Source organism: Triturus cristatus, chromosome 2_1 (genome assembly GCF_964204655.1).
Source record: "Triturus cristatus chromosome 2_1, aTriCri1.1, whole genome shotgun sequence".
In the NCBI taxonomy this organism is placed as follows: domain Eukaryota; kingdom Metazoa; phylum Chordata; class Amphibia; order Caudata; family Salamandridae; genus Triturus; species Triturus cristatus.
Genome location: NC_140581.1, coordinates 172,290,384 through 172,723,866, shown reverse-complemented (window position 1 = coordinate 172,723,866; position 433,483 = coordinate 172,290,384). Strand labels below are relative to the sequence as shown.

Here is a 433,483-nt window from a genome sequence, read left to right as displayed (position 1 = left end):
TTATGATATCCAGAAGAGGGGCTGGTATTCCTAGATCCCGTAAAACATTCCAAAGTTTCCTGCGTGGAACCAGATCGAAGGCCGCGCGCAGGTCTACGAAGACAATATATAGTGAGCTGCCCTCGACCTTAGCCGTCTTCCAGAAAAGCATAGCCAGTCTAAAAATCTGGTCAATAGTGGATACACTCTTTCTAAAGCCCGCCTGATACTGACTTAGAATCTCTGAGTCCTCCATCCAATCCAGCAGGCGATCCAAAATCAGCCTTGCAAAGAGTTTCTGGTCTACATCTATTAGGCTGATTGGCCTGTATTTGGCTGGTAGTAGAGGCGACCCCTTCTTAAAAATAGGGACTACCTCTGCTCCCAGCCAAGTAGCAGGGACCGCCATACCACCAGAGATAGCGTTAAATATTGTTAGTAGATAGGGCGCCCAAACCCTGGGTTCATGTTTATAAAGGTCTCCCGGGACCTTATCCAACCCTGGTGCTTTGCCCGCAGGAAGCTTAGATATAGCAGCCCGGACCTCGCCCAGGGTAAAAGTGATCACTGCTGAACCATCGACGCAACTCGTCAACCTATAACCCGAAGGGACCTCCATACAGGAGTTGTCCCCCTTGTACAGAGTGCTAAAATGTTCTTCCCATACCTCTGCAGCAATGTTCGGCATTACTGCTGGGTCGGGATCAACTGAACTTGTGGTCACAATCTGCCAAAACTTCCGTGCATCCTTAGCCGCTAGGGCTGTTGTTAGCCTAGCCCAATTTTCGTTCCCCCACTCAAGCTTGGCATGGTGGATTAGCTGCCGGTATACTTGCCTCCTTTGTTGAATAATTTCCCTGCTTGCGTTATTTTTTAATGCATCAAGGAGTTCGCTCTTTGCTAGTCTGCATGTCCTGTTATACCAGGATAGCTTCCTTCGTATCCTTTTCCCACAAGGGCCTGGGGGATTTAAGATATCTGAGAGACTAAGAAATAATAACTTATTAAGATCTCCCAGTCGTTCGAAGAAGTCAGACACAGTCTGTTGTTCAATAAGGGCAGCCACATCAACCAATACTGGGCTAACCCTACCATACAGTTCAGATAGTTCCTCGGGGTTGTCAACCAGCTTATCCCATCTTACCCTACGTCTGTTACTAGAGAGGGTAACCCTGCTAGATGTATCAGAGAGCAATCGAGGTCTGCCCTTACAAACATCTGGTGCAGAGAAATCCAGAATCAAGGGATTATGGTCGCTCTCTCCTCTAGAAACCACCCTAAAATCTAGAACTCTGTTCCAAGCCCTACACTGAACAAAAATGTAGTCAAGTCGTGCCTCCCTCCCTGCCTTATTAAAAGTAGGCATAGAGGGGTTGTCGGATTTTGCACGACCATTACATGCCCTGATCGAATGGGCCAACGTCAGGGATGTAATTTGAACGGCCAGAGGAGCCCACATCCTTGCCGTTGGCCCTACAACAGGTGGGATTTTCCATAAATCGTCGTCCTCCTGATTTATACCATCCAACAACCCTTCAAGTGGTTCAAAGTGGGAGTTGAAATCTCCTCCCACCACGAACATAACACCCTCAGGAATTCTAGTCAGAACAGTGGATAGCTCCTAGATGGCCCCTGACTCAGCGGAGAGGCTCACAGGTCTAGAATAGACATTAACCATAGCAAGTCTGAAGCCAGTCCGCCACTCCAGAAACACACACTGGACATCGTCAGTCCCTGTGTCCAAGGTTCTGGCACTGCAGCCCAAATGGGTTGCAACCCAGATTGTTAGACCCCCTGACGGTCGACCCTTTCCTCCCCACCTAGCGGGGACTGAGAATGAGGCATATCCCAAACGAAATAGCTCTTCCCTCGCCCATGTTTCCTGAAAGAAACAAATATCGTGATGATCTATAAATGAACCCCATTCAGGGCAGGCCTGCTACATTCCAGGAAAGAATTTTTAATACAGATGGGCCATGAGGGGTATCACGGGGTTGCAAAAAAGAACCTTCATTACTTAAGTTCACCATTCCAGAGGATGAGTGTCCTCGTAATGGATGCCCGCTACCAGGGGCAACTATCAGTGTCCCCGGCTGAACTAAATGAGGACTCCCGCCTTCACCTCCCCCGATGCCGTCCTCCCCACAAAGTCAGTCTACCTGCTCAAGGCAGCTGTACCTATTGGTACATGAGTAATCACCTAAAATAGGTGTCTCGTACCAGATATACCTATGCCTTCTGCCTTGAAGACTAGGTCCCACCCTGGTCTATTCATCATCAATCCCTGGATGGATACGGATATTTCGTGGGGGGTAAAAAAAGGACAGTGGGAGAGGTTGAATAGATGTACCTTCCTTACTACCCAACCAATTACAGATATAAGAGACAATTTGTGGATTTCTAAAATTCACCAAAATGCAGTCGCCCTTCATTTTCTTCACAGTATTTCCCAACCAAGTGACCCTCCTGACCATCAGCAAATCACCTCTCATATTTGGGGGGAGGGGTCTATGAGTATTCAACCAGCTGATCACTTTGTTTTTTAAAGAATCACAGGTTTCTAATGCAGAATTAGTGAGCTCAGGAACGCCACTTAGAATAATTACTTAGGGTGCTGCCTCTGGAGGAAGATTTACTACATTTTTCCAACTTAGACTGCCTAAATCTTGAATAGTACGGCCACCAGTCTCATTCGGAATCTGATTTAGTTGGGTTTGAATTAACTACCAGGTTAGAATTCCTTACACCGGAGTAAGGTTGCCCGTGGGAGGGTAGTGACGTTACAGTGGAAAGAAGTGGGGGATTAGGTAAAGGTAGAGATATTCCTGCTAGAATAGGTTGTGTTCCTGTCGTGGGATTTATCAGACCAGTAGAGTTAAGCAGAGAGGGATCAACCATATTTATTTATTTATTGGAGCCACACTTTGGGTGCTTCCCTTAATCCTCAGACAATTCTCAATATCCCCGGTAACCAGTTTTATTTTTTTTAAGCCTAGCATCAATAGTATCGAATCTGGCTATCAGGGGGACGAAAAATTCCTTCAAAACATTGGTGAGGGCATTAGTTAAGTGGTCTCCCCCCCCCCCCCCCCCCCCCCCCCTTCAAAACCCCTTTTCAAAAATAACAGAAGGAGGCTGTAATAGCGACGGTGTTTGTACGGGGTCAAGTAAAACGGGAGTTACGTTGGAACTTACAGTTAACGAACTATCCGCTGGAAGTGACGTGATCGCTGGATTGTCATGGGGGCGATCTATTTTAGCCCTTTTTCCTCCCTTAAACTTCCTCACTCCCTTCCTTTTTGAAACAGCACCATCCCGAGACCCTCGTACATGAGATATCTTTAAATCACTCCCCCCTTCAACAATCAAAGCAGCTTCAGTAATAGGAGCAGATAGACTCTCAGGAATAGGCTGGAGCGAATCACGGCGTGAAGATGTACTAGTCCTGAGTTCTTGCAAGACAGATTCTATCGTTTGGTCAATACTGTTCATGAGAGCGGTATGAGAATCATCCAGATTCTTAAGGGTTCTAACAGTTGACATTAGACCCAGAGAAGATCTTCTGGTGCTTTCAATCGCATCCGAAAGCTGTCTTTCCAGGATATTTAGTTCATTATTCACCACAAAATTACCCCTAATGAGAAAGCTATCGAGGGTATCTGCAACCATAGGGATGGGTGGCGTGGCTTTACTTCTCATCTCCCTTGATGACATGGCCTCGTTCTTCTCCGGGGAGCAAGGGCCAGGGGGGGGGGGGCAGGGCAGGGGGGGGGGCCCTGTCCGGTCTTGCCCGTGCTTGAACGGGCTTAAACAGGCCCGCCCTTTGCCCGGGCTTTGCCCCGGTCTGCGTCCCGCTCGCGTCCCGCTCACGCATTACTGGGCGTGCCTAAAATAATCAGGGGGAGGGGATCGGGAAGAGGCCCCCAGCTGCTGGCAATGTTCCGTGCGCAAGGCCCGCTGGACCTTGCAGTCCTGACCAGGGTTTTACTGGTTGGGAAACACTCGTTCCTCATTGAAGGATCCGTTACCCCCCGGTCTGCTGCGCCGAGCCAGATGAAGATTGTCAGATTGTAGGAATCCAATTATCCAAGCCTACGAGCGGCTCCTGCGAGGCGTTTTGATCCGTACGGGGGAGGGATCGGGAAGAGGCCCCCAGCTGCTGACAATGTTCCGTGCGCAAGGCCCGCTGGACCTCTCAGTCCCGAACTAAACCATATTTGGTGCAAACATAGAAATTTACTCAGAAACGGTACCTTTTTTATTTGGTCTAAGTGCGTTCAGTAGTTTTCAAGTAATCAATGTTTAAAAAGGTGCATGGGGTGAGCATGAAGGGGTTACTCTGGCATAAGAGATATGCGGACCATTGGTTACCATTGTACTGCAGCTACTCCCAAAATTAACACATTTAAAAAAAAATTGTAGGTTCTAATTCTGATATTTCTCTCCTGTCAGCCATTTCTGTAGTACAGATCCAGAAAAGAATCCTGGGTGCAGAAACCATGTGATTGGCTGGCCACAATATGTGCTAGAAATGTTGCAGCCACCATTACAGGACTGGGGGGGAGGGGGGGGCTCAGTCCCAGAGTCCTGAAAAAAGGGAGTAAGGCAATATAATGGGGCAGGGTGAGTACATCCTAATCCCCAGCCCATGTGGGGGAAGGGTCTCTAAGGGACACTTCCTTTGGCTAAAATGTATATATTTTTTTTTGTCTAAGGAACCTTGGTTCCAGTCGCTGGGTCCAAGTGTGGTATTGGAGTTCTAACGGAGTCAAAATAAAAGTTGGAAGAGCCTAGTCACTGGTGGAGGGTCCAGAGCCTAAAGCCGTATGCAGTGGTAGGAGGGTGTTGGTAGTCCTTAGAACATGGTCACATATGGAGTTTGTTGGACCCAACCCACCATTGCGTTAGTTCTCATCTCATTGAACACCTACCTATAAAGTCACTTTAACCTTTGTTTTTTTCAGTGAATTTCAGTTTTTAGGTCTCGGCTAGCGAAGGCTGGGCTTGCGCAGTCTCGCTCGCGAGACATAATGACTTGGAGAAGAGGGGCTTGAACCCGCCCCTCTTCTCCCTTGTTCTCCATTGGCTGGCCTCTTGAATGCTGGCCAGCCATTGGAGAAGAGGTCCGTCACTCCGAACAGGCCCCGTCCTTTTCGGATTCGGGGGCGTGTTTTTTGCAACTTTTCTAATTATCTCCTCCAGCCAATGGCTAGAGGAGAGAAAAGAAAAACACGCCCCCGAATCCGAAAACGCCGCTGCCTTTCTCCGAGGCATTTCTGCTTCGCCTCGGAGAAAGGCGGCGGCGTTAATGGCGTCCTCTCACCATGCTGGCTCCCGTGTTGTTCGTTCCTGTTATGATTTGTTGATCAAAATGCTTCGAAGGAAGGTCATGTCTGTTTGACATTGAGGGTCCAACAAATTAATTTTGTTTTTACTAATAATGTTAAGGAACCCAAGTATGCAATGTGTAGCGGATTTAAGAAGTAATGTGTAAAGTGTCTGCAATCCTCCGAATTTGTTATTGAAGATCACTCGCAGCACGACCCCCCAATTCGATTACTGCCACCACACGAGAAGCCCCTCCCAATCCTCTCCTTCTCCTCCCCACATCTTCGTTATTGTAATAAAAGCTGGTTGCCATAGTGACCGTATGCCCGTCTCCACGCTTCACCCACAACCCCTGCTGTTTCTGTCCCCGGAGGTGCCACACGCCCACAGCCTTCCTTGTTTTGGTTTTTCCACGCATGCGCACTGGAGGTTATTCAAACCCTGAAACTTTAGTGTGTGTATAGCCAAGGTTGTGATGGGGAATGAGAGGTAGGGCGTCGTCACCGCCTCTAGGTTTAAGGTGCTTAGCGTTGCAGGAGGTTTGGGGGACGTTTCCTTCGTCAAATTGTACGTTTCTGGCAGGGAACGCAGTGACATCTGCGGGGCCCGGCTGATGGAGCCCTGGGAGATAGCGGCGGGAAAGGAGTGCGGACGACCCGGCGGCAGCCCGCAAGGAGCGGCTCACACCGGGGAGGGGGGCACCCGGCAACAGCGAGCGACCCCGCCCCCCCGGGATGCGAGACAGCCGGGGTGAGCTGGGGTCACGCGCTGGGCACTGTGGGAGCTCGGGGGAGGGGTGACAGAGCGCCAGAGTTAGCACCCACCCCCCTCACTCAACATATAGTCTCATGCATTGCGCCCCCCAGCACCACTAGAGTATAGCAGGGTGTAAACTCCAGACAACCCCACACCCCGCCAGGGAGAATGACCCCCCCCCCTTGTAGGCACCCGGGGAGGGGGAAGGGGTCTTATGACACCCCTTGATTATTGTACCTTCCAGGGATTGCACCCTCCAGAAATTGTCACCACCGTAGGTATGATTTTGTCCCATCCAGTCATTCCACTGCCATTATGTGCCCCTGCCACCTCAGATATTTACCCACGAAGTCCCCTCCGTGATCAAGTAGGACATATGATCTCCCGCACAGATACTGCTCCCTCCACCCAACAGTTGCTCCCAGTCAATGTTATTGCCGAGCAGTGCCCCATGCATGGCCTTTCCACCCACCACAGGCTCTGCACTTTCCATCCAGAGCCTATTTTGGTTCTAAACATTGCCCTCTGACCCCGAGCCCCTCCGTTTGGGGTGTGTGGATTGTGCAGTTCTCTTATGATCAAAGTGACTCTGTGGGACCTGTCCCAGGTACTCTTAATTAACTGCATCCCTCCCATCAGACAATTCTGCCCATGTTTATGTTCAGGGTTGGTTCTTTGGAAGAAAGAAGGGGCACCTACTCTAGTCACAGACATTGAACCTTTAAACCTACACTTCCTTGGGTGCCTCAAGCGTTTTCTGCTGCCCTTTTACCGCTCCTGCCCGTTCACTGCTCCTGTCCGATCAGCACTCCTGCTCATGCCCGAACACTTCTCCTGCCCCGTCACTTCTCCTGCCCCGTCACTTCTCCTGCCCCGTCACTTCTCCTGCCCCGTCACTTCTCCTGCCCCGTCACTTCTCCTGCCCCGTTAACTGCTCCTGTCCATTCACTGCTCCTGTCCGTTTACCGCTCCTGCCCGGTCACCTCTCCTGCTCATGCCTAAACACCGCTCCTGCCCCATCACCACTCCTGCCCCGTCACCACTCCTGCCTTGTCACCTCTCCTGTCCCGTCGCTTCTCCTGTCCCGTCACTTCTCCTGTCCCGTCACTTCTCCTGTCCCGTCACTTCTCCTGTCCCGTCACTTCTCCTGTCCCGTCACTTCTCCTGTCCCGTCACTTCTCCTGTCCCGTCACTTCTCCTGTCCCGTCACTTCTCCTGCACCGTCACTTCTCCTGCACCGTCACTTCTCCTGCACCGTCACCGCTCCTGCACCGTCACCGCTCCTGCACCGTCACCGCTCCTGCCCGTTCACTGCTTCTGTCTGGTCAGCACTCAGTGGCTCTGTGTGTGGGTGCAAATGCAATAGGTCTCGCATTTGAGAGTGATTAAGCTATTGACATTGTAAATAACAATGCCATTTCTTTAAATGTTTTAAAAACAAAAACATAAACAAAAATAATGTCATGAGCAATGGCAATAGCTCTAACTTTACCAATGCCGAGACCATTGCATTGTAAATGCTTGTTTGATGTATGTTTATATCTTATTACCATACCTAACTATAACATCAATTTAATCTTTGGTTTCTTCAGTGAAAATACAAACGTGTGTGTGTGTGTGTGTGTGTGTGTGTGTGTGTGTGTGTGTGTGTGTATATATATTTATTTGTTTATCTATGAATATGATCAGGACTCTACTAAAATACGCTGAACTAGAGAGAAATGAAGTACTGATAAGTCAAAGATATTACAGTGATTCTGGATAAAGAAACAGATCAAAGTAAAATAATATTCAAAAGTGATCTAAAAAATAGTCTACAGAAAAGAATAAAAGACAGGAAAGCAACCAATTTGCTTTGACACAGTGAGAAGGCATAAGGTTCAAAATAGCAAAAGAGTATGAAATGATATGTTGCAGAATCAACAGAGCTTGGACATAGGTTCGGAACAAGAAGAATCAGGAAGGAGAGGAACGCCCTCCACAAGACTCACTGTGTCGGATGAGTTGTGTTTTTTACAGTTAGACCAGAGAGTAGAAAACAGATTGACAAGGGGACACGGAAGACCAAGAGGAAACAGAGGAAAGTGGGTGAGGGATACAGAAGATCAAGAAGGAAAGTAGGAAAGATCACTGAGATGGAACATGAAGAAGAAAACAACAAGTGAAGGAAACACAATTATCAACTTAAGTAGAATGAATCTTTCTACAGAAGATAGGAAAACCTTGGAATTGGGTTTATCCTATTGTCACAACAATGAATTTAATTATGCCCTCTATAGAATGGATCTATTCATATTTATAAGGAAATGAAGTTGAAAAAAATGCATGCTAATTCCACTAGAGACAATTCAGTAAGAGAACAGATCAGTGATCCTACGGCTCCTTCGAATTTAACTGTATCAGATTTACCAATTTTATAGGATATGTGGTCCTTGCAAAATGAAACAGAAAATTACTATCAAGAGGCATGAGAACCTGAAAACAGTGGTAGTACTGACCCCATGAATCTGTCAATAGGAACAAGAGCAGAAACACCCTTCCGATCCAGATCTAGATATATACTCCAAATGGGTCGAGATAATTTGGATATTTTCGCAGAGAATGTCATACAAGATTTTAGGCATCTTTATTACAAAATCACTGACCAGTCTCAGTACCACAATCCCAAGGAAAGACAAATGTTTCAAACTATTGAGAAAATCTAAAAGAGACCTGATGTAATAGTTAAGCCATCAGATAAAGGAGGAAATGTTGTACTTTGGGGAAGAGTTGTACAGAGATGAAGCAATTAAACATATGTTGAATGCTACAGGAGGATCACAGTGAATGAATATGGATGAGTAAAAGAAGGATTCTATGTCAAATTGTCTGCATGGAGAGAAAACGATCTTTCAAGTTGGGACGAATATCGTTTTTTAAAACAAGAGCATCCAGTTTTCCCTACTTTTTACATGATCCCAAAGGTACATAAGGATAAGAACAATCCACCTGGGAGACCCATAATTTCTGCTCAAAACTGCTTATTTGAGAACGTCTCGAAGTACATAGATTTCTTTTTAAATCCTATTGTGAAAACTTTGCCATCATATCTAAGGGATTGATCCAACTTTTTAAAAGACATTCATGATGTTAAATGGGAGAGTAACATGGTCCTGGTAATGCTGGATGTTTCCACATTATTCACTAATAGAAAACATCAAGATGGTCTGAGAGCTACCGAACATTATTTGCGGATGAAACCTATGAAATTCACAGAACACAATTGAATGGTATTAGATATGATGGAAGACTGCCTAACAAGGAATATCTTTTTATTTGAAAATGAACTGTTCCAACAAGAACAAGGGACAGCCATGGGCACCTGCTTTGCCCCCAGTTATGCCAATTTACATCTAGGCTGGTGGGAGGAGCAGGTGCTCGGGGGAACCTACATTGGAACAGTGGACAGATAAGATCTTGTTATGGCTAAGGTTTATTGATGATGCCTTCGGGCTGTGGCAGGGCACGGAGCTGGAAGTGGATCAATTTATCAGGGACCTAAATGAAAATGATTTAAATTTGAACTTTGTGGGACATAAGAGCATAACAACAGCAGACTTCTTAGACATACGGATAGTGGTGGAGGGTGGTAAGCTAGAAACAACAATATTTAGAAAGCCTACGGCAGGAAATACATTCCTGCATGCCAAAAGTGCACACCTTCCCCCTCTAATAAGAAGTATTCCCTTTGGATAATTCTATAGAGCTAGGAGGGCGTGCAGTTCACAAGGGGAATATGGCAAAATAGAGAAGGAAATTAAATCTTTCTTTGTACAAAGAGGGTATTCACCTGGATTACTAGAAGCAGCCTCCAAAAAAAGCTAGAAATATGAATAGAGAGAAGATACTATTTGAATCATCTAGAACAGGTACAAAGGGAAAGAGTCGGGAACAAAGAACACTCACAGATTCATAACAACCTATACAACAGAGCATCAAAAATTATGACAAATCTTACAAAAGCACTGGTACTTTATCAGACAAGATCTGGTAATCGGACACCAGGCTACTAGAAACCCACAGATCACATATAGAGAATCGAAATCATTAAGGGATTATCTAGTAAAAAGTGATAGCCTGGGAGACACACAACAATATACTTAGCTTCAACAAAAAGGTTTTAAAAAAATGTTTGAAGTGTAAAGCCTGTTTGCATGGGGAAAATATTTCAACTTTTAGAACAGTTTTTAACAAAATTGTGAAGGTGAAAGGGTTTTTAACATGCATATCAAGTTTTGTTGTGTATGTTTTAAAGTGCCCATGTAATAAGATATATGTCAGGAGTACAACTCTAGCAGTACACAAGAGGATTTTACAACACAGAAGATCAATAGTAATCAAAGATCGAAGCTACCCAATAGCGAGACATTTTGAAAGGGAACACTCCAGCATCCCAACACCATTGAAATATAGCTGCATAGCTCAAGTGCCAAAGAGAAGGAGAGGTGGAGACAGGGAGAAAGTTAAGAAAACTTGAACCATACTTCATCCTGGAGTTGGATAGTAAAGAACCAACCTCTCAATCTGCCAGTATACTTCATACATTAACAAAACAGCCAACCAAGTCTCACACGTATACAAGCTTTTACGCCCCAAGTCCACCAAACTGAATGAAAAAACAATAGCCTACTGGAATAAACACACTAACACACCTCTAAACGAACAGGAATGGGCAACTTTGTGGGCCTCGTCCTCGCGCAACAAGATCACCCCAGCTCTAGCACAAACTAAATTTTGGCTGCACCACAAGGCATTCTGGACGCTTAACTGCACAAAGTAAAGCATAAAGACGACCCGCTATGTTGAACTGCAACAAAGAGAATGAGGACCTGGCTCACCTAGTCTTCCACTGCCCAACACTGAAGACATTCTGGGGGAAAGTCTTTGATTTCATAAACAACGTGTTTGACTGCAAAATAGCGAGGGATTTCACCTCCCTCACCTCTGCTTTTCTACGCACAAACTTGAGAACTGAGCAGGATAAAAACCTAATGGACTTCTTATTATCAGCAGCTGTTAAAATGGTATTTAACAACTGGAAAGATACAAGTAGAACTAGCTGCAAAGGTTGGATCAACTGGATTACACACCTCAGAGGAGCAGACAACCTGGCACTTCAGTACACACCATGGAAAGCGTCAACAAGGGGGATGTGGGAAACCCTGGTCACTTATCTAGTCTCTTATGAACCTCCATAAACACTGTACCTGAGCTTTAAACTCTATACCATGCGACCCAAAAGGACCGAGCCCTAACATTGCAAACATCAACTCTCAGGAACGGCGAGCAACCCAACTTTTGTTGTCAAATGTACAAAGCAAGCATAGCAACCGCTAAATGTACTGCCAAGCGTTTACTATGCCTAATGACCTGTCCCTTTCCTATCTTGTTTCAACACTAAACTCTCTGCCTTTTCCTCCTTTCTTCTCTTTCTCTCTTAACCACACAAACTGTTTGGGCCAGTTATGCATGTACCATAGTAAGAATTTTTTTTTCTACGCCAATCTGGCTGATTGTTGAATGTATCCATCTATAATCTTTAATACAATGTTTTGTTAAAAAGTATTTGTGCAGGAAAAAGCTATAAAATTGTTTGCCAGAAGCGTGACTGATTACCCAGTGACTTAAATTTACAGTTTCATGCAATGCAACCTTGTAAGGTTTGCCCGCCTCAGCTGGACTCTACTTTGTCCATAATTCCTTCTCCAGCATATCTTAGTGTTGAATACGGGGCTTTACACATGTACAATGCATGCATGACACCAATTGTCATGGCACTACGTACTCCAAAGCATAATACAAAGCACTCCTTGTTCCCAAAGAGAAACAAATGTATGTTATTGTTACCTTTATAGTAAATGTTCAGCATTGTAGATTGATGCAGCCATTTCACCTTACCACCCCCCCCCCAACAATTGGTATACATTCACATGCAGAAACATTTTTGAGAAAAGTCCTTGATACCAAACTTGAGACTAGTCTTTTTTTCTCAAAAGTGATTTCAACAACTAAGTTGTGTTGTAAGCTTAACATGCTCGCTAGCAAAAGTGCATATCGTAAATGTGTGTTCCAGGAATTCAGAAATATCTAGCCAGAGGTACTATAAATGTGATTGATGTTAACACAAGAATTATATTTCCTTTCCTAGAATTAATGTCGTTTTTGTAGATCGTTCTGGACAACGAATTCCAGTGAGGGGAAAACTAGGAGAAAATGTCTTGTACCTGGCACATAGGTATGACATTGAATTGGAAGGTATGTGATCATATGTAGTCTTTCTGTTTTTAGTTTTATTATGTGCCCAAGGTGACATTTTTAAATGAATAGTTGTGTACATCTAACTAGCTGGAAAAATGGTTATTTCTATGGGGACTAGAAGTACTAAGCTTTTGATTATAAGAGTGAGTTGAAATTAAAAGGGTGCATCTGCTGAAAACAACAACGTCCCAGCAGCCTTGATGGGACTTAAGTCCAAAGTCAGAAATTGGGTAAAGCTCGATGCCGGAGCTTTAAACAAATCCTAAGCCTACAGCACACCTATCAAACAGATGGCGACTACGGATCTTGGGTCTATCCAATGTTGGATTCTACAATATGTAGATACCTGCCTTCCATTATCCAACAAACGGCTCTGTAATCATCCGGTTTTCTGAGGGACTCAAGATTGAAAAAGCGAGATTGTAAAACTCTAGAAAGACAATGGAGGAAACACTATAGGCCTGATGCCAGGCTGGCCAATAAAAAGGCCATAAGGCACTATCATATTCTCTGCAGAACAGCTCGTGCTGAGTATGTTTCTATCAAAATATCTCAATCTCAGAAATGCTCCGAGACCCTATTTAAGGTGGATAAAGAACTATCTGGGTCGGAAAGTCAGACTACCCCTCTAGTCCTAAATGAAATGCAATGTAACGATCTGGCCCACTACTTTGTGAGCAAAGTCGAGAAAATATATTATGCACTATCCAGTGATAATCTGTCAGATACTTCACACCCAGCCGTCATCACCCCCAAGGCAACTAGTGCTTTGTTGCTGGAGTCTAATAGTAATATTGAATCCATCAACACACTGGAAGCGTGGTCCCTTTTGGAAGTGAACTCCTTTAACCACCTTCTGGCAAATATTAAATCTGGCTCCCCGTGCGACTTACGCCCTATCTCAGTGTGAAAACAGCAGGAACCTCCTATACGTGCGCCAATTATGGATCTCTTTAACGCCTCCTTACAGGAGGGTGTGGTCCCCCCAGAATGGAAACATGCCATGGTGCTCCCTCTTTTAAAAAAGGCCAATGCGGACCCTACTGAGCCATCCAACTTTCGCCCTATTTCTCTGCTCCCAGCCTTTTCCAAAATCTTTGAAAAACATGTGAACTCCCAGTTGTCCTCTTTTGTTGAGACCCAGAACTTCCTTCATGCTTCTCAATCTGGTTTCAGAACTGGGTTCTCCACTAAATCTACTCTGCAAGGTGTCACCGAAATGCTGACTCACCAGTTGGATCTTGGTGACACAGTGGCTCTTATTTTACAGGACTTGAGCGCCGCATTTGGTAGGGTGTCTCATACTATTTTGTTTAGAGCTCTACAATCCTTACGGCTTGAGGGTTGAGCCCTTAAATGGCTCCATTCCTTTGTCACCAACCGTACGTTCCAAATTTTCTCTTCCACGGCCAGCTCTAAACCCCATCTGTCCCCTTACGGAGTGCCTCAGGGCTCAGTGCTGAGCCCTTTGCTGTTTAATGTTTATGTTCGCCCATTGGCAGATGTTGCCGAAGAGGCTGGGCTGTCCCTTTTTTACTATGCCGATGATACGCAGATAATCTTCTCCCTCTCTTCATCTAGAGAATCTAAATCATCGGTTCTCCAGTCTGGCTTGAGGAAACCGCGTCTTGGATGCAAAAACATCTACTCAAACTTAACAGAGAAAAAACAGAAGTTATGATTCTCAGGAAGCAACAAGATCTCTGGGGCCCCCAGCATTGGCCCCCTGAAATGGGTGCCTTACCCCGGCCTGCTCACCAGGTTCGCAACCTGGGCATTATCATCAATGATCAACTGACGATGAAACAACAAGTTACAAAGGTGGCGTCAACTTGTTTCACCATTCTTAAATGGTTAAAGAAAATTCTTTGGAAGCTACCCCAAGCCCCCTTCACCCCCTTTACCTCCCTGCCCCCCCCCCCCCTCAGAGCAGTAGTCCAGGCCCTTGCTACATCTAGGCTGGACTACAGCAATGTTCTCTATTTGGGTTCTAACCAAGCGGTGATACAGAGACTGCAGGTGGTGCAAAATGCGGCTGCCAGGCTGCTCTGCCATGTTTCTAAGTCGGCACCTATTTCTGGCTTGCTTCGTGATCTTCATTGGCTTAGGGTGGATAATCATATTAGATTCAAAGCCCTGAGCTATATGTTCAAAATCAAAACTGGTGTGGCTCCACAATATCTGCAATCTTTAGCCCAAGCCTATACACCTTCACGTCCCCTGCGCTCTGCCGTGCAGGCTAAATTCACAGCCCCCAGAATCAAACTTATCTGAATGCGGGGTCGGTCCTTTTCTTACTTAGGACCAGTCTTATGTAACTCTCTCCCCATCTCACTTCGAAATCAAACAGTCTATGAGTTATTTCGCAAATGTTTGAAATCATGGCTGTTTAATCTGTAACGTTTCTGTTCCCTTGTTCCCTCCTACCACGCGGGGTAGCTGTGCGTCCTACAAATTTAAATAATAATGATAATAGGAGAAGGGGATTGCAATTGATTTCATCTAGTTCTTGGCTCAGCTGGGGTGACGATATTTGGATTTCTTCCTTTGATGTAACTACCCATGTCAAGGGATTAAAGAAGCAACATAGCAATTTACTTTGGTGATGCAGCAGCAGAGATTTCAGCTAAGGAGCTGGCCTTCTCTCAAGAAGACATGAACGTTATGGTGGCCACAGCTGTATGGCTGCATACTCCTGTGCCATTGATGTGAGAACATCAAGACAGCCCAAATTTAGTTTTTGAACCGATCTTTGAGGTTAAGAATCTAGCTGCAGGCCAGTCCAGGACACTTGAATCATGGGAGAAACATTAAGTTAATGAACTGGAGGAAATGTAATCAAGTAAAGGGTAAAAGGGAGAATCTAAGAACAGTGCTTGCTGCCCTCCCCTACACCAGCCATCTCTCTGGTGTAATGATACACACTAATAGAAAAAAAATGTGAAGGTACTCAAAAAGTAAAAAACAAAATAATAATAATAATAAACTCTGAGATATTCATAACCTATTCACTTGAGTAAATGTATTCTCAAGTCACGTGTTTCTTAGTAAATCATATATTAAATTTATATTATTATAACGTCAATATTCAAACTTTCATAAATGTTTACAAAGCTCATTAAGATCTGTTACAAATGCATTCACAAATGGTTTATTCACGTAGGTTAATAGTTGACTTTTCAGAATTTGTTATTGCTACATACTGCTTTAATGTTTTTTCTCAAGGCTTTAATATCAAATTTCCAATAACTACTTTATGTAGAGTAATGAAAATGTAATGGCAGCATTAGAAACTCTCAGACCTAACTCATATGTTTTGCCTTTGCTGCTCAAACAGGATTTGAAATCCCCATTCCTCCTTTTCTCAGATTGTTGCAAATTAAACACCCGAATACTCCATTAGAAGAACTCCATTTACCATCTGTTGATTTACTCCAATTGAACTAAATACTAGATTTCACTTTTGTTGATACTCTGTGCAGAGTTTCCTCTTCCTATTGCCTAGGTTATTTTTCCTTAATTGGTTTAGGAAACTGTTGAAGCTTATCATGATTTCAGATCTTAAAATTAACTGCTTTTGAAAACAAGTTTTCAGTGGAGAATATGTTGTTACTGTTCCTGGATGCAATTTGAATTAACAGATGATCTACATATTTAATTTGCATTTGGTTTGTTAGTTTAAAAACCTTCTTTGAAAACCAACTTCCCATTTAGGAACCTACCAAAACAAACGCAAATTATTTTGGTCTTACACGTTGTTTTGTATTGAGAACTTTTGAATCGTCTGGCATTATGTGTTCATAATAAATCTTTTATAACAAACAGTAGGAAGCTGGCTCTGTATATGATATTGCCACTAGGTCGTAATACCGTGCACAGAGTCCAGGGGTTGCGCACCAGTGTACAGGGCTCAATGTAAAACCCAATGTGCTCTATTAGTGGTTGTGAGGGCGAACAGCCTTAAGCCTAACACATAGGAGTGCAAGAAATGTATTGCACCACAGTGATCAATAATGGACACACGAATCAAGGAGGAGATCCAGTCCAATTTTAGAAAATTGGACTTTTGTTTGTAGTTTATTTTAAGATCTTCGAAATAAGGCAAGTACGATTTTAATTAAAAATACTTTTCACTTTGAAAAATCGACACTTAGAAACTTTTTAACACAGTCCAATGTTAATCTATGGGGAAAACCATATTGTACTTAAACAGGTAAACTTACAATCCCAGTCTTCGGAGCCAAAAGTCAGCAAGGGCCAAGGGTCAGGTAAGTACCAAAACTGCACCAATAGCAACACATGGGCTGCCGGGTGCAGAGGTCAAAATCGAAGTCCGACTCAATACTTTCCAATGGAGACAAAGGGTGCTTAGAGCTACATTGCTCGCAGTTATGTAGATCCTTTGCAGGGGCCAGGCTTTAGGGTTAGGTTAAGCACGAGGGGTGGAGGGGCCACAAAGCAGCTCAAAACTTACATCACTAGCGGCACGAGGGCGGCCAGGTGCAGGGTGCAATTTCACCATCGGGCGCCCAATGCTTTTCAATGAGGATTCTTACGGCAAAAAGGCTGCAGGTGTGACATCGGAGGTGCAAGAGGAAGGCCACCGACAGCAGAGGTAAGTTGGGATGGAGGGAGTCGTTGGGGCACCGTCTGTTCTGCTCACCAAGGCCCAGGGGCTTTAGCTGCAGGGGTGCTTTTTGACGTTGGTGTTTTCTTATCGGAGCCGGTTGCGGTCAGAGGAGCCTATTGATTCACACTGCAGGTGCCATCCTGGAGATCAGGAGAGGTCAGCCAATGCTGGACATGAGTTCAGGATCGCTGGGGAGACTTCACTGTACATTTGAGCAATTCAGAGTCGGGTCTTGGGCGTCGGGTGCAGAGTGGGCAGGAGATACGGATCCACGTGGATCCGAAATCCTTGAAGTAGGTTTCTTCAGGACAGGTCTGCTGTCAGCTGGTCAGAGAGCACACTATATTTGAAACCACATCAAAACCAGGAAAAAAGTAAGGGGCTAGCCCTGCAAAAGAGGCACTTTCTCACACAAACGATGAAGCTTTTCTAAGAAAAATAAAACTGCATAGTAAAATTAGAAAAAAATTAATCCGCCTGTACTAAAACGCCAGCTATCCCATCGCTTTGTGCACCAGCCAATGGCAATGCCTTTAGGCTTATTATACACAGAGTTGTTGCAAGCATTTCCTATTAGAGCCCATCCTTCGTCCCACCACTCTTCTCTCTATTTTGTGGAGCAGAAGTAGAAAGGAGAACATAGTTGTACTCCTAAAGAGAAAAAGGGTGCAGCTGCAGACCGAGCTGACTAAGGCCATGCTGTGTGACACACAATAACAAACTAGAATGACATGTGGAACGCCGTGGATGCATAGTGAGGAAGGGAAAGTACATCTTCCTCTTGACACTTTAGAAAGCAAAGATAAATATAATTTGCAATAATTATGATCTTCTCATAAAAATATTTAGATGCAGACTATCTGGATTACGGAGCACAGGCAAGATGGATACACATTGTGGTATTGACCCACAAGCAGTCATTTGTCATCTAGTTTGAGATATGCAGTGTCATGGATTTTCTGCAGTGCTCAGTTGATAAACATCAAACTGTAACTATATTGTGAATAATCATTTGTACAAGATCAGCAAGGATTCAGGAAATTAAAAATTTGGCACCTTATTTTTCAGATTAAGCCTGAACACATTCCATAGAGCACAGCGCTTACAGTTCGAGAAGCGGGTTAACAAATGCTTCAGCCTAGCATCACTTAAGACCATTCCTCCCTGCATCATGGCCGACTGCAGATCATGATGTGAGCGTAAGAGAAGCGGAGCCACTGAAAGTCACTGGGCCACTGCAGTAATTACCTCCCAGCACCCTTTTACGCCCTGCAAGCTGCTTCCTGTCGATGTTGGGACAAAGTTGAACCAAACCGAGCAGAGCTAGCCAATATCAGAGTACTATGGTGGCGCCCCTGTCGGCACTTTTAACTGTGCTATACCGTGACACCTTGATTTCTGCCACTCTTCCCTCCCCCCGGATTTAGGTGTGCATTGACTGAGACATGAAAAGGTGCTGGTGTGTAGCACCAAACCCACATTTACGGCAGGACCAGAACACATATGACATGGAAGCACTACTAGCTCTCACCTTCCACAACACTATTCCTAGACAAGTGTCCAAAAAGAGGCACAGTCTGCTCAGGAAGCTGGGCCAACAAACTGGACAACTCAAAGTAAGATCTGAGTGGGAGCTAAGGTGGTCAAGGGAACATGACAAATTAGAGTAGAAAGAAGTGTTGGGTAAAAGATTTGTTTTTTAATCGGCCAAAGGGAGAACTGTAGACAGCCTATGGACATCTTGCTTTGGATTTCTTTTTTAGGTCGAAATCTTCAGACAGCGCAGATGTCTGGTTTGCTAAAGATATCTTGGGGATATTCAGAAAGCCTCTCTAGGAATGCGTTCAGACCATTGGTTTTGTGGTTTGTAACTTCCATTTTATGGCTTTCTATTTGCTGGTTTATTTGTTTTAGGCTGTCCAGAGTGAGTTTGTCCCTCCAAGGAACGAAGCCTTTTCACATTACATCTACTTGTATTGTTCCATGAGTGCTCCTTTCTTTAAACAGGCCTGTAAATCTTGTTCATATCTTGTCACATTTGGTGTGCAGAGGTCGAATGTCAGGCTTTGTCTTTTGAGGGAGCTTGGTGTTTACTTTTCTTTGTCTGACTTCAAAGTGAGAGTAATTATGTATGGGGGTAGAACATGTTTTTTTTCCTAGCACACAACATTTGAATGAACTGAACAATTACTTGTAAATTGTATAGTTTCATTAGAAAAACTGTATGTCTGTGCAATTGTAACGTTCATTTCTATTGAAAATGTGCTGTCTTATGGCAGTGTGCTACCACACCATGCATTTTCCACTTTATGCGACTCCGGTCTACGCAACTTCACTCTGCTCTGCACCACTCCAAGCCACTACACTGCACTCTGCGTCACTGCACTCTACTCCACTCTATGCCACTACACTCCATGCCAATCTACTCTACATCAGTGCACTCTTCGCCACTGCACTCTACATCAGTACAGTCTAGGCCACTCGACTCTACTCTTCACAACTTCACTCTTCTCTGCGCCACTGAACTCTGCCAGTACACTCTGCGCCAGTGCACTCTACTATGCACCACATGACTGCTCTGAAACAATCTACTCTACGCCACTGCACTGTACACCATTACACCCTACTCCTCTCTGCTCCACTGTACTCTATGCCAATGCACTCTACAACACACTACTCTGCAACAGTGCACTCTATGCCGATGTACTTTGCACTACTGTATTCTATGCCACTGCACTCTGCGGCACTATACTCAAATCTTCACCGCTCTACGCTACTGCACTCTATGCTACTCAAGTCTACTCTGCACCCTAAGCCACTGTGCTCTGTGCCACTATACACCACTGCACTATGCCAATGCACACTGCTATCCAACACTAATCTACGCCACTGATGAACGCTGCATTGTACGCCGCTGAATTCTATGCGCTGCACTCTATACCACTATACCCTGTAACACTCTTCGCCAGTCCAGTCTTCTCTACGCCACTCCACTGCACGTCACTCTACGCAACTCCATTCTATGCCTCAAAAATAAAAAACTCGATGTCATTCTACTCTGACACTCCACGCCACTCTCCTCTACGCCACTAACTTTTAGCCATGCTGAACAGCAGCCACGCTCGTGTAAAACGTGGCTGAAACACATTGACAAAGCCAATAGCTCTTACATAGGCGAGACCTGGTGGCTTTGCCAATGCTTGTTCTTTTAGTTTACATCTATATCACTAAGTCAGTGCAAAGAGAAAAAGGCAGTTCAGTAGCTCCATGAAAGGTAACATTACACCAGATTAAAGAAAGCACAAAAACGCCAGCAACGTCGCAAGCTTTAAGCAGGGACCTGGCCAGGCTAAGTATAGCTGAAGTCCGTCACAATGTCACAGAATCGTACCTCATAGGAGATAAGTGACTGACCTGACATTTTGGCAGAAAGTTAAAAAATAAAACAGGGTTATCCATGGAAAAACAACAACCTCTGATTTTGCTTGGATCATGTACACTTCCACCCCAACTCAAAGAGAAGCTAATCATAATTCTCATAATGTGTCCCAAATCCCTGCTCAGACTAGCTCTATACTAGCATCAAAACCAAATGGTAATCCCGCTGTTAAGGTACAGGAGGTTTTAGATAGTGTTCCAAAACTTCGCGCAGTGTATTTGCTCTCTCTTCTAAAATCAACCCAGCCTCCTTTACATCTCAGATAACAGATTCTTCACAGCCAGATAACTCAAGCCACGCTGTGTTAATCATGACCGTGCTGTAGAATATCCTTTCCAAAATTCAATTGATTGGGTCAAATCAGAATGACATGGCCTTTTCGCTAAGTCTCCAAATCCAAGAGATCTCAGTCAGGCTTGGCAGTAATTCAAATCCTTTATTCGATCTTGCACATAACATCATAAAAGTACTTACAATCACAATTTATAAAAAGACATACATAAAAAATAGCATAAATCCTAATAATTAAAAAGGTGCTACTAACCAATTGATCATAAAATCCATTTCATCTATATATATAAGCTGGATACAATAAAATGTGTAAAAGACAGTCCTGATTCGTCTTGTAGGCCAACCTGCTTCCTCTTTTTCAAACATGCCCATAAAAATGATGCTAGCGAAAAACACACAAAATAATTCTGCAAGGATTTGAGGAAAAACGATGCTACACGACATGAGTTTGGCCGTCGTATCGATCAGCAAGATAGGTCGATAATTTTTGGGATTACTTTTGTCTCCCTTTTTGTGAATCGGGACGATTATGCTGGTTTTCCAGGACATGGGGAGGGGGGGGGGGGGGCAACTATAGTGATTTTATTAAAAACATTGGTTAAAAGGGGGACCCATATGTCCATGCTCTCAAAGAAAAAATCTATTGGGACACCATTGGGGCCCGGGGCTTTCCCAATACTGCAAGCCTCTATCCCATTCATAACTTCGTTAGTGAAAAAAGAGATGGTTTCCAGAAGTAGTACAAACAGGAGGTATCGGGTAATCAATTGAGGAAAAGTACTTTTAAAGTGAGCCACCCACTCCTCCCCTACGTTAACATCAAGCGTTGGGTCATTAGGCAGTATTGTATCCCAAATTTAAGACCATGAGCAAACAGTCTTCAATATTGAGGATCATCATCAGAATACCCGAAAGCAAGTTGCAACTAGAAGATCTTGAAAACCACTCTAGAAGGTCTAATCTAAGACTCACCAGAAGTCACCGAGAGCTAAAATCCTAAATCGCAAAATCTTAAGATCTGGCTATTTAGAACAAAACGCATGAGAACAGAACCAGTCCAATAACTGTATTAGTAAACTTTGATGATTATCGCAAGAGAGAGTATTGACTGCTATAATGAAATCCAAGTTCTTCAAGGTTGATAACACATTAGGTTATTTAGATTTATTTGGATCTCTCCTTTGAAACCTCCTAATTAAGATGGTAATCTAAGCAGATGATTCCACTATTTAAATCTGTTGATGTTCAAAACCATGGTAACTCAAATTGCAAAGCTAAATGTGTTAGCAAATAGCTTCTTTCAGGCTTTTTCAATCTTGTTAATGCTCAGGACTTTCTTAAAGAACTGCAACATGGGAGTAAATGATATATATAGTCTGAAGAAGTATTTATCTTAAGAGATAAGGATATGGTATTATGAATATTGAGCTGTGGGGAGGGGTGGGTATGCGGGGAGAGGTAGTCAAATGGGAAGAGTCTGGAAGTGCTAAACACAAGACGTCTTGGGCAGAGGGAATGGTCACTAATTTCCTGTGCTATAGGTGCCAATCAACGCATCAAGCTGGGTGGGGCTTCCAGGATAAGGGGCTGGTGACAAGGCAATTCAACAGCAACAAGATGGCTCTTCCAGAGCCTTAGGGTGGTGGGTGGTTCAGACTGGAGAAGACTGGGAGGTTTCTAATTAAGATATTGTTGATAGACTGGAGAATATAAAATACATTTCACTTGGGCTGGTGTCCAGTCGCTAGAAAGAAAGGGACTGAGCTGCCGAGTCTGAGGTCTAGGTAAAGAGTCATGTCTTTAGTTTCTTTCCGAATTCACGTACTGAGTAGGTGGCTCTGAGGTTTCTATAAAACACGCAGGAAATTGAACTCTCCGTTTAATAATTATTGGGGTAGGTAGATGCAAAACAAAGAATGAATATTTTTCTCCTGGAACAAGAGCTATTAAATTCTCAAATGATTGGTCAATGGTTGTTTGTAGATGGAGAACTTGCTGGGAAATTATTGGTATGACAAACTATGACTCTGATCCCCAGGAATATGATTTCTAACATTAAAGACTGGAACACTGATTTTCTCACATCTGATGCTATGGAGATAAATGGGTTTTATATTCGCAGTTTCAGTATCTATATAAAAATACTGCAACTACTTCAGAAGAGGAAATGAAGGGTTCTTGTGCAACCTGCAGATTCCTTCTCTTTTAGCAAAAAAAGAGCAGGATCTAATCTTCCTCTTCACTGAGGAAGAAATAATGTAGTCAGTAAAAGAATTGGCAAATGTAATGCTACAGAGAAGGACCACTACCCTTATGAGTGGGGCCAGATATTTATCGATGACTTTAAAAAATACTCAGGTGATGCTACTTACCTCAACTGTCAACTGAGGCAATACTCTGCCTTCTGGGTCGTGGCTTAGCCGCCAAAGATGGCAGGGGCTCATTTGTGAGTTCTGTGTAACTGCCCCTATAATCCAACAGAATCTGCTGGCTTAATAAACATGGAATCAATCCAGACACAGTCCTAAATAGATTACTATACTAGCTATTGTGTCAGACGGTCTATTGGAGCTTAGAGGTTGGGGCTGTATTTGGAGCAGCTCTTTCAGCCTAGTCGGAGATGAGCTGCACACAGCTAGTGTGCCTGGTGCCACTCTTGTCCTCTGGGACGCTTTATTCCTTGAGTTGCCCAACAGTCTGGGGTTTTCTGGCTGAGTGCCTGACTGCCTCTATGACAACCATAGACAAAGTCACTGGGACTGCTGGGGGTAGGTATAGGCTGTGCTGCGGCCTACCCTTTTTGCTCATCTGGGTGGCCCACATATTCCTGTTGGTCTGAGGCCAGGTTGGACTGCTGAACCAGGTTAGATGAACTTCTCCATTGTTGCCTGGCCACTTTTACGGGCCTGCTTTGAATTTACCCATAATGAAGTCACAGGAGATCTGGACCAGGGCTTACTGATGCTGCTCCCACCTTCCTACCCGGCCATGGTGGGAGGAAAGCCATCGCCACTGAGTCTCCAGTAGCAAAGGTTAAAGCCTGAAAAGGGGAGTTCTGGAGAGCTCCCACATTAGGCTGGGAGGAAGTGCAGGATAATGCAACCTCCATTATCCTGCAGGGCATACAGAAATACATTCATAATTAGAAGGGAAGATAGACGAGGTTAGCCTTGACCTGTCCTTCCTTCACTGTGGTTTCAGAAATGTGGTGGGAAGAGTTACTGAGGCAGGGGGCAGGATATCTGGGTGGACAACACACTATAAACCTTCCAAGGTAAGAGTTGTGCAGCCTCTTAAAGTAAGTAGGAAAGAGCAGCAAGAGTGGAGGACGCAGAACGGTCCAACCTGCCCCATTGCACAACAACATAGCTCAAATCCTGGGTCCCAGTGGAAGATTTGTTGGTGTGGTTTGTGGTAGAGTGGGCACACTGCTCATTGGCACTGAGGCCACCCCTGGGTGACATATCCCCTAACTCCCCACTTGCCAATCATTAGCTGTCTACTAAGTTACTTGGGTTGCGAGTACTTCACATTTCTTTGACACTCAGGAGAGCTCCTGGAACTGGCTGAAGGAGAGACAGAGTCTCAGGCGTGCTCAAACCATACAGATATAGACTTTTTCTCGAATAGCCTGCCCGAGGGGCAGGGGATCAGGGATCCCGACATGGTAGATGCAGAATAGATCCATATGAGCCAACTCAAAGGGGAGTGGGAAAGCACTGCTTTCTGGGAGCATGGGATGTCAGAGGAAGAATCCAACCCACCAAACTGAAAATGCTACCTCAGTCAGTTGACAGCAAGTTTGCTAGGTAGGTCCTCCGTGAACCGGAACACAAGCAACCTAGGAGCCACTGGAAAGCCTGTGACGGCTGGGCATACCCGGCACACTTGGGGAGGGCATCAAATGCAAAAACAACAAGGTGATGGGTGGAATGCTTGAATTACTCTCAGACACTGTCAATCGCTCGGGCCCCATCCCTATCCTTTGTTTTTTTGCCTGCTATGCAATGCTCTGTTTGGACCCAGCCATATGCAAATCACCCTTGACCTTGTTCCTCATGGAAACAGTACAGCCCGAACTTCAGTCAAGTATAGCTTGGTTCCAGTGGCACAGTGAGCGTCAAATGAAAAGCAGCTTTCCAGTGCCTTCTAGGTTGCTTGTGTTCCAGTTCAGGGAGGACCTGGCCTGGCAGTTCGGGTTGGACTGTTGCCATGATGAACAGTGTCAAGGAAGAAGCTAAACTAACGCATGAGTTACTGGGTAACGGCGGCAGCATATTAAAGATCTACTGCTCCTTGATTGTCAACACCGAGCCCTATGGCACAGATACCCATTGGTTGGGAACAGATTTGGACACAATTGATGAAAAGAAACCAGAATGCCCCCCTGAACACTGCCAGTCTCCTCCTGTCACAGGAGTGTAATCACCTTCCTAGACTCTACTACGCTTCTAAGACTTTATGGAGGATGGTTGAAGGGATCTCCCCAGACTACACTGGAAACCACAACACTAGGGGGGCCGTGATGCCAATCATCTATTACTACCCCAATATCCAACCTTCTATGAACTCCTTTCCTTCTGTCCAAATACTATAAGGTCTCTGCCCCTTACACCTGTGTCAATGGTTCGAAGTCCTGTTACTTGTTACAAGCAAAGATTGGTGGAGGAAAACAGGTGTTGTTGCCTCACACTTTTTAAAATTAAGGTTGTTGGCTGAACATATATGTAATGTCTGATCTGAGGAGTCAAATAAAAATAATTTGATAAATAATTTGATTATGTGAAATGTGCACCTATAAGAGTTGCAGTATATGTGCACCGACACTCCTAATGCCTTTAGGCTCTTTTGTGGTACTTGGAAAATTTTTGTTTGTTTTTAAGGTGCCTGTGAAGCTTCACTTGCCTGTTCAACCTGCCATGTGTATGTGAGCGAGGAATACCACAGTAAGCTCCCAGATCCCGATGAAAGGTAACACAATCAGATTATTGCTTATCTAGTGGTTAGTTTTTTCATGATGCTGTTAGCCATTTTCTTTATATTGTAAATTCACTCGAAACATTGTCAGAATCTTGAGTCGGGTATACTAAGCTCAGTTCAAAACGGAAATGATTGCTCCAGTAACAATATCTGTGCAGATTGTGAAGTTCCTCAAAAGCAAAGGAAGAGCAGACCAGAAAAAGTCGATGTGCCTTACAATAAGACCAAAATATCTTAATTCTATTATAACAGTTAATCACCTTTCCAAGGTAATCAGACCCAAGGGTTTCACACTTGGAAATATGCTGTGAAATCAGTGGCTTTTCCAAAGGGTTTCTTGTTTTGGGACAAAAACTAGTATCTGATAGTCTCGCGTTTTCATGTTGGTAATCAAAATGCCATGTTAGTAAATATTTACCAACCACAAGGAGATGATGGACGGAGTGCGGAGAATTTGCAGACACTCAACCCCAGCCACAGATCCTGGTTGAATCCATCATCGTTCTTTAGCTCACTTCGCCACCCTAGTTCAGACCCAGCCATTGGCAATCAGGTCTTGACCATGTTCCTCATGGGAACAGTCCAGCCCGAACTGCCAAGCCAGGTCTTACATGGACCGGAAACCCACATCTTGGGACCGGTTTCAAGGTGAATATTTACCTACTGAAAAAGAATTGGTTATATTTTTAGTTACCAAAAAACGTCACAACTTGCATATCATTAAAGTGCTGAGTTTAGGTTGAATTTTCACTTTTTCCTTCACTTATTACTCTCATTGCTTCCGGGTATCGTATTTTGCGTTTTTTTTTTATTTGAGACAAAATTACTTTTACACCATTTGCAGTGAAGAATGCAATGGTATTTATAATGCCTTGGGCAATGGAGTGTTTGGAATTCAGCTAACCTTTAAACTGGAAACGCTAGAACGTTGTTACCTGTCTCTCCTGAAGTGCCCAGATTGTGTGAGGATTTTGCTCCTTGTCTTCGACTCACTTGCATTCTAGAGACAAGTCTCGTGTGGCTCAAAAGCAACCAGGTTTGTGTAGGGATTTTGCTTCGGTCAATGAGTCACAGTCCGCATTGTCCATTACAAACACACCTAAGACACAACTGTGCTTTTTGGTCCTGAATTATTCTTCTTCCAGCATATTCCTTAGCCCATGTACGGCGCATCATCTGTTTTAGCTTATAACTGTTTCACTGTCCTAAACCAAACTTTCCTAGCTTTGAGAAGCTGCAAACAGTTGCAGCTACTGCTGTGTTTACAGTGGACAAAAGCAAATAATATGAGGTCAACTGTGCATCGGTGTGTGGATGTCCTCGGTGTCACTGGCGGAAAGGACATCAACATTACCAATGTTAGACAGCTGTCTGGTAAAACAGTGCCTTCTTGTACTTCATGTGCAAGAACCCAGTTTCTTACCTGTAACTACAGTTCTCAACCATTGGTACCTTTTTATAGCCTGACATGCTTGAATCATTCCCCATTGGGAGTGCGTTGGTAATCTTCAGAAAGTAGCATTACTAAAACTAGGCCTAAAATGCCACAGACAGTGTCACTTTACTAGACAATCCGTGTCAGAAAACAGCCAGTCACAAATAAGAATCCTGTATGCAACTATTCCTAAATGCCACCATACCTCAGATGTCATAACACAAGTTTGAAAGGCTATATAGTATAGGTGAGACTGCTTTTTTCAGTTATCTTGCTGATAAATGGTAGGTGAGTGATAATCTGGTAGCTGGTGAGGACATTAGAGTTCTTTAATAGTAGGATGATCTTTTCTGAGAGCTTCTGGAAAGATGCCTTCAGTGAGGTAAGTGTTGACAGTGGCAAGTAGGGGCAAGCGAGCTCCCAAAGAGAGCTTTTTTATATAGAAATAGGTTAGGAGACTTCTTCACAAGATGTGGCTTTAAGGGAGTTGAGTATGTTGGCAAGATTTGTGAGAGATAGTGCTTTGAAGGCTGACAATTACAGGATTCTTTGGGAAGAGGAGGGCGTAAATGACAAAGCAGGCCGCTGATGTGCTGTTGGATCTTTTCTACTGAAGAAGAGGTTGATGGGATTGTACTTTTCTGCGGAGTGAGAAGTAGATGGGTCTAGCAGGAGTCTGTTTCAGTGCTGGTCTTGAAAAGCCTTCTGCTTTTGTTGGTAGCTTTATTGAGGGTGTTGGTATAATACTTTGCTTTCATGTTTATTCCTGTCTGTGGATTGACCATTTGTCTGCAAGGTCTTTAGAGTACTAGGGTGTTGAAGGCTTTGTCTTACACTTGCATGTTTTAATTGGGGTATGGATGTTCACTTGGGGACCAATTCACAAAGGCCCGCAGTTGTGCCAGGACCTCTGCCCTGCTGTTACTCATTGCGGAGGTCCTGTGACCAGTGCAGGGTCCCCGGCACAACTGTGGTGCCTCCACCAAGATTGCAGAGGCCCTTTGTGAATCGGCCCCATAGTTTTACAAAAATAATGTTGAAATTGATTTGAAGGGTGTTGATAGGGTAAGAGATGAGTTGGTTTGCTGAGCAGATAGATAGAAATGACAAAGTGGTCATTCCAATCTAGGGGTATGGGTGATTTCTTTTGATTTTTTTATGAGTTTGAGAAGGTTGAGGATGTAGTATTAAGTATTTGGAGTGAGCTGGTTGTGGGACATGCTGCCCCATGCTCTGTTATGGTAAGGCTGTCTCTCAATATATTTTTTTAGCTCATTTTATCTGAGAGGTTGAAGTCAACCAAGAGGGTGGTGTGGGCATCTCAGATGGATGAGGGGTGGTGGTGAGATCTGAGAATTCATCAATGAAGTCGTTGTTCTGTCTGGGAGGTCTGTAGATAAGATTGGAGTTGTGTCTTCGAAATGTATACCAGTAGTAACTAGGTACAATCAAATGCCTCAAAGGGTGGTTGGTGTCTTAATTGTTCCTTTTCTTATTACAGAGAAGAAGATATGCTGGACATGGCTCCGCTACTCCAGGAGAACTCGCGTCTGGGTTGTCAAGTCATACTTACCAAAGAACTCGAAGGAGCTGTTTTTACACTCCCTGTAATAACAAGAAACTTTTACGTGGATGGACATGTACCCAAACCCCATTAGAAAAATTAAAAAGGACTTGGCCGCATCAATAGACCTACATGTACAGTTAGTGTGATTTGCAGTATACCACGCAGAAGTTAATTTATGCCAAGGATACTTCAAATGTTACTGAAAAATGTGAGGATGCTTTTGTAACCTCCAACCTATATTAAAAGTTTGTGTCCACTGGTTTAACCCTTTATTGGTCAAGAAAGAATATTGGCAAGTAGGTTCGATAACTCATACTACTAAGTGTATGATGAATAACATTTTGCATGTTTTCACCCTGTAATTAATATTTTAAGCACTATCCATTCGCCTTTCACTTTAAATAACTGGGTTAATTATCTTGAACAATTATATCAATAATCCGATTACTCAGTAGCAGGGATTCAAGCTTCAGTGAACTTACATTTAGCTCATGTTGTCAATTCAGGAGTTTTATAAATTGCGAAGTAAATCTTTAGAACCAACCAGTCTGATGCAGTTGCCGCTCATAAGAGATTTTATGCACATAATTCTACAGTTCTAAGTCTTTGTCTACAAGACAAATCATGTGGGATGGCATTTCTCTTGGGTCACACAGAATCATTCACAACTCTCTACTAGCCTGCACAGTAATAGTTTCCAAGCTCTTCAGACTTGAGCACTTCTGCATTAAAGGTTCTGCTACACAACTGTCGCTTACACACTCCTGTCCTTTTATTCCACCTAAGGTGTATTTACTTGGCTTCACAGTTATGTTGTTCTTTGCTTTTCTTTCTGTCTTAGGACAGGCTCCCCTGTTTCCTCATTTTTCCGGCCATATCTCCGATGAACAACTCCAAGCAATGCTGTTTTTATCACACAGTGTTATGATGTAGATGACAATCCTGTTAAGTCTTTTTTTTTTTTTTTTTAAAGCACAAATACACCCTAATGAGTTTAATGGTGATTGGCAGCAAACCTCTGAAACCAATGTCTAAACTAAGAATTTAGAAAACAATCCGGTTTTCAGCAATTTCCCAAAAAGCTGAAGTTCATTATGTTTCTCTCAAAGAAAGAGGCAAAGAAGTTAGGGGCCAGCATGAAGAAAAGGACTACCCAATCTTGGGCTGTGGGAGTCTAGAATAACATAAAGACCTTATAAAGTAATTCTGACATTCCTTGCACCAAAGTGCTGTGGTAACTAGGTTGCAATCTGTAACCCAGCAACATGTGATAGCCTGAGCATGAAACTCTGCTATGTCACTTAGAGATCTTTGCTGTGGTCAAAGAATATTACCGTTTGAGATTGAGTCAGTTACAGAAGGTGGCCTTTGACTAAGGATGGATGGGATCTTCTTGTGAAATAAAGAACCCTGAATTTGGCGGCTCCTCTGCATCCTTCATTGAGCTGTAATCTTGAATTGCCACATCAGCGTAGTCGGCAGGATGCTAAAAAGATCCCAACACCAGTGAGCTGTTTTCCACTTGCCTATCATCTACATCCTGTGAAGATTTGGTGTTTACCATCAGGACTGAGGGTGAGATCTACATATGTAAAAGAGTGCTGTTTGGGCCCTGCTTGGTATGTTGTTAGTAACTCCCTTCATACTTTATTTCTTTTTCTTCGCTCTAGTTTTTATTACCATGGTAATCCTTAAAAAGCCTGCTTTCTGCTTCTCCATCAACCTAATCTGAATGGCCCTATGACTGGGATTGTGTTTATCTTTTTTCCCATAAAAGCAAAACATTTTTAAGCGCATATGGGTTTTGCAATGCACGATCACAGTTAAGCATTGCGCTTCCGCTGTTGTAAATTGTATTTCAAATTGCCCATGGTTGCCGCACGCCATGACTTGCATGTAATTGTTCGCTGTGCTTTTCACTCCACTTACCTATGCCAGAGTAGGAGGAAGCGTGAACTTGCTTCAAATTAGTCTCTCTCCATTGTTTCTTTCTGCAAAACTCCATAGGAGTGTTGTGTTTATATTGACCCTTGCCTTTCCCCTTAGCCTTGTCCTCTCTAGGTTTTCGTCACCTCTCCCCTGGCACCAACTCCACATTCGTGCCAGTATTGTGATGTAATCAGCTGGCATTCTAGAATGCCAGCGGATTCCAATGACAGTTGGGATGACCGTTGTCCGTTTCTGCCCAGCTGCCTACTGCGACGCACTGCTCCTGCATTTCTGGTGTGTTGTCTACTTAACCTTTCAACTAATAAAGGATTTACATCAACTTCGCGTCGGAAGCATCCTTACAATTATGGCGACGAGTAATAGACAACACACCGAAGAATCCATGTGTGACAAGCATTATTGGTGATTGCTTCACACCAACGTATTCTACTTTTGCAACAACCAAATCTCAACGGAGGAAGTGCGGCTTTCGCTCTACATCGCTTTTCCTCTACATCATCGGAGAAAATGCAGTGTGCCCTCTACATACGACCCTGGAATTGTGAGTGTCTGACCCAACATTCAACTTTCCCTTGGAAGCGTCCTCCACTAGGAACTATCTCTTCAACCGTTCTCTGAGGCATTTGGGGCAAGAGAGTCATTCTACCGAGTGACCACAAACCCTTCACAAGAGTACTACTGCAAAAGGGTTGCATACTGCGTTACCCAGACTGGCACGAATGTCAGTAAGATTGTTAGACTTCAATTATTATCTACCAGGAGCCAAGAATGTAGTCGCTGACTTTCTCAGCCATTTACCTCTCCCTGACCGTGGTGATGTAGAATGCAAGGAGGAGGAATTCTGTGTGGCCAGCATCACTGAGGAATTTCACAGCATTCCCATAGAGAAGTGGTTAAGTGCATAAGAACAAGACAACATTTTGCAAGAAGTTAACAGACTCATTCTTCACGGTTGGCCTAGCAAGAAAACCGTCAAAAATGAACTGAGGACATACTGGGAACTTACAAATGAGTTGTCAGTGGAGGGTGGACTTATCGTGAGGCAAGGGAAGGTTATCCCTCCTGAAGCACTAAGAGACCGCATTATAGAAATTAGCCATGAAGGCCACCTTAGTATCAATAAAACCAAACACAGAATTAGATATATGGTACTGGTGACCAGGTTGCGACATAGAAATTGAGAGGAAGGTCAGGAACTGTGTGAGTGTGAAAACTCAGACAAATCCCAGGTCACCCTTAGACCCCTGTTGCAACCCGTCTTGTCCCGGCATGCACTGGGAAAGGGTTGGCATTGACATCATAGGACCCATAAAGGACCAGGGAGAGTAGATGTATGTGGTAGTACTTGTTGACAATTTTTCTAAGTGGCCGGAGATGGATATATTCCACAAGACTGAAGCTGTCAACATTATCAAATTTCTTGACAGGGTTTTCACGAGGGAGGGCTTACCTAAATCCATTGTAAGTGACACTGGTGCACAGTTCACCTCTGAAGTCTTCAAGAAGTACTTAGATAGGAATGGCGTCACCCGTAAGACCTCATCCGTGTATCATCCAGCAGGGAACAGAGCTGTGGAAGGGTTTAACCGGATGGTTAAAGGTACCATACAGTTAGCAAACAATAATGGGTTGAGTTGTAAGAATGAATTGAGCAAAATGATATGGGCATACAGGATCACTCTTAGTGCAAGTACGTCCTTTAGCACCTAAGAATTGATGAGAGGCAGGACCCCCATGTCTAAAGACAATGTAGATTGACTTAAAGCAGCTAGGAAAGCTGAGTGGTCAGCAGATATGGCAAGGAGGAATGTTCAAGACGCTCAGAGTGAGTGCAAGAAGTGATTTGATTCCAAGCATAAGTGCAAACCACATAGTCTCAGGGTAGTAGACAGAGTGAGAAGGAGTGGATTCATCGAAAAAGGGCAGAATCAATATTCACAACCCCTGGTTGTCAAAAAGATCTTCTGCAATCCTGCTCAACTTAGTAATGGCAAGGTGTGGCATGGTTTCGCGCTCTCTTTGTGTGGGAAAACCGCTGATGGCAGGCGTCAGTGTGGTATATCTCAGGACACTACTATGTGTGCGCAGAGCACTGCACGTTTCACAGATTGGGGCCCACATAGACCCTATTGGTTGCTTGATGATATGTCAGAAATAGAGGAAGATAGCAACAGTTCTATGGTACATTCCCAGTCCACTGGTGTTTGTGTCCGCTCTACTCAGGGGCGCAATGAAACTTTGGATAAAAACCACACCGTGGATAGCAGCAATTCTAGTGATGTACCATGCATGAGTACTACCAACCAATCGGCAGAAGATGATCCTGCAGGTGATTCTGTAATAGTGGGTGGGGGCACTGGCAGGTTTGGATGAGTTATTGTCAAACCCAGCAAGTTTAAAGACTTTGTATGTGATTTATGTTTATGCACTTTGCGGGTCATTCTGTCTCATTCCTTGTGCACATTTTTTGCATGTACCAATGTTCCTGTTCACCTTTTTCCCTTTGGGAAAGAGATGTGTTGTGTTTATATTGACCCTTGCCTTTCGCCTTAGCCTTGTCCCCTCTAGGCTCCCGTCACCTCTCCCCGGGCGCCAGCTCCCTGCTCGCGCCAGCATTGTGATGTAATCAGCTGGCATTTAAGAATGATTCCAATAACAGTTGGGATGACGGTTGTCAGTTTCTGCCCAGCTGCCTACTGTGACGCACTGCTCCTGAATTTCTGGTGTGTTGTCTACTTAACCTTCCTACTAATAAAGGATTTACATCAACTTCGTGTCAGAAGCATCCTTACAATTAGTAAGTGGAACCAGGAGAGTTGAAGAGAACAAAGCTTCATATGAGCGCCGCTTCCTTCCTCCCTATGCTACTTTTTTTGACGCTGAAGTAGAACGTTAGTGTTACGGCCCACAGACTAGAATGGATGCACGCTAGCTGCCTAGTAAGTTCATTTCCCTGCATATTTTCAGTTAACTACAGGATACGGTCAATTTCTGGCGTGTCCTGGGATCATTCACAGTGACACGCACACTTCCACTGGTGTGCCCTGTTCTCCTATCTCACTACAGTGGCACACACACTTGTGCAGTCCAGTTACAGATGAGGTGGTGGTGGTGATAGTTGTTCAACAGTGCACTGCAGTGACACGCCAATTGTCCAGCAGTAATGCACTCACCTGCTGATGTGTTCTGAGATAAGTTACAGTGACTTGCACTTCTCTGGTGTGCCCTGTTTCCATTTTCCTGCAGTGAAAATCTCAAGTTCACTTTGTTGTGGGTCTACAGTGATACACTCAGTTGTTGGCGTGTCCTGTCTGTACAGTTTTTGGTACATCAGACAGTGACACGCACACTCTTGTTGTGCAGTGAGGGTAATCTTCATTTGCCTCTGCGTGCACCCCCATTGTGTACACACTTTGACAGATTGGCAGATTTAACTATACTAGGTTTTGATCAGTGTGCTATTTCAATGGCACGCACACTAGTGTGCTGATCTCACTTTTCTTTGTGTAGATTCAATGGCACGCACACTAGTGTGCTGATCTCATTTTTCTTTTATTGATCAGGCACGCCCTGTATTGTTCGAAATGTCCCTATTTCCATATGTAATGAGCTAAAAAATGAGATAATTAATTGAAGGCTGGGGGTATTATTAAGGAGATGGAAGGAGTGGAGTGGTTCGCTCCGATTGTGGTTGCCAGGAAATCCAGCGGCAGTCTGCTCCTGGGTGTAGATCTAAGGCCTTTAAACAAATGTGTGGTGGTGGACAGATACCAGCTTCCGAATATCACTGAGCTAGTATTAATGTTGGGAGGAGCCACTGTATCCAGTACCATTTATTTGACCTCAGCTTAACACCAGATTGAGCTGAAAGACACTTCAAGAGACCCAACGACTTTCAACCATGCCCTTTAGGACATTTAGGTTTGTTAGATTGCCGTTTGGGCTGGTGTCTGCAGACTCAGTATTTCAGCATCCAATGGAGAAGGTTCTCCAGGGTATTGCTGGAGTCTGCGTCTATTAAGACGATATCTTGGTTTTGGGAAAGATACAGAAGAACATGATGCGAGGGTGAGAGCTGTCATGGGGAGATATCCTGATTGTAATCTCACGGTAAAGCCAGAAAATTACAGGTTTGGAATCAAATCTATCTGTTACTGTCTTTGGTGAGGGGGGTCTTTCCTAAAGCTGATTTGATTGACACCATAATGCGCATGAGTTCTCTGACATCCTGGGAGGGATTAATTAAGTTTTTAGGTATGATGTATTTTATGCGAAATTCATTGAAGATTTTGCTTTTCTGAGCAATACCAGGAGTTGCCGCTTAACGAAAGGCATTACGTTTTCCTGGTATGCTAGTTGTGAGGAGGAATATCGATTACTTAAGGAATGTCTCAGTGCAGCTCCAAAGTTGAGAAATGTTGATCCTATAAAAAAATCCATTATTACCACTGATGCCAGTCTAAATGGGTTGGGAGCGGTGCTCCAACAAGTAGGCGACCATGGTACCAACACCATTATGCTCATTACAGGAGGTAAAAGGATGTGGAATATAGGTATTCCTTCATCAAGAGGGAGGCCTTGGCTGTGTTTAGGTCAGTAAAGAAATTCAAGGAATTCTTGTGGGAGGTCTCATTTACAATGAGGACTGATCATAACCCTCTCATTGTGGTTCTTTTAAAAAAGAAGGTGAGGATCTTATTTATAGCCGCATAACCAAATGGGTCATACCATTACAGGAGTATGACTTTACCATTGAATATTTGCCAGGTTCACTTTCCAGATTGGATCCCTTAGCAGATGAAGAAATTGATCATAAAGTCATGGAGAAAGATTCAGAATGTGTTTGTGAAGTCCATGTTATAACTGAGGAGAAGTGGCGTCAAGAGTTGGCTAAGGATGAGATGCTGAGGGAAGTAATGCAATGTAAAAGGCAAGATTGGAAGTTCAGGAATCAAGGTCGCAACTACTGGTGTGTGCATGATGAATTGTCCACCAGCAAAGATTTGCTTTTCAGGGAAACTAGACTCATCCCACTTCTCAGTTTCAGAGAGGAACTTATTAATCTCACCCTAGAGGCACATCAAGGTATGACTAAAAGCAAAGTGAGAATGCGCAGCTCTTACTGTGACCCAACATGGTTAGACAGGTGGAAAGGGTTGTGCGTGACTGTACTATGTGTGCCCTAAGTGATAAGTCCAAGCAAGCCAGAGTCCAACCCATGGTGTCAAGAAGACTACCTACAAAATCAATTTATGGTCTGGGAAAGCAAGTTTTCTTCATTGTGGTGCAAGATATGTTCTCTAGATGGCCTGACGTGTTTTTTACTAGTTCCATAAAGAGCAGCAATGTGAACAAGGTCCTTAAGGAACTGTTGGCTAGAGAGGGGTTTCCTCAGTCCTTACTCACAGACAACGGAGTGCAGCTCACCTCCAAAAGAATGGTTACATTTCTTGGTGATAGCGGTATACATTTGAAAAAAATGCTCACTATACCATCCAGAGACTAATGGAAAGGTCAAGAGGCTAAACAGAGTCATTAAGGAGACCATTTCTCTGCTAGAGCCTAATCGTCTTGATTGGAAGAAGGAGGTTCACAGGATGATTGAGATGTATATAGTCACTCCCTATTGTTCCACTGGAAAGACACTCCTTTGAGATATTTCGGGGTAGGCTTCCCAATACTTTTGTTGAGCCCTCCAGTGGATTAATGATTATGCTTTGAAGTTAGGAAAGGAAGCTGGAGGTGTTGAATGGTACCGACGTAAAAAGAATAAAGTAGGCTTGAAAAAAAGTGAATTTAATGCCAGAAAAGCTGTGAAGAAGACAGAGGTGGGTGTTGGTGACTTTGTCATGATTAAGTGTCCAAGGAAAGGTCATTTTGTACCTAAATTCTCAAAGCCAAGATATTTACCAATGCTGTCAAGACTCAAGATCATAAAATATGGAATATTAATAGGGTAGTGTAGGAAACTGGCTCTGTATATACTATATCAAAGTAAGGTATAGTGTGCACAGAGTCCAGTGGATCCCCAAAGGTAGGCAGAGGTAAAAGTAGATAATACCTTACTCTCTATTTGTGGCAGTGTGGTCAAGCAGTAAGGCTTTATCAGAGGGTAGTGTTTAAGCATTTATTGTACACACTCGGGCAAAAAGGATGTCACAAGATAAAAGACTGAACTCAGACCAATTTGTTTGTATAAAAATATTATTTTGTTGTATTTTATTTTCTAGATCCAAGCCAGGCCTATTACAAGTTAGTGAAATAATACTTTGTAGGTATAATGCAGTTGAATACATTTGAAAGGCAGTTGGATACAATGGGTTTGTGTACAGGTAAGTCAACAGTTAACATTACTTTACAGTTACTTTTGTGATTACTTTGTATGTTACTTTTCAGATTACTTTTCAAGTTACTTTTTGTACTCAGTGTGATATGCCTAGAAATAACACTGGGATATTTCCTAGAGAGAAGGTAAGTCATTCAGTTTTTGTACATTTGCAGTTCGCAGGGTTTCATACAACCCAACTCCACACTTCGAAGATTTTTCACAGAAAAGCAGTCAATGCAGCCCTATGGTAGAAAACAGTGTTATCAGTTTACGGGTCAGTATTTAGTTGTGGAAGTTGGTTTCCTGGTGTTAGAACCAGAATTCCCCCCGGGTCGAGGATGCACTTTCAAAGCAGCGTCATCAGCACTAGGGCGGCCGGGTGCAAAGTGCTGAGGTTCAATGTTATCCAATGGGGATAGAGGGCCTCTGGTTGGTGGCTGCTCAAGAGCAGACCACAAGGTTGTCGGAGCAAAGCTCCTAGACTTAAGCTCACGGCAAAGGGGGATTCAAGTTAGCACACAAAGTGCACTCACAGCGGCACAGGGGCGTCAGGGTGCAGGGTGCTGTTTTGGCATCAGTTTCCCTGTTGTCTTCAATGGGAGTTGTCGGTTTTGAATTTTGGCTGCAGGCTCGGTCCAGGAAGTCGTCCGGGAGGAACCAACAGCTCGGCAGGTAAATTGGAGGGCTCGGGGACATAGGTGCACCTCAGGTCCTCTTCTCCAGGGTGCAGTGCGGCTAGATGCAGAGGTGGGTTTTGAGGTCAGATTTTCACCTTACCGAGCCACTCGCGGTTAGGGTGTCTCCATGAAGAGGCTGCAGGCGACATTGGGGAGTCCTGGAGGGGTCAGATCATGGTGGACGCAGACTCTGGAACGCTGGGGGACCTCGCTGGGACCGGTGGGCCACTCTGATTCGAGCCAAAGGTGTCGGGTTTCTTTGTCCTCAGCAGGCTTGGAGTCTTTCTTTGGTATTTCTTTTGAACAGAGCCTCTGTTCACAGGAGAGCCAGTCTTTGTTGGAGGTAGTCAGTCCTCCCAGTGTTTTGGAGGTCGCTGGCTGCTGGACAAGGGAACTTTTGGCGCAGAATCTCTGGAAACTGCAGAAGGGCCAGTAGGGCTGGGGTCAAGTCAGTTCTTCTCTGCAGTCTTCTCTGCTGGACGTCTTATTTCGTCCTACTCCTTCGTAGGTTGCGGGAATCTGGAATCTTAGTTCAGGGCTGCACCCTAAACACAGTATTTAGGGGGCGTTTTATAGGTCTTGAGGTCAGTAGCTAGTGGGCTAATGACCTTAGGGTGACTACACCCTTGGTGTGCGCACCCCACGTGGTGGAGTGGGCACAATTCCTAATCCTGAATGGAGAGTGCTTACCATCTGCTGTTATATTCCATATAGGTATCGTAACATAGGACCCGGTAATCTCATTACCTGTCGCCTATATCCTCTCCCTACATTACACTTGTCACAGTTTACAGGAACTGACCTTTTACCTAGATATTACACTGCATTCAGAACGCAGGTTTTTCCTAGTTCGAAAACTCATACATTATGCATGAGGGTTCTTGGAAGCACAGCAGGACTGCCATCTTCTGTATAAAATCTATGTACAAAGCTCATGCCCGACGTCATCCTTAGGCCGACACAGTAATACAGCAAGGTAGAACCCCTGGGTAGACCTATGGGTATATATACATCACATCTTGCTAAGATAGACAGGGGAGACTGAGACTTCCCGGCCGACACACTGACCAGAGATGCTGAGGTTCCTGTGCGCAGACACTCCAGCTTGCAGTGGTCTAACATCCCTCGCGTGGTGTCCATCTCGAGACCAGGAGTGGATCCCACAGTCTCTCACTTCAGGTAATTGGGTTGACTAAATCCTAGAGGGATTCTTGGCTTAACACCTACATAAATGCTAGGTACACTTAAGTACATCTAATTAGGGAGTCATCCTAGGAGTATGCATCTTTTTATCGTGTGTTTCATATATTCATATGTATTCATGACTGTATTAAGATGGTAGAGCTATACCATCCATTTACCTTTATCGTACTGTTAATCATGTATATCTTATACTGCCTAACGGTTGTTACAGCTCATCTATTCTACACCAGAATAACAACTGTTCAATAAATTCTTATTGAAAACGCCCAGTCTGTTTATTCTGTGTATTTCTCTGAGACAGACTAAGTAAGCACGAGTCATTGAGCGAAATGTAGTATATTGTTTCCATGGTCCTGAGGGTCAGGGTTGTCATTTTCAATGGTTGCCAGGAACTATTAATAATAATAATACTGGAGCTTATAAAGCACAACAGTTACCCCAAACAGGGGTGTCCCGGCGCTGAAGCAGCTGGTAATTACGTCCAGAAGGAGTAACGGTATTAACAATCCATATTAATCTGCCCAAAGAACCACGCCTTCATGGCCTTTCTAAAACAGGTTTCTGAGTTAGCCTGCCGCAGGGACCCTAGTAGGGCATTCCACAGCGAAGCCGTACAGACTGTGAATGCTCTGCCGCCCAGACGTGTTTTTCGCAAAGCATGGGGTGCGCAGCAGATTATGCGAATTGGATCGCAGCGCACGATTTTGCTTATAAAGACACAGTATTTCCTTCAGATAAGCAGGACATTTTCCGTTAAGGGCCCGGTATGCCAACATCTTGGCCTTGAATTTAATTCTTTTCTCCACTGGGAACCAGTGGCGCTTCTGTAGATGCGGAGAGACATGGTGTCGAAATGGAATGCGACAAACCAGTCTCGCAGCTGCATTCTGTATCATCTGAAGGCTGCAAATGGCGTATTCGGGAAGGCCAAGATATAGGCCATTTGCGTAGTCTAGCCTAGATGTAACTGTGGCGTGTACTTCTGATTTGCGGCAATCTTCCGGAATGAAGTGTAGAACTTTCCGGAGATTTTTTTAGTTTACTAAAACAAGTTTCAGAGACCTGCTGTATTTGGGCTGAAAAAGAGAGGTCCGCCTCCCATCTCACCCCTAAATTTCGGATACATGTGGCAGGAAATGGTGGTGGACCCATTTCTGACGGCCACCATAAATCTGACTCTGGCACTGGGCCATTACCGAAGAACAAAACTTCTGTCTTCCCAGCGTTAAGCTTTAATTTATTTGAGTTCATCCTCAGTGCTAGTTGGCATCTACCGTCCGCTCCTAAAACTGAAAAACCAGCTGGTAGTCGTCAGCGTAGGAAATCGCTTTCACTCCCCAGTTGGCAATCAGGGAGAACAGTGGAGCTAGGTAGAGGTTAAAAAGTAAAGGGCTCAAAGATGAGCCCTGGGGGACACCGCACCAGAGCTGTTTTGGTTTAGATTCAAATGGTTGAAGGGCAACTCTCTGAGTACGCCCACTCAGATAGGATGTCAGCCAGGTCAGCACATTCCCACCAAAGCCCACACCTTGTAGTCTCTGGACCAATATGGTGTGGTCGACAGTGTCGAATGCAGCGGACAGATCCAGGAGCACCAGCAATGCTGAGGCTCCTGAATCCAACGACCATCTTACAGATTCTGCCACCTCAAGGAGAGCGGTCTCCGTACTGAATCCCGCCCGTAAACCAGATTGTGTGTCGTGCAAAGCACCATTCTGCTCAATAAAAGTGGTCAGTTGGCGCTGAACCAGCTTCTCCAGCATTTTTCCTGGGGCAGGGAGCAGAGAGATGGGTCTAAGGTTGCTAAGATCTCCTGGGTCACCATTTGGTTTCTTTCTCAAAGGGAGAAGTGTTGCATGTTTCCATTCATCAGGAAAGATGCCCGTGTCCAGAGAGGTGTTCCATATATGAAGTAGCCCGCCCGACGGGGAAAGGGATAACATTTTCAACAATTTGGGAGGGCATGGGTCATCTGGGGCATCTGAACGTCATTTTTGGATTTCAGCTAGAGCATCGTGAGGCGAGATCGGTGTGAAGTTGGTAAACTGAAGTACCTCCACCGCACCCGGGGATATATCCGCTTTCTCAGTTGCCTCAGAGGTCGAGGAGGAGTCATAGACCTTTAAAATTTTATTATCAAAATGACTAGCAATTTTTTCGCACAAGGCTAGGGACGGTGTCACTTCAGTCTATCGCCTTGGGTTTGAAAAAGGTTTGGACTACTTTGAAAACCTCTCTACTGGAGTGGTCTGCTTTTTGTATGCATGAAACAATATAGTCCCGCCTGGCTGCTTTTAGAGCCCTATGAAAATCTTTTAATGCTTTTTTGTAAGTTCCTTAGCTAGATCGCAGTAGCACAGCCTCCACTGGCGTTCCAGTTTTTTGCACCTGCTTTTTGTTTCTTTGCGGGCATTAGAGAACCAGGGAGCAGAGGGGGACAGTCTAGTGTATTTCACTACTCTGACCGGCATTGATGTATAGCATCTGCATTGGGGTCAGAGGATAGGCGGGGGTAATTGTCCTGCAGAATAGGGCTTAATGATACTTCGGACAGGTTCTTCCAAATTCTCTTTTGAATAGTTCTAGTGCCCTTAGCTGCACCCGGTTTGGGCAGAGTGATCGAAAAAGGGATCAGGTAATGATCTGACCAGACCAAACGGGACGGGGTCTCCATATCGATGGCAATGATATTAGAGAAGACTAAATCCAAGGTGTGCCCCGCTATATGCGTCGGGGAGGACACCCGTTGTTTGAGATTGGCACCTGCTAAGGATGAAACCAATTGCGCTGCTTGTGAACAGGCCGGGTTGTTCACATGCAGATTAAAATCTCCCAGGGCCATAAAATTGGTATACACTATCGATTTTTGAGCAATAAAATTGCACAGTCGGGTGGTCTATAGATAAGAATGCCCGCGAGGGCTGATGAGGGGTTGATTTTTATACAGAAATTAAGACCTTAAATGCCCTGTACAAGGAGAGGGGCTGAGGACACTAGCTCCCACAAGACTCTGAAAATAATAGCCACCCCACCCCCCCCCCCCTTTTCCCGCCTTCTCGATTGGCGTAGCACATTTTGAAACCTGGTGGGACAGCTAGTGCGATTGTTGTCACTGCATCCGTGTTTAGCCAGGTTTCGGTTAAAAACATAACATCCCAAATAGCCTCAGTTAAAATTGACCATAAATCCTCCGCATGCTTGGGCAATTTACGAGGCACGCCTTGATTTTATCGTTGCACTCGTTCACCAAGCCCCAGGGAGGTAGCTTTCTCATACTGGGAGCCTTGACCTGATTCAAAATCTGACCACATACGTGACAGCTCAGCGGTAGCGGGGATTTAGCTAAATCGATCTGGTGTGCCCCTGAGCAAATTGAGCCTTGGAGGCGCATCAAATAGTCTCTCATCCCACATATGGCCTCACCTCTCCCACTACCGGCAGCATGGCCAGCCGCGATCCAGTAGCGGACGGGCTTGCCTTTGGCGCGGCCGGCAAGCCATCAGTTTCATATACCCGGGGGCAGGAAGTGAGAAGCAATGTGGGCGGAGTCGCGTCTGTTCCTCCATACAATCGGCACTGTTCGCCGTGACGGACCGGGGACTGCGAGACCGCGAGCTAAGCAGAATCAGGCCCAACAAGTAAGCATCAAGTTTAAAACCCAAGTTTAAAAACCAACAACTATTCTCTCCTTGGTAAGAGGAGATTCTAGTGGCATTGTGAGCTAGTTGGTACAAGAAGGTCAGCATAACCGGTGGGGGTGATCAGAGTTTGTCTGACACCAATCCTACTGTGTATGTTGTCTAAACGCGCAGATCCTGTATATTCTTTATAGGAACTACACAACATTGTGCCCAACTATGGTTGGGTACTTATTTTACAGTAGAATCTCAGTAGTTCAGTCGTACTATTCTCAGAAATCCCTATTTACAAAACACCAGAGACCACTGGAGTGGGTAGGCTAAACTCCGCCACAGCTGAATAGGTGAAAATACTATTTATTAGCTGTTGGTTAATCAAGCTTGAAGGACCAAGTATTCCCAAAATTGTTCAAAACACCTTATCTAAGTTCCCTTGGAAAATACTTTGTCCTTTAAACAATGACTGAAGACCCGGATAACGTGGGAGGTGTTGTGCAAAACTTGCACCTCACAGATGACGAGGAAGATCCATATGCAATTCAGATTGTAGAACATATTAGAAATGCAGTCACCCTGAAACTGATTGCACATGGTTTAACACCTAGGGGTGGCATAGTAGCTTTTGTGATTGAGGCACATGAATCATACAGAACAGAGGTATTTTATTCATGGGTTACATTCCCAGCAGCAAAAACAAGAACAAAAAATGTCACATCTACACAGAAGGTGATGCACAAGCGGAATATTGTTCATATCAGGAAATTGAAGTTCCGCCTACGTACCAGGAACATTTATACTGGTTTAAAGGCGCCCTACCCCGTAGAAGAAGAGTAAGACTCGGTCCGCTCGGAAGAGAAGGAGCAACTTGGCTAATATTAGCAGCCTACACACCACATCCTGACATTGAAACAATGCCAGGACCAGATTTACTCATACTTCACAAAGAATTAATAAAACTTTACAGAAACATGACTCAATACGTCATGAGAACACTTACAGTCCAGCCAGCGATGGGAACAACAAATAAAGCTCACGTTCAGAACACAGCACCTAAAATTACACCACAAACATTACATGCAGTAATGGGTAAAATGCCCATAAAAACGTGAACAAATGCCATTCTGGATAGCACAGAAGATAAAACAAAACGGCTAGAAGCAGTATTCCCAAATACTAGCCATTATTAAAAACATAGAATGCTGACAATCTGCTTGCCCATGGGGATAACACCACAGATAGGGGATTGTACCTCTTGGGGTACAGTTTTCGCTGCCATATGTACCAGAACTCATGGTACACCGTCCTTGGCTTTAAAACCAGATGTATTAAGACAAATACAAAATGAGTACGGAGCTGAACCTGGTCTGAACTTGGGGATGAAGTTACTAGGTAACTTTGCCCAGGTATCAGCCATAATATTAGCAAATAGGAAAGGGGAGGCAGCATCAGTGGCCATCTGCCAACGCCTCAGTCCTTTACAACAGGAGCATGAACCACCGAAAATAATTGAAACTGCGTATGCAGAGTTACGCAGGGACAGTTTAGGTGGAAAAGTGTTAAAACCACCACTGATGGGGAGTCCCGAGAAGGAGATTTTGAAGCAGACACCTACTTCTTCTAAAAAGAAGTGGGACAATAACAAAAAGCAAAAAGTTAAAGAAAACAGATCTCAATCAAGAGATAGCTCTCCGAAAGGAGGTATAACCTTAGGAATAGGGATAATATCAGGAAACCAGACCGGTATCTGGATACTGTTACACGTTCCTCTTGTTCCTTTCAGGGTTCATTGAAAAACTCAGAGAGGGAAGGAAGGTCAGACAGACGAGAAGAGTGTACAAAGTCCAGAGACAAGCAGAACGCTCAAGACTATACTTACAAAAATGAAGATAAAGCCAAACTAGAACCACAGTTCAAAGAGAAAAAGGTTGCAGGTCTAAAGAGCAGACATGCCCAGAATTCTGAGGACTCGACTATTGAACGGGGAATAGGCTCTGACGATGCTAGACAGTCCAGCAGAAGTAACAATAGCTCAGACAGCGGACTAGAATGATTATATCACGGTGGAAACACCTGATACTAGGGTAAGTGTCCCACACAAACTATATGAAATTACATTCCAAATGGAGGGGGACAAATGCAGGACAGTTAAAGGTCTCTTTTGGGAGAACCTAACGTTTGGCTATGACATTTTGTTAGCTGAACAAGATTGGCCGCCAGCATTCGTCATGGATTGCCCTAGGGGAGAAACAGTAACTTTACCAGCATTCTGCGACCTCATTTTCAAATATGCAAAAATTAACATATGCACAGGAGTGTGAGGTAGCACAAGCCCCAGCATTATACAAAAACCAGCATTATACAAAAACCATGTTGGATGGGATGAGGATTCAACCCACCACATAATTCTATTAAAAAATACTCCTACTGCGCAAAGGCAGTATCCAATAAAGCAAGAAGCTAAAAAACAGGTCAGGGAGATCTTGTATCAACTTGAATACCAAAGAGTGATTCAAACATGCACCTCTCACATGAATAACCCTTTGTTTCTCGTATCAAAACCGGACAACACATACCATCTAGTGTTGGATTAGAGACATTTAAACACTTGCACTAAAACATTTGCAGTACAGAATACACACAGTGCTGCATTAATGAATAACATTGTGCGGAAAAAATACAAAACAACGCTAGATATCGCAAATTGATTTTTTTGCCAAAATATAGCGCCTGAGAGCAGATATTTGACAGCATTCTCAGCGCTAGGGTCTCAGCTGCAATTTTGTCGACTCCCCCAGGGTTATGAGAACAGCCCGGGGTTGTTTTCAGCCAAAGTAACTGAATTACTTCAAAATCTGGATGAGGAGGCAGTGTCATATGTGGATGATATTTATCTAACAGACGATGACCTGGAGGAACACTTGAACAGAGTGAATAAGATAATTTTGGGATTTGCCTCTGAGGGTCACAAATTCAACTTTAAAAAAAATTGAAGATAGGCCATCTTAACGTCCTTTTTCTAGGATATGAGCTTTCAAGTGAAGGGAAAAGCCTGGCAGCTAACTTTTTAGAAAAATGTGTGCTGCTCCAACCTCCAAAATCATTAAAAAACTTACAATCAATCTTGGGATTCTTGAATTTTGGCAGAACATACATTTTGGATTATGCAGAAAGAGTGAAACCTTTCTACGATTTGATAAAACCTGAATTTCAGTTAGACAGTGGACACAGGAACACACAGACACTCTTATTTCCTTACAAGCTGACATAATAGCTTCAAAACACTTACAGACACGCGTAAATGTACGCAACCTGGTGATCCGTATAGTTCGGGTCAATCTGGGTATTCCTATCTAACATCTAATGAAGGTGAGACAGTACCAATAGCGTACAAATCACATTTTTACACAAATGGTGAGATGTGTTTTGCATCAACAGAAAACATTCTAACAACATTACAGACTGCTGTAGTTAGAGAAAGATCCCTGGCTCAAGGGAAACGTATAATAGTCGTTACCCCGGTTCCAGCCTTAGACTTATTCTCTCAGTGGAACAGATGTAGAATACAGGTATGACCCAAATCTAAGAACTCAAGCATTTCTGCAATACGAACAAGAACATCCTCTACCAAACGAAAAAATGCTTATAAATCAATATGAATATATTATTTATACTGACGGTTCTGCGCAACCAGCCATAAGAAGCAAACAGCAATACAGCGCTGTGTGTCCTATCGTTAAAGGATGCATGCAGGATGGAAAGTTTCATTCGAAATGCACAAAAATGCAGTCTCTGGGAGACTGCACGGAACAGCTGGCAGAACTAAAAGCACTAATACTGGCACTGGTAAATACGGATTGAGAATTCGCCCCACTAATCGTCTGTGATTCCTTTTTCTGTGTACAGTCATATAATGAATATTTACTTCACTGGGGACAAAACGTGTTTAAAGATGCAAAAGGTGGCACAATAAAGCACAAAATGCTATGGGAACAGGTAGTGAAGTGGAAAAACGAACTACCAAGGGCTCGCATGCTACACATATTGAGTCATCAACGTGATGGCGTTCACGTTGAAGGGAATTAGTTGGCTGACGAAGCCACAAAGGAGCCTGTACAAACGGCTTCCGTAGCTACAATCGCTCATTCAAAAGCGAGGATAGACCGTGAGATAATTGTGGCGATTATTGCCACACGCAATAACACAGCAGTACCGAAAAGATTTCCACTCAAGTACTCCTACAAGTTAGATGCAAACAATGTTCCATTTGCTCAAAATCCAGGAGTGGGGGATAGAGAAATACCAAATATGGATCGCGAGTTAGGATTAATTCTAGCAGCACACAAGGGTATGGGTTCTGCACACGCAGGAGTTTCTGTTACAGTTTCTCTATTGAAATAACGCTACAGGTGGCCAGGACTAAGAAGGCAGACTAAGGACTACATCTTGAAATGCGACATTTGTCAGCAGAAGAAAGTCTTCACTGTAACACGTCCAGTGCAGACACCATTATTTATATCAGACAAACCACTTACGTGTGTTTATTTGGCCCACTGCGGCCCCTTAGAATCGGATGGGCCTTACAAGTAGATCATGGTTGCAGTGGGTTCCTATGGGTGTGGCCCCAGTGCTCGGCTGACGCTCGAACTGTTATAAAAGATTTGCAAGTCTTTATAGGGACATACGCAAGTGACATTACATTCTGACTGTGGCCCCACGTTTAGCTCGAGGGCTTACAAGGAAGCTATGGGAAGTTTGAGTGTAGCATTGCGGTACTCCTCTCTATACCATCCAGAGGGAAGTTTGGTTGTGGAGAGGAAAATCCGGGACTTAAAGCAGTCTTTAACAGCTAGAGTATTAGGCTCGGGTGGAAATTGGGTAAAACATCTTTATGGAGTCCAGAGGGCATTAAACATTCAGCCAAGAAGCTCTCTAGGGAAAGTCACTCCTTATGAGGTCCTATTTGGGACGAGAATGTGGGTACCTGAGCTTGATTGTGAAGGCACAGTGGCGGTTGAAAAGCCTTTTGACATCCATAAACGTTTGGCTGTTTTACAGGACCTGAACGAAAGCAGGGCACTACAGAGTAATGTCCATACAAAACGGACCGCCACTGGGGAAGTAAAAAGTGTCACAGCAAGACCTGTCTGGATCCCTAAAGTCGGGAATCTGGTCAAAGAAAAAGTAGCTGACAGTAAAGATTTTGGAAAGCCTGTACCTGTCCTGGCAGTTGAAGGAACAAAAACAGTACTTCTGCCACCTCTTACTGGTAAAAAGGAGAAAAGATTTGTCTCAATTGACCTAATCAAACCACACTATGTGGCTGATACTGAATAGTGGGCCATGTGGACTCCAAAGTAACAGACACCCTCCTCTCACAACTATACAAGAAGTTCAAACAGAAAGACTCATCATGTTTGAAGGGTCACCTGGACGGAATGAAGGACTAAGCAACAATGCAATAGAATTCGTTCCAGTTGAAACTGAAGTTCAAAATGAGAACTCCACTGATTCGACCAAACACGTATATCTACGTCAATATGCCCCACCAAGAGCAAGCTACAGTTTCCACAAAACCTGTGGAACTACTAAAAATTGATCAAACTGCATCTTGCTATTTCATTGACTTTGACACCTTCTTGTTAGATCCAAGCGAACCAGAAACAATGTCAGCCCAAAGATCTCGTCTACAGCAATTTAAAAATGTTCAGAACCTCCTTAAAAAGACTTATCTGGTATCACCTTGGGTGGAACTCTGGGTATCTACAGGAATACTTTTCTTTCTTTTTGGATAGGCGTAGTAAAAGTTTTTAGCATGCTTATTAATGGAACTTATCTTAGAGAAAGCTCTGAAGCACAAAAAGTGAGTATGATTCTGAAACCACATCTATCATCACATCGTGAAAAAAGAGACCTATCATCAGTGAACATTACAGCAGTTCCTATACCTGACGGTATAGTATGGGACAAGATTGGTTTCAATATATTTGGCCCGACTGAACTTTTAAAAATACCACATTTGTTCAAGATTTCATTAAGTGATATCATTACCTCCAGTACATTTTCCGATGATTGGGATTAGGAAACTGTAAATAACATGTATGATTTAGAGAAATTGCTGCTTTTTCTAATAATGAAATGTTAGAGGACACCTCATACTTAGAGAAAATGTATTGCTATCAACATTATGGTCATCACTTTCTGCATAAATCTGCTATCTCTAGGAATGTTTTCACATATCACCAATGGGAACATTGCCCGACACTGCAAAAAAGCAGTTAAAAACATTTGCACCAAAATGTCCGTATTTTTCGGGGTTTAACATATTAAACCCAGCCTCATATTACTATAAGGTTGCACCTACACAGGCACAGAAAACACCACACAGATGTATTCTGCTTCCTTTATGGCCCAGTTGTGTGGACAAGGATTCAACCTATGGTAAGACACCATAGACTTGAAATCAGTCTGGGGTTCTAGAGACTGGCAGGTCCAGGGAACAGAGGCACTTTTTAGAGCCTGTCTTATTCCTCAACAAATAATGTTCTTGAATGAAACAGTGCAACAAACAACCTGTCTTGGGTTAGCCAGGAATAAAGGTTTGAATACACCTCGGGTGCCAGCACCATCACACACTGAGGATAACATAACATCACAAAATCAGGTTACAATATATGACATTTTGCAAAACAATAGATCAGACCCTGATTGGAAGGAATGGTTGGTTTGGAACGTAGACACCAATTACTGTCGAGAAAGATTCTTGGGTAAAACTAAAGAATTTAGTATTAAGCCAAATCCACGTTATGTGCAAATACAATACTCAGGGGTAGTGACATCATACAGTGTTGGTGGGAAGTTGTGCTTTTTTTTTTTTTTTTGAAACCGTTTATTGCAAGACTCAAAAAATATACATATATGGGCCTACAACCTTCCGGCCGGCCGCTAGCAATAAAAGGAGCATACGATATACATTTATAAAACACATGGTGCTGCGGCCGAGCATGCACAGGAGGTAACATCGTTGCGAGCCACACTATCCAGACCCCACTATACGGTTCCATTTTAAACTTAAAGAACAACAAATACAAACAAACCCACAAGGCAATCCTCAATCGGAAATAGCAACACGTGCTCCCCTAGAGGGGGGATCCTAGCCATCCATAGGAATCTCAAGAGGGGGGGGAGAGATCAGAACTAGGGCTGGGTACACCTAATGCCCAGGTACCGGGGGGATGAGTTGGCTAAGGGGACGGGGACGGCGACGGATCGGGCAATAACGGTGGAGCACAGATTCCCCCGCGGTAGGCGTTCCAGGGGCCCCACACTTTCACCCATGTCGCAGGCTTACCTCTCGCCACATACACCACCTTTTCCCGAAACATGCACCAATCCATATGTTCCTTCCAGGCCGAGACAGTCGGGGGCCTCTGGGATCCCCACAGCTGGGCAATATCACGCTTGGCAACCATATACCCCAGAGTCACCCACCACGTCTGCGGCACCGAGTAATCGGTAGGCTCCCACACATTCAACAGGCATCTCCTTGCTTCGGGCAACAGCGCCACATGCGTGACCACTCGCAGCACCTCATGCACACCACGCCAGAACCCCTCCACCTCCGGGCACTCCCACAAGATATGCAGAAAAGTCCCCAGCGCACCACACCCACGCTTACACAAACCGTCCTCAGCATAGCCCATACGCAGGAGCTTTGGCCCTGTCATGTAGACCCTGTGGAGTATCTTGAGCTGGACGAAACGAAGGCGAGCCGGTATGGCCACCTCTTTCGGGGAGGCCACCGCGGAGATCCAGTCCTCGTCGTCCAGCTCCAGCCCATCGGCTACCCAAGCCTCACGAAGGGCAGTCAACAAGTCTGAGCGGTCGTTGATCAGTTTTTTGTAGATCAGTGAGATCGTGCTGTCAGGGACGTGTCCATCCAGCACTCTATCCTCCAGGGGGGAACACTCCGGGATGGAGGCAACGTCCGGAAAGACGGAGCCCAGCGCATGCCGGACCTGCAAATACCGAAAGTACTCGCTGCCCTGCAGCTGAAATTCCGTCTGCAGCATCTCGAACGTTTTGAATCCTCCCCTCGTCCAGTGATCCCCCACTTTGCTAATGCCTATTAAATCCCACTTCTCAAAGCCCTTCGAGGTCCACAAGGAGCCCAACCGCTCAGATGCGTATAGTGGTGACGCCCGGGTCAAACGGTCCTTCCACCCCATTGCAGCATTGGCCGCGTGCCACACTCGCACCATGACACGCGTGGGGCCCGTTAGGCGAGCGTCGGGCGCGCTAGAGTAGAGCGCTCGATTATGGTCACCACCTGGAAGTAGCATCCTATCCATTACAAACGCCGGGTTTAAGGCGGGCCCATATAGGCCCTGATTAATCGCAGCTAGCTGGGAGGCCCAATAATACCGTTTAATATCCGGGAGGGCAATCCCCCCGTCATACCAGGGGAGCGTCAGCTTAGCCAGGGCAATACGTGGCCTCCCGTCCCAGAACAGGCGGCGCTGCAAACTCTCCACTTCGCGGAAGTAGCGCGCTGGGACGAGGTCCATAGTGTTCTGCAACGCGTATAGGAAACGCGGCAGCGACATCATTTTAAACAATGCCGCCCGGCCGAGCGGCGAAAGCGGCAAACGCCGCCAGCGCGCGACATCCTCTTTCAGACGCTGGAGGGGGGGAAGCAAGTTCCGATCATACCGAGCCTCCGGGTCCAGAGTAATGAAGACACCCAGGTACCTAAATCCCTGCGGGGCGACCTGGATCGGACAGCCCCGCGGGAGGATAGGAGCCTCCCCAGAGAGAACATACACACACGATTTAGCCCAGTTGATGACCAGACCGGAGTTACGACCGAATGAATGCAAAACATCAACCAGTACTATGAGTGATTTACGTGGGGAAGCTAGGTACAAGAGCATGTCATCAGCGTATAGGGATACGCGGTCTTCATACTCAGGGGTCCAGCGGAGACCACGGATGGAAGGCTCCCACCGCAGCCACTCCGCCAGGGGCTCCAAGGCAAGTGCAAAGAGGAGCGGCGATAAGGGGCAGCCCTGCCGTGTGCCCCGGCCCAGCTCGAACGGAGCCGACACTCTTCCGTTCACCACCACCTGCGCCAATGGGCCCGAATACAGCAATTTGACCCAACTGATGAACCCTGGGCCAAATCCAAACTTCGCAAGCATCGCCCAGATATATGGCCACTCAAGCGTGTCAAACGCCATGGTGGCGTCTAAGGACGCCAAAATGGCCGGCTCCCGTATGAACGGGGCACGTGCGAGCACACCGTGCAAACGCCGCAGATTAAGGGCTGTGTTGCGATGGGGAATAAAGCCAGATTGGTCCTGATGAACCAAATCGCCCACCACGCCGACCAGCCGATTGGCCAGTACCTTGGCGAGAATCTTGGGCTCCGCATTCAGTAGCGAAATGGGCCGATAGGATGTAACCCGGTCCCGAGGTCTCCCTTCCTTGTGGATGACCACGATTGTAGCCAGACGCTGGTCCGGCGGGAGGGAGCCCACCGAGTGTGCCGCCAGGAACATAGCCCGGAGGTGGGGTGCCAGCGTATCCGGTCGCAACTTGTACAACTCGATAGGGAGACCATTCGGACCCATGGCCTTGCCGGAAGCGACCGAGCGTATGGCGAGGGCGATCTCGTCCGAGGTGGGAGCGGCGTCCAACGACACCCTGTCCTCCCCGGAAAGGGACGGCAGTGCGATATCACTGAGCAGGGCACGGGAATCCTCTTCCGAGCAGGGAGACACCGGGGAATACACCCCATGGAAATAATCCGCAAAGCAGGAGACAATTTCTTCTGGCTCAGTTACACACACACCATCCGTTTTCTCAATCAGCGGGACCACACGATTCGCTCTCTCTTTTTTGTCCAACCACGCTATAAGTTTACCAGCCTTATCACCCACATCATACAGTCGCCCCTGTTGCTCTCTACTGAGGCCCCTGGCCGCTTCCGTGACGAGGGCCCTGTAGGCCGCTTGCTTGAGTTGGAGGACATGTAATGCAGCATCCGTCACCCCACCTTCTAAATTCCCCTCCAACACGGCTATTTCAGCCTCCATCCGGGTCACCTCCTCCCGCTCGCGCCTCCGGGCGTGGGAAATAAGGGATAGGGCCTCCCCTCGGAGTACTGTCTTGAAGGCCTCCCATAGCGGTACGGCCGAAGGCACAGACCCCACATTCTCATCAAAATATCGCTGAAGGGATTTAATCAATTCAGCGCGAATGGTGGGGTCGCGCAGGTACCAAGGATTGATTGGGACCACCCTACCCTCACCCCTCGGAAGGGAAGTTGTGCTTTGATTGGCTAAAAACCTCAATACTCACACAGGTGAAACATCACTTATCCTTACTTTCACAGAATATGGACCTACGGGATTTTCCTATTAGGTCCTAGGAAGCCACGTCACAAACATTTCTACTATGCTGTCTACAATGAGATTTGGAAAATATCACAACAAGAGGCCCCGGAAAGATTATGAGAAATAGATCGTATAAACCTAGAGAAAGCTCTAGCAGTGGTTGACTATTGGTTAACGACACTAACATCCAGAATATATTTACTGGGCAACATTGTATCATCTGCTATTGATGAACTAGAACAAGATTTGTCCATATTATAACACAGGCAATCACAATTATATTCTATTATCTTACTAAGCTGGACGCTGCAATCTTTGCGTGCAGGCTATGTGCCTTGGCATTTCATAAACAGCACATCTCTGTTTTCCTCTTACAATCTGACAGAAAAACAGATAGAAATGTCACAAAGGGGAGCAAAGTATACAATGCTGCGCATTGAAAAACTGAACAGATTAGCCTTCACAGTGGCAGAATCACAGTCCACAGAATGGTTAATCCATGGCCACATAACTCTTCCGGTCACTACTTTTCAATTACAATATCGCCTTGAACAAATGCAGGCAAGCAGATATGAAGAAATGGGTATGGAATTCATCAAGGAATCTTGGAAATTACCGTACAGGTTCTGATGCCGGAGTGGGAAAAAAAAGTGTTTTTAAAAGCTACAAACTGCGAGAATACTTTAAGTGGATCACTTATATGCCAGGATATAATGCTTCATGGGGCCTGTAATGGTTCAGTAGCAAACCTATCCTGTCACTTAAAGGGTGCTCCAGCTGCCGTGATCACTCCAGTGTTCAAGCTACTTTCAAAAGGGATTTACTTGATGCTGAATGATCAAGATTGCTGTGGGATACTTCCGGGCATTGCACATTTGGTAACTGAGTTCCAGGGTTACTTGCTGTATGCAAGTATTGTTTCCAAAACATACAGTCAGGGAGGTGCCATTATGGCCTTCGCTAAATGTTTCATTTATACGATTTGAAGCTTTGAGCAGAATGATAGCCATGCTTATACAGAAACCAATGCCCTTAACCTCCGCTCAAGAGACTTTTGATCTTCAAGTAGCAAGGTCTTCGACAGAGATACAGGCACTTATACATACAAATTGCCCTTTCCATTTTGCAGAAATTGTAAATCTTATCTTTAACATGTCTGATACGACAGGCATTGTCCACCTATTTAAGACAATAGGTTCGGGACTATTAAGCACCTTTCAGACGGTCCTCAGAGTTATACCAAACTTTATACCCTCCGTATTTGGAAGCATCTTTGGAGGGCTGCCGCTGATCCTGTTTCTAATAGCAAGTATTGTTGTTTTTCTGCTACGCAATGGACGTCCCAGTCACCAAGAAGATAGAAACAGTACTCCTAGAAAGAAAATATTGTGATCATATGGTACAACTTCTAGGCACACCTCACCTAAGTGAACTAGGTGGTTCTTGTCATTTAGACCAGTCTGGAGGGACTGCATCTTACCTGTCCTCCGATGCCTGTTTTGCGGAGAAGAATGCGCGTTGGATCTTTGTCTGACACTCCCATCATGTGTGCAACCGGACGTTGATTCTTTACTGGACCCGATAACGGCCTATGTTCTGCAGTGTCTCCAGCGTATTCCCATGTTGATGGCGGCATTCCTAGAGCCACCACAGGTAGTATCTGCTCCTGTTGGTATGGACACCGGCTCCACGTCTGACACACAGGCCATAGATGGCGCACAGGCGGCCCCAGCACCGGCGGTGGACAGTACGGAAGATCATCTGTGCACAATTGACATAATATGCGAGGTGTCACAGGGACCACCAGCAGCGGAAGCGAGCAACGAGCATGTTGCTTCTACTAGCCAGGGCACATAAACATTTGACTCATTTGGCCCATCGTGTGCTGTGAAAAAGAATCGACCTTTTGGAAAATAAATAGAAAATTGGAACTCCATATTGAAATTGACATTCTTTTGTGCATGCATGGCTTTCAAATGGTTGTAGTAGTTCAAACTATACCTACGGACATATTAGAGCTATAGCTTAAGTGTCAGTTTCCACTTTCTAACCTTTTATAGAACAATTTTTTAAACGTTTTAAACATTGTTTTTAAGCATATAAAAAGAAAAACTAATATTTTTACCGTTTGCGTACCAGTATCTAGTCAGCATAGTAGTACGTTTAGAATTTAGCTATGTCGTCCATTCGGAAGAGGAGTGGGTGTTGTATTCCATATAGGTATCATAACATAGGCCCCGGTAATCTCATTACCCGCCACCTTTATTCTCTCCCTACCTTACATTTGTCACAGTTTACAGGGACTAACATTTTACCTAGATATTACACTGCATTCAAAACGCGGTTTTTCCCTAGTTCAAAATCTCATACATTATGCATGAGGGTTCTTGGAAGCACAGCAGGACTGCCATCTCCTGTATAAAAATCTATGTACAAAGTTCATGCCTGACGTCATCCTCAGGACGACACAGTAATACAGCAAGGTAGAATCCCTGGGGAGGGGAGACCAATGGGTATATATACATCACATCTTGCGAAGAAAGACAGAGGAGACCGAGACTTCCCGGCCGACACACTGACCAGAGAGGCGGAGGTTCCTGCACGCAGACACTTCAGCTCGCAGTGGTCTAACATTCCTCAAGGGGTGTCCAACTCAAGACCAGGACAGGGTCTCACAGTCTCTGACTTAAGGTAATGGGGTTGACTAAACCCCAGAGGGATTCTTGGCTTAACACCTACATACATACAAGCTAGGTACACTTAGGTACATCTAGTTAGGGAGGCATCGTAGGAGTATGCATCTTTTATCATGTGTTTTTTATATTCATATGTATTCATGACTGTAGTAAGATGGTAGAGCTATACCATCCATTTACCTTTATCGTACTGCTAATCATTAATATCTTATACTGCCTAACGGTTGTTGCAGCTCATCTATTCTACACCAGAATAACACTTGTTCAATAAATTCTTTTTGAAAACACCAAGCCTGTTTATTCTGTGTATTTCTCTGAGACAGACTAAGTAAGCACGAGTGACTAAGCGAAAAGGAAGTATGTTTCCACGGTCCTGAGGGATCAGGTTTGTCATGTTCGATGGTTGCCAGATACTATTCTCTCCTTGGTAAGAGGAGGTTTTAGTGGCACGGTGAGCTAGTTAGTACAAGAAGGCCAGCATTCCCTGTGGGGGTGATCAGAGTTTGTCTGTCACCAATCCTACAGTGTATGTTGTCTAAACGCCCAGACCCTGTTTTTTTTATTTATAGGAACTACACAACACTGCAAAATGGCGGGCACTCAGGACTGGGCTTCACCTCGCCTCCCCCACCTGAGGGGTGGGGCTGGCAGAGGTGGGCACACCTTCTTGCCTGTGCTAATTTTTCCTGCCGGTCTTACTGCCGAAAAGGAAGTGAGAGAGGAAGGGGGCCTGCTCCTGATAGCAGGAGAGTCTGGGGGTCGCGTTACAAAGGCGGCAAGGCCTTTGAAGCTCCCTTGCCACAGATGGCTCTTCCTGACATGGTGGGAGGTGTGAACGCCTCTGCCTAGGAAAGGCTTTGTTTCTGGGCTCAGGGAGCGAAGGCTCCCACCCCTCGGGATCCAGAAACCTATCTCGTGGTGGCAGGCTGGTGTTTACCAGTCAGGGAACCCACCAGAGGCTGGTCGTTTTTCATGGGGCATCTCTAAAATGCCCTCTGAGCGCATTGTGTACTAAATCCCACACTGGCATCAGAGAAGTAATTAAGGTGCTGTGGAGTTCTTAATGATAAACTCCCAGACCATATACTCTTTTATGGCTTTACTGCACTTACAATATCTAAGAATGTACTTAGACACTGTAGGGGTACATTGTTCATGCAACCAGTGGTTTAATGCAGCCAGCGAGAGGGGTGTCTAACCTATACCATAGGCAGTGGGTTGCAGGCATGGCACACAGGTATGTGTGCCATGTCGACTCTTCACTTTTCTCTGCACCAAAACACGCAGCCTGCTGTGGCAGTGTGTGTGCGTTAAGGTACAGGACCTCTAAGGGTGGCCCAATATGTGCTGCAGCCCTTAGAGGCCTTCCATGGTCAGAGTACCCTTAGTACCTGTGGTACCTTTTACTGGGAACTTGCATGTCGCCAGAGAGGTGGCAATTGGGGATACAAGGTACAGTTTGGGGAAAGAACACAGGCCCTGGGAACCTGATTGGCAGGGAACAGGCACATCAAGTCAAAGTGCATCAGGAATCTGGCAAAAAGTGGGGGGTGAGGGGGTGGTTTACTGCAATAGAAACCCAGGATCCTACACAAGCTCCCCCACCCCTGCCCAAAGGCCAGGAGACTCAGCCAAACCTGGGATAGTCTTTCGGGTGAGGAAGAGTAGAGGAAGTGGTGTGAAAGTTGCAGGGCCTACTCTGCCTTACATCCTTTTGCCCTTGTTCCTTTGGGGAGCTGGCCTACCTCCACCGTTTCAGGGCCTAATTCCCAATGCTCTTCTCCTAGCTCTTTAGTGTCTTTACTCCATCCTTTTAGTTTGGGTTCAGAGGTGCCTACCTCTGCAAATTCTAAATTACCTAGGGCAAATCACAGCTTACCCACAGGTTACTTACAGCTTGAGTAACCCCACCATGACCAATAGGGCCAGGAGGCCTAACTTCCCATTTGGCTGGGGGCTAGGCCACCATGCCAAGGACAGTGCTGCCGTATCCCCATCCTGTGCAGCCCTATAGGGGTCCTATAAAATCTGTGCAGAAACTTGAAATGAATTAATCGTAACCTGTAATTGGGCGACAACAGAACCTCCACTGGTCCTCGGTCAGCGGGTTGGCCAGCTCATCATTCCAGTATTGCAGTAATTTGGGGCAGATCAACGGGGCCGAATCCTGCATGGTCTTATAAATCCGCGTTACCAGCCTGCGGGGGGATGGAGAACCAACCACGTTTTCCAGGGCGGCTAGAACCGGCGGGGCAGCCGGAAAGTCCCCACTAAGGGCTTTACATGCCGCTCGGAGCTTATGATACAGAAACCTCTCAGAAAAGGACACCTCTCGGTCTCCCTTCGCAGATGGAGGGGGTCTGAAAACATTTTCAGGGAACAAGTCCGCAAAAGTGCGAAGGCTCATTTTCTGCACAAGTGTCCCATCGATTCCGTCTATAACACATGGTAGTAATGGATTCCGCGATAGTGACAACGATGGAGCATAGAGCACCGGGACCTCCGCTCTCCTCCCAAGCCCATCTTGCGTGCCTGCGGTGTCTATGTCCACCTTAGGGCGGCCAGTGGGTTTGCAGATTGCCACATTCAACGGAGTCGGCGCAACCACATCGCGCTCCACCGCCACATGCGGCTGGAACGGTGTTGGGTGCACCCAAAAGTGTAAATACTCTGCCTGAGCGCATATAAACGCATATCTGGCGCTCCCATTCCTCCCTGCCGCAGTGGGAGTGTCAGCAAATCCCAGGATACTCTCGCCTGTCCACCCGCCCACGCCAGCGTCACAAGCTGTGACCTTAGAGTGTTAAAGAAGTGCGACATTAAGGGAACGGGAACATTCGTAAACAAGTACAAAAACTTAGGAAGAGCGATCATTTTAGCTAAGGCCAGCCTACCAGTCAGAGACAGCGGGAGCTTCGTCCATATTTTGACCTTCTCCTCCAACCATGTCATAGCTCTCCCGTAATTTAGATTCCAAATCTCCTGCACATCCCGACTAATCCATATTCCCAAATATTTTACTGTTTCTGCCTCCCACTTCAACGGATACTCGGAGTCCGATCTTGGCGTGCCGTCTGTTAAGGGGAAAATCACCGACTTTGACCAGTTGATTGTTATCCCAGCCAATCCCCCGAATCGGATAAATTCCCTCAAAACAGGGTCCAGATTTTCTTTCGGGTTGATAAGGGTAGAGAGCGACGTCATCCGCATATAGGGATATCAAAAGGCATCTGGAACTAAATCCTATCCCACGTGCCGTGTGACGCTGGCGTATGCGCGCAGCGAGTGGCTCCATTGCTATTGCGAACAACAGTGGAGAAAGAGGGCACCCCTGTCTTGTACCACGGGTTATTGGGAGTGGGTCAGATAGCATCCCGTTGACCCTAATCCTAGCACTGGGGGAGCTGTAGATTAGCAGTACACTATTGATAAAAAGCGGGCTGAACCCCATACGACCTAGAATTGTGAACAGAAAAGGCCACTCCAGGGTGTCAAATGCTTTTTGTGGCATCAAGGAACACCACAGCAGCATGGACTTCGGGATGTAAATAATGTAATACTGAAAAAATGGTTCGTAGGTTGTGCGACGTCGAACGCCCCGGAATGAACCCGGACTGGTCAGGGAGCGCAATCATGGGCAACAGTGGCTGCAACCGATTAGCAATCAATTTCGCGTATATTTTGACATCCACATTTATCAACGAGAGTGGCCTATACAAATCCAACTGGGATTCTGGCTTCCCTGGCTTTAGTAGCGTAATTATTGTAGCTTCCCTCATGGAACTAGGTAGCACTCCCGTTTCCAGGGCTTCCCCATATACCTCCAGCAGCCTTGGCGCCAGTTCGTCAGCAAAAGCTTTGTAAAAAGCTGTGGTCAGCCCGTCGGGACCGGGGGACTTGTTGAGAGGTAGACTCTTTATAACCTGCGCTACATCAGCAGCGGTGTACGGAAGATCCATGTATTTCCTATGGTTATCATTGAACCAGGCTAGTGCGATTGAATACCCTCAGGGCATCCATCCAGTGTAGCCTTGTATAGATTAGTGTAGAAGGCAGAGAAGACTGCTAAAATCTCCCCCCTACCCCTAAGCACCTCCCCAGACGCAGTGTGGATCTCGTGGATATACGTTGCAGCTCTGGGCGCCCTTGTCATGTTGGCCAGCGTTCGCCCCGGTCTGTCTCCTTCCCCATACCTCCTGGCCTCTGCGTACTTCCCCAGGAACTTGACCTCCCGCTGCGCCTCCTCAGAGTAGTCTAATAATTTAGCTCTAATCAAGCCAGTTGTTTTCGGGTCCACTGTTTCATAGAATTTGCCCTCCAGCGCCTTAATGCTGGTCTCCAGCGAGGTAAGTGTCCCCCTGATTGACTTGAGGACTCCCGCCTGTCGAGCTATACATTTCCCTCTAATTACTACTTTAAAAGCCTCCCACAGTGAGGCCTCGGTATCAACCGAGCCCATGTTCAGATCAAAGTATTCGATGATGTCAGACCTAATTTCTTCCTTAAAGGCTTCATCTAATAGAGCGTGAGGTGGAAGACGCCAAGCAAAGCCCCTCTGTGGCGCGCCGGGAAGTGCCAATCGCATCACACACGGAGAGTGATCCGAAAGTGATCTGGGCAGGTGCGCAACATCTACAGACCAGGTGGCAACATCACGGGACACCAGCCAATAAAATGCAGAAATGCACGTACCCTCTCTCAGCTGGGGGTGTCTGTCGCGCCAGATGTCAATAAGATCCCCATCAGCCACTATCGCCCCCAGTGCAGCGCTAGCCGCCGGGTGCAAGGCACGGGCAGTTCCCTTCCTATCTAGCGTATCATCTAGGACAGCGTTAAAGTCTCCACCCCATATAACAGTCGAACAGCCAGCAGCCCTAATCTTAGACCAGATGGTGTGGAAAAAATCAGGAGAATCAACATTGGGACCATATACAGCCACGATGGTCACAAAAGTACCACATAGGAGCCCCTGCACCAGAACATATCGACCCTCAGGGTCACTCTGTGTATACCTCTCCCTCCAATCCAGCCCCTTCTTGACCAGCACGGCCACCCCTCGCGCATAGTTCGAATATACCGATGAATAGACATGTCCCCATCCGTTATGGCGGAGTCTCTGTGAAGGTGTTACATTCAGGTGCGTCTCCTGCAATATGCATTTGTCTATGTTATGACGTGTCAGATATGCGTGGACCAGTCTTGCTTTCCTGCCATCATTGAGCCCCCGGACATTCCAAGTAAGGCAATTTAGAGTGCTAACAGCCATAGGCTAGATTCTCTATTCCAAACGTTTCGTCAATACCCATTGTGCGATCATTCAACCCACTGCAGTGTAGTTTGCCCAAAGCATACCTCCAATACTGGCATTAAACAATAACATGAACCCTACCCCCTTCCCCCCACCCACTCCAACACCCCAAACAGGTTGTAGGAAACCCCCCCTAAAGTAACCAAAACATACAATCCACAGCATAACAATCGGGATCCTTCCCATGAGGGCGCGGCAACACGGGCGAACTTCCTTGCTTCGTGCAAGGTGGCCGGGAGGACTGCGGGTGAGTCTATCCGCACACAACCCGCTATGCACTTCATAATCTAAAGTGATGCCGATTAGATCTGTAAAGTAACAGGCAGCTCCTCTCTTGGCAGAGCACAGGGCTCCAGTCTGCACGGGCCCACCGGACAGAGCCGGGCCAGGGCTGTCCATGTTAGTCATTGTCGCTCAGGTTGGCTTCCGCCCTCCCGTCAACCTCGCGATGCCCCTTCTTCTGTTTCCCACAGGCGTATTTAGCAAACTTTAACGCAGACTTCGCATCCGTGAAAAAGTGGGACTGCCCTTCAATCGACACCTTTAGCTTTGCCGGGTACAACAGCGAGTACGGGATTTGTAATTGTAGTAGCACCCGCTTTACTTGAAGAAACTCACGTCTCGCCTCCTGCACCGCCGGGGTGAAATCCGGGTAGAAGGAGATGGTATGTCCTTTGTGTGTGATATTACCTTTCTCCCGTGCCTTCCTGAGGACGAGGTCCCTATCCTGATAATTTAGGAGTTTCGCTATGATGGGTCTGAGCGGGGCACCCACTGGAGGCCGCTGGCCCAGCGACCTGTGGGCTCGCTCCACCACAAAGACCGGGGAAAGGTGAGGATCGAACAGCTCCCTGTTACGTAGGACTCCATTTTGGAAATGGCCGTCGTCTCCGGAATCCCCGTGATGCGAAGGATGCTGCGTCGCGACCTCTCCTCTAAATCCTCGTTTTTAGCTCTGATGACCCTCGGGAGATTATCCATGTGGAGTAGCTGTTCCTTCGTCTCAACTTGGAATTCGTGATACTCCGTTTGTCTGCCTTCCAGAGCATCCAGGCGAGTCTCGTGAGTCGACACCTGCGATTTGACGGAGTCCAACTGCGCGGTTAGGGTGTCCAGCTTGGAATCTATGTTGCGCAGATCTCATTTCTAACATAAGGGATTTCTGGTCTCCCCCCTGGTCTTCCACCTGCGAGTCCTGGGACCCCCCCTCCCGCGAGTCCTGTTCTGCCTCGGTGTGGCAGGAGGCGCGCTTGTTGTCGAAGTTCAACTTCGGTTGTTTGGCGTCATGCTTGCCCATGGTTGTCTCGGTGCCGCAGGCCCAGCCAGGAGACCTAGCCTAGAAGCGTCCCAGCAGTGAATCACTCAATTGCTCGTCCCCTGTGGCACGGCAGCGCGTCGCTACCACCAAGCCGCCGCAGCAGTGTCAGGTACCACCACAGCTCTCACTTCGTACCGCTAAGCCTGCCAGGTCACCTACGAAAGCCACCAGCCAAGGGTACCAAGGTCAGGCCTCCGCAAAAAAGTCTCATGCCCCCTACAGGGCAGCGCCGCACCCAGGGCAACGCGATGCTCCCCGGTCCACCAGCTCCACACACGCGGCAATGGCGGGGCCAGCAGCGGCGGTTAGCAGCTCCCCAGTGTATCCAGCAACATCCTCCACCTCGATGTACCCAGGTACTCCTGTCACCACCACGCCTGGATATCCCAGAATGGGGCCCCAACACGGGCCAGTTAGCACCTCCAGAGCTCCCTCTGAAGAAGTACATACACCGGCAGCAGGGGCCAGCCACCTCGTCTCTCAACCTCACAAAGCAAGCGAGTCAGCCTGCACGAACGGCCCAAGGGCCCAGCCATCGCTCGGCTCCGCTCTCAGCAGCAGCGCGGGGGGCTTATCAGTTCGACAGTCTTCCTTTGCCCCCAAGATGCCCCCACCGCACATGAGCGATCCGCCGCAGCTGCACCCCCAGCAAGGCCGGGCCGGCTCCGAGCCGCGCAGCATCCCCAGGTGCCGCCGATCTCACCTCCCAGGTCCACACGCCCTAGCTCCTCGAATGGTCGCAGCCGCTCAGACCTCCGGCTCCTCGCAGGGTCCGACGAGCCACCAAAGACACTCCGCCTTCCCCGCTAGCGTGTAGAGGCCGCGGGATCCCAGCACTCCGGCCCCAGGCCCTCGCCGCGACCGCAGGCTCGCTTAGTTTCCCCGCCCGCTCGGCGATGTCCGGTCACAGCTCAGCTCCAGCCCGGCAATTATCTCAGCCCCGGCCCGTTGATGAAGCACCGGGAAGGCAGCGCTGGGGCCACGATCACATCAGCGCAGGACACAGCAGGTTCCGGCAGACCAAGATCTCACCTCCATGTAGGATTTTGGAAGGATTTTCTCCTGGCCGGCGGAGCGCGCTCAGAAAACAGCCATTCCGCTGCGCAGCCGGCCACGCCCCCCTGTGGTGTTCTATCTTTGACAGTTGTGGCACTATACTTTGTTGGGATCCCAACTCTTACCTAGGTACCCAGTTTTAGTTTGGGAGGAGTCTTTGGGCCCACCCTCCTGGACAGGTTTTTGGGGGGCTACCTGGGACTCCCTACTTTTATCTTTAGGATGCTCACTTTCCTCTGGGGAGGTTTTGTAACCCCTTTCTTTTGGTCCCCCCACTGGACGTCCTGGTCACCCTTGTCTTGAGCCAGTGGTCCGCCTTCTTCCCCAATTCTTGGGGAGAAATTGGACCAAGGTCTACCAGATACTGATGCAACTTTTCATCAAGGCAATTACTTAGTATGTGTTCTTTCATAAACAGATTATAAAGACCATCATAATCTTGCACTTTACTTCCAGTCAAACAGCCACCTAGTGTTTTTATTGAGTAGTCTACAAATTCCACCCAGGGCTGTCTCTGGGTTTTCTGATCCCCCCCTTAATCGAATTCTATACTCCTCAGTTGTGAATCCGAATCCCTCAATCAGGGTGTCCTTCATGAGTTCATAGGACTCTGCTTCTGCCCCACTAAGGGTCAGAAGTCTGTATCTGCACTTACCAGAAAACAGTTGCCAAAGGAGTGCCCCCCAGTGAGTTCTTCACTTTTCTTGCTTCACAAGCCCTCTCAAAGGCTGTGAACCACTTGGTGATATCATCATCATCACCATCCTCAAATTTAGCGAAAATCCCTTTGGGGATTTTGGGATCATAAGCTTGACCTCTGACCCTATTTATTAGGTTGCAACCACCATTGATGGGTGCTAGGCCCATCTCTGCTCTTTCTTTTTCTAGAGCCAGGAGACTGGTCTCTAGGTCTAATCTTTTAGCCGACCTTACTAAAAGGTTGGTCTCTTCATTGAGGCGGTCTTCATTGGACTCAGAAGCACCTGACCCACCTGTGTGGGATCTAGGTGCTGCAAGTTGTATTGTTGGAGTCAGGGGCACAGGGATCCACTTCTCCCCAGGAAGTGGAGGGGGTTGGAAGTTATCCTTTTCCCCTCTATCCTCTTCCCCATCTGAGAGGTCTTCACCTTGCTCACAGGGGTGGTTCTTAGCATACTCTGCCAACAGCTCCTGGAGCCTTTGTTTGGAGGGATGGGACTCCATAGCAATGTTTTTAAGTTTACACAGAGACCATAACTCCCTAAATTCTAAGTGGCGATAAGGGGTGAGGTCAAGCTCCTCAATCATGTTCTCTGTCATTGGCTATATTTTCACTAATAGCTGGGTTCTTGTTAAGTGACACTAAAAAAATAAACCCTCTTAACCCCTAACTATAGTGAGTTTTTATTTTTCTAAACAGTTCTAAAGGGACTTAACCAAAGGCCCTAACAAGACTTTTAGTAATTTGGAAAAATATGTCAATTCAGAATTCTAAAGACAATTTAAGAGTTATGTTGTGTAATCAGCTGTTGACCAAGTCAGTCCAATGAATGCAAAGTTATAGATCCCACCGCTGATCCACCAATGTAGGAAGCTGGCTCTGTATATACTATACCATAGTAAGGTACATTGTGCACAGAGTCCAGTGTATCCCCAAAGGTAGGCAGAGTTAAAGGTAGATAATACCTTACTCTCGGTTTGTGGTAGTTTGGGCAAGCAGTAAGACTTTATCAGAGGGTAGAGTTAAGCATTTATTGTACACACTCAAGCAAGAAATGTCACGCATTCAAAGACTGAACTCTGACCAATTGGTTGGTATAAAAATATTTAGTTTTATTTTCTAGAACCAAGCTAAGCCTGATACATGTAAATGAAATAATACTTTGTAGGTATAATGCAGTTGAATACAATTGAAATGCAGATGGATGCAATTGGTTTGTGTACAGGTAAGTCAACAGTCAAAATTACTTTACAGTTACGTTTGAGATTACTTTTTAAGTTACTTTTTCTGCTTGGTGTGATATGCCTACATATCACACTGGGAACGTTCGTTTCCCTGCCTGGGAACCGTCCCCTTAGCGCACTGCTTGTTATCCAATAAGGTTTAATCTGTTAGCATATAAAGTTGAAACCAAGTAATCTTCTTGAAACAAAGTTCAAACTCTAATTTGGTACAATCTTGAAGTACACACTGAGTTTATTTCAGCATCCTCAGGTTGATTGGAACAATCAATATTTTCTCTCCAATTGAGACGCTGTCTCATATGAATATTAATCCATAACCCAATGCATTTCGGGCTGGTTTGGCCCTTCGAATCCTTCATCACTACCTATCACTCCATAACCGTCGAGAGATGCCGCTACACACGCCGGGAGAGAATTGAATTACCCCTGATGAAGAATAGAGCGAGCAAATCAGTCTCAGGAGGGTAAGTTTTTGTGGCTAAACGCGAGGTGGCGTCATCACGTTTCACCATAGCGGCACTCTCGTATTTTTCGTTGGTTTCAGATATACCATTTGTAAAACAGTGAACTCTTTAAACGCGGGAAGTTGTCGAATTAGTGGCAGGTAATGTTGGAAGAATACTTTTTCAACATTTACAATTTATTTTGGCGGCACTTTAGCACTACACAGATTTATTCACGACAGTATCACAGTTTACCCTGTTTTAACAGCACACATTGGCATGCAATGGATATCGGATCACGGCAATAACATTAGGCACTCACGGAGCACAAGTCATCTTTTTAGGTTCAATACACAATATATTTCACGTTAAGCATGTCACACTGTATTACTTTTTTGGCACAGGGAGGGCCAACACAGATAATAAAAAGTATTGTATCATTCATGCTTTACAACATATTCTTTCGCTGGTTTGATGTTTCAGCAGGAGGCCACGGGGTTACGTTTGTCATTCAATTGAAGATTGCATCTTCCCCTGAAAAAGGGTGTAACAACCCGAAATGCATTGGGCTTGTCATAATTGAACTACAATATATGTTTTGAGCACATTATTCAGCATTAGTATATGCAATGTTTATTGCAATAATTTTTCGAATCTGTATGTGATTTAGATTCATTGGTTGTTTACCACATTTGTATCATTTAAATATACAAATTAAATCACTTTTTTACAAAAAAAATCATACGAGTACATTTTGTTTAATGAATGAAGTAAATGATTTAAAGGTACATAATCTTTCATTGAAACATTAGGGATAAACAGCAGTGCGCTGTGCGCAGGTACGATGTTCCTACGTTTCCTCATATTTTATTAGTACTCATTGGGCCATAGGTAGGGCCTCAATTCACAGCAGCATGCACTGACAAAACATGTTACTGTACTATTAATGTAAAAAATTACAAAGACCTAGGAGTGCAGGTTGAAACCCTTCTTTACATAGGTATGTGTGCCATGTTCGCTCTTCACTTTTCTCTGCACCAAAACATGCAGCCTGCTCTGGCAGTGTGTGTATGTGTGTGTGTCTGTTAAGGTACAGGACCTCTAAGCGTCGCACAATATGTGCTGCAGTCCTTAGAGGTCTTCCATGGTCACAGTGCCCTTGGTACCTTTTACAAGGGGCTTACATGTGGCCAGAGAGGTGCCAATTGGGGGTATAGGGTACAGTTCTGAGAGAGAACACAGGCCCTGGTAACCTAACTGGCAGGGACCCAGGGCACATCAAGTCAAAGTGCATTAGAAATCTTGCAAAAAGTGCGTGAGGTAGGGGGTACTGCAACAGAAACCCACCTTCCCACAGGTGTTCTTCAGAAGAAAGATGCAGATAACAGAGGGGTCTGACAATCTATGGGAAATTATGATGGATTCTCAAGAATGCAGATGAATAATAAGGTTACTAGGAGCTCTGGCAGGGATGTCAAAAAGCCAGTGTACTTAAAAGATTATGTTTAAATCTCTTCTAATTGCTTTCTTCTCTTCAAGGTTTTCTGTAATGGGAAAATACTAATGTTTGTACATATTTTATATCTTGTTCCTTGTGTTTTATAAGAGAGGGAGGTGCGTGGTAACTAGGTTGCTATTTGTAACCCTGTAACCTGTGTCAGCCTGAGCATGGAACTCTGCTGTGTCACTTAGAATGTTACCGTTTGTGAATGAGTCAGTGAAAGGAGGTGGCCTTTGACTATGGTTGGATGGGGGCTTCTTATGAAATAAAGAACCTTCAATTTGGCAAGGAGTCGGCTCCTCTGCATCCTTCATTCTGCTGTAATCTTCAATTGCCACAAGTGCCCTCTAACTCTACTGGGACAACTGTTTCTGAGGTTCCCTTATGGGCCAATCAGATACATGAAAAAAGTAAAACCACTTTGGCTCTGTCTAAGAAGCTCGTTCATGGTGTCCTATGGGAAAGCAGGGTGGCACCCCATCAAAATATTTGAATGTTGTCACAAAGGCCTTTGAATGACTACAATACCCGCAAGCAGGGTATCTACCATCCTGATGCAACTAGCCAATCAGGAGAGATTGTGACAGTCTGCTCCTCTCCAAGTTCCATAGGTTTGCTTCAGCTGCCTTTGGAGCTCCAGTAGTGCTGGGGAGACAGCAGGGCTTGAGATATGCAGGCCACCTTTTATTGTCTGTGGTCAGATCTTGCATGACAGTGGCAAGGGTCTGACGTAGTGCTGACGTTAGAGGGGTCCTCTGGAACAGGAGACTCCCTGACTGTAGTCGCAGCAGTCTGCTGCCATGCTTCAGAGTCTCTGCTGAAAGAGAAGGGGTGCATGCTAAGGAAAGCCAAGACCACTGGCTAGTCTCCAGCTCAACCCACTTGGCTAATGCCCACCACCCTCTAGGGAAAGAGCAATAGGATCTCCCAGACGCGGGTAAAAACTGAGGGAAGCACCTTGCAAAACAAGCCCCTACTATCATTTCCCATAGAAGGAAAATCCTAATTATGGTAAGGATGGACTCCTCACACAAGGCAGAATGGGACCAAGCTGAAGAATCGCCTGTGTGGTCAAAAGGAGGGTGTTGTGTCTCCAAAAAATAAGTTATCAATTCTTTAAGTTGTTATAATCAAGTTTGTCATGACAGTGAACATCATCAACACTGTCAGCATGTCTTTACCCGCTCCTAACAGATTTGAGTATTGTTAACATTCTAGGCAAGGTTCCAGAGACACACAAAGGGAAGGAGAGAGAGAACCGGATGGATTAACCTTTAGTGGGCGGACAGTAGATGGAAAGATAAATCTAAACACGGTAAGGAATGGGCAAATAGTTTAACATTAATAGAATTCAACGCGTCTTCTTGCAAAGGAACTTTCATAAACGCATAGCACCACAGTAGTCTGAATGAAAGGGAAACGATTCAATGATGTTCTCTGTGTCACAGTAGAGTGTTTCAAGCTCGATAGGTAGTGCGACTGCTGCTGTATGAATTTGAGTTGGAACACACATTCATTGAGATCATAGTCTTTGATTAACTTGGTCAATTTAGACACCACATTATATTTCACTTTCACTATTCTTAAAGAATGAGAAAATAGACTGCCTTTGTTTCCTTGCTGTTCAGGCTGCTCGAATTTAGCCCAATCCCCAATACATCACTACCTTTCTCCAATTCTATAAAACAAATCATATCTTCTCCTATACACAGCTTTGTGTGAAAAGATCTCATCCAATATCTTCCCTCTTTCCACCTATGCAGGGCTTCCACTACAAAGCCAAATGTGTCCAAGTTTAGTTCCTGGTAGTATACTCTTGAGTGAATCAGAAGGTGACATCCCAGTGATACTGTATCTGAAAGAAACACATTAGTGATAGATTCCTTACCTTGGAATTACCCGCAGGCGTCAGACTGGATCCGGAAAGTTTTCATCAGCAGTACCTCTGTGCGTCGGAAGGTGGCGTCGTGCAGCTCCGTGTCCGTCGTAGTCACCGAGATGACGTCGTGGCAGCTACTTAGATGCTGCCCATGCGCGCGGACGTCAGTTCTTTCTTTTTCGGCGCCAGCAAGCGCAGCTCCGGAGAGAGCGGTACCCCCTTTGTCTCTGTCTTTTTTTGAGTATATCGACTCCTGGTGCTGTAGGCATGCCCAGTTTCAAGTCTTGCGAAGTTTGTCCCCGCATGATGTCCGTGATGGACTCGCACCGCGAGTGTCTCTACTGCCTGGGGCGCGACCAAGACCCCACGTCGTGCCCCGACTGCCGGGCCATGACTCAGAAAACTTTGAGGGAGCGGTCCCGAAAGTTGCTTGAGGCCCGGGAGTCGGCTCCACCCCGTTCAAGGTCCCGGACCCATGGGAGGTCAAGGGTCCGGTCATGGAGCCGCCACCATCGTTCAACGAAGTCTTAGCACTCAGTCGAAGAAGCACCGTCACTCTTCGCCTTCCCCTAGCCTGTCGCACGACTCGGCTGACTGTGCGGGTAGTGCCGCCCCTGCGACTCCGACAGAGCCTACGCAGTTGCCGACGCCTACCCACCTTTCCCGGGTCTGTCTGCGACTCCGGCCCAGCTGCAGGACTTTTTCAGCTATGGCCCACCTCTTTGGCCCGTTAGGCCCCGCCGGCATGCCTTTGGGCCCCGTGGGTTTGACTGGGGGGTCCTCGCCCTTCTAAGACGATGGCTCCGGCCTCGGCTCCGTAAGACCCCCATGGATCCATGCATGGATCCCAGCCGCCGTCGGATGACCTTGTACGACCTCCACCGACATCTACGGCACCGCCGCCCGGTGTCCTCGGCTTCCACACCGACATGGAGACGGTGTCGGACAGGTGTCGATCAATGCCGATTCCGACGCCGATGGGGAATTTCTATCCCATTCTCCATCCTCCTGCTTCTTTCACACCTCCCCAGCAGGTTACGGAGGACGGGGAGGACTGGGAGGGGTCTGAAGACCCTCTCGCAGCCCAATGCAAGTTAGAACTGGACTGGGCAGAGAATTTGGAGGACGCAGGTGGTCTGAATTTCTCTCCTGAGCCTGGTGCACCGTCTCCTTCTACCGTGGCTACGGAGAGTGGTACTTATTCAGTGGTGTTGCGTAGGGCAGCCGAGGCTCTCCACCTCTAGCTCCCTACAGTGGCCGCCAGCACTAACCTCCTGACAGAAGTGCTTCGGCCGGTGGCTTCCTCTGGGAAGTCGCTGCTGCCCTTCCATAACGCACTTTCAGACATTCTTTTGGGCACTTGGCAGGCCCAACATAGGGGCTCCTGTGGATAGGAACGTGGCCCGACGCTATCGCCCGACCCTGGGCAACCCCATTTTCCTCTCCCAACACCCTACCCCTGAGAGCTTGGTTGTCCAAGCCTTTGCGTCCTGAGAGCATTCCCTTTCGCACCACCGGACAGGGAATCCAAGAAACGGGAGCAGCTTGGTAAGAAGATTTTCTCTTCCGCTTGTTCAGGGTTGTAGTCTGTGAACACAGCATGCCTCTTGGGCCGTTATTATCACTCTGTGTGGGATATGGTGACGTAGGTGCTGCCTCAGTGTACGGAGGAGGCCCAGGCGGTGCTCTCCCAAGCTATTGCTGAAATGAGAGACGCAGCCAAGTTCACGATTCGTTGTGGCCTTGACACCGCCGACTCGGTGGGCAGAGTGATTTCCAGGACAGTGGCTGAGGACAACTGGCTTTTCAGGGGATGTCCAGAACACTGATGGACATGCCTTTTGATGGCACTCGCCTTTTTGGTGACCAGGCAGATAGCGCGTTTCCGCGCTTTAAGGATTCGCGGGCTACGGCCAAGTCCTTGGGCCTTTCGGCCACGCGCACTCCTTCAGCTTCTGCTTTTCGCTCCTTTCGTGGCCACGGAAGGGGCACCCAAACACACTCGTTTCAGAGCCACAGGCCTGCGCAGCAACAGTCTCAGCACAGCTGCGAACGTGGGACCCGCCGGGATGGGTCACGGGGCCAGCGGGCAGGTCAGTCCACCACCACCACCACTACCTCCAAACCTTCCTAGTCCGGTGTTTCAGGCCCATCAAACGCCAGTGGGTGGCAGGATTCGCCATCACTTCCCCCACTGGCAAACCATCACTTCAGACAGGTGAGTTTTACAGATAGTCCGAAGGGGCTACTGCCTCCCTTTCGAGACTACCCCTTCAGCCATGCCACCTCAGTACTAACGCATGTCGGGGGATCACTTGGCACTTCAGCAGGAAGTTGCGGCAGTCTTGTCCAAGGGGGCCATTGAGCGCGTTCTGACGCCAAAAGTGGGTCGTGGTTGTTATTCCCACTACTTCCTGGTTCCAAAGAAGGACAAAGGCCTGCATCACATCTTAGACCTTCGGAATGTCAATCGCTTCCTCTGGAAGGAGAAGTTCAAAGATGCGCACTCTTGCTCAGGTCTTGTCTCGCCTGGACTCGCAAGAGGATAGCGTTAGACTTGCAGGATGCTTACTTTCATATCCCCGTCCTGCCGGCCCACCGGCATTACCTGCAGTTCACGGTAGGCTACGAGCACTTTCAGTTCACCGTGCTCTCTTTTGGCCTTACCAGCGCCCCTCAGGTGTTTACGAAAGTAATGGCGGTGATCGCAGCTCATCTGCGCAGATCAGGATTTTCAGTCTTCCCCTATCGCGACGACTGGTTGATGAATGCGGGATCGCCCCAGGCAGTTGTCTCCCACCTCCAGACTACAGCTGACATCCTGCATTTGCTGGGGTTCTCCATCAAGGTGCCTAAGTCACACCCGATCCCTCTCAGAAGCTCCTCTTCATCGGAGCGGTTATGGACACGGCGCAGTTTCGTGTTTATCCTCCCGAACTGCGAGTCCGGGACATTCGGGCTATGATTCCGATCTTTCAGCGCTTGTCCTGGGTTTCGGTCAGGATGACCTTGAGGCTGCTGGGCCTCATGGCCTCCTGCTGACCAATCATGCCAGATGGCATATGCGGGCTCTGCAGTGGGACCTGAAGTTCCAGTCGGTGCAGCATTAGGGGAACAATTGCAGTGGTGGCTCATGGATCAGCATTGGGTCATTGGCAGATCACTCTGCCTTCCCCAACCAGAGCAGACAGTGGTGACGGATGCGTCCCTCCAGGGATGGACGGGTAAAGGTGCCTTCAAGGGATTTGTTTATGATACTTAGTTGTATTATTTCAGTACGTTATTGAGTGCAAGAGTTTTCTATCAGCTTGCCACTTAATTTCTTTTACAAAGTCTTGTACAGCATCGGATTCTCTAATTCTCAGTTCCTTATAAAATAAGAACCCATGACTAAATCACAACATAAAGAGATATATAAAATGAAACATGCAAAAAACACGGGTTTATGTAAAAAAGAGAATTTTATCTTTCAATATTCATGGAGGGTACTTCAAATATAAACACACAATGTAACAAGAGGAAAACAGACAATTAATAAGTCCTTTAATGTCAAAATTGTATACACTTTTTCTATCATAGATTATTTTCCAGAAAAAAGTGTTAAAGTAGTCGTTTCGGTCTCTAAGCATTCGTCTATGAGACCATCTTCAGGACTATTGTGTATAATACAGTTGACCCCTATTAAAAACATGGAATGAACAATAATTACCAAGTATATATAGAATTTCAACTTTTAACAAAACAATTAATCCACCCTGTTAGACCTGTCAGCCCTTTGGGTGGTCCCTCCTCATCATTATTTATTTTGTCCCACTTTTGCCTCAAACCCTGTTAGAATTTTTCCTTTTTGGGAACCACCAGACTTTTTAGTATTGATGCAGATTCAGGGAGCCATTTTATCTACCCCTGGAACTTCTGTCTGAGGGCCTGGAGCACAAAATGGTGGCCACCTGTGACATCATCAGAACCCACTGGAACCTACTAGAACCTTCTACAACATTCTGGAACCCTGTGACAGTTGGAAGCGGTTTAGAATGTTGGGAAGCTAAGTCAGAGCTGACAGTTGGAGCTGGCAGTTGGCACCTGACTGGTGAAGAGAGAGGAGCAGAAACCTGAAGGAGGAAGGAGTGAGGCAGCAGGGGTGGAAACTTGTGCCTGGAGTGGGGTCCATAAACCCACCCTTGATACTAGTCCCTACTGACTGAGCCCAGCCTGGAGCCCTGTGTGGGAGAAAGCAAGAAAAACCATCTTAAGGACCTGGACAGCAGGAACAGGCCTTAAAAGTAAAGAACAGCGAGTACCTGACCTGGTTACTGGTAATTACCTGAAGTCCGACGTCGAGAAGCCTAGAGACCTGGAGCCCGAGGTGGAGAAGCGGCGCTGACTGGAAAGCAGACGTCGTGCCCGGAGCCGACAGAGGTCGAGAGAGGGCGCCGACGGAGGTCGTGAAGAGTACCAGAGGTCGAGGAGGAAGTCACCCGAGGTCGAGTGAGCGGCGTCGACGGGGGAGTGAAGTCCGCCCTCCGGAGTCGCCGGAGACCGAGGTGAAGCGTGCCGGAGGTCGGGAGTGGAGATCGCACTCCGGAGTCGCCGGAACCTGAAGAGAAGTGTGCCGGAGGTCGGGAGTGGTGGTCGCACTCCGGAGTCGCCGGAACCTGAGGAGAATCGTGCCGGAGGTCGGGAGTGGAGATCGCACTCCGGAGCCGCCGGAAGTCGACATCGAGCCAAGGCCGCCCGACGTCATCGAACCGGAGCCGCCCGAAGTCGACATCGAGCCAAGACTGCCCGACGTCATCGAACCGGAGGTCGACATCGAACCGAGGCCGCCGACATCGAACCGGAACCGCCTCACGGCGTCGACACGACTCCAGCGGCGTCGGAACTTCATAGAAAGGGCAGTAAGTGGCATAGAGGGCGCCTAAGGCCCTGTGAAGCCCTAAGAGACCATCCTAGGGGCTAGAGAGGTGCTGGAACCAGCTTGATTGTGCCAGGGGTGAGCTGAGACTAATACAGAGGGGTTGTGTAGTGTGGGAGAGCCAGATCTCTAGATTCCCCCTTGATCTACCTCAGTTTAGGCCTCAGCCTTGTCCAAGCCAGGGAGTATTCCCCTCAGGCCATCCACCTAACCACAAGCTGTGACTGGGCCAAATCAGCCCATAGTATTCTAAATGTGATCTGATTTTACAAATGTCATTGTTGGCTGATATTATTTATTGAGGGTATTGTATTTATCTAAGTTATTCCTGTGATGTATTTATTGTCCTGAGCTAACTTATTCCTGCACGGTATTTATTCCCTCACTGTATTTATTTGACCTGATCCTATTTATTGCACCAGTAAAGTGTTATTATTTATTTGACCTGCACTTTTTAAGGAAAAGCCTTGTGTACTGTGATTGTATTATTATTTATTTAATCAGCAACTAAGAGAAAAGAAGATAAAGAGATATATTTTCAATATAATTTTTAAGGTGTAGTGTCGTTTTTGGAACGGATGCACGCATGGTTATTGTGTGGGTATGACGTATGCTTAACACGGTGCCTGACCCCTGACCACTCGAGCCAAGCTACCACAGTGTATGTCTGGGAAGACCCACCACCCTTCCGGTGTGGGTGTGTGGGGATTTCTAACATAATTGGTGTTCAGTGGTGGGATTGAGCTGTGCCTACGTATACTCGACAATAACTGTGGGTAGTCCATAGGCCTACACCTGGAGTTTTCTCAAAGCGGCCTTCCTAATTGTGAGTTTTTGTTTTTTCCAAATTTACTCTGGTGGTGGGAGGAGGTATTATATAAGGTACCCCCCTGCATAGCTTCTGCAAATAACTGTCCTCTGACCTGAGTGGGCAAGATGGAGTTTGTACTGGAGAATTTAGAAACCTATACTGTGGCCCAACTCAGGGAGTTTTGTCAGCGGGAGGGGGTGTATTGTCCCCCAGGAGCAAAGAAGGGTGCACTCCAAACCAGCTTAAGGGCTTGGGGGGAGGCACGACGAGAAAGCAAGGCTGAGGAGGAGGACAGGGATAGAGAGCCCGACAGTGAGGGAGCTGGTTTGTACCAACCTGAGGTGGAGAACCTAGTAGCGGGGCCCAGAACCATTTCCAGGAAGGGCAGCACTGTCTCTAGCGGTGGCTTATCTGAAGTGGAGTTAACAGACCGGAGGGAGAAAAGACAGCTCACATGGGACTTAGCAAGGCTGGAGAAAGAGAAGGAGGAACAGAGGATGGCTCATGAGCTAAGGCTGAAAGAGATAGATCTTCAGATCCTAAGAGTCGGGGCACACACTGTTCCTAATGGTGGCAGCAAAGATCAAGAAATCACCAGGGAACCCAAACCCTACCTGCCAAAGGACATAGTGGCTAGCTATGGGGTGGGCGACGATATTGCCAAGTGGCTAGCGGCCTATGAGGTCTCGTTAAGGGCCCATGGGGTTCCAGAGAAGTATTGGGGAGGGGGATTGTACAGGTACATGCCTCCAGCTGGTAGGGATGCTTTATTGGCCTTAGAGGAGGATGAGCAGACCCACTACCCCACCATGAAGGTGGCGCTCATAAGAAAGTTTGGACTAACACCCGAAAAGTACAGACAGAAGTTCCGGGGTAGTCACAAACTGGGCACACAGAATTGGGTGGACTTCCTGGACTATGCAAAGAAGGCACTAGAGGGTTGGATTCAGGGCAGTGAAGTGAGGAACTACGAGGGGTTGTTTGATTTAGTACTGAAGGAACACCTGCTCGAAAAATGTTTCCCTGAACTGCGTCAACACCTGGTGGATAGCAAGCTGACCAATCCCCGGAAGCTTGCTGAAGAGGCGGACATTTGGGCTAGTACCCGGGTGTCCCCAAGGGGGACTGGAGGGGATACTCAAAAGGCCGGACAGGGCGCCCCCCAGAAGAAAGAGGGAGGGGAAAAGAAAAAGGAGTTCTCCAAAGGCCCCCAAAATAATTTCAAAGGTAAGGGAACAGGATTCACCCCTAGGGCTAACCCACCCAGAAACCCTAATCCTGGCCAGAGTCAGCAGCCAAGGGTTGTCCATTGCTTCGAGTGCGGTGGCGTTGGACACTATAAGGGAGATGCGAAGTGCCCGAAACGACCACCCCCTCCCATTGGAAGAAAGACCCCCGGAGTAGCTAGTGCAGTGCTCGGGGAGGAGATGCCCTTAACTAAGGGAAGGGAGTGGGCGGGTGTCACTTTAGTGTCCCTGGGAGAACGGGAGATGGTTCCTAAGATCCAGGTGCCCGCAAATACCGCAAAGTATGGGCAGTGGGTCACCATCAACGGCCAAAGAGGGGAGGCTCTGAGAGACACAGGAGCCAGTATGACTATGGTACGTAGCCAACTGGTGTCTCCAGAGCAGGTAATTCCCGATGTACTCCACCCAGCCGTGATGGCTGACGGCAGAACAGGCCACTATCCGGTGGCCGAGGTTCCCTTTGAATGGGAGGGGGTTGCAGGTTCACTTCGAGTTGCCGTAAGCCCTGCCGTGCCAGTTGATTGTCTGCTGGGGAATGACATGGAGCACAATGCTTGGAAGGAGGTGGAATACCGGACTCATACTGAGATGCTGGGTACACCTGACTGGGCCTGTGTGAGCACAATGTCCGCGACTACCCGGAGAGGGAGTTCGTTTCGGCTGGAGCCTGGAACAAAGGCCCAGCCAGCTGCCATTCAAGGGAAGAACCGAGGACAGGAGGAGCCTGCCTCGGCGTCCACACCCCGTAGGACGGATAGGCCACCGGAGGTGGTGGACCAGGAGTCTGCGGTGGGGGATGTTACCAAACTGGAGGACCTCCCCATCCCGGCCGAGTGGCACGTGGAGGGAGGCCCGTCCAGGGAGGAATTCTGCCAGGGCCAGAAGGAGTGCCCTACCCTTGAGGGACTGAGGCGACAGGCCGAAGCCCAGGCAGCAGGGAACGTTGAAGGGAACTACAGTGTTTACTGGGAGGATGGCCTCCTCTACAGTGAACCCAAGGCACCCCTACATGGATCGTCACGAGCCTTGGTAGTCCCTCAACGTTATCGAGCCTTCCTTCTGGAGTTGGCTCACGAGATCCCCTTGGCAGAACACCTGGGGCAAGACAAGACCTTCGCCCGTCTTGTCCCACACTTTTATTGGCCTCAAATGAAAGTGTCGTCCGATACCTACTACCGGACATGTGTGTCTTGCCAAGCCAGTGGGAAAACAGGGGTGAAGCTGAAAGCTCCCCTGGAACCACTTCCTGTCGTTAGCACCCACTTTGAAAGGGTGGGCATCGACATTGTGGGTCCGTTAGATCCACCTACTACAGCTGGTCACAGGTTTATCCTGGTTCTGGTGGATCATGCCACACGGTACCCAGAGGCAATACCTCTGAGGACCATAACAGCACCTGTTGTGGCTAGGGCCCTGATGGGAATCTTTACCCGAGTGAGTTTTCCCAAGGATGTTGTGTCCGACAGGGGGACCAACTTCATGTCAGCGTACATGCGGGCCATGTGGAAGGAGTGTGGAGTGACCTACCGGTTCACAACTCCTTACCACCCCCAGACCAATGGTCTGGTGGAGAGGTTTAACAATACCTTGAAAGGCATGATCAGAAGTCTGCCTGAAAGCCTGCGGAGGAAATGGGACGTCCTCCTACCCTGTCTACTCTTTTCTTAGAGAGAAGTGCCACAGAAGGGAGTGGGCTTCAGCCCCTTCGAGCTTTTGTATGGGCACCCTGTACGTGGACCTCTCAACCTGGTGAGGGACGGATGGGAAAGAACTCCCAGGAAGCTTCCCCAGGATGTGGTGAGCTACATGCTGGCCTTCCGGAGCCAAATGGCTAAGCTGTGGAAGCAAGCTTCTGACAACTTGGAGGCCAGCCAAGCAGTAATGAAGGCGTGGTATGACCACAACGCTCACCCGGTGGAGTTGGAGCCTGGCCAGAAGGTGTGGGTGATCGAACCAGGAGAGCTCAGCGCCCTCCAGGATCGCTGGTCAGGACCCTTTGAGGTATTGGAGAAGAAGGGTAAGGCTACCTACTTGGTGGATCTTAAGACCCCTCGTCAGCCCCTACGGGTGCTGCATGCCAACCGCCTCAAACCCCACCACGAGAGGCCCGAAGTCATCTTGATGATGGTGACTGACGGAGGAGAGGACGTGGAAAGCGAGCCTCTCCCCGATTTGTTTGCGTCTCAAGAGAAGGATGGGTCGGTGGAGGGAGTGATTCTCTCCCCATCTCTAACTCCTGAACAGCAGGAGGACTGCCGCCAGGTCCTGGGGCAGTACTCTTCGTTGTTCTCCCTTGTCCCGGGTAGGACTCACCTGTGCGTCCATGACGTGGACACAGGAGACAGCCCACCTGTGAAGTCCAAGATCTACCGGATGTCAGACAAGGTGAAGGCCAGCATTCATAGTGAAGTCACTAAGATGCTGGAGCTAGGAGTGATCGAACCTTCTAGCAGCCCCTGGTCCAGTCCGGTGGTGTTAGTACCAAAAGCTGCACCACCGGGTGCCCAACCGGAACTGAGGTTCTGTGTGGACTACCGGGGACTGAATTCAGTGACCAAAACTGATGCTCATCCGATCCCTAGGGCGGATGAATTGATTGACCGGCTGTGAGCTGCCCAATATCTAAGTACCTTTGACCTTACTTCTGGGTACTGGCAGATCTCTTTGACTGATGGAGCAAGGGAAAGGTCAGCCTTCTCCACGCCCAATGGCCACTACCAGTTCTGTGTGATGCCCTTTGGGCTCAAGAACGCACCTGCCACGTTTCAGCGCCTGGTAAACCAGATCCTCACCGGAATGGAGAATTTCTCTGCTGCTTATCTGGATGACATAGCCGTCTTCAGTAACAGCTGGGAGGATCACTTGCGTCACCTGCAAGCTGTTCTCCAGGCCCTGAGGCAAGCTGGATTGACGATCAAGGCTAGCAAGTGCCAGATCGGGCAGGGGTCGGTAGTGTACCTTGGACACTTGGTGGGTAGGGGAGCGGTGCAACCCCTCCAGGCGAAGATCGAGGCCATCATGGCCTGGGAACCCCCCAAGACTCAGACTGAGGTCCGAGCTTTTCTGGGCCTCACGGGATACTACCGCCGCTTCGTGAAGGGGTACGGAACCATCGTAGCCCCCCTCACGCAGCTCACGTCCAAGAAACAACCTCGACGGGTAGTCTGGACGGAGGCTTGTCAGCAGGCCTTCGTGAAGCTGAAGCAAGCCATGTGCGAGGCCCCGGTCTTAAGGGCCCCAGACTTTTCCAAGGAGTTTATTGTCCAGACGGATGCATCAGAACATGGCATTGGGGCAGTGTTATCGCATCTCAATGAAGAGGGTCTGGATCAACCCGTGGTCTTCCTATCCCGGAGACTACTTCCCAGGGAACAGAAGTGGAGTGCAATAGAGCGAGAAGCCTTTGCAGTGGTATGGGCTCTGAAGAAGTTGCGGCCATACCTGATTGGCTCGCACTTCCTAGTTCAGACCGACCACAGACCCCTTCGTTGGCTTCTGCAGATGAAGGGGGAGAATCCCAAGTTGTTGAGGTGGTCTATCTCCCTACAGGGAATGGACTTTCAGGTGGAACATCGGCCTGGAGTGGACCACGCCAATGCAGACGGTCTCTCAAGGTATTTCCGCCTTAGTGACGAGAACTCCCAAGGGGTTGGGTAGCTCTCCCCACTTTCAGCTGGGGGGGACGCGTGTTAGACCTGTCAGCCCTTTGGGTGGTCCCTCCTCATCATTATTTATTTTGTCCCACTTTTGCCTCAAACCCTGTTAGAATTTTTCCTTTTTGGGAACCACCAGACTTTTTAGTATTGATGCAGATTCAGGGAGCCATTTTATCTACCCCTGGAACTTCTGTCTGAGGGCCTGGAGCACAAAATGGTGGCCACCTGTGACATCATCAGAACCCACTGGAACCTACTAGAACCTTCTACAACATTCTGGAACCCTGTGACAGTTGGAAGCGGTTTAGAATGTTGGGAAGCTAAGTCAGAGCTGACAGTTGGAGCTGGCAGTTGGCACCTGACTGGTGAAGAGAGAGGAGCAGAAACTTGAAGGAGGAAGGAGTGAGGCAGCAGGGGTGGAAACTTGTGCCTGGAGTGGGGTCCATAAACCCACCCTTGATACTAGTCCCTACTGACTGAGCCCAGCCTGGAGCCCTGTGTGGGAGAAAGCAAGAAAAACCATCTTAAGGACCTGGACAGCAGGAACAGGCCTTAAAAGTAAAGAACAGCGAGTACCTGACCTGGTTACTGGTAATTACCTGAAGTCCGACGTCGAGAAGCCTAGAGACCTGGAGCCCGAGGTGGAGAAGCGGCGCTGACTGGAAAGCAGACGTCGTGCCCGGAGCCGCCAGAGGTCGAGAGAGGGCGCCGACGGAGGTCGTGGAGAGTACCAGAGGTCGAGGAGGAAGTCACCCGAGGTCGAGTGAGCGGCGTCGACGGGGGAGTGAAGTCCGCCATCCGGAGTCGCCGGAGACCGAGGTGAAGCGTGCCGGAGGTCGGGAGTGGAGATCGCACTCCGGAGTCGCCGGAACCTGAAGAGAAGTGTGCCGGAGGTCAGGAGTGGTGGTCGCACTCCGGAGTCGCCGGAACCTGAGGAGAATCGTGCCGGAGGTCGGGAGTGGAGATCGCACTCCGGAGCCGCCGGAAGTCGACATCGAGCCAAGGCCGCCCGACGTCATCGAACCGGAGCCGCCCGAAGTCGACATCGAGCCAAGACTGCCCGACGTCATCGAACCGGAGGTCGACATCGAACCGAGGCCGCCGACATCGGACCGGAACCGCATCCCGGCGTCGACACGAACTGTCATTGAGCCGAGGCCGCCGACATCGAACCGGAACCGCCTCACGGCGTCGACACGACTCCAGCGGCGTCGGAACTTCATAGAAAGGGCAGTAAGTGGAATAGAGGGCGCCTAAGGCCCTGTGAAGCCCTAAGAGACCATCCTAGGGGCTAGAGAGGTGCTGGAACCAGCTTGATTGTGCCAGGGGTGAGCTGAGACTAATACAGAGGGGTTGTGTAGTGTGGGAGAGCCAGATCTCTAGATTCCCCCTTGATCTACCTCAGTTTAGGCCTCAGCCTTGTCCAAGCCAGGGAGTATTCCCCTCAGGCCATCCACCTAACCACAAGCTGTGACTGGGCCAAATCAGCCCATAGTATTCTAAATGTGATCTGATTTTACAAATGTCATTGTTGGCTGATATTATTTATTGAGGGTATTGTATTTATTGTATTTATCTAAGTTATTCCTGTGATGTATTTATTGTCCTGAGCTAACTTATTCCTGCACGGTATTTATTCCCTCACTGTATTTATTTGACCTGATCCTATTTTATGGAACCTGTAAAGTGTTATTATTTATTTGACCTGCACTTTTTATGGAAAAGCCTTGTGTACTGTGATTGTATTATTATTTATTTAATCAGCAACTAAGAGAAAAGAAGATAAAGAGATATATTTTCAATATAATTTTTAAGGTGTAGTGTCGTTTTTGGAACGGATGCACGCATGGTTATTGTGTGGGTATGACGTATGCTTAACACGGTGCCTGACCCCTGACCACTCGAGCCAAGCTACCACAGTGTATGTCTGGGAAGACCCACCACCACCACCCTTCCGGTGTGGGTGTGTGGGGATTTCTAACACACCCGTGTACATAAACTTCATTTTTATGCTGAAGAATAAATTCACATCAAACCTAATATATGCATATTTCATATATCTTCATTCGAAATTCCAAAGGGTTTGTAATCTCAGACCCTCTAGATGCTGATGCTTAATTGTCTATTCAATTGAAGCAGTGACACTAGTCAATCAAGTCTGACCACACTTATCTTTTCATATATGCCTAGTCTAATTAAACATTCAGATCATATCGATCTTAATCAAATTATACAGGAAAAAGCCCGTCATTAATTTTATGTAAATCTGCTCACTAGTTTATTACATTTGGACAGATGACATCATATCCAATTTAACAATTCAGTAGAGAAATATATTTCCAACCATGTTCAATATAATAACGATCTTATGCACTAAATCCTGTACTCTGCTGTCCCTGTGTATGTATACATATTGGAATCACTTTTATATGTATACTCTAACTTAGTTTACAACATTTAGTCTTATACATTCATTTATTATTGAACAAAGCCCACTCATAGATTGGGTGGATCTTTTATCAAGGTCCTATACTCATAGATGTTTAAACTTGATTCATTGGTTTATATGAATAGATTTGCCGTTCATAAGATGATATACTGACATTATTAATAAAGTGCATCGTTTAAATACCTGAAATGTATTTCAACCGATCCCAGAATCCAATATAGTTTGTTATAAACTTCTATATAATGGTGAGGGCAATCATTGTTCAGTGCCTCTGTTTATGAAGAAAAACGATATTTATATTTGAATTTACATGTTTAGTATTAGACTTAACAAATATTTGAACCACTAAGTTGGTTGTATACTCCATTGTTAGTACCGGTTATATTATATATCCGAAAGATCCACACAGATACACGATTATCTGAATCTTCCTGCCTCTTAAACGGAGTCCCTCATTTAATTCTCCAAGAGGAATTCTCAATTGTAGATATTCAGTCTATGAAAGATATAAATACAATATAGACTGCTTCAGTATTTTTTTTTTGTAAAACATGTTTATTGGCATTTTAAATTATTACATACATCACATCTTATATTACCGATTGCGTTGGCGTACAAGTGCTCCCGCACGAGGACATAATACTGTGACATAAGAGCATGGGGTTTGGAGGTCGTTGAGCCCTTACGCTCTGTCTGCTCATGGGTCTGTGTCCCTAGACGGGTAGCCTTCACGCATGTCACACGCCGCATCGTGCTCGGGGTGTGTGATGCGCCTTGTCTCTCCGCACAGGGGCGCATAGGAGTTTTTAAATATCAGCCATATTTGAACCGTGAACAAACTTGGGGTAGAAAAACTGGGCTGCACTGTGTCTTATGTTGTGATTACGTGTAGGTGGACGCCTGAGAACTGTGCTATGGTGGGACATCATATTGTAGTTGCGCCGAAGCAGATGAGGGGATGGGGGAGGGATAATGCTAAGAGCTGTCTGCGTTAGAGTGTGGTGATGAGTTGTTGGCAGCCAGCAGGTCTGCCCCGCTGCACACACTCCAGAGTGTCCTCCGGGGCTATAAGGGCCCCGGGGGAGCCCTTAGACTGCTTTACTATATACCTATAAATCTTTAAAATATCATTCAAATCAGTGCAGTCTATTTTCCAAGACATACCTGATATTTTGTTTATCGCAAACGGATTGGCAGTCCTTCGTCCGATCTTGATCAACCCACCGAAGGACTGCTCTCCTATTTAGATTTCATTTGCGGCACGAGAAAGGACTTGGTTTGGAACGCGAGAGGGGACTGAGTAAGAGGGCCGTTTAGAGCACTGGGATGGGGCAGCAACATGGGAGAGGTGGAGATCAGAGGCCTCTAGTCTCCGGCGGAGTTCAGGCTCCCTCTCAACCTTCTGGAGCTCCGTGCGATCCTACTGGCACTGAAAGCAGTCCTTCCCTCTGTCACGGGGAGGGTAGTGCAGGTGTTCACAGACAACATCACCGCCATGTGGTACTGCAACAAGCAAGGCAGGGTGGGGTCTTGGACCATATGTCAGGAGGCTCTGCGTCTCTGGACATGGCTGGAACATCAATGTATTTCCTTGGTGGTTCAACACTTGGCAGGTTCTTTGAACACCAGGGCGGACAAACTCAGCGGCAGGTGCATGATAGATCACAAATGGCGTCTTCACTCAGAGGTGGCACAAGGTCTCTTTCACCAGTGGGGAGAGCCTTGGTTAGATCTATTCGGCACCGGTCCTCCACCTGAACCTGTCCAGCCTCCACCTCTTTGCTTGGAGATTGAGTGGCGACAGTTGCTTCCTTTTGACTTGCCTCCTGAAGTGTGTGATGTCATTGTAGCAGCCAGGCGTCCCTCCACTAAGTCGGTATACGCCTGCAGGTGGAACAAATTTGTGGCATGGTGCACAGCAAAGGCTGTGGATCCCCTTTCTGCGGTCCTACTGTTCCTTCTTCCTTTAGCCCAGCAGGGCTCTGCTCTGGGCACTATTAAGGGCTACCTTTCTGCTATTTCAGCCTTTCTCAGGCTACCTGATCAGCACTCTCTTTTCAAGTCCCCTGTTCTACTCACCTTTTCTCTCTTATTCCCTTTGCAATGCCACAGTGGGACTTGAACCTGGTTCTTTCATACTTGATGTGCGCTCCCTTTGAGCCTCTTCACAACTGTTCTCTTTGTTTACTAACTTTGAAGACTGCTTTGCTGGTTGCCATCACCTCCGCTAGGCATGTGAGTGAGCACCAGCCTCTTTCAAATAAACCTCCTTTTCTGTCTGTTCATCCGGACAAGGTTGTGCTCCGAACACGTCCATCCTTTTTGCCAAAAGTTGTCACGGCTTTTCACATTGGGCAAACTATTACTTTGCCGCTTTCTTTCCACCTCCGCACCCTTCCAGAGAGGAAGAGATGCTCCACCGTCTAGACCCAAAACGTTCGCTCTCATTGTATCTCAACCGCAAACACCAGTTCCAGGTGGTAGGCGCCAAGAAAGGGCGGGCTGTACTCAAGAGGACTATCTCCCGCTGGGTCGTTTTGTGTATTAAAGCCTGCTATTCTCTGGCTAAAAAGGAGCCTCCGGTGGGGCTGCGCGCCCATTCTACCAGGGAGAGAGCAGCTACTACAGCACTGGGACGCGGTGTCCCCCTGCAAGACATCTGTTCGGCAGCCACGTTGGCCTCGCTGCACACTTTTACTAAGCATTATTGCTTTGACAGCCAAGTCCGGAGAGACGGCTTCTTTGGCCGTTCTGTACTCTGCGACTTTCTGGTGTGATCTTGGTTCGCAGAACCACCACCGGGGTTGGTATTGTTGGGGTATCTATCATAAGGTAAGGAATCTATCACTAACGTGTCTCTTTCAAATGCACAAGTTACTTACCTTCGGTAACGATAAACCTGTAAGAGACATTAGTTAGTGATTGATTCCTTACCGCCCCCCCATCCTCCCTATTCTGCGAACTGATTTCTAGGGTTAAGGTAATCCCTTTCAGGGCCCTAGTTTCTATGCACCAGTGGTCAGTATCTTGCATGGCTCCGCCTTCATGGAGCAGAAAGACGAGTACAGAACTGACGTCAGCGCGCAAGGGCGGCGTCTAAGTAGCTGCGCGATATCATCTCGGCGACCACGACGCCTACGACGGACGTGGAACCGCACAACGCCACCTTCCGACGCGCAGGGGTACTGCTGATAAAAACTTTCCGGATCCAGTCTGACGCCTGTGGTAATTCTAAGGTAAGGAATCTATCACTAACTAATGTCTCTTACAGATATATCGTTACTGAAGGTAAGTAACTTGTGCTTCAGGCAGTGTTGTAAGATCTCACCAGTCTCTGGAAGGGTTTCTTCACTGGAACATCTATCACACAAGCCCATACACTCCTTGATCATACGATTCACCCTTTCCATTAAGCCATTTTTTCTGGGACAAATCTTGGCGTGTCTTTTGGTGACAGATGCTTCACACAAAAATTATTTCATGCAATCTGAAGTGATATGCACTACATTGCCAGCGCCTGCATATCCTCATGGGTCTCGATCTAATACTGCAATCCCTGCAGAATTATTTTTGAATTTCGTGCAGCATGACATCTCGTTCATAAATTGCTGACATTCATCCATCTTAAGACCTGACATATCCACTGTCAAAACCAGCTCCTCAGTTAAGTCTTCTTCATGCCCAGCTTTATTTAATGGTATGTGAAAAGTATGCTTTCATACTTCTCACTCGAGGTCGGGACTCTACCCTGAAACTTCCAGAGATGGCATCCAACAAGTAATTCTGAGGGTAGTTCTAACCAACCCTTTGGAGGCAGTGCTTAGTTAGTAGAAAAAAAAAGTGCAAGGTCCAAAGTTTTGCTCTGAAGCCTGCAACACTATTGAATGTTGGGGTGCTGAATATCAAGGCTGTGTAGGCTTGATGCCAGCTAATGTCTCTTTAATCTTACGCTGGATACTCCCGGACCCTTTACCTCACTCCATCAGGGTCCTCCTTTCTCCCTTTGTTACAATGTTTTCTTCTTTCTCTTCCTCTCCTGTGTGTTTTCAGTCTGTTGCCCTGGGTCAAAGTCTAATGAGGAAAAATAGGCGCAGGTTCCCAAAAAATGAGTCCCGGTGGTTCCCATCTGCAGGGATACCCCATAAGAAAAATGGTACCCAGGTCATGGGTACACCAGGGGTATCCCATGAGCAGCAGCATGTATTATGCTACCCATTAGCGTCCACTCAAATTGTGACTACAGGCCTGCCATTGCAGCCTGTGTTAGCTGGTGCTAGCACCACTGATGACAGATATAGGTTTCCCTTTATCGGAGGTCACTACATTTAAAACCTATAAGTCACCCCTAAGGCAAGCCTTTCAATCCTGAAGGCAAGGTGCTGGGTCCTAAGTGTGAGGGTGCCCCTGCATAAGCAGGGCACCCCTACAACCTTCAGAGTTCATTCTCCTGAGTTGCCATTACAACATATAGAGTGGCCATGCGTCATTACGCAATGACAAACTCTAAACGGGGTGTAACAAACCCAGTCATGTTTGGTATCAAACATGTTGGAATCATATCCCCCACACCATAAACGGTGTGGGGGTATGATTCCATGCACTGTAAAGCTTCTCCCCGGGAGGCCCTCAGTGCTCCCGGTACCAGCCTTCCAGAACCAGACATCAAGCTAGGGCTGCTGCCGACCAATGACACGTTTCTGCCCTCCTGCTGCTGAGGCAAGCTCGAGCAGGGGAAGGCAGAACAATAGGTATCCTGTCACAGGGAATTGTGACCACCTCCTAGGCTGGATTTAGTGTATTGGGACAGGGTGGGGGCGCTTGCCAGCACCACAGACTGCTCGAAGGACACATTTGGTGCTCTCCTTGCATACTCCAGTTCAAACCAGTTCAGGGAGCCATTTGCTCCCGCTCTGGTGTGAAACTGAACAAAGTATATGGTAGTATCCACCCCACTGTCCAGCCCCTCCTCTTGGAGGAATCCCTGAATTGTTCCAACCCTTTCCTAAGGGTACTTAAGGCTTAGATTCAGATCATATACAACTTCAACTGTCTGGATACTCTGGACTTCGCTTTGGGAACAGAGACTGCAAAGGGGAAGATTCCTGCTGCTTCTGGTCTCGTCGTCCTGCTGGTCTTCTGCAACATCTGTGACCGTGCTCCATACAGGTTCTTCACCAGGCCTGTGGACATTCAAAGACACCCAAAGGAATCTTCCTTGGAGTGAAGGGGTAAATCCCCTGCATCTGCAGGCACTGATTCTGGGCTCTCACAGACTCCGAAAGGCTAAGCAACACATGTGGTGGTTCTGCAATTCCCTCGAGGCCTGAACTGTCTTCATACCAAGTTTTTGGCCAGTCTCCCTCACTGGTCCCGCTGGAACAGAACCCCTGTGCACCGCATTGACTTGCCGTTGCAAATGATTGTTGACTCGCTCCTCCACAGATCTTCGGGCTCCAAGAAGCTCCAACCACAAGCAATTCCTGCAGCCAAGACCTTTGCCCTCACTGCTTCTTCTGCACTGTGGGCCTTCTTTATTGGTGAGCTGCTAGAGTTCCTCTTGCGACTCCTGTGCCCTCATGAGGGTCTTCTTTGGCTTCAGTGGGTTCCCCTGCTTGCTCGGGCCTCCTCTGACTTACCTGGTTGTGGTCAGTCACTTGGACCTTGCTGGTGCTGACACTACACCTTTTTCATCAACCACGGTTGTCACTGACAAGGCTTGTTGGTGCCCCTGCCAGACACTGACCCCTTGGCCCTCGACATCAGACGTGGGAAAGCTCGTGAACAGCTCCTGGTCTTCTACAGCGGCGCCTGGTCTGTACAGCTGCAACTTCAAGGGCACAGTCAACCTCACCTGCATCTCTGACATCGGTGGGCATTCGTCTTCCGTGCCTCCTGGTCACTCCTGAGTGGCATAAACTCTGTCCCCTCTGCTTGCAGGTACCTCTAATCTTGAATCTACCGTTGGATTCCCCCGGACTCCTTTGTCTTCTCCCGCGGCATCTTTCCTGAAGTCCTCCATTGTGGTCCATGGCGATTTCCGAGGTCACTGGGCACCTATGCACCGGCTTTCCTGGTGTAGGTATTCTGGTTTCCTGGGGTATCCACGGATGGGGTGACTCTCCAACCTTCCATCCTCCACAGGGTTTCTTCAGGGTCCGCTGGGAAGAGTCTTTCTCCTTTAAAACTGCAACCACAACTTACCTATTGATCTCACGGTCGTGTTCACACTCTGCACACAGCCTCCGTGGGGTTCCTGGGTACTTACCTTGGATGGTTCTTTGGGTCCCCAGCACTTCTAAGTCTTCTGGGTCCACTCTTGACTCAACACTCTTGACTCAAGTCGTGGTTTGCTCTGGGTCCACTCTTGACTTGAGTCGTGGTTCGCATTTAGTATATGGTTTGGGCCCCCCCTGGAGACCACTGTGTATTTGTGCTACTTACGTGCTCTAGTCCCAAAGTATTGTGTTTCTATCTCCAGGTAGGAGATAGTACAATTGTGTTAGTGAGTGTTTGTAATGGAATACCTATTTTTATAACTACACTGTGTCATTCTTTTTCACTTAACCTATACCATAAGATTAAGTGCTGGTAAAAGAAGCTGCTTTACACTCCTTCTGGACTAAGTCTGAAAGCTCCTCTCCACAGCTACCACTTAGAGAGCTTTCTAAGGTTGTCTTAGACCACTAAAATCACCATAAGGTTGGTCTGGATTAGTGCAGGATGCTACACTTACATAAGCGAGCACCATATACTAAGTAGTGAGTATAGTGTGTCTGTTAATGGCCAAACTTGCCCAAGGATGGCGATTCCAGATGAAAGAAACATTTACTGTAACAGTGCTGGCATGGGCTCTGCTTTGTTAACGATTTTATGAAGTTAGCATAGTATTAAAAAAGGCCAACAAAACTTAGATCGTCCTTATTTCCCTGGGCAGAGGCTTTGTTGACTTCATTAACCAAATCAAAATATGGTTTGCTATCACACAATAAGGTGATTCCAAAATACTTGACTCATCCCATACCAATTTAGCACTTTTTAATTGTTTAATGAGAGTCCTCATTTCAGATACCACCCATCTAAAAGAAGAGTCATGCCTATGCTCGAAGGGCTCAAACATTAAAATGTCTTCTTGGTAACAAGAGTCCACCCAAAATATATTGCTTTATTCTCTGAAAGACCAATACCGCAGCGGTCAATCCAAATGACATTCAACGGAATCTGGATGCCCCGAACAGGGTTAAAAAAAAAAAAAAAAAAGTGAAAGATCTTGAATAAATGTAACTTTTCCTGAAAAGTAAATTGCTGATCGATTACATTGAAGCAACAAGCATTCAGCAAGTTAAGCATTTTGTCAACTCTGGGAAGATGGTGGTATTCCACCAAAATGCTTGAATGTATTTGAGTTCACTCATAATTAGATATCTTTTGTTCTGCTCTAGACAACACTACAATGGGAGTTAAACATTCTACGTTCTCTGTTGGCTTTAAAACTCCGATTCATAAGCTTGTTAAGTTCTGTTTTCAGTGTTTCCTTCTTTAAGTGTGACATGAGGCAGACATAGTGCACCACAGGGACAGTTCTGGGTTTCAATTTGATTTGGTATTGGAATCACCCAATAGCTCAGAGAGCATTTCTGGAAACTACTTGCACTCCTCATTATCACAGCTAGGCCTTTCCAGTAAGAGAACCGATTCCTTTTATTTTGGATCTGACTTTATGCCTATTCTTTTTGGTGCCTCCAACCTAAAAGACTTGACCCACACATGGCTATGCCTAGTTTAGCTCCAGTTGCTCTCCTTTGAAAGGGAATACTCTTCCAACTATACTGCCCAGTGGAATGGGCTGCCCCCAACCCCTGTCTCCAGGTTAATTTCAGCCCCATCAAAAACCTAATTCTCGCTACCAATTTCGCTTTGAAAAAAGTACTGCCAATAAGTGTAAATGGTTAACAGGAATCTGCCAAGACCTTAATGACATTCACCAGTTACGTTACAGAAAGGTAGGTTTATATTGCCATATTGGTTCTCAATCTGAAAGATTAACTTTTTAGTTTCCTCATCTAAATGTTCTAAAGCATTTACTTACCTATTGCTTTATTCCTTGCATGTTCTAGCAAAATGCCCTTTTTCCCCACATGTGCTACATGTGGAATTCACGACTTAGCAGATGTAACTATTGGTCAGATCTCCATTGATATCACTTGGGTAACACTGCATCTTGAAGGAACAAACACCTGATTTGGGTTGGAGTTCATTCATTTTGCCACACCCGCATCTTTGATTTCACATACTTGCTCAGCCGAAATCTCATTTACCTAAAGAAGTCTGACACATGTTCTGTGCTTTTTGCTATATCTATGCTGAGAAAAACCAAGGTCCCATACAATTTGATTTAGAAGCAATGTCACAATTTTAGTAATAAAAATTGGGAAGTAAAATTATATCAATGAAATATTTAATAAACAAATAAATTGAACGCAAAAATTACAAAAACAGTCGGTGAGCAAACTGTGACAGGGCAGAAGGAAATCAGCAGATTCCCTCACTACAGACAAGTGACTTAAAAAGGTGACTTTTCAATAAGCGAGCATGTAAATAAGCAAAATGTCACAATCTATGTTTCATCTCATACTCCACATTTAGATACACATTTTGGTATAGAGTTGGAGATGTGTGTGTCGACGACGTTTCAATCCCTTAAAGGATATCGGGATCTCATCAGGACTAACTGATAGAACAGATGCCTGGAAAGTTGACAGTGGAGGAACCTCACTGACTCGGTCAAGGATATGGCACGGTATTCGTAGGAGTGGAAGAAAACGTGTGATATGTCAAGAGTCAAGGAATCAGATAATGGGTTCAGGGGGAGGCTAAAGGATATGCGGTTCCCAGCTGGGAATCGATGAGCGCGTGACCGGAAGGTTGGATAGCGCGATCGGAGCGAAGTAAAGGGGTGGTTGACCACATTGGTACTTTACGATGGAGCTCTAGTGTTGGTTTGGTTTGAGGATGGCAAAATTCCAAAAGGGGCAATGCCGCGGCAGTCGTGTGATCAGCCTGAGACAGTGCGTCATTTACACTTGGTCCCATCAGACTTCTAGGGTCTCCATGTTCTTTTTTGTTTTGCTATATCTGTATCCTCTTCCAAGTAAAGATTACAGGCGTGAGGCATTTCTTTACACCTGGATTATTAGTATATCTAACTAATTGATCACAAATAAGGGAATCACACCGTACACAAAATTCACATATGTAGTATAGACCTAACTGTTTCCCTGCCTTGCACGTGGGTGATGCATTTGCAAGTATTGCACACAATTTCTACCTATTATTCCTAGGTAAAATCGATCCCTAGTTCTATCATGCTGGGTCTTGTGGCTTAGTGGACTAATGAGTCCACTGTAGTGGCCTGTGTTCGATCTCATGGTCACAGGTTAAAATACCAGCGAATCCACTCATCTTTTCATCCTTCTGAGGTCAATTAAATGAGTACCATGGATTGGGTAACAATATACATCTGTTTGTCAGCTCCAAGATGCCTACGGGTGAACATGCGCTTAACAAATACAGGTTATGTTATCTGCCAGCTATTCTGTGTGCTTTGGGCTTACCTTCCCCCCAGTATTAGTCTGCATGTTCTAGATATTAGGTGTGTCATCAAATGCTCTTTTGAATAGTTTCACAAATTCATTGTTAGCATGTTGCCGCCTCTTTACTTCCTTTTTGCACTATCCAGTGTCTAATTTGAGTGTATCGGATACTCTCCGATTCCCCTAAGCCACGGTCTACTTTAATTCTAGTCAAAAGATATTATTTGGGGTCAGAGCTTGGCACCAGGGAAAGATGGTGGTTCTAGAACGGAGCTCCCAATGAGGCTGTGACTGGTGCAGCTAAGAACGCTACAGGAGGTGGCAGATAGCACCTCCAAAACCTCTGCAGATATCCCCACTTTCATAGCAGGCTGTCAGGTGCAGAGACCAAATTGACCGGAGACTGGCTTCTTCTTTAGTCTGGAAGCACTGGTACCTCCAAAAGAAGATTGTGGAATTGGAAGACCGAAACTGCTGAGACAACCTCCCTACCATCACCAAGATCCCCTTGAATCACCCTCTGTAGTTTCAACAGTCTCACATTATTAGATCCAGCTGCAAAATATGCAGAAATGGCCCAACGCAAATAATAACCTGCTTCTTATGTCACCAACAAAATTGGTTGATGATTATGTAGGCCCGTTTCTCTTTGAGGTCAACAAACCTTGGCCACCTGGAAAAGAGATCTACAACTACGCCCCCATCTTAAAAACTTGGGAATTATATATGGCCACCCATATCTGGCAACAGTGCTCATAACCCATGATTATCGGACCACATAATTTGATGACCCCGGACACTGAAAGGATTACTGGAGGCACGGTTTGCAACAGGGATGTAGGAGGTGCACCTCTGAATATGCTTGGCTCCCCAACCCCATCTTTCTCCTCTTCTTACTTTCACCATAGCTTACCCCGACTCTAATATAGACCCACAGCTAATGGAAACCTCAGGTGGACACACACTCACATCTTGCTGCACATCCCACCGCCTGGACCAAGTGCTCACTAGTCCATGGGAACACGACCTAGGCAATCTTCACCGCCGATACGTCCTAAACAGCTTTCCAATGTCATTCATAGGGACAACCTCCTCCTGTGGTTGGAAAGTCTCATGCATTTGGAAACAGTAGACCTTTCCTTAAATACTTCATCACCATTCCCTCCACTATCCAGTACTAACCTATATAGAAACTGCTCACTACTTGCTGAACATACAGGACCACACAAGTAGAGCATACACCCTCAAAAGAAAACTCAATAGACGACCTACCACTTGTTATCGTCCACCCTCCACTCCCTTGATATCACACGATTGGTGGTAATGTCCCATAGACAGCGCTTCTCAGTGGCCTCCTTATTTGTCAATAGGCTCTCCAGCTACGTCAAAAGGAAAAAGATACTGGACTATAGCCGGTTACTTCAGCTAGATTTAGCCCTTCTGCAAGAGACACACCTCTTAGGCAGAAAGCCAGTAGCTGTGGGGGGAATGGTTTGGGAGAGAGTACCAGGCCAGCAACTCTACGCCGGAAAACACTGAGACGCACTCTAATAAACTATCATATGGGCCAGGTCGCCCTACTACTTGCAAAACACTTCCTGATAAAAATACACCAAGTCTGGAGAGACCCTTGCAGGCACTATGTGTTTCTCAAGGCCACCTTACACACTAAGACCTTACTGCTAGATTCTATTTATGTCTGACCCCCACACAAGAAAGATACCATGGCTGGGATAGTTGGAATCCTGCATCAACAACCTAACATGAAGATGTTACTTGAGGGCAACTGGAACCTGGTTCAAAATCCCTATATAGATAAATCAGACCACCCCCTATCGCACAAAGCCTCAAACAGGGGGCTTCTCAGAGACATGATGGCAGACTTTTCCTTGCTGGATCCTTGGAGACTCCTGCACCCCACAACACGATTACACTTCTAATTCCTGTGTACATGGAACCCATACACAAATTTCCATGCCTCACTTAAGCCATTTAATGGACGTTGCAATTGTTTGTACCCACAGGGGTTTCTGACGATGATGCTACATAGATCTGGCTAGAGATGAGGTCTTTGAGACTCCTACGAGTCAATGGAGACTAAACCGGTCTCATTCTAAACTTCCATGTCTAGCCTGGCCGACGAGGGGTGTTACCCTAAAACTGGTTCCAGGATGCTCGTTTCCGGTCCAGGGTGGACCTGGCTTGGCAGTTCAGGCTGGATTGTTCCCATGAGGAGCAGGGTCAAGACTGATTTGCATATGGCTAGGTCCTAACTGGGGTGGCATAGTGCGCAAAAGAATGATGGATTTAACCCAGATCTCTTGACTGGGGAGGAATGTTTGTTTCTTAAAGTATTCCGTCCATCATTTGTTGCCGCAGCACTATTTGAAGTGTTGCACAACTACTTTACACATTGCCTCGGATTTAAACAACGTGTCCATCTGGTTAATGAATTAACAAGATGGATACTGGATGAGCAGCAGTCAGGAGATCTCAATGGACATGTTTGGACTGACAGCATGAGAACGGGATATGAAACATTTATGTGAATTGTGCAGCACCTTGATAGACACAATTGAGGAATTAACAGTCTTCTGACTGAATCGTGATTTTGAGCCCTAATTTTGTCCATACGAACGAAACGCGTTGGCTGGGCTGCGTTGACTGCTTTTGATGGAAAAGCATTGATTGAAAATAAAAAAAATTGGATCCATTAAGAAACACAAGACTCCCAAGTGATTATTTTTTTAATGGACTGATGAGAATTAAAGAATGATTATTATTCTTTGAATTTTGGAAAGACAAATTAATGATGGACTTTTACATGCTCATTTTCTTCTAAAATTCAATTCTGACTATTCCAGGCCCCCACTGCAATAAGAATATCTTTGGCGGCTGGTATTAGTCATTTTTAATGTATACAGAATTAGAAAACAACTATTGTTGTGCTCATCTCCAAATTAAACAGCGCCACCTTGTGGCAGAATATACTCAGTGCTCAAATTAAGCACCGTTTGCTTTTCAGAAGACCCAAACATGGCGGGCCTGGATCAGGTGTGGGAAGGCCCAGGCGGCTTGGACTTTTAGGAGTGCCAGCCCCAGGAATCAACGCAATTCTGTTCTGAGGGGACGTGCAAGGCGAGCATGGGTTCAGTCTTGGGAGGGCTCTCTCTTGCATTATGTCCCTAATGGAGAGGCCATGGTCACCTGCCCCAGCCTATCAGTCGGGTCCTCCTGGGTGGAAGAGCCTGCCCCATGCCCAGTCCTCTTCGGGCAGCTGTGAACTGTTCTGCCAGCCAGCAAGGGAAGGGCTGACGCAATCCGAGGAACTCACTAAATCATCCAATCCATAGTAGCGCTAGAGACTGTGGACAAAGGGCAGGGATTTAATCAACACAAGCTTCTGACCTGTACTTACTAACAATTCGTTGTTCATGGGAAATAATTGCAATTCCTATTACAAACGGTGCTCAGCGGGTTACCTGCAGTTACTGGGAATTCTTTGTTCATGTGAAATTATTGCAATTTCAATCCCTATTACGCATGGGGTTCAGCGTGTTACTCAGTATCGTTGAAAGGTAGAAACACACTGACCTATTCAGAGAAGCATGTATGCAGCCCGGACAGCTAAGGGCACCACAGACCTGTTACTGCCCGATCTTGCATGGCTTAATGCCACTTGTCCTTCTAAGAAGTTGAATATTAACCGCACTGGGGGTCATGTAGCTAGTTTGCATGGAGGAGTCTCATTTGTTATCAGCATTAACTAGACAAATCACTCAAACTTAGAATGGCCAGGGACCACTACCAAGAGAATTGAGGAAGAGTTATCAATCAGTTAATCCTTTCCATGTCCGGGCGAGATTCTCATGTGGAATCAAATTCAGCCACAGACTCCACTTCTTGTGAAGCCCTTTCATTATTTATGTTTCACCTTTGAAACCATACTATTTCCGGAACCCAAAGACTTTGGTTTACCAGAAGATCATGGAAGAAACGCTGTCATATTTGTAGTCAGAGCAACGACAATATCTGATCATCTTTGAACCTCTGATTTTCATTCTTGATTAATGAAAATATTCTTGGCAAATGCTTTCCCTTTGGTATGCCATATGTTGGTCCAAGAATTTCACATCTAGCTGCACAATATGAAAGCCCTGGCGGTTCATCTTAATCAAGGCCCCATTTCTGAAAATCAGCAAAATAGAACCGTAGTCCTATTCCATTATTCCTAGCTGAAGTATTCAGGTGACCGACCCGCTTTGAAAACACTAATTTTTTTCAAAGTAAATGCTTTGGATCCCCAGGACACTCAGTCAAGAGCATCAAAGGGCTGCCGAGAGGTAGGGGCTAGGACAGGCAGTAGCTTGCCTTTAAGGATTTAAAGTATACACATTCCAATTACAGGGCTTTGAAAGAGTCCTGTATTATTTTTCTAACTATCTTTCTGAATTGGGAGTGAGTAATTTGCACAGCTTCTGTCTTCCTTGAATGTGGTCGCTGTTTCTCAGGCTTCATCTCCAGAATGGAACCTTGATTCCCCTTTACCTGTAGTCACCATTAAAGAAGTGCTCTGGGACAGTTTAAGAGCTGGAGAATTTTCATTTGTAAATAATTCAAGGTGGATCACATTGAGCAGTTTGTCTAGCAAATTATTGCGCTTTACACCAACCAAATATGTAATTTGTAGATATACAGTATATTGCTAAAATAATTAAGAAATAAGTTAGGCATTGTTAAAGTGAGTTGCATTATATATTTATTTACAAAATATTGCACATTGTGAAAATGAATTGAACTACATTATCCACTACATAGTATTTTTGCTGAAATGCCCCATACTATGGTGGCAAACATACATTAATTTAAAAGTATATAATCAGAATATTCATGTGTTAATATTAAACTGTCCCAAAAATAGATCCTATTCACTGGCGTTGCTCCTTAGTTAAATCGCCACTTGACTTGGTCAGGCAATGCACTCCCCATCATATCCACTTTTTCTGCAAGTTCAGCCTCAATGGCCTCCTAAAGGAAAAGAGAGAAGTCCAGCAGGAGTAAGAAAACTATGACATACCCAAATGATACTTGTGTTGTACATGCACACAGTACACACATTAACCATTCATGTAGAGATCACACATACATAAAGGATAAGTTACTTACCTGTAACACTAGTTCTCTTCCAGGGGTATCCTCATCAAAGTCATAAGCACATGAATATTACCGCCCATGCGCGGGGACCCCAGAAAACATAAAAATATATGTGAAAACAGGGTCGGGGGCCCCTGGAAAAATGGAGCCTTTCAAAAACATTTAATGGAGGGGGCATGACCCGCTTTAACGACCGCACCAGCCTAAGGATTTCCACGCCTAGATGGTGAGCGGGAGTAAAGAAAGTGAGATGAGAGAGGTGACATCTCCTCTTTGGCAACTCCGCTTTTCAAGAAATTATCAAACGCTGCAGTAGAAAATGCACTTGGCAACATGATTTTAACAGAATGCACCTTGCACAATGAAAAATGAGCTTTCGTGACATTTGCATTGAAACACACTATTAAGCAGAATTTAATTTTGCATCTTGCCACGTTTTGAATTGAATTCTATATATTGGTGCACTCTGGGGCCTGTAGTTGGGAAGATGGGCCATGTGACCACTGGGAGTTCATTATGCCACTTACCTGTGAACAAGGCGGGATATACGCCGAAACATGCAAGGAATCAATGGGTGGTTTTAAAACTGCAGCGCAGACGAATAAATGTCCAGCTTGAAAGTAAGACTGAGTTGGGCTTTGTATGTTTTTGCTGGTCAAGTCCAAACAACCGGATTCTCCGTTGCTGCTGCACAGAGCCCGCCCTGCAGGGTCGGGGGGGCCCCGGTAAAATGGAGCCTTTCAAAAAACCCATTATATATATATATATATATATATATATATTTTCCTGGGTTCCGCTACTCGTGCACTCTCCTGAATAAACTGAACGGACCACGAAATGTGCTTTCAGATGTTTATTTTAAGGTGCAAGTCTCGCCATAACGCGTTTCAGCCCCCCACAGGCCTAGATCACATGACAAGAGGTACGCGTTATCCGCCATGTTTTTAAAGTGAAATGTGCTCGAAATAAAAATCACATGTGCAAAAGCAAGCCATAGAGATAGAAGAAATATTACATTCTTAGTCCACTTTTGGTAGAACACATTTTCTTAACCATCCGATATTCGGGGATTAAAAACGCTCACTGCATCTATCAGTGACAATATTCACTGCATCTATACGTGACAAGTCCACTATCTGGTGATTAACAATCAAAATATAAATTTTAAGAGTTCATAGTTAGACAAATTTAAAATACAAGTCTTTTCATATTAAAGTCCTCAACCACGTTAATTGTAATGTCACATATAACGTGCCCAGATAGTATTGTATAAATATACATATGGCTATGTCATTTTGTTGTGTAGATGCCAGTAACAATGCGGCAGGATGAAGGCTTATGGGAAAGGCAGTACTGTACGCAAAGTAGTGGTGTCACTGGAGGGAACGAGGGCGCCACCCACATGGGGAAGGTACTCACCTGGGCTGCCTGAATCCATGCCACTCCCACCATGCTCTGTTCGCCTATCAGAGCGAAGCTGGCGCTACAAAGATCCGGACACAGACAACACTGGTTGTTTCAAAAGGCATCCGAAGAAGGAACTTATTCCGAAATGCATCATGCCTGTTCAATAAAGCTGCTGTTTTCCTGCAAGCCTGTGTGTGTGCCCGTTCCTTCTATTTGAGGGGACATGGTCGATATATATGCCCACCCGTGTAAATGAATCTATGATTTCCAGCAAGACCAGTGTGGCTCGTCTTCTTTCCGAGTGGAACTGTGGGGAGAATTTCTTTGATTGATATATATATATATATATATATATATATTACTTCGATTCCAATTCGGTGACAATACTCCGCCGAACAAAACAGGACACAGACCCAAAGTAAGTGCTCAATTTGTTGTTTACTCCTTCATCGCCATGACGCGTTTCAGCTCGTCAAAGCCTTGTTCACATGACATGTCGGAGCCAATCCGTGTAAGTTATTTAAAGTGCAAATACAATTACGTAGCCACATCACATGATTTGAAAGCCATGGAAATAGAAACAGTAAAATTGCCAAAATAGAGCCTTAAAACCAAGTTGCGACTAAAATGTAAATAAAATACTCATTTTGATACCAAACCTTCTGTTGCTAATGAATAATTGTAAAATACGTATTATCTGCAACCAGACAGGTATAGTTGGCTATGAGGAAATTAAATGCAGAAAGTTACTCACATGATCTAATAACATGCCTAATATACATCGTATGCAAATGCATATACATATAATACTGAGATTTTCAAAAGGTATCGAAGGCAGTATATCAAATTAGTACCTTGTTGGAATAGGAAATTTGCAGGCATTACTGCATGGGCTTAGAAAGTGGATGGGCTTTCGTGTGGAATGGAAAGTGCCAACACCATTAAAAAGGGGGGGACAAAAAATAATATTAAAATAACAAAATTAATGAAAAATGTTTTGCTCGAGATGTGTAACAAAGTACGAATCTAGTGGCTAAGGTATATTATGTAAAACTCCAAGTTAAAATAACTGAGTTAGCCCATACGTAGGTTTGGCAAAGTGAATAAGGTGCGAAAAGTGCAAAGTGCCAGGACGGGAGAATGCAAAAATGCATTAACGGACCAGAGAGTGGAAATAAGTGATAGTCCGTTGGCATAAATGACGAAATTTAGAATATGCGGGAGGACAGGACAGAGTCACCTCCAAACATATATATTTTGATCAGAGACAAAGCTATAGCAGCAACAAGCACAAATTACCTCAAAGGACAATTAAAAATGTGCAAATATGCAATAAAAAGGTGTGAATAAAGTGCCTGGTGTCAACAAAAGACAAAGTCTTTTGGAAAAACGGAGTTAGGAGGGTAAGGCAATGGGAGGTGCAAATGATTAGCAAAAGATAAAATATGTATAAAATATGTATAAATATGTGCAAAATAGCAATTGTAAACAATTTTCCATTTGACAATAAATATATATACCTTAATAATAAATAGTCATAAATATGAATAAATAAATAAATAAATAAATACATAAAATCTTTACATCCCTGATCTCCCTCTCCTAAAACAGTTCCAGGACCAGATATTTGACCATGAATGAATTATATACAAATGCACATAAATTGACTACATCTAAATCGTAACCCCATGAAGATGTTTAGGTCAAGCATTAAGAGAGAATGTCATACACCACTGGAGTCTTATAAGGAGTCCTTAACATAGTTACAGACATGTATAAAAATCTTCCGTGGCATTCAAACCCCCTGGTGACTTGGTATCAAGCTGAATAATATATCTAGTCTCCAGTTGTCTCAATTTATGGTCCCTGTCACCACCCCGCCTGCTAGGGGGTATACTGTCAATCACATAGTAGCTCAGGTTTTTGATGTCTGATTGATGGAATTCTTTAAAATGCCGAGCTACCGGATATGTATTGTCCTGATGAGTTATTGCTCGAAGATGTTGTAAAACTCTTTTGTGAACCTGAAGTTTGGTGCTTCCAATATATCTAAGGTCACAAGGGCACGTGAGAACATAAATAGCATATTCGGTTTTACATGCGAGTAATTTTTGTATTTTGTACTCTGTCACAAAATGGGGTGGTGTAGGTCTCGGTGTTTTTGCCATGAATACATGCTTTGCACGTTTTACATTTAAAAAAGCCTTTGTGCGTCTGTAGCCATGTAGTACTCTCAATAATTTCAGGGTTAGTGGTGACTAAACTATCCCTCATGGATGGTGCTTTGCTGTACGTAATGGACACACGTTGCGGCAGCAAAGGTCCTATTACTGGATCATTAAGTACCAGTGGCCAGTTGTTTTGTACTATCTTATGAATGGCTTTGTGTTGGCGACTGTAACCTAAAATCAAACGAAATTCTGGGGCTACAGGGCAAGTGGCAGACATGGAAAGGGAAGCTGGAGGTGTCTGTTTGTCTTTTAACAGGCTGTCCCGAGAACACCTCATGGATTTAGAGATCGCCTGTGAGACAATGTTGGGAGCATACCCTCGAGCGAGGAATCTCTTTGCTCTCCGATTGGGCTTTATGTAAATCCACCTCATTGCTGCATATGCGTCTTAAACGAAGCATCTCACCGTAAGGTATGCTATTTATCAAGTGCTTAGGGTGAGAGCTCTGGGCATGCAAGGTGGAATTGCCAGCTGTCTTTTTTCTGTGAAGGCGTGTCTCTAATGCATTGTCTTGAATATAGATTTGGGTGTCTAGAAATTCAACCTCAATTTCACTGATGGTGGCAGTAAATTTCAAATTCAAAAGATTGTGATTGATACCAGACACAAAATTAGAGGCTTGTTCTTTGGTACCCCGCCAGATAACAAAAAGATCATCAATATAACGAAGCCATTTGATGATATGGCTTTCAACAATGTACTTGTGTTCAGTTTTGAGTACCAGCTCCTCCCACCACCCCATGTGAAGACATGCGTAGCTGGGGGAGAAGCTGGCACCCATCGCTACACCCTGAATTTGCTGGTACAGTAAGTTATTAAACATAAAAATGTTGTTGTACAGACAATATTCCATCATTGATATAATCATATCGCTATGTTGCAGATCATATGAAGGATTTTTTGCCAAGTAGTACTGGACTGCATTGATGCCATCAGTGTGTTGGATGCTGGTATAGAGCGAAGATACATCTAGAGTCATTAGTAAATAATCTTGTTGCCACTTTACATCCTTTGTTTTCCTGATGAAGTCACCTGTGTTACGCACGTATGACATGGTTTTGTAAAAAATAGTCAACATAGATAGATGTATTTTCCAGTAATCCATCCTTGGCTGTAATGATCGGACGACCTGGCGGTTTGTCTCTATTCTTATGAATTTTAGGAATAAAATAGATAGATGGAGTTGTAGGATTGTCTTTCTTGAGGAATCTATATTCATCTTCGCTGATAAGGTCTTTTCCTTTCCAAATTGCCAATTTTTTGTAAAATTTAGAGTAAGTGTCTTTAAGAAGTGCTGTGCTGCTGCGACTATAGCATTGTCGATCATTTAGCTGGCTAAATGCCTCTTTTTTGTATTCCTCCTGGGGCCAAAGGACAATATTGCCACCCTTGTCGCTGTTGCGTATAACAATATTTTTATTTTTTTGAAGTTTTTGAATCAGGTTCGAATACTGCTGGTCTTGTTTGTTATATTTTTTCTTAGTATTCAACATTGATTTATTTAGTTTATATATATATATATAACCTATTGGCGGTCGCCAGTAGGTAGTTATAGTTAGGACCTATTTACCATAGGAAATTCACAACATTCTATTGCCAATAAGGATTAGTTACTTACCTGTAATCCTAGTTCTCTTCCAGGGGTATCCTCATCAAATTCATAAGCACTAGAATATTCCCGCCCATGTGCGGGACCCCGGAAACACAATCATATATGTGACAAACATATGTATCTCTATCTATCTATCTCTCTCTCTCTCTCTATATCTCCCTATTTATATCTATCTATATCTATATCTCTCTCTATCTATCTATCTATCTATCTATCTATCTATCTATCTCTCTCTCTCTATCTCTCTCTCTCTATCTATCTCTCTCTCTCTATCTATCTCTCTCTCTCTATCTATCTCTCTCTCTCTATCTATCTCTCTCTCTATCTATCTATCTCTCTCTATCTATCTCTCTCTATATATATATATATATATATATATATATATATATATATATATATATTCGCTGAAAAAACCATAGGTTTCACACACGTTATAGTTAGGAATTAGCATTTAAAAAACCTTGCAAATTCACTTAAAAAACCATAGGTTTCACACATGTTATAGTTGGGTGGACATTTCACTCGTATAAAACCAATGAAATTCCCCCGTTATAGTTAGTTCAGATAACTATTACGTTACCCTAGCACGTTAGGGTGCGCGCATGGTGCGCGGCTATAGATATTTATGTACTTTAATTGCAATTTTCTCAGTCACTACTGAACAGATTGACTCCATATATGCAAAAGGCACATCCCTGACCTGAGGACTACCTCTTTGCCAAATTTCAAGTAATTCTGTTCAGTCGTTCGGGCTGTACCTTCGACTAAAGGTCCTATAGGAAAATGCATGGGGAAAACGCGTTTTGGGTCCCCCCTTTTTTCCGCGGCCCCCGCTTGACTAATCCCCCCGAGACTTTCAGGGTAGGAGCTGAGCGGAGCGCCCCATTAGTTTTGAAAATTTCGCGAGGATTCGTCAACCGGCGCCAAAGTTATTCAAAATAGAATTTTCTATGCAAACACGGTCCTAACTATAACTATCTACTGGCGACCGCCAGTAGATAATATATCTATCTCTTCATATCTATCTCTCTATATCTATCTCTCTATCTATGAATAATGCTGTAAGGACTCCCCTGTATGTCAAACAATACATTAAAAACCAGGGAAAAACAACAGCAAAGCATGTTTGGAAACTGTTTGAATACTTAGCACAATCTCTCAGATAGGACTGAAAGCATTGACAGCTCACAGGCTGCATTGCAGAAAAAACAGCCTAGAAAGGCTGAAAAGCTAACTCATAGCAACATAGAAATAAACTGGCACCGTGCCTTTAAGGCAGCCATGACCCCTAGCTTCCCATCATGCCTCAGGGGTGACAGTTAGGTCAGTTGTTCTTTGGGGTGACTCAAAAGCCATGACACAGAGTTGACAATTCCTTAAAAACAAGGTTCCTTTGCCCGGGGAGGCGGTAGGGTTGCTTTTGACTTTGATGAGGATACCTCTGGAAGAGAACTAGGATTACAGGTAAATAACTAATCCTTCTCTTCCAGGGGATCCTCATCAATAGTAATAAGCACTAGAATAGAATAGCGAGCCTCACCTCTTCCACCTGCGGCAAATGGAAAAAACAATTAATAATCAAGCTCAGATAACTAAACTTGAAAACCCAGATATCTTATTATCTGAACAGATTCCTCAAGGAGGCTTGGCCTACTTGAGTATCCGCCCTGGAATCGGATTCAAGACAATAATGCCATGTGAAAGTGTGTACCGATCTCCAGGTTGCTGCCTTGCAAATCTCTGCCATTGGAACATCATGCAAGAAAGCTATTGTAGCCGCTTTTCCCCTAGTGGAGTGTGCTTTAGGCGACAACAATAGGGGTTTATTTGCCAACTGGTAGGCCAATTTTATACAGGACACTATCCATCTTGAAATTGACCTTTTGGAAGCTGGAAAGCCTGTCCTCATGGAACCATAATTTAAGAAGAATTGATCTGATTTCCTTATGTCCTTCGTTCCCTCCAAATAGAACTTGAGCACTCTCTTAAGGTCTAAGGAGTGGAGTGACCTCTCCGCAGTAGTAGCGGGATTGGGAAAAAAGGACGGTAGGGAGATTGACTGGTTAACATGAAAATCAGATACAAGCTTTGGCAAAAAAGCAGGGTGAGTCCTTAACACTACCCTGTTGTGGTGAAAAACAGTATATGGCTCTTTGGCACACAGCGCTTGGATCTCACTTACTCTGTACGCTGATGTTATTGCCACTAGGAAAGCGGTCTTCCATGTCAAGTGCTGCAACGTGGCCTTATGGATGGGCTCAAAAGGAGGACCCATCAATCTAGAAAGAACTAGATTCAACTCCCAAGGAGGAGAAGGAGGCCGAAAAGGGGGATACACCTTCTTCAACCCCTGTAGGAAATCCTTAACCACCTGTAGTTGAAAAAAGGAAGGCTGGTTGGGAGACTTTCTGTAGGCCGTAATGGCAGCTAAGTGCACCCTGATCGAGGTATACTTTAAACCTGCTTTGGCTAAGTAAAGGAGGTAGGGAAGAATTACCTCCTCCTGCCCTGTTGTAGGATTAAAATGATTACGTGTGCACCACAAGTAGAATCTCTTCCACTTAAGAGTATGACGCCCTCGTGGAAGGTCTCTTTGCCTCTTTAAGGATGTGCATACCGTCCTGCGGTAGATTCAAGTGTACATATTGCAGGACCTCAGGAGCCATACTGCCAAGTTCAGTGAGGGAAGGTTGGGATGGAGAATCTTCCCGTCCATCTTGGTCAGCAGGTCCGATCTGTAAGGTAGTCTCTTGTGGGTGCGTACCGACAACTGCAACAGGTCCGGGTACGACGACTGCAACAGGTCCGGGTACCACCACTGACCAGGCCAGTCCGGAGCTATCAAGATCATCGTCATGTTGGACCGGATGAGCTTGGACACCACCTTCGGGATTAGAGGCAGGGGAGGAAAGGCGTATGCAAATTTTCCGGACCAATCCATCAAAAGCGTATTCCCCCTCGTCCATCAAAAGCACATTCCCCCTCGTCCCTGGTCCATCAAAAGCACATTCCCCCTCGTCCCTGGTCCATCAAAAGCGCATTCCCCCTCGTCCCTGGACAGTGGAACCTGGATGCGAAGGCGTAGCATTTTTTGTTTTGGTCGTCTGCAAACAAATCTATGGAAGGTTGACCCCACTGATGGAAAATATCCGCCACCACCTCGTCGTTTAGCACCCAGTCTGGCTGATCTTCGAAGTGCCGACTGAGTGCGTCTGCTCGCACATTTCTCTTTCCTGGAAGATGCACCGCTGTGATGGGGAGGCCTCGGGCTAGAAGCCAGTGCCAGATCGTTTGAGCCTCCAGCGAGAGCGGGCGAGAGTGCGTACCAACCTGTTTGTTGAGGTAATACATGGTGGTCGTGTTGTCTGTTTGGATCAGGATCGAGTTGGACGTGATTGAGGCTGAAAAGCTTTCAGAGCTAGATGGACTGCCCGCAGCTCTAACATGTTTATATGATAGGACTGCTCCTTGATGGACCACCGGCCCTGCATCTGTAGGCAATCCATGTGTGCCCCCCATCTTTGCAGGGATGCATCCTTACCAAGGACTGTGCCGGAACTGGTTGATGGAAGGGGACTCCCACCAAGAGGTTCTTCGGTCGAGTCCACCATAGAATGGACTACTTTGCTGCTTGGAAGAGAACAATACGGTCTTCCCATTGACCCAATGCTTGGTCCCACTTGACCTCTAGATCCTGTTGCAAAGGTCTCATTCTCAGCCTGGTGTTGGGAATGAGAAATATGCAAGAACCCTAGTAGAGATGCCACTTGCCGGACCGTTGGATGAGCTGTCTGGAGAAGAGCTTCGCATTTCTGCTGCATCGAAGAAAGCCTCTCCTCCGAAGGAAACGCTCTTCCTATGTTTGAATCCAGAGTGGAGCCCAAATAATGGATCGTCTGGGTAGGCCGGTGAACCGATTTTTCCATGTTCACATGAACACCCAGCCTGCGGAGCAGATTCAGACAAACTTGAAAATCGCTCCTTACTTGCTGAGGTGATGGCCCTTTCAGGAGCCAATGTTCTAAGTAAGGGTAAACAAACAGACCCTTTCTGTACAGAGCCGCCGCCGCCACCACTGCCATGCACTTGGTAAAGACTCGTGGGGCAGATTTCAGCCCTAAGGGCAAGACCTAGACTGGTAGTGCTTGCTTCCCACCACGAATCGTAGGTATTTGCGATGACGTGGAACGATAAGTATGTGGAAGTACGCATCTTGGAGGTCCATCGAACACATCCAATCTCCTGCTCGCAGATGTGGACATATTTGATGAAGCGCCAACATGCGAAACTTCTCCTTCAAGATGACTTTGTTCAGCAATCGAAGGTCCAGGATAGGTCTCAATTTGTGCTCTTAATCTCTTTTTGGAATAAACTCCCTTCCCTTGCTAAGCAGGAGGAACCTCTTCTATGGCCTTTTTTCGCAGAAGGGTTACCACTTCCTGTCGAAGTAACTTTAGCTGGTGAGGACGAGATCTTTTCGGAGAAATGTCTTTTGGAGACACACGGAAACGTAGTGCGTATACATTGTGTAGTATACTGAGCACCCAACAATCTTTTGTTATGCTGCACCACTCTCTCAGATGATGTGAAATACTTCCTCCCACTGGAGTGGGCAACGGCGCCAGAGGAAGCTCTTGTTCATTGCTTCCCTGCTGATCTAGCCGTGGCGGAGGACTGCTGCGGATGACCTCCTCTACCTCGGTTTGACTTACTGCTTTAGAACTGCGACTTGCCTTGGTTTTTGTTTTGGGACCACTGAGGGGTTTGAAACCTCTGTTGGTAGCTCTTGCGCTGGTTGGGTCTGTATCTCCGCTTGAACTCTTTTTCTTATCTAATCCCACAGCCTTGAGGGTGTCTAACTCTGCTTTCATCCTAGCCACCTCCTCACCGGTGTGGGTGCCAAACAGGGAGGAGCCAGAACAAGGAAGGTTAAGGATCCTCTGTTGCGCATCAGGTTTAAGAGCTGTTAGTCTTAACCAGGCAGACCTCCTAGCGCAAATCCCATGCGCATAAGAATGCGCTGACAGCATAGCACCATCGCTGCCGTGCTAATCACTTGGTTGGCTACAAGGGATCCTTCTTTGATAACCTCCTCAAAATCCCTTTGATCTTCTTTTGGTAGCTTTTCCTTGAAACAGTCCAAGGAGTCCCATAAGGCTCTGTCGTAGCGGCCTAATAAGGCTGCTGCGCTAGATACTTTTAGCGATGATGCTGCAGACCCGCAAACTTTCCGTCCCCAAGAGTCCTGGGACCTACTTTATTTGTCCGGGGGGACTGACGAAGATGCAGTTACTGCATGCGTATTTCATGCCGCCGCGATAACAGAGTCCGCAGGCGGATCTGATTTCAAGAACACAGGGTCTGATTCTGCAGGCTTGTATTTCTTCTGAATTGTAGCTGGTGCAGCTTTTATTGTAGTTGGAGCTAGGAAAATGTCTATCACCGGTTCCAGAAGCCCAGGAACCAGAGGTAGCAATGGTCGAGACGCAGATCTCCGATGTAGTGTCTCAAATATTACCGTTGTTGCAACCTGAGGAACCGACATTTCAATGTTTAGCTTCTGAGCCCCCCTCTGAAGCACATCATGGTACGTATTTATGTCATCTATCGGAGACACTATTGATTGAGGGCTATCCGATAGAGTGGGTGAATAGTCCCTTTTAGAGGAGCGGGTGGAGGAGGAAGACCATGTAGGAGACCTTCTCCTTTTGTGATGGGGAATAGAAGAAGGTCTGCACTCCCGCGATCTGCCAGTACGGTCTTTACGTCTAGCTGAAGGTGATCTATCCACCTCTTGTACCAATCTTTGCAGAGGTGATCTGTGGAGCGGACTGGTGTATTCCTCCTCACGTCGTGATACTCCTGCCGGATTCTTACTCCAGTGATGGATGGGAAGAAGCCATTTTGGAGATAAGTGAACAGAAGGGGAAGCTCTCCTGTGTTGTGAAAGAGATCTTTGTTGCGATCTCTCTGAATGTCGCTCTGGGGATGCAGATGGTGAATGCTCCGTTGAATGGCGTCTCGAGGAATGAGAGGATGAGTGCCGTGACGCTGATTCCATCACTAAAACTACAGAACCTTCTCCAGACCTCACTAACGTGGGTCTCGACGTTGAGCATATGACCTGCTCTGACGGAGCTCTTCTTGACACCGACCTTGACCTCCTTCTCGACGTCGAAATCCGGCCAGGTGTTGGAACTGATCTCAACGTCGACTCTCTGTTCCTCGACGTAGAGTCTCTTGCAGATGCCGACGGAGTACTTCTGCGCCTCGATGCCGATCGTCGCCGGGTTGACGATGGCGGAGGGCTTCTGGTCCTCGACGCCGATCGTCGCCGGGTTGACGACGGCGGAGGGCTTCTGATCCTCGACGCCGATCGTCGCCGGGTTAACGACGGTGGAGGACTCCCTGCCTTCGACGCCGAACGTCAAGATGACAATGGCGGAGGACTTCTGCTCCTCGACGCCAATCGTCGCCGGGTTGACGACGTCGGAGGATTTCTGCTCCTCGACGCCGATTGTCGCCGAGTTGATGACAGCGGAGGTCCATGATTCTTAGACGTCGAATCAAGTGACACACCTGAATGTCGACGTTCTTTCTATGGCGAGTCCGCCGTCGAAGGTCTTCTCTTGGACGTATGTCCCACTCGTCGCAGGGTTGACGACGGAGGTTTTCTGTTCCTCGACGCCGATTGTCGCCGAGTTGACGACAGCGGAGGTCCATGATTCTTAGACGTCGAATGAAGTGACACACCTGAATGTCGACGTTCTTTCTATGGCGAGCCCGCCGTCGAAGGTCTTCTCTTGGACGTATGTTCCACCGGTGGTAGTTTTTTCGGCGCCGAGCCCGACGCTGAAGAGGAAGAGTGAGTTTTCTTGCTTCTAGAAGAAGATCTGGCCCTCTTAGAGCCTTTTCTCACCGGTGACCTGCCTCTGGAAGTTGTTTTCTCCTTCTCTGCCAGTCCTTACAGACGGATTCGTTCTCTGTCTTTTAGAGTTCTGTTAGATAAAGACTGGCAATGAGGGCAAGTCTTGGGGACATGGTCCTTAGGTAGACAAAGAATACAGACTGCATGAGAGTCTGACCTGGCCTTCTTTTTTCCACAAGAAGGGCAGGGGTCAAAAAGAGATAGCATTTTGGAGCAGGAAAAAATACCAAATTCTGTTAAAAAAAAGACAGAAACTTACTTCACAAGCTGAAAGACATCGAAGTAAGATAACATTTTCCAGAAAAACTGTAGCTTATTTCTGACAAAAATCAGAAAGAAGTGGAGCTGTGTAACCAGGATCCTGACTGAAGTAGCCGGAAAGAACAACTGACCTGTCACCCCTGAGGCATGATGGAAAGCTAGGGCTCATGGCTGCCTTAAAGGCACAGTGCCAGTTTATTTCAATGTTGCTATGAGTTAGCTTTTCAGCCTTTCTAGGCTATGTTTTTCTGCAATGCAGCCTGTGAGCTGTCAATGCTTTCAGTCCTATCTGTGAGATTGTGCTAAGCATTAAAACAGTTTGGAGTCCTTACAGCATTAGTCAGCTCTGGTTATGAAAGGCTGCATTATATATATATATATATATATATATATATATATATATATATATATATATATATATATATATATATCTCTCTCTCAAGGCCCGAGTGGGGGTCGAAACGCGTTATGGCGGACAGGCTTGACAAATAATTAAAATAAAGTAAATTTGATTGGCACCAACTTCTGGGTCCGCTCCTCGTCCTTTTCAACCCGAGTGAGGCAGTGACAAAAGGATATTATATATATATTTATATTATCTACTGGCGGTCGCCAGTAGATAGTTATAGTTAGGACCGTGTTTCCAAAGGAAATCCGCAACATTTTATTTGGAATAACTTTTGCGTCGATTGACAAATCCTCGCGAAATTTTCAAAATAGGTGGGGCGCTCCGCTCCTTCCCTGAAAGTCTCGGGGGGATTCGTCAAGCGGGGGCTGAGAAAAAGGGGGGGTCCCAAAACGCGTTTTCCCCATGCATTTTCCCATAGGACCTGAACAGAAAACCTTGAAATTTGGCAGAGAGGTAGTCCTCAGGTCAGGGATGTGCCTTTTGCAGGTCTGGTGTAAATCTGTTCAGTATTTTCTGAGAAAATAGCATTTAAAAGCATATATATATCTATCTATAGGCGCGCACCGTGCGCGTACGGTAAGCGCACCCTGCCGTGCACGAACGCAATTCTGATTGGTTGTTAGATCTTAGTAAACATTCGAATCGGTCGAAACCAGGAAGTGTCGGCCGCCATTTTGTCTCTCGCAGTCCGAGGGAGGTGAAAAATAAAGGTGGAGAACATGAAAAGGGGGCAGGGTGGACAGTTCCTGACCCCCTAGCCATTGTCAGGGGGTCCCCAAAGGACCCCCAAGGGCCATAAATGTTTTTAATATTTTTACGAAAAATCGCGGAGTACGCTTACCGTGCGCGCACGGTAGAAACGTGAAAATTACGCGAACGGCGTAACGTGGGCGCCCACAGAGTGCGCACGGTACCCGCACGGTGAAAAAACGTTAAAAAAAAAAATTACAATAATAATTACATAACTTAGCATTTAAAAAACCGTACAAATTCACTGAAAAAACCATAGGTTTCACACACGTTATAGTTAGGAATTAGCATTTAAAAAACCTTGCAAATTCACTTAAAAAACCATAGGTTTCACACATGTTATAGTTAGCTGGACATTTCCCTCGTAAAAAAACAATGAAATTCCCCCGTTATAGTTAGTAAAGGGAACTATAACTCACGCGACCGCAATCCACTGCTGATGACTTCAGATATTACATCACTGATGACATATGTGTCTTTCTGTAAAATAAATATTTATTAAATATGTATAGCTAAAGGTTAAAGGAAAGAAAAATGGGTAAATAAGTGAATAAATACAGTGATGTAATATCTGAAGTCATCAGCAGTGGATTGCGGTCGCGTGAGTTATAGTTCCCTTTACTAACTATAACGGAGGAATTTCATTGGTTTTTTACGAGGGAAATGTCCAGCTAACTAGAACATGTGTGAAACCTATGGTTTTTTAAGTGAATATATATATATATATATATATATATATATATATATATATATATATATATATATATATATATATATATATATATATATATATATATATATATATATATATATATATAGATAGATAGATAGATAGATATATGTTTGCCACATATAGGATTGTGTTTCCGGGGTCCAGCACATCGGCAGGAATATTCTAGTGCTTTTGACTATTGATGAGGATCCCCTGGAAGATAACTTTGGCGCCGGTTGATGATTCTTCGCAAAATTTTCAAAACTCGTGGGGCGCTTCGGTCCGCTCCCAACGTGAAAGTTTCGGGGTGATTCGGCAAGCGGGGGCAGAAAAAAAAGGGGGGTTCCAAAACTTGTTTTCCCCATGCAATTTTCCATAGGGAACTTTAGACACGGCTACAGCCCGAACTGCTGAACGGAATTACACCAAATTTGGCAAAGAGGTAGTTCTTGCTTCAGAAAGAACCCTTTTTGTTAAATGGTGTAAATCAGTTCAGTAGTTGCTGAGAAAATCAAAAGTAAAAACACATATATATCTATGGCTGCGGAGGATCCGCGCACCCTCCCGATCATGAGCTGTATGCTAATTGGCTGTCAACACGCCAAACCAGGTAGTGTTGGCAGCCATGTTGTGCCTCGGTAGAACCGAGGCACAAGAAATCAGTCATACAAGTGCGCAAAACGCAAAAAGGGGGCAGGGTAGAAACACCCTGACCCCCTGGGCCTGCTTAGGGGGTCCCACAAGATACCCCAGGGCCCCCAAAAATGTTTTTAAATGGGGAAAATCCTCGGAGGGTCCGCAGAAAAAAAACGAAGCGCGAACTCCCGCGCTTCGTTAGTACCTCCCCACTGAGTATTTAAATTTGGTGGTCCTTTAAGGACCTCCAAGCCCCGGGGACCACCACCCCCCGGGGATTTGCAAATGGGGGGGGGGGGGGGCGCCACGCGCGGAGCCCTTGATGGCCCTGGGGACCACCACCCCCCCCCCAGGGCCGGCTCCGGCAGTGTCCCGGGGTGCCCACCCCCACCCTCCAGTATGCGCCAGGGAGCTGCGTTGCAGAGGTGTTTTGAGGCCATGCCCCTTTTTACACCTCTCTGCAACGCAGCTCTGTGGCGCTTAATGGAGGTACCTGGTGGGCTAGTTGCACCCCAGGGACCCTCAGCATTCAAGGGGAGTTAATCCCCCAATTTAAAACACGCGACAGGGGCGCGTTTGCACAGTGGTGAAGGGAGTTGACATGTATGCAAACACACCCTGTGGCGCGGTTTAAGTTGGGGAATTAATTCCTCTTCAATCCTGAGGGTCCCTGGGGGCCAACTAGCGCACCAGGTACCTCCAGTAAGCACCACGGAGCTGCGTTGCAAAGTGTTGTAAAAAGGGGCGTGGCCTCTGAACACCTCTCTGCAACTCAGCTCTCTGGCGCATACTGGAGGTACCTGGTGAGCTAGTTGGCCCCGAAGGATCCCTCAGGATTGAAGAGGAATTAATTCCCCAACTTAAAACGCGCCACAAGGCGTGTGTGCAGACATGTCAACTCAGGCCTCGCCCCCTTTCTTCACCATTGTGAATACGCGCCCCCTGGCGAGTTGTAAGTTGGGGAATTAATTCCTCTTCAATACTGAGGGTCCCCGAGGACCAACTAGCCCACCAGGTACCTTCAGTATGCGCCAGGGAGCTGCGTTGCAGAGAGGTGTTCAGAGGCCAAGCCCCTTTTTACACCTCTGTGTAACACAGTTCTGTGATGCTTACTGGAGGTACCTAGTGGGCTAGTTTGAGCCTAGGTACCCTAAGGATTCAAGGGGACTTATTTAATTAAAACGGCCACAGGTCGCGTTTACACAGTGGTGAATGGAGGGGGTGGAGCCTGAGGTGACGTGTGCAAACACGCCCTGTGGCGCGTTTTAAGTTGGGGAATTAATAATGAGTGACTGTATAGGACTGTTGGTGAATGAGTGGAAGTGTGTGTAGATCTTGGAATTACTGAATAGGTGTGTTGTAAGTGGTATTGGTATGTCCATTGTTTTGAAAATGTTAGTTTCTATTTTTGAGTGTGTGTATTAAAGGTTATATTAGGGTGAGAGGAGGTCTGCCACTCTATCACAAGGATGATGTCATGAGTGATGTCATTTGAGATGTCATGAGTGATGTAATATGTGACGTCATCAGCAGTGCATTCCAGGCGCGCGAGTTATAGTTAGCTGAACTAACTAGAACGGGGGAATTTCAATGGTTTTGTACGAGTGAAATGTCCAACTAACTATAACATGCCTGAAACCTATGGTTTTTTCAGTGAATTTCTAAGGTTTTTTAAATGCTAATTCCTAACTATAACATGCCTGAAACCTATGGTTCTTCCAGTGTGTGTGTGTGTATATATATATATATAATATATATAAAATATATATATATATACACACACAAAAGAAAAGCAGGGAAATAATGCACATTTGAAAACTTCTTTAATGCACAGTAGATAACCATAATCCTGCAACGAGGGCATCGCCAGCCCGCAGGATGCATTGTAAAACCATTAGAATAGAAAGCTGAAAAGCTAACCCATAGAAACAACATAGAAAACTGGCACCGTGCCTTTAAGGCAGCCATGACCCCTGGCATGCCTCAGGGGTGACAGTTAGATTAGTTGTTCTTTGCGGATACCCGAAGGCCATGGCACAAAGAGACAACACTTTCCTCGAACATTTGCCCGGGGAGGCAGGAGGGTTGCTTATGACTTTGATGAGGATAACCCTGGAAGAGAACTAGGATTACAGGTAAGTAACTTATCCTTCTCTTCCAGGGGACCCTCATCAATAGTCATAAGCACATGAATCGAGTAGCAAGCCCATCCCCTCTTCCAGCAGACAAATGAGAACCATAACACAAGCAGAACACATTCAAATACAAAAAAAATTCCAATTGTTAGCATTGGAAGAAATTTCTGAAGGAGGCTTGGCATACTTGGGTATCTGCTCTGGAGTCAGAATCGAGACAATGTCTTGTGAATGTGTGTACCGATTTCCAAGTTGCTGCCGTGCAAATCTCGGCCATCGGTACATTGTGTAAGAAAGCTATTGTAGCTGCTTTACCCCTAGTGGAGTGGGCTTTAGGAAAAACCAATAAGGGTTTGTTTGCCAATTGATAAGCCAGCTTAATGCAGGACACTATCCACCTCGAGATGGAGCATTTGGAGGCTGGAAAACCTGTCCTAATTTGCTGCATAGTTTAGAAACAACAGGTCAGACTTTCTGATGGCCTTTGTTCTATTCAAATAGAATTTGAGAACCCTCTTAAGGTCTAAGGAGTGAAGAGACATTTCTGCTGGTGTAGCGGGATTAGGAAAAAAGGAGGGTAGCCTTATGAATGGGTTCGAAAGGAGGACCCATCAACTTGGATAGAACCAAATTCAACTCCCAAGGAGGTGAAGGAGCTCAGACAGGAGGGAAAACTTTCTTCAAACCCTGAAGGAAATCCTTGACCACCTGGAACTGAAAGAAATAAGGTTGGTTGGGAAACTTTCTGTAGGCTTTAATGGCCGCCAAATTAACTTAAGGATTTATACTTCAAACCTGATTTGGCTAAATAAGGATGATAAGGCAAGATTACCTCCTCTTCCCGCTAGTAGGATTAAAAACATTACGCATACCCCACAAGTAAAATCTCTTCCATTTAAAAGAATAAGAACTTCTTGTGGAAGGTCTCTTTGACTCCCTCAAAATGCTCATACAGTCCTGAGGGAGATTCAGGTGGCCGTATTACAGGACCTCAGGAGCCATGCTGCCAAGTTTAGTGAGGGATGGTTGGGATGGAGGATCTTCCTGCTCATTTTGGTCAGGAGGTCTGGTCTGCACGGAAGCTTCCTGTGAGGACACATTGAAAGTTGCAACAGGTCCGGATACCACCATTGGCGGGCCAGTTTGGTGCTATCAGGATCATCTTCATGTTGGATCGGATGAGCTTGGTTACCACCTTCGAGATGCGAGGAAGGGCCTGAAAAGTGTACGCAAATGTTCCGGACCAGTCTATCAAAAGGGCATTCCCTCTCGATCCTGTCCGGTGAAATCTGGACATGAAGGCATGGCATTTTTTGCTTAGATCGTCTGCAAAAAGGTCGATGGATGGTTGACCCCAATGATGAAAGATGTCTGCCACTACTTTGTCGTTGAGTACCTACTCTTGTTGCTCTTGGAAGTGTCGACAGAGAGTCTGCTTGTACGTTCTGTTCGCCTGGTAGATGAACCGCTGTGATCTAAAGGTTCCTAATTGCTTGCAGTTCCGGAGACAGTGGGCGAGAGCGTGTTCCACCTTGTCCGTTTAAGAAATACATGGTGGTCATGTTGTCTGTTTGTATTAATATCGACTTGGAGTGAATCGAAGGATGGAACGCCTTGAGGGCTAGGTGAACAGCCCGCAGGTCTAGCATGTTGATATGATAGGTCTGTTCTTTGCTTGACCACTTCCTCAGAGTCTGTAGGCAACCCATGTGTGCCCCCCATCCTTGAAGAGAGGCATCCGTTATCAAGGATTGCGTTGGAAGAGGTTGATGGAAGGGGACTCCCACAGGGAGATTTTCGGGGTGAGTCCACCAGAGAATAGACGTCCTCGCTGATTGGGAAAGAAGAATCCGATCCCCCCAATGCCCTGAGGATTGGTCCCATTTGTCCTCCAGATCCTGTTGTAGAGGTATCATTCTCAATCTGGAGTTGGGGATGAGGAAAATTCAAGAGGCCATCGACCCCAGTAGAGATGCCACTAGTCGAACTGATGGATGATGCAGATGGAGGATGGTATTGCATTTCTGCTTCATTGATAATAATCTCTCCTCCGAAGGAAACACTTTTCCTACGCTGGAGTCCAGGGTGGATCCCAGATAATGGATTCTTTGAGTTGGCTGATGTACCGATTTCTCCATATTCACATGAAGGCCCAAGCGGTGTAGTAGATTTAAACAGCTCCGGTAATGGTTCTTCACAATTGGTGGAGAGGAACCCTTCAGCAGCCAATCGTCCAGATACGGACACACGAACAGGCCTTGGCGATGTAAAGCTGCGCCCACCACGGCCATGCATTTTGTGAATACCCGTGGGGCAGACTTCAGGTCAAACGGTAAAACTCTGAACTGATAATGTTTGGTGCCCACCATGAAACGCAGGGACTCCCGATGACGTGGTGCAATCGGGATGTGGAAGTATGCACCTTGGAGGTCTATCGAACACATCTAATCCCCTTTCCGAAGATGTTAGTATATTTGATGTAGCGCCAACATATGGAACTTTTCTTTTTGGATGACCTTGTTCAGTGATCGAAGATCCAGGATAGGTCTGAATTTTTGTGGTTGATCTTTCTTTGGAACTAGGAAATATCTGGAGTAGACTCCTTTTCCTCGTTGTGATGGAGGAACCTCCTCTATGGCCAATTTTTGTAGAAGGATTGAAACCTCTTGATGCAACAACTTTAGTTGGTGAGGATTTGATTTCACCGGACGAATGTTCTTTGGGGGTGAACGGAAACGTAGTGCATACCCATTGCTTAGTATATTTAGCACCCACTGATCCTTGGTTATGCTGCGCCACATGCCCTGAGATACTTCCTCCCACTGGAGTGAACAGTGTTAGAGGAAGCGGAAACTCATTGTTTACCTGAGGTTTTGGTTGTGGTAGGGGATTGGTGTTGAGCTCCTCTGCCTCTGGAGGATATACGTCCTTGATAATGGGACTTGGATTGCTGGTATTGCCTCTGAGACCATTGAGGGGTTTGAACCCTCTGATGGTAGTTTTTGCGATTGTAAGGCCTGTACTGGTGCTTAAATTCTTTCTTCTTCTCTAAGCCTACGGCCTTAAGTGTGTCCAATTTGGTCTTCATTCTGGCCATCTCCTTGTCGGTGTGGGCGCCAAAAAGAGAGTTGCCAGAGAAGGGAAGATTTAGAACATGTTGTTTGGCTTCTGGTTTCAAAGCCGTGAGACGCAACCAGGAAGACCTCCTTGCGCATATTCCATGTGAATATGAATGTGCAGCCAGAGAAACCCCATCCGCTGCTGCACTGATTACTTGATTGGCTACGAGTGCTCTTTCTTGGAGAATCTCTGCAAAATCCTGTCGATCCTCTTTCAGCAGTTTCTCTTTAAAATGTTCTAGTGAATCCCATAAAGATCTGTCATAACGTCCGAACAGGGCTGTAGCACTGGACACCTTTAAAGAAACAGCCACAGAACCACAAGCCTTTCTACCCCAAGAATCCTGGGTTCTACTCTCCTAGTCTGGAGGAGTTGAAGAGGAGCCTGCATGTGTTTTCTTCGCTGCTGCGATATTCACAGAGTCCGGTGGAGGATCTGGTCTTAGAAATAAAGGATCCTGCTCTGCAGGTTTGTATTTTTTCTGAATTCTCGCAGGAGAGGATTTTATCAATGCTGGGGGGATAAAAATGTCCATAACTGGTTTAAGACGACCAGGCACCAGTGGCAGCAAAGGCCTAGACGCAGACCTTTGGTGCATTGTTTCGAATATGACTGATGTAGATGTCAGTGGTGTGGACATCCCTATATTCAGTTTCTGCGCTCCCCTTGAAAGGACATTGTGGAAAGTACTGATGTCATCAATAGGTGATATCCTAGAGGGAGGACTGTTCGTGAGGGTAGGAGAGTAGTCCTTCTTAGAGGAGCGAGTGGAGGAGGATGACCAAGAAGGAGACCTTCATCTTTTACGGTGAGCATGAGAAGATCTATGTGCAGGAGATTTGTAGTGGCGATCTCTGGGCAGAGTAGTAGGCGTGTTGTCAACAGCTTGCACCAACCGTGCTAGCGGAGATCTATGTAGAGGACTGGAGTGTTCCGTAAGCCGCTGTGCTGCACCAGAATGTTCTTTCTGCCAATGATGTATGGAAAGGAGCCATCTTGGAGAAAGATGAATAAAAGGCAATTTATGCCCTTGTCGTGGTGACTGCGTGATCTGCAGGGATTTCCGTGCTGGCCGCTCTGGAAACGGAGAAGATGAACTTCGACGTCGAGATCACTTGAGGAGAGCCCATAGTTGACAATGAAGGCTCTGTGCAGTCTTTAGAGGCAGAACTGTGTCTTGAGGAACGCCACAACACCGATAGTAAATGTTTCAACGTCGAACGGCTGTGCATCACTAGTACTGAGGAACCTTTCGAAAGAGATCTTCGCTTAGATAGGGACCTTTCTGTCTGTCTTGACGTCAACCGATGCTCCGCCCGACGGAGACAACCTTCTCGACGTCGAACCCTTCTACCTCACTGATCTCGTTTGACGTTGAGCATCTAGGAGACTGCAATGGAGGAGTGTGCATCGACGGAGAAAACCTTCCTGACATGTGCATTAGCGTCGGACTTACTCTCGACGTCGTAGATCGCTGTCTCGACGTTCAACGTCGTCTCAATTCTTCACCTTATCTCTCGACGACAAATCCATCTTCGCCGCCGACGTAGATCTGGTCCTAGAAGTCAACTGCTGCATGGTTGGCGCCAACGAAGATGTTCGCTTCGACATCAATCGCCATTCCACTGGTGAATATGGTCTCGACACCGAACGATGTACTGTCGGCGATGGCGGAGAGGTATGCCTCGATGTGCGATCCCGCACCAACGGAGAACAACTCCTCGATGCCGATCGTCGCCGTGTTGACGGCAGAGGATGAGATGACGTACCTTTCTTCTTCGGCGACGACCGCTGTTCTCTGGACAGCGAGCCCGCCGTCCATGGTCTTTTCGTCGACATTTTCTTTGCCGGTGAAGGCTTTTTCGACGCCAAAGGAGAGCAGATCGGAATCTTGCTTCTGGGGGAAGATCGGGCTTTCTCCTTCCTCTGCCTCACCGGAGACCTGCCTCTAGAGGAAGATTTTCTTTTCTCAGCCAGTCCATAGAGGGAAATTCTCTCTGTTCTTCACAGTACGTTTAGACAAGGACTGACAATGGTGGCAAGTCTCTGGAAGGCAAATAATACAGACAGAATGGGAGTCTGATTTAGTCTTCTTTTTGCAACAAGGGCAAGAGTCAAACAGAGAGGGCATTTCGGAGTGGAAAAATCTACTGAACTCTCTGAAATTTGCAGAAAATCACTCCAATAAGTAAAATATGTTTAAGTAACAAGTTGTTAGTAAAAAAACAGGAAATAATTTGTGACAGAAAATCAGAAAGAGAGCGGATTAACCAGGGTCCTGACTGAAGGAGCCGGAAAGAACAACTGACCTAACTGTCACCCCTAAGACATGATGGGAAGCCAGGGGTCATGAATGCCTTAAAGGCACGATGCCAGTTTTCTATGTTGTTTCTATGGGTTAGTTTTCAAGCTTTCTATTCTAATGGTTTCACAATGTAGACTGTGGGCTGGCGATGCCCTCATTCCTCTTTGCAGAATTCTGATTAACTACCGTGCATGAAAGCAGTTTTCAAATGTGCATTGTTTTCCTGCTTTTCTTTTCTGTGTGTATATTATCTACTGGCGGTCGCCAGTAGATAGTTATAGTTAGGACCGAGTTTCCATAGGAAATCTGAAAATTCTATTTTGAATAACTTTGGCGCCGGTTGACGAACCTTCGCGAAATTTTCAAAACTAATGGGGCGCTCTGCTGAGCTCCTACCCTCAAAGTCTCGGGGTGATTCGTCAAGCGGGGGCTGAGAAAAAAGGGGGGTCCCAAAACGCGTTTTCCCCATGCATTTTCCCATAGGACCTTTAGTCGAAGGTACAGCCCGAACGGCTGAACAGAATTACTTGAAATTTGGCAAAGAGGTAGTCCTCAGGTCAAGCATGTGCCTTTTGCATATATGGTGTCAATCTTTTCAGTAGTTCCTGAGAAAATTGCAGTTAAAAGTACATAAATATCTATAAGCGCGCACCATAACGTGCGCGAGCGTGATTCTGATTGGTGGTTACATCAGTCAACATTCGAATCGGTCGAAATCAGGAAGTGTCGGCCGCCATTTTGTGTGTGGCAGTGAAAAACAAAGGTGGAGAACGTGAAAAGGGGGCAGGGTAGAGTTCCTGACCCCCTAGCCTTTGTCAGGGGGTCCCTGAAGGACCCCGAAGGGTGAAAAAAACATTTTTTTTCCCAAAAAATCGCGGGGTGCGTGCACGGTGAAAAAACTTTAAAAAAATAAAATAAAAATTTCAACTGTTTATAAGTTTATAGAAGATATTTACTATGCTGTTCAACTTTATCCAAATACAAAAAAAAAAGAGCTGAGCCATTCCATATTACAGGATACAGTCAATCTATAACTATATACATAGGTAGTTTATTGTAAAATAAATAAATAAAAAATATAATACATACATAAATTAGCATTTAAAAAACCTTACAAATTCACTTAAAAAACCATAGGTTTCACACACGTTATAGTTAGGAATTAGCATTTAAAAAAACCTTGCAAATTCACTTTAAAAAACCATAGGTTTCACACGTTAGTTAGCTGGACATTTCACTTGTAAAAAACCATTGAAATTCCCACGTTATAGTTAGTTCAGATAACTATAACTCGCACGACCGCCACTCTATCACAAGGATGATGTAATCAGTGATGTCATGCGTGATGTCACTGACCATGTCATGAGTGATGTAATATGTGACGTCATCAGCAGTGGATTGCGGTCGCGCGAGTTATAGTTATCTGAACTAACTATAACGGGGGAATTTCAATGGTCTTTTACGAGTGAAATGTCCAGCTAACTATAACATGTGTGAAACCTATGGTTTTTTAAGTGAATATATATATCATCTACTGGCGGTCGCCAGTAGATAGTTATAGTTAGGACCGTGTTTCCATAGGAAATCTCAAAATTATATTTTGAATAACTTTGGCGCCGGTTGACGAATCCACGCGAAATTTTCAAAACTAATGGGGCGCTCTGCTCAGCTCCAACCCGGAAAGTCTCGGGGGGATTCGTCAAGCGGGGGCCGAGAAAAAAGGGGGGTCCCAAAACGCGTTTTCCCCATGCATTTTCCCATAGGACCTTTAGTCGAAGGTACAGCCCGAACGGCTGAACAGAATTACTTGAAATTTGGCAAAGAGGTAGTCCTCAGGTCAGGGATGTGCCTTTTGCATGTATGGAGTCAATCTGTTCAGTAGTTCCTGAGAAAATTGCAGTTAAAGTACATAAATATCTAGAGCCGCACACCGTGCGCGCACCCTAACGTGCGCGAGCGTAATTCTGATTGGTGGTTACATGTCAGTCAACGTTCGAATCGGTCGAAATCAGGAAGTGTCGGCCGCCATTTTGTTTGTTTTGAGTGCGAGAGTGAAAAAGGAAGGTGGCGAACGTGAAAAGGGGGCAGGGTAGAGAGTTCCTGACCCCCTAGCCTTTGTCAGGGGGTCCTTGAAGGACCCCGAAGGCAGGAAAAAACATTTTAATTTTTTTTTAAAAATCGCGGGGTGCACGCACGGTGAAAAACCCAAAAAAGTTTTTAATACGTAGTTTAATGTAAAATAAATATATAAAAAATATAATAATAAATACATAACTTAGCATTTAAAAACCCGTACAAATTGACTGAAAAAACCATAGGTTTCACACATGTTATAGTTAGGTGGACATTTCACTCGTAAAAAACCAATGAAATTCCCCCGTTATAGTTAGTTCAGATAACTATAACTCGCGCGACCGCCACTGTATCAAAAGGATGATGTCATGAGTGATGCCACTGACCATGTCATGAGTGATGTAATATGTGACGTCATCAGCAGTGGATTGCGGTCGCGCGAGTTATAGTTATCTGAACTAACTATAACGGGGGAATTTCATTGGTTTTTTACGAGTGAAATGTCCACCTAACTATAACATGTGTGAAACCTATGGTTTTTTAAGTGAATATATATATATATATTTTTTTTTTTTTAACATTTCTTATTATTATATAAATAATTGCAATCAATCTTGACTATAATGAAACCTTTTATAATGATTGGTAGTGATCAGGATTCATTTTCACTCCGTATATCTTTTGTTCGGTATGATCAAATTCAATAATGCACTTGCACTTATATATTTATGATTATAATAGCATCTAAATGGTATTTCTTAGACTGAATTAGTGGTTATGATATTATTAACTGGTTTTAAATGAGAAATTGATTTGTTATTTATGAATCACTGCACTAGCACTTTTTTGTTCACTGTATTTGAATATATTATTTTGCCCTTTTTAGTAATCAAATTTACTTCATTTCACGAATGTATTTGGATTACTTTAGTGTTTCTTCTAGCTCTATGCTTTTAGAAAAATGGGCATGTTTCAGCAGTTTTTTTCACTTTCATGACTATTTATTGCTGATTGGCCCTTAGGGCGTCATGTGATCAAGACAGCGTTCTGCTGTCGAAACGAGTCAAGCTGGGCACTTGCTGTACCAAATGAAGCTGAAATCTATGCAATAAAACTGCACTTTAATTTCATCGAGCACGCTGTGGTCCGTACCCGTTTGTTGCTGGAACCAAGTATTTCAGGATTGTGAACTTATATATATATATATATATATATATATATATATATATATATATATATATATATATGTGCAAAAGATTCTTATGGCATTGCGCAGCCCTTCATTTAACCCCTTCTGTGCCCATGACGAGCTGGACTGGTCATGGGCCGCGGTTGCGCTGTGCCCATGACGAGTCCAGCTCGTCATAAACCCCGCCCGCTAATGCAACGGCCGGCACAGGGCGGGGAAAGGGCGTGGCACACAAGGGGTTAAGGGAGGCTGCATTGTTTGTTATGGTCTACTGGCGGTCGCCAGTAGATAGTTATAGTTAGGACCTAGTTTCCATAGGAAAAGCGCCCCCCCCCCCAATAACTTTGGCGCCGGTTGCTGAATCTTCGCGAAATTTTCAAATCTTGTGGCCCGCTCCGGTCTGCTCCTATCCTGAAAGTTTCGGGATGATTCGTGCAGCGGGGGCCGAGAAAAAAGGGGGGGGTCCCAAAACGTGTTTTCGCCATGTTATTTTCCATAGGAAACTTTAGACACGGCTACAGCTCGAACTGCAAAACGGAATTACACCAAATTTGGCAAAAAGGTAGTGCTTGGTTCAGAAAGCGCCCTGTTTTTTAAATGGTGTAAATCCGTTCAGTAGTTGCTGAGAAAATCAAAAAATAAATGTTTTAGATATTTAGAGGCACGGAGGATCCGCGGACCCTCCAGACCACGAGCTTTATTCTAATTAGCTGTCAACACTCCAAACCAGGAAGTGTTGGCAGCCATCTTGTGACTCGGTAGAACAGAGTCGGAAGAAAAGAGAAAAATCTAAGGCGAAAAAAAGAAAAGGGGGCAGGGTAGAAACACCCTGACCCCTAGGCCTGCTCAGGGGTCAGGGCCAAAAAAACCATTTTTTTTTTTTTAAACAAGGCGCTCAATTAACAGCCCATCGTTTTGTAAGTAAATCAACGCCTATCAAAGTTGTCACATCAAACAAAACGATTTTTGTACAAAGAAAAGCGCTAACAAACTATGGCTGTCAGAGAGCAAAGATATTGCTTTCGGACCCATGCCCGGCTTTCATAACCACGCCTTTAAAGCACTATGCTCACCCGCCCTCCGTGATTTGCTGTTGCCAGGAAGACTTCGGAGTGACGGCTCTTGTCCCGCCCCAATACTAAGTGTCAACACAAGACACAAGTTGGGCTTTAAACGTGAGACACGTGCTGCAGTGAAAAAGTAATAATATGCGAGACCCCCCTCCCCTCCAACACATGCTTAAGCGGGTGTCACTTGGTTTTAAAGGCGACTTAAAATGTTGCAAAATCACAGCATTATTTTGAAATGCTCCTAATTCTGACGCACACCATGCCTTGGTGAAGTGTGAGAGCACGGATCCGAACCCTAGGTGCCTTCTGTGGGAGTGCCGATCAGGGAAGCCGATAGAGGCATCTCCCACAGGGCACGGCTGCTCCCCTTGAATTGTCAGTGCTGGGCGGGCATAGAGAGCGGTCCCGCCTAGCAACGTTGACAGATCGCGCAAGCTTCTGCAGCCGGTCTGCGGAATAGCAGCACCGGGATTCAGTGAAGAGGCCAACGGGCGGTACTGGAACAAGCCGGTGGGGGCAGCAGGGGCGCAGATATTGGGGGGCTGAGGGAACATCTAATAAGCGGTGGTGTGTGCAAGAGGACGTTGCTGCCAGGTCCATATACTCTCTGCCGAACCCCCAATCTGGTGCCTGAGACGAGCACAGCTCCCATTGCCAAACCATCCTCACAGAGCTCATCTTGTCCCTCCCGGAGCCTACTTCGCTCCAGTCAGAGTCCCCTCACCCACACAACATTCTAAGAACCCAACCCTCCATTGGTGCGCTTGGTACTCTTTGGCTCCGCTTGGCACTACCCGGATCCACTTTGCTTTCCCTGGGTCCACTCATTTGTTACTGTTCCCACTTGACCGGAGTGGGCGTACTAGAATTAATTTTTAGGGGGAACACATTGGGCAATAAAAAAACAAACGAGGCGTTCAATTAAAAGCCTATAGTTTTGTAAGTAAATCAACGCCTATCAAAGTTGTCACATCAAACAAAACTATTATTATTGCGGCCTGCCTCCCCTATTAATCTCCCCGCGAGATAATCCGCCCGACAGGTCAGGCCGGTGGAAGGGAAAGCCCGGCCAGGAATCCTTGGGCTGCCGGGGCGGGTTTATTTCACACATACTCCCAGGCGCTGTATGTCTGAACTGCTCCCGGTGACTCGGGTTCACCTTGTTACACGGGGCAGCGGCACACAGGCGATCCTTCGATAGTAATTAACACCCAGTGGGCAATAAACACAGACTCGCCTTACAGCTCTCCCGCCGAGGGATCGCCCGGTTTATAGGGCCTCTGAAGAAAGAGCAAGCATTGGCATAGCCAATAGGTCTCGCCTTTGGGACCTTATAAGAGTTTAGCCATGCAACAGTTGATGTTGTTGCACCAAGGATATTGTGCTGCATAACTAAATACTTATAAGGTCTCAAAAGTGAGACCTATTGGCTATGCCAATGCTTGATGCCTTTGATGCAACTTCAGAGAGACTCGTTATAGTACTTTCAGTCTCATCATTTCAGAACTGAAGCATTTTTAATGTTATATACAACGTGACCGTAGTAGTTGCTTATTTGTCTTATGCAACGAACAACCATTGACAAAGCCAACAGACCTGGCCTGTTGAACGTGTGATGTTACATGCTGTATTACACATCTGGATTCAATCACAGATGCAACAACATTTAAGCCACGCCCTTACGTACATCAGCCACGCCACTTTGATAGACCCCCTCAGTTTTTTCATCCCACTTAAAGCCCGAGTATAACTTCTTTTAAAAACAAAGTAGACGCATCGGAATGGGATGAAAACAAACCAGGCCCGGGTTAACCGAGGTCACAACTCATGGGGGTGGGGAGGGGCCGGGGGAGGGGGTGCTGTGGAAGAGGGCACAGCCATGAGACTTTGTGACTTGGCCTGCAGGTGACCTGGTGTTGAAGGCGAGGGGCATGCTATTGGTGCAGTAAGTAGGAATGGTTGCTCGGCGTGTTATCTCGGTGTAGCTCCTCCAAGGAGTAGTGTTGGGAGAGTAGCAACGGAAGGCGACGTTACTGTTAGAATCGATGATCCTGGCTGCACTGGGGGGGTTCGGCTCAGACTGCACCGCTGGCTGCTGCCCCACTGGCGATGCTGCTGATCTCGCTCATGCTTTTGTCACGCGCGGGATCCCAGGGCAACGAAGGGCTAGCACAGGATCGTGCGCGAGCTCCGGGCAGCACCCGTAGAGCCTCCCTGTTTTGTATTTAAGCGTCATCCATGTCTCCAAGAGAGTGTGGTGATGGTAGGAAGAATGTTGAAGGACGAAGGGATCAATAAGAAAATATAGCAATGCATAATTGGATGAGACAATGAATATGTTGAAGCTCTTAACTATTAAATATTAAGGAGGGGCAATTTGCAGAAAGGGAGAAGAAAACAGTGCTCAATCACTCAGCCAAGACCATTAAAGAACAAGCATTGGCCGCTTTCACAGCGATCGCCCGGGAGTGGTGCGTGCGTGTTCCAAGATAGCCACAGAGTTTAGAGGCAGAGACCATGAGGGAAACAAAAGTAAACAAGCAGGAAGTGGGATAAGGGAGGGGGGTAGGGCACAACGCACGCACTAAGGCGGAGAGAGGCACGCAGGCTGGCAAATGGTGTGTACTTTGGCGGCCGCTTTGATGTACTCAGTGGCCGCGCGGCTCACTGAGAACATCAAAGCGGCCGCGAAAGTGATCACGCAGGCTGACAAATGGTGCGTGCGCCCGGCGCACATGCACTGTAGCTGGAAGCCTGAAAAAAGCCACTAGTTAGCACTTCCAAAACCCGCTTACTAAAACTCTCGCCAGAGCAGCGCTAAAGCGCAGGCTCAGGCGAGACCTGAAAACACTGCCTGGTCTCAAGTAGCTTTGCCTGTTCTGTAGAAGTGGTGGGGGCCCAGAGATGAGGGGCCCCTTGTGACCAGCGCACAGAAGCGGCCACGCGTGCCTTCCACCCTGCACTTAGAGTAGTAAAGTGTCAGCACACCTGCACTGCTGGGCCCTTTAGGGTACACTACTATGTACAGTCTCAAGTTGCCTCAGGCAGAAGTTCTCCTAGTACCTTTACTTAGAAGATTTTGGGAAATGCGTTAAATTGCGTTGATGAAATTGCTAATTTATCGCGTTCAAAATCATCGCAGTGATAGCGGCTCAGGTGGTTTTTTTCTCTACTGCTTTCGCTGAGTCTCGCTACTGGGGCACGTGTCAGCGGGGGCCTTTCGGCGCTTTGTGGCCCTTTTACAAAAACATTCCAATACGTTAAGTTGTTCCTAGAGATACACAAAAAGTGGCTTTCTCGGGCCAGACACAGCGGTCTTCTTCGAACCCTGGATTCATTTTATTCTGCCACTGTTAAAATTGGGCTGAATAAAGTTGGGTAGTGTTTTGGGGGATTGTGAGAAAGTGGCTCTGTATATACTGTTCCTTAATAGGTACAGGGTGTACAGAGTCCACAGTCCCCCAGGGTTTGACAGAGGTTAAAGTTAGGTATAACCTTACTCTCTGAAGTGGTAGCTTGGTCAAGCAGTAAGGCAGTACCAGAGGACAGTGTAAAGCATTTGTTGTACACACTCAGTCAGCAAATGGTTTCACACACTCAATAACTGAACTCTAGGCCAATGGTTTATATATAAAAAAATATATGCTTGTTTTATTTTAGAACCAACACTTGGAGTTAAAATATACTTTCTCAACAGTAGATGTTTCATATAAATACTTTTGCAATATGTAATAGATTTTAGTAAACAGTTACAAGTGGTTGCAGTAGGCAACTCTGTTTTTAAACACAACAATACATTGAGCTCAATGGTAAATTCAAGTTATTTGCAACAGATTACTTTTTAGATAACTTTTGGAATTCCAGGACTGGATCCTAGATTCAGTCCTGGGTCAGTTCTCAGAATCAAGTGATGAAAGTCGACTTAAGTACTGTAATGATTTTTTAACTAATATTTAGCTATTTTAAAGGTTGACACTTAGAAAATATTTCAGAGAAAACAATCAATGATTCCCTATGGAAGAAAATGCAGGTTACAGGTTCTCGTTACTTTTGTAATCCAGTACTGGGTGCCTAGACTCAGTACTGGGACCTTTATCCAAAACAGGTAAGCAATTACGTTTTCAGATATACGATTTTTGAAGAATATTTAAAAATTGCAGAAATCGACACTTAGAAGAAATTTCACAGAAAAACAGTCAATGGTTTCCTATGGAAGAAAATTGAGTTAAGGGTATGTACAGTTGTAGAGATTTTTCAGAGTCAGTGCTGGGCACCAAGATCCAGCACTGGGAGTTCACCTAGGAACAGGTGAGTAAATTCGTTTTTGTCACTCGGCTGATTTTTGGTGAATATTTGAAGATTTGAAAAGTCCACACTTAGAAGAAATTTCAGGAAAAATCAGTCAATGTTACCATATGAGGAAGATAGAGTTTGCGGTTTAAGGGTACTCGACTGGCAGAGTTGAGGTTCTGGGCACAGACTCGGGGGTCTCCCAGGGTCAGGTAGGTACAGTTGGTTCACCCTCAGCGGCTCTAGGGCAGCCGGGTGCAGAGAGAGTTAGGCCAAATGTTATCCTATGAGGGATAGGGGGCCTTGTTTGGTGGCTGCTGACTGGCAAGCCACGCGGCTGTGGGAGCTGGGCTCCTGGTCACTTACTCAGGGCAAGTGGGGAAGTAGGAAGGAGTAGAGTTTTCACTGCCAGGGTCACTCGGGCGGCTGGGTGCAGAGTGCTTTTGAGCCTTCGGGCGCTCAATGGATGTCAATGGGAAATCTCTGGTTAGGAAAAAGACTGCAAGCTCGGGGACGAGGACTCTTCAGGTGCCACCACCACTTCGAGAGGTAAGTTGGGTAGTTGGAGGATAGGTAGTGTTGGAAACCGGGCAACCGGGTTAGCAGTCACCAGGTTCCCAGCACAGTGGTAGCTTGGCTCGAGCGGTTGGGGGTCAGGCACCGTGTTAAGCGTACGTCACACCCTCCCAATAACCATGCGTTCATCGTTCCAAAAACAACACTACACCGTAAAAATTATGCAAGTCAAGTTGAAAATATATATGTCTTTATCTTATTTTCTCTTAGTTGCAGGTTTCATCACATAAATACAATACAATAGGATTTTCTTTTAAAAGAGCAGGTCAAACAAACAATGTTACTTTGGAATTTCAATAAATAGATTCCGGTCCTCAGTAAGCAAAGAATAAATAGATGTGCAATAAATACAGACGGCAAATAAATACAGTCAGACAATAAATACAGTGCAGGAATAAATTAGTGGAAGACAATAAATAAAGCACCCTCAATAAATAAGGAAAAGCAATCAATGACAGTATAGATCAGATCACTTTCATGAGGTAACTTGGTCTTACTTTGCCCATACACAGCTTGTGGTCATTTGGATGGTATGGGGGTGTCCCACCTAGATTGGACAAGGCTGGGGCCTAAGCTGAGGCAGAACCAGGGTAACCTAAAGATCTGGCCCTCCAAACTACACAGCCCCTCACAGATGTCACTGCACCAGTCTTAGTTCACCCCTGGCACTCCCAGGCTGGTTCTAACACCCCTCTAGCCCCTAGAATGGTCTTTTAGGGCTCCACGGGGCCTCAGACCCCCCCTCTACCACTTACTGCCCTTTTCACGATGATCGGCTCCGCTCGGCGCCGTGTCGATGTCGCTGGGCGGCTCCGGCTCGATGTCGCTGGGCGGCCTCGTCTCGATGTCGCTGGGCGGTCTCGACTCGATGTCGCTGGGCGGTCTCGACTCGATGTCGCTGGGCGGTCTCGACTCGATGTCGCTGGGCGGTCTCGACTCGATGACGCTGGGCGGTCTCGACTCGATGACGCTGGGCGGTCTCGACTCGATGACGCTGGGCGGCCTCGACTCGATGACGCTGGGCGGTCTCGACTCGATGTCGCTGGGCTGCCTCGTCTCGATGTCGCCTTCCGGCGTCGCTGGGACACGACCTCCCCGCTTCCGGGTGTCTCCGGAGTGCTATCTCCACTCCCGACCTCCGGCGCCTCTCCACGACCTCGGGTGAATCTCCACACGACCTCCAGCGCCTCTCCACGACCTCCGTCGGCGCCCTCACTCGACCTCGGGTGAATCTCCACTCGACCTCCGGCGCCTCTTCACGACCTCCGTCGGCGCCCTCACTCGACCTCTGGCGGCTCCGGGTACGACGTCTGCTTTCTGTCAGCGCCGCTTCTCTACCTCAGGCCCCAGGTCTCCAGGCTTTGACGTCAGGACTCCAGGAGGACACCACTGAACAGGTCAGGAACTTGCTGTTCTTCCTCTTTAAGGCCTGTTTCAAATGTTCAGTTCCTTAAGATGGTTCTTCTGGTCTTGGTCCCACACAGGGCTTTAGGCTGGGCTTGGTCAGTAGGGACTAGCATCAAGGGTGGGTTTCTGGACCCCACTCCAAGCACTGGTTTACACCCCTGCTGCCTTACTCCGACCTCCTTCTATATCTGTCCTCTCTCTTCTCCAGTCAGATGCCAACTGCCACTCTGAGATGGCCTCCCAACATTCTAAACTGCCTCCCACTGTCACAGGGTTCTAGAATGTTACAGAAGGTTCTAGAAACCTCCAGTGGGTTCTGGTGATGTCACAGGTGACAATGGGTGGCCACCATTTTGTGTCTCAGGCCCTCAGACAGAAGTTCCAGGGGTAGGGAAAATGGCTCCATGACCCTGCATCAACACTAAAAAGTCTGGTGGTTCCCAAAAAGGAAAAATTATAACAGGGTTTGAGGCAGAAGTGGGACAAAATAAATAATAATGAGGAGGGACCACCCAAAGGGCTGACAGGTCTAACACGCGTCCCCCCCCAGCTGAAAGTGGGGAGAGCTACCCAACCCCTTGGGAGTTCTCATCATTAAGGCGGAAATACCGAGAGACCGTCTGCATTGGCGTGGTCCACTCCAGGTCGATGTTCCATCTGAAAGTCCATTCCCTGTAGGGAGATAGACCACCTTAGCAACTTGGGATTCTCCCCCTTCATCTGCATCAGCCACCGAAGGGGTCTGTGGTCGGTCTGAACTAGGAAGTGCGAGCCAAACAGGTATGGCCGCAACTTCTTCAGAGCCCATACCACGGCAAAGGCTTCACGCTCGATTGCACTCCACTTCTGTTCCCTGGGAAGTAGTCTCCGGGATAGGAAGACCACGGGTTGATCCAGACCCTCTTCATTGAGTTGCGATAACACTGCCCCAATGCCATGTTCCGATGCATCCGTCTGGACAATGAACTCCTTGGAAAAGTCTGGGGCCCTTAAGACCGGGGCCTCGCACATGGCTTGCTTCAGTTTCACAAAGGCCTGCTGACAAGCCTCCGTCCAGACTACCCGTCGAGGTTGCTTCTTGGATGTAAGCTCCGTGAGGGGGGCCACAATGGTACCATACCCCTTCACGAAGCGGCGGTAATATCCGGTGAGGCCCAGAAAAGCTCGGACCTCAGTCTGAGTCTTGGGGGTTCCCAGGCCATGATAGCCTCGATTTTCGCCTGGAGGGGTTGCACCGCTCCCCTACCCACCAAGTGTCCAAGATACACTACCGACCCCTGCCCGATCTGGCATTTACTGGCCTTGATCGTTAAACCAGCGTGTTTCAGGGCCTGGAGAACAGCTTGCAGGTGACGCAAGTGATCCTCCCAGCTGTTACTGAAGACGGCAATGTCATCCAGATAAGCAGCAGAGAAACTCTCCGTTCCAGTAAGGATCTGGTTCACCAGACGCTGAAACGTGGCAGGTGCGTTCTTGAGCCCAAAGGGCATCACGCAGAACTGGTAGTGGCCCTTGGGCGTGGAGAAGGCTGACCTTTCCTTAGCTCCATCAGTCAGAGAGATCTGCCAGTACCCGGAAGTAAGGTCAAAGGTACTCAGATATTGGGCAGCTCCCAGCCGGTCAATCAATTCATCCGCTCTTGGAATCGGATGAGCATCAGTCTTGGTTACTGAGTTCAGTCCCCGGTAGTCCACACAGAACCTCAGTTCCGGTTGGGCTCCCGGTGGTGCAGCTTTTGGTACTAGTACCACCGGACTGGACCAGGGGCTGCTAGAAGGTTCAATCACTCCTAGCTCCAGCATCTTAGTGACTTCACTGTGAATGCTGGCCTTCACCTTGTCTGTCATCCGGTAGATCTTTGACTTCACAGGTGGGCTGTCTCCTGTGTCCACGTCATGGACGCACAGGTGAGTCCTACCCGGAACAAGGGAGAACAACGAAGAGTACTGCCCCAGGACCTGGCGGCAGTCCTCCTGCTGTTCAGGAGTTAGGGACGGGGAGAGAATCCCTCCCTCCACCAACCCATCCTTCTCTTGAGACGCAAATAAGTCGGGGAGAGGCTCGCTTTCCACGTCCTCTGCTCCGTCAGTCACCATCAGCAATATGACTTCGGGCCTCTCATGGTGGGGTTTGAGGCGGTTGGCATGCAGCACCCGTAGGGGCTGGCGAGGGGTCTTCAGATCCACCAAGTAGGTAGCCTTACCCTTCTTCTCCAACACCTCAAAGGGTCCTGACCAGCGATCCTGGAGGGCGCTAAGCTCTCCTGGTTCGATCACCCACACCTTCTGGCCAGGCTCCAATTCCACCGGGTGAGCATTGTGGTCATACCACGCCTTCATTACTGCTTGGCTGGCTTCCAAGTTGTCAGAAGCTTGCTTCCACAACTTAGCCATTTGGCTCCGGAAGGCCAGCATGTAGCTCACCACATCCTGGGGAAGCTTTCTGGGAGTTCTTTCCCATCCGTCTCTCACCAGGCTGAGAGGTCAACGCACAGGGTGCCCATACAAAAGCTCGAAGGGGCTGAAGCCCACTCCCTTCTGTGGCACTTCCCTGTAAGAAAACAATAGACAGGGTAGGAGGACGTCCCATTTCCTCTGCAGGCTTTCAGGCAGACTTCTGATCATGCCTTTCAAGGTTTTATTGAACCTCTCCACCAGACCATTGGTCTGGGGGTGGTAAGGAGTGGTGAACCGGTAGGTCACTCCACACTCCTTCCACATCGCCCGCATATATGCTGACATGAAGTTGGTCCCCCTGTCGGACACAACTTCCTTGGGAAAACCCACTCGGGTAAAGATTCCCATCAGGGCCCTAGCCACAACAGGTGCAGTAATGGTCCTCAGAGGTATAGCCTCTGGGTACCGTGTGGCATGATCCACCAGAACCAGGATAAACCTGTGACCAGCTGTAGTAGGCGGATCCAATGGACCCACAATGTCGATGCCCACCCTTTCAAAGGGGGTGCTAACGACAGGAAGTGGTTCCAGGGGAGCTTTCAGCTTCACCCCTGTTTTCCCACTGGCTTGACAAGACACACACGTCCGGCAATAGGTGTCGGACGACACTTTCATTTGAGGCCAATAAAAGTGTGGGACAAGCCAGGCAAAGGTCTTGTCCTGCCCCAGGTGTCCTGCCAAGGGGATCTCATGAGCCAATTCCAGGAGGAAGGCTCGATAACGTTGAGGGACTACCAAGGCCCGTGACGATCCGTGCATGGGTGCCTTGGGTTCACTGTAGAGGAGGCCATCCTCCCAGTAAATATTGTAGTTCCCCTCAACGTTCCCTGCTGCCTGGGCTTCGGCCTGTCGCCTCAGTCCCTCAAGGGTAGGACACTCCTTCTGGCCCTTGCAGAATTCCTCCCTGGTCGGCCCTCCCTCCACGTGCCACTCGGCCGGGATGGGTAGGTTCTCCAGTTCGGTAACATCCCCCTCCGTGGACTCCTGGTCCACCACCTCCGGTGGCCTATCCGTCACACGGGGCGCGGATGCCGAGGCAGGCTCCTCCTGTCCTCGGTTCTTCCCTTGGTCGGCGGCCGGCTGTGCCTTTGTTCCAGGCTCCAGCCTAAACGAACTCCCCCTCCGGGTGGGCGCAGACCCTGTGCTGACACAGGCCCAGTCAGGTGTACCCAGCATCTCAGCATGAGTCCGGTATTCCACCTCCTTCCAAGCATTATGCTCCATGTCATTCCCCAGCAGACAATCGACTGGCACGGCAGGGCTTACGGCAACTCGAAGCAAACCTGCAACCCCTTCCCATTCAAATGGAACCTCGGCCACCGGATAGTGGCCCATTCTGCCGTCAGCCATCGCGGCAGGGTGGAGTACATTGGGAATCACCTGCTCTGGAGACACCAGTTGGCTACGTACCATAGTCATACTGGCTCCTGTGTCTCTCAGAGCCTCCCCTCTTTGGCCGTTGATGGTGACCCACTGCCCATACTTTGTGGTATTTGCGGGCACCTGGATCTTAGGAACCATCTCCCGTTCTCCCAGTGACACTAAAGTGACACCCGCCCACTCCCTTCCCTTATCTAAAGGCATCTCCTCCCCGAGCACTACACTAGCTAATCCGGGGGCCTTTCCTCCGATGGGAGGGGGTGGTCTTTTCGGGCACTTCACATCTCCCTTATAGTGTCCGACACCACCGCACTCGAAGCAATGGACAACCCTTGGCTGCTGACTCTGGCCAGGATTAGGGTTTCTAGGTGGGTTAGCCCTAGGGGTGAATCCCGTTCCCTTCCCTTGGGAACTATTTTGGGGGCCTTTAGAGAACTCCGTTTTCTTTTCCCCTCCCTCTTTCTTCTGGGGGGCGCCCTGTCCGGTCTTTTGAGAGTCGCCTCCAGTCCCCCTTGTGGACACCCGGGTACTAGCCCAAATGTCCGCCTCCTCAGCAAGCTTCCGGGGATTGGTCAGCTTGCTATCCACCAGGTGTTGACGCAGATCAGGGAAACATTTTTCAAGCAGGTGTTCCTTCAACATCAAATCAAACAACCCCTTGTAGTCCCTCACCTCGCTGCCTTGTATCCAACCCTCGAATGCCTTCTTTGCATAGTCCAGGAAATCCACCCAATTCTGTGTGCCCAGTTTGTGGCTACCCCGGAACTTCCGTCTATACTTCTCGGGTGTTAGTCCAAACTTCCTCACGAGCGCCACTTTCATAGTGGGGTAGTGGGTCTGCTCATCCTGCTCTAGGGCCAATAATGTATCCCTGCCAGCTGGAGGCATGTATTTATACAATCCCCCTCCCCAATATTTCACTGGAACCCCATGGGCTCTTAAAGAGACCTCATAGGCTGCTAGCCACTTGGCGATATCATCTCCCGCACTATAGCTAGCTACTATGTCTTTTGGCAAATAGGGTTTGGGTTCCCTGGTGATTTCTCTTTCTTCGCTGCCACCATTAGGAAGTGTGTGTGCCCCGACCCGTAGGATCTGGAGATCTATCTCCTTGAGCCTCAACTCGTGAGCCATCCTCTGTTCCTCCTTTTCTTTCTCCAGCTTCGCCAACTCCAATGTGAGCCGTCTTTTCTCCCTCCGGTCAGTTAATACTGCTTCTGATAAGCCGCCACTAGAGACACTGCTGCCCTTCCTTGAAAGTGTTCTGGGCCCCTCTACTAGGTTCCCCACCTCAGGTTGGTACAAACCAGCCCCCTCGTGGTCAGTCTCTCCATCCCTGTCCTCCTGTTCAGCCTTACTTTCTCGTCGTGCCTCCCCCCAAGCCCTCAAGCTGGTTTGGAGCTCACCCTTCTTTGCACCTGGGGGACAATACACCCCCTCTCTCTCACAAAACTCTTTGAGTTGGGCCACAGTGTAAGTTTCCACATCCTCCAACACAAACTCCATTTTGCCCACTCAGGATAGAAGACAGTTGCTTACAGAAGCTATGCAGGGGGGTACCTTTTGTAATACCTCCTCCCACCACCAGAAGTAAATTTGAAAAAAACAAAACTCGAAATCAGGAAGTCCGCTTGGAGAAAACTCCCGGTGTAGGCCTATGGACTACCCACAGTTATTGTCGAGTAGACGCAAGCACAGCTCTATCCCACCGCTGAACACCAATTTTATGTTGGAAACCGGGCAACCGGGTTAGCAGTCACCAGGTTCCCAGCACAGTGGTAGCTTGGCTCGAGCGGTTGGGGGTCAGGCACCGTGTTAAGCGTACGTCACACCCTCCCAATAACCATGCGTTCATCGTTCCAAAAACAACACTACACCGTAAAAATTATGCAAGTCAAGTTGAAAATATATATGTCTTTATCTTATTTTCTCTTAGTTGCAGGTTTCATCACATAAATACAATACAATAGGATTTTCTTTTAAAAGAGCAGGTCAAACAAACAATGTTACTTTGGAATTTCAATAAATAGATTCCGGTCCTCAGTAAGCAAAGAATAAATAGATGTGCAATAAATACAGACGGCAAATAAATACAGTCAGACAATAAATACAGTGCAGGAATAAATTAGTGGAAGACAATAAATAAAGCACCCTCAATAAATAAGGAAAAGCAATCAATGACAGTATAGATCAGATCACTTTCATGAGGTAACTTGGTCTTACTTTGCCCATACACAGCTTGTGGTCATTTGGATGGTATGGGGGTGTCCCACCTAGATTGGACAAGGCTGGGGCCTAAGCTGAGGCAGAACCAGGGTAACCTAAAGATCTGGCCCTCCAAACTACACAGCCCCTCACAGATGTCACTGCACCAGTCTTAGTTCACCCCTGGCACTCCCAGGCTGGTTCTAACACCCCTCTAGCCCCTAGAATGGTCTTTTAGGGCTCCACGGGGCCTCAGACCCCCCCTCTACCACTTACTGCCCTTTTCACGATGATCGGCTCCGCTCGGCGCCGTGTCGATGTCGTGAGGCGGCTCCGGCTCGATGTTGCTGGGCGGCCTCGTCTCGATGTCACTGGGCGGTCTCGACTCGATGTCGCTGGGCGGTCTCGACTCGATGTCGCTAGGCGGTCTCGACTCGATGTCGCTGGGCGGTCTCGACTCGATGTCGCTGGGCGGTCTCGACTCGATGTCGCTGGGCGGTCTCGACTCGATGACGCTGGGCGGTCTCGACTCGATGTCGCTGGGCGGCCTCGTCTCGATGTCGCCTTCCGGCGTCGCAGGGACACGACCTCCCCGCTTCCGGGTGTCTCTGGAGTGCGATCTCCACTCCCGACCTCCGTCGCCTCTCCACGACCTCCGTCGGCGCCCTCACTCGACCTCGGGTGAATCTCCACTCGACCTCCGGCGCCTCTCCACGACCTCCGTCGGCGCCCTCACTCGACCTCTGGCGGCTCCGGGTACGACGTCTGCTTTCTGTCAGCGCCGCTTCTCTACCTCAGGCCCCAGGTCTCCAGGCTTTTCGACGTCAGGACTCCAGGAGGACACCACTGAACAGGTCAGGAACTTGCTGTTCTTCCTCTTTAAGGCCGGTTTCAAATGTTCAGTTCCTTAAGATGGTTCTTCTGGTCTTGGTCCTACACAGTGCTTTAGGCTGGGCTTGGTCAGTAGGGACTAGCATCAAGGGTGGGTTTCTGGACCCCACTCCAAGCACTGGTTTCCACCCCTGCTGCCTTACTCCGACCTCCTTCTATATCTGTCCTTCTCTTCTCCAGTCAGATGCCAACTGCCACTCTGAGATGGCCTCCCAACATTCTAAACTGCCTCCCACTGTCACAGGGTTCTAGAATGTTACAGAAGGTTCTAGACACCTCCAGTGGGTTCTGGTGATGTCACAGGTGACAATGGGTGGCCACCATTTTGTGTCTCAGGCCCTCAGACAGAAGTTCCAGGGGTAGGGAAAATGGCTCCATGACCCTGCATCAACACTAAAAAGTCTGGTGGTTCCCAAAAAGGAAAAATTATAACAGGGTTTGAGGCAGAAGTGGGACAAAATAAATAATAATGAGGAGGGACCACCCAAAGGGCTGACAGGTCTAACAGGTAGGTACCCCGGGGTTGGACACAGGGGGCCGTGGGGCGTCGCGTGCAGTGGTGCCTTTAGGTGTCGGGAAATCTTACCCTCAGTTGATCGCGGTTGGGGGGCACCTGGTTCTGAGGCTGCAGGCTTCTTCAGGAATGTCGAGGGAGGTCCTTGGGTGCCGGACTCGGGGTCACAGTCGCCGTGGGGTCGTCCTCAGGGTCTTTGATCACTCCGGCACTGGCCAGGCTCGGCTGGTGCAGAGTGTGCTGGGTTCGCGGTTCTGGGCTGCTGCCAGGGGTTAGAGATAGGTTTCGAGTAGAGCCTCTACTCATGGGAGTCCCAGGGGCTTAGAGCCAAAAGGTAGCCAGGTCCTCCGGGGTTGGTGAGGTTGCTAGCCACAAGAGATGCCGTGCTGGAGCAGGAGCAGGTTCGAGGGTCGACAGGCAGGTAGGGCTGGGGCCAAAGCAGTTGGTGTCTTCCTCTTTTTAGCAGCTGCAGGGCAGGTCTTTGTTTTTTTTGCTCTTCTTGTAGTTTCGAATCTGGAATCTGGGGAAGGAAGGTTCAGGGTGCCCCTAAATACCAGATTTAGGGGTGTTACAGGTAGGTGAAGGCTAGTGACCAATGGGTCCCTGTCCTGGGGTGGGTACACCCCCTATCCTGCCTCTCTCCTGTGGGAGGGGGGCAGTAGCCTAGTCCTGATAGGGTAGGGCCTCCCATCTTCAAGATGGTGAGAGCCCGGAGAAGTGCTTCACCTCGCCTCCCCACCGGAGGGTGGGCAGGCTGGCACATCCCCTCTCCTTGTTTGGGGTTTCCGGCCAAGCTTCCTGCCAGAGTGGGGGGTTGCAGTGGCCTGGGGAAGCTCACAGAGGCAGCATGCCTTTGAAGCTTCCCTTTGCTCATCCTGGGGGAGGAGATTTATCACCTCGCCCAGGATGTGCATTGTTGCAGGCCCAGGAGAGCAGGGGTTCTCCCACCCAAGGGTCCAGCAACGTGTCTGCTGTGTGGCAGCCTGGGCAGCCTCAGAGCAGACATGGATTTGTAGGTTAGTTGTAACGGGGCATCTCTAAGATGCCCTCTGGGGTGCTTGGTACATTAAATTCCACACTGGCATCAGTGTGGGTTTAATGTGCTGAGAAGGTTGATACCAAACTTCCCAGTCTTCAGTGTTGCCATTATGGTGCTGTGGAGTTCGTGTTTGACGAGCTCTCAGTACCATGTACTCTTAAATGGCAGCACTGCACTTACAGTGCCCAGGAATGGACCTGGGTACTGTAGGGGCACAGTGCTCCTGCTCCTGTGCCCACACCATTGGCATAAGGCACCCAGCCAGAGGGGTGGCTGATATATGCCTTGGCAGTGTAGGTGATGGGCATGGTACACAGAGATGTGTGCCATGTTGACTCTTTGTTTTGTCCTGCACCCAGACACCCAGCCTGCAAAGGCAGTGTGTGTGTGTGTGTGTAAGGGTACAGGGCCTCTAAGGGTGGCACAATGAGTGCTGCAGCCCTTAGAGGCCTTCTCTGGTCACAAGGCCCTGGGTACCTAGGGTACCATTTACCAGGGGCTGACATGTGGCCAGGGTTTGCCAATTGGGAGTTTGTGTGTTTTAGGGAAGGAACATAGGCCCTGGGCACCTGATTGGCAGGAGTCCAGGGTACACTCAGTCAAAGTACATTCAGCAATTCAGGAAAAAGTGGGGGCATACCATGCAAGAAAGATGGCACTTTCTCGTTGTGTTTTTTTGAGGTGAATACGCTGAAATATATCACGGTAGGGGGCAGGTGAAGGCGGGTGATGTATACCCATGTTTATTTCCGCTTGTGAACCCTTTAGGTGGATTCGGAAGGCCAGTCCGGGTAAAGAGGTATTTTTGTGGCACAAATTCCCAGCTGCCGCCTACAGCTCCCACACCTGAAGAGAACGCTTCGTGGCGCAGACCTCAACACATCTCGACTGCCAAACTCACCATAATCGCAAAAGGTTAATCTCGAAGATACTTTTTAACACAATGTAAGGATGTGAACATGTGCAATAAGTGTGTACGGGCAATTCACACACACCCTGCCACCAAATGTCAGGCAAAAACCTGCCTTTATTGTCTGCATGATGGATGGGCTTCTGTACGAGACACCAAATACTTCGTATCACCCTTAAATGGGAACACATTTTTCGTGACCACAATTCATGTTTTTTAAATAGAAAGTTTGAAATGCCTGCCTTATATTTCACCCTGCTGACATATTTATGAAGCGCTCCCTGCATGCACATATAATTATTGAAGGCGCCGGGGTGACATATGGGTTCGAACTGCTCCCGGAGGGATTTTTTTAATTCCTTAATTTGAAGAGGGAGAAATTTCGAGGCTTGTCTGCTCCGATCAATAAAGTCGAGGGTGAAATTTGAGTGGTTCCTTCGCCGTCACATCCGCGATCCACGCGAACTCGCGAGGAAGTTACTTTTGTTTAGCAATTCGAATTTAGCTTGATTAAGTGAACACTCATTACCTCCTACTGTCTTCTTTCTTCATATTCTTTTTAAAAACGCAACTCGCAGGGGACACGGATCCCGGGGCTAGTCTGAAATATTCCACCCATTTTACTTCACAAATGCTTTCCCGGAATTATTTCAAAGTGCAGAATATAAGGTTTGAGGCGTCCTTGCTTTAAAAAAAAAAAAAAAGGAAACTGAACAATGTCACGAGGCATTGCTTGGGAGAAGTGGCAAGTAATATTAATTGATGACAGGACAGACTAGTCGTTTAAACATAGCTTCCCCCCTTGTACTGCACTGCTGCTGTGGTTTGTGTGTTCGTAATTGTTGGTGTTTGCAAGGTAAATATAATAGACACAACAACCTCTGGCATGAGCTCTGTGAGAAGAGAAATACTGATGCATTCATTGGCGGAGCATGATTGCACTCGCTGGATGCACTTGTGAAAATTCTCGCAGCTGGTGCAAAACAGTCACATGGGAGAAAATAAGTGGCATACATACAAAGCACACGTGCCCTGGTTCTGAACGAATAGCCAACTTTGCCCTTTAGCCACAAGAAAATTGTCAAAAATGAAAATGTATGTTTTCCTCAGAAATTAACATGTATCTGCCCATTTTTAGGGCTCGCGCCCTGCGTTGGCACGGCGCAGCAGTGCTTGCGCAGGCGAGAGCCCTTTTGTCTGAGGTTTGAAAACGGACCCTGAAATCGCACACGCTCGTGCATGTGCTTTTCTTTTTGGGTTCCGCTATTGGGCTTTGTGTGCGTGTTTTTTTAAAACAGAGCACGCAATAGGCCAAAGGCGGGCGCATTGCTCCCCCCATGGCCTATTGGTGTCTGTTACGCGCACCAAAGCCCATATGTTTTCAATTATCGTGCCCAGACACGGGTGCGATAATTGAAAACATATGGCTCGCAGTGGCGCGCGTTCACCACTCGCGGGCTTGTGATTTTTTTTTTTTTTTTTTAACATTAGCGGTCTGCTAGGAGACTAGTGGAGCAAGGAAGCTGCTGAATGCAAGTCACCCCAGCCCGTGTAGCAGTACGAGTGACCGGTTTGAGGCAGACTTACCTCCGATCACAGGCAGCCGCTGCACTCGTGAAAGGCAAGAGCAAAAGAAGCCTCTTAGAAAGTACTTCACATGCTTTCAATCAAAAGCACACAAAAAGGTGTGGCTCTATATTTATGGACTAACAAACACTGTTCAGCAGCTCAGCACGGCAGAGTAGTCTCCGGGCTCTCTGCACGTGAGTGGCCCGCAGACATGAGGAGGCAGCGGCCACACCACAGAGGGGTGATCGGCTAGGTGCTAGAGATGCCAGCAGCATGGCAGGGAGCTGCAGGGTGCTTGAAATGTGAAACGAGTGGCCCGCTGAGAGCGAGAGGGGGGCAGCGGCAGCATGGCAGAGAAGGGCAGAAAACAGATCTTCACCTGGTGCCACCACACACAGAGCTCCACCCTTCGCCTCAGCAGGAAAAGAACTGCACATTTTATGAAATGCATTTTTAAAGCCTTCGTATGCAGACTGCTAGCCAATCGCGGATTTTTAATCCTGCTCGCCAATCGCGGATTTTTAATCCTGCTCTTCCTAATTCGTATCCTCTGTTCGTATTCAGAATCCAAAGGCTGCTAAACCAGTATTTGTATTTCAAGGGCAGCAGGGAACTCGTAGAAGAGGCAGATTATTTTTACACAAAGATTTAAATAGACTCATTCTGAACGACAGCCACGGAAAAATCAAAGGTACTACTACAGTGTTACATTTATTTAAACTTTCAAACGCAGATATTTCAGAAATAGAGAGGGAAAGTAAAACTCAAAATCACACCACTGCTCCTACGCACGGGGACCCCCAAAACCGACCATCAAGACTAGATGGTGGAGACAGCTGAAATGGAAGCGCAACAGAGGCTTATCCGTGTGAGAGGCAGAAGCGCGCGGGAGCTTTTCCGAGAGACACGACTGTGTTCTAGATCAGTTCATCTGCGGCTGAGAGTTGCATAAGTAAAGCTGTGAACCGCAAACAGGGAGTCACAGCGTAAAGAAAATTAAAAGCATAATTTAAACAAGGAACATCATACGGTTGGGTATATTGGCTTTGTCAATGGTTTTGTGGACTTTGGTGCCGCATGCACGCACATCAAACTTTTGGCGCATGCGTTTAATCATAATGTAAGGTAGCGTGCGCATGTTAATGCGCATTATTTGAAATACCATGTGACCGGCATAACGGGTCTGCAGTCCTTCCTAGGGGGAGGACACACCGGCAGCAGGCTTGAACCACATCATCAATAAAACTAAGGGTCCCAAAGACTGGAAGCTGGCTAGCACACCACTTACCTTAAAACAGAAGCCTCCTACACTGTGGTACATCAGCACTCCACTCATGTAAAACTAGGGGGCCATGGCAGGGGGGCCAGCACCCCCACTAATTTTAAAACTAAGGACCCCATAAAATGGCAGCCTGCAACACTCCATATCATTAAAACGGAGAGCACCGTGCAACGACAGCAGACCAGCACCCCACTGACATTAAAACTAAGCTGAGAATACAGACACTACCCTTTCAATAGAACAGATGGCAGCACAGTGATAACTGGAATTCCTCGACTCACTCTGAAACATTTGTAATTAATCTGGCTGTATTCCATTGCGTTGCCTTTTGCTCACATATGCCACGCCCCAAAATAAACAACCCAGCCAAAGCTGCTAAGCCGCGCACAATTCGAACACAAGCACCCGAGGGGGGTTTTAGGCGCATTGTGAGTCACTGGAGAGGTACAGCTTAAGTTCTTATGATGAGGGGAGCTCTGGACCCACTTCTGGGCATTTACAGAATCAAGGTCGCAGACACAATCCACAGCTGCCATGTTTTCAGATTGCAATGTGTGACATGTTCATTATGTCAGCGTAATTATGAGTGACATTTTAATGACCATGAGTGACACTTTCTCGTGAACAAACTCAAGCAATGAAAACCAGGCAAACATATCAATATAATAAATTACACCCATTTGAGCATCTGGGCTTTAGTTCAGTTTTTTTCCATTATCCTACATGGTTTAGGTTTGCTAAGCTCTGTTCAAATGCTAGTCTTAACATTACCCTGTTTGATACGTGTATAATTTTTCGGTGTGCCATGATCCCACATACAATACAATGAATGGGACCTTGTGTAATGTAATGCTGCTCGTGTAACGCGGTCCACCATCACGGGACGAGTTCGCGCTATAAAAATCACTGAGAGAATGTGGATTAAATGAACGCGAATGATGAAAAAGCATGAGGCAAAGTAGGCCGTTGTCCAGGGACCTTTCGGAGGGAGAGAAGGTGCTGATAAAATGATTGCAACACTAGTGGTAAAATTGTCGTTTTCTCTCTCCTCCCCCTCTCTTCCCCTCTGTCTTTTTCTCGATCTCCACACTTCTCCGGCTTCCTGTACCTCTCCCTGCATATCCCTATGACTACTTACGGCCTTTCTTCCTACCTTTCTTTACCTCCCCTTGCTACATCGTCTCTCTCTCTACCTTACTCACCCCTCTCTAAGTCTCTCCACTTCTCGGGCTCCCTTTCATTTCCCCTGACACCCTGCTGTTTTCTTTGCCTCTTTCTCTCGTTACCTCCTCCCCTCTTTGTCTCACCTTCCTCTTCTTCATGTCTCTCTGTCTCTCTATATTATTTAATCTGATCTCTCTCTCTCCACAACAACAAAATCTACACTTTCCTCTCCACCTCTGCCTTATCTATCCCTCTCACTAACTACTTGTCTCCTCTCTCTACCACCCCTTTTGTTTGCATGAACTATCCTTCTGTGGCTTGTCTCTCTCGCACTTCACCTCACACCCAGCAAAAACAGTCTGTTTAATACAGTCAGTGATTCATGCATGCTCAGGCACGGTGGTATTCATGGTTCAGGTTGCAGTATACTTTATTTCGGGGTTGTATCTTTTTTCTTCCAAGTCCTATTGGTTTTTCGTACATGAATGGGGAACAGTTAGCTGTAATCCTGTTTAATACAAGTCTATATTTATGACCATACGTATTGTTTCAGTAAACACTGACACACTTCTTTAGGTACAGCTAACTCCATACTTACAGTCCCGAAAACACTCAAGTATGTGCAGCCTCAAATTTGCAGCGACATGGTTGGAACTTTCTCTGCCTTGCATGCAAATCACAGAACAAGCATTGGCATAGCCAATAGGTCTCGCCTTTGGGACAAGCAACAGTTGAAGTTGTTGCACCAAGGATATTGTGCTGCATAACTAAACACTTATAAAGGTCCCAAAGGCGAGACCTATTGGCTATGCCAATGTTTGTTCCTCTTATTCTAGTGACGCTAATTGGTGTTTATTCTCTTGAATGCATGCCTATTGAGCCTGTGTTACTGTTGCGCGGCGGTGCGCAGCATTTAGCATTGCCACAGGAGTGTGTCTCATCGCCCAATTCCTGGCACCGTGGGAAGACACAAGTCAACGTGTTGGCGACCGGGTGCTGCTAGAGGGCATGCGTACGGCACGAACCCCATCTCATTGCTTTGCGGGAGACGTGCGTTTCCTGTCAGTTTCAAATCTGACAGCAACGCGTCCCCGCCAAGCCTCTGCCTCGAGCCGTCTGGAAGCTGATACGGCCTTATTTTGGGTCTAACTAATTTTGGCAGCCTGACTCCAGTCTGAATTGGGTCGGTAAATCTGTGCCTCTCACAATTGATAATTGGAGCAGCTTGACGCTCGCCTCTGCAACGGGCTGGTAACTTTGTGTCTTTCAGGTTAATAATTGCAACAAGGCGCTCCTAGCAGCATAGTACCTGCTTTTCTTTGGCTGCCACTGGGGCCTGGCTCAGGCGTTCAGGATACCCTCATTATCAGGGTGAGTCTGCCCAGGGGGAGTTTGGGCCCAGTATTCGGCTCTTGCTTGACCAAATTAAGGGCTTGTCACAGTCGCCAAATTCAGAAGAACCTGTGGTTTGCCAGATTAAGTGGGGGCAGTGAGGATACTAGCAAAGTTCCCCCCCCCTCTCTTATTGTCATTTGTCTAACTGGTGAGGCCCCTTACAGAGGTCATGGAGGACTACGTCGAGGAGGAGTGCCTTCAGGTCCTCCCCCTAGACTACCAGTTCTGCGAGGCGGTAGATGCCTCCATCCACCAGGCAGTTGCGGCGGCCATGGGCCCCTTTGAACGGCACCTCATGGAAATTGCCTACGCATATGCTGCTAACCCAATTTCTAGGGGAACCCCCACTCCCTTACACGCGTCCCCAAACGCAAATCTGATTCAGCCATTGACCTTGGCGCCTTTGAACACCTTAAAAATGCCTTCTTAGCCGCCCTTCCCTCAAACCCCTTGACACACTTAGTGAGGTTCCCTCCTTGTCCCCGCAGGGCAGGCGTGATGAAGGCGACGAGTCCCCCAGTGACTCTACGGATGAAGCGGGCCACTCCAGGCTCTGGCGCCCCCCCCATGAGTGGCGCAGAAATCTCTTCAGACATGCTGGTCCCTGAGGACCTCCTGCACCCATGTTTCACGGAATGGGTCCCCGGAGACAAGTTCGCCCAGTTCGTAGCGAGTCGTCTTAGGAAGCCCCTGGAGAAGGAATTTAGGGCCTGCCTTAAGGGGGAATGCCCAGGCCCCACCCTTGCGGGTAAGGTGGTGGTCACTCCTTAGATAGATCCCAGAATGGCCACATTCCTGCAAAAATACATCCGTGACCCCCAAGAAAGGGATAGGCAGGTCCTGGAGGGCATGCCAGGATAAGCTCCTTGACGCCTGTAGCCCACTCACCAAGATTCTGGACCTCGCTGAGGAAACAAAGGCTTCCAATTCCTCCCTCTCTCCCGAGTCAGTGTCAGGCTGGGCTCAGCGCACCATAGTGTTTCTGGGAAACGCCAATTGCGTTCTCTCAATTGTGAGACTGCGTTCCCTTCTGTTAAAAGTTGACCCCAAACTTGGGGACCTCGCTTCCTCAGAGGCAGACGCAGTGGCTCCAGGGGGGCTCTTCAGGGAACTGTCTGTAAAGGAACTGAGCAAATTCGTAGACACATTTATCACCTTGGACAAGGCGCAAGCCTCTATAAAGAGAGTTTTCCACCTGAAGGTTTTCGTTGGGGCAGTTTGTGGCAGGGGACGCTTGATCAGCTGCCTCTATACCCAAGCCCCTGCAAGGAATGTCAAGAAATCGCAGGAGCAACCCAAGGAAGGAGAGTTCTTCCAATCCAGAAGAAACTACAGGGGCGAGGCTCCAGAGGCACCGCCAGGGGTGACTTCCAGGCCCAGCCAGGCAAGAGTTTGCCTCTCCCCACAGTCACAAGTAGGGGGCAGGTTGGATATGTTCACGTGCAATTGGGAGGCTATTATCTCAGATTCATGGGTTCTCCAAACCATCAAGGGATTCCGTATAGAATTCTACGGGTGTCCAGTCCAGGAGTTTCGCCCACGTCCTCCCCTCTTTTCAGAAGCCCCAACAGCCAAGGAGGTGACTGATCTACTACGCAAAGGGGCGTTTGCTTAGGAAACCCATGTCCACAAACTTTGTTGGTGGACAAGACCGATGGAGGCCAGCGCCTGGTTATATACCTAAGGGAGTTCAACAGCTGGCTGCTTTACCGCCATTTCAAGATGGAGGGAATCCACCTGCTGCGTGACCTCCTGCGCCCAAACGACTGGATGATGCATCTAGACCTAAAAGATGGGCATTTGGCAGTCCCTATCTCCCGCCAATTTATGTGGAAGGGTCAGGTATACGAGTTCACTACCCTCCCTTTCGGGCGATCCTCCGTGCCTTGGTGTTTCACCAAGGTGCTCAAGCCAGTGGTGGAGTACCTCGGAGCGCGGGGGTTCCGCCTCATCATATACCTGGACGACCTCATACTCTTTGCTCAATACCAGACGTTGCTGATGGAGCAACTACAGATGGTGGTGGCCTTGCTGCAAGGACTGTCCTTAGTTATCAACAAAAAGAAGTCCCTCCTTACACTGAAGAGGCACACTACCTTTCTGGGGTTTGTCACAGACTTAGTAAACAAAACCTGAAGTTTACCAGCCAGGAAGATCTCAAAGATTCGAAGGGAACTCAGGAGAACCCTGGCCAGGCAAACTACTTCTCTCTGGCAGATCGCCAGAATAGTGGGTCTCCTGTCGTCCTCTATACAGGCCATCTTCCCGGGCCCTCTTCAGTACAGGGCCCTCCAGCGTCTCAAGGCCTCCCACCTGAAGAAGGGTCTGCAGTATTTGGAGCAGGTCCCACTGAGAGGAAGTGAGGCTAGAGATGCGGTGGTGGTTAGACCATATGGCGGCCTGGAACGGGTGGGCCATCTCTGGCTCAGCTCCAGACTTGGTTATAGAGCAGGGCTGGAGTGGGAACCAAAACCGACCCTGGCAAAGTGCTCGGCTGGCCCCCAGGGCTGGTTTCGACCGATTTTGTTACTGGGGCCGATATTGCAGGTATGCTGGCCTTCAACCTGGCAGCCCACCGGGGAAATGCCCGGTGCCCGCTTCGGCCAGTCCGGCCCTGTTATAGAGTCGGACGCCAGCATATAGGGCTGGGGAGCTCACTGCGGGGACTCTTTTACAGGAGGAACGTGGTCCGCAGACTAGCAGCTTCTCCACATCAATTGCCTAGAACTATTGGCAGGCTCTTTCGCCAACAAGCGTTAGACCAAGGACAATGTCAGTTGCAGCGTACTTTTCAAAATGGACAAGGTCTCAGCAATCCGATATATAATCCACCTAGGCTGCACCAAGTTCAAGGCACTAGTGGACATGGCCAAGGAGTTTTGGACTATTTGCCTCGACCGCAATGTCTTGGTGTCGGCGGAATACTTTCCCGGAGCATCCAATGTGATCGCGAACTGGTACTCCAGAGCAGATAGGAGCCTCTGGTAACTGGACCCTCGAGTCTTCCAGAGACTGCTATCTCTGTGGGGTCCGTTCTCAGCGCATCTTTTTGCCTCTCGCCTAGACTATCAACTTCCCAAGTTTTTCAGCTGGAAGCTGGACCCCCTGGCAGCAGCCAAGGATGCCTTCCTCCAAGATTGGTCGAAGGAGTTGGGTTACGCATACCCACCGTTTGCCATGATAATGCACCCATCAGCGCAGGTAGCAAGCGAGGGTGGTGCTGATACTAGAGTTCACAAGTATGGTTCACAAGTATGGTTTCCAATTCTTCTGGAACTTTCCTGGGATTCTCCAATCCTTCTACCCCAAGATCAGAATATCCTTCGGGATCCCCAGGGAGGTCCCCACCCTCTGATCCTACAGAACCGGATGCCCCTCATGGCCTGGCAGATTTCTGGCAGCGTTGGAGACTCCGTGGCCTATCACGAGAAGCTCAAAAGATTTTGGCAGCAGCATGGGCAGACGGCACCAACAAGCACTACAGATCAGCCTGGTCCGGGTGGGTGGATTGGTGCCTTAGGAAAGATCAAGTTCCTGTGGAGTGCGAAGTGGTCTTCATCCTGATTTTCCTGGATTCCCTGGCTTCTGAAGGCTTGGCATACGGCACTATCAATTCCTACAGATCCGCGATTTTGGCGGGCCATGCCTTGGTTCAAGGGGAACCAGTGGGTGAGCACCTGTTCGTTTGCAAGCTTATGAGAGGTATCCGTCTGTCGCTTCCACCGCAGCCCAGATACTCTAAGCTATGGGATGTTAACAAGATTTTATCCCACTTTAAGACGTGGCAGGCGAATAAATACCTGTGAAGGAAGGAGTTATCTGCAAAACTAGCCATGCTTCTGTGCCTGTTCCCCGTAGAAGAGTGTCTGATGTGAGGGACCTAGACCTTTCTGGTCAAATTTTCACCCCTCAGGGGGTCACCTTCCATATTTCTAGACGCACAAAATAGGGTCCAGGACAATTTCGTAACCCACATTTGACAGGCACCCCATAATGTATGTCGTATGCTGTTTGAAGGCTTATGAAAGTATGACAGACAACTTCCCACGGGGAGAACCAGCTATAGATTTCTCTCAGGAAACCTTTCAAAACGGTCTCTTCACCCACCATAGCTAGATGGATCAGATGGGTCATTGACATTTCTCACTTTGGTGCCCATTCAGTCAGAGGGGCCATGGCCTCCAAAGCTTTCTCATTCAGAGCCCGCCTCAAAGACATAAATAATGCCGCAGACTGGTCTTCAGATTCCATGTTTAAAAGATTCTATTTCAAACCAGTCGTGGACATGAATTCTCTGGTGGTCAACAAGCTTTGAACGAGCTTAATCCTCGCCTCTGGTCCTGCCATAGAATGAAAAATGTCCTAGTACACATGAAAGAAAGTTTCAATTCTATTAAGGACACGGAGGCGAGGATTATTCCCGCCCAGATTTCCTGAGGTTATCAGTCACTTTTCCCCCCCGGCCTAAGAGTCAGGGGATGGGGTTTCCCGAACCAACGTTTGGTATAAATATAACCTCAAGTTGTGTTTACATTCCTTTATTCACCAGGGTTGGAGTTTTCCTAAGACAGTATTCCGTAAGGATGTCCTATATTGTTGTGCTTTGCTCGCCTTGGTTATAGTTCTCAAAAAGCCCAGGGTATACAAGTTCAGATTCATCTCCGTTTCCTCTGGCTTCTTGTACGCTCAGAACCTGCTAAGATGGACTAGAGGAATTCGGTGACGGGCAGAAAGTCGCAGTAAAAAAAAAAAAAAAAAAAAAAAAGAGGACGCATTCCAGAAGTCCTGTGCCTTTGAGTTCGGGGCGCGCAGATTGATTCTCCTTTTGTTGACCTTTCCCTATGGTTCATGGGAAAGATAGTTTTTATGTTAAAGTTAAACGCTGCTGGAGATAAAATAAAAGAAAGAAGAGCATAATCCTTGCCTCAGTGTCCTTAATAGAATTGAAACTTTCCTTCATGTGTACTAGGAAATATTTCATTCTCACAATAAGAAAATGTCTTGATGTCCAGATCAATAAAACTCTGCCATCCCATATCTTCCTAAAGAATGACAACTCAATAACTGCATACAGGGAACCAAAATCAGCAAGCACATCAATCTCAACATTGTCCACAAGAATGCAGCATACAGGTGGAACATAAGGCTCCACAACAGCATACCGAGTGCCTGGCAAAGTCACAGCGATGCAGTCCTTGAATTTAGTCTCCCAATCAGCACTCTGAAAATCTCGAGAATAACATTCATCTGGTCATCCAGCATCTTTTCATCCTTGTCTTGAATTACATGGACTCTCCTTGCAAAACTTTTACATACAGTAGCAAAATGTCCAACTTTGTGGTACTTATGATGATCTTTAATAATTGCTGGACAAGCTAAACTGTTTGCGGCATCAGTGTGGACCACAACAAAAACATCTATGAAAAGTGTTTGTTTAAAAATATTGTTTCCCTTCCTTTTACCATCGAGCAAGTCATCTGAAAATGTTTCACTTTTAACCACACAAATGTCAGAGCTGGATGGCTGTGACTAAGATAATTTCTTAACGGAATACAAGTATACCTCCACACACCTAACGATGTACACGGTTTCTTTAAGAGAAGGATTCCTGTGATGAAGTAGTTGGTCCTGAATCTTTGCAGAAACAGTGTACAACAATTTTGTCCCTGACCTGACTTAGGATTCTAATGTACCGTCAAACTCACATTGAGAAGCCAAAATCCTTAAGGCTGACACCTTCAGCTCATTGGAAAGCTGACCTCTGGGGTAAAATGTGTGGTTTCAGGTCAATAGGTGATTCATTGATGAAATGTGATTTTAATCTATCAATTGCCTCAGAAGATTCATCGGAACCCCCAGCAACCATTCCATGCTGGGTAGAATTAACCGCTAAATTTTCAAGTACATTTTGTACTTCTCTTCTAAACAATTTTGAATGTAAAACTTTATTCCTTTACTTCTCATCTTTTTTCCCCCTACATGGACTTTAATTATACAATTTTACAATTTGAACCAAGACTCCCACTTCATGATGGGCTTGCCAGGGGAGTCAAGGAAGAGAGCAGGTGGATTGCACTGCAGTCTTTTTGGTACGAAATCGGTATAGAAAAAAAAAAAATAATACATCAAGTATGTGTAGCGTAAATGATAATGAGAATAAATTGTGGTAAGAGCCGAATTGATGGTCACGATTCCATACGAAAGTGACTGCAGACACCTCAAATACCCCCAGTAAAATTAGCTTGAGAAATTACAGGGGAGCAGATGTGTTGTGCTGCAATTCCTTTTGTACATAGATGCGCAGGAGCATAAAAAGTTCAACAGGGAGCATAACAATCCTAAATTTGTTGGTAAATAAGTTTTCTCAGAATCAAGGGAAATGACGTAGTTACTTACAGTGCAGTACAAAAGGGGGTGGTGATGGACGGAGCATCAGAACCAATCAAACACTCACACCCAGTCAACAGATCTGGGTTTGATCCATCACCATTCTTTAGCCCACTCTGTCACCCCAGTTCAGACATGGCCATATGCAAATCAGTCTGACCCTGTGCCTCATGGGAACAGTCCAGCCCGAACTGCCAAGCCATGCCTTCCCTGGACCGGAAACAAGCTTCCCAGGACCGGTTTCTGGCATTTCAGCCGTCTTCAGCCAGGCTTGCTTGAATCCAGTGGCAACACTAGGGGTGCTGCGCCACATATGTTCTGTAATACAGGAGATGTGGCTACAGGTGTGTGCACCACTAAAGCTCAAGCCTGGCTCTGGCTCAGCTCATGGTCCTGTTGATACCTTGAGCCCATCACAAGCTGAGCTTTTATTGGCTTTGGTAAGCCTGTGTCCCACTACCAAAGATGTGGCTTACGGGCAGAATTGCCAAGCAGGTTTGAGTTTCAGCATCGGCTCAACATCCTGTGTTTCTGGGCAAATCACTTAATCGTCTCCTGCTTATAAACAATGAATGTGACCTTCTGTAATGCAATTAACGTTCATGTAAAGCACTCCAACTCTTTGGCTCAAGTTCATACTATATATAAATTGCAGGAAAATGCACAGAGGTAAAAACAAAGCCTTAACAGAAGGAAAGACAAAAAGATAACCAGTTTCTGGTTGATTTGTACAGAGTGAAACCTGAAACTGTGGATCACTCGCGGCTTCCCGATTAAAATTGTGTGATATTTTATTTCACCAAAACTCTTTTTCCTTCATTAACGCATACGAAAGCACTTTCAAATATGTGAGTTCAGAATACAAAGCGTACAAAAACCTATTGTGCTGGATTTAATTGACTATAATATGTTGCTCTATAAGAATCTGGGTCACGTACCTCTGTTTATATGTCATTTGTCTTGCCTTCTTAGTTCACTTATGGTGCATGTTTAAAAACTAACACTTTTAATAAATACTTCTAGGTGCATTGCTACAATGTGATTTATTTATGTCAAAGTGTTACATGTTAAGGAAGGAATATGCTACTTACCAGTATGCATCTGTTCTTGGCATGTAGCGCTGCATATCCACACATTAGGATAGTAGATCGCCATCTGGTGTTGAGTTCGGATGCTTGCACGTTGTTGTTGTCTTGGAAGAAGTCTTTGTGGTCACGAGATAGGTGACTCCTCCCTTGGACGATAGTGGGCATGGGCATCAACTCCATCGTTAGATTGTTTTTCGCCATGATGGAGTTTGTAGAAGAGAGAGAGATGTCCATGTGTGATATCTAAGTAAGATAATGCTGGAACAGATACAGGACCCGGGGAGGTGGGTGGGCGTGTGTGGATCTGCAGCTCTACATGCCAAGAACAGATGCATACTGGTAAGTAGCATATTCCGTTCGAGGCATATGAGATGCAGATCACACACTAGGATAGACTGTATAGCAATATCTCCCCTAGCGGTTGTCACCTGTATCGGTTTCAGCAGTTTGAAATAAAGTGTTAAGGACAGCTTGGCCCACAGAAGCTTGTTGCTTTGCTTGCACGTCAACACAATAGTGTTTAGTGAAGGTGTGTATTGTAGACCATGTGGCTGCCTTACAAATGTCTTCTAAGGGAATGTTCCCCAAGAATGCCATGGAAGCCCCTATTTTGCGTGTGGAATGCGCTCTAGGGGGAACTGTTAGTGTGCGTTTCGCTTTGTGGTAGCATATTTGGATACATTTAACTATCCACCTAGCAATCCCAGATTTGGAAATGGGGCTGCCCTTATGTGGTGGAGAGAAAGCTACAAACAATTGTTTTGTTTTGCGGAATGATTTGGTTCTGTCAATGTAGTAAAGAAGGGCTCTTTTAACATCTAAGGTATGAAGAGCTCTTTCCGCTACAGAGTCTGGGTTTGGAAAGAACACTGGAAACTCTACTGATTGGTTAAGATGAAAAGGAGATATGACTTTTGGATTTGTCCTAAGAACCACTTTGTTACGGTGTAATTGTAAGAATGGTTCTTGTATGGTTAAAGCTTGGATTTCACTTACCCTTCTGAGGGATGTGATAGCGATAAGGAAAGCTACTTTCCATGTGAGGAACTGTAGTTCGGATTTATGCAGAGGTTCAAATGGGGGTCCCATGAGCCTAGTAAGAACAATGTTTAGATTCCAGACTGGAGAGGGTGGTAATCTGGGAGGAATAATTCTTTTAAGTCCTTCCATGAAGGCTTTGATCGCAGCGACTCTAAAGAGTGACAAGTGTTGTCGATTTTGTAAGTAAGCTGCTAATGCTGCTAGGTGGAGACGTATGGCCGAGTATGCTAAAATACATCTTTGCAAGTGTAGTAAGTAACAAATGATGTTCTGGATGGATGCATCCAGTGGGTGTATATTATTGTTAGTGCAGTAAATGGCAAATCTTTTCCATTTTGCAGCATAGCAAGCTCTGGTAGTAGGTCTTCAGGCTTTTTTTATGTTTATGCAGTCTGGTGGCAGGTTAAGGTAACCGAACTCTAGGACTTCAGGAGCCAGATCTCCAGATTCAGTTGACCTGGATCTGGATGTCTGATCTCTCCATGGTTCTGGGTTATTAAGGATGGGGAGAGATGCAGTTTCGGTGTGGAACTAGAGAGAGTTCTAGTAGTGTTGTTAACCACAGCTGGTGTGCCCATGTGGGAGCTACTAGGATCATTTTGAGAGGCTGCTGCCTGAGCTTGCGTACTACTAGTGGAATGAGTGGGAGAGGTGGAAAAGCGTACGCAAATCTGCCTGACCAGTTTTTTGGAAAAGGGGCAGTAGAACTTAGGGATGTAGTTCCCATTCATGGATCTGTTGTGTTTGTCGACTTAACAGATCAGCTATTTGATTGTGAACCCCTGGAAGGTGTTCTGCAAGTAGGAATATGTTCTGAGGAATGGCCCATCTCCAAATGTTCTGTGTGAGCTGGGACAGCTGCATAGAATGTGTGCCTCCTTGTTTTTGTATGTAATACATGGCTGTCATTTTGTCCGTCCGGATAAGGACAGTTTTGTTCTGTACATGTAGTTGGAATGATTTTAGTGCTAGGAATACTGCTAGCAGTTCCAGGTAATTGATATGGAGCACTTTCTGTTGAGTGATCTATTTGCCCTGAGTGGTGTGTCTGAGGAGATGAGCTCCCCATCCTGTGAGTGATGCGTCTGTTGTCAGCACTATCTGTGGAAGGAGCTCCAGGAACGGCCGCCCTTTGGACAAGTTTGTTATATTCCACCATTGTAGAGAGCGATGTGTGTGGCTGTCCACCAACACCAGATCTGTGAGTTGTCCGTGAGCCTGGTTCCACTGACGTGCTAGACATTCTTGTAAGGGACGCATTTGAAGTCTTGCATAAGGCACAATGAAGATGCAAGACGCCATCACGCCTATGAGTTGCATGAACCCTCTGGCTGGAAGAGAGTGTTGGTTTTGAAACTTTGTGATAAGAGCTTGTATACTGGCTATCCTGGCTGGGCTGGGATATGCTAGGGCTGTGGAGGTGTTTATGGTGGCTCCTAGATACTGGTGTATGTGAGAGGGTTGGAGATGAGACTTGGGATAGTTGATTGTGAACCCCAAGTTGTGTAAGATTTGGATGGTTTGGTGAGTGTGTAGAAGGATAAGTTACTTACCTGTAATCCTAGTTCTCTTCCAGGGGTATCCTCATCAAAGTCATAAGCACTGAATATTCCCACCCATGTGCGGGGACCCCGGAAATAATAACAATTATATATGAAAAACACACACATATATATATATATATATATATATATATTCACTGAAAAAACCATAGGTTTCACACATGTTATAGTTAGCGGAAATTTTACTGATAAAAAACCAATGAAATTCCCCCGTTATAGTTAGTGCAGGCAACTATAACTCACGCGACCGCAATCCTCTGCTGATGCTAATACTGTAATTAGACACTTATTTGCCCATTTCTTCTTCCATACATTTTTAGCTATACATATATTACAAATATTTTTTTTTCATAAAGACACATATGTCATCAGTAGAAGATTGCGGTCGCGTGAGTTATAGTTGCCTGCACTAACTATAACGGGGGAATTTCATTGGTTTTTTATCAGTAAAATTTCCGCTAACTATAACATGTGTGAAACCTATGGTTTTTTCAGTGAATTTGCAAGGTTTTTTAAATGCTAATTCCTAACTATAACGTGTGTGAAACCTATGGTTTTTTCAGTGAATTTGTACGGTTTTTTAAATGCTAAGTTACTTTATGCCATTCGTGGCGTGCGCGCCCACTTAACGCAGTTCGTTCCGTGCGCGCACGGTGCGCTTCGCGCACCGTGCGCGCACAGTGAGCACGCGGTGCGCTTCGCGCACCGTGCGACCACTTTACGCAGTTAGTGCCGTGCACGCACGGTGGGCACGCGGTGCGCTACGCGCACCGCGTGCCCACGTTACGCTAGATGGGCCATGTACGCACGATGCGCTTCGCGCACCGTGCGCACATGGAGGACATATGATGCACTTCGTTTTGAAAGGTAATATTTTAATTTTTCGTATATTTTATAAGCCATGCACTAATGGTGCCCTTCGGGCACCATTTGCACACGGGGTGGAGAGAGTGTGGATAATTTTTTTTTTTATTATTTTTTTTTTTAAATATTTTAGTTTATCTCATGTCTAAAGAGCCATGCACAATTGGTGCCCTTCGGGCACAAATTGCACACAGGGTGGAGAGAGTGTGGATAATTTTTTTTTTTTTTTTAATTTTTTACCGTAAGCGTAATCGGCGAAATTACCGAAAAAATAAAAATTCGGTTTTTGGCCTTGGGGAATCTTTGGGGACTCCCTCAACATGGCTATGTGTTTGGGAGCTGTCTAAACAGCCCCTTTACATGTTTTTGGGCTTTATATTGTAAAAATCACTCTCAGTGCGAGAGAGAAAATGGCGGCCGCCGCTTCCTGGTTTCGGCCGATTCGAATGTTTACTAAGATCTAAGAGCCAATCAGAATCGCGCTCGCGCACGCCACCGTACGCGTACGGTAAGCGTACCGTAAGCGCACCGTAAGCTGGCTCAGATATATATATATTGATTAAAAGGCTATTTTCTCAGAATCTACTGAACAGATTTACACCAAACCTACAAAAGGCACTTCCTTGACCTGAGGACTACCTCTCTGCCAAATTTCTAGTAATTCTGTTCAGCCGTTCGGGCTGTAGCCCTGTCTAAAGGTCCTATGGAAAAATGCATGGGAAAAACGCGTTTTGGGTCCCCCCTTTTATCTCAGCCCCCGCTTGACGAATCCCCGCGAGACTTTCAGGGTAGGAGCGGAGCGTAGCGCCCCACCTATTTTAAAAAATTCGCGAGGATTCGTCGACCGGCGCCAAAGTTATTCAAAATAGAATGTTGCAGATTTCCTATGGAAACGTGGTCCTAACTATAACTACCTACTGGCGACCGCCAGTAGGTAATATATATATACACACATATATATATACATATATATATATATATATATATATACACACACAGCTCTGTATATGTATAAACATATATTATTTTTTCCAAACCAATGCAGCCCCCATAGTAGGCTAGACAATGTAGATATAAATATCCAAATGAACACCATAGGTATACAAATACACCTAAATCTTTTTTTTTTTTTTTAAATGAGGTAAAACTCATGAGAAAGAAAAGAAAACACTGTGCCAAACACAGATCAAAAAACATTGTTAGGCTGCATTGCAATACAATACCATAGAGACTGAAAAGCCTTTTACAGGTAAAAACTGGCACCTTGCCTTTAAGGCAGCCCTGATTCCAATATCCCATCATGCCTCAGGGGTGACAGTTGGGTCAGTTGTTCTTTGCGGGACCCGCAGGTCTAAACACAAAGATATACTTCTTCCATATTTATAATATAATCCTCTCATTTGCCTGGGGAGGCGGGTGGGTTGCTTATGACTTTGATGACGATACCCCTGGAAGAGAACTAGGATTACAGGTAAGTAACTTAACCTTCTCTTCCAGGGGATCCTCATCAATAGTCATAAGCACTGAATAGAATAGCAAGCCCACCTGCAGGCAAATGAGAACTGCACTAACAATTGAAGACAACAGCCGAGATAGTCAGTTGTTGAACAGATACCTCAAGGAGGCTTGCTCTACTTGAGTGTCTGCTCTGGTGTCCGAGTCCAGACAATAATGTCTCGTGAATGTATGAACAGATCTCCAAGTAGCTGCTTTACAGATCTCGGAGAGTGGGACATTATTGAGAAACGCAGCAGTAGCCGCTTTCCCTCTTGTGGAATGTGCCTTATGTAGAGGCCACAACGGTTTTTGAGCTAGTTGGTAAGCCAATTTAATGCTGGACACAATCCATCTGGCAATAGAACGTTGAGATGCTGCAAAACCTGTACGGACAGCACCATAGATTACAAACAATTGGTCAGACTTTCTGATAGCCTTAGTTCTATCTAGGTAGAATTTGAGAACTCGCTTAGTATCCAAAGAATGCAACGCCCTCTCAGCTGGCGAGGAAGGGTTGGGAAAGAATGTTGGTAGCGAGATAGTCTGATTTACATGAAAATCGGACACCACTTTAGGTAAAAAGATGGAGGAGTCCTCATAACCACTCTATTAAGGTGAAAAACCGTGTAGGGTTCTTTTGAGCAAAGGGCTTGAATTTCACTCACCCTATGTGTGGAGGTAATAGCTACCAAGAAGGCTGCTTTCCACGTAAGGTGCTGTAATGTAGCCTTATGTATGGGTTCGAAAGAAGGACTCATAAGCTTTGAGAGAACCAGGTTCAACTCCCAAGGAGGCGAGGGAGGCCTTATTGGGGGTAAACCTTTTTGAGCCCCTGCAAAAAATCTTTTACCACTTGCAGTTTAAAGAATGAAAGCTGAGAGGGAGAGCGCCAATAGGCCGTAATGGCCGCCAGGTGCACTTTGATGGAGGAAAATGTCAATCCCACCCTGGCTAAGTGAAGTAGATAAGGTAAAATCACTTCCTCTTGACATTTCGTAGGGTTATAATGATTTTGAATACACCATATGTAAAATCTCTTCCACTTACAGAAATATGAGTGTCTTGTAGAAGGCCTCCTAGCTTCCTTCATTATGGTCATACATTTCTGAGGGAGGTTTAAATGGCCATACTGGAGGACCTCAGGAGCCATGCTGTTAAGCTCAGTGAGGGAAGGTTGGGATGGTAAATCCTCCCCTGCATCTTCGTTAGCAAGTCCGGCCTGCATGGCAGACGCTTGCGCGGCCGGATCGATAGGTGAAGGAGATCTGGGTACCACCACTGCCTCGGCCAATCCGGTGCTATCAAGATCATCTTGGTGGCAGAGGTTTGCGGCTTGGTCACCACTTTCGGGATTAGCGGAAGAGGCAGAAAATCGTACACAAATGTCATTGACCAGTCGATCAAAAGGGCAAACCCCATTGACCCTGGTCGATAGTACCTTGAGGCGAAGTCTCGGCATTTTGTGTTGCTTTCGTCCGCGAAGAGGTCTATTTGCGGACGGCCCCACTCCTCGAAAATGTCCTCTAGCACCTCGTCGTTGAGGACCCAGTCCTCTGGATCTTGAAAGTGCCGACTGAGTGAGTCTGCTTGAACGTTGAGCTCGCCTGGCAGGTGTACCGCCGTTATGGAAATGTTCCTTGCCAGGATCCAGTGCCACAGGGATTGAGCTTCCAGCGAGAGAGTCCTGGAACGAGTACCTCCCTGCTTGTTTAGGTAGTACATCGTGGTGGTGTTGTCCGTTTGTACTAAAATGGAACTCGACCGGATTGAGGGCAGGAAAGCCTTGAGGGCGAGATGGACTGCCCTGAGCTCTAGCATGTTGATGTGGTATAGCTGCTCGCTGCTGGACCAAAGCCCCTGGGTCTGTAGAGTCCCCAGATGCGCGCCCCAACCTTGGAGCGATGCGTCGGTGATCAATGTTTGCGATGGAGGATCCTGATGGAAAGGAATTCCCACCTGTAGATTGATCGGCCTCATCCACCACTTGATCGACTGTCTGGCCGTTGTCAAAAGACACACTTTGTCCTCCCAAAGAGAAGTCTTTTAGTCCCATTTGTCCTCTAGATCCTGTTGGAGAGGACGCATTCGCAACCTGGCGTTGGGCACTAGGAATATGCAAGATGCCATGGCCCCTAGCAGGTATGATATCTGTCGCGCTGTAGACAGATTGTTGACCATAACACACTTGCCTTTTTGAACGAGGGATAACGGTCTCTCCTCCGAAGGAAACACTTTTCCTAGTTCGGAATCTATAATTGCTCCCAGGTAGTGTATCCTTTGCGTTGGTGTGAAGGTGGATTTCTTTTAATTCACCCGGAGCCCCAATCGGTGACACAGATTCAGGCAGCGTGTCAGCTGTGAGCTTACACTCTGGGGCGATGGACCTTTTAGTAACCAATTGTCTAGATAGGGATAGACAAAGACTCCTGCGCGCCTCAGGGCAGCAGCTACCACCGCCATGAACTTTGTGAACACTCGAGGTGCTGATTTCAGGCCAAATGGTAGAACCTTGAACTGGTAGTGGGAGGTTCCAACCACAAATCTCAGGAATTTCCGATGACGCTGGCAGATGGGTATATGAAAATACGCGTCTTGTAGGTCCAGCGAACACATCCAATCGCCTCGACGGAGATGTGGATATATTTGGTGGAGTGCTAACATGCAAAACTTCTCCTTTTTGATATGTTTGTGGAGTGTTCGTTAATCCAAGATGGGTCTGAACTCTGTTTTTGTACTTCTTTCTGTATTAGAAAGTATCTGGAGTAGACTCCTCTCCCTCTCTGTGCTCTCGGAACCCTTTCTATGGCCGATTTGCGAAGAAGGGTCGCCACCTCTTCTCGTAGCATCTTGAGCTGATGATTCGAATGCACTGGGTGGATCGAGGGAGGACGACTCCGGAAACGAAGAGAGTATCCATGTCGCAGTATAGTTAGAACCCACTTGTCTCTGGTGATGTTTTTCCACTCTCGAAGATGTCGCGAAATACTTCCCCCCCACTGGAGCGGTGGACGGTATTGGAGGAAGCGATTGCTCATTGTTTGCCTTGAGCTTTGTTACCGCTGTTGGATTGGCGGTTATTCCCTCGTCCTCTAGATGATCTACGAGACTGGAATTGTTGCTTTTTCTGCCCTTACTGGTCTTGGTTCTTCTGCCAGTGAGGGGTTTGAACCCTCTGCTGGAAGGTACGCCTGTCAGATCCCCTACGACGATGGAACTCCTTCCTTTTCTCCAGACCCACAGCTTTCATGGTCTCGAGCTCTGATTTCATACGAGCCATCTCGTCGTCGGTGTGTGAGCCAAAAAGCGAAGTTCCAGAAAAAGGTAGGTTGAGAATCCTAGCTTGAGCCTCAGGTTTAAGAGCCGTTAACCTCAGCCAAGAGGATCTTCTGGCTGAAATACCATGGGCGTAGGAGTGAGCTGCTAGAGTAGCTCCGTCTGCTGCCGCACTTATCACCTGATTAGAAACCAAACTGCCCTCATGTAGGATTGCCTCAAAATCCTTTCTATCCTCCTGAGGAAGTCTTTCTACGAATCTTTGGAGAGAATCCCAAAGCGCTCTATCGTAGCGCCCCAAGAGCGCTGAGGCACTGGCAACCTTTAAACTGGAAGCGGCCGATCCGCATACTCTTCTACCCCAAGAGTCTTGCGTCTTGCTCTCCTTGTCCGGAGGGACTGTGGACGGCAATGCCACTGAGTGGGTTTTCCTAGCGGCCGGCGTGATCACAGAGTCAGGTGGAGGATCCGCCTTGAGAAACAGAGGATCCTCCGGAGCGGGACGATATTTCTTAAGGATTCGCGCTGGAGCAGACTTGATGGTAGTCGGCGTGAGGAAGACGTCCATCACTGGTTTAAGAAACCCAGGGACCATAGGCAACAGTGGACGAGTCGCCGTTCTTTCATGAAGGGTCTCAAAGATGACTGAGGAAGTGGTTTCCTTAACAGGCACTGAAATGTTCAACTTTGCCGCTCCCCTGCACAAAACGTCTTGAAATGTGCTGATGTCATCCACTGGAGAAACTCGAGATGGAGGCGTATCTGTCAGTGTGGGAGAGTAACTACTCTTGGAAGAACGACTTGTTGAAGAGGATGTAGGAGACCTACGCCTTCGTCTCTCAGATCGCACAGACTCTTCTGCGAGAGGTGGATCTCGATCTTCTCCTGGGCGAACGTGAACGCCGTTCATACTCTCTTTCCCGAGAATGGGAACTTGCTGGTCTCCTAGGTTGGGCAAGGTTCCTCAATCTGGCCAAGGAAATGCTTACTGCATGTGCCATGGCAGGCATACGAGGTGGTATGGACTGAGGTAGCACTCTGGTGGGGCTTTGTCCCGGAAGATGTCCCTCTTCCTGCCTTTGGAGTGTCGGTGACGCTCTCAATTGAGGACTTGTTGGACGAGTATGCTCTACTGGGGAAAGAGGAGCTGGAGAAGAATTCATCACTTCTGGGGATCTGGATCTTGAAGGAGACAGGAGGAGATCCTGATCCTGCTGAGGCCGATGGTGAAATGGAAATAGGCGGAGACCTAGAGGCTGAACCATGCTCCGATGTCACATCCGGTGTATATCTCTCTCTATGCGGAGACTTCCGTCTCGACGCTGACCTGGACGTCGATTTAAGTTCTGACGTCTCCTGAAGCCCCACAGCGGAGGACTGTCTCGACGGCGATAAGCCTATCGCCGGAGATCTGGACTTCGACGGCGAGTGGACAATCGGCGATGAGTCATGCCTCGACGTCGAGAACCTTGTCGTCGACGGAGGGCTTATCCTGGACGGAGGCCTAGAACCAGACTGGGAACTTCGCCTCGACGTCTGTATCCTCGCCGACGTCATGGAAACCTTTGACGAGGGAGGCGCCTGCCTCGACGTCGATCCCAACGGAGGCGTCCGCCTCGACGTCGATCCATGCTCCGATGACGATCTCCGCCTCGACGTCATTAACGTCTTTGACGACGATCGACTGCGCCTTTCTCTCGACGGCGATCTAAGTCTCGACGTCAATGCTGCCTCCAACGGCGATCGCCTGTGTTCTTTTGACGACGATCTTCGCCTCGACGTCGCTGTTGGTTTCGACGGCGACCGTCTGTACCTTTCCCATGACGTTGACTTTCACCTAGATGTTGCCTTCGACGCCGAACGGTGATGCTTCTCCTTCGACGCCGATTGATGCTTCTTCGACGGCGATGTCTTCGACGACGAACGTCTGCGTTTCACTGCCGGATCTTGCATCGACGTTGATTTTCTCTTGGAAGTGTGACTCTCCCTGGTCTCCTCACCTCTCAATGACGATTCCGCCGCTGGAGTCTTCGACGCCGAGAACGACGCCGATGGAGAACACATAGGGATCAACTGCTTCGACGTCGACCGCATCTCAGAAAGGCCATAAAGCCTAATCCTCTCCCTTTCCTTCAAAGTCCTCTTTGAAAGGTTCTTACAATGACGACAGGAAGCAGGAGAATGTGTGTCAGGTAGACAAATGATACACACATCATGAACATCCGAAAAAGCCTTTTTGCACAGGATGGACAGGGCATGAACAAGGAAGGCATTTTCTGACAGAAAAAAAGTTTACAAATCTGTCAGGAAAATCAGTAAATGCTTCACCAAACAGGAGAATAATTAAGATGAAGCAAAAAAATCACTAACAACTGGCAAATTTTTGACTAGAAAGTCAAAAATGAAGAGAGCTGAATTCCAGGGTCCTGACAGAAGGAGCTAGAAAGAACAACTGACCCAACTGTCACCCCTGAGGCATGATGGGATATTGGAATCAGGGCTGCCTTAAAGGCACAGTGCCAGTTTTTACCTGTACAAGGCTTTTCAGTCTCTATGGTATTGTATTGCAATGCAGCCTGCAGGCTAACAATGTTTTTTGATCTGTGTTTGGCACAGTGTTTTCTTTTCTTTCTCATGAGTTTTACCTCATTAAAAAAAAAAAAAAAAAGATTTAGGTGTATTTGTATACCTATGGTGTTCATTTGGATATTTATATCTACATTGTCTAGCCTACTATGGGGGCTGCATTGGTTTGGAAAAAATAATATATGTTTATACATATACAGAGCTGTATATATGTGTTTTTCATATATAATTTTTATTATTTCCGGGGTCCCCGCATATGGGCGGGAATATTCAGTGCTTATGACTATTGATGAGGATCCCCTGGAAGAGAACACATTGGTTTTATTAGCCAGTCGTCTAGATAAGGGACAACATGAATTTGTTGTCTTCTGAGATGTGCTGCTACTACTGCAAGACATTTTGTGAATAATCTGGGCGCGGTTGTTAACCCAAATGGAAGGACTGAACTGGTAGTGTTGTCCGCCCACCACAAACCTTAGATACTTCCTGTGAGCAGGATGTATGGGAATGTGGAAGTAGGCGTCCTTGAGATCTAGTGTGGCAAGGAAATCGCCTTGTTGCAGCAGTGGGAGCATATGGAAATGATCTGAGTGTATATACAGATTTAAGGGTCTGAGGTCGAGTATTGGTCTTAGAGTCGCGTCCTTTTTGGGGATTAGGAAGTCGAGTGAGTATACCCCTGTCCCTTGATGCTCTAAGGGAACTGGCTCTATTGCGTGCTTTTGGAGCAGTGACAGAACCTCTTGTTTGAGGAGCGTAAGATGGTCTGGGGACATTGGACACTGTTTGGGTGGTACATGTGGGGGGGTGGGGTGGTAGTTGTAAGTTCCAGGCAGTAGCCATACTGGATATTTTGTCTTACCCACTTGTCTGTTGTGATGGAGTTCCAGACAGGTAGGAACTGTGTTAGTCTGCCCCCGACTGGAGTGGAATGGTCTGGGGGGAGCGGAGGAAAGTCATTGTTTTGTGGCAGGGGAGGTGCGAGTGTTATTACCTCGACCTCGTCCCTTCATGTTGTTTCCTCTGTATCCGCCTCTAAAATATCCTCTACTGGGGGATGTTTGTGTAGTGGCTTTGAATGTAGATGAGGTGTCTGCGCCCATATTTTTGGAGGCTCCTCGGTAGAAGGAGCGCCGAAAGGAGCCACGTGCTTGTGGAGACTGTTATGCTCCCATGGACTTAGCAGTCTCTGTGTCCTTTTTCATTTTTTTCAAGGGCAGTGTCTACGGCTGGACCAAATAGCTGTTCTTGGTTGAATGGCTGACTAAGTATGGTAGTTTGTGCCTCTGGCTTAAAGCCTGAAATGCGTAACCAGGCATGTCGTCTAAGGAGCACACTGGTGTTAATTGCTCTAGAGGCAGTGTCTGCGGCGTCAAGTGCACATTTAATTGACGCATTTGAAATGAGCTTGCCCTCTTGGATAAGGTCATTTGCCTGGGTTTTATACTGTTCAGGCAGATGTTGTAAGAGATTCTCTAACTGGTCGTAGTGTGCCCTGTCATATCGTGCTAGTAGTGCTTGGGTGTTGGCAATATGCCAATGATTAGCGGCTTGTGCTGCTACTCTTTTGCCAGAAGCTTCTAGCAGTTTAGATTCTTTGTCCGGGGGTGGTGTATCTCCGGAGGTCTGGGAGTTTGCGCGTTTCCTAGCATTGGAAACGGCCAAAGAATCCAAAGGCAACTGTCCTTTGATGCAAGTAGGATCTTCAGGGGCAGGCCTATATTTCTTTTCGATTTCTAGGGTTAAGAACCCCGGCACGGACGGGGTCTTTAAATACTTCGGGGGCATGCTTAATGACTCCTTTGATCATAGGTAGTATATGTACTCACTTTTGAGATTGTTCAAAAGTATCTAAGAGGAAATATTCCTCTGGTGCGTCGAAATGCATTTTAACGCCATGATAAAGTACCGCTCTATTTAATAATTGGCCAAACCCCAGGTGATCATCTGGGGGAGATGGTTTGGAGGGATATGGCTGCAGTTCTGGCACTCATCAAGTGGTGAGGTATCTGGATCCGTGAACGGGTCATTAGGATCACCCCCACCTCCTAGGTCATCATCATCTGGAGGTGGTGTAGGTGGTGTAGGCAGAGGAGGTGGGTTAGAAGGCAGTATAGGAGAGGAAGGGGGCATAGGCGATGTTGCAGAGTCCTTCCTGTGTACAGGAACTGGAGCAGATGTGTCCAGTTTACGTTTCTTACATGGCACAGCCGTGACATGTCCAGTTTTTGGGTTGATATAAATCTTTTTCTGCCTTGGATCGATGGGATCTGGGTGAAAAAGTTCTTGTTCCTCAGTAACAGTTTTCGGTGCCGATTTTTTCGGTTCTGAGCGAGGTTTTGGTTGACCCGTATAGGTTTTGGCTTCAGGAGGTGTATCAGAGTCCTTAGCCGTTTGTTTCGGTGCCGACAATGGTTTTAGAGCCGAAGCTGGATCTTTAGGCTTAGGAACCTTCAACGCCGGCTTATCTATGGGCCTTGGCGTTTTCGGGGCCGAAGGCGTCGGAGCTGAGTGTTCTTTTGGCTTTGGTGCCGATGGGACAATGACATGCGGTTTGCTCGGTCCCGAGCTACCGGAAAGCTTGTGTTGTTTCTTCGGAGCAGAGCCCGGAGGCGGGGCTTCTGAAGGATGTTTTCGGTCTCGACTGGGGCCAACAGGCGAAGTCTTGACCCCTGCCTTTGGTTTTGGAGGGGTTGGGGCAGGGGCAGTAGTACTCACACGTTGCCCAGGAGTGATGAGGTTGTCTGAGTCCTCTGCCTCGGAGATGATTTCAAGATCCTCGGAATATTCTTCTGGGACATTGGGGCCTTCAAAGATGTCCTCTGGTTCCAGAGCTGGTCTCTGTGCCATGATGGGTCTTCGAGCCCATCTATCTCAAATGGTCTTTTTGGATCGAAAGGATGCACAGGCTGGACAGCTGGACTAGTCGTGTTCAGGTGATAGGCACAGGTTGCAGACCTTGTGATGGTCACTGTGTGGAAATTTTGCTCCACACTGGGGGCATTTTTTGAAAGGCGTCCTTTCCATGAGCCGTAGGCCTACCGGCGTGGATAGCCCTACGGCGTGGATAGGCCCAGCGCCCCGTGTCGACGTCCGGATTCGAGCCGATGAAATCTATGACTAAGATGAAGGTGATTCGATGTGGAAATTTTGCGCTTCGAGAAGCTTGGAATTGAGATTTCCAAACGGAGCGGAAAAGTTGCATCCGAACCCAATGGCGGAAAAAGAAACAATCTAACGATGGAGTTGATGCTCATGCGCACTATCGTCCAAGGGAGGAGTCACCTATCTCGTGACCACAAAGACTTCTTCCAAGACAACAACGTGCAAGCATCCAAGCCCAACACCAGATGGCGATCTACTATCCTAGTGTGTGATCTGCAGCTTATATGCCTCGAACATACACTTTCTTAAATATTTAAGCAGCTTTATCATATTTTACGTTATGTTTGTTGTGTGGTATACATAGCAGACATTATCTGAAAGAGACAATTAGTTCTAGATTTCTTACCTTGTGAATTACCCCCAGGCGTCAGACTGGATCCGGAGAATTTGTCGTCAGCAGTACCCCTGCGCATCGAAAGGTGGCGTCAGTCGGCTCCGTGTTCGTCACCCTCACGCGCCGACGTCAGTTCTTTCTTTTCCGCGCCAGCCAGCGCAGATCTGGAGAGAGCAGTACCGCCGGTCACTTTTTGACTGACTTTTTTGCGACTTTTGTCAGCACCGTTTTTGAGTCTTCTGTTCCTGGTGCACATTAGTAATGCCCAGTTTCAAGGCTTGCGGTTCCTGCCGAAATCTGATGTCGGTGACTGATCCGCACCGCATGTGCCTCGAACGCGACCACGAACCCAAGTCGTGTTCCAACTGCCGGACAATGAATCCGAAATCTTTGCGGGAGCAGTCCCGAAAGCGTCGAGGCCCGCAGTCCGCTCCACTCCGATCAAGGTCCTGGTCGCGCGGGAGGTCGAAGGACCGGTCGCAGAGCCACTACCACCATTTGTCCTCAAAGCCTTCGCACTACTCAGGTAAGTCGAAGCACACGAAGAAGTCGAAGAAGCATCCTCGTTCTTAGACTTCTCCCAGTCTGTCCCAGTCTGTCTGTATGCCCCTCCCACGGCTCCGTGTGCGGAGGCCGAAGGGTCGACTCAGAGTTTCCCTCTTTTTCCGGGACCCGGAGCGACCCCTGCCCAGCTTCAAAGCTTTAAGGAAGTGATGCATGCAATCTTTGGGCAGCTCGACTCACACCTTTGGTCCCCGTGGACACACCTTTGGTCCCCGTGGACTCGGCTGGTGGCCTTGGGCCTTCAACGCCGGTGGATCTAGCCCTGGTGCCACAGGGTCCCCTTGGATCCAGGCCTGGCTCCCAATTGGAGCCGTCGACCTCATAGCACCTCCCCGGCGCCGATTCCACCGGCACCACATCCGCAACCGAAGCCGGTTGTGTCCCCAGCTGGCATCGACCCCGGCCTCCACCCCGATGTGGGCACAGAGACGGACCGACGTCAACAGACACCGGATCCGTCGCCAACAGGTACTTTTGTACCCCTGTTCTACCCTGGTTCTTTCAGGCCAGATTGGCAACCAGAGGAGGGTGGGGAGGACTGGGAGGGGTCTGGAGACCCTTTAACTGACCAGTTGGAGTATGATCCGGACTGGAGAGAGGAGTTGGGGGAAGCCAGTGGTCTGGATACCTCCCCAGACCTTGGCCTGTTGTCTCCTCCTACCATGGCTACGGAGGAAGGAGCTTCTTACGCAGTGGTTTTGGGTAGGGTGGCAGAGGCTCTCAACCTCGAGCTGCCTACAATGGCAGTCAGGACTAACTTTCTGACAGAGGTGCTTAAACCGGCAGCGAGCTCTTCAGAGCCCCTGTTGCCATTTAATGAAGCCCTAACTGACATGCTTTTGAGTACCTAGTCCAGGCCCAACACAGGGGCTCCTGTGGATAGGATGATTGCCCGACGCCACAGACCAGCTCTGGGCGACCCCACTTTCCTCTCCCAAAACCCCACCCCAGAGAGCTTGGTGGTCCAAGCCTCAACGCCCAAACGTGCATTCCCTACCGCACCACCTGATAGAGAATCCCAAAAGCTGGACCATCTTGGGAAGAAAATGTTTTCTTCCTCCAGCTTGGAGCTGCAGTCTGTAAACACTGCATGTCTGTTGGGCCATTACACCCACTGTGTGGGATACGGTAGCGGAGGTGCTGCCACAGTGCCCGGAGAAGACCCAGGCCGTGCTCTTCCGTGCAGTCACCGAGGGGAGAGATGCAGCCAAGTTTACCATATGATGTGGACTGGACACAGCCGACTCGCTAGGCAGAACAATTTCAACGTCAGTAGCTCTTCGACGATATGCCTGGCTGAGGTTGACTGTTTTTTTCTGGGGATGTCCAAGCTACTCTTATGGACATTCCCTTTGATGGCTGTCGCCTGTTCGGCGCCAAAGCAGAGTGCTCTAGAGCGCTTCCAAGACTCTTGGGCTACAGCCAACTCCTTGGGCCTCTCCACCCGTCCTGCACAGTCTGCTTTTCGCCCCTTTCGTGGCTACAGAGCCAGAGTCCGGCGCAAGCTGTTCAGCCCCTGCGCGGCAGGGAACGTGGGACCCACCGCCGTGGGTCTGGGAGCCAGCGAGCGGGCCAGTACACCAACGCCCCCTCTGCAGCAGCCTCCAAACCCTCCTAGTCAGACCTTTCAGGGCCCCCAATCGCCAGTGGGTGACAGGATTCGCCATCACCTCCCCCACTGGCGCACCATCATGTCGGCTTCCCCTTCGAGACTACCCCCCCAGCCATGCAACCGCAGTATCATCGAATGTCGTAGGATCATCTGGCCCTTCTCCAACAGGAAGTCCTGGCTCTCTTGGCCAAGGGAGCCATCAAGCGAGTTCCTGCCCCAGAAGTAGGTCGTGGTTGCTATTCCCACTACTTTCTGGTGCCCAAGAAGGGCAAAGGCCTGCATCATATCTTGGATCTCAGGAACATCAACAGCTTCCTCCGGAGGAAGTTCAAAATGTTGACGCTAGCTCATGTTCGGTCTGCCCACGACCCTGGAGACTGGATGGTAGCATTGGACTTGCAGGACGCTTACTTTCACATCGCGTCCCGACGGCCCACCGGCGTTACCTGCAGTTCACTGTGAGCCATGAGCACTTTCAGGTTACCGTGCTCCCGTTTGGCCTTACCAGCGCCCCTCGGGTGTTCACAAAGGTGATGAAGGTGGTCGCAGCTCATCTGCGCAGATCAAGGTTTCTAGTCTTCCCCAATCTCAACGACTGGCTGTTGAAGGCGGACTCACCCCAGGCAGTCATCTTCCACCTCCAGACTACGGCAGACCTCCTGCATTCGCTGGGGTTCACTATGAACGTGCCAAAGTCGCACCTGACTCCCTCTCAGAAGCTCCTCTTCATCGACGCAGTTTCAGGTTTATCCTCCCGAGCAGCGAGTCCAGGATATTTGGGCTATGATACCGATCTTTCAGCCTCTATCCCATGTTTCGGTCAGGATGACCCTGATGCTGCATCGTGCCAGGTGGCATATGCGGGCTCTGCAGTGTGACCTGTAGTTCCAGTGGGCATCAGGCAAATCTGTCTGATTGCGTTCAGATCTCGGAGGGCACTGCACGATTGCAGTGGTGGCTAACGAACCAGGACTGGGTCAACGGCAGATTCCTCTTGCTTCCCCAGAGTACACAGTGGTGATGGATGCATCACTTCTGGGGTGGGGCAGCCACATGGGAGAGGCGGAGATCAGAGGCCTCTGGTCTCCGGCGGAGTCTGGGCTCCACATCAACCATCTAGAGCTCTGGGTGATCCATCTTGCACTGAAGGCATTCCTTCCCTCTTTCTGGGGAAGAGTGGTGCAGGTGTTCACGGACATGTGATACTGCAACAAACAAGGCGGGGTGGCGTCGTGGACCCTATGTCAAGAGGCTCTCTGTCTCAGGACATGACTGGAACGTCAGGGCATATCCCTGGTGGTTCAACACCTGGCGAGTTCTTTGAACGCCAGGGCGGACAAACTCAGCCACAGGTGCATGATGGATCATGAATGGCGTCCTCACTTGGAGGTGGTCTCTTTCAGCAGTGGGGAGAGCTTTGATTATATCTATTCGCCACCACAGAGAACGCGCAATGTCAGCAATTCTGTGCATTGGAATTTCCAAGGAGGTCCTTTTCGTCGCAAGTGGAGGTGCGGGCTTCTATACGCCTTTCCGTCTATACCATTTCTGCCCCAAGTGCTGAAGATTAAGCGCGACCGGGCCCAAGTCATTCTTGTGACTCCGGATTGGGCACGAAGAGTGTGGTATCCTGAGCTGTTACACATGGCCATCGATCCTCTGATCCGTCTGCCTCTTTAGGAGGATCTTATGTCGCAGCAGCGGGGGACGGTCCTCCACCTGAATCTGTCCAGTCTCCACCTCTGTGCGTGGAGATTGAGCGGCAACAGTTGACAGCCTTCGACCTTCCTCCCAAAGATTGTAATGTTATCTTGGCAGTTAGGCATCCCTCCACTAAGACGGTAAACGCCTGCAGATGGAACAAATTTGTGGCATGGTGCACAGCAAAGGCTGTGGATCCCCTTTCTGAGGCTCTCGTGTTCCTCCTGTTCTTGGCCCAGCAGGGCTTCGGGCACTCTAAAGGGCTACATCTCAGCTATTTCAGCCTTTCTTAGGCTTCCTGATCAGCCTTCTCTTTTCAAGTCCCCTGTTATAAATAGCTTCCTTAAGGGCATTACTCATCTTTTTCCACCTGTTCCCTGCGTAATGCCTCAGTGGGACTTGAACTTGGTTCCTACTTATCTTATGTGTGCTTCCTTTGAGCCGCTTCATAACTGTCCTCTCAGACTTCTTACTTTAAAGACTACCTTTCTGGTTGCCATCACCTCTGCTCACAGGGTGAGTGAGCTTCAAGCTCTTTCTTCCAAGCCTCCTTTTCTGGCTGGTCATTCGGACAAGGTCGTCCTAAGAACCAGACCTTCCTTTCTTCCCAAAGTGGTTACTTCCTTCCACATTGGTCAAACCATCACTTTGCCCACCTTTTTTACGCCTCTGCAGCCTTCTAAGGAGGAAGAGAGGCTCCACCGTCTGGATCCAAAACGTGCGCTTTCGTTTTATTTGGATTGCACCAAGCAATTCCGGGTGGATGACCAGCTCTTTGCCAAAAAAGGTCGGGCCGCAAACAAATGTTCCATCTCCAGATGGGTTTTTTTGTGCATAAAACCTTGCTGTTCTTTGGCAAAGAAGGAGCCTCCAGTGGGACTGCGCACCCATTCCACCAGAGGGACGGCAGCTACCACTGCTTTGGGATGGTGAGTCTCCCTCAATGACATCTGCCAGGCTCCTACGTGGGCATCTCTGAACATGTTCACAAAACACTACTGCCTGTACAGCCAAGTCCGGAGAGACTGCTTTTTATTTATTTATTTACTTGAGTTTTATATAGCGCTGGCTAGACCCGGAGGTATCGGAGCGCTTTACATAAGGACACAGCGAGTTACAAGTTACAAAAGTTTCACAGTAGTTACATGATGGATAAATAAACAATACAGTAAATTAGTGAAAACGAAAGTCAGGATAGAAAAGACCAGGGACAGCTTGTAATCCACAGGACGGCGACAGCAGCGGGGAAGAAAACTAGACAAATGTTCTTTCATCCGGCTGGACAGGTGACGGCCATAGCGTTGTGCCAGGGCCAATCTCCCCTATAGCGGTCGCTTCTTTGGCCGTTCTGTTCTCCAGGATTTTCTGGTGTGAACTTGGTTCGCAGACCCACCTCCAGGGTTGGTATTGCTGGGGCATCTATTCACAAGGTAAGGAATCTATAACTAATTGTCTCTTTCAGATGAATAAGTTACTTACCTTCGGCAACAATATAACTATAAGAGACATAGATTCCTTACCACCCCACCAATCCGCCCCGTTCTGCAAACTGACTTCTAGGGTTAAGGACTTCCTTCCGGGGCCCTAGATTTGTGCACCAGTGGTCAGTGTCTTGCATGGCTCTGCGCTTCTGGCATGAAATGTCGTGTAAAAGAACTGACGTCTGCGCGCGAGGGCGGCGTCTAAGGAGCTGCTGCAACGTCATCCTGGCGCCGCCGCCGCCCTTCGACACGCAGGGATACTGCTGACGTAAAATTCTCCAGCTCCAGTCTGACACCTGGTAATTCACAAGGTAAGGAATCTATTACTAATCTATGTCTCTTACAGATATATCGTTACCTTAGGTAAGTAAATTGTTCTTTAGGCTTGGCTCATGCACGGGCTCTAAGATCCGACCTAGGACCAGACCCTTGGCTTGGCTCGATCTGTAAACCTGCTGGATTGCCCACCTCTAAGCAGGGCTGTACTGGTTCTTCATTTCAAGGTAAATTAGCAGTTGATAAGGACGACAGGGGCAGAAGGCCTGAAGATGGTGCAGTAGAACGGGGGGTTGGGGGTCGAATCTTTGAAAAAAAACAAGCATTGGCAAAGCCAGTAGGTCTCGGCGATGCGCTTTGTTAATGTCAATGTAGCCCAAGAGCATACAATTTGAGCAGGTAAGCCGCAGCTTATTCTCGCTTTCTGAGTTTCAGTGGCAGAACTGTAAACGTATCAATCCAAATCCTTATCCTTTCTGTCCACCCTCGGGAGTGATCTTACTGAGAGCAGCAAACACCATTGTATTAAATAATTGCAAAATGCTGCAGTCACATGAGAACACTTAACAGTTCATGTGAAAAGCAAAAGTAAAAAAAAAAAAAAACATTTTTAAAAAGGAACACACAAACACACACACACACATCCACCCAACTCGTTATGACAGAGTTTGCTACTGGCCATTGGACCAATATTAGGACAGAGAGGGTGGTAAATATCAAGCATAAACCGCAAATGCCAATCCTCAAAGACGGCAAACATGCAGGTGGCTGGAATCCATAGCACAAGCTCAATTGCAGTTACCAGCTATTGACTTACTGAACCTGGTAGCACTTTAGAGTGCTGTGAGCAACTAAGGGAGCACATTGGTCCATCCAGTCTTATGCAGTTGCTCACTTGGCAAGTATATCTCCTCTTTCTTTTAACCTGAATATCTACCAACTAAGAGTTAAAGGACCCTTTAAAAGAAAAGAAAATAACCATTTAATAATACTTTCATGAGCTGCTACTTTGACAGGCACAGCTGCCATAATTTAAGGAGAATGGATGCACTTCACTTTATTAGAGCGATTAAACTTCTATCACAGGGTAAATGATAGCAAGTTAGAAGGTAACAAGATTTTCACTACACAAACAGCAGAACAGCAACCACAGGGGATGGATTCACTGTAATAAGATGCTTTCAGTCAGCACACACTCAGATCCTACCAGGAACTGCCGACTAGGGACCTGGAAAACTGGTTCAGAGTCTTCGTGTCGGCTCAACATCCTGCGATTCTGGGCAAATTATTTATTCTCCCTGTGCCTGCAAAAATGAATGTGTCCTTGTGTAAAGTAACTGAAAGTGCTCCAATAATAGCTTTGGGTGCTGTTCGCGCTATATGAAACTTAATTTAAAAAAAAAAAAAAAAAAACAACAACAAAAAAAACAGGAGACAGAGGATGGAGCAAGTGAAAACACCAGCACTCGTATCTAGTATGCCAATACAAAGAAAAGACACAAGTACTTGGTCAATGCTCTGGGGGAGGGAAGAGGTAGGAGCCAATCATGTCATGGACAAAGGATTTGAGAGAAAAGATTGAGCGAGCAAATGGGAAGCCGATGGGCGGGCTGAAGCGCACAGATTGAACACAACATATCTCGAGACAGAGCTTGCGCAGTCTAGCCGAGGCCTAAACATGACACAGATAGCTGCAACAGGCAGGAGCACCAGAAGGCTGAAAGCCTGCGGTCTGCGAGGATCATCATCAAATTGTTGAAACGAAAAGTCCCAGGACATGGAACTTAAGAAGGACCTTTATTGCTGCCTCTGGCTGATGACAGGTAGACAAAAACAAGAGGCAACATTTGTTAGGTTAAAGAACCTACAAAGTGTAATCATGATGGAAGGAACACCATGGAAGCATGAGGCTGGAGCAGCGCAGGAATAAAGGAAAGGGAAACGTACATGACACTGTATTGATGAACACTTTAACAAGAGGTAAATAAACTATAATAAGGAATAATTAAAAAGCAGGGTAAAACAACGTGCAAGATAAAAGAATGGCATCATTACTCGTTAACCAAGAGTTAAATTAATTCTAGCCTTGCACAATAATTTAAAAACCTTACATTAATTGTCTGCAAGAAATTAAACCTGCTTAATGTTTCAACTCATCTTAAAAATACAAATTGCCATAATTACTGGTCTAAATGTATGTTACTTAAACATCGTGCTCTGAAATAGAGAAAGGAAACTAAAAAGCAGAGGTGGCTAAGGGAAAATCCCAGAGGACTTGTCGTGTATTTCCTACATGGCCCGTTGTTGTTTTCCCTAGGTTAGCCTAGTTGTACACATTGTAGGCCGTATTTCTGTTGCACACGTTACCACATAAGCATGCTTGCTTTTGTGCCACATTGTATTTTCACACAGAACCAGCATATGTTTTCGTGTTCTGTTCTTTTCCTGGGATTTAGTCTGACCACTATAGACAAGGTCAAACAACAATGTCCTTTGTTATTCGCTCTGGTCGGACACTAGCACCTAGACATAACATGAGAATTCATCTGCTGTTTGTGAGCACGTTTTGTCGTAAAACTAAGGATGAGAATTCTAACAACACACTGAGCGAAGGTCTTGGGGCAAGATTACCACATCAGCGGAGATGTAGAACGTCCACATATGTATGCTAAAGTAAGAGGGCCGCCACTCATCCCATATATCTTTTATATATAATCATTAGCTTCAGTAGGACGAGGTGGGGGTTTAGACTAATCTGTCCTATGACATGACAGGGCTTTTTATGGTATATGGATTATTAACTATTCCAGCGATATTTTTGCTATCCATGGTTTTCTAATTGTGACGTAAATACTACATCTTAGAGCAGTATACCCGAAACCGGTGCCAGGATGCTTATTTCTGGTCCAGGGAGGACCTGGCCTGGCAGTTCGGACTGGACTTTTCCAATGGGGAGCAGGATCAAGATTGATTTGCATATTGCTGGGTCCAAACTGGAATGGCGTAGCAATAAAAAAAAAATGATGGATTCAACTTCGATCTGTGACTGGGGAAGAATGTTTGAATTGTTCAGCATTCCGTCCATCTGTTCTTTTTACTTTTAGAAAGCTGGCATTTTCTTGACAGTTTCTAGTCACATCACTGGTTAATGTTGCCGGCTGGACTGTGTATTACTCCTGGACAGCCACACACAGTGGGAGCTTAGGTGTGTCTCAATGGGCAATCTCTGGCAGGACGGGTGGGAGGAGCTGGGCATAGATTCACTTACGCCTGAATAGGCTGTGTCCTTTCCACATGCAAAGGGCTGCATACCCCCTGTAGTGAATTTGGAGCCGGGCAGGAAAGGAGGACATCCGTGTACTTCAAAGGCACCACTGGGTATACGTACTGGACCTTAGACACCACCACTTCAGTACCCCTTTGGACCTGTGGTTTTCTGCCAGGACAAAGAACTGCTGTGCTGCTAAAGGACTGCCACTCTGCTGGACTGTACTCTGCACGACTCCTGCTTTGCTGTGCTGACCTGCTGCACTCTTGCCTGGGTGAGGAGGACTGGAACCCAGAGTGACTCAAAGGGCTAGTTGGCTGGCCTCCTGATCTAAAGCCTCAGGGACGTAACAGGCTTCCAACCTACTTGCATCTGCACCTGGACTCTGCCATCTGTGAGTCTACTCTACCAAGTGTTGCCACCCCACCTAAAGAAGTGGGCCTACGGTGCTAACCAATGAACCATCGCAACTTCTCTGTTGAGTGACGCATCCCATAGCAGAACCAATATATCTCCCTGGGTGAGCGGAACCCTAACAGAACCGATGCATCGCCGTCTCTATGTGGACTTAATCCATTGCAAAAGACTTGCATCGCCGTCGCTTCCCGGACCTGGAGACCCACGCACTGCCTTCGGAACCGCCACTTTGCAACGCTGTCCCCGGTGCGGCTTCTCGCCTCTCTTGTAGACTGCAGTCTCGCCGCCGCTGACAAAACTCTGCATCGCAGCTTCACCGTTCATCGGAACAGATTGTGCATTGCATCCCCAACACCAGATTTCGCATCACAAGCCTTGTTGATGGGATCCTTGACGTCGATGCAAAAGGACTGCGCACCGCACACCTCCCCACATCTCGGGAACCAGCGCATCGCTTCGGCTCGACAACATATCTTCGACGCGGATCCACACAATGCTCCACAGCCAGAATTTAAAGTACTCTGTTCAGCAGGCCTAACTGGGTCCCTGTAGCCAGCCCACGCTCCATTGCGGTTGGCCTGAACTTGTGACTTTGTCCCGGATTTTGCGCAACCAGATAGCCCCAATAACTGTTCAGGCACAAAGCCGTTTGCTAAATGCAGAGGGATAAAATAGAAAATTGCATCAAAGTATTTTTTCTTCTTCTCAAGTTCACTGGATCACTTACCAACTCCCTCTTTGCTTCGTCAACCTTTGCCTGAGCAATGAAGAGATTCTTAAAAAAAGAGAAATATGTTACAATGCATGCTTGCCACAAAAGGTTTTATTATGAACTATCACTTACATGTAAGCATTGAAATACTGAAAATCAAAATGAAGTCAAACAATCAGTCTATTCTTTACTTTACCCTTCGCTGCCAACTGGGTTTATAGCAAGTATATGTAACCCAAATCAGAGTTACTTTCTGTATGAAGGAGTTTGCTAAAATATTATGTAAACAAAACCCTATTCAAATAAAAATATATTTGTTTAAAACTTTTATTAAAAAATGAAATCAGATCAATGTGTTATACCTATACTTAAGATAACCATTATCTTTAATCATCATTATGCCCATGCCAGTCTTAGGTGATCACTCTTTGAGGTAGCCCCCCCCCCCAAAGACCAACACCACTCTCAACAATAATAATGTTAAATAAAAGAAAATCTTTTGATAATTCTTCTCTTTCCACTCTTAACTTATGTCACTTCCTCTATATTATTATAGAACCCTCCCCAAGACATTAGCTATAACTCAATACAAAAGGTAAGTCTTACAACTGTAATGGCAGTCAGCTATTATGTCCGCTAATGGAGCACTGGACACCCTTCCTAATCAGGTTCCATAGCTGGGTAGGTAGGGAAAAGTGGTGTTCAGGGTTGAGACTAATGAAGAGCCAACGTTTAAGGCTTTTCCAATCTCCTGTTGCGTCAGATTTTGTGTTTATGAGACGGCAAGCACAGGGAACATCAATAATCTCGCAAGATAAAACAAGCATTTGCAATGCAATAGGTCTCGCATTTTCGTAACTTTGACCTATTGGTGTTTTAAATGACAATGCCTTTTATTATTGCAGGTTTTTTTAAACACATAAATAAAAAGCATGGTCATTTACAATGTAAAAAGCTAAAATCTCGCAAATGCAAGACCTATTGCTTGCAAATGCTTGTATGCTTGGGGGAGGCGTACATAATATAGCCACACATGTACAAGCTATGCTTACATAACCTTAGCAATGGCATCACCTTTGCCCTGAGCCCCCCTGCCCTTGGCCCCACTGTCTACCATCTGCTGCAGCATACATTCAGCCCGTATCCTCCTGGCTGCCTGAAACAGACAAATTACTTAACGAGCGCACACCTTTCACTTCTCCTTTACAGATTGACTTCACCTTGTACCAAAACCGGGACATACGCTCAAAATTAAGAAAAGCGTCGGGACACCAGGACAGTACTCGGAAAACCATGACCGTCCGGGGTCTGCACCACTGTTATTATTTCTGTGATAAAGAATTTAGCAAACATTCTATGCAGCAGTGCAAAACATGGAGCAGTCATTTCACATAAATGTTGCTGTGTTTGTCTATAAACCAACGTGTGATTTTCCTTGAATCAATTACACTTCTACTTGAAAAGCATTTTTTTAATGAAAATCATGAAGTGGCAAAAGCACAGCTGATCTCTCGCTGATAATGTTTTCTTTCAGACACAGCTGTAACATAATTGCATGTGGTACACACTCGATACAAACTAGCTGTCTGCAATCTGTTGCTGTAAATATTCCGGAATATGTTTATATGGATATATTTAAGCGTCTCGTGCACTCCTTATTTGAAGAGAGAGCGCACAGTTTGCTGGCGTCAAACTGTGAAACGTTCGCTCCACTTTATGAATGCATTCGGCAGTGGGTGGTGAGGTATTCCTGCCATTTCAGAGCGATGCAAGCCATCCCAAATATGCGCCACCGTGAAGAGGCTTTAGTTATAACCAGCAACGAATGGAAGAAAAACTCTAGCAAAATCCAGAGACATACGCGGTGTGTTTGCACTTCCAATCTCACACAGCCTGTCTGTAAAACCGCATCTTCCAGATCATTCGAATGAAAGTCATCTCACCCTGCTTGAAGGCCTGACAGCGACAGCCTCTAACTGGAGCCCTAGACTGGACATTCAAGGCAACGACATAGAACACAAGCAGTGAGTTTCATTTTCAAACTTTTTAACAGTCTGGCGACTTGAAACGTCTCGAGGCAAACAACCGACATCTCCAAGTGTGCCAACTGGAGCCAGCGTTTTCAATTGATTTGGGAAGCGCCCAAAATGAAGGCCCGTTTCTATGTGCCATGAATACCACATGGTCTCATTTCAAAGGGGTGCGTCGCAAAGCTTTTCAGGAAAATGTGCCATTATCAACAACAGATCTCAGCGCTCGTACACAGACTATCTGTTGGACAGAAGGCTGTTAATATGCAGGTCATGGTGAGTGACAAGCAGCTCACAGCAAGAACACACAACAAGCTGTCTCCGCGTGCACATCTCCTGTCCGCGCAGGCACAGCGAACAGGAGACAGGGAGGGACAGGAGATATGCACACGTGCGTGCGGCATTGAATTAAGCCAGCGAGGAGACGCCATGTGCGAGCACATCGACTGTCCGTGCGCGCACATGATTTGTCTCCCTTCCGAACGAAACCGACAACAATAGAGTCTCGACAAGGCGAAAGCTGCGCATGCGCTGCATTAGCCAGGCGAGACCTAGCGCGGTTTGCATCACGCACAATGGAAGCAAGGAAATGGAGCATCAAGAGGAGGATAATAGAACAAGCATTTGCAATGCAATAGGTCCCGCATTCACGCGAGTTTGAGCTATTGGCATTGTAAACGACAATGCCTATTACTTAAGTTTTGGGTTTCAAAACCTAAATAAAAGGTATTGTCATTTACAATACTAATAGCTTAAACTCTTGCAAATGCGAGACCTGCAATAAAGGGCCTTCTCGACCACTTGTTAAATTGTAAATCGGAGGAAGAGACCGGCCTGCGACGTCTTCAAAGTAGTGATACTAGTGCAGTGAATAAGATGTGTAAGTGTTGTAAATTACACAGACACAAAGTGTAAAGTGAGAGTTACATATGATCCAAGCTATAAATACTAACAAAGCGCTCCAGCACCTTTTGCACTGTGTTTACACGGTCGCGGCTCAGGAGGAATAGCGGAAGGGGGCTATTTCCTGCCCTCTCCGTGATTTGAGTGTGCAGTGTGGCATTGTGTAATGTCATTGCTATCATTGGCCTAATAACCACTGCAGCTGTAGCAGGGCCCTGCTTTATGGCACACATGGAGGGAGGGAGGGAGGGATGGTTTCGGCTGCAGCTCCAGCCTCGTACAGTGCCCCTGCTATTACTAGTGAGCGAGAGGCACCGAGGTGGTGGTATTGGTGGTGGTGGTATTGGTGGTGGAGGCATTAGTGGTGGTGGTTCTGGTAGTGGTGGTACTGGTGGTAGTGGTATTGGTAGGAATATTGGTGGTGTTACTGGTGGTATTGGTGATGATACTGGTGGTGGTACTGGGGGTATTGGTGGGGGGGGTACTGGTACTACTGGTGGTGGTACTGGTGGTAGTAGTGGTACTGGTGTTGGTGGTGGTACTAGTGATGGTAGTGCTGGTGGTGGTGATACTGGTAGTGGTGATGGTGGTACTGGTGGTGCTGGTTGTGGTGGCATTGGTGGCGGTAGTGGTAGTACTGGTGGTGATGGAACTGGTAGTGGTACTGGTAGTAGTGGTACTGGTTGTATTGGTGATACTGGTGGTGGTGGTGGTACTGGTGGTGGGAGTGGTACTGGTGGTGGGAGTGGGACTGGTGGTGGTGGAGCTATAAATGCAAACAAAGCACTAGGATTACACTGTCACGGCTCAGGAGGAAGAGCGGGGGGGGGGGCTATTTCCTGCCCTCTCCGTGATTTCAGTGTGCAGTGTGGCATTGCGTAATGTCATTGCTATCACTGGCCTAATAAACACTGCGCAGCTGTAGCAGGGCCCTGCTTTATGGCACGCATGGAGAGAGGGATGGTCTCGGCTGCAGCTCCGGCCTAATACAGTGCCCCTGCTATTACTAGTGAGTGAGAGGCGCTGAGGTAGTGGTATTGGTGGTGGCGGCATTAGTGGTGGTGATACTGGTAGTGGTACTGGTAGTGGTGGTACTGGTTGCATTGGTACTGATGGTGGTGGTGGTATTGGTGTTGCTAGTGGTGTTATTGGTAGTGGTACTGGTGGTGTTACTGGTGGTGGTACTGGTGGCATTGGTGGTGTTATTGGTGGTACTGGTGCTGGTAGTACTGTGGTGGCAGTACTGGTGGTGGTGGTGATGCTGGTAGTGGTGGTACTTGTTGTAGTGGCGGTGGTATTGGTGACGGTACTGGTGGTGGTGGTACTGGTTGTAGTGGTGGTGGTAGTATTGGTGGAATTGGTAGTGGTACTGGTGGGTATGGTGGTGATGGTGGTACTGGTTGTGGCGGTGGTGGCAGTGGTGGTGGTGGTGGTGGTGCTGGTAGAGGTGGTGGTACTGGTAGTGGTGGTACTGGTAGTGATGGAGGTATTGGTAGTGATGGAGGTATTGGTGGTGGTGGTAGTGGTGGAGGTAGGTATTGGTGGTGGTGTTAATAAAACAGGCTTTTGAAAACAACCCGTCAGGTGGCTTTAGTGCAGATGACATGTAACACAGATATGCTGTTTTCAACTTCAGACCATTAGCACATGATTATGTGCTACCTGGAATTCACATGACTTAATTGGCTAATCATTTCTAAATCCTTTTTTCTTGGGGGGAGGGGGTTTGAAAAAGACACGAGATAATGCCGGGTTAAAGTGATTGAAAGCAGGCGCCCGTGTTATGGGGCGGCCGTGCTGCTTAAAAAAACACAAGCATTTGCAACGCTATAGGTCTCGCATGTGCGCAAATTTAATCTATTGGCATTGTAAATGACAATGCTTTTTAATTATATTTTGAAAACAAAAATAAAAAGGCATTATTATTTGCAATGTCGATAGCTCAAACTCGCGTAAATAGGAGACCTATTGCATTGCAAATGCTTGTTAGATTAAACAAGCGCCGCCGCTAAGGTGAAAGCAGACCGCGCTGCAAATAAATAATAAAAAAATGCTTACAGACTTATGAGGGAGACCGTGTAACGTCACCAGTAAAAGGTCCAGTCCTCATGGGAGTTAACAAATGGCGACAGGGCGGTAACAAGGAGGGACTAACAAGCCTCATTATCAATTGGAAGCGAGCTTTACCAAGGACAATGACACAAGCTAATGAAAAATATGGGCGGAGGGAAGGCGAGGCTTCCACAGCATACTCGGCTACTGCATGCCTCGCAGAGCGTGCAGCGCATGAGCGTTGCCGCTAGGCTCGACCTAAAAAGGAGCATTTTCTATCAGACAAATATTTAAATGTGCTTCTAGTCTTAAAAGATATTGGTGAATCAAAAAAGATTTCCAATATGAAACGAAGACAAAAAGGCAGAGCTTAGTGTCCAACGATCCGGTTACCTGTAGAAGGAAATATTAACTGCCCTGATACCTGTGGCTGTGGAGCATGGTGGTATAGAGGAGGAATAGCCAGTGAGGCCCTTAAAGGCACTGTGCCACTTTTTGTTTGCATTGAAGATTGCAGCCTATCTGCTATCATTGCTCTTCATTGACTTTCCTTTAAATACAAAAAAAGGATTGTGAAAGATTTGATTTAGTTACTTAACGTAACTAGTGACTATTTTATTAGACTTACTTTTTTTTTATATGAAAATCAAATGAAATTTGGTCTTTTGCTAGCCTTCGATAGGATACAAACATACTCATTTTCATTATTGTGGCACTCTTTTCTACAGAACAGTATTGTGCAGTTGTACATATGTACAAACGCATTTATATATATTGTAATGTGATCCTGGATCCTGAGAGGGGGTGGGACTGTTCAGTGCTTATGACTATTTATGAGGCTCGCTAGAAAGAGAACGACCCATGGTGTAGTAGTTCCATGACCGGCTCATTCGTAGCACTGACTAGAAGCCCCAGGAGAGTTGTCAAGGTGGGTTGAGGGAGAGAGGTAGGAGGTGAGAGGATGGAAGACTCCCTGAAAAAGTCCTGGTGCTAAAAACAAATAGGACGCACATCAATTTCTACCTTGAGATATACAACACAGGGTATTAGTATGGTGATAGTTTGCGATGCCCTTAAGAAAGACAGAAACCTAAGCATCCAAACTGAAGATAATGTGGACAGCACTATAAACATCAAGGTGAGCTGTCTGAGGCATGAGTTGACCCAATCTTAGAAAGTCTGTAGTCTAGTAGCAGATAAAATGTTCATACTAGACAAAAAGAAATATACCTTATCCAAATAGAAGTAGCGGCATTTTATAGGCAGAGGTGTAAGGACAGAAGATAGCTGGTAAGTCGATTGAAGGTGAAACAAGCAAAGAGGTTTTACTCGCGAGATTAGGGATGAATAAGCCATCCATCTTTGCAAGGACCAGGAGATGCTACGGCAATTTCACCTAAATTACTAGCATTTATATGAGAGGAAGTGTTGCCTGGGAAATGCAGAGATTCTCTGAGGAGTGACATTTCCAAGCTGGATCAGGGAAGGAAAGAGATCCTGGCTGATCCTGATCACAAAAGAGGAAGTGCTTATTGCAATACAAGGTTCAAACACCTCTTTCTCCCAGAACAGCACTTCACGGAGAAGATCAATCATAGTGAGCTCTCACAGCAGTTAAGAAGGACTTTGAGGCACAGGGAGTAATTATTATGCAGACAATGACAGAAAAGACTATCCCTGTAATTCCCAAATCAAAGAAGGACCAAAGGGACTGGCACCTATAAGCCTAATTCAGAACTGAACTTGGAAGCAAAGCTGTTTAGGAAGGTGCTGGCTAATAGGCTAAGTAAGGTCCCACTGGGATTGGTCAGGCAGGCTTAAATAGGCAGCATTAGATACGAGACAACATGAAGTAGGTGCAGCAATTGTTTTAGATAGCAAACCATAAGTAAAGGGGAGGCCATGTACTTATCCCTGGATGCCGAAAAGACTCTTGATTGAGTGAATTGGATATATTATCCAAAGTTTTCCAGGGAGGCAACAGACCTGTGCACTTGCTTTTTGCACCTCGTGACACTTTGGTTTTGCAAAACGAGCTGCAGACGCATGCTAAATGTGCGCCAGCGTGATCTCAAAGGGCCCCATGCTGATGAGGAAACACTATACTTCTGTGCCTGTTTCATATAATTAGGCTTTCCTGTTTTCAGTTCCCATTTTTAGTAAATTCTGGTGGGGTTTTTTCAGTGTTTTGAAGTGATTTCAATAACTTAAAAAACAGTTATCAGTGGTTACACATTTTCGCGCCACTAAAAACAAAAGGAAAAGTGTTTTTCCGGTGTTTATGGTACGTTTTGCTTTTATTATTCCTGCTGATAGAAAATGGTATATAGACAGTGTATGTATAGTGTATGAAGTCCAAATAAATTTTTGCAAATTAAACTTATTGTAGTACACCATACAATACTTCTTCAGTGAGTCTTTGGTCATGGGCGCTCGCTCTTTCCTTCCCATGTAAACTCCTGTGAAAAAGCCCTCTCAACATTGGCACTTGAGACGGGCAATGCCAAAACAGCCAGTACACAATTTGTTAACTCTGGCCACTGACATAGCTTTCCATGCCAATACTGGTGCACTTGACGATTGCGATTCTCAGGGCAGGTTCTGCAACATTTGCATTGAGCTGGGCGCTTATGCCCTCAGAGTTATTGAAGCGGTCAAAAATGACCAAAGATCCTCACATTTCTTGCCTTTGGCATCATCACTCTTAAATTCTGTAAAGGGTTGCCACATGGATAAGATAGCATTCATAGCCCCTTGGACCGAGAACCATCAGCTAAGAGACACAGTTGGGATGACTATTTTTTTGCGGCCACACAAAGCACACAATTATAAATATTTGCGTTTTAGTTCCTGTGCATAAGAAAACAGTGCACCAGCATGGACTAAAAAGTCAATAGCATCCCTCAATCACTCTGAAGATTGTAAAGATCCTTTCAGCATACCATCTAACAAGTGGCAAGGACCTCCTACCGGGAATCACTTCAGCTCGGGTATCAATTTTGACAGGTCATCACATAACTTTTTCATATACGTAGCTGAATAACTGCAAATACAAACAATATCACTCCAATCTTTGTTGAACTTGGAAAGAACCTTTTTTTGCAGAGCATTCCAAGTCACACTGCATTTTATGTTTTCTAAAAGTCTGGTGCCATGTTTTCACCACTATCCCAGATGCTTGGTGATAGCACTCTTTATACATATACTTGTCACTATACCATGCATTAAATGTTTAAAGCCTGAGGTGTTGCCAATTCACCTACTATCAATACTGACCCGCTAGAAACTGGTGTGGCTGATGTATTAAGGGTTTTTACCCATTCTCTGTGGGTAAATGTGATGACACATATTAGAAAAGATTTTTATGAAACCAGCCCTTTTACCCATCAGTGAAAGAATCAAACGCAGCCAAAATATCAAAAATGATTTTGATGTTTCCTGATTCTCTACAGTTTATAAAATAATTAAACGAGACCTAAAACATGCTTCTAAACCCTGCATCTTTAGACCAAAGACCACAAAACTGAAAAAAGCAAGAGGAAAAAGAAACAATATTTTAGTGTAATCCGTAAACAACAAAATTCAAGCAGAATAATGTTAGCCCAGTCTTTCTTACTGCTAGCTTGTCTAACAAAGTTATATTGTATTGGCCGCTTCAGGAAGAAAAAAAATGACTTTCACACTCCTTTTCCTTTCTTTGAATGGCAGTTTGTGGTTGAGCAGGTGATTTTTCAGCGTTTATATGTTTTCACTGGTGAGGGCTATTACTCTTTCAGTGGGGTTTTATCAGTTATTATAGGTTTAAACCTAAAACCCCACAGCCTACGTATAATACACATGCAGGCTTACAGGCAAAGGAAATGTCAGAAGGTGCATGGGTAATGTGTCACATTCAGGTGGGACACAGTGTGTAATCTGAGGTCACCCCTTAAAAGAAAGGAAATGGGGTTCCCCTGGGTACCCTAGGCCTCCCCTACAGGTAGGTCAATGCACTGAACTACGGGGGAATCACTGCCCGCTTTTCAAATAAAGGTAGAATTGCCTCCATCATGCTGAAAGACGGACTGGCAATTTCAAACAGTCGTTCGGCTTTTCACTAATGTGCCCCCAGGGCAGGCACAAGTCTGGGGCAGCGCTTAGGACAGCACATTAAGAAAGTATGTACTGACCAGGGCAACCTATCAGTGATATGGGCCCAGGCGTCTGAAAAGGTGTTACTCTCTGTCTTTCTGGAACTCCTGGCTCAACAGATATACAAAACAAATTGGGTATGAGGGGTCCATCAGCGCAGAAATAATTCAAAATGACTGTTGTAGAAGATATCATGGTGCCACTGTCCCAGCCAATGGTGTCAGTGCCAGTGTTTCAGTAATAATATTAAAACAGACAAGACCCAAGGATAACTGGGGACCTGGGATAATAACTATAACAAAGAACACACTGGTCCCTAGTAACAATACTTTAGATGCACAGAACCAAATGGTGAATAAAATTTAGTCAGAGGAGTTTATGAAGAACAATTTGAAGACACATAGCGGCACAGGGAATATTGGTGCAAAATAAACAGGCTCGGTGCTCTCTGTAGAGTTGAAACACTTAAGCGATAAACCATGATCAACAAGTGTATCACCAAACACAAAAACAGCATGTCACTTTACAACAAATTCTCAACAATTATATATGGTCTGTGTTTTTAAAGTCAACAGCGTTTCGATCCCAATAAAAATGGTGGGATCATAATCATAAGGACTCTGGGATACAAGCCTGAGAGAAATTATGAAATCTAATGCAATTGCTTAAGGAGGGGTCCCTGGTGACAAGCCTCAGGAATAAGGTGGCCGGGAATGGCCTGAGCTGGAAATACGCTGGATACCCATAGGTGGCTTCAATCAGCCCACAGCAGGAAGCACACAAGTGGTCTGGGTCTCAGGGTTGATTAACAGATTCCTTCAATGAACTCAAATCAGCACCACAATGGAGATTCGGGACAATGATCGCGCCAGGCAACAAAGTTATTTACAGAGACCAACTTAGGCTTCCCCATTGAGTTAAGGGCAACCAAGTGGTTTGGACTAGTGATCAATTGGTGGAAGCAGTGTGCTTTCATGCTGGAGATAAGGCTTGTCAAACCAGATGTTGAGGTCCCCGAGAATACACTGCTTTTTGTAATCCTAAGTAATAGCTGTCCTAAGTCTAGACAGACATTTGCGAAAGCAGTGCTGAATGTGAGAGGTTGATAAATGATTCAGAATAATAATAGGAGAGCGTTGCAGACGAGAAGCACTGAAAATGCAGTGATTCGCATTTGAGAAGTTAAAATCCTTGATGTCAAATGTAGGCAGGGCCTTTATGTGGAACATTGCTGGTCTTCAGCCTCTCTTCACAGGAGGCCAGTTTTTTAAATGGGTTTCACATCCATCAGGTATTAGTGTTGGGGATGCACATCCATCAGGTATTGTGTTGTGGTTGCATATCCATAAGGAATGGTTTCCTTTCATACAGCACTTGCCTCTATGTCAGGAAAGGTTTCAGTAATTAAGAGAATGTTCACATTTGAAATCTTCCAGTAGTTCTCAGATAAGATTACTCTGTTATTATAGTTTTCAATAAGAATGTGACAATTATTATGCATGGTAGGTGGTTGAAATCATATTTAGGAAAGGTTGAGGATAGGGGTAGGTGGAGTCCTGTTGAAGTTTGGACTTCCTACAAAACACCAGCTTCAATAATGGAGTTCTGTATGGGGCACTGTTGGAAACCGGGCAACCGGGTTAGCAGTCACCAGGTTCCCAGCACAGTGGTAGCTTGGCTCGAGCGGTTGGGGGTCAGGCACCGTGTTAAGCGTATGTCACACCCTCACAATAACCATGCGTTCATCCGTTCCAAAAACAACACTACACCGTAAAAATTATGGAAGACAAGATGAAAATATATATGTCTTTATCTTATTTTCTCTTAGTTGCAGGTTTCATAACATAAATACAGTACAATAGGATTTTCCTTTAAAGGAGCAGGTCAAATAAACAATGCTACTTTGGAATTTCAATAAAATAGGTTCAGATCCTCATTAAGCAGAGAATAAATAGTTGTGCAATAAATACAGACTGCAAATAAATACAGTCAGACAAATACAGTGCAGGAATAAATTAGTGGAAGACAATAAATAAAGCACCTTCAATAAATAAGGAAAAGCAATCAATGACAGTATAGATCAGATCACTTTCATGAGGTAACTTGGTCTTACTTTGCCCATACACAGCTTGTGGCCCTAGAATGGTCTTTTAGGGCTCCACGGGGCCTCAGATGCCCCCTCTACCACTTACTGCCCTTTTCACGATGATTGGCTCCGCTCGGCGCCGGGTCGATGTCATGAGGCGGCTCCGGCTCGATGTCGCTGGGCGGCCTCGTCTCGATGTCGCTGGGCGGCCTCGACTCGATGTCGCTGGGCGGCCTCGACTCGATGTCGCTGGGCGGCCTCGACTCGATGTCGCTGGGCGGCCTCGACTCGATGTCGCTGGGCGGCCTCGACTCGATGTCGCTGGGCGGCCTCGACTCGATGTCGCTGGGCGGCCTCGACTCGATGTCGCTGGGCGGTCTCGACTCGATGTCGCTGGGCGGTCTCGACTCGATGTCGCTGGACGATCCCGACTCGATGTCGCTGGACGATCCCGACTCGATGTCGCCTTCCGGCGTCGCAGGGACACGGCCTCCCCGCTTCCGGGTGTCTCCGGAGTGCGATCTCCACTCCCGACCTCCGGCGCGCTTCACGACCTCCGTCGGCGCCCTCACCTCGACCTCGGGTGAACCTCCACTCGACCTCCGGCGCCTCTCCTCGACCTCTGTCGGCGCCCTCACCTTGACCTCGGGTGAATCTCCACTCGACCTCCGGCGCCTCTCCTCGACCTCAGTCGGCGCCCTCACCTCGACCTCGGGTGAATCTCCACTCGACCTACGGTGCCTCTCCTCGACCTCCGTCGGCGCCCTCACCTCGACCTCGGGTGAATCTCCACTCGACCTCGGGTGAATCTCCACTCTACCTCCGGCGCCTCTCCTCGACCTCCGTCGGCGTCCTCACCTCGACCTCTGGCGGCTCCGGGTACGACGTCTGCTTTCCATCAGCGCCGCTTCTCTACCTCAGGCCCCAGGTCTCCAGGCTTCTCGACGTCAGGACTCCAAGAGGACACCACTGAACAGGTCAGGAACTTGCTGTTCTTCCTCTTTAAGGCCTGTTTCAAATGTTCAGTTCCTTAAGATGGTTCTTCTGGTCTTGGTCCCACACAGGGCTTTAGGCTGGGCTTGGTCAGTAGGGACTAGCATCAAGGGTGGGTTTCTGGACCCCACTCCAAGCACTGGTTTCCACCCCGCTGCCTTACTCCGACCTCCTTCTATATCTGTCCTCTCTCTTCTCCAGTCAGTTGCCAACTGCCACCCTGAGATGGCCTCCCAACATTCTAAACTGCCTCCCACTGTCACAGGGTTCTAGAATGTTCCAGGAGGTTCTGGTGATGTCACAGGTGACAATGGGTGGCCACCATTTTGTGTCTCAGGCCCTCAGACAGAAGTTCCAGGGGTAGGGAAAATGGCTCCCTGACCCTGCATCAACACTAAAAAGTCTGGTGGTTCCCAAAAAGAAAAAATTATAACAGGGTTTGAGGCAGAAGTGGGACAAAATAAATAATAATGAGGAGGGACCACCCAAAGGGCTGACAGGTCTAACAGGCACTTTTTAGCCATGTTCTTAAATATGGCAAATTAAACTACTCCAATTGAAAGTATTGGATTTCTGTGGCAAGAGACAGCACAATTATGTGATGGGGAGAAGATGATTTAGCTTTCAGTGCCTTTTGTTGCTCATCTTGTAAATCCTTAAGTTCCAGTTGCACTTCATGTTGCACCCCAGGCTGGTGTGGCACCAGAGACAAGGAGCATGAACTGTCACAGGTTCATATGGTTGTTCCAGCAGGTCAATAACTAACTTCTCCGGGTTTGGTGGTAAGGGAGAAGGGAGGCCCTGTGTCCTACCTCCTGCCATCAACCAACCTTGCTGTGAACAGCCACTGACTATACGCAGCAGGAGTTCTTTGCTGCCAGGGAGTTGGACACCGGGCTGGTCGCAGCCCAGGCACTGCACTCAAGCACCACAGTGCACAGCCGAAGGTAGAGCAATGCAGGGGTTAGCTAATGAAAGGGTGCAGGGCGGGCCTGGCCTGCAGCCAAGCCCTAAACAAAACCCACACTGCACACGAAAGGCTGTGCACAGCAGTGGCTGGCTAATGGTAGGAGGCTCGCTGCTGGCACGGGGCTGGGTGCAATGCCTGTGCTTAACCCCCGCTATGCACGTGTTAAAAAATAAGCACATTGTTAAACTAAATAAATTCACTAAAAAACAAAAACTAGTAAAAAAGTGAGTTATGGCTCTGGTTCAAACACATAAAAGTGCTGAAATTCACCAGTTATGATTCAAGGTGCACATAACACACTATAATGTTGCTCGCCATGCTCAAACCTACTGATTTGACTACAGCACATCAAAAGAGCACTTGTTAGTAAACTAAAACATGGTGGCTGATGTTAGTTATGGTGTGTGTTGTGTGCACAATAAACCATGACTGGGGCTTTCAGTGGTTTTAATCACTTGAACTAGCACCATAGCTTACTTGTTTAACTATTTGTTTCATGAATATATTCAATTCAGTTGGTTTCTTTTCCTCCTTATTAATGTGTCTTTTTCACTTTCTTCACTATGGATGAACCTATAGTATCGCGTTAAACCAGCTGCATGTGGCTGCTGCATGCAAGCTCATTGTGCTTTAGCAAGACTGTTGAGCGACTAATAAGCTGCAGATTTTGCTAAATATTTGGAATTCTATTGTGTCATAACCAGTGATGATGTACTATTGGTCTTGGTGGTCCCACTTCCAATGCTCCTCACAAATCAACAGCAGCCTGATAACTAATTGGAGGGAGGACATGGAGGCAGTTTCTGAAAGAGTGTTTAAGTTTAGCCCAACAGGATATGCAGCACATTTGCAACATAAGTACAAAATAAATATTTACCGGAGACAGGTCCAGGTAGGATTCCAGTTTCTTCCTCATAGGCACAGATTGAGCTTGCAATTTACTCAGTTTCTATGAATGAAAATTAGAAAGTTTACACACCGTGCACCTGGTAAGAAAGGAATGTCGAAGAAATACTTATTGCTAAAGGTAGATTGCAAGACCGGTGCACACCTGAAACTGCTAGCAGAAAACTAAGATCAGGATAAATGTTGGCTTCAGCTACATTTAATGATTATCCTTACTCAACATGAATTATGTTTTCCAGCTTAGGATTGCAATCAAAAAGCCACATTGTCATATAAAGCTACAGGAGGTCAAAGGTCTAAACAAAATGGTACACAGGTAAACAGTGGCTCTAAATTGACTATTGTCATTCATAATGTGAATATGTGTTCCAATGTATACTTAACACCTAAAACAAATATTTATATATCTAAAAAGGGATGCACTGATTTTGATTGGCACTGGCCTGCTAGTTAGGTGGACTGGAAACACAGGCAGAAGGTTACCTCCAGCTCAATGAAGCCGTGACATTAAGCACAGACACATGAAAACATTCAGTGACCATGATGCCACACGTAGTCCTCAAGTCACATTTGGGGGTGCCATGACCCTGCCTAGCTGTGTGGAGGTTCAACAAAGGGAATACCAGGCAGAATGCTTGCTTGCTAGACATATCAGGAGTCTTAAGAAGGTACTTGTGTGTGCCATGTCTGCTTGTGCCTCATACCCTAAAGTCACTGAGGGTTAGAACCCCGTGAGATCCCATTGTGTGTTCACTTCGGAATACAGAAATTCACCCAGTATGGCTAGCAGAGTTTAGTTATCAGCAGGTTTTGGTGGATAGAGCACACAGAAAGAAGGGCAAAAACGTGTAGGTTTGTGGCTATTCAAATAAGTGTTTGCAAGCAGTGTCCCACTCTGGAAATATATGTAAAGTCAAAGGTATGAGTTAGTGCTTTACTAGAGTGGGACTTAGGAAAGAATATCCTCATTTTTGTTTCTGGTGCAATATAATGAATGTCCCAGCGTGGAAGAATATTTTTCCTAGGCAAAAAAAAAGGGAAAGGTTACAAACAATAATGCGCATTTGTGCTTTATTTACTAATGCAGAATTCCCACCAAGCTGAAGTGAATTTCACGTATTGCAAAAACCCAGGAAATATAGGACTGTCAGATTTTCTGAAAATCCATGGCTGCCAGATTTCCCACTGAATTGCTGTTATCACTGGTAAGTATGAAATCTGCTAAAACCCTGGAAGTAACTCTTTTAGGAGCATATTTCAGGTGTTCTTACTTGGCCATTTTCTGAATTAGGCCCTTCCTTTTCATTTCAAGTTTGTTCGCAATATAATGCACACTTATACAATCCTTCATAAGAAAAAAAATTAAAATATCAATAAGGTAGGCTTTGATTTTGGATAGCAATCCGATTCCAAGCAATTCTGTTTCTCTCCTATTAGAGCCAAGTAATCTATGAAATCTGCAACACATTTGTTGCACTGTTCTTTCCACTAGATGCTTTCATTACCTCACACCTGGGGAAGCCATCCGCTACACCTCCACATCTGCGACTTACATCCAGGCTATCCAAGCGACATTCTGCACTTTGAAAGACTTTGGCACAAATAATGTTCCTACTTTTCTGGTGTACCTATAAAAGTCACCTATAAAAAGAAGTCTGATAAAGCAGCTCCATATCATCCTCCTAGATGGTTTTGAAAACAGACTGACATGCAACAATATTTGAATCGGAATCAGAGGGCATAAGCCAAATCCCCAAGTTGCAGAAGTTAATGGTGATCTGTTAGTGCAAAGACCTCCTCATGTGGGATATCTTCAGCATTGTGCTTGATTAGCTGGGGGCAGACCCAATCACGCTCAACCGAGAGCACAGAATACCAATGGGCCACGGACATCTGACACCCTTATCCAAAGTGAAATAATAAATAGTGGCAAGGATACAAACAGATGATAATCTGTGAAAGCAACGTATATAGCTCTTCAAATACTTCTCAATGACAACACTACCAAAGTGTGAATCATTTAACTGGTAATGCAACACTTAACGGAGCCCAAGATAAATTGGTAGGTCTAGTCTTTTTAATAACATTCACTTGACAAGACCAAGGGTACACTGTCAAATCAATGAATGCGTGAAAGGGCTATAGTGCACAAAATGCTAATACATTGTGGGTTATGTCTACTTTCAGGGTTCAGATAGGAAAAGCATGAGAAGATGGAGTGCGAAGATTACCTGGGGCAAAACAGGGTGGTCCACTATCCTGCTGCTTTTGGTCTTAACTATGGGATCATTGACACATGGTGTGTGTCTTGACAGTACCATGGTTGGTTACTGCATCGGCAAGTGTTGGACCTACGTCCTAGGGGTAGCTTGGCTCAGGTCAACAGGCTTTCATCTCCACTTGGCCTCTCATGCTTGCATCCTACCCAGCTCGCAATCAAGCGCAGCACCATTCAAAAAGGACACTACACAGATTAAATGGAAGGTTTACTATAAGACTTTATCTCATTTCTTTCTTATCAAAACTGGGTTTTCAATTTGACATTACAACCTGAACAATTTCATTTCATTTTCATTTGAACGTTCCTCTATATCTTGAGGTAAAACCGGACCTTACAGTACAAGATAAACTTTTCATCCAATGTTTTTAAAACTTAACACACTGTTACATTTCAGAATAGCATTTCCAAGTATTACTTGACAACATTCGACATGAAATATTACTTCAAACTTAGCTCATCACTAACACTCTCCATGTGGGCTATGCATAGCACCTGGACTCTGGAAGGACGCCTAACCCCCTTGTAACCCTGCTCGGTAACCACTCCCCTTTTTACACTCAGGGTAATCCGTAAACTAAAAGGGAGGGTTAACTGGCTGCCCTGGATATATACCACTTATCGGGACATGGGTAGTACCGTTGACAATCCAGGGATTACTTCCCTCCAGGTAGCTATTAGGGAGTTTGTACACTGAATCTACACCACCCCCGTGACACTCGAAACCTCAGCGCTTTCTGTGACTGGAGCTTGCCCTACCTTTCCCCTCACTCTAGTCACGCAGATGGGGCGCTATACTGCCAATAATTATAACAGGCGTTGATGGTCTTCCCCTTCTTAAAGCCTTGGCAAAGTTCCCCAGCGCGCAGGTACTCTCCCCTCTCCCACGCTGTATTCCCCTGCTTACTGTCCATCCGATGTCCTTCGCTGGCAGCTCGCAAGGTTGCGCGATGTTCTCCCTCGTTGGTGTCGTAAGGGGGGGGGGGGGGGGGGGGGGGGAAATCAGAGGGGAAATCCTCTTACAGCAATTGGAATGCAAAATTCACCTCCACGGGGCCACCTCCCACCAGGGTTTCCTCTCCCCAGGCTCTTTCCTAATTTGACGGGAACCTTCGTCCTTCGTCGTCGGAGGGCACTCCCCCTCCTCTGAGGCAGAACCTCCTCCTCGCCTCCGGTCACCTGACTGGGAGGCTACGTAGTCGGCCAGCCCACCACTCCTGCGGCTCCAGACCCGGAACAGCGCGTCTGGTGGAGGCGCGGCCTCCGCTCTTGCACAATCAGCGGGCGGCGCTCCGGCCCCTATACATGTGACTCGGGCAGCGGCTTCATGGCTGCCCCGCCTGCACTTCCTGCCAGAGGGTTTCCACCGCACCACTGTCGCGATGCTCTACTGCCGCCACATGCCCGGGGCCGATCCCTCTCCTTAGGCCACTCGCTGTCGGCAGCTACGACCGAAGTCCAGCAGGTAATCTCTTGTCCGGGCAATAGGGGGGACAGCCAGGGGTTGAAGGCAGCACTTGGGGAGGGAGGGGAGATGGTAGTAACACGGTGCCGATCCTCTCACGCACCAGGGCGGAAACTGACAGGACACTCAGGGCATGGGCACACACATCTTTCCCAGTAACGGTAACGGTGACAATCCCAGGCGACAACGGAGCTGTCAGTCGCTAGCCCCCAGCAATGGCCCTCTCTCAGAACCCCGAGGTCAGGGGTACACTCCTCCTCAAGGCCTCACCAAATACGAGGGTCTCAAGTCACTGGCGGCACTCAGGGACTGGTCATCAGGTTGGGGGTGATGTCACTGGCGAGGGGAATCCGTGCAGACCCCAAGACCTGTCAATCCCTGACCAGTGCAGCCACCTCCCCACTCAGGTGCCTTACTCCTGGCTAACCGGCCGCTCAGCTCTACTCTAAAATGGCCGCCCTCGTGTCACCTCTATTTATCACCTTGGGCCTGACTTGCCAGAGGGGCCCAGAAGGTTCCGGAAGCTCTCATGGCAGTCATGGTCCAGGTGCTGAGGTGACAGTTGGAGCCACCATTTTGTGAATCTCACCTTCCTTATCTAGTTTCCTCAGTGGAGCACCTTGCGCCTCTCCCTCAGGTAGTGAAGGTGAAGCGCCCAGAACCTCTACATCAGCACCCAAAAAGTTGGTAGTAGACAGAAAAAATGAGAAGGGGGAAAGGACAAAAATAATAAAATGAGGAGGGAACTTCCAAAGGGCTGAAAGGTCTAACACGCGTCCCCCCCCAGCTGAAAGTGGGGAGAGCTACCCAACCCCTTGGGAGTCCTCTTCACTAAGGCGGAAATACCTGGATAGACCGTCAGCATTGGCGTGGTCCACTCCTGGGCGATGTTCCACCCTAAAGTCCATCCCCTGTAGGGAAATGGACCACCTCAATAGCTTGGGATTCTCGCCCCTCATTTGCATCAGCCACCTGAGGGGCCGGTGGTCGGTCTGAACCAGGAAGTGCGAGCCAAACAGGTATGGCCGCAGCTTCTTCAGAGCCCACACCACCGCAAAAGCCTCCCTTTCAATTGCACTCCACCTCTGTTCCCGGGGGAGTAGTCTCCTAGACAGGAAAACCACCGGTTGGTCTAGACCCTCGTCATTAAGTTGCGACAGCACTGCCCCGATACCATGCTCCGACGCATCTGTTTGGACGATGAACTCCTTGGCGAAGTCAGGGGCCCTGAGAACAGGTGCCGCACACATTGCCTTTTTCAAGGTGTCAAAAGCCTGTTGACATCCCTCGGTCCAGATTACTCGTCGAGGGTGTTTTTTAGAAGTGAGCTCAGTCAAGGGGGCCACGATAGTACCGTATCCCTTGACGAAGCGTCGGTAGTAGCCAGTGAGGCCCAAGAAGGCTCGGACCTCTGTCTGAGTCTTGGGGGGTTCCCAGGCCATGATTGTTTCAATCTTGGCCTGGAGGGGTTGCACCTTGCCCCGACCCACCAAGTGACCGAGGTACACTACCGACCCCTGCCCGATCTGGCACTTACTGGCCTTGATCGTCAGACCCGCCTGCTGCATAGCCTGAAGGACAGCCTGAAGGTGACACAAATGATCCTCCCAGCTGCGGCTGAAGACAGCGATGTCATCCAGGTACACAACCGAAAAGGCCTCCATCCCAGAGAGGACCTGGTTCACCAACCGCTGGAACGTGGCAGGGGCGTTCTTGAGCCCAAAGGGCATCACACAGAACTGGTAGTGACCCTCAGGTGTGGAGAAGGCTGACCTTTCCTAGGCTCCATCTGTCAGGGAAATCTGCCAGTACCCAGATGTAAGGTCAAAGGAACGGAGGTATTGGGCAGCTCCCAACCGGTCATTAAGCTCATCCGCCCTCGGGATGGGATGAGCATCTGTCTTTGTCACAGAATTCAGTCCCCTGTAATCCACACATAACCGGAGTTCTGGGGTAGTGCCCGGCGGGGCAGCTTTGGGTACCAGTACCACCGGACTGGACCAGGGACTACTTGAAGGCTCAATCACTCCCAGCTCTAGCATCTTGGTAACTTCTCCATGGATGCTAGCCTTCACCTTATCAGACAGTCGGTAGGACTTGGACTTCACAGGTGGGCTGTCCCCTGTGTCCACATCATGGGTACACAGATGAGTCCGTCCCGGGATAAGCGAGAACAAGGAAGCAAACTGCTCCAGAACTTGGCGGCAGTCCTTCCGTTGTTCAGGAGTTAGGGATGGTGAGAGGATTACTCCCTCCACCGACCCATCCTTCTCTTGGGACGCAAAAAGATCAGGAAGAGGTTCACTTTCCTCTTCCTCTGACCCATCAGTCACCATCATTAAAGTGACCTCGGGTCTCTCTTGGTGAGGCTTGAGGCGGTTGACATGGAGCACCCGATGGGGCTGCCTGGGGGTCTTAAGATCCACCACGTAGGTGACTTTGCCCTTCTTCTCAACCACCTCAAAGGGGCCTGACCAGCGATCCTGGAGGGCGCTAAGCTCTCCAGGTTCCATCACCCACACCTTCTGGCCAGGCTCCAGCTCCACCGGGTGAGCATTTCGGTCATACCATTCCTTCATGACCGTCTGGCAGGCTTCTAGGTTTTCAGAAGCTTGCTTCCACAACCTAGCCATTTGGCTACGAAAGGCCAGCATGTAGCTCACCACATCTGGGGGAAGTTTTCTGGGAGTCTTTTCCCATCCATCCTTCACCAGGCTGAGAGGTCCGCGCACAGGGTGTCCGTACAACAGCTCGAAGGGGCTGAAGCCCACTCCCTTCTGTGGTACCTCCCTGTAAGAAAACAGCAAACAAGGTAGGAGGACGTCCCATTTCCTCCGCAGGCTCTCGGGCAGACTCCTGATCATGCCCTTTAAGGTTTTGTTAAACCTTTCTACCAGACCATTGGTCTGGGGGTGATAAGGGGTGGAGAACCGGTAAGTGACTCCACACTCTTTCCACATAGCCCGCATATAGGCCGACATGAAGTTGGTACCTCTGTCCGACACCACTTCCTTGGGGAATCCCATCCGGGTGAAAATTCCCATAAGGGCCCGTGCCACTGCAGGTGCAGTAATGGTCCTCAGAGGGATAGCCTCGGGGTACCGAGTGGCATGATCCACCAGAACCAGGATAAACCTGTGACCGGCAGACGTTGGTGGATCCAATGGCCCAACAATGTCGATGCCCACCCTTTTAAAGGGGGTGCCAACGACCGGCAGTGGTTCCAGGGGAGCCTTCAGCTTCACCCCTGTTTTCCCACTAGCTTGGCAGGTTACACACGTCCTACAAAAAGTATCGGACGTAATCCTCATCTGAGGCCAGTAGAAATGAGGGACAAGTCGAGCAAAGGTCTTGTCTTGTCCCAAGTGTCCTGCCAAGGGTATTTCATGAGCCAATCCCAATAGAAAGGCTTGGTAACGCTGGGGAACCACCAAGGCCCGGGATGAACCATGCACCGGGGCCTTGGGTTTGCTATAAAGGAGTCCATCTTCCCAGTATATGTGGAAGTTCCCCGAATCATTACCCGCTGCCTGGGCTTCGGCCTGCCGCCGTAAACCCTCAAGAGTAGGGCACTCCTTCTGGGCCCGACAAAACTCTTCCCTAGTAGGTCCTCCCTCCACCTGCAAGTCGGCAGGGGTAGGTAAGCCCTCCAGGGAAGCTACATCCCCCTCCGTAGACTCCGGGACCACACCAGTCGCCCCATCCGCCTTCGGAGGTTCCGATGCCGGGGCAGGCTTCCCCCGTCCCCGTTTACCCTTTCCGGCAGCTGGTTGGGCCTTTATCCCAGGCTCCAACCTCTGTGAACTCCCTCTTCGGGCAGTCACGGACCGGGTGTTGGCACACGTCCACTCAGGGGTCCCCAACATTCCCATGTGGGCCCTGAACTCGACCTCCTTCCACGCCGAGTGTTCAAGGTCATTTCCCAACAGGCAGTCGACCGGCATGGCAGGGCTTATCGCAACTCGTAGAGGACCCGCAACCCCTCCCCACTCAAAGGGAATCTGGGCCACCGGATAGTGACCCTCTCGGTTGTCAGCCATCACAACCGGGTGGACTATATTGGGAACCACCTGCTCTGGGGACACCAGCTGATTCCTTACCATAGTCATGCTGGCTCCTGTGTCCCTCAGAGCCTCCACCCTCTGGGCATTGATGGTGACCCATTGCCTGTACTTAGTAGTATTCGAGGGCACCTGGGTCTTAGGAACCATCTCACAATCCCCTAAGGACACTAAGGTTAACCCTGCCCACTCACCTCCCTTATCTAGGGGGCAACTCCTCCCCAAGCACTACACTCACCACCCCAGGGGTCTTTCCTCCTATGGGAGGGTGTGGTCTCTTGGGACACTTGACATCCCCCTTATAGTGCCCAACTTCGCCACACTCATAACAGCGGACAACCCTAGGCTGCTGACCACGGTCAGGATAAGGGGGTTTGTGGGGGCCAACCTTAGGAGGGAATCCTACTCCCTTCCCTTGTGAACTCTTTTGGGGGCCTTTAGAGAACTCCTTTTTGTCTCCCCCCTCTTTCTTCTGGGGGGCGCCCTGTCCAGCCCCTTGGAAATTCCCTCCAGTCCCTTTTGAGGATACCCGGGTACTCGCCCAGATATCCGCCTCCTCTGCAAGCTTCCTAGGATTAGTTAGCTTGCTGTCCACCAGGTGCTGACGCAGCTCCGGAAAACCTTTCTCGAGGAGGTGCTCCTTTAAAATCAGATTATACAGTCCCTCATAGTCCTTTACCTCACTGCCCTGCACCCAGCCCTCTAAGGCCTTCTTGGCATAGTCTAAGAAGTCTACCCAATACTGGGTGGCCAACTTTTGACTGCCCCGAAACCTTTGCCTGAATTTTTCAGGGGTCAACCCAAATTTCTTAACTAGGGCGACCTTCATGATGGGGTAATTGGTCTGATCGTTCTGTTCCAACGCTAACAGGGCATCCCTCCCCACCGGAGGCATATACCTATATAGGCCACCCCCCCACTGAGCTTCGGGGACCCCATGGGCCATTTAACGAGGTCATCCCCGACACCATAGCTGGCGACTACATCTTTTGGCAGGTAAGGTCTGGACTCCCTGGGGATTTCTCTAGGTACGCTGCCACCAATGGGACTGCTGGAGGTTCCCAACTGTAGGGCTTTGAGTTCCAATTCCTTTAAATGGAGGAACCTCCTCTCCTCCCTCTCTTTCTCCAAACGGGCCAGTTCCATTTTAAACTGCCTCTCCTCCCTCCTGTCAACTAAGTCAGCTGATGACAGGCTTCCCCCCGAGGCGCTACTACCTGCCCTTGAAGGAGCACTAGGTCCTGCATCCATGTGTCCACTCTCAGGGGGGAAAATTAATTCTGGTTCCTCTGTGGTGTCCAGTTCTGGTCCCTCCGCCCGTTTCCCGCTAGGGTGGGCCATGACCCAGGCTCTCAAGCTCGTTTGGAGTTCTATTTTCTTTGCCCCTTGCTTGAAGAACACCTCCCTCTCCTGGCAGAATTCTTTTAGTTGAGTTACTGTATATTCCTCCAGCCTACCCAACTCAAACTCCATCCTACCAGGTAGGACCCAATCCCGCAGAACAGGAGCTTACAAAAGGAAATCTTTCCTTCAAGAGGAAACACAACACCAGACAGAATAATTTTTAAAACAAAATTCCAATTAGGGAGGCAATCTGGAGAAAACTTCAGTAAAAACAATCAAATGTAGGTTGTGGCGCGCGCAAAACTGCTACTAAGCGGATGCAAGCACTGATTAAGGATCCCACCGCTGAGCACCAACTTGTTGGACCTACGTCCTAGGGGTAGCTTGGCTCAGGTCAACAGGCTTTCATCTCCACTTGGCCTCTCATGCTTGCATCCTACCCAGCTCGCAATCTAGCGCAGCACCATTCAAAAAGGACACTACACAGATTAAATGGAAGGTTTACTATAAGACTTTATCTCATTTCTTTCTTATCAAAACTGGGTTTTCAATTTGACATTACAACCTGAACCATTTCATTTCATTTTCATTTGAACGTTCCTCTATATTTTGAGGTAAAACCGGACCTTACAGTACAAGATAAACTTTTCATCCAATGTTTTTAAAACTTAACACACTGTTACATTTCAGAATAGCATTTCCAAGTATTACTTGACAACATTCGACATGAAATATTACTTCAAACTTGGCTCATCACGAACACTCTCCATGTGGGCTATGCATAGCACCTGGACTCTGGAAGGACGCCTAACCCCCTTGTAACCCTGCTCGGTAACCACTCCCCTTTTTACACTCAGGGTAATCCGTAAACTAAAAGGGAGGGTTAACTGGCTGCCCTGGATATATACCACTTATCGGGACATGGGTAGTACCGTTGACAATCCAGGGATTACTTCCCTCCAGGTAGCTATTAGGGAGTTTGCACACTGAATCTACACCACCCCCGTGACACTCGAAACCTCAGCGCTTTCTGTGACTGGAGCTTGCCCTACCTTTCCCCTCACTCTAGTCACGCACATGGGGCGCTATACTGCCAATAATTATAACAGGCGTTGATGGTCTTCCCCTTCTTAAAGCCTTGGCAAAGTTCCCCAGCACGCAGGTACTCTCCCCTCTCCCGCGCTGTATTCCCCTGCTTACTGTCCATCCGATGTCCTTCGCTGGCAGCTCGCGAGGTTGCGCGATGTTCTCCCTCGTTGGTGTCGTAAGCGGGGGGGGGGGGGGGGGAAAATCACAGGGGAAATCCTCTTACAGCAATTGGAATGCAAAATTCACCTCCACGGGGCCACCTCCCACCAGGGTTTCCTCTCCCCAGGCTCTTTCCTAATTTGACGGGAACCTTCGTCCTTCGTCGTCGGAGGGCACTCCCCCTCCTCTGAGGCATAACCTCCTCCTCGCCTCCGGTCACCTGACTGGGAGGCTACGTAGTCGGCCAGCCCACCACTCCTGCGGCTCCAGACCCGGAACAGCGCGTCTGGTGGAGGCGCGGCCTCCGCTCTTGCACAATCAGCGGGCGGCGCTCCGGCCCCTACACATGTGACTCGGGCAGCGGCTTCACGGCTGCCCCACCTGCACTTCCTGCCAGAGGGTTTCCACCGCACCACTGTCGCGATGCTCTACTGCCGCCACACGCCCGGGGCCGATCCCTCTCCTCAGGCCACTCGCTGTCGGCAGCTACGGCCGAAGTCCAGCAGGTAATCCCTTGTCCGGGCAATAGGGGGGACAGCCAGGGGTTGAAGGCAGCACTTGGGGAGGGAGGGGAGATGGTAGTAACACGGTGCCGATCCTCTCACGCACCAGGGCGGAAACTGACAGGACACTCAGGGCATGGGCACACACATCTTTCCCAGTAACGGTAACGGTGACAATCCCAGGCGACAACGGAGCTGTCAGTCGCTAGCCCCCAGCAATGGCCCTCTCTCAGAACCCCGAGGTCAGGGGTACACTCCTCCTCAAGGCCTCACCAAATACGAGGGTCTCAAGTCACTGGCGGCACTCAGGGACTGGTCATCAGGTTGGGGGTGATGTCACTGGCGAGGGGAATCCATGCAGACCCTAAGACCTGTCAATCCCTGACCAGTGCAGCCACCTCCCCACTCAGGTGCCTTACTCCTGGCTAACCGGCCGCTCAGCTCTACTCTAAAATGGCCGCCCTCCTGTCACCTCTATTTATCACCTTGGGCCTGACTTGCCAGAGGGGCCCAGAAGGTTCCGGAACCTCTCATGGCAGTCATGGTCCAGGTGCTGAGGTGACAGTTGGAGCCACCATTTTGTGAATCTCACCTTCCTTATCTAGTTTCCTCAGTGGAGCACCTTGCGCCTCTCCCTCAGGTAGTGAGGGTGACGCGCCCAGAACCTCTACATCAGCACCCAAAAAGTTGGTAGTAGACAGAAAAAATGAGAAGGGGGAAAGGACAAAAATAATAAAATGAGGAGGGAACTGCCAAAGGGCTGAAAGGTCTAACATGCGTCCCCCCCAGCTGAAAGTGGGGAGAGCTACCCAACCCCTTGGGAGTCCTCTTCACTAAGGCGGAAATACCTGGATAGACCGTCAGCATTGGCGTGGTCCACTCCTAGGTTGGCTATGCCAAAACGAGTTTGATTTTTTAAACAGTAACAAAACTAAAGTACCGAATATATATGTTTTGCCAAAGATACACAAATCCCTTACAAATCCACCAGGAAGGCCCATTGTGTCGGCTTGTGGTTCGATTTTAGAACCCCTAGCAAAATATATAGATACCTTTTTAATTCCTTTTGTAAAAGAGACACCATCTTTTGTTAGAGACACAATGGACCTTATATCTAAAGTAGAAGGCTTACCGTACAACAAAGAAAAACAATTTTTGGTATCATTCGATATAGAGTCTTTGTATACCAACATACCCCAGGATGAGGCTCTAGCAGTAATGAGATACACTTTAGACCAACGAGATCGCCCCAATCAGGTCCCAACTGACTTTATAATATCATTAGCTTACCTATGCTTAAAAAATAATTTTTTTAGCTTTAAAGAAAACATGTATTTACAAGTTTCCGGAGTGGCAATGGGGTGTAGCTTCTCCCCAGAAATAGCGAATTTAGTTATGGCGGAATTTGAGAAAAAGTGGATATATAGCGACAACAACCCTTTTAAAAACTCCATAGGTTTTTGGTGTCGCTATATAGATGATATATTCATGATCTGGAATGGAGAAGAAATACAACTGACAGATTTCCATAACTGGCTAAATTCGAGGACTGTGGAGTTTAATTTTACCATATCAAAAGATCGGGCAAAAATTAGTTTCTTAGATGTGTTTGTACAACAAGATAAAGACCAGTTGGGTGTGAGTCTATATACTAAAACTACAGATCGAAACACCCTTCTTCATTTTACCAGCAGTCATCCGCGCACGTTGAAAGAAAATTTGCCATATGGGCAATTTCTTCGTGTAAGGAGGAACTGTACTAACAAAGAAGATTACTTCACCAATGCTGAGAAACTCAAAGACAAATTAATTGCACGGGGGTATCCTAAGAAATTGGTAAAAGGTGCTCTTAAAAGAGCCTGGTATACACCAAGGGACACTTTGTTGATCCCTAAACAAAAAGATGAGAAGATTCCATTAACATGTGTTCTCACATATGACCCTAAAGCCAATAAAGTTAAAAAAAAAATCATTCAAAAAAATTGGAAGTTGATAGAACATTTAGGAATTGAAAAACCGCTTTTTGCATTTAAAAAAGGAAAAAACATCAGACAACAGCTGGTGAGAGCAGCTAGACACACTGAGACAGCAAAAAAAGATTTGAGAAATCTGCTCAGTTTACCACCAATAGTAGGCCATTTTCGTTGTCAAAACTGTTTGGCATGCAATTTAACAGAAAATTCGAAACAGTTAAATATCAATGGACAAATACACCACCAAAGAGTCTTTTCGAACTGCAATACTAAGAATGCAATATATTGCATTAAGTGCCCATGCAACAAATATTACATAGGCCAAACGACACAAATTTTGAAAAAGCGAATCTTACAACACAAATCAAGGATCAAATGTAAAGTCCAAGGAGCGCCATTGGTGCACCATTACCTAACTCTAAATCACGCTGAAAATGATTTAAAGTGGTCAGTGCTATGTGCGATTGGAAATGTAGGGAGGGACGAGCTACAAATCAAATTGAATAGATTAGAGGCTAGACTAATCGAGAAGTACCATACTGCTACAATGGGTCTTAATGACAAAGTTGAGATTTGGGCATTATTACTATGATCTGTTTACCATTCTATTCTTTTGGAAGGCAAGAGATAAGCACATGGCCACTAGCAGAGATGACACTGTACATAATTCTTTATTGTAAATAATACTATGGATAATAAGACTGTAAGGAGTGACGTATTTCCACGACCTTTTTTGGGGGGTTATAAGGTATGACCATTTGATAGTCACTTTTGTAATAATTTTTGCATTTCTGTGTGCGAATTTTTCATTTTTTGTCGGTGGAACAGAAAGAAAATGTATATATAGATTAGAATATGAGATTAGAAATAAATACACTCATCATGTAGATCCTTTTCACCCTCACATGGGAGCCAAATAGTAGCCCTTTATGGACTGCCCAGATACATATGTCTCTCCGTGGAGCCGCTATATCTTGTACACACTTTTATATTATATACTTCATTAATTGCACCCGTTTACATAAAGAACAAAATTATGCAAGTATATGGATTACAATTAATTGGATCTTATTTTTAAAGTTTCTTTATTCCATATTGGAGATTTCACCTTTGGCATGAGTCTCTCCTTTGTGTCGTTTGGATTACTACGAGTCCATCTTCTAAGCGATGTACCTTTAGTGACGTATATACACGCCCCTACGTACTGTGGGCGTTTGAATAAACAGAGAACGCGAGAGCGCAGAAACGCGAGCAGTGCGAATCAGTCGAACTACACGGATCCTAAAGAGAAGAATACGAGGACCGTATACATCTGCAATATTAGGTATTATAAGAAATATTAGAGACTCACACTATAATTAGGATAAGAATTGGATAATCTATCCCAGGCATCCGAGTTCACTTTTTATTTGTTTATTTTTTAGCTCGTCTTGACGGTGTGATACAAAATTGGCCGGTTCCTAGAGACGATCATTATTAAAAGTGTTGTTTATAGCGGTGCAAAGATTACGCAGGTACATTCTAGACTAGTTGGTAATATAATTTTCATGAATGCATCACTCAGCTTGAATGTATATATTTAGGTGCATTTTTCCGCGTTTTTTTAAGAAAAAGTTGTTTGAAGAAAAAGATTCAAAGAGATGTGACTGCAGTTATATTCCCTTGACCAAGTGCTGTTACTTGTTTGCCGTCCCGCACTGAGTAAGTGTTATAAGTGATTTCGGGATTGAAATTAGTTAATTTTGATGAATATATGAACGACATTGCCGTTGTCAGACCGGGCCAGAATTTGAGGCCAATATACATATATAGTTTGTGATTATTGCGAATGATCAAGGTTAGGTATAGAAAGTATTGGTATACTCTTTCCCTCTCGGCAGCCTAATACACACAATCTAGTGCTGTTGTTTATTATTTATTCTTAAAAGATTCACGTTTAGGTGGTGTATATCTACTAATCATTCTTAATACGTCACTTTAGAGAGAAGAAAATACTAAGGCAATGTACCTATGTAAAGGCATTGTATCTTGTTCCTAGGTATGTGCATGTGTATATATATGTAAATATTATTAGTTGTGGATATATATACTAAAAAGTATATTTGGTTTATAGGTTGAATTGAAAAAATGCATAATTGACTGCCCTAGTCCTGAAGAGACCTGAAATTACGAAGGCTGAAACGCGTCGACATTTAATTTGGAGACACTCAGATGAAGTTTAACTGTGATGAAACAGATAAAGAATACTCAATAAGTATATGTTGAAAAAATAATCCACCGGGTTTCTTTAAAAGAGTGATTTTCATTCAAGGAATGCTAGTATAACAAAATCATTGTAGACATCCTTATTGATTAGTAGGGCAAAGAGACAATTGCATATTGTGATGTAGAGATAAAAATGTATATATGTACAAAAAGAACGTGAAGAGAAACGTACTATAAATATATATATATACACATTAGTCTGTATTTTTTGTTGTTGGGGTACATTTGATTCTGGATTGATTTAAAATATATAGATTTTTCTACTAAAAGGAAGTACTTTTGGAAGAGATAACTAAACTATTTCTTCATTTAATTATACTTATATTCATCCCAAGGCATTATATATTTTTTTACAAATGTTGTATATTTACCCAGGTGCCAGAGGGTTAAACGGGTAAACCCCCTTTCTCGTAAACAGAACCTCTACATCAGCACCCAAAAAGTTGGTAGTAGACAGAAAAAATGAGAAGGGGGAAAGGACAAAAATAATAAAATGAGGAGGGAACTGCCAAAGGGCTGAAAGGTCTAACAGCAAGCAAATTTAAATTGCCCATGAAGCAGACAATACTAGTCCCTATGGAAAATCTGCAGCTCTCCTACCCCACCCTCCTAGAAGAATGAGAGACTTGTCAAAGTCTTGGGTTTAAAGTGAACTTAACAAAACCAGAAGTTTCCCAAACATGATGGACAGAAAACTTGCAACAAGGCACCCTCTGCTGTCAGATGTAGTATACTACTTGCCCTGGCATAGGGAAAACCTACACAAATATTGGACCTTGGTTAGACATTGCTACCATAGTAAGCCGGTGTGTACAAAGGTATACAATAGGTATACAATAATCACAAATATTTACCATTTGAGAAAAATAAGGGCAAGAGTACTAACCTCTGAAAGAGCCACTAACGACTGATGATGTAACGAAGGGTCATCCCCACTAGCAGCCAGACAGTTCTAAAACAGAGAAACCGTTTAATCGTGGATACTTTGCAGCACTGCTACTACATTAGATTAGCTTGAACAACCCATCTGAATATAAACAGCAAATTGCGCTCAGTGGACCTGTATCTATGTGATTTATGACATTTTGTTTTTTCAAACTATAAACAAGTTATAATCATATCATCAAGCTATAACCAAAAGGTATTAACTAAAATTGGAGCACAAGAGACAAATGCTTGCCCATGTCTACTTGAAGAGTCATGACATTTATCTGAACCCACTTTAGTTTGTGGACTTTGCTCCTTGAGTGATGATTACAATTGACTGAGTTTTCACCCACTTATAGTACAAAGTAGCCACCATATTCCAAAATTGGTGAGCGATGGGACAGTTACAAAGTCTAAGTAAGATCAATAGCGCTTCAACAGATGGGATATGGTCTAACAAAGGGGCAAATTAAGAACCTGATCTCCTATGGACTGCTCCTAATGTTTTCTATCAAGTTTTTGGGTTTGAATATCTCTCATCTCATACCCAGAGGTCCCAGTTACGCTCAGTTCTTGTGCTCTTGTGACTGTCATTTGATATTGCGGTTTCTACAGTGGTCCACATTCTAGTCATAACAAATGACAACAAAACAATTATGCAAAAGACTCAAAATGTTTTTGGGAGTGTTTTAAAAATGCAGATAGTACTTAACAAACAGGAGCACTTAATTTATGAAAAGCTATAGCCATGGGAAAACTTTCTTTGATAAATAGCCAGGCCAGGAATTTCGTTTGCAAGATCCAACAGAGAAAATTCTCCTGACCTTACAGACCGGAGTAAAATTCCAAATCTAGCTTTTGAACAGAATGTTAGTCCTGGGAAAAAGCACTTTATCTCTGTGGGGCTGAGATTTATGAACAATAAGGTAAATCTGTGCTATGCAAAAAATGTACCCGTACAGTATGTGTTTTAACACTGACACAATTATGTGCACTTCTCAACCATCATCTCCTGTATTTCTGAAACCCGCTGTTTTGGATCTCACACCTGAAAATTTGCTATGTAAAGCATATGAGGTTTGGGAAACGTACTATGTAAAGCACTGCATTGGATTTTTTCAGGTATGACTGCTCTATACCAAAGAGTTGAAAAAGAGGGAAAAATACTAAGGAACACATTTAGGTTAATTGTGTTAAAACATAATTTTTATTTACATTACACTGGCAGATTGAACACCTTGCTCAGACTAACATATGCAATAAGCAGCAAAAAGAGTGGGACCAGGTAGTATCGCATAGAGGTCTCTCTGAAAAACATTTTTGGGGACACTCAACAGCTACTTTCGGTCAATGGCATGTTATCCCCACTGACGTCCTAATAATAGGTAGTGTCATCATTGGATCTTCCCTTCCTGCGGAGGGGGGTCTCTCAAAGTGTGGGATCCGTAACAACTAGTTAGTGATCTAAAATTACCTCCTGTGCCAAGGCAACAGGAATTTATTAAAACATGGGCAGGGGTGATGTTAAAAAAAGAGACATGGGGTGAGGTTAAAAAAAGAGAGATGTGTCTAGGGAAATATAAGGTGTCCCTCACATCAACATACATATCAGGTCAACATGTATAGCCTACGTACGCCCATACGGGTCGATGGCTTTTGTCCGGACCACGTTAATGGATGGATCCCTTTTGTGAGCCAGTGGGGACGCTATCCCCTGTCTTGGAATGTATTAGGTATGTTTACTCTGAGAGTGTTGAAGAAGAACATAAGTTACTTACGTGTAAACTGTGGTTCTCCAGTATTGGTATCTTTCATAGATTCACATACTTGAATCATTCCCCGTCGTCGAAGTGGGAGTCTCACGGTACATAAAATAACACTATAGCAATAGCATAACAATAGCATAGCTAAAAGAGCTATAGGAAGTATTGTAACATAGAAGTTAATAGGAAAAAACATGTCCCTTGAATAACTTGTCCAAGTCATTAGATATAGTCCAAACTCCAGCCAATCAGGCGACAGCACCCTCTAGAACCTTCTACCCAGAGGCTCAGGCACTGAGATTTTAGAGCAAAAGAGTGATATAAGAGTCAAGTAGAGGAGGGGAGCTTCTAAGGGGAGGTGGGTTTTTCACATGTGAAGCTATGAAATATACCAATACTGGAGAACCACAGTTTACAGGTAAGTAACTTATGTTCTTCTCCAGTATTGGGGTATCTTTCATAGATTCACATGCTTGAATCAGAGTAGATTCCAGTAATTCCAGAATTGTGCATGGTAAACCATAAGTCAGTCGTAATCAGGGTACAAAAGAAACGGATACATATATTACAGTATAACAGTAAATCTGAGCATAACTGTAAGAGAACAAATATATACACATATACACACACATTCTGTGCAGGAGTAGGGAAGAAACAGAGGCTCACCTTACTTAAAAAGATTGCGTAGCACCACTTGCCCTGCAGCTGTGTCAGCATTGTTGGCAGCTTCCAGACAGTAGTGCTTGGTAAAGGTGTGTCTGCTGGACCATGTTGCGGCTCTGCAAATCTGGTGAAGAGGCACCCCAGCAAAGAGAGCAGTAGAAGGAGACTGATCTAGTAGAATGCACTTTAACCGTTGTTTGAAGTGTCTTGCCCACTTACTGATGGCAAAAGAAAATTGTACTAGATATCCAACGTGCAATAGTTTGTTGTGCCAATACAATGTTCAGATGCCAAGGCCGAGGCGGGTGTTGAATTGGCGGAAACATTCTAAATAAGCCCTTGAAAAATTGATGACTAATTCTTGAAGAATAAAGAGAATTGGAACCATCCTGCCAGAATCTGGAAATTGCAGCCAGAAAAGCCTTAAGGGTAGAGTGAGAGAGGCCGGATTTCGCTAACTGTAAGAAAAAAGGCAGAAGTTGCTCTGGCGTAAAATTAACAGGGTGAACATTTGAAGCAGCACACCAAAGACAGAACCGTTTCCATGTGAGTTTTTAAGTTTTTATAGTGGAAGGTTGTTAGACCTGTCAGCCCTTTGGCTGTTCCCTCCTCATTTTTTTTTTTTTCCCCTTTACCCTCTCATTTTTTTATTCCTGTCCATTAACTTTTTTTGGTGTTGATGTAGAGGCTCTGGGCGCCCCTTTCTCACTAGCTGAGGGAGAGGCGCAAGGTGCTTCACTGAAGAAACAGGAAGAGGGAGGTTAGTCTCACAAAATGGTAGTTCCATCTGTCGCCTCAGAACCTGGGCCATAGACTGCCATGAGAGGTTCCGGAACCTTCTGGGCCACTCTGGCCAGTCAGGCCCCAGGTGATAAATAGAGGTGAGGGCGGGGCAGCCATTTTAGGACTTAGTTGAGCTGTGAGGTAGTCAGGAGTAAGGCACCTGAGTGGGGAGGTGACTGCGCTAGATAGGGAATGGACAGGTCTTAGGGTCTGCACGACTTCCCTCTTCAGCTGACACCACCCTCAACCTTCTGACCGGTCCCTGAACACAGCCAATGACTTTGGAGGTCATCGTCCCGCTGGGGGCTCCCATGTAGTCAGTATCCCCGAGGGAGGACCAGGGGAAGAATCGCCGTCTGGGACTACCTTTCCCTCATCCCTGTTGTGCCTGGGATGTTGAATCAGACTGGCCCTAGCGATTGTCCTTCATTCCAGACTAAAAGGGGAGATGTCCGTGCCCAGGAATTAAGAGAGCTTTGTTAGCCCATTCATCCGCTCCAGTGAAATCTTGGCACCCTTAAGTTCAGCCCCCCCCCCCCCTTTTCTTTCACGAGTCCCTACCTGGAACGATCACCGCCGCCACCCAGAGGTCGGGAGGTTGCCTGTTGTCCTCCGGAGGTGGCCCGCTGTTGCCGAGAGTTCTGTGGAAGGGCTTCATGTGAGCGACCAGTGAGCAAGCGACGCCGCTGTCAGGGTGAGGAGAATCATACTCCGGAAGAAAGGGACGGGCTTCGGCCTTGAAGCCGCCGTCCTGCTGTCACGTGAGCGGGGCACACGCCGAAGCGCCGACCCACTGTTGCCAGATCAGGGTGAAAGCCGCGCCCCCGCAAGCCGCGCTGCTACGGGTGGCTGCGGGCGCGCCTCCCCTGAGGAAGCGGAGTAGGATTAAGCCTGCGCCTAGCCTAGGAGTCCACTGAAGAGGGGGACAACAGCAGTGAGTGAGCGCTAGAGCGAGACCCCCCACCAACTAAGGAGACCATACTATGGAGAAGCCTGTGGGATAGGTAGTCGGTGGTTGTGCTCGGTCCTCACCCCCCCCCTCACCCCCCCCCCGGGAAGGACTTCCGTTTATCAACCAGTGAACTCCGCTTCACGAAGAGAGGGAGCGCACCTCCCGGCATCGCCAAACTTCCTATGAGAGGGACCCAAGGTGTACACAGTAAGCTGGGCAATATCACACGGGGGAAGGTACAAGAGAGTACGTGTTGAAGGCCAGATGAGGGCCCGTTAGAACCGATTGTTTGTTCCTTGGGGAAGCCAGGGGCCAGTGGTAAATATCGGCACTTTGGCACAACCACATGTGTGACTGAAGTCAATGTAATAGCAGTTTCAAGCATAGCGCTGAAGGCAGCAGATCGAGTTCTAGTGACAGCGAGAGTTCGTGTGTACTGCCTATCTGGAATGGATTAGTCTTGGAAATGAAGTAACCTACAAATAAACTGCCTAGAGATAACTAATTGACTGCCAGCAGCATTGTCGTTTTCCAGCTAGTATCTCAATGTAATGAGTTGATTATTGAGGACAGTATAAGAGTCAGAAAGGATAGCCGTTAGGGGAACCATCTGTCAGAAGAACACCATGCAGACTAAATGATTTTCTGAAATTGTGGAATATGTAAATGTTGTGTGGAGCGCTCTCTGTGAGGATTTAACTTAGCGCTCCGAGTCAAGGCAGGATGGGAATCTCAGAGGGGGCTTAAGTAGCTGCTGTACAAAAGTAGAGATGAGAATGGTACTGTCAATTTAAATGCAATGAAATGTTTTACCCTGAAATGTGAACCTGAATAACCACGTTTGAAAAGGAAAGATAAAGACTTCTGTTAAACTTTATAATTATCCGGTGTAGTGTCATTTTTAAGTGGTGTTACGCTAAGGTGTGAGTTGAGTGTGATGCAAACACGATAGGCCATAGTGGGATAAAAGCCTTTTGACCTGAGCCAAGCTACCTCAAGGGCGTTAGGTCCAACAAAGGTGCTCTGACGTTAGCAAAGACCTCTCTGCAGTCCGAAGGAATAACTAAGTTGGCAAACTCATTGTGTTCAGGCGCCAGGCTGCCAATCGCAGATATGTCAGATCTGGATGGCAGATCTGGCCCATTGTTCGTAATAAGAAGATTCGGTATTGGGTGGAGCAAAATTAGATCACACTCCGACAGAAGGAGGAGTTCCGTAAACCAGAACTGGCGAGGTCATCTGGGGGCTATGAGAAGAATGCGGCTGGGTTCTTTCCGCATTTTCCAAAGCACCCTTGGGACTAGAGGAATCGGTGGAAAGGCATAAGCATACATTTTTGACCAGTTCATCAAAAACTGGTTGGGGAAGCCAACTTGCGTAGAATGGGTATTTGCGGTTCAGGTTGGTCGCAAACAAATCCAGATTGGGACGTCCGTATATCTGAAAGATGCGGTCCAGCGTTGGTTGATGAAGTTCCCACTCGTGGTTGGACGAGATCGACCTGCTCAAGGAGTCCGCTAGAATGTTGGACACTCCCGGAACATGGACTGCCGTTAAAGTTATCTGATGCTGAATCGCCCAATCCTAAATTTTCTGAGCTTGTAGGGATAGCAAAGTGGACCTCGTACCCCCTTGTTTGTTTACATAATGCATGCTTGTTGTGTTGTCTGTCCGGATCAACACCGAAGCTCCGAGAATGAGGGTGGGAAAGGATTTTAGCGCCAGGAATATCACCAGTAACTCCAAGAGGTTATGTGCCAAGTTTGTTGCTGTGTGTCCCATTTTCCCATGATTGAGAGGCCCTGAAGATGCGCTCCCCACCCTTCAAGGGAGGCGTCTGTCGTGAGGATGAAATTTGGAGCGTCCACTACAAACGAGCGGCCTGCTGAGACGTTTGGTATGCGAGTCCACCATAACAATACTTCTTGCATCCGAGATGTGATGTGGACGGCATTGTCGAAGGACCCTGAGACCTGTTGCCATTGTTTGTCGAGTTCCTCCTGTAAGGGTCTCATTTTGAGGCAACAGTTGGGAATTAGCGGAATGCAGGAAAACAGCAGCTCCAGAAGCGATTAGAACTGTCGAACAGAAACAGACTTTTTTGTACGGAGGCGAGTTGCCAGTTTACAAATTCGTTGTTGTCTTTCGTTTGATACAAATGCCCTTGCTTGCTGAGTGTTTATGATGGCTCCCAAGAAGGTCTGCACTTGAGAGGGGGTGAAGTGAGACTTCTCCAGATTAATGATAAGGCCCAGCGACTGAAACAGAGACCGGCATATTAGAGTATGTCTGGTTGCGACTGTGAACGACTGCGCCTTATGAGGCAATCGTTGCGATAGGGAAATATTTGGACACCAGCTTGATGAAGGTGTGCAGCCACGGGAGCCAAGACCTTGGTGAACACTCTGGCACAGAGCGGAGGCCAAAGGGAAGGACCTTGAATTGGAAGTCTCTGACAGCCACTCTGAAGCGCAGGAATTTCCTGTGTCTGGGTAGGATAGGGACATGAAAATAGGCATCTTGAAGGTCCAGTGTGGTCATTGAGACAGTAATTGAAGCACTTCTTGGAGAGACAATATCCGGAAAGTTTGTTTCTTGAGGAATTTGTTGAGGGAACAAAGGTCCAGAATGGGGCACTACTCCCCCAATTTGTTCTTGATGAGGAAGAATCTTGAATAGAAGCCTGCACCCCCCTTTGTAGATTTGGTACCGCTTCAATCGCTCCTTTCTTTAACATGACCTTGATTTGGCATAAAAGTTCCTTCAGATGGGCAGGAGGAGGACCTCGGGGAAGAAAATTTGGGGGAAAATTTACAAATTCTAGAGTGTGTCCACTGGACACTATGTTCCAAAACCCATCGATCTGTAGTTATGGCAGATCAGTTTAGAAGAAATGGGAGATTCGCCCTCCAACCTTGGTCGGGTTGATGGTTAGAGTGGTTGGCAGTTGGCAGCGGTCACTGCTTTTTTGAGGAATCTCTGCCTCTGTAGGAGGATTTCCCTCTGTACTGCTTATAAGAGGCAGCCAGAAGTTGACGAAAAGACTGCTGTTGCAGGGAGGAGGTGGAATGCTGTTGACCCAGATAGGGTTGGTACTGCCGGTATTGATTGTAGCCTCCTCGAAAAGAATAGAAGGAACCACGACCCCTTGCACCACGAATGGGCTGCTTCTTAAATTGTTGAGTGCCAAGAGCACGTGCGTTTGTCGGTATCCTTTTTAATCGCTTGGAGGGAAGTCATCAATGTGCTGCCCAAAAAGTGATTCACCGTCATAAGGCATGTCGATGATCTTTGTTTGTACTTCCTGCTGAAAAGAAGTAGCCTTTAACCAACCTTGATGTCAGAGGACTGCCACCCCTGCCAGTTGGCGAAAACCCGTGGAAGAGACGTCCACTGCACAATCAATGATCTCAGCATAGATCTGTTCTACCTCTTGGAGTATCTTTAAAGCTTCCACTTTAGAGGCCTCGGGCAACATGTCGATAAAGGGGGAAATGTCCAACCACATTTGCCTGTCATAGCGGCCTAGGATAGCAAGAGAATTAGTCGCCCGGACAGTAGTTGCCGCCATGGTGGAAAACTTCTTCCCAATGGAATCAAGGCGTCTGCCCTCTCTATCAGGAGGAGCCCACAATGGAGAAGAGGGGTTGCTAGCACGACGTTGTGCCGCCTGAGAATTAACAGAGTCCGATTTCGGTTGACTAATAAGACAGGCTGTTGAGTTGTCAGGGGCCTTGTATTTCTTTTCCAGGAGTGGCAGGACTGCAGGAATGGAGGCAGGGGTCTTCATGACCTTCAAACCCTCCTGCCAGATGAAGTTGATTATCGGTATAGCCCATGCCGGTTTCTGTGGCTGATCTTTGAAATCATATAGGAAACAGTCTTCCTCCTTGGTGACATAGGAGGATGAAATCTCTTGGCCGCTCTGTCCATAAGAACATGAAATCCACCTGGATCTAATAATTATCCCACTCGGTAAGTAGGGATCTATCATCTAACTCCCCTTCTTCTCTGTCTTCGTCAGTGGTATGTGTGTCCTCTAGGTTTTGAGATCTCAATGCCACCGGGGCGGCCCAATGATTGATGAAGGCGGAGGAATAGGAGTCTAAGGAACTGATAAAGCCGGCTCCGAGGGAGGAAAACAGCGGTAGTAGTCATCAAGCATATGTTGCAAATTGGAAATGAGTGACATGGGCATTTGTTCTGTCGGCTTTTCAAGCGGTGGTTGGATATTAGGCTCTGAGTAATAATCATACCTGGTCATCCTCTATATCCTGGCATTTGATGAGAAGCTCCGTAGGACTAAGAGCAGCCCGGAACCGGTCATCCTCTTCTGAATCCTCATCAGCCCCATAATCAAACAGTTCTGCTGGAAGATTAGGAGATGCTTGAACTGATAATAAAAGGTCCAGGGGAACATCCTTCAGTTCTGATGGTGGCAAAAAAGCAGCTGAAGGCTTCAAAGGGACTAGAGGCATCAAACCTGGAGGTGGAACCAAAGATTCCGCCGACAAAGCTGCAGCCGTCGACGTGATACGTAGTTGAAGCTCTGTATGCAAAGGTTTTAGTGCTGTCGATGATGCAAACCGTCGATGAGGCAGCCGTCGACGAGGTAGGCTAATCCTTAGAGGTCGTCGACCGTTTCATCGACGAACGATCAGAGACTGTGTGTATGCAAAGGTTTTAGTGCTGTCGATGATGCAAACCGTCGATGAGGCAGCCGTCGACGAGGTAGGCTAATCCTTAGAGGTCGTTGACCGTTTCGTCGACGAACGATCAGAGACTGTGTACTTCTTCTTTTTCGTCGATGACGAAGAGAGGGAGGCGGTAGACTAATTAAGCCTCACCGTCACCGATGGAGAAGACGCTGCACCACATCATCATAGTAAGTTGCGGAGAAGAGAAGGTGGAAGTCGTCATCGTAGTTGTGACGACAGAAGACTTCAACGACGGAGGAATCGACGACGAGCTAGTCGACGAGATACCACTTTTCTGAGGCAAAAGTATCTCAGGCAGAGATTTAGATGCTTGAGACTTGGATCTCGGAGGCGTAGAGGGTAGAGACTGACCCTTAGGAAGAGCAGGAGCCCCATTTGAGGAGGAAGGTTGGTCTTCAAGTTTAGAAGTGTGGTGCTTCTGCAGCACCTTAGCCTTAGGAGATGCCATCTCCGCCTCACTAGCCCTCTTCTTAGAGGCAACAGTCTTGAGAGAGGAATCACTTTCAACATCTGACAGGGGGTTATCCTTTGTCTTGAGCTTCTGCAGCCACAGAAGGAGACGTCCCTCTCTGTCTCTTAAGGTCTTTTGAGGAAAAGTCCTGCAGATTTTACAATCTCTCACCTGATGGTCAGGGTGGAGACAGTAGATACACTTGTTGTGTGGGTCCTCAGAATGAAGTCGAAGTTTCCCACAAGACTAAGTGTCTAAAGAGTGATCTCTTTGTAGTAGACATCGTAGTGAAGATAATCTGAAGAATTCCTGAAGAAAAAGTTGAAGTACTGAGCAGAGCTCAGGGAGACTCCCTTCACACAACGTGAGGTAGAAAACCTGAGAGCCTAAGCCTCTGGGGAGAAGGTTCTAGAGGGTGCTGTCGCCTGATTGGCTGGAGTTTGGACTATATCTAATGACTTGGACAAGTTATTCAAGGGACAGTTTTTTTTCTTTTAACTTCTATGTTACAATACTTCCTATAGCTATTTTAGCTATGCTATTGCTATATTGCTTTTTTATGTACTGTGGGACTCTCACTTAGACGGCGGGGAATGATTCAAGAATGTGAATCTATGAAAGATACCCTAATACTTGAGAAAACATTGTTCTCGTCTAGAAAGAGAAAAAGGGGACAATAAAACATTCAAATATAAACTGCTCTAATTGAGATGAGCTGAGTAAGGAATATGCTACTTACCAGTATGCATCTGTTCTTGGCATGTAGAGCTGCAGAGTTGTACACTTAGCATAGATCGCCATCTGGTGTTGGGCCCGGATGTTTGCAGTTTGTTTTTCTTCTTGGACAGTCTTTGGAAGTCACGAGTTTGGTGACTCCTCCTTCGGTCCGTACTGCGCATGGGCTTCGGCTCCATCCTCAGATTGTTTTTCGCCAACAGGGAAATGATGGAGCGTAGTAATAACAGTGAGAAACCCATGTGTTGTATCTAAATAAGATGTACTGGAACGGATACAGGTAGCCGGGGAGGCGGGTGGGCGTGTACAACTCTGCAGCTCTACATGCCAAGAACAGATGCATACTGGTAAGTAGCATATTCCGTTCGAGGCATATGAGCTGCAGATTGTACACTTAGCATAGATTACATAGCAGTACCCAACCTTAGCGGCGACCACCGGTATCCGTTGCAGCTGTTTGAAAAAGTGTCTTTAGTACAGCCTGGCCCACCCTAGCTTGCTGCTTGGAATGCACATCTACACAGTAGTGTTTTGTGAAGGTGTGCGGTGTAGACCATGTGGCTGCTTTGCAGATGTCATCTAAGGGTATATTCCCTAGAAAAGCCATAGAAGCCCCTAACTTTCTAGTAGAGTGGGCTTTAGGTGGAACAGATAATGTTCTTTTTGCCTTTTGATAGCAAATTTGTATGCATTTTACAATCCACCTAGCTATCCCTGATTTAGAAATGGGGTTGCCTTTATGTGGTGGAGAGAAGGAAACGAACAATTGTTTAGTCTTCCTGAAGGGTTGCGTTCTTTGTATGTAGTATAGCAACGCCCTTTTCACATCAAGTGTGTGTAAGGCCCTTTCTGCAACAGATTGGGGTTGCGAAAAGAAGACAGGTAATTCCACTGATTGATTGAGGTGGAAGGGGGAAATGACTTTGGGCAGAAACTTCGGATTTGTGCGAAGTATGACCTTGCTGTGATGCATTTGTATGTAGGGTTCCTGTATGGTGAACGCTTGTATTTCACCAACCCTTCTAAGGGAAGTGATCGCTACAAGGAAAGCTGTTTTCCAGGTGAGAAACTGTAGCTCACATTTGTGCATTGGTTCGAAGGGCGGACCCATTAGTCGTGTAAGAACTAAATTTAGATTCCATACAGGGGAAGGTGGTGCCCTGGGAGGAATTACGCGTTTAAGGCCTTCCATGAAGGCTTTAATAGCGGGCACTCCGAAGAGTGATAAATGCTGTCTGTTTTGTAGATAAGCAGCGATCGCTGCTAGGTGTAGGCGTATGGATGAATATGCCAGGTTGCACCTGTGAAGATGGAGCAGATAGCATATGATGTGCTGTATGGATGCATCTAGAGGGTTGATTGTATTGTTACGGCAGTAAATTACAAATCTTTTCCACTTTGCGGCATAGCATGCTCTAGTGGTAGGACGTCTGGCTTCCATGATGATGTTCATGCAATCAGGGGGAAGGTTAAGGTATCCGAATTCTAGGATTTCAGGAGCCAGATCGCCAGGTTGAGCTGAGCTGGGTCCGGGTGCCTGATTTCTCCATGGTTCTGGGTTAGAAGGCATGGGGATAGATGTAGTTTTTGATGTGGTACCACTGACAGTTGTAGTAGCGTGGTGTACCACGGCTGCCTGGCCCACGTCGGAGCTACCAGAATGAGTGTGAGGGAGTGCTGTTGTAGCTTCCTGACCACTAATGGAATTAGTGGGAGAGGTGGAAAGGCGTATGCAAATCTGCCTGACCAGTTCATCCATATCGCATTGCCCTTGGACAATGGGTGTGGGTATCTGGCGGCGAAGCTTGGGCATTTTTTGTTTTCGTGGGTGGCGAAGAGGTCTATCTGAGGATGCCCCCATTGTTGGAAGAATGGGTGAAGAACTTGTGGATGCAGTTCCCATTCGTGTAGTTGTTGCGTTTGTCTGCTGAGCAGATCTGCCATGGTGTTTTGTACGCCTGGAACGTGCTGTGCCAGGAGAAAGATGTTTTGAGGAATTGCCCATCTCCATATGCTCTGGGCTAAGCGGGAGAGCTGGGGAGAGTGTGTCCCCCCCTGTTTTTGGATATAATACATTGCAGTCATGTTGTCTGTGCGAATGAGGACTGCTTTGCCCGAAATCTGTTTTTGGAAAGATTTTAGGGCTAGAAAGATCGCCAAGAGCTCCAGATGGTTGATGTGGAGCGATTTTTGCTGTGGCGTCCATAGACCTTGCATGGTGAGGTGTAGAAGGTGCGCTCCCCAGCCGGAGAGCGATGCGTCCGCTGTTAGAGTCACCTGAGGAACCGGGTCCAGGAACGGCCGCCCTTTGGAAAGGTTTGTGGTGTTCCACCACTGCAGAGAGTGATGTGTGCGGCCGTCCACCAACACCAGATCCGTCAGCTGACCCTGGGCCTGGTTCCACTGTTGTGCTAGGCACTCTTGAAGTGGACGCATGTGGAGTCTTGCATGGGGCACTATGAAGATGCAAGACGCCATCATTCCTATGAGCTTCATAAACACTCTTGCTGGAAGAGAGTGTTGAGGAAGGAATGTTTTGCGTAAGGCTTGAATGCTTGTGATTCTGGCTGAGTTTGGATAGGCAATACCCTTGGAGGTGTCTATAGTGGCCCCGAGATATTGCTTTGTGTGAGATGGTATGAGGTGGGACTTTTGGTAGTTCACCGTGAAGCCTAGCTGGTGGAGCAGTTGGATGGTGCTGTTTGTATGTTGCACACATTGGTCGTAGGACGCGGCTTTTATCAGCCAGTCGTCCAGGTAAGGGAAGACGTGAATGTGTTGACGTCTGAGGTGTGCTGCTACTACTGCTAGGCATTTGGTAAACACCCGTGGTGCGGTGGTGACCCCGAAGGGGAGAACCGTGAATTGGTAATGTTGCCCGTCCACCACGAACCTGAGGTATTTCCTGTGAGAGGGGTGTATTGGAATGTGAAAGTATGCGTCTTTCAGATCCAAGGTTGTGAGAAAGTCTCCCTGGCAGAGGAGTGGGAGGACTTGCTGTAGGGTGACCATGTGAAAATGGTCTGAATGTATGTAGGCATTTAGAGGCCGGAGGTCGAGAATGGGTCTGAGGGTCCCGTCTTTCTTTGGTATTAAGAAATATAGGGAGTAGACCCCTAGATTTTGTTGATTGACGGGGACCTGCTCTATAGCGTGCTTTTGGAGGAGTGAGAGTACCTCTTGTTTGAGCAGTGTGGAATGTTCTTGAGACATTGGACGGTGCCTTGGTGGGATATTGGGTGGGGTAGATGTTAGTTCGAGACAGTACCCTGACCGAATGATTTGGGTCACCCATTTGTCCGATGTTATGGACTCCCATACGTGGATAAAGTTTTGTAGTCTGCCCCCGACCGGAGTGGAATGGTCTGGGGGGAGCGGAGGGGAGTCATTGTGCGGGGGGGGGGGGGGTGGCAGAACGGGTGTTGTTGGTTTTGCCCCTGCCCTTATTGTTGTTACCCCTGTAACCACCTCTCTGATTGCCCTTTGAAAAGGTATTTTGAGGAGGGGACTTGTAGGAGGTAGAGGCGTTATCTGTGGAGGAGCCTCTGCCTGTGCCACGAAAGGACGAGCGTCGAAAGGAACGTTTGGAGGCTTGTGTTTGGAGTGCCCCCATAGACTTTGCTGTGTCTGTGTCTTTCTTCATCTTTTCGAGCGCTTCGTCTACCTTTGGCCCAAAGAGTGTTTCCTGGTCAAAGGGGTGATTGAGTATGGATGCCTGGACTTCAGGCTTGAACCCTGAGATCCTGAGCCAGGCGTGGCGGCGAAGCAGGACACTGGTATTTATGGCCCTAGAAGCAGTGTCGGCTGCATCGAGGGCACACTTAATGGAGGTGTTTGTAATTAGTTTACCCTCCTGTATCAGGTCATGAGCCTTGTGCTTGTATTTTTCTGGAAGGTGCTGCATAAGAGCCTCTAGTTCGTCATAGTGTGCTCTATCATATCGCGCAAGCAGTGCTTGTGTGTTTGCAATGCGCCACATGTTTGCAGCTTGGGAGGCGGTGCGTTTACCAGACGCGTCCAGAAGTTTAGATTCTTTGTCTGGCGGTGGGGCATCTCCTGAGGATTGGGAGTTAGCCCGCTTTCTAGCTGTGGAGACAACTAGGGAATCTAGGGGAGCAGGGCCCTTGATGTAAGCAGGGTCTGTGGGTGCCGCCTTATACTTCTTCTCTATTCTAGGGTTCAGTACTCTGGCTCTGACAGGGTCTTTGAACACCTCTGTAGCGTGCTTGGTGACACCCTTAAGCATGGGTAAAATGGAAGTGGATTTGTCTTGTATATCAAATGTATCCAGTAGGAAGTCTTCTTCTACTGGTTCACTGTGCATGTCCACCCCGTGGTAGTGTGCTGCTCTCTGCACTAAATGGTGAAACCCTAAGGAGTCCTCTGGAGGAGACGGTCTTGATGGGTATAGGTCGTCCTGAGGTACATTGGGTATATCAGGGTTATTGTAATCCTCCCATGGATCTGGGGTCCCTGGTGGAGTGGGATCCATTGGGGCGTCCGCCGGGTAATTGTCCGGATCCCCATCATCCGGATCTGGGGATGGGGTCGGATCGTAGTGAGGTACAGGTGGCGGAGACCTGCGAGGTGGAGGCGGTGGAGGAGGTGGAGGGGGTAGGGGAGGCGGTGGTGGGGAGGGCACTCTGAGGGGAGAAGTAGCAGAGTCCTTCCTTTTGGGTGGAGGAGGAGGAGCCGGAGCATCAAGGCGTCTTTTCTTGGTAGTTAAAGTCAAAAGCCCAGTCTTTGGATCTTTGGACAAAGTCTTTTGTAAAGGGTCTGGTGTAAACAGAGCCAATGGTGTCGAGTCGTCTGTCGGCACCGGTGATTTCGGAACCGGGGGTTTCGATGGTCTGTGTGCGCCATGCTTTTTTGAGGTCTCCGGGTGTTTCGGCGTCGAATGATGTTTCGGCGCCGGAGCATCGGTGCCGACGGATTTGTGTTTGTGTTTGGTCGGCACCGAGTGTCCAGGCTTCGGCACCGGTGGTTTCGGAGTCGAGCTGGATTTTGCAGTCTTCGGTGCCGGATGCTGTTTTTCGGCACCAGGTGTTGGCTGGCTCGATCCCGAGCTGCCATGAGACTTTGGGAGCTTCGACACCGGGCCCGAAGGTGGGGTGATCGAAGTTTTGGTTTTGCCCAGGCCGGCAGGCGAGGGAGTAACCTGAGTCTCTTTGGTTTTCGGCGTGGGGGTGGGAGGGGGCATAGTACTCACGGCCCGCTGCGCTGGTGTAATGTCCTCCACGTCGGAGTCGTCGGCCTCGGAAGCGCGGACGACGTCTTCCTCCTGCTCGGTGTGTGTTTGCCCCGAAGCTTCGGCGTCGTCTCCGAAGATGTCCGGTGGAGCTGCAGAGGATGAGTGCGCCATGGTGCGTCGAGCTCTTCGATCTCGGATGGTCTTCTTCGATCGAAAAGACTTGCAGGCGGGGCAGTCTCTGGCCTCGTGTTCCGGAGAGAGGCAAAGGTTACACACCTGATGGAGGTCGGTGTGGGGAAATTTAGACCCACATTTTGGGCACTTTTTGAACGGAGTCCTTTCCATCGGCCGGGACCGGAGTCGCGGAGGGCCCGAAGGCCGGTGTCGATGTACGGGATGGAGAAAGTGCCGCTTCGAGAGATGAAGATGATGAAGGAACTCGAAGAATCGAGGATTTTCCGTCGAGGCTGGAACCGTAGAAGTTCGAAGCCGGAGCACGAAGTATCACATCCGAGCCCGATGGCGGAAAAAAACAATCTGAGGATGGAGCCGAAGCCCATGCGCAGTACGGACCGAAGGAGGAGTCACCAAACTCGTGACTTCCAAAGACTGTCCAAGAAGAAAAACAAACTGCAAACATCCGGGCCCAACACCAGATGGCGATCTATGCTAAGTGTACAATCTGCAGCTCATATGCCTCGAACATAAGTTTTCCTTTATGAACTCAAAGAAATCACTGACCAGATGCCTTTTGAGGCTATGAAATATAAACAAAATTCTCAGGTCGATTATGTGTAGGGGGGACTACCGACGTGTAGTCAGCTTGAATAAGGTCTTTCAGAAGCACATACTCATTACACATGGTACACAAATATCAGGTAATTGAAAAGCCCAGTTACTTGGATTGTATGTCACATGTATGCTGCTTTTAAAAAAAATGCATAAACAGGCAAAATATCTACTTCCTCTGGAGATGAGATGGCGTAAACACACACTCTCAATTAAGTTCACTAATGAAACGTCGCAAAAGCAAGGAACATTGATGGGCAACAGTTTTGCCCAAGTCTGGTCGGATTACATGCGAATACATCTTACGAGACAACAACCCATTCATACTATAAACAAGTTATAATCATATAAACAAGCTATGACCAAAGGTATTAAGTAAAATTGGAGCACAAGAGACAAATGCTTGCCCATGTCTAACTTAATGGTACTATGGAAACGATTCATAGATGATATCCTTATCATATGGAGAGGTCAAGAAGATACTGTACAGGATTTTCTAACATGTATAAACACACTGGATCGCTAACTCAATTTCACTCGCAATGTTAGTAGAACGACATTGCCATTTCTGGACATTACAATTTCTGCTGGGGGCGGTTAACTATGTACCAAGCCTTATTAAAGCCAGTCAGACAAAAACAATCTACTCCTGTTTGACAGTTTTAATCCCTCTCACTAAAGGAACACATACCATACAGCCAATATTTACGCTTAACATAAAATTGCAGCAACAACAAAGACTTCAAGATGCAAGCCGAGACACTAATAAAAAAAACTAAAATCTAAAGATTACCCTGCTCGCATTGTGAGGAGATGTTACAAAAGAGCCAAGAATCAACATAGGGTTATTCTGCTACAAGAAGGAAAAACCCCCAATCAAGACTAGTCTCACATGTGTTCCCACCATAAGTGAAGCATTAATTCATCTGTAGAAGATGGTCTAAAAAAAAACACTGGAGAATCGTCAACACAGGAACATTCAATTGGCCAAACCCCGTTTTGCCCATAAGAGAGGGTAATCTACAAGATACACGGTCCAGGAAAACCGAAGTGAGGTGTGAAAACATCACAACCGCATGGGGTCTCACCCCCCTGCTCCCATTGTGGGTCATTAGTCCTGCAGGTACTGCTCAGTCTGTCACCTGACCAAAGCCACAAAATGTGTACACAGAGGAGACACTCAAAATACAAAAGCTCCCATGTTATATACATGATCACTTGTCCTTGTAGAACAAGTTACTTACCTTCGGTAACAATGTATCTGTAAGAAACATTAGTTAGTTAGATTCCTCACCTTAGAATATCCCCAGGTGTCAGGCTGGATCCGGAAAGATTTTTGTAGCAATACCCCTTGCGCGTCGGTAGGCGTCGTCTGCGGCTCCCCGTCCGTGTCGGAATGACGTCGGAGTACTTAGACGCCGCCCTCGCGTGCGGTCGTCAGTTCTTATACATAGCTTTCCGCGCCAGGGACGCTGAGCCATGCAAGAGACCGACACTGGTGCCAAAAAATCTAGGGCCCTGAAAGGGAGAACCTTAACCCTAGATGTTGGTTCGCAGAACGGGGAGGCTGGGTGGGTCGGTGAGGAATCTAACTAACTAATGTTTCTTACAGATACATCGTTACCGAAGGTAAGTAACTTGTTCATCTGAAAGAAACACGTTAGTTAGATTCCTCACCTTAGAATAGATACCCCAGCAATACCAACCCCGGAGGTGGGCCTGAGAACCAAGATCACACCAGAAAGTCCTGGAGAACAGAACGGCCAAAGTGGCCATCTCTCCGGACTTGGCTGTCCAGGCAATAGTGCTTGGCGAACGTGTGCAGTGAAGCCCACATCGCCACCTGACAGATGTCCTGCAAGGGGACTCCCGTCCCAGGGCAGTTGTCGCCGCTGTGGCCCGGGTGGAATGGGCTCTCAGCTCAACAGGAGGGACCTTCTTCGCCAAGGAATAGCAGAGTTTAATACACAACGTGGTCGTCCACCCGGACTTGTTTTGTGCGGTCCAAATAAAAGGACAGCGCACGTTTTGGGTCCAGAAGGTGGAGCCTCTCTTCATCTTTTGAAGGATGCGGAGGCAGATTGCTCTCCTCCGCGCAGTGGATCTGCGATTAGCCAGGACCTGTTTTCCGGCTCTGGGCCCGGCTGAGTCGGTACCCGCATCCCAGCTTTAGACTTCTTTTTCTGACTGTTTGCAATGGGGAAGTTTGGAACACTTTTTTATGTCATTGCTTTTTCTGTGGTGCTGGGTCGGCGGTGGGTCGTTGCCATTCCCCTTTGGTTGACACCGCCGGGAACACTTTTGGTTCTAAATGCTTATTTTTTGTCTATTTGTACACCATTGGTATTGTTATTTGGAGCTTCGTTTTTTTTCCACAGGTTGGGGTTTGCCTCACGTTTGCGTGATGTGGCTGGGTGGGGGGGAGGGGGCACGGGGTGGGGTGTTTTGATATTCTTGACATGGCTGGTCAGATTGTAACTTTGCGGATACACGGAGACGCTTCTGATTTCTTGCTCCCATTGCTAGTGGTATGGCAGCGTCGGTACACATAGGCTTGCATGAAGCCCCCCTTGGCCTTTCACTCATGTCTTGGAACGTCAGAGGCCTGAACAACCAACGAAAATGCAAGCAGATACTACACTATTTGAATCGGCACTGGGTTGACATTGCCTTTCTTCAAGAAACGCATTTACACTCCTCTGTTCCCGCGCGCTTTGCAGCTTCCTGGGGCACCCATAGATACTTCTCCAATTTCAGCAATTATGCCAGAGGCACCGCGGTGCTGATTCACAAGAGAGTCCCGTTTCACTGCCAGATGTTCAGGGGGGATTCAGAGGGACGCTACTGCATAGTACGAGGGGTGTTAATGGGTCATGCGATCATCCTGGTATGTGTGTACGCTCCTAACACTGATTCCCCGGAATTTTTTCATGCGCTGGCTGCCCAGCTTGCAACTCTTGAACCGGCAGGCCTCATTCTTGGCGGCGATTTTAACTTATTGCTGGATGCTAGTTTGGACAGCACGTCGGGGGCTGCTCCGTCCAAGCCCAGGGCGCGGCGCGCACTTATGGACCTCTGTCACCAGTTCGCTCTAGTTGATATTTGGCGCAGGCGCAACCCGAACACCACTGACTACACGCATTTCTCGGGACAACACAACACTTGGAACAGAATTGACTACTGGCTGCTGTCCCCGGGCCTGTCCCCCTGGTTTCGTGGGCTACTTACTTTCCCTAGAACGTACTCAGACCACTCCCCTGTGTCGCTCTGCTTGGATGTTCCGCGCCACGAGGGTTTTGAGCGACAATGGCGATTCCCTGGGAGGGCGCTGCTGGACGACTTATTTGTCCACGAGATTTCCGAGGCGATTGAGGACTATTTCACGATTAATACAGGATCTGTAGACTCTCGGGCCATGCTTTGGGAGGGGTTTAAGGCCTATATCAAGGGGATTTGCATAGCTAAACATGCTGGGGTCCTAAAGGCGCTGCGCACGACCATTAAGCAACTGGAGACACAGCTGTAGTCGATTGATGCTGAAGCACAGCGTGAGCCTGCTGGTGACGTGTCCGCTAGGCGGCTCTGCCTCCTGACTGACTTCCGGGAGGCAGCGGACAGAGAGATTCTGTATCTGGGGAAGTACCAGACGACGCGTAGATATGGGGAGGGGGACAAGCCGGGACGCACGCTGGCTCAAGCTCTGAGGCCTCCGTATGGTAAGTCCTTAATAGTTGAGGTGCGGGGCGTAGATGGTTCGCTCCGCACAACACCCGCCGAGATCAGAGACGAATTCCTGACCTACTTCTCCGAATTATACACGACCAAGCTGGGGGAATCCCCAGCCTCTCGTGCGGCCTACTTGTCGGAGATCGCGCTTGTGTTTCTGGATAAGGGCATGCAGGAGTTCATGGCGGAGCCTATAACTGTGGCGGAGGTGCGCGGGGCGATTAAGGTGCTTCGCGGGACCTCAGCCCCCGGCCTCGATGGCTTCTCCGGGGATTTTTATAAGGCCTTTTCTGATCTGCTGGCTCCACAGCTGATAGAGGTGTATGCGGAGGCGCTGGAGCGCGGATCTCTTCCGGCGACCCTTAGCGAAGCGGTAATAGTTCTGCTCCCAAAACCAAACAAGGACCCGACGTTGTGTGGCTCGTATAGACCCCTCTCCCTTTTAAACTTTGATTACAAGATCCTGGCCAAGATAGTGGCCAACAGGCTCTCCCAATTGATGGAATTCATCATTTCGCCCGTCCAATCGGGCTTCGTCCCGCGTCGCTCTACGACTTTGAATCTGCGGACGCTTTTCACGGTTCTGCATAGAATTAATCCGGCCACGCCGGCTGCGGCGGTCCTCCTGGATACCGAGAAGGTCTTCGACTCCCTAGAATGGCCTTTCTTCCTTTCCGTCATGCAACGTATGGGCATGCCGGAGAACTTCCTTGCTACCATGCGGCTTTTGTATAGCCGCCCCACGGCCCGTTTGCGTATCAATGGTAAGCTGTCTTGTCCCTTCTCTCTAACGCGTGGTACGCGGCAGGGCTGTCCACTTTCACCGCTACTGTTCATTTTGGCCATGGACCCCTTGATCCGGCATTTCCAAGAGCGCCATCTCCACAGGGGTCTCCAGTTCCGGACGGGTCTCTTGCTTGCTTCCCTCTACGCAGATGACACTATACTGTATGTAAGAGAACCGCAGGCCAACCTAGCTCCCCTGATACGGGAGATCCTTCGTTTCGGCGCCCACTCCGGACTGGGCATCAACTGGCACAAGTCCATAATTTTCCCATTGACCAGCAGAACCTCCCCATGGCAGTGCGAGTTCCCGTTGGAGTGGTGCTCTGACTCGGTTCGGTACCGATCCATCTGAACACTGACGAACTCATCCGCCTCAACTATGGCCGCGCTTTGGACAGGCTGGAGGCACAGGTGGAGGGATGGTTGAGGCTCCCGCTATCCATGTCGGCCAGAATTGCAATCATAAAAATGATAGTTCTCCCTAGGTTTTTATATCTCTTCAATAATATCCCTGTTCCTCTCACCCGGGCCTTTTTCTCCACACTGCGGTCCCAGCTGATCAGGCTGGTATGGGGCGGGAAGCACCCCCGGATCGGTTGGAGGACTCTTACGCTCCCCCATGATAGGGGCGGCTTCGGAGTACCTGATCTGTATTTATACTATCTGGTTGCTCAGTGTGCACACGCCTATGCCTGGTACCACCCTGACGCGCGTATTCCGTTCCTTCGTCCCGAGGCGGATTTCGTTCTCCCGGGCCGTTTGGCGGCTGTGTTGCCCAAGGGGGTTGCCCGGGACCCAGTAGATATTCAAACGGTGTCCACCACCAGCTGGGCGTGGCATCGCCTTACTCGCTATCTGTTAGACCTGTCAGCCCTTTGGGTGGTCCCTCCTCATCATTATTTATTTTGTCCCACTTTTGCCTCAAACCCTGTTTGAATTTTTCCTTTTTGGGAACCACCAGACTTTTTAGTGTTGCTGCAGATTCAGGGAGCCATTTTAGCTACCCCTGAAACTTCTGTCTGAGGGCCTGAAGCACAAAATGGTGGCCACCTGTGACATCACCAGCAGCCACTGGAACCTACCAGCACCTTCCAGAACATTCCAGAACATTCCAGAACCCTGTGACAGTTGGAGGCGGTTTAGAATGTTGGGAAGCTAAGAGAGAGAGTTGGCAGTTGGAGCTGGCAGTTGGCACCTGACTGGTGAGGGGTGAGCAGCAAAAACGTGAAGGAGGAACGAGTGAAGCAGCAGGGGTGGAAACTTGTGCCTGGAGTGGGGTCCATAAACCCACCCTTGATACTAGTCCCTACTGACGGAGCCCAGCCTAGAGCCCTGTGTGGGAAGAAGTCAGAAAAACCATCCTGAGGACCTGGACAGCAGGAACAGGCCTTAGAAACGAGAGAACAGCAAGATCCTGACCTGGAAGCTGGTTTCCCTGAAGTCCGACGTCGAGTAGCCTAAGACCTGGAGCCCGAGGTGGAGAAGCGGCGCTGACTGGAAAAGCAGACGTCGTACCCGGAGCCGCCAGAGGTCGAGAGAGGGCGCCGTCAGAGGTCGTGAGGAATACCAGAGGTCGAGGAGGAAGTCACCCGAGGTCGAGTGAGCGGCGTCATCGGAGGAGTGAAGTCCGCCCTCCGGAGTCGTCGGAGACCGAGGTGAAGGGTAACGGAGGTCGGGAGTGAGGATCGCACTCCGGAGTCGCCGGAACCTGTGAGAATCGTGCCGGAGGTCGGGAGTGGAGGTCGCACTCCGGAGTCGCCGGAAACCTGTGAGGAGCACCGGAGGTCGGGAGTGAGGATCGCACTCCGGAGCCGCCGGAAGTCGACATCGAGGCAAGGCCGGCCGACGTCATCGAAGCCGAGGTCGCCATCGGACCGGAGCCGCCCGAAGTCGACATCGAGTAAGACTGCCCGACGCCATCGAATCGGAGGTCGAGATCGAACCGAGGCCGCGGACATCGAGAGCGGAACCGCCTGCCGGCGTCGTCAAAGAACTGACATTGTGCCGAGGCCGCCGACATCGAACTGGAACCGCCTCACGGCATCGACCCGACTCCAGCGGCATCGACCCGACTCCAGCGGCGTCGGAGCATCAGAAAAAGGGCAGTAAGTGGAGTAGAGGGCGCCTAAGGCCCTGTGGAGACCTGAGAGACTGCTCTAAGGGGCTAGGGAGGTGCTGGAACCAACCTGACTGTGCCAGGGGTGAACTGGGACTAATCTAGAGAAGTTGTGTGGAGAGAGAGAGCCAGGTCTCTGGTTTTTCCCCCCTTTATCTACCTCAGTTTAGGCCTCAGCCTTGACCAAGCCAGGGAGTAGACACCCTCAAGCCTTCCACCTCCCCACAAGCTGTGCCTGGGCCAAATCAGCCCTTAGGAATTCAAAAGTGATCTGAATCCATGAGTGTCACTGTCAGCTTTTAAGTATTTATTAGGGGCACTGTATTTATTGTAGTTAACCTATTTATTGTTCCACTGTATTTATTGGTCCACAGTATTTATTGATGCACAATATTTATTGGTTACAGTATTTATTGCCTCAGAATATTTAATTGGCTGTCTGTATTGCACTTTTATTTATGCCTTCAGTATTTATGATCACCCCTATTTATTGAATCATTAAGCCAGTATTTATTTGTCCTGACCTATCTGAAAATTTGTATATTGTGATTGTTATTTATTTATCCAATCAGCAACTAAGAGAAAAAGCAGATAAATAAAGTTATTTTCATAATTTTTACGGTGTAGAGTCGTTTTTGGAACGGATGCACGCATGGTTATTGTTTGGGTATGTTGTATGCTTAGCACGGAGCCTGATTCCTGACCACTCGAGCCAAGCTACCACAGTGTGTCCGGAAGACCACCACCACCCCTTTTAGCGTGGGAGTGGGTTTCCAACATAAATTGGTGTTCAGTGGTGGGATAGAGCTGTGCCTACGCATACTCAACAATAACTGTGGGTAGTCCATAGGATTACACCGGGAGTTCTCTCAAGAGCGGCCTTCCTAATTGTGGGTTTTTGTTTTTTTTCCAAATTTACTCTGGTGGTGGGAGGAGGTATTATTAAAGGTACCCCCCTGCATAGTTACTGCACAAAAACCTGTCCTCTAACCTGAGTGGGCAAGATGGAGTTTGTACTAGAAAATCTAGAAACGTACACTGTGGCCCAACTCAGGGAGTTTTGCCAGCGGGAGGGGGTGTACTGTCCCCCAGGAGCAAAGAAGGGTGCACTCCAAACCAGCTTAAGGGCTTGGGGGGAGGCACGCCGAGAAAGCAAGGCTGAGGAGGAAGACAGGGATGGAGAGCCTGACCCCGAGGGGGCTGAGATGTACACACCTGAGGTGGGGAACCGGTCAGCAGGGCCCAGAACCATTTCTAGGAAGGGCAGCAGTGCCTCTAGCGGTGGCTTGTCTGAAGTGGAGCTAACAGACCGGAGGGAGAAAAGACAGCTCACATGGGACTTAGCAAGGCTGGAAAAGGAGAAGGAGGAGCAGAGGATGGCCCATGAATTACGACTGAAAGAAATAGATCTTCAGATCTTGAGAATCGGGGCACAACCTGTTCCTAATGGTGGCAGCCAAACCCAAGAGATCACCAGGGAACCTAAACCATACCTGCCAAAGGACATAGTAGCTAGCTATGGAGTGGGCGACGATATCGCCAAGTGGCTAGCGGCCTATGAGGTCTCATTGAGGGCCCATGGGGTTCCAGAGAAGTACTGGGGAGGGGGATTGTACAAGTACATGCCTCCAGCGGGTAGGGATGCTTTATTGGCCCTCGAGGAGGATGAGCAGACCCACTACCCCACCATGAAACTGGCGCTCATCAGAAAGTTTGGACTAACACCTGAAAAGTACAGACAGAAGTTCAGGGGTAGTCACAAACTGGGCACGCAGAATTGGGTGGACTTCCTGGACTATGCGAAGAAGGCAATGGAAGGTTGGATTCAGGGCAGTGAAGTGAGGAACTACGAGGGGTTTTTTGACCTGGTACTGAAGGAACACCTGCTCGAGAAATGTTTCCCTGAACTGCGGCAACACCTGGTGGATAGCAAGCTGACCAGTCCCCGGAAGCTTGCTGAGGAGGCGGACATTTGGGCTAGTACCCGGGTGTCCACAAGGGGGACTGGAGGGGATACTCAAAAGGCCGGACAGGGCGCCCCCCAGAAGAAAGAGGGAGGGGAAAAGAAAAAGGAGTTCTCCAAAGGCCCCCAAAATAACTTCCAAGGGAAGGGAACAGGATTCACCCCCAAGGCTAACCCGCCCAGAAACCCTAATCCTGGCCAGAGTCAGCAGCCAAGGGTTGTCCATTGCTATGAGTGCGGTGGCGTTGGACACTATAAAGGAGATCCGAAGTGCTTGAAACGACCACCCCCTCCCACTGGAGGAAAGACCCCCGGAGTAGCTAGTGTAGTGCTCGGGGAGGAGATGCCCTTAACTAAGGGAAGGGAGTGGGCGGGTGTCACTTTAGTGTCCCTGGGAGAACGGGAGATGGTTCCTAAGATCCAGGTGCCCGCAAATACCGCAAAGTATGGGCAATGGGTCACCATCAACGGCCAAAGAGGGGAGGCTCTGAGAGACACAGGAGCCAGTATGACTATGGTGCGTAGCCAACTGGTGTCTCCAGAGCAGGTAATTCCCGATGTACTCCACCCAGCCGCGATGGCTGACGGCAGAACAGGCCACTATCCAGTGGCCGAGGTTCCCTTTGAATGGGGGGGGGTTGCAGGTTCACTTCGAGTTGCCGTAAGCCCTGCCGTGCCAGTCGATTGTCTGCTGGGGAATGACATGGAGCACAACGCTTGGAAGGAGGTGGAATACCGGACTCACACCGAGATGCTGGGTACACCTGACTGGGCCTGTGTTAGCACAAGGTCCACGACTACCCGAAGAGGGAGTTCATTTCGGCTGGAGCCTGGAACAAAGGCCCAGCCAGCTGCCAGTCAAGGGAAGAACCGAGGACAGGAGGAGCCTGCCTCGGCATCCCCACCCCGTAGGACGGATAGGCCACCGGAGGTGGTGGACCAGGAGTCTGCGGTGGGGGACGTTACCAACCTGGAGGACCTACCCATCCCGGCCGAGTGGCACGTGGAGGGAGGCCCGTCCAGGGAGGAATTCTGCCAGGGCCAGAGGGAGTGCCCTACCCTTGAGGGGCTGAGGCGACAGGCCGAAGCCCAGGCAGCAGGGAACGTTGAAGGGAACTACAGTGTTTACTGGGAGGATGGCCTCCTCTACAGTGAACCCAAGGCACCCCTACACGGATCGTCACGAGCCTTGGTAGTTCCTCAACGTTATCGAGCCTTCCTTCTGGAGTTGGCTCACGAGATACCATTGGCAGGACACCTGGGGCAAGACAAGACCTTCGCCCGTCTTGTCCCACACTTTTATTGGCCTCAGATGAAAGTGTCGTCCGATACCTACTGCCGGACATGTGTGTCTTGCCAAGCCAGTGGGAAAACAGGGGTGAAGCTGAAAGCTCCCCTGGAACCACTTCCTGTCGTTAGCACCCCCTTTGAAAGGGTGGGCATCGACATTGTGGGTCCGTTAGATCCACCGACTACAGCTGGTCACAGGTTTATCCTGGTTCTGGTGGATCATGCCACACGGTACCCAGAGGCAATACCTCTGAGGACCATAACAGCACCTGTTGTGGCAAGGGCCCTGATGGGAATCTTTACCCGAGTGGGTTTTCCCAAGGAAGTTGTGTCCGACAGGGGGACCAACTTCATGTCAGCGTATATGCGGGCGATGTGGAAGGAGTGTGGAGTGACATACCGGTTCACCACTCCTTACCACCCCCAGACCAATGGTCTGGTGGAGAGGTTTAACAAAACCTTGAAAGGCATGATCAGGAGTCTGCCTGAAAGCCTGCGGAGGAAATGGGACGTCCTCCTACCCTGTTTACTTTTTTCCTACAGGGAAGTGCCACAGAAGGGAGTGGGCTTCAGCCCCTTCGAGCTTCTGTATGGGCACCCTGTACGTGGACCTCTCAACCTGGTGAGAGACGGATGGGAAAGAACTCCCAGAAAGCTTCCCCAGGATGTGGTGAGCTACATGCTGGCCTTCCGGAGCCAAATGGCTAAGTTGTGGAAGCAAGCTTCTGACAACTTGGAAGCCAGCCAAGCAGTAATGAAGGCGTGGTATGACCACAATGCTCACCCGGTGGAGTTGGAGCCTGGCCAGAAAGTGTGGGTGATCGAACCGGGAGAGCTTAGTGCCCTCCAGGATCGCTGGTCAGGACCCTTTGAGGTGTTGGAGAAGAAGGGTAAGGCTACCTACTTGGTGGACCTGAAGACCCCTCGTCAGCCCCTGCGGGTGCTGCATGCCAACCGCCTCAAACCCCACCATGAGAGGCCCGAAGTCATCTTGATGATGGTGACTGACGGAGGAGAGGACGTGGAAAGCGAGCCTCTCCCTGATCTGTTTGCGTCTCAAGAGAAGGATGGGTCGGTGGAGGGAGTGATTCTCTCCCCATCTCTAACTCCTGAACAGCAGGAGGACTGTCGCCAGGTCCTGGGGCAGTACTCCTCGTTGTTCTCCCTTGTCCCGGGTAGGACTCACCTGTGCGTCCATGACGTGGACACAGGAGACAGCCCACCTGTGAAGTCCAAGATCTACCGGATGTCAGACAAGGTGAAGGCCAGCATTCATAGTGAAGTCACTAAGATGCTGGAGCTAGGAGTGATCGAACCTTCTAGCAGCCCCTGGTCCAGTCCGGTGGTGTTAGTACCAAAAGCTGCACCACCGGGTGCCCAACCAGAACTGAGGTTCTGTGTGGACTATCGGGGACTGAATTCAGTGACCAAAACTGATGCTCATCCGATCCCTAGGGCGGATGAATTGATTGACCGGCTGGGAGCTGCCCAATATCTAAGTACCTTTGACCTTACTTCAGGGTACTGGCAGATCTCTTTGACTGATGGAGCAAGGGAAAGGTCAGCCTTCTCCACGCCCAATGGCCACTACCAGTTCTGTGTGATGCCCTTTGGGCTCAAGAACGCACCTGCCACGTTTCAGCGCCTGGTAAACCAGATCCTCACCGGAATGGAGAGTTTCTCTGCTGCTTATCTGGATGACATAGCCGTCTTCAGTAACAGCTGGGAGGATCACTTGCGTCACCTGCAAGCTGTTCTCCAGGCCCTGAGACAAGCTGGATTGACGATCAAGGCCAGCAAGTGCCAGATCGGGCAGGGGTCGGTAGTGTACCTTGGACACTTGGTGGGTAGGGGAGCGGTGCAACCCCTGCAGGCGAAGATCGAGGCCATCATGGCCTGGGAACCCCCCAAGACACAGACTGAGGTCCGAGCATTTTTGGGCCTCACGGGATACTACCGCCGCTTCGTGAAGGGGTACGGTACCATCGTAGCCCCCCTCACGGAGCTCACGTCCAAGAAACAACCTCGACGGGTAGTCTGGACGGAGGCTTGTCAGCAAGCCTTTGAGAGATTGAAGAAAGCCATGTGCGAGGCCCCGGTCTTAAGGGCCCCAGACTTTTCCAAGGAGTTCATTGTCCAGACAGATGCATCAGAACATGGCATTGGGGCAGTGTTATCGCAACTCAACAAAGAGGGTCTGGATCAACCCGTGGTCTTCCTATCCCGGAGACTACTTCCCAGGGAACAGAAGTGGAGTGCAATAGAGCGTGAAGCCTTTGCAGTGGTATGGGCTCTGAAGAAGTTGCGGCCATACCTGCTTGGCTCGCACTTCCTAGTTCAGACCGACCACAGACCCCTTCGTTGGCTGATGCAAATGAAGGGGGAGAATCCCAAGTTGTTGAGGTGGTCTATTTCCCTACAGGGGATGGACTTTCAGGTGGAACATCGGCCTGGAGTGGACCACGCCAATGCAGACGGTCTCTCAAGGTATTTCCGCCTTAGTGATGAGAACTCCCAAGGGGTTGGGTAGCTCTCCCCACTTTCAGCTGGGGGGGACGCGTGTTAGACCTGTCAGCCCTTTGGGTGGTCCCTCCTCATCATTATTTATTTTGTCCCACTTTTGCCTCAAACCCTGTTTGAATTTTTCCTTTTTGGGAACCACCAGACTTTTTAGTGTTGCTGCAGATTCAGGGAGCCATTTTAGCTACCCCTGAAACTTCTGTCTGAGGGCCTGAAGCACAAAATGGTGGCCACCTGTGACATCACCAGCAGCCACTGGAACCTACCAGCACCTTCCAGAACATTCCAGAACCCTGTGACAGTTGGAGGCGGTTTAGAATGTTGGGAAGCTAAGAGAGAGAGTTGGCAGTTGGAGCTGGCAGTTGGCACCTGACTGGTGAGGGGTGAGCAGCAAAAACGTGAAGGAGGAAGGAGTGAAGCAGCAGGGGTGGAAACTTGTGCCTGGAGTGGGGTCCATAAACCCACCCTTGATACTAGTCCCTACTGACGGAGCCCAGCCTAGAGCCCTGTGTGGGAAGAAGTCAGAAAAACCATCCTGAGGACCTGGACAGCAGGAACAGGCCTTAGAAACAAGAGAACAGCAAGATCCTGACCTGGAAGCTGGTTTCCCTGAAGTCCGACGTCGAGTAGCCTAAGACCTGGAGCCCGAGGTGGAGAAGCGGCGCTGACTGGAAAAGCAGACGTCGTACCCGGAGCCGCCAGAGGTCGAGAGAGGGCGCCGTCAGAGGTCGTGAGGAATACCAGAGGTCGAGGAGGAAGTCACCCGAGGTCGAGTGAGCGGCGTCATCGGAGGAGTGAAGTCCGCCCTCCGGAGTCGTCGGAGACCGAGGTGAAGGGTAACGGAGGTCGGGAGTGAGGATCGCACTCCGGAGTCGCCGGAACCTGTGAGAATCGTGCCGGAGGTCGGGAGTGGAGGTCGCACTCCGGAGTCGCCGGAAACCTGTGAGGAGCACCGGAGGTCGGGAGTGAGGATCGCACTCCGGAGCCGCCGGAAGTCGACATCGAGGCAAGGCCGGCCGACGTCATCGAAGCCGAGGTCGCCATCGGACCGGAGCCGCCCGAAGTCGACATCGAGTAAGACTGCCCGACGCCATCGAATCGGAGGTCGAGATCGAACCGAGGCCGCGGACATCGAGACCGGAACCGCCTGCCGGCGTCGTCAAAGAACTGACATTGTGCCGAGGCCGCCGACATCGAACTGGAACCGCCTCACGGCATCGACCCGACTCCAGCGGCTTCGGATCATCAGAAAAAGGGCAGTAAGTGGAGTAGAGGGCGCCTAAGGCCCTGTGGAGACCTGAGAGACTGCTCTAAGGGGCTAGGGAGGTGCTGGAACCAACCTGACTGTGCCAGGGGTGAACTGGGACTAATCTAGAGAAGTTGTGTGGAGAGAGAGAGCCAGGTCTCTGGTTTTTCCCCCCTTTATCTACCTCAGTTTAGGCCTCAGCCTTGACCAAGCCAGGGAGTAGACACCCTCAAGCCTTCCACCTCCCCACAAGCTGTGCCTGGGCCAAATCAGCCCTTAGGAATTCAAAAGTGATCTGAATCCATGAGTGTCACTGTCAGCTTTTAAGTATTTATTAGGGGCACTGTATTTATTGTAGTTAACCTATTTATTGTTCCACTGTATTTATTGGTCCACAGTATTTATTGATGCACAATATTTATTGGTTACAGTATTTATTGCCTCAGAATATTTAATTGCCTGTCTGTATTGCACTTTTATTTATGCCTTCAGTATTTATGATCACCCCTATTTATTGAATCATTAAGCCAGTATTTATTTGTCCTGACCTATCTGAAAATTTGTATATTGTGATTGTTATTTATTTATCCAATCAGCAACTAAGAGAAAAAGCAGATAAAGAAAGTTATTTTCATAATTTTTACGGTGTAGAGTCGTTTTTGGAACGGATGCACGCATGGTTATTGTTTGGGTATGTTGTATGCTTAGCACGGAGCCTGATTCCTGACCACTCGAGCCAAGCTACCACAGTGTGTCCGGAAGACCACCACCACCCCTTTTAGCGTGGGAGTGGGTTTCCAACACTATCTAGCCCAGCCTCTCCTCTACTCCTCTTCTCTTCCACTCCCCAACCCCGGGTTGCTGTCAGGCACGGGGGAGACACTTGTGCAGCGTACTTTAACTAAGTTTCATCTCACTAGGATCGGGGACCTATACCCTGGGGGCCACATATTTTCTGTCTCGGAGGAGGCGCGCTTCAGTGAGGCCAAGTTCATGGACAAATTTGTCTTACGCCGGCTTTATTGTGCGGCTCGTTCGGACATTGCGGAATTCCCTCTCGAGCCTGCATCCTTCGAGCCCCTAACTCTCCTCATTGCCAAAGACACAGGTGCCCATATGGTTTCTAAGCTTTGTAAGGCATGTGCAGCTCTGGTTCCATGTGTGGATGGCCGACTGCGAGCGGCCTGGGAGACAGACTTGAGTAGGCCGATTACGGATGAACAATGGACCGCTTGTTGCAAAGTCACTAACGCGATATCACTCAATAGTCGACATAAGCTCCTCCGTTATAAATTTCTTCGCCGCTGCTACATGACCCCTGATAGGCTCCACACCATTGATCCTGCGCGCCCACACACATGCTGGAAATGCTCTGCACCACACGCTGACTTTGCGCACATGTCCTGGACATGCCCCAAACTGCAATCATATTGGACGCAGATACATGAGATCCTTGGCGTTATGTTGGGGCTCACACTGGTTCCCACTCCTGAGATTGCTTTATTGGGCTACACAGTAAATTTCCCTAAGCATGTTCGCAGGCTTGCCTCCCTGGGCCTGCTACTCGCCAAGCGGGAGGTGGCAAAACATTGGGGCGGTAGAACGGTCCCCACGGCCGGGACATGGCTCACCTCTATGGCTTATTGCAGCACAAATAGCGAGATCTACGCCAGTCTCCTCCCCACAGTAGCGCGTCCCAAAGATATCTGGGGCCCCTACAAGACCTATATCGCTACCCTTCCGAGCTCTTCCCCACCGCGATCCAGTTCCGGAATAGTGCCTACGGGAGTAGGGTAGTCTGTTCGGCGACGGCGCTGCACCTCTGGGGTGGGCGTGAGAGGGCCATGAAGTTCTGGTCTTCCTCCCTATTGGGCGTTAGGAGGCTGTATTCTATAGGTGTGGGCTGGATTGGGGGATGTGGGCCGAAGATAGGGGTGACCACTGAGCTTGAATGGTGGGTCCTGAATGCGTACTTTTCATTTACGAGTTCAGGCGGATGAGGGTGTTGGGCTCTTGGTTGGGGTCTTTCTATGGTCCGATGCCTTGATAATGTGCTGTTTTTTGTATACGAGAGGGGAGTGTCATGTTGTATCTCCGTACTGGCTATTAACTGACTGCACAGCCGATATTTTTATATTGTTGTGCTCTTCAAAACTAAATAAAGCTTTAAAAAAAAAAAGGATGCGGAGGCGGAAAGAAGGTGGGCAGCGTGACAGATTGTCCAATGTGAAAGGGAGTCACGACTTTAGGAAGAAAAGAAGGACGTGTCCGGAGGACAACCTTATCTGGATGAACCGAAAGGAAGGGAGGCTTAGCTGACAGAGCCTGGAGCTCACTCACCCACCTAGCGGAGGTGATAGCCACCAGGAAGGCAGTTTTCAGAGTCAGTAGATGAATGGGACAGTTGTGAAGGGGCTCAAAGGGAGCACACATCAGAAAAGTGAGAACAAGGTTCAAGTCCCACTGATGCATTACGAATGGAACAGGAGGGAACATCTGAGTAATGCCCTTGAGAAAACGTGAGACAACAGGGGACTTGAAAAGAGAAGGCTGATAAGGAAGCCTTAAGAAGGCAGAGATTGCAGTAAGATGACCCTTCAAGGTGCCTGTAGGAGAGTAGGGTCTGCTTTCTATGTTCACCCCCACTTTTTGCTTTTGCTTTACTGGTTTTCGACTTAGATGTGGCTGTGGGCCTGCTAATCAGACCCACAGCCCTGCTGTTCTCTCTCTAAATTGATGCTATGTACTTTAGGTGCATAACCCATTTGGATAGGATCACCTTATTGGCCCCTGTACAGTGTACCTTAGGTACCCAGGGCATAGGTGTACCCTAGGCCTACCAGGGGCTGCAGCATGTATTATGCCACCCCTGGCCTGGCCTTCCATTATGACACAACTGGCTGATCACTCAGCTGGGGCAAGGTCGTGTAATCACTCCTTGCTTAGGTGTAGTATTCCTATACCTATCTTACATATAGACATGTGTAGCTATCAGCCACTCCTATGGCAGGCCTTAACAATCCTGGAGGCAGAGTGCTTGGTAACATGTGAGATGGTGCTCTAGCATGTCTGCAGCTTTCGGAACCATGTTAGCTGTTCTATGATATAGCCTACCATATACTCTTAAAGTGCCTTATAATCTTAGACGGTTATGGCAACTATGGTTTGGCTTTATCAAAACATGTCGTGTAAGGTGTCCAACACTTTGGAATACTACCACCACACCATTTCTGGCGATGAGGATAGTATTCCTCCCTTCTAGAGGGAGAAGACATGTTGTAACCTACTTACCCGGTTAAAATTAACCAGAGCCCCAGCATCACAAAATGGATGCTGCTGCCACGACACAAGTCTGACCTCCTGCTGCTGGGAGTGATCCCGGCAAGGAAGGCTTGGACAATAGGTTTCCTGCCTTGAGAGGTGCGAGCACCGCCTCCGACAGGCCTTAGTGTATTGGGGCAGGGAGGGATGAATGAAATGAGACACTGCCTGGGGCATACAAGGTGCTCCATGCATAGTCCAGTTCAAACCGGTGCTGGGGCACTCCAGCCCCAGTCCTGGCGTGAAACTGGACAAAGGGAACCACCCCCCTCCCAGGTCCCACCCATAAGGCGTGACCTAGCAGGCAACCCAGCCCCCCATATTAGTATAATAGTGGTAGCTGGGCCCCAGGAGATTAGATTATCCTGAACCTGCAACTTGAACAGAAACTCTGGACCTTCGACATTCAACGAAAGAAGAAGACTGAAGAATCTCCCTTGTGGCCAAGGAGTGGCTACCCTGTGCAAACAGGCACCATCAAGAGACTACCCTTTGCTTTGCTGAAGTTCTACGAGGGACCGACTGCAGAGCCCGACCAGAGCCTTGACTTCCAGACTTCTCCGACCCTGAGCCACATCCACAGCCGAGCTGAGATCCGTGGAGGCGACGAGAGACGTGGGACCGGCTACCTGGGAAAAGTGGCGAGTATCTTCCAGCGCAGCTTCTGAGGCACCCTCGAAGTTGTGCACCGGGGATTGAGAAGCCCCAACCCCAAGCACCATCTGCACCGAAGATCAGCCCCCCCACACTCCACGAGTCCTGCGTGGGGCCCTTCTGCATTTTCCTGCTTGCCGCGTCTGTCCGGTTGCTTGCCCGTTGGCTAGCGGCCTTTGTGACGACACACCTTGAAATCTTCACTGCTGGTTTGGCTCCTCCAGACTAGCTCCCGCTTCTTTGCAAAAGAGAAGCACCCCAGACCTTCCTGGTCTGCACCAGAAGCAAGTCCTCCGTTCTTCGTGGGTTCCGCTTGCCAAGGCTTGGCGAGTCCTAGTTCGACTTCGACGCCGCCGACAGCAAGAGCCTTCGTGGGACAGCTCGCCTCCTGGTCCTGGTCATCCTCGACGTCTCCTGGTACCCGTGGCTGCAGCGACAAGCTTCACCCTTCACCTGCAAACTTCACGACATCGCCTGGTTCCTTCCTGGTTCCACGTGGTCACTGGCTAGTGACCCTGACTCTGTCCCTTCTGCTTGCAGGTACCCTTCCTTTTTGATCCCGGCCTTGGGATCCACCGGACACTCTGCACTGACTGCCTGTCAGCAACTTTCCTTCAGGCATCCATAGAAGTCCACGACGAAACCCGACGCAAGTTCACACCTATGCACCCGCAGCCCGTGGGCTAGGTAACTTGGGTACTTCGGTGCTCACAAGGGTAGTGACTATCCTAGGGTCTAGTTTCCGAGTCTCGACTTTCTAGTTGCTCCAGAAGTGTCCTAAAACTGCTTATTTCAGAACTGTATTTCTATCGATTATACGCATTACGCGTGAGTGTTTCCACTCTGCACCTGAATCCCGTGGGCCTCCCACATCCTAACTGTTGGTAGTGTAGTGTAGCCCCAGCGATTCCCTAGGCCTATTCTATTTCCGTGACAGTGGTCCTTATACCACTTCTTTAGTATATGGTTTGCGTGGCCCCTAGGGCCTAACTGTATTACTTACCTGTGTGACTTAATGTATGCTTAAATAAGACTGTGTTGTACTTACCTCGAATCTCATAAAGAGTGCTGAGGGTTTGACTAGAATAAATACACTTTATTTTACATACATACATACATATATATATATATATATATATATATATATATATATATATATATATATATATATATATATATATATATATATATATATATGTTGTGGTGTCCTTTCATTTGGTATTCAAGGGATTATATATGGTATCACAGCTGGCTTCACATGCCATTCAGAGTTTAGCCTAAGACTGCTCTTGTCCATGCTACCACTAGGATAGCTGGTCTATAAGATTGAGTTTAAAACCAATCACCATAAGGGTTGTTTGGACTGATATAAGGTGTACACTAGAACTAGTGACATTATACATCAGGCCAACTTCTCACAAACCCCTTAAAGGTTATCTTAACAAAGGCTATTTATTAAAGGCTTTTACTTTTAATTAAAAAAAAAAAGACAACTGAAATTAAAATTAGAACCTTTCTAACTGAAATTTGAATGACAACAAGATAAGCCAAAAGATATCCAGTATACTGAACCTTAAGGTAACATTAAAAACTACTGGCAAACTATCGCTGGTTATTCTATAGTCCGTCTTCGTTGCTCCTTATTAGTGACGCATACATGAGCTAGGGTACACCTGAAGAATGGTACACCTATTTACGGCGTAACTTAAAAGAAGCTCCCACCATCCCGCCTGGTAATATTCAGGAAAGGAGGGAAAGAACCCGTAGGAAGAGTCTGCACCGAGAGTAAGTTGCAAAACCCAATCTGGTGCCGCACTGCAATACGTGTCCCCACCTTAAGCGGTCACATAAGAGGTTTCTCTTGTTGGTTTTATCTGATACCCATTTCCTTTTCTAAGGAGGGCAGCCAGTTCGACTTCCCCTGCAACCTATAGGGCCTTATCAATAACACTATAAGGAAGAAGAACGCCGCATTTATTTTGCTTACTAGTGCACACATTTTCTTGCTTATGCAATGTTTTTCAAAAAACGTATTTCAATAGCGTACTTAACTGAGAGTGTGTGTTTATGCCTTCTCATCTCTAGAGGAAGTAGATATTTTGCCTGTTATTTTGTCTGTTTACGCATTTTAAAAATACCAGTATACCCATGACATTCAATCCAAGTAACTGGGCTTTTCAATTATCTGATATTTGTGTACCATGTTTAATGTAGGTGCTGCTGAGAGACTTTATTCAAGCTGACGCCACGTCGGAGGTCCCCCTACACATAATCAACGACCTGAGGGTTTTGTTTATATTTCATAGCCTCAAAAAACATCTGGTCAGTGATTTCTTAGAGTTCATAAAGGAAAACAAATTTACTCATCTCCTCTCATTGCGCTTTTCACCACACAATGTGCCACTGACACACACACACAAATGGTGAGGTTTTTCGTTATCTTATAGACCATTTATTGTGCAAACAATGTTACAAGAATGTATGTAATGTTGAAAATTAGAACAGTTTAAATGTGAATATGCGTATGTTTTTCTGTTTTCTTTTTCTAGAGAACAGTGTTTTCTCCAACACTCTCAAAGAGTGAACATACCTCATACATTCCAAGCCAGGGGATAGTGTCCCGACTGGCTCAGAAAGGGGATCCATCCAATCTAATGGTCCTAACAAAAGCCAATCGACCCATACGGGTGCAATTAGGCTGAAACATGTTGACCTGATAGGTATGTTGATGTGAGGGACACCTTGTATTTTCCTAGGCACATCTCCCTTTTTTAACCTTACCCCTGCCCATGTTTTAATAAATTCCTACTGCCTTGGCACAGGAGGTAATTTTAGATCACTACGTAGTTGTTACAGATCCCCCACTGTCTCTTTGCTTTGAGAGACCCCCTCCTTGTGGAAGGAAGACCCGATGAGGATGCTACCGGTTACTAGTACGTCAGTGGGGATAACATGCCATTGACCGTAAGTAGCTGTTGAGGACACCAAAATGGATTTCTCCAAAGAGACCCCTGTGCGAAAGTACCTGGTCTCCCTCTTTTTGATACTGGACACATTTTTTGGGAAGCTGAGTGGGAGATTGATATTCCTTGCTTCTATCTCCCCCGTTGATATTTTTAGTTAACATATGCAATAATCATGAGCTATTTAATGAGGAAATGTAACAGTATCATTTTAAAATCGACTATCATACCTCTGCTGCCTGGATTCTAGAGACTGCATCACTTTTTTTTTGTTCAAGAAACTGCAAGGTTTTAGCGCGGGAAGCCATTTTCTCTTCTTGCGCTGCACATTGTTTTTCAGCTTCTATCAAATCTCTGTGGACAGGAAATAGATAGAAACTTTACATTGCAACCAACTTTTCTTACAGATGCAAGATTTACAAGTTTTAATTTATCATGTAAACTCCTGGAAGGATAACATTGATTTTACTGGAAAGAAATGTAGTACAGAGGGGGCCCCATCCAGGAACTGTCGAAAGAGCAAAGAGTACCTGGGCAGTATCATGAATTGGTGTACAAGTGCAGAGCTATGTGCCCGTTTTTAAGATATTGTATCTTATGAAGAGCATATGCTTAGTATGTACATTCTCAATTTGTACAAGAGCTGCAGGCGAAACAGTGTGCTAAGCTTCCAAGCTTTGATTCTGCAGCTCAGAGAGTGTCCAAGTTAACTGTAAACGCTTTAGACAGTGCAGGGTATTAAGACTAGATACCTAGTTCTGCTCTGGAACAATCACACCAATCAGATACTACTCCAGTACTATTATCACACTGCCTAACCCAGATCTTGCATGATACACCAATACAGAGTGCAAATCGCTTGTAAAGAGACCAGGAGCTGAAGGAAGGACCGACACTCCAGCATCTACTAACAGGTAGACACTATACCTTTTATTTGTGTGGCAACATTGAGCTTTGGAATAACTGAGTCAATCATTACGGTGTATCTATAAACCACTACATTTTGAGCAAATGGGTGCTGATACTCTAAAAGGGAGGGATGAAGATGGGAGAGAAGGGAAAATATTGTGGCAAGAGCTTAGCGATAATAAATTTTGCAGTCAAAATATATCAAGGAATTTGCTCCAGTTGTGTTGGTTTTGCATTCAACAGTAAGCCCAACACAACCTATTGGATTTTGTTGGGTTATGTTTCCCAAAGCACAGAAACCTAATTGTAATTGGAATTTCCAACATAAGTAGCAGTGTACAAGTGTCCTCTTTTCACAAGGCCCTATAGATTGTGCAGAGGGTCTGACACTGTGTATTACTGTCAAGGGGGGTTTTGGCTTACAGTGTTCCAGAGAAGAATGCCACAGAAATCAAATTTGTGCTCCTTGGCTCAAGTGTTCATAATGCTTTTGGAGAAGATGCCTTGTAGGAGGCAATTTACCAGAGTCATTCATTTATCTAAATGGGTGAACACTGTCTACATTATTTGCTAGCCATATTTGCTGTCACTCTTATGGAATAAAGCAGGTCTCCTTTAAAGCGATTTCTAGGTTCCTGGAGGTAAGGGAGATTGCTGCACAGATTGCTGGAGTTGCCCGGGAGCAGATTCAATAGGCCAGTTGAACAGTAGTCTAAAGTTGTATAGTACTCTTACTGGGTGGATATTCAGCCTCATCTATCTTTGAACACATTTGACGAAATATGCTATTTAAGATAAGTACTTCATACCATCGGGCGCAATTGGGTGTGATTATACATGTGGCGTGGAATAACGTCAATTTAGTGCTTTTATATACATGGAAACAAAGCCTCTAGCCTTGGGGGAATTCTACGGCGAGCTCAGCCATCTTTGTTTGCAAGGTCATGTGCAAGTGGAAGGCATGATCCCGAGTGGAAAGGTTTCAGTGAGATCAAGAAGAATTAGTAATGCATAATCCTTTTATCAAGAACTGAGTGTGCCCCTTTTCTATTAGAAGGACGTGATGGACAGTGATGGCATCCAGGTATGTCCAAACTTGGTAAGTAACAGTACCTTCCAAGAACCTAGAGGATGAAAAAGATGGAGCTTCGTAGTAATTTATAGGACAGATGACAACATACTAGGCTTTTCTGGGTAGCCAGAGCCTGGTTCACGACAAGGTAAACCATGCGCTAGAACAAGATGTTGATCACTAGAAGTTGCTGTACAGCACTCATTGTTGCTGCATTGGTTTCTGGGTAGGTTCGACTATCCTTTCAGCCCAAAGGAATTGCTAAAGGAAGTGCCAAATGGAGGTCTGGACAATGGCCAGGCAGGGACAGTAACAGCTGCTTCACTACTAGTCAGTTATATATTGGGCCTCACTTTAGAGATGCAAATTGTATTCCTGCTAGCGATCTGGTCAGTTTGCAGTGCTCAAGAGTCGGGAACGCAGAAAAGGAGCAGAATTCCATTGAGATACCACTGATCAGAACATTCAAGAAGAAAAAAGGTAAATTCTGATGCATGTTTACCACAGAAGACCCAAATGTCTTAGGTGCAATGGATATTCCATAAGTTTGAACTCGGTCTTGTGGGCATTCAATGAATATCCTATCACGGAATCATTATAAATAGCATTCATGAACACAGGCAAAGTTATTTCCAAGTTGAGGTGTACAAATTAACATCATCTGCAAATGCACCAGATTTAAGTGACTTTGTTCCTACTTATCTGCGGCCAGACAACCTTTTAAGAAGCTTCTTTGCACTGAGTGAATCAATTTAGATATGAGTGAAGATAATCTAGAAATTCAATTTAAACAGTTTCTCATCAAGGTTCAGAGAAATGAAAGAGGCCTGCAGCTGGCTTTATTTCGGAGCTCTTTGCCTATTTTCAGGGTGACAAAGATCACAGCTGAGATTCAGTCTTATACTTCTCACTCTTATGAAATTCATAAAGTATATCCGGCACCTTAGGAGAGATAACTGAAAGCTTCATAAAATCTTACAATGAGGCCATTTGGTCCTGGAGTCTTGTTGGGGTAGAAAAAAATAATGGCATGAACATCAGTTAGCATCATTTCTTTTTACGGTTCTGTTAATTAGCACTTAATGGAGGGTAACTCATTTGAATTTACAATTTTATCATCTTTGAAAGGGCAAGACTTCTCAGTGTGCTTTTTTTAAGTTCACCCGAGAATAAATTGAATGCTGTCTGTTTTAAGTGAAAGCTAGACAGTGTGCAGAAGCTTTTGCAGTTAAATAACTGTGCAGCTCAGTAATATGTAATATTCATAATATATTTAACATGTATGAATATTTAACATCTGGGGTAAGTGCATTACAATATGTCTTTTTCAGGGTCTATGATATTTGTTTCTGTCAGATCCAATTACACTCTAATTTATCATTATACGCAGATATAGCTATGAGTGATATTTCATCAATCTTCTTTTAGGGTCCTGCCTATGCAACCATAAAATAGAAACTCAGATTTTCAGCATATTGATAGTTTGCTTTCTTGACTAAAAGAAATTACTCATCGAATAATTTTCAATTCAATTCAGGACATTTGTAAAGCGCACAGCTACCTCCGTAGAGGTGTCCTGGCCCTAGTGGAGAAGTGAACAAATTACTCAGCCATCCGCTCCGTATCAAACAAGAATGTTTTGAGCTTGCTTCTAAAAGTTGCTTCAGAGGGGATGCAGCGGAGACTGAGTGGCAGAGCTTTCCACAATTTAGAAGCGAAGTAGGTAAAGGAACGACCACCTCGTCTAGCCTTACAAATACAAGGAATATGGAGAGATTTCCAGCTGTTGGATCTCAAGGCTCTGGACTGGAAATAAGGTCCTAGTCTCTTTCTCAGATATAGAGGTCCCTTGCGATTGGAGGCTCTAAACACTAAAGAGCTTCAAATTTAATTCTCTTGATCAAAGGAAGTCAGTGAAGATGTTGTAAATAAGAAGAAATGGCGGACGAATTTTGGATGAACTGTAGTCATTGCAGGAGAAAGGCTGGGAGGCCCAAATATAGATAGTTAGCATAGTCCAATGTAGCTGTGACCAAAGTGTGAACAACTGTTTTTCTTGAGTCCATCAGAATGAGGTGGAGCATTCTTCTAAGGGATCTCAGGAAGGCAAAACAAGAAGCAGCAAGAGATCTGACTTGGGGTTCAAAAGTAAACCGCAAATCAAATTTTTTCAAATGTTGCAAACGCTCAGCTCCATTGTACGTTTTGGATTGCCTTCCCCTATTTGTCACCAGGGAATCCAAGAAGTAGGAGTTAATTAAGTCTGAAATATCTGATCTACCTTATTTTCTGCAACAAAAGGTCTGAGTATGTGCCCCCACAACTCACCATAGACCACTGCCTACTCCTAGAAACACTGTTGCCATCAGTCACATTGGTGACACTGTGAGTTAGTGGTAAATTATTAAATGCGAACCGGATTTCGGTCACAAACCATTAATACATACCATAAGGAATTGATATTTGGAGGGATGCTCTAAACAGGTCACTTTCAAATAGCGAGTCCTAATGGTTTCCTAACCCATTTAAAGATTTGGAAAATCTTTTCTGAATCATTAAATGGTTGTTGTACATTTAAAACAGGGTTTTAGCAGTAACAAACTCTCAGAATCAGAGGGTTTGTGAACGCTAAACCCCTCTGTACATTAGACCCAAAGTGCCTAAACAAAGATGATATTTGAAGCCTAAAGCAGATACAAAACTGTAAAAGGATGGACACTCATATTGTGACTTGTCTTATGGTACTTTGTGCCCCTTTGGATTGATATCAAGAGTCTAAATGTTAGCACACAAACATTCTAATGCCATTGATTTGTTTCCAGTGGCAGTTAGCAGAGCTGGGACAGCTTAGACAGGGTGTAGCTTTTGCAAAGATCATATTTGTATCCTTCCATGTCAAGATAGAAACTAATGTGAGCATCTTTGAATGGTTCCCCTGATGCTTTCTTCTTATTCCTTTTAGTATTCTAGGCTCCGAATACTAAAAGACTGCTTAACAGCATGTGCATGGGTTCTGACCTGCTCTAACATGGTAAAAGACTGGCTAACCCAAATGTAACTTTTAATTATTTTCACAGAACTATGGCATAGAAAGTCCATATGTCGTGTTGAAATTATTTAAAGGCTTGTGATAAATATTTGCTGCAAAGGCTTCAGTAAATTAAAAATCAAGCTGGGAGGCTTCCCTTATCAGCACCCCATGTGTCCACTGCCAAATCAATCTGCACTTAGCTCCACTAGTTAGCTATTCATAGTAGTATTTTATTCAAAATACTTTGTCTGATCCATAAAGGTCTTTATGGTAAAGCTCCCTTTTTTCTCGATAACAAAGGCAACCTGGTACTTTAATGCGTGCAGATTTCGATCAACCACTTTAAATCATTTGGTCCACAGGCTGCCCTATCAACTCCCTTACCCTATTGGAAGACATCATGATGAGGAAAAATCTCTCTGCATTGGTCTCCTGCATTTGGCATGCAGTGCCAATTCAACTAGAATATACCACAGCTCTCTTCCATTTTAGAAAAAACCCAAGACCCTGCTTTGGAAGAAAGCACTGTTCTTCCAGAGGGGAGAGGTTGCTGGTGAGGCTCATAGCCAAATGGGACATTGCTTGAGCCTGGAGTGCGGCTAACCCCCCCCGATCTATATTAGCTTGGCACAAGGTAAAAGACTGGAGCACCAAATTGTAAGAACCAGTGTATGCAGCCAAGCATAAGAAGATCTGGGGTTATGGTGGGCGTACTAAGTACTAGAATGATAGACATACAGTTATGCAACATTGAGCCTGTACTAATGTTTTCCTGACCAAATGCACTGTTTGTTTTTTATTCACTATCGCAAATAAAATAAAACTTCACCTGATAGAAAAAATGTATTATTGTACCTTTTACTCTTTCGCTATCATAAATGTATACTCACTCTTTTAAAGATTTTTCTAATGCCAGCGCCTCTGTAAACTTCTTCTTCATGTTGAGGATTTCATACTCCATACCATGATTTTTATTTTCAACTTCATGAAGTTTGGAGGATAAATCATTGATTTCCAGCATAAAGCTAAAAACATAAAACACATTTCAAGATATGGCTTTCTATCTTTATTCAAAAACATTATATATTGTCAATAATTCCTGAAGTCCAGATGTTTTCCCAGAGAGTCAGAATCCATTAGGAGGGTTAATTTGAACTTAAGCCAATTTTAGCTAATTCAAGGAAAGGCATCTGCAACAATGACATTCTGGCACCACGTTTTAGAACAGGTGCAATTTATTCCAGAAATAATACCCAATATCAAATATACAGGCAAGCACTACGAAGTGTATTAAGCCTTAAAACAGGGGAGGCTTACTCTAAATATTTTTGCTAATTTTCTGCCAAATTTCATGTGGATCGGGTCTACTGCAGATATAGGTACACATTTTAAATCTATATTCCATTTATAATGCAGTAGTTGGTGATTACATCATACACACACATCTATGTATATATACATACAAACATTTCTACTGCAAGCATTAGCAAAGCCAATCAGCCTGATGTTACCTGTTGATGACAATTCAGCTTTGCTAATGCTCATTTTGTTATATATATATATATATATATATATATATATATATATATATAGTCCTTTCCGCTCTCTTCTCAGCGGAGTGCAGGCACGGACCTCTTGCCCTCAAAATCAACAATCCCACAACGCAAAAGTGGGTGAAGCAGAAGATTTATTACCCAAGTAAAGACAGGAAAATAACTGGACCAGTGTCCTCCATGACGCGTTTCGCTCCACGCAGGGAGCTTGATCACAATAGATATATATATATATATATATATATATATATATATATATATATATATATATATATATATTACCTACTGGCGGTCGCCAGTAGGTAGTTATAGTTAGGACCCTGTTTCCATAGGAAAGAACTAGTTACTTACCTGTACACTATGGTTCTCCAGTATTATCTTTCATAGATTCACATGCTTGTATCTTCCCCGTCGTCATGGTGGGAGTCTCACGGTAACAGAATGACCACAGCAGTATAAGAAAACTGCATAGCAAAATCCCATAGGGAATCATCTTATTTGGTAACCAAATCTCATCATTATGTGGTCCAAAACTCAGCCAATCGGCTGCTAGCCCTGCCCTCACACTCCCAGCAGAGCCTTCCTGCCTCAGATTTCCAGCCCCGAGTGCGAGACTAGAATACTCTTAGAGACAATGAGGTTCTGCCTGAGAAATGGGGAGGTGGGCGGGCCGCATGTGAATCTATGAAAGATAATACTGGAGAACCATAGTGTACAGGTAAGTAACTAGTTCTTTCTCCAGTATTGAATCTTTCATAGATTCACATGCTTGTATCAGAATAGTAAGCAGTACTTCTCCCAAACTGCATTTCCAGGCTAGAACCCCCCAATAAACGTGGGCTCTGCTCTTTTGGGTAGAATGTTAACATACATTGCAGTATTTGAAAATTTGTGCAACCATACATATATCTGTACATATACATTGTTATAATCCATGATAAATACCTTAATGAAATAGGTGCCGTAGAACTGCTTGTCCCACTGCTGCATCCTTTTTCCACGCTGCGTCCAGACAATAATGTCTAGTAAAGGTGTGCGCATTCTTCCATGTCGCAGCTCTACAAATGTCTGGTAATGGCACTCCCGCAAATAGGGCCGTAGAAGTTGCCATCTTCCTCGTTGAGTGTGCACGTACTTTGGATTGCAAAGGCCTTCCAGCTTGGGTATGACACAAGGATATTGCTGACGATATCCATCTCGAGATACTGGCTCTGGAAAGTGCCACCCCTTTCCTGGGGCCGGCAAAGGCTACGAAAAGCTGGTTTGTTTTTCTGAATGCTTTGGTCTTGTCGATATAGAATTTTAGACATCGCTTGATGTCCAAAGAGTGCAATGCTCTTTCCGCCGCCGTTGACGGGTCCTTACAAAATGTAGGCAAAACTATTGGCTCATTTAGGTGAAAGCTGGAGGGGACTTTAGGAATAAATTTGGGATTCGTTCTGAGAATCACTCTGTCCTGCCTGAATTGTAGGAATGGTTCTGCGATTGAGAAGGCCTGAATCTCGCTGACTCTTCTTGCCGATGTAAGTGCTAACAATAACGCCGTCTTCCATGAGACAAACTGCAACTCCGCCTTATGGATGGGTTCAAAGGGCGGTTTCATCAACTGCGTAAGAACTGTATTCAGTTGCCAAGGAACAATCGGTGTTCGAACAGGAGGGAACATTCTGAAGAGCCCTCTGAGGAATTCCTTAACGACTCTTTGGGACCAAAGAGAAGGACGGCCAGGATCTCTGGTGTATCTTGAAATTGCGGCCAGATGTACCTTTATGGACATATGAGAGAGTCCGGATTTGGCCAATGTCAACAGGTATGGAAGAATCTGGGCAGACGAGACCCGAAATGGGTGCAAATTGTTAGCTGCGCACCAGTGACAGAACCTTTTCCATTTCGCCGTATATGTTTTGTTTGTGGATACTGCCCGGGATCGCGACAGAATGTCTTTGCAGCATATCTGTAGCGCATTGCCCCACGATCCCTTCTGCGGAAACCTGCTTGCAAAGTTCTTGCATTTTGAATTGTGGCGGTCCGCGAATAAGTCTAGCCTTGGCGTGCCCCATACTTTGAATACTTTGGAAAGGTGCTTCTGATGTATTTCCCACTCGTGGGAGATTTCGGGAGATCTGCTCAAAATATCTGCCCTTATGTTGTCCACTCCTGCAATATGTTGCACTTGCAGTGATACGTTGTGAGCTAGAAGCCATTTCCAAATGGCCTGTGCTTCTTGTGACAGAAGTTTCGACTTTGTGCCCCCTTGTTTTAGCAGGTAAAACATAGAAGTTGAGCTGTCCGTCTTCACCAGAACCGTAGATCCGCGAATTCTGGGAAGGAAAGCTTTGAGTCCCAAAAACACGGCCCTCAGCTCTAGCAGGTTGATGTGGAGCTGCGTTTCGTACTTTGACCAGTGACCCTGAATTTCGAGCTCCTGGAGATGCGCTCCCCACCCTTGGAGAGAAGCATCCGTCATCATTACGAAACTGCAGGTTTGAATTTCGAAGGTCAGTCCTTCCTCCAAATGATCTCTGATTTTCCACCATGACAGGGCGTCTCTGATCCGAGGGGTAATTATTATGCAATCGTCGAAGGATCCCTGCGACTGGAGCCATTGCTCGTCCAGCAGTTCTTGTATAGGTCTCATGCGGAACCTGCAATTTGGGAGTAGGGGGATACAAGAGGACATCATTCCCATCAATGACTTGTAAACCCTCACTGAAACGGACTTTTTTCTTTGCAATTGTGTTGACAACCGTATGATCTTTTGAATGCGCTCCTCTGACGGGTAAGCTTTGGCCTCCTCCGTGCAGATTAGAGCACCCAGAAATTGAATGTACTGCGCTGGTCTGAGATGTGATTTCTCTAAGTTGACTCTGAGACCCAGCTGATCGAAAAGCTCCATGCAAACGTGAAGGGAGCGAAGGGTATCTCTGAACGAACTTCCCTTGATAAGCCAATCGTCCAGATAAGGGAAGACCTGATGACCTTGGAGACGCAGGTGGGCCGCAATTGGCGCCATACATTTTGTAAAGGTTCTCGGTGCCGACTTTAGCCCGAAAGGTAAGACCTTGAACTGGTAATGGCGCTCCGCCACCATGAAGCGTAGAAATTTTCTGTGTCTTACGTGGATTGGGACGTGAAAATAAGCATCTAAGAGGTCCAGGGACGCCAAATAATCTCCTCTGCCAATTAGGAGAAGAATTTCCTGCAGGGATAACATCCGGAATGATTTCTTTTGAATAAATTTGTTGAGACCTCTGAGGTCCATTATCTGCCTCCATTTTGATGTGTCCTTTTTTATGAGAAAGAAATGCGAGTAATAGCCTTTCCCGCGTTGAAGATGAGGAACTTCCTCTATTGCCTCCTTTTGTAATAAGGCCATCACTTCCGCTTTGAGGGCTGATAGATGTTCCTGTCTCCTGCGAATAGGAGGCTGATTTGGAGGCTTTTCTACGAATTCCAGAGTATGGCCATGTTGAATTACATCTAAAACCCATCTGTCCGATGTTATTGACAGCCAAGCTGGGTAAAATGGAGTCAGGTAATGGGCGCTGCTTGTTGGGCAAGTGGCGGATGTGGAGAAGTCATTGACGTCGGTTGGACTGCTGGGACTTCCCTCTCGTAGAAGACCTTCCTCTGGACTGCTGTTGATAATTATTCGAAGGTCGATATTGTTGATTGCTCGAGTACTGTCGAGAACCCTGCTGCTGGTATGGCTGATACCTGTTCGACTGGAACGAGGATCGTTGTGTAAATTGTCCTCGGGATCCTCTCCTCCGAAAGGACTGAAACCTGCCCTGTTGTAGAGATCCCAGCGCCCGCGCTGTATCTGTGTCCGTTTTGATGCTTTGGAGGGCCTCATCGACGTGTTTCCCGAACAGGTTCTCTCCATCAAAAGGCATGTCTACTATCTTGGCCTGTACCTCCGGTCTGAAGGAGGTGGCCTTCAGCCATCCTTGCCTCCGCAGGACTACTGCACCTGCCATCTGACGAAAAGCCACTGAGGACAAATCCATAGCGATGTCAATGGACTCAGATGCTGCTCTAGCCCCATCCTGAAGTATAGCAGCTGCTTCCTCTTTTTTATCGTTTGGAAGATGGGAAAGCAAGGGAGCTATATCGCACCACATCTGCCGGTTAAATCTGCTGATGAGGGCTAATGAATTAGAGGCCTTTATTGAGGACGCTGCCATTACTGCAAAGCGCTTCCCTGCACCGTCCATTCTTCTTCCCTCCTTGTCCGGGGGAACCATAGATGCTGAAACCGGATTCTTTGAGTTTCGTTGGGCGGCCTGCGTCACCACAGAGTCTGGCCGAGGATGACCAATTAAACAGGCCGGAGACGATTCCGGAGCCCTATATTTTTTGTCTATTCTAGGTATTGAAGCAGGCACCGAAGCTGGGTTCTTCATTATCTTCAAGCCCTCTTCCCAAATATGGTCAATTATTGGAATGGATCGCATAGACTTGCGTGACTCCTCCTTAAAGTCATAAAGAAAGCATTCAGCTTCCTGAACCGGAATAGGAAGATCAAAACGCTTTGATGCCTTCTCCATGATGTCATGGAATCCACCTATATCTTGAGGCGGAGAGTTTGCCGGTGTTGGAGATGTTGACGGCGTAGTTGGGAGAATATACTGATCCCATTCATCGTCACCCTGCTTGTCTTGAAGGAGTTCTCCTTCTTCTAGTTGATCGGGATCACTGTCCTCTAGGTCATCTCTGATAGTCATAATCGGTGGAGATCGGATTTTCTGAGTGGAAGCTTTGGGAGACGAGTGAGGCGGTCGTACCTGTGCCGGCTTCTCCACCGTCTGTGGCATTTGAGAGTTTGCCTCCGGGAAACGACGATAGTAATCGTTGATCATGAGGCGCAAGTCAGTCACCAAGGACCCTGGTAAGGAAACAGAGTCCTCTCTCGAAGTATTCTGAGGCTCTTCCTCCTCCTCGTAGGCATAAGACTCCTGAAAAGATTCGTACCTCTGTGAATCTTTCGGTGGACGGTCCTGAAATGAGAAGACTTCTTGTACCTCGTGGTATTCATCCTCATCTGTTTCCTGACTCTTTATGCGAAGTTGGGAAGGACTATAAGCCACCCCTGAAGAGTCCTCATCATCGGACTGTAAGTCTAGTAAAGTTGAAGGTGGAAGCGGAGAAATTTTCGTCCACGCCGTAAAATCCGTAGATTTAGTCTGCTTCGTCGACGAGCCCGTCGACAACGCCATAGACTTTAATGTTATTTTCTTCACCTTAGGGGATTTGAAAGCTCCCGTTGACGGAACCGTCGTCGACCTCGTCGACGGTGTAAGCTGCATTATCGTCGACGCCGTAGTCGTCGACGACGAAGTCTTCGTCGACGAAGGCATTGTAGCCGTCGACGGAATCGTCGACGGGTGGTTTTTCGACGACGAGGTGTTCGTCGTCGTCGATGCCGCTGTCGACGTCGATATGGTAGTCGTCGACGGAGTCGTCGTCGATATGGTCGCCGTCGACGTAGTCGTCGTCGTCGACGTAGCCGTCGACGGTTTCAAAGTAATAAGCGCCGGCGACGCTCTAATCTTCGTCGACGGGGCTGAGGAAATCTCTCTTGACTCCTTAGATTTCTTAAGAGGAGTATGAGGTAAAGAAGACGCAGGAGCCCCTTTGTCTTTCGTTTTTTGCTTTTTTACCTCTGAAACATCCTCCAAAGTTGATGATTTTCTCTTCTTTGTAGACTTTGAATCCTCTTCAGAATCAGAGTCTGAAGTGACCTTCTTTTTCTGAAGCCACAGCAGAAGGCGTGCCTCCCTGTCACGCAGGGTCTTCGCAGAAAAGGTTCTGCAATGTTTACAGTCCTTAGGCACATGATTAGGGTGCAAGCAATATAAACAGTCCTTATGTGGGTCCTCAGAGAATAATCTAGGCTTTCCACAGGATCTGCAGGGCCTGAAAAGCCTCTTCTTAGAGCTTTCAGCCATATTGTAGTAGTAAGATGAAGCACAATACCTTAAACCAGCAAGTAGAAGGTAATTAGAAGAACCAGGGGTCAAAAGTTCACACTGGAACAGAAAAAACTGAGCAAGGCTCAGGGAGACTCCTCTTCACACGAAGGCGGTTGGAAATCTGAGGCAGGAAGGCTCTGCTGGGGAGTGTGAGGGCAGGGCTAGCAGCAGATTGGCTGAGTTTTGGACCACATAATGATGAGATTTGGTTACCAAATAAGATGATTCCCTATGGGATTTTGCTATGCAGTTTTCTTATACTGCTGTGGTCATTCTGTTACCGTGAGACTCCCACCATGACGACGGGGAAGATACAAGCATGTGAATCTATGAAAGATTCAATACTGGAGAAAACCGCAACATTCTATTTGGAATAACTTTGGCGCCGATCGACGAATCCTCGCGAAATTTTCAAAACTAATGGGGCGCTACGCTCCGCTCCTACCCTGAAAGTCTCGGGGGCTGAGAAAAAAGGGGGGTCCCAAAACGCGTTTTTCCCATGCATTTTTCCATAGGACCTTTAGACACAGCTACAGCCCGAACGGCTGAACAGAGTTACTTGAAATTTGGCAGAGAGGTAGTCCTTAGGTCAAGGAAGTGCCTTTTGTAGGTCTGGTGTAAATCTGTTCAGTAGTTCCTGAGAAAATAGCATTTAAATCAATATATATATCTGTGGCAGCTTACGGTATGCTTACGGTGCGCTTACGGTAAGCTTACCGTACGCGTACGGTGCCGTGCGCGAGCGCGAATCTGATTGGCTGTTAGATCTTAGTAAACATTCAAATCGGTGGAAACCAGGAAGTGGCGGCCGCCATTTTCTCTCTCGCACTCTGAGAGGGGGTTAAAAAACAAAGGCCAAAAACATGTAAAGGGGATGTTTAGACAGCTCCTAAGCACCTAGCCATGTTGAGGGAGTCCCCAAAGATCCCCCAAGGCCAAAAACGGAATTTTAATTATTTAGAGAATTTCGCCGATTACGCTTACCGTACGCGTACCGTAAAAATTATTAAAAAAAAAAAATAACCATACTTTCCCCACCTCATGTCCAAATGGTTCCCGAAAGGCACCATTTGTGCATGGCATATACTTTACTTACCAAAAAATTAAAATATTACCTTTCACAACGAAGCGCATCATATGTCTTCCATGTGCGCACGGTGCGCGAAGCGCATCGTGCGTACATGGCCCATCTAGCTAGATGGGCCCATCTGGCCCATCTAGCGTAACGTGGGCACGCGGTGCGCGTAGCGCACCGCGTGCCCACCGTGCGTGCACGGCACTAACTGCATAAAGTGCTCACTGTGTGCGCACGGTGCGCGAAGCGCACCGTGCGCGCACGGAACGAACTGCGTTAAGTGGGCGCGCACGCCACAAATGGCGTAAAGTAACTTAGCATTTAAAAAACAGTACAAATTCACTGAAAAAACCATAGGTTTCACACACGTTATAGTTAGGAATTAGCATTTAAAAAACCTTGCAAATTCAGTGAAAAAACCATAGGTTTCACACGTTATAGTTAGCTGGACATTTTACTGATAAAAAACCAATGAAATTCCCCCGTTATAGTTAGTGCAGGCAACTATAACTCACGCGACCACAATCCTCTGCTGATGACATATGTGTCTTTATGAAAAAAAATATTTGTAATATATGTATAGCTAAAATTTAATGGAAGAAGACATGGGCAAATAAGTGTCTAAATACAGTATTAGCATCAGCAGAGGATTGCGGTCGCTTGAGTTATAGTTGCCTGCACTAACTATAACGGGGGAATTTCATTGCTTTTTTATCAGTAAAATGTCCAGCTAACTATAACATGTGTGAAACCTATGGTTTTTTCACTGAATTTATATATATATCTACACACATTACCTACTACCTAACTAGGTAGTTATAGTTAGGACCTAGTTTCCATAGGAAAAGCGTTATTTGATTTCCCAATTACTTCGACATCGTGTGACGAATCTTGGCGAACTTTTCAAAACTAATGGGGGGTCAGGTCAGCTCCGGTGTATAAAGTAGTGGGGGCCGAGAAAAAGGGGGGCGGTGGGTTTCCTAAATGCGATTTCTCCATGTTAATTTCCATCGGAAACTTTAGACACGGCTACAGCCCGAACTGCTGAACGGAATTACACCAAATTTGGCAAAAAGGTAGCTTTTGGTCCAGAAAGCACTATTCGTGTTAAATGGTGTAAATTCGTTCAGTAGTTCCTGAGAAATATAAAGAAATTGCAAACTGTATATCTAGGGACGCGAAGGATCCGCGAACCCTCCCGATCTAGAGCCTGCAATCTGACTGGCTGCATACAGTTCCAACCAGGAAGGCAGCCATCTTTTGACTCGGTTAAACAGAGTCAAAAGAAAAAAAGGTAAAAAAAAAAAAAAAAAAAAAAAAAAAAAAAAAGATTAAAAACAAGAAAAGGGGGCAGGGTAGAAACATCCTGACCCCCTAGGCCTGCTCAATGGGGTCCCACAGGGACTCCCAGGGCCCAAGGAAGATTTTTTTTTTTTTTTCGGTGGGATTCGCACTGGGTGCGCAAATCCTTCGGGAAATTAAAAGAAAAAACGAAGTGCGGTCTCCCGCGCTTCGTTTCTTTTAAGCCCCCGGGTGGGCCAGGTCCCGGGGGCAATGCCTAATTATGATGCGGGAGCCCCCGTTGCCTTCACCTCCCCGGGGCGATAGTCATTAAATACGGGGGCACGTGCCCCCCCCCCCCCCCCCCTACAGCCCTAGGGACCGACACCTCCCCAGGGCTTTATTGTTTGGGAAAAGGGGGGGGGAAAAAAAAAAAAAAAAAAAAAAGACCACGGGGGCTTCCACCCCCCCCACGCAGCCCCGTGGGTCGCCTACTCCCTGGGGCTATATTTATTGAAAGCAGGGGGGGGGGGGGGGGGGGCAACGCGGACACCCGCAGTCCGGGGACCGCTACCTCCCCAGGGCTAACTTTAAAAATGAAATGTGGGGGCGATTGATCCACCCCCCCCCCCCTCTCCTCACAATGCCCCGGGGACCACCACCTTCCCGGAGCACAGATTAATTAAATGCGAAGTCCGTTGCGGCCCTAAGGACCACCACATCCCCGGGCCTTTAAAAATGATGGAGGGGAGCCACGCAGCCCCCATGGCCCTGGGGACCGCCACCTCCCAGGGCTGGCTCCAGCAACGTCCCGGGGTGTCCACCCCCGGGACATTGCAGTTCGCTATTGCTTCGCTTCATGGAAGCTAGAGCATGGAAAAAGCTCTTCCTTCCATTAAGTGAAGCAGAATTGCTTTGGGCAAAGGGAACTGAATGTTAGCAGCTCCTCTGCCCAAAAGCAATGCCAGCTCCCGCAGGAGGCGAGGAGTCGGCAGGGACCGCGGGTGCCCTTGGGCTCCCCCTGTGGTCCCCAACGTTGTGGCCATGAACCGGGAGGGGGGCCACTCGGCTCCACTCCCTATGTTTTTTTCTTTTCTTAAATTGAATGGCTGGGCCCCGGGGTCGAATTCGGCCTGGCGAGGGGGAGGGTGGTGCTCAGCCCCCCCTCCCTTAAAAATTAAAAAAATAGCCGGGCCTCGGTCCCGCATTAATTTTATCTTAAAACCCTGCATTTCTTTGTGCTTAACTGTGGTATTTTATTCTGTGTGACTTCCGCCGGCGACACTGCTTGCACTGATTGGGTGGCCTCGCCCTATCAGCTGTGAGGTCGGGAGGAGCCAGTTTTGTCCCCCGGCCATTTCAGGCCGGTCGCAGCACGGACGCCCTGCTGGCGCGCTAAAGGCAAGCCCGTCAGCGCTCATCTGCGCCTGGACATTGCCAGGCGCCAAGCACTCTATTCATTCAGACACCCACAGACAGGTACACCTCCCCCAAGGAACTTCACTTCCTGAGAACCACTATGAACCCCTGTGTTAACCATGTTTGGGACCCAGTTGATCGCATGTTCTGTTGTGAACACTGCAATTACAACTACAAAATCAGAATTGAGGGCCATGTTGCAATGCCCCCCTCCCATACTTTGAAACTCCTCAGTCTAACTGCCTCTCTCTAGTAAAGCACCATGCTGATGTGTTTGATCTGATCAAGGAGGAAAGACCCGATGTCCTATTTCTGAAAGAGACTTGGCTTACCTCCGCCACGGTGGCTGAGTCACAGATGGCGCAACCTCTAGGATATTCCATAAAGGTACTGAATAGAGAGGAGGGCAAGGGAGGAGGTATAGCGATCATCTGTAAAACCAAATATGCCTATAGGCTCACTAATGAGATGAATGAACAAATGTTACTTACCTGTAAACTGTGGTTCTCCAGTATTGGTGTCTTTCATAGATTCACATGCTTGAATATTCCCCGTCGTCGAAGTGGGAGTCCCACAGTACATAAAAAGCAATAAGTCTCATGTATAGAAATATACAAACATAACTATATGAGAATAAATACCTATATAAATATTATATATAGATTGTAATAACATATCAAGTCAAAAGTACCATAGGATAACATTGACAGATAGGAAAGCATTGAGAAAAAGGAATCACTTTACTGACATATCCATGTCGTTTTCATAGTCCAAACTCCAGCCAATCAGGCGCAAGCACCCTCTAGAACCTTCTCCTCAGAGGCTCAGGCCCTCAGATTTTCGTAGCACAAGAGTGACAAAAGAGTCTAATGAGGAGAAGAGAGCCTCTGAGGGGAGGCGGGTGGGTCGCATGTGAATCTATGAAAGACACCAATACTGGAGAACCAAAGTTTACAGGTAAGTAACATTTGTTCTTCTCCACTATTGGGGTGTCTTTCATAGATTCACATGCTTGAATAGAATAGTGAGCAGTACTCTGCAGCCTGAAAAGGCCTTATCAACGTTTCATGAAATACAAAGACATTGCATGATAAAAATACACAACTGATAACACCCAAGGAGGAGGGAAGTAGCAGAGGCTCACCTTATTTGAAGAGATTACGAAGAACCGCTTGGCCCACAGCTGTATCAGCTTCATTGATTGTGTCCAGGCAGTAGTGCTTCGTGAACGTGTGCCTGCTGGACCATGTAGCTGCCCGGCAAATCTGATGGATGGGCACACCAGCGAATAGGGCAGTGGAAGAGGACATTGCTCTCGTAGAATGCGCCCTCACTCCAGAAGAAAGAGGCTTGCCAGCCTTCTGATGGCAGAAAGATATTGCTGAAGAAACCCAACGTGCAATTGTTGGTTTGGTAACCGAATGTCCCTTACAGGTACGCCCGTAGGCCACAAACAGCTGATCAGACTTGCGAAAGGGTGCTGTTCTGCTGATGTAAAATTTGAGACACCTCTTTAAGTCCAAAGAGTGTAGACTCTGTTCCGCTGGAGACTGCAGATGAGGGAAAAAAGTTTTCAAAGTTACGGGTTCATTAAGATGGAAATCGGACGGCACCTTAGGCATGAAAGCAGGATTCGTGCGGAGAATAACACAGTTCGATCTGAATTGAAGAAAAGGAGGTTGGATTGTAAAGGCGTGAATGTCACTTACTCTGCGAGAGGAAGTCAGTGCAAGCAGGAGAGCGACTTTCCATGTCAAAAATTTGAAATCCACAGAATGGATTGGCTCAAAGGGCGCCTTCATGAGTTGAGCTAATACGATGTTAAGATGCCACGTGGGTGGAGGATGCCGAATGGGCGGGAACATCCGGAAGAGACCTTTAAAGAATTGCTGGATTACTCTAGATGAATAGAGAGAGGAGGAGCCGTCCTGACGAAAGCGGGATATTGCCGCTAGAAAGACCTTTAAGGTGGAGTGAGACAAGCCCGATTGCGCCAACTGCAGAAAGAAAGGCAGAATCTGAGCCGGGGAGGCATGCACTGGATGGATGTGAACCGACGCACACCAGTGACAAAAGCGTTTCCACTTCAGCTTGTAGGTCTTCACCGTGGAAGGCGCCCACGCCCTGGCCAAAACTTCCCTACAGGCCGGTGGAATGTTCAAGTGTGCAAATTCAAGGTGCTCAGGTTCCAAGCAGACAATTTGAGCGAACTGGGATTCCGATGGCAGATCCGACCGTCGTTCATCATTAGAAGGTCCGGCCGCGGGTGAAGAAGGATGGGTTCGCACTGGGAGAGGAGCAGCAACTCCGAGAACCATGCCTGCCGAGGTCACCGTGGAGCAATCAGAAGAATGTGACATGGTTGTCTCCGCATTTTCCACAACACTCGAGGAATCAGAGGGATCGGCCGAAAGGTGTAGGCAAATATCTTGCACCAATCCATCGAAAGGGCATTTCCGCACGACCCTCTGTGGGGAAGCCAGATTGCGTAGGACTGGCATTTGCTGTTCTGTGGAGTTGCAAAGAGGTCGAGGCTCGGGCGACCCCAGAGGCCGAAGACAAAGTCTAGAGTTGGCTTGTGCAATTCCCACTCGTGGGTCGATGATGTTGACCGACTGAGTGCATCTGCGAGAATATTGGAAATACCTATAAGCTGCTTTGGCCCTCTATAAGAGAGCTATCACTTCAAGGAAAGCTGAATATTATGAGGCTCGGATTATTGAGGCACCTAATAAGCAAAAGGAAACCTTTAAGATCCTAAAAGAACTCCGCAGTAAGGTTGATGTGCCCTCGTCTCAAATACCCTTCGATGTCGACACCCTGCAGTCCTTCTTTCTGCAGAAAGTGTTGGATATTTTGCTTGAGATCAATAGCCTCCCTGTGACTGATGCTAGTCAAGGACTGGTGTCGCCTCAAACTTCACCAATCCAATTTCTTGCCCAATTCCCGCCGCTGGACTCAGAAGCGCTGGCCTTCTTGATAAACAAGATCAAATCCGGCTCACCGGCTGATCCCTGCCCTCCGAGGATCTTCCAGCTGGCTCGCCCAATCCTGGAATGCCAGATTCTCTCGCTCCTTAACTTCTCCCTGGCCACGGGTCAGGTGCCAAGTAATCTGAAGGAGGCTCGAGTTATCCCTCTATTGAAAAAGCCAGGAGCTGATAAGGCTGATTTGAAAAATTATAGGCCTATCTCACAGCTCCCCTTTCTGGCTTAAGTCATGGAGCAACATGTCCTAAAACACCTTTCTGGCTTCTTGGACACATTTAAGCTTCTACATCCTCGTCAGGCAGGCTTTAGAGCATACCATAGTACGGAGTTAGTCATGCTGTCCGTCCTCGACGACCTTAGATTGAATGCTGATAAGAGAGAGCCGAGCGCACTTGTGCTCTTGGACCTCTCTGCAGCATTTGATACGGTCAGTCATTCCATCCTGCTGAGCCGTCTGTTGGACCTGGGACTCAGGGGCTCGGCCCTTGACTGGTTAAAATCCTTCCTCTCGGGTCGCTCGCAAAGGGTGCAGCTTGGCGACCGTTCCTCTAAGAAAGGTGTCATTCCATGCGGCGTACCCCAGGGCTCTGCGCTATCCCCGCTGCTCTTTAACATCTATCTGCAACCTTTAGTGGCTGCCTTATCCAATCTTGACTGTCGTGTTTTTAATTATGCTGACGACACACAGCTCATTCTGAGGATTGACAATTCAGCCCAGGCCCAAGAAACGGCTCAAAACATTTTAAGATTCACAACTAGCTGGATGACTGCTAACTCTCTGAAAATTAACCCGGATAAAACGGAGGTCCTCGTCATCCCAACTATTAACAACTCCTGGGGCGGCCTGTTCTGGCCCACAGAACTCGGGACTCCTCCATGCCCATCCCCAGTTGTGAAAAGCTTGGGAATCAAGATTGATGCAGAACTCTCACTAAGCCATCAAGTCTCCTCTGTGGTGGGCACTTGCTCTGGTATTATGAGGCAATTGAGGAAACGGGCCCCCATTCGGTCCACTTCTACCATGAAAACCATAGTCTCAGCTACTATTCTATCTCGCCTTGACTATGGAAATGCGCTGTACCTAGGTCTCCCGCAGAGACTTACTAACCGGCTCCAGGTGGCACAGAATGATGCTGCTAGGTTAGTTTTTAGCCTTCCTAGAAGGTCTCATGCATCACCTCTGCTTCTAAAGCTACACTGGCTGCCCGTTAGACAACGCGCTAAATTTAAGGCCCTATGTATCGCCCACAAGTCCCTCTATGGTCACGCTCCCAGCTACATTAGGGATCGTCTGGCCAGGTATATTCCGGGACGCCTACTTCGCTCTACAGACGCCTTCCATCTGGTCTGTCCCCGAAGCAACTTGGCCTCCAAGGGCGGGCGAGCTTTCTCTGTGATCTTGCCTCGCCTTTGGAATCAACTGCCGGACGTCGTACGGAAAGAACCAGGCTTACTCCCCTTTCGAAAGATACTGAAAACGCTGCTTTTTAGAGACAGTTTCTAAGCTCCCTATGACCAGGACTGTCTTTATCGGGCTATTTTTGCAAATCTCCTTCTGTCAGCGCTAAGAGACCTGTCGGTATACATGCGCTATATAAATTCCCTTACAAATACAAATACCGGGCAGGTGGACTGCAAGGAGCGTAATCCGATGGAGTATAGCCCAATCCCAGATCTCTTGAGCCAGCTGGGAAAGCAGCGGAGATTTTGTCCCACCCTGTTTGTTCAGGTAGTGCATGCTGGTGGTGTTGTCCGTCTGAATGAGGACTGACTCCCATTGAAGCTGGAGCCGGAAGGATTTGAGTGCAAGGAAAATTGCCATCAGCTCCAGCCTGTTGATGTGCCAGGAACGTTGAGCCAGTGTCCATTTGCCCTTGACGGACAGATCTTGAAGATGGCCGCCCCACCCTTCCAGGGATGCATCCGTGGTAAGAACGAGATCCGGGGCTGTCGCTAGAAAAGACGTTCCAGCTGCGATGTTGCGAGGACGAGTCCACCAATGCATTGCTTGAGCCATGCGAGCAGTTACAACAATCTGGTTGTTGAAAGAACCGGAGACCTGACGCCACTGCTTGTCTAATTCCTCCTGAATGGGACGACTCTTCAGTCTGCAATGTGGGATCAAAGAAATGCATGACGCCGCCATCCCCAGAAAGGACTGCAATATGCGGACTGAAACGGACCGCTTTGATCTGATGGAAGCCGCGAGCTGCAGGATCCATGTTTGCCGATCTGCGGAGGCGAAAGACATGGCCATGGCAGTATTGATGGTAGCGCCGAGGAACGTTCTGCACAGAGCTGGCGTGAGCTGAGACTTCTGTATGTTGTCCGACAGGCCCAAAGAGTGGAACAGACTCCGACAGTACTGAGTGTCGAGGAAAGCTTGGTGGGAGGACTGAGACTTGATGAGACAATCGTCCAAATATGGGAATATTTGGATGCCTCTCAACCGCAAATGGGCCACCACCGGGGCAAGGACTTTCGTGAAGACTCGAAGAGCTGAGCGGAGCCCGAAGGGCAGAACCTTGAATTGAAAATCCTTGTGGCCTACACGAAAGCGTAGGTATTTCCTGTGGCGCGGTAAGATCGGCACATGGAAATAAGCGTCCTGAAGATCAATTGTTGTCATGAAGTCGCCCTGAGAAAGGAACTGAAGAATGTCCTTCAGCGGGAGCATGCGGAATGACTGGTCTTTCAGCAACTTGTTGAGGGACCTCAGATCGAGGATAGGGCGCCACTCCCCCGATTTCTTTAATATGAGGAAAAAACGGGAATAGAACCCTAGCCCCTTCTGTGATTTCGGAACCACTTCGATGGCCCCTTTCTTGAGCATAATGTCGATCTGATGGAAGAGCTCCTTTAGATGAGCGGGAGGAGGTCCGGATGGATGGGTGTTTCGAGGAAATTTGACAAATTCTAGGGCATGGCCCTTTGAAACAATGTCCAACACCCAACAATCTGAGGTGATTAATGACCAATTTGAAAAGAATTGGGAGATTCGTCCTCCAACTGGGGAAAGAGGGGAACTGAGGGGAGGGGAACTTAAACACAGAGTCATTGTTTTTTGGAGGAGTTCCCCCTATAATTGGACTTGCCTCTGTAGGATTTACCAGTCTGTTGTCTGCAAGACTGTTGAGTCTGGGATGAAAAACGTTGGTGTCCTTGGTTGCAGGAGCGGTACTGAGAGGAATTTCCACGAAAGGAAGATGTGGTGCCGCGTCCGCGAGCACCCCGAAAAGGCTGCTTTCGAAACTGGAGCGTGCCGAGGGAACGAGCCGTCTCCGTGTCCTTTTCGATTGTTTGGAGGGCGTCGTCTACATGTTGTCCAAACAAGGATTCCCCATCAAAGGGCATATCGAGGATCTTAGCCTGGACCTCTTGACGGAAAGAAGTGGAACGAAGCGAGCCCTGCCTCCTCAAAACAGCTGCTCCAGCCAGCTGTCGAAACCCCGTGGAGGCAATGTATACGGAATAATCAATGATTTCTGCAGAAACTCTTTCACCCTCTTGCAAAATTTTCAGGGCGTCCGCTCTAGAGGGCTCTGGAATGAGCTTAACAAAAGCCTCCATGTCCAACCACATTTGGCGATCGGTAGAGAACTTCTTCCCAATAGCGTCCAGGCGTCAGCCGTCACGGTCAGGTGGAGAGGAAAGTGGAGACAAGGGGTTCTTCGAGCAACGTTGTACCGCCTGGGTGATAACTGACTCCGGCTTAGGCTGGGACACCAAACAAGCTGGAGAAGAGTCCGGGGCCTTGTACTTTTTCTCTAACCGCGGAAGAACCGCAGGGATTGAGTTAGGTGTTTATCAGCTTAATCCCTTCGTTCCAAATAAAGTCAATGATAGGCACAGCCCGAACCTGTTTCTGTGGTTGCGATTTGAAGTCGTACAGAAAGCAATCTTCCTCTCTCACGACCATGGGAAGATGAAACCGCTGCGCCGCTCTTTCCATCAGTTGATGGAAACCTGTAATGTCAACAGGTGGAGAGTTTACTGGCTACCTTGGAGGTGACGAAGGCAAATTTATTTGATAGTCATCCCAGTCGGCCATGGTATCGGCGTCATCGTCTTGGAGCTCTCCATCCTCCGTATCCTGAAGGTACTCACCGACAGTCTCTATAGAGGGCCCAAGTGGAGGAACGGATGGTGCCGGCTCCGTTGGCACTGTAAGAGGAGTCGGAAAGGTTGATTATGTATCACGTGGAGAACCATGAGATGAGGGTGGAAAGCGACGATTATAGTCGTCCAACATAAATTGGAGGTTGGAGATGAGCGATAAAGGAAGTTGCGCCATAGGAACCTGCGCAGGAGGATCCTGATCCTCTTCCTGATTGTAATGATCGTGCAAATCATCATCTTCAAAATCCTGACACTTGATGAAGAGTTCAGATGGACTGCGAGCAGCCCGGAATGTGGATTGAACGTCCTCATCAGAAGCAGAGTCATCCTCGTCACCAGAGGGAAATAACTGCTGTGGTGGCTGGGTAGCCGGTGGCATCGGAATGGAGTCCAAAACAGCATGACGACGCTGTAATAAGGATTCGTCAACCTGAGCAGAAGTTGGCATAGCCACTGGCACCAGAGGCAGAGATGCAAAAGCTGACGACACCGTCGACGAAGTCATCAACAACGAAGCCACCGTCGACTAGGCCGCCACCGACGAGGCGGTCGTCGACGAAGATTTAATCGTTGACGACAACAACTTCTTTTTTCTTCTTCATCATAGTCGACGAAGATTTGGACGTCGACGGGATAACCATCTTCCGAGTCGTCGACGAGGAGGATATCGGGATCGTCGACGAGACAGCCTTAAGTGACACACATACCATCGCCGACGGAGAATAAGACGCCGACGCCGTCGTCGACGACATAGGAAATCTGCTTGAAACCGTCGTCGACGAGGTTGAAGCAGCAGATTTGGTCGACTGGAGGGACCATCGACGGGCCCGTCGACGGTTTGGCACGTTTTTTACCAGAAACATGCACTGAAGGAGTCACAGACGCCTGAGAGTGAGATCTCGGGGGCGTTGGCGTAGTAGCAGAAGGTACTTGTACTTTAGAAACTCCCAAAAGTTGAAGTTTCTTCTTTTTCAGAAAGGGAGAAGGCAAGTCCTGAACACTACTATGCTTGGAGGAGACTCCGGTGCGAGCAGAAGCCACACTTTCCACCTCAGAAAGAGGATTATCTGTATCCTTCGGTTTTCGGAGCCACAACAGGAGGCGACCCTCCCTGTCCTTTAGTGTCTTCTGTGAGAAAGTTCTACAGATTTTACAGTTGGCCACCTTATGGTCGGGGTAAAGGCAGTAAATACATTTTTCATGAGGGTCCTCAGAAAAAAGTCTTAACTTCCCACAAGAGGCACAGGGACGAAACAGAGACTTCTTACTTGTAGACATGATAAGGTGATGAAAAAATTCAAAACCAGAGAAATAAACTGAGCAGCGCTCAGGGAGACTCCCTTCACACGACATGCGGTAGAAAATCTGAGGGCCTGAGCCTCTGAGGAGAAGGTTCTAGAGGGTGCTTGCGCCTGATTGGCTGGAGTCTGGACTATGAATACGACATGGATATGTCAGTAAAGTGATTCTTTTTTCTCAGTGCTTTCCTATCTGTCAATGTTATCCTATGGTACTTTTGACTGGATATGTTATTACAATCTATATATAATATTATTTATATAGGCATTTATTCTCATAGTTATGTTTGTATATTTCTATACATGAGACTTATTGCTTTTTATGTACCGTGGGACTCCCACTTCGACGACGGGAAATATTCAAGCATGTGAATCTATGAAAGACACCCCAATACTGGAGAAACAGATTGCGAAGGTGTACTCTTTAAAATCTCTCAAAACCACAATTTCACTCTGCCAGGGCTGCTCATCTATCACCACCCCCTCCCCCCGGACCTTCAAAAACGTTTAGAGAATCACTGACCCAGTCTATTACCATCTTGGCAACTAAATCCGCTAATTTCAATATCGTGGGGGGATCTTAACCTCTACCTACCAAGATTACCAATTTTATGGAAAACCTTGCTGCTTTCAACTACTACAATATGTCCCCAGCTCAACACACTCTGCGGGCCAACTTTTAGATCCTGTGTTCTCGAACATACCTTTTGTCCAGGTCTTTGCCCCTCTCCCTATGGCATGGACAGACCACTATCTTATTTCCATGGCACTCCTCAATGATAATCCACCCTCTTGCACTCACCTTAAGCTCATCTTAAAACGCCCTTGGCATAAGAGACACCAACCTCCTCTCAGACACTCTACGCTCCCAAACGCCCCAACTGTCTGGAGATGTTGAAGCAGCTAAAAGCGGCTTCCATGAATGGCTTTACACACTCCCTCAATGAACATATCCCTGCTAAACTCAAGCCTTGCCGCAGAACTTACACCAGTCCTTGGTTCAACGAGAGCCCAACCCAAATGAGGAAAAAATTGCAAAGTTCTAGAACATGCCTGGAGATGCAAATACAATCCAAATCTCAAGACACAATATCGTTCAGCCATTAAGGCCTATCATAAGTCTAAACGAAAATCCCGCCCTGATTACTTTGCAAACAAAATCAAAACCAGTAATAATCTGGCCATCTTCTCCTTGCTGAACGATATTAGAAATCCCACTTCAGCTAAAGCACCCACCATTATTTCCAACTCTTAATGTGAGGCCTTAGCTGCTTTTTTTGTTAAAAAAGTTGAGGACATTTATAAATCCTTCCCACTCACTATTAGCATTCAAGGGCAATTCGATCATGCTAGTTGATCAAGTACTCTTATCCTCCTTCCCAGTGCTATCTTGTAATGCCTTAAGAACTCTCGGCTATAAAATTATCACCAGCAGATCGGTTCAACCTGATCAGCTCCTACAATTTCTACCCCAACTTTTACCCGCACTCTGAACTGATAAACTTATCCCTAGCTTCCGCAGTTGAACCAGCCTCATGGAAGCATGCCAAAGTCATTCCTCTATTAAAAAAGCCCACCTTGGATGCCTCTAAACCAGAAAGCTTTCGCCCAATTTCACTATCTCCTTTTGTGGCTAAAGTCACCAAGTCTTAGATCAATTCCATTCTGACCAAATTTAGAGTCCAACAATATACTGCACTCTGCGCAGAATGGTTTCAGACCTGGACCCTAGTACTTAATCAGCTCTACTGGCAGTAACCGAACATCTGCAGAGCTCACTGGATGGGGCAATACCTCTGCCTTGATTCTTCTTGACCTTAGTGCCTCTTGCGACACAATCGCATAAACTCTTGGTGCAACGTTTACAAGAAATTGGCTTAGGAGACGCCACCCTTAATTGGTTCATGTCTTTTCTATCAGGCAGATCTTTCCAAGTAATCTCTCCTCCTTACGGCTCCCAGGTGCAGTTCGCACATCACGGAGTTCCACAGGGCTCGGCTTTGAGCCCAATATTATTCAGAATATACATTCAACCTTTGGCGGGAGTTGCTAAAAGCAGGGGCCTCTCCATGGACTCATACGCTGATGATACTCAGCTGGTGATCTCTTTATCCAACACTTCTGACCAACACATCGCCAAGTTCCAAAATAACATGATGCCCATCGCGCAATGGATGGCAGCCAACTGTCTTCAGTTGAATGCAAGCAAATCCGAGATTCTTCTCCTGGGAAGGGACATGCATCTCTGGAGTTAAAAACCTGGGCGTCTGGTTTGACTGTGCACTCACTTTTCAGGCATAGACCAAATCAGTGGCAGGCAGCTGTTACGGACTCCTAGCTGACTGAAGCCACTGCTCGTTTTTCTCGATGTTCAAATAAATCAGACCATCATCCAATCTACTATCCTCTCGAGACTGGATTATTGCAACTCCCTCTACCTGGGTGCTAATAAAGCAGGCAATCTGCTTCAGAGGGTGCAGACAGCGCACCACGGACCCTCTTCACCTTCCGGAAATCCTGCATTATCCCCAAATTTATACGGAAATTGCATTGGCTCCCGGTAGAAAGGAGAATTCACTTTGAGTCCCTGTGTATTGCTCACAGAAGTTTTCATGCCCAAGCACCTCCCGTTTTAGCCAATCTTCTGTTTCCCTATATACCTAAATGCACCCTCCGCTCCTCTAACCAATATCTGTTATGTATTCCCAGTGTTAGAAGAGCATGGGCGGGAGGCCGGTCGTTCCGGGCGTTTGCTTCTTCGCTTTGGAATGCTCTCCCATGCAACATTAAGAGCATACAGGATCATGGGGTTTTCAGGAGGGCAGTAAAAAAAATCCTATAACATAACATGGGGTCCCCAGGGTATATATAGGCCTCGGGTGGGAGGCCACGCGACCCCCTCCCTTTCTATTTAATTTTTATTTATTTTTTAAATATGTCGGGCCTGGGGGGATGGGGTCCCCGGGGCCTAAAAGCACAACGGGAAGGGGGCCGCATAGCACACTTTCCTAAATAAAAATAAATAAATAGAGGAACTGGCAACTCACCAGAAGCCCTGCCCCCTTTCACCTCTACTCTGCAAACGCACCTCCTGGTGCACTCTTGTTTGGGGATGAAGTTCCTGTCGCTACTGAGGGTACTTAAGGGCCAACTAGCCCACCTGTTACCTCCAGTAAGCCCCACACAGTGGGATTGCTGAGAGGTGGTAGGAGGCCACGACCCTGTTTTACACCACTCTGCAAATGCTCCTCTTAGCCAACTGGTGGTGGGGCGAGGAGGTCTAAGCAGCAGTGCGCCAGGAAGCGCATTTGCAGAGTGATGTAAAAAGGGGACTTAGCCTCTACCTATGTGGAGTGGGATTATGTGTTATAGAGAGTCATTATGTGGTATGGTAGACTGTTTTGTGGAGTAGTAAACTAAGGTTTAGTCTTCATCATTTCCATAGAAGCTAAAACATAAACTCAATGAGACACAAAAAAAGAAGCAACCAAAGAGGAGCACTTCTGGATCTAGTATAGTCAGAGGTATGAGCAGGGCCACTGGAATTATGCGATTGTTCAGCCGCTCGGATTTTCGCATAATTACACATTTTCCGCATTTGCCACATAATACATCATCTGCCGCATAATCTGCAGATTTGAACAAAATAAATCTTGTTTGTAGCTCAAACGTCTCCAACATTACCAAAAACGCAGCAACACGTGTTACAGCGTGGTGGAAGGACTTTTGCAATGCTGGAATGGTCACCTGTTACTCATTGCTAAATGTGGGTGTTAAATTGGTACTAATGGTGTGCAAATCACTCTTGCTTCTTTCAACGCCTCTCTTGCCTCTTTCTGTACATTTCTTCCTCTTTTGGCACCGTTCTTCCTCTTTTGGCACCCTTCTTCCTCTTTCTGCACTTTCTCTTGCCTCTTACTGCACCTCGCCCTCTTCTTACTGCACCTCTCTTGCTTCTTTCGGCACCTTTCTTCCTCATTCGGCATCTTTCTGCCTTTCGTTACTTCTCTTGCCTCTTTGTACACCCTACTTGCCTCTCTGCACCTCACTCTTCTTTCTACACCTCTTGCTTTTTTCTGAACCTTTCTGCAGTTCTCTTGCTTCGTTATATGCCTCGCGTGCCTCTTTCTACACCTCACTCTTCTTTCTGTGCCTCTCTTGCTTCTTTTGGCACCTTTCTTCCTCTTTTGGCACCTTTCTTCCTCTTTTGGCACCTTTCTTCCTCTTTTGGCACCTTTCTTCCTCTTTCTGCAGTTCTCTTGCTTCCTTCTACGCCTCCCTTTCCTCTTTCGGCACCTCTCTTGCTTCTTTCTGTACTTTCTCTTGCCTCTTTCGGCACCTCTCTTGCCTCTTTCGGCACCTCTCTTGCCTCTTTCGGCACCTCTCTTGCCTCTTTCGGCACCTCTCTTGCCTCTTTCGGCACCTCTCTTGCCTCTTTCGGCACCTCTCTTGCCTCTTTCGGCACCTCTCTTGCCTCTTTCGGCACCTCTCTTGCCTCTTTCGGCACCTCTCTTGCCTCTTTCGGCACCTCTCCTGCCTCTTTCGGCACCTCTCCTGCCTCTTTCGGCACCTCTCCTGCCTCTTTCGGCACCTCTCCTGCCTCTTTCGGCACCTCCCTTGCCTCTTTCGGCACCTCCCTTGCTTCTTTCGGCACCTCCCTTGCCTCTTTCGGCACCTCCCTTGCTTCTTTCGGCACCTCCCTTGCTTCTTTCGGCACCTCCCTTGCTTCTTTCGGCACCTCCCTTGCTTCTTTCGGCACCTCCCTTGCTTCTTTCGGCACCTCCCTTGCTTCTTTCGGCACCTCCCTTGCTTCTTTCGGCACCTCCCTTGCTTCTTTCGGCACCTCCCTTGCTTCTTTCGGCACCTCTTGCCTCTTTCTGCACATCACTCTTCTTTCGGCACCTTTCTCCCCCTTTCTGCACTTCCTTTCCTCTTTCTGCACCTCTCTTCCTTCTCTCTGCACCTCTCCTCTTTCTCTCTGCACCTCTCCTGCTTCTCTCTGCATTTCTCTTGCTTCCTTCTGTGTCTTTCTTCCAATTTCTGCACGCCTTACCTATGTAGGTGCAATTAGAAATTACCATTTCTAAAACCTTAGAAATTTACTGAAAAAACCACAGGTTTCATGGATGTTATAGTTAATAATTAGCATTTCAAAAACCTTAGATATTCACAGGAAAATCCACAGGTTATAGGAACGTTATAGTTAGGCTGATATTTCACTCATACAAAACCATAGAAATTCATCAGTTATAGTTAGCTGAGCTAACTATAACTCGTGCCCCCGCAATGCACTGCTGATGACATAGCATATATATCACTCATGAGACGGTCAGTGACATCTCTGATGACATCGTGTGTGTGCGCGAGTGTTTCTAAAAAGTTTAAGAATGTTATATATATGTACGCCAAGGTGTATTGAAGAATGAATGGGTGGGTGGGTGCGAGTGCCTGTATGGATGATTCAGTGAGTGCGTGACTGTGTGAGTGAGTGATTACATTTATTTCAGGGAATGTATGGGTGTCTGACTAATCTGTGTGAATGTCTGTATCAGTCTGTCAGTTGGTGTGTAAGTGGCTGCATGGGTTGGTAAGTAGCTAAAAAAGTGTCTATATGGGTTATTGATTGGTTGTTGGGAGTACCTGTATGGGTGCCTGAGTGGCTGTGTGGGTGGGTGAGGATGTGTGACTCTGCATGGATGAGTGAGTGATTCACCAGCTGTATGGGTGAGTGAGTGTCATTGAGTGAATGGATGTCTCAGGGGTATATGGGTGAGTAAGGATAAGTTACTTACCTGTAATCCTAGTTCTCTTCCAGGGGTATCCTCATCAAAGTTATAACCACTGAATATTCCCGCCCATGCGCGGGGACCCCGGAAAACTATAAAGAAATTATATATGAAAACATATATACACACACACAACTCTATATACACACACACACACACACACACACACACACACATATATATACACACACACACACACACACACACACACACACACACACATATAATTTTCCACATGTCAATGAAGTCTTCCGCCCAATTTATTGTACCTATTTTTTAACTAAAAAGTCCCCTGTGTCTGACATAGGTTGGTAGTGCTAAACAATGTCCTGTAAATATATATATCATCATTTTTCCACATTTCACATATCAATGCAGCCTTCAATAAGACAAATAGGCTAATCAAGGCACTGTCAAAACTGTTTTTGCCACCATATAATATAGAACATAGACAACAGGAGGAAAAGTATCACTTTTTTGAATAAAAAAAAACTCCATCTCCTAACAGCAGTCATTATTAGCCTATAGGCTGCATTGAACAACACTAGCATAGAAAGTGAAAGCAATAGTAAACATAAAACTGGCACCATGAATTTGAGGCAGCCATGACCCCTAGCGTCCCATCATGCCTCAGGGGTGACAGTTAGGTCAGTTGTTCTATGCGGAGACCCGGAGGTTCAGGGCACAAAGATACAGTTTAAAGAAAAAAATCTTATTTGCCTGGGGAAGCGGGTGGGTTGCTTATGACTTTGATGAGCATACCCCTGGAAGAGAATTAGGATTACAGTTAAGTAACTTATCCTTCTCTTCCAGGGGATCCTCCTCAATAGTGATAAGCACTGAATAGAATAGCAAGTCCATCCTCCGCATGCAGACAATTGAGCAGTGAACCAACCAAAATAATCATCGCCGATTCAGCATTGAAACAAAGCATTCAAGGAGGCTTGGCCTACTTGAGTGTCTGCTCTGGTATCAGAGTCGAAACAATAGTCCCCCGTAAATGTATGTATCGATTTCCAAGTGGCTGCTTTGCAGATCTTAGGAATCGTTACATTGTTCAGAAAAGCTACAATAGCTGCCTTCTCTCTAGTGGGAATAGAACCAAGTGGTTTCTGAGCCAACTGATAAGACAGCTTGATACATGACACTGTCCACCTGGAGATGTACGCTTAGAGGCCGGGAAACCTGTTCTGATGAAACCATAATTTACAAACAGTTGATCAGATTTCCTAATAGCTTTAGACTTGTCCAAGCAGAATTTCAAAACCCTTTTCAGGTCTAGAGAATGAAGCGACCTCTCAGCTGGTGTAGAGGAATTAGGAAAAAAGGTAGGCAGCGAGATGGATTTGTTAACGTGGAAGTCTGATACAATCTTCGGAAGGAAGAATGCGTGGGTCCTCAGAACGACTCTTGAGGTTAAAAAATGCGTACTGTTCCTTAGAACAGAGAGCTTGTATTTCGCTCACCCTACGGGCAGAAGTGATTGCTACCAAAAAAGCAGCCTTCCATGTAAGGTGTTGGAGGGATACTTTGTGAATAGGCTCAAAAGAGGGAGCCATAAGTTTGGACAGAACCAGATTTATCTCCCAGGGAGGTGAAGGAGTTTGATTAGGAGGGTAAACCCTCTTTAACCCTTGCAAGAAATCCTTCACCACTTGCAACTGAAAGAAAGGCTGAGAAGGAGACCGCTTGTATGCCGTAATGGCCGCCAGGAGTACCCTTATGGAAGAGAATTTTAGGCCTGACCTGGCTAAGTGGAGGAGATAGGGCAAAATGGCTTCCTCTTGCCCTTTGGTAGGCTAAAAAGCATTCGGTACACACCACAAATAGAAAGGTTTTCATTTAAATGCATAAGATTGTCTTCCCTTCTTTCAAATTGCACATGCAGTCCTGATGAACTCTTAAGCGTCCATACTGGAGGACCTCAGGAGCCATGCTGCCAAGTTCAGCGAGGGGAGGTTGGGGTGATGAATACTTCCGTTCATCTTGGACAGCAGGTCCGGCCTGCACAGCAGCCTCTTGTGTGGCCATTCCGATAGGTGTAGGAGGTCCGGGTACCACCACTATATTGGCCAGTCTGGAGCGATCAGAATCATTCTCGCCTTGGGGTGGGAGAGCTTGGTTACGACCTTTAGGATAAGAGAGGGGGGAAAGCGTAAACAAAGCCTCCTGACCAGTTGATCAAAAGGGCATTCCATCACGCCCCTGGGTCGGTAGAACCTTGATGCGAAGACGCAGCATTTTTTGTTTGTCTCGTCCACAAAAAGATCGTTGCTTGGACGACCCCACTCTCGAAAATGCCTTCCACCGCTTTGTCGTGTAGAATCCAGTCTTGTTGATCGTGGAAGTGACGACTGAGGGAATCTGCTTGAGAGTTTTGCTCTCCTGGTAGATGTATCGCTGTGATTGACAGTTTCCTTGCTAGGAGCCAATGCCAGAGCGCTTGAGCCTCCAGGGACAGAGAACGTTATAGAGTCCCTCCCTGTTTGTTTAGACAGTACATGGTGGTCGTATTGTCCGTCTGAACTAGTATGGAGCTGATCTGAATAGAGGGTAGAAAAGCCTTGAGGGCTAGGTGCACAGCCCTTAGTTCCGGCCTCGAGTCTATAGGGAACCCCATATGCGCTCCCCACCCCTGGATGGAGGCATCTGTGATTAGCGATTGTGCTGGAGGAGGCTGATGGAAGGGAACTCCCACCAAGAGGCTCACCTGTCGCACCCACCATGGAATGGATCTAGTCGTCCCATCGAGCAGTCCGTTGATCACATTTGTCTTCCAGATCCTGCTGTAAAGGACACATCCTCAGCCTGGCGTTGGGGACGAGAAAGATGCAGGATTCCATCGACCCTAGGAGAGAGGAAACCTGTTGGGCAGAAGGAAAGGCAGTGCGAAGGATCTGCTTGCACTTCAGAGTGATAGATGATAGCCTCTCCTTCGAAGGATACGCTTTTCCTATTGCGGAGTCTATTGTTGCACCCAGATAGTGGATTCTTTGAGTAAGATGTTGAACTGACTTCTCGAAATTGACATGAAGGCCCAGCCGTTGGCAAAGGGCTAGACATCGTTGGTAGAGGGCCCTCACACACTGGGGAGATGGGCCCCTCAGAAGCCAGTCGTCGAGGTAAGGGTAAACAAACATTCCCTGTCGCCTTAGAGCAGCTGCTAATACGGTCATGCATTTGGTAAACACTCAGGAAGCTGACTTCAACCCGAAGGGTAGAACTCTGAACTGATAGTGGTTGGCTTCCACCAGAAAACGCAGGAACCTCCGGTGACGTCGGTTGACTGGGACGTGAAAATAGGCATCTTGCAGGTCTATCGAACACATCCAGTCCCCTTGTTGGAGAGGAGGATATATTTGATGGAGAGCCAACATGCAAAATGTTTCCTTCTGGATGGATTTGTTGAGAGCGCGCAAATCCAGGATAGGTTTGAATTCTGATTTTTGACCTTTTTTTCTCACTAGAAAATACCTTGAGTATACCCCTTGACCCCGTTGAGATATAGGAACTTCTTCGATGGGTCATTATCGTAAGAGAGGGGATACTTCCTGCTGTAGTACCTGCAGTTGGTAGCACGCGGTCTATACTAGAACGATCTCCGGAGGTTGATGACAGAAACGTAGAGAATAACCATTCTGCAGCATTCTTAATACCCATTGATCGTTTGTGATGCTGTGCCAGGTGGTTGGCTATACTCTTTCCCCCCCACCCCCCCGGCATGGGAAACAGCGACGGGGGTAGAGATTGATCATTGTTTTGATGGGGCTTTTGCTGAGGTAGCAGATTGACGTGAATCCCCTCTCCCTCGGAGTGTGCAACGCCCCTAATAGTGGGTTCTAGGTGGGTGCTATTGCTGCCTCTGCCGGGGAGGGTTTTGAACGCTCTGATGGAAAGGGCAGTGGTAGTATGGCTTTATCTGCTCCAAAAACTGCTTTTCCTTCCCAAGACCTACCGCTTTCAAGCACCGATTTCATTCTTGACATTTTGTCATTTGTATGAGTGCTGAATAAGGAAGATCCTGAGAAAGGGAGATTCAGGATCCATTGCTGAGCCTCGTGCTTTAGTGCAGTAAGCCGAAGCCAGGATGAACGTATGGCACAGATCCCATGTGCATAGGAATGAGCAGACAGGGTTGCTCCATCAGCTGCAGAACTAATGATTTGATTAGCCACCACACCTCCTTGCAACAGCGCCTCAAAATCTCTGCGGTCCTTCTTGGGACGTGTGAGAAGTTGGCCTGATGTATGATGTCACTAGTTATAGTGTACACCTTATATCAGTCCAAATACCCTTATGGTGATTGGTTGTAAAGTCAACCTTATAGACCAGCTATCCTAGTGGTAGCATGGACAAGAGCAGTCTTAGGCTAAACTCTGAATGGCATGTGAAGCCAGCTGTGATACCATATATAATCCCTTGAATACCAAATGAAAGGACACCACAACAGATATATATATATAAAATAAAGTGTATTTATTCTAAGCAAACCCTCAGCACTCTTTATGAGATTAGAGGTAAGTACAACACAGTCTTATTAATGCATACAGTAAGTCACACAGGTAAGTAATACAGTTAGGCCCTAGGGGCCACGCAAACCATATACTAAGTAAGTGGTATAAGAACCACTGTCACGGAAATAGAATAGGCCTAGGCCTAGGGAATCGCTGGGGCTACACTACACTAGCGTTAGTTAGGGAGTGGGAGGCCCACGGGATTCGTGTGCAGAGTGGAAACACTCACGCGTAATGCGTAAAAGTCAATAGCAATGTTACAGTTTAGAAATAGATAGATTTAGGACACTTCCGGAGTAGCTAGGAAGTTGAGACTTGAAAACTAGACACTAGGATAGTCACTATCCTGATGAGCACCGGAGTACCCAAGTTACCTAGCCCACAGGCTGCGGGTGCATAGGGGTGAAGATGCGTCGTTTTCGTCGTCGACTCCTATGGATGCCTGAAGAAAGATGCTGACAGGCAGTCAGGAGAGAGTGTCCGGTGGATCCCAAGGCTGGGATCAAGAAGAGAAGAAACCTGCAAGCAGAGGGGACAGAGTCAAGGTCACTAGCCAGTGACCACGTGGAACCAGGAAGGAACCAGGCGATGTCGTGAAGAGTTGCAGGTGAAGGTGAAGCTTGTCGCTGCAGCCAGGAGGACCAGGAAGCGTCGAGGACGACCAGGACCAGGAGGCGAGCTGTCCCACGAAGGCTCTTGCTGTCGGCGGCGTCGAAGTTGGACTAGGACTCACCAAGCCTTGGCAAGCGGAACCCACGAAGAACAAGGGACTTGCTTCTGGTGCAGACCAGGAAGGTCTGGGGTGCTTCTTCTTTGCAGAGAAGCGGGAGCCAGTCTGGAGGAGCCAAACCAGCGCAGAAGATTTCAGGGAGCGTCGTCACAGAGGCCACTAGCCAGCGGGCAAGCAACCGGACAGACGCGGCAAGCAGGAAAATGCTGAAGGGCCCCACGCAGGACTCGTGGAGTGTGGGGGGCTGATCTTCGGTGCAGTTGGTGCTTGGGGTTGGGGCTTCTCAATCCCCGGTGCACAACTTCGAGGGTACCTAAGAAGCTGCGCTGTAAGTTACTAGCCACTTTTCCCAGGTAGCCGGTCCCACGTCGCTCGTCGCCTCCACGGATCTCAGCTCTGCTGCAGATGTGGATGAGGGTCGGAGAAGTCTGGAAATCAAGGCTCTGGTCGGGCTCTGCAGTCGGTTCCTCGTCGAATGTTTCACAAAGCAAAGGGTAGTCTCTTGATGGTGCCTGTTTGCACAGGGTAGCCACTCCTTGGCTACAAGGGAGATTCTTCAGTCTTCTTCTTTCGTCGAATGTCGAAGGTCCAGAGTTTCTGTTCAGTTTTGCAGGTTCAGGATAATCTAATAATCTTGAGGCCCAACTCCCACTCTTATACTAATCTGGGGGGCTGGGATACCTGCTAGGTCACGCCTTATGGGTGGGACCTGGGAGGGGGTGGTTACACCCACTTCCCTTTGTCCAGTTTCGCGCCAGAGCTGGGGCTGGAGTGCCCCAGCGCCGGTTTGAACTGGACTATGCAAGGAACACCTTGTGTGCCCCAGGCATGTCTCATTCCTTTCAGCCCACCCTGCCCCAATACACTAAAGGCTGTCTGGGGAGGTGCTAGCACCTCCCCAAGCAGGAAACCTATTGTCCAGGCCTCCCTGGCTGGGATCACTCCCAGCAGCAGGAGGTCAGACTTGTGTCTGTGGCAGCAGCATCCATTTTGTGATGCTGAGGCTTTGGTCAGAGATAAACAGCAAAGTAGGATTTTAACATGTCTCTCCCTCTAGAAGGGAGGAATAATATCCTCATCACCAGAAATGGTATGGGGGTATTATTCCAAAGTGTTAGACACCTTACACGACATGTTTTGATACAGTCCAACCATAGTTACCATAACCGTTTAAGATTATAAGGCACTTTAAGAGTATATGGTAGGCTATATCATAGAACAGCTATAAGGACATGGTTCCGAAAGCTGCAGACAGGCTCAGCTCATGCTAGAGCACCATCTCACATGTTACCAAGCACTCTGCCTCCAGGATTGTTAAGGCCTGCCATAGGAGTGACTGATAGGTACACATGTGTCTATATATAAGGGTAGATATAGGCATACTATATCTAAGCAAGGGGTGATTACACGACCTTGCCCCAGCTGAGTGATCAGCCAGTTGTGTCTGATTGGAAGGCCAGACCAGGGGTGGCATAATACATGCTGCAGCCCCTGGGAGGCCTAGGGTACACCTATGCCCTGGGTACCTAGGGTACACTGTACAGGGTCCAATAAGGTGATCCTTACCAATTGGTTATGTACCTAGGGTACATGGAGTCCATTTTACAGAGAGAGCAGACAGCCTGAGACCCTGAATGACAGGATCTCAGGCCGACTAAGTCGAAAAACCAGCTAGACACTAGGCAAAAAGTTGGGGGTAACCATAGTCAGATATCCACCTTCCTACAGGACGTTTGTTCTTTCATTTTTCTAAAGAGTCCCACAAAACCCTATCTTAGCACCCCAATAGAGCTGAGGCGCTGGAAACCTTCAGCATAGAGGCCGAAGTACCACAGACTTTTCTTCCCTAAGAGTCCTGTGCTCTGCTTTCCTTATCAGGAAGCACTGTTGAGGAGGAAGCCACTACATGTGTCTTTTTAGCCGACGCGATGATCAGAGAGTCTGGAGGTAGATCGGCTCAAAGGAATGGGGGGATACTCTTCTGGAGGCCTGTATTTTTTCAAGATCCTTGCTGGGGCTGTCTTGATAGTTGCTGGTGTGAGGAACACGTCCATAACAGGCTGCAAAAGACCCTGTACCAGACGCAACAAAGGTCTGGCCGCTGATCTGTGATGTAATGTCTCAAAAATCACAGAGGATGAAGTTTGGGGGGTAGTCATATCAATGCTCAATTTTGTTGCCCCCCTGGCCAGTACATCTTGGAAGGTACTGACATCATCCACTGGAGAGACCCTCAAAGGTGGACTGTCTGTTAGGGTCGGAGAATAGTCCCTTTTAGAAGCCTGAGTCGAAGAAGGCACACTTGTCGGTGATCTGCGTCTTCGCGGATACCCATGAGATGTAGACCTTCTTCTTGAGGAAGTTGTCACTGTACAAGCCTGATCTCGACCTCTGAGAGAGTGGTAGGCGAGAGATCTACTTCCTGAACCAGACAAGCCAGTGGTGACCTGTGCAGGGGACTGGAGTAGTCCTGTGGTTCCTGTACCTGCCCCGCTGTGGATTTCTGCCAGTGATACAGTGGTAACATCCACCTAAAGAGAGATGCACAGAGAGTGATTTCTGTCTCCTTGTCTCCTCTTGTGTAGGGGCCTCGGTCTCCTGTGGACGGGGACGTTCAGGAGATGATACTGAGCTGCTCGACATCACTAGGATACCCTCCGGTGACCTTGAGGTTGATGACGCTGAGCGTCTTGACCTTGATCGGACAGAATGATGGGTCGACATCGACTGGAGCGGGTGTCTCGACGTCGAACGTGGAGTCGGTGTCTCTTGGGTCACCAAAGGAAATTGAACTCTCGACGTCGGGAGAGAAGGAAACGACGGAGAGTGGTGCACTGGCTGTGTTCTCGTCTTCGACGTCGATCTCAATGGCGTATGCCTGGATGTGGATCGAACAGATGCCGATGGAGACCAATGTCTCGACATCAGGTGATGCGTTTCCGAAGGAGAACGTCTACTGGAAGTTGACAGACGTCACTCTGGTGTGGATCTGGGCCTCACCGTCGACCGACGCCTGGTTGAAGTCGACAGAGGGGAGCGCCTCAATGTCGAGCGCCTCAATGTCGAGCGTCTATGTGAAGACGCCGACGGAGCCCTGTGCTTCGGCGTAGAACGTAGGGGCAACGCCGACGGAGACCGATTTCTCGACGTTGAATGCCGCCGAGTTGACATCAACAGAGGAGGCTTATCCAACTGTCTGTTCTTCGACGACGTGAGGAGTACCGATACAGTCGACGGTGGAGGTCTCGACGGCAAAGGTATTTGTTTCTTCGCCGCTGGAGGTCGATCTGGACCTCTTCTTCTTCTGCCTCACAGAAGAACTTTCTTTGGAAGTGTTTTTCTGCTTTTCTTGGAGGCCAGCGAGACAAATTCTCGCCCTCTCCTTGCGAGTACGCCTAGACAGCTTTTTGCAGTGTTGGCAAGCGTCTGAGGAGTGAGACTTAGGTAGGCAGAGTATACACACTGAGTGTGTGTCAGTCTTGGCCTACTTTTTGCCACAGGAGGGACAAGGGTCGAAAAGAAAAGGCGTTTTGTGACAATAAAATACTAAGTTTCTGTCAGAAAAGTTAGTACCTCTCTCAAGTGAAAAATGTAGAGTGAAAGGTAAAAAAGAATCACTTATAAAAGTGAAAATTAAGTAAGAGCTGACAACTCCAGGGTCCTGACTGAAGGAGCCGGAAATAACAACTGACCTGTCACCCCTGAGGCATGATGAGAAGCTGGGGGTCATGGCAGCCTTAAAGGCACAGTGCCAGTATTTATGTTTACTATTGCTTTCATTTTCTATGCTAGTGTTGTTCAATGCAGCCTATAGGCCAATAATGACTGCTGTTTTGCAGATAGAGTTTTTTTAATTCTACTCATTAAAGGGAGTTCAAGCGATAATTTTCATCCTGTTGTCTATATTATATGGTGGCAAAAACAGTTTTGTCAGTGCATTGATTAGCCTTTTTGTCTTACTGGAGGCTGCATTAATGTGTGGAAAAATGATATATATATATATATTATTTTTTTTACAGGACATTGTTAAAGCGCTACCAACCTATGTCAAAGACAGAAGGGACTTTTTAGTTAAAATAAGTACAATAAATTGGGCGGAAGACTTCATGTTTATTACATTGGACATTGAGTCCTTATACACAAGTATAGACATCAGACCGGTTTTAATGCGGTCAGGCATTTCCTTGATACAAGACCTTTAAATTGTTATACTCATAACAAAATGCTATTGGACCTTATCTCATGGTGCTTGCACAATAATAATTTTTTGTTTGGCACAGAAATGTATAAACAACTGAGAGGTGTAGCCACGGGGGCCTGTTTCTCCCCCAGCTACACATGTAGGCTGGTGGGAGGAACAGGTCCGGAGAAAAGCACACCAAGATGAATATAATCAATATGTTATGCACTGGCTGCGATATACAGATGACGTTTTTGTGTGGATGGGCAATGAGGCGAGTGCCAGGGAATTCATCCAGAAGATTAATATCAATTCTGTCAACCTCAAATTAACCTCACATACGAGTCAGAATAGTATTGAATTTTTAGATGCAAGAGTCTATATAAATAAAGGAAAAATAGAAACAAAACTATTTCGAAAGGAGACAGCGGGTAATGCTACATTACATGCCAGCAGTTCTCCCCTTTACATCTTATAAAAAGTATACCGTATGGAGAATTACTTAGACTGAAACGTATCTGCAGTGTACAAAAAGATCTGGAAAACTGCACAAAAGAATCACTTAATAGACTCAGAAAAAGAGGCTTAATGAAAGAATACTGAGGGAGGAAGAAAAAAAGGCAAATGAAAGACCCAGAATGTCACTACTACCTAGAACAAATGTAGGAATAGAGCCCATAAATAAGGATGAAAGTCCCAGACTCATCATAACATACAGTAGACAAGAAAGAAAAGTGAGATCGATTATGAATAAGAACTGGCCTATTGTCTTGACTGATGGTGTTCGGAGCACAAGACTCCCATTTATTTTGTGCTCCCTTGCCATTAATTCTAAACTGTGCCTTTCAGATAATTCTGCATTCAATAAGAATAAAATTATGTTACAGCCATACCCTGCCACGATATAAGAGAAAACAATTTTACTTATTCTAGGTGGTTTTTTCAAAATAATTAGGTTTTTATACAAGTACCAGCACTTTATATAAATTTTTTTTTAAATATTGCACTTTTTTTTAGCACTCAGCACTTTTATGTAGCAAATTTTGCACATGGATGATGCTGCTAAGCATAGAAGCACTTTTAGATGAAATGATCAGATCATGTTTATGAACACAGAGTATGTATTCAGACACATGTAAACAAACAGTATGAAAGATAAGAACAAATGTTACTTACCTGTAAACTGTGGTTCTCCAGTATTGGTGTCTTTCATAGATTCACATGCTTGAATATTCCCCGTCGTCGAAGTGGGAGTCCCACGGTATATATAAAAAGCAATAAGTATCATGTATATATACATTTACTCATACATAACCACATAAGAGTATATACATACCCAAATAAACATATATATATAGTTCAAATAACATATCAAGTTAAAAATACCATAGGATAGCATTGAGACATAGGAAAGCATTGAGAAAAAGAATCACTTTGCTAACATATCACTGTCACTTTATAGTCCAAACTCCAGCCAATCAGGCGCTAGCACCCTCTAGAACCTTCTCCTCAGAGGCTCAGGCCCTCAGATTTTCGAGCACGAGAGTGACCATAGAGCCGAAAGAGGAGAAGAGAGCCTCTGAGGGGAGGAGGGTGGGTCGCATGTGAATCTATGAAAGACACCAATACTGGAGAACCACAGTTTACAGGTAAGTAACATTTGTTTTTCTACAGTATTTGGGGTGTCTTTCATAGATTCACATGCTTGAATAGAATAGTAAGCAGTAAACAGTATTCGGCTGACCAAGCCGTATTGATATTGCATGTAATACAAACAATGTATTTAAAGCGCAATAATAATAATAATACTACCCCAGGAGGAGGGAAGTAGCAGAGGCTCACCTTATTTAAACAGATTTCGTAGAACTGCCTGTCCCACAGCCGTGTCTGCTTCGTTAATGGATTCCAGACAGTAGTGCTTCGTAAACGTGTGCCTGCTGGACCACGTAGCTGCCCGGCATATTTGATGGATGAGCACACCAGCGAACAGGGCAGTGGAAGATGACATAGCCCTCGTTGAATGGGCTCTCACTCCCGAAGACAGAGGCTTACCAGCCTTTTGATGGCAAAAAGAGATTGCTGATGAAACCCAACGGGCAATAGTAGGTTTGGTGACAGATTGTCCTTTGCAAGCACGCCCGTAGGCCACAAACAACTGGTCAGATTTGCGAAAGGATTGAGTCCTGCTAATGTAGAATTTTAGACATCTCTTCAAGTCCAGAGAGTGTAAGCTTTGCTCCGCCGGGGTTTGTGGATGCGGGAAAAAAGTCTTTAAGAGCACTGGTTCGTTAAGATGGAAATCGGATGGCACTTTAGGTATAAAAACTGGATTAGTGCGGAGGATGACACAATCCGATCTGAATTGAAGGAACGGAGGCTTTATTGTAAAAGCGTGAATGTCACTGAATCTGCGGGAAGAGGTCAGAGCAAGGAGGAGGGCCACTTTCCAAGTTAAAAATTTGACATCCGCTGAGTGGATAGGTTCGAAGGGCGCCTTCATAAGCTGAGCCAGCACGATGTTCAGGCGCCACGTGGGTGGAGGACGCCGAATGGGCGGGAACATGCGGAAGAGACCCTTGAAAAATTGTTGTATGACTCTGGATGAATAGAGAGAGGACGAGCCATCTTGTCGGAAGCGTGATATTGCCGCTAGAAAGACCTTTAAGGTAGAGTGCGATAATCCAGACTGCGCTAGTTGTAGGAAGAACGGCAGAATGTGTTCTGGAGGAGCGTGCACAGGATGAATGTGGGCGGAAGCACACCAATGACAAAATCGCTTCCATTTGAGCTTATACGTTTTCACTGTGGATGGAGCTCTTGCCTTAGCTAACACCTCCCTGCAGGCTGGAGGAATGTTCAAATGAGCAAATTCAAGGTGCTCAGGTTCCAAGCCGACAAGCTGAGAGATCTGGGATTCGGATGGCATATCCGACCATCGTTCATTGTCAGCAGATCCGGCTTCAGGTGGAGAAGGATGGGCTCGCGTTGGGATAGGAGAAGCAACTCCGAAAACCATGCCTGCCGAGGCCACCGTGGAGTTATTAGAAGTACATGGCACGGTTGTTGTCTCATCTTCCGCAGCACTCGTGGAATCAACGGAATCGGCGGAAAAGCGTACGCAAATATCCCGTACCAATTGATCGAAAGGGCATTTCCGCACGACCCTTCGTGGGGAAACCAGCTTGCGTAGGACTGGCATTTTGCATTCTGCGGGGTTGCGAAGAGGTCGATTGTCGGGTGACCCCAAAGGTTGAAGACAAATTCCAGCGTCGGTTGATGTAACTCCCACTCGTGGGTTGATGATGCTGACCGACTGAGTGCATACGCCAGAGTATTGGAAATGCCGGGCAGATGAATTGCTTGTAACGTCATCTGATGGAGTATGTCCCAATTCCAAATCCTCTGCGCCAGACGGGAGAGCAGTGGAGATCTTGTCCCGCCCTGTTTGTTCAGGTAGTGCATGCACGTGGTGTTGTCCGTCTGAATGAGGACTGACTTCCCTTGGAACTGCAGGCGGAAGGATTTTAACGCCAAGAAAATGGCCATCAGTTCCAGTCTGTTGATGTGCCAGCAACGCTGAGCCGCTGACCATAGGCCCTTGACGGATAGATCTTGAAAATGTGCGCCCCAACCCTCCATGGATGCGTCCGTGGTAAGGACGAGTTCTGGGGTTGACGACAGAAAGGATGTTCCTGCTGCGATGTTGGCAGGACAAGTCCACCAATGCAGCGCTTGAGCCATGCGGGGTGACACCACGACCTGATCGTTGAAGGAACCGGAAACCTGGCGCCACTGCTTGTCTAACTCCTCTTGGATGATGCGACTTTTTAGTCTGCAGAGAGGGATCAAAGCGATGCATGAGGACGCCATTCCCAGAAAGGATTTTAATATGCGGACTGAAACTGACTGCTTTGCTGCGATGGAGCTCGCAAGCTGTTGAATCCGTTCCTGACGCTCTGCTGAAGCGAAGGCCATGGTTGTGCTCGTATTGATACAAGCGCCGAGAAAAGTCTTGCACGTAGTCGGCGTGAGTTGAGATTTTTGTACATTGATCGACAACCCCAGGGACTGAAACAGATCGAGACAGCGCTGGGTATCGAGGGCCGCCTGGTGGGAGGATTGAGCTTTGATGAGGCAATCGTCCAGGTAGGGGTATATCTGAATACCCTCTTGTCGTAAGTGAGCCACCACCGGGGCTAGGAATTTTGTAAAGACCCGCGGGGCTGAGCAGAGTCCGAAGGGTAGGACTTTGAATTGGTAGTCCCTGTGGCCCACTCGAAACCGTAGGTATTTCCTGTGACGTGGCAGAATGGGCACATGGAAATATGCGTCCTGCAGATCGATCGTTGTCATGTAATCTTCTTGAGAAAAGAATTGGAGGATGTCCTTCAATGTGAGCATCCGAAAGGACTGAGTCTTGAGAAATTTGTTGAGCAATCTGAGATCGAGGATGGGACGCCATTCCCCTGACTTCTTTAGTATGAGGAAAAAACGGGAATAGAATCCCAACCCTCTTTAAAATTTCGGAACCACTTCGATGGCACCCTTGTTTAACATTATTTGGATTTGTTTGAAAAGTTCTCTGAGATGGGCGGGTGGTGGCCCGGATGGAGGTGTGCGTGGAGGAACCTTCACAAACTCTAGGGCGTGGCCCCTTGAAATAATATCCAGGACCCAGCGGTCCGAAGTGATTAAGGACCAGGTTGAAAAGAACTGGGAGATTTTTCCTCCAACAAGAACTAGAGGACAACTGGGAAAAGGAAGTTCTTTCCGTACAGAGTCACTGCTTCTTGGTTGAATTTCCTCTGTAATTCGACTTTCCTCTGTATGACTTGCTAGTTTGCTGTCTGTAGGACTGCTGCGGTTGTGAATAGTACCGCTGTTGCCCCTGATTGTACGAGCGGTATTGGGACGAGGAGCCACGAAAAGATGATGATGAGGAGGTGCCGCGGCCGCGCGCACCTCGAAAGGGCTGATTCTTAAACTGTAGAGTGCCGAGGGAACGAGCCGTATCCGTATCCTTTTTAATGGTTTGCAAGGCATCTTCTACATGCTGGCCGAATAATGACTCCCCGTCATATGGCATGTCCAAAATCTTAGCCTGGACCTCTTGCCGAAAAGAGGTTGATCGAAGCCAGCCCTGTCTTCTTAGGACGGCTGCTCCCGCCAATTGGCGAAAACCGGTGGATGCGATGTCAACAGAGCAGTCAATGATTTCGGATGACGCCCTTTCTCCCTCTTGCAGGATTTTCTGAGCTTCCGCTCTTGAATCCTCCGGTATAAGCTTGACCAATGCAGCCATGTCCGACCACATCTGTCTATCATAACGGCCGAGGATAGCCAAGGAATTCGCAGCCCGGACCGTTGTTGACGCCATGGTTGAAAACTTCTTGCCTATAGCATCCAGGCGACGGCCGTCGCGGTCCGGAGGCGCCGACATTGGAGATGATGGATTCTTGGAGCGGCGCTGTGCCGCTTGTGTGATCACTGAGTCCGGCTTAGGTTGAGACACCAAGCAGGCTGGGGAAGAATCCGGAGCTTTATATTTTTTCTCCAGGCGTGGGAGCACCGCCGGAATAGAATTAGGTGTCTTCATTAATTTTAAGCCTTCATTCCATATGAAGTCTATGATTGGCACAGCTCGTACTTGTTTCTGAGGCTGGGACTTGAAGTCATATAAGAAACAGTCCTCTTCCCTAACCACCATGGGAAGGTGAAAGCGTTGTGCTGCTCTCTCCATCAGCTGATGGAACCCTGTTATGTCGACAGGTGGCGAGTTGATTGGTGACCTTGGCGGTGATGCGGGCGAATTGATTTGGTAATCATCCCAGTCCGCCATAGTGTCGTCCTCTGGGAGCTCGCCCTCTTCCGTATCCGGATTGTCCATATTATCCTCCTCTGCATTGAAAGGCAGTGCAGGTGTGGAGGGCGTGGGTATCGTTGGCAATATAGGATGAGGTGGAACCTCAGATGGCGCTTCACGTGGAGTATTTTGAGGGGATGCTGGAAAACGACGATTATAGTCTTCCAACATATATTGGAGGTTGGAAACAAGCTGCACAGGAAGCTGCATCATAGGAACCGGAGCAGAGGTATTTTGCTCTTCTTCCTGTTCATAAAATTCATCCTCCTCAGACTCTTGGCATTTTATATGGAGCTCCGAAGGACTATGAGCATCCCGAAAAAGAGACTGATCGCCCTCATCCGAATCGTCCTCATCCCCTGAGGGAAATAGTTGACGAGGTGGCCGTGGTCCAGGTGGTAACATAACTGGGTCTAGCATGGCCTTACGACGAAGCATTAAGGAGCTGTCCACAGACCCCGGTGCTGGTGTTGACATTGGCACCAATGGCATTGTCGCAAAATTTGACCCTACCGTCGTCGAGGCGACCGTCGACGAAGCAATCGTCGACGGAGCTGCCGTCGACGAGGTTGCTGCCGTCGACGGGACTGCCGTCGGCGGGGTGGCTGCCGTCGGCGGGATGGCTGTCGTCGACGGTGTGGCTGTCGTCGACGGTGTGGCTGTCGTCGACGAGGCTGTCGTCGACGAGGCTGTCGTCGACGAGGAAGATTTCCTCTTCTTCTTTTTACCCATCGTCGACGGAGTTGTGGACGTCGACGGAAGCGCCAGCTTCCCAGTCGTCGACGAAGAAGTGAGTGGTATCGTCGACGAGACAGTTCTAAGAGACACACATACTATCGTCGACGGAGAAGACGTCGACGAAGTCAGTGTCGTCGACGAAGGATATCTACTCGATACCGTCGTCACCGTCGTCGACGAGGCTGATGAAGTAGCCGATCTCGTCGACGGAGGGGCCGTCGACGGGCCCGTCGACGGTTTTGAAAGTTTCTGACTGGAAACATGTGCTGACGGAGTCACAGACGCATGAGAGCTACGTCTCGGGGGCGCAGACGTGGTGACAGAGACTTTGCCTGTAGACACTTCCTCAAGGTGAAGTCTCTTCTTTTTCAGAAAAGGAGATGGCAAGTCCTGGACACTTCCACGCTTTGAGGAGACTCCTGTTTTGACAGAGGCTACACTTTCCACCTCAGAAAGTGGGTTGTCTGTGTCCTTTAGTTTTTGAAGCCATATTAAAAGGCGACCTTCTCTATCTTTCAAAGTTTTGTGAGAGAAAGTTCTGCAGATCTTACAATTAGCCACCTTATGATCAGGATACAGACAATAAATACATTTCTCATGGGGATCCTCAGAGAAAAGTCTTGACTTTCCGCAAGATGAACAAGGACGGAAAAGAGATTTCTTACTTGCAGACATGATGAGAGATAAAAAAAACCTCAAACCAGATGAAGAACTGAGCAGAGCTCAGGGAGACTCCCTTCACACGACGTGCGGTAGAAAATCTGAGGGCCTGAGCCTCTGAGGAGAAGGTTCTAGAGGGTGCTAGCGCCTGATTGGCTGGAGTTTGGACTATAAAGTGACAGTGATATGTTAGCAAAGTTATTCTTTTTCTCAATGCTTTCCTATGTCTCAATGCTATCCTATGGTATTTTTAACTTGATATGTTATTTGAACTATATATATATGTTTATTTGGGTATGTATATACTCTTATGTGGTTATGTATGAGTATATGTATATATACATGATACTTATTGCTTTTTATATATACCGTGGGACTCCCACTTCGACGACGGGGAATATTCAAGCATGTGAATCTATGAAAGACACCCCAAATACTGGAGAATCAATAATCATGTTAACCCCTTCGCTGCTGCGGACATTCCGCTGCAGCGCTGGGGGGGGCAGGGGGGCAGCGCGGTGGGCCTGTGCTCATGACGGAGCCGCTCCGTCATGAGCCACAGTTGAGCTGTGCTCATGACTGAACGGTTCCGTCATGACTCCGCCCATTTGCGTTGTCCCCCCGCACAGGCTGGGAAACAGCGCCGCGTAGGCGGAGCGGCTGCCAACGGGCGTGTCATGACGGAACCGTTCCGTCATGAGCACACGGCAACCGTGGCTCATGACGGAACGGTTCCGTCATGAGCGGGGAAGGGGTTAAAACAGTAGGATTTTCTGCTATAGGTATTTGGGACAAGAGCATGTGTTGTGGAAATATGGATTTTTCTGGTCAGTTATGTCCCCTATCTTGGACCCCAACGGTTCCATGTATGAATCACAAGTACATGTATGTTCCCTCCAGTTCCAGTTATGAAGACGCAAACACATGTGTGTCCACCGTCAACATGTCCTCTGTCAGATCCGCCATGAATAGGCCGGATATTCCATTCCTAAGTATGAAAAGCCACCGGCTTTATATGGTCCACCTATGCCATTTTACAGTCCAGGCAAGTAGGCCCTGATTCTGTCATCAAACTCTTCTTGCCTTCTGCCTCTGAAAGCACCAGTCTGAGCCTGCATCTGTGACCATGAACTTTGTCTCATTCTCTGCGCGGCTCACGAAGCCTGACATCAGCCTATTCTCTGCCAAGAACTATATTTCACCTTCGAGTTATCTGCTTCGCCCCTCAGCCGATGCATTCCTGTCTAGTAGTTTAAGTAAACATTCCTTCCAGCTACCGAGCAATGGCTCGGCTTCTCTGTCTTTATGCAAGTAATTCATAGTCCTGTTACCATGGAATATTCCTACCCCCTCGCTTTTAGTGTAGACACTTAGACGCTTGTACACGCACGCACGGTCAGTATAGAATAGATTCTGTCCGAGAATCCTTCTTTTGTGGATAACATAGTTCTTTAAACATAGGATGTTAGATATGATTTGGGATTAGGTTGACTTGACCCCCCAGACTTTTTGTCTCCACATGTAGAGCTAAATGTCAAGTCCCCTTCACCCCCTAGTTGCACGTCAATCACACGTCATGCTGCTGCGCGCGCATCTATGCCAAGTATTATCTTATAGATCCACCTATATATGACATCATAACCAATTATGTTCCTTTTTACTCCTTATTACACCCATTTTTGGTTACGCATATAAATCGTCATTTTCCTTATCAATTGTTACGCCTACTGCATTCGCTTCATTGTAATGTATGTACTATAAAAGTCTTTTCTTGTCAATAAAGTATGTACTTCACTTCCTGAACCTCCGTGGTGATGGAACTTGGAGCAACCGATTATAATGGTTCATTGGAATAAAGCCCATTCCGAACCTCTGATACCACGGATTCTGCCTCTCATTTTACTGAGCTATTTTATTATGTTTCCGTATCAAATTAAGTCCCGGTAATAAATTTTATTTACCACATGAATGGCGCCCGAACAGGGACACTTTCTCATCTCACGCGCCGGCGGTGAGTTGCAGGCCCGGTCTCCTGCCACAGCTGGACGGACAATAACGCGTACCAGCAGGATTTCCTGTATCTCCCTCCGGTCAAGCGGGGGCGACTGAGGCTGCGATCAACACCCAGACGAGGCGGTGAGAAGTGCGAAGTATCCCGACCAGAGCCTAGCTGAGAGAGCAAGATCCGAGGTATACAGAGGCCCACCAGTTTCCGAAGTCCCAAGTCGAGTCCAGTCTCCGCAGTGTTCGAGTCGAGTCCAGTCCGGTTCAAGTTCAGTCCAGTTTCCGAGGCCTTCCGTTTCCGAAGCTACCCGGTGAGTACCATTACTGGGGAGGCATTTCTGACGTGCACATAGGTTGTGCCGGTCAAGACGGGTTTGGGTACACAAATCCGGTCTGCACTGTTTTAGCAGTGTATATGTACTGTTTAGCAGTATATCAAGTATTCCGAAGTATCTAGTTATTGTCAAAGAATTATGCTTGGTGATTAGTTATGCAGACGATCATCATTGTTGGTTATTTTAAAGGTTAAAAAATGTTTAATGTTTAATGTGTTAAACGTCCTGCATATTGTGGTATGAATGGTTGTTCATTATTGTGCTTTTGTACTAAGTGTGTTCAAGATTAAGTATCAGATCAGTTCTCAATATGCCGCTCTTTTCGAAACTAAGACAGATCACTACAAGAAAAGGGGTACTCGAAGAAGCCGTTCCTATTCCTCCTAGGGACACTCCAGGGTACTTCATGTATCATAAACATGGCTTAGACGCTATATTATTTCTTGATTTATGGGTAGACTACACCAAGGAATTACCAGAAAGTCAGAGGTGGCCCACAGCGGGAACCTGGGATGCAGAGTGCATCATGAAAGTCGAGGAAGAGTTATGGAAAAAGAAAGCTAGACAATCACAGAAAGACGCCATTGAGTTATGGCGTAAAGAATCACATAGACGAACAGAAAAAGCACGTAGACAGGAGGAGAAGAGTAAAGAGAATTCCAATAAAGTTTGAGAAAATCTATTAATTGAGGAAGGTATCCGAGTGAAATCAGAACAAGTAGACAGACAAAGAAATGCCCTTATGAATGGTATGTATCCCCTTCTGGCCGAAGGATTACCTAAAGCTACTCCAGAAACACCGAAAGACTTGCCACCCCCATTATTTCCAATAAAGGTACATCCTAAGGGGCATCCTAGAACCGCAGAAGATGTTTTTCTTTCCTCATATTTAGATGACACAGCTCCCGAGTATGCTAATTCCGCCCCACATAGACCGCCTATCAGGGAGGATCAACGCCAAGACCCAGTACCCGTATCCCTACAGCAACAGATCGTGTCACAAGTTACGGCAAGCACATCTGTTTCTACATCTGTTCCTACAGCTGCTTCTATAGCTGTGTCCACACCTATAGTTGCTGTGTCACGTTCAACGAATCCTTTCACACCCGACACCCCAGATGGGGCTGCGGGAGGTGCTAGCAACATTTTTTCTACGCCACCCAGAATAAATAAACTTACGTTTCAAGAGTCAGCACATTCACGTACCCCCAAACTCATAAATGCCCGTACGCTTAAGGAACTTCTTATAGATTGCAGATATGACCCTGTGCCCGGCAAAGAGGACGAAATGATCCTGGCATCATTGCGTATCAGACGAGCCGCGGTGTACTTAGGGAAGTTACCAGGAATGACTGCGCATCTAGATAAAATATACCATTTTGTCCAAACAGGGCGAGATCCAGAATGTATTAACAGAGCTATGGAATACCAGAAAGTAGAGATACAGGGGGAACTGTTACGTTTCCTCATAAATTGTGTGATCAGAAATGAAGACCGACCGGGGGTAGACCCGGAAGCAATGCAAATTCTTACCAGATGGAGCCAGAATATATCAGAAGGTAGACATGATAAACAAAATTGTATAATAGCCATGTGCCGAAAGATCCGTAAAGAAATAGAACGCCTACACGAAGAAAGATTAGCGGTAGACGAGTTCGAACAAAACGAGGAAGAAGGGTCAGGACTGCCCGCAGGACAGTCAGACACCATAGCCTATGTAGGTAAAGGAAGATCTTGTAATAGTAATAGATGTCCTATTGACCCGATACGTCCGATATGTCCAGATAATAACAGGAATTTCCAAATACCTATAATTAACATAAGGTCTAACGAGCATTCGTTCCAAGCAGCTGACAAATTACTCCGAGAACGAAGGGGTTATCATTTCCTCGATTCTATGGATGAACAAGATTTAGCTAGGGCAGCTGTCCATTGGGTGGACAGTCCCGGAAAATATAGTGATGATACAGTAGCACGCACATTTTTGAATCTCACCCCAGATGAACAGCGGTTAGCTGGGATTTATATGATTCAACAACTCATTATACTATATCAGAGTCAGCATTCGGACCCTGGTCCCTTACCTGACATATTGACTGAATTACTCATGAATAGATGGAGAGGTTCAGGTACTAAATTAATTAAAGAAATTCTAGAATCAAGAAAGCAGTATATTCTTTTTGTATGTTCAGACCGTGTCTCATTGCCCATCAAGGAAAGAACCACGTATTACATGGATAGACAGAATCCCTTACGAGAAGTGCACCCAATAAAGGGCGAGGACAACGAGTTTAAGCGCGTATTTGTATATACGCCCATATCAAAAATAGAATTGTTAGAAATGAAGAAAGTGGTACCCAGTCATGACAAAGATCCAGCGGGTTTTCACCGAGAAATTAAAGACATGTTACTCATGGGAGAGTATACCTATCCCGACATTATGACAATATTAAAGGTATTGATGCCTGCTGGCATTTATGAGAAACTCAGGGAAAAAGAGTGGGAGGTAGGAGACCAAAAGATAGAATGGTCAGTATTAGAAGCAGAAGAAAAGGCCCGAACTGCAGGAGCAGGACTTGGGGATAAAACTAAAGCACTACCAGGTTTATTAGTACAGGTACTACCACGTTTATTAACTACGAAAAAGGAAGATTGGGGTACAATTTCAGCCTGTAAACAGAAGCAAGATGAAGACACTAGTGATTACTATGCCCGATTTGAAAAATGTTTTGGCATAAATAGTGGCCTAAAAGCAAGTAGCGAATCATACCCACATCTGTTTGTAACAAAATTAGTAGAAAATGCTCTGCCCCAAGTAAAGAATAGAGTATTAAAATTCGAGAGTACCTGGCAAGGTAACACTCCATCACAAATGTTACAAATGTTACAGTACCATCACAATAGAATTAGAGAGGAACAAGAACATGAACACAGACGCATGAAAGACACAAAAATGAAAATGCTAGTTTCCCAGACAGTTCCAGCTGAAGGACATAAAAAGGGTATGACACATTCCGGTGATTCAGCCGGACCTGTAAAAGGGACATGCAATTATTGTAAAAAGCCAGGTCATTACGTACACGATTGTCCAGTTTTGAAACATAATATCGCCATAGGTAAAACACAAGAAAGACCACGGCCACCTAGACAGGACCAGAATGAACAAGGAGCTCCGCAGCATGCACAGTCCATGCCAGCTTCACAACAGTCTATACAGTTTGTGCCAGCTGCACCAGCGCTGCCTGTTGCTGCCACACAAACCACGACACGACAACTGTACCAGACCGCACAGTACGACTATCCTGATTATCAACGATACGCATGAACCAGCCTAGAGAGGGAAGTGGACTTACCCCTTATCGAGATCCCTGTAGATCAAGAAGGACCTTATGTACATAGTGAATTATTAGGCCAAGACAGAAAATTCTTACTCGATACAGGGGCAAGTCGAACGACCATAAAACGTAGTGAAGTTCCAGGGGCACCCCTCTCAGGCTCACAGAATATTTCCCTTGGTTTTTCAGGAAAACCTATTGTTAATGAAGTATCACAGCCTCTCCCACTTACGATAGGACCTTTGACCCGAACTACAGATTTATTGCTTACTAAATCATGTCCAGAAAATCTGTTAGGAATAAAAACACTGAAAGCTCTAGGAGCTATAATATGTTGTTCTCCGGAAGGAGTAAGGTTGTTTTTACGTGATTTTAAAGGTCATTATGTGTCTAGAGACATGGATCCCCGACTGCAGACTTTACCTACACATCTATGGGCACAAGGCCCTACTGATGTTGGATGCATGAATATTACACCATATCGAGTCACATTAAAGGCAGGAGTGGTGCTACCACGAATGCGACAATACAAGTTACCACCAGATGCTGTAGTGGCTTTACTACAAATCATTGACGAGCTCATTACCCAAGGAGTAGTTGTAGAAACAGACTCCAATGTATGTAATTCACCGATAATTCCGATTCTTAAACGAACAGATCCAAAGGCCCCGCCAGTATATCGATTGGTTATTGATCTGCGCGAATTAAACAAATGCATTGTGCCACAATTTCCTGTGGTCCCAGATATCTCGTCATTACTGACAGCTATTGATTCCGAAGCAACATTCTTTACTGTAATTGATCTCAAGAATGCCTTTTTCAGCGTCCCAATAGATCCGGAAAGCCAATATTTGTTCGGATTTAGTTTAAATGGGCGTAGCTTTAAATTCTCACGCGCACCTCAAGGATTTACAGAAAGCCCCAGCATCTATAGCCAAGCACTGAAACGAGAACTCGACAGTATCCACATGCCAGTTAACACTGCTCTGCTTCAATACGTCGATGATCTGTTGATCACCGCGAGAAGTGAACCGGAATGTGAAAAAGCATCACTGACAGTTTTACAATTTCTAGCCGAAAAGGGGCACAAGGTGTCCCCTTCTAAGCTGCAATTCTGTGTCCAGCGAGTTATTTATCTTGGACACTCGCTGTCCAAGGAGGGAAGGCAGCTTACACCCGACCGCATTCAGTTAATAGCTAACATGCCAATACCTAAGACACAAAAGGAAGTACGGGCTTTCATAGGCCTCACTTCATACTGTAGACAGTGGATCCCTCAGTACGCATTTCTAGCAAAACCACTCATTCAGTTGACAACACAGGAGGCAGCCACATCGACTGTTCTCCCTTGGACCCAGGAACATACACAAGCTTTTGAAAGCCTAAAGAAAGCTTTATGTCAAGCACCTGTTTTAGCAACGCCATGTTACAGAAAACAGTTTACACTCTTTGTTACAGAACGCGAAGGTACTGCCTTGTCAGTACTCACACAGGAACAAGCAGGAGCACACAAACCATGTGCTTATTTTTCTAGTACATTAGATCCCGTAGCTCAGGCTTTGCCTGCATGCCTAAAATCAGTGGCAGCGACAGCTTTAGCAATCAGACAAAGCGATGCCATAGTGTTAGGACATCCATTGACAGTTCAAGTACCACATGCAGTAGAGGTTCTTGTAAATAGAACGCAAACACAACACTTGACTATAGCGCGACTTACAGGGTACGAACTTACATTGTTTCAGCCACACATAGAAATCAGACGCTGTAACACATTGAATCCTGCCACACTTTTGCCAGTAACCGGAACAGACCCACTAGCCCATGACTGTATTGAAGTTATTACTATAACGACGAAACCCAGACAAGACTTAACCGATGTCCCATTGTCAGACCCAGACCTGACATTGTATGTAGATGGTTCATGTATGAGAACAAATACAGGAGAGTTGGTGGCTGCTTACGCAGTCACAACAGATACTGAAGTCATGGAAACTAATCGTATAAATACTTTGTCAGCCCAAGCCGCAGAGCTTATTGCTCTGACACAAGCCTGTATTCAAGCCACAAATAAAAAAGTCAACATATACACTGATTCACGTTATGCATTCGGAGTTGTACATGACTTCGGCGTGCTATGGCGAGAGAGAGGTTATTTAACTTCCCACGGTGCCCACATTCAGCACGGACCCCTCATTCATGCCTTATTAGATGCAATACATCTACCTACTGCAATATCCATTATGAAATGTAAGGCTCATACGAAGGTTACTGATATCATTTCTCAAGGCAATGATCTAGCCGACAGAACAGCTAAACAGACTGCTCAAACCCAAACATCCGACATGACAAAGACAATAGTCCCGATGCCGACACATTGTATGGCAGTTAAAGATCCTACCCTTGACGTAATTGACATACAGACACATGCTACACCAGACGAAATAAAGAAATGGACTGAATTAGGAGGGATCCAAACGGACCAAGGATGGATGATGAAGGAAAAATCTGTGTGGTTCCTTCCTGATTCAATGGTCCAAGTTATAATTAACACTATACATAGTCCAGCACATCTAGGAGAAAAAGCTATGCTAGATAGCATTCAACACATTTGGTTCAATAAACATTTACGAGCAGCAGCCAAACAAAAGGTCCGTACCTGTATGATCTGTTGCCAGTTCAACCCAGGAAAAAGTGTTCCCGTAGAACAAGGTGGATTTCATCCTCCTAATCACCCTTTTGAAGTACTCCAGATGGATTATATCCAGATGGAACGATGTCGAGGATTCAAATATGTTCTCGTAGTTGTCTGCGCTCTGTCCCGCTGGACGGAGGCATACCCGGTTTCAGATTACACTGCCCCGACTACTGCCAAACAGTTGGTTCGAGAATTCTTCCCACGATACGGTTTACCACGTGTTGTTCACTCAGATAACGGCCAGCCGTTCTCATCCGAATTAATGAAACATGTTTCACTTTTGTTAGGTTATCAGTGGAAATTCCACTGTGTCCGACACCCTGAGGCAGCAGGTCTCGTAGAAAGACATAATCAGATACTGAAAATCAGATTGTCCAAAATATGCAGAGAGAAAGGTGTCGACTGGGTAGTAGCGTTACCAGTTGCACTCTTCTACATGAGAATGGTAGCACACTCTCGAACAGGGCTATCCCCGTATGAGGTGATCTTCGGCAGACCACCAAATATGTGGGGGACGCCTATACCACGCAAAATAACTGATATTGACTGTAATATGCTGACAGATTACTTGGCTTCCTTGATGTCTGCACTACAATCTTGTCGTTCACAGGTAGCTGCAGCCTTTCCCGACAACACTGAGGTGAAACCCCATGACGTAATTCCGGGGGACCTCGTCCTTGTGAGGAATTTCGACCGAAAGACTCAGCTGGAGCCCAGGTGGAAGACACCCAAGTTGGTCTTGCTGACCACAAGGACAGCCGTGAAGATTGAAGGCAGGAAAGGATGGATTCATTCAAGTCATATCAAGAAATTTCATGGACTTCCTTCAGATGTAAACAGCCCACCTCGTGTGTCCTCACCAATTGACTCAAAACTACCTCTGGCTGAGGCCGACAGTAGAAAACTTTATAAACTAAAATTAAGGCCTAGGCCGTCGGACGATTTGATTGTTTAAGTCCTCTCCTAGGTGAAGCGGTTGAATCTGTCTCCGACATGTATCGCCTAGACCTGAATCATGGACAGTCGCGAAAAATGATGAAACGACAGGCGTATTGTAAATCACTGCGCAGCCATTGCATAGTGACATTATTAATCTTGTTTTTCTTAAGTCTTTTAATAATTACTGCAAGTATATTGTTGCACATATATTACCCTATTGCCAGAAATGTTTACAATGTTACTGCTGAACATTCTTTTAGTGACTTACCCCCGCATGAATTGTCTTATAGACTTGCGCTGCGCAATAACACTTTCATTAGTATGTTACATCATTCCCATCAGACTAGTAATGCAACTAATTGTTGGGTGTGTGGCCGACTCCCTCCCTATCAGAATTATGAAGGAGTCCTGCCTTTCTTTCCACATCCGTTTACACATAATGGCTCCTGTGGAGCATGGTTTAGTTTAATGAATTCCATAGACTCAGACACAGCAGTTTATCAAGACCATTGGGTATGGGGAAATCTGAACCTAGTTTTATTCAAAGTCTGTTACCCTGACAAGGAGGGTCGCCCCAAAGGAACAGGAACTGATCTAGAAAATGAAGTATATGGATTAGGTAACTTTACTCCTAATCTCATGATTCTAAATGTCGAATCCGAAGTTGAACTAGTTTTACCAACCATGTCAGTATTCCCAGCGAAAGGTGAATTGTGTGTAAGAAAAGTTGGTTCCATACATATGGGCCATAGTAAATGCACTACTATAGTAGAATTCAGTGATCAAGGCAAATCTTCATTTAGAGCTTGTCGCCACTCCTACTTTATATGTGGTCAGACTGCATATATGCGTCTACCTCTAGATTGGGATGGTACCTGCTACATTGCATTCCTTTTGCCACCTGTTTTCCTAGCTCCTCCTGATTATTATAGAAATATTCATTTAGTACACAACAGAGAGCGGAGAGATCTCCCAATTGTCGATTACACTGAAACAGCATGGGAAAAATACACAGATTTCAATAAAGGCATCTTTCCCTATATAGGTACTGTTACTAATAGTAAGCTGATACGTAGATTAACTAGAACCCTTGAAGCGGTAGTGAATGAAACTATTTCCGCCTTAGGCAATTTAACAGAAGAGCAGTCTGCTATGCGGATTGTTGTGCTTCAAAATCGTCTTGTCCTTGACGTCATCCTGGCTGATAGGGGCGGAGCTTGTAGGGTCATCGGATCAAGCTGCTGCGTATTCATACCAGAAAATTCGCCATCTGTATATAAAGCTATAACTCGCCTTCATAAGATTGTAAGCCAGATACACCAGAACCCAGGCACTTGGACTTGGTCCGGTTGGTTTTGGAGTGTGATATCAGCCTGGGGATGGAGAGTTCTATCCTTTCTAGGTATTGGCCTTCTCATACTATTCAGTTGCTGTCTATGTCTACAATGTGGACCAGCGATCTGTGGTCTGTGTGCCACATCGTGTATTCCACCATCAAGATCTCATTCGTCACGAAAGAAGAAAGAAGAACAAATGATGTTATATGAACAGATCAATGGATTAATGAAGATTGATATCTCTTGACGGGCAAGTAGGGGACAAGGAGGGAATGTGGAAATATGGATTTTTCTGGTCAGTTATGTCCCCTATCTTGGACCCCAACGGTTCCATGTATGAATCACAAGTACATGTATGTTCCCTCCAGTTCCAGTTATGAAGACGCAAACACATGTGTGTCCACCGTCAACATGTCCTCTGTCAGATCCGCCATGAATAGGCCGGATATTCCATTCCTAAGTATGAAAAGCCACCGGCTTTATATGGTCCACCTATGCCATTTTACAGTCCAGGCAAGTAGGCCCTGATTCTGTCATCAAACTCTTCTTGCCTTCTGCCTCTGAAAGCACCAGTCTGAGCCTGCATCTGTGACCATGATCTTTGTCTCATTCTCTGCGCGGCTCACGAAGCCTGACATCAGCCTATTCTCTGCCAAGAACTATATTTCACCTTCGAGTTATCTGCTTCGCCCCTCAGCCGATGCATTCCTGTCTAGTAGTTTAAGTAAACATTCCTTCCAGCTACCGAGCAATGGCTCGGCTTCTCTGTCTTTATGCAAGTAATTCATAGTCCTGTTACCATGGAATATTCCTACCCCCTCGCTTTTAGTGTAGACACTTAGACGCTTGTACACGCACGCACGGTCAGTATAGAATAGATTCTGTCCGAGAATCCTTCTTTTGTGGATAACATAGTTCTTTAAACATAGGATGTTAGATATGATTTGGGATTAGGTTGACTTGACCCCCCAGACTTTTCGTCTCCACATGTAGAGCTAAATGTCAAGTCCCCTTCACCCCCTAGTTGCACGTCAATCACACGTCATGCTGCTGCGCGCGCATCTATGCCAAGTATTATCTTATAGATCCACCTATATATGACATCATAACCAATTATGTTCCTTTTTACTCCTTATTACACCCATTTTTGGTTACGCATATGAATCGTCATTTTCCTTATCAATTGTTACGCCTACTGCATTCGCTTCATTGTAATGTATGTACTATAAAAGTCTTTTATTGTCAATAAAGTATGTACTTCACTTCCTGAACCTCCGTGGTGATGGAACTTGGAGCAACCGATTATAATCGTTCATTGGAATAAAGCCCATTCCGAACCTCTGATACCACGGATTCTGCCTCTCATTTTACTGAGCTATTTTATTATGTTTCCGTATCAAATTAAGTCCCGGTAATAAATTTTATTTACCACAGTGTTCACATGTAATGACTAAGAACCTGTTGGCTGTGGAACTTCTACAATCCAGCATTTAGGCTATTAGCTACTATGGTGATCAAATATAGGCTTAGATAATATATATATATATATATATATATATATATATATATATATATATATATATAAATAAATAACATAAATTGAGCCACATATGAGTGAAATTGCGGGCTCTGTTCAGCAGGACATTGCACTCTTATTCAAAGCCAACACTACATTGCCCAGAATACTTTGCTCATCGCACAGGTGACAACCGATCATGTGGTATGTCACACGGTGCTTTTAAGCAGGGAGTGATCGGAGGTGCATTTTTCCACTACCAGACCTGAAGAGAGGATTGCCTCGAAACGCGTAGGAAATCTCAAAATTCAATTTTGAATAACTTTGGCGCCGGTTGACGAATCTTCGCGAACTTTTCAAAACTAATGGGGCGCTCCGCTCAGCAACTACCCTGAAAGTCTTGGGGGGATTCGTCAAGCGGGGACGAGAAAAAAGGGGGGTCTCAAAAGGCTTTTTCCCCATGCATTTTCCCATAGGACCTTTAGTCGAAGGTACAGCCCGAACGGCTGAACAGAATTACTTGAAATTTGGCAGAGAGGTAGTCCTCAGGTCAGGGATGTGCCTTTTGCATATATGGAGTCAATCTGTTCTTATATCGTGGCCATACCCTGCCACGATATAAGAGAAAACAATTTTACTTATTCTAGGTGTTTTTTCTTCTCAAAATAATTAGGTTTTTGGTTCAGGAGGCTAAGGGGAGAGTGCTATCGGGTATGGTTTGCTACAGACCTCCGGGTTTGGACGCTAACCACCAGGCACTATTGGACACTATTGTCGCCTTGGCTTCCACACACTCCAGAATGCTGCTCTTGGGAGACTTCAATCTCTGGGAAACAGGGAGCTCTGGAAATCATCTACAAGCCCTGATTTACACCGGTGAGAACTGTGGCCTCCATCAGCTGGTCCAACAACCTACACACGTGGGAGGCCACATACTCTATCTAGTCTTTGCCAAACCCTCTGAAACTGAAGTAATCAGTATTACTCCACTAAACTGGACTGACCACTATTTAATACAGTTCAGGATTAGCATACAAGAGGATAAACGGGCTATGAACAAACAAGCCCGTTTTAGGTGGGGAAGGGACTGGGCTAAACTCTTCAGGAGAGGAGCATCCTCCTTATTCCCACATTCTAACCTGTTTGACCCAAAGGCCACACCGGAAGAAAACTATACTAGTTATAGTACTTCCATCAACTTAGTATTAGAAGGCCATATACCTAAAAAAAAACTGAGAATGCGTTGTACTCCTTCGGCCCCCTGGTTCAGTGAGGAGCTAAAAGCGTTACGCCTCGTACGCAGACAGACGGAAAGAAGCTGGCGTAGACAGTACCTGGAAGCAGACAGAACAGCCTTAAAAATTATACAACTCCAATATAAGGCAGCTATTAGGGAAGCTAAGGCGAAATTTTATGCCAATTCCATTCTGCAGGCACCCAATGGAACTAGGGCACTTTTCAACATCGTTAGAGACCTTAGTAACCCGGGTTGTATGGCCAGTACTATCCAGCCATCACAAAACTTGTGCAACAAAATTGCTACTTTTTTTGTTGAGAAGGTAAATAATATCGTGGGTGGGTTCGATCAGAATGCTATAGAGCCCTCCACGATTAGCGTAGACACCGGAAGAGAAACTACTCAGCCATTTTATCCCCCCTACGGAGGATTCTTTTCATGAGATAGCGCGGGAGATTTCATCAGGATCACCCTTGGCCCCCTTCCTCACAAGATCTGGAAGGAGCTCGGACCCGCCCTATTCTCAGATCTGTGGCAAATTTGTTGCCAATCCCTGAGTGAAGGCACTGTACCAAGCAGGTGGAAACAGGCAATGGTCACCCCATTACTGAAAAAACCCTCTCTTGATCCCTCATTGCCAGCTAATTTCCGCCCAATTTCCCTGTTGCCATTTCCACTTAAAATCTTGGAAAAATTAGTCAGCAAATCCCTGTCCAAATTTTTTAAAGAACATCTGATCTTGGACAGGGACCAGTTTGGCTTCCGGCCTGGGCATGGGACGGAAACTGCATTGATTACCGTTCTGGACAAACTTCGAATGCGTGCCGACAGTGGATGTTCCTCTGTGCTGGTACTGTTGGACATGTCGGCAGCATTCAACACGGTTAATCACTCAGTGTTGCTGGCAAGGTTAGAAGATATGGGGGTGACAGGTCGCGCCTTGGAATGGCTACGGTCATATTTGACGGATCGTCAACAGGCAGTGACATTAGCGCCTTTTGTTTCCTCCTGGACCCCGGTTCGCCATGGAGTACCCCAGGGCTCAGCTATCAGCCCTATACTCTTCAATGCCTATCTGAGACCCCTGATCCCTCTAATAAAATCTTACGGGATTGAGGTGGTTAACTATGCTGATGACATCCAGCTAATGTTCTCCCTGGAGGGAGAGCATGCAGTGCCCATGAATTCCTTCCAGGCCTGCATGCAAAAAGTCTCAGACTGGCTGAGAGCCAATTCATTGCAGCTGAATGCCGGGAAAACGGAGTTACTGCACTGCTGCGCAGCGAGACTGCCTAAACATCTCTCGGGTGAGTTCCGACTCTTGCCGGAAGACGCCCCGATACTGCCAGTAAAAACAGTCCGTAACCTGGGGGTTATGATGGATGAAGATCTCCAGCTGCAATCCCAGGCGAACAAGACCATAGGCACCTGTATTGCCCTACTAAGAGCTTTGCGTCAAATCCTCCCGCTCCTCCCTATTGAGACCAGATCTCTGGTGGTTCAGAGCGTGATCCTAAGTAGGCTCGATTACTGTAATTCACTGTTCCTGGGTGCCCCTCGGTACACTGTACAGGGACTGCAAAGAATACAGTCCGCCGCAGCCAAACTGGCCTTGGGAAGACAACGTGACTCCTCAACAACACTGGCATTGAGGGACCTTCACTGGCTCCCGATCAATAAAAGGATCGAGTTTAAATCACTGGTCATGGTGTATAGAGCCCTCCATAACATTGGTCCTCCTCCTCTGTGCGACAGATTCTCATGGTACGAACCAAAGAGACTTCTTCGGTCCACCAGCCAAAGTTTGGCAGTGGTTACCAGAGTTAAACACACTAAGACGGGAGGCAGGGCCTTCAGTACGGCGGCAGCCCGCCTTTGGAATCAAATCCCCCAAGATCTACGCCAAGCCAAATCATTGCTGAATTTTAGGAAAAATCTTAAAACATGGCTCTTTGGCAGAGATTAGAGTGTAACATTCTTGGCACAACGGCAAACGTTCCTACTGTCTCAGGTTTTTTCTATAGTCTCTTAGCGCCAGGATACCCGTAGGGTGACAGAAAGCGCTATAGAAGAACTTTATACAATACAATACAGTAGTTCCTGAGAAAATTGCAGTTAAAAGCACATACATATCTATAGCCGCGCACCGTGCGCACACCGTGCGCGAGCGTAATTCTGATTGGTTGTTACATGTCAGTCAACGTTCGAATCAGTCGAAATCAGGAAGTGTCGGCCGTCATTTTGTTTGTTTTCAGTGCGAGAGTGGAAAAGGAAGGTGGCAAACGTGAAAAGGGGGCAGGGTAGAGAGTTCTTGACCCCCTAGCCTTTGTCAGGGGGTCCCTGAAGGACCCCGAAGGCAGAAAAAAAATTTACATTTTTTTTTTTAAAAATCACGGGGGCGCGCACGGTGAAAAACCATAAAAAAAAAAACAATTAATACGTAGTTTATGGAAAAATAAATATAGAAAAAAAATAATACATACATACATAACTTAACATTTTAAAAAACGTACAAATTCACTGAAAAAAACCATAGGTTTCACACATGTTATAGTTAGGTGGATATTTCACTCGTAAAAAAACAATGAAATTCCCCCGTTATAGTTAGTTCAGATAACTATGACTCGCGCGACCGCCACTCTATCACAAGGATGATGTCCAAGAGTGATGCCACTGACCATGTCATGAGTGATGTAATACGTGACGTCATGAGCAGAGGATTGCGGGCGCGCGAGTTATAGTTATCTGAACTAACTATAACGGGGTAATTTCATTGGTTTTTTACGAGTGAAATATCCCACCTAACTATAACGTGTGAAACCTATGGTTTAAGTGAATATATATATATATATATATATATATATATATATAGGATTTATTTTTATAGATATTTAATCATCTGGTTATTTATTTATAGCATTTTTAAAATATTTGGTGCCTTTTAATTGCCTAGCTTTAAGATTGCATGCCATTTCATTTTAAACAATGTCAACACAGCAGTCCAGCTTGCACAACTTGATAATGCAGTTGTCGATCTATTAGCATGACAATGAGAAAAGCTGATCTGTAGTGTTTCTTCTATGTTTGTTAAACACGTGACACTTGGTGGGTGTGAATGTAACAAGCATAAATAGTATGGCGGACTGCGTTCCGGTATGTGAACAAGGGCACAGAGGTGCTCGAAACGCGTCGAACCATTGTGTGTAAGAAATAACATCTTGCCATTCTATTTTGGCGTCCCTTACTCTCTCTTTCTTCGTATGGAAATTTGGAGAGTGTTCTTTGGTAGCAGGGAGAGTGTCGCAGACTGGCATTGCCATAGTGCGATGAGCAGGTAGGGCGATCATTGCTGGCACTTCGCATGAACAGTCATAGTGGGATGTGGTTGCTGTAGCGAAAAGTGCAGATCTCGAGCTCCTGGAAGCTGCTGTAGCAAGGAGAGTTGGCAGCAGAGCCTAGGCGCGAATCTGCCCCTCCGCAGTCGCGAAGAGCAAAAAAACTTCAGGGTTTCTTCTTAGGAAGCGCTCATATGATGGTATCCAAAGGTCCAGGACCAGGGTAAGCAACTCTTGGGGATCAAGAATTAACTCTAGCTCAGGCCAGTGGTGTTCAGGCAGGTTCAGTTGGAGGTCCAGTCCAACAGGTCAGCTGGACTGTTGCAGGGAGGTCTCTGGAGCATGTTGCGTCCCTGTAGATCAAAAAGGATGTCAGCCAACTGACCCTTGCAGTCAATCAGATTAGCCTGAGATGAAGGAAACATGTCCAATCTTTCCTTCTCAGAAAGCAAGGCAGTCTGTCGGACAGCTTATACTTTCTCAAGCATAACTGTGCATTTGTTGAACAACCATCGTTGGACTGGTGCGAGACTGATTCTGAGCACCCCTCAGGATATGTTGGCCTATAGCCCTGCCTGCTCACAGTGCACCATCTGTACCCATAACTGTTCTATTCTCATTTCTGTCTCTTTAAATACATTTCTTGGTCGTGCATTTATGTTTGAAATACCTTTTGTAATCTGTTGCTAGGATACATGATGTTCCATGTACCATGCAACAGAAGCTGAAGAGATACTTTTCTGTGCAGTTAGATGTACTGTGCTGAACTAAACCTGTACCAAAATAAATATCTGCTTTTTTGTATTTCCCTATTACAAAGTTGGCGACGAGTGGAAACCGATCTGCTACTCTTCTCAGCACAGGAGCGATCTGTTTTGAGGAACCTTCGTGGATTTTTGTGTGATTCGTATATATTTTTTTTTTTCATGAACCTGAGGAATTTCGTTGGACAGAGGAATGATATTTTTCTGTTGGAGCTACAACTTTAATGTAGTTGGGCTGTTAACCGTGTTTACGTTTTATGCAAGAGCTACCATACTGCCTTACAACTTCCGTTTGAAACCTGCTATCTTTGCCGGCCATTCACAAATTTTCTACTCGGAGCACAATACTTCCGAGACTTGTGACCAAGGCTTTGCAGAGATATTTGGATTCCAAGAGGTATTTACAGACATTGAAATTGTATTTTGAATGTTTGTTTTACCTCCACTTTGACTTTTTGCCGTTGCTCGTGTGCTCCCGAGACCTTGCTTGTGCTGTGATATTTTTCAACCTGTTGCCAGGGAGCAGGAAGGTTTAAAAGACCTCGCACGCAAAGGTTTTCAACAAGAGTAAGCTATGTTTCTGCGGCACGCAGCAAATGACGCATTCGCGCTAGCGTGAGCCACAATCTTTGTTTGTTGCCATCTCCTAGGTAACCGGAAACACAGAAGCAATCGAGTACTTTTACCAATTATTGGGGCACAATGTCATTCCAGTAAGTTTTTTTTCTTTTCTTTTAATGTTTGGACCACACAATAACTATTCCCAAACGGGTGTGCTCAATTGTTTGGCTGTTCAGCAACGAATGTAAAATATGATAAGCCTTGCATTCTATTTTCATATGACATTCTAACTTCTACTTGTCACACTTCCTGGATTTAGTTTTCTTCATATTTTTTTTTGTGTGCACATTACCTTGAAGAGAACATTGTGCGTCATTTTCATGATGCAATTTGAGCCACCCTCCAAGTTCCTTAAAAGTAAAGGGGAACCACCTATTCCATGGACGAGGTGGAAAGAAGAATTTCTAACTCATCTTAAAGCTATTGATGGTGAGAGACTCTCTACAGAAAGAAAGAAAAACATCCTTCTACACTCTTTAGAGTCGGAAGGTCAAGTTGTGTTCAGGACTCTTCCTCAAACAGATGGCAGTGGTGATAGAAATGTGTTTCATGAAGCCATGGCCCGCATTGAATCTAGATTTAAGCCTACGTCTACCATTGCCTTGAACAGGTTTAAGATTTACACAAGGGCTCAAGAAGATTCTGAAACTTTGGATTACTTTCTTACGGCTTTACGCTTTCTTTCTGTGAATTGTAATTTCAGCACCATCACGGATCAAATGATTAGGGATCAAATCATCATTCAATTTAAGAGCAAAAAAGTCCAAGAACAATTATGGATTATGGGTGACCCGAATTTGAGAGATGTTATTACAACTGCCATAGCCATGGAACAAATGGAAAAACGGATGAAGTCTTTATATAGAGAAGGAAAGGGAAAAGTCAAAGATGTTTGAGCTGTTAAACCTGATTCTTCTCACAGCGGGACAAGTAGTCAACATCATTTTTAAAAAATTGACAAAGATTTATCGTTTTCGATGTGGAAGTGTCAGTCATTGGGCATCTTCTCCTAGATGTCCTGCTTTGGGTAAAGAATGCAAGAAGTGTGGACAACGTGGGAATTTTGCCAGTGTTTGCAAAAATAGTTATGGGAGGAGTATCAACAAAAGGAAGATTTTCTTTTTGAATGAGGACGAGTAGGACGATAGTGTGAGCGAAAATAACAGGGGGATTGTTGTTTCCATTACTGATGAAGGATGCCCAGAGAACGCGGAGTCTTATTTAAGACCGCCTAAATGTTTTGTGCATGTTCTTGGGTTGACCCTGGACTACAATTACTAAGGCATATTTTATTGATATCTTCAAGGGGGTGCCGAGTTTCAAAGATTTGAAAACGTCCGACATCATTGCGAAAGCTTTTGATGGCACTTTTATTGACATGGAGGGTTTTTCTGAAGTTGAAATGACTTTCAAAGGGCGCGTTGCACATGTGAAGTTGTACGTTGCTGTCAAAGGCGTGAATGTGTTAGGCTGGAAGGACCAGTGGAGTTTGGGAATAACCCTTAATCCCAGGAGTTTTGATCCTGTTATGGTTATATCTGAAGGTATAAAAGAAATTGAGACTATAAGTGAGATCATTGATGCTTGTCCCAAAGTGTTTTCAAAAAGTTTAGGAAATCTCAACAATTTCAGTCATAAGATCAGATTAAAGGTCGGTGCAGTACCAGTCAAACAAAAACTAAGAAATGTACCAATTAATGTTGGAGAGGATCTCAAACTTTTGTTACAGAGCCTTATTGATGATGACATCATTGAAGAGGTAGAGTCGTCCGAATGGGTTTCTCCCATAGTTTTGGCCAGGAAGGCTGACAAAAGTTTGAGACTTCGTGTGGATTTGATGGCGTTGAATGCCAATTTAGTAGTAGACTGCCATGCTCTGCAAAAGATAAATGAAGTGGTGTGTATGTTGGAGGGAGCTAAAGTGTTTTCCACTTTCGATTTGCGGTCGGCATACCATCAAATCACTTTAACTGATGATTCTAAAGAACTTCCTGCATTTCTGACTCCGCAGGGACTTTTCCAGTATAAGAGAATGCCTTATGGTTTAGCCACTGCGGCGTCAGTTTTTCAGAGAGCTATGCATCATATTTTCAAGGACTTGGATTCATATGTGAAATGTTTTCAAGATGATATTCTTGCTTTTTCCCCCCTGTTATGAGCCGCATAAGGAACATGTTATAGAGGTCTACAAACGTTTGGAGTCACATGGTTTAACAATCAAAGATAACAAATGTAAAATGTTTCGTGATTCTGTTGAGAATTTGGGGCACACTCTCCCTGGGGATGGTGTAGTTCCCAAAAAGTCCCTTGTTGATGCAATTGTAAAAGCTCCAGATAACAGAGTAACTACTGTCTTTTGCTGATCTATGCGAGTATTATAGTAAGTTTAATAAAGTATTTGCCACTAAGATGGAGCCCCTTAGGGAGCTTACAAGAGAAAAAACAGATTTCTGCTGGGGTAAAAGGCAACAAGATGCTTTTCAGCAAATCAAAGATGAGATTGTGTAGGCACCCACCTTAAAACCTTTCTGTGTTAACAAGCTGTGCATTGTTACTGTTGATGCCAGTTTGTACGGAGTTGGTGGAGTCCTGTACCAGAAGTGCAGTAAGGATGAGTGGTGCGTTGCTTTTGCTTCCCGCACCCTCAGTGACACGGAGAGAAAATACTCTGTCATTGAAAAATAACTTTTGGGGTGTGTGTGTGTGGGGCATTGCGCACTTCCGCAATTTTCTGTGGGGAAACATTTCTGCTTAGGACAGATCACAAACCTTTGGTATCCATTTTGTCACTGGGAGGTGATCGCATTGCCACAGCACGGATAAGCAGACTCATGTCAAGATTACAAGAGTATAATTTTGCTGTAGAGTATGTTCCAGGTAAACAAAATGTGACCGCAGACGGTCTTTCCCATTTACCTTGCCCTAATGTAGGAAAGTCTATGATAAATGATGATATTGAATTAGTTGCATCTGTGGACGATTACGTTGCACAGGAATTCTCTGCAATTTCAGAAAATTCATGGAAAAACAGTGTTGTTCCAGATAATAGATGGAATCTCTTGAAGAAAATCATTTTGGAAGGATAGCCTAAAGTAAATAAAGTTCCTGCTGAACTGAAGTCGTTCCAGCAAGTGTCTAATGAGTTAGAGGTTGAAAGTGATTTTATTTTCAAAAACATAAGTGTGTTCCCCCAGAACTCATGCAAGATGAGATTCTGAAACTTGCTCATGAAGGTCACCCTGGAATGTCTTCAATGAAAAGATTAGTGAGATCTAGTTTTTGGTGGCCTAGCATGGGCAAAATGGTTGTGAGGGTATGTTCTAAGTGTGTCACCAGTGACAAGATGTTAAAATCCTACCCTGCACACTTGAAACCGGTTCCTTGGCCCAAAAACCCATGGCAAAAAGTGGCATTTGATGTTTCTGGTCAGTTTTATTGCTTACCATAGGACGCCCGTTTAGGTCTTGTGTTAATCGATTATCATTCCAAATGGCCAGAAGTCAGATTTGTTTCCCACGCTACTACTCATGTAATTATTGAATTCTTTAAGGAAGTCTTTGCACATGAAGGAAGTCCTGAAGTTTCAATCACAGACAATGGTGTGCAGTTGAAGTCCCATGAGATGGAGGATTTTCTTCAATTGTGTGGAATTAAACATTACTACTCCCATTTATGAACCACAGTAGAAATATTTAATCGTGTTCTTAAGGACTGTGTAGATTGGGCCAGAAAGTCTGAGAGAGAGGGGAAGACTGTTTTAAGGGAGAGACTTTGGATGTATCGGACTCCCCATTCTGTCACAGAGATTAGTCCATTTCGCCTTCTGAGAGGAAGAGAACCTGTTTCTAAGTTATGTCCATGGTGGATATAAAAGAAAATGGTAAGCATTGTGTTGGATGATTTACGAAGTCCTTCTCTGAGGGTTAAACAACATCAAGACAATATAAAAGAATATTACGATTCCAAGTGGAAGCTAACGTTCCTACTTTTGTCATGGGCGACTGGGTGAGGATACTTAAGCCTGGTTTCATTGCTAAAGGTACTTCCAGATATGGTTCTGCAAGTAGAGATGTAAAAGTCAATCTGAACAGTATAGTAACTCAAGATGGAAAAGTGTGGAACATAAGACGAGTTGTCAAGTGTCGTGCTGGAGCTGATGGAGTTTTCCAGGACAACGCTGAAAGTGATACATACTCTGTGAGAACCAATTTTCCTAGCGTTTCTGATAATCCCCGTGTGAGTGGTGACACCAGGACATTTTTTTGTTTATTCTCTAGGAAATGATTCTGTGGCTTCCGGAGTTAAAGTGAGTGGGAGGATTGCTAGTCCTCCAGTTAAATTCAGAGATCAGGTTTGATCCAGGTTTTCATTCCTTGTTATTTTTAGGGGAGGAGATGTGTTCTATTCTCATTTCTATTAATTCTGTCTCTTTAAATACATTTCTTGGTAGTGCATTTATGTTTGAAATACCATTTGTAATCTGTTGCTATGGTACATGATGTTCCATGCAACAGAAGCTGAAGAGATACCTTTCTGTGCAGTTGGATGTACTGTGCTGAACTAAGCCTGTACCAAAATAAATATCTGTTTTTTTGTATTTCCCTTTTTGGACCTCTTTATTACACTAACCTTACAGGGTAATAAATGGATGCGTAACCTCATAACATGACAATCCTGACTCCCCAAGGAAATCGTGGTAACAGATCTAGAACCCCTTCGCTTAGTTACTTGTACATACCCAAAGAAATACACAAGAAATACAGTAAAGCATTTCAATATTTAATGAAGCATTGTGATTCTTGAGTAAAGTACTTACAATGCAATGATTAATAGAAGGAAACAGAATGCGATTAACATAAGAATGGTGAGAAAGATGAACAGTTCAACCATTTTGCTAATTACAGAGGATATATGTATATTTGCATGTAAGTACTGTAATATGTAGTACTTTTATTTAGTGCATTATAATCAAGTCTAGGGTGAGTGGATTTTCCAAATCTTTATCGAGTGGTCCATCTTCCCCATTACCTGTGGGTTAGTATCAGCATGCTGTCCATCTTGGTGTAGAGTTGGACAGCATCATATATATCTATACATCAGCCAGCTCCCACAGAAAAAACCATAGGAGAAGGCACGGACACGAGGATTGTCAGGGTACGGCATCAATTTGTTTATTCAAGACACCCTCAACCCATGAGGTAAGAGAAGAGACGAGTTTCGGCTTGCAAAAAAGCCTTTATCAATCCTGATGGCGCCATGGAATCACACTTATGATATAGTCACTCCCACTTGAGTGAATGATAAACATGGAAGCCATACTGTCAGTAAGTCAACACAATGTAAAGCTAAAATGTATGCTGCCAACGACATGCTCATAATGCTGGTAAAGCAGTTGTCAACTTATAAAATGCACAGTGCAAACTTTAAATAGCTAATATGAATTACCATCGCAATAGCAGACATAAATAAATGACATAGCAGATATGTGCAATCAACGTTCAAGTGGGAAGAAATGTTAACATGTAAATGCGCCATCAGTCTACTTAATCTCGTAATGCCTGAGCTCGTAGAAAGAATTACTCTAAAGGAAAAAATATACTGTTCAAATTCATTGGATTGTTCCACAGAAACGGTCTCTGACCCAAAATAAACGCCGCCACTGTGCGCCCTTTGACCTCCATGCTGCATGCCGTGATACTTCCTGAAGCGTTAATAAAAGCCACAATTCAATTGCAGGGCTACACTCCCGGGTTTAAAATATAAAAACAGGGGAAATTATATATATATATCTATCTATCTTAAGGTGCACAAAAACACCCAAGAACCTCCTGGCAGACCAATAGTCTCCTCTAAAAACAGCCTTCTCGAAAAGACGTCGACATTTGTGGACCACTTCCTATTGCCCTATGTAAAAGACCTGAACTCTTACATTAGAGACAAGTGACTTCCTGGGAAAAATCAAGGACGTAGTCATGACAAACAACCATTGGCTAGTAAGCCTACACGCAAGTTCACTTTATACTAGCATAAGACATGAGGACGGACTTAAGGCATGTAATTTTTTCCTCCAAAAAAGGGACATCCATTTATTAGAACATACGCATATGCTCATAGAGATGATCAATACATGCTTAAAAGAGAATGTTTTTATGTTTGAAAAATAGCTAGGCCAATCTTATGGTAGGCTGGTGGGAGAAGCAGGTGCTCTGGAACGACCACACGGAAAAATGGTACTGTAACGTCAAAAAATGGCAGAGGTATATCGATGACGTCTTATTTGTGTAGGAGGAGAGTGAGCAGGAACTGAATGTGTTTATTGATCTTCTGAATGAAAATTATGTGAACTGGAAATTTACAAGAAACTACAGTAAGGAGACAATAGACTATCTGGGTCTAAAATTGTCAGTGGAAGAAGGATTGATTTATACTAATCTGTTCAGAAAGAAAACTGCAGGGAACTCTCCTCCATTCGAGTAGCAGCCACCCACCCAGCTTCAGATGGGGGATACCTTACAGTGAGTTCCTCAGAGCAAAGAGGAACTGTAGCACGACGAAAGTATTTGAACAGACAAAACTAGCCATGAAAGCAAGATTCAGGGAGAGAGGTTACTCAATTAAAGCACTGAAACAAGCAGAAGCGAGAGTTAGAGAACCACAGAGAGAGGTACACATGCTGAAAACTATTGTGACTACTAACGATAGACAGGCAACTCCCAAGCCAGTTGGCTTCATTACGAGATACAGCAGTCAGGCGGCACAGCTCCGAAAAATTCTCATGAATAGGTGGGGATCTTGAGACAGGATCCCATATTGAGAAACAAAATAGGACCCAATCCCTCTATATCATACAGAAGGAGCACCACATTGAAGGACATGTTGGTACACAGCCACCTACAAGCCAAAGAATCCAACTGGCTCAAATAAGCCAAGGGTTTCTGCAAATGTGGAAACTGCAAGGCATGTAAACACAGTAACAACATAACAGAGATCACACTGGGAAAGGTAAAAGCCCGTGGAAAATCCCCAAGCTAATAACGTGTCACACGGAATTTGTAGTGTAGGTCATAGTTTGTCCCTGTAACTTGTGGTACATCGGTTCCACAACATTTCCAGTGAAGAAGAGAATTCTCGAACACTGGAGAGCAATAACAAACAAAGACCATAGTTACAGCACAGCAAGACACTTCACAGCAGAACACAATGGGGGTTGGACCAAGGCCAAATTCTTTGGGCTTGACCGTGTAAACCAGAATACCAGAGGTGGCAATAGGGTAGGAGTTCTCCGGAGAGTCACGCTATATTTTGCAAGCAGGTAGCAAGTTCCCAGGAGGGTTGAATTTAGATGAGGAAATGATTTCACATCTTTGATAGAGTAGCAGGAATGAGGACCAGTTACAACCAGCCTCACGCACCCACCCCCTTCCTCTCCCCTCTGTCCCCACTTACCCAGGTCACTCTTACCTACTAGTCGTATGAATTAATGATGCAACAATGGGGGAAGTGCAAATTAATGAGATTTAACTTCCTTGGATTGCTTGCCAAGGAAAGTGTGGGGCACACTCACAATCAGCGTGTTCAGCATATTGGGGAGAACCAAGCGCCGCCGGCGTCAGCAGAGCCTGACGCGTTTCAGGAATCCTCCCTTTCTCAAAGGCTTTCTGCTCCAACATGAATGCCATCAAACTGAAACCAGTCATATCTCTCTTGTTTTTTTATTTTTGCATCAATCACTTTCAGGTGAGTAACATCCCAGCAAAGAATCATGGGACTGGTAGTCCGTAATCAATAATACCTCAGTGGGCTGATGGTATTCCTCAAGGAAATAAAGTTCACAATCGCGGGCGCATTCTTCTGTTGCTCCCCTTTCAAAAATTAGCACCAGATTGTTCCACTGCGCTGATCAAAAAACCAGCAGTGGAACCGCAAAAGTTCGCGGCGGTGCGCCCCCGGCCGGGTCGGCCGTATTTATCAAAGTCCACAGTTCACCCAAGGTGCGGGTCACACACTCATATATATTGACAGGATCCTGCCTAACATCCGTGGTGGAGATAGGGAGAAGAAGCTTAGACTACTGGAATCTGAAAACAATTTCCTGCTTGGGGGTAAATCCCCAGGAGGCCTCGACCATGAGCTACATGTGAATATTGGTTGATGTCACAAAGGATAAGTCCATTAAGTTTAGTTCACTGCTGTGTCTCTCTCTCTCTCTTCTGATTATGTAGATATATACAGACAGGTCCTCTCTCCGGTCCTCACAACTATCTTACACCGATTGGAGTATAATCTTTCTGCAAATTTCAGTCATTCGATATTGATAACTATAAATCTCATTGGTCTTGAAACGGTCGATATATGTGCATGTGGTGTTTTTCGCAAAGTAACATAGGGGTTTGTGCCTGCAAATTATGTATAATTTAATCTTATTTTGCATTTCTATTTTTTCTTAGCAGACTGTGGTTATATAAGGATATGGGCATTACCTGTACCAGGATTAGATTAGCACTGAGATAGCTTTTGATATTGTCTTTATCATAAAAAGGTAACAGAAAAGCTAAGACCTTACATGGTAAAATCTGTGATAGGTGCAAATAATATAGAAGGTTGCAAAGAATGTAGTTTGCACTCTAGCCACTTGATTTGACCTCTCCCCCCACACCCTGCTTTTTTTGGTTAGTATAGTAAACCCCATTAATTTTCGCATCTATTAAGTATGTGATTTAATTGACTAATAGGGTACTTGCCAGTTATCATAATAAATTAATATCTGTTATGTTTGTTTTGTTTTCTTTTCCTGGTTTTACCGTTCGTTCGTGGGTAAAACATTGTAGTTCTGGGGTAGTTTGATCAAGTACAAGTGTAATGTATTTATCTCACTTGAATCGTGCAATTATTAGGGCACTTGCCAATAATAATAATAAGATGTCTGCAGTCACATTTCATTGTTTTGCATTGATAACATGCTGAATTCATGCCTTTTTCCTGGCTCCTAAACGTGTGTCAAAATGGAAGGTTAAATAAATTTCTCACTTGGAAATGAATTTAGTAACATGTATGAACAATTGTGGAACATAATCACTTATGTACTGCATCTTTTCTCAAAAGCCTGTTGAGATGGAAAAGTTTTGTTATTTGTCTTTTATGTCTATGGCATAGCAGCCCCTGGTTTTATTTTATAAGGTGACAGGGCACGTTGTACTTTCGGGTGAAACGTGTGGAGTGCAAGATTTTCCTTGAAACACACTCAAGTTCTTGGAGATATATATATATATATATATATGCAATTATGCTGCTTACTCCGCTCCCCAGTCTCCGAGATACAAAAGCAGGCACGGACCACGATTCAGTGCAGGTTAATTTATTTTTTGCTTAGTCGGCCATGACGCGTTTCGGTCCCTCCTGGACCTTGATCACATGACAACGCTTCTAGGCTTCAACCGCCATTTTATAGTGTCAAAAGTGCAAAGTGCAAAAAACAACATGGAAAGCAACAAAATACTCCAAATTAATTACAAGTAAAAATACTAAAAATGTAAGAGTGTATGTGAGCTTTGCTTTTTTCACTGGACATAGTATAAATCAATCTAGTTCCAGGTTAGATATTATTAAAAACATAAATGTCTAATATCATTCAATTAAAAAGCATTAAAAACACATTAATAAATAATCGCATCACTGTGCATAAAATTTAAATGTGCTCAATATAGCTCTAAAATTTCATATTGAAACAACAAAGCTCTATCATACTCATCTGAAAATTACGTTTCGATGTTAAAATCTGACACCTTTACAACATAATCGCATAAATGCATAAAGACATTATTATAAGTTAAAATAACTTATAAAATAGGGGAAACGTAATACAGATAGATGTTGCTTGACCATTAATTAATGCTGGTAATAAAGTGTAGTGTAACACCACGTGCTTGATAAATATACTAAAATAGGCAAAAGAAAAGAATTTTTGTAATTTAAAATTTGATCAAAACAAGGGGGCATCAAGCGACAGTAAATAGCTGAATCTTTCATGGTAACATATGAGTTACAAACTCAGTCTGACTAAAAACTATATAAGGGGAACTGAAAATAATTGTTGCCGGGATCTCATAGCTTTATTATTTATAGGCAAAGTATATTGCACAAAAGTTGGTATTAAAAGAAATGACCCGTTTAAATACAGTTATAAAGGTCCTCAGTAGCGTTGAGACCTCCCGGTATCTTACTGTCTAGATTTAAAATATACCGGGTTTCAAGTTTGCGTAATGTATTTTCTCTGTCCCCTCCTCTTCTGTTTTTAGGTACTGCATCAATCAGATAATATGACAGGTATTTGGGGTCGCTATTATGTTTTTCCTGAAAATGTCAGGCGACTGGGTAAGAGGGGTCCTTATTAATAATAGCTCTAAGATGCTGTGGGATTCTTTTGTTAGCCGGAAGTTTTGTGCTACCTACATATTTAAGATTGCAGGTGCACTCTAAAACATATACGGCATAATCCGATTTACAGTGTAGAGCTTGCTTTATTTCCACCTCTTTCTCACTGAATGGAGTTTTGTAAGTTTTTCTGCTAGTACCGTGAATGCATGCTTTGCAGTTTTTGCAGGTCACAAAACCTTTTCTCTGAGAGAGCCAATTTACAGATTCTGTTACCTCAGGGCTGCTTGTAACTAGACTATTGCTCACAGAAGGAGCTCTTCTGAAAGTTAGCCCTAAGCTTTTTGGCAGCAGTGATCCTAATATTGGATCATCTAACACTATCGGCCAGTTGCGCTGCATTATATTTCTAATGGTTTTGTGTTGTAAATTATAGGTGGTAGTTAATCGCAATTCATTAGTAGAATCCTTTTTAGGTTTGGTAACCAGGAGTGGCTCCCTTTCCATTTTCATTGTTTTTGCAGATCTAAGGTTTTTATGTTATAGCCTCTGTCTAGAAATCTTTTTTTACAATCTTCTTGTGCCTTTTGCAAATCAGACATGCAACTACAGATACGTTTGATTCTTAGCATTTCCCCGTAGGGGATGCTGTTGATCAAATGTCGTGGATGAAAACTCGACGAATGTAATAATGAATTCCCTGCCGTCAATTTTCTGAAAAGCTTTGTTTCCAATTTGCCATCTTTCACATAAACCTCAACATCCAAAAAATGTATGTTATGATTGTCAATTGTTGCCGTAAAGCTTACGTTGATATCATTCATATTAAGGCTATTGACAAAATTATGAGCATCCTGTAACGGTCCATCCCAAACAAGAAAAATGTCATCTATGTATCTGTATAACAGTTTGACATGTTTTTCCACCACCGAACGGTGCGTCACGCCGAGGACCAGCTCCTCCCACCAGCCCATGTGAAGACATGCATAGCTGGGAGAGAAGCTGGCCCCCATCGCCACGCCTCGTGTCTGCTGGTAGACAGTTTTATCAAATAGAAAAATGTTGTTATGCAGACAGAATTTTGTTAAATCGCTTATCATGCTATGTGCAGAAAGTCTTGGTTTTCCTTTCCCTAAAAAATGCTCCAAAGCTCTTATGCCATCAATATGCCTTATACTCGTATATAAGGACACTATATCCAAAGTCATTAATAGATAACTTTTCTGCCATTCGAAATTGTTGATTTTTTGCAGAAAGTTGCTAGTGTCTCTTATATACGTGGGTAATGATTGTACTGGTTCCTGAAGAAAGAAGTCGATGTATTGGCTGGCATTCTCCAACAAACTGTTTTGGGCCGAGATGATTGGTCGACCCGGGGTGTTCTTGGCATCTTTGTGTATTTTAGGGATGAAATAGATGTTGGGTATCGTAGGATTATCTTTGTGGATGAATTTATATTCATCCATAGTTAGAGTTCCTGCGCATTTCCAAGCCAATAATTTGCCATAGAAGTCATTTTGGATTGTTTTCACTGCACCCCAATTGCTGATTTTGTAGCAGGTTCTATCATTTAGGTGGGATAATGCTTCCTTCATATATTGTTTTCTGTCCCATAAAACAATATTACCTCCTTTGTCTGCACTCCTGACAATCAAATTTTTGTTGCTTTGTATTTTTGTCAATACTTTGAGCTGCCTATCCTTGGGGTGCCATTTCGAATTGCTTTGCATCAACTTATAATTCAGTTTTTTAATTTTATTAATAACTTGATGATTAAAAATGTCAATACTGTCTCTTGGCATTATAGGATTGAACATTGATTTACGTTTGAAAGATGTATTTTTTCTGTCAACTGGTAATGCCACAAATGTAGATATAGAGATGTATGGAGATATATAGAGATATACATCTCCAAAAGAAAAGCCCCCGAGCTCTAAAGATGCACTCCACGGGAAATAGTTCAACAGAACCTTTATTTCACAAGAAACGGCATTTTCATGTCCAATTAATCATTGTCCCTTATGCGTTTCGGTGCTGCCAGCACCTTCATCATAGGGCGGGCACGTCGAAAATAACAGGAATGGACTGCCACATATATTACCCATGAGGCATGTGCTCACCAGTAACCAGCATGCCGGGAGCAGTAGTCCTAATTAATCCTCTTCAGTGAGGTCCGTTTTTCAACATTAATAAATCTGCCCAATTTCATATTCCAGCATGTTTCACAGCCCTCCAGTGGGCCTCAGATCTGAAATGCTGCTTCCAATTACTGATTTCTCGTGCTAGAACAGGCTGCAATGAATTTTGCAGCCACACAGACCTGCATCCAGTGTTAGAGGCGGTGCTATATTATATATATATATATATACACACACACATATACATACATACATACATATACACACATGGCAAGTTAATGCAAGCAAAATAAAAGATTCATACACATTTTCCAACGGAGTCCATGCCCATTAATCCAAGCGAAGTGGATGTTTATTGGGAATCATCGCGATATAAATAGATATATATATATATACTTTCTTGTCACTTAGTACCCCAGTACTATTGCAACGGTCTTTCTGTGACGTGTGGACTCAGAGCGGTTATTGGTTCTGGACAAGAGTGCAATAGTACTGGGGTACTAAGTGACAAGGAATGGATTAATCGGGTGGCTTCGGACCCGTAATTGCACCGACGTACAAAGTGTCCCGGATGTTACCGAAGAAGTGAACAGTGAGATATATATATACACACACATTATATATACATAAACACACACACTAATATATATATATATATATATATATATATATATATATATACACATACACACACACACACACACCTATATTAATTCAGGCCGCTATTGTTCATTCTATTGTGACAGCTCTGTCGCAAAGCAACCAAAAACAAATAACATCTTGCATGCCGAACTTAGCCCCTGTACAGAATGTTAAAGATGTTCTGATAGAGTGCCTATGAAGTAGTATTATAAGCAAAACTGAGTTTGAAGAATATTATCCTGTGTGTGCATGCAAATGAATGTGTGATATATATATATATATATATATATATATATATATATATATATAATCTACTGGCGGTCGCCAGTAGATAGTTATAGTTAGGACCCTCTTACCATAGGAAATCCGCAACATTCTATTTTGAATAACTTTGGCGCCGGTCGACGAATCCTCGCAAAATTTTCAAAATAGGTGGGGCGTTGAGCTCCGCTCCTACCCTGAAAGTCTCGGGGGGATTCGTCAAGCGGGGGCTGAGATAAAAGGGGGGTCCCAAAACGCGTTTTTCCCCATGCATTTTTCCATAGGACCTTTAGACAGAGCTACAGCCCGAACGGCTGAACAGAATTTAATGCAATTTGGCAGAGAGGTAGTCGTCAGGTCAAGGAAGTGCCTTTTGTAGGTTTGGTGTAAATCTGTTCAGTAGATTGTGAGAAAATAGCCTTTAAATCAATATATATATCTGAGCCAGCTTACGGTGCGCTTACGGTGCGCTTACCGTACGCGTACGGTGACGTGCGCGAGCGCGGTTCTGATTGGCCGTTAGATCTTAGTAAACATTCGAATTGGTCGAAACCAGGAAGCGGCGGCCGCCATTTTCTCTCTCGCACTCTGACAGGGGGTTGAAAAACAAAGTGCAAAAACATGTAAAGGGGCTGTTTAGACAGCTCCCAAGCACCTAGCCATGTCGAGGGAGTCCCCAACGATCCCCCAAGTGAAAAAAGGCAATTTTAATTTTTTCGAAAATTTCGCCGATTACGCTTACCGTACGCGTACGGTAATAAATAATAATAAAAAATGGCTTATTAAATCAAAACAAAACATATATTTTACCTGTCACAACGATGCTCATCATATGTCCTCCATGTGCGCACGGTGCGCGAAGCGCATCGTGCGTTCATGGCCCATCTAGCGTAACGTGGGCACGCGGTGCGCGAAGCGCACCGCGTGTTCACTGAGCGCGCACGGTGCGCGAAGCGCACCGTGCGCGCACGGAACGAACTGCGTTAAGTGGGCGTGCACGCCACAAATGGCGTAAAGTAACTTAGCATTTAAAAAAACGTACAACTTCACTGAAAAAACCATAGGTTTCACACACGTTACAGTTAGGAATTAGCATTTAAAAAACCTTGCAAATTCACTGAAAAAACCATAGGTTTCACACATGTTATAGTTAGCTGGACATTTTACTGATAAAAAACCAATGAAATTCCCCCGTTATAGTTACTGTAGGCAACTATAACTCACGCGACCGTAATCCTCTGCTGATGACATATGTGTCTTTATGAAAAAAAAATATTTGTAATATATGTATAGCTAAAATTTAATGGAAGAAGACATGGGCAAATAAGTGTCTAAATACAGTATTAGCATCAGCAGAAGATTGCGGTCGCGTGAGTTATAGTGAATATTCATATATATATATATATATATATTGTATTGACATTTTTGAAAGAGAATACAAAAACACAAACAACATAACAAGCCAGTGTATCTGCGATGTATGTCCAGGTATAAAATCTGTACTTTCAGTTCATTGCTAATTTTGTAGCACCCTTACCACCAAATCTAGACATGGAGATGTGAAGGATCACATCATGATAATACCAATCAAGAAATGGTCAAATTAGGGACGTATTTACAAATCTAGAGATTTATCGTATGTCACATGTACTGCTGGCAGGGAGGCTATACAGAGAAACAGCTGTAACAATTCACTGTAGCCCATTAGATGGCCCTGTGTGAGTCGATGTGTCCCTGTCTGACCCCTGCCTCACCCAGGCCCAAGTAATGAAGGGTTTCCAAATGTTCCAAGGTCTAGAAGTGGGGGGCGATAGTTCCCAAAACGTGGTTAATTGGGAGTGACCTACGTGACGTCCTTGATCCACTCCTGAATAGAAGGCACCCTACCCCTCCCCCAGTGCACGGCTTTGCAAACAGGAGGAGTAGGGCATGTAGTTTGTGCCTTGGGTGGTGTATCCTTGACATAGCTCAGCAAGCCCAACAGGGGAGTGGGGGACAGGAGATGTACCAATGATCTGGTTGATCAATGTGAAAATTGTGGACCAGAATGCCGTCAGTCCCATGCCATATGTAAGAAGGAGGCGGGTGTGAACCCGCAGCGCCAGCAGCTATCGTCCTCTCTCAGTCCCATGCGGTGCAGGCCTATAGGTATCCTGTAAAATCTATGGAAGAACTTGGAATGGATAAGGCGAAGCCTATAGTTTGGGGACAGTTCGGTGAGTTGTCGGCAACAGTACGCCCACTGATAGTCAGTCAGCAGCTCGGGTAACTCTTTGTTCCGCCCCTGTAATGCTCTGGGCTTCGCCAATGGGGCCGTATTTTGCATATGTGTGTAGAGGCGTGGGACACGTTTACGGGGTGATGGTGAGCTTAGTAGGTTCTCTAATGCTGACAATGGTGGGGGGGGGGGGGTGTCGGGAAGCTGTCGTGTAGGGAGCGGCAGGCAGAACATAGCTTATGATATAAGAAGGTTTCAGCGAATGGCACTGTGTGGCCCTCGTCTGCCGTCGGAGGGGATCTGAATGTGTCCTCCGGATAAAGATCTGCAAATTTACGGAGGTTAATTTTTTGCGCCATTGTTTTACTAATTTCGTCCTTTAGATTTGTTAACATGGGGTTGTGTGCCAACGGTATAGAAAGGGCATATAAAACGGGAGCTCCCGCCGCAGTTCGTCCCACGCCCAACGTAGAGTCTCCGAGGTGTCTATGACGTCCCGAGGGCGGCGGTATGGTTGGTACAACCAGGCCTAATACCTCAACGTGACAAGTCCTTAACCAGCAGGGAACTCCTCTGGTAGCAGCAAGCAGTCTTCTGGTGTGAGGTCAGTCTTTCTTTCGTAATATCCACAGATCCAGGAGTGTGCTGGCGAGTCTCCTTAGAGGTCCAATATTTATACATGGTGCCAGCCTATGTGTGTGAGGGAACACCCTGTCCGATCCCTATATCTGGTTCTGTAAAGTGCCTCGCTGCCCCGGTCAAGGCTCCAAGAAGGGTAAGTTACTTACCTGTAATTCTAGTTCTCTTCCAGGGGTATCCTCATCAAAGTCATAAGCACTGAATATTCCCGCCCATGTGCGGGGACCCCGGAAATAATAAAATTATATATGTAAAAAACATACATATATACAGCTCTGTATATGTATAAACATATATCATTTTTTCCAAGCAAATGCAGCTCCCATAAAAGGCTAGGCAATGTAAATATACACATCCAATAACACACATATATCTATATATATGTATAAAGGTATAACAATACACCCAAATCTCTTTTTTTTTTTTTTTTTTAATGAGGTAAACACTCATGAGAAAGCAAAAAATAAAGAGAACAAACTGTGGAAAAACACAGATGTATAACACATTGCCAGCCTGCAGGCTGCATTGCAATACAATACCATAGAGACTAAAAAGCCCTGTACAGGTAAAAACTGGCACCGTGCCTTTAAGGCAGCCCTGACTTCCATATCCCATCATGCCTCAGGGGTGACAGTTAGGTCAGTTGTTCTTTGCGGGACCGTAGTCCTAAACACAAAGATATACCTTTTCCATAATGAATAATACACCTCTTCTCATTTGCCTGGGGAGGTGGGTGGGTTGCTTATGACTTTGATGAGGATACCCCTGGAAGAGAACTAGAATTACAGGTAAGTAACTTACCCTTCTCTTCCAGGGGATCCTCATCAATAGTCATAAGCACTGAATAGAGTAGCAAGCTCCCCTTCCACCAGCAGGCAAATGAAACTAAGGTTGTATCACCCATGGAGAAAAAAAAAAAATCATGAAAATGATTATGTTTGGAACAGATTCCTCAAGGAGGCTTGTCCTACTTGAGTGTCTGCCCTGGTGTCCGAATCCAGACAATAATGCCTGGTAAAAGTGTGGACAGATCTCCAAGTGGCTGCCTTGCAGATCTCGGAGAGTGGGACATTATTGAGAAAAGCCGCGGTAGCCGCTTTTCCTCTTGTCGAATGCGCTTTAGGGCGCGCCCCCAATGGTTTCTGAGCCAGTTGGTAGGCCAAAGTAATACTAGAAACAATCCACCTAGCAATGGAACGTTTGGATGCAGCAAAGCCCATACGGACAATCCCATAGTTCACAAACAATTGGTCAGATTTCCTGATATTCTTAGTCCTATCTAGGTAGAATTTTAGGACCCTTCTGACATCCAGAGAATGCAACGCCCTCTCTGCCGGAGAGGAGGGGTTGGGAAAAAAAGGTTGGTAAGGAGATGGCTTGGTTTACATGAAACTCCGATACCACCTTGGGTAGGAACGAAGGGTGAGTTCTCATCACCACCCTATTTAGATGAAAAACAGTGTAGGGTTCTTTAGAACAGAGGGCCTGTATCTCACTGACCCTCCGTGCTGAAGTGATGGCTATTAAAAATGCTGTCTTCCATGTGAGGTGCTGTAGGGTAGCCTTATGAATAGGCTCAAAAGGTGAACCCATGAGCTTCGACAGAACCAAGTTTAGCTCCCAGGAAGGAGAGGGAGGTCTAACAGGGGGATAGACTTTCTTGAGTCCTTGCAAGAAATCCTTCACTACCTGCACTTTAAAAAATGACTGCTGTGAAGGCGAACGCCTGTATGCTGTTATGGCTGCTAGGTGAACCTTTATGGAAGAAAATTTCAACCCTGCCCTTGCTAAATGTAGAAGATAGGGCAAAATTACATCCTCCTGGCATTTAGTGGGATCATAATGATGCTGAGCACACCATATATAAAATCTTTTCCACTTACAGAAGTAGGAGTGTCTTGTCGAAGGCCTCCTGGCTTCCTTCAGTATGGACATACACTCTTGAGGGAGGTTCAGATGGCCATACTGGAGGACTTCAGGAGCCATGCTGTTAAGCTCAGCGAGGGAAGGCTGGGATGGTAAATCTTCCCCTGCATCTTGGATAACAAGTCCGGCCTGCACGGCAGCCGCTTGTGGGGGCGGATCGACATGTGTAGGAGATCCGTGTACCACCACTGCCTCGGCCAGTCCGGTGCTATGAGTATCATCTTGGCAGATGAATTCTGTAGCTTGGTCACCACCTTGGGAATTAGTGGGAGAGGCGGAAAAGCGTACACAAATGTCATTGACCAATTGATCAAAAGGGCATTCCCTAGGGATCCTGGTCGATGGTATCTTGAGGCGAAGCCTCGGCATTTTGTGTTTTGCTCGTCCGCGAAGAGGTCCACTTGCGGGCGCCCCCATTCCCCGAAGATGTCTTCTAACACTTCGTCGTTGATTACCCAGTCCTCTGGCTCTTGAAAATGCCGACTGAGCAAGTCTGCTTGCACGTTGAGTTCTCCTGGTAGGTGCACCGCTTTCAATGAGATGTTCCTTGCTAGGATCCAGTGCCACAGGGACTGAGCTTCCAGCGAGAGCGTTCTGGATCGAGTACCCCCCTGCTTGTTCAGGTAGTACATTGTGGTGGTATTGTCCGTCTGTACTAGAATGGTACTCGTCGTTATCGCAGGTAGGAACGCTTTGAGGGCTAGGTGGACCGCCCTGAGCTCCAGCATGTTGATGTGGTACAACTGTTCGCTGCTGGACCACCGTCCTTGAGTTTGCAGAGTCCCAAAATGCGCACCCCATCCCTGAAGGGATGCGTCGGTGATTAAGGTCTGAGTTGGGGGCTCTTGATGGAAAAGAATCCCCACTTGCAGATTCCTTGGCTTCAGCCACCACTTGATTGACTGTTTGGCTGCAGAGGAGAGGCAAACCTTTTCTTCCCACAGAGAGTTCCTTTGATCCCATTTGTCCTCGAGATCTTGCTGGAGAGGACGCATCCTTAGCCTGGCATTGGGCACTAGGAAGATGCAGGATGCCATGGCCCCTAGCAGAGATGAGATTTGCCTTGCCGACGACAGATTGCTGGTCATAATCTGTCTGCCTTTTAGCATAATGGATGACTGTCTTTCCTCCGAAGGAAACACTTTTCCTACTACGGAGTCTATAGTTGCACCCAGGTAGTGTATTCTCTGCGTTGGTGAAAAATTGGACTTTTTGACATTCACTCTGAGACCCAACCTGCGACATAAGTTCAGGCATAGCGACAGCTGTGTCCGCACATTCTGTGGCGATGAGCCCTTTATTAGCCAGTCGTCTAGGTAGGGATAGACGAAGACTCCTGCGCGCCTCAGAGCAGCCGCTACTACTGCCACGCATTTTGTGAATACTCGAGGAGCTGACTTCAGGCCAAATGGGAGGACTTTGAACTGATAGTGAGCGTTGCCTACCACAAACCTGAGAAATTTTCGATGATTCCTTAGGATGGGAATATGGAAATATGCATCCTGAAGGTCCAGTGAACACATCCAATCGCCCATCCGGAGAAGAGGATATATTTGGTGGAGCGCCAGCATGCGAAATTTTTCCTTTCTTATGTGCTTGTTCAGTATCCGTAGGTCTAAAATGGGTCTGAACTCCGCCTTCACACTCCTCTTTTGGATGAGAAAATATCTGGAGTAAACTCCCTTTCCTCTCTGGTTTATGGGCACTTTCTCTATTGCAGATTTGAGTAGTAGCGTCGCTACCTCCTCTCTGAGCTGCTTTAGATGCTGGGATGACTTGACAGGAGGAATCGATGGGGGGTGACTTTTGAAACGAAGCGAGTACCCATGACGCAGTATATTGAGTACCCACTTGTCCTTTGTGATTGTCTGCCACTCTGGAAGATGATGCGCAACACTTCCTCCCACCGGAGCGGTGGACAGCATCGGAGGAAGCGGTTTCTCATTGCTTCCCCGGTGCTTTGTTTCCAGCATTAGACTGCCTGTTGTTACCTCGTCCCCTGGATGGCTTGCGGGACTGGTATTGCTGTTTCTTTTGACCTTGCTGGTCCTGGTTCTTTTGCCAATGAGGGGTTTGAACCCTCTGTTGGTAATTGCGCCTGTCATTTCCCTTGCGGCGTCGAAACTCTTTCCTCTTTTCAAGCCCGACTGCTTTCATGGTCTCCAGCTCTGCTTTCATACGGGCCATTTCCTCGTCTGCATGGGACCCAAAAAGAGAACTACCGGAGAAAGGCAGATTTAAAATTCTTGCCTGCGCTTCCGGTTTCAGGGCCGTCAATCTCAGCCAGGATGATCTTCTGGCTGTGACTCCATGTGCATATTCATGCGCTGCCAGTGTTGCCCCATCCGCCGCTGCACTTATGATCTGGTTAGAGACTAGACTCCCCTCATGCAAAATCTCTTCAAAGTCCCGTCTGTCCTCTGATGGAACTTTTTCAACGAACCTCTGAAGAGAGTCCCATAGTGACCTATCATAGCGCCCCAGAAGAGCCGAGGCACTTGCCACCTTCAAGCTTGAGGATGCTGAGCCGCAAACTTTCCTCCCCCAGGAGTCTTGCGTTTTACTGTCCTTATCTGGTGGCACCGTTGAAGAGCCAGCTACTGCATGCGTCTTTCTGGCAGCGGCGGTGATGACAGAGTCCGGTGGAGGATCTGTTTTAAGGAATAGCGGATCCTCCGGAGCTGGACGGTACTTTTTTAGAATTCTCGCCGGCGCCGTTTTGGTGGTTGCTGGCGTGAGAAAGATATCCATTACCGGTTGTAGCAAACCGGGGACTAATGGCAACAACGGGCGTGTCACTGTGCGCTCATGAAGAGTTTCAAAAATTATGGATGTGGTGGTCTCCTGAACCGGCATAGGGATACTTAATTTTGTAGCTCCTCTACACAACACTTCTTGAAATGTAGAAATGTCATCTACCGGAGATACCCGAGAGGGTGGCGTCTCCGAGAGTGTCGGTGAATAATCCCTTTTGGATGATCTGGAAGAAGGGGAGGTAGAAGGGGTCCTACGGCGCCTTCTCTCTGATCTGGTCGACTCTCTTCTGAGGGAGGCAGACCTGGATCGCCTTCTTGGTGCTCGAGAGTGACTTCGGGATTCTCTTTCTCGAGATCTTGGTCTGATCGGTGTCGCTGGGAATACCACGCCCCTTATTCTTGTTAGCGATGCCTTTATTGTGTCTGTCATAGCAGGGTCCTGAGGCATCTCCCTTACGGGACTTTGAGGCACAGCATTGTCCTCCTCCTGCGAACTTTCTCTTGCAGGAACTGGAGATTGATGTACAAGCTCTGGTGATGCTGACCTTGAACCTGAGCCCTCTGATCCTGAAGGCGAGATAGAAATGATACGCGGTGACTCCGGAGCTGTATATATCAGTCTATGAGGAGATTTTCGCCTTGAGACTGGTCGAATTGTGAGGCGAATATGTGAAACCTCCTGCGTACCCTCAACAGAGGGCTGCCTCGACGGTGATAAGCCTATCACCGGAGATCTTTGACTCGAATCTTCGAGGCTCCGAGCTTCCTGTCTCGACGTCGAGATTACCTTCGACGGAGGCTTCATGTACCTCACCAAAGCTTTGGAGACCTGTGAGGACGGAGGCACCTGCCTCAACGTCGACTCCGACGGAGGCCTCTGCCTCGACGTCGACTCCGACGGAGGCCTCTGCCTCGACGTCGACTCCGACGGAGGCTCCTGCCTCGACGTCGACTCCGACGGAGGCTCCTGCCTCGACGTCGGCCCTGACGGAGGCGTCTGCCTCGACGTCACTCCTGACGGAGACTTCTGTCTCGACGTCGAAAGCTCCGACGACGTCGAAAGCCTCCTCGCCGTCGAACGATGTTTCCTCGACGGCGATCTTGATCTTGACGGCGATCTTGGTCTCGACGTCGACTGTGGAGATCGTCTACGTTCTTCTCGCGACGTCGAATGATGTCTCGCCGACCTCGACGTCGAACGATGTCTTTCTTTCGACGACGAACGATATCTCTGTGCAGACGTCGATCGATCTTCTCTCGACGCCGACAGATGCTTCTTCGACGTTGAACTATGGCGCCGAGTCCTCGACGCCGAGCTTTTAGACGCCGTCGACGTCGAACGCATCCTCTTCGACGCTGAATATAAAGTCGACGTCGATTTTCTCTTTGCAGCATAACTTCCCCTTGACTCCTCACCTCTCAGCGACGATCCCGCCGCTGGAGTCTTCGACGCCGAGCCCGACGTCGATGGAGAGCAAACAGGGACCAACTGCTTCGACGTCGACCGTTCTGCTAGGCCATACAGCCTAATCCTCTCCCTCTCCTTTAAAGTCCTTTTGGAAAGGTCTTCACAATGACGACATGTTGCTGGAGAGTGAGAGTCCGGCAGACAGATGATACACACCTCATGTGTGTCTGACGCAGCCTTCTTTTTTCCACAAGATGGGCATGGAACAAATAAAGAAGGCATTTTTCTGACAAAATGGTTGAAAAATCAGTCAGAAAAACACAGGATACTGACTTCCTCACAGAAATTGTAAGAAGAAGTCCAAAAAAAAACTTAAAGTTGTTATAATTTTTGACTAAAGAGTCAAAAAAGAAGAGAGCTGAATTCCAGGGTCCTGACTGAAGGAGCCGGAAAGAACAACTGACCTAACTGTCACCCCTGAGGCATGATGGGATATGGAAGTCAGGGCTGCCTTAAAGGCACGGTGCCAGTTTTTACCTGTACAGGGCTTTTTAGTCTCTATGGTATTGTATTGCAATGCAGCCTGCAGGCTGGCAATGTGTTATACATCTGTGTTTTTCCACAGTTTGTTCTCTTTATTTTTTGCTTTCTCATGAGTGTTTACCTCATTAAAAAAAAAAAAAAAAAAGAGATTTGGGTGTATTGTTATACCTTTATACATATATATAGATATATGTGTGTTATTGGATGTGTATATTTACATTGCCTAGCCTTTTATGGGAGCTGCATTTGCTTGGAAAAAATGATATATGTTTATACATATACAGAGCTGTATATATGTATGTTTTTTACATATATAATTTTATTATTTCCGGGGTCCCCGCACATGGGCGGGAATATTCAGTGCTTATGACTATTGATGAGGATCCCCTGGAAGAGAAGTCTTGGGTGACAATGCACAGTGCAGGCCTAGTGTCAGGTTCCTTTGTGTGTGTTGGAGGAAAGCCCTTTGAAGTGCAAGTGGGGCAGAGCACATCCATACTGGCATGATGGCTCACTCGGACCACACCTAGTCCTCTTTACGTCACTGTCTGAGAGGAATACACAAACCGTAGCAGCAGAGCCATTCACAGATATGTGACCCAGGACACCGGCACAAGGCGCAAATGGTGAGGACAAGAAAAGACTAACTTTCTAAAAGTATTGTTTTCAGACTTTTGGTTTAAAATCCAACTTTGCCATTACAATAATTTGTGAGTTAACAGCATTTCTCTATCTGCTCCCAATCCAAAGTTATCAAAAATTACATTTAATAAGGTAACGAAGTATTAGTCAATGGGAGAGATAAGCATTCCGGCAGTGAATAAGGACATTAGGTGTTTGTCACTAATAGGACATGTAAAACGTAAACATACAAGTTCTATTTTGAAATACCATGCACAGTAACCTATGGACATTTTAGGGCCTACCTTAGGAAGGACTTAGGAGTATTAAAATAGAATGCTTAGGTCTGGCTTGTTGGTATGGTATACATTCGTTCAGTAATTTTTTAGATTTAGGATTTAAGTAATTGTACAATTATTCAAAATCATTATAATGAAAGGAGGTCACAGTTAAAACACTAATAAAAAGGCACACACTATAAAACTTCGCAATATCACTCAATTGCTGTATAAATCAATGTGATAAATATGGGGGCTATTAAATCATAATATTAACCATCGGAATACAGGATCAAAAGTTGGCGTAACTAATGTGGTAGGGTATGCCTAATAAGCATTACATCAATGCAGACCTATTGTAAACATTTAATTGAAAAAGCAGTGGTAAATACTAAAAACAATCTTAACTATTCTAAGAGATTTACCTAAACAATCATAAAAGTGCAGCCACTAAATGTGAGTTTGTCTGGAGTGGGCGACGGGTCCGTCGGATCGCATTGCTTTGTATGCTGACCACGTACTCTTTTTTTTCTCACAAATATAGATAGGACGGGACCGCGCCTTCTGCACATTATGCAAATCTTCATGGAGACCTGGGCCTCTATGGGTCATTGAGGAGAGACTGGTCCCGGTTCCTGGGCCTCCTCTGTTCAGGTGGCCTCTGGGGGATTGAAGTACCTAGGAGTGTTCCTATCGGATTCACCAATCACCTCCTGGAAAAGGAATCTAGTCCCTGTATGGGATCGCGTGCACGAGGATCTTAAAACCTGGTCCCACATGCCCCTATCAATATATGGCCGGTCGGCCATCTTTAAGATGGGGTTGCTTCCCCGTCTCCTTTACCAATTGCAAAACCACCCCTATCCGATTTCTCCCGGATGGTTTAGACGGGTTAATGCGGCCTTGGGGCAGTTTCTGTGGGCTGGCAGAACGGCAAGGATGGCCCTGCGGACCTGCTTCCAGTCCACGTATTGGGGGGGATTGGCAACCTCCGGTATCCTGTCCTATTATATGGGCTCCCATCTATTAGTCCTCAATGAGTGGTGGCATGGGGATAGGGCCGACCCAGCCTACGCTGTCGAGAGGCGTATTTGGAGATCACACCTTACACACTATACTCTACTCTGTGCCGTTACGTAGCTCCTTGCCACCGGCTACGAAACTCATCTTTCAAATATGGTGACAGGCGTTGCGGAGGACTAGGTGGTATAAGTTGACTCGTGAGACTCCCCTTTGGTACAATGGGCGACTGCCGCAACTGGCTGCATAGTCCGGTTTTCGAGGCTGGGACCGTATTGGCATCGCCACTCTGGGGGACGTCATGCGGGGATCGGATCTGAAGTAGTTTCAGGATCTACAAAAGGACTTTCAAATGCCTAAAACCCAATTTTTCCGATACCCATAGCTCCGACATGCTATCACCCCTACATAGAAGGGTTGGGGTCCCAGGCTGAGTTTAGTCCCATAGAGGCAAAGCTATTTATGGGGCACCTCCATGACCACAAGATCTCCAAGATTTACCAGTCCATGGTCACACATTGCTCCCCACATTGCAGCATCTTAGGGAGGCCTGGGAGGGAGACATAGTCCCGCTGGAGGAGGAGGACAGGGTGGAGGCCCTGGCCTCCCCACGGGAGTCATCCATAGCCGTAAGTCTTAGCCTTACCCAGTTTAAGTATCTCCATCTGGTCTATTTCACTTGGGTCAGGCTCTGGAGGGTGGATTGGTGGCCTTCCCGGTGTGTCTCCGATGCCAACATGAGGAGGGTACTTTGTTCCATACTATCTGGCACTTCACCGCACTAGCACGATTTTGGCAGGGAGTTCTGTCGTGCCTCTCAGAGGTACTTGGATGGGATCTCCCCAGCTCCCAAAAGCTGGTCCTGTTACATGTTATGGACAATATAGGAGGTAACATATACAAACTCCATCTTATACTATTAGGGTTCACCTTGGCCAAGAGAGATATTGCCAAAGCTTGGAAGGCTCCGAGGGCGCCCTCGGTATGTGTGTGGAGAAATGGCATGGATTTCTGTATGGAGCTGCAGATCCCAATCTTTGTGGCCAGGGGGTGCCCGCTTAAACATTATAAAATCTGGCAGAGATGGGCAGAGTATCATTGCCTAGAGCTGGAACCTGTTTCAGTAGCCAGGTCTGCTGACTTGGCGTCCCTCCCACTGTAGTGGATACGCAATATTGCCCCGTGGATGTAGGTGTATTATGTCTGGATAGATGTGACCATTCTCCTCTGGTGCTGCTCTGGGGTAGGCGTGAGTGCGACGGGGTTGGGTTTTGGGGTTTGTTTCTATTTATTTAATATTTCAAATGTATTGCTCTTAAATTGTCCTAATTTGTCTTTGAAATTGTCAGTCATTTCTATATACATTTTATGTGCACGAGTTGCTGGGTTACAGTGCTTAGCGATATATTTGTTCTTTGGCAAACAAAATCTGTTCTTAAAAAAACCAAAAACATACTTTCAAGCAATACCATGGGTAAACGATAGAGTTGATCCACTAATATAATAAAGGTGCGAACCGTCAGACCATTACGATGAGTCCCCTGTTGGAGGTGAAAAACATAACAGGCTGCAACCTGTACAAAGAAAGGTGCAGCTACGGATGCAGTGAGCTAATGCTCTACTTGGGGGTGCACATAGAAACCGTATAGGATAGTCAGAAGGCCTCACCCCCCAGATGGAAGGTGGCTTAGCTACCAACGACTAGTGCAGGAGGGCATGCAGCTACAAGCATAGCCAGCTAAAGGTCTGCTCAGCATGTGTATTAAGGTGCCTCAGATTAAAGTGCTGCTTAAAGTGCTGGATTCAGGAGCTTCAGGCAAATTTATAATGTACCCAAGTGGCCGTCCGTAGCCCTCTTGCTGGCCAATTTAAATACCAAGCAGCTTACTTGGTGCAGGGACTAAGATACTCTTGCTTTCTTGCCTGTATGTAGCTGGGGAACAGAGCTGCACAACACATATGAGAGAATAAAGCACTTCAGGCTAATATGTGATGTGCTATAGTGCCCACACTGTCCCATCTTACAAACTAAACAACATGCCGTGCAGCTAACTTGATAAGAGAAGCTGGGGCCCTAGGACACCCATGAGTCACCTACAATCAGAGCTACACTAGGAATTGGGGTGGGGAGCCTGAAAAGCTTCCTGGAGAACTGAAAAAACTACTTTTAAGAATTTCAGGACACGAGCGGACAACTTGGAAGATTCCCACTTTAAGCAACATTGCATTGCAAGTGCAGATATCCAACGACTTGAAGATTGGGCGCAACCAATATTTTCTATGCGTTAACAGTGTTTTGCAAATGCAGATTATATGGATGTGGGACTCTACACCCATGACGCATAGCCTGCGCGGTGTGTCCTTTTTGGTCTCGCCTGAGCCAGCGCGCATGTGCTGCTCTGCGAGGCTTCTAGTAAGGACTTTCAACTCTGACCACACACTTGTGCTTTTTTTTTTGCTCACACGCTATTGGCCTTTGAGTGCGTCTTTCTAAGAAAGACAGCACGCAATTGGCCAAAGGCGGGTGCATGTCCCGCCTTCTCTCTCCCCTGGCCTAGGGAGTTTGAGAGCTTGAGAGCGAGCAGCAGCGCGGCTGGGTGCCAGCTACATACCTCACATTCCTTGCAGTGCACGCGCACCACGCTTGTTTAGGACTTGTGCCTTGGTAGCTCGTGGCTTTCCTTAAGATCGAAAGTTTGGTGACCGTCCTGGCCCTAGGTACCAAGCTGCCAGCCAGCAACGAGCCTGTCAATCATCCTGACTGACAGGTTATGGAAGTGACACTAGAGGAGGAGGCGCCGGGAGCCGACGCTGCGTGACACTCTAGCACCGAGAGCGCGCATTGAAACGATTGTGGCACACCACACCTTCTAGTGTTACTGTTGCACAAAGATTAGGGCTTTGAAAGCCCTGCCAGCCGTCCCACTGGGTAGGTCTTCTCATGGGGCTTCTAGACCCATAATGGGCGTCTCGCGGCTTGACGCAGATGGGCCTCTCCGTGTGTCTGACCCCACTCTCCTTGGCCTCTTCTATAGTAATATCCGTTCACTCTGTGCTGTTCTGGCTTTAGGCGCTATAACAATCTTCTCTTCACACAGCGCTGTGTAGCATTGAATGCTCGTCCCAAAGGCGAGACCTATTGGCTATGCCAATGCTGGTTTCTCTTCCCTCCTGTCATGCCAATAGACCTTCAGAGGAATCGGTCCAAACCTTAATCTCATCAACACATTTTTCAGGCCCTGAGCAAGTGGTTTACACAAGTAAATGGTTAGCACCCCAGGCTCATAAAGGTTGACGGCCCAGCTACTATGGACTTTCTCCTTCAGAACCTTTATATCACAATCAGCCAGCATAATTTTTGCCTGTTTTAATAGCCATCTCACAGTCTGTTTCAGAGGAAAATTGGCAGACCAAATATTGTGAGCTTCAAGGGCATTCAGGGCGCTAGTCAAATACTGTTACCACAGGGAGTGTTTTAAAGTGCCGAATGTTGTTGGTCAATTTAAATTCTAATCCAACTTGGACTTGCATTGTGCAGTTGAGTAATAAAAATATTCCTCTGTAGTAATTGATTTGGGCTTTGTCCAGCCAATTTGCCATAATGCCTTTAAAGACCAACGTGCTGTAAGCTATTGAGGGCATTAATTCACTGGTGACCACCGTTAGCAATGCTCATAAGTTGGGCCACTGGAGAGACTTATGCAATTTGCAAAAGGCCCAGGTCAGGTAGTTGACCAAGGCTTGCTGGGCTTGGGTTTGTGGCTAAATTTGTCATTGTTCATCCAGCCCCATACCTGGATACTTATAGGGTGCAACCTTCCCAATGGGACTCTCTTGCATAAACCAGGACTCGCTTTTGATTAATTTGCGGACTATGATTAGACACATTAATTGATAGATTGTTTAGGTTGCAATAATTAGTCAATGCATCCAATGATCTCTAAAGGCCAATTTGCGTCTGGTCAATTCACACTGTTTCATTTGCATATTGGAGCACTTGAATTTTGTGGCCTGCTATCTTGGGGTGAAAATTCTTGCTTTCTCTATATGTACATTTAGGCTAGCTGAGTACAAATGAAATAATAAAGGGTCAAGCATGTATCATTGTGTTAACCCTTTATTAGTCTGGATTTTGGTGGATGTAACCCAACTAGAGGTGACCTTTATTTTTACCCATGTGTCCCAGTACTGGGCTATTATAGCGTTTAGCAAAGATGGTAGAGTGCCCCATTTACTTATTTCAGCCAATAGTTTGCCTCTAGAAGCGTAATCAAATGTGTTAGAGAAGTCAGTGAATCCCACATACAATTGACTGTATTTCTTCCCTATAGTTTCACCTATCAAGTGAGTAAGACAGATCAAGTTGTCCTCATTATTGCAGCTCCTTGAAAGCCTGTTTGAAAGGGGGCGGGGGTAATTCATTATCACACACATTTTTCGAACTCCTGGTTTAAAATACATGCATAGAATTTGCACTCGATGTCGAGGAGGGCGATCAACCTAAAATTCTCAGGAGAATCCACCTTTATTTTTTATAGGGACTACTAGAGAACCCCTGAAGCTATCAGAAATTGAGCTACCAAAGATGTGGGGAGAGAGAGAAAAAGAGAAAAAGAGAGAGAGACACAGAGAGAGAGACACACAGAGAGAGAGACACACAGAGAGAGAGACACACAGAGAGAGAGACACACAGAGAGAGAGACACAGAGAGAGAGACACAGAGAGAGAGAGACAGAGAGAGAGACACAGAGAGAGAGACACAGAGAGAGAGACACAGAGAGAGAGACACAGAGAGAGAGACACAGAGAGAGAGACACAGAGAGAGAGAGAGAGACAGAGAGAGAGACAGAGAGAGAGACAGAGAGACAGAGAGACACAGAGAGAGAGGCCCAGAGAGAGAGAGAGAGACACAGAGAGAGAGAGAGAGAGAGAGAGAGAGAGAGAGAGAGAGACACAGAGAGAGAGAGAGAGAGACACAGAGAGAGACACAGAGAGAGAGAGAGAGAGAGACACAGCGAGAGAGAGAGAGAGACACAGCGAGAGAGAGAGACAGAGAGAGAGAGAGAGACACAGAGAGAGAGACACAGAGAGAGAGACACAGAGAGAGAGACACACAGAGAGAGAGACACACAGAGAGAGACACAGAGAGAGAGAGACACAGAGAGAGAGAGAGAGAGACACAGAGAGAGAGACACAGAGAGAGAGAGACACACAGAGAGAAACAGAGAGAGAAACACAGAGAGAGACAGAGAGAGACAGAGAGAGAGAGACAGAGAGAGAGACAGAGAGAGAGAGACAGAGAGAGAGAGAGACAGAGAGAGAGAGAGACAGAGACAGACAGAGATTCAAAAAATACAAACGAGGATTACCTTGTCAATGAGGTGTCCTTCACTTCAAGTAACAGAGCACTTTCTATTAGTTCGTTCACGTAACTGTTGCCCGAACGACTTAGATTTGTGAATGAAGGCCCAATGCTCTCCAAGAGAAAATCTTTAAGAAAGTTGGCTAAAGAAACAAATAAATATGAGAAAAATACTATTGAATTTCATACATACAGCCTTTAGTGTTCAATACATTTGCAAAAGCCAAAAAGTAAAGAAGACATATTATTTAACATTGACACAAAAGCAACATTTGACATATTAGTACTAGTCCTGCAGAAATATAAAAAATATAAACATCGAATGGCTAAACTTTAAAGAACTGGACGTAACAGTTAATTCAGATCAACTCATGTTGTTTACAACTTACCAATACTAAAAAGACTATCTCCTGAAATATGTGTCTTTTTAACCAAACCATGAAGATGCATGGAGGGAAAGTTTCAGGCAATGTTCGTAAAAAGGAACTCACAATTTTCTAAAACATTCTTCCTATTAAAAACAGAGCCACATTCAAATATATTACCTGATTATAACCCTGTTTCCAGCCTCTTTTATATTTGGATGACAGTGTATAGCACTAAAGTGGGACTTGCCATGGTACATAATGAATGGCATCTTCTACTTTCCATATACCAAATTTCCCGAACACAGAAGTAACCACTTCGCAAGCAGCCCTTGTATTCAGGGGGAGAAGGGTAAATAGGAAATGTGCAATGTAGCAGATTCATTTTTCTGTTCCATTTTCTTCATTCTTTGTTCTCCAATGTTCTAAGAAACTATTTAGAGTAAACACATTCAATCTAAATTTCACAAAGAGGAACAACTGTGTATTGATGATTCTTTTTATTTAGTGATCCATGCCAAAGTCACCTTTAACCTCTATATATCCATGCAGCCTAGTAGCGAACCCCACTTTTACAATACCCATCTTACCCCTAGAACTCATTTTTTTTGTTTTACTGATCTTATTTATAAAACTTGGGTCAGGTAGACTTCACATGTAGGGCTGTATTACACTAAGTGCTCTCGGCGTGCAACGGGTATAACCTCCCACTTTCTGCACCCCCCAGTGCAACTTGGCACAGTTAAAGGGACCGCAGACCCTTATGCAGCCCCTTGTGTAATACAGATTGCCTCCGCGCACGTATAGCACTGGCGTTATCTCAAAGGGGCGTTCCCTCACTTGCATGGAATGTGGCCCCATACACATGAGGGAAATACTTTTCCTCTATGCCTGTGCTTTATTATGAACACAGGCGGAGAGGCAAAGAGGCCATCTGGAGGCATGCGGACTGCACCACAAAAGGTAGAGGCAGCCATCTGGAGGGGATGAAAGGTTCCCATGAACCACCTAAGGCACCCCCCCTGCAGGCGAAACCTTTTTTCTTTTAAAGTATAGGCACGGTTACAGCCTGCACGGTGAAATACCGAGCGCGTGTCTCAAGAGCTTCTAAATTCTCTCACTAATGCGCTGCCCCCAGGATGCCTGCGAGTACGTGTCTGCCACTGGAGCAGTGCATTATCTGTAATATGCTGCACTGTCCCTGTATGTACCCGGCACTCCCAGCTAAAGGTGAGCCATGGCGCAAACAGGAAAAGTGCACCCTTTATTTAAAGCAACCCCCTTATGTTAGCTTTTCCACAATGCCCACTCACTGGGGTATTTTAACTAACCCACATATCTTCATGAGTTAAATCAATGCCAGTTTGTATACAGACGTGTGTTCCCTTATTCACTTTATCCAGAACGGGGCAGGTTTAGGAACGATCAAGTCTGAGATGGGTTTTGTGACCAATTCCAGCCATGTGAGCTGGAGAGACTTCTCGGAGGTCTCTCTGAGTCCAGCTGTAGTTTCCCTATCAAAAACTTGTTTGACAGTCTGAGTCTTAGCATTATTACAAAATCCTCCCATTAACATTACGTTAATAACTTGCTTTAGTGGCAGTGCAGACTTCTCAAATAGCTGTAGTTATGACAAAGCAACTATAAAACCCATGGACCTTTTTTTCAAGTGAGGAAGGGTGTCCAGGGGGAACGACAAGAGAACAGGGCTATCAACGTTTGTCTTTGGTGTTCTTGGAGTTTAGATAGGGAAGACGCAAACGTGACCGGTCTCCAAGAGCTCTAAGAGAGGGTCACTCACAGGGAGGCAGACCCTCATTGTTGCATGGGTAACACTGAGGAAAATACCTTGACAAATTCTTTGACTGAACACTAGAATTTTCTCTGATGAATGCGGCCTGGCAAATGATGAAGCATGACTCTCAGGGGTGTGTGTATGGCCACGCCTTTACATTTTTTGGTCCTATTCATACTATGAGACACAACATGGATCGGAAGGGTTCCCAGATAATGAGTAATTCCCGGTGAGTGACCCCTCTAGTCTATTTAGTCTCTTTGAGACCAGCCACGTTTATCTTTGTTGGGACAAATCACTCACAAAACGCATGTCCAGCTTAATCAAACACCACCACCTGTGTGAGCAGACGTTCATTGAACATCTTGGTCAGTATCTATGTGCTAAAATCATTGTTTTTGCTTTTTTCTTGTTTATTATTTGGTGCCAATCTTTGCAAAAACATGCAATACCTTCAAGCAACCCATGCATAGATATCTGGATTCAGTTAGGCAAGACTGCACAGTCTGCAAACAAAATAGATACAAAAGCAACATTCTCTTACGGAAAACTAGTTTAAAGACGCATAAGAATGCCTGAATATTATTCAAAGAAAATCCATAAAGCTTAATGAATTTACAACGGGGCCATCTGGGTCCATGATCCTGGGCCCATCTGTTCAGTCCCCGTAGCACCACCTGGCAATGAACACAAATCGTGATGGTTCTCAAATGCACAAAAACATGTTTTAAAAGATTTTCTAATCTCTGTGCCTCCAGGTAATTAAAGTATTTTCAGAAGTTCTGCACCAAGATGACCCCATCAAAATTCTTCACCAGAAACCCACCCAATTGTTAGCGAAATGCATCCTCCACGGCAAACATACTTCATCACATTCAGAGCAAGCACAGATTATCTATGGAACAAACCGGTCAATTTTTTTCCCCATCACAATCTCTCTAGAAAATCAGAACTGCATATCACAATTTTTCTCCAAACAATTAAGCCCAAAACAACTTTAGACACTTCAAATGTTCCACCCTATACTCCAAAACTCTGTATACACTTGTCTAACTCATATGTTACAGAATGTTACAATCAGAAAAGGCGCACTATACATATACCCCCACTCTCATCAGCGCACTCACTATTAATAAAACATGCATCACTGGCCTGTGGCTAAACATTTACACCCAAGGGCCTTCATTGTACCTCAGGTTTAATCCATTCACAGTACAGAAAGACAGCTAAAAGATGGCGGCATGATTATCATAATTAGAAACTCCTTAAGCTGTAAAGCCAATCACACATTATCCCACATCCGATTGCCTCAAGATCACTATTTTACCAACACCAGACTTTCATATCATGTAGTGCACTCCTAAATCTAAAACCTATTCCGCTGAACAGAATACATTACTCTCAACCGAATGCTATCTTCAGCAAATATGCTTTAGAGATCTCAGCACTAACTGGGCAAACTTCCAAGCTCCAGTTTCACAGCCTCCTGTTAGACCTGTCAGCCCTTTGGGTGGTCCCTCCTCATCATTATTTATTTTGTCCCACTCTTGCCTCAAACCCCGTTAGTATTTTTTCCTTTTTGGGAACCACCAGACTTTTTAGTATTGATGCAGATTCAGGGAGCCATTTTATCTACCCCTGGAACTTCTGTCTGAGGGCCTGAAACACAAAATGGTGGCCACCCATTGTCACCTGTGACATCACTGGAACCTACCAGCACCTTCCAGAACATTCCAGAACCCTGTGACAGTGTGAGGCAGGTTTAGAATGTTGGGAAGGCATCTCCAGGTTGGCAGTTGGAGTTGGCAGTTGGCACCTGACTGGTGAAGAGAGAGGAGCACAGAACTGAAGGAGGAAGGAGTGAGGCAACAGGGGTGGAAACTTTTGCCTGGAGTGGGGTCCAGAAACCCACCCTTGATACTAGTCCCCGCTGACTGAGCCCAGCCTGGAGCCCTGTGTGGGAGAAAGCCAGAAAAACCATCTTAAGGACCTGGACAGCCGGAACAGGCCTTAAAAGTAAAGAACAGCAAGTTCCTGACCTGGTTACTGGTAACTTCCTGAAGTCCGACGTCGAGAAGCCTAGAGACCTGGGGCCAGAGGTGAAGAAGCGGCGCTGACTGGAAAGCAGACGTCGTACCCGGAGCCGCCAGAGGTCGAGAGAGGGCGCCGACGGAGGTCGTGGAGACACCAGAGGTCGAGGAGGAAGTCACCTGGGGTCGAGTGTGCGGCGTCGACGGGGGAGTGAAGTCCGCCCTCCGGAGTCGCCGGAGACCGAGGTGAATCGTGCCGGAGGTCGGGAGTGGAGATCGCACTCCGGAGTCGCCGGAACCTGAGGAAAGGAGCACCGGAGGTCGGGAGTGGAGATCGCACTCCGGAGTCGCCGGAACCTGAGGAAAGGAGCACCGGAGGTCGGGAGTGGAGTTCGCACTCCGGAGTCGCCGGAACCTGAGGAAAGGAGCACCGGAGGTCGGGAGTGGAGATCGCACTCCGGAGCCGCCGGAAGTCGACATCGAGCCGAGGCCGCCGACATCGAACCGGAACTGCCTCCCGGCGTCGACAAGAACGGTCATTGAGCCGAGGCCACAGACATCGAACCGGAACCGCCTCACGGCGTAGACACGACCCCAGCGGCGTCGGAATTTCACAAAAAGGGCAGTAAGTGGAATAGAGGGCGCCTAAGGCCCTGTGGAGCCCTAAGAGACCATCCTAGGGGCTAGAGAGGTGCTAGAACCAGCTTGATAGTGCCAGGGGTGAGCTGAGACCAATACAGAGGGGTTGTGTAGTGTGGGAGAGCCAGATCTCTAGGTTCCCCCTTGATCTACCTCAGTTTAGGCCTCAGTCTTGTCCAAGCCAGGTAGTACACCCCTCAGGTCATCCAAAACTCTACAAGCGGGGATTGGGCCAAATCATCCCATAGTACCTCAGGAATGGGAACTGATTTTCAAGTGTCACTGTTGGCTTTTATTATTTATTGAGAGCACTGTATTTATTGTATTCATCCTATTTATTGTCGCACAGTATTCATTGTCTCGCAGTATTTATGGCCTCATAATTTTTAATTGCCTTATACGTAATGCACTTATATTTATGCCTTGATTATTTATGATCTACCTTATTTATTGAATCGTTGAAGTATTATTTATTTGACTTACCCTTCCACAGGAAAAGCCTTGTGTACTGTGATTGTATTATTATTTATTTAATCAGCAACTAAGAGAAAAGAAGATAAAGAGATATATTTTCAGTATAATTTTTAAGGTGTAGTGTCGTTTTTGGAACGGATGCACGCATGGTTATTGTGTGGGTATGACGTATGCTTAGCACGGTGCCTGACCCCCGACCGCTCGAGCCAAGCTACCACAGTGTATGTCTGGGAGAACACCACCACCCTTCCAGTGTGGGAGTGTTTTTCTAACATAATTGGTGTTCAGTGGTGGGATAGAGCTGTGCCTACGTATACTCGACAATAACTGTGGGTAGTCCATAGGCCTACACCGGGAGTTTTCTCCAAGCGGACTTCCTAATTGTGAGTTTTGTTTTTTTCAAATTTACTCTGGTGGTGGGAGGAGGGATTATAAAAGGTACCCCCCTGCATAGCTTCTGCAAATAACTGTCCTCTGACCTGAGTGGGCAAGATGGAGTTTGTATTGGAGAATTTAGAAACGTACACTGTGGCCCAACTCAGGGAGTTTTGTCAGCGGGAGGGGGTGTATTGTCCCCCAGGAGCAAAGAAGGGTGCACTCCAAACCAGCTTGAGGGCTTGGGGGGAGGCACGACGAGAAAGCAAGGCTGAGGAGGAGGACAGGGATAGAGAGCCCGACAGTGAGGGAGCTGGTTTGTACCAACCTGAGGTGGGGAACCTGTTAGGGGGGCCCAGGACACTTTCCAGGAAGGGCAGCAGTGCCTCTAGCGGTGGCTTGTCTGAAGTGGAGTTAACAGACCGGAGGGAGAAAAGACAGCTCACATGGGACTTAGCAAGGCTGGAGAAAGAGAAGGAGGAACAGAGGATGGCTCATGAGTTGAGGTTAAGGGAGATAGATCTCCAGATCCTACGAGTCGGGGCACACCCTATTCCTAATGGTGGCAGCGAAGAAAGAGAGTTCACCAGGGAACCCAAACCCTATTTGCCGAAAGACATAGTGGCTAGCTATGGTGTGGGCGACGATATTGCCAAGTGGCTAGCGGCCTATGAGGTCTCATTAAGGGCCCATGGGGTTCCAGAGAAGTACTGGGGAGGGGGATTGTACAGGTACATGCCTCCAGCTGGTAGGGATGCATTATTGGCCCTAGAGCAGGATGAGCAGACCCACTACCCCACCATGAAAGTGGCGCTCATACGAAAGTTTGGACTAACACCCGAGAAATACAGACAGAAGTTCCGGGGTAGCCACAAACTGGGCACACAGAATTGGGTGGACTTCCTGGATTATGCAAAGAAGGCATTAGAGGGTTGGATTCAGGGCAGTGAAGTGAGGAACTACGAGGGGTTGTTTGATTTAGTATTGAAGGAACACCTGCTCGAAAAATGTTTCCCTGAACTGCGTCAACACCTGGTGGATAGCAAGCTGACCAATCCCCGGAAGCTTGCTGAGGAGGCGGACATTTGGGCTAGTACCCGGGTGTCCACAAGGGGGACTGGAGGGGATACTCAAAAGGCCGGACAGGGCGCCCCCCAGAAGAAAGAGGGAGGGGAAAAGAAAAAGGAGTTCTCCAAAGGCCCCCAAAATAATTTCCACGGTAAGGGAACAGGATTCACCCCTAGGGCTAACCCACCCAGAAACCCTAATCCTGGCCAGAGTCAGCAGCCAAGGGTTGTCCATTGCTTCGAGTGCGGTGGCGTTGGACACTATAAGGGAGATGCGAAGTGCCCAAAACGACCACCCCCTCCCATTGGAGGAAAGGCCCCCGGAGTAGCTAGTGTAGTGCTCGGGGAGGAGATGCCTTTAATTAAGGGAAGGGAGTGGGCGGGTGTCACTTTAGTGTCCCTGGGAGAACGGGAGATGGTTCCTAAGATCCAGGTGCCCGCAAATACTATAAAGTATGGGCAGTGGGTCACCATCAACGGACAAAGGGGGGAGGCTCTGAGAGACACAGGAGCCAGTATGACTATGGTGCGTAGCCAACTGGTGTCTCCAGAGCAGGTAATTCCCGATGTACTCCACCCAGCCGCGATGGCTGATGGCAGAATGGGCCACTATCCGGTGGCCGAGGTTCCCTTTGAATGGGAAGGGGTTGCAGGTTCACTTCGAGTTGCCGTAAGCCCTGCCGTGCCAGTCGATTGTCTGCTGGGGAATGACATGGAGCACAATGCTTGGAAAGAGGTGGAATACCGGACTCACACTGAGATGCTGGGTACACCTGACTGGGCCTGTGTTAGCACAGGGTCCGCGACTACCCGGAGAGGGAGTTCGTTCAGGCTGGAGCCTGGAACAAAGGCCCAGCCAGCTGCCGATCAAGGGAAGAACCGAGGACAGGAGGAGCCTGCCTCGGCGTCCGCACCCCGTAGGACGGATAGGCCACCGGAGGTGGTGGACCAGGAGTCTGCGGAGGGGGAGGTCACCAAACTGGAGGACCTCCCCATCCCGGCCGAGTGGCACGTGGAGGGAGGGCCGACCAGGGAGGAATTCTGCAAGGGCCAGAGGGAGTGCCCTACCCTTGAGGGACTGAGGCGACAGGCCGAAGCCCAGGCAGCAGGGAACGTTGAAGGGAACTACAGTGTTTACTGGGAGGATGGCCTCCTCTACAGTGAACCCAAGGCACCCCTACATGGATCGTCACGAGCCTTGGTAGTCCCTCAACGTTATCGAGCCTTCCTTCTGGAGTTTGCTCACGAGATCCCATTGGCAGGACACCTAGGGCAAGACAAGACCTTTGCCCGTCTTGTCCCACACTTTTATTGGCCTCAAATGAAAGTGTCGTCCGACACCTACTGCCGGACATGTGTGTCTTGCCAAGCCAGTGGGAAAACAGGGGTGAAGCTGAAAGCTCCCCTGGAACCACTTCCTGTCGTTAGCACCCCCTATGAAAGGGTGGGCATCGACATTGTGGGTCCATTAGATCCGCCTACTACAGCTGGTCACAGGTTTATCCTGGATTTGGTGGATCATGCCACACGGTACCCAGAGGCTATACCTCTAAGGACCATTACAGCACCTGTTGTGGCTAGGGCCCTGATAGGAATCTTTACCCGAGTGGGTTTTCCCAAGGAAGTTGTGTCCGACAGGGGAACCAACTTCATGTCAGCATACATGCGGGCCATGTGGAAGGAGTGTGGAGTGACCTACCGGTTCACCACTCCTTACCACCCCCAGACCAATGGTCTGGTGGAAAGGTTCAATAAAACCTTGAAAGGCATGATCAGAAGTCTGCCTGAAAGCCTGCGGAGGAAATGGGACGTCCTCCTACCCTGCCTATTGTTTTCTTACAGGGAAGTGCCACAGAAGGGAGTGGGCTTCAGCCCCTTCGAGCTCTTGTATGGGCACCCTGTGCGTGGACCTCTCAGCCTGGTGAGAGATGGATGGGAAAGAACTCCCAGAAAGCTTCCCCAGGATGTGGTGAGCTACATGCTGGCCTTCCGGAGCCAAATGGCTAAGTTGTGGAAGCAAGCTTCTGACAACTTGGAGGCCAGCCAAGCAGTAATGAAGGCGTGGTATGACCACAACACTCACCCGGTGGAATTGGAGCCTGGCCAGAAGGTGTGGGTGATCGAACCAGGAGAGCTTAGCGCCCTCCAGGATCGCTGGTCAGGACCCTTTGAGGTATTGGAGAAGAAGGGTAAGGCTACCTATTTGGTGGATCTTAAGACCCCTCGCCAGCCCCTGCGGGTGCTGCATGCCAACCGCCTCAAACCCCACCACGAGAGGCCCGAAGTCATTTTGATGATGGTGACTGACGGAGCAGAGGACGTGGAAAGCGAGCCTCTCCCCGATTTATTTGCGTCTCAAGAGAAGGATGGGTCGGTGGAGGGAGTGATTCTCTCCCCATCTCTAACTCCTGAACAGCAGGAGGACTGCCTCCAGGTCCTGGGACAGTACTCTTCGTTGTTCTCCCTTGTTCCGGGTAGGACTCACCTGTGCGTCCATGATGTGGACACAGGAGACAGCCCACCTGTGAAGTCCAAGATCTACCGGATGTCAGACAAGGTGAAGGCCAGCATTCACAGTGAAGTCATTAAGATGCTGGAGCTAGGAGTGATCGAACCTTCCAGCAGCCCCTGGTCCAGTCCGGTGGTGCTAGTACCAAAAGCCGCACCACCGGGGGCCCAACCAGAACTGAGGTTCTGTGTGGACTACCGGGGACTGAACTCAGTAACCAAGACTGATGCTCATCCGATCCCAAGGGCGGATGAATTGATTGACCGGCTGGGAGCTGCCCAATATCTAAGTACCTTTGACCTTACTTCTGGGTACAGGCAGATCTCTTTGACTGATGGAGCTAGGGAAAGGTCAGCCTTCTCCACGCCCAATGGCCACTACCAGTTCTGTGTGATGCCCTTTGGGCTCAAGAACGCACCTGCCACGTTTCAGCGTCTGGTGAACCAGATCCTCACTGGAATGGAGAGTTTCTCTGCTGCTTATCTGGATGACATAACCGTCTTCAGTAACAGCTGGGAGGATCACTTGCGTCACCTGCAAGCTGTTCTCCAGGCCCTGAGACAAGCTGGTTTAACGATCAAGGCCAGCAAGTGCCAGATCGGGCAGGGGTCGGTAGTGTACCTTGGACACTTGGTGGGTAGGGGAGCGGTGCAACCCCTCCAGGCGAAGATCGAGGCCATCATGGCCTGGGAACCCCCCAAGACTCAGACTGAGGTCCGAGCATTTTTGGGCCTCACCGGATACTACCGCCGCTTCGTGAAGGGATACGGTACCATTGTGGCCCCCCTCACGGAGCTTACGTCCAAGAAACAACCTCGACGGGTAGTCTGGACGGAGGCTTGTCAGCAGGCCTTCGTAAAGCTGAAGCAAGCCATGTGCGAGGCCCCGGTCTTAAGGGCCCCAGACTTTTCCAAGAAGTTCATTGTCCAGACAGATGCATCGGAACATGGCATTGGGGCAGTGTTATCGCAACTCAATGAAGAGGGTCTGGATCAACCCGTGGTCTTCCTATCCCGGAGACTACTTCCCAGGGAACAGAAGTGGAGTGCAATAGAGCGAGAAGCCTTTGCAGTGTTATGGGCTCTGAAGAAGTTGCGGCCATACCTGTTTGGCACGCACTTCCTAGTTCAGACCGACCACAGACCCCTTCGTTGGCTGATGCAGATGAAGGGGGAGAATCCCAAGTTGTTGAGGTGGTCTATCTCCCTACAGGGAATGGACTTTCAGGTGGAACATCGGCCTGGAGTGGACCACGCCAATGCAGACGGTCTCTCAAGGTATTTCCGCCTTAGTGATGAGAACTCCCAAGGGGTTGGGTAGCTCTCCCCACTTTCAGCTGGGGGGGACGCGTGTTAGACCTGTCAGCCCTTTGGGTGGTCCCTCCTCATCATTATTTATTTTGTCCCACTTTTGCCTCAAACCCTGTTAGAATTTTTCCTTTTTGGGAACCACCAGACTTTTTAGTATTGATGCAGATTCAGGGAGCCATTTTATCTACCCCTGGAACTTCTGTCTGAGGGCCTGAAACACAAAATGGTGGCCACCCATTGTCACCTGTGACATCACTGGAACCTACCAGCACCTTCCAGAACATTCCAGAACCCTGTGACAGTGTGAGGCAGGTTTAGAATGTTGGGAAGGCATCTCCAGGTTGGCAGTTGGAGTTGGCACCTGACTGGTGAAGAGAGAGGAGCACAGAACTGAAGGAGGAAGGAGTGAGGCAACAGGGGTGGAAACTTTTGCCTGGAGTGGTGTCCAGAAACCCACCCTTGATACTAGTCCCTGCTGACTGAGCCCAGCCTGGAGCCCTGTGTGGGAGAAAGCCAGAAAAACCATCTTAAGGACCTGGACAGCCGGAACAGGCCTTAAAAGTAAAGAACAGCAAGTTCCTGACCTGGTTACTGGTAACTTCCTGAAGTCCGACGTCGAGAAGCCTAGAGACCTGGGGCCGGAGGTGAAGAAGCGGCGCTGACTGGAAAGCAGACGTCGTACCCGGAGCCGCCAGAGGTCGAGAGAGGGCGCCGACGGAGGTCGTGGAGATACCAGAGGTCGAGGAGGAAGTCACCTGGGGTCGAGTGTGCGGCGTCGACGGGGGAGTGAAGTCCGCCCTCCGGAGTCGCCGGAGACCGAGATGAATCGTGCCGGAGGTCGGAAGTGGAGATCGCACTCCGGAGCCGCCGGAAGTCGACATCGAGCCAAGGCCGCCCGACGTCATCGAACCGGAGCCGCCTCCCGGCGTCGACAAGAACTGTCATTGAGCCGAGGCCACCGACATCGAACCGGAACCGCCTCACGGCGTCGCCACGACCCCAGCGGCGTCGGAATTTCACAAAAAGGGCAGTAAGTGGAATAGAGGGCGCCTAAGGCCCTGTGGAGCCCTAAGAGACCATCCTAGGGGCTAGAGAGGTGCTAGAACCAGCTTGATAGTGCCAGGGGTGAGCTGAGACCAATACAGAGGGGTTGTGTAGTGTGGGAGAGCCAGATCTCTAGGTTCCCCCTTGATCTACCTCAGTTTAGGCCTCAGTCTTGTCCAAGCCAGGTAGTACACCCCTCAGGTCATCCAAAACTCTACAAGCGGGGATTGGGCCAAATCATCCCATAGTACCTCAGGAATGGGAACTGATTTTCAAGTGTCACTGTTGGCTTTTATTATTTATTGAGAGCACTGTATTTATTGTATTCATCCTATTTATTGTTTCACAGTTATTGTCGCACAGTATTCATTGTCTCGCAGTATTTATGGCCTCATAATTTTTAATTGCCCTACACGTAATGCACTTATATTTATGCCTTGATTATTTATGATCTACCTTATTTATTGAATCGTTGAAGTATTATTTATTTGACTTATTATTATTATTATTATTATTTAGTGATTTGTAAAGCGCCTGGTGACCCAAGGGCATCCCCGCGCTATAAACTTAGCTGTCCAGAAGGGAGGGAGGAAGAAGGGGGAAGGCCTTATTTAGGGAATAAGAGTGTTTTCAATTTTTTTCTAAAAACTAGATAATTGGATTCCAGTCTAAGGGTGCGTGGGAGGGCGTTCCATCCAGTGGACGCTTTTACTGAGAAGCGTCGACCTCCAGTGCGAGTCTTTTTAAATTTGGGGATGTTGGCTAGGTGCTCACTCTCAGACCTCAGGGATCTGGAGGTTTTATATGGAGTAACCAGGTCGCTGAGGATCGAAGGGCCACTTCCATTGATCAGTTTAAATGCCGTGCACATGGCTTTGAATTCCACTCTTTGGCGCACAGGGAGCCAGTGCAGGGCCTTGATAGCAGGTTTCGCTGACACTCTGGAGGGAAGGTTCATGAGAAGACGGGCAGCTGCATTCTGTGTTCGCTGCAGTTTCGCCAGGGTGGCCTCAGGGGCTCCCAGGTAGATCATGTTACTGTAATCCAAACGTGATAGTATGAGCCCTTGGACCAGTAGTTTCCTGGCTGCGGGGGGGGGGAGTAGGGGGAGAATCCTGCGGGTAGTACGCATAAGCCCAAAACAGGTTCCTGCGGTTTTGGCCGCTTGCGTTTTCATGGAGAGCTCGGGTTCTAACCATACACCTAGGGTCTTAATTTGATGTTTCGGGGTAGGAATTTCTCCGAACACATTGGGCCAGACCGCTGGGGGGGATGGTCACCCATTGCTTTCCCATGAGCATCACTTCGGTCTTTGACCCATTTAGTTTTAGTGATGACTCACACATCCATCCGTGGATTTCCGTAAGGCAGTTTGCCAGTTTGTCTGGGTGGTCGTCTAGTTGGGATAGGGAGACGACCAGCTGTGTATCATCAGCGTAGCTCACTATTTTTATGCCGAATGGGATCACCACGTCTTCAAGGCGGGCCATGTAGGCATTAAAAAGCGTAGGGCTCAGGGAAGATCCCTGAGGGACCCCGCTCATGAGGGGAAGAGTGGACGAACGATGGTTTCCGTCCCAAACCTGGAACGTGCGCCCAGCAAGGAAGGACTCTATCCATCTGAGTGCTGTCCCGGTCAGCCCTGCAGCCGTCAATCGATTGAGGAGGACACGATGGTTGACTGTGTCGAAGGCTGCACTAAGATCCAGGAGGATCACTGCCACTGACCCTCCTGAATCTAGTATGCGCCTTGCCTCTTCGATGACGGCGAGAAGGGCAGTATCTGTACCGTGGCCCGGGCGGAACCCAGTTTGGGATTGCCGTAGGATGTTATTTACCTCGAGAAACTGAGACAATTGTCCGTTGACCAGTTTCTCGGCTACCTTGCTGATACCAGGGAGGAGTGAGATTGGCCGATAGTTGGCCATATCTGCTGGGTCTAGCTGGGGTTTTTTTATGAGTGCCTTCACCACTGCACTCTTCCAGCTAGCGGGAACCGAACCCCGGGCAAGTGAGCTATTAATAAGCTCCGTGATCGTGGGAATGATGGCGGGGGTAACAGTTTTAAGGAATCTCAAGGGTACAGGGTCCAAAGGTGATCCGCTTTTCATTTTGGTCAAGGTTGCTTCTACCTCGTTACAGGTTGCTGGTCTAAATGTCGCAAGTTGAGGGCGTAAGCTGCTTCCAGGCTGGTTGGGGGGTGGACCATTGTCCGTATAGCTAGAGGGACATGAAGGAGGAAGGGATGCTAGGATACGGGCAATTTTGTCATTAAAATAGGTGGCTAATTCGTCACTTCGGTCCACGGGAGGGCTATTGGAGGGCGGAGTGGTTGGTACTCTCAGAAGCTCTTTGACAATTAGGAAAGATTCCCTGGCTGAATTAGTGGATTCTTTTATCCGGGTGTCATAGTGAGAAGCTTTGGAGCGCCTAATAGCAGTTTTATATAATCTGACTGAATTTTGGTAGGCTTCCTTGCTGGTATGCTGCCAGTCTTTCCTCCAAAGTCGTTCGGCTCTCTTACAGTTTTTGCGTAATAGGCGAAGTTCCGGTGTATACCACGGGGCAGAGCCTGGTTTCCCATTTTTGTCCTCCCGAGTCCTAAATGGGAGTACGAGATCTAGGGAGGTAGTAATCCATTCTCTATATTTACTGTCGGCGACATCCGGGTCTTCTGCGTAGGCAGGGGTGGTTGACTTTAGGATCCTGGCCCAATCTTCAGTGGGGAGCCTGGACCAGGCCCTGTCCCTGGTATAAGTGGGTGGTTTATGAGGTTTCCTAAAAGTTCCCGGAAGTTGGAAGGAGACTAGAAAGTGATCCGTCCAAGGGAGAGGAAGGGACTCACTAGCTATCATAGTGAGGGAACTAGTGAACACAGGGTCCAGCAAGTGACCCTTAATGTGAGTAGCTCCAGAGTTTAGAAGGCGGATGTCAAGGGCCGCCAGATCAGTGATCAGGTCGATAGCCCCTGGATCTGAGGGGTCGTCGAAATGAATGTTCAGGTCTCCTATTATCATATAATTAGTGGTGGAGTGGGCTTGTGTAGTTACTGAGTCCAAGAGAGAACTAGCAAAAGGACCTGGATGACCAGGGGGGCGGTACACTAGGATCCCTGAGAGAGAGTTAGTCGGGTCTAACTTGATTGTAAACTGCAGGCTTTCAGAATCAGGAATATGTGCGTCATTAGTATTGCAGAGGAAATGGTCCCGATGAATAATGGCGACACCACCACCCCTACCTAAGGGACGAGGTAGGGACTGGATGAGGAAGCCCGGTGGGGTTGCTAGCACCATATCTGATTCTGAGTGGGAAGAGAGCCACGTTTCCGTCAGGAAAAGGACGTCTATGTCATGGTCTTCTATGAGGTGATTAATCAGCGTCGCATGTTTAGGGAGAGAGCGACAATTCAGCGAAGCGAGTTTGAGGGCTGAGAGCTTGGAGGCTCGAATAGGGAGAGTAAGCTGGACTGGATGGCAGTGAGTACAGCTGATGAATGGACCATTCAGGTCGTGAATATACTCACAGGAGGGGGTAATGGGGGGTCTGAGACTTAGGAGGTCCCGACGAGAGTAGCTTACCTTCGGGGCAGCTTTATCCAGCAGGGGTTCTGGCCATGGGCCCGGCCGTGCGCGGACGGGCGCAGACGGGCTTGCCTTTGGCGCGCCGGCGGCGCGCCCGCTGCGCGCGTCCGCTGCGCGGCCAAAGACACCGTCCCATGATAAAGGGGTGGTGGAGGGCGTGGCCGAGCGTCAGGGGGCGTGGCCAGGCTCGAGGGCTTGTCGGGATGGCGGCAAACACCGAGGCAGCTCTTCGATCAGCTGTGCGGTGTGCGGGGATACCGGTGTGCAACAGGAGTGACGGTGAGTTTTAAAACAGAACAGGTTAAAACAAATTACAAGTAAAACTCCCGGCTTCCGCCTCAGGAGACAGCAGCAGTACTAATGCGCGTAGGAGCGGAGTCGCGCTATAAGTAGTGTGATGGTGGGCGTGGCCGAGCGTCAGGGGGCGTGGCCAGGCTCGAGGGCTTGTCGGGATGGCGGCAAACACCGAGGCAGCTCTTCGATCAGCTGTGCGGTGTGCGGGGATACCGGTGTGCAACAGGAGTGACGGTGAGTTTTAAAACAGAACAGGTTAAAACAAATTACAAGTAAAACTCCCGGCTTCCGCCTCAGGAGACAGCAGCAGTACTAATGCGCGTAAGAGCGGAGTCGCGCTATAAGTAGTGTGATGGTGGGCGTGGCCGAGCGTCAGGGGGCGTGGCCAGGCTCGAGGGCTTGTCGGGATGGCGGCAAACACCGAGGCAGCTCTTCCATCAGCTGTGCGGTGTGCGGGGATACCGGTGTGCAACAGGAGTGACGGTGAGTTTTAAAACAGAACAGGTTAAAACAAATTACAAGTAAAACTCCCGGCTTCCGCCTCAGGAGACAGCAGCAGTACTAGTGCGCGTAGGAGCGGAGTCGCGCTATAAGTAGTGTGATGGTGGGCGTGGCCGAGCGTCAGGGGGCGTGGCCAGGCTCGAGGGCTTGTCGGGATGGCGGCAAACACCGAGGCAGCTCTTCGATCAGCTGTGCGGTGTGCGGGGATACCGGTGTGCAACAGGAGTGACGGTGAGTTTTAAAACAGAACAGGTTAAAACAAATTACAAGTAAAACTCCCGGCTTCCGCCTCAGGAGACAGCAGCAGTACTACCCTTCCACAGGAAAAGCCTTGTGTACTGTGATTGTATTATTATTTATTTAATCAGCAACTAAGAGAAAAGAAGATAAAGAGATATATTTTCAGTATAATTTTTAAGGTGTAGTGTCGTTTTTGGAACGGATGCACGCATGGTTATTGTGTGGGTATGACGTATGCTTAGCACGGTGCCTGACCCCCGACCGCTCGAGCCAAGCTACCACAGTGTATGTCTGGGAGAACACCACCACCCTTCCAGTGTGGGAGTGTTTTTCTAACACCTCCGAATACTCAATCTATTTGGATCATCATCTGCTTCTCAAATGCTTGCTCCTGATCTTATCGAAACCGATTGGCTAGATCACTATCCACACCCATTCATATTCCCACTAGCAAACTATCACCCTCGCACCATGAATACACTGAAAATACTGGCTCCGTCCCTTGAGAAACATCATGAAAAACAATTGGAAAGCTCACCCTAGAAAGCAATAAGCTGGTTCCAACTGACAATCAAGGCAAGTTAATATCCAAATATCATACTCTCAAACTGAAACTTCTCTGCAACAAATCAGGCCAACTTGGTTCCACTACCTTCATGAACTAAGATCAATCAAAAACCTAGAGGAAAAATCGGTAGCCTCAAAATTTCCCAGGAGTAGATGCCATACAAAGGCCTCAATGAAAGAATACAAGCTAGCAATCTTATAAATCCCGATTTAAGCAGATTGCATACAGAAGCAGAAAATCATGTCTGCCAAGTAGCTAGTATCCATGAAAATATCACTTCACCCGACAAAGCACAAATAGCCGCAAAAATGCAATGAATTCTTTATTGGAAAATTACCCAAATCAGAGACAATGGATTATCAATGCAATATCCAAACAAAATGTCTTCCTTCAAATATCGAAGAAATAAATGTGAAACCTACACTCAATCTCTTCAGATGTCTTACAACTTAGACCAACTGCAACCATGATGCAATTTCATCAATTAATAAAATGACTTTCAATCTTCTAGAACCATCAAGAAGCCTGCTGATCAACACCGCACTACAACAGGGAATCTTCCCGAATCACCTGAAAACAGACACAATCCTAAACATTTGATATGACAGGTTAATCTCTGACCCTCCTGGTTTGAGGAAAACAACTGACAACAGTCTTTCCCCAACAAATTTCCTACATAAATGACATACCGCTGCAAGCTAACCATGACCCGGACACGGCACTCCTTATTCACCTGGACCTCTACGCAACATTTGACACAGTCTCACACCCCATCTTCATCCAATACCTATACGATATTGGAATCCAAGGACATGCACTTCGATTCATCTGCTCCTTCCTAACTGGTAGAGGACCCAGTCAGTCAGTCAGTCTGGCACCGTTCCCCTCGGATGCCCGCAACCACATCTGCGGAGTTCTGCAAGGATCCTCCCTGAGCCCGACCCTATTCAGCACATAAATGATCCCTCTAGCCAGCATAATTCACACTCACGATATCAACATCGTCTCCTACACAAATGATGAAACTCATTCTCTCCCTCACAGACAAGTAGCCCAGTACCCGGATCGTGTTCAATGCCTGCATGACTTAAATCGCACAATAGATGAAGACCAACTGTCTGAAGCTGCACACTGACAAGACTGAAATCATGGTCTTCAGGGAGAGAACATAACTGTGGGAATCCACCTGGTGGCCAACAGATCAAGTACGGACCCCCACCCTCGCCAAATACCCTGAGATCATAATCACAGTAAACTCAACATGATCCCCCAAGCCAATGCCGTCCCTGCTCATGATTCCATACACTAAAGATGCGGAATATTTTCAACTGGCTCCCAATCAGCACTCGGAAAACCATCATGCAAGCCCTGGTCACAAGCAAGCTTGACTATGGGAGCACCCTGGATGCCAGGATCAACATAAACTCACCAGAAGGCTGCAGACGATTCACAACTCAGAAGCCAGAATCACTCTCAACCTCCCACGCAGCACCCCACCAACATTTTCAAGGCACTACATAACACTGTTCCAGCATACCACAACAGTTGCATCTACTTTCACAAACCTTCTAGACACCTCTACTCATCCGGACTGTTACTTCCCTAAGATCTGATCTGGCGGATGAGCCTCCCCCTACATCGATTCTAAAGCATAAAATAACCTGCTGCTACACATAAAAGCATCCTCCTCGTTTCTTAAAATCCGCAAGAAGCTGAATACCTGGCTTTTTGAGTAGTCCCACTAGGCCTTAGGTGTGTCTAGACTCACACCTGCTCAGCGTGCCAGGACACTCTCCGGGTCATAGAACACTCTACAAATCTGCACAGCATAACCATAAGTCTGGTTTCAAGTCATGTTATTGAAACTGCAACTCTTAAATCCTAGCCCATATAAACTGCATCCCAAAGAAAGGAGAATCTTACTTACCCAAATTTCAGGATCGGTCAGCAGTGTTTGACACTGCTAATCATCTGAAGCTGCAACACAGAATAGGACTCAAGAAACAAGTATTTATATGATTTTACTCTTTCATCTCCCACTGTAACCAGTTTGGGAGGATAGCAAGCATAGCTCAAACTTTGAGTTCCAGAAGTATTAACTATGTAGGCTCTGTTCAAAGTAGGATATCATATGACAGGATTTGTAAAGCTTGACTGTTACCCAGATCAATCAATCAATCAGTACATTTATATAGCGCGCTACTCACCCGCGAGGGTCTCAAGGCGCTGGGGTAGGGGGGTGCTGCTACTGCTCAAATAACCAGGTCTTGAGGTGTTTCCTGAAGGTGAGATGGTCCTGTGTCAGTCGTACGTGTGCGGGGAGGGAGTTCCATGTCCTCGCAGCCAGGTAGGAGAACGATCTCCCTCCGGTGGAGGTTCTGCGTATCCGTAGGACGGTGGCAAGGGGAAGGTTGGCGGAGCGGAGCTGGCGGGTGGGGGTGTAGAATGAGAGGCGGCTGTTGAGGTATTCGGGGCCCATGTCGTGGAGTGCTTTGTGTGCGTGGGTGAGGAGCCTGAACGTGATCCTCTTGCTGACGGGGAGCCAGTGCAGGTTTCTCAGGTGGGCGGATATGTGGCTATGGCGAGGGATGTCGAGGATGAGTCGTGCGGAGGCGTTCTGTATGCGTTGGAGTCGTTTCTGAAGTTTGGCAGTGGTTCCTGTGTATAGCGCGTTTCCGTAGTCCAGTCGGCTGGTGACGAGGGCCTGGGTGACGGTCTTTCTGGTTTCGGTGGGGATCCACCTGAAGATTTTTCGGAGCATGCGCAGGGTGATTAAGCACGAGGATGAGACGGCGTTGACTTGCTTGGTCATTGTGAGGGAGGAGTCCAGGATGAATCCCAGGTTGCGTGCGTGGTTCGTGGGTGTCGGTGCGGTGCCCAGAGCTGTGGGCCACCAGGAGTCGTCCCAGGCAGATGGGGTTGTCCGAGGATGAGGACTTCCGTTTTGTCTGAGTTCACCTTCAGGCGACTGAGCGTCATCCATTCTGCGACGTCTTTCATCCCTTCCTGGAGGTTGGTTTTGGCGGTGGCTGGGTCTTTGGTGAGGGAGAGTATCAGCTGGGTGTCGTCGGCGTAGGAGATGATGTTGATGTTGTGTCTGCGTGAGATGGCAGCGAGGGGGCTCATGTAGATATTGAAGACTGCTGGGCTGACAAGGAGCCTTGGGGTACGCCGCAGATGATCTTGGTGGCCTCAGAGCGGAAGGGAGGGAGGCGGACTCTCCGGGTTCTATCGGAGAGGAACGAGGTGATCCAGTCCAGGGCCTTTCCTTGGATTCCAGTGTTGAAGAGGCGGGTTATTAGGGTGCGATGGCATACGGTGTCAAAGGCTGCCGAGAGGTCTAGGAGGATGAGAGCGGTTGTTTCTCTGTTGTCCATCAGGGTCCTGATGTCGTCGGTGGCTGCGATGAGGGCGGTCTCGGTGCTGTGGTCTGCTCGAAAACCGGACTGGGACGGGTCGAGCGAGTTGTTTGCCTCGAGGAATGCAGACAGCTGTTTATTGACGGTCTTCTCGATGACTTTAGCAGGAAAGGGCAGAAGAGAGATGGGGCGGAAGTTCTGGAGGTCTTTGGGGTCCGCTGTGGGTTTCTTCAGAAGGGCGTTGATTTCTGCGTGCTTCCAGCTCTCAGGGAAGGTGGTTGACGTGAAGGAGTGGTTTATGACGTTCCGGAGGTGGGGTGCGATGATGATGTCGGCTTTGTTGAAGATATGATGTGGGCATGGGTCAGAGGGGGAGCCAGAGTGGATGGTGTTTATGATGTGGGTGGTGTCTTCAGTGCTGATGGGGGTCCAGGCGCTGAGGGTGGTGGTGGGCGTCGTTGGTTCGGTGACTGGAGGCAAAGTCAGGGGTCCGAAGCTGTAGTGTATGTCTGCGATCTTGCGGTGGAAGTACGTGGCGAGGGAGTTGCAGAGGTCTTGGAGATGTCGTTGTTGTTGGCGCTGGGGTTGGAGAGCTCTTTGACGATGCTGAAGAGTTCCTTGCTGTTGTGGGTGTTGCTGTCGAGCCGCTTTTTGAATGATGACCTTTTGGTGGTGCGGATCAGCTGGTGGTGTTCGCGAGTGGCGTTCTTGAGGGCTGTCATGTTTCCTGTGGTCCGTTCGTGGCGCCAGGTTTTTTCGAGGGTACAGCAGGATTTCTTTGAGGGCGTCTGTGAACCATGAGGTTTTCCTGTTGCCAGTCATGCAAGGGAGTTTCTTCAGTGGGGCGAGGTCGTCGGCGCAGTTGGTGATCCACTGTGCGAGGTTGTGGGCTGCGTCGTTGGTGTCAGCGGTGTTTGCTGGCGGGTTCAGGCTCAGCGATGAGAGGAGCTGGTCTGTGGTGATTTTGCTCCAGTTTCTGCGGGGGATTTGTTGCGTACGGTGGTGGGATGTCTTCTTTTGGAAGGTGAAGTGGATGCATCTGTGGTCGGTCCAGTGTAGTTTGGTGGAGTGGCTGAAGGAGACGTGGTTGCTAGCGGAGAAGATGGGGTAGAGCGTGTGGCCAGCGAGGTGGGTGGGGGTGCTGACCAGTTGCTTGAGTCAGAGGTTGGCCAGGTTGTCGAGCAGGGTGGTGGTGTTGTTGAAGCTGCTGTTCTCCAGGTGGAAGTTCAGGTCCCCCAGGAGGATGTATTTTGGTGAGGCTAGGGCGTGTGGGCTGATTAAGTCGGTGATGGTTTCGCTGAATTGTGTGCGCGGGCCCGGGCGTCTGTAGATGAGCGTTCCTCTAAGGGTGGTCTTGGGGTTGGTGTGAATCTGGAAGTGTAGGTGTTCGGTGGCAGAGAGTGTGTCTTCGGTGTTGGTCGTGATGTTGGTGGTGTTCTTGTAAACGATGGCGATGCCTCCTCCGGTTCTTCCGGGTGATCTTGTAGCCTTCCGGGATGGCTATGGCGATGTCGGGGGCCGAGGATGTGTTCATCCAGGTTTCCGTGAGGAAGGCGACATCTGGTGCTGTTGTGTCGAGGAGGTCCCAAAGTTCGATGGCGTGCTTGTGGATGGAGCGGGTGTTGAGGAGGATGCATTTGAGGTGGTTGTTGTCGTTGATTTGTCCTGCGGCCGGGGGGGTGGGGGGAGGGGGCGGGAGGTTCTGAGGCAGGTGAATTTGCAGGCTTGGCAGGTGAAGGGTCCATGGGTGCACTTCGGAGTGGCTTGGTGGCAGGCGGGAGGTCGACCAGTGTTGAGTGTGTTGAGGGCGGCGGTGTTGTACCTCAGCCGGGGTTCCTGGCGTCGGCTGGAACCAGGGGTTCTGGCGCTGGGCGCAGTCCCGGCGCAGACGAGTTTGCCTTCGGCACGCCAGCGGCGCGGCCTCCATATGACGGCAGAGGGAGGGAGGAGCAGCTGGGAGGCGGGAGCGGGGCGGCGAATGGGAGGCAAGGGGGCAGGGCCGGGAAACGGAGGCAGGGGGCGCAAAGGAAACCGGGCAACAGGGGTTGCGAAACCACAGGGGCAGAGAGCAACGACAGTAACAGCACCAACAGGGAGAGCGGGGGTACAGAAATCAAAATGAACAGGAGGCAAAGGGAGACACATGGGCAAAGAGCAACGACAGTACCGCGCCAACAGGGAGAGCGGGGGTACAGAAATCAAAATGAACAGGAGGCAAAGGGCGACAAAGGGGCAAAGAGCAACAACAGTACAGCGCCAACAGGGAGAGCGGGGGTACAGAAATCAAAATGAACAGGAGGCAAAGGGCGACAAAGGGGCAAAGAGCAACAACAGTACAGCGCCAACAGGGAGAGCGGGGGTACAGAAATCAAACTGGATAGGAGGCAAAGGGCGACAAAACAAAGCAGGATTACCAGCGATGCGGGCGGAGCCCGGGTGGCAGAGCAGCGAGCACCGGTCACACAGGGGGCAAGGTCGCCCTGGAGCTACAAACGTGTGAAGATGGGGGACCTGGATACAGATCAAGTACAAATGAAAAGGAACCACTTCCAATTGAAGAGAAAGTTTTCAGTTTCTTCCTGAATTTGGGCTGTGAATTTAGAGCGCTTAGTCAAGCAGAAGAGCATTTCAATGTTTGGAGACTAGAAAAAAAGGAGACTTTGTCAATCTGGGTATGCTTGATATGACAAGTGCAGATTAAGTAGTAACTCTAGGATCTCAAAGAGTGAGATGGATGGTAAGAACAAATGAGCTTTTAAGTGTAGGAAGGAACTTTGTTGGAGACAGACAAATGCCATATAGATCCTTATGAAGATGAAACGCTTGCCTGCCAGAAGCTAGAGCAAACCCCTTCTAATGGAATGGTCCAGATTAACGACAAGGCAGGTCTAGGAAGAGGCATGCAGTAGAATGTTTTCTAGTATTTGAAAATGATGTAGTACGTAACCTAGGAAGCTCAGGAGTAGTGAGTCAGAGTCTAGTCAGGATGATGCCAGACATGGACAACTGTCTTTCGAGTAGGAACCAGAAGAAGAGGAAGGGCTTTCCTAAGAGTTATAAGTAAGGCAAAGCAAGTTACTGGAACTGTGGATACATGAGTGGAAAAAGATTCGTTTTGCTCAAATCTGATACGCATGTTCTTGACGGTGCAGGAAAGTTTGGAGGACAAGCCTAGCTCTCATGGCCACCAAAGTTTTCACCAAAAGGATGGTTCTTTGCCAAACAAGGGGATCTGTCTTCAGGGCTCGACAAATCCACTCGCCCGCTCGCATATGCGAGGTAGAATTAATAAGGACGAGCTATTTTTGGGTCCTAACTTTTATCCTGTGTCATTAAAAACGGAGCAAATGTGACAAGTTAACAAGATTTAAAGGCATTTTTATTGCTCACAAAGCTAATGAGCAATAAAGATGCATTTAAATCTTGTTAACTTGTCACATTTGCTCCGCTTTCAGAGACGGAGGTCAAGTAGGGTGAAGTTAGGTCGAGGAGATTTTTGAAGGTACTAGACCTGCAGGACTAGTACCATTTTTCGGATTTTTCGAGCCCTGGGTCTTGTAATGTGGGAGACCATGTTAAATGCTGCAGATAAGTCTAATAATATCAGGGTGCTGTGCCACATTGATGATTCACGATGGCACAAAGATCTTTTTCTGTAATGGCAAGAAAGACGGTCCTAGTACTGTGAACACATAAGCACACATTTTTCCAACTCAAGAGTCAATGTTCATGCTTACTCTGACAATACGCATCTCAGTGGGAAATATCGTCCACGCATGACATCCTCATCCTTCAAACCTGCCTGAAGAAACTTCAACACTGGATGTCTTTGAATTTTTTGATGTGGAACCCGCAAAAAAAAAAAAATGAATACTTGCTCATCTCTACAAAATCCAAAACCAAAACGGACCATGTTCTTCTCAAGTAATTAAAAATAGAAGGCTTCTTTCCCTTGCAATTACTTGCGACAAAACAAAACGGACCTATCAACAAACCTCTACTCAAACTCACTATAATAATAATAATCCACATTTGTAAAGCGCGAACAATGACGCATAAGGCTCTCTAGGTGCTGGGGAGCGTTGGGAAGATTAAGCAAGCTATTGCTCAGAGTCTGCCGCAGGCACCGGGGATCGAACTGTGAGCCCCTGGGTCCCGGAGTCAGTCATCCTGGCCGCTGCGCCACACCTCTTCCCTACTGTTAGACCTGCCAGCCCTTTGGCGGTTCCCTCCTCATATTATTTTTTTTCCCTTTCCCTTTTCATTTTTTCTGTCCACTAACTACTTTTTGGGTGCTGATGTAGAGGCTCTGGGCGCCTCATCCTTACTACCTGAGGGAGAGGCGCAAGGTGCTTCACTGTTGTGAGGGATTGCCGGACGATCTCACGAATATGACGCCATGGAAGGGCTCTGGTCAACACTTACCACACAAATTCCCCCGTAAGAGAATGATGGACTACCCTGAACTACGATACCCATATTCCTCTCCTGTTTATCCACAGACAGGAAGCGAGGACCCGGAAGAGGGCGGGGTTAACCCCGGAACTGCAAACCAACACCCAATGAAAGGCGAAGGAGAAGGGACACCGTCGTCACGGACCAAAGGCGAGAGAGAGGAAGGGACGCGGAACGAACAGCACGAAGAAGACGAAGGCGGAGTAAGGATAGCGGGAAGAGGGGACGCGAACGAGGACAGTCGGGAGGAAGACCGGGAAGACGCGGAGCCGGAGGACCGGTGGTGCGAAGATTGGTGGTGCCCTCCGGAGGATGCTGGGGCGCGGCCGCAGCTCTGGAGAGTTACGGCGGGGCCGGTGAGTGAAAGCGTCACAGGGGTTTAGGAACCGAGGGTTTGACGGGTTCTCGTGGAAGACGGGAGGGAACGCACTGAGGGGGAGGCGGGAGAGACCAAGGAAGGTTGAGCTTGGTACACTATATATTGATTGCCCTATGCCTGCCTTGTTAAAGTCGGACCTAGCTATACGTCTTTACACCCCGAACCTCGCCGACTCCTCATCCCGCGAACCTTGTTCTTGCGTAGTGCACGATAAAAACATGAAAGAATAAATAGTTAGAAGTTGGTTTTCAGGTCCTTTTTGTAATTACCCCATTCCCTTCACTACCCTATTCCTTCACGACCCTACAACTGATAGACCCCGAAGAAACACTCCTGGTGTGGTGACGGTGCTTCTTAAACGCGACATACCAGTAAATACATAACTGACGGCTCCCTCTTTTCCCTCCTATGAGCCTCCGGGAAGACGGCCGCCGCACTGACGAAGACACACCTGGCACGTCAAGCTCAAGCTCTACAGACCCATCGGACTCAGCGGAAGTACTCGCAGGAGGGAAACCAGAAGACACAACAACCTCCAGAACTCTCTTATCTCAGAAACAAAATAAAACTCTTTCTTTCGGCAAATATATCCAGCCTCCTCGCCTGTTTATCAAGCCTGCCCTCCCACAACTGTAAAAACAGGGAGAGGGAGGTTAGACTCACAAAATGGTGGTTCCAACTGTCACCTCAGCACCTGGGCCATAGGCTGCCATGAGAGGTTCCAGAACCTTCTGGACCACTCTGGCCAGTCAGGCCCCAGGTGATAAATAGAGGTGGGGGCAGGGCGGCCATTTTAGGAGTGGGATGAGCTGTGAGGCAGTCAGGAGTAAGGCACCTGTGTGGGGAGGTGGCTGCGCTGGATAGGGAAGTGACAGGTCTTAGGGTCTGCGCGTCTTCCAAAATCAGCTGATACCACCCCCAACCTTCTGACCGGTCCCTGAACACAGCCAAAGACTTTGGGGGTGACCGTTTCCCTGAGAGCCTCAAAGTGGAAAGAATCCCGGAAGATTGGGACCCAGGAGAGAGTCGCCATCAGGAACTATCTGTCCCTCATACCCAACATTGCCTGGGATCCCTAGACAATCTGGCCCTAGCGACTGCCCACTGTCCCTGGCTATTGGGGAGGAGTCGGGGCTCTATACACGGAGATTAGCTGACCTACCTATCAGCTGTGAGGTGGGACCTGCACCCTTAATTTCAGCCCCGTCACCATTCCTTACCAGGAGTATTCACCGCCGCGCCCCCGGGGTCGATAGATTGCCTGTGGCTATCAGGGAGTGACGTGTGGTCATCCGGAGATCTGTGGGGAAGAGACGGAATCTCTCGCAGATAGTTGGCCGGCATCGCGTAAGGCTGCTGAGGAGAATCTCGCAGCAAGGAAGTGCAGGGCGGATCTGGCCTGGAGGTCGCCGCCTAGAGTCACGTGAGCGGGGACGATACTGTAGCGCCGCCCCGCTGGTGTCAATTGTGGGAGGATTTCAGTTGTGTGGAGGCCGCGCCCCCGCAAGCCACGCTGCTACTGGCGGCTGCGGGAGCCCGGAACTGTGGATGCGGAAGCTACTTGGGCCAACCCCTGATCTGAGGAAACCGCGGAGGAGCAAATCCAGAAGGTGTGGGAGCGAGGGAGTGAGGCCCCCACCAGCGAGGCTCCCACCAGGAGAGGAGCCCCACTCGCAGGGTAGCTCTTGGGGGAGGCGGGTGAGCGGTGGTGCTCGGTTGTTCACCTTTCCCCCTGTGAGGGCTTCTCATCAGCGCAGCGAGCTCCGTCTGCCCCAAAGAGGTGGGCACTCGTCCTCCGTCTCTGTCAAGAAATCCTGTCATGCGAGGGGAGGAAAACGGTAACCAGCGAAAACGGACTACATCTCCCAGGATGCTTAGCGGTTGAGAGGTTAAGTAAACAGGAGAGCTGTTACATAACTCAAGGAAAACACGCCCTATAAAGGGAGGAACCGGGAGGTACAACGCTGTCGGATAATGTGTTTACACCGACGTACCTGCTTAGTGAAGAGCAGTGTTCCGGAGTGGTGCTCCAGTAAGGCAAGAACGGAGGTAGGTCGAGTCGTTACTCCCTGGGCCGTGTCTTGCCCCATCGTCACCTGTGAAGGACCCGGAAGCTCTACCGGATAACCATTGAGCTTCGCTTTTTGACTCGGCTGAGTCAAAGCGCAGTGGCGCTTTTGCTGGTTGGAGTCGTAACTCCCAGCCCGACCAGAGATACAGGGACTGCCAGCTGTAACGCACACCAGGAGGTGTTTGCCGCGTTACAGACTCGGAAGTCCACAGGATCGATCGAGCGGCTGCTCTCGGTTCAGTCTTCTTTGCTTGTGATTGGGGTATCGGTGACGCATCACCAGGAGGTGACTCCGCGTCCCGGTGCAGTCTGAGGAAGAGGTTGAGCGGCTGCTCCCTTCAGGTAGAGACCCCGGCTGGGTGTTTCCCTGACTCCTCGATTCTCCCCAACACTCTTCGTGCCCCTCACAGCCTACCGATTGGCATTGTCGGCCATTTCATTTCTGCCCTCTGTTGGCATACGCCGGGATCGGCGTATATGCAGAGGACGGTTAGGACCATCCGTGCTGTGGGCTGGTAACGTACTTAGCCTGGAGGATTCCAGTGACTATAACCTTTGTTTATTCCTTGTATTATTTTTGCCTTCATTAAAATAACTAAACCTTCACAAGTGGTTGCGTTCTCATTATCGTGTCTGTTAAACGATCCTGAGACGTTCAGGGCGTTACAGTCTCGAAGGAACTTCGCGAGAGGAGGACCCCAAAGAAACAGTAAGCTGGGCCTACAAAAAGGGGTGGGGGAAAAGAGCCAAGAGAGTACAGCAGAGCCCACGAGAGCCCGCATTAACAGGCAGAAGATGTCCATGTAACCAGAGTGTTGGGCTTTAAGGAAACAAGGGCCCAGGTTGTAAATAACTATTGCTGGTCCTAAAACCACGTGTGACTGAAGTCAAGGAAATAGTGATTATGCGCATAGTGTGTAAGACAGCAGCCCGAGTTTGGTAACAGTGAGGGGTTGGGGGTACTGCCTATCTGGAAGGGAATAATCTGGGTGATAAAGAACCAACCCCGAGACTGTATAGCTGTCACTAAGCAACTGCCAGCCGCCTGGTCATTGTCTTGGTAGTTTCTGAGAATAATAAGTTAATTGTTAGAGACCAGATAGGAGTTGGAGCGTGTTGCCATTAGGGAATCCAACTGGCAGGCGAACACTGTGCAAACTAAATGATTTCTTGAAATGGTGTAAAAGATAATTGTGGTGTAAAGTAACGTAAGGAAAAGTATTGACTATTTAAATATGATGAAATGTTCTTACCTTGAAATGTGATCCTGAATAACCCTGTTTGAGAAGACAAGATAAAGACTTCTAGTAAACTTTAAATTTAATCAGTGTAGTGACCTTTTTTTTCAGTGGTGTTGCGCTAGGTTGTGAGCTGGATGTGATGCAAGCACGAGATGCCATGTTGGGATGAAAGCCTGTTGGCCTGAGTCAAGCTACCTCTAGGACGTAGGTCCAACACCCACTAAGGATAATTGAGAACAATCTGCTAATTCCAAACCAGTTACAATAGCAGCTCACACCATGATCATCTCCCACCTGGAATCAGGATACGCTATTTTGTTCGGTATGTCAATATCTCCTTCTGCACCAATCTATAAAAGCTTTCAATCCACAGCCAAAATAGATTTGAAAAATAAAATATGACAACCACTGCTCCACAATCCTAGAAGAACTACCCTGCTACAGCTAGAACATTTACACATGGCTGCCTTGCATACAAAGCCATTTAGCACAACTAACTGAAGTATACAGCCATGCTACTTGCTATCTCAGGTGGTCAAGAAAGCCTGCGAAAACCTGGTGCTTCTCAAGACTCCCAAATTTAGGGCCATCCAAGCCATTAAACAGTCCCTCACAAGAGCAGCACCCAAGTTCTGCAAGCTCACTCCCACTCTGCTGAGAGCCCACCCTACCCTCATGTGTGTCAAAGGGCAACTAAAAAAGTTTCAACGTGTATGTAATCTAGAGCTTCATATCCTCTGAGCCCTTACCACCTCTCCCAACCACAGGCTGCTGACCACATTCTTCAAAGCTCCCAGCTTCCTTTCACCTTCTATAGCTTCTGATGTACTCTTCAATTGTTCTACAAAGGTTATTCAGTAAAGCGCATAAATTCTACTTGGTGTACATACAAAGTAGAAAATTGTTACGTGAATAGTAAATTTAAAAAAATTAGACTGAAGAAACTTTCAAAACTTTGATCAATTTACTAGCCACCAGACATGACCTGGCTTTATCTAACCAGAGACTGCCTTAGCTTCGGCATGTCAATACCAGCTCTGAGAAGCAAAGAGCTGTGCTACAGAAAAGTGTAAAACATCTTGTTAATGGCAGGCGAGGTCAGTATGAAAAAAGTGTGCAGTGCACAAACTAGAATTTCTTGCTTGAAGAAAGCTGCATTTTGTTTCACTCAGCAAAGCACTCACATTGTTTAGGGTCCACACTTTGATTCCTGCGAACGAAGCCTATAGCAACAATTGATAATAAAGTAAGGACAATTGCCAGTCTATCCTAGTGCAGTTTTACTTAATGCCCAACAAGTATCTCATTTAGCCAAAAGTATGTTGCTGCTTCCCTTATTTAAAAAGCCATTTATTTTGCTTTATTATGAGCAAACGTTAAACCCTGGAGTGTAAACCCTTCACTCTCCACCGGTTCGTCAGGATCCCTGCTGAATGTAGGCTGTTTTAGTTAACAAAGCTCTCCTCCATCCAGTCACTGACTGCTTTGCGCAACACAATTTTTATTTGCCCTTAAAAGATAATATTTTCTGTAAATGTTACACTGTTATCAGTTGTAATATTTGTTACATTATTTACATAAAGAATACCATAAGTGTCTTGTTATACATTTACAATAATTAACATACATGTCTTTCCAAAATAGCACACTCCATTTTAATTGAAGCAGGTTGTTGAGGTGAAGATTCAGAATTTTACATCACCTAATTCAATGCAAAGATAGAGAGAAAAAAAACTATCTAAGGCAGGAATGGATCTATGCCAGATTTTCAAAATAGCTACAGACCATGTAAGTGATTTCTAATCAGTTTACACATAAATAAATATAACCCATGTGGACTGCCTGAAATTCTGACAGATACAGTCCCCTGGGGCCAAGATTGGATCATTGTGCTGTAACCCAAGCATCAATGCGAACAGGCAACAAATGCATACCAGCCCTCTCCTTCGTACAGATATTCGGTCAAGATATCGGACGTGGCCGACACCCCATCATTTGCGGGGGATTCTAAGTGTATCCTGGATGGCACCACAGACAGGTTTCCGCAGAGAGAAGACACAAAACCAGGGATGACACGCACGTAGCAGGAGGTCATGGCAAATATGGGGTATGTTGATATCTGGAGGGAGCTTCACCCAGCAGCCAGAGAGTACTCCTGTTGCTCACTGACTCAAAAAACTTATAGCAGATTAGACAAAATATTGGTCACAGCCGTGATGCTCCGGTTGTGCAGTAAACCCAATACACTTGGAGAAAGCTCCAGAACAACTTACTCATGTGAATTATCAATCAGATACGGCTACAGCTGCTTTGGGGATAACACGAACAGCAGCATACTTAGGAGTCTGTATTATTAGTCAAGTAGATGAGGTGATCACGCTCAATTACGAACCATTGTTGAAGAGGGTGGTTGCAAATTTGCGTGATTGGCACCGGCTACCCCTTAATATAGTCGGGAGGTGTAACATCTTTAAAATGAATATTCTTCCGAAGTTTTGTATTTATTTCGTACTATCCCATTCAGGGCACCGTTGGCGTTTAAGCGCCTAGATAGTGCTATGGGTAGTTTTATCTGGAGTTATCGGAGTGCAAGGAGAGCCCTACAGTATATTAAGCAGTCATACATAAAAATCAAGGCGGGTTTATGCTCCCAGATTTTAAATTGTATTTTTGGGTCGCGTTTTTTGGCCGAATACAAAGTTTGCTTCAGGGACCCGATAGCGGTATGGTCTGGCTTTCTTATCAATTGGAATGCAGTGCGGACATAGGGGTTTTACTATATGAAACTATCGACCCTTAATTACTATAAGAGGGTTCGATTGAAGGTAGTTAGAGACAGTCAAGATATTTCTAAGGCATAGTCTCTTCCAAAGTTGCATGTGTATACCATGTTATGGGATAATCCTATATTATCCGAGATATTCCAGGACCTTGTTGGAAGAAGGTGGCAAAGCATGGGGTATAGTACAGCTCAGCCAGTTGTTTGATGGACTAGGATTTCGGTCGTTTGCTGCTTTGAAAGAAGAGTATGGGGTGTCGCAGAATATATTTTTTAAGTATCTGCAAATTAGGGATTACTTTACTCGTGGTCTTGGCTTACCACAGATGCCCAGTCCTTCTGAGGTGCTCTCTGTACTTTTTGAAACTTCTGGCCGAGGGTTTATTGGTAAAGCATATCAAAAACCTTTAGCTACTGCTAGTGATGACGGCATACAGATTGCAGCAAAACTAAGCCGGGTTTTTTAAACTGTTATAACTAAAGAGGAATTACAGGAATCCTTGGCAACTATAGATTTAGCATTGGTTAACTTGAAATTACAGCAGCATAGGGTTATATTTATGCTGTACTATACCCCGCTCATCTCCAAATGGGCGGCGAATCAATTATTCTTACCGAAAACATTTTGTCCAAAGTGTCAAGTGCATGCCGCCGATTTGCGACATATGTTTATTACTTGTCCAGGACTGAGTTTATTTTGGTCTGATGTTAATCAGGTTTTCTAAATATTGGCTGATCATGAAATTCAGATGACAGAGAAGGAAATTGTATTGGGATAATACAGGATCGAGGTTGTTTAACGGGACTACTTGTATCAATTTGAATTGCGAGTGCCTATTTGTGCATTGCTCGTGCTTGGATAAAAAAACATGTCCTAGCATTAATGAATTTTGGGTCCTGCTCCGAGAAATTTACAAACTGGAGATGGCCCTTGCTAAAGTTAGAGGTCCACGTTCTTGGCAAAAATGTAAACGGGTGTGGTGTAGTGTTCTGTGGGACTAGAACTTGTGTCACACATGAATTTTGTTTGTGGCCGCTACTTCCAGGTCTTCCAAAGCAGCACCCTGTGGGCTTCCAGACAGGTTACACTCACGGTCTGCACTCCCAAGACCGCACTGCCTCCTGGCCACTTGCGGCACACGTGTGTCCAGCAGGAGACAGGGGTCTCTCTTTGCATCCAGAGATTTTCAAAGGGAACCATGTCCTCCAGTGTCCCCTAGACCTCCACTGCCTTCCAGAGGAATTGGAGATGCCAGCATCACTGACCCTGGAGGCACAGGTCCAAGAATCCAAGTCAATACAAGTCCACATCGTCCCACAACTCAAGACAGGGATTCATCTATGACAATCCTTTGGTCTCTGTACCCTGCAGGTTCCAGTGCTTTTCAGACGTTTTCTCTTGTAGTGAGGTTTCAAAGTGGCCACCTCTGCCCAAACCAAAGATGCCACATTTCTACAACCTTGTCTCATCTGTCCCAAACAGCATTTTGGGGCTTTTCAAGATGGAGACTTGGTGGTGGTCACTGGTCACAGTTCCCTGAGCGCATTAAGCCAAACTGCCTCTTTCCTACCAAAACAACAAAGGGGTTTCCTTGAGACATAGGGAAGTGCATTCCATACTTGTCAGTCAGTGTGAACGTATTTAACCTATACAGATTCTGACTCTACCCTCTTCCTCTCCCAGGAAAAGGCTTAGTCCCTCTAAATGGGCACATTTTGTTGGGAGAAAAGCTTTGATCTACCCACAAGCCAGTAGATTCATTAACATGGACCAATCATGGGCACAAATACCACCTAGAGTTCATACTCTTTCGGTATTGGCTCCTCGCTCCTGGTTTGCAAGCTTATTGGGCATGCTTGTACAATAGTGGGAATGTACTGCAATAATGTCATCTTGATAACACTATTCAGAAAATATGTAAAAAGGTATATCATGAAAGTACATTTTCTTACAGGAACATGCTGTACAGATTTTGCCCAGTGATCAGCTTGGGCCTTGAAGAATACGGGACTTTGACTGCGTCTGGTGGGCATTGCCATCAAGTTTCAAAAGATCTACTAGTCTCTCGAGATTGAGGTGATAACAGCTGCCATTTCGGAAGTGGTTGATACAAATACAGCGCCCTCCAGATTCTCAATGCTTCACATTGAGAATCTGGAGGGTTTCTCAGTATAGTCAGCACATTCCAAGAGCCCTATGGTACAGTCATCCACCCTTAAGCAAAGTATTATTCAAATAGTCTAGGGAACCGAGAGTGTGGGAACATTGGATTTCCTGTGCACTATGCATATTATTGTTTGGTTTTGAACATGTTATTGTTTAATGTTCTAGTAGTTATTCTAGATTCATTTGTTTAACAAAAGGTGAGGCATATAGCAAGAACAAGCTGAAAAGGCATTACAAAATTAATTGAGAAAATCACAAGTTGGTGACAAATAATCCTTCTCGGAAGGCTATTAACCAACTAATCTTTGCAGAGAAATAGTCAAAGAGCCCACAATAATTCCTGTCTTGGCGTCTTTCCACAGGGATAAGTACAACTTGTCTTGTTTCTAATCGTCTTCTTTTTTTTTTAGTTTGCTATTTGGTTCAGGCCATCTGCCCCTTGGGTCATTCAACCACTACCATGTATAGCTATTCCAGAAGGGACTGCATGGGCTTGACATATCGAAGGGTTCATGATGTTTCTGTAACTCAAACAGGAAGAAACCTAGACTTGCACGAGTGAGAGGGTAGTTCAAAGCTTAAATCCAATTAAGGAGTAATTCTGAGAAATAAACATAAAACCTAAACATAGGGAAAGGAGTAAAAATAGGCACAAATTATCATCATAAATGTATTCCAGGCCTTTGTTACCCATTGAAAGAGATGTGAAAACTTTTCTCTAGGTTCAGCAAACATGAAATTGGCATTTTGGTGCAGATGTCACCTACAATGTGAATTACCATAAATCACTACAGACTTAAGGTGAAGCACTACAGAATCCCAATAAAGTCAAAAAGAAAAGTGCATATGTATTTTTGAATTCTCAAATAAATTAGAAGGCCTGCAGAGATCATGATCAATTCAGTAAAGATCTCATTTGTGACACGCTACCTGTGCACAGATATTGGGCTGACTGAGACAGTGGTCACACTCGCTTGCTCGGCCCATACTCAGGCGCACGTAATCACATGTAACCAGCCAGATCCCCCCCCCTCCCCCCCACCCCAGATGAGCAACAGCGGATCGTGCTTAAACAGGCGGGCACTGATAGCACTCAAAACTATTTTATAAGAGCCCACAGTGAGTGAGACTCAATTATTGATAGCCACTAACATCCAAGATACAAAACCCGGGTGGTCCATCAGCAAACAAGTCTAGGACTAAATTGGGTCAGAACCTCAATCATCACAGCCTAAATTTATCGAAGTCTATTTATACTGACACTTTGAAGAACAGATTGACAAAATATTTTCATGAATATATTCATATTATTTCAGATGAATAAAATTCTCTGCTCTTGTGGCTGTTAAAATAGTGAACAAAGTTTCAAGAAAGTGGATAACTTCACTTCTCATTTACTGTTTTTAAACAAAGGGCAAGGTTCTGCAGACCGTAAGTTAGTGAAAGGGTGCCAAGACCTTTACTGCTATTAACAGATGTTGCGTACGCTAAGAAGAGCACAAGAGATACTTCATACCCAAGATCTTTATACCAGGGACTTTGGATCTGGGTCATACAGAACCGTATCACCTGCCTTAGCAAAAGGCTACTAGGAGCCACATTTAGCCTTCGTTCGGCAGGTGTATCTGCCCATCTTCCGACACAGATAAGGATAGCAGATGCTGCGACTTTACTCAGCAGCATTGATTTTATTGTTCGAATGAGGAATGAAGGTGTAACTCATCTTTGAAGCTGGAATTAGGCCCTTTCCTTAGTGTTAAGATCAGTTTAGTTAGCCAAAGAGCTAAGGGTAGGATTGTAAATACGGATATGAAGAAATGTTATGATTTTACCAACACGTTGCAATGTTTTTTGCTGTTCATAATGATGGTGAATTTTGTTGCTACTATATTGTTTCTATTCATAACAGTCACTATTCATATTGTGTGCACTAGAATAAGGTATTGATTTTTTTTTTTTTTAATCTTTAAAATGTACCCCTGGTTTCCTAGTGTTCTTGAATGTGCCTTTCCATAATGAAAAAGGGTTTGAAATCTGAAAAGAATTCCTGTAACATCTCTAGGATTGATAAATACCTGAAACACATCCACTCACATATTACTCAGTGTGTTACGGCATGATTGCTGTGCAGTTGGTTTTCTGTGTTGGGTTGGGACAAGTCCTTAGTGCCAGGGGGATGAGAAAGCCTATTCCCAGGATGTGGTCCAAGGTAAAATCTAGACCACAGAGTAAATTAGATTTTTGGCTTTTGATTTCAGAAACCCTGGGCAATCCAGGAGGAAAAGACAACAAATGTGCTCAGAGAACTCGTGAGAAGAACTAGGTTTTTCTTATAAACATTGTTGCATAGTCCAAGATATTCACATATAAGATTCTAAAAAGATAGATAGATGGAGGCAACAATATTGGGATGGGGGTAAGGGAACTACTATACCTTTGCTGTACAATAGTTAAGAGCTATCCGAATAGAGCTGTAGTAGATATGAAAACAGCACAAGCCAGTAAGCTCCATATAATTCAAAAAGTGTTTATATTTGGAAAACTAAAACATAGGAGCTATGCAGATAAATCGAGCAGTAATGGAACTATAGGGAAAGGAGAGAGAAATGAGGAAGGTGAATAGCTGCAAAAAGTAGAAAGGAGAAAATGACTTAAGCCTTAGAATAAAACAGAATGGGGAGGTCATACGAAGGTCTCATTTCTGAAGAATCGAACTCTTCAAGTCAGGAAGTTCACTTCCTCCAAAAGGTTGAAAGAAGAAGAGGTGAATATAATGTAAGAAAAGCAACAATTAACTAGGGAGAGGTGGTAATAAAAGTTTGATAAGGAGAATGACAAGGAAAGGACAGAATGGGAAACTGAGGATATAGATTAATATTTGCATATTCTATTTTGTTGCTATCTTTCAATAATATCTTTTGAACACCGAATTTCTGAAGAAATGTCTGAGAACCTTCTTCCATCACATGGACACAACTATGCATATTCAAGGAGTTGGTGGTCAGCTCTGCGCCACAACCTGTGTCTTTAGGAATAATGAGCAAAATCTCTTGGTGTTTCTTTAGGCTCCCTGTAGCTTAAGGACTGCCTCGATCTCTGCCCCATCAGTAACGTACGAGAAATTGAGTTCAAGATTATATTGGGACATTTTTGCAACTATTTTCATACCCTGGATTTATCCCCATTTAGAACCCCTTCAATCAATCAATAATAAATCTTTATTCAGTTGTTTACGACCATAAAACCTCATAATAAAAACAATTATAGACATCAGCATACAATAAAACCTTAAAACCAAGAGCTAAGTATTGAATAAAACAGACCTTAAAACCCATCAGTCAAAAGGTGAGAATTCATGATTCATACTTTTTTCTTAAAATAAAATTTTAACCAGCAAAACAAATTATTGGGGTCTCAAGGCGCTGTAGGAGGATCAAAACTGATGCTATCTGTATTCACCCATAAGTTAATCAACCAAAGGTCTCAAAGCGTAGTTTTAACATAGCTAATCTACGGGACAGACTGCACTTTATTTTGTTTCAGGCAGTCTTCGACAATATCATGAGTGAATTTTAACCCCAGAAAAGACCATATTTTAGCCCATAGCAAGATTGGAGCCAAGCCTGCCAGGTCTTCTAGGTATCCTATCTCTACTTCATTACAGGTAATAAGACTTGTGGTAGATGTCGCGAGTCCTAAATGTCTGGACAAACATTGGTTCTCTGCCGACTGAAGGGTTTTCACAGAGGCATGACCCCATACTCCTGCTCCATATGTAGCTATTGACAGGGACTTGCTTTTATAGAGCATCACCATTTCTTTAGGAGGTTTGTGGATCAATTTGTTGGCAAATCTGAAAACCGATTCACGTGCTGTTCCATTAGTTGTGACCTCTGTTGTATCAATCTGTCCCAGCTCAGAGTTGCAGAAAATAAAATACCTAAATAGCTAACATTCCAAGTTTTCGATATAGGTATACCTCCTACACAGAACATTTTGGAACTGGTATTTTATGGACACTAATCAAAATATATGATTTCTTATGGTGAACTTTCAGCTTTAGGTCCTCCGTGAAGGAATGGAATCCATCCAGCAGAATTTGCAGACCGTCTGCAGTGCGAGACAAAAGCACTGCATCATCCAACTAAAGAAGTACGGGAACAAAACGCTCACCAATTTTAGTATATCAGGGGTTAGGGACCTTTAAAAAGCGTCTTGCACGTTAATATAAAATAAGAATAAAATGTGGGCCAGTATACAGCCTTGTCTAAATCCAACCCTCCGCCCCCCCCTCCCGTGTGACTAACATGGGGGGCATTTGATCACCATCCTGGGTATAACAAACCCTAATAATAGTATCTTTGTGCAGTCTTCTGAGACTTCATATGAAAGGAAATCCATATTAAAACAAGTACCACCATTTGAAATAAATAGCCTGTTTGAAATAGTTCAGTGATAATCTAGATTCATAAAGATGTGTTTAGGAGTGCTCAATTTCTTGCCTATAATGAAAAAACCAGAATACCCATGTTGTGAAGCAAGCAATATCAGTGGTTATGACATTACATAGTATTGTGTGTTTACCTGCAGCAGCAGTTTCCTTAGTCTTTAACCTTAAGTCATCGATTACTAAGGCAACGTCATGATCTCTCATTTCATTACATTCTACCAGATGGGACAAGATTTCTGTTGTCCGCGTGTTCACCTCGTAAGGGGTGATGGGTTTGTCACCAAGTTTCTTCTGAAGCCATGTGATAATCTGTAGAAGAAGTCATTAAAACCTTTTTTAGCAGGAATAAAAAAAGGTCACAATAAGCATGCACGATGAACAAGGGCGGATCAATCTCGAAAGGAAGAATCCATTGTTGTCTTGTAACAAACAATAAAAGGCTGAGGCAATTGGACATTAAGTGTATAAAGAGATTCAAGAAGCAAACTCAATAGGACAATGTTGTGGTTACCTATTACAACTGTCTTCCATCTTACCGTGTGCCCCATGTCATCTTGCCGGTCATGGATTCCTTTGAAAGGATGTTACACTGCTGCTCTGTCCCACTGCTTCCTATGATGGCAGTTAGTGAGAGCTAACCTTCTGATGGTATGTGGTCCGTTGCCTCCTGATTTCTTACTGAAAAGACTACACAAACTTCTCTGACTTCTGTGGCTGTTTCTGTGGGGCAACTAACACTGGGAATGACATGCAGCAACCACCAACTTCTCCCTTTTTTGGTGACTTTGAATCCATGTTCACACCATCTGACTAGAATACACTGTGAGTGATGTGAGCATCTCTGCCATTTAATTTTATTTTGAATGCTGCTGGAAGCACCATCCAGAAAGATACAGGCATGTGCTAGCTGCTTAGCACCTTTTCATATATGCCAAATGTTCCCTCTAAGCAGTGCTGTGGACACTGTGTGCACATCTATTAACTTGGATTACAAGCCTTCCGTGGTGGTCATATTGACCCTTGAGTTTCAGCCAGCCTATGCAGCTTGACCGTGACGTTGCTGATGCTGTCACATTTGACATCACCACACTAGGTGTGACCATTTTGGATCTACTGACTGCTCCAAACTCAGAGTGAGGTAGGTGCCCAGATCCGCAGCTTAATCCCGCCATCAATTTAGGGGCAGCGATTCTCTAAAAACCATAGTAGTGTACATTTCCTTTCTTTGAAGGATACTAGGAACATACTAGTTGCCCTCCTTGCATCACTCCACTGCATGGCATGAAGGTGACTTTGTTTTAATTCTATATTCATACATTGTGGCATGAACACAACTGCATCTTGAAGCAACTTCATGGTTGAATCCGGAACATAGGAAAGCTAAGTAAGTGATACAGGGTTGGTAGCCTTGGACATTTGTCCTGTAGTCCAGGTTGCTGTCCAAAGAATTCTACACACAGGAATTGTGTCGAGAAGGGCCATTACTCCAGATCATAGGTGCTGATCATGGTAGGACCAACTCAGCTGTTCATCCTTCTGAGGCAGATGACAAAAGTACCATTCATTTGGATTAGGGTCAATTATTTACAGCATTAAGAAAACAGCAACACTGTGGTATCAGAGTCTATGTAAAGTAACACCATCAAAATTAACTCTGCCACCGTAACAGTACATTTTTCTAACAGAATATTTAAGAAGCAATGCTGAGCTAGAGATGGCCTTTTGCCATTTTTAGGTCTCGCTGAGTCAGCGCGCATGCTCGCATCTCCTGCCTCCCTTTTCATCACTTTCATTCTGGCTGAATATGCATCATGCTAATTTACAAAAGTCAATGCACTCTGGAACCACTAAAATGTATATAAATAGTTAATATAAGATTCTTTAGATGTTACAGAGAATATTGATAGGGATTTTTAGCCATGGCTTAGAACACATGCCAGTAAACCCAGTGTCTTGAAAGCCTTTAATAGATCGCAAGCTATTTTCATCCGGTTTGTTTTCTTTATTTATTTCTTGCTCAAAACTCTTCCACCTTGGCCCTTCTTACAGACATACTACATGCTGCAGTACACGTTATCAGAACCTGAAGAAACATGATCACATCAGCCCTCTCTAAGGGAACTCCACAGGTTCAACTTGCCAGCCCACAACACCTTCGAAACCTGCTGCATCATTCACAAAGCCATCACGACTGACATCCCTGCCTACTCTGATGACAAGCTTAGGTGGAACTCCACACACTCGTAGCCTGGGCCCCTTTCAAATGAAAAAGACAAAAAAGACTAAAGCAAAATGCCTCAAAGCCCAGCATAGCATTGCCGCCATTACACCTACCAGCACTAATACCAAAAGAAAACATGATAGCTGAATCTCAGAACAACTGGTTTATCCCCAACCTTACAGAAACCGCCCCAGCCTGGACAAGAACTCTATGTTCGCAATTTTTATACGGAAGTGGAAGCAAGCCGAGTTTAAAGAACCATATCGGGTGGTCTTAGCAATGACAACTGCCCTCAAGGTGGAGGGGTGAAATAGATGGATTCATCTTTCTGATTTGTAGCTGAAACCTTCCACCGCAAACCCTGCCATGAACTGCATCGTGATCTTTTTGTCTGAACTGTTAAACGAGAAAACCCAATCACCGGAGAACCCTAGACATATGCCCAGGATCCATATCCAAGATATGCAATGTTCAATAACAAGTTATGATATCATTGCACTTCAACATACCCTCTGTCTATTTTGGGTGCTGCCACACCTATTCACTGCTAAAGAACTGCCTGGTCAAACTCATCCGCAAACTCCAGACCGCCCAGAACGCCGCAGCCAGTCTGATCCTCGATAACCCACAGCTCAAACACATCACCCAACACCTTTGCGGCCTCCACTGGCTCTCAGTCTAAAGAAGAATAACTTTCAAGCTGCTCACATACACCTACAAGGCACTCTACAACACCAGACCCCACTACGTCAACGACTGAATCTCGTTCCATGCCCCCGAGAAACCACCGCTCAGCCGACCTCTCCCTAGCAACCGCCCCACGCTTCTACAGGACCGGAGCAGGTGGAAGATCCTTCTCCTACCTTGCAGCCAAAACCTGGAATGAACTCTCCCTTCACCTCCAACGGAGCACGACACACCAATTCAGGAAGGACATGAAGACCTGGCTCTTTGAATGACCCCAACTGAGCTGCTCACACCCACCCCCAGCACCTTGAGACCCTCACGGGTGAGTAGTATGCTCTACAAAACCCTGATTGATTCCGTTCAAAAACGATCACATCGCTGAAACAGGGATCTCGCCCATGTCACTTAGAATTAATTGCACCAATCCAAACACTAGCATTCCACATGCACTACACTGAGCCCTTTTACACAACATGTGCTATCAGCACTTAGACTTAAATAAGTTTACTACTTCATAGAATTCACAAAGGTACGTTACTGCTAATAACTTTACTACTAGTAATTTTACTACTAATAGCTTTAGTACTAGTACATTTACTACTAGTAAACTTACTAGTAGTAACTTACATTTGTGAATATCAAAAAAGAATAAACTTAGATACAAGTCTAAGTTTACCTTTGTGAATCGGGACCTTTGTTTCCCCAGCAGGGAACATAAAGGGAGTCTAAGGGATAAACTTCAGTGCTGATAAAGAGAAAACCTGGGGGTTACGAAGCGAGCCCTTTGTAGCCACGAGAGACGGGGGTCAAAGATGGCTCATCCCACCTTGGCGTTCTTGTCTTCCCCAGCTGCCATCGCTGAACGACCCAGCAGATCACTTCAGACTTCCCGCGTCCCAACAGTGTACAGAGAGGAAATGAGCCAGTGGCGTCACGTGACCAGCAGCAGCCTGCGGCAGGAACCGCCCATTTCGGGTAGAGTCCGTCACTCGGGACAGTTGCGACCGTCATCATCGACGTTATTCCGTGAGTGGGCGCGGTTCGGTTCTCCTCTGGTTCCTATTGGTGTACTTCTGAAGAAGGGGTGGGGCCAGATCCAGGGAGCAAAAATATGCAGCGCAGAGGGTGTCACGGGGCAGATTACTTACTAGAATTGAGAAAAGGGCACGGTGAGAAACTGTGAAAACATAATATATTTACATAAAGAATATTTGCGCGCAGTGTACAGAAAATATTGAAATAAAAAAATCATATGTTTGTCTTGATCGTATTGTTTTTAAAGACCAGGTCGTTAACGACCTGGTCTCTTCCGAACCTACGTTCATCAACTCCCCATAGCAAAGTCCAATTTAAGCTATTCCTAACATAATCCACCAGACACAGAAGAACAATCCATTACACCTGCAACTGTTGTCAGCTATTAAGTATAATCGGGAACCGGTATAGAATTAGAGTATTTTATTAAGTTAAGAGTAACAACACACCAGCACGAGAGGAGGTCTCCGTACAGGTTGGCTGGAACCTCAATGACAACCGTCAAAACATAACCGTCAATTGCAAACTCACATTTAGAACGTACAACCTGTGGACAGAATTCCAGCTGATGACCAAACAATGCAAGCGCGAGGGCAGGGACGCGCGAGGAAGAGGGACGGAAGCCTATAGGGTAAAAGGGTCGGAAAGGAGATAGAATGGAACACAACACATGTCCTCCCCTAGAGAAAACCCAGAAGGAACTGTCTAGCAAAGGAGATAAGGAAAAAGCACAAAAAAACTAGGTATACTATCATGGAAAAATGGCCTCTGCATCCAACTCCCCCAGGGAAATCTTTAAAATTATGAAGTCCCTGCTTTCCCTTCCCAGCCCCCTCATTGACTCTAGGGATGCTCAAAGCGTTGTGAGGAAGTAGCTGCTTTTTTCTCGGCAAAAATTGATAACATCTACTCTACGTTTCGGCAAATTGCTGTGGATACCAGTGTTCCATCGCCTCAGGCTATGCTGGAGGCATTTGCCCTGCTGACTCTTTCGGCCCTGCAGATGCTTCTGCGGGAGCTTAAATCCGGGTCTCCGGCTGATCCTGCTCCGCCGTCCATTCTCAATCTGGTCGGGGAGACTGTTCTGCCAGTTATTTTGCACGTAGTAAACTCCTCGTTTGTAACTGGGCAGGTGCCTCTTCTCTGGAAACAGGCGAGAGTTAAAGCCCTTCTCAAAAAACCAAATTTAGACCCTGAAGACTGGGCTAACTACCGCCCGATTTCCTTGCTGCCGGGGATCGGTAAATTAGCCGAAAAACATGCCAATTCCGTACTGGCAGGTTTTCTTGAGGAAAATAATTGCCTCCACTTTACCCAGACAGGCTTTAGGCTTCATCAGGGCACGTAGACTGCCCTGCTTGCGGTGGTCGAAGAGTCAAGAAATATTCTGGATAATGGAGGCTGCGCTACGATCATTTTATTAGATCTCAGCGCAGTCTTTGATACGGTTAATCATCAAATTATGGTCCAAAGACTCAGGGAGATAGGAGTGGCAGGGACTGTCCTTTAATGGCTGCAGTCCTTTCTGGCTGATCGATCATTTGCGGTTTTTGAGGAGGAGGCTCTCTCTAATCAGATTCCTTTGCACTGTGGAGTCCCCCAGGGGTCCTCTCTTAGCCCTACCATGTTTAATATCTATATGAGGCCCCTCACGGAGGTGGTGGCCCCCTGGGGAATCCACACTGTTATGTATGCTGATGACACCCAGCTGGTGGTCTCGCTCAGTCATCAAGACAGAGTGAAACCAACTTTGACCGCCTGTCTTGAGGAGGTGTCTGAGTGGATGAAGCTGTCCTTTCTCAAACTGAACGGGGCCAAGACAGAAATTATGATCTTAGGCCATGCGTCTCCCGCAAATTTAGATTCTATTTGGCCCAGCTGTCTTGGCCCTTCTCCTGCGCCCAAGACTCAGATTAAAAGTTTGGGTGTATGCTTTGACTGTAATCTCAACTTTACAGTACAGGCACGCAAAGTGGCGGCTAGTTGTTATGGTCTTCTTAGGATAATGAGGAAGATTCTTCCCCTTCTCCCGTTTGAAGCTAGGCGGGTGCTGGTCCAAGCTCTTGTTCTTTCACGGCTGGACTATGCGAACGCAGTCTATTTGGGTGCACCATTAGGAACCACAAAGATTCTACAGACTGTTCAGAACTGTGCAGCTCGCCTTTTAATGAATATCCCGAAGCGCAGCTCGGCTAAGTTAGCTATGAGACAGCTGCATTGGCTTCCAGTTCTGGAGAGAATCAGGTTTAAGGCTATGTGTATCATTCATAAGTCGCTCGGGGGTATTGGTCCCCCTATAATTCAGGCTATGGTGCAATTATACTGGACTAACAGAACTCTTAGATCTAGTAACAAACGACTTCTTGTAGTTCCTTTGATTAAACGGTCAAGGACCGGAGGGCGTCGGTTTCCCTATTATGCAGCAATGTTCTGGAACCGGCTTCCACACTATATTCGTCTTGAGCAGGATTATCTTGGATTTAGGAGGCAGTTGAAGACTTTTCTTTTCCCGTAAGTAGTGGTCAGTGATAAGATGTCATACCAAGCGCTGGGATGCCCTTGGGTAACCATGCGCTATATAAGTCTGTATTCATTCATTCATTCATTCATGATACTAATCACAAACATAGTCTTGCAACCATATCTACTGGTACTGCCTGCTTCCTTAACTGTATCTCCCTCTGGATCAAGTTCAGACTCTGACGTAATAGTACCCACAGTACAGAGGGAGCTAACTGTCTCACTAGTGATTAGGTCTCTCTCATTAACAGTCTCTTCCACAGGATCTTGTTCTTCCTCCTATAGAGGGGTACTCCCTGCACCAGGTGATACCACCGAAGTACTAGTGCTCAGGTCTCTGTATTCACCAATAGACTCAATGAGTTCCTGGTCGGGGCCATCATTAGTTCCATTGTTTCGTGATAGCACAGGTGTACTGTCTCCTTCTCCATCCGATCCTTCATGGAGAAACCAGTCTAAGTTGTCTTTAGTACCAACATCCTCACGTGTGTCATTGTGCTGCGGCTGTGTCCCGATTGTTAATACGTCCGCTAGTGCCAACATCAGATCTGGCACAAACAGAAAATTTCTCTTTGCATGCCTCTTGTTGGTATGCCTTCCCTCGTGAAAATGCTGTCCAGGAATGTGACTAAGTCGTGTGCTTCAACCTTTTGGCTAACCTTTATTTCAGGCCACTTAGAAAAGTGGTCTACCATGACCATCAAGTACACTTGTTCCTCCTGGTACCGTATAGGTCCCATTATGTCAGTGCCCACTCTCTTCCAGGGCATGTCAGGACAGCTCAACGGTTGCAGAGGGAGTTTAAGTGTGACCTGAGTTTTGTCAGAATTCTCACACTGCACACAGCATTTTACTGTTCTTTCTATTTCTAAGTCACAGCCTGACCACCAATACCAGCACTTGATCCTTTGTTTAGTTTTGTTGATGCCTAGGTGTCTCTCATAGCAAATGTTCAGGATTCTGTTCCTAAGCGTAACAGGTGGTATGACCTTGCCCTGTCTCAAAATGAGGTTACCTTCTACTGACAACTCATTTCTAAGTTCCCAGAATGGTCTTAACTCTTTTGTTATACTTTTCTTGCTGGGCCAGCCGTCTACGATGAGTTTATGGACTTCTTGTAAGGTTTCATCTTTTAGATACGCAGCCAAACCTCTTTGTGTATGCTGGGGAACTCCTCGTTGATGCTTGCCACGCAGAGTTCTTCTTCTCTTCCCCCTATGTCCTCACGGTTTGGTAGGGGTAGCCTACTCAGGAAGTCCGCGACCACATTTTTGGCACCCGGCAAGTATTGCACATCGTAATTGTAGTCCAAAAGTCTTACCGACAAGCATTCCAGTCTAGGTGACGCATTATATAATCCTTTAACAGTGAGCACTTTAGTGAGTGGTTTGTGGTCACAACGTAATGTGACCCTTTTTCCCCAAATGTACTGGCGGAAGTGTTCCTGTCCCCACAAACAAGCTAATGCCTCTCGCTCGAAGACTGAGTATATTTCCTCAGTGGGAGTTAGTGAGCGAGATGCAAATGCGATAGTGACCTCCTTTCCGGTGCTTTCAACTTGTGTTAGGACAGCTCCTGTTCCCCTTCCGCTCGCAAAAAGTTGTGACCACACATCTGAGATTCGTGTCGAACCCTTGCAGGGGTGGTGCATCACAAATTTCCTGCTTTAGGTCCTTGAAACTTTCACTACAACACTGTGACCACTCAAATTTGTTCCTAGATTTCAAAAGTGTTCTTATGTTATATGTTTTAGTTGAAAAGTTCCTCACAAATTTAGAGTAGTACTCCACCAGTCCTAAAAATGCTCTTAGTTCCTCTTTGTTCTGTGGAACCGGAGCATCCCTGATAGCGTTGAGTAACTCTTTCTTGGGTTTTATTCCCTCAGGTGTTATTTCGTGTCCCAGGTAGGTGACAGTTTTATCACCAAACCTGCATTTCCTGTACTCCGCTGTCATACCTCACCTTTACAAGATTTTTAACACCTGTATCAACCTTTGGTCGTGGTCCGCCTGGTCTTTGCCCATTACGAGAATATCATCCTGAAAGATGAGCAGCTTTTTGACCCCCTTAAAATTTCCTGCATGAGTCTCTGGAATAATGCCACAGCCGAAGCTAATCCAAATGGTACTCTTTTGATCCTGTAACACCCAGATGGTGAAATAAAGGTGGTGAGGTGCCTGCTTTCGGGATGCAGAGGTACCTGGTGGTATGCTGCGGCTAAGTCAATAGTAGAGAAAACTTTCATATCTTTTGTAAGGGAGAGCATCTCGTTAATTTTGGGAAGTGAGAATTGGTCTATCAGGATATTTTTGTTGAGGTCGCGCAAGTCAATGCATAATCTCAACTTGCCGTTGGGTTTTCGTGCGACAACCAAGGGTGCGACCCATTCTGAAGATTCCGTTGGTTCTATGATGCCAGCCTCAAGTAAATTGTTAATTTCCGTTTTCACCTCCTCCCTCCTTCCTCCCTCCTCCCTCCCCCCCAGCATTGTCCTTTAGCTTTATTCTGTGTTGAAATCCCTTCAATTTTCCTACGGTGTCGTTGAAGACTTTTGGGAACCTGTCAGCAATGTTGGACCCCTTTACCATGTCCTGTTGCCTGACCAGTACGGGTTCCGAACTGTTGGGATTTAGCGTAATTCCCAATTTTCCCTGGTCCTTCCATCCTAGCACAGAAGGACCAGTGGCAGAGATATATAATTTGCTGATGGTTTCTCTGTCTTTAAAGGCGAACTTAAGTTCCCTGTAACCCACAAGCTCAATAGGTTCCCCTGTGAATGTTTTAAGGGTAATATCAGGTGTTTCCATGTCCCTACCTAAAGTTTGTTGGAATTTGTCCCTCCATACATTTCTGTTGATTATGGTGCAGGGTGACCCTGAGTCAGCGACTATCTCAATGCTCACACCTCCTATGTCCACCATGCACATAGGTTTCTTCTTGTTATATTTCCCTTTATCGTCATTTTCTGATGCTTCAGTCACATTGAGCACACACAAGTTGTACTCCGAGTCTTCCGATGAGTACTGCTCTTGTTCATCATTCACCTCTACTAATTTTACTTTCGCTCTAATTTTTCTTTGACAAGCTTTTTGAAAATGCCCCACTAGTCCACATTGTGTACACTTACTGTTGCGAGCTGGACATTTCCAGTCGTTCGCCAAATGACTGGTGCTGCCACAACGATAACACTTAAATTGCGCAAAAGTTTTTAGCCCTCCTTTAAATCCACACTCTTCTGCGACTCTGCTCTTATCTACCATAAGCTTCTTCTTGCTACTGCTTATTTTAGCCACTATGCTTGTTTCATCAGTTTTAGTTTTATTCTCATTGAGTACGGCTTTTGCACATCTTCCTGTCAATTCAGCTCTTTTTACTATTTCTATTACTTTTTGGAGGGGTTTCTCACCTTTCGCCCACAGTGCATCCTGTATGTTGGGATTCGCAGCACACATAACTATCTGATCTCTAATGAAATCATTGTGCATGTTTTCAAATTTGCATGTGAGTGCTAAATTCTTAAGTGCAGAAACATAGTCCTCTATACTCTCCTCTTTCCCTTGTTTCCTTCTGTAAAGTTTATATCTGTTTACTGCAACACAGAGTGGGTTTATAATACCCATCCAAGTCCTCCATTGCCTCAGTAAAAACATTCCTCTGTTCTCCTTCACGCACCTTCTTGCTAATGCTGTTGTACACTTTTAATCCTCCTGCCCCCAAGCAATGTAGTAGGATTTTTTTCTTCTCCTCTGGTGGAAGTGGTTCATCTGCCTTATCAAAGGTAGAGATATAGTTACAAAAGTTCTCTCGCCATTCTTCTCATTTTATTTGCGGTACTACTGCACCTGTTAAAAACGCTTCTGGAGGCTGTAAATTGTACATGTTCCCTGAAGCCATGTTGTTCTAAACTTATTTCCAAAGCACAGGAGGTGTAACAATCCTCTAAAATTACAAGCCCAAACTGCTTTTCAATGTATTTAGTTACTCAGTCAAAGATAGATTCGTATCAAGGTTCCCTTTCTGTTTACTGCTTAACGTAAAGTTTCAAAAAGTAATATTAGCACCAAAAATTAATTATCAATTCATAAGATGTGTAAACACTTCTCACTTGTTTCACAGTTCTGTACACATCAGTCTTGCGCAGCCTTCCTTGTAACGCGTACAACTGACGAGAATAATTCTGCTCCTGTGTTACTCTCGTAGCGTATAACATGAAGCATCTGTAGATAAATATGGAGGCACGCATGGTTCCTGTGCGTAAAAAGAAAGGCTAGACCGCAAAAATGTTAACTTCTAAGATGGCGCTGAGAGCGTGCAACGTCAACACGACGCAAGGCAAGCAAATGCGCCACCAACTCCTGAGGAGAATGTTCCTATACACGTCAGCATCGCTCTCCAATGAATATTCACAGCCAGAGTAATCTCAGAACTCAGATGAAGTTAGTATCGCGTACTTATTAAATGTTCTCCTGTCGTTTTCATATCAACGCATCTCCTCACCTTCAGCGCCTCTCAGGCAGACACGAACAGCCCAATGATTCGCTCCTTTCCGTGTAACTTTAATGAGCACATTCACTGGACTTGCCTTAACTTTTTCTTTGTTCGCCGTTGCGATGTGAGTTGCTGTGTCCGTACCACAAGTAGGAGCAATCCGATAGTAGAAAACAGCTAGCCCCGTAGACTTTAAAATGTCTTTAATTTATTTTTCCTTCACGTGGGTTCCTAGGTGTGTCGTTGTGTTCACCTCGTCGCCATAAATATTAAGTATAATCAGGAACCGGTATAGAATTATAAGAGTATTTTATTAAGTTAAGAGTAACAACACACCAGTACGACAGGAGGTCTCCGTACAGGTTGCTGGCTGGAACCTCAATGACAACTGTCAAAACATAAACAACCGCAATGGAGCGCACACCGCTAGCCCCTCCTCCGGGTCGCCCCAAGGGAAGCTGGTACATGAAGTTCCCGAGTGGTTCACCCCAGTGGGTGCAAGTAAGTACTTGTTTGATCTCTAGACCCGATACATGTCCCGGGTTTTAAAATATCGCCCGAGACATGGCTCGGGTTTCGGGATAACTTCCCTCCTCAGTAGAGAAAATAGTTAGGGGTGGAAGAGAGGGCCGCCAAGCAACCGTCAAAGGCCTCAGTGCCCGAACAGGCACGCAGGTGCGTCGTCCAGGAGCTCGTCAGCTCAAAGCTCGGGGGAGCCATTTTTATAAACAACCGCAATGGAGCGCACACCGCTAGCCCCTCCTCCGGGTCGCCCCAAGGGAAGCTGGTACATGAAGTTCCCGAGTGGTTCACCCCAGTGGGTGCAAGTAAGTACTTGTTTGATCTCTAGACCCGATACATGTCCCGGGTTTTAAAATATCGCCCGAGACATGGCTCGGGTTTCGGGATAACTTCCCTCCTCAGTAGAGAAAATAGTTAGGGGTGGAAGAGAGGGCCGCCAAGCAACCGTCAAAGGCCTCAGTGCCCGGGACATGTATCGGGTCTAGAGATTATCCGTTTAACAAGTACTTACTTGCACCCACTGGGGTGAACCACTCAAGAACTTCATGTACCAGCTTCCCATGGGGCAACCCGGAGGAGGAGCTAGCGGTGTGCGCTCCATTGCGGTTGTTTATATAAATGGCTCCCTTGAGCTTTGAGCTGACGAGCTCCTGGACGACGCACCTGCGTGCCTGTGCGGGCACTGAGGCCCTTCACGGTTGCTTGGCGGCCCTCTCTTCCACCCCTAACTATTTTCTCTACTGAGGAGGGAAGTTATCCCGAAACCCGAGCCATGTCTCGGGTGATATTTTAAAACCCGGGACATGTATCGGGTCTAGAGATTATCCGTTTAACAAGTACTTACTTGCACCCACTGGGGTGAACCACTCAAGAACTTCATGTACCAGCTTCCCATGGGGCAACCCGGAGGAGGAGCTAGCGGTGTGCGCTCCATTGCGGTTGTTTATATAAATGGCTCCCTTGAGCTTTGAGCTGACGAGCTCCTGGACGACGCACCTGCGTGCCTGTGCGGGCACTGAGGCCCTTCACGGTTGCTTGGCGGCCCTCTCTTCCACCCCTAACTATTTTCTCTACTGAGGAGGGAAGTTATCCCGAAACCCGAGCCATGTCTCGGGTGATATTTTAAAACCCGGGACATGTATCGGGTCTAGAGATTATCCGTTTAACAAGTACTTACTTGCACCCACTGGGGTGAACCACTCAAGAACTTCATGTACCAGCTTCCCATGGGGCAACCCGGAGGAGGAGCTAGCGGTGTGCGCTCCATTGCGGTTGTTTATATAAATGGCTCCCTTGAGCTTTGAGCTGACGAGCTCCTGGACGACGCACCTGCGTGCCTGTGCGGGCACTGAGGCCCTTCACGGTTGCTTGGCGGCCCTCTCTTCCACCCCTAACTATTTTCTCTACTGAGGAGGGAAGTTATCCCGAAACCCGAGCCATGTCTCGGGTGATATTTTAAAACCCGGGACATGTATCGGGTCTAGAGATTATCCGTTTAACAAGTACTTACTTGCACCCACTGGGGTGAATCACTCAAGAACTTCATGTACCAGCTTCCCATGGGGCAACCCGGAGGAGGAGCTAGCGGTGTGCGCTCCATTGCGGTTGTTTATATAAATGGCTCCCTTGAGCTTTGAGCTGACGAGCTCCTGGACGACGCACCTGCGTGCCTGTGCGGGCACTGAGGCCCTTCACGGTTGCTTGGCGGCCCTCTCTTCCACCCCTAACTATTTTCTCTACTGAGGAGGGAAGTTATCCCGAAACCCGAGCCATGTCTCGGGTGATATTTTAAAACCCGGGACATGTATCGGGTCTAGAGATTATCCGTTTAACAAGTACTTACTTGCACCCACTGGGGTGAACCACTCAAGAACTTCATGTACCAGCTTCCCATGGGGCAACCCGGAGGAGGAGCTAGCGGTGTGCGCTCCATTGCGGTTGTTTATATAAATGGCTCCCTTGAGCTTTGAGCTGACGAGCTCCTGGACGACGCACCTGCGTGCCTGTGCGGGCACTGAGGCCCTTCACGGTTGCTTGGCGGCCCTCTCTTCCACCCCTAACTATTTTCTCTACTGAGGAGGGAAGTTATCCCGAAACCCGAGCCATGTCTCGGGTGATATTTTAAAACCCGGGACATGTATCGGGTCTAGAGATTATCCGTTTAACAAGTACTTACTTGCACCCACTGGGGTGAACCACTCAAGAACTTCATGTACCAGCTTCCCATGGGGCAACCCGGAGGAGGAGCTAGCGGTGTGCGCTCCATTGCGGTTGTTTATATAAATGGCTCCCTTGAGCTTTGAGCTGACGAGCTCCTGGACGACGCACCTGCGTGCCTGTGCGGGCACTGAGGCCCTTCACGGTTGCTTGGCAGCCCTCTCTTCCACCCCTAACTATTTTCTCTACTGAGGAGGGAAGTTATCCCGAAACCCGAGCCATGTCTCGGGTGATATTTTAAAACCCGGGACATGTATCGGGTCTAGAGATTATCCGTTTAACAAGTACTTACTTGCACCCACTGGGGTGAACCACTCAAGAACTTCATGTACCAGCTTCCCATGGGGCAACCCGGAGGAGGAGCTAGCGGTGTGCGCTCCATTGCGGTTGTTTATATAAATGGCTCCCTTGAGCTTTGAGCTGACGAGCTCCTGGACGACGCACCTGCGTGCCTGTGCGGGCACTGAGGCCCTTCACGGTTGCTTGGCGGCCCTCTCTTCCACCCCTAACTATTTTCTCTACTGAGGAGGGAAGTTATCCCGAAACCCGAGCCATGTCTCGGGTGATATTTTAAAACCCGGGACATGTATCGGGTCTAGAGATTATCCGTTTAACAAGTACTTACTTGCACCCACTGGGGTGAACCACTCAAGAACTTCATGTACCAGCTTCCCATGGGGCAACCCGGAGGAGGAGCTAGCGGTGTGCGCTCCATTGCGGTTGTTTATATAAATGGCTCCCTTGAGCTTTGAGCTGACGAGCTCCTGGACGACGCACCTGCGTGCCTGTGCGGGCACTGAGGCCCTTCACGGTTGCTTGGCGGCCCTCTCTTCCACCCCTAACTATTTTCTCTACTGAGGAGGGAAGTTATCCCGAAACCCGAGCCATGTCTCGGGTGATATTTTAAAACCCGGGACATGTATCGGGTCTAGAGATTATCCGTTTAACAAGTACTTACTTGCACCCACTGGGGTGAACCACTCAAGAACTTCATGTACCAGCTTCCCATGGGGCAACCCGGAGGAGGAGCTAGCGGTGTGCGCTCCATTGCGGTTGTTTATATAACTGTCAAAACATAACCATCAATTGCAAACTACCACATTTAGAACGTACAACTTGTGGACAGAATTCCAGATGATGACCAAACAAGGCATGCGCGAGGGCAGGGACGCGCAAAGAAGAGGGACGGAAGCCTATAGGGTAAAAGGGGCGGAAAGAAGATAGAATGGAACACAACACCAGCTCACAAACCAACACTTGAATTTGCTCTCCTGGGCGCACTGGCACCTAAGTGACGGCTTCTTGGCCCCAACGCCCTTCTATCTTTGATCACTCAGATTGTTATTGTTGACATTTGGTATCTGCCCTTGTATTTTGTGTTTGCCTGGTTCCTGTTCTAGTTTTACTTTATTCTGAGCCATTTTGTTCATTTTGTGGTTGCTTTGCTTCCTTGTTGCACCTTGTTGGTTTTGTATTGGCCCTCTCTCCACCAGCTCGTGCCATTTTTCCTGCTCCAGATTCCCACTGGTTTCTCACCCTCCCTGCTAGCCCCTCCTATATCCCAGGACTACTTATGCAGGCCTCTGTGGGGCTTCCAAGGAGTTAGCCCTTAACACTAGTCTTGTGTGCTTCCCCCCCCACCCCCGGCATGGCCTGAGCTGCGATTGCTCCGTGAACTAGGTGATGACTCCTAAACCCCAGCCCTTGAGTCTCTCCTAGGCTCAATCTCCACTGATTGCAATTATTGACATCTGGTGTCTGCCCTTGTATTTTGTGTTTGCCTGATTCCTATTGTATTTTTACTTTATTCTGTGCCATTTTGTTTGTTTTCATATTGCTCCTTGTAGGTTTTGGGTCGGCCCGCCCGCTCCTGCAATTTTTCCCACTACCGATTCCTGCTAGTTTCCTGCCTCCCTGTTAGCCACTCCCAGGACTACTTAGACCACTGGCACAATGGCAAGTTCCTCTGTCCCTGGACCGCGACCAGTGCCAGAACCCCTGGCTCTCCTGCCATCCATCGCTACACCACCTACGAGCCATGGCCCCAGAGGCTGCAACAACTGCTGCATTACCTCGCCTAGACACACAGAAGGACCTTTCGCCTGCCATTGTGGTCGGTTCACCTGCAAACCCGAAACAGCGAAAAGCATCACAGGAAAAACAACAATGTCAATATTTACAAAAAACTTTAACGGTTCATATTCATTTGTTACAAAGATTGACAGAGGTTGACAATTTGGTGAACCAGAGAATTGCGCCAAAAATTGCACTGGATGGTCGACGACGTTTCGGCCTGTAGTCAGTTCAGTTCAAATTCAGAACCAGGTTACACATTTGTAAGTGCTGTGTAGAAACAGGAGCGAAATTCCAATTATGGGGAACATTAATTCATGCATCCAGGTTATGGTGTGCAGATGGATAGGGAGAGAGAAGGGAGAAGCACGGCCAGCCGGGGTGCCCAAGGTGGAACCGGTGGGGTTCGGTCACGTGGTGCTGGAGAGCAAATGAAGGCAACTGGTATCCATTAAGAAGGCAGGTAGGGATCAAATCATAGCAGGCGTCGTGTGGAGCACGTCCGGTATCTGTAAGGCACGATAACCCAGAAGCCGGCGTTGTGATGAGGACGTCCGGGGAAAAAGACTGGCGGTTCAGTGTCGGAGGAGCCCAATTCGGAAAGCAGAGGTCAGCCAAAGGATCTGTGTGTATATCTTTGCACAATTTGGACTTACAACCAATCCCTCTCAAATGTCTGACACCGCCATGACACCCCCTCTCCCCCAACCCGTAGCTTACACCCCCAAGACACCCTTTATGCGCACTCCACCACTGTAACCCACACCTTATCTAACGACCGACATCTCCAAACCCTCCCCACTGCTAGACAAACTTCACATTAAGACCTGGGGCGATCTCTATAAAGACGGACAGTTTCGCTCGCTGACACATATATTAGCCGACAGCACACCTACCCCAATGGACACATTTCTCTACATTCGACTCCGCAGTGGTATTCGTGCACTTACGGAGGGATTTCCAGATGAACCACATACTTTAGACCCTTTACACCAATTGCTACAGGCTACCACCCCAACACACGCAGTCTCCAAGCTCTATCACACACTACGCGCTACACCAGACCTAGAACCCTGCAGGGCACGTACAAAATGGGAAGCAGAACTAGGGGTACCCATTGAAGACGAACTCTGGAGCTTTTGCTGCCTACAGACTGAGCAGATCTCCTCCAGCAGTAGATTCAGGATTATTCACTACAAGTTTCTACATAGGCTTTATTGTACTCCCGCCCACATGTGTAGGGTGGGCCTGCGAGAGGATGATTTCTGTTGGCGCTGCCGCTCACCAGCGGCGGATTTTTTGCACATGGCTTGGAACTGCCGGGAAATCGCCGACTATTGGCGTCAGGTATACTCTGGCATCTCGGAAATGATTGCTATCCCTATGACTCCGTCTCCAACGCAGGCACTTCTAGGCTACACCAAAAACGTCAAGAGACCGGTTCGCAGGTTCACCACAGTCGCTCTTCTTATAGCGAAGAGACTTATAGCTTGTAGGTGGGGGAGAGGCAGAGCCCCTAAATTCAAAGATTGGATCAAAGACATGGTACACTGCCAGGATACCCTGCTTAGATATGCAGAACTATTGCCCTCAGCGTCCAGACCGGTAGATATTTGGAGCCCTCTCACAACCTATCTGTTATCACATCCACAGACATGACATTGCTCCGCGTAGTTTATTGCTCAGACCCAAACCTACTGCTTCCACTACGGTGAAGGGCTCGAAGGGATGTTCTGCTGGGGGCAGGTCGTCCGTGTATCTCACTCATGCCTTGTGTACTGCCGCTCTAGTGGGAGTCTGACGGGTTGGCCAGGTGCGAACGCAGCCCACTCATCTGTTGTGGAGGGGTAGCGGGTGATGGTTTCCCATACATGGCGCTTTCGACACTTATGGGGCTACCACTGGGACTAAGATGCATTATATATAAAAGACACGTTACGCATGTTCCTATGTTCACTGATTAAATACAGGTTACACGACACACAGACTGCTGACATCCCCTTAACTGCCGTAACATATGTCAAAGATTCTTATTACGCTGCCGGCCCCAAGCGGGTTGTAGGCGGACAGCTGTGTACGTGACCATTTTTCATTTTGAATACTCCGCTGCCGGCCACACTGTGGTTGTAGGCATAAAAGCTGTGTGTTGTTTCTCCCCGCTGAATAAAGGTTTGTTGAAACTTCCCAAAAAAAAAAAAAAAAAAAAACCCTCCCCACTGCTGACTACCTCCCCACATCTCCCAGAGCCCTCCACCTTGAATGTCCACCCTCCCTCCCCCCGGCGCCTACAACACCCTCTACTAACTTTACTCCTCCCACACAAGCGGAGGTAATTATTTCCCGGCACCGCCCCTGACCGCATCCCCCACTACACTTATATCTCCACCACCGAATCCCACTCCTCCTCCTCATAATGATCTTACCTCACCCTCCTCCCCGCTCGCCAGCTGAAGAACCTAGGCCTTATGGGCCTGGTGGCGCAGGGTACGCCTTAATCTCCTGAGTTCACCTGCTTTGTCGAACAGAGACACGGGACACTCCGTTAGGCGTAGAAGGTTTGGTTTATTAGCTGCAGCTAAGTACAGTTGTCCCAGAAGTACACTCGGTATGTTCTTAGGAGACTGCCACTTTACTTTGTGGCACACAATCTTTTATAACACACATATTCACAAAGAACACTCCCAAAGCATACAGAGTTAACCAATGAGAAGAATGTGAAAACAAGATATTAAGTAACTCAAATAAGCCTCCCTTCCAACTGTGTTTGTCACCCTTCCCCACAAGTTAATCAGTGGTAGTGTTTATAAGTCGACTTGCAGGTGACAGCACACATTTGTATGCCCCGCAGGACAGTTGTGAAATCAGAGAATACGAGTAAAGACTAGTGAAGGCCAGAGGATAAGATAAAGTCAGGAAAGAATGGTTCGAACCAACAGATAGTCGAGAAAGGGATCAGTCAAACCAGACGAGGATTAGTGGAGTCGGCCAGACCCTGACACCAACTATAAACAGAGGCAGGAGGTTATTTGACACGTTGCAGTAGGATGAGGGAAAACAACACCTCGTTCACCATGCTGCCTGAGTGAGGGCAAGACAAAATGGCGGAAAGACACAAAATGGTGGCTAAATACGAACACTGAATTACCTCAGACCCTCCTTTTGCCATTACTCAGGCAAGACACACAGACTCATTTTAATCTGAGTCAACGTCAATGGCCATGAGGTCATCTGTCAAGTATTCCTGTCATGCGAGGGGAGGAAAACGGTAACCAGCGAAAACGGACTACATCTCCCAGGATGCTTAGCGGTTGAGAGGTTATGTAAACAGGAGAGCTGTTACATAACTCAAGGAAAACACGCCCTTATGTAAACAGGAGAGCTGTTACATAACTCAAGGAAAACACGCCCTTATGTAAACAGGAGAGCTGTTACATAACTCAAGGAAAACACGCCCTATAAAGGGAGGAACCGGGAGGTACAACGCTGTCGGATATTGTGTTTACACCGACGTACCTGCTTCGTGAAGAGCAGTGTTCCGGAGTGGTGCTCCAGTAAGGCAAGAACGGAGGTAGGTCGAGTCGTTACTCCCTGGGCCGTGTCTTGCCCCATCGTCACCTGTGAAGGACCCGGAAGCTCTACCGGTCAACCATTGAGCTTCGCTTTTTGACTCGGCTGAGTCAAAGCGCAGTGGCGCTTTTGCTGGTTGGAGTCGTAACTCCCAGCCTGACCAGAGATACAGGGACTGCCAGCTGTAACGCACACCAGGAGGTGTTTGCCGCGTTACAGACTCGGAAGTCCACAGGATCGATCGAGCGGCTGCTCTCGGTTCAGTCTTCTTGCTTTTTGATTGGGGTATCGGTGACGCACCACCAGGAGGTGACTCCGCGTCCCGGTGCAGTCTGAGGAAGAGGTTGAGCGGCTGCTCCCTTCAGGTAGAGACCCCGGCTGGGTGTTTCCCTGACTCCTCGATTCTCCCCAACACTCTTCGTGCCCCTCACAGCCTACCGATTGGCATTGTCGGCCATTTCGTTTCTGCCCTCTGTTGGCATACGCCGGGATCGGCGTATATGCAGAGGACGGTTAGGACCATCCGTGCTGTGGGCTGGTAACGTACTTAGCCTGGAGGATTCCAGTGACTATAACTTTTGTTTATTCTTTGTATTATTTTTGCCTTCATTAAAATAACTAACCCTTCACAAGTGGTTGCGTCCTCATTATCGTGTCTGTTAAACGATCCTGAGACGTTCAGGGCGTTACAAAATATCCGACCTTAATAACACTAACTGTCTCCCGGTCGATAACAGACATGGCAACACTTGATGATGTGCTGGCTGCTGTGGCGACCGTGCAAGTTGAAGTGGCTGCCTCTAGGCAAGAAACAGCCGATGTAAAAGCCAGATTGGATGCTATCCAATTGGACCCGCTCACGCCCAGCACCTCCCTCACGAACCAGACCCCTGCGGTAGTAGTGGAAATGCCGGTAGCCATCCCCTTGGCAACACCAGAGAGGTACAGTGGGGATCCTAACACAGTGCAGGTATTCCTCACACAAGTGGCGCTACATTTATCGTGCAAACCAAAGGCGTTCCCCACGAGTCAGGCTCGTGTGGCTTTCCTTATTTCCTATTTGGCTGGAAACGCGGCACAATGGGCCGTACCTCTGGTGAGCAGGGACGACCCCATCTTATGTGATTGGGGTGCTTTTCGCGAGGAATTCCTGAAGGTATTCGACAGAAGGGCTGACTCGTACACGGCGGACCGTGAAATGCTTGAGTTGAGACAGGGATCCAACGACCTGGTGCAGTATCTCAACGCGTTCCGAAGGCTGGTTGCGGAAACCAAGTGGCCTGTTGCTAAACAGACGGCGCTCTTCCATCATGGGCTGTGCGATGAGCTCAAGGACGCCGTGGCTCATATTGACCCTCAACCCAAGACATGTGAGGGCCTTATCAACCTGGTATTACGGCTGGAACATAGGCTAAGTGAAAGAAAGGGGGATCATGGGAGAAAAGGAAAATCCCTTCCATCCTATGTGACGGTGGGAAGTCCTGAAACTTCCACCGCATCCAAGGGAGAACCCATGGACATCGGCGCAATACGAGCGAGCCTCACAGCCACAGAGAAAGAGTCACGCCGTAAACAAGGATTGTGCCTATATTGTGGCAAAAAAGGCCACTTCGTACGTGAATGCCCTGCCAAACCGAAGACGTCACGTTATCGGGCCAACCGGTCGGTAACAGCCGTGGTGGACATACCGGCGGAAAACTAGAGGACTCCCAGACCAAAGAAGGGGCATCTTGGAGTCACTCATCCATCCCTTCACTTTCCAACTCGGTCACTAAGGGACAACGACACCTGTTTCTCACGGTGCACGTGGGAGTGCATGACCAGTGGATACCTGTAGGAAGGTGGATATCTGACTATGGTTACCCCCAACTTTTTGCCTAGTGTCTAGCTGGTTTTTCGACTTAGTTGGCCTGAGATCCTGCCATTCAGGGTCTCAGGCTGTCTGCTCTCTCTTTAAAATGGACTCCATGTACCCTAGGTACATAACCAATTGGTAAGGATCACCTTATTGGACCCTGTACAGTGTACCCTAGGTACCCAGGGCATAGGTGTACCCTAGGCCTCCCAGGGGCTGCAGCATGTATTATGCCACCCCTGGTCTGGCCTTCCAATCAGACACAACTGGCTGATCACTCAGCTGGGGCAAGGTCGTGTAATCACCCCTTGCTTAGATATAGTATGCCTATATCTACCCTTATATATAGACACATGTGTACCTATCAGTCACTCCTATGGCAGGCCTTAACAATCCTGGAGGCAGAGTGCTTGGTAACATGTGAGATGGTGCTCTAGCATGAGCTGAGCCTGTCTGCAGCTTTCGGAACCATGTCCTTATAGCTGTTCTATGATATAGCCTACCATATACTCTTAAAGTGCCTTATAATCTTAAACGGTTATGGTAACTATGGTTTGGCTTTATCAAAACATGTCGTGTAAGGTGTCTAACACTTTGGAACAATACCCCCATACCATTTCTGGTGATGAGGATATTATTCCTCCCTTCTAGAGGGAGAGACATGTTAAAATCCTACTTTGCTGTTTAACTCTGACCAAAGCCTCAGCATCCCAAAATGGATGCTGCTGCCACAGACACGAGTCTGACCCCCTGCTGCTGGGAGTGATCCTGGCAAGGGAGGCTTGGACAATAGGTTTCCTGCTTGGGGAGGTGCTAGCACCTCCCCAGACAGCCTTTAGTGTATTGGGGCAGGGTGGGCTGAAAGGAATGAGACATGCCTGGGGCACACAAGGTGTTCCTTGCATAGTCCAGTTCAAACCGGCGCTGGGGCACTCCAGCCCCAGCTCTGGCGCGAAACTGGACAAAGGGAAGTGGGTGTAACCACCCCCTCCCAGGTCCCACCCATAAGGCGTGACCTAGCAGGTATCCCAGCCCCCCAGATTAGTATAAGAGTGGGAGTTGGGCCTCAAGACTTTAGATTATCCTGAACCTGCAAAACTGAACAGAAACTCTGGACCTTCGACATTCGACGAAAGAAGAAGACTGAAGAATCTCCCTTGTAGCCAAGGAGTGGCTACCCTGTGCAAACAGGCACCATCAAGAGACTACCCTTTGCTTTGCCCACGTTCTACGAGGAACCGACTGCAGAGCCTGACCAGAGCCTTGACTTCCAGACTTCTCCGACCCTGATCCACATCTGCAGCAGAGCTGAGATCCGTGGAGGCGACGAGCGACGTGGGACCGGCTACCTGGGAAAAGTGGCTAGTAACTTACAGCGCAGCTTCTGAGGTACCCTCGAAGTTGTGCACCGGGGATTGAGAAGCCCCAACCCCAAGCACCATCTGCACCGAAGACCAGCCCCCCACACTCCACGAGTCCTGCGTGGGGCCCTTCAGCATTTTCCTGCTTGCCGCGTCTGTCCGGTTGCTTGCCCGCTGGCTAGTGGCCTTCGTGACGACGCTCCCTGAAATCTTCTGCGCTGGTTTGGCTCCTCCAGACTGGCTCCCGCTTCTCTGCAAAGAAGAAGCACCCCAGACCTTCCTGGTCTGCACCAGAAGCAAGTCCTTTGTTCTTCGTGGGTTCCGCTTGCCAAGGCTTGGTGAGTCCTAGTCCAACTTCGACGCCGCCGACAGCAAGAGCCTTCGTGGGACAGCTCGCCTCCTGGTCCTGGTCGTCCTCGACGCTTCCTGGTCCTCCTGGCTGCAGCGACAAGCTTCACCTTCACCTGCAACTCTTCACGACATCGCCTGGTTCCTTCCTGGTTCCACGTGGTCACTGGCTAGTGACCTTGACTCTGTCCCCTCTGCTTGCAGGTTTCTTCTCTTCTTGATCCCAGCCTTGGGATCCACCGGACACTCTCCCCTGACTGCCTGTCAGCATCTTTCTTCAGGCATCCATAGGAGTCGACGACGAAAACGACGCATCTTCACCCCTATGCACCCGCAGCCTGTGGGCTAGGTAACTTGGGTACTCCGGTGCTCATCAGGATAGTGACTATCCTAGTGTCTAGTTTTCAAGTCTCAACTTCCTAGCTACTCCGGAAGTGTCCTAAATCTATCTACTTCTAAACTGTAACATTGCGATTGACTTGTACGCATTACGCGTGAGTGTTTCCACTCTGCACACGAATCCCGTGGGCCTCCCACTTCCTAACTAACGCTAGTGTAGTGTAGCCCCAGCGATTCCCTAGGCCTAGGCCTATTCTATTTCCGTGACAGTGGTTCTTATACCACTTATTTAGTATATGGTTTGCGTGGCCCCTAGGGCCTAACTGTATTACTTACCTGTGTGACTTACTGTATGCATTAATAAGACTGTGTTGTACTTACCTCTAAACTCATAAAGAGTGCTGAGGGTTTGCTTAGAATAAATACACTTTATTTTATATATATATCTGTTGTGGTGTCCTTTCATTTGGTATTCAAGGGATTATATATGGTATCACAGCTGGCTTCACATGCCATTCAGAGTTTAGCCTAAGACTGCTCTTGTCCATGCTACCACTAGGATAGCTGGTCTATAAGGTTGACTTTACAACCAATCACCATAAGGGTATTTGGACTGATATAAGGTGTACACTATAACTAGTGACATCATACATCAGGCCAACTTCTCACATTGGTGAGCAGCGGTTGGGATCTGAGCTTGCTGTTGTAATACCATTGTAATCTTGAGATACTAAATTGAAAGATCACACAGATATTGTCTAGGTACATATAACATAAGATTATAATACTTAAGTCCTACTGGACTTTGTAGTTGTAGGTTGAAGGGAGTAACACACCCTGACTACAACTACTAGAGAGGTTTAGTAGAAACAACTAGTGTAGGTAGGTGCACACACCACACCCTCACTAGATCATGTCTCTGAGAGGAGATCAAGTGGATGCTCTCTCAGGAGGATCAGGTCTGCAAAAGACCTCCTCTAGATATGATACCTTAACATTCCAGGAGATGAGACACTTGTGTACCTCCAGAGGAATAAAACAGGGTGCAACCCCTACCCTCCTTCAGTTAAGACAACTCCTAGAGGAGTATGATACTCTTAGGGCATCTCAGGCAGGTACCCTAGGTACAGAGGAGGGTCTACCCACCACAGAGGAGTCAGATAGGGCTTCAGATGGGGAGGTAGACAGCCAGGGCCAAGTAGGAAGACTTAGCCAGGCTAACCTAAGCTTTCATGGGAGTTTGCATGGGGTCCCCCCATACAGACCCACAAGTAGGCTTACACAGAGAAGCAGGAGGGACAGATCCCCTTCAAGGGAATCCATCCACTCCCATGTCTCTAACATCTCTAATGCTTCCTCTCACAGGGGAATGACTTCCCATGAGAGAAAGGAGCATGAAGCCAGAATGAGGGAAGCTAATCTGAGGATTCAGAGGGAAGAACTTGCCCTTGCCAAAGAGAAGCTTGCTCTGGCTAGAGAACAAAAGTTAAGTGGGTTAGAACCCACTGGTGGCAGCAACATTCCTAGAGATAGGGATAGGTCTTATGACCATAGAAACCTGAGCAAGATAGTCCCCCCATATCAGAATGGGGATGACATCCACAAGTGGATGACTGCTTTGGAGAGGGCCTGCAAAGTACAGCAGGTTCCCGAGAGTCAGTGGGCAGCTATCTTGTGGCTCTCCTTTTCTGACAAAGGTAGAGACAAGCTCCTCACAGTCAGTGATGAGGATGCAAACAATTACAAAGTCCTGAAGAGTGCTCTGATAGATGGGTTTGGCTTAACCACTGAGCAATATAGGTTGTTGTTCAGAGACACCCAGAAGACACAGACACAGGACTGGTCTGATTTTGTGGATTGTGCCACTAAGGCTTTGGAAGGTTGGTTAAATGGCAGCAAGGTGCAGGACTATACAGGATTGTACAACTTGATTATGAGGGAGCAGATCCTTAGTAATTGTCAGAACCAGCTTCTCCATCAACACCTGGTAGACTCAGATTTGACCTCTACCCAAGAATTGGGAAAGAGGGCAGATAAATGGGTCAGGACCAGGATTAGGCCTAAAAATCAGGGTGGTGACCAAAAGAAAGATACCACCAAGCCTCAAGAGAAGGGTGGGGATAAAACAAAAGAGAAATCTTCCTCAGGGCCCCAAAACTCCACACAGGGTGGTGGGTCCCAAGCTCCCTCCTCTACCACAGTTAAAAAGCCTTACTGCCATGTGTGTAAAACACCTGGGCATTGGAAAACTGACAGCAGTTGCCCACAGGCTAAAAACAAAACTGTTCCTCCAACTACTCCTGTCACACCACCTATTACTGTCAGCAGTAATTCCCCAGGTGGTGGGAGTGCCCCCAAAAATTTGGTTGGGTTTTCTTGGGGAACACAGGGGGATCCTGGCTTAGCCAATTCCCCTACAGCAGCTACTCTTGTCTGTGATGGTGGCATGGGGTTTGCCAACTTCACTGCCTGTCCCAACACTTTGGGTAGGTACAGACAGGAACCCTACATCAATGGTAGAAAAGCTGAGGCCTACAGAGACACTGGAGCTAGCATCACTATGGTGGCCCATAGGCTAGTTCCCTCTGAGCAGCTTTTGCCTGGTTTCTCATACCAGGTAACTAACATTGATGGCAAACAGAACAGTCACCCCATGGCAGAGGTATGTCTCAGCTGGGGAGGGGTCACTGGCCCTAAAAGGGTGGCAGTGTCTCCAACCTTGCCTGTGGACTGCTTACTGGGGAATGACTTAGAACTCTCAGCTTGGGCTGAAGTTGAACAAGACACCCATTCTAAAATGGTAGGCCTTTCACAAAAGGGTAGTGGGGTTGTGCCAGCCACAACCCCTGTCCAAGTAGATTTCCTCCCTGAAAAGGTTGGAAGGGCAGTGGTAGCCACAGCCCAGGCAAAGACAGACTTCCCTGTAGAGATTGGCAGAGCTGTGACAGTCACAGCTCAAACACAAACTGAGTGCCTTCCTGAAAAGGTTGGCAAGGCTGTAATGGTCTCAGCCCATACTCAGACTGACTTAGGTGTAGTGAAGCCTGAAACTATGGATCACTCCACACAAACAGAGAGTAGTGTGGAGGAAGAAAAGTCTCCCTCTCCCCAGACATTAGGAAAAGGTCAGCCTCCTCAGGGATCTGACCTCACCCCTTGTGAAGGAACTGCCCCAGAGGTAGCCAGGCCTGGCCTGGCAGAGCCTCTGATGTCAGTGGCCCCTTCCAAGGTGGGACCCAGTCTGGTGCAGGTAGCCTGCCTCTCTCTACCCTGCCTCAGTCAGCCCAGGGCTGCAGAGGGCAGGGAGGCCAGTGGACCCCCAGAGGGCCCCTGTCCACAAGAACCCCCCAATCAAAAGAATGAGGATTGCCTGGCTAGTAGCCCTAGCCAGGTGATGGGTAAAAACATTCCTGAGGGATCCCCTTTACAGGTAGTTAGGGACCTCCCCCAGAGGGATTCTGTTGGGCACAGGCAAACATGGGACCTTAGGGCCCCAAACCTGACCTGTCCCCCCAGTAAGCCCACAAAAGGGACCCAGCCTCCAGCTTTAGGTAGCCAGAGGCTGACCCTGAGAGCACAGTGCAACTCAGTTAAAGAAAGAAAGGCATCCATGGTGGAGAATGATTGGAGGAAGCTGAGGCCTCACTTTGAGGACACTCACTTCAGTACTCCATCTCAACACCAGCCTTTTACTTTGCAAAGACACACCCAAGGTAGAGCTTCCCTATGGTGGAGACCCTATGATACCTTTAGGATGAGGGATTGCTTAGTGGACCATGAGACAGGGGGTAACCATGCCAGTGCTGGTTCTTCCTTATATGGCCACTTAGGCAATAGAGGCTTACCTTGTAAAGGCCAGCCTTATCTCCTTTCGTTTGGGGGGGGGGGGTTGTGTAGGAAGGTGGATATCTGACTATGGTTACCCCCAACTTTTTGCCTAGTGTCTAGCTGGTTTTTCGACTTAGTTGGCCTGAGATCCTGCCATTCAGGGTCTCAGGCTGTCTGCTCTCTCTTTAAAATGGACTCCATGTACCCTAGGTACATAACCAATTGGTAAGGATCACCTTATTGGACCCTGTACAGTGTACCCTAGGTACCCAGGGCATAGGTGTACCCTAGGCCTCCCAGGGGCTGCAGCATGTATTATGCCACCCCTGGTCTGGCCTTCCAATCAGACACAACTGGCTGATCACTCAGCTGGGGCAAGGTCGTGTAATCACCCCTTGCTTAGATATAGTATGCCTATATCTACCCTTATATATAGACACATGTGTACCTATCAGTCACTCCTATGGCAGGCCTTAACAATCCTGGAGGCAGAGTGCTTGGTAACATGTGAGATGGTGCTCTAGCATGAGCTGAGCCTGTCTGCAGCTTTCGGAACCATGTCCTTATAGCTGTTCTATGATATAGCCTACCATATACTCTTAAAGTGCCTTATAATCTTAAACGGTTATGGTAACTATGGTTTGGCTTTATCAAAACATGTCGTGTAAGGTGTCTAACACTTTGGAACAATACCCCCATACCATTTCTGGTGATGAGGATATTATTCCTCCCTTCTAGAGGGAGAGACATGTTAAAATCCTACTTTGCTGTTTAACTCTGACCAAAGCCTCAGCATCCCAAAATGGATGCTGCTGCCACAGACACGAGTCTGACCCCCTGCTGCTGGGAGTGATCCTGGCAAGGGAGGCTTGGACAATAGGTTTCCTGCTTGGGGAGGTGCTAGCACCTCCCCAGACAGCCTTTAGTGTATTGGGGCAGGGTGGGCTGAAAGGAATGAGACATGCCTGGGGCACACAAGGTGTTCCTTGCATAGTCCAGTTCAAACCGGCGCTGGGGCACTCCAGCCCCAGCTCTGGCGCGAAACTGGACAAAGGGAAGTGGGTGTAACCACCCCCTCCCAGGTCCCACCCATAAGGCGTGACCTAGCAGGTATCCCAGCCCCCCAGATTAGTATAAGAGTGGGAGTTGGGCCTCAAGACTTTAGATTATCCTGAACCTGCAAAACTGAACAGAAACTCTGGACCTTCGACATTCGACGAAAGAAGAAGACTGAAGAATCTCCCTTGTAGCCAAGGAGTGGCTACCCTGTGCAAACAGGCACCATCAAGAGACTACCCTTTGCTTTGCCCACGTTCTACGAGGAACCGACTGCAGAGCCTGACCAGAGCCTTGACTTCCAGACTTCTCCGACCCTGATCCACATCTGCAGCAGAGCTGAGATCCGTGGAGGCGACGAGCGACGTGGGACCGGCTACCTGGGAAAAGTGGCTAGTAACTTACAGCGCAGCTTCTGAGGTACCCTCGAAGTTGTGCACCGGGGATTGAGAAGCCCCAACCCCAAGCACCATCTGCACCGAAGACCAGCCCCCCACACTCCACGAGTCCTGCGTGGGGCCCTTCAGCATTTTCCTGCTTGCCGCGTCTGTCCGGTTGCTTGCCCGCTGGCTAGTGGCCTTCGTGACGACGCTCCCTGAAATCTTCTGCGCTGGTTTGGCTCCTCCAGACTGGCTCCCGCTTCTCTGCAAAGAAGAAGCACCCCAGACCTTCCTGGTCTGCACCAGAAGCAAGTCCTTTGTTCTTCGTGGGTTCCGCTTGCCAAGGCTTGGTGAGTCCTAGTCCAACTTCGACGCCGCCGACAGCAAGAGCCTTCGTGGGACAGCTCGCCTCCTGGTCCTGGTCGTCCTCGACGCTTCCTGGTCCTCCTGGCTGCAGCGACAAGCTTCACCTTCACCTGCAACTCTTCACGACATCGCCTGGTTCCTTCCTGGTTCCACGTGGTCACTGGCTAGTGACCTTGACTCTGTCCCCTCTGCTTGCAGGTTTCTTCTCTTCTTGATCCCAGCCTTGGGATCCACCGGACACTCTCCCCTGACTGCCTGTCAGCATCTTTCTTCAGGCATCCATAGGAGTCGACGACGAAAACGACGCATCTTCACCCCTATGCACCCGCAGCCTGTGGGCTAGGTAACTTGGGTACTCCGGTGCTCATCAGGATAGTGACTATCCTAGTGTCTAGTTTTCAAGTCTCAACTTCCTAGCTACTCCGGAAGTGTCCTAAATCTATCTACTTCTAAACTGTAACATTGCGATTGACTTGTACGCATTACGCGTGAGTGTTTCCACTCTGCACACGAATCCCGTGGGCCTCCCACTTCCTAACTAACGCTAGTGTAGTGTAGCCCCAGCGATTCCCTAGGCCTAGGCCTATTCTATTTCCGTGACAGTGGTTCTTATACCACTTATTTAGTATATGGTTTGCGTGGCCCCTAGGGCCTAACTGTATTACTTACCTGTGTGACTTACTGTATGCATTAATAAGACTGTGTTGTACTTACCTCTAAACTCATAAAGAGTGCTGAGGGTTTGCTTAGAATAAATACACTTTATTTTATATATATATCTGTTGTGGTGTCCTTTCATTTGGTATTCAAGGGATTATATATGGTATCACAGCTGGCTTCACATGCCATTCAGAGTTTAGCCTAAGACTGCTCTTGTCCATGCTACCACTAGGATAGCTGGTCTATAAGGTTGACTTTACAACCAATCACCATAAGGGTATTTGGACTGATATAAGGTGTACACTATAACTAGTGACATCATACATCAGGCCAACTTCTCACAATACCCGTTGTGGCCATGGTGGATTCAGGGGCCACTGGCATGTTTATGGACCACAACGAGGCATGCAGGCTAGGGCTAGTGCTTCTTCCCAAAGCTGTACCCGAAGACGTCTATGCTGTAGACGGAAGGCGATTGGTGACGGGGCCCATCGGGCAGCACACGGGGGTCCTTCCGATGAGATATGGGAGGAACCATTTGGAACAAATCGATTTTAACATCATCCGAGCGCCCCAATATGGCGTCATATTGGGATTGCCGTGGCTACAGAAACACAACCCCTCTGTGGATTGGCCAACACATCGCATCGAAATGACGTCACCGTATTGCATCCTGCATTGTGGAATAAGAACGGAATCCCTTGACGCAGATGAGAGCGGGAGTCAGACGGTGGCTACAGCGGCAGAAAAAGATGTGGCTCTCCCCCAGGCTTATCACAGTTTTGAGGATGTATTTGATGAGGTGAAGGCGGAAGTGCTACCACCACATAGACAGTTTGACTGCCAGATCGACCTGGTGCCAGGGGCCAGCGTTCCCAGCGGCAGGCTGTATGCCCTGACGGAGCCTGAAAACGTGCATCTCCGGGGGTACCTGGATAAACTCCTCAAGCTAGGATTCATCCGCCCGTCCAAGTCTCCGGCCGCCTCGCCACTCTTCTTCATCCCGAAGGCTAATGGGGAGCTGAGAGCCTGTGTGGACTTTAGGGCATTGAATGCGATAACCATAAAAAATCGGTACCCCTTGCCTCTCATCAGTGTACTTCTGGAACAGGTCAAGAAAGCTCGTATCTACACCAAGTTGGATTTGAAAGGGGCATACCATCTGGTGCGCATGAGGGATGGAGACGAGTGGAAGACCGCCTTTAAGACCAGGTTCGGCCTTTTTGAGTACCTCGTCATGCCGTTCGGTCTGTGCAACGCCCCGGCAGCCTTTCAGTACTTTTTGAATGAGGTATTCAGAGAGGAGTTGGATATCTACGTGGTCGTATATATCGACGACATCCTCATCTATTCGTCCAGTGTGGAGGAGCACGTACACCACGTCAAAGCTGTGCTCCAAAAGCTGAGGGAAAACATGCTGTTTTGTAAACTCAGCAAGTGTGACTTCCACGTCACATCCGTGGAATTCCTCGGAGTGATGCTGAGTCCAGAGGGACAGGAGATGGCAGAACGAAAGATCAAGGCGGTGAAAGAATGGCCGGTGCCCCAAAGCGTGAAGGACGTCCAAAGTTTCATTGGCTTCGCCAACTTTTACAGGCGGTTTATAGATGGATTTTCAGGATTGGTGGCCCCAATCACACAGCTACTGAGGAAGTCCAAGGAGTTTGTCTGGTCCCCTGAAGCGAACAAAGCCTTTGAGGCCCTGAAAAGCGCCTTTGGTAAGGCGCCGGTGTTGGCTCACCCCGATCCGGATCTCCCCTACGTGGTGGAAGCGGACGCATCGGATGTGGCGCTGGGGGCTATCTTGTCCCAACGCAACCACGACACAGGGGTGCTTCATCCCGTTGCGTACATGTCCCGCAAACTCAACGACGCCGAACGCAACTACCATATTGCGGAGAAGGAGCTTCTCGCAATCAAGGACGCCTTCACCGAATGGAGGCATTGGTTGATGGGGGCAAGACATGTGGTATCGGTGTACACGGACCATCGGAACCTACAGTTCATGACGGCCACAAGACACCTTTCTCCCAGGCAGCTGCGGTGGATGATCTTCTTTGCGGGGTTCAACTTCCGCATCACATATCGGCCGGGGACGGAAAACCGGAAGGCGGACGCCCTGTCCCGTCAATCTGCAGTTAAGGAACCATTGCCTGCGACCGAGCGTTCCATCGTTTCCCCAAGGATGGTATTGGGGGTTATCCAACCGGATACTTTCCTGAGGGGAATAAAGAGAGGGATCATGTCATTCGCATGGCGGAGGTGGCTCCTCAGTCACAGAGAATGGCAGCTGAAGGACGGGATACCCCTGAAGGGCAGGTGCCTATTGATACCCACGCCTAGGCTAAGGAAACAAGCATTAATCTGGTGCCATGACTCTCCATGCGCAGGTCATTTGGGCTTTGAAAAAACGGTGGCTAGCATGGGACGGCATTTCTGGTGGCCAACCATGAGAGTGGATGTCAGGAGGTGGGGACAGGAGTGTCCTACGTGTGCTACCATGAAGGCCGACCATGGCCGAACCCAAGGGCTCTTACATCCACTTCCGACCCCGGATAGACCATGGGATAGCATATCACTGGACTTCGTGGTGGGCCTACCGGTAGACCAGGGGATGACGGCAATACTGGTGGTGGTGGATTACTTGACGAAAATGGGGCACTTCATCCCCTGCAAGAGAGTCCCTACGGCCGGGGAATTGGCGTCACTACTCCTAAAGAATGTGGTACGACTGCATGGATTACCTGGGGTGATCGTGTCGGACCGGGGGTCGCAGTTTACTGCGCAATTCTGGAAGACTTGGTGCACTGCGCTGCATGTTAAGACCGCCCTGTCCACCAGCTACCACCCTCAAACAGACGGCCAAACCGAGCGCCTGAACCAAACGCTCAAACAGTATCTGCGATGTTTTGTGGACCAGGGCAGGGAAGAATGGGTCGACTTGCTATGGGTTGCAGAGATAGCCTATAACAACGCCACTCACAGCTCCACACAGTCATCTCCGTTCTATAGCAACTATGGCCAACATCCCAGGTTCTTGCCATTTCTACATCCGTTCAGAGAGGACAGGATTCCCGCCACAGCGGACAGGGTGGCACACATAAAAGACACGTTGATGCGCTCAAGGGCTGTCCTAATAGAGGCCAAGAGAAGATACAAGGCTGCGGCAGACAGGAAGAGAAGGCCCGGGCCACTGTACCGCACTGGAGACTACGTCTGGATATCCACAAGAAACATGAGGTTTCGAAAGAACAGTGTGTTCCATCCCAAGTACATGGGCCCCTATCGAATTACCAAATGTATGGGTCCCGTGAACGTGAAGGTGTGCTTGCCCCAGTCGTTGCGGATACACCCTGTCTTTCATGTATCATTGCTCAAACCAGCACCCTCCAAGCCGTCTGGGACACCTAGGCCGGTATGCGTGGAGTCAGAGGTGGAGTATGAAGTGTCGGGCATACGGGCGTCCAAATGGCACAGGGGGAAGCTGTGGTACCTGGTTGCGTGGAAAGGCTATGGCCCGGAGGAGCAATCATGGGAACCGGCTGAAGGGGTTCATGCTCCGCGCTTGGTCTCCTTGTTCCATCGGTGTTTTCCTGCCAGCGCTGGACCCGTGGGGAGCCGCTGAGAGGGAGGATGTACTGTCAAGTATTCCTGTCATGCGAGGGGAGGAAAACGGTAACCAGCGAAAACGGACTACATCTCCCAGGATGCTTAGCGGTTGAGAGGTTATGTAAACAGGAGAGCTGTTACATAACTCAAGGAAAACACGCCCTTATGTAAACAGGAGAGCTGTTACATAACTCAAGGAAAACACGCCCTTATGTAAACAGGAGAGCTGTTACATAACTCAAGGAAAACACGCCCTTATGTAAACAGGAGAGCTGTTACATAACTCAAGGAAAACACGCCCTTATGTAAACAGGAGAGCTGTTACATAACTCAAGGAAAACACGCCCTATAAAGGGAGGAACCGGGAGGTACAACGCTGTCGGATATTGTGTTTACACCGACGTACCTGCTTCGTGAAGAGCAGTGTTCCGGAGTGGTGCTCCAGTAAGGCAAGAACGGAGGTAGGTCGAGTCGTTACTCCCTGGGCCGTGTCTTGCCCCATCGTCACCTGTGAAGGACCCGGAAGCTCTACCGGGCAACCATTGAGCTTCGCTTTTTGACTCGGCTGAGTCAAAGCGCAGTGGCGCTTTTGCTGGTTGGAGTCGTAACTCCCAGCCTGACCAGAGATACAGGGACTGCCAGCTGTAACGCACACCAGGAGGTGTTTGCCGCGTTACAGACTCGGAAGTCCACAGGATCGATCGAGCGGCTGCTCTCGGTTCAGTCTTCTTGCTTTTTGATTGGGGTATCGGTGACGCACCACCAGGAGGCGACTCCGCATCCCGGTGCAGTCTGAGGAAGAGGTTGAGCGGCTGCTCCCTTCAGGTAGAGACCCCGGCTGGGTGTTTCCCAGACTCCTCGATTCTCCCCAACACTCTTCGTGCCCCTCACAGCCTACCGATTGGCATTGTCGGCCATTTCGTTTCTGCCCTCTGTTGGCATACGCCGGGATCGGCGTATATGCAGAGGACGGTTAGGACCATCCGTGCTGTGGGCTGGTAACGTACTTAGCCTGGAGGATTCCAGTGACTATAACTTTTGTTTATTCTTTGTATTATTTTTGCCTTCATTAAAATAACTAACCCTTCACAAGTGGTTGCGTCCTCATTATCGTGTCTGTTAAACGATCCTGAGACGTTCAGGGCGTTACATCATCAAGCTGTTGCTGCAACATCATTTTAATGCTCTCCGTCTTCCGTGGCACAGGCCTTGGGACACATATAGTGGCACAAAGACCACAGATGGCAGGGCCACACTGCATACAGAGACAACAGGAAAAATGATGGCCAAAACCACTCCAAGGAATGTTAATACCTTCCATCCCCATTTGGACAGTAATCCCCAAAACCATTCCAATAAAGACCAATCTCCTTCGTCCTGATGAATCGACTCGGAGATCACATGTAATTTGGAGATGGCTTGGTATACTGTAGGGGCGTCGTCAGGTATATAAATGCAACAGCTAGATCCGATCAATTTACAAACTCCACCACGATCTGCAAGAATAACATCCAGAGCAATCCGGTTCTACGTGTCATGAGACGATCCGCTTGAAGTTCAGCTTTGAGATTACTCAAGGCTCCCACAGTGACATCTATGGTAGTCTCAACAACACGAACCAATTGTCTCATGTTTCTACTGTTGGCCATTGGGCCCCAAAAAGGGAGAAACCCTTTAAGGAAATCACCTCCCTCTTGTCCTGCCGTGTCTTTAGAATCAATAATCCCTCTGTCATATCTGTTTCTGTGATGTCCAGAAGGAGCAGTGTATGTAGGGGGGAGAAGAAAGGGTATATAGCATGTTCCTGAAAAATCCGTCGGTAGCCACGTGTACGCTCTATCGTGGCAGACAAAATACGTGCACTGAGATGGCACTAACGGTGGTGAATTCTGAGATGTGTGAATGTATGTATGGGAACAAACACTCTTTCCTTGTCCAGTGTCAGTAGTCTGGCCATTCATTTGTAAACAAAAGTTACCTCGATGAGGCACAGTCCAAATTGGTGGAGATTTTCCCTGTTTAACTTTATCTGTAAGGCTAGTAGCGTAACGAGTCACGTTCCAACCATCGTATGCCCGTTTCTCATCAACAGGAACCCTACTATTCTCCACAATTCTAGCCATAGCCACTATTCCTTTTATCAGAGAACTATGACTAAAATCTTGCCCACTACCATATGAACCAACTGGACGTCTAAATCGGTTCTGATATGCATTTGAAAACATCACAAAATAGGCCCACGTGGAACCTTCATAAGAAAATGGAAGGGCTAAATATGGCATCCCTTTGTCTGTGGTATGAGGCATAAGTCCACACACCCAACAGTCGGTTGTGTTGACTACCAATTGGTGTTGATGCAACAACTGGACAAATGAATTGTTAAAATATTCTGTTCTCCTGATTAGTTCATGTTGGGGAAGCGTATGTAATTGATGTGGGGAGATAGTAGAATGAAGAGGCAAGGAAATAGAAGTAGGGACAGATTTGTGCTGCATAGCATGAACAATCCAACCTATACAAGCCAATAAGATACTAGAAAACATAAGAACACACAATGTTATGCCACATTGACTGTACACTAATTTACAATATTTCTTTCTCATCTCTTCCTTCTTATTATTCTTTCCCAATTTGACATCCATCCTCTAAAATTGTTGCTCACGGCAATCTTCCTTACTCACTTGGCTGTGATTATTAGCCGTCCTATGACACTGCAAGTCCTGGGGGCCTAGCCACTATACAGGTCACGAACCAAGACTCCTACCGTGACCCTGCAACCTGGACAGATGATACATGTCACGAAAGAGATGAAAATCTCAGGTGTCCTTGACCAGTCTAGGCCTTAAATTATATTGAGTTCTGTTCAGTACAGTTTGGTCCTGAAATAGTGTCTGTGGATCTGTAGTGTTCAATCGGAGATGTGGCGGTACGGCTTCTTGTAAAACGTCGTCATCTTCTTTCTCTGACCGAGTTCCATCTAGGTGTGCACTATTGAAAGGTACAAACCAGGGGACCCTTTCGCCTTCAAAATCACCTACACCCTTACGGACCCACTGGTCAAAAGGCAAGGGCAAAGGCACCTTTTTGCAGTGCACGCCATGGATCCAGTTCTTTTTCCCTTCGACTTTCACTGCTGTACGTGTCACCAGAAGAACCTGTCGAGGCGCCTTCCAACGAGGTTCCAAATTCCTTGTCCTCTGAAAATTTTCACACAAACCCAGTCTCCCAGTTGGATAGAATGACCTGTGTCTGTGGAGGCCTCTGGTAAAGCGTTTTGAACCTGTTAGTGGAGAACACGTAATTTAGTGGTGAGGTCATGTAAGTAGTCAATCAGCATTGGATACTGTATGTCAGAATACTTTTTAGGGCGAGGGACTCCCCAAACATTAGCCGGGCGCCCAAAAACAACCTCGTATGGGCTGAGTCCCAAACGAGAATGCACTGCTGTTCTAGTGGATAGGAGAGCCAAAGGTAAAGCATCGGGCCAGGCAAGTCCCGTGCTAGCCTGTACCTTTGCAAGCTTAAGTTTGAGAGTGCCGTTATAGCACTCTACCAAACCCGCTGATTGGGGATGGTTCGCCGCGTGGAATTTCTGCCCGATACCAAGACCGGCACACACCTTTTTCATAATTTGGCCCACAAATTCACTTCCATTGTCACTCCAGACAATGCGTGGCAAACCAAACCTAGGGAAGAACTCTTTTAGAAAAACTTTGGCAGTGCATAAAGCAGTGTTGTCTTTCAGGGGGTAGGCCTCTATCCATCTGGAGAAGGCACACACCACCACTAAAACATATTTGAGATTGTTGCATCATTCCATGTGAATATAATCAATTTGCAACACCTCAAAAGGATATGTTGAGGGAGCAAAATGACCTGCTGGAGTTGGGGTTCCCTTTCCTGGATTAAGCATCAAGCAAACGATACAATGCTTCACTAAATTATCTGCACATTTTGGAATCCCTTCGTTCAGCCACACTGGAGCCAGAAGCTTACATATTCCTTTCGCACTGATGTGGGCTGGACCATGTGCCATAGCAACTACAGGCAGTACATAGGCATCTGGTAACAGCCAACGCTGTAGTTCTGACCATTCTATCCAACATCCCATTGCGTCTAACATTCCTGTACTCTCTTTCCACTTACTCAACTCTTTCTCTGTAGCCTCTCCTTGAATCGATCTCACACTTTCTATTGTATCCTCACACATTCCTTTTTCCTTGACCCTATTTGCAGGGCCCGCAACATACATGCGACTCATAGCATCTCTTGCTGTTTCTTTCGCTACCTCATCCACAAAAGCATTCCCGCGACCAACATCATCAGTAATCCTCTTATGCGCACTACACTTTATGATTGCTATCTGGGTAGGCAAAGCAAGTGACTCAAGAAGATCAGTTACCAACTGACCATGCTGTATTTTAGTACCGTGGGAGGTAAAGAATCCTCTTTCCTTCCACAAACGACCAAAACTATGTGCCACACCAAACGCATACTGGCTGTTGGTATATACATTCACTCTATTCCCCTTAGATAACACACACGCTCTGGTCAAAGCTATCAGTTCAGCCGCCTGAGCTGAATTATGTCTGATGCGTGCTGTCTCCACGATTGTATGCAAGGTGGTAACAGCATAACCTGAAGTTGTTTCACCATTAGGGAGTTTAAAACAAGAACCATCCACCCATAGGATCCCATCCGGGTCCATTAGTGGTGTATCTTTCAAATCAATCCTACCCTTTGTCTCCTCCTCAGTACGGAGAAAACAATCATGTTGTTCCTGAATACCTTTCTCTTCTGGAAGAGGTAACAATGTGGCTGGATTTAAAGTGTTACATCGTTTGATGTGTACATGACTAGCCAAGAGCGTCCGCACATACCCAGACAAGCGAGCACTTGTAAGATGCTGCGTTTTCGTCCTATTTAGCAAGGTATCCACTGCATGTGGTACCATAACAATAAGAGTGTTATCCAGCACCACTCCAGCAGATTGACGAATGGAAATTGCTGCTGCTGCTGTAGCTTTAAGACAACTAGGCAATGCCTTGGCTACTGGATCTAATGTAGCCGAAAAGTAGGCACATGGCCGCTGTTTGTCTCCAAATCGTTGTGTTAAGATTGACAACGCAAAACCCTCTCTTTCATGGACATAGAGCGTGATGGGGTTACTGTAATCCGGAGTACCCAACACAGGAGCAGAGCAGCAGGTAAATCAGAAAAACTCTTCTGACATTTGTCTGTCCAAGGAAGGGGTTGGGGTGTGTCTTTCAAAGTGAGTGCCAACAAAGGTTTAGCCAACAAAGAAAAATTTGGAATCCACTGTCTACAATAAGAGGTAATGCCCAGAAAGGCACGCACTTCTCTTTGTGTGGATGGCACAGACATTTGTGTAATTGCTTGAATACGTTCTGGGGTCAGTCGCCTTCCCTCCTTCGACAAGAGATGACCTAGATAGGTAACCTCTTGGCGGGCATATTATAATTTAGAAGGTGAAACCTTATGGTGAAGGTCAGACAAGTGTTGCAACAGTGCAATAGTCACGTTCTTGCAAATATCCTCTGAATCAGCAGCAATCAATAAATCATCCACATACTGAATAAGGGTAGCACCTGGCGGCAAAGGAAAAGCATCAAGCTGGCACTTCAGAGCTTGGCTATAGATGGAGGGACTTTCACATTAGCCTTGGGGTGCGCACTTGAACCGGAAACTTCGGCCTCCTAAAGAGAAGCCAAAAATATCCCTTCTCTCTTCAGCAATGGGGATGCTGAAGAAAGCATTTTTCAGATCAATAACAGAAAACCAAGCTGCCGAGGCAGGTATCATAGTTAACAGGGCAGTGATATCTGGAACAACAGGAAACTGTGGTACAACAATTTTATTAACCTCCCGGAGATCAATAACAAAACGATAAACAGGAGGCTGAGAAGGATCAGTGCGTTTAAGAACCGGGAGAACAGGACTATTGCATACATTTCCCCTCGTCTCCTCAACCACACTCTTCTGAACCAAATCATAAATAATAGCAAAAAGTGCTCTTTCACCATCATTGGGAATTTTGTATTGAGGGATGCGTGGCAATTTGGCATTGGGCTTGAGGGTGGGATCTCAAGACAACCAACATCATTTGGACCCGTAGCCCAAAGTGTCGCAGGGAGAGAGAGCAATTCAGGTGGAAATTGATCTTTAGACAAATACATTGGAGAAGTCAGTTTTCGTCCCAAAACGAGATGTACACCAGAAGGAGAACAATATATCGTTGCATGCAATCTTTTCAATAAATCCAAACCCAACAGATTTTCGCCGCAACCAGTCGTTAAAAGAAGCGGAGCTTCCAAATCATAAGAACCAATTGAAATAGGCAGAGGACAAGAGACCGGGCTATGAACTGGGGCGCCAGAAAATCCTACGGATACGTTTGTTAAGCCAGACAAAGGTGCCCCAGGGAGTTTGGAGTGAATAATAGAACTTCTCATTGCACCAGTATCTAAAAGAAATGGCTCTGAAACACCCATTGTAGTGACATTAACATAAGGCCCATTCTGATCTACTGGAATCGATACAACTCCCTCACTTTGTCTATGGCTGTCCTAGTTAGCGTGAAGACCGTCATTCTCACCTTCAACAAGGTAATCATCATTGTAATACTGTGTAGACTGAGTATTTTGCTGATCAAAGTAGTTCATAGAATGTGGAGGTGGAGGGGAACGCTGTGTCTGGGGCGGCATACCTCGACCTCTACCCCTGGGCGCTAACTGGGAACCACCACGGCCTCGTGGAGTAGATAGTCCTCCATTACGCTGTAATATAACCAGGCAGCCATTCTTAAAATGACCTTCCTCCCTACAATAGGCGCATTGGTTAGGACCTAACAAAGGGTGCGGAATATAGGACTCAGGCTTTTGAAACACCCTCTGAAACTGGGGAGGCTGTTGAAACTGGCGTTGAGCAGAGCGAGGAGGATAAGCTTGTTGCAGAAGAACCTTTGTTTTTAATTCTTTAGTCTTTTTCTCTTGCTTGTCTTTTTCCTCTTTGTCCCTGTTTTCGTAATATTGAGCAGTAGCCAATATCTGAGCAGAAGAAGAAACAGCCCATGAACTTTCAGAGTCTTTTAATTTATGTGACAACTCGGGGAGCAAATTAAATACGAATTTATCTACAAATAATCGCTGTCCACCCTCCGTAGTCATATCCTGACCACTGTGATCAATAAACGTTTCCTCAAAACGAGTGAAGAAATCGGAGACACTCTCATCTTTCTTCTGTCTACACGCAGCTAATTTATCCCAAATAACTCGTAAGGTGGGCATCATTGTTTTCATTAAAGTAATAATCCTACCAGGGAGTTCTGTGATCAAAACATCAGGTTTAGCACCACCCACTTGTGCTCTATCCGAGGCAGTTATAGCATTCCATGTACCACCCAATTCTTGAGCGTGATCCTCTTTACGAATCCGAGCCCATAACGCTTGTGGAACTACATTTCCCATCAACATGTCAATATCGGCCAAATTCATAATACAGGCATCTACAGTCTAGGATAATTCTTTATAGTAACCAGCAGGGTTTTTACGGGGATCCGGTAAAGATTGTTTGAGGGCCAAAACATCAGATCTCTTCCAGGGAACATGTACCCATATACGCTGGAAGTGAGCGGGAATAGCTGGATTATTACCTGCTTGCGCAACCTCTTCCCTCCATATCGGAGGAACCTCTCTCATTGGGTAATGTTTCAATGTCTGCCGAACAGCAGGATCAGAATAAAAAAAATGTTTGTGAAGAAAATAAGGACCTAAAAGTAACAAGTGTCCTTACGGCGTCCTCAACCTTAGAACCCACAATGAGTCCTTTATCGAAGTTAGCCTGAACATCCATCAGACCCTGGGGAAGTAAACCCAAATCCATATCCTCCCATCCATTAGCGAGGGTGTCACACATTACATTAAATACATATCTCTGCGAGGGCGCATCCCACTGATGAAAGGTGATCATGATATCGTTCACACTATACTGGGGACCCTTCTCGATCCATTTGCGAGCGAGAGAGTCCAATACCACCCGTTCGTCGGAACCTGGAAGTTGACTACGAGACTGTCTTCTAGAAAAAGCCAGAGACATGTTCAGAGTCCCAAAGAAGGGGGACAAAAAACCAGAGACAGTATCTGTTATTCGTTTGCGCACAGTAGGAGAATTAGACATAAGGACAGGGGACAAGGTATTAGGCGATACAGGAGGGGAACTGGCAGTTATAAGGGGAGCCGAAGGCAAAGAAGATTGATGTTCAGGAGATGGAGACAAAGGAATCGGTGGCACGAGAGGTGGGAGTGGTAATACCGGAAGGGGCAATTGTGGAAGAACCGGAACAGGTGGGGGAACAACAGGGGTGCATTAGCACCTTGTACATAGGGTGGAGGCAATCTCAATAGGTGGGACATCAAAGGGTCTTCCTCCAGATCCTTACTTTTATCAGAAGGGGAATTAGGCAACACCGGATAGCATCTATCTATTGCCATACGATGCTGTCTCTCTGAAATTTCCATTGCATTATCAATCTCATTATCTTTAAACTGCTGGGCAGCCTGTATAATCGTCATATTTTGTGCTTTCTTATCACGTTTTGCCTGCTTAATTTCTTTCTGTTTGGCTTCCTTACGCCAGAGGCGGAAAGAGTCAAACATTGCCGGCCGGGCTTGTCTTTTGAACAATATCGCTTCCAAATTGTCTAATATGTCAGGCTCAAAACTACCATTTTGTGGCCACTGTAGAACGCCATCGTTCTTCGCGTATCGGATCCATGCCTTATTAAAGGCAATGGGGCCGACACCATGTTTTGAATAAAGCTCATAGGTGGGAGTTCCAATCGGAGGAATCGGACAAGAGTCCTCCAGCCGGGAATCCCTATTACAACCAAGGCAACAGAACTTCCTAAACTTACTCAGACCAGGCATCGTTATTTCACTGGACTGTTCATAAACATCAAGGCGTTAAATCAAATAATACAGCACAAACGTACTCACCCCTCGGCTTCGGCTTTTGCAATAGCTGAATCAAAGACCCAAAACAAAATAGTGGGAGCTACCCACCAATACTTAACTAAGTGTCTTCTTACGCCAACAGAGGCCCGTCTAATGTCTCGCGATACCAAACATCATCAAAGGGACCAAAGCAGGGCGGCAGTCAGGGCAGCAGTCGTCAGCAGCCGTCAGAAGGGAGAAACCGCTCTTAAAAAGACCTTCGGACCACTTCGACATACAGGTGTCGCTTGACGTGGTTCGCGATTCCTCCAGAATTTTCTTGCGAGGCTCCTCACGATCCTCGGGCAGAACTGCTACCTCTGAAGCCGGCCCACGTTCGGGCGCCAAATTGAAGAACCTAGGCCTTATGGGCCTGGCGGCACAGGGTACGCCTTAATCTCCTGAGTTCACCTGCTTTGTCGAACAGAGACACGGGACACTCCGTTAGGCGTAGAAGGTTTGGTTTATTAGCTGCAGCTAAGTACAGTTGTCCCAGAAGAACACTCGGTATGTTCTTAGGAGACTGCCACTTTACTTCGTGGCGCACAATCTTTTATAACACACATATTCACAAAGAACACTCCCAATGCATACTGGGTTAACCAATGAGAAGAATGTGAAAACAAGATATTAAGTAACTCAAATAAGCCTCCCTTCCAACTGTGTTTGTCACCCTTCCCCACAAGTTAATCAGTGGTAGTGTTTATAAGTCGACTTGCAGGTGACAGGACACATTTGTATGCCCCGCAGGAAAGTTGTGAAATCAGAGAATACGAGTAAAGACTAGTGAAGGCCAGAGGATAAGATAAAGTCAGGAAAGAATGGTTCGAACCAACAAATAGTCGAAACAGGGATCAGTCAAACCAGACGAGGATTAGTGGAGTCGGCCAGACCCTGACACCAGCTATAAACAGAGGCAGGAGGTTATTTGACACGTTGCAGTAGGATGAGGGAAAACAACACCTAGTTCACCGTGCTGCCTGAGTGAGGGCAACACAAAATGGCGGAAAGACACAAAATGGTGGCTAAATACGAAAACTGAATTACCTCACAGCATACCCCCTCCATCGGCCTTACGACCGTCCTGCAGGAGTGACCTCACCACGTCCAACCTCCCTAGCTCCCCTATGACTCCTCCATGCTGCATCTCCTCCCCTCAACCCACTAGGCTCTCGTCTCTGGCCAACATTGAACCACTATGCTCCACCCCCTCCTCTCCGCCCAAGCTAACACTCAACCTTATCGCCCTCACTCCAACATTGAACCTAATCTCTCTACCGTTCGGACTGTACTCATGAGACTCCGAGAAGATTTCAAAGCCCTTAACAACAGGACCTTCCTCACTCATATTGGCTCCTCCTGACCCAACATCTGGAAAACTATTCCCCTCCACAACATATCTCTTAGGCCGCTCCGTGCTAGGAATGGCCTCTCGTCCTCTGTCATCACTGACTTATGCAACTCTTACCTCCCCAAAGCCTCAATCCCCGATCATTACCTCCCTTATTCCAGCATTCCAGTGATTTTGGGAACTAGCAGAACCCCCTCCTCCCCCACTTCGCCCAGACCACCAGCCCAACTCACCACCATACATGCGCGCCCGGCCACCAAAGCCAACCCTACACCCCTCTCCTGCTTGCTCGTTAACTGCCGCTCTGCCATCCGACACACAACTGAAATATCCGAAACCCTCCTCAGTGAATCCATTGACATCGCCTTCCTGACAGAAACCTGGCTTAATGACCACTCAACAGCCATCATTGACCTACTCACCCTTCCTGACTTCTCCATCATTAGGAAGGACAGACCCGACAGAATCGGAGACGGCCTAGCTATTATTTACAAAAGTGAACTGAAACTCTCCTGTGTCAAAAACTCCGACCACCTAACCCTTGAATATCTTGGCGCTGAACTCACTATACAGGGTTCTCCCCCAATTCGCCTACATAACATCTACCACCCTCCGGGTGACCCACTTCCCTTCGCTGAGGAACTGTCCGACCTTCTCTCTCAATCCTCTCTCTCCAACTTGAAAAACGTCTTCCTAGGAGACTTTAATATCCACTGGAACAATTCTGTTGACCCCACAGTCACCGATCTCACCAATCTACTTGAGATCAATGGCCTTGTTCAACTTTGCCACTCGCCCACTCACACCAAAGGTGCCACTCTCAATGCCATCATATTCAATAATGACCTGGCTTCCATCTCCAACATCATTCCCATTGACTGATCTGACCATCACCTCATCCTGTTCAAGATCGAATCCACTCCCCTCCTCCCACCTATTAAAAGTCACATACCCATGAAATGGACCAGAAACCTCAATCAAATCCCTCCTGGCGAACTCGAGTCTAAGCTACAAACCCAACTTCGCCTTACCCCTCTCTACCATGACGCAAATGAACTCACCAAACTTTTCAACAGGACCGCCAGTGAGGTCGTGGACCTTCTAGCCCCTCCCAAACTAAAAAAGCAAAGAACCATTCCATCCAAAACTTGGTTTAACTCTGACCTCAACGACGAAAGGCGATCACTGAGACTGTCTGAAAGATCTTGGAGACAACACCCCTCCCCTGACAACCGTGCCCGCCTCCGGACCGCTAGATCTTCCTATAAACAACAAATCTTCAAGGAAAAGGCCTCCTTTTTCTGAACACAACACCGCGCCAAAAACAGACCCAGATAACTATTTAACATTGTTCACAACTAAACATCCATAGCCCCCCTTAAACTTACTGCCTCAACTAATAAATGTGAGGAAATTGCCAACTTCTCTGATAAAATTGCCAAAATCAATCTCTCCTTCCATCTAATTGAGATCCCACCTAATTCCTCTTCTGTCACTGACCCCACACTGAATGATCCTCCCGTCCCGACTCTGACTCCGTACCCCTCCACTTTCCCTCTCGCCACTCCCCTCCTAAATTTAGCCTTCCCCCCTGTAACTGAAAAACAATGCATCTTGGACATTACTTCCACCCCGTGACCGAGCTCGAAGTATTTAACGTCATTGCCAAACTTGAGCCGTCCTCACACACCAAAGACCCTGTCCCCTCTAGCCTTATCCAGAATCTCAACCACATTATTGCCCCGTACTGGTCCAATATCATCAACACATCCTTCTCCACAGGCTGCGTCCCAGACTCACTTCAACTCGGTCAAGTCACGCCTATCCCTAAAAATCCCACGCAAACCCGAATGACCTGAACAACCTCCGCCCTATATCTAACCTACCACTCCTCTCCAAAGCCCTGGAAAAATTTGCCTTGCTTCAATTAGATAAACAAATTATCAACTTCAACCTTCTTGACCCCTTGCAATCCGGCTTCATAAAAGGCTGCAGCACTGAAACCGCCATGCTAAACATAATCGATGACATCCACTCCTCTCTTGACAACGGTGAATCCTGCCTACTCATTCTCCTGGACCTCTCGGCTGCCTTTGATACAGTCAACCACAACTCCCTACTCAATTCACTCAAGTCCCGCTTTGGCCTTAATGGTCAGGTCCTTAAATGGTCCTCCACATTTCTCAGTCACGGAACACAACAAATCAAAATGAACGGCTGTCTATCGGACCCCTCTCGGGTGTCCCTTGGCGTCCCCCAAGGCTCTATTCTCTCCCCCTCTCTCTTTAACCTCTCTATGGAACCTCTTACCCGGATTCTGAAAGAAGCTGGAATCAACTACCACCGCTATGCTGACGACACCCAACTTGACTATAAGATTAGGGCCCACTCTGATGTGCTTCATCTTAACCTTACCTTAAACAAAATCCAACACTGGTTCCACTCCAACCACATCAAACTTAATCCTAAGAAAACTGAAATCATCCTCTTCTCCCCTAAAAAAAACCGACTCCCCATCCAAACCTGGATCTCTGACCTTAATGCTCTCAACTGCTCGCTCTCTTTGTCCAATTCTGTGAAATCATTCGGAATTACCGTTGACTAAAAACTTACCCTTAACGACCACATTAAAAAATGGTACTCTCTAAAATCGACTATGGTAACGCCATCCTCACAGGAACCCCCAAAGTCCACCTAGCTCCTCTCAGATCTGTGCTCCACCTTGCAGCCAGGCTCATCACTGACTATAAACGCTTTGACCACATCTCTCCAGCCCTGAAGGCTCTTAACTGGCTTCCCGTTGAAGGTAGATCCTCCTACAAGACAGCATGCATCACACATAAAGCCCAACACCAGAATGCCCCTCACTGAAAAAAGTGGGTGAATCCTTATTTGAAAAGAAAACCACTCAATCTCGCGCCTTCTCTGGAAATGCACCGTTCGTCTGAAATGCCCTCCCAAAGGTACTGCGTTGCAACGCTCCTACCTTGCCTTCAAAAAAGACCTTAAACTGCACCTCCTCTGCAAATACTGGGGCCCCTAATTCGGACTACGTACCTTCTCTGTCCCCACCCGCCTCTTCTTTTCTCTCCCCTATTCAATTCTCCACCCCTCTCCCTCCCCCTTGTACACTCAACCCCCTTCCCTCCACCCTCATACTCCTCTTCCCCTTCCTTCCTTCCTCTCAACAGTCCACCCAGCTGACCAATCCCCCTTCTCCTCCAATCATGGTTTCCTGACGCATAACCGTCCCTAACTCCTGCCTAACTTACAGCTCTGCCCATAATCCTGTTCCCACCGCAGCCACTATATATATAAATGTATCTGCTTTAGCTGTATATCTCCTTATTAGTCTTCAATTGGAGTGTTTGTTTTTACTTATCGTTATATTGTACCCTAGAACTTTTTGTGCAATTGTCGTTGCACATTGGATTGGAGTGTTGTTTTTTATCACTGTTATACTGTGCCCTTGAGCAACTCCTGTAACTGTGTCTTTGTACATGTAAAGCGCTCTGATACCCCCGGGTCTAGCCAGTGCTATGTAAAACTTTTCAAATAAATAAAATAAACGACCCAGAGGAATACATAGACACCAATGGAAAGAAGGTGAAAAATATGACTGAAAAAACAATACAAGAACGTTCCCTCTCCCAGGAAACACTATAACCATTAAGTAAAGGTCCGTCTGCCAGGTTGGGAGCCTCACCGTGCGAAGACCCACTCTTCCTGAACTGCAGATCTTTTTAGCTAAGGCGAGCCCCAGGGACACCGCCGTGATTGGAACCGACCCTCGGCTGACAGCAAACTTCTTCTGCACCTGTCATTAATCCTTCTCAGTATCCGATGTATCTTCTTGGCCTTGAATCTGACACAGAAGTTGTATGGTTGTGGAGTTCTTCATCACGTCTGTCACCAGAGAGTTCTACGGAATCCACCCAGTCTCCCAACTCACCCAGATCAGCCCTGATACCTTTAATGTCTGCAGTGACATCTCGCCTTAATGCTGCAATATCGTCTTGTATAGTACCAAAGAGTTGCTCCAAAAACATGCAGGTCACTGGTCCTCTGATAGGTGGGCATCCGCTTCAGCACCTCCCTCGGGGGAGAGGTCACTGGTGGAGTGTCAAGGCAATTATCTGGCTTTTTGGTGGAAGTTTTGTTGAGCAAGTCCTTAATGGAGGCATCTTTTTTTGAATGGTTGGGGACCATTTTGAACAATAGCGATGACTCTTAATGCCGCGTCCAATCACTCAGGGACCAAGGCCGATCTGCAACACCTCAGGAGTCCAGTCACACTACTCCAGCCAAGTAGTCCCAGATCTGGGACTAAAAGTTACCCCAAGTACAGCAAGGGTCCGTCAGCCAGTACCAAAGTCCCTTTATGGCTGGGTCAAGTTGGTCGGGAAGACTCTGGGTCTCTGGGTTCCTTCCGGTGGCCACAACTCCCACGGCAGCCACGAAGCCATCACCGCACTTCTCTGCACCTCCGGTACCACAAAGGGGTCCTGTTAGAAAAACACTCCCACACTGGAAGGGTGGTGGTGTTCTCCCAGGCATACACTGTGGTAGCTTGGCTCGAGTGGTCAGGAATCAGGCTCCGTGCTAAGCATACGACATACCCATACAATAACCATGCGTGCATCCGTTCCAAAAACGACTCTACACCGTAAAAATTATGAAAATATCTTTCTTTATCTTCTTTTTCTCTTAGTTGCTGATTAGATAAATAATAACACAATCACAATATACAAGGCTTTTTAAATAGTGCAGGTCAAATAAATACTGTCTTAAGGATTCAATAAATAGGGGTGATCATAAATAAGGAAGGTATAAATAAAAGTGCAATACACACAGGCAATTAAATATTCTGAGGCAATAAATACTGTAAACCAATAAATATTGTGCATCAATAAATACTGTGGAACAATAAATACAGTGAAGCAATAAATAGGTTAAATACAATAAATACAGTGCCCTCAATAAATAATTAAAAGCTGACAGTGACACTTATAGAATCAGATCACATTTGAATTCCTAAGGGCTGATTTGGCCCAGGCACAGCTTGTGGGGATGTGGAAGGCTTGAGGGTGTCTACTCCCTGGCTTGGACAAGGCTGAGGCCTAAACTGAGGTAGATCAAGGGGGAAATACCAGAGACCTGGCTCTCTCACTCTACACAACCCCTCTAAATTAGTCTCAGCTCACCCCTGGCACAGTCAGGCTGGTTCCAGCACCTCCCTTGCCCCTTAGAGTAGTCTCTCAGGTCTCCACAGGGCCTTAGGCGCCCTCTACTCCACTTACTGCCCTTTTTCTGATGCTCCGACGCCGCTGGAGTCGTGTCGACGCCGTGAGGCGGTTCCGGTTCGATGTCGGCGGCCTCGGCGCAATGTCAGTTCTTGACGACGCCGGTAGGCGGTTCCGGTTTCGATGTCGGCGGCCTCGGTTCGATCTCGACCTCCGATTCGATGACGTCGGGCAGTCTTGGCTCGGTGTCGACGTCGGGCGGCTCCGGTCCGATGGCGACCTCGGATTCGATGACGTCGGCCGGCCTTGGCTCGATGTCGACTTCCGGCGGCTCCGGAGTGCGATCTCCACTCCCGACCTCCGGTGCTCCTCTCCTCAGGTTTCCGGCGACTCCGGAGTGCGATCTCCACTCCCGACCTCCGGCACGATTCTCCTCAGGTTCCGGCGACTCCGGAGTGCGATCTCCACTCCCGACCTCCGGCACGCTTCACCTCGGTCTCCGACGACTCCGGAGGGCGGACTTCACTCCTCCGATGACGCCGCTCACTCGACCTCGGGTGACTTCCTCCTCGACCTCTGGTACTCTCTACGACCTCTGACGGCGCCCTCTCTCGACCTCTGGCGGCTCCGGGTATGACGTCCGCTTTCCAGTCGGCGCCGCTTCTCCACCTCGGGCTCCAGGTCTCAGGCTACTCGACGTCGGACTCCAGGGAAACCAGTTTCCAGGTCAGGATCTTGCTGTTCTCTGTTTCTAAGGCCTGTTCCTGCTGTCCAGGTCCTTAGGATGGTTTTTCTTGCTTCTTCCCACACAGGGCTCCAGGCTGGGCTCAGTCAGTAGGGACTAGTATCAAGGGTGGGTTTATGGACCCCACTCCAGGCACAAGATTCCACCCCTGCTGCTTCACTCCTTCCTCCTTCAAGTTTCTGCTGCTCTCTCCTCACCAGTCAGGTGCCAACTGCCAGCTCCAACTGCCAACTCTCTGTCTTAGCTTCCCAACATTCTAAACCGCCTCCAACTGTCACAGGGTTCTGGAATGTTCTGGAAGGTGCTAGTAGGTTCCAGTGGATGCTGGTGATGTCACAGGTGGCCACCATTGTGTGCTCCAGGCCCTCAGACAGAAGTTTCAGGGGTAGCTAAAATGGCTCCCTGAATCTGCAGCAACACTAAAAAGTCTGGTGGTTCCCAAAAAGGAAAAATTACAACAGGGTTTGAGGCAAAAGTGGGACAAAATAAATAATGATGAGGAGGGACCACCCAAAGGGCTGACAGGTCTAACACGTGTCCCCCCCAGCTGAAAGTGGGGAGAGCTACCCAACCCCTTGGGAGTTCTCATCACTAAGGCGGAAATACCTTGAGAGACCGTCTGCATTGGCGTGGTCCACTCCAGGCCGATGTTCCACCTGAAAGTCCATTCCCTGTAGGGAAATAGACCACCTCAACAACTTGGGATTCTCCCCCTTCATTTGCATCAGCCAACGAAGGGGTCTGTGGTCGGTCTGAACCAGGAAGTGCGAGCCAAACAGGTATGGCCGCAACTTCTTCAGAGCCCATACCACTGCAAAGGCTTCACGCTCTATTGCACTCCACTTCTGTTCCCTGGGAAGTAGTCTCCGGGATAGGAAGACCACGGGTTGATCCAGACCCTCTTCGTTGAGTTGCGATAACACTGCCCCAATGCCATGTTCTGATGCATCTGTCTGGACAATGAACTCCTTGGAAAAGTCTGGGGCCCTTAAGACCGGGGCCTCGCACATGGCTTTCTTCAATCTCACAAAGGCCTGCTGACAAGCCTCCGTCCAGACTACCCGTCGAGGTTGTTTCTTGGACGTGAGCTCCGTGAGGGGGGCTACGATGGTACCGTACCCCTTCACGAAGCCGCGGTAGTATCCCGTGAGGCCCAAAAATGCTCGGACCTCAGTCTGTGTCTTGGGGGGTTCCCAGGCCATGATGGCCTCGATCTTCGCCTGGAGGGGTTGCACCGCTCCCCTACCCACCAAGTGTCCAAGGTACACTACCGACCCCTGCCCGATCTGGCACTTGCTGGCCTTGATCGTCAATCCAGCTTGTCTCAGGGCCTGGAGAACAGCTTGCAGGTGACGCAAGTGATCCTCCCAGCTGTTACTGAAGACGGCTATGTCATCCACATAAGCAGCAGAGAAACTCTCCATTCCGGTGAGGATCTGGTTTACCAGGCGCTGAAACGTGGCAGGTGCGTTCTTGAGCCCAAAGGGCATCACACAGAACTGGTAGTGGCCATTGGGCGTGGAGAAGGCTGACCTTTCCCTTGCTCCATCAGTCAAAGAGATCTGCCAGTACCCAGAAGTAAGGTCAAAGGTACTTAGATATTGGGCAGCTCCCAGCCGGTCAATCAATTCATCCGCCCCAGGGATCGGATGAGCATCAGTTTTGGTCACTGAATTCAGTCCCCGATAGTCCACACAGAACCTCAGTTCTGGTTGGGCACCCGGTGGTGCAGCTTTTGGTACTAACACCACCGGACTGGACCAGGGGCTGCTAGAAGGTTCGATCACTCTTAGCTCCAGCATCTTAGTGACTTCACTATGAATGCTGGCCTTCACCTTGTCTGACATCCGGTAGATCTTGGACTTCACAGGTGGGCTGTCTCCTGTGTCCACGTCATGGACGCACAGGTGAGTCCTACCCGGGACAAGGGAGAACAACGAAGAGTACTGCCCCAGGACCTGGCGACAGTCCTCCTGCTGTTCAGGAGTTAGAGATGGGGAGAGAATCACTCCCTCCACCGACCCATCCTTCTCTTGAGACGCAAACAGATCAGGGAGAGGCTCGCTTTCCACGTCCTCTCCTCCGTCAGTCACCATCATCAAGATGACTTCGGGCCTCTCGTGGTGGGGTTTGAGGCGGTTGGCATGCAGCACCCGCAGGGGCTGACGAGGGGTCTTCAGGTCCACCAAGTAGGTAGCCTTACCCTTCTTCTCCAACACCTCAAAGGGTCCTGACCAGCGATCCTGGAGGGCACTAAGCTCTCCTGGTTCGATCACCCACACCTTCTGGCCAGGCTCCAACTCCACCGGGTGAGCATTGTGGTCATACCACGCCTTCATCACTGCTTGGCTGGCTTCCAAGTTGTCAGAAGCTTGCTTCCACAACTTAGCCATTTGGCTCCGGAAGGCCAGCATGTAGCTCACCACGTCCTGGGGAAGCTTTCTGGGAGTTCTTTCCCATCCGTCTCTCACCAGGTTGAGAGGTCCACGTACAGGGTGCCCATACAGAAGCTCGAAGGGGCTGAAGCCCACTCCCTTCTGTGGCACTTCCCTGTAGGAAAAAAGTAAACAGGGTAGGAGGACGTCCCATTTCCTCCGCAGGCTTTCAGGCAGACTTCTGATCATGCCCTTCAAGGTTTTGTTAAACCTCTCCACCAGACCATTGGTCTGGGGGTGGTAAGGAGTGGTGAACCGGTATGTCACTCCACACTCCTTCCACATTGCCCGCATGTACGCTGACATGAAGTTGGTCCCCCTGTCGGACACAACTTCCTTGGGAAAACCCACTCGGGTAAAGATTCCCATCAGGGCCCTAGCCACAACAGGTGCTGTTATGGTCCTCAGAGGTATTGCCTCTGGGTACCGTGTGGCATGATCCACCAGAACCAGGATAAACCTGTGACCAGCTGATGTTGGCGGATCTAACGGACCCACAATGTCGATGCCCACCCTTTCAAAGGGGGTGCTAACGACAGGAAGTGGTTCCAGGGGAGCTTTCAGCTTCACCCCTGTTTTCCCACTGGCTTGGCAAGACACACATGTCCGGCAGTAGGTATCGGACGACACTTTCATTTGAGGCCAATAAAAGTGTGGGACAAGACGGGCGAAGGTCTTGTCTTGCCCCAGGTGTCCTGCCAAGGGGATCTCGTGAGCCAACTCCAGAAGGAAGGCTCGATAACGTTGAGGGACTACCAAGGCTCGTGACGATCCATGTAGGGGTGCCTTGGGTTCACTGTAGAGGAGGCCATCCTCCCAGTAAACACTGTAGTTCCCTTCAACGTTCCCTGCTGCCTGGGCTTCGGCCTGTCGCCTCAGCCCCTCAAGGGTAGGGCACTCCCTCTGGCCCTGGCAGAATTCCTCCCTGGACGGGCCTCCCTCCACGTGCCACTCGGCCGGGATGGGTAGGTCCTCCAGTTTGGTAACGTCCCCCACCGCAGACTCCTGGTCCACCACCTCCGGTGGCCTATCCGTCCTACGGGGTGGGGACGCCGAGGCAGGCTCCTCCTGTCCTCGGTTCTTCCCTTGACTGGCAGCTGGCTGGGCCTTTGTTCCAGGCTCCAGCCGAAACGAACTCCCTCTTCGGGTAGTCGCGGACCTTGTGCTCACACAGGCCCAATCAGGTGTACCCAGCATCTCAGTGTGAGTCCGGTATTCCACCTCCTTCCAAGCGTTGTGCTCCATGTCATTCCCCAGCAGACAATCGACTGGCACGGCAGGGCTTACGGCAACTCGAAGTGAACCTGCAACCCCCCCCCATTCAAAGGGAACCTCGGCCACTGGATAGTGGCCTGTTCTGCCGTCAGCCATCGCGGCTGGGTGGAGTACATCGGGAATTACCTGCTCTAGAGACACCAGTTGGCTACGTACCATAGTCATACTGGCTCCTGTGTCTCTCAGAGCCTCCCCTCTTTGGCCGTTGATGGTGACCCACTGCCCATACTTTACAGTATTTGCGGGCACCTGGATCTTAGGAACCATCTCCCGTTCTCCCAGGGACACTAAAGTGACACCCGCCCACTCCCTTCCCTTAGTTAAGGGCATCTCCTCCCCGAGCACTACACTAGCTACTCCGGGGGTCTTTCCTCCAATGGGAGGGGGTGGTCGTTTCAGGCACTTCGGATCTCCTTTATAGTGTCCAACGCCACCGCACTCGTAGCAATGGACAACCCTTGGCTGCTGACTCTGGCCAGGATTAGGGTTTCTGGGTGGGTTAGCCCTAGGGGTGAATCCTGTTCCCTTCCCTTGGAAGTTATTTTGGGGGCCTTTGGAGAACTCCTTTTTCTTTTCCCCTCCCTCTTTCTTCTGGGGGGCGCCCTGTCCGGCCTTTTGAGTATCCCCTCCAGTCCCCCTTGTGGACACCCGGGTACTAGCCCAAATGTCCGCCTCCTCAGCAAGCTTCCGGGGACTGGTCAGCTTGCTATCCACCAGGTGTTGCCGCAGTTCAGGGAAACATTTCTCGAGCAGGTGTTCCTTCAGTACTAGGTCAAACAACCCCTCGTAGTTCCTCACTTCACTGCCCTGAATCCAACCCTCTAGTGCCTTCTTTGCATAGTCCAGGAAGTCCACCCAATTCTGTGTGCCCAGTTTGTGACTACCCCTGAACTTCTGTCTGTACTTTTCGGGTGTTAGTCCAAACTTTCTTATGAGCGCCAGTTTCATGGTGGGGTAGTGGGTCTGCTCATCCTCCTCGAGGGCCAATAATGCATCCCTACCAGCTGGAGGCATGTACTTGTACAATCCCCCTCCCCAGTACTTCTCTGGAACCCCATGGGCCCTTAACGAGACCTCATAGGCCGCTAGCCACTTGGCGATATCGTCGCCCACCCCATAGCTAGCTACTATGTCCTTTGGCAGGTAGGGCTTGGGTTCCCTGGTGCACTCTCGTTCTTCGCTGCCACCGTTAGGTACAGGGTGTGCCCCGATTCTCAGGATCTGAAGATCTATCTCTTTCAGCCTTATCTCATGAGCCATCCTCTGTTCCTCTTTCTCTTTCTCCAGCCTTGCTAAGTCCCATGTGAGCTGTCTTTTCTCCCTCCGGTCTGTTAACTCCACTTCAGACAAGCCACCGCTAGAGGCACTGCTGCCCTTCCTGGAAAGTGTCCTGGGCCCCGCTGACAGGTTCCCCACCTCCGGTTGGTACAAACCAGCTCCCTCACTGTCGGGCTCTCTATCCCTGTCCTCCTCCTCAGCCTTGCTTTCTCGGCGTGCCTCCCCCCAAGCCCTTAAGCTGGTTTGGAGTGCACCCTTCTTTGCTCCTGGGGGACAATACACCCCCTCCCGCTGGCAAAACTCCCTGAGTTGGGCCACAGTGTACGTTTCTAAATTCTCCAGTACAAACTCCATCTTGCCCACTCAGGTCAGAGGACAGTTATTTGCAGTAACAATGCAGGGGGGTACCTTTAATAATACCTCCTCCCACCACCAGAGTAAATTTGGAAAAAACAAAAACCCACAATTAGGAAGGCCGCTTTGAGAAAACTCCCGGTGTAGGCCTATGGACTACCCACAGTTATTGTTGAGTATACGTAGGCACAGCTCTATCCCACCACTGAACACCAATTATGTTAGAAAAACACTCCCACACTGGAAGGGTGGTGGTGTTCTCCCAGACATACACTGTGGTAGCTTGGCTCGAGTGGTCAGGAATCAGGCTCCGTGCTAAGCATACGACATACCCATACAATAACCATGCGTGCATCCGTTCCAAAAACGACTCTACACCGTAAAAATTATGAAAATATCTTTCTTTATCTTCTTTTTCTCTTAGTTGCTGATTAGATAAATAATAACACAATCACAATATACAAGGCTTTTTAAATAGTGCAGGTCAAATAAATACTGTCTTAAGGATTCAATAAATAGGGGTGATCATAAATAAGGAAGGTATAAATAAAAGTGCAATACACACAGGCAATTAAATATTCTGAGGCAATAAATACTGTAAACCAATAAATATTGTGCATCAATAAATACTGTGGAACAATAAATACAGTGAAGCAATAAATAGGTTAAATACAATAAATACAGTGCCCTCAATAAATAATTAAAAGCTGACAGTGACACTTATAGAATCAGATCACATTTGAATTCCTAAGGGCTGATTTGGCCCAGGCACAGCTTGTGGGGATGTGGAAGGCTTGAGGGTGTCTACTCCCTGGCTTGGACAAGGCTGAGGCCTAAACTGAGGTAGATCAAGGGGGAAATACCAGAGACCTGGCTCTCTCACTCTACACAACCCCTCTAAATTAGTCTCAGCTCACCCCTGGCACAGTCAGGCTGGTTCCAGCACCTCCCTTGCCCCTTAGAGTAGTCTCTCAGGTCTCCACAGGGCCTTAGGCGCCCTCTACTCCACTTACTGCCCTTTTTCTGATGCTCCGACGCCGCTGGAGTCGTGTCGACGCCGTGAGGCGGTTCCGGTTCGATGTCGGCGGCCTCGGCGCAATGTCAGTTCTTGACGACGCCGGTAGGCGGTTCCGGTTTCGATGTCGGCGGTCTCAGTTCGATCTCGACCTCCGATTCGATGACGTCGGGCAGTCTTGGCTCGGTGTCGACGTCGGGCGGCTCCGGTCCGATGGCGACCTCGGATTTGATGACGTCGGCCGGCCTTGGCTCGATGTCGACTTCCGGCGGCTCCGGAGTGCGATCTCCACTCCCGACCTCCGGTGCTCCTCTCCTCAGGTTTCCGGCGACTCCGGAGTGCGATCTCCACTCCCGACCTCCGGCACGATTCTCCTCAGGTTCCGGCGACTCCGGAGTGCGATCTCCACTCCCGACCTCCGGCACGATTCTCCTCAGGTTCCGGCGACTCCGGAGTGCGATCTCCACTCCCGACCTCCGGCACGCTTCACCTCGGTCTCCGACGACTCCGGAGGGCGGACTTCACTCCTCCGATGACACCGCTCACTCGACCTCGGGTGACTTCCTCCTCGACCTCTGGTACTCTCTACGACCTCTGACGGCGCCCTCTCTCGACCTCTGGCGGCTCCGGGTATGACGTCCGCTTTCCAGTCGGCGCCGCTTCTCCACCTCGGGCTCCAGGTCTCAGGCTACTCGACGTCGGACTCCAGGGAAACCAGTTTCCAGGTCAGGATCTTGCTGTTCTCTGTTTCTAAGGCCTGTTCCTGCTGTCCAGGTCCTTAGGATGGTTTTTCTTGCTTCTTCCCACACAGGGCTCCAGGCTGGGCTCAGTCAGTAGGGACTAGTATCAAGGGTGGGTTTATGGACCCCACTCCAGGCACAAGTTTCCACCCCTGCTGCTTCACTCCTTCCTCCTTCAAGTTTCTGCTGCTCTCTCCTCACCAGTCAGGTGCCAACTGCCAGCTCCAACTGCCAACTCTCTGTCTTAGCTTCCCAACATTCTAAACCGCCTCCAACTGTCACAGGGTTCTGGAATGTTCTGGAAGGTGCTAGTAGGTTCCAGTGGATGCTGGTGATGTCACAGGTGGC

The 433,483-nt window shown here is 47.1% G+C and overlaps 2 protein-coding genes across 7 annotated transcripts in view; one reads left to right on the top strand and one right to left on the bottom strand.

The window, feature by feature from the left end:
- FDX2 (ferredoxin 2) overlaps nucleotides 1-28,967 on the top strand; it is a 267,455-nt gene extending 238,488 nt beyond the window's left edge. For all 6 annotated transcript variants that reach the window (XM_085629201.1, XM_085629193.1, XM_085629217.1 and 3 more), the window contains 3 exons: nucleotides 12,251-12,357; nucleotides 25,604-25,691; nucleotides 28,637-28,967. In XM_085629201.1, the coding sequence (XP_085485327.1) occupies nucleotides 12,251-12,357; nucleotides 25,604-25,691; nucleotides 28,637-28,793 (352 nt within the window). In that variant the 3' untranslated portion in view covers nucleotides 28,794-28,967. The remainder of the gene's footprint in view (nucleotides 1-12,250; nucleotides 12,358-25,603; nucleotides 25,692-28,636) is intronic.
- A 67,480-nt stretch (nucleotides 28,968-96,447) lies between these two features.
- HAUS1 (HAUS augmin like complex subunit 1) lies at nucleotides 96,448-380,500 on the bottom strand. The gene is made up of 9 exons (XM_085640696.1): nucleotides 380,291-380,500; nucleotides 376,691-376,865; nucleotides 338,871-339,006; nucleotides 249,272-249,406; nucleotides 243,600-243,723; nucleotides 206,699-206,764; nucleotides 190,647-190,718; nucleotides 176,620-176,667; nucleotides 96,448-96,733 (listed from the first exon to the last, which is right to left on the bottom strand). The coding sequence occupies exons 1-9, from the start codon at nucleotides 380,318-380,320 to the stop codon at nucleotides 96,650-96,652; spliced, it is 870 nt and encodes a 289-aa protein (XP_085496822.1). The 5' UTR covers nucleotides 380,321-380,500; the 3' UTR covers nucleotides 96,448-96,649.
- Between the last annotated feature and the right edge of the window lie 52,983 nt (nucleotides 380,501-433,483).

Excerpts from the sequence above, each read along its gene's own strand:
- HAUS1 (XM_085640696.1), bottom strand. The coding sequence starts at position 380,320 with ATGGCAGCTGGGGAAGACAAGAACGCCAAG. Across the intron at positions 206,765-243,599 it reads CTAGAATCCAGGCAGCAGAG|AACTGTCTGGCTGCTAGTGG; the intron begins GTATGATAGTCG and ends TCTCTGTTTTAG. Across the intron at positions 96,734-176,619 it reads ACGAAGCAAAGAGGGAGTTG|GAGGCCATTGAGGCTGAACT; the intron begins GTAAGTGATCCA and ends CTTTTCCTTTAG.